This window comes from Diaporthe citri, assembly GCF_014595645.1.
Source record: "Diaporthe citri strain NFHF-8-4 chromosome Unknown scaffold_1, whole genome shotgun sequence".
Classification (NCBI taxonomy): Eukaryota; Fungi; Ascomycota; class Sordariomycetes; order Diaporthales; family Diaporthaceae; genus Diaporthe; species Diaporthe citri.
In genome coordinates this window covers 11,568,863-12,127,881 of record NW_025064846.1, presented here as the reverse complement: position 1 = coordinate 12,127,881, position 559,019 = coordinate 11,568,863, and the positions used below count along the sequence as shown (strand labels likewise).

General features: G+C 43.6%; 143 protein-coding genes and 4 non-coding genes across 147 annotated transcripts; 69 read left to right on the top strand and 78 right to left on the bottom strand.

Moving 5' to 3' along the window:
- Positions 1-2,096: 2,096 nt before the first annotated feature.
- Positions 2,097-2,703, bottom strand: INS49_003145 (uncharacterized protein; the record flags this gene model as incomplete). The annotated part of the gene is made up of 2 exons (XM_043163941.1): positions 2,097-2,576; positions 2,701-2,703. The coding sequence occupies 2 exons, from the start codon at positions 2,701-2,703 to the stop codon at positions 2,097-2,099; spliced, it is 483 nt and encodes a 160-aa protein (XP_043032447.1).
- A 475-nt stretch (positions 2,704-3,178) lies between these two features.
- INS49_003144 (uncharacterized protein) lies at positions 3,179-3,900 on the top strand (the record flags this gene model as incomplete). Its single annotated transcript, XM_043163940.1, has 2 exons — positions 3,179-3,632; positions 3,725-3,900. The coding sequence occupies 2 exons, from the start codon at positions 3,179-3,181 to the stop codon at positions 3,898-3,900; spliced, it is 630 nt and encodes a 209-aa protein (XP_043032446.1).
- A 1,566-nt stretch (positions 3,901-5,466) lies between these two features.
- On the top strand, positions 5,467-7,156 carry INS49_003143 (uncharacterized protein; the record flags this gene model as incomplete). The annotated part of the gene is made up of 3 exons (XM_043163939.1): positions 5,467-6,182; positions 6,246-6,674; positions 6,712-7,156. The coding sequence occupies 3 exons, from the start codon at positions 5,467-5,469 to the stop codon at positions 7,154-7,156; spliced, it is 1,590 nt and encodes a 529-aa protein (XP_043032445.1).
- Positions 7,157-8,338: 1,182 nt separating this feature from the next.
- On the bottom strand, positions 8,339-10,744 carry INS49_003142 (uncharacterized protein; the record flags this gene model as incomplete). The annotated part of the gene is made up of 2 exons (XM_043163938.1): positions 8,339-10,121; positions 10,317-10,744. 2 exons carry the CDS (start codon positions 10,742-10,744, stop codon positions 8,339-8,341), a joined length of 2,211 nt encoding a protein of 736 aa, XP_043032444.1.
- A 1,438-nt stretch (positions 10,745-12,182) lies between these two features.
- INS49_003141 (uncharacterized protein) lies at positions 12,183-14,813 on the top strand (the record flags this gene model as incomplete). The annotated part of the gene is made up of 10 exons (XM_043163937.1): positions 12,183-12,279; positions 12,351-12,926; positions 12,992-13,085; positions 13,193-13,322; positions 13,511-13,757; positions 13,816-13,839; positions 13,888-13,950; positions 14,000-14,167; positions 14,235-14,320; positions 14,427-14,813. The coding sequence occupies 10 exons, from the start codon at positions 12,183-12,185 to the stop codon at positions 14,811-14,813; spliced, it is 1,872 nt and encodes a 623-aa protein (XP_043032443.1).
- Positions 14,814-15,994: 1,181 nt separating this feature from the next.
- INS49_003140 (uncharacterized protein) lies at positions 15,995-16,649 on the bottom strand (the record flags this gene model as incomplete). Its single annotated transcript, XM_043163936.1, has 2 exons — positions 15,995-16,312; positions 16,371-16,649. 2 exons carry the CDS (start codon positions 16,647-16,649, stop codon positions 15,995-15,997), a joined length of 597 nt encoding a protein of 198 aa, XP_043032442.1.
- A 25,693-nt stretch (positions 16,650-42,342) lies between these two features.
- On the top strand, positions 42,343-45,714 carry INS49_003139 (uncharacterized protein; the record flags this gene model as incomplete). Its single annotated transcript, XM_043163935.1, has 4 exons — positions 42,343-42,522; positions 42,863-43,576; positions 43,650-44,727; positions 44,792-45,714. The coding sequence occupies 4 exons, from the start codon at positions 42,343-42,345 to the stop codon at positions 45,712-45,714; spliced, it is 2,895 nt and encodes a 964-aa protein (XP_043032441.1).
- A 1,883-nt stretch (positions 45,715-47,597) lies between these two features.
- Positions 47,598-49,186, top strand: INS49_003138 (uncharacterized protein; the record flags this gene model as incomplete). The annotated part of the gene is made up of 5 exons (XM_043163934.1): positions 47,598-48,020; positions 48,073-48,283; positions 48,440-48,805; positions 48,870-49,062; positions 49,138-49,186. 5 exons carry the CDS (start codon positions 47,598-47,600, stop codon positions 49,184-49,186), a joined length of 1,242 nt encoding a protein of 413 aa, XP_043032440.1.
- Positions 49,187-52,456: 3,270 nt separating this feature from the next.
- INS49_003137 (uncharacterized protein) lies at positions 52,457-54,108 on the top strand (the record flags this gene model as incomplete). Its single annotated transcript, XM_043163933.1, has 3 exons — positions 52,457-52,491; positions 52,722-52,863; positions 52,954-54,108. 3 exons carry the CDS (start codon positions 52,457-52,459, stop codon positions 54,106-54,108), a joined length of 1,332 nt encoding a protein of 443 aa, XP_043032439.1.
- A 2,104-nt stretch (positions 54,109-56,212) lies between these two features.
- INS49_003136 (uncharacterized protein) lies at positions 56,213-57,271 on the top strand (the record flags this gene model as incomplete). Its single annotated transcript, XM_043163932.1, has 1 exon — positions 56,213-57,271. The coding sequence occupies one exon, from the start codon at positions 56,213-56,215 to the stop codon at positions 57,269-57,271; it is 1,059 nt and encodes a 352-aa protein (XP_043032438.1).
- A 364-nt stretch (positions 57,272-57,635) lies between these two features.
- On the bottom strand, positions 57,636-60,748 carry INS49_003135 (uncharacterized protein; the record flags this gene model as incomplete). Its single annotated transcript, XM_043163931.1, has 3 exons — positions 57,636-57,936; positions 57,996-58,087; positions 59,903-60,748. 3 exons carry the CDS (start codon positions 60,746-60,748, stop codon positions 57,636-57,638), a joined length of 1,239 nt encoding a protein of 412 aa, XP_043032437.1.
- A 745-nt stretch (positions 60,749-61,493) lies between these two features.
- On the top strand, positions 61,494-63,225 carry INS49_003134 (uncharacterized protein; the record flags this gene model as incomplete). Its single annotated transcript, XM_043163930.1, has 4 exons — positions 61,494-61,893; positions 61,985-62,344; positions 62,402-62,489; positions 62,583-63,225. The coding sequence occupies 4 exons, from the start codon at positions 61,494-61,496 to the stop codon at positions 63,223-63,225; spliced, it is 1,491 nt and encodes a 496-aa protein (XP_043032436.1).
- An 842-nt stretch (positions 63,226-64,067) lies between these two features.
- INS49_003133 (uncharacterized protein) lies at positions 64,068-64,793 on the bottom strand (the record flags this gene model as incomplete). The annotated part of the gene is made up of 1 exon (XM_043163929.1): positions 64,068-64,793. The coding sequence occupies one exon, from the start codon at positions 64,791-64,793 to the stop codon at positions 64,068-64,070; it is 726 nt and encodes a 241-aa protein (XP_043032435.1).
- A 2,013-nt stretch (positions 64,794-66,806) lies between these two features.
- INS49_003132 (uncharacterized protein) lies at positions 66,807-68,206 on the top strand (the record flags this gene model as incomplete). The annotated part of the gene is made up of 2 exons (XM_043163928.1): positions 66,807-66,900; positions 66,960-68,206. 2 exons carry the CDS (start codon positions 66,807-66,809, stop codon positions 68,204-68,206), a joined length of 1,341 nt encoding a protein of 446 aa, XP_043032434.1.
- A 481-nt stretch (positions 68,207-68,687) lies between these two features.
- Positions 68,688-69,674, top strand: INS49_003131 (uncharacterized protein; the record flags this gene model as incomplete). The annotated part of the gene is made up of 1 exon (XM_043163927.1): positions 68,688-69,674. The coding sequence occupies one exon, from the start codon at positions 68,688-68,690 to the stop codon at positions 69,672-69,674; it is 987 nt and encodes a 328-aa protein (XP_043032433.1).
- Positions 69,675-70,266: 592 nt separating this feature from the next.
- Positions 70,267-71,023, bottom strand: INS49_003130 (uncharacterized protein; the record flags this gene model as incomplete). Its single annotated transcript, XM_043163926.1, has 3 exons — positions 70,267-70,423; positions 70,498-70,825; positions 70,999-71,023. 3 exons carry the CDS (start codon positions 71,021-71,023, stop codon positions 70,267-70,269), a joined length of 510 nt encoding a protein of 169 aa, XP_043032432.1.
- A 764-nt stretch (positions 71,024-71,787) lies between these two features.
- INS49_003129 (uncharacterized protein) lies at positions 71,788-73,639 on the bottom strand (the record flags this gene model as incomplete). Its single annotated transcript, XM_043163925.1, has 2 exons — positions 71,788-71,933; positions 71,983-73,639. 2 exons carry the CDS (start codon positions 73,637-73,639, stop codon positions 71,788-71,790), a joined length of 1,803 nt encoding a protein of 600 aa, XP_043032431.1.
- A 3,566-nt stretch (positions 73,640-77,205) lies between these two features.
- Positions 77,206-78,039, bottom strand: INS49_003128 (uncharacterized protein; the record flags this gene model as incomplete). The annotated part of the gene is made up of 1 exon (XM_043163924.1): positions 77,206-78,039. The coding sequence occupies one exon, from the start codon at positions 78,037-78,039 to the stop codon at positions 77,206-77,208; it is 834 nt and encodes a 277-aa protein (XP_043032430.1).
- A 3,412-nt stretch (positions 78,040-81,451) lies between these two features.
- On the top strand, positions 81,452-82,366 carry INS49_003127 (uncharacterized protein; the record flags this gene model as incomplete). The annotated part of the gene is made up of 3 exons (XM_043163923.1): positions 81,452-81,628; positions 81,697-82,089; positions 82,172-82,366. 3 exons carry the CDS (start codon positions 81,452-81,454, stop codon positions 82,364-82,366), a joined length of 765 nt encoding a protein of 254 aa, XP_043032429.1.
- An 8,758-nt stretch (positions 82,367-91,124) lies between these two features.
- Positions 91,125-93,956, bottom strand: INS49_003126 (uncharacterized protein; the record flags this gene model as incomplete). Its single annotated transcript, XM_043163922.1, has 3 exons — positions 91,125-91,129; positions 93,514-93,757; positions 93,855-93,956. 3 exons carry the CDS (start codon positions 93,954-93,956, stop codon positions 91,125-91,127), a joined length of 351 nt encoding a protein of 116 aa, XP_043032428.1.
- A 66-nt stretch (positions 93,957-94,022) lies between these two features.
- Positions 94,023-95,210, bottom strand: INS49_003125 (uncharacterized protein; the record flags this gene model as incomplete). The annotated part of the gene is made up of 1 exon (XM_043163921.1): positions 94,023-95,210. The coding sequence occupies one exon, from the start codon at positions 95,208-95,210 to the stop codon at positions 94,023-94,025; it is 1,188 nt and encodes a 395-aa protein (XP_043032427.1).
- Positions 95,211-123,246: 28,036 nt separating this feature from the next.
- INS49_003124 (uncharacterized protein) lies at positions 123,247-123,709 on the top strand (the record flags this gene model as incomplete). The annotated part of the gene is made up of 4 exons (XM_043163920.1): positions 123,247-123,303; positions 123,362-123,436; positions 123,521-123,613; positions 123,704-123,709. 4 exons carry the CDS (start codon positions 123,247-123,249, stop codon positions 123,707-123,709), a joined length of 231 nt encoding a protein of 76 aa, XP_043032426.1.
- A 1,720-nt stretch (positions 123,710-125,429) lies between these two features.
- On the bottom strand, positions 125,430-131,340 carry INS49_003123 (uncharacterized protein; the record flags this gene model as incomplete). The annotated part of the gene is made up of 6 exons (XM_043163919.1): positions 125,430-127,493; positions 127,561-127,683; positions 128,979-129,138; positions 129,364-129,594; positions 130,435-131,012; positions 131,083-131,340. 6 exons carry the CDS (start codon positions 131,338-131,340, stop codon positions 125,430-125,432), a joined length of 3,414 nt encoding a protein of 1,137 aa, XP_043032425.1.
- Positions 131,341-133,164: 1,824 nt separating this feature from the next.
- INS49_003122 (uncharacterized protein) lies at positions 133,165-135,006 on the bottom strand (the record flags this gene model as incomplete). Its single annotated transcript, XM_043163918.1, has 1 exon — positions 133,165-135,006. One exon carries the CDS (start codon positions 135,004-135,006, stop codon positions 133,165-133,167), a length of 1,842 nt encoding a protein of 613 aa, XP_043032424.1.
- Positions 135,007-135,872: 866 nt separating this feature from the next.
- Positions 135,873-137,545, bottom strand: INS49_003121 (uncharacterized protein; the record flags this gene model as incomplete). Its single annotated transcript, XM_043163917.1, has 2 exons — positions 135,873-137,435; positions 137,531-137,545. 2 exons carry the CDS (start codon positions 137,543-137,545, stop codon positions 135,873-135,875), a joined length of 1,578 nt encoding a protein of 525 aa, XP_043032423.1.
- Positions 137,546-138,594: 1,049 nt separating this feature from the next.
- On the top strand, positions 138,595-140,007 carry INS49_003120 (uncharacterized protein; the record flags this gene model as incomplete). The annotated part of the gene is made up of 2 exons (XM_043163916.1): positions 138,595-139,695; positions 139,771-140,007. 2 exons carry the CDS (start codon positions 138,595-138,597, stop codon positions 140,005-140,007), a joined length of 1,338 nt encoding a protein of 445 aa, XP_043032422.1.
- A 222-nt stretch (positions 140,008-140,229) lies between these two features.
- Positions 140,230-142,050, bottom strand: INS49_003119 (uncharacterized protein; the record flags this gene model as incomplete). The annotated part of the gene is made up of 3 exons (XM_043163915.1): positions 140,230-141,094; positions 141,139-141,160; positions 141,213-142,050. The coding sequence occupies 3 exons, from the start codon at positions 142,048-142,050 to the stop codon at positions 140,230-140,232; spliced, it is 1,725 nt and encodes a 574-aa protein (XP_043032421.1).
- Positions 142,051-143,927: 1,877 nt separating this feature from the next.
- On the bottom strand, positions 143,928-145,020 carry INS49_003118 (uncharacterized protein; the record flags this gene model as incomplete). The annotated part of the gene is made up of 6 exons (XM_043163914.1): positions 143,928-144,227; positions 144,278-144,381; positions 144,473-144,493; positions 144,553-144,748; positions 144,827-144,953; positions 145,013-145,020. 6 exons carry the CDS (start codon positions 145,018-145,020, stop codon positions 143,928-143,930), a joined length of 756 nt encoding a protein of 251 aa, XP_043032420.1.
- Positions 145,021-145,678: 658 nt separating this feature from the next.
- Positions 145,679-146,563, top strand: INS49_003117 (uncharacterized protein; the record flags this gene model as incomplete). Its single annotated transcript, XM_043163913.1, has 1 exon — positions 145,679-146,563. The coding sequence occupies one exon, from the start codon at positions 145,679-145,681 to the stop codon at positions 146,561-146,563; it is 885 nt and encodes a 294-aa protein (XP_043032419.1).
- Positions 146,564-147,239: 676 nt separating this feature from the next.
- Positions 147,240-148,173, bottom strand: INS49_003116 (uncharacterized protein; the record flags this gene model as incomplete). Its single annotated transcript, XM_043163912.1, has 3 exons — positions 147,240-147,671; positions 147,899-148,077; positions 148,143-148,173. The coding sequence occupies 3 exons, from the start codon at positions 148,171-148,173 to the stop codon at positions 147,240-147,242; spliced, it is 642 nt and encodes a 213-aa protein (XP_043032418.1).
- Positions 148,174-150,530: 2,357 nt separating this feature from the next.
- INS49_003115 (uncharacterized protein) lies at positions 150,531-151,658 on the bottom strand (the record flags this gene model as incomplete). The annotated part of the gene is made up of 1 exon (XM_043163911.1): positions 150,531-151,658. One exon carries the CDS (start codon positions 151,656-151,658, stop codon positions 150,531-150,533), a length of 1,128 nt encoding a protein of 375 aa, XP_043032417.1.
- Positions 151,659-151,741: 83 nt separating this feature from the next.
- INS49_003114 (uncharacterized protein) lies at positions 151,742-152,521 on the bottom strand (the record flags this gene model as incomplete). The annotated part of the gene is made up of 1 exon (XM_043163910.1): positions 151,742-152,521. The coding sequence occupies one exon, from the start codon at positions 152,519-152,521 to the stop codon at positions 151,742-151,744; it is 780 nt and encodes a 259-aa protein (XP_043032416.1).
- A 1,297-nt stretch (positions 152,522-153,818) lies between these two features.
- Positions 153,819-154,508, top strand: INS49_003113 (uncharacterized protein; the record flags this gene model as incomplete). The annotated part of the gene is made up of 3 exons (XM_043163909.1): positions 153,819-153,924; positions 154,087-154,292; positions 154,362-154,508. The coding sequence occupies 3 exons, from the start codon at positions 153,819-153,821 to the stop codon at positions 154,506-154,508; spliced, it is 459 nt and encodes a 152-aa protein (XP_043032415.1).
- A 1,887-nt stretch (positions 154,509-156,395) lies between these two features.
- INS49_003112 (uncharacterized protein) lies at positions 156,396-157,905 on the top strand (the record flags this gene model as incomplete). Its single annotated transcript, XM_043163908.1, has 5 exons — positions 156,396-156,589; positions 156,668-156,774; positions 156,907-156,962; positions 157,043-157,311; positions 157,368-157,905. The coding sequence occupies 5 exons, from the start codon at positions 156,396-156,398 to the stop codon at positions 157,903-157,905; spliced, it is 1,164 nt and encodes a 387-aa protein (XP_043032414.1).
- A 72-nt stretch (positions 157,906-157,977) lies between these two features.
- On the bottom strand, positions 157,978-159,230 carry INS49_003111 (uncharacterized protein; the record flags this gene model as incomplete). The annotated part of the gene is made up of 4 exons (XM_043163907.1): positions 157,978-158,107; positions 158,171-158,940; positions 158,994-159,101; positions 159,183-159,230. The coding sequence occupies 4 exons, from the start codon at positions 159,228-159,230 to the stop codon at positions 157,978-157,980; spliced, it is 1,056 nt and encodes a 351-aa protein (XP_043032413.1).
- Positions 159,231-159,923: 693 nt separating this feature from the next.
- Positions 159,924-164,818, top strand: INS49_003110 (uncharacterized protein; the record flags this gene model as incomplete). The annotated part of the gene is made up of 7 exons (XM_043163906.1): positions 159,924-159,926; positions 159,986-160,539; positions 160,584-160,612; positions 160,708-160,865; positions 160,928-161,887; positions 161,943-164,669; positions 164,789-164,818. 7 exons carry the CDS (start codon positions 159,924-159,926, stop codon positions 164,816-164,818), a joined length of 4,461 nt encoding a protein of 1,486 aa, XP_043032412.1.
- Positions 164,819-164,986: 168 nt separating this feature from the next.
- INS49_003109 (uncharacterized protein) lies at positions 164,987-166,799 on the bottom strand (the record flags this gene model as incomplete). Its single annotated transcript, XM_043163905.1, has 6 exons — positions 164,987-165,241; positions 165,303-165,365; positions 165,441-165,741; positions 165,814-165,844; positions 166,289-166,314; positions 166,420-166,799. The coding sequence occupies 6 exons, from the start codon at positions 166,797-166,799 to the stop codon at positions 164,987-164,989; spliced, it is 1,056 nt and encodes a 351-aa protein (XP_043032411.1).
- Positions 166,800-178,971: 12,172 nt separating this feature from the next.
- Positions 178,972-179,697, bottom strand: INS49_003108 (uncharacterized protein; the record flags this gene model as incomplete). Its single annotated transcript, XM_043163904.1, has 2 exons — positions 178,972-179,030; positions 179,082-179,697. 2 exons carry the CDS (start codon positions 179,695-179,697, stop codon positions 178,972-178,974), a joined length of 675 nt encoding a protein of 224 aa, XP_043032410.1.
- A 37,822-nt stretch (positions 179,698-217,519) lies between these two features.
- INS49_003107 (uncharacterized protein) lies at positions 217,520-219,085 on the top strand (the record flags this gene model as incomplete). Its single annotated transcript, XM_043163903.1, has 2 exons — positions 217,520-217,868; positions 217,941-219,085. 2 exons carry the CDS (start codon positions 217,520-217,522, stop codon positions 219,083-219,085), a joined length of 1,494 nt encoding a protein of 497 aa, XP_043032409.1.
- A 267-nt stretch (positions 219,086-219,352) lies between these two features.
- INS49_003106 (uncharacterized protein) lies at positions 219,353-220,325 on the bottom strand (the record flags this gene model as incomplete). Its single annotated transcript, XM_043163902.1, has 2 exons — positions 219,353-219,381; positions 219,563-220,325. 2 exons carry the CDS (start codon positions 220,323-220,325, stop codon positions 219,353-219,355), a joined length of 792 nt encoding a protein of 263 aa, XP_043032408.1.
- A 2,734-nt stretch (positions 220,326-223,059) lies between these two features.
- On the bottom strand, positions 223,060-224,148 carry INS49_003105 (uncharacterized protein; the record flags this gene model as incomplete). Its single annotated transcript, XM_043163901.1, has 5 exons — positions 223,060-223,236; positions 223,292-223,351; positions 223,403-223,511; positions 223,572-223,672; positions 223,798-224,148. 5 exons carry the CDS (start codon positions 224,146-224,148, stop codon positions 223,060-223,062), a joined length of 798 nt encoding a protein of 265 aa, XP_043032407.1.
- Positions 224,149-225,475: 1,327 nt separating this feature from the next.
- Positions 225,476-227,390, top strand: INS49_003104 (uncharacterized protein; the record flags this gene model as incomplete). Its single annotated transcript, XM_043163900.1, has 3 exons — positions 225,476-226,172; positions 226,233-226,723; positions 227,064-227,390. The coding sequence occupies 3 exons, from the start codon at positions 225,476-225,478 to the stop codon at positions 227,388-227,390; spliced, it is 1,515 nt and encodes a 504-aa protein (XP_043032406.1).
- Positions 227,391-228,737: 1,347 nt separating this feature from the next.
- INS49_003103 (uncharacterized protein) lies at positions 228,738-230,471 on the bottom strand (the record flags this gene model as incomplete). Its single annotated transcript, XM_043163899.1, has 1 exon — positions 228,738-230,471. One exon carries the CDS (start codon positions 230,469-230,471, stop codon positions 228,738-228,740), a length of 1,734 nt encoding a protein of 577 aa, XP_043032405.1.
- Positions 230,472-231,462: 991 nt separating this feature from the next.
- Positions 231,463-232,431, top strand: INS49_003102 (uncharacterized protein; the record flags this gene model as incomplete). Its single annotated transcript, XM_043163898.1, has 1 exon — positions 231,463-232,431. The coding sequence occupies one exon, from the start codon at positions 231,463-231,465 to the stop codon at positions 232,429-232,431; it is 969 nt and encodes a 322-aa protein (XP_043032404.1).
- A 904-nt stretch (positions 232,432-233,335) lies between these two features.
- INS49_003101 (uncharacterized protein) lies at positions 233,336-234,247 on the top strand (the record flags this gene model as incomplete). Its single annotated transcript, XM_043163897.1, has 1 exon — positions 233,336-234,247. The coding sequence occupies one exon, from the start codon at positions 233,336-233,338 to the stop codon at positions 234,245-234,247; it is 912 nt and encodes a 303-aa protein (XP_043032403.1).
- A 290-nt stretch (positions 234,248-234,537) lies between these two features.
- INS49_003100 (uncharacterized protein) lies at positions 234,538-238,256 on the bottom strand (the record flags this gene model as incomplete). The annotated part of the gene is made up of 11 exons (XM_043163896.1): positions 234,538-234,613; positions 234,680-234,819; positions 234,880-235,155; positions 235,274-235,414; positions 235,506-235,752; positions 235,805-235,848; positions 236,101-236,553; positions 236,627-236,878; positions 236,967-237,694; positions 237,748-237,793; positions 238,044-238,256. The coding sequence occupies 11 exons, from the start codon at positions 238,254-238,256 to the stop codon at positions 234,538-234,540; spliced, it is 2,616 nt and encodes an 871-aa protein (XP_043032402.1).
- Positions 238,257-238,913: 657 nt separating this feature from the next.
- INS49_003099 (uncharacterized protein) lies at positions 238,914-240,698 on the top strand (the record flags this gene model as incomplete). Its single annotated transcript, XM_043163895.1, has 4 exons — positions 238,914-239,095; positions 239,153-239,511; positions 239,584-240,070; positions 240,230-240,698. The coding sequence occupies 4 exons, from the start codon at positions 238,914-238,916 to the stop codon at positions 240,696-240,698; spliced, it is 1,497 nt and encodes a 498-aa protein (XP_043032401.1).
- A 54-nt stretch (positions 240,699-240,752) lies between these two features.
- Positions 240,753-242,482, bottom strand: INS49_003098 (uncharacterized protein; the record flags this gene model as incomplete). Its single annotated transcript, XM_043163894.1, has 2 exons — positions 240,753-240,829; positions 240,901-242,482. The coding sequence occupies 2 exons, from the start codon at positions 242,480-242,482 to the stop codon at positions 240,753-240,755; spliced, it is 1,659 nt and encodes a 552-aa protein (XP_043032400.1).
- A 1,679-nt stretch (positions 242,483-244,161) lies between these two features.
- Positions 244,162-244,850, top strand: INS49_003097 (uncharacterized protein; the record flags this gene model as incomplete). The annotated part of the gene is made up of 2 exons (XM_043163893.1): positions 244,162-244,708; positions 244,768-244,850. The coding sequence occupies 2 exons, from the start codon at positions 244,162-244,164 to the stop codon at positions 244,848-244,850; spliced, it is 630 nt and encodes a 209-aa protein (XP_043032399.1).
- Positions 244,851-245,181: 331 nt separating this feature from the next.
- On the bottom strand, positions 245,182-246,970 carry INS49_003096 (uncharacterized protein; the record flags this gene model as incomplete). Its single annotated transcript, XM_043163892.1, has 3 exons — positions 245,182-245,208; positions 245,279-246,236; positions 246,714-246,970. The coding sequence occupies 3 exons, from the start codon at positions 246,968-246,970 to the stop codon at positions 245,182-245,184; spliced, it is 1,242 nt and encodes a 413-aa protein (XP_043032398.1).
- Positions 246,971-248,543: 1,573 nt separating this feature from the next.
- Positions 248,544-250,970, top strand: INS49_003095 (uncharacterized protein; the record flags this gene model as incomplete). The annotated part of the gene is made up of 1 exon (XM_043163891.1): positions 248,544-250,970. One exon carries the CDS (start codon positions 248,544-248,546, stop codon positions 250,968-250,970), a length of 2,427 nt encoding a protein of 808 aa, XP_043032397.1.
- An 862-nt stretch (positions 250,971-251,832) lies between these two features.
- On the bottom strand, positions 251,833-253,198 carry INS49_003094 (uncharacterized protein; the record flags this gene model as incomplete). The annotated part of the gene is made up of 2 exons (XM_043163890.1): positions 251,833-251,943; positions 252,026-253,198. 2 exons carry the CDS (start codon positions 253,196-253,198, stop codon positions 251,833-251,835), a joined length of 1,284 nt encoding a protein of 427 aa, XP_043032396.1.
- A 1,608-nt stretch (positions 253,199-254,806) lies between these two features.
- On the top strand, positions 254,807-256,065 carry INS49_003093 (uncharacterized protein; the record flags this gene model as incomplete). The annotated part of the gene is made up of 4 exons (XM_043163889.1): positions 254,807-254,962; positions 255,035-255,145; positions 255,210-255,571; positions 255,639-256,065. 4 exons carry the CDS (start codon positions 254,807-254,809, stop codon positions 256,063-256,065), a joined length of 1,056 nt encoding a protein of 351 aa, XP_043032395.1.
- Positions 256,066-257,267: 1,202 nt separating this feature from the next.
- INS49_003092 (uncharacterized protein) lies at positions 257,268-258,127 on the bottom strand (the record flags this gene model as incomplete). Its single annotated transcript, XM_043163888.1, has 2 exons — positions 257,268-257,598; positions 257,676-258,127. 2 exons carry the CDS (start codon positions 258,125-258,127, stop codon positions 257,268-257,270), a joined length of 783 nt encoding a protein of 260 aa, XP_043032394.1.
- A 1,200-nt stretch (positions 258,128-259,327) lies between these two features.
- INS49_003091 (uncharacterized protein) lies at positions 259,328-260,827 on the bottom strand (the record flags this gene model as incomplete). The annotated part of the gene is made up of 3 exons (XM_043163887.1): positions 259,328-260,464; positions 260,543-260,643; positions 260,719-260,827. The coding sequence occupies 3 exons, from the start codon at positions 260,825-260,827 to the stop codon at positions 259,328-259,330; spliced, it is 1,347 nt and encodes a 448-aa protein (XP_043032393.1).
- An 888-nt stretch (positions 260,828-261,715) lies between these two features.
- INS49_003090 (uncharacterized protein) lies at positions 261,716-263,393 on the top strand (the record flags this gene model as incomplete). The annotated part of the gene is made up of 2 exons (XM_043163886.1): positions 261,716-261,865; positions 261,987-263,393. The coding sequence occupies 2 exons, from the start codon at positions 261,716-261,718 to the stop codon at positions 263,391-263,393; spliced, it is 1,557 nt and encodes a 518-aa protein (XP_043032392.1).
- A 287-nt stretch (positions 263,394-263,680) lies between these two features.
- On the bottom strand, positions 263,681-264,626 carry INS49_003089 (uncharacterized protein; the record flags this gene model as incomplete). The annotated part of the gene is made up of 2 exons (XM_043163885.1): positions 263,681-264,200; positions 264,310-264,626. The coding sequence occupies 2 exons, from the start codon at positions 264,624-264,626 to the stop codon at positions 263,681-263,683; spliced, it is 837 nt and encodes a 278-aa protein (XP_043032391.1).
- Positions 264,627-265,046: 420 nt separating this feature from the next.
- Positions 265,047-265,889, top strand: INS49_003088 (uncharacterized protein; the record flags this gene model as incomplete). The annotated part of the gene is made up of 1 exon (XM_043163884.1): positions 265,047-265,889. One exon carries the CDS (start codon positions 265,047-265,049, stop codon positions 265,887-265,889), a length of 843 nt encoding a protein of 280 aa, XP_043032390.1.
- Positions 265,890-267,928: 2,039 nt separating this feature from the next.
- On the top strand, positions 267,929-268,020 carry INS49_003087. The gene has a single exon. It is a non-coding gene; the product is annotated as a tRNA-Ala (tRNA).
- A 1,861-nt stretch (positions 268,021-269,881) lies between these two features.
- INS49_003086 (uncharacterized protein) lies at positions 269,882-271,388 on the top strand (the record flags this gene model as incomplete). The annotated part of the gene is made up of 4 exons (XM_043163883.1): positions 269,882-270,073; positions 270,154-270,393; positions 270,475-270,822; positions 270,876-271,388. 4 exons carry the CDS (start codon positions 269,882-269,884, stop codon positions 271,386-271,388), a joined length of 1,293 nt encoding a protein of 430 aa, XP_043032389.1.
- A 672-nt stretch (positions 271,389-272,060) lies between these two features.
- INS49_003085 (uncharacterized protein) lies at positions 272,061-273,686 on the top strand (the record flags this gene model as incomplete). The annotated part of the gene is made up of 5 exons (XM_043163882.1): positions 272,061-272,114; positions 272,201-272,245; positions 272,310-272,357; positions 272,572-273,465; positions 273,531-273,686. The coding sequence occupies 5 exons, from the start codon at positions 272,061-272,063 to the stop codon at positions 273,684-273,686; spliced, it is 1,197 nt and encodes a 398-aa protein (XP_043032388.1).
- Positions 273,687-274,436: 750 nt separating this feature from the next.
- Positions 274,437-276,380, bottom strand: INS49_003084 (uncharacterized protein; the record flags this gene model as incomplete). The annotated part of the gene is made up of 5 exons (XM_043163881.1): positions 274,437-275,017; positions 275,092-275,398; positions 275,470-275,718; positions 275,783-276,043; positions 276,144-276,380. 5 exons carry the CDS (start codon positions 276,378-276,380, stop codon positions 274,437-274,439), a joined length of 1,635 nt encoding a protein of 544 aa, XP_043032387.1.
- Positions 276,381-277,985: 1,605 nt separating this feature from the next.
- Positions 277,986-278,056, bottom strand: INS49_003083. Its single transcript has one exon. It is a non-coding gene; the product is annotated as a tRNA-Gly (tRNA).
- Positions 278,057-278,686: 630 nt separating this feature from the next.
- On the bottom strand, positions 278,687-279,551 carry INS49_003082 (uncharacterized protein; the record flags this gene model as incomplete). Its single annotated transcript, XM_043163880.1, has 2 exons — positions 278,687-279,180; positions 279,269-279,551. The coding sequence occupies 2 exons, from the start codon at positions 279,549-279,551 to the stop codon at positions 278,687-278,689; spliced, it is 777 nt and encodes a 258-aa protein (XP_043032386.1).
- A 1,528-nt stretch (positions 279,552-281,079) lies between these two features.
- INS49_003081 (uncharacterized protein) lies at positions 281,080-281,904 on the bottom strand (the record flags this gene model as incomplete). The annotated part of the gene is made up of 2 exons (XM_043163879.1): positions 281,080-281,570; positions 281,679-281,904. The coding sequence occupies 2 exons, from the start codon at positions 281,902-281,904 to the stop codon at positions 281,080-281,082; spliced, it is 717 nt and encodes a 238-aa protein (XP_043032385.1).
- Positions 281,905-283,135: 1,231 nt separating this feature from the next.
- Positions 283,136-284,073, bottom strand: INS49_003080 (uncharacterized protein; the record flags this gene model as incomplete). Its single annotated transcript, XM_043163878.1, has 2 exons — positions 283,136-283,642; positions 283,750-284,073. The coding sequence occupies 2 exons, from the start codon at positions 284,071-284,073 to the stop codon at positions 283,136-283,138; spliced, it is 831 nt and encodes a 276-aa protein (XP_043032384.1).
- A 781-nt stretch (positions 284,074-284,854) lies between these two features.
- INS49_003079 (uncharacterized protein) lies at positions 284,855-285,439 on the bottom strand (the record flags this gene model as incomplete). The annotated part of the gene is made up of 1 exon (XM_043163877.1): positions 284,855-285,439. The coding sequence occupies one exon, from the start codon at positions 285,437-285,439 to the stop codon at positions 284,855-284,857; it is 585 nt and encodes a 194-aa protein (XP_043032383.1).
- A 946-nt stretch (positions 285,440-286,385) lies between these two features.
- Positions 286,386-288,261, top strand: INS49_003078 (uncharacterized protein; the record flags this gene model as incomplete). Its single annotated transcript, XM_043163876.1, has 6 exons — positions 286,386-286,559; positions 286,624-286,694; positions 286,748-286,861; positions 286,911-286,993; positions 287,048-287,778; positions 287,830-288,261. The coding sequence occupies 6 exons, from the start codon at positions 286,386-286,388 to the stop codon at positions 288,259-288,261; spliced, it is 1,605 nt and encodes a 534-aa protein (XP_043032382.1).
- A 14,573-nt stretch (positions 288,262-302,834) lies between these two features.
- Positions 302,835-304,025, top strand: INS49_003077 (uncharacterized protein; the record flags this gene model as incomplete). Its single annotated transcript, XM_043163875.1, has 1 exon — positions 302,835-304,025. The coding sequence occupies one exon, from the start codon at positions 302,835-302,837 to the stop codon at positions 304,023-304,025; it is 1,191 nt and encodes a 396-aa protein (XP_043032381.1).
- A 437-nt stretch (positions 304,026-304,462) lies between these two features.
- On the bottom strand, positions 304,463-304,978 carry INS49_003076 (uncharacterized protein; the record flags this gene model as incomplete). The annotated part of the gene is made up of 1 exon (XM_043163874.1): positions 304,463-304,978. The coding sequence occupies one exon, from the start codon at positions 304,976-304,978 to the stop codon at positions 304,463-304,465; it is 516 nt and encodes a 171-aa protein (XP_043032380.1).
- Positions 304,979-308,076: 3,098 nt separating this feature from the next.
- INS49_003075 (uncharacterized protein) lies at positions 308,077-309,478 on the bottom strand (the record flags this gene model as incomplete). Its single annotated transcript, XM_043163873.1, has 3 exons — positions 308,077-308,288; positions 308,445-308,589; positions 308,741-309,478. 3 exons carry the CDS (start codon positions 309,476-309,478, stop codon positions 308,077-308,079), a joined length of 1,095 nt encoding a protein of 364 aa, XP_043032379.1.
- Positions 309,479-311,564: 2,086 nt separating this feature from the next.
- On the top strand, positions 311,565-311,794 carry INS49_003074 (uncharacterized protein; the record flags this gene model as incomplete). The annotated part of the gene is made up of 2 exons (XM_043163872.1): positions 311,565-311,696; positions 311,756-311,794. The coding sequence occupies 2 exons, from the start codon at positions 311,565-311,567 to the stop codon at positions 311,792-311,794; spliced, it is 171 nt and encodes a 56-aa protein (XP_043032378.1).
- Positions 311,795-313,802: 2,008 nt separating this feature from the next.
- INS49_003073 (uncharacterized protein) lies at positions 313,803-314,261 on the top strand (the record flags this gene model as incomplete). Its single annotated transcript, XM_043163871.1, has 2 exons — positions 313,803-314,050; positions 314,102-314,261. The coding sequence occupies 2 exons, from the start codon at positions 313,803-313,805 to the stop codon at positions 314,259-314,261; spliced, it is 408 nt and encodes a 135-aa protein (XP_043032377.1).
- A 232-nt stretch (positions 314,262-314,493) lies between these two features.
- INS49_003072 (uncharacterized protein) lies at positions 314,494-315,120 on the top strand (the record flags this gene model as incomplete). The annotated part of the gene is made up of 3 exons (XM_043163870.1): positions 314,494-314,732; positions 314,813-314,863; positions 314,952-315,120. 3 exons carry the CDS (start codon positions 314,494-314,496, stop codon positions 315,118-315,120), a joined length of 459 nt encoding a protein of 152 aa, XP_043032376.1.
- A 243-nt stretch (positions 315,121-315,363) lies between these two features.
- On the bottom strand, positions 315,364-316,658 carry INS49_003071 (uncharacterized protein; the record flags this gene model as incomplete). The annotated part of the gene is made up of 5 exons (XM_043163869.1): positions 315,364-315,419; positions 315,484-315,927; positions 316,011-316,128; positions 316,197-316,448; positions 316,506-316,658. 5 exons carry the CDS (start codon positions 316,656-316,658, stop codon positions 315,364-315,366), a joined length of 1,023 nt encoding a protein of 340 aa, XP_043032375.1.
- Positions 316,659-318,772: 2,114 nt separating this feature from the next.
- On the top strand, positions 318,773-319,766 carry INS49_003070 (uncharacterized protein; the record flags this gene model as incomplete). Its single annotated transcript, XM_043163868.1, has 2 exons — positions 318,773-319,081; positions 319,140-319,766. 2 exons carry the CDS (start codon positions 318,773-318,775, stop codon positions 319,764-319,766), a joined length of 936 nt encoding a protein of 311 aa, XP_043032374.1.
- Positions 319,767-319,877: 111 nt separating this feature from the next.
- On the bottom strand, positions 319,878-321,183 carry INS49_003069 (uncharacterized protein; the record flags this gene model as incomplete). Its single annotated transcript, XM_043163867.1, has 2 exons — positions 319,878-320,872; positions 320,937-321,183. 2 exons carry the CDS (start codon positions 321,181-321,183, stop codon positions 319,878-319,880), a joined length of 1,242 nt encoding a protein of 413 aa, XP_043032373.1.
- Positions 321,184-321,802: 619 nt separating this feature from the next.
- On the bottom strand, positions 321,803-322,783 carry INS49_003068 (uncharacterized protein; the record flags this gene model as incomplete). Its single annotated transcript, XM_043163866.1, has 1 exon — positions 321,803-322,783. The coding sequence occupies one exon, from the start codon at positions 322,781-322,783 to the stop codon at positions 321,803-321,805; it is 981 nt and encodes a 326-aa protein (XP_043032372.1).
- A 2,020-nt stretch (positions 322,784-324,803) lies between these two features.
- On the bottom strand, positions 324,804-327,071 carry INS49_003067 (uncharacterized protein; the record flags this gene model as incomplete). The annotated part of the gene is made up of 4 exons (XM_043163865.1): positions 324,804-325,811; positions 325,870-326,411; positions 326,476-326,776; positions 326,868-327,071. 4 exons carry the CDS (start codon positions 327,069-327,071, stop codon positions 324,804-324,806), a joined length of 2,055 nt encoding a protein of 684 aa, XP_043032371.1.
- A 733-nt stretch (positions 327,072-327,804) lies between these two features.
- On the top strand, positions 327,805-328,974 carry INS49_003066 (uncharacterized protein; the record flags this gene model as incomplete). The annotated part of the gene is made up of 3 exons (XM_043163864.1): positions 327,805-327,870; positions 327,961-328,214; positions 328,287-328,974. The coding sequence occupies 3 exons, from the start codon at positions 327,805-327,807 to the stop codon at positions 328,972-328,974; spliced, it is 1,008 nt and encodes a 335-aa protein (XP_043032370.1).
- Positions 328,975-329,735: 761 nt separating this feature from the next.
- INS49_003065 (uncharacterized protein) lies at positions 329,736-331,391 on the top strand (the record flags this gene model as incomplete). Its single annotated transcript, XM_043163863.1, has 1 exon — positions 329,736-331,391. One exon carries the CDS (start codon positions 329,736-329,738, stop codon positions 331,389-331,391), a length of 1,656 nt encoding a protein of 551 aa, XP_043032369.1.
- Positions 331,392-331,897: 506 nt separating this feature from the next.
- Positions 331,898-332,313, bottom strand: INS49_003064 (uncharacterized protein; the record flags this gene model as incomplete). The annotated part of the gene is made up of 2 exons (XM_043163862.1): positions 331,898-332,222; positions 332,288-332,313. The coding sequence occupies 2 exons, from the start codon at positions 332,311-332,313 to the stop codon at positions 331,898-331,900; spliced, it is 351 nt and encodes a 116-aa protein (XP_043032368.1).
- Positions 332,314-334,064: 1,751 nt separating this feature from the next.
- Positions 334,065-335,003, top strand: INS49_003063 (uncharacterized protein; the record flags this gene model as incomplete). The annotated part of the gene is made up of 1 exon (XM_043163861.1): positions 334,065-335,003. One exon carries the CDS (start codon positions 334,065-334,067, stop codon positions 335,001-335,003), a length of 939 nt encoding a protein of 312 aa, XP_043032367.1.
- A 1,590-nt stretch (positions 335,004-336,593) lies between these two features.
- On the bottom strand, positions 336,594-338,465 carry INS49_003062 (uncharacterized protein; the record flags this gene model as incomplete). The annotated part of the gene is made up of 7 exons (XM_043163860.1): positions 336,594-337,021; positions 337,082-337,273; positions 337,336-337,597; positions 337,644-337,826; positions 337,894-337,968; positions 338,068-338,193; positions 338,259-338,465. The coding sequence occupies 7 exons, from the start codon at positions 338,463-338,465 to the stop codon at positions 336,594-336,596; spliced, it is 1,473 nt and encodes a 490-aa protein (XP_043032366.1).
- Positions 338,466-340,118: 1,653 nt separating this feature from the next.
- On the top strand, positions 340,119-344,955 carry INS49_003061 (uncharacterized protein; the record flags this gene model as incomplete). Its single annotated transcript, XM_043163859.1, has 3 exons — positions 340,119-340,638; positions 340,691-341,725; positions 341,927-344,955. 3 exons carry the CDS (start codon positions 340,119-340,121, stop codon positions 344,953-344,955), a joined length of 4,584 nt encoding a protein of 1,527 aa, XP_043032365.1.
- Positions 344,956-345,775: 820 nt separating this feature from the next.
- INS49_003060 (uncharacterized protein) lies at positions 345,776-347,129 on the bottom strand (the record flags this gene model as incomplete). Its single annotated transcript, XM_043163858.1, has 2 exons — positions 345,776-346,075; positions 346,140-347,129. 2 exons carry the CDS (start codon positions 347,127-347,129, stop codon positions 345,776-345,778), a joined length of 1,290 nt encoding a protein of 429 aa, XP_043032364.1.
- A 2,736-nt stretch (positions 347,130-349,865) lies between these two features.
- On the bottom strand, positions 349,866-351,478 carry INS49_003059 (uncharacterized protein; the record flags this gene model as incomplete). The annotated part of the gene is made up of 2 exons (XM_043163857.1): positions 349,866-350,099; positions 350,162-351,478. 2 exons carry the CDS (start codon positions 351,476-351,478, stop codon positions 349,866-349,868), a joined length of 1,551 nt encoding a protein of 516 aa, XP_043032363.1.
- Positions 351,479-357,934: 6,456 nt separating this feature from the next.
- Positions 357,935-359,137, top strand: INS49_003058 (uncharacterized protein; the record flags this gene model as incomplete). The annotated part of the gene is made up of 4 exons (XM_043163856.1): positions 357,935-358,220; positions 358,355-358,656; positions 358,704-359,086; positions 359,134-359,137. The coding sequence occupies 4 exons, from the start codon at positions 357,935-357,937 to the stop codon at positions 359,135-359,137; spliced, it is 975 nt and encodes a 324-aa protein (XP_043032362.1).
- Positions 359,138-359,309: 172 nt separating this feature from the next.
- Positions 359,310-359,723, bottom strand: INS49_003057 (uncharacterized protein; the record flags this gene model as incomplete). The annotated part of the gene is made up of 1 exon (XM_043163855.1): positions 359,310-359,723. One exon carries the CDS (start codon positions 359,721-359,723, stop codon positions 359,310-359,312), a length of 414 nt encoding a protein of 137 aa, XP_043032361.1.
- A 1,279-nt stretch (positions 359,724-361,002) lies between these two features.
- Positions 361,003-363,455, bottom strand: INS49_003056 (uncharacterized protein; the record flags this gene model as incomplete). The annotated part of the gene is made up of 4 exons (XM_043163854.1): positions 361,003-361,437; positions 361,501-362,756; positions 362,840-362,954; positions 363,012-363,455. 4 exons carry the CDS (start codon positions 363,453-363,455, stop codon positions 361,003-361,005), a joined length of 2,250 nt encoding a protein of 749 aa, XP_043032360.1.
- Positions 363,456-364,550: 1,095 nt separating this feature from the next.
- Positions 364,551-368,235, bottom strand: INS49_003055 (uncharacterized protein; the record flags this gene model as incomplete). The annotated part of the gene is made up of 7 exons (XM_043163853.1): positions 364,551-365,020; positions 366,131-366,399; positions 366,486-366,834; positions 366,901-367,077; positions 367,141-367,166; positions 367,351-367,702; positions 368,016-368,235. 7 exons carry the CDS (start codon positions 368,233-368,235, stop codon positions 364,551-364,553), a joined length of 1,863 nt encoding a protein of 620 aa, XP_043032359.1.
- A 2,285-nt stretch (positions 368,236-370,520) lies between these two features.
- Positions 370,521-371,496, top strand: INS49_003054 (uncharacterized protein; the record flags this gene model as incomplete). The annotated part of the gene is made up of 2 exons (XM_043163852.1): positions 370,521-371,081; positions 371,161-371,496. The coding sequence occupies 2 exons, from the start codon at positions 370,521-370,523 to the stop codon at positions 371,494-371,496; spliced, it is 897 nt and encodes a 298-aa protein (XP_043032358.1).
- A 904-nt stretch (positions 371,497-372,400) lies between these two features.
- On the top strand, positions 372,401-373,804 carry INS49_003053 (uncharacterized protein; the record flags this gene model as incomplete). Its single annotated transcript, XM_043163851.1, has 5 exons — positions 372,401-372,562; positions 372,700-372,990; positions 373,048-373,190; positions 373,302-373,375; positions 373,434-373,804. The coding sequence occupies 5 exons, from the start codon at positions 372,401-372,403 to the stop codon at positions 373,802-373,804; spliced, it is 1,041 nt and encodes a 346-aa protein (XP_043032357.1).
- Positions 373,805-374,512: 708 nt separating this feature from the next.
- On the top strand, positions 374,513-375,366 carry INS49_003052 (uncharacterized protein; the record flags this gene model as incomplete). The annotated part of the gene is made up of 2 exons (XM_043163850.1): positions 374,513-374,681; positions 374,825-375,366. The coding sequence occupies 2 exons, from the start codon at positions 374,513-374,515 to the stop codon at positions 375,364-375,366; spliced, it is 711 nt and encodes a 236-aa protein (XP_043032356.1).
- Positions 375,367-375,599: 233 nt separating this feature from the next.
- INS49_003051 (uncharacterized protein) lies at positions 375,600-376,651 on the bottom strand (the record flags this gene model as incomplete). Its single annotated transcript, XM_043163849.1, has 4 exons — positions 375,600-375,635; positions 375,723-375,929; positions 376,002-376,201; positions 376,360-376,651. 4 exons carry the CDS (start codon positions 376,649-376,651, stop codon positions 375,600-375,602), a joined length of 735 nt encoding a protein of 244 aa, XP_043032355.1.
- Positions 376,652-377,426: 775 nt separating this feature from the next.
- Positions 377,427-378,218, bottom strand: INS49_003050 (uncharacterized protein; the record flags this gene model as incomplete). The annotated part of the gene is made up of 2 exons (XM_043163848.1): positions 377,427-377,550; positions 377,620-378,218. The coding sequence occupies 2 exons, from the start codon at positions 378,216-378,218 to the stop codon at positions 377,427-377,429; spliced, it is 723 nt and encodes a 240-aa protein (XP_043032354.1).
- A 546-nt stretch (positions 378,219-378,764) lies between these two features.
- INS49_003049 (uncharacterized protein) lies at positions 378,765-379,721 on the top strand (the record flags this gene model as incomplete). The annotated part of the gene is made up of 2 exons (XM_043163847.1): positions 378,765-379,681; positions 379,715-379,721. 2 exons carry the CDS (start codon positions 378,765-378,767, stop codon positions 379,719-379,721), a joined length of 924 nt encoding a protein of 307 aa, XP_043032353.1.
- Positions 379,722-380,705: 984 nt separating this feature from the next.
- INS49_003048 (uncharacterized protein) lies at positions 380,706-382,103 on the bottom strand (the record flags this gene model as incomplete). The annotated part of the gene is made up of 1 exon (XM_043163846.1): positions 380,706-382,103. One exon carries the CDS (start codon positions 382,101-382,103, stop codon positions 380,706-380,708), a length of 1,398 nt encoding a protein of 465 aa, XP_043032352.1.
- Positions 382,104-384,780: 2,677 nt separating this feature from the next.
- INS49_003047 (uncharacterized protein) lies at positions 384,781-386,813 on the top strand (the record flags this gene model as incomplete). The annotated part of the gene is made up of 4 exons (XM_043163845.1): positions 384,781-385,277; positions 385,346-385,751; positions 385,928-386,715; positions 386,810-386,813. The coding sequence occupies 4 exons, from the start codon at positions 384,781-384,783 to the stop codon at positions 386,811-386,813; spliced, it is 1,695 nt and encodes a 564-aa protein (XP_043032351.1).
- A 189-nt stretch (positions 386,814-387,002) lies between these two features.
- Positions 387,003-388,322, bottom strand: INS49_003046 (uncharacterized protein; the record flags this gene model as incomplete). The annotated part of the gene is made up of 4 exons (XM_043163844.1): positions 387,003-387,361; positions 387,418-387,633; positions 387,686-388,009; positions 388,073-388,322. 4 exons carry the CDS (start codon positions 388,320-388,322, stop codon positions 387,003-387,005), a joined length of 1,149 nt encoding a protein of 382 aa, XP_043032350.1.
- Positions 388,323-391,883: 3,561 nt separating this feature from the next.
- Positions 391,884-393,641, top strand: INS49_003045 (uncharacterized protein; the record flags this gene model as incomplete). The annotated part of the gene is made up of 1 exon (XM_043163843.1): positions 391,884-393,641. One exon carries the CDS (start codon positions 391,884-391,886, stop codon positions 393,639-393,641), a length of 1,758 nt encoding a protein of 585 aa, XP_043032349.1.
- Positions 393,642-393,762: 121 nt separating this feature from the next.
- Positions 393,763-395,082, bottom strand: INS49_003044 (uncharacterized protein; the record flags this gene model as incomplete). The annotated part of the gene is made up of 1 exon (XM_043163842.1): positions 393,763-395,082. One exon carries the CDS (start codon positions 395,080-395,082, stop codon positions 393,763-393,765), a length of 1,320 nt encoding a protein of 439 aa, XP_043032348.1.
- Positions 395,083-396,008: 926 nt separating this feature from the next.
- On the bottom strand, positions 396,009-397,663 carry INS49_003043 (uncharacterized protein; the record flags this gene model as incomplete). Its single annotated transcript, XM_043163841.1, has 3 exons — positions 396,009-396,414; positions 396,517-397,222; positions 397,282-397,663. The coding sequence occupies 3 exons, from the start codon at positions 397,661-397,663 to the stop codon at positions 396,009-396,011; spliced, it is 1,494 nt and encodes a 497-aa protein (XP_043032347.1).
- A 646-nt stretch (positions 397,664-398,309) lies between these two features.
- INS49_003042 (uncharacterized protein) lies at positions 398,310-399,280 on the bottom strand (the record flags this gene model as incomplete). The annotated part of the gene is made up of 3 exons (XM_043163840.1): positions 398,310-398,822; positions 398,913-399,037; positions 399,094-399,280. The coding sequence occupies 3 exons, from the start codon at positions 399,278-399,280 to the stop codon at positions 398,310-398,312; spliced, it is 825 nt and encodes a 274-aa protein (XP_043032346.1).
- A 2,055-nt stretch (positions 399,281-401,335) lies between these two features.
- On the top strand, positions 401,336-406,040 carry INS49_003041 (uncharacterized protein; the record flags this gene model as incomplete). The annotated part of the gene is made up of 5 exons (XM_043163839.1): positions 401,336-401,433; positions 401,541-401,655; positions 401,676-405,224; positions 405,289-405,622; positions 406,033-406,040. The coding sequence occupies 5 exons, from the start codon at positions 401,336-401,338 to the stop codon at positions 406,038-406,040; spliced, it is 4,104 nt and encodes a 1,367-aa protein (XP_043032345.1).
- Positions 406,041-406,166: 126 nt separating this feature from the next.
- On the bottom strand, positions 406,167-407,361 carry INS49_003040 (uncharacterized protein; the record flags this gene model as incomplete). Its single annotated transcript, XM_043163838.1, has 3 exons — positions 406,167-406,607; positions 406,650-406,938; positions 406,985-407,361. 3 exons carry the CDS (start codon positions 407,359-407,361, stop codon positions 406,167-406,169), a joined length of 1,107 nt encoding a protein of 368 aa, XP_043032344.1.
- Positions 407,362-408,228: 867 nt separating this feature from the next.
- INS49_003039 (uncharacterized protein) lies at positions 408,229-410,064 on the bottom strand (the record flags this gene model as incomplete). Its single annotated transcript, XM_043163837.1, has 4 exons — positions 408,229-409,014; positions 409,067-409,167; positions 409,227-409,488; positions 409,543-410,064. 4 exons carry the CDS (start codon positions 410,062-410,064, stop codon positions 408,229-408,231), a joined length of 1,671 nt encoding a protein of 556 aa, XP_043032343.1.
- Positions 410,065-412,356: 2,292 nt separating this feature from the next.
- Positions 412,357-412,885, top strand: INS49_003038 (uncharacterized protein; the record flags this gene model as incomplete). The annotated part of the gene is made up of 3 exons (XM_043163836.1): positions 412,357-412,433; positions 412,526-412,817; positions 412,880-412,885. 3 exons carry the CDS (start codon positions 412,357-412,359, stop codon positions 412,883-412,885), a joined length of 375 nt encoding a protein of 124 aa, XP_043032342.1.
- A 347-nt stretch (positions 412,886-413,232) lies between these two features.
- INS49_003037 (uncharacterized protein) lies at positions 413,233-414,184 on the top strand (the record flags this gene model as incomplete). The annotated part of the gene is made up of 2 exons (XM_043163835.1): positions 413,233-413,293; positions 413,355-414,184. 2 exons carry the CDS (start codon positions 413,233-413,235, stop codon positions 414,182-414,184), a joined length of 891 nt encoding a protein of 296 aa, XP_043032341.1.
- Positions 414,185-414,642: 458 nt separating this feature from the next.
- On the top strand, positions 414,643-415,728 carry INS49_003036 (uncharacterized protein; the record flags this gene model as incomplete). Its single annotated transcript, XM_043163834.1, has 1 exon — positions 414,643-415,728. The coding sequence occupies one exon, from the start codon at positions 414,643-414,645 to the stop codon at positions 415,726-415,728; it is 1,086 nt and encodes a 361-aa protein (XP_043032340.1).
- An 869-nt stretch (positions 415,729-416,597) lies between these two features.
- INS49_003035 (uncharacterized protein) lies at positions 416,598-417,342 on the top strand (the record flags this gene model as incomplete). Its single annotated transcript, XM_043163833.1, has 2 exons — positions 416,598-416,654; positions 416,806-417,342. 2 exons carry the CDS (start codon positions 416,598-416,600, stop codon positions 417,340-417,342), a joined length of 594 nt encoding a protein of 197 aa, XP_043032339.1.
- Positions 417,343-417,588: 246 nt separating this feature from the next.
- Positions 417,589-419,903, bottom strand: INS49_003034 (uncharacterized protein; the record flags this gene model as incomplete). The annotated part of the gene is made up of 4 exons (XM_043163832.1): positions 417,589-417,975; positions 418,049-418,340; positions 418,390-419,595; positions 419,662-419,903. 4 exons carry the CDS (start codon positions 419,901-419,903, stop codon positions 417,589-417,591), a joined length of 2,127 nt encoding a protein of 708 aa, XP_043032338.1.
- Positions 419,904-420,729: 826 nt separating this feature from the next.
- INS49_003033 (uncharacterized protein) lies at positions 420,730-421,007 on the top strand (the record flags this gene model as incomplete). Its single annotated transcript, XM_043163831.1, has 2 exons — positions 420,730-420,913; positions 420,973-421,007. The coding sequence occupies 2 exons, from the start codon at positions 420,730-420,732 to the stop codon at positions 421,005-421,007; spliced, it is 219 nt and encodes a 72-aa protein (XP_043032337.1).
- A 370-nt stretch (positions 421,008-421,377) lies between these two features.
- Positions 421,378-421,827, bottom strand: INS49_003032 (uncharacterized protein; the record flags this gene model as incomplete). The annotated part of the gene is made up of 1 exon (XM_043163830.1): positions 421,378-421,827. The coding sequence occupies one exon, from the start codon at positions 421,825-421,827 to the stop codon at positions 421,378-421,380; it is 450 nt and encodes a 149-aa protein (XP_043032336.1).
- Positions 421,828-423,334: 1,507 nt separating this feature from the next.
- Positions 423,335-423,771, top strand: INS49_003031 (uncharacterized protein; the record flags this gene model as incomplete). Its single annotated transcript, XM_043163829.1, has 3 exons — positions 423,335-423,406; positions 423,502-423,573; positions 423,676-423,771. 3 exons carry the CDS (start codon positions 423,335-423,337, stop codon positions 423,769-423,771), a joined length of 240 nt encoding a protein of 79 aa, XP_043032335.1.
- Positions 423,772-424,686: 915 nt separating this feature from the next.
- INS49_003030 (uncharacterized protein) lies at positions 424,687-425,562 on the bottom strand (the record flags this gene model as incomplete). Its single annotated transcript, XM_043163828.1, has 1 exon — positions 424,687-425,562. The coding sequence occupies one exon, from the start codon at positions 425,560-425,562 to the stop codon at positions 424,687-424,689; it is 876 nt and encodes a 291-aa protein (XP_043032334.1).
- Positions 425,563-427,356: 1,794 nt separating this feature from the next.
- INS49_003029 (uncharacterized protein) lies at positions 427,357-428,463 on the bottom strand (the record flags this gene model as incomplete). The annotated part of the gene is made up of 1 exon (XM_043163827.1): positions 427,357-428,463. One exon carries the CDS (start codon positions 428,461-428,463, stop codon positions 427,357-427,359), a length of 1,107 nt encoding a protein of 368 aa, XP_043032333.1.
- A 793-nt stretch (positions 428,464-429,256) lies between these two features.
- INS49_003028 (uncharacterized protein) lies at positions 429,257-430,755 on the bottom strand (the record flags this gene model as incomplete). Its single annotated transcript, XM_043163826.1, has 2 exons — positions 429,257-430,660; positions 430,729-430,755. 2 exons carry the CDS (start codon positions 430,753-430,755, stop codon positions 429,257-429,259), a joined length of 1,431 nt encoding a protein of 476 aa, XP_043032332.1.
- Positions 430,756-436,300: 5,545 nt separating this feature from the next.
- INS49_003027 (uncharacterized protein) lies at positions 436,301-437,806 on the top strand (the record flags this gene model as incomplete). The annotated part of the gene is made up of 1 exon (XM_043163825.1): positions 436,301-437,806. The coding sequence occupies one exon, from the start codon at positions 436,301-436,303 to the stop codon at positions 437,804-437,806; it is 1,506 nt and encodes a 501-aa protein (XP_043032331.1).
- Positions 437,807-437,930: 124 nt separating this feature from the next.
- On the bottom strand, positions 437,931-439,377 carry INS49_003026 (uncharacterized protein; the record flags this gene model as incomplete). Its single annotated transcript, XM_043163824.1, has 4 exons — positions 437,931-438,251; positions 438,316-438,749; positions 439,096-439,163; positions 439,220-439,377. The coding sequence occupies 4 exons, from the start codon at positions 439,375-439,377 to the stop codon at positions 437,931-437,933; spliced, it is 981 nt and encodes a 326-aa protein (XP_043032330.1).
- A 1,690-nt stretch (positions 439,378-441,067) lies between these two features.
- Positions 441,068-442,192, bottom strand: INS49_003025 (uncharacterized protein; the record flags this gene model as incomplete). The annotated part of the gene is made up of 3 exons (XM_043163823.1): positions 441,068-441,874; positions 441,957-442,013; positions 442,079-442,192. 3 exons carry the CDS (start codon positions 442,190-442,192, stop codon positions 441,068-441,070), a joined length of 978 nt encoding a protein of 325 aa, XP_043032329.1.
- Positions 442,193-442,897: 705 nt separating this feature from the next.
- INS49_003024 (uncharacterized protein) lies at positions 442,898-444,503 on the top strand (the record flags this gene model as incomplete). The annotated part of the gene is made up of 4 exons (XM_043163822.1): positions 442,898-443,121; positions 443,171-443,512; positions 443,541-443,896; positions 444,235-444,503. 4 exons carry the CDS (start codon positions 442,898-442,900, stop codon positions 444,501-444,503), a joined length of 1,191 nt encoding a protein of 396 aa, XP_043032328.1.
- A 282-nt stretch (positions 444,504-444,785) lies between these two features.
- Positions 444,786-446,307, top strand: INS49_003023 (uncharacterized protein; the record flags this gene model as incomplete). The annotated part of the gene is made up of 3 exons (XM_043163821.1): positions 444,786-445,631; positions 445,754-446,204; positions 446,261-446,307. 3 exons carry the CDS (start codon positions 444,786-444,788, stop codon positions 446,305-446,307), a joined length of 1,344 nt encoding a protein of 447 aa, XP_043032327.1.
- A 169-nt stretch (positions 446,308-446,476) lies between these two features.
- On the bottom strand, positions 446,477-447,682 carry INS49_003022 (uncharacterized protein; the record flags this gene model as incomplete). The annotated part of the gene is made up of 2 exons (XM_043163820.1): positions 446,477-447,016; positions 447,071-447,682. 2 exons carry the CDS (start codon positions 447,680-447,682, stop codon positions 446,477-446,479), a joined length of 1,152 nt encoding a protein of 383 aa, XP_043032326.1.
- Positions 447,683-448,426: 744 nt separating this feature from the next.
- INS49_003021 (uncharacterized protein) lies at positions 448,427-453,036 on the bottom strand (the record flags this gene model as incomplete). The annotated part of the gene is made up of 10 exons (XM_043163819.1): positions 448,427-448,756; positions 448,845-448,890; positions 448,994-449,278; positions 449,351-449,395; positions 449,457-449,775; positions 449,882-450,356; positions 450,409-450,697; positions 451,319-451,369; positions 452,266-452,286; positions 452,372-453,036. 10 exons carry the CDS (start codon positions 453,034-453,036, stop codon positions 448,427-448,429), a joined length of 2,526 nt encoding a protein of 841 aa, XP_043032325.1.
- Positions 453,037-454,506: 1,470 nt separating this feature from the next.
- Positions 454,507-457,679, top strand: INS49_003020 (uncharacterized protein; the record flags this gene model as incomplete). The annotated part of the gene is made up of 4 exons (XM_043163818.1): positions 454,507-454,941; positions 455,005-455,083; positions 455,842-456,723; positions 456,820-457,679. The coding sequence occupies 4 exons, from the start codon at positions 454,507-454,509 to the stop codon at positions 457,677-457,679; spliced, it is 2,256 nt and encodes a 751-aa protein (XP_043032324.1).
- Positions 457,680-458,646: 967 nt separating this feature from the next.
- INS49_003019 lies at positions 458,647-458,729 on the top strand. The gene has a single exon. It is a non-coding gene; the product is annotated as a tRNA-Ala (tRNA).
- An 820-nt stretch (positions 458,730-459,549) lies between these two features.
- INS49_003018 (uncharacterized protein) lies at positions 459,550-461,328 on the top strand (the record flags this gene model as incomplete). The annotated part of the gene is made up of 3 exons (XM_043163817.1): positions 459,550-459,908; positions 459,969-461,074; positions 461,321-461,328. 3 exons carry the CDS (start codon positions 459,550-459,552, stop codon positions 461,326-461,328), a joined length of 1,473 nt encoding a protein of 490 aa, XP_043032323.1.
- A 1,245-nt stretch (positions 461,329-462,573) lies between these two features.
- Positions 462,574-462,722, bottom strand: INS49_003017. Its single transcript has one exon. It is a non-coding gene; the product is annotated as a tRNA-Asp (tRNA).
- A 4,470-nt stretch (positions 462,723-467,192) lies between these two features.
- INS49_003016 (uncharacterized protein) lies at positions 467,193-469,018 on the top strand (the record flags this gene model as incomplete). Its single annotated transcript, XM_043163816.1, has 2 exons — positions 467,193-467,605; positions 467,677-469,018. 2 exons carry the CDS (start codon positions 467,193-467,195, stop codon positions 469,016-469,018), a joined length of 1,755 nt encoding a protein of 584 aa, XP_043032322.1.
- Positions 469,019-471,893: 2,875 nt separating this feature from the next.
- Positions 471,894-474,003, top strand: INS49_003015 (uncharacterized protein; the record flags this gene model as incomplete). Its single annotated transcript, XM_043163815.1, has 3 exons — positions 471,894-472,499; positions 472,558-472,680; positions 472,744-474,003. The coding sequence occupies 3 exons, from the start codon at positions 471,894-471,896 to the stop codon at positions 474,001-474,003; spliced, it is 1,989 nt and encodes a 662-aa protein (XP_043032321.1).
- Positions 474,004-474,937: 934 nt separating this feature from the next.
- On the bottom strand, positions 474,938-478,850 carry INS49_003014 (uncharacterized protein; the record flags this gene model as incomplete). Its single annotated transcript, XM_043163814.1, has 4 exons — positions 474,938-475,630; positions 475,709-478,125; positions 478,185-478,359; positions 478,419-478,850. 4 exons carry the CDS (start codon positions 478,848-478,850, stop codon positions 474,938-474,940), a joined length of 3,717 nt encoding a protein of 1,238 aa, XP_043032320.1.
- A 3,318-nt stretch (positions 478,851-482,168) lies between these two features.
- On the top strand, positions 482,169-483,965 carry INS49_003013 (uncharacterized protein; the record flags this gene model as incomplete). The annotated part of the gene is made up of 2 exons (XM_043163813.1): positions 482,169-482,323; positions 483,803-483,965. The coding sequence occupies 2 exons, from the start codon at positions 482,169-482,171 to the stop codon at positions 483,963-483,965; spliced, it is 318 nt and encodes a 105-aa protein (XP_043032319.1).
- A 515-nt stretch (positions 483,966-484,480) lies between these two features.
- On the top strand, positions 484,481-485,458 carry INS49_003012 (uncharacterized protein; the record flags this gene model as incomplete). The annotated part of the gene is made up of 1 exon (XM_043163812.1): positions 484,481-485,458. The coding sequence occupies one exon, from the start codon at positions 484,481-484,483 to the stop codon at positions 485,456-485,458; it is 978 nt and encodes a 325-aa protein (XP_043032318.1).
- A 341-nt stretch (positions 485,459-485,799) lies between these two features.
- Positions 485,800-486,468, bottom strand: INS49_003011 (uncharacterized protein; the record flags this gene model as incomplete). The annotated part of the gene is made up of 1 exon (XM_043163811.1): positions 485,800-486,468. One exon carries the CDS (start codon positions 486,466-486,468, stop codon positions 485,800-485,802), a length of 669 nt encoding a protein of 222 aa, XP_043032317.1.
- Positions 486,469-489,958: 3,490 nt separating this feature from the next.
- On the top strand, positions 489,959-491,169 carry INS49_003010 (uncharacterized protein; the record flags this gene model as incomplete). Its single annotated transcript, XM_043163810.1, has 3 exons — positions 489,959-490,113; positions 490,187-490,829; positions 490,885-491,169. 3 exons carry the CDS (start codon positions 489,959-489,961, stop codon positions 491,167-491,169), a joined length of 1,083 nt encoding a protein of 360 aa, XP_043032316.1.
- Positions 491,170-492,035: 866 nt separating this feature from the next.
- On the top strand, positions 492,036-492,515 carry INS49_003009 (uncharacterized protein; the record flags this gene model as incomplete). The annotated part of the gene is made up of 1 exon (XM_043163809.1): positions 492,036-492,515. The coding sequence occupies one exon, from the start codon at positions 492,036-492,038 to the stop codon at positions 492,513-492,515; it is 480 nt and encodes a 159-aa protein (XP_043032315.1).
- A 1,167-nt stretch (positions 492,516-493,682) lies between these two features.
- INS49_003008 (uncharacterized protein) lies at positions 493,683-495,026 on the bottom strand (the record flags this gene model as incomplete). Its single annotated transcript, XM_043163808.1, has 1 exon — positions 493,683-495,026. The coding sequence occupies one exon, from the start codon at positions 495,024-495,026 to the stop codon at positions 493,683-493,685; it is 1,344 nt and encodes a 447-aa protein (XP_043032314.1).
- Positions 495,027-497,029: 2,003 nt separating this feature from the next.
- INS49_003007 (uncharacterized protein) lies at positions 497,030-498,151 on the top strand (the record flags this gene model as incomplete). The annotated part of the gene is made up of 1 exon (XM_043163807.1): positions 497,030-498,151. The coding sequence occupies one exon, from the start codon at positions 497,030-497,032 to the stop codon at positions 498,149-498,151; it is 1,122 nt and encodes a 373-aa protein (XP_043032313.1).
- A 2,741-nt stretch (positions 498,152-500,892) lies between these two features.
- On the top strand, positions 500,893-502,360 carry INS49_003006 (uncharacterized protein; the record flags this gene model as incomplete). The annotated part of the gene is made up of 5 exons (XM_043163806.1): positions 500,893-501,225; positions 501,283-501,661; positions 501,750-501,831; positions 501,883-501,977; positions 502,041-502,360. 5 exons carry the CDS (start codon positions 500,893-500,895, stop codon positions 502,358-502,360), a joined length of 1,209 nt encoding a protein of 402 aa, XP_043032312.1.
- Positions 502,361-537,333: 34,973 nt separating this feature from the next.
- On the bottom strand, positions 537,334-538,815 carry INS49_003005 (uncharacterized protein; the record flags this gene model as incomplete). Its single annotated transcript, XM_043163805.1, has 1 exon — positions 537,334-538,815. One exon carries the CDS (start codon positions 538,813-538,815, stop codon positions 537,334-537,336), a length of 1,482 nt encoding a protein of 493 aa, XP_043032311.1.
- A 2,500-nt stretch (positions 538,816-541,315) lies between these two features.
- On the bottom strand, positions 541,316-541,885 carry INS49_003004 (uncharacterized protein; the record flags this gene model as incomplete). The annotated part of the gene is made up of 1 exon (XM_043163804.1): positions 541,316-541,885. One exon carries the CDS (start codon positions 541,883-541,885, stop codon positions 541,316-541,318), a length of 570 nt encoding a protein of 189 aa, XP_043032310.1.
- Positions 541,886-543,221: 1,336 nt separating this feature from the next.
- Positions 543,222-543,716, bottom strand: INS49_003003 (uncharacterized protein; the record flags this gene model as incomplete). Its single annotated transcript, XM_043163803.1, has 3 exons — positions 543,222-543,283; positions 543,344-543,512; positions 543,600-543,716. The coding sequence occupies 3 exons, from the start codon at positions 543,714-543,716 to the stop codon at positions 543,222-543,224; spliced, it is 348 nt and encodes a 115-aa protein (XP_043032309.1).
- Positions 543,717-545,591: 1,875 nt separating this feature from the next.
- On the bottom strand, positions 545,592-546,943 carry INS49_003002 (uncharacterized protein; the record flags this gene model as incomplete). Its single annotated transcript, XM_043163802.1, has 4 exons — positions 545,592-546,220; positions 546,294-546,450; positions 546,511-546,761; positions 546,826-546,943. 4 exons carry the CDS (start codon positions 546,941-546,943, stop codon positions 545,592-545,594), a joined length of 1,155 nt encoding a protein of 384 aa, XP_043032308.1.
- Positions 546,944-549,428: 2,485 nt separating this feature from the next.
- Positions 549,429-549,931, bottom strand: INS49_003001 (uncharacterized protein; the record flags this gene model as incomplete). The annotated part of the gene is made up of 2 exons (XM_043163801.1): positions 549,429-549,691; positions 549,754-549,931. 2 exons carry the CDS (start codon positions 549,929-549,931, stop codon positions 549,429-549,431), a joined length of 441 nt encoding a protein of 146 aa, XP_043032307.1.
- A 1,150-nt stretch (positions 549,932-551,081) lies between these two features.
- On the bottom strand, positions 551,082-553,463 carry INS49_003000 (uncharacterized protein; the record flags this gene model as incomplete). The annotated part of the gene is made up of 4 exons (XM_043163800.1): positions 551,082-551,632; positions 551,719-552,178; positions 552,249-552,586; positions 552,659-553,463. The coding sequence occupies 4 exons, from the start codon at positions 553,461-553,463 to the stop codon at positions 551,082-551,084; spliced, it is 2,154 nt and encodes a 717-aa protein (XP_043032306.1).
- A 1,369-nt stretch (positions 553,464-554,832) lies between these two features.
- On the top strand, positions 554,833-558,708 carry INS49_002999 (uncharacterized protein; the record flags this gene model as incomplete). Its single annotated transcript, XM_043163799.1, has 4 exons — positions 554,833-555,096; positions 555,172-555,558; positions 555,639-555,821; positions 558,706-558,708. The coding sequence occupies 4 exons, from the start codon at positions 554,833-554,835 to the stop codon at positions 558,706-558,708; spliced, it is 837 nt and encodes a 278-aa protein (XP_043032305.1).
- Between the last annotated feature and the right edge of the window lie 311 nt (positions 558,709-559,019).

Sequence of the window (559,019 nt, the reverse complement as noted above, 5' to 3'; positions counted from 1 at the left end):
CCCACACCAGAGACAATTGTCGTCAAAGACAGCCTCGACCCTCCGGTCCAATCGAATTATTCTAGCGGTCCGTCTCAAGCGGGACCAAGAAGGAGCCGGCGTGTTGATGGGCATATGGGTGAACACTGCGTCTTACAAGAGAAACACGTTGAATAGATATTGCGATGGGTTACACGCCAACAACACATATTCCTCGCCTTGTGGTAATTTTGCTATTTAGCGACTCTTGCCACGGGTCCTATGCAGGCAGCTCATGACTCTCGTGCCACCGGGGAGATAATGGAAATCCTTCGAACCATACGGAGCCATTGCCAAACACAGAACGGAATCAGACAGCTGAATTTTTTGATGCAATTTCGAACGAGTTGATTCGCCGGCACCAAAGGCACTCGAAGAGACCGGAAAAGCTGCTGGAAACACTGTTTCGACCCGTCCGTCATCTGCCATCCGGACCTCTGCCGAGCTGCCAACGTCGCTAGGTGTTCTCCTTTTCCGGAGTCGAGAATCAGAACGCTGGCGTGGCACACCTGTTGGTCTTGGGCCAACACAGGCAGACTGGCCAGCGCTTACGGTGCCCAGATTTCACTTTGACATCTCAGGACTTCCTAATCCGACTAGATGAATGCCGCATAGATGTAGGGGAGTTACGCTCGTAGAAAGTTGCAGCACAGCAATCAGATGACTCGATCCTCAACGATGGCCTAGTCTTACAATGACTGCATAACCATGAGCCCGCTCCAAAGCTCCGGCGGCTCGACTGATTGGAGTCTCGCTCGACAACCTACTACCTCCAGAAGCCTGCTGCAAAGGCTTCATTTAATTTCCGGTTTATCACCAGGGCTGATTCTTGAATTCCGAAAATCTATTTAAAGCTCGCCCACGGCCGCTATGGTATTCACAGCTGCGCCGTCCTCTGGCGCCCTTCTTGCGGGCAGATGGAGACCATATCCTCGAGTTCCCGGTTGCCTGACGATGCGTGGCCTGTAAATGGCTACCACACTTTCTGTAAACTTGGCGGACGGACACCTGGAGTTTCGAAGCCGACTAAACCAGTTACCCAACAAGCAAAACAACTCTCAAAGTTCTCTCGTGGATGGACGCACTGACTCCGTATGGCGTAGAAGCACAAGCAGCGATAAGCACGATAAAAATGCCTGCATCTTTCGCGGCAAATGGCGAGCCCCGGTTAGCTCTACGAAGGTGATAGTCGCGGCAAGTCCTCGTCGCTCGGAGGGAAGTTTGCTGGCTGGTGTGCCAGGTGCTAACAATCATGAGTGGTATGCCTGCCTGTTCAAGCACAGGACGGTTGAGAAGGTTGGCATAAATAGCGGACAATTGGGATTTCCATAATTCAAGCGCCCTGGTCGACCTCCACAGCATTTTCTGGCGCCGGGAGCCGTCCTTTTCTCCTTTCCCGGTAGCTCCCACCGAAGAGCGCAGAGCCATCTAGCTTCGCAGGCAGGAAACAGGACGGTGTCCATGAGGCCACACCAGACAGAGCCGGGTGCCAGTGGAATCAATGCCGCATCAGCCAATGGCGCCTATCTTGAGCCTGAAGGAACAAACCCACTAAGTCAAGAGTGTGGACAACCAGACACAAACGATTACTCATACACCCGGGATGGAAAACATGACTTCTCCGTGGCCTTGGACTTGGTCGGCCAGTGTTAGGGCACGCGTTGAATCCGTCAACCTTTCTCCCGCACACCCTAGCGAGACCAGTGTTGTGCCACTCAAGATAGCAATAATGCTTGGTCCGGCCTGTACAACAGTCAGCCCCGTGCTCGTGAAATTTGGTCCTCAAATCAAGCTTTCACGGGTTTACACGTACATCCTCAGAGCTTCATCCTCAATACTGCACCCCAATCATTGTACACGCTGACAGATTTAACCTTGATATCTTTCTCCCACACAGTCCGGCACTCTGCTGTCAGGCACATGAGGATACCGCTACTGTAGGAGCCTCTCCTCTTTCAGGCTGAACTGCCTAAGCCGACGCCTAATTGGTGGTAGCAGGACCTTCCCACTGATTAGGTGAGGGCAGACCGGACATTCTCGCTGATGGCAGTCAACGCAGACAAGCGGGAGAGGCGTCGCTAACGCTCCTCGTCCTCGTCCTCGTCCTCGTCCATGCCCTCCGCAAGCTCGTCCTCGTCTCCCTCCTCTTCCTCAAACTTGGGCAGGTGCACCACAAACACAGGAGTGTCATCAGCCTCGTCCGCATCGCGAATGACAAATGCCACAATGTCGTTGTTCCTGAGCCCCTTGCTGACGGGGGTCTCGTCGCCCTTGATTTTGAGGTCTTTCCATCCCTTGCTGTCGTCGTGGGGGTTCTTCAGGATGCCGTATGCGATGTGGTAGTCTGCGCCTTCTGCTGGAAGGGGCGTGGGAAGTTCTTCGATGCTGGGCCGTAGGCCGTCTGGGTAGCGGTCCTGCAGGACGGAGAAGAGCTCTGCCGTGAGCTCGGAGAAGGGGCCGAGAGGGTCGACCAGCAGGAAGATTGTGTGGACACCGTACTTGAGGCGCAGGGAAATGGGCATGTCGGGAGGGTCATCTGGTACATCTCGCTTGGGCGGCTGTCCGACGTGAGGTTAGCAAACAGCTCAAGCCCTTGGCAAGCAAACGGTTGGTGGCCGGAGGAGTCACGAGGAGTCGCGTTCAGTCGCTTCTCGCGCTGCGGCTGGGAGGATGCACACATACCATCTTGACGGTGATCCAGCTGGTAGTACTATGGTGGGTACTCCAGCAGTGGAGATCCTGTCCGGTGGGAAGAGGATGTCAAGCTGAGTACGGACACACGAGAGCAGGCGAACGCAATAACGAGTGACTGAAGGGAGGCAGAAATTCGCAAAGTGACGTTGCAGACAATGGATGGCTCTCGGCTCAGCCTAACGCGGGGCCAATTCCGCATTACACTGACAGGCAGCAGGAGCTTGGGCCATCTGGAAGTTTAAGTGGGGCACCCCAGCCAATATGTACCTACCCAGGTACCACCCAGGTGGGAGGAAATCAGATGCCCCTCAGGTGCTTCTTGATCTGGTGATTTCTCTGCAACGCCGGCCTCAATTCGCCCCAGAAATAGCCCTACCGCGGGCCCATACTGACCTAATTTGACCAAGACCACTCTCCAACACCTTGCCTACCCATTGCAGCCCTCGCAACCTCGAGAAGCAGCATCATGGGCCGCCCTCCGAGGACGCAGGAAGAGCTTGAGGCCTTCCTGGCCAGGCCGCCAGTCGACTACCAGGAGCGCCGTCGAATTGCCCTCGAGAACAGCCGCCTCAATATGATGGCCCCGACGAGGATCTTGCTGGCTGCAGTGTCCTCTTTCGGCGTGGGCACGTCTCTGGGCATGGCCCAAGGGAGCAAGATGACCGGCCTGCAGTTCCGTGCCGAGCACGCCCACAAGCTGCCCACCACGCCGACCGGCTGGTTCATGTACCATAAGAGCAAGAACTACAACATGGCCAGGGGAGCTCTCAAGGAGGGCCTCAAGATGGGCCTCAAGGTGTCCTTCTGGACCACCGCCATGTTTATTGTCGAGGACATGTACGACGAGTACCGCGAGTCCAAGGACTTTGTCAACACCGTGCTGGCTTCCTTGACTGTCGCCGGCGGATTCAGCCTGTGGAGTACGCGTCGAAACACCACTCCCTTCTTGCTTGTCTTCTGACATGACCCCTGACGGTGTGGATGATCTGCTAACCACCCGTGCCGTCTGCAGATCGGTTCAGTCTCCCCATGACTGCCCGCACCACCAAGACCGCCCTCGCCGTCGGACTCGTCTACGGCGGACTCCAAGACGCTGCCGGTGCAGCGCGAGGTCGACCCATTGGCTACATCGACTGGATCAAAAGACAGATACGCGGCCAGGGCAAGGGACTAGAACAGAAGATGTGAACTGCCTGCACCAACACTTCGCATCGGGCGCCGAAATGTTTCCGAATAAGAAGTCTCTTCAGCCAACATCAGGTGGACCTGATCAGCCTCGGGATACGGTGTTGACGTGCATCAGCATCATGATGACCCTACCGATCTCGGACGTTTGACAATGTTTGCTCTCGGCTTTCCAAGGCTGAAGGCTATTGCGGGCGGAGAGAACGCCCGGGCCCGTGTTCTGATTCAGCCTCAAAACCAGCAAACATGGAGACTCACGCCGCTGCAGACCGCAAAAGTCGCTGCGGTGGATCCATTTCACGGACGACTCGCGCAATGCTGAAACGACTAGATTGGCTGCTCGCCCTTTGTGGTGCCTGGCACCAATGCTTAAGCCGTCGGCTTCCATCTCGACCGGTCGACTCTGCACCTAGTCCAGCCAGTCTAGCGATCCAGGCGATGGCGCCGCCATCGAAGGTCCCCGCAAAAATCGGCATTGCATCTCTGGGAGCCCCACAGAAAGCCGAAGTGCATGGCAGGGCCAAGAGGTTCCAAGGTGACCCCGAATCAGTGCTGCGACGCAACAGGCGTGCATCCCGCCTCGGTGCAAGCCCAGCACAAGCTCAGGCAGCGCGGGAAACCCCACACTGCAGCAAGCTCGACCGAGTGACGCTCACATGACCGAGTTGCATCCCCATTCCAGCCGCTCCTGGGTGCTTGTCTGGCTGTCTGGGCGAAATTATGTCTTCGGCTCAGATTCGCGAGTTTGAGATTGGCCCGCAGAGTTGGGGAATGAAAGGGAGCGCAGGGGAATCTATTTGTCAATGCCTATCCATCGGCAGCCACTTGGGAGCCACCACCCAGACAGCGCGACGGCTAGCCACGGCATTTCCCCCGGCCGCGTTCCCACTCTGAGCCTTCTCCACGTGATGGTCAGCGATAAGGAGCTGGAGGGATTGGCCCGGCCGCTTGCTCTCAGACTTCCGCCAGCCTCTGATTGCACAATGGCTACCGTCCTGTCTGTTTTGTCCCTGGGGCTCTGGGCTCCGGAGGGCAGCGGATAGACTAGTCACTTGATAGCTCGGCCCTGCTTGCCACTACGTGGTTGGCTGGCCTTATAGCATCGGCCTTGACGATGTCGGCGATCCCTCGCCTTCGGTTCCAGGGATCCGTTCTCAACTTAGACTTACGAGCTTGGTCACCTGTGTCATTGCGATCACCGGAGATAAAGGAACGGCGATCGAGGGGGGAGGCCAGGCGAGGCGAGACGAGGCAAGGCAAGGCATTGACCGACTGCCCATCAAATACAAGTAACCCAGCCCTCGGGACGGACTGGTTTGCTTCTTCCTTGGTGGTACGGAAACACTTGCCTTTGTCTCGTGTATCAAAATCTAATATCTGCATACTCGTTTTCATTGTCTGCTCCTCGCTCCTATTCTGCCTGTCAAGCGTGCATCACATTATACCCAGTTTCAAGCTTTTACTTTGCTTATCAGATACCCTACTTTCTGCTGTTTCCCGCCTTCTGCAACCCAACCCGATATGGCTTCACTTCGGCCGCTCTTGACCACCACATCTCGTGAAAAGACAATGGCGATGATACCTGCACGTTCAATCCGCGGCGGCGCGTTCGCGCCTGTCTCCAGAATCGAGACGTCCCTCCTGAAATACCGACCTCTGCGACAGCCACAGTTCAACCGCAATGCATCAACATCGACCTCAACACCGGCGGCAACGCCGCCATCATCCTCGCGGTCCCTTCACTCATCCAGCACAACCCGCCAAGCAGGCGCAGCTCTCAACACCACAGCTATTCCAGGCCCAGCATTTGAGGGTTCCATCCCTTCTGACATGGCCGCTAAGGCACCCTTATCGGTGCTTCCCTTCATCACAATCCTGCGCTCCCTTGCAGTGACCACCATGTCATCCTCACCAGTCCTCCTGCCCCCTTCGCTGTCAATCATGAGCATGCTCGCCCACACCACCAACCCGATCCTGAACCCCGACCGCAACCCTCTTCTGAAGCAACTTATCAAGAAGACCTTCTACGCCCAGTTTTGTGCGGGCGAACGCGGGCCAGAGGTCAAGGCGACCATGGCACGTCTCAGGGATATCGGGTTCTCGGGCGTTATTCTGGGTTATGCTAGGGAGGTGGTCTTGACTCAGAGTCAGCTGAAAAGCCTGGCGACGAATGGCATGGACAGTGCGACGGCGCAGGAGTGCATCCAAAACGAGGTCATCCCTTGGGCCAAGGGAACGCTGGAGACGGTGCGACTGGCTGAGCCAGGTGACTACGTGGCCTTGAAGTGAGTGCTTGCCCATCGACGAAATATGGAACCGAACGTCACTTACTAACCTTCTCTCACCAGATTCACCGGCGCAGGCCGCAAGGCCCTCTGGACCCTGTCCCAGCGCCTGCCCCCGCCAAAGGCCCTCGCCAGCGCCATCGACGAGATCTGCACCCTCGCCGCCGAGCGCGGGGTCAGGCTGCTCTTCGACGCGGAGCAGCAGGCCGTGCAGGCGGGCATCGACGACTGGACGCTCGCGTACATGCGCAAGTACAACAACACCACGCCGGGCAAGGCCGTCATCTACGGCACCTACCAGGCCTACCTGAAGGCGACCCCCGCCGTGGTGGCAGAGCACCTACGCGCGGCGCGAGAGGACGGGTTCACGCTGGGCGTCAAGCTGGTGCGCGGCGCGTACCTGGGCAGCGACCCGCGCCACCTGATCCACGACACCAAGGCCGACACGGACGCGTGCTACGACGGCGTCGCCGAGGCGCTGCTGCGGCGCGAGTGGACGGGCCCGCTGGCCGAGTTCGCGACGCCCGAGGACACGGGGGCCGCCTTCCCCGGGGGTCAACATGGTGCTGGCCTCGCACAACGCCGACTCGGTGCGCAAGGCCCGCGCGGTCGTCGACGCGGGCCACCGCGGCACCGAGGTCGCGTTCGCGCAGCTGCAGGGCATGGCGGACGAGGTGTCGTGCGAGATCCTGGCGGGCAGGACCGAGGGTAGCGGCAGCAGCAGCAGCAAGGTGGCCGCCGCCGGCGGTGACAAGGACGCCGCGAGCTCGCAGCCCCGCGCGTACAAGTACCTGGTCTGGGGCTCGACGGGCGAGTGCATGAAGTACCTGCTCCGCCGCGCGCAGGAGAACAAGGACGCCGTGCAGCGGACCAGGGACGGCCGACGCCATGAGGGCGGAGATGTGGAGGCGGCTCAAGGGGGTCTTTGGGCTGGCTTAGGTCCATTTTCGTGCGAGCAGCTTGCGCCGCGGTGATTTGGAACCGTTCGTTTCCTCAGTGTATTCATCCTCGGAATATTGGCGCTTTGGGAGTTGGCTTTGGGACTGGTGGTCTTTCTGGCGGTTGTTGAGCCGTCAGGTTGATGGACTGGCGTGGACCCAGCTGTGCAGGATTGGAATTCATGGAGTTTAGGCGATAGATTCTGATCTGTATAGCATCGGCATTGCTTGATGATTCAAATGAATGATGTCAATTCAGTCTGAATCTCTGTGCTTCCTGACATCCCTAGACTGGGCACGCATGTCTTGGCAGTGATGGAGCATCTGCACTTTGATAGGATTGGCACTGCTTCGTGATTCAGATTCTTGACTAGTTAGAAATTGGTTGTGCATCGCCACACCATACATCTAGTGTGTTTTTTGTCGAGTAGCCTCGGGTATGATCTTTGAAAGAATAACAAGAAAACAAGAGCGCTCGTATGGACACATACAGGATATATACACACCGGCCGACTTTGATAGAGTTCCTATGCCCTTTCCGCATCGGGATCAATCTGTCCTCACGCCAGGTCTCGACTTGGCATCTCGTATAACGTCGCTCCTTATTTGTCTTCCTCTCACTGGATCTGGTATGTGACAACTCTTGTGGCTCCTTCTCGCCCTTGGGCCATCGTCAACAACTTTCCCTCCCTGTCCCGGCAGCTTGTCTTCAAGGGTGCCCTCCCCACCACTCTCACACAGCATGCATGACAGGGCCTCTCGTGCCGTCATCATAGGGCCCGTCTTTCGAAAAGCGTTGTTGATCTAGTGGCCCGTGTCTGGGAGGACCGCTTTGACTGCCTCGTCTCCTCCTGGGACTGTGGCATCTGGTATCCTAAGCAGTGGACCATCTGGTGTACGTGATACCCCCCAACACAATACTGTTGATGCCCAGACACTTCGTCCTCCGCACTGCCATGCAACCGTCGTCGGTATGTAAATGCCTGGTGCAAGATACCAAGGTAGTGGTCGTCTTGGTATCAATCCCTGAAGCCACCGAAAACGGTGGGAAATGGGGAGGGCGGATCGACATGATCACCGGGCGGACGTGGAATACCCACATCCCCATCATCGGGACGCTGCTCGTAACCCAGGCCCTTCTGCTTGGTCATTGAGCAGGTGGGGCAGGCGTAGCTTACGTCTGGGTTGTGTCCTGAGTCGAATTCCCCCCGGGGAATTTCAACCTTCCGGCTTCCCGTTCCCCGCCTCTTCATCCTCGGGCTCCCCGCCCTCTGGCTTCTCGTCCCCCGGGGTCCCGAAATCTGACGTCAAAGGAGGCCCGAATTCCAGATGCTCCAGCTGGGGCTTGCTCGCGAAGGACGACACAGACGGCTGGTAGCCGCTGTCCCGGCGGGCCTCGGGGCCCCAGTCCACAGACACCGACGACCCCTGCAGGAGCTGCGACCCGGCGCGGCCCTCGAGCGCCCTGCTGATCTCCTTGTGCATGCCCCTGGGCTTCCGGAGCAGCCCCTTGCCCGGCTCGGGGTCGGCGCCGCTGCTGACGAGCGCCGCGACGATGTCCACCTTCTTCATCGGGTCCCTGATGTACGACCGCGCCTGCGACTCGATGGTTATCGTGAGGGGGGTGGACTCGTGGGCGGCGATGTTCGGGTTCGCGCGGGCCAGGAGGAGCAGCCTCACTATCTTTTCGCGCCCCTGCGAGCAGGCGAGGTAGAGCGCTGTCTTCTTGTGGGCGTCCTGTGCGTCGATGTCGAGGTCCTGGTCTGCGATCGAGTTGGGGGGTGATGTGGTGAAGGTGGAGGTGGACGACGAGGAGAACCTCCGCGCCTCGTCGAAGAGGCCGGATGTCATTGTGCTTGCTCGCCGCAGCCTATGGTGCAGCAGGAACTTTGTGACCGATGGCTTCTGGCTCCTATGAAGCGGCGTCTGTTGCTGGCGATCCCTAACTTTGACGCTGGCCCCTTTCTGTAGGAGAACAGCAAGCGCTGCAGTGTTGGAGTACCCCACGGCGACTAGCAACGGCGTGTCCCCGTTAAGATCTTGGTTCTCGAGGGTATCAGAGTTCTCCATCATCTGCTGCAGGGCCAGGTCGTCGTCACACTTCTCTGCGGCATGATGCAGTGGCGACGAGCCGTCCTCGTCCACGATGTCGAACCGCGGCTCGCTGTTCTCAAAGGAGACATTGATGCCTTCCTTTTCACACCACTCGAGGGCCTTGTCACATATTGTCCGCCGATGTTCCAGGGGCCGTCCCAGGATGGTGCGGAGTTCTTGTTCGAATGCCTTTTGTTGGGACAAGAAAACGGACCGGTGCTCCCTGTCGCCAAACTCGACTCGGCATTCGTACAATTCTGAAAGCTCTTCCCCGGCCTGACGTATTTTTGGAATATCTTGGGGGGACTCCTCGGAATATGCGTATGCATTGAATGCTGTCCTCAGCTCCCTCTCAGCAAGGTCCATCTGACCAGTCTCCTTGTACAGCCCCCCCAGCTTGTAGTGAAGGTTCAGTTTCTTTTGATCGTTTTGATCGGATGTCGACGACCAGGGCAAGGTGAGCCGGTTGTTGCTGCTCCCTGTGGCACTGCCTTTGGGATTCTCCCCAATGATGTTCTCGATGAGAGAGACCGCCTTCTCCGTAGACCCTTCAACTTTGCACTCGATAAGAATATCAGCCAATCTTTCTTCCATTTCGTCTCGTTCTTCCTTCTTGAATGGGATTCCGTATTGGCTGTTTAGCTCCTCCTTGATCAACAGTGCCCTTCGCTGGAGCTTCTCTGCATTCTCGTAGAGACCATACCCTACTAGACGTTCCAGGTCTTTCCTGTTCTGTTCCCATTCGGCATCGAGCTGTTCTCGTGCCTTTGGAAAGGGTGGCACCTGTGCTGTGCCGCTGACTGCAGGTGCATCCCCAGGTCTCAATGCCGACATATACCTCGATGACGTAGCTGTTGTCGTGCTGACGGACTGGACGACAAATGCAGTGGCATCGTTGGCGAAGGTCCTGATTCCTCTCAATGTCGTTTCAAAGGAGTGCTGGTTGAATGCGTGCACGGCCGCATTTTGGCTTGGTAGTCGATGCCTCGCCGTTTCGTTCAGGCCGGTTGCTATTTGGCGAAGCAAGTCGTCGGTTTGGTCGCGTTTGAACCTTGCGTTGTGTTAGCTCGGCCGGTGCGAAGATCTTTTGGGCGGCACTTACAGATTGAGTGTCTGCATAAGAAGATTCATGTACGGTATATACTCATCGATCTGAAGTTTTGCCTGGGTGATGGAGCTGTCGTTTAGCCAGAAATGGAACGCCGTGGCCGCATTCTTCTTCGATACGCGCTTTGGTGTCTTTTCTTTGAGTATGTTCAATGGCGCGGTGCAGCTTGTAGCAATTCCTTGGATGACTTCATAGAGCTGTGCCTCGTAGGGTATTTTGGGTGGTCTTTGTTGGAAGTATTGCTCAAGCATTTTGAGGCATTGGCCAAGATGCAGGATGTTCTTCTCCAGCCGCTCGACGGCCTTCTGTGCATCCTTGATGGCCACGACAGCATCTTTCAGCGTCCGCAGCCCGGACGCGACTCCGCCGATAAGCTGTACGACGGCCGAGACAGCCCCAATAGCTGTTAGTGGATCTGCCATGGCTGCTCATAGGGTCGACGGAACAGTGAAGGAAACTCCTGGCAGCCGCTCCGCCAGCCTGGAGTGTCTCGGGAGCCCGGTAAGTGCCGCAGTAGCCTCTGCGTCGCGCGCGTAAAGGAAGTCTTAGCAACGAAGATTCGAATGAAAAGCGTGCAATAGGAGACCCTCCCGGAAAATGCCATTCATGTTATGTCGATCCTTTACCGCGCGCACATGTGGGCCGTGCCGTGGAGACACGAGCTGCCGGGACGAAGGAAACGTGGGACAGGTCGGTGCGGAACAAGAATGAGAGCTTGAGCACGCCAGAGGATGATGGGGATCACTGATAGGTAGGATTGAATAAGGGCGGCACTGCGTCATGCTTTTCAGACCATAGCCTGCTGCCTCCTTCCGCCCTGCTTTGCCACCACGGATGCGTGGCTGAGCCCCTCGAGTGCAGGAAGTGTGTTGTACAGGCTGGCAGCCTGGTATTTCTCGCTTATCGTTGTGCTTCCACGTGGCTAGGAAGAGGCAGGACACAAGCTTATTCCACCATCGTCGACCATTCGGCTGCGTGCCAGACTCGGCCTCCGAGCTATATGACTCCTTCCATCAGCCTCAATATTTTGCACCTGCTAAGCGGGGTTCACACCATCCAGGCGGACCTCCAATTCATGGGGCCCCAGGATGCTGCAGGCTCTCCAGGAAACGCCCACATGATACGCCTAGAGCCGCATTAGACTCGCGGGGAAAGAGGCTACATATGTGCCCAGCAGGGGGGGGGGGGTCGGGGCTGGAGCCTGCTTACGCCCAAGTCTTGTGATGTGAGTCCGATGAAACCTCGGGATCCTTCCAGGTGGCGGCAAAGTAGCCATAGAGAAGCAAGCGAGTGCGACTCTTTATGCGTGTGTTCTTCACTTGCACTTGAGACAGTGTCGCGAATGAGGTATTTGTTTTAGTCGTAGAGTTGCGAGACCGTTGCACGGCGCTACTGATGATGAGCAGTCCACTCTGCCACCCGGGCGGGATTGCCAAGAGTCGGATGCATCCTTAATTGCGTGGTACCTGGCGGTAAATCCCTGCGGTGTCACCAACAAGTCAGAAGTAGCATATTCAGCTGGTGTCGATCCCGACTGCAACGATTTTCGATCCTTACTGAGACCAAGAACGCCCCCAAATACGCCCAAGGCAAAGCCTCATGACGTGGGCATTGCCCCTCTCCCACTCGGCGAACCGCGCTAAATGATTGCCTGGTTTGCCATTTGGTTCTGTTTATATGACTAGTATGATGATATGTTTCGTTGCCGATCAGTATCTCACTTAATCCGTCACCTATAGAGCACCAATGCTGCACACTATCACGCTAAGGCGTTCGCAAACTTGATCTGATGAAACCCTGGACCCACGCCCTTCGAAAAGTGTTTCCTACGGCGTAGCACGAACTCCTAGAACAGTCACCATGACGGAGAAGTCGCCCTTGAGCCTCGTCGACAGGTTCCGTGTTCAGGTTGAACAACGAAATCTGAATGACAGGGCTTTGATCGAGGGACCTCTTGGTGCGTCTGGCCCTCATCAGGGAACCGGATGCTTGTCATTTGTTCGTCTTGCTGATGGATGTTGTCAATAGTACACCTGAGCGATAAGGAGCTCCAGGCAGACGTGAAAGAATTTTCAAACCAACTCCCCGATGTCGAATACAAAGATGTTCTCCGAGCAGCACGCGTCGCAAAAGACATACGTACGTACGACCAAGTCGCGAGAAACTTCGCCACGCAGACAAACCTCCTCGTGACCTTGGAGGAGGAAGAGAAGGAAGGCCTGGTATCAGAGGACGACGAGCTCCGAGGGCAGTTCCGCCAGATCTTCCCCGTCATCCTGACAGTCGGCTGCGCTGCCTTTCTTCAGGGCCACGTCCAGGCCTCCTTCAACTGCGCAAGCCTTTACGCCCAGCGGCTCGAGTGTCTCAGCTGTCGTGATCTGCCAAATGACCCGCTCTGGCAGTGGAAGCTCGGGGCGGCGAACTCGAGCCCGTTCTTCGCTGCCGCCATCATCGGGGCGCCTTGCTCCCTCCTTTTCAACTTCTGGGTCGGCCGCCGAGGAGCCATCACGGTTGCCGCGCTTATGATCCTGGCGAGCTCTCTGGGCTCTGCATATGTGAATACCTGGTGGCAGCTGTTGTGTGTGAGAGTCGTAAATGGCGTCGGTCAGTCACAACAGCAGCTCTTGAACTGGTTCAGTACAGGATTTTGCTAACGCAGGCGACTTTAGGCATGGGCATCAAAGCCGTCAGTACTCCTATCTTGGCCGGTGAGATCGCCTTCACCCAATGGCGTGGCTCTTCTACTCTCATGTGGCAGTTATGGTCAGTGTTCAGACCCAACGTCCCATGTCCCCGAACAGAAGCATGCAGTAGTGGGAGTGGGTGACACTCACCTTCTTAGATATGAACTAATTGCTCGCATTATACAGGGTGGCTTTTGGAATAGCAATCGGTTCCGTGATCAACCTGGGCATCGCTGCTTGGAACGATGCAACCGATGACAGCGACGACCCAAGCAACCAAATTCAAGCCCTGAGAGAAATACTAGGGGCACCTTTTGTGCCTGCAGCGATTCTGCTGATCGCCCTGGGGTGGTGCATGGAGAGCCCACGATACTACATGCAACCAAACACACCGCACCGCAACCCGTCTCGAGCTTATGATATTCTGCTCAAAGCAAGACGGACAAAGGCAAGACCGCACGACTTCAAACAAAGGCTCTGGCAACTGTCTCTAACATCTTTTAGCTACAAGCCCTGAGAGACCTATACCTCATCCACAAGTCAGTCGAGCTGGACGAGTACCGAGTCACCGCCTCCGAGCTCGAAAATGCCGGCATGTCGCATGCGAAGTCCGGACTCACATATGCAAACCAATTTTGGACGGCCGTGGTTTATTGCTCTCGGCAATACGCTCTTCTCTTCACACAGACAAAGTTGAGGAATGCCGTGTTGAGTACATGTGTAGTAGCACTAGCTCAGCAGCTGTGTGGAAGTAAGCACACGCCATCTAAGCACGAACTCGGTCACAATCGCTAATTAAATGCCAATAGTCAACGTGTTCGCCTTCTACTCGAGTATGAGAGTCCTTCGCAATAGACCTGGACAGCACTGACGGATAGCAGATACCTTCTTCGTCGGCACCAGCGGCAACAGGCTGAGCGCCATGGGTTTCAGTACCGGCTTTGGTATGTTATTCCCGGGCATACCAACCTAGTCCCTACTGACAATAAGCAGGAGCTGTCAACTTCGTTTTCGGCCTTCTTGCCATAAGACGCATTGACACATGGGGCAGACGGAAACTGATGTTGACCACGCTGCCCGTCATGAGTCTCTGCCTTGCAGCGGCTGCAATGCTCTTCATCAACAAGACGCACCTCGTACCGATAGTAGTGTTCATATATTGTGCGTATTCCCCAGTCCTGGCTGGTCGCGGAACAGTGTCACTAATACTTATGTCTACTATTAATAGTATTTGCTGCGGTGTACTCTCCCAGCTTGGGACCTATCCCATTTACACTGGCATCCGAGAGTTTTCCGCTGGCACAACGAGAAGCTGTACGTAACCCAAGCCCCCCACCCCCTCATACCATCGGTGTAGCAATATTAACCCGACACGGGATCGGGAAAGCAAAGCTAAGCAAAGCTAACATGCAATACACAGGGCTGCTCCATCGCGATAGCAGTGAACCTCTTCTTCGCCGGCGTGCTGACCCTGGTATATCCAGAACTGGACCCGGCACTCCATCGCTGGGGCGGGCTGGCGCTCTTCTCAGCCCTCAACCTGGTGGCTTTCGTGCTCGTGTTCCTGCTCGTCGAGGAGACAAAGGGCTTCAGCCTCGAAGATCTATCCATGGTCTTCGCCGTGCCCAAGCACAAGTTCGCGGCCTTCCAGCTCCGATACGTAGGGTACCTGTACCGGAGGTACATCCGCAGATGCAAAGATGAGGAGGAGCCCGAGTTCTACACCGTCGCGCTGGACCACCGCCGTAACAACCAGCCTGATGCAGGCGTTCGGAGTGGGGAGGAGTCTGACATGTCTGAAGAATGAAGCTGGGGGCAAAGAACGAGGCGGACATGCAAAAGCGGTCAAATCTGTCGAGCAAAAAGAATGCATCCTCCGGCAAATCTCTGCATCGGCTTAGTCACAGCAGGCGCATTGGAATGAACTCGATCATTGATAATCCTTAAGTTCTGACAGAGCATCGATGCTGGAACATGCAAGCCCTCCGGCACAATGTGCATCCAGAGAGGGGCCGAAAATCCACATTGGAGGCGTCCCCGTCTGATATGTTCATGCGCGTAAAGCTGGGACCCTGAGCCATGTACGGTATGGCGGGATGCCTATGCGAGCAAGCATCATACTCTGCCGACCACTGACAGTGTCATAAAGTCCCCACACCTCGTGGGGCAGCAGGCACTCGGCTTGAGGACCAGACGAGATGCGTAAACTTGTACCATTGTACGGCAACCCTTCTATCTCTGTCGCAAACATGAACTGCCTCATCACGCGACGAGCTCACAATGCCCCTGACTCCGGTGCCCCGCTTGGGCTGTTTTGGGGGCAGCAAGCGCTGACCAACAGGAAGCAAAATGATCCAGCCGGTCAGTCCTTGTTTCCACAATGAAAGGGTGCGGGTCAAGTCATGACTGGATCGCCTGGGTCACCTCGATGACTCTGCTCTCCTGAGACACGGAGGAATCCATGCTCTGGGCAAGTACGATATGACCAAATGGGAGCCCACGAGGATGTGCCCCGCGACGAAGGTGCTTAATGCGTCTCGTCTGAGCCAGATCCACTCCTCGGTGAACAGAGTCACATGTTTTCGCAACTCCGGCCGTCATGGACTTGTCGTGAGCGAGATTCGATCGGAGGAGGGTACGCGTACACAAACCATCCAAATGGCGCGCAGTGCTCGGCTCCGTTCGTAGACCAGTCCGGATGCTGGCCTCTGCATCACTTTGCTTCTTTGGCGAGACACCGGGGCATTCTTCGCAAGGACCGCAGGCTCTCCCGTCCGTGTCCATTCCAGCAGGGAGATGGCCATGCCACATCACTCAGGCTGAACTCGCCAAACGCCCTCAATGGATGTGGGCTTGGACGCAGACAGGTTCCTGGGCGGGTCCGACAGATCTGCATGGACTTTGGTGCTGCTTTTGACAGGCAAGTAGGTCACTGATGCTGTTGATGCCAATCCTTTCAAACCCAACATGGCAGCAGGAAAGGGGAAGCTAGACTCCGCGCAAAGCCATGGAGCTCAGGACAAGCATCTCCGTCTCTCTCAGCCGTTGCTTTTCGTCCTTGATATTCTTCAGAGAAGGCGCGCCGTTGAGCTTGTAGTATTTCGAGACCTTGGACCAGTCTGTGGATTTGGCGATCTCCTCGTCGGAAAATGGAACAGGCGAGCCTTCCACGCTCTCCGAAAGATGTTTCCAGACGTCGTCGGCGGTCGGTGGCTGCGGTCTGTCGTCGGTGGGGTAGAGAACCTTGACTATGATGATATCCTTGACTTCGGGCGAGATTCCATAGCGACGGTAGGCCTCTGAGATCTGGGCAGGGGACACTGTCAGCATCCCGAACCGGTAGAGGCGACTGTATCACACTCACGTTGTTGCTGGCGCTGAGGGCAAGCACGGTCTCCGCATGGACGTTGGGCGACTTTAGCCTTCCATCCAGGAGCACGGAGAGTGCCTTGTAGGCGGCGGCGAGGACCTGCAGCCTGGAGACGACGGTTGTCGCGTCGATGAAGGCGTACTCGAAGTCGGCGTTGCGCGCGAGGAGCTGCGACTGCAGGTACCCCGCGTTCGCGACGCCCTTGAAGAAGGCGACGTGGACGCTGTGCGTGGTCGGCACGTGCTCGAGGGCGACCGTCTCGAGGAGCGACATTGTCGTGGGATGTTTTGGGACGTTAAGTTCCCGTGTTAACTCTGGGTGCACCGAAGTTGGTTTGGAGTGCAGTTGCAGCAGTCCGTCGAAAGCTTGTCGAGCTTCCTCCGTTGCTGAATCGAGGAAACTGCCAGCTGGTGTGGGGCTGCCCGCACCTGTCGCCAGCTGGACTCAGCATGCTCAAATCTTCTACAAAGAGGCCCAAAAAGTCCTACTTTTTTGATTTGAAATGAAAAAGTGTATCGTGTCAAATATTCTGAATGTCTGAATGTGGTGACCTGTATAAAGGGCTATGTTCGAAGCGTAAACTTGGTTAGGCGTCATGCTTGCCTCGTATTTGAACAATGAAGAGCATATTCCTAACTATCCTGCTACCAAAGTGACTAATGAATCTCTGGAGGAACAGTAAATGCTGCCCTAGACATTGCGAATTAATTACGTGTCGAAACCCATTTTGGCTCTGCAACTTATAGGAGACAGGCAAGAACCGAATGCCATCTGCTTCTCAACAAAGTCTCGAGGAAGAATATTCCAACAAATGGCAATCCATAACCAAGTAACATCTGCTATGACGATTGACAAACGGGCACCGATAATGCAGTCTGTAACTGAAATAATTTTGAAGAATACGTTTCATGCTGATGCGGAGGAAGACACGGAGTCTTCGTAATGTCTTGGGCCATCACCATGCGCCATTGTCAAGGTTGAGCAACCTCACAGATTTCCCCCACAAAATGATCATTTTGCCAGCATCCCGGCGGCAGAAAATATGCATTGATACTGATTGAAATTAAAATACTTCTATAGCCCCGGCCTTCGCCAAAAAGTGGTCGTATGAGGGAAAAGAGGAAACGATCTTCTGTGGCACGACTCATTCTTGGGGGCCCCTTGGCCAAAGCTGCTGCGAACGTCAACCAATAGATGACTTTTGTGATTCAGCAATTAAAGTGGCTCCGCTCAGAAGAACACGGGCTTCTTGAAAAGTTACTATCTGATATTCAATCATGGTACCATTGTGGAGATCATAGTACCACCGAACTGCTACTGGTAGTTCCATGGGTTCTCATCGCCAGGCCAGTCTGACATGAAGCGCAGTGAACCTCGGAGGTCTTGATCATATGATCCCTCGGCAATGCAGTGAAACCCTGCGACCGCATGCAAATAACTGTCTTCACACTACTAAGGCACAGTCCAACAGGGCCGGCGTCAGCAACTGACGCAAGTACCGAACGATTCAGATGAATACAAGAATGCAGAGGCCATCCCACGCCAATAAGCCCTGAAATGCCCATGATTTTAGTAGCATAGATTCAAAAGAATCACTAGACTACTAGGCTCAGCGTGCCACATAGAAACAATCGGAAAACCGTTTACTCGCCAACCAAGCATTGTATGGAGTAGTACGGCGGCTAACCACTTTCATTCAGCATGCTACAGGCTCTGCAAGCTCCCAGTCAACGGAGTGTGGGCTCATTTCTGGATTCTCTATCAACCTCAGACACATGAGATGATAGCCCACATTTCCATGTCTTTGCTGTTGGTCCCAGCATAACGCCCGCAAATGCGACCCTGGGGCCGCCGCTGATTTAAGGCTGTTCACGATGCGTGCATACTGTCAGCCCGCAAATAGAGCTATGAAAAAGTTTACAAGAATAGCTAGAGTAACGGGGGCTCAGTTTATTCACACCAGCAATAATTTCATTGGCAGCGATAGCTTTGCAGATGTTATTGCGAAGCGGTCTGGATTACATGTGAAACCATTTACTTATCCTCTCTATTGTGCGCCAGCAAAAAAGGCATTGAGGTTCGTATTTCCTGCATCGTGTGAAAGCTTGTAGTTCAAGGACCATGAGCGATATTTCTCTTGCATAAGCTCTACAGCGGTTGGGCAGAGCCTAGGAGCGTGGGTCTATCAGAAGTACACATACAGCTTGAGATTTGATAATTAGTCTAGCTCCCTTTATGATTAGTCCAAGTTTCTCTACCAGAGCCTAAGCGGATCAATTTGCTACACTTTGAGACAGGTTGCCTCTGATCAGTAGCAGGTGAGGATTGGTTACGATTGCCCCTTGGGACCACGATATACGTATCTTGTTAACTTGATGGTACGATGATATAGAGCCTGCTTGGAATTGAGCCTTCAGCGTCAAGTGGTGATTAGGCACCAGTTCATTCTTGTAGTTATTTCCCACCTGCCAGATTCTGTGCTATGGGAACCATCCATCATGCCAATTTGCTCCCACAGTTCAGACGTCACATTTTGAGCCAAGGACGCGAATTGTGTCTTTCATTGCCATGCGTTCCCCTGTTGTGGGAACAAGTGCATTGTCAGTTGGTATCGAATCAAATTAGGGTAATGTTGTGACACAGTGACCACACTCCATTGACGTCTCTGAGATGGGTGAGTGATGCAAACCAATGCAGCCACTTTGATATTCGTGTCACACAGGGTCTTGCAAGAATGGGGATTGTAAATGGGGATTGTACAGTACATGTCCCTCGCCTCCTTCTGAGGATGCCCCGAAAGGGGTTGCCGCATAGTAGCCCCGTAGAGCCACTTGCATTGTTGCACCAACAAGACGATTTATTCCATTAGGCATTCTTCGCCACAGCGAGTCCTTCAGGCTTTAAAACCGAGGGAAATCGTCCGAGCTTAACTTCTATTTGGTGCCACGTATGAGCGGTAGCATTCTCGCCCTACAACCTGCCAATACTGCAGTGGCAACTTCGAATTGTGTCTTCTCATCCTTTCATTGGTAAATGCTCCTTACATTCTACGACAAGACCACAAGAGGAGCCACAGAATCCTATGTATATCACGTGGTACGCTAATCCAACGTCACGGTCAGGTACAAACGGCATGACAGAATCGCCACCTGCAACTTTCGTGCGCCCGCATGCGGAAGATCAGCAACGGGACCTGAGACCTTGCAGGTTTGCTTTGACCCGATTGAAGGAGTCGGAGCCGCATCGGTCCACGGCAGAGGTCCAGATCCAACAGCCAAAGTCCGGAGCCGGCCGGCGTTTGCGTCTCTGTGCTGAGGATGTCGGTGGCGAATCCGGCACCGCGGGCATTGGCGTGTACATCTTTTCCAAGTTGAGGCCCCTCCCAAGTCAAAACATTGCTTAGGATCAGCCGTTATGGGCTCGGCGTCCAGAGGGCACTGAGCCAAGTGTTAGAGGAAACCCGAGTGTGCCTATGCCCAGTGGCCCAGACTGGACTCAAACAAACCCAAGGCTTGCTCACGCAACCAATATACGTAACTACGATGCAAATATCACGCCGGAAATCCAGAAACGGGTTGGGAGAAGGGGCAACTCAGCGAAGGGAATGACAGCGACGGTGCTGATTAATTCAAGAGATACCGACGGGACATGGCAAAGCGGAGAGACAAGCGACCATGTGAGCACAAATTTGCATCCTCCGGCTAAGAAGAACGGGCAGACCGTACCACTATTGCTTTTTCCTTTCCTCGTATTCATTTTCTCCCATCCCTCAGTCGTAGCAAACACCGATGCCAAACCCCAAACGTTGAACCGGATGTAAAACGCCATCGTTGCCCTTTCTAGGAAATTTTCGGCCGAGAACAAGTCCTCGGACAGGGGTGCGCTGCGGGCCGACGATCTTGAAGAGGGGACCCCCAGGCAGCCGAATGACCCCTGTGGCTGAAAGCTCGTTTTTTGGTGTAAACCCCACCAAAAATAAGTTTTTAAATTCTAACAATTTAACTCGTATTTCTCAATTAATTAAACTTTAAATAAAATAAAAAAGATATTTACATTATGATTTAAAAGCTAAAAATTAATAATTAAATATTTTTAAAATTACATATTATTGTTATGGGTTAGCCTTGAGCATTTATTAAAAGGTATTTAAAAGGAGTTATGAATTGTAATATTTAAGAAGTAAGTTAGGCCCTAAAAGGGCCTAACTTTAAATTTATCTTTTAAGTATATACCTTATTATATAAAAGGGTTGAATATAATATAGGCCTAGCATAGGCATGTATTATAGCTTAAGTAATAGCTTAAGCTTATTATATAGCCCCCTTCCCACTCTTATATTATGTGCAGTAAGGATTAAATCCAAAGCTTTTATAATTTTATACTAATTATATATTTACTCTACTATATACTTATCTTAAAGCTATATCCATTTATTTTAAAAGTAATAATTATTTATTTTATTTTTATATTAGCTATATTTATATATTATGCTTAATGTAATATAATATAAAGTATATATTATATATATTATAGGCTATTATAATATAATAATATTATTATTATATATATAGTTTTTTATTAATATATTATAGTTATATATAAGTTATATATATTACTAGCCTTAAGCTATAATATACCCTTATTAATATATTAACATTGCTTATTATAGCTATTACCTTTATATTATATTTATTATTACTACTTAAAATAACTTCCCCATAATTATACTTCCCTTTATAATTTCTTTTTCTTAATACTATATTACTATTATAATGCACTTATTATATGCGTTATTTTATTATCTTTATATAATCTTTTTATTATCTTTATAATTATTTCTTTATTTATATTAATTACCCCTTAACTTTATCTTATCCTTAGCTAAAAAGCCTTTTTTAATATAATTAATATTTATATAATTTCTTAATTTCTTTATAATTTAATCCTTTAATTATTCTTCCTTATATTTATTATGCTTTTTTTATAGCTGCTTTTTTTTATTAAAAAGCTATTATTTTAATGCATTAATATTCTTTTAATTTCTTAATGATTTCTTAATATATCCTCCTTTATTTATATTATACCTATTAAGCGCCCTTTTTCTAGCCTATTAATACCCTTTTAGTTTCTTAATATCCTCCTTAATACCCTTTTAGTTTCTTAATATCCTCCTTAATACCCACTCCTTTCTTACTATATAAAAAGAAAAATAAGAAATGGCTTTTATTATAGGTTTTAATAGTTAGCATAGTGGCTTTAATGCAATTATTGTTAATAATAATGGTAATAATAAGCCGCCTTATTATCTTAGCAATATAACTCTTAAAGTTACCTTATTTCTTTCTTAACATAAATGTATTATAATTATTAATTAAGTATAAAAATATTATATTATAAAATTATATTAAGTACTTAATAATTTTAATAATAAAAATTAATAGCTTACTAAGTAATTACCCTTTCTTTATAAACTATATATTATAACTTTTTATAAAATTAATAAGCTGCTTATTTATATCTTTAAAGGTTATAATGCATTTTATATTAATTATTATTATTATAAATACAAGTATATTTAATATATATATATATTTATTAATTTATTACTACTATAAAATATATAGCGTTATTTAAAGAAAGTAATTATTATTAATAATAGCTATATTCTTATCCTTAAGTAAATTAAGTTTATTACTCTTATTTATAGCAATATAATTATATTTACTTTAGCTTTTAATTATGTTATTATTAATTTCTATAAAGCTATAAGCATTATATTAATAAAGCTACCTCTTATTACCCTTGCTATTTACTTAAATAATTATGCTTATTTTTATAATATAGCTTTAATTAATGCCCTTATTAATTCTATTAAAAACATACCCTTAATCCCATTATAGCTTATTAATATATTCTTATTTCCTATTAATATTAATATAATTATATATTATATTAATAATATTAATATTAATAATTATTAGCTAATTTACTTTATTTAAGAAGTAGTAAATATCTTTATAACTCTTAATAATAATTAAAAAGCTAAGGTTAATTATTATATTAATAATATATATGCTTGTTATGGGCTGGCCCCAAAGGGGCTGCAGGCTGGCTAGCGCCTTCTTTCATAAGCTGCAAAGCAGCAACCATTTGCGCTAAAAGGTATGTAATAATCCAAGCTCCCTTGGATTATCTAGCTATACTATATAAGGCTTAGGCAATAGCCCAAGCCCATTACATAGCCCCCTCCTTTAGCTTATATAATAATATAATTACCCCCAAGGCTTACCCGCGATATTGCCTTTTAAGCCAGGGATCTTCTTTATAAAAGGGGTGCCTGCATTTATGGTAAACATAACTTAAACCCTTAACCTTAAAGCTTGGATTATTTGTTATGGGCTGGCCCTAAAGGGGCTGCAGGCTGGCTAGCGCCTTCTTCCATAAGCTGCAAAGCAGCAACCATTTGCGCTAAAAGGTATGTAATAATCCAAGCTCCCTTGGATTATCTAGCCACACTATATAAGGCTTGGGCAATAGCTCAAGCCCATTACAATGCTTTTAATATAAATACCTTTCCCATTCTTTTCCTATATTTATATTAACTTAGCTTTAAGCATACTTTAATATATTTAAAAATTATTATTATAAGAAGTTTAATATAATAATTAATGCCTTAAATATTTTTATTAGCTAGGTTTTTAATGCTAAGTAATGTAATTATAATTTAAGTTATTATTATACTTATAATAAGTTTAAGAAAAAAAAGTAAAAAGATAAGAAAAAGAACTTTAAAGACTTATTTTTCTTTAATTATAATGCCCCTTATTATAAGCATTAATTAACTTAGCCTATTATTATAGCTATAATAAGTTTAAGTAGTTAAAAGCTTTATTTTTAAATAAAAAGTTTATAAATTCAATTCTTACCATTATTAAATTACTATAGCCTTATTGCTAACCCTTGCAATTTTTAATTTTATAATTAAATATTTCTAATATACTTACTTAAATAAATAATAATAAAGGAATTTTAAGAAGGTAATATACTTAATATAATTTTATCTTGCAAGAAATTAATTATATAGCTTAATTTTCTTTTAACTTAATATATTATTTAATTTTTATAAAAAGAGGATTTAGTTTATTTATTAAGTGGGTATATAATAAGTCTTAATTAATTAAGAGTGTTTATATATAAATAAGATTATAAATTTAAATCCTATTATTACTATGCCTTGCTTAAGCGTAATAAATACTTAGGGCTTACTTTATAGCCTTATTTAAATAGCTTATAATAATATAATAAAATTTTATTTATCTTTATCCTATCTTTATTTATAATTCTTATTACTTTATATTATGCCTTTAAATAAGCTTATTAGGCTTAATACAAGCCTACCTTGCAATTACTTTAAATAAGCAGTTTCTTATAAATAATGGCATTCCCTTACCATACCTTAAATATATTAAAGGTTATTAATCTTTATAAATTCTTAAAAAGTTTTTATATTAATATATCTTAGCCTTTTTATTTAATATAAACTTACTTTTTAAGGAAATTATTTTATAAATATCTTAGCATATTTTTAATTATTAAAATTTCCTTTATAAGGTACTTTTTATTTTAGCTTTTATTTACTTTATTTAAAATTAATATAGCACTTAGCTAAATATTTATAAATATTTAAATAAATAATAAATCTTTTATAATGCATTTAATTTAATTAATATTAAAGGTAAAATAAATTTAGCCTAATATATTTAAAATAATTATTTAAGATATAAAAATATTTACTATAATATATTTTTAATATAGCTAATTAAGCTTCTTTATTAATTAAGTAATTTAAAAGTACCTTAAGGATAATTATACTTAGTTATTAATGTAGAATCTTTTTATTATTTAATAATGTTTATTAACTACTTATTTTTATTATTATTAAATAAAAATAATAGCAGCTTAAGCAATATCCATTTTAATTTAAAAATAGTTTAAAAATATAACTACCCAGCCCTTAAGATTAATTATAAACATTATTATATTTAAGGAGCCTAAAACCGCCTATATATTAAATTTATTTACTAGCTAATTTAAGCTTTAGCTAATTATTATTAAATCCTTATTATTTAGCGTTATTTAATAAGCTGGAAAGTAATTAACTTAGTTATCTTATAAAAAGATAATAACATTATATAAGTATTTTTATACTTCTTAATTTATCCACTTTATACTATTATTTATCTTAAGGTAATATGCTATAAATAAAAGGCATTTTATACTTACCTAAATGTATAAAAAAGCTTAAAACGCCCTTATTTAATTAAAGCCCTAGTTATTAATAATAAATATAAAGAACTTATAATAACACTATTATAAAGTAATAAAGCATTATATATAATCCTCCGTAATTATAAAATACATTCCTTTAAAAAAAACCTATTTTAAAAAGTAATTTATAATAATTATTAAGTAATGCAAGCCACCCTTATAAATTAATAAGTTTATTATAAAGTTAATAAATATTTAAAATTAATAATGGTTTAAAGAAGGAATAAAGCAAAGCAAGCTTTATTATAATTATTAACTAAGCTAAGTTTAGCGATATATATTATAATTTTAAATAAAATACTAAATAGCTTATAATATATTATTTTAATAAAAATTATATAAAAAACCTAAAAAGTTCCTTTTTATTTTAAATGCCTTATTATAAGAAAGTTATAAGCTTACTATAGCATTAATATAATAAGCAATTCTTAACTTAAAAGCTATAGCTAGCTTTAAAATTAAAATATATTATATGCATTAAAAATATAATTAATAATTTAAACTGCTATTTTAGCCTTTTTAAGAAATTATTATTAGCTAAATATAATTACCTTATAATAAATCTTATATTATAAGTCTTGCTAAACCTTTTTATTTTAAAGCATAGCTAATATTAATTTGTTAAATAGCTGCAACTTTATAAATATAATAATATAAGTATTAAAGATTATTATTAAGATTAATTAAAGCATTTTAATTATATGGTTTTTTTCTAAGGTTATTTCATCTTATTTTCACTATAATAATATATTAAAATACTATACTTATATCCTTAAATAATATTAAAGATTATAATAAAAGAAGGATAAAATTTTAGCTTATTAAGCTTGTTTTTTTAAAAGAAGTTAAAAGCTAATAAAGTATTTAAGGCCTTTATAATTTATAAATATTATAAATAAATAAAATATACTTTAAAGTATAAATAATTATATCTTTAAGGTTTTAATTATTATTAATAGCTCCTTATTATAAATAATATAATTTTATTGCGCTAAAGAAAGCTTTATAAAGTAATAAGTAATTAAGTAAAGGGCTTTTTTTTTTAAATTAATAAGTATGCATTAAGGGCTATCTTTAAGCAATTCGCCTTTATTATCATGCTTAAGTTTAAATTTCATTTAGCTAAAATTAATGCTTTTATAAATATTGCCTTAAGGTAATAAAAAGTTATATCTTCTTTATTTCTTTATTAAAAAGAAGTCCCCTTAATAATAAAATAAAGAAAGGGGTTAATAACCTTAAAAAAATTCTTAATAAAGTTATAATAAAAGTTTATAAACTTTATAAAGCTTTAAATGCTATAAATTATTTATAATATCTTTTACTTTTAAATTATCTTAACTTTTTTTAAGTTTGCTTAAATACTTACTTTAATTATAATAATAAAGCTTAAATACTTTATCTTTTTTATTATAAACTTATATTTATCTTAATTTAAGTTTAATTTAATATTTTATAAGTAATGCAAAACCTTTTATACCTTCTTTATATAATTCCTTTTTAAGCTTAAGGAAAATATTAATATATTATTTAAGTATATTATTATATAATCTTTTAAAATATTAATTAAGATTAAGTTAATATATTGTTAAAATATAATAGGCATATTAAATAAATTAAAGAAGTAAATTAATTATTTAAATAACTTAAATTAAATTTAAAATATTATTAAGTGCTCTTACCCTTTTATTATTTATATTTAATAAAAGGCTGCATAAATATTTAGCTTTATAAATTATTAAGCATTAAAAAGGAAGTATAGTATTTTCTTAATAAGGGGGAAGGGGTAATAATTTTGCTAAGTTATCTTATTTAAGGCATAATAATTTATATAAAACTATTACTTCTTATTTACTTTATATTAAAAAAACTAAAGTTATTATAAATAAAAAGCTAGCCCTTACTTAAACCTTATTATAAAGTTTTATAACTTATTTTTATAGCTTAAATAGCTAATCTTAAGGTATATTATATAATAAGCCTTATAATAATATTAATGCAAATCTATTTTTTATTAATAATAAATAAATATAGTAATTAAATTAATCTTAATGCAATAAAAAGGCAAAAGCTTATTCTTTATTAAAAAGGCTAGTAAAGTTTTATACCTTTTTTAATAAAGGCTTAGTTTTATATTATTTTATATTATTATTATCTTTTTCTTAAAAAGTTATAGCTTAAAGAATTTATATAACCTTACTTAAGCTTATTCTTATTAAAATAATATTTATTATTTTATTATAAAATAAGTAATTTATTTATACCTTTATAATTACTTTAAAAATTAATTAAATTAAATTGCTTATATCTTATTAACTTTCTTTTTTTATAACTATTTATTAAGCTATATTAATTATTATATAGCTATAAGCTAGGTTTAATAAAATGTTATAATAATATAATTAAGGCAAGCTTAATAAAAAGGGATAAGTTATGCTTAAAACTATATAAATTAAAATAAGGGCTTATTATATATTAATATTTAAAGAAAGCTATATTATATATATAATATATTAGCTTTATAATAAGTTAATAATTATCTTTAAGTTTCTTAAAATAAATAAAGTTATTAACTTTAATTTTACTTTTTATATTTATTATTTATTTATAATAATATAATAATTATACTTATTATTTACTTAAGTAATAATAATATATTTATAATTTATAATAATAAGGATTAAAAAAAAAGGCTTATTTAATTTATTTTATTCTTATTAATATTATTTCTATATAAATTAAGCTTATAAAGAAAGCTTATATTCTTAAGTAAAACTTTATTTAAAAGTTAATTTTTTTCCTTAAGGCTAATAAGGTTCTTTTTATAAAATATAGTTAACTTTATAATTAAAACTTAAGTTAATATAATTATAAAAAGGAATTTATAATTCATTATAAAGTATTCCTATTAACTATAATATAAACATGCCTTATGCTTTTATTAAGCTTTCCTTTTAAACTTAAAGATTTAAAGTACCTTAGCTTAGCTATTAATTAATTAAGAGGAAAAGATGCTTTAATGCCCTTATAGCCCCTTATTCTTAATGCCTTAGCCCCTTATTATACTTATTATAACTATATTTATTATTATTATATCTTAATTTATTATTTATTATTCTTAGGCTAAAGGCTTTAAAAAGTATAAAATTAAGCTTATATATTATTAATACTTAAAGTTTTATGCTTTTAATTTATAAGTAATTTAATAATATATATTTATTACTTTATTATAATTTATATATAAAATTAATATCTTAATAGCCTTATTATAAAGTTATAAAAAAAGCTAATTATAAAAGTAATTTAACTTTACTTTATTTAATTATTTAAGGCCCTTAACTTATATTATTAATTATTTAAATTAAATATAAAATTAAGCAAAGTTATTATAATCTTATATTTAAAATATCTTAAGCTTAGCTAAAGTAATTATTTATTAATATAAGTTTTTATAATAATGCTTTAAGTATTTAAAAAATTTATTTATGCTAAAATTATTTTAAGGCTTATCTTATTTATAAAATATTATAATATATAATTATACTTTAATAAATAGCTAACTTTATAAGAAAATTTAATATTTTTAAGAACCTTTAATAAAATTTATATTAATTTATAACTTATATTACATTATAATTTTTTAAGCTAAAAAGCTATTTTAGCTATTATTAAATAAGGGCTTAATTAAAAGCAGCTTATATTAAATTAAGAATAAGTTAAAAGGGTTTATATATACTTTAAGCTTTATAAGTTAATAAAGTATTATTATAAAAAGAAATATAATGGCATTATTATTAATATTAATAAGTATTGCTATAAATAGCTAAGGGGGCTAAGGTGCTTTTTAAGCATTTTTATAATTTAATATTAAAGTAAATTAAAGGGTTTTTAGCTATATATTTTATAAAAAGGTTAATATCCTAAGTATAAAGTTATTTACCTTTATAATATAAGTATTCTTTTTAATATAATTTAAAGATTATAATTTAATATTATAAGTTAGCCTTAAGCATTTATTAAAAGGTATTTAAAAAGAATTATAAATTGTAATATTTAAGAAGTAAGTTAGGCCTTAAAAGGGCTTAACTTTAAATTTATCTTTTAAGTATATACCTTATTACATAAGAGGGTTGAATGCAGTATAAGCCCGACACAGGCATGCATTACAGCTTGGGCAATAGCCCAAGCCCATTACAATTATTATTAATAATTTTTAAAAAAATAATAAAACTTCTTATAATAAAAACATTAAAATAAGTCTTTGGATTTTAAAAAATAAAATAAAAATTTATAATGAAATTAAAATAGTATTTTTAATTATATATATATATATATAACGTGGTTCACCACCCAGCCGGTTAGATTACTTAGCTAGTTAATTTTAGCTAATTAGCTAACTTTAACCAACCCTAACACCCACCCAGTGCAAATAATTCAATAAAAGTTGGCATTAATTAATACTAATTATTTCCAACTACTTATTTTTAATTAATTTCGTTATTTTAAAGATATAATAATATTATAATATTAATTTAAAAATTTAAGGTTTTAATAAATAAATTTATTTTTAATGCAAATCATATCCTTATTTTTTATATTAATTATGCATTATTATTTTTATTTAAATATTTAATGCATTAAAAATTAATAATTATTATATTTACTTATGCTAAAAAAGATAAAATCCTTTTAGCCCTTTAAGCAATTTAAAATTTTTAAAAGAATTGCAATGAACTTATAAATATATATAAAGTTATATAAATCTTTTTTATACCTTAAAGCATATTATTAAATAAAATAAATTAATACGCTTATTATAAGAAATTATATATTAATAATTATAAACTTAAATTAATTAAAGAATAAGTTTTTATTTAATATATTATTAAGTAAGATGCATAAGGATTTTTAATATAACTTTTTAATATAAAAGATATATCTAACCTTTTATTAGCATTATGTAATATTAAACTTATAAATAAGCGCTAAACTTAACACTTTATAAATATATAACTAGCCTTAAAAAGTAAGTTTAATTATCCTTATAATTATTAAAAGGCCCTTTATAAAGATTTAAAAATTATTAAAAATTAATTTTAACTTCTTTATAATATAAAGGTTAAGTATAAAATTATTAATAATAACTTATATAACTTTAATAAAATTAGCTTTATAATAAGCATAATAATTATATTAATAATTATTATATATATTAATATATATAAAGGCTAAATTAATTTAACTTAATAATTAAAGATAAATAATAATTATTAAATACATTAATATAAGTAGGTTATAAATTTCATTATTTATAATTATTTAAGGCATTTATTACCTTATTAATTAAGTAATAAAGTCAAGTTTTTTAAATAATTAAATTATTAAGCTTACTTTAAATAAATAAATAAATAATTAAATTAATATAAAATAAATTTAATACTTTAATAAGCATATTAAGCTAAAAAGAAAGGTTAATTATTAAATATTAATTTTAAATAGCTATAAAAGCTATATATTAATTAAGTTTAAATAATATTATAAAAATAATAAAATTATCTTTATTAATATACCGCTATTCTTATCTTACTTACTTTAGCTATTAAATATTATATTATATTTACCTTTAAAGCATATATATAGTAATTAAATTAACCTCTTTATTAAGGCTTTTATTAATTACATTACTAAGTTTAAGTTCTTTTTTATATTTAAGGTAGCTTATAATAAGACTTTTACGGCAAAAAATATTAAGTTTGCATTTAAAAAAGCTAAAATGTCTCCTTAAAACCCTAACTTTATAATTTCTAAGCTTAATATTTACCTATAAACTTTAATATAATCCCTCCTTATTTCTCTTTAAAAGTAAGAGTTTTAAATATTATTAAATGCTTAATAAAGTATTTAATAATTAAGTCTTATTAAGGGCATGATTTCCGCTTATTAAGAAAGCTTCCCTATATTAATTATAAAGATTATTAATTAAATAACAAAGGGGGCATAAGCTATAGCATATTTAATTATTGTTATAAGTAAGTAAATTTATATGCTTTAAGATATTAATATAATATTTATTAAATATTAAAAAGCTAAAAAAACTTAAGTATAGCTTAAAAAAGCATTTATTATTAAGAAATCTTAAGCTTTTATTTAAAAGAAATAAAAGGGAAAGTAGCTAGCTAGTAAAATAAATAGTAAGGTTAAAAACTTAATTTATGGCGAATTAATTAAACGATAATATAATAACTATGGCAAGACTAAGCATAATGTAAGAACTTATAAGAAAGATATAAAAGACTTTAATTAATTAAATTTTAAATAAATTATATCTTTTTAAATTAATTAGCATTAATTAATGATAATATATATATTTAATTAATTTACCATGGATTGCGTTTTTAATAATATAGTTAGCATTAATTAATGCTAAATGCGTATTTCTTATTAAAAATCGCCCATTTTAAATTAGCATTACACCCCTGTTAATCCCTTTAAAATAATAAAATTAATTAAAAATAAGCAGTTAAAATAATTAACATTAATTAATACTAACTTTTATTAAATTATTTGCATTAAGTAGGTGCTAAGGTTGGCTAAAGTTGGCTAATTAGCTAAAATTAACTGGCTAAGTAATCTAACCGGTTGGGTGGTAAACCACGTTATATATATTAAATAAAAAGTATAATAAATTCTTTTAAAAGAATTAAAAATACCTCTTTTAATAAAAAGAGAGGGGGGGTAAAAATAATAATATTTTTTATCTTTAATGTTAAATTTTATATTAAGTTATAATCTTAATATAAGATTAAAAGTAATTGTTATAGGCTGGCCCCAAAGGGGCTGCAGGCTGGCTAGCGCCTTTTTGCACAAGCTATATTACGGTTTGGGCTTTGCCCATTGTAATTAGTTAGTGGGCTTTGGCCCTATAAAAATAAGCTTTAGCATGAATGCAAATAAGAAGCGAACCTTTTCCTTTGCACTTTAAATATAAACCTTATTTAAATATCTTATAATAAATAACTTAAGGCTAGCTTATAATATATATTTAAAGTCCTTTTGCATTATAAACTTATAATGCAATTATATAAAACTTAATATAGTAAGACTTAAAAAGAATAATGATAGCTTATTAAGCTCTTTTTTATCTTAAGAAACTTTTATCTTAAGAATACTTAGCAACTTAATTAATAAAAATAAGGGCTAAGTTTGCAATAAATAGGGAGGTAATTAGCGCTAAAGGAGCTTAATTCTTTTATATATTTAATTAATTAAAAACTTTTTATAATTAATTTCTGCCTTATATTAATTTTATAAAGATATTTAAGGGGTAATTAAAAAGCTTTTTAAAGAAGGTTTGCCTTGCGCTTAAAGATTTTTTTAAGCAAAAGTATATTAAGCTTAGCTTAATTATATTATAGTAACGTTATAAAAAGGAAATAATAAAATTTCTTATTTAATTTAATTAATTAGCTTATATAATAAAGATTTAAAGTTAGCTAAATAAATATAAAATATTATTAATAGCTAATGGCTTAATCTTTATAATAAAAGCTTAGCTTAATTATAAAGAATAATTAAATATATTTAAGGCCTTTTACTTTACCTTATAATAATATAAACGTATTTTTAATATTATAATAAAAAAAAATAATATTTAATTTTAAAATAATAAAATAATAAATATTAATATTATAATGATTTTAATAAGCAAAGTTAAGTATTTTATATATAGTTAATTTAGCTTTTATAAGCATAATTATCTTAATTATTATAAGAAAATAAGAATATAGCTTTTATTAATTAAGGCTAATAAGGGAAAAGAGTTTATTTAAGGGGGTATAAATTTTTTTTTATAAGGTAGGGCTTAAAAGCATTGCTAATTTAATGCTAACTTAAGCTTAAAGCGGGTTAATTATATATTAGCTAATTTAATGCCATAAAAATGCTTAAAATTTAAGAAATTCCCATTAATAAAGTAAATTGCTTATAATTAAGCATTAATTAATTATAAATTATATAATAAATTTATAATTTTAAGGTTTTAAGTAAGGAAGCTTATATAAAAGGTTTATATTAAAGGATTATAAGAATGCCGTTAATTTAATTGCTAGTTTATGCTTAAATAATTATCTTTTATTAGCTTGCTTTAATTAATATATTAAATTTTAAGAGTTAAGGTATATTAATTATAAATAATAAGCTAAGCCTTTAGCATAATTAAAAGGCGCTAAAGTATAATTAAATAGCTAAATAAAGAGTAATATTTAATTTATAATTAAATTATAATGTTCTTTATTTTTTATTATATAGCTGCTCTTTATGGCTTGTTATAAAGATTTAAAGAAGGAGGATATATTATGGTTTAGGCTTTGCTTATTATAATTAGTTAATAGGCTTTGGCCCTATAAGAATAGGCTTTGGCGCGGGTATAAATGGGGAGCGAACCTTCTTCTTTGCACTTTAAATATAAACCCCATTTAGACACCTTACGGCAGATGACCCAAGGCTAGCCCATAACAAGCTGCAAAAGCAGCAACCATTTAAGCCAAAAGGTACGTAATGATTCAAGCTCCCTTGGATTATCTAGCCACACACTATATAAGGCTTGGGCTTTTAGCCCAAGCCCATCACAGTAATTATACACTAAAGTTATATATGTTATAAATTAACAAAATTATATATAACATATTTAAATATTTAATAATATATAATATTAATATATTTATTATAAGATTTATTTTTTATTTATTTATTATATTATAATATAAATTTTAATATAATATATATAATAAGATAAGTTATATTTATATATATATATAAATATATTACATAATAAAACTCTTTTAATGTTTAAATTTAAAAGTTAATATTTTATTTCTTTTAAATAATTTTAAATTTTAACTTTTCATTATTTTATAATTAAATTAAATATAATAAAGTAATATATTCCATATTTTATAATAATAAGTAGCCTTTGCATATAAAACTTATTTCAAAATATGAATTAAATGTTAATAGTTTTATACAGAATTTAAATTTTTGGATTTTGGTGGGAAATCTATTCAGGTGCCCGGGGCATTCAGCTTCCTGGGGTCCCCTCTATCAGGTCTGTCAGTTTGTCGAGCCACGTCTTTGCCACTGGCGCATGCAGAGGTGACTCGATGCGGTGCTGTCGGGCGTGTGGCTTGTCACCTTCCTGCCCGAACCGTCCGCCGGTCTGAGAGACGTCGAGGAGGGAGCAAAGCCGGTGGGTACATTCGATGTGCAATCAGGCACAGGGAGACCTTTGGTGGCGGGATCATACTAACAGTACTTGTTCCTGCAACAGAGTCGGAGTCCCGTCCTCGGTACCAGAGTGCGTGGGCAGCTCAGGGTGCGCTATCCCGGCTGGTTGCGAGAGACGACTCAGGAATCACACCAACTCCATTAGTGCCAGCGACTAATCAACACAGAATCGCATCTGGGTGCGCTAGCTAGTACGTGGAGCAACAAGCTGCCCAGTCCGCACGAAGCACCTGGCTGCCTGGGCAGCAAAGCAGACCAGATGACCTTGGGGGCCACGGGGAAAGCGAGCGACCATCGCTGAGTTGGGGATCCCACATATGCGCCTTGCCGCTCCCGCGAGTCCTGAGCCGTAGAGGCCTACTTCCGGTGCTGGCAGTGAATCTCCCATAGCATCCAAGTCTGGTGCAAGAGGAGCCGCTGCACCGAAATAACCATTCCCCCCAAGTGCTCCGAACATGTCATTCGACTGCCAGCCTTTAGAGTCCATCAGGATTCCCGTGCCTGTGATACATTGATAACTTGGCACCCGCGGTCTAGACTCGCGTGGAAGGCACGAGCGGACGGGCCATACCCCGGGGAACCCAAAAATCTGACTTGGCTTAGGGGTCAAGGTTTGACTCAATCATGGAAGCACGGCGGATAGGGCGGACGGAAGAGCGTATCAATTGGGTCGCTTTGGGAAAGCCACCCCCACCTCTCCGCATCTTGAATATGATGTACGTATGTATAAGTTTTGTGTGTGTGCGTGTGTATGTGTGTTTGCGTCTAGGTGTGTGTGTGTGTGTGTGCGTGTTTGTGCGCGGTGGGTATTGGAGGGAGATACCTGAAACGGTGAAGGAGGTCGGCTGGTGGCCATGTGTCAGGCCTCGAAAGGTCCATCGTCTGGATGGTACGAGTCCGCGAGTGGTTCGACACCAAATCTCGAACTGGAAAGTTCTCCACCAGAGAGGAGCTGCAAGCAATTCATATTGGGGAGTTGTATTTTTGCCGCGACTCTTGTCTTCTTCCCATTGCTGGCGGATATCTCGTCGACACTGTGTGGCATAGACTGGTCTGGTCCTGTTCGCCACGCCACGACCATTCACCGAGAGGAGAGAAAGTTGCGTCACTCCCCCTGATGGAAATTGACCCGGGTTTTCCTGCATGCCGTTGGGCCATTTTAGCATGCAGGGTATTCTAGCCGGTAGTGTGGGAACTTTCATGAATTAAAAATACTGCCAACGACTCTGACGTCGTCTCACCGGAATGATGAATTCCACCCCCCACCCCCTGTAAAGAAGATGTGATGTTTTTTTCAGAAACGGCTAGCGTCCCCACTCCTCCAAACAGCATCTCAAAACCTTTAAAAGACTCCCAATTCAATTCACTCTCCTAAGGCTCACAATTGAATTAAGAAAGGGCCGGCTGGGGCGAGGACGGACGGTGCCGAAAAGCACCGCTAAGCACCACTTAAGGCCCAACCTAATACTCTTTATATTCCTTAAAATTAACAAAGATATATTGTTAAAAAGTCCCAAGGGAATGCCAAGGAATGCCAAGATTGAAAATAAGGGGCGCTAGCCGTTTCTAAAAAAACCATCACATCTTCTTTACAGGGCGGGGTGGAATTCATCATGCCGGTCGTCTCACTAGAAGGGGAAAGGGGGCCACTCTTTGGGCACTGCCTTGTATCCCAGCAATTCATTTTGGTTTTTCTTTTCTTTTTCTCTTTTTAGTTCCCAGCCTGGACAGAGAATTTGACAATCGTATCGCATCACTTCATTAAGCGCCTACCCAGTCCCCGATCGAGTCAAAGGTTCGTATGGAATTTGCTCACAAAGGGTGCCCTCTTCCCCTGGAGGAGTCTGGCCTAGGACGCAGCTGCAGCCATTGATGCCAGGGAGGAAGGTAGCTCCTTGGCCCGTTTGTGGTGCACATGTTGCTTTTCCTCTGACGGGACTGGGGTTTTTGTCCCAAGCGTTTCAGTGTTTATCCTCCCCCACCGTGTGCTCGCCGTTACTCGCTGTTTTAGCACTACGACAAGACTCGCAGGAATCCCTCAGCGGTAAAAGTACCTACTACGTGGCCTGGAAGCAGTCACGAAATGATATAGAGAGCGAGAGCGAGGGGAAGAGGGTGTCCCTTGCCTTGATCGACTCTGGCCATGTAACGTGTAGGCAGATGGCCGATGGCCTGCATCACAGAACTGGATTACAGACGGAAGAAGCCATGGATCTCGCCGAACAATGATATAGATCTAGTCAATTCAGCTTCGGGTTGTCGTGGCTCGCCTGGCCCAATAGCCAGTAGGATGACGCTGCCCGCGGACGGCGTTCCTAAGACATGGCAGTGGTGGTCTTCCCTTCCTTTGCTTCTGCACTGGCCCGGGTGACTGGTCTTGTCACTGCTCACGGTCGAGACAAGATGCCCAAAAACGGCAACCCGGTCTTCGACATGCTCTGTTAGCTGCAGGCTGTTCTTCCAATTGCGAGCCATCGTCTCTACCTAGGTAGTTCAAGGGAGGGGAGGCTGCCCCCCACTCTTGTGTAGTTCGAGACCGTCCACCACTCCCGACCAGGCCCATGACACTACCGTCTGGACCATTCCAAAACTATCTCGAACGGTCTCTAACAGTGGCAGCTTCTAGAGGTTTTGCCATGGTGTGGAGGAGGATTCGTAAGCGAGTGCGAGGGGTCAGAAGACACCTGAATATTCCTTACTCTACCGTGCGGTGGCATTCCCAATGTTGGCACCGTAGTACAAGCCTGTCAGGCAGGCATCTGCCATCGAGGGCGGCCCACAGGGGCTGAGGGCAGGCTTCGCGCAAAGTAATCCAGCCTGCCTTGGTTTGGCAATTTCCCCTGCGGTTGTCGATGGCCCTACCGGAGCCCGTGTATTGGAATCGAGGACCTCGGGAGTCCGTGTCCACGTGCTTAGAGGGACGCGGGCAAACTGTCCGGTGCTTTAATCATGCTGTGCATAGGTCGAGACATCGTCGCCCGAACGACGTTGGGACGTAGCAACGAATAATTGCCCAGGGGGCATCAAGCACTTCGCCTTGTTTGCCGAACGCAGTCGTCCTCACCTCACCTAAAAGCTGCAAAACACCTTGCTTGGCTTGCCAACCCTCGTTCTGGAATTTGCTAAGATCAGCAGCCCCTGTACCGTCCCTTGACCTGGGATATGCCCAGATAGGGGTACCTGACTGCCTGACAGGCGCTCTGAGGGAGGCAAAGGCGCTTGACTCGGCAGTGAGTGCCGCACTGTTATTAGCGCGACTGCGCTATTTTACTTGAAGCGTAGTGCCAGGCTGCTATTGACCAAAAAGACGGACAATGGAGGCACGAGTAGGGCAAGCGGAGTTGGGGATCAGAGGGCGATGTCATGCCGCCGGGGCGTAGGCCGGCCTGCTGTACGCCTGTTTCAGCCTACGATACCGGTCAACTGGAGAAAACCCCCGTCCATCGCCGACTGCAAATGCTAATTAGTTATCCACACTCGGGGACGAGTCCGAAGGGCATATCCCTACACAAACCTTGCTCTGGAGCCCCGTCTTCTGCCCAGCTCCATTGGAGATGACGGGCAACAAAGATCCGCGATGCGAGTATTGCGATGAACCCTCGATCTGTTGGGACATCCTACTGATAATTCTGGAACCCGCTATTTGCATTCGATCGCGGCCCTCTGCTTTTGGAGACCCGTCAGTGTTGGATTTCTCCATTTTCTTGGCGCTTTTCAGAAGGGTGAATACTCCTCCAGGGGGGAACAGCATTTAGCCTGACCGGCACGCTATAACGAAACAACCGCGTCTAACCTCGGGACGGTCACCTCTGAACATGGGTGGCCCGGATGGGACGTTGGGGAAGATCTTCGTTCTGCCAGGATTTTGTCATGTACCAGTCTTTTCTGTACTGTATTGTTGTGTACGGGCTTGATATCGACCTAGCGCGTGGCACAATGCCATACGACGTGGTCTTTGGATCATACGGTGTCATTCATCCACTGACAAGCCGAGCAAAAATTTCCGAGGCATTCGAGCGGGGACCCACTGGTGATGGAATGAATAGTTCGGCCCTGTTAAGCAAGTGGATAGGCAGACAGGTCGACCATGATGACCCTGGAGTCTCGTCTCTTGTCTCTGGGAGAAACAAGGCCATAATGCCTCCTGACTGTTCTTGGTAGGACCGGCCCGGTCAGGTCCGGGCGCGGTCCCCAAGCAAGGCCGGTGCCCTGCTGCGCTCCAACACCAACAGCGCGCCACTACTGCTGATTGTGCATTAGGACGCCTACGGAGCACACGCTCGCTCGGCAGAACATGATTGGCAAGAGCATGCCTTTGCCACGTTAAAACATTGGAACATTAGGACCTTGGAACTTCGCTTGCTCGCCGGACAATTTTCCCTTTCGCGGGCAAAGCTGCAGGCGCCACTTGGACCGAATTGGGGCCAAGAAGCGAATGCCTCGGCGTGACAATTAAGGGGAGACGGCGCGTTTGGCGCAGCGTAAAGGCACAGCGGAGCGGACCACAAGCGCCATACCTAATGATTCCTCATGCGCCCGCGGAACATCCCTTGCGGGGGGGGGGGGGGGGGCTGAAATTGATCAGATCTTCCTTCATGCGGCAACCCATCGCATAACACTGGAGAGTTGGATTGTCCTGATTTCCATCCAGGGCTGAATGGACCGTCTTGACTCGCAAGCCTTCGGCCGACGCCAGATCGGGGTCATCCGGGAGCCCGGCATGCGACGTCACATCCCAAACCGCAAGCCAAGAGGTGATCACTGCGTAAGGTGTGGGCTATGGTGATGGCGGCGAGCTTACACCGAAGCATCACCGTGCCTGGCAAAAACCAAGGACAGTCCCCATATTTTCCAATCTTGATCCGCGATGCCGCGTGGGTTAGCTGAGCGAATAAGACGAGCCTTGGGAGGGTCAAAGGAGCGGCCAACGGTCTGGGGCGCGCAGCACAATTCCACTTTATCGTCCTTGGTCCTCGCCATGCCAATGTGTGAGAGTGGGCTTCCAAGACTGCCAGGGCCGTCTGGCACTGTTGAGTCGGATGAGCATACAGCGGAATCTAACCGTGGCTAATACGGGTTCCTGTTATACCCCATTTGAGATCGCCGGCCCCACTAAGCTGCCTCGTGCCCTACATGGGACAATCAATATATTTCCAAGCTCATCTCGATCTAGTGGGGATATCTTGTCAGTCATGGTTGCGTGATACAGAGAGGGATGCGTGACGGGGGGAGCGGAACACGGAAGATGGATGCGGAATTTAATATCCTTCTGATCTTGAGATCTCGTCTCGGGACACTGCTGCTGCTGACACTGACAGCTGTCAAAGGTGCGACCGGCGCCGTCGGCCAGGCCGGCGGGCTGCTCGAGGACCAGCAATGCCTGTCCTCGAGGTGGTATCGAGGCCGGGAGCTGAGTCGACGCGAAAAGCTTCCAAGCTTCCAAAATTCGATGGGAGCTCCTGGTGCTCCCCACAAGAAACAAGCATTGCACCATGGTGGTCTAGCACGTCTAGTTGGTCAGTATCCGGACCATGGGGAGTCCCTGGAGGAGGAGATGGGGATGGTGCGAGAGAGAGTCCACAGGTGGGCAGCACCGCCAGCGCGGTATTACCTAGCTGGGCCATAGTTGGTGTCGCCTCGACACAACCTCGGAAGCTGTCCTGGCATGCCCTAGTTGTCGGCCCCCTGTCTCCTCCCGCCTGTCTCAGCCTTAAAAGCTGGCCCGAAAGATCCGATCCCAGTGCATCTGATCGCATCTGGACGGGTTTTTGCGAGACTGGCTCGATCTCCAAGGGAGCCGGGAGGCCAAACCTTGCATGAACACATCTTTTGTTCTACAAGGTGTTACGTGGAGATGTGTTTTCGTCGCCCAACAAGACTATGTATCTCCTCCTCAGGGCTGCCACGCACCGCACCTCCCATTCGGGACTCAAGTCATTTCACCCACAGACCAGATTGGCAAGGATTTGCCATTGACGACCGTCGCTGCTGCATCGTCTCTCGGTCTAGACCCTTGACCGCCTGTCAAGGACCCAAGCACCTCATGCTCCACCTGCATGGTTACTCCATACAGGTACACGATGCACCAGCTACCTGCCTGTCTGCCCTGTCTGCCCTGTCCGCAATGCAAACCTGTCTGGCCGGCCTGTCTGTCAGTCAGTCTGCCAGGGGCATTCCGTCATCTGTCAGATTTTGACGCCTACCGCAAGAGGGGCTTAGATCTCGGGATGGCTTCGACCTTTGGGACGCGATCTATAGAGTGTACACACAGTAGCAGGGCGTGCAACTTGAAGTGCATTGTACAGACAGCGTCGCGTCTTGTCTGGCCTGTCTGCCTGTCCATCCCGGCATGACAGGCCGATCCTGTCACACAACAGCCAACTGGCACAGACACCCACACACAGGGCAGCACACACACACGCACACGCACACGCACACACCACACACACACACTCACTCACACACCTAGAATGCGACCCCCCACTGCTGGCTATATCCCATACCTGTGTAGTGCAGGAGCTACGGCGTACTGAAGTGACACAGACTGTGCACCCGATCCACCCTGTGGCCGATCTGTGACCCTTCTGACTCTGGACATGCCAGTGTTTTGGGGCTGGCCCTCGGGATCTTCGTCCTAAGGCGCTGGGGACAAAGCCTCAGGAAGGTTGCCCCAGGAGGCCGATGTATATATATATTCCCTTCTTCTATTCACCAGCCATCTATGACCGACTCCTTGCTCTCACTACCACTTCCTCGCCTCATCGACATACACAGACAGACGGACAGACGGACAGACGGACAGACTGTAGGCAAGACAGCCGGGGCATTCCAGAGGGGACCAATAAGCTTTGGCATCCCTGAGAGCTGCAATTTCCGGCGACCTCGAGCAAAGCCCACTTTCCCAGCGGTTTGGGTACGATTTCGAGAGCACAGCCAAGCAGGGCGCACTATAACAGTTCGAAGCCAGAGGGGACCTTGGGGGCCACACTGTGGAACCTGGGCGGTACGGCACCCACAGGCCGGTGGCGATAACGCACGCTCGCGTCTCCCCCTTCTGTTTGGCAACGGCTGGCAACGGCAGGCAACGCGGGCAGTGCAGACGCTCCAATTTTTTTTTTGGGCATGCCGGCCATAGAATACAGGGTCCTGTACGGTACGCCAGTGCGTACACAAGAGCCTAACCCATCCATCCACACTCATACTTACACCTCCTGCGTACTGTACCGTGCGTGAGTGCGTGAGTGCGTTTGCGTTTGCCTGTGTGTGAGAGAGGAGAGAGTTTGTGTGCCCCTGTTGGCATGTGTTCGGGAGGGGAAACTGGTCACTCTCCAGAGGGCGTGCACGCATATACAGACGGATTACATGCGCCCAGGGCCCACACCCCGTCGAGAGTGCTGAGATTCAACCTGTGACCAACGCCCTTGGTCCTCTCGCCGTTCCACCTGCCCGTTGCTTCCGGGGGTCTGGGCACTGCGGCGAGACTCGATGGTCTGTCTACATAACCACCTGCACTATCTGGCACCCGTTCTTCCCGGGCGGCTGCTCCCTCGCTCCCGGCTCAGCTCTTAGCTCCCTCCCAGCGTCCCAAGGTTTCAAGGTTTAATCCCCTTGGACCGCCGTGCTAATTGCGCTCCGCTCCGCAGGCACTGGTCATCTTCGGAGCCAGCTCAGCTGTGTCTGTCTGTCTTTCCCCCCCCGAAAATTCCTAGCCTTTTTGGTGGTCCAAAACCCAATTCACACCCGCCCTAAACGCCCACTGCGAACCGACGACCATCCCGGCTTGTGCGACCGACACAGCAGCACCTCCGCGGACAGCCACATAACCGGTCCATCCCTTTCCATATCACATACGTTGTCTCACCCCGTGATATCCGCAAGAGGCCAATCAGCTGGCACGGAGCCTGCCCCGAGGCTTAGGGCCATAGACTGGTCTGATCTGGTCCGGGAAGGGGCGGCGATCCATCTTCGATCCAGGGCTCGGCGGCGAAGGTCTGCAGTGTGTTGGTGGTGCCGGTGCACAGGAGGAATTCCAACGAGAGGTGGTGAGATTCTTATACGCCCCCGCCGCTGAGGAGCCGCAACCAACCCATCGAGCCACCGGGCACTCGATCCCGCTCCGCTTGTTCTCGGCCGCAGAGCAATAACCCGGGTTTGCGGTGTGAACGCCACGTTCTTTGCTGTGCATTACAAACCAACACCATTGCTTGCCAAGTGGGACCGACCCATCAACCAGCAGACTTGGGCAGATCACACAGTCAGAACCTTGCTGGAAAAGCCTGGACGGGCCGGACGGGGAGGCTCACTGCATTTGCACCACACCTGCTGCTGACCGGTTGGTCGCCACCCACGTTGTATCATGCCTCAACGTCTTTCGAAGAGGCCTGGTGACCTGGCCGAGCCTCCTCAGGACAGCTTGCCTGGTGCGTCCAAGGTCAAGCTGCCCCGTCTCGAGAGGGGGCCCGAGGATTTCTCGCAGGTGGTCAAGGACAAATTGCAATCTTACACCCGGACTGGCCAGGCGTGCGATCGCTGCAAGGTGCGTCGACGTTGCCGTTATTGCTTGCTCCCTCTTTTAATTCCATTGCAAACCATGTAAGATCCCTGCTGGAGGGCTCGAAATGGCTGCTCCACAGTCAGATTCTTATCTTGCGTCATGGAAACGTGAAGCGCCCATCATCGTGCATGCTGTACCATCAGAAGCGGGTTCTATTGTCAGAAACGACTTGACCGCTGTCAGAAATGAGCAAGCGAGCGCACACGTGGAGCAAATAGTGAATTCGCGGTCTCAGAAGGAAGCCCAATGTTTTAAACCCATTCTACCGCAAATCCCACACCGTGGTTCATGCTGACTTTGTTCGTGGTGGCTTGAGATTTAGGTGCGCAAGATCCGTTGCGATGGTCTACCCGAAGGATGCTCCCCCTGCGCCCAGCAGAACCTCGAATGTTATGTCACCGATCGCGTCAGCGGGCGTACGGAACGCCGCGGCTATTTACAACAGCTCGAGCGCGAGAAAAGAGACATGATGACACGGCTGCGCGACATGGAGAGGTTACTCGAAGACAAAGGTGTCCAGATTAGGCCGTGGCAGTGGACTCCGCCCTACGGATTAAACACGCCCTTCGACGCCGACAACGACCCCAGCAAGGACCAATGGACACAATTCTTTTCCCTATGGGTCAAAGACTCCAGTCGAACATCTGACAGGTCATCGAACAGCTACTCTTCCGTGCTGCAGGCATCTTCCCTCCAAGCCGCGGATCCGAGGACGACCGATGCCCGTCTGGGTGTCGCGGCTGACAGTGCACCCCTGAGTAGTATCAATGGCACTCAGCTATCTATACTAGGCACGACGATAGACATCACCTCGTTCAGCGCCCCGGACGTGGACGGCCCGCCGCCGGGCGTACCAAACAACACGCCGCTCTATAACAAGTCGCTGCAATCTTTCATCAACTCCGTATCCAAAGTCAACCCACCCCTCGACGCGCACTTACCCGCCAGAGACGAGGCATTCAGCTACTCCCAGTGGTTCTTTGTCATGCTGGGCCCTTTCATGCCCGTCCTTCACAAGCCGACATACCTCAGATTGGTAATGTCTCTCTATTCAGTTCTGGGCCTGTGGCTAAATATAAGGATTCCCTCTAATGTGTTGGCTGCCGTAGCTTTCGCGGATATACGATGACCAAAACTACAAGGCGTCGACAGCGGAGATGGCTATTGTGCACATGGTCTTCGCCATCATGTACTACCAGTTCAGCGTGCGGGACAGCGAGGACCCAGACAGAAAAGCCCAGCTGAACGAATTGTCAAATAGGCACTATCATTGGTGCCTCGACAAGACGTGGGACCTAGGATGCGACATGTCTATTCCTTCTACCCAGGCCTTGGTGCTAATGCTAACTCACTGTCGCGGCTTCCCGAAACCAGGGCCTGTCTATCTGATGGCCACTTTGGCGTGGACGAGAGCCATGGACATGAACCTCCACCGCGCGTTTCTTGACAAGGACGAACCCACTACCCTGGAGAACGAGATGCGGAAGCGTCTGTGGTGGAGCATATTCATGATAGTCGTCATACTGTACGGCCGAGTCGGCAAGCCCATGCCCATCCGGGCCGACGACTTCGACACCGAGCTGCCGATCCTGATCCCCGACGAGTGCATCGACGAGACGGGCATCACGGAGCCGGAGCGGATCGGCGAGTGCTGCTGGCTCGCGGGCCACGCGGGCTTCAAGCTGTCGTTCCTGTTCATGGAGCTGTGGAACAACGTGTACTCGGTGCGCCAGGACCCGGGCAAGTACATGGCGTCGGTGCGGAGGCTGGAGCACCAGTTCCGGAACTACGAGCGGGAGCTCCCCGAGGAGCTGCAGGTGGACAAGTGCAAGCCGCAGAACCAGATGCGCGCGTCGTACCTGGCGGGGTCGAACCACGAGTTCCTGTTCTGCCTGCGGCACCCCTCCCGCTGCAGCAGCACCGACCCGAACTTCGTCGCCGAGAACAGCAGGGTGTCCGAGGACTCGGCGAGGGGCATCCTGAGGATCGCGAGCGAGCTGTCGAGGCTCAAGTCGCTCGACACGACCTGGTACCAGCTGGCTGTCTACGTGGCCGCGGTGTTCACAATTCTCGCTGCTCACTGGGAGAGGCGGTTTGACATGACGCTGGCCGATTTCGCCAGCTTGAGGGCTGACATAAATATGGGGTTATCAGTAATAATGGAGGTGTCGAAATACCTTGGGATCGGTAAGTGTCATTGACGACCTATCAAGGTTTATACTCTCTTGCTCACTGTATAACTAAATCTCAGGAGCCGATTCTCGATTAATGCCGCAGATCAGTGCTGTGATCGACCGCACGGTTGCTTCGATTGAAAACGACTTGGGTTCAAGACGTAGTAGCAACAGCAACAGCAGCAACACGCCGGTCTCACAGTTTTCTTCGCATCCTCAGCACAACCTCGCCGTGGCAGTCAAGCAGGAGGGATTTGGCTCGGCAGCCCACAGGCGACCATCACTTCGATCCAACAGCACGACACCGAATTCAATGTCAATGGTGAATGGAACGGAGCAGTTGTCAATCCATCGCGCGCCAGGCATGGCGAACGCCTCCTACTACAACCCCTCGATGACCACGCCGACCACGGCCTATCCGCAGATGGGATACGCTGATCTCACACAGTCGGCCCTCTCCACACCCACCTCGGCGTCGAGCTCCATGCAGTCATCCTACATCCCAGCAGTCACCGAGGAATCAGCACACCACCAATATCTCTACACCACGTCCGCGGCAGCGTCAGCAGCGGCCGCCCAGATGAACCACACCCCTCCCGGGAACTCACCGCAAGCAACCCACAACCCGATGGCCGCCTACAACAACCCGCAACAGGCAGCAGCAGCCCAGACGCACCAGCAGCACCAGCAGCAGCAAGCCGCGGCAGGCTGGATGAGCGGCGGCCCCGGCGCGGTGCCGCAGGTCCCCAACGGCGCGAACCCCTGGCACGAGTGGACCGGCGCCATCGCCATGGGCGTGCCGCCCTCCTCGCAGGACCGCTACAACGCCAGCGCGCTGCTGGCGCTGGGCAGCGAGCAGCGGGGGTCGGGCGACCCGGGCGGCGGCGGCGGGGGAGGCGGCGGCGCCGGCCCCCACGCCGCGGTGTCGGTGCCGGGTGCTCAGGGGGGCCAGTGGCCGATGATGATGACGTATCATAACCCCAATCACACCGGCGGTTGAAGGGACGTTGAAAAAAATACGCGGGGGAAGGAGGCAGAGACCCGAACCCGGTGGAGGTCGCAAAAGCTGTCTCGTGTGTTTAGGAGGCACAACCCACACGCAGCTATGTACCGGCGCGCACAACAGGAGAGAAAAGACGTATGTTCTTTGGACGGGACCAGGCATCGTACGTTCTCACCCAATGCATTTCCACCACAGCGGCGATGATCCCATGTCCCAAGGCAAAAGAGGGAGGGAATGGCCATCTGCCCGCCTGGAGCGGCGTTTTTGAATTTACGAGAGGAGTCAAAAAACCACCCCAAAAGGAGACATGCAGCACGGCGCAAGGACTCAAGTTGCTGCTTCTATTTTCCGCGGGGGAGAGGAGAGAAGGGGGGTAATTCCCCCACATAATGTTGGTATGAGAAGCTTGATAATGGACGGATGGGGGTCGGGAGGGGGTTGGTTAAGATGAATGTGATGTGATGGGACGACGGCTACTACTGAGGAGTATACACGGGATATAGACGGGGGCCAGGCGTACATGGGTCACGGTTGCAAAGCATGTTACGATACCCCCCGGATGGCTACTAGGCCATAATCTTCGCGTACATGTGGACCTCATTCAGCTCGAATTTGACGGGGTCATTTATTTTGGTCTTTATCATTTTTTTCTTTTGGCGCCTCCAAGGGCCCTTCTCTCTTCCTTGCCCAATTTGATGTGAGAGTGAGAGAGGGGGGAGAACGGCTTGCGCGTCAGTTATCATCGGCATTTATACCCCCACAAGGAAGTACAAATGGAATTCAACACGTGTGCAATTTGCCGCGCCGTCTGTGCGCCTTTGATGCAGGCCAAAGAAAGTCTGACTTCGTGTGCAGTGGCAGGTTGTTGTCATTTTCCCTGGCCACTACCTGTCCTTGGATTTGACTTGTAAACCAATAATGGTTATCCAGGTCCTCGTGGCTCCATCTAAGAGAGCGACTCCTCGAACTAGTCTAGTGCGATAAATTTATATGGTCACACCATGTCTCATAGCCTCAGAAGCCAGAGCAGAACTTTCCGGCATAGTGAAAATGGTGGCAAATAGTGTGTGGAACGCAGTAACTAGGCTGGAAAACCCTCCCGAGCTGTTTTGTGTGACGGCAACAGCGCAGATCGGAGCATTAGAGGACTTGCTTTATAGTTGTACTGGCAGTTCCGTTTCCACACCGCAACTCTCAACAGTAAGCCTGTTTAGATTGACCTTGTGTGCAACGTCTGGTTCATCATCTCATTCAGCCTCAACCTTCCTTGCGCATCTTTCGTCATTCACGAGCCCTAGATCTGAGGCACTATAAGACGGTCTAAATCAACACAGAAACACACTTAAATATTCATTCGTCTTTGTTGAATACGTCAAAGGGGAGAGCCTGCAGACTGGCCAGTCACTTATAGCGAATGGGTCATTGCCGACTTTCTTTTGCGCCCGATGATCCGACACTGCCCCCATCCATGGGACTTGTTTATAATTCTCAACGTAATATACTCACTGACATCATTCTGACAGTGATCATCCATGGACGAGCTAGTCCTAGGATGTTTGCCCTAGAAGACTGTGTGTAGCACTGTGTCTGTCTTTTCATCGGTCTACAAGAGCGTGCTCAAACTTATACCGCGCCCAGAAGATTTCTGATTTGATGTCCGCTTGTTCGTTATGTTGACGCGTGATCGCTCAATATTGACCAATGGAGTGTCTTGGTGCTGAGGTACCCGGAGTATGCTTGGCTTGGAGTAGAAGGATCAGACTAGGTAACGCCACCGTGGGGGCACAGCAATTGGTCACGGCGTGCCTAAATTCTGTCTCGGGCTAGTATTCTGACTGCTCTGTATTGCGAGCACTGGGTGTGTAAGCTTGACAGCAGCCATGCACAATCAAGATTCTAACCAGATGCGTCAGGCAAGAAGAGAAGAGCAGGAGCATTCCCAAGATGCATACCAGATCAAACCTGATGCGACAGTAGCTGATGAGACGGCCATCTACGATCAGGCCAGAAACCCCGCACAATACCTCGGTATCGATGCGCAGACGAGCCAGCCAGGTCATGGTTTACCTGGAGCAGACGCAACGTTCCAACCGCCTCAGAGTGTGCTGAACCAAGACGTTCTGGTCCCGGCATTGGACTACAATGGCTATGTCCTCTACGCATCGTCTCGGCCCGTGCCGGAGGAGCTCATACGGGAACCGACAGGGAGCTCGGTTGCAGAACCGGGCGCCGTGTTGGACGAGGAGAGTGGACGGACCTACGTCAACCATGAGACGGGGAGGTACTTCCTGCCCAACGACCCGGTACGTGCGGCCCATGAGCACCGGCGAACTGGCCCGGCCAGCCGCTGATAAGGGGTCTTGCGAGCAGGCTGAGCAGGATCGGTTGGACCTTCAGCATAAGGCTTTCACAATATACTTGGGTGGTGCGCTCTACCGTGCTCCAATTGGGCGCCCAGAGTATGTGCTCGACATCGCCACTGGGACGGGCATTTGGGCTATCAAATTTGCCCAGCACCATCCTCAAGCGACTGTGATAGGCACTGATCTTAGCATGATCCAGCCGAGTGAGTACATAAGACGGTGCATCTATATCTCTGGCGGACACTACGACTCTTCGCCTGTGAGGAAATGATGGCTACCTGCCGTCTCATGCGGCATTATATTGATTCTACGCCGCGGAGAATGTCAAGTCTAATTGCGACTGACCAACATATACTTAGTTGACGTCGTGCCGAACGTGCAATTCTTCAAGGAAGACTCAGAGCACTCTGACTGGATCCATCCGCATCCATTCGACTACGTGCACCTGCGTCTCGCAGTCAGCTGCTTCGACGACCACCGCACGGTGATCCGGAAGTCGTTTGATAACATGAGGCCGGGGGGTTGGATCGAGCTCATGGACCCTGTCTTCCAGACGCTGTGCGACGACAACACCCTGGAGGGTACACACCTGCTAAGGCTGAACCGGACCATGATCGAGGCAGGACTGGCAATTGGCCGCGATCTGCAGAAGCCGCTTAACTACAAGCAGTGGCTGTTGGACGCTGGGTTTGTGGGTGTCGTCGAAGAAGTCGGGCCCGGCCCTGGTAAGCCCATGCATTTTCTACAAGATGTCTTTGGTGGCTGTTTCGAGTCTGCTCATGCTTGCAGGTAATCCGTGGCCGGTCGAGCCACGATGGAAGGAGCTTGGGCGGTGGCTGATGACGAACACGCACCGGGCTCTTCGAGGAATGTGTTGGAAGATGCTGAGGAACTACGGACTTGAAGCAGACGAGGTTGAAGAACTCCTCCGCCTGGCAAGCATTGATGTTTGCGATACCCGCATACACTATTACTACCCAATGTAAGTCAACCTCAACGCTCAAGAGGAGGGTAATTGCAAACCTCAGATCCACCACTTGCTTACCCAATTCCTTAGCTACATCGTTTATGGCCGAAAGCCTCACCAGCGAGAGGATGAACAGTAGTACGACGGTGAAAGGTGGTCTTAGTATATAGGAATAGTTCTGGACCGTCAGCTGTATTTCTCATGGTCAAAAAAAAAAAAAAAACCAAAAAAACCAATGATTACAAGCGAAGCCTTGGCTGCACAAGCAAGTTTGACGTCTGCCTTGGGGATTGCTGCAGCTTACGCGGACTCTACTGATGGGCACAGGGTGGTACAGGCAGCCATTTAGGTCAAATAAATCACATCTCCTTTCTCAACAATATTTGTACCTGCTAAATTCTCAAATTCGGAGAATCGTCCTTAAATTTCGTACTATCTTCTCAAACGGGCTAGAATGATCTTCTACAATAAGTTCATGCGACACTTTCAAACCCGACTAAAAACACCGGCAGGCTTGGGTATATTCGGAGCAACGATTATGGCTATTTGGGGGTTGAGACTTTGGCGGTCGGCACTAAGAAGAACGCAAGAAGTGAAAGTTGCGCGTGCGAGGAACAAGGCAGCTTGCGACTCCTTCATACTTGGACACGGTCTTCCAGACTGCCAGTCCATCGTCTTGGCTATCGATGGTGTAGCGAGACTAGAAGCACGAAATCAGTGCCGGGACCCCGACTCGGAGCAAGCGCTGCCAGATGTGTCGCGAAGACGCAGCTTAGAAACATACATCGTGGTCAGTCTGGCCTCGACAGTCAACTATGAACAACGTCGCTTATTGATTCACAGCCCGACGACATTGACTGCCAAGATCGTGCAATGTGCGAGCGCTGGCTAACCGCTCATGCCGAGCTGCACGAGAAACGACTGGCCGCCTCTGGCATGCCTCACCCAAGATCGAAGCAGGGGGCCTGGCAGCCACCACCGACCTACTTCTTCGTAGGCTGCTCGACCACGCGGAACAAGGATTTGTGGCGGAAGTGCCTGGACAAGACCCGGGCCGACGTAGCCAGCGAGGAGGATCAGCAGTCTCGGGACAACATGGTAGCTTGTCGGGAGTGGCTAAGGCGTCACGGCTACCCGTCGAACAACTCGTTCCTGGTGTGGGCGGCGTGCGGGATCGCAACCTGCACGACGCAAGGAGAATTCGCCAGATTTTGGGAAGCTCACTCCCAGAGCCTAGAGCGCGAGAGTGTCTACGCCGTGGGGGTGGTGCAGGGCCGCGGTCACAAGGTGGTGTGCTGGCCGTATGGACTTGCTGCAGCAAACCTGGGTGATCCTCCTCCGCGAGTGGGACACAAGGAGACATGGCCGGAATTATTCGCCATTACTGAATGGATGGAAATAACCTGGTGTCCTTGCAGGTTCTGGCATTGGTGAGAGCAATTGGGCCACATATATTCTGCAGGACTCGCGACTCCGTTTATCTCATTGACTCCACTTCCTGTGCAATGAGGTGAACAGATGGCAGGACGAGTCTGAAATCCATGCAGCTGGCAGGAACTAATTTATTGACAGGCCTCCTATGTCCCACCGCACATGCTGTGGTTATTGCGACTGCGAGCTTCAGATCGAAACTCGGACTGTGTGTTCTGCAAAGGGATCTGCCATTGTCAACCCAACCCTTGTCCATATAAACGCACCTGTACTCAAGCATTGGTTTAAGCATCCCAAGCATGAATGTCAGCTCCACTACAGCATGTCTTGTCGAGGGAGCCCTACTAGGTACACTTATAGTCAAAAGTGGAATCTGAGAATACTTGTATTGCCAGTAGATTCACTCTGCCCTTACCTGGATGATTTGTTTGCGTGTTCCAGCTTTGATCTATGAGGTATTCCTTTGTAATTCATTAACTTGTCAATGAAACCCAAATGATTGGATAGTCGACCAAGTTCCTCATGGCTGGTTGACCGAGACCAGTGCGTCTGATTTTTATGTGTGCACTGGAATAAGCCAGCTTTTGATTCTCGATGTCCATGGAAACCCACTTGACAAGAAAGACAGAAACTCGACGTTATCGCCGCCCTTACTAAGCACGTGTCAACACGGCCCAGGGCCTGAGATTATAGGGATTATTGCCAAGATTTCACATTCGATGAGGAAAGGCAACACTGAGAGCGCTATAAGTTTGTGCGCATCATGTGCTAGGCGTGTCAGTCAATTTGCCGCAGGCCTTCCCTACCGCGGAGACTTCCGCGCATGAACAAGGTGTCAACGGAACGGCTCGTAAGCTGTTCACGCAGATATTAACCAGTAGGCTTAGCATGATCTATTCCGCAACCGGCGAGCTCTTCCACGTCTAGGAAGTAGCTGTTTCCCTCCGTGGCATGGTAACATCATGGTTATCTCCGATGGCAGTCTTTGTCATCCGCTGCTGCTCATCGACGTCATTGAAGCATCCTGCAAGGTGGAGGCCCGACACTACGAACGCAAATGTCGGCATGGTTTAAGGGGACATTGACAGGCTTGGCAACGTATTTGGCTGCACTTGTGACTAGACGTTGCAGGTGAGAGCAAGCGTTTTATGAGCGGCGTGACAAGCCAAGAAAAGCAATCGTGGAGTGCAGGTATATATATAGCTGTGCCCGTCAAACCCCTCCGCAACTGGCTCGGTCAGGAAAACACGCCGAGACCCTGTCGAGGGGGCAGCCAGTGCCCAACAAGGTATGGATCTCAGTCTATTTCTGGCGACTCGCGACACCTGCACGCTGCACGACCAGTGGCTTGAAAAAAGGCGGCACGCTCGGCCCTCGATCCTGAGAAACATATTTTGGAGTCTGGTGCAGTAGAGTAATCAGTCGCGGCTGGAGGCGAGGAGAGGAGAGCTAGCCAGGTTGTAGTTTATCCGCTCGACGAATAGGTCGCTGCGGAGCCATTGTCACAGTTAACCCGGTTTCAAGTCCGAGATCAGCGCTGGCCGCTAACCGTGGACTTGGGCAACCCACCAGGCCCTCTCGACTCTTTCATGTTCCAACCTTGGGCCCCTCGAAACCTCGAAATGTGTCAAGTCTAGCCGAGTCCAGACGTCAAGACACCGAAGCTGCCGCTCAATGCACTCCAGAGGCGGCCTCACCGTCCTCGACTTTTATATTTGAATGTTCAACCTCGTCCGGCATCCTGCTCTCCCGAGAACGCGAACTGTATCTGTTTGATTTGTCTCGTCGGGGCCACTGATCCGCCGTGTGTGGGCCACTTCCGTCACACCAAGCTCAACCATCTCGACCCCCGGCTATCACTTCGCTCTCGCTCTCGCTAACCTAACGCAAACAACAATCCACCCTATTGGACAACCACCGAGATCTGGATGAACAATCACCGCCTCTATGCCGCGACTTGGTTATACAAAGTCGAGGAATGGGTGTATGCGATGCAGGCAGCGACGTGTCAAGGTGAGTTATTTGACATGACCCACCGCGCCGCTCCTCTGGGGCCTGGTGCTGTGTCCATCTCGCCTCCTGGCACTCCTCATCGTTGGACTCCTTTATCCCCAACAATATGCCTCTATTTTTTTCACGCCCGCGCACGATTCCGACCTGGCCGAGACACTTGAGCTGACCCCATGGCAGTGCGATGAGAAGAGGCCTTGCTCGGCCTGCATACGACACGATGTGAAATGCAGCCTGTTGGACAACCCTCCCCCGGCTATCCTGCAAAGGGAGCAGCGGGAGCAGCGGGAGCAGCGGGAACGGGAATGCTCGGTGACGACCAGCTCAGCGAGCCCCGAGGGCTTAAAGTCCAGCTTCTCGGCGGCGATGGATCATGTAAGATCCAACCTCCCAACCGTTCGGCTGGTCTGGTCATTCCGGCCGAGATGCGACGGACATGAATGAGTCTGACAGTTCCGTAACCAGAGACGCTCACTGCCTGACTTGCCCGACTTCAACTCCGTCGTCGGCTCTCCTTTCCAGAGTCTGAGCCCTCCGGATCCATCGGCGATACAGACGCCGACAGCAACGGTGACGTTCTGCCCCGACCCCGAGAGGCACAAGACAACGACGCCGCCCCCCGTGGATGAGGACCCCTTTCCGTACTTCGACAAGTTCATGCTCCCAATTGGCGGTGAGCGCGAGGCTGCGTGGATCCAGGACCTCGAGTTGATGCACCATTACAGTGTCGCCACCTCGCTGACCCTCCCGAGAGCACAGGACGAACTGCACGTTTGGCAGGTACAAGTCCCAAAGCTCGCGTACAGATACCCGTTCCTGGTCCACCAGATCCTCGCGGTGGCCGCTTTCCACCAGGCCTATCTTCACCCGGGACAGAGGAGCGACCATTCTCTGCACGCGTCGCAGCACCAGAACCGGTCCATCGAGGGGATGCGCGGCCATCTCGCGAACATCACCTCTGAGAACTGCCACGCCTTGTTCATGGCGTCTTCGCTGCTCCTCGTAGGCGCCTTTGCGTCGTTTGCTAACATCCGGCCCAACGACTCGCCACTGATCGAGGGTCAGAGGCCGCCGACGATCGAGGACATGGTCGACGTGTTCATCCTCGACAGGGGCGTGGCCAGCGTGCTGCAGTCCTCGGAGGAGTGCATACAGGCCGGCTACTTCAAGGACCTGTTCCACTTCCAGACGCACGACAAGCAAAACGCGTTCATGCCCCGGCTGGCGGAGGAGCTGCGCAGCCTGTCGGCGGCGATCAAGGGGGAGCCGGACATCGACAACCTGGTGGTGATCCTGGTGGACCTCGAGATCAGGAAGCTCATCGACGCCATCGAGAAGGCGGTCATCACGACCGACGACGCCGAGATGCGCGTCACCACGTACTGGCCCATCACCATCGCCGAGGACTACATCCAGCTGGTCCGGCAGCGCAACGAGGTCGCGCTGCTGGTCCTCATGTACTACTGCTGCATCATGTACAGGGCCGAGGGCAAGACGTGGTTCGTCAAGGGCTGGGGCATCAGCGTCGCGACAGACATTGAGAGGCTCATCTCCCGGCGGTGGAGGGAGGCCATCAAGTGGCCGCTCGAGCAGATGGGCCAGTACCGGTCGTTCGCATGATTGTGCCAACAGAAACGCCCGCTACCCCGGGGTGAGATCGTGATCGGCTATAGACACCATCAGTCTCTACTTTTTCAGCTTCGCATGTAACTTAGTACTATTTACCACAACACGACTGTACGAAAGAAATATTCTAGTAATGACAACATGTTCAACCATAGCCATCTGCTCTTTTGTGAGCCAGTGTTGAGAAGAGCGATTCAGTTTTGATAGCTTCGTCCATGTTCTCTCGAGGGCAAGGAAGCTGGGAGGACAGCGAGGCAGCCAACGGAAGAAGTGACAGTCTGGTTGGGCAGACAAGCCTATTTTTGTCGAAACAAACTGCTACAGATCTAAATGTCCTTGATAAAAGAAATCACTAACAGCAAGGCTGTGTTTGAGAGAATCTTCCGCTATCTCAAATATCCATTCAGGACTGACGGCTTTCTGATGCAATCATGCCGCCATCCTGGATGACACGGCCATGACAAGTGATCTGCTGCGTAGAGCCAGTTGCGGCGGATGGCTTGATAAAGCGCACTCTGGCATAATAGCGGAACACTCTCCCGGTCGACAAGTTTGAAGAGGCCCTGGGGTGCTTTGCTCCTGCAATATGGTGTTTTCCAACCGCACGAAGGAGCCATTCGTTGGCTTTATTTACCCGTGTCATCACCCGGTGTTCCCGGCAATGCTCCATGCCAGGGACTAGGAAGACAGATTTATCACCGTATCGAATTTGCGCTGAAGAGATTTTAGCTTGCAGGTGTAAGCCTCAACTGATTGAGATCCTCATGGACTACGTTGAAGCTATTCAGCGTCCGATATGGCAACAGCAAGACAATGTACTCTAGTGCTGTACAAGACTGCTAGGTTTTGCTTAGGAACTGGTCTCATTTAAAACATTGTGGATACAAACAGGTATAAACAAGTTGACAGATATCACCGTCCAACAGACGACAAGAAGAATCCACATCTTTACGAGCAAGTCCCTCCGCTACCTCGATTCCTATACTGTATCATAATGCTCATCCTCCTAATTAACCTCACCAATCAACCATGGCTTAAATACCACATGACAGGTCGAGCTTTAAATAGTGTGATACCCAGGCGTTAGGTGTAGGTGAAAGGCATTGCTTTGAAATTTTGGTTGACCAAACGGTTCCCCCTATGAAGTAGACAGTTCGAATCACATATACGACATGCACATGAATTGTTCAGATAATCACCGTGTTCACTACAGTAATGAAGGGTGGGAGAGACATTGCAAATTTTAGAGATGACCTTGATGTCCTCCTTGAAACTCCTGTTGATTAAATTCTTAGTGACAAGTGAGCAGCTCGTTATGCTCAGGAGATTTGAACCTGATTTATGAGATACTCTCAAAAGTTTGCAAGTCTTGCATCTGGTGCTAGATGTCTTTCTGTTGGCTCAACGCGGACACCTCAGAACCCAAATACTCTGTGCACACTCCCCAACGCGGCCCGGTATGGACAGTACCAGCATGTCAACGTCTGTGTCATGCTCGCAAGTGTCGGTGAACATGACGAAGAATGAAGCTCTTGATGCAATTCGATATAAGATTTCCTAACGAGCATGACATGATCCATGCTCTATGCACCTTCAACTCGTGCTACCGCGACAGTCTGTCACGGATGTTAGCGAAAGCGAGAATCTTCAAACTCTTAGGAGACGCAGGAACTTGACGTGGCAAGCTTGTGTCTCACCTAAGCAATCTTGCAGAAATTAGCGCCATTAAAGGTGAGTTCGAAGCGATGACAATAGCCATACACCTGCAATTCATCTAGGTAGACACTTGCTAGACGCACCCTATTGCCTGCGTATTCTGGTGCTTAGAAATTCAATCACTGTCGACATCTTGATGGGCAACGGGCCCTACAAGTGTGATAAATCACGTGCTCTAGTATAGTCGCCATTGCTGTGCCGCATCGTCTCTCTCCGTTTCTGACCAAGCCTGTTGGGTGCCGGGGCTGGAACCAACGGGCGATAAAGGCCGCAAATGCGGGCCCAGCCGACATAAAATCCTTCCAACCATCAATCTCGAGGCCACGCAACTCACAACATCGACGCTTGACCTCACACGAGGCGTGCTCTGCTCACAGGCAAGATGGGAATAACCATATCCCTCGTGCATATATTGGCGTGCATCGGCACGGTCGTTTGCCTATTTGTCGCGGAGCGCATCGTCGACTTCCTCTTCTTCCACTTCACCACCCCAGCCAAGCCCCTCGAGTCTTACCGCCGCCGTGGTCCCAACCCGGCGTATGCACTCATCACGGGGGCCAGCGCTGGGATCGGCTACGGCATCGGCCAGGCCCTCGTCAGGAATGGATTCGGCGTCATCCTGCTGGGCCACAAGGCCGACGAGCTGGCCGAGGCGGCGGCGAAGCTCGTCGCCCAGGTGCCACCCGAGTACACCGCCGGGGCGGATGCCGACGCGTTCGTCAAGACCATCGTCATGGACGCGCAGACCGCCACGCCGCAGGAGCTAGAGGACGCCCTGCGCGCGACCGTCATCGACGCGGGGCTGCGCGTGTCCATCCTCGTCAACAACGTCGGGTCGTGCCCCGTCGCGCTCCCCGCGTGGCGCGAGCACGCGACCTACTCGCCGGGGGACATCGACGCGGTGATCGACCTCAACACGCGCTTCATGGCGAGGCTGACCGCGCTGATGGTACCCGTGCTGGCGCACAACGGGGCCGGGGCTGACGCGCAGGGTGTGTCGTTCGGGACGCACAGGCGCTCGCTCATCATCAACCTGAGCTCGGCTGGCAATGTTGGGTTGCCGTGGATGGTCATGTACGGCGCGACCAAGGCGTTCAACCTGGCGTTTAGTCGCGGCTTGGCTCGGGAGCTGGAGATGAGCGCTGAGACGAAGCACATCGACTGCCTGTGTATCGTGCCTGGTGACGTGAGGAGCCAGGGCAACTGCCTAGGCTCGAGCAAAGGGTCGCCGGATTCTGATACGTACGGGGCGTATATTGTGAACAGGGTGGACGGTGCAGTCAGGCGAGGGTGGAGGGATGTTAGTCCCTACTGGCTGCATCACTTGCAACTGGCTCTGGTGGATCTCATCCCGGAGAGTCACAGGACAAAGGGCGTGGTTGACTTGATGAGACAGAAGAAGACCGCTTGGGATGAAGTGGACAAGCCAAAGGACGAGTAGTCTTTCTCATGTAAGTAAGCGTCGAGGCAATTACGGTCGCAATCCGGGGGCGAGCTTTTGAGGCACCAGAATGTCACACAAGCCTAGGTGGAAGCAAGGACTCGGAATTGCTGCAGGAGACGGTCAACAAGGACTGTGGCCTTCACCAATAGATTCCATGCCTCATCTTTCGGAACACTAACCCGATGAAGCCTCATTTCTGGACGGAAAACTTTACTGCTAGGAAAATATTATTATACTGGTTGTTATTTACTGTTCTGAGTTGTCCATCACATCTAGATGACGACAAACAGAGCGCCTTAACCATGTTCGCTACTGATCAATCTTGACCTGACACACCAGATGCCATCAGTGAGTCGTGAATTTAGGCGTCCTCCTCACCAGCAGCGATCTCCTCCTCCTCCTCCTTCTCCTCATCTGCGTCCTTGGTCTTGCGGGTGTCAAGCTCATACCCATCAGCATCAAGCTGTTCGTCCTCGTCGTCGTTGACCTTCCTGGTGTCGAGCTCATACCCATCGGCATCCAGCTGCTCGTCCTCGTCATCGTTGACCTTCCTGGTGTCGAGCTCGTACCCATCAGCGTCCAGCTGCTCCTCATCGTCATCAGCAGCGGCGGCGGCCTCCTTCTTGGGGCTGCGCGCAACGGGTGCTGCGGGTGCAGCGCTCCTAGATCGAAAGCGTTAGCGTGTGGGACGCATTGTTGATCACGGTAACAGTTGACTCACAGAGCACCCTGGGCGGCTTGGGCATCCTCAGGGCTCTCGGCCGACAGGGCGGCCAAGATGCTGGAGATGTCGTCCTGGCGGGCTTCGAGACCCTGGCTCAGGGGGGCAGCAACGGCCAGGGCGGCGAGGGAGAGGATGACGGCGCAACGCATATTGAATATTTTTAATGACTAAAAAGAGCACAGCTCGAGAAAATCTATGAGTGGATAAAGTGTCGAAATACGATTAATATTTACACTAGAACAGATTGATGCGGAGGAAAATCGTGGGGATCCGAGGAGAGGGGAGCGTCGCCTTTTGAACAAAAACTAGCTCTCTGTGTAAAGTATGCGCAACTCATCACGAGGCTTCTCGTATGTGAGGCTGGTTTCATTTCCATCCAAGTCTTTTGGCAGAAAGCCCGACGGGCAGCATAGTACGGATGCCGAGCAGAGATGCGATTCGAAGGCCGTCTTGGCTCCACGGGGCGGCGGGCGGCCGGGGTCGAAACAGAGTTGGTCTCGGGTTGCCAAGCCCCGTGACAAGCCAATTGGGACGATTTCACGAGTTGTTTGATCGTTTGGATGACTTTGACGTTTCTGGGCATTCCATAGCTGCATCCAATGGTTGAGCGAGACACTGGCCAGCCGTCGAGGCGTCGCAGACTTCGGCACACTCTGGGACGGAGAATCGCCACGCGTGTGAACGTGTCTGGTGGGGGGTGGATGACCATCACAGGGTGGAGCCGCACGCGACATTGAAGCTTGAATCAAGCTTAAACCTGCCCCCAATGATCTTAGCGCTCGTTACCGTTGCCCTATCGGTAGGCATCCAGCGCCCACTGCGCAATTATGATTGGCTTCTTGGAATGTCTTGGACCTAGGTTGGGCCGGCGGGAGCTACCGGATTCGCGCAGGGACTCGGGGATCAGAGCTGTGCCTTAAACGGATCTCTGAAACTCCTCGGATTAGAGGCTCTGGCCGGTTCTTCAGGCAAGGTGGCAACTGGCCCCGAGGTCTTTACCCCCGCACGCGTCATAGAGAGCTTCAGTTTCGGTTTCTCGGTACCTGCGTCGTCACCATCACTGCAGGCTATCTACCAGTCCCCTGTCTATTTAGATCCAAGCTATGCGCCCCTTCGGAAAGTTTGGTCATGTCATTCGCAGGGCTGCAAGGTTCCGAGCAAAGTTCCGAGCAAAGCGTCAGTCCTTGGCCAATACAATTTCCACTGCCTCGGAGCTAAACATCTGATGAATGCTTCGCTCAACCCTTCGACAAATTTGCAACACTTGGCTAAATCTAAGCATAGTCAGAGCTAAAGCCTGTTGCTCTATGTCCAGTTACCCTAATATTGTGCACATGTCAAAACTTAAATCAAATCAGTTCTCCAGGCGAAAAGCTTCTCATTGTTTTGTTCAACCATCTGCCCAAGAACATGAACGATATCCCCGTTATGATTTTCTGATTTGCTTAAGCTTTTCAGCTGCCGTTTTCAGATGCTCCTCTAAATCCAGATCCCATATCCACCTCGCTACCTCATTAAGTTCCGCAGCTAGTTTATCGAAATCACACCCAGCAGTGCTGCCTTGGAGATCCAAGCGTTTCCCGTTCTCGAAACTCTCCGAGGCAACTCTCATAGCACGTGGTACCCGGACGGAGTCATAAGCGGCGAGTGCTGCGGATATGTTCTCTCGAGACGAACAGGCGCTCAGAAGATTAGAAAGAATGTACGAGTCTTCGATGGCCATTCCGGCCCCTTGCCCCAAATGAGGAGACATTGCGTGGGCTGCATCACCAAGGAGACATATCCGGCCACTATGGAATGTTGGCACCGGCGCGTGTTCGAATATGGCCCAAACGTCTGGTCGGAGGAGCTGAAAGACATGAGAACGTGCGTGTAGACGTAGGCATTCGAAAGGTGGTACTCACTTCCACGATCTTCACTACGCATGACCCCCACTGGGACTCACTGAAGTCCCTTTGAGCCTTCCCCATCTGTAGCTTCTGAATATATTCGCCCTCCCACGTAGCCTTGTCACTGTCATGGAAAGCGACGACGTTCATTACGGCCCCATTAGCCACTGGAAACATCAAGACATGGCCACCGCGGCCAAGGAACATGGTCCTGTTGTTCGCATGTTCATCCCCCAAGACTTCTTCAGCAAGCTTCATAGGTAAGAGGCCACGATACGCAACCTTGCCCGTAAATCTCGGGGAGGCCAACTCCGGGTCGTCGAATACCAGCGGTCGACAAGCGGACCAAATGCCGTCGCACGCAACCACCAAGTCTGCTTCGCCATGGCTGCCGTCCGCAAACTGGCAAACCACATTCTCCCGGCTTTGATCCACCGAAACCAGCCTTTTGTTGAATTCCGTCACGTTGGCCGGCAGCAACTTCGTCAGAGCGTTCAGCAGACTCGCGCGATGTGCCCCACTCAACCCCTTTGGATTGTCCATCTGCACCTCGACAATCCGCCTGCCCTCGTTCTCGCCCCTCTCGCCATCCAGGAAGTCGAACCACACGTCCTGCTTGTCCTCCCAGCCATTGAAGGACGCTATTTCCAAGTAGCTCTCCCAGATGCGCGGGTCGATCAGGCGCATTGCAGAGTGGCCGTTCTTGAAGAAGGCCACGCCGGCCCCGATCTCGCCGAATGCGCCCCGCGACTCATAAATGGTGTATGTGATGTGCTGGAATTTGGAAAGTGCAATACCCAAAACCACTCCTCCGATCCCACCACCCACAATGGCGACGTGGATTAGTTGCTGCTCCGACATCCTTAGCTTTTAAAGGATGGGTCAACCACTTCTTAGGTGTCTCGGACTCTAGCTCAACATCAGAATACTCCAAAATTTGTCAGTGGAGGTTGAAAGATATTTTACCCACCTTGGGTGCTGAAGATCTTTTAGAGGACGCCTTGGGAGAGTATTATTATCATGCAGCAAGTTTTTAAGAGGCTATAGAGTCGCCTAGGGGAATTCCAAGAGCTCGGTTCCTCGTAAATAGTGCGGCTTGTCGCGCTCGCGTTTGCCGGGACGAAATGCAAGTCTGCTGGCAGTGGATCCACGTTTCTGTACCACACAAGCACCCTGCCCTGCGGGTGAGATTTCTCACGGCGAAGGGAGGGGTATGTTGCAGTATTGGTCTGACAATGCACAGTATAACCAATGGCCCGACGGTGGTGTGATTAGATAGCGGCCTGTTGCAGATGTCAGCACTTCGAAGGCCGTGGGACTATTTCATGACTATTTCATGGCCATTTCGACCGAAAGAAGCTTCGGTGCTACGTTCTCCATGTCATATATCCTCTTGTTGGTCGGTCTTATCAAGTATCTACTCTACTTAGTGCTGACTGACGGCGATACCTACCTTGGGTGGGCTAGTTTAATCTCTCCCGTTACACATGAGCATGCTCCTTTCTAGCCATGTAAGAGCTAGAGCTCCGATCGCAAGCTACAGGCGAACATGCATTTTGATCACTCCTTTTGGACATCAGATCATCTCGTCATACGTGCTTGCGACATGGTTTCCATCAAGTCACAAGTCGTCGCAGCTCCAATTATGGAAAAGGCAAACGTAGTCACCGGACATGAGCCAAGTACCGTGGCCACACACGTTGACAGCCACACTCGTGTCGCCCTGCCACCTCTGGAGTACCGCAAGTTGATGTGGAAACTTGACGTCCACCTCCTGCCACCCTTATTCGTACTGTGGTTCGTATCCCTGATTGACCGCCTCAACATTGGGTCAGCCAAGATCTTTGGCATCGAGGAGGACCTGCATATGGACCCCCGAGGTACCGACTTCAATGTTGCCCTTATCACCACCATGGTCGGTCTTATCTTGTTCGATGTACCCAGCAACTACCTCTTGAAGAAGATGAGTCCTTCCTTGGTCCTGACCGCGGAGAACCTGCTGCTTGGTGCGTATTGCCCCATGCCAACATCTGCTCGACGTTAGATATAGATGACCAATTATTAAATTCACCGTAGGAATATTGACCGTTGGACAAGGCCTGGTAACCAGCTTTACCGGATTGGCAAGCCTCCGATTTTTCGTCGGCGCGTTGGAAGCAGGCCTAATCCCCGGGAGCGTGTATCTGCTTGCCCAGTACTATCCTCGCTACGAGTTACAGTGGAGGGTGAGTATGCTCATGGTCAGCAACGCCTTGAGCACGGCATTCGGGGGTTTACTTGGGTTCTCGATTGCGGACATCACGTCCGACAACGGCTACAGGCCATGGAGATGGCTTTTTATCATCGAGGGCTGTATAACGGCGGGTGTGACAATTCTTGTCTTCCCTTTCCTACCTAACTGGCCGTCCGCGACAAAATGGCTCACGCCCCAGGAAAAACAAGCAATTGCTGATGAAAGTAAGCCTCGTATCTGCGTAAATGGTTGGATTCGCTGCTAATCTTGACATGCAATAGTTCGTCACCAGGGTGTTATTGGGCGAATGGACAAGCTGGACTGGAAAACGGCGAGACGAGTTCTGTTCGACTGGAAGATCTGGATCTGGTAAGAAAATTGCACCCCGCGCCATTGCTCCTTGGTTTGGTGGGAGGAGTTAATTACCAGATGAGAAGGAGGCTGACAATTCCACATCTTCAGCGGGGCTATGTATTGTTGCACAACGGTTACAGTCTACAGCGTCGCCATCTTCGCGCCCACGATCATTAACCAATTTCAAGAAGACCAAAGCCCTCGAGAAGTGCAAGCCCTGGTGATCCCCATCTTTTCATCGGCCTTGGTAGCATGCCTAGCGGCAGCCTATGCCTCAGACAAGCTCAAGCACCGTTCAGGGTTCGCCCTCTTCGGATACTGCCTCGCCGTTACCGGCTCGGTCATTCTGATGGACGAGGCTTGGTACAATGTACGGGTCAAATATGCCGCTCTGTTTTTCATGGCAACCGGGGTTTACGTTTCACTTCCTATGGTCTGGACTATGCTTGTTAATAATGTCAGTGGCGCATACAAGATCGGGTTCGCGGTTGGGCTCGAGGTTAGCCTTGGGAATTTCGGCGGGATTGCATCGGCACTAGTCTTTCAGGGATCCCAGGCGCCAGCTTACGCCGACGGATACAAGACCCTGACCGTGATGAGCTCTGTCGCAGCCTCCCTGGTTATCCTCTATAGTAGTCTTCTGTATTTGGAGAATAGGGCGAGAGACGCCGGGAAGAGAGACCACCGGCTTTCAGACCACGACGTGGACAACTTAGGAGATGAACATCCTTCGTTTCGTTATAGCTACTAGCAACGTAGTATAGTACTGCCTAATATTTGAGACAAGATTGGATGTAAATCAGATAAGCCGTATGGAAACCCCCATAGTTGGCTCATGGTACAGTTGTGTAATAAGGTGATTTGAGCTTATATGTCAAAATAATCAGTCTCGTCACGGGTGAGGCTTGCGCACATATACATAGACCGGGCGGGCCCGGTGCAGGGCAACGATCAACAGCCTTGACGTATACGCCCACCTGGCAGCGTAGCATTGGCGAACGGCCCTTCTCACATGTACGCAGCGCTAGTTATCTTGGCTCTCGACTTCCAAACCCAGACTGTCTGAAAGCTCTGCCACGAGTCGTGGTCAGTTTATGCGTACAAGCCTCCTATCTGGCGTGCGAGCCATGGAGCGATCTTTTTTTTCATAACCAAATATAAATCCCGGCCATATATTTACAGTCCTTCTCGCAGCGAATTCATCTCACCGTCGCTTCTACTCGGAAGGGCCGGACATTCCGAGACGACCTGATTCCACTTGGCGAGAAATGCATGCAGTACCATTGGAACGCCTCACCATATGCTCATTGGTACTTGAAGAAATTGGTAAGCTCTGCTGTACCGTCTGAACTCACACTTTCTTCTTCTTTTCTTGGCCTCTGACCTGAGACCTCCTCAACGCGCGGTCGCGCGGACCCCGAACTGGCTCCAATTTCTAAAGCTCCCGAAAGGACAGCCAAGGGAATTCATGAACTTGTCATAACACCCACGCCCAAAAACGAATAAGATGATTTGAAACGACATTCCATTTAAATGGACAGTTTGGCTCACAGTTGAAAGCATACATCCAATACATTATTATTCACTAAATACCTAGTTGATGATATCCGCTAAGGGGTACCTGTCCTCGCCGTGTGCACCTTGGAGCGCTAGATATAGCCTCATTGTGTTGGCACTTGTCTCATTGGTATCATGTTCATTGTTGTCTTCCAACTCATCTCTAATTCTCAGTAACGAATGTATACCACAATTGTTTGCTCGTACGTTCTGCTTCCCGACGGGCGGAAATTGTAGGGTCCAGCCTTCTGTTGTCTCATTGAAAACCGACCTTATGATGGACGAACACAGCAGGAGAGCCCTTTCCCCGTTATTACGAGTCGCCCACGTGTCGAAGAACGTGGCGACCCTTGAGCCACGAACCAGCGTGAGAACCGTAGCGTGTGCACCGATATTGACAAAAATGACAAGCTTCCGTCTCCCTCGGAGGTAATCGCGGACCATGAGGTATGCCGTATTGAAATCGTCGCCAAGTGCGCCAGCGTTCGAGACCAGGTCGGCCCACGTGCGCTCCCGGAACCTCGCGCGGTTCCGGCGCGCGGCGCCCTCGAAGTCAAAACGCCCGATATAATAGTTCCCCTCTCTAGCTCGTCCGAGATTGGCGATATCGTACGCGGCGCTTTCGACTATACTGACTTCTACATAGGCGTTCACCGTTATGAGGGATACATCTGCTTGTATTGGTTCCGGTTCTGGAATACTTGGATCACTAGTATCTGGTGAGATTCTATCTTCTGTATATATGTTGTACCTGACGCCCATGTAGTTGTCAACCAAGGCGCGGTAAGCGTCGACTATCTCACGTTATATTATGATCCGGCGACGTGTCTGCCGAGATTCAGTGGTCCCTAAAAGTTCTGGTCGCGTTGTCTGAATAGCGGGCAGATTCCTAAGATCCGGTGGAAACTTTTGTAATGGTTGAACTGGAACCCTTTGCTCAGCAGGGGTTTGAGTACGAACCGAAGAGCTACTTAGTGTGATGGTGACTTGAGGCTGATCTGGAGTAGTAGGAGCATCCCTGGTGCCCACCGGAGAGCTGCTTAGTATAATGGTGACTCGACGCTGATCTGGACCAAGAGATGATGATGACTGGTCATTTTCTGTATCATTTTCTGCATCATCGTTGTCTTCAGGGTCACGGGAATCATCGCCATCTTTGGGGTCACTGGAAACAGCGCTATCGGTTTGACGGATTGGGGTGATCGGGTCAATTCTCCGAGGTATGTTTGTGGGCGTGGTAGAATTTCGACGATGGGATGGTGTGGCTAAGGATGCCTCAAGCTGGCGAGCTTGTTGTAAAAGCCTATCATACAAAATCCACAGTGCTTCATTGCTGAGACTGTTCTGAGAAATGTCCATATCAACTCTTCAGACCAAGTGCAATCAAGCGGTGGCGATGATTAGTCAGAATCAAAACTGAAACTGGTTGAAATTGAATGTGAAGAGGAAGGATTGATGGAATGAATGAAAATGGAAGTGAAGGATAATACGGTAAAAGGAAACCAATGAATGGAAGACAAAGGATTGAGATCGGGGGAAAAGATTTAAATAACGACACGCCAGACAAAGAAATACCGCAAAGAGTAGCATGCGGGTGAAGAATATTGTGATGGGCGGAGATAGAAAAATTTCAGTGAAGGCAAGCAGGACTTTTTCGGAGGAAAGTGGTGGCTTGAAGTACAGAGCTAACCTAACATTGCACTCAAAGCCATCACACGGAGATCAGCAGTTTTAAGACATCATTCTCCAATCTTCTTCAAGAGATCATTAATTCCCATTACACTGACACTACTGTCTGCAACCATAAATACCCAGGTTCACGCATCTAAAGTAAGGGCTGGTTGAAGACAGCACTAACGCACTTTGTGAAATTCGGTAGACTGATTATGGCTCTAGCGATCTGTCAAATATATCAGTATAAGTTTTCACATTTTCCTCGATAAATTCAGTTGAAGGGCATTGTCGATTCGCAAATCCCCAATTCCACCTCCAGGGTCCCGAGCGGGTTGACCATGACCCCGGGATTTGTTGGGACGGTCAGGTTGTGAGCAATGGCAGATGGCACGTGCTGGACAGTTAAAGTTTTCCCGAGAATCACACGAGGCGCAGGTGGCAGCTCGGCCTCATTGTTTGTCCGCCGACAACAGGAGGATAAAGAAATCGAAGGCCAGCTCTTGAGTATAGTAGGTATTCAGCGGCCATACAATTATTAACCAGCAGGCGCAGCCGACTCCCGCGCAGTTTCGATTGTCACGCGAGCAATTTCTATATCCGTCGTGCCTGCGCTTGGCAACGGCAATCTTGGCACATTCGAGACACTCTCAGCTAAGCATCTGGACTCGGGCTGAAACCGAGATAGGCGGTATCGCCGTTTGACCCTCCTGGACCAAGACTATGCTGAGTCGACACTGTTGCGAATCCCATCTACCTCAGGTCTAAATCTACAACCTTTGCAGGGAACCGCGGCGGCCCCGAGAACAGCGCGCTCCGCGATGCAACGGGCAACACAGCGCTGCAGATGGCCTCTGCGTTGATCGCGATTACGAGGGCGAGGGACGACGCCTCGCTGCTGCTTCATGCTGCTGACTCGAGAATCAAGATGGCAATAAAGACTCATCTGGTCCCAAGCACTGCTAATGGATCGGCAGCCTTGGTCTCCTCACCTCAGCCCTTTGCCTTCTTTGATAGCGACCGCGTGTGTGTTGACTAGGAATGCCCTGAAGGCTGACGATTGTTGCGAATTGATTTATTTTCGACCCCCGACGCTCATTAATCATGGACTTCGACCTTGAGGTGAACGAGAACGGACTGGATTCCTTCGAGCTGGTGTTTCCCCTTGCATACCGCATCGCTTTTATGGTTGTCTTCGGTAAGTCAATTTATTGTTCTATTTTATAGCTCGAAAGAACAAACGCTAATTGGAATTAGCCGTTTGGTCGTGGGCTCTGATAATACACTACCTGCATAGTCGACATATCTGCGTTTTGACTCTCCTCAATTATAACAATTCCAGTGATAAGCCGCTTCACATTCTCATTTACCGCCTCGCCGGCTTTCTCTCTTTGACTTTTGTCGTATCCCTTGGCCTCTACTGGGTCATTACCCACAAGGACCCACAACTCACTGGTTACTTCAACTGGCTTGCCCTGATCAACCTTCTCATCCTGGGCGTCCTTCTCCTAGCACCGCCTCACAATTTCGCGGCCTCATCCGGGGGTCGAGATCGGCTTCTATCAACACTTCGAAGAATAAGCCTGGGTGGCTTGGCCCAGCCTCACCATGGGAAGTTCGCCGACACCCTGCTGGCAGATGCCTTCATTTCTCTCGAGGTCATTTATGCCGACTTGGTCCTATACCTGGTCCTTCTGTTTACACAGACCAGCGAGTCCCCCGACGACCCTGAATACCAAGCTGTTAGACACATCGTCAAGCCCATAGCCATGTCCATCCCTGTACTCATCAGGTTTCGCCAGTGCCTGACTGAGTTCAGCCGTGCTGGCAGTACACAGCTCTCGGAGGGCGTCTGGGGCGGCTGGCATCTTCTCAACGCCGGCAAATACATCAGCTCGATTCCATTCATCATCTTCGACATATTGCGCAGGGAGGCCGAGGATACTCCGGCGGGTATACCGGAAGACATCTTCTATCTGTGGCTGGGAAGTCACGCTTTCAACACAATCTACGGCTTTTGGTGGGATATCTCGCGGGATTGGGATTTGAAGCTGCTGGTGACGGGCGGTTCTAAAGGCCGTCATGCATTTGGACTGCGCCAAGACCTACTGTTGTTTGGTCCTCTTGGCTATTATTTGGCCATCATTCTGGATCTCATGCTTCGAAGTCTCTGGATCCTGAAAATCAGTCCCGACATAGATCGGATCTTGGACAAATCCTCCTGGGTCTTTATCCTGACGTTCCTCGAGCTGGTCAGGAGGGCTGTCTGGGCTTTGTTCCGCATGGAGGCAGAATGGGTCAGGATCCAAAACACCGAAGCTAAAGCAGCAGAGTTGGGGGCCAAGAACCCAAAGGACGAGGAAGCTGGTCTTTCTGTAGCAGCTGTGGAATCACCCAGCTATTCTGTGATATCTTTACCAGACTCTGTACAGGGGAGTCCAAACGCGCCTCCCGCCTACAAACCGCGGCTGGACCCGATCGGCCACCGACGGGCCTCGGTCTGAATAGAAACAATACAAATTCAAAAAATTAGAAGATTGATCAAGCCCTGTGACAATTCGTTCCATAATGGATTGCGAGCCGAATATGTGTTGGATCAACACACAAGCTCCCATTGTGAAAATCGAAGAGGATGACAGAAATTGGGCAGTGCCAAGTGTTGAAAAAGGATGAGTAAACCAGCATGTTTCTGGTCTCAGAGCATTGCCTTGAGTCCAGCTGGAATTCGAATCAACTTGCCAATTCAGGTCAAACCTGTCATCCGCCAAAAAGAAGGCCGAATCCTCACGCCCTTCGGCAAAGCCATTTATTGACTATCCTCTGCCCAGGATGCTATCCACCAATCAAACGCGAGTAAGTAGCCTCATCGATGACAAATCCGATAAGATTTCAAAACAAAACTACGCGTGGCTTCATCGGCAATAGGTTTCAACATCCTCCTAGAGGTAGATCCAAGGTTCTGTAACTCAAGGTCGTCCAAAAAGCATGGCCACCAAATCTACTCAGCTCGTCCTACCACGCCCCGGGGCGGCTCGCGAGACCCCAACCGCCCCAATCCCGGGCCCGACCGAAACAACCTTCACAGACACGTTCGGGAAACTGCTGCCCCCAGCACAGTTCTTCACCACGCCCCACGGAAAAGCCGCATGCTATGAGCTTCCGCCGACCTCAAGCACCACCCCGACCAAGTCGCCGGACCGCGTGCTGTTCCTCCACGGCGTGCAGACGCCCGCGCTGGGCATGCTCCCGCTCGCGGGCGCGCTGCACGCGGCCTTCCCGCAGGCGCACTGCGTGCTGCTGGACTGGTGGGGCCACGGGCTGAGCGAGACGCCCGTGGAGCCCCACGAGGACGCGCTGTTCCACGGCCAGGTGGACGCGCTGCTGGACCGCCTGGGCTGGCCGTCCGCGCACTTCGTGGCCTACTCGTTCGGCAGCGCCGCGACGGTGTCGTACGTTGCAAAGAGGGGCCGGATGCGTGTGGAGAGCATGGCGCTCGTGGCACCCGCGGGGCTCCTGCGCTCGGCTGGCTGGACGGATCTGCAGCGCTCGTACATCAGGGGCGGCAGCCCCGTTGAGGACGAGGCTCGGAGGTGGATCCTGGAGTTCCTGGAGGGCGGGGACATTGTTGTGCCGACGGATTGGAGAGAGCGTGTGGCGCGGGGCGAGGTGGTGGCTGAGGCTATCCGCGAGTGGCAGATGCGCGTGCACCCGGGCCACACGGCCTCCGTTGTTGGCGTCTTCAGAGACGCTGGTGTCTTTGACAGGCATGCCGACTTCGCCAAGGCAGCTGGAACCGGGGTGGAATCGGTCTTTGTGCTCGGTGGGCTCGATGATTTGTGCCCCAAGAGCGAGCTGGAACAGGTCGGCTTCCATAATGTCAACGTCGTCCCGGAGGCTGGACACGGAGTTGTCAGAGACAAAGTGACCGAGGTTGCTGGTTTCATTGGTGAATTCTGGAAACAGATACTATGAGGCGTAATGGTTACGGGTAGAACTGATATGGTCTCTAGGAAAGGCAAAGAAAGGGGCGTCCAAGGCTAGGTGTTGGATTAGGCATTGTCTTCGGCATGAATATAGATAGGCCTGCCACTGTTTCCAAAAATTAGTGAGATTGCACTGTTGGTCTCTGCGAGGCCTCTCGGACTGGGAGCTTGTGTTCATAAGCCTCCGGGTAGACAACACTATGGTGGTCTTCGTAAGAGTGACTCTTGAGACATTGAATTTAGCAGTTGTATATAGCAGTTGTATATCAACAGTAAACCAATCGTTTTCATCGTGCACTTAGCATCATGTCCGTTCATGTCGTGCTCCGACACAGGTAGCTTCGGCAATGGACTTGTTAAGAGGATCGTCCGCTTCAGCAATCATTGTTTTCGCAGTACAAAGTAAAACATATAATTGAAAAGGCCACGTTACCAGGCGGACCATGATGCTAATGACCACATCTTGCAACTCGAACCAAAAGATACCACACTCCACTGGCAATTTGAAAGGACAAACCTCTCGACTTTGACCTACCAGAAGACAGTCTATGAACCAAACAATCCGCCAGCTCTCTCAGTCTTTAAATCAAGTGCGCCTCAGTCCCGCTCCCGAAGTGGTTCGTAGCCAGCGTATTACCACATTTCAAGCACCTGTGCTGGACGTTCTTGGAAAAGTCCGTGACGTAGGGCACGAACACGCCGACTCCGGTGGTGAAAAAGAGCAGCGTCGCCATCCAGCTGTCGAGCACACAAACATGTCAGTGGCAAGTTGTGACAGAGAAAGCTTTTGAAGCCAAGGAAGCCGAACTTACTGGGTCCCCTTGCCCGTCTCGTGCCTGAGCGTGGTCCGCGTGAGCTCCTTGCACAGCGGGCACTCCACCACGGCGGCCCAGCGGCCCAGCAGCGACAGGGGCACGACGTTAGCCCACGAGGGCTCACCCCCGTTTGAGCGAGACGTGTTGGCGCGCTCGAGGATAGAGCGGTGCCATGGCCTGGCCTGGTGCTGGTTGCCCGATGCTGAGTGGGCCCTTGCCGGTGAAGCCGTGTAGATATCTTCCTGGTGCAGTCGCTGGAGACGCATGGAGCCGGGCCCGGACCCTTCGCTCTCCGGGATGGGGGGCAGGTCGTCGAGAAGGTTTTCTTGGTATTGAGGGAGAATGGGGGAGCTGGGACCTGACGATCTTGGTCTTCCCTGAAGCAGCGGGACAGTCGTCTCTGCTTTCGGGGTCTGCATCAGTGTTCACGGTTCGATGAAGTCGTGGCATGATGGGGAATAGGGTTAGGTATGTAGTTATTGAAATAATCAAACCTACCTGTGTTGACGTTCTTCCGATCCATGGCCGCTCGAATGTTTTGTGTCAAGATGCCGTCGTTCTCTTGCTCAAACGAAGTATGATCCGAGCACTCTAATCATGTACAGTGATACATGGGAGTTTATATTTCCAATTCCTGTCAACTTTAAAACCACAATACAACAAACCAACCTTAGAATACACACTTCCGGCTTCTCATCCCTTCAGTGGCTGAACGCTAGACGACGCGTGTCCCTCGCTGCGACAACAAACCAGCGTTTCACAACACGAGATATCGCTCCTTCCCAGCCAACCAGGAGCAGAATGGTTCTGTTCTTCCGGCAGCGATGCGCGCAGGTAGGGAGGTTCGTGCAGGAGCGGCCTGGCAGTGCAGCCGTGACACACGGTGGATGATTGGCGGCCCCTGGGGACAAAAAACTGCTGCCTACTCCTTCCGCCGAGCGTGGGGGGTGGGGCCGTCACAATCCTGCGAGGCCGATTCGTCCACTCCGACAAATATCATATATCATGTCGTCGTCAGGCAAGGCATTTTATAGTCTTCGATGGAAATGCACGAGCATTCCCGAGGTGGTCGCTTCAAGGGGCCGGTTGAACAGTGCATCTATGACCGATGCCAGTCAATCCGTTGAGCATGTTGTAACTACAGACACCAGCCTGATAACCAGGTTAGACTGCCAAGGTATATTTTCTTGCATAAATCGAAGAAAGAGGAGTGATCTGCAGTCGAAGTTGAGGAATGGTACATTTAGCAACACATTGCGTTGAATCGATTCAAAATCTGAACCATCTTCAAGCATGAGCTCTGTCAACACCATCAACATCCTTCTGGCTTCTTAGCTGTTGGATGCCGGTGTACCGCCAGTTAGATATGTAAGTCTCGAATGCTTGCTCCCCATGCTTTCCGTTCGAAGTTGCATACACTCCCAACACAAGGCCTGTGATCTCATCAGCTTCGTTACAGTCATAACGTCAAACGCAACATACCGGAGTAGTACGGGACCAATTCAGTGCCCATGCAATAGCCATATACTCCCAACGTCGATTCCTCTCCTTCCCCAGTGAGCCCGGCCGAGAACGCAAAGTGGGTGCTGTTCACTGCCTCAATCTGAAGCGAGATCTTCTGTCCAGCCCATCCTTCAGGCAATGGGAACACTTCGTTTGGGGGATTCTGCGCCGCACGATATGGTGTCTCCGAGATTCCTCGAAACCGAAGGTGTGGTCGAAGGTCTCCGCTCCCGTTGAATTTGAGCATCACGATGCCGAGGTCGAAGTGTTGAGCCTGGTCCTGAATGGCCGAGGCTCCTACCTCCATCTCCTCCTCCGTCAGGGAGTTGGCCCAGTCCACATCCACGCGGAAGCGAAATAGGGAATGTGCCATGCGGCGTCCGACGAAGGTCTGTCCCCGGCCCAGTGCGAAGTCTGCGTCAAAGGCGGTCAAGTTGAGGACAGATGACTTGAGTGCCAGTGTGTTCTGGTGATCCGGGGGTGAGATGGCGTAATTCCTTGACTTGGGAAGGCGCCAGTGAATGAAGTGAATGGGAAGCTTGCTACCAGGAGGAAAAGTGATGGTATCATCTGCGTCGCTTAACTGACCCTCGCCCTCTTCTGGAATGGCCTCAGATGGGAGCGGCCAGCCAGACATGTCTCCAGTGACAGGAGTGAAGACTGGAAACTCGCCCTCCTCCCAGGTGACTGGGGTCAAAACTGTCTCGCGGCCCATTGGCAGGTTTCCAAAGTATGGCCCCGGGTCTTGGCCATACGTACCGCCGGCGCGAACCGCTAGAGCAACAGACCACCATTGACCCTGTGCATCCTGGAGGAGATCTGCGTGCCCAACAGCCTGAAAGTAAGAGCTGGTGTCGTTTGCTGAAGTGAGAAGCGGGTTTCCAGGGGCGGGATCGAAAGGACCACTTAGGCTTCGGGATCGCGCCATTGTCACCATGTGATTCTCGCGAGTGCCTCCCTCGGCCAGGAGGAGGTAGTAGTATCCGCCCCGCTTCCAGATGTGAGGCGCCTCTGGGGAAGAGCCACCAGTCCCGTTCCAGGGCATGATGATGTCTCCGATCTCGCCAGTCTCGAGGTCGAGGGGTGCATGCATGACGCCAGGGTAATAAGCCGCGGTGTGAGCACCTGAGACGTAGGTCTTGCCGTCATCGTCCCAGAAGGGCGAGGGATCGAAACCGGGGAAGCTGAAATGCACGGGATCAGACCATGAATCTGAGCTGTAAGGGTCCGTTGTGGTGAGAATGAAGTTGTCCCAACGGCTATCATTGGTCCTCGGTAGTTGTTGGTTCACGAGAGTGGACAGCAGGTAGAAGGTACCATCGTGGAAACGAAGAGTTGGCGCGTAAATGCCACTCGTAGCTTTTGGAAGGAAAGCCAACCCGGGGAGTTGGTCCGCCCGACTGAAAGCGTTGGAGACATGTTTCCAATGGATTAAGTCTCGACTTGCGTGGATAGGGAGGCCTGGGAATGCAAGAAAACTCGAAGTTGCACAGAAGAATGTGTCATTGAACTCAGGGACGAAGATGCAACTGGGATCCGGGTTAAATCCGCCGACGATGGGGTTCGGAAAAGTGGAGTTTTGCGTCTGGCCAACTCCGAAGAGGGGCAGAATGGAGAGGATGTGTCCGGTCTTCATCCTGCGAGGTATGGGGACCAATATCTCTCCAGGTAAATGTTATTGTGGCAAAGTAACCTTGTTGCTTCTTCAGATTGGATTTGCTGGAAAACCCGCGCCTTTCGCCGTGCCGACGGATGAGCCGCTGTGAACGCCTGGAGGACCTGCACTGATAGCCGATAACCAAGGAATATTTTGGTCGCGTCAAAGTCTGCGTGGCCACTGCAGAGGGCTTAATATTCGATTCGTCGACTCGTTAATTACGCCTTAGTGCGGCGTCGAATTACTTCATGTATAATCTGTCAATTTATCAAGTTTTCTTCTAGAGAGTAGAACTTACCACAATCAAATCCACCTCTGCTTACATTTTCTCACCAATTACTTGCGCCTCGCCAGAGTTCCGTGCCATGGAACAAATATTAGAAGGGCCAAATCGAGAATCATGCTCTTGAGAATGCAGTTCGCTGAGATGGCAGTAAAATTGAAATCAGAAAGATCATTGAGTTTTTCTCCTCATTCGATGCCACCTTCCCCTCTATACTTATATGCAGGAAACCCTTGTTTCCCCCTCATCTGGGCAAGTTCTCGTGCGATGATTGCGCGATGCTTTGACACCCTTCGGTCATTCTTCCAGCGATAATCTAGTGAAAGGGTAGTTGAATAACTCCAAGCAGAGTGAATAGGGATACGCAGTTGCCAAGCAGCGAGGAAGCGGCGTGCGAGCAGCATATTTGTTTTTCGAAATAAGGTACGATTTAACGTCACTTTTCTTTCTCTCCTCCAATTCCATAAACCCCCTGCTTCTCAGATGGAGAGTGCTGCGGCCGCGCTGCGCCTTCGGCCCGGTAGCGCCGCGCGCTTTTCCGAGCCGGATAATGTATCCGAATATTACAAGTAGTTACCTTTCCCGAGCAGATCTTTCCTTATTGTGAAAAGGACCCTGACATTCAGTGAGGGTCCTTCGGGGGATAACAGACCCCTTTTGTACCTGACAATTCGCCAGCATGATGGACCGACCGACTACCATACTGGACATAACGGTCGCTGATCTTCACCAATAAGCGAGTCCCAAGAGGACGTTGAAATGCAACGCTCAAATCCTCAGTCGAATCAAGTCCGGCTTAGAACTCAACGCGAACGTGCCTCGGAACGCAAAATATCTCTACCAAGGGAGCCCGTAGGTAGCTTAAAGCTTATATCAGGCCCAGAATAGTATCGCAATCTCTCTAATGCCCCGTTTCTCAGACGTGAAGGTTAGTGCAAGCTAGTTGCGAGTAGTTCATAGAAGACATAAAACCAAATGAAGTCTCTGTTCGCAATCCATACGTGGATAAATACCCAGTCGATATCCCGGTGCCAAGGGCAAATATAATATCTCGTGGCCTTTGCCTGATCCATACCTAGATATCTGGGACCTATATTTCTGACCACAGCTCTGTGTGTAGACGTAGAGCGTCTCCCGCAGCAACCAAATGGCTTTTATGCGCGTTTACATGCCTTCAGTGCGTCTACCTAACCACTTTTGGCAATTTCCGTGAACACTCTACTCGTGGCAGATTGCAATGCCTCGCATCCGGGTCCATCTACAAGCCGCCCGCACTTGTGCATGTTAGCTGAAACCGTAGAGTGCTTCGCCCGCCTGCCTTTCAGAAACAGCCCTGAATGCTACTTCTTGACCAGAGACTGGTGTCTTTTCACAGCATGTCTCAGCCAACTCAGGCTGACTAGACCGCCTGACTGCCTCGCTAAGCTGTACGACTGCGCTCTACTCAATCCCAAACGTAGTAACTCGGAATTGAGCACCGATTCCACTCTTCCTTAAGGTCAGTGAACCTAGACCTTAAGGAGCTTGTAAAACATTGGGGGTAAAAGATAGGGGACTTCCGCGAGAGGTTCAGAAGAGACGTCAATAGAGGATGACACAAGGACTATCGATCTGTAAGGAACTATTTGAGGTGCGGGTCGTATCGGACCCCAACTGATCCAGCCAAAATGAGACCGTCAGCGGCCCGTGTCGGACGGCAATCTGCCCCAGTTTAAAGACAGTCCTGTAGGATTGAGACATAGCTGAAGGACAGCCACCTACTATTAATTGAGAAAGCGGGTTGACGCGCGGTGGCCGCTGAATGTCTCCAATCGATTTCCAGACTTTTGCTCTACTTTGACGACTTTTATGCCAGCCATGAGTTACGATCCTTGGACTCACTTATCCAACACATCCGAATGTTCAAATTGGACCCATTTGTATGAACGAGATCTCGAGCCTAATGGCGACATAGATGGATTGGGGGGCAGCTGAGACTTCGTTGCCCTCGTCTCGAAACTGGTACTGACAAATGGTTTAGGTTCTAATCGGCTTCGTCGGGACAGGTGTCCTGGTCGTTCTTGTCCTTCTATTCAATTACATGATTGCCCATGATCCTGAAGCGTGTCCTTTTCCGACGGATAATGATGCAGAACAAAGGGTTGGACCTCCGGACTGGTGGAAGCCTAATCCTATCGACGTTCTGTTTTTATCATGGATTCGAAGAATTGCAAGACAGTGTCCTGCCCCTTGTCAGATCGGCCATCCGAAGAGAATGCAAATGGCATTCAACCGAGTAGGTTCATTACCATGTCTATGTTACATAGAGTAATAGCCCTATCGAGTTTGCTAATCATTGAGTTCTAGGCCATTTTGGTCATGTGCGACATTCAAATATTTACTGGGATCAGTGTGCTGATAAGTGGTTGTGTGCTCATACCACTGGCAGCTCATCGTTTATATTGCCTGGTTTTCTAGTATCACGCATCTAACCGCCATGACGGTTCTACGATCCTACCTCCATGAACGTCGAGTCGAGACAATAGTCAGGTTTGGCATGATGATTTGCCTCCTTATCATGCTTATCATAGAGTTCATTCCTACTGCATTTTTTGACTGGTCCCAGCCGTACATGTATCATTGCTCTGTAGCGGAGCCGTGCTCACCCGCCATTTGTTTTTTTCACCTTGCCAATGCAAGAAAGTTGTCGGCTGGCTTGGAGTGCGGACCTATGACACCACCATCCAATCCAGCTGGCCCGGCCATGGTGTTATCGTTAGTTTTGCTCATTTTTGGTTTCGTTTCCAGGTCCGTTAAATTATTTCAGCCTCTTTCCATGGCTGTTCACGTGTACCTCCGCCGACCGGTTAGCAAGCGGGCGCAACAAGTCCTCCTGTGGTTGTCGGGATCACCCAAAACAGACACGGCTTCGGGTCCAACGACACATGAGTCCAGTTCGGGTCACAATTTATATCTCAATGTTCTCCGTAATCCTTGTATTGCAGTGTTCCTCTCTTTTCGGATCACTACCGACCTGATTGGGTCAATGCTGGCAGAGCTAAGAAGCTCCCTCCGTGCTGTCTTAGTGTTTGATCGAGAGCTGTTTCCCTAGGATGACATGGCAGCAACAGAAGGATCGAGCTGGAGCGGATTCGGACAGTCAAGTCCCTGCGGAAAGATTCCGGACGGGGTGCTAACGCTCAGAAAGGAGGCTTGCCAGAACTGGGCGAGGGTGGCCGTCGAGTATCACGAGAAGTCCACGTATTGGACAATAATAGTCATCTCATTTGCCCGGATCATACCAGATCGCAATACCACGCATCTCAAGACTCGCACGCGGTTCCTGCTCCGCCGGGCACGAGGGGTCATCAAACGCACCGTGGGCAACCGCGTGAGCGACCCCCGGCTCGGTGTCATTCGTCTTGAAAACAAGCACCTCGTCCGTCCGCATATCAGGGTAGTACCACCACCTCTGGCCCGGGCTCTGCCTAACAGCCAGCCCCTCAAACGAGTGCAAGATCCTCCCACTGCCATCAGGGTCATCGAACATCGCATCCGCGAAATGGACATCCTCCGGCGACAGGCTCCGGGCGTCGCACACGGCCAGCGGGACATCCTGCGGCGGCGGGGTCAGCACGCGCCAGACGTTGAGGTGCGCGAACCGCCTGATCCCCCGCCTGCCCTCCGGCGCCGCGAGCTTCGCGTTCCACTCCGCGGCCGTCCTGTCCGAGATGTCGACGTGCACGAACCGCGCCGGGCGGGAGTTGTTCAGCGCGCCCGAGTCCCTGCTGCGCTCCCCGAAGCGCAGCACGCCGAGGCCGCGCACCTCGACGTCGTCGGCGCCGGTGAGGCCCAGGAGGAGGTCGCGGATCTCGCCGGCGTGGACGCGCTTGATCTCCTCTTGGTCGCGGAAGTCTTGGACTGCGCTCTTGTGGCCCACGAGCGTGAATCCCTCGGCGTCGAGAGAGGGAGGCGGGGAGGCTGCCCTCGCGTTAGAGATGGTTGCGTCGCGCTGTGTGATGTTCATTACATCGAGGGTCGTGTCGTTCGCATGGAACTTGAAACGAACGCCGGGAAGAGGCTCGCTAAAGCCCAGGGCCCCGGTGACTTTGGCCATGGTCTCGAAGTGCGTAGAGGATGGTGCTCCAAGGCGATATGTAAGCTACGACTGCGATCACTCTGTTTAAAGGAAACGCGAGAAATGATATCGTAGTCTGACCATGGAAGTGATCATTCGGGTGTTTTACTGCGTACCGTTTGCCGAGCCTGGGCGGTGCCCTCCACCGCGGCCCCGCATCCGGATGCATGAAGAGCTTCCAAGAACGAATGGAGTACACGGATAATGCTTTGAGCAAGTGCTGCAGTAGCGATGGCAGTTCAGAACGGCCGAATCGATAGGACGTTGATGCTCAGGACCGATGCCAGAGGTATTGTCTGTGTACTTGGTGGGCAATAGGCAGTTCGTGGCTTTCGTTTGAATGGTAAGGACAAGTATGAGCACGATACTCCCAACTTGAGCACATCGAAACCGACCGTATCATGGCAGGACTTAATGTGCTTTGCCATCTACCTCCCTGCAAACTGTTTTCAGGGCTTTACTATTGGAGGAGGTTCGCCCACGGCCAGGCTCTTGGGCGACGAGTGATTCCTCACTGCAGACTTGGATGGAATTCGTCTACGTAAAGCTGTGCCCCATTCCCAAGCTCGCCCAACTCCTCCTATTGGATTGACTCGATAGCATGCTGTTAATCACGAAAGTTGTAGGAAGTTTGGGAATTGAAGACCGGAGACTGTATGCTCGCGTTCCTGTATCGCGTACATGCCCTTGGGCCCTTTCGTCAAGTGTTGCGTTTCCTCGTCCGATGCTCTGACCGTCTCTGAGGCATACGGAGTGAATGTTGGGCTTTTTTTGACGTCAATGGCCGGTAACGTCGACGTGTCTGTAGATACGGCTCACTCGGTGCCTTCGTCCGAAGTATCCCCCGGGGGCTCACCGTGTGTCCGGGCCTCGTGTTCGTTCAGCATCGACTCCAACGCGCCGACCCGTTTTGACGGCCAGTGTTCTATAGCTGATTCGCTGTAAGGTCACTACAAATGACGTACGGGTGGTGACGTGTGCACAAAGACATACGTCCACTTCGATGCCAGCTGGGCACAGGCCTGACGTAGAGTGCGTAGTGGCGAGGGTGTGATGGTTTCGACAAGGCTGTCAGCGGTGTGAACAGCATGGATACATGATACGGCGTTATAGGTTCTTCGGGAAAGAACTCTCGAGTAATTCCTCAACAATTCGTCATTGTGATAATGTGCTGTATCGATGTCGCTTTCGAGGATGATTTTGGGTTCCCTACTACACACAGCAAGTTGCGTGTGTTAGTCTTTGGGTCGTTGTATTCTTCGTCTTTCGAGGACAGCTGGTATGAAGCAAGACTTGTAAAGAATACATCAATCGTGCCCCTAGTGTAAGAAACGTATCAGTCCAGTCTCTTCGCTCCCAAGAGGGAGCTGGCTTACAGTTGCCCAGACCGGCTGCTGTGAAATTCTTGACCGTTAGGCAATCGCTGCCACCGACCGACATCTTGCGTATTCTCGAGCGTAAGAAGTCGGCACCCAATACATCCTCCTGCCAGGCAATGGCCCACCGGGCAAACATGCATTTGCGTCGAACTTGTTGCGCCGCCGAGGCGGAGCGCACTGGCCCAATCGCATCTCGTTCAGCGCAAATCCATCAACAACCTCGGAAGGCTCGGGGGAGCCACACAACACGCTTCACAAAGGAAATTTGCAATGCATCTACAGACATCGTTAGATCCAGCAACAGAGCAGCCTGAGTCAAACTGTTCCGTCCTAGTCGACGATATTGAAATGAGCCTTCTCTAGATGACACCGGCATGCCGCCATACTCCTTGAGGCTCGATCGGACGAAGACCATCCGTGCAACTCAGGAATTTTGCTTCTGAAAGGCTGATGAATAATATTGTCCTGTCTGCATCGCCAACGAGACAGGAGGAACAATATTGGGCCGTAAGCAGACGTGCCGAGGTCCGCCTGGATGTAAGACACTTGAGCAGGCTGTGCCCAGCAGAGGTGCAAGAATATGTGGACCCTGAGCCAAGCGGGCAGAGCAGTGCCTTATGCCTGAGGTAGATAATCCATGCACTAAACAGGGCCCCAATCGCAACCCTCGCATCTACAGTAGATCTGCCAGGACCCGTTCCGTATGATCACCAGTGTGGAGTCGCTACCCGCGGTCTTCACCCGTGTCGCTAAAACTGGGCGCCGCCGTCCGCAATGTTCTTCTCTATTGAGCGCAAAATCTTGGCCTAGCATGTTTCGAGTAGCCCAGGCTCGGCCGTTGTCGCATGCATGGAAGTATTCTGCGGGAAGTCGACACTAGGGGTAACACGGCTAGCGGATTATCTGGAACTCGCCGGATCGCCAGCTTAGCATGGGGGAGTGCCGAAGGCCCGCAGATCTCAGACTATTCTCCGCAGGCGTGGCTTGGGGGATTTATTAGCCAGCAACTACTGGTCGATCAGCATCTAGTAGGCGATCGAGTGGTCTGGTGGCGGCTTTCGTCTCTTGTGGAGTGTGCTGCTCGACCTCTCGATGAGGTCACAAATGTGGCTGCATCTCTGCGAGACGGAGGGGCGGGTTGCTATCGGAGATCGAGCCGTTGTCCGTTGGCTTTAATCCGTTCGAACTGTATAAGAACCAATGGGAAAAAGACGGAAGGGATGTGAAGGCTGTCAAGGACACTTGAGACGACAATGTACGTCAGTGGAAGGGCAGCGCGCGCCGAAACTGACATTGTATTGCCAGTTGTGTATGTAGCGTTGTTTCGTTTACACGGTCGTGGAATTGGACGGATTCTAGGCTGTGCTGTCCAAAAAGCCTGCCGAGGAGGTTTGTCCCTGATCAGCATGCCGAGGCATCTCCAATTCTGTCGAATCGCGGGGCTGGATCGTCTTCGCGATGTTCGTACAGCCCGAGGAACCGTTTCGTTTCGACAATCAGACTGGCTGACAACATCAGCTTCTCGTGACATCTTCTGCATTGGGACAAGTTGGCGGCATCTGCATCGTTCGGTCAGATCTTGGCGCCCTCTCCAACATTCTGGGATAAGCTGGGCTTCCCTTTTCTTGCCTGGTGGTGGGTGCCCACACGTGTCAAGGGGGGTATCAGACGTGTGATGTTTCGGGTCGGGACATTGTCCCAATACGGTTTTCGTCCCGACTTCTGCTCACGAGTCAAACTGATTGGTGTTGCGAGCAGGCCTTACCACGACCGAGTCTCCTTGCGGTCATCTGAAGTCCGAAGAACGACTTTAGAACGAACTTGTCTGTGGATGGTATAAAGGGTAGCGAACGCCACCCGCCCTGAGGATAGGATGGGACGGATCATCATCGAACAACAAGACTCTCATTCAATCACAACATATATGTTGGCCAGGCCGCCATCACTTTACATCCCAACCGCAGTCTTTCCCGATCCGGCAATCGCACCTTGACAACATCACCACTTACACGATGAAGACCACCATCCTGAACGTTCTTGTCGGCATTACGGCTGTTGCGGCCGTTCCCAGCGACTATGCCTCCCTCGAGACCCGTCAAGGAGGCGTTGTTGCCAACGACCTGAAGAATGGTGACTGCAAGCCGGTCACCTTCATCATGGCCCGTGGCTCTACGGAAACCGACAACATGGTAAGGCAATTCTCTTCAACAACGATTCAACGAGGCTGAGTGGTGATGGCTAACACGCGTGTTCCCAGGGCACCGTCGTCGGCCCACAGACCTGCGCAGCGATCAAGGACAACCTGGGCGCCGACCAGGTCGCCTGCCAGGGTATCGGCACTGAGGACGGCTACGCGGCCGCGCTGGCGCCCAACTTCCAGCCCCAGAACACCGACACCCAGTCCATCAACGCGGCCCTCGACATCGTCAACCTGGCCGCCACGCAGTGCCCGGACTCGACCATCGTCATGGGCGGCTACTCCCAGGGCTCCGCCGTCGTCGACAACGCCATCCAGCAGATGCCGGCCGCCACCCAGGCCAAGGTCGCCGGAGTGGTCGTCTGGGGCTTCACCCGCGCCGAGCAGGACAACCTGCAGATCCCCGGGTACCCCGTCGCCCAGACCAAGGTCTTCTGCGCCCAGGGCGACCTGGTGTGCAACAACACTCACCATCACCGCGGCCCACCTGTCGTACGGCCGCAACGCCGACGAGTCGGGAGCTTTCCTCGCCCAGATGGCCAAGCAGGCTGGCACCGGAAACGCCGCTGCGGGGGCGGCTGCCGGCGGGGCGGCCGGGGCTGCTGCTGGTGGTGCCGCTGGAGGAGCTGCTGGTGCCGCGGCTGGTGGTGCTGCTGGCGCTGCGACCGGTGCTGCGGCCGGTGGCAAGAAGAAGAACGGTGGTGGCCTCTCCGCCCTGTTTGGCAACTAAGCTGGACCAGGTCTGGTGTAGTGTGGTGTTGTTGAGGTGCGCGGCACTGGGATGGCCCTTTTTCTGGTTGGGCAGTACGATCAGAGCACTTGATGTGCGATTTCTTTCATATACATACGGTGCGAGTTTGCATATATCTCATGTGGTGGTTCGATTCTTTGTGTTGATACGTATCATTACGAATTGCATGTATCACGGCATTTACCCGTTAAGCTACAGCGAAAGCGGAATTCGGCTTTTTAGAACACAGAAAATCCAGTCATGTGAGTGACAACGTGCTGTAGTGACTACTTTGGGTTCACAAGTTTCAATCAGCAACTGAGGCTCCGAGTGTTTCCGACTGCGCAAGATGGGCCAGATCAAGCGAGGGTTGGTTCGTGTGTGTACACCCACAGGCTTGAACCCATCCTGCGTCCGAGTTCAGTCGTGACCCCCATCTGTGTGACCGAGGAGCTCACCTTGACCGCGGGCGACTTGAGGCGAAACTTGCTGCACCGCGATAATAAATCAGCGAGAGACTGCTGCTTAAGTCTGAAAACTCTCTGGTAGCCCAACCTCATCCTCTTGTCAGGCCACATTCTTCGCAGCAAAATTATTTGGTATGCTAAATACACAGGGTCCATGTTTGACTCTGTCGCCGCGGGGTTTCATCCGAGCTTCCCGTCACCATTGAGGCTAGCCATCTCAAGGTCCAACACGACGCAGCGTTGACACTGCGAAAGCGTAACATTGAACGATATGACATATCCAATGAGGCCAGAATCGGACCGTCAATGGTTTCGCCTCTTCTACTCGTGGGTCGTTGTGTTGGATGACGTCCTGCTGAGTCGTATGCATTTGAAGAACTTGGGACGGGAGGTGCTTATCGAGCCCTGCGGCTGGAATCGGGGAAGTCCGAATGAATTCACCTGCTTCCTCCCGTTCAGTCGACTGCACGTTGCGTTGATCATAAAATCATGCTAAGACAGCGTGTGTGCGGTTTTGCCTTTTCGTCAAGCTCACCGATAGGTCGTGTAATTCCGAAACGTGGGAGCGAAAACTCAACTGAACAGGCTTTTCCTAGTGGGCAGCCTTGTAACCTTCTTTAGGAATATCCACGCAGTGTAACCTCATTCTTAAATTTTGTACACCCTATTGGGTGCCATAGGACTGCTTTTCGTGGGTTATTCCTTGCTCGTAGATATGCCTGCCGATCTAACGGCTTGAGTCCCAGGAGGCCAAAGGGAGACAGACATACGTCAGTGTGAGGTGCACGGGCACTCATACGTGGAAGTATGTCTGCCTTAGGGCTTGGCCAAAGTCTGCGTGACCGTTAAACAAGGCTGCTCAGGATGTGACATGGGTTGCTTGTCATTCAAGTTGCCGAAACTTGGCACCAGGATGGATTTGCTGTGTTGGCCTAGACAGACAGAATGTATTTGCCCTAGTTGATGCTTAGCGCTGGGGAAGCTGTTGCACGTACATCCCTAACCCTGGTTTGCAACCACTTTTTAAAATGCTTAAATAGCTAAATTTCTTTTATTTCCTCCTTTTAAACTATTCTTAAGAGATAAATGCTTTTATAATTATGCTTTTAAACCCCTTATAATACTTATAGCCTTTTATAATTATAAACCTAGTTTATATAAAATAATCTTTCCTTTTTATAAGCTATAAATAAATTATATAAAGCATATCTTAATTATATTTATTTTATATTATTTATTTCTTTTAATTTTTAAATATATATTTATATAATAATTATAAATACTTTTTTAAACCTTATTAATTAAGTAATTTATTTAAATATTTATTTCTTTTTTACTTAATTTGCTATATTATAATTTTATTATTAAATTAAAAGGTATTATAAATTTATAAACCTTAATATATTAAATATAGCCCTTATTAAGTAATTAAATATAATCTTAAAATTAAATTTTTAATTTATATAATATAAAAAAAAATATTTAAAAGGCTTTATATAATAAATATTAAAAGCATTTAAGTAATAATAAGCTTTTAAAAAATAAAATAATACTTATTTTATTTTCTTTCTTATCCTTTAATAAATTAAAAAAAAATACAATTAATATCTTTAATAATAAATTATTTTAGCTTTTAATAAGGTAATTAAATTTAATAAAAAATAAAGAAATTTAAAGATAAATATAAAAAATAATATTTAACTTAATTCTTTTTTTATATTTAATTAAAATAATAAATATAAAATAGTTTTTTATTTAATAAATAATTTAAAATATTAAAAATAATCTTATATTCTTTAAATTAAGCATAATAAATACTCTTTAAACTTAATATTAATAATACTTAAAAAAAGTAAAGAAATTAAATATTAAATTATAATAATAATATTAAAACTTTATAAATTTATATTTATAAGCTTATATTTATAAGTTACTTAAAATTAAGGCATTTATTAATTTAAATAACTTTTTATAAATAATTATAATATATATTACCTTTAATTAAGTAATTTTTAAGTATTAAAAACTTATTAAATAAAATATGCTAAGAAATTTTATTTATCCCTTAAAAACCTTATTTAAAGAATTAATAGTATTTTTATATTATAATAAGCTTATATTAATCTTTAAAAATATTATAATATTTATTATATTAAAATTAAAAATACCTTTTAAAATAAAAAATAATTAATTAAAAAAATAATTAAGAAATAAAAATATATTATTTTAATTATATTAATAAAATAAAATATATAAGTATTTTTATTAAAAAATTAATTAATAAAAGAAATATATTTAACTTTTTATTAATTATTATTGCCTTTATTTTATACTTTTTAAGAAAATAAATCTTAAAGCTAAAAATATTTTTAAAGAGATTGAAATATAATAAAATTAAAATATAAAAAAAAAATTATTATAAAAACTTAATTTAAAAGCTTATTTAAAAAAAATTTTATTTAAAGATTAAATATAAAGTTTATTAAAAATATTAAAAACCCTCTTAAATATATTTTTAAAAGTTATTAAGAAATAATATTTTAATTTCCTTTTTTTATTTTATTTTTCCTTATAAGGCAAACTTATACTTTTTTAAATCTTAATTTTAAAAATTTAATTAATTAATAATATCTTTATTATATTTTTATTAACTTTTTATTAATTTATTTATATTTTAATTAATTTATTATAATTATTAATTATAATTAATTCCTTAAAAATATATATAACCTTAAATTTTATATTATATTCTTCCTTAAGTATAATTTTAAATAATTATAGCGTTATTTATTTTATTAACTTTATTAATTCTTTAATTTTAAGTACTTTTAAAAAAGCTATTAAAATAAATATTATTAAAGTAAGAACCTTATTCTTAAAGGTTTTAAGTTATAAAATAAGGTGCTTTAAAAATATATTATATAAAATAAATAAAAAAAGAATTAAGGATTTAATTTTAAAAAATATAATAATTATAAATAGATTTTATATTAATATAATATTAAAAGCGCTTTTATAAAAATTAAGCATTTAATATTATGGAATTAATTTAATGCTATGCTTTAAATTACTTAAATAAAGCATTATTCTTCTTAAATTTATTTAATAATATAATTTAATTTTTCTTAAATATATATTATTATAATTTCTTTATTTTTACCTTTTATAATAAATATTTATAAGCATTATAAATATATATAAGTTTATAATTTTTTTAATAAACTTAATAAAATCTTTTAAGCCCTTTTAATATTTAAATAAAGATTAAAAGAACTTAATAACCTTTTAATATCTTTAATTTAAATATTTAAAGATTAACGCTTTTAAATTATTAATTTAATATACTTAAAGTATAAAATTTAAGAAAATTAAATAAATTAATTATAAAAATTGCTTTAAAGCCTTTATTAAAAAGATAATTTAATATAAGCTATTAAAAAATAAAAGCTTAAAACTCTTTTTTTTAATCTTATAAAATCTTTTTTATTATTTATAAGCATTAAATAAATTAAATTATAAGCTTATAATAATAAATAAATTCTTAAAATTTATTTATATTTTCTTTTTTATATTAAAAACTTAAAAATAAGTATTTAATATTTTTTAAGTTTATAAAAGCTAAATAAAATAATAATATAATTTAAATATTTATAAAATTAAATAAAATGCTAAAGTATTACGGTTTAAGCTTTGCTCATTGTAATTAGTTAGTAGGCTTTGGCCCTATAAAAATAGGCTTCGGCGCGAATGCAGACGAGGAGTAAACCTTTTCCTTTATACTCTAAATATAAACCCTATTTAAATACCTTATAGCAAACAACCCAAGGCTAGCTTATAATATATATTTAAAGTCCTTTTATACTATAAACTTATAATGTAATTATATAAAATTTAATATAGCAAGACTTAAAAAGAATAACGGCAGCTTATTAAGTTCTTTTTTATTTAAAGGAACTTTTATCTTAAAAATACTTAGCAACTTAGCAAATAAAGATAAGGGCTAAGTTTGCAATAAATAAGGAAGCAATTAGCATTAAAGGGGCTTAATTCTTTTATATATTTAATTAGCTAGGAACTTTCTGTAATTAATTTTTACCTTATATTAATTTTATAAAGATATTTAAGAAGTAGCTAAAAAGCTTTTTAAAAAGGGTTTGCCTTGCATTTAAGAACCCTTTTAAATAAAGGTATGTTAAGCTTAGCTTAATTATATTATAGCAATGCTATAAAAAGGAAATAATAAAATTTCTTGCTTAATTTAATTAATTAGCTTATATAATAAAGGCTTAAAGTTAACTAAATAAATATAAAATATTATTAATAGCTAATAATTTAATCTTTATAGCGAAAACTTAGCTTAATTATAAGGAGTGGCTAAATATATTTAAGGCCTTTTGCTTTATCTTATAGCGATATAAAGGCATTTTTAATACTATAATAAGAAAGGATAATACTTAACCTTAAAACGGCAAAGTAATAAATATTAATATTGCAACGATCTTAATAAGCAAAGTTAAGTATTTTATATATAATTAACTTAGCTATTATAAGTATAATTATTTTAATTATTATAAGAAAATAAGGGTATAGCTTTTATTAATTAAGACTAGTAAGGGGAAGGAGTTTATTTAAGGGAGCGTAAAATTTTTCTATAAGGTAAGGTTTAAAAGCAATATTAGCTTAGCGCTAACCTAAATTTAAAGTAAATTAATTATATATTAGCTAATTTAATATTATAAAAATACTTAAAATTTAGAAAATTCTTATTAATAAAGTAAATTACTTATAATTAAGCATTAATTAATTATAAATTATATAATAAATCTATGATTTTAAGGTTTTAAGTAAGGAAGCTTATATAAAAGGCTTATATTAAAAGATTATAAAAATGCTATTAATTTAACCGCTAGCTTATGCTTAAATAATTATTTTTTATTAACTTACTTTAATTAATATATTAAATTATAAGGATTAAAATATGCTAATTATAAATAATAAGCTAAGCCTTTAATATAATTAAAAGGCGCTAAGGTATAATTAAATGGCTAAGCAAAGAGCAATATTTAATTCATAATTAAACTATAATATCCTTTATTTTTTATTATATAGCTACCTTTTAAGGCTCGCCATAAAGACTTGGAAAAGAAGGATATGTTATGGTTTAGGCTTTACCCATTATAATTAATTAATAGGCTTTGGCCCTATAAGAATAGGCTTTAGCGTGAATGTAGACGGGAAGTAAACCTTCTCCTCTACACTTTAAATATAAACCCCATTTAGACACCTTACGGCAGACAACCCAAGGCTAGCCCATAACATAAAGCTATAATAATTAACTAATTTATAAATATTAAATATATTAAATAAGTAAAATAAAAAAATATTAATTTAAAACTCGCTTCTTTTTAAACCTTAAAAGTAAATAACGCTGCAAAAAGGGTTAATAAAGCAATAATTAAATATACTTTAGCTATATTATTAAGAGCTAATTTACTTTTTAACTTTTAAGTAAAGGCAATATAAGCTATAGCTTAATTATATAATATATTGCTTGCTTTAAGGAAAAAAGAATGTATCTTAAATACTTTTTTATATATATAATTTTCCTATTATTTTTAATAATTTAAATTAATATAAATTTACCATTTTATAGCTTATTTATTGCCTTATTAAGATAATATTTATGCTTATAAATATAAAGCATATATGCTTAAAAAGGAATATAAAAATAATATAAAGAAATATTTTATAAAAAGAAAATTAAAAGCTTATATTAAGTATTTAATTAATTATATAGTATTTAATATTTTTTAAATTTAAATTTCTTTATTTAAGTAAATAATTTTTATAAGAAATATATAATTTAATAAGAATATATTTTATAAATTAATAATAAATAAAATAAAAAACAACCTTTTAATTCTTAAAGTAAAATTATTAAATATTAAAATTGCTAATATTAAGGAAATTTAAAATTATATTTATATTATACCCTTAATATCTTATATAAAAAATAACTTAATTAATTTAAATAATAAATTTAATATTTATTTTATATTAAAAAAAATAAAATTAATACTTTTAATTAAAACTTAAAAGTAAAGACTTTTAAATTTAAAAGGTAAAGTTTACTATATATTGCTTTTTTAAAAAGCTTAAAAAATTAAAAATAAGAACTTTTAATCCTTAAAAAAACCCTAAATATATTAAAATAAGGCTTTTATTAAAAGAATATACTTTTATTAATAAAATAAGGGCTAATAAACTTAAACCTTTCTTTTAAAAATTATATATACTTAAAGTTATAAGAAATTAAAAATCTTTTTAATTAATATTAATAAAAAAGATATAAAAATAAATTTAAGAGTTTAAATTTATAAAAAGATCTTCTTAAATATATAATTAAAATAAATGCTCTTAGGAATTCTTTAATTAATTATTATATTTAATAAATATAATTATATTTTACCTTAATATAACTTTTTAAAGTAATTTTATAATTACTTTTTTATTTAATTAGCTTAAAAAATAAAAATAAAAAATACTTAAGAATTTATATTTTTTAATTTTAAATAATATAATAATAGCTATTATTTAAGCCCTTAAAATTAAGTTTAAGCCTTACTTAATATAGTAATATTATAAAAATTTCTCTTTAAAATTAATTATATAAAAAAAAGCTTAAAAAAGCTCTTTTTAAGATAAATAGCTTAAAATAATATATTAAGAAATGCAAAGCCTTATTAAGCTTAATATTTAAAGAATTATTAAGCGCTAAAAAGTAAAATTAATGCTATTATTTTTAAAATAAATATATAAATATAAGCTTAATAAAAATAAAATAATTAAATTTTTTAAGATATAAATTTATATTTAAGGAAATTTATAACCTTATTTTATTATAAAAAATATATATATATATAATCTTAATTATAAAATTATTTTATATAATAATAATAATTATTATATACTTTAATTTAAAGATTTAATAATTTAATATTATAATTATATTTTTAAATATTAATTAAAAAGAATTAAATTAAATTTAATATAAATTACTTAATAAATTTAAGGAATTAAAGAAATATAAAGTGCTCTTAAGAATACTTTATAAATTTAAAAACTTTTTATTTCTTTAATATAAAGATTTTAGCTATATATTATAAAATTTAAGCTTAAAACCTTTATTAAAAAAGCTATACCTTTTTATTAACTTAACTTATAAAGTAATAATCCTTTTTTATATAAATAATATTTTAATTATATATTTTAAAAATAAATATAAATTCTTTATAAAAATTAAAAATAAAATTAAGTTTATATATAAAATAAAGAATTAAAGAAAGGCTTAATAATTCTTAAGCATATAAATTCTTAAAGATTAAAAAAAATATATTATAATGCTCTTTTATAACTTATATATTAAAAAAATAATAAATAAATATAATTTATTAAGAAATAAAAACTTTTTATTATTTACTTTAATGCTTAAAAAAGAGCTTAAGCTTTTTTTTAAATAAGCCTTAAAATAAAAGATTTAAAAGTTTTAAAAAAAAGTTAATTTTATTCTTTATATAATAATTATAATATACTTAAATATAGCATTTCCTTACTTTATATTATTAAAATTCCTTATAAACTTAAGTTTAAATTACCTTAAAATAATAAATTATATAATTTAATATTTATATATTACTTAATTCTTTAAATTATAATTTAAAGGGAATTAAAAAGCTTAAGTACTTTTAATAATTAAAAATACTTTATTTATTAATAATAAAAAGAATTAAAAATCTTTTTAAGGATATATAATAACTTTTTTTAAGGGCCTTATATATTAAAAAGTATATAAATAAGCAATTATTTTTATTTTAATTATTAAAGCTAAATTATTAACTTTAAAGCTTATAATTAAAGAAATAATAACTTTAAAATGCTTATTTAAAAACATAATTTTAAATTTAAATAAGCCTTAAATTATTTATTATAATAATTAAATAATTATATACTTAATTATTAATAAATATAAATAATTAAAAATAAAACTTAAATATATAAATATTTAATAAATATAATTAAAATAAGAATTTAAAAAAAGTACTTTTAATATTATATATTTAAAAATTAAGAAAATGCTTATAAATAAACTTATTAAAGTTTTATTATGCACTTAATTTAAATATTTTAAAGCTTTTTTAAATCTTTAAAATATAAAAAAAATAATAAAAAGAGATTAATTTATTTATTAATTATTATTAGGAATAATATATTAAAAGGTTGCGCCAGCCTGTTTAAACTGGTTTATTAAGCAATTCTATTCCCTATGGCTTTAAGTGCATAATTCCTAACAATTAGGGCATCACGGATAAAGTAACTTACGTCCGTATAAGCTATTATAGGGCCTCCTAGGTATCGCTGGTTTAGTGCTACCGCACCCTATCCATGGGCTATTATTTGTGTTCTCCCACTGGCAATGCTAATACGCTTAAGGCCCGGGCATAGCGAGGATTAAACTTGCAACCTTGGCATGGGTAGTTATAAGCCAAGCTATCAGCCAAGATAACCGTTGTAGCTACCATTTATTAAGAATAGTACATTAAAAGGTTGCGCCAGCCTGTTCAAATTGGTCTATTAAGCAATTCTATTCCCTATGGCTTTAGGTGCACAATTCCTAATAATTATTTTTATTATTAAGTTTTTATTAAAAATCCTAAAAATTATACTTTTTAAAAATTATAATATAATTCTTATATAAAAATTATTTTATAATTAAAAACTACCTTTTAAACTTTATAATAATATATTAATTAATTTAAAACCTTTTTTTAATTATTATAATAACTTCTTAACTTTTTTAAAAAACTTTTTTAACCTTTAATTAAATTCTTAATTATAATTTTAAATTAAAATTTAATAATATTTATTTTTTAATATTACCCTTAAAATTAAAATACTTAATTATAATAATAATATAATCCTTATACTTTTTTATAATTTCTATATTATTAATAACTTAATTTTAAAGCTTTTAAGCCTTTATATTAACCTTATTATATTACTTTAAAGTAATTATAATTTAAGCTTTAAAGCGCTTTATTATATTTTTATACTTATTTTTTATAGCCTTTAAAAGCTATTATTATAAGATAAAAATCTTTTAAATATTAAAAGAAATTATAAAAATATAATTAATATAAATAAAATTAAACTCTTTATATTTATATATATTTAAGGCTTCCTTTTAAATATATTAAAACTTTTTAAATATTAAGAAATTATTAAATTAAGTATAATAAAAATAAAGCATAAATAATAAAAGAAATATTAAAAGCAACTTATAAGAATTACTTTAAATATAATAATAATAATAATTACTTTTATTATTATAATTTATATAAAAATTATTATTATAATTATATATAAAACTTTTAATATAAGAAAGATAAAGAATATAATGCTTATTAAGTTTTTTAAGCTTCTTTATATTTTTCTTTTTTTTTATGCTTTATTTTAATCTTTTTCTTAAAAAGGAGTTTTATTTTAAGCTTTAAGCTATTTATATATATTTAAAGGTTTTTTAAAGTTATATTAAAAATTAATATATGCTTTAAAATTAATTTTTAAATTAATTAAGAAACTTACTTTTAAGTATATTATTTAATAACATTTTAATAAAAATATTAAAGCTTTTATTATCTTTATTAATAAGCTTTTTATTAATTTAAATATACTTATATTTTTTTTTAAAAATCTTAAAAATATAAAAAAATAAAATAACTTAAGGCTTAAAAGCTTATTTTTTATTACTTTTAATTATTTTTAATATAATTAAAAAAATACTTAAAATTAATAAAAATAAATATTTTTAAATATAAATTGAATTAAAAAGTTTAAAAAAAAGATTTAATTATTAATTATAAGCTATATTATAAAGTTATAAATAGCTAAAGTTTAAATAATAAAGTATATATATTATAAAAAGGTTAAATAATTAATTACTTAATAAATTATAATTAATATTTTTTAAATATAAATTAATTATTTAAAAAAATAAGGTAATTAATAAAGTAAAAATTGCCTTTTAATTAAGGAGTATATTATATATATATCTTTAACCTTAGTTTGCAATTACTTTTTAAAATGCTTAAATAGCTAAATTTCTTTTATTTCCTCCTTTTAAACTACTCTTAGGAGATAAACGCTTTTACAATCATGCTTTCAAACCCCTCACGACACTTATAGCCTTCCACAGAAGCAGCCTGCCATACTGCGGCTCATTCCATCATCCATCAAAAATTGCGACGCCGAGCAAGATTTAGTACCACACCACAAAGAAGCGCGAGCCCAGCCCAACGGACTGTTTAAATTGCTCACTTTGGCGTTGGTGTGACCCACCGGCCCAGGAGGATGGTCTCACGATATCTTGGTGTGACTATACCCAAGCCGGCGGCCGAGAACGACGGGCCGTCCTGTACTAGGCCGCCACACGTTGAACTACTTAGAAATGTCCGCATTATGGCCAGTGGATGTGGTACTTAACCAAGCTGCGAACACATTCACAGATACCAGAACTGTGAGCTGTTATGTTGTTGTCCCTTTAGCCTACCCTACATGCTTGGTCGGCCAACCCTATCTACGGCCAGAAGGTCTAAACTTGCCCTGCCACTATTCTCATCCTACTGTCCACATTACGTTGGAAGTACGTCTGAGACTCATACTCGCTCATCCCCTTTGTCAGATCAGTGAATTCCAAGCATGTCAGGATGGCCTGCGCAAAGAGATGGCCCACTCGATGGGGTAGTTGGCTCTGGCACATGTCCTTCGCCTTGCTCTTCACATCCTTTGACACCACTCGCTGCCCTGGCTGCTTCTTCACGATGGACTTGATATCCTTCCATAACGCAATTTCTAGGAGGACTATTGCCTGTTGCGTCCAGAGACGACCCGGGTTCGGAGTCAGACTCGATTCTGATGTGTCCCACGAAGTTATCAAATGGCTACGGGTGGGGGAAGAAACGTACCAGGGCATAGATGTCGTGCATCTTCTCAAACTTTACTCTGGGGTTGCCCCATCGATCCGGGTGGCGATACAGGTTGTTATCGAGAGAGTAGTCTTCCAACATGCTTGTTCCCACCTCTCCCGGCCGGGCGTACTCGAACCCAAAGATGTACGGATTCAAGAGATCAAATTATTTCCAGCGCGCTGAGCTATTGCCACTCTCATGGTGGCTTGCCTCCTCAACAACCCCGTCCTCTAAGGGAATCGATGACGGAATGAAGACAATGTTGTTACTCCTGATACTCTTGTGGACCCATCCAACACGGTGAAAGTGGTCAATCGCATTGACGAGAGATTGTGCCAGGTGGATCCGGTGGCCGAGCGGCATCACGGGATACCTCGCATATAGCTGCAAGAGTGTCGTGGGCTGGACTTTATCCTCCATTTCGAAAGGGATCTTGAAGACAAGCCCGATCTCACGTCGAACTTCGTTGTGAAAGAAGCCCTGACAGGGAAGGACATGAAAGTTAAGCGGCTCGGCCTGGCAGAGTAATTTGGCCATCCTCTGGACCTGCGTATGTGGTCCTGGGAGCTGCTCGTCCTGGGGGCTTTCATCGTAGTAAAAGATTTCTATCAGGACCCGGTCCTGCCCCAGCGTGGCAAGCTTTCGTGTTGAGACATCGTCCGAGTTCCTGTCGTACCGCAGCTTCTCGCTCGGGATCTCTGTCGCTTCCTCAGATCCCCCCGTAGGGCTTAGCACGGCCTTTCGCAGAGAAAGAGCACCCCTCGTACCCGTCGTCGCGATCAACGGATCCTGTTCTGCCAATTGCTGGTCGGTCTCGTCGAGGTCTTGTAACACCGGGGTCTCGACGGCACTGCAGACCGCAGAGACGGACCGTTGGATCGCACCGAAGTCAGTCTGGGCCACCCGTGTAGTCCTGTCCTCGACTTCCGAAGCCTGATCGTGCTCGGCATGCTGGGAGGTGAGCGCCATGGTCGTGTGGAGACCTCGCAAGGCCTGCACGATCTCATTTTTCGCAGACTGGCTCAGTTTTCCGAGCATGGACCCAGGGGTGAAGGCTCCGTCTTGCAGTCCTTCGAGTTGGCGGGCCCGGAGTACCAGGGCCTCGATGTCCACAGCTGCGATCTCCTTTGGTGCTGCCACCTTCAACCAGTTGGCGATCGTCTGTCCTTTGATATCGTCAGCCAATGAAACGAGGAAGACCATGTATCCAGCGGGTTTCTTAGAGAAGCCTTGCGGCTGTGGGTCTTGAAGTCGTCGTAGCCGTATCTTGGTGTCAGATTTCTGAGCAAAGTCATGGAACACAGGGGTTTCTATACCCTCCGCGGCCGTTCGATCAGCTAAATCCCGGTGCATGGTCTTGGGGCGATCACTTGCCCGTGATTCTGTTGTTCTCTCTAATCTTGTCGGCGAGGGTATCGGTGTAGACTCCCAACTCAGCCATTGGCTTGAGTTCTTTGATGAGAATGCGGGTAAAGGACGAGTTGCTCGGCGCCACTGTCTTGTTGTTCTTGGCACATGCTGCTATCATTTCAAATCGCCCTGTTTCCTTCACCCCAGAAGCAATGGAGGCTGCGTTGCAACAGTCCAGGATGAGAAGCACGTCTCCTTCGGCGTCGAAGAGCAGTTGCTGGGCAACATGCCACGATAGAGTAGGCCCCCCTTTCTCGAAACTGAAACAAGGGCCCATGAGACACGATTCAAAGGATTCTAAGCGGTTTGAAGGGTCCCAAAGGCATGACTTACGCAGCCCAGCGCGCACGCCCACGCTCATCTGGATCGCAGTGTCCAGCATAGTACACAATAAGCAAAGAATCTTGCTTGGAGTGATTGTCCACAGTATTCATGATCTCCTTCTTCAATGATGACTTGTGTGTTCCGTCCTTTGGAATTTGAAATGTTGAGATTTCAAATCGGAAGTCATTTTCAAGAAGGGCCTTCAAAGTGCCGACTTCCTTTTCCGGGTGGATGTCATTCTCCTGCCACCAGAGCAGTAACGCGTGTACTGTAGAATAGGCATTACGATGAGCGATGTTGGCAAGTACGACCCTCGCACTTAGAAGGCTACTTTAGTTATCCCCTCCGGGGCACGTAGCCTCTTAAAACTTAGACAGAATAATATCAATACATAATTGCTTCCTATACAATTATTATATATATAAGAAACCTATTAATACTAATTAATAATTATAAGCATTATAAATTAATAAGGTAAAAAAGGTAACCTTATAAAGATTTCCTTAATTTAAAAATTACATCCTCTTTATTAATAAGCGCTATATAATAATAATTACTTCTTTAAGCCTCCCTATATTATTAAATTTCCTAAGCAAATATTATAAAAATTAAATAAATTAAATAGCATTCCCTGCAATATTTATATATATATTTATTGCTATTTAAGAAATATATATTTATTATGCATAAAACTTTATTAAAAATAAACCTATTTTTAACTCCTTTTTAAAACTTAATAAAACTTAATAAAGCTTTATTTTATTAATAAATAAAGCTTATAATTATTATAATTGCTAAAGTTAATGCAATGCTATATGTTTTGGGCTGGCCCCAAAGGGGCTGCAGGCTGGCTAGCGCCTTCTTCCATAAGCTAGTTTTGCTAGCAACCTTATAGCTATCTAAGCCAAAAGGTACGTAATAATCCAAGCTCCCTTGGATTACCTAGCCACACTATATAAGGCTTAGGCTTCCAGCCCAAGCCCATCACACTATATTATAAATAAGCATAAGTTATGCATTATGCTTTTAATTAATATAAAAGGACTTAATAATAAGAAAAGGCCTTAGCTTTTAAGGCCTAAGGGAATTAATAACTTCTTCCTTTTAATAACTATAACTTACTTACCATTAAACTATTATTATTAATTTATTTTTAAATATTATTTATTTTATTAATATTTCTTTATTTTATTAATTTCACTTTTTATAATGTTTACTATAAAAACCTATAACGTAATTTACCACCAAGTAGCAAATATTACTAAGTAGTGGATTTTTCTAACTTTATTCAACTTTTATTAATTATAACACTATATTAAGGTAAATAAATTAATAAAAAGTTAATATTAATTAATGCTAACTATATTTAATTCTTTATTTTTAATTAATTTTATTAATTTAAAGGGGTTAAAGGTAATATAATATAATTAGAAATTATTAAGGTTTTAATGAAATAAGTTATTTTTAATGCTAATTACATCCTTAATTTTTATATTAATCCTATATTAATCCACTTAATTAAATATTTAATGCATAAGAAATTAATAATAAAAATGTATATTCTTTATTTAAAAAAGATAAAATATTTTTAATTATTTAAGCTATTAAGATCTTTAATATTCTTAAAATAACTTTATATTATAAAATAAATTAATAATGCAATCTTAAAAAATTATATATTAAATAATATAAACTTAATTTAATTAAAAAGTAAACGCTTATTTAATATATTTATAATGGGCTTAGGCTATTGCCCAAGCCGTAATGCATGCCCGTGCCGAGCTCACATTGCACCCAACCCTTTCACGTGATGGGGCACACACTTAAAAGATAAATCCAGAGTTAAGCCCTTTTAAGGCTTAACTTACTTTTTAAATATTGCAATTTATAACTTTTTTTAAGTATTTTTTAATAAATGCTTAAAGCCAACCTATAATATTAAATTACAATTTCTAAATTATATTAAGGGAGGATACTTATATTATAAAGGCAAACAACCTTATACCTAAAATGTTAACCTTTTTATAAGATATAGCTAAAAATTCCCTAACTTACTTTAATATTAAGCTATAAAAACGCTTAAAAAGCGCCTTACCCCTTTTAGCTATTTATAATAATGCCTATTAATATTAATAATAATGCCGCTATATCTTTCCTTATGGCAATACTTTACCAACTTGCAAAGCTTAAAATGCGCATAAACCCTTTTAATTTATTCTTAATTTAATGCAAGCTGCTTTTAATTAAGCCCCCATTTAATAATAATTAAGATAGCTTTTTAGTTTAAAAGATTATAATACAACATAAGCTGTAAATTAATATAAACTTTATTAAAAGTTTTTAAAAATATTAAATCTTTTTATAAAGTTAGCTATTTATTAAGATATAATTATACATTATAGCATTTTATAAGCAGAGTAAGCTTTAAAACGGCTTTAATATAAATAAATTCTTTAAATATTTAAAGCGCTATTATAAAAACCTATATTAATAAGTAGCTGCTTTAACTAAGCTTAAGATATTTTAAATATAAAATTATAATGGCTTTACTTAATTTTATATTTAATTTAAATAACTAATAATGCAAGCTAAGGGCCTTAAGTAATTAAACAAAATAAAGCTAAATTACTTTTATAATTAGCTTTTTTTATAGCTTTATAATAAGGCTATTAAGGCATTAATCTTATATATAGATTATAATAAAGCAATAAATATATATCATTAAATTATTTATAAGCTAAAGGCATAAAACCTTAAATGCTAATAATATATAGGCTTAACCTTATGCCCCTTAAAGCTCTTAGCTTAAGAGTAATAAATAATAGGTTGGAATATAGTAATAATAAATATAATTATAATAGGTATAATAAGGGGCTAAGGCATTAAAAATAAGGGGCTGCAAAAGCATTAAGGCGCCTCTTCCTTTTAGCTAGCTAACGGCTAAGCTAAAGTACTCTGGATTTCTAAGTTTAAAAGGGAGGCTTAGCAAGGGCATAAGGCATGCCTATATTACAACTAATAAGGATACTTTATAATAAACTATAAACTCCTTTTTATAATTATATTAACCTAAGTTTAAGTTATAAAGCTAGCTATACCTTATAAAGAGAACTTTATTAACCTTAAGGGAAAAAACTAGCTTTTAAGTAAAGTTTTGCTTAAAAACATAAGCCCCCTTTATAAACCTAATTTATATAGAAATAATATTAATAAGTATAAAATAAATTAAATAAGCTTTCTTTCTTAATTCTTATTATTATAAATTATAAGCATATTATTATTACCTAAATAAATAATAAATATAGCTATTATGCCATTATAAATAAGCAATAAGCATAAAAGGTAAAATTAAAGTTAATAGCTTTACTTATTTTAAAAAACTTAAAAATAGTTATTAGCTTATTGCAAAGCCAATATATTATATATATAATATAGCTTTCCTTAAATATTAATGCATAATAAGCCCTTATCTTAACTTATATAGTTTTAAGCATGGCTTATTTCTTTTTACTAAGCCTACCTTAATTACGTTATTATAACGTTCTGCTAAACTTAACTTATAGCCATATAATAATTAGCGCAGCTTAAGGGATAGTTATAAAGGAGGAGAGCTAGTAAGATATAAGTAATTTAGCCTAGTTAATCTTTAAAGCAGTTATAAAGGCGTAAATAAATTGCTTATCTTGCAATAAGATAGTGGATATTACCTTAATAAAAATAAACTTAAGTAAGGTTATATAAATTCTTTAAGCTATAGCTCCTTAAAAGAGAGATAATAATAATATGAAATAGTATAAGGCTAAGCCCTTGCTAAAGGAAATGCAGGACTTTACTAGTTTCTTTAATAAGGAATAAGCTTTCGCCTTTTATTATATTAAGGTTAATTTAATTACTATATTTATTTATTATTAGCAAAGAATAAGTTCGCGCTGGCATTGCTATAGGGCTTATTATATAATATGCCTTAGGATTAGCTATTTAAGCTATAGAAATAAGTTATAAAACTTTATAATAAGGGCTAAATAAAAGCTAGCTTTTTACCTATAGCGGCCTTAATCCTTTTAATATGCAAGGTAAATAAAGGGTAGCAATTTTATATAAATTACTATGCTCTTAATAAAATAACTTAGCAAGATTATTACCCCCTTTTCTTTATTAAGGAAATATTATACTCTTTCTTTAATGCTTAATAGTTTATAAAGCTAAATATTTATGCGGCTTTTTATTAAATATAAATAGTAAAAAGGTAGGAGCATTTAACGGCATTTTAAATTTAATTTAAGTTATTTAAATAGCTAATTTATCTCTTTAATTTATTTAATGCACCTATTATATTCTAGTAATATATTAACTTAATCTTAGCTAATATTTTAAAAAACTATATAATGATATATTTAAATAATATATTAATATTTTCCTTAGGCTTAAAGAGAAATTATATAAGGAAGGTGCGGAAGGTTTTATATTATTTATAAAATGTTGGGTTAAACTTAGATTAAGATAAGTATAAGTTTATAGTAAAGGAGGTAAAGTACTTAGGCTTTATTATTATAGCTAAAGTAAGCATTTAAGTAAATTTAAAAAAGGTTAAGGTAATTTAGAAATAAGAGGTACTATAAATAGTTTATAATATTTAAAGCTTTATAAGGTTTGCAAACTTTTATTATAACTTTATTAAGAACTTTTTTAAGATTATTAACTCCTTCCTTTATTTTATTATTAAAGGAACTTTTTTTTAATAAAGAAGTGAAAAAAATATAGCCTTTCGCTACTTTAAAGTAATGTTTATAAAGATATTAATTTTAGCTAAATAGGATTTAAATTTAGGTGCAATAATAAAGATAAATTGCTTAAAAATAGCTTTTAATGCATATTTATTAATTTAAAAAAAGAGGGCCCTTTATTTAATTACTTATTACTTTATAAAGCTTTCTTTAATATAATAAAATTATATTATTTATAATAAAGAGCTATTAATAGTAATTAAGGCCTTAAAAGCATAATTATTTATGCTTTAAAGTATATTTTGCTTATTTATAATATTTATAAATTATAAAGACTTTAAGTACTTTATTAGCCCTTAACTTCTTTTAAAAAGGCAAGCTTAATAAGCTAAAACTTTATTCTTTTTTCATTATGATTTTTAATATTGTTTAAGGATGTAAATATAGTATCTTAATGCATTATTATGGTAAGAATAAAACAAAATAACCTTAAAGGAAGATTATATAATTAAAATGCTTTAATTAATCTTAATAATAATCTTTAATATTTATGCTATTATGCTTATAAAGCTATAGCTATTTAATAAATTAATATTAATTATGCTTTAAAATAAAGAAGTTTAATAAAACTTATAATATAAAATTTGCTATAAAGTAATTATATTTAATTAGCAGTGGTTCTTTAAAAAGGCTAAGATAACGGCTTAAATTGCTAATTATATCCTTAATATATATAGCGTGTTTTAATTTTAAAGCTAGTTATAGCTCCTAAGTTAAGAATTACTTATTATATTAATATTATAATAAACTTATAACTTTTTTATAATAAAGCATTTAAGATAAGAAGGAACCTTTTAAATCCTTTTATGCAACTTTTATTAAGATAATATATTGCAAGTAGTTTAGCATTTTATTTAAAATTATAATATATACCATTAAACCTAGCTTAATTAATAGCTATAATAAGGCTTGCTTTGCTTTATCCCTCCTTTAAATTATTATTAATTTTAAATATTTATTAACTTTATAATAAACTTATTAGCCTATAAAGGCAGCTTGCATTACTTAATAATTATTATAAATTGCCTTTTAAAATAAGTTTTCTTAAAAGCAATATACTTTATAATTATAAAGAATTATATATAACACTTTATTACTTTATAATAGCACTATTATAAGTTCCCTATGTTTATTATTAATAATTAAGGCTTTAATTAAATAGGAGCGTTCTAAGCTTTTCTATGCACCTAGGTAGGCATGGAATGCCTTTTATTTACAATATATTACCCTGAAATAAATAGCAGCATAAAGCGGATAAATTAAAAAGTATAAAAGTATTTATATAATGTTATTACCTTTTTATAAGATAACTAGGCTAATTACTTCTTGGCTTATTAAATGGTGTTAAATAATAGGGATTTAATAATAACTGGTTAAAGCCTAAATTGGCTAGTAAATAGGTTTAACATACAGGTAGTTCTAGGCCCCCTGGATATAATAATATTTGCAGCCAGTCTTAAGGGCTAGGCGGCTATGTTTTTAAATCATTTCCGGACCGGAATGAATATTGCCTAAGCCATTATTATTTTTACTTAGCAATAATAAAAGTGGATAGCTAATAAACGCCGCTAAACGGCGGAAAGGTTTTGCATTAATAACTAAGTATAGCTATCCCTAAGGTACTTTTAAATTACCTAATTAATAAAGAAGCTTAACTAGCTATATTAAAAATATATTATAATAAATATCTCTATGCTTTAAATAGTTATCTTAAATATATTAAGCTAAATTTATTTTATCTTTAATATTAATTAAGTTAAGCATGTTATAAAGGATTTACTATTTACTTAAACATTTATAAATACCTAGCTAAATATTATATTAATTTTAAATAAAGTAAATAAGGGTTAAAATAAGGAGTATCTTATAAAGAAAATCCTAGTAGTTAAGAATGCACTAAGGCATTTATAAAATGGTTTCCTTAAGAGGCAAGTTTATATTAAATAAAAAGGCTGGAATATATTAATATAAAAACCCTTTAGGAATTTATAAGGGTTAACGGCCCTTAACTTATTTAAGGCGCGATAAGGGGATGCCATTACCTATAAAAAATTGCTTATTTAAGGTAATTATAAGGTAGGCTTGCATTAAGCTTAATAAGCTTATTTAAAAGCATAATATAAAGTAATAAGGGTTATAGGTAAGGATAGAATAAAGATAAGTAAGATTTTATTATGTTATTATAAGTTATTTAAATAAGGCTGTAAGGTAAGCCTTAGGTATTTATTATGCTTAAGCAAGGCGCAATAATAATGGAATTTAAACCCATAACCTTATTTATATATAAACATTCCTAACTAATTAGGACTTATTATGCACCTACCTAATAAATAAACTAAATCCCCCTTTTATAAAAACTAAGTAGCATATTAAGCCAAAAGAAAACTAAGCTATATAGCTGGTTTCCTGCAAGGCAAAACTATATTAAGCATACTACCTTTTTAAAATTCCTTTATTATTATTTATTTAAGTAAGCATATTAAAAATATTTAATTATAAAATTAAAATTATAAGGATTAGTAATAAAGCTATAATAACTTAGTAATAATAAGAGTTAAACCTATAAACTTTTTATTTAAAGATAAAGCTTTTAATTACTTAAACTTATTATGGCTATAATAATGAGCTAAGCTAGTTAATGCTTATAATAAGGGGCATTATAATTAAAGAAGGGCAAGTCCTTAAAGTTTTCCTTTTTATCTTTTTGCTTCTCTTTCTTAAATTTATTATAAGTATAATAGCAATTTAAATTATAACTATGCTGCTTAGCGTTAAAAACTTAGCTAGCAAGGGCATTTAAGGCATTAATTATTATATTAAACTCCTTGCAATAACAATCCTTAAATATATTAAAGCGCACTTAAAGCTAAGTTAATATAAACATAAGAAAAGGATAAAGAGAAGGGTACTTATATTAAGGGTGCATATATTATTAGCGTAATAACTAGCCTTAGCTCTTTAATTATTATTAAGGGTTATAAAGGCATTTACTACTTCTTAAGTAAAGTGGGTTAGCTAATAATTATTAATGCTAATATTATTAATGCAATATATAATTATATTGGCATTAATAGGGAATAAAAATATATTAGCAAGCTATAATGGGGTTAAGGGCATACCCTTAATAGGGTTAGCAAGGGCGTTAATTAAGGCTATGCTATAAGAATAAGCATAGCTGCTTAAGTAAATAATAAGGGCAGCAAGGGGCGGCTTTATTAGCGCAATGCTTATAGCCTTGCAGAAATTAGTAATAATGTGATTAAAGGCTAGGGTAAACATAGCTATATTGCTATAAATAAGAGTAGCAAACTTAACCTACTTAAGGATAAGGATATAGCCATTATTAGCAATAATTACTCCCTTTAAATAATACTATGTATTTCATAATAACGGTAAATTAGTAAATATATGCATATATTAAATATACTTATGCTTATAATAATAATAGCTAATGCAAAATGCATTGCAACCTTTAAGGATATAAATAGGCGGCTTATTAATTTTATAAAAAGTTATAATGCATAATTTATAAGGGAAGAATAGCTGCTTAGTAGATTGCTAATCCTTATTATTAAAATTGCCAAGCACTTAATACAATCCCATAATATAATATCCTTATACTTAATTAATAACTATAATAAACCTATATTAAGAAAGAAATAAGGCAACCTTAGGGGTTATATTGCTAGGGTAATGAGGCAGCTTGCTATCATCACCATTATTAGCAGCGGCTGCATTAAAGCCGCCATGCTAACCATTAAAACCCATAATAAAAGCCATTTTTTATTCTTTTCCTTATGCGGCGAGAGGAAAGCAAGTATTAAGGAGGATATTAAGGGATTAAAAGGGTATTAACAGGCCATAGGAAGGGCGCCTAGTAAATAAAATATAGATAAAGAAGGGTACGTTAAGGAACCGTTAAGGGATTAAGAGGGTATTAACGCGTTAAGGCAATAGCTTCTTAATGAAAAAGGGCGGCCATGAGGAGAGTATAATAGGCGCGAAGATAAATGGCTAAAGAATTAAATCGCGAAAAGGCTAAGAAACTATATAAATATTAATTAAGCTAGGGAAGGCTTCCTAGCTAGGGGTAAAATAAAAGCTAGGGGGGGGTAATTAATATAAATGGAGAAATAACTACAAGGGTAGTGGGAAGGTTGCGCAAAGGCAATAAAATAATGCATGCAATAGGTGCGTTATAATAATAGTATGGTATTAAAAAGAAGAAATTGCAAAGAGAAGTGCGCTCATAGGGAAGTTATCTTAGGCAGCGATAATATATAGTGCAAAGGCAATGGCTGCGGCAAGCAACGCCAATATATTAATAAAGACGCGCTACGGCTTAAGGCCGGCAATATACATAGCCTATGCGTAATTATAATGCATTAATAAAGGATTACATACATAGCAGCAACATTACCACACCATAACAGCACTGCACCATACCAAGCATAGCACATAAATACAGCCAATACAAGAACGGAATAAATAATTATTACTTCCAAGGCGAATAAATATAGCCCTAAGATAAATATACAATAAGGTAAATATATAATTAGCATAAGACCGCGAAAGCCCTAGGTTTAATTCCTGCTGCGCGTAGTATAAAAGTGGAAAGGAGGCTATATAATGGGCTTAAGCTATTGCCTAAGCTATAATACATGCCTATGCCGGGCCCATACTACACCTAACCCTCTTATATAACAAGGCATATACTTAAAAGATAAATCTAAAGTTAGGCCCTTTTAGGGCCCAACTTACTTTTTAAATATTGCAATTTATAACTCCTTTTAGGTACCTTTTAGCAAACGCTTAAGGCCAACCTATAATAATATTATTAATTAAGATGCCTAAGGATTCCCTTTACAACTTTTTAATATAAAAGATATAGCCAACCTTTTATTAATATCTTAAGATAATAAGCATATAAGCAAGTATTAAGCTTAACGCTTTATGAATTTATAACTTAGCTTAAAAACTAAGTTTAACTATCTTTATAATTATTAAAGGGCTCTTTGCAAAGATTTAAAGATTATTAAGAATTAATTTAAGCTTCTTTATAATATAATAGCTAAGTATTAAATTATTAATAACAACCTTTATAACTTTAATAAGATTAGCTTTATAATAAATATAATTACCTTATTAATAATTATTATATATATTAATAAATATAAAAAGGCTAAATTAATTTAACTTAATAATTAAGAATAAGTTATTAATATTAAATATATTAATATAAGTAAGTTATAAATTTTATTATTTATAATTATTTAAAGCGCTTATTATCTTATTAATTAAGTAATAAAGTTAGGTTTTTTAAATAATTAAGTTATTAAGCTTACTTTTAATAAATAAATAAATAATAAAATAAATTTAAAATAAATTTAACACTTTAATAAGCATATTAAGCTAAAAAGAAATGCTAATTATTAAATATTAATTATAAATAACTATAAAAGCTATATATTAGCTAAATTTAATTAATATTATAAGGATAATAAAATTATTATTATTAATATATTATTATATTTATTTTACTTACTTTAATTATTAAATATTGCATTATATTTATCTTTAAAGTATGCATATAATAATAAAATTAACTTTTTTATTTAAGTCTTTATTAACTATATTATTAAATTTAAATTCTTTCTTATATTTAAGGTAGCCTATAATAAGACTTTTATAGCAAACAATATTAAGTTTATATTTAAAGAAGCTAAAATTTCTCTTTAAAACCTTAATTTTATAATTTTTAAGCTTAATATTTACTTACAAACTTTAATATAATTCCTTCTTATTTCTCTTTAAAAATGGGAAACTTAAATATTATTAAATGCTTAATAAACTATTTAATAATTAAGTTTTATTAAAAGCAGGATTTCTACTTATTAAAGGAGCTTTCTTATATTAATTATAAAGGCTATTAATTAAATAATAAAGAGTATATAGGTAATAATATATAAACTTATTATTTTAAAGAATTAAGTTTATAATCTTAAGGATATTAATATAATACTTATTAAATATTAAAGGGCTAAAAAAACTTAAGTATAGCTTAAAAAAGCACTTATTATTAAGAAATCTTAAGCTCTTATTTAAAAGAAATAAAAGGGAAAGTAATTAGCTAATAAAATAAGTAATAATATTAAAAAGGCGGTTTATAATAAATTAATTAAATAATAATATAGTAATTATAACGAAATTAAATATAATATAAAAACTTATAAAAAAGATAAAAAAGGATTTAATTAATTAAATTTTAATTATATTATAGCAAATCCAGCTTAATTAGCATTAATTAATGTAAATATAGCTATTTTATTAATTTGCAATAAACTGCATTTTTAATAATATAATTAGTATTAATTAATGCTAAATGCATATTTCCTATTAAAAATCAATCCATTTAAACTAGCATTATATTTATATTAATGCATTTAAATTAACGAAATTAATTAAAAATAAGGAATTAAATATAATTAATATTAATTAGTGCTAACCTTTTATTAATTTATTTACCTTAACGTAATATTATAGTTAATAAAAGTTAGGTAAAGTTGGAAAAATCCAATACTTAGTAATATCCATTACTTAATAGTAAATTACGTTAAGCATAGCTAATAATATTAAGAAGTTATTAATTCTTATTAAAGGGTATATAATTAATAAAATGCTTGCTTAAACTTTAATTAACTTAGCTTATTATAAATATATTAACTTAAAATTATAGTTTATAACTCTTATATAAGGAGCAATATTAAAATACTTAATTACTTATTTAATAAGTATTTTAATAAGCTATATATAATAAAACCTTTATAATAATAACCTTTTTATTATTTATTGCAAGAACTATATACAAACTTGTGAAAATATAAAAAATACAAAATATAAAATATAGATATAAATATAAATACATAAAATTTTAAAAATACAGATACAGATATAAATATATAAAATTTTAAAAATACAAAATATAGATACAAATACAAATATATATATTTAAATACATAAATACAAAATATAAATATAAAATACATTATATATAAATATTAATTAATTAAATCTAGTATAAATTCTTTTAAAATAAGCTTAAAATTAGCTATTTAAATATATTTTTTTTAATTTTATATCTTTTTTTTCTAAAAAGCTATTACATATAATATAAAAGTACTTTTTTTTAAAAAGAAGCTTATCTTCTTATTTAAGTCTTATCTTATCTAAGTTTTTTTCCCCTTAAATATAAAGCATTTATAGCTTTTTAGTAAATTTAAATATAAATAAAATAAAATAAAAATTTAAAATGCTTAAATTAAATAGAATTTAATTAAAATTTCTTTCTTTTTTAAAATAATAAAATTTAAATTAAATATTATATAACTTATATCTATATTTATATTTTGTATTTTAAATACAAAATACAGATTTAAAATTTTAAAAATACAGATACAAATATAGATATAGATATAAAATACAAGGCCTATATAAATATAAATACAGATATAAATACAGTATTTAAATATAGATATAAATACATGTATTTATGTATTTTATATTTTTAAATACAAAATACACAGATACTATCACAACTCTTACTATATAGCATGAATATAGGTAATATTTAAAGCATTATTAAATCCTTACTAATAATACTTAAAAGTTTTTCTTTAAATACAAGGTATTTATATAAGATATAATAATTAACTTATAGTATTATAATTAACTGCTATAGATTAAGCTAAGGAAAGATTAAAATGGATTAATAATAAGCTTTATAATGCCTTATTAACTTTAAGATTAAATATAAATAAATATTATATATAACTTTAAAGATAATAATTATAAATATAATCCTTATAAGAATTATAAGTAAACTTTAAATAATAATAATTATTAAAAGGATAATCCTTAAAATAACTTTTATTATTATTATTAGCTTTAAATATATAATTATAAAATTTAAACTTAATAATGTAATTTATTAAAAATTAATATAGCTAATAAAGCTTATTATTATTAATAAAAAGACAGAAATAAAGCTTATATTAAAGATATATACTATACTTAGCATAACCTTAAGCTACCTTAAAAATGCCTTTATTAAATAAAAAGTATAACTTATATAAAATTCTTTCCTTATAATATATTTTTAATAAATATTTAAATTTAATAAAGTTAATATAATTTATAAAAACTTTTAATAACTTTTATAAATATATTAAAAATTTATATAATTTATTAAATAATAAAATAAAAATGTTTTTTAATATTTATTATTATATTAAAATTTAATTAAGTTAATTCTATATAGTTTTTCCCTAAATACTTAAAAATTAAGCTAAGGCTTATTACCTTTATTTTATAAATTAAATTAATATATTTATAATAATATACCTTAAAATTAAAATATATTTTAATATAAATCTTAATTATTAATATTATTATATAAACTAAATAATAATAATATTTATAAAGATAAAAGCATAAAACTTAAATAAAGACTTACATAAGGTTTTATATTTAATGCTTAATAAGCTATAACTTTGCTAATAAGCATTAAGCTAAAATTATATTAAAAAAACTAACTTAAGAATAATAATAATTAAAGCTTATAAAAAAATTTTTAAATTAAAAATAGCTTTTTTTAAGCTAGCTTAATTATATAAAAAGTAATTTTTAAACTTAAAATTTATAATAAAAATATAATTTATCTATATAATTATAATTTATATTATAAATAAAGTTTTAAATTAATATTATATTAATTATAAATATAATAATTAAAAGCTAAGAAAAAAATAATAATTTTAATCTTAAGCATTTTAAGGAAATTAAAAATTTAACTAATTAAACCTAAGCTATTTAAGCTTTAAATAGCTAAAATCTTATATTATTAACTATAAAGCTTAAAATAATAATGCTTATAAAAAAAGAAAAGAATAACTTTAAAAGAAAAAATATTATATTTATAAAAAAAAAGAATGCTAATTAATTAAATATTTAATTAATAAGCAATATTTAATAAAAAAAACCTACTTAATATAATATAAATATAAAAATTATAATAATAACTTTAATACTTTTTTAAGCAAGTTTAAAAAATATAAAATAAATAATAAAGATAAATTTTATAAATATAAAAATAAATAAAATTAAAATAATAATTATAATAATAATACTTATATTATAAAAGTAAAATTTAATAAAAAGGTTTATTATATAAATATTAATTTCCTAGTTAATAAAGCATTTATATATTAAATTATTAAAGATAATATCTTTTAAATAAAGATAATTATTATAATTAGCTAATTTATCTTAAAAAATAAATATAATTAAACTTATTTTTAAAAAATCCTGCTAAATATAAAAGCATTATTAATATTTATAGCTAAATATAAGTAATTCCTTATATTATAATAAAAGAACTTAAAATACTAAATTAATATAATTGCTATAAAAAAAGCTAAAATAAAATTTAATAATAAAATAATTATTAATTCGCTTAATATAATAAAGGTTTCTATCTTAATTAATTATATTAACTTTTATATTATTTAAATATAAACCTTATTCCTACTTTACTTAATAAATATAAATAAGCATTAAGTATATTATAATAATATTATAAATAAAATAATTTCTTTTAATAATATAATTATGGTTATAGATGTGTTATAGGGGGATAGCAGCATTATGAGTGATAGGCATTATGGGTAATTGGCATTAAAGCATTAATAGGCAAGGGTTATATGCGGTAGTACGTAACTACCCTTAAATAGTTTATAGCTAAAAGGAGGTTTTATAGCTTATGGCCGTAACCTTTCTTCCTTTTATATAGTTAATTTAAATATAATTAATTTGCTATTAATTAATGTATGTTAACCTAGCTAATATTAATTAGTAATTACCTATGGGTAATTATAAATAGCAAGGTAAGTAAGCAATAGATTTATATTGTTATTAATTAAGCGGCAATTATTGGTGATGGAAACTATTGTGATTAAATTGCGATATTTACGCTAGATAGTTAATATTAATATTATAAAGGTGGGCAATTATTGGTAATGGAACCCTACTTAATTAAGTGTTAGTAGCTATGCTATGATTAAAATTAATAGGAAGAGATTAATGGTGCCTTAACCTTTTTATTACAGAGATTTAATTTATTAATTGATAAGTTCTTGGTGGTGCCTTGGATTTATTAATTATATGGCGCGTTTTATTATGCAGTTAACGCTAAGAGTGCTTATGGTTATTTTATTTTAATGTAAATAATAATCTATATTTATTTAAGTTAATAAATATTTTTTAATAAATACTCTTTTATTGCATAATTAATATTTTTTTTTTGCATTTTAAAATAACCTTATTATATTTCCTTAGTTACTCTTTTTTTTTTCCCTTATATATAAATTATTTAAATATTTTAATAGCTTAGTAAGATGGCTGAATTTAATAGTAATGTTGAGGAGATACCCTTAGATATTAATGATGCTTTTATGCAAGAACTTTGGTTATTTTTTAATTTTAGCGAAAGGTTTTGAAGTTAATAAGTTAATCTTAGCTATTGGGATAAATTAATAATAAAGGTAAATAGTATAATTAGTTAAGTAAATGTTGCTATTCTTAAGTTTATGGAAGAAATGATAAGATGTTAAAACGTAAATAATGATTTACTTTAATGCTTTGTGGAAAACTTTGCTTCTTAGGATATAATAATGTTTAAGAAGTTAATTATTATTTAAAACTTTAAGAAATTCCTTTAGGAAAAAGGAGTTAATATTAAAGGAAGCGCTAGCAAGTAATGTATTGATTTGAAAGTGTTGCTTATGTATAATGAATGTTCTTTATGGTGAGAAAAAGAATTATATAAGGCGGCTAATATATATAAACTTTTTAAGTTTTATACTTAATAGCTTTAATCTTGGAAGTTAAAGATAATAAATATTTAAGAAATATTTACTATTTAAGAAATTTAAGAAACTTTAGCTTTTAATATAATTTTGTTGTTTATAGCTTCTTTTTATTAAAACCTAAAGTAATTAATTCCTTTTATTAAAGATAATGGAGGATTTTAAAGATTATAACCTCCTTATTCTTAATTGTTTATGGATTTAGGATAGAATATTATTTAATTAACTTTTTTATAGTAAGTATTATAATCATTATTTTATAAAAAGGAAACCCTTAATTAGTTAAATATAAGGGCTTTCTTGAGATATTAGGAGATATTATCTTAGTGGAGGCTAAGTTTATTAAAATACTTAGAAACTTTATAACTTAGGGAATAATTTATAAGTATTCCCCTTAAGGAGTTAATAAAGACTTTATACTTAGTATTGCCATTTATTGCAATATTAAAATCTTTATAAGCATATAATTTATATTAAAACCTACTTCCTTAAGAGATAGTAAATAATTTTTTTAGTGTTAATGGCAATGTATAATTTAATAAGATATAGGATAGAAATAAGAATTAAGGTGGTGAATTATATAATTTGCTAAATAATAAGATAAGGATTTTCCTTAATGTTTGCTAAATAATAAATATTAAACTTAAATAGTTTTATATAGTATTTCTCTTGATTTTTAAAAATTATACTAAGATTTATTATATTTATTATATTAATATAAGGTTCTTTATTTATAATATATACTTAAAGCTTAAAGCTTATTTTAATATAAAAATTAATTATTAATAATACTTTTGTAATTAAATCTTAATTATATTTAATAAAATGCATGTTAACTTAGGAAATGTTAATAAGCACTCTTAAAAGGTTCTTATTATAATGTTTAATAAATTATAACTATATTAATAAGCATTTAATGCATTTTATTAAGGGGATAACTTCTTATAAATGATGGTTATTCGCGCTTATATAGGCATGTTGAAATTATAGCATATATTTTTTAATTTTAAGTATTTATGCAAAGCGTTATTTTTAAAATTAAGATCTTCTTTTAAACTTAGTTTTTAATATAACGTTAATTAATATTATAATAAAGATAATTAAAGTGTTAATGGTAAAGGAAATAAAGTATATTATATTAACCGCTAATACTAAGATAATAGGCCATTAAGTTATGGTAAATATGGCTAGGGAGGCTTTAATTGTAATAACTTTAATTAAGGTAACTTTAATTAAAGTAACTTTGGCAATAATGGCTTTTATCTTTAATATAACTTTTATTATAATAATTAATAAAATATCTTAAGAAATAAAAAGTATTATATTTGCGGTAAGATTAGTTATTAATCTTTAAACTATTTATTGGTAGAATGTTGGCAATGCTGTAATTAGTACTTTATATAGGTAAAGTATGCTGGCTATAAAGCTATTAATATTAATTATATTGCATTCTTTATTAAGTATAAGGGACTTAATATAGGAACTATTTTTAATAAGGAAGAGAATAATTATAAGGATGGTATGGTATATTATTAAATCATTATAAATAATGCCTTTTTTTATAATTTCTTTTTAAAAAATATAATTATTAAGGAGGATAATATTAATAAAGATAATAAGGATATAATATTTACTTTTGCTTTTTAATTTACCTTAATTAGGAAATATGCCTATATTTAGTTTTAGAGTATTATTCTTAATATAAGTATTGCAATTTTTTTTATAGCGGGATATGAATAATACTTTGCTCTTTAATGCGAAGACCCTTTTATTTAACTTAATACTTTATAAATAGGAGAAGCACTTATTAAATTTGGTAAGGGATTATAGGCTTTATCTTTAGAAATGGTGATAGTAAAGGTTATGATTAATTTAATTACCTTTTATGTTATTAGAGAATATACCCCCTTCTTGCTTTATATAGGTGATATGGATAAGCTGTATATTTATTTACGAAATATAATAAATAAATTAGTTTAACGATAGTTAAATGGCTTTGAAAAGACATTTTTAATTACTTAAAAGTAGGGATATTTATGATACTTTCTATATACCTTTATTATATTTTTTATAGAAAAGGAATTATATTAATTGCATTAACGTTTTGAATACCTATTAGTTAAATGTTTTAACTACTTGCTAAAAAACGCTGAATATAATATAAAGGCAGAAACTTTAAAGATTATTATAAAGTTTTACTATTATTGCTAACTTTATGATTCTGCTTTATAAAGATTTAAGTTTACTTTAAAAGATAATTATAACTTTAATTATAAGATTATTATTAATATTATATATCTTTTTGGGAATAAGCTTATTCTTTATATTATTAATTTAGCAATAATATTTTAGGTAGCTTAGTTTCTTAAGTTACTTTTAATTAAAGATATATAGGAGGTACTTTATAAGTGCTAAATTAATACTTATTTTAGCCCTTTTAATTAAATTTTTTATAATATTAATATAAACTTTGCATTTATTAAATTCTAAGGGATAATATAAATAATAAGAATTGCTTATAAATAAGTTTTAATAAAAGCTTATTGGTTTATTAGCAAGATTAAACGCTATTATGCTTCTTTTTAATAAGCATTTAATATCTTATATATTAAGCTAATTACTACTTATATAAAAAAGGCTATTCTTTAAATAATAGTAAAGGCTATTAATAATACTTATAGCCCTTAAGGCATTATACCTATATTGCTTATTTTTAAGGCTTATTTATATCTTGTAAAAAACTTGGCTCCTATTCTTTTAACGCAAAAGTAAGCTAAAGCTATTAAGATAGCTATAAAGTTTTTAAGGAAAATAAATGTTAAATAATAAGTAAATATAGTTCTTAATATTTGCAATAAACTTGGTATTATAGAAACTTTTGGTTTATTGTTGTAAAATAATATAAGAGTATAGTAAGAAAAGGATAGATAGCAAGGCTTATATAAACTTTTTATTATTAATAGTTATAACTTTATTTTAAATTTTTTAAATAACCTAATGGTCTTTTAATTTATAATAATATAGCTATATTATTATAATGAGATAAAGAATATTATGATTTAAACTTTATAGCTAAATAATAATTTGCAATATACCGTATATTTTAAGCTAAATCCTTTAAATATATATTTAAATCCTTTAAGATTAAGGTAATAAGGATAACCTTTAAGAGTAAAGAATAAACTAAAGATTTTTATTAAAGCGTTTTTAGTATAAATATTTATTATTTAAGCATTTCTTAATTAAATATTTATTACTTAATGCAAAAAAGATAATTATAAACTTGCATTAAAGCTTTATTAGGATGGTATAATTGCTATACCTAGAGATTTATTTAAGGAATTTAATTATAAGGAAGTATTAAACTTAATTAAACGCAATGTCTTTAAGTTTATACTTTATAATAAAAAAATATATAGCGGTATATAATTCTTTAAGTTTTAAATAATATGCAAGATTAAGGGTAAGATTAAGAAGCCTTATAAGAAGTTATGCCTTATAATAACTAATTATAATAATTATAATAAAAAAGAAATTCTTACTTAATTTCTTATTATTTAATGATTAAGCTAACGACTTTTAATTGCTTTAGCATTGTTTTTTTTTTAATAAGAAATGCATATTAAGCTTTAAGATATTACTTAAGCTTATTTATAATTAAAGTTAAAGCTTAAATATATAATATTTGCGAGGTTATTGCTAAAGATTTATAATAAGTATCCTTTTAATATTATTATATATATTGTTAAATCTTTATATGGCATTGCTAAGTTTAATATATATTAATAAATAACGTATTATAAATATTATTATGAGGAACTGGGCATGGTTGTCTTTGCTTATAACTTATGCTTCCTTATTTTAAATGGTAATGTAAATAACTTTAGCATTATAACTATATAAATAGATAATACTTTCTTTATTATTATTTTAGCATTCTTAATAATAAAGGAAAAAAAAATTAAAAAGGTAAATATTTAGTATAAGCTAAAGATAATACTTACCCTTAAAATAATACTTAATTTTAATAATATAAAGATTATTATTATAAAGGATGGCATTATTAATATATATTAAAAGGGCTAAGGTATAAAGATTGCTCTTATTTAGATTACCTTTCCTAATTAAGAATAATAATATATTAAGTAATGGGCTTGTAATGCTTACTTGGCTTTTATTTGTTAATTAAAAGCTGTATTTAACCTATTTATAGCTGCTTAAATTGTTAATTTAGGTAAAGAAGATTATGCTAGGCTTAATAAAAGGCTTTAATAGTAAGCTGATTATCTTAAATGCAGTATATAATATATGCTACTTAACTTAATTATAGCTAAACTGCTTATCTTTATTAATAGTTTTTTTACTAATAATTAAGATCTTAGCTCTTAAATAAGCTTTATTATTACTTTTATTAATAAAACTTAAGGCGATAGCTTTATAAAATTAAATATTTATAGTAATATTATTTATTAATTCTTTATTAAGTGCAAGAAAGTTATTAAAAGTGTTTTAGCTTTTAAAATTTATGGTATAGTTTATAAATTTAATATAGGTATTGTTTTAATAGCTACTTTGCATTAAATTATTACTTATCTTAGCATTAATATTATTCCTCTTATAGTTTATATAAATTTATACTCTTTATATAAGTACTTAGTTAAGCTTAGCATAATTAAAGAAAAACATCTTATAATTAACTTAATGGTATTTTAATAGTTATATAAAAGATATAAGATCTTTAAAATTTAATAAATTGCTAATAATTGTAATTTAGCAAATGCTTTTATAAAGGGTATGCTAAATAAGACTCTTAAGTAGCTTATAAGTATTAATAAGATTATAATTAAAGTATAGGGATATATTAATTAAGAATAATTATTTACTTAAATAAAAAGAAAAAGTATACTAGGACTTAATGCATTACTTATTATTAGGGAAAAACATTTAAATGAGAGTTAATAAAAGTTAATAAGTTAGGATAATTATAATAAGGTTATAAAGAAAAGATTGCTAAAGTAACTTAGTCTTTGCTTTTATTTAGCAAAAGTATGCAAAACTAGCAAAAGTTTAAATCTTCCTTTTATTAGTTAACTATAAATTACTTTAAGGAATAATATAATATAGCCTATATTTAAAATTACTTTCCTTTTAAGGGTAAACCTTATAACTAAGATTTTTATAATAGTGCTTATGCATTAAGGGTTTAAGTAATAAGGGTTATTATTATCCCATAGGCATTTAAGTTGCCAGTTTATATTTAATAAGCGTCCTTAATTAGATTTCATAATTTAATATTTATATATTAGTTTTATATATATTTTTTATTTATTAATTTAATTAATATTAAATAATCTTTTAATACTTAACTTTTCTCTTTTATTTAAATACCTTATTTGCCAATTTTTTATAACTTATTTTGCTTATCCTTTCTTTATAATTAATTAATCTTTATTTAATTATAAAGATTAAGCATAATTAAGCTTAAGCTAAATTAAATCGGGGCATGTTATAAGCTAAAGATTAAATAATAATATTATTAATTTAGGGGTTTGGTTTAGTCCTTATTTAACTTAGGCGCTATAAGCGGTAAAAGCATAAGTTTATGAAATATATTGTAAATGAAATGTTTATATAGCAAAAGCAATAATTTATGCTTTGTTAATTAACGCAATTAAGGTAATTTGTTACGCATAACTATTAAAATAACCTTTATTTATTAATTGCGTACTTTAATGAAACGACCAACCTTTAACTCCTTAATAACGACCTAGGCCCTTTTATATGCCTGCCTTTTATGGGTACTTGGCATAATTAAATAGGCGCATACCTTTAATTAATTTAATAGATTAATAAATTTAAATTTAGCGGCTTTAAGTTTAATTTAACTTTTTTTTTTTATGTATTTTTTAAAGGTATGTATTAACCACTTAATTAAAGATTACTAGTATGGTTATGGATGTGCTATAAGGGGATAGTAGCATTATGGGTGATAGGCATTATGGGTAATTGGCATTAAAGCACCGGCAGGTAAGGGTTATGTGCGGTAGCACGTGACTACCCCTAGATAGTTTATAGCTAGAAGGAGGTTTTGCAGCTTATGGCTGCAACCCTCCTTCCTTTTATATAGCCGATTTAAATATAACCAGTTTGCTATTAATTAACGTATGTTAACCCAGCTAATAATAATTATTATATTAATACTTAAAAAATAAGGTTACTTATAGTTTTTCCTAAATTAAATTATTAATGCTATATATTTCCTTTTAAAAATAAAAATAAGGAAACTTTATTATTGCTTTAAATACTTATTAATTATATTAAATGCTTAAAAAAGCCAGCAATTTAAATATTAATAAATAAGCAATAATAAAGATTAAAAAGATATATTATTATTATTAAATAAATAAACTTATATTTAAGTATTTTAAGTTTATATTATATAATAATTATAAATTTAATTATAAAATCTTAATTAATATAATATATTTAAATAAATGCTTAATTTTTTATATTATAAATTAAGCTATTATTTTTTAAGGAGTAAAATTCTTAAAATCTATATTTATAAAGATTATATAATAAATATTATAAATACTTTAAATTAATATATATTAAGAATTATTAAATATTATTAAATATAATATAAAAATAAACTTTATATCCTTAAAATTTTATATAAAGGTATAAATAATGAAAATTAAATGTAAATAAGTTTTTATAAAGGTATATTAATTTATTAAGAAAGTTAAGAAATATTATTAAACCCTTAAATAAGCATATAAAATTTTATATATTAAATTATATAATAATATAAATAATAATGCTATTTTATAAATAGTTATAAAAGCTATTAATAATATTATTAAATTAAATAAATTAATTTCTATGCTTTTAGGTTTTAATGCCTATTTATAAATATTATATAAGTTATTATTATTATTATTAATATAAAAGTAAGTAAAAGTTATTTTAAAGGCTATAAAAATATTATAAAAAACTATAGCTAAATAATAAGTATAAAATGCATTAAATATTAAGGTTAAACCTATCTTTAATATAAAATACTTACTATAATATAAAGTTTGCATATAAAAAGAAAGAAAAAAATAAAAGGGTTTATATAAGGTTATTATTATAAATAGCCATAATATAATCTTAAATATGCTAAATAAAACCATAATATTTAAATTAATAATTATTTAATTATATTATTAAAATAATAATAAGGAAATATAATTCTTATAAGCAAAAGATTTAATTATAAAACCTTAAATACAACTTATTATATAATTATTATTATTAAAAATAAAAAATTATATTATTATATTATATATCTTAAAAAAAGAAAATAAAAACTATAATTTAGCAATTAAATTAAAATAAAATAAAGTTATTATAATATTAAGCTTATTATTTAAAGAATTTAATAAAAGAAAATTAATAACTTTATTATTAAAGGTATTTTTTAAATTAAGAAATAATTAATAAAGCAATATAATAAATATTATTTCTTTAAATCCCGCATAATATAAAAGGTAAAAGGCAAAATTATAAAACTATATAAAAATTTCTAATTTATTATTTAAGGTTATAATAATAATAAAAAAAAATTAATTTTAATGCAAAGCTTAATTATTTAAAGAATAAGTTAATAAATAATTCTTATACTTACCCCTTTATTAATTTAAGAAAAAAATATAATTTTTATACTTTAAGATATTATTTAAGCTTACCTTTAAATAAAGTTAAAATTATATAAAATAATCCTTATAAAGCTATTAAAGAAATTAAAAAATAAATACCCTTTAAGCATAATTATTTATATTATTTAACCGTTATATAATATAATAAAATTTAATATTTATTAATTTAATATATATTAAAAACATTATTAATAAAAGCTTAAAATAAATTACTTTATATATAATCCTTACTTAATAATTATAAAGCCTATATAACTCTTTAAAATAATAAATATATAAATAAATAATATATTAATTTTATTTATATAAAAATTTTAAAATAAAAAAAAGATTAAAATAAAAGCTATAAAATTATAAGGAAAATTAAAATAAAAATTAATTTTTAAAAACTTTATAAATTATAATAAGGCTTACATAATTATAAATATTATTAACTTAATTATTACTTAATAAAAGAAATAAACTAATAAACTTATTCTTATTAATATAATAATTAAAGACGCTCCTTAAAAATACCTTAAATAAAGAGCTTGCAAAGTATATATAGCTTTAACTTATTAATTAAAAGCTTTATATAATCTTTTAATAGCTATATAAGTACAAAACTTAAAGATAAAAAATTATAAAAACTTAAATATATAATTATTATAATAAATAAACAATATTATATAAGAAATTAAGTATATGCTCTTAAATCTTAAAATAATAAAACTCTTTATATTTATAAATAAATTATTTATAAATAATTAAAACTTAATATCTTAACTTAAATATATTATTATCCTTATAAATAAGACTTATAAGGAAATTAAGGAATTTATAATAATAAGTAATATTTTTTATTAATTATTAATAAAATATAAATATATTACTTAAAGTATATTAATAAGCAAAATTTATAATATAATAAATAAAGTAAATATTAAAATTTCCTTAATTATAATAATTAAAATAGCTATAAAATAATTATTATTATTAAATATACCTTTAATTATTTATATAAACTTATATAACCTATATAAATACCTTATAAAGCTAAGAATAATAAAGAAAAAACATTTTATAATTAATATTATATTATTATAAAAGTTATATAAGATAAGAAAGATTATTAAAGTAAGGTAAATAAATAAAAAGAATAACTTTATTAATATAATAATAAGATTAACTTTAAATATTATATTATAAAAGCTTATTAATAATAATAAGCTTTATATATAAGTAAATAAATTAATTAAAAAACTTAAAGTAGCTTCTTTTTGCTAAGGAAAGAGCAATTTATTATTAATATCTTTTCCTTTTAACCTTATTATTGCTAATTATAAAATTTATACCTCTTAAACTTAAACCCTTAATATAAATTTTAACCTTTTATATTTTAATTAAAACCTTTTTAATACCTTATTATATATAAAGATAACTTTATAATTATTAATATTATTAATAATTATTATTTTAAAGTTAACCTTATTATTATTATTATTGCTTTTTATTATTATTTATTAGCAATAATATTAAAATTAACTTTTATTAAATATATTTATAATTTATTAACTTTTCTTATAATTAAAGAATAAATTAATAATTATTATATAATAATTATAAAGTTTTGCATTATAAATATTTATTTTAATTATTAAATTCTTATAAAATCTTTTCCTTTTTATTATAATAAAAAAATATTAATAATAATTTACAAGAATTATTTAATATTTTTATTAATATGCCTTATAAGAATAATAATAATAAGTAAAATTATTTAATAAATATTGCATTTATTGCCCGCGTTAAAAATACATTTAATATAATTATTATTATAATTGCTATTAATATAATTAATATTAAAAGTAACCTTATTATAACCCTTAAATAAAATTAAAATTCCCTTATAAATATTATAATTATAACTTTAATTAATAAAATAAATATTATAATTATAACCTTAATTAATAAAATAAATATTATAATTATAATCTTAATAAATAATAAAATAAAAATTATAATTATTATTAAGGTTATAAAAAGGGTTAAAATCGCCTTAAATAATAAAAATAAAGATAAGCTTATTAATTTTATTAATTCTTATAGCAAGGTTATTATTAATAATACTTATTTAATAAATATTAATAAAGATATTAATAATAATAACTCTTATTTACTTAATATTAATAATAAAGATAATTAAAACTAAGTTAATAAAACCTTAATAAAGATTATAAAGATTGCTTTTAATCTTATTATTATATAAGGCATTAAAAAAAAATAAGCTGCTTATTAAGGTTAACTTTTATAAAATTATTAAAATTAATAAGCTAAAGGTTATAATTATAACTTAAGCTAAAATACTTTTTTTAAATAATATTATTATAATAATTATTATTTAAATTATTAATAAGTTTTAATATTAAAATAAATAAATATTTTTTAATAATATAATTAAAGAATTATATATTTATATTAAAAGCATTAAAACTTTTAATATAAGATTATATAGCATTTTTAATAATAAGAATTATTAAAATAATTACTATCTTAAATATTAAATTATTATAATTTTTATAATAAATAACTTAATAAGAATTTTAATCTTAAGTATCTTTTATATATATTAAATTAAAAAGATTAAGTTATTAAAGGATTAAATTATTATATTAACTTAAATTTAAAACTTTTTATATTAAACTATTAATAAGCATATATAAGGTTATATATAAAGAAACTTATTAAGAAATATATATTATTACTTAAGTAATTTAAGTAAAAGATAATTATTAAGAAAATTAAAAAGAATAATAAAAAGCAAGAGAAAAAGCTAATAAATAATTAAGCTACTTATAATACTTAATTTTAAAAAAATAAAAAATAATTAAAGAAAATTAATTTAAAGTAATATTAAATATATTTTAATAATAAAAATAAGGATAAAAATAATAATATTTATATTATAAAGATATATAATAAAAATAAATGCAAGTTAAAGAATTTAATATTAACTTTATAAGCATTAATTTTCCTTATAAAGAAGAAATTTAAAATTAAAGTCTTTATATAAAAATTAATAATCTTTATAAAGAAGTAATTTTAAAAGTTAAGTATTAAGAATAATAAGTATAATGTTTAAGAAATAATATAATAATAAAGATTATTAAGGTTTGCTTTAAAATTTATAAGTTATAATTTTAAGCCTTTTTAATAATGCTTTTTTATAATAAAGATTATATATACTTAATATATAATAAATTATAATTTTAAGCTAATTATAATAAAAATTATATATACTTATTAAAAGAAGAGAAAAACTATAAGTATTAATAAGTATGATCCTTATACTTAAAAGGCTATTTTAGTTATCCCCTTTAAGGTACGTAGCCTCTTAGAACTTAGATAGAATAACACTAATATATAATTGCTTCCTATACGATTATCGTACGTACGAGAGACCTACCAATAAGCGAAATAGTCTTGAGAATGATCTTTGTAGTCTTCGATGATATCTTTGCCGGACGACATTTGCTTGCAGAGTCAGCGCAGGGATCTGCTGTCAATCTGCGCTGTTTGATGTAGGCTCCAAAGTTGCTCAGTGAAAATGCTGCTGCGTGGGACCTGGTTAGTTTTGAATTTTGAGGGAGGGTTGCAGCCTAGATCGGCGATGCACCTTGCCCCATGCCTTCTGAAGTACCATCACTAAGTATCTCAGGCCAATATTTTGAGGTGGTGGACCGCAATGTACTTCGACCTAGCACCTAAAACGTTAATTGGAATCAGCGGTGTCGGCCAGGGGAGCCTGGAATAGGGTCAACTCGACTTCTGGCAAGCGAATCCTGTTTGAGCCAGGCTTCGCCTCTGTAACCAAATTCATCACATCTCACCTGCAAAGGGGCCTAAATGGCCGGCATGAAGGTCTGATTCACACGCCGCGGCGCCTCGTTCTCAGGATCTTTGAGGCATGATTGGTAAGCCTCACACCAAATCCTACATGCCAAGCATGTTGTGTGATGTCAAGCTGACATCTCGATCTGGACGGCGGGCGACGCAGTGTTCCACATGTAGCTAAGTTGATGTGGCGCGTGCGAGGCTTGATTTGTCGTGTAACTATGGCATGTGTACTTAAGCCGCTGGAATGCTACGCTGTCTTCTTCCTTTTTGTTTTCCAAAGGCCCGTGTTCCAAAACACGGTTCGATTCTGCTCAAATTTTGATCCTTGTATCGTAGTCGGAATCCATTGTTACACAGAGTGGGACGGGGAATGTCAGGGCGCAGCCGTAAGAAACCCGAGGATGACTCCAGTGAGGAGGACGTCGATGTGAGACCTTGTCGCACGTTCTTGTTTCATTATCCCAGCTAGACTAATATATGTATAGCAGTCTCCTGAATTCTCTGATAGTGCTTCTGGGAAGTTCCGTGGTCGCGTTCAGGCGTACGCAAGCCCAGCCGATGTGAGTTCTCAATAGTCTGGACGGAGTGATAGTAATTAGGCAGAAGTAATATAACACCTAGGAACGCAGCTGAATGCACTCTAGTTCCCGCAAGAGCCTCTGTACAAAGTCCGTCAGATTGTATACCTTGCAGTGCCAGGCCAGTCTCAGCCAGCCGGCCCGTACGTGGTCGTGTCGGTTAGTTCGGACAGAATGTATACGATCAAGAGGCAAGACAACGGTCAACTGCATTCTCAATTAGTAGCTGAAAATTCTTTGTTAGTCCAGGCTTAGTTGTGAGACAGTCGACTCACGTATGGTACATCCGATTCGACCGGCGAAAAGATTACAGATGGCAAATGTGGGCAAAATGAGCTGCTTGGCATTTCAGTACATGTACCTGCCCAATACGTAATTTTGCCGGTGCTCCTCGAGAGGGGCTCGATCTGCATTTCATCCTCGATGAAACATATATATAAGTACACGTTGAACGCACCTTACAACTTATAAAGATTCAGCAATTCATAAATCGGTTTTATGTGAAACCAAAATCTGGGCACTACTACGGAACGTCTTGCGAATTGTCTTCCAACGAAACGCCCTTGGTGCTACTTTCGCATGCTCAACTCCACGAAATTACCACGGAACGAAAATAAATCGGACACGTCTCAATTTTCCAAGTTCTGAGGTTCTCATAACTAGTGTAGATATCGATCATGCAGGCGCCGATGCAATTTGTGCGGAGATCGAGACGTGGGTTGCCTTGAAAACCCTCTCCCGGAGAAGCACAGGGAGTTTTTTTTTATTATTATGCTAACCTCGTAACAGCTCAGCCAGCAGGCTATGAGTTCTCTGAGTTCCGAATCGACCAGCGGACTCGAAAAAGTGAGTCTTCTAACAGCACTGGATATGCCTAAAAGGCTGCTTTACATCTGTCTGATACCGGAGGTTCAGTTGAAAGCTTGCGTAGGGGATATCCTAGGCTCTCGGCCTTCATCAACAGCGATCGAGACTTCATGATGTTCCGTCGTTTCGGCAGACTTCAAGCTCGGATTCTTTTGCATAAGCAGGACGAGTTGATTGACCTGGAGCAACGGCTTGAACAAATCGACACAGAGGAGCAGACAGAGTATTACTTGAGCTGCAGGCGGCAAGATCTGAACACCAAAAGACACGCTCTGGTTCGAGAAGCAGAGGTGAAGCTTAATGAGTACAGTACGGTGGATCCTTAATTGGCCACATAAGAAACAAGCAGCTGACTCCTGACTAGACGAATTGCTTGCTTCCTATTTTGACAACATTAGGCGCCCCAAACCTAGCGAGGCCAAGGTTAAGAGTGTGAGGAATTGGATGAAGGGAATCAAGCCACTTGTGGAGTCTGAGTCGACTTTTCTTTCTGAAATTGATGATTTACGATCTCCGGAGAATCTCTTGAAACCAGGTGGACTTGATGTCTTTTTGGAAAAGTGGACTCACTGTTTGCCCGACAGGGTACGCTAGTTTCTCCTGCTTTCGTATTATCTCCAAGGCTTCTGTCACTCTTTCTAACTTCGCGAAATATGAATAGCTGTTCTCGACCCAAGTAAGCATGGAGAGTCCTTGTGTGTATCATGAGAACGCAAGAATATGCACTAACCAACAAAACAGGCGGAGCATTTGAAGTCTGAAGATCCGAATATAACAATTACTGAACCTTCACTACTTATGGGCGCATCAAGAGTCGTGACAACAACTCTTGCTGTGGTTTCGATGACTCTGCCAATAGTGGTCTTGTATTGTGCCAGATCCATGGTTGCGAGACTCTGGGCATTGTCGATCTTCACAGCCATCTTCTCACGGAATCTCGAAATTATGAAATATTTACTGCCACAGCAGCATACTGTGCTGTTCTAGTTGTCTTCGTTGGGAATATACCAGAGTGATGTGGTCCACGGTTATATTCACTGTACGTATATGTAATGCTAGGTTGAGGCTGAGGACCGGCGCAATTTGGCATCTATATCAACAAGCCTGATTATTGCATTCCACTTACCCACACTGAGAGGGTGCGTTGAATTTTGGAAATCCTCCGCAAGAATTCTCTCACAGCAGCGTCGCCCTGGACGGAGACCTTGGCATGGTCTTTCCCTAGCCCTTCCGTCTGAAACCTTCTGCTAAGTTTGTTCACCAGCTCCAATGGGTTCCCACCGTAGAGCAGTTCTGGAGACGATCTGAACGCGAGTGGGTCTGCCCCGGCGTCAAGCAGAGCCTCCACCCCATCGAGGTCACCAAAATACGCAGCGCGATGCAGCGGAGTCCAGCCATCGTTCTCATATCCATTCAGGATCCGCGCAACCTTGAGCTTCTCCGAACACTGTTCCAGCAGCTCGCGGGCGATCGAGCCTCTCTGGCTCGCATTGGTGACGGCGAGATGCAAGATATTGCTCTGCCCGGTTTCGACCTGCGACCCCAGCTGAATGAGCTTGACTGCAGTCTGCAAGTGTCGCGAAGACACAGCAACCTGCAGCGCTGTGAGACCTTGCCTGCTCCGGAGTTCCAAGTCTGCTCCAGCCTGGACCAGGCAGTCTATCGTCGATAGTATTCCGCGAAACGCGCCATCTATCAAGGGCGTGTGGCCCCTTCGCGACAGTTGATCTACCCTCGCCCGTCCAGTGTTGAGAAGAGCTCGTGCTACTCCACTAACGTCGAACAATGCACACCAATGTAATGCACCCCGGCCATCATCAGTGTTGTCAAGAACGTTGAGGTCTTTGACGAGAGGCAGAAATAAGTTGACTCGCCGGGTATCGAGTGGGCGGTCAACCCCGTGCTTGGCGCAACTGGTCATAATGCTGCCTTCCGCTGAGTCGAATTGAGCGCTAGTACCGGCACCAGCTTTGAGCATCTCTTCCAACACATATGGCTCGACGTCGGTGAACTGAGTGGTCAGGGTCAATGGTGTGTTGCCGAAGTTGTCTGTCGCGTTAATGTCTAGTCCGTGGTCCTGAAGGACTTGAATCGTCCGCCGAGCTGCCTCGCGATACAGACCACCATGAGAGGTGAACCGAGCGAATGGGACCACAGGGAGCCCAACCATGTGAAAGCAGGAGTGATGCCAAGTTTGATACTTTTCCGAGCGAAATACCAGGCTGCCTTTCCGAAGCAGGAGATCTGCGATGTCCGAAAAGTGATGAGTGACGGCGAGCTCGAGAGGCGTGAAAAGGAATGTGATGCTTCCAACCGGGGCATCGCCACTGCTCAAGCTGCTTTCACCTTGCGAAACGAAGTTGCCTTGCCACACTTTATTGATATCGGCACCGTAATCAATGAAGAGAGCGACGAGATCGATGTTTCCAGTGCGAACGGCCCAGTGCAGTGGAGTTCCAAATAGCTCTAGGGAAAGGTTGGGGAAGTACAAGAGAGGCCTTGATTCTTGGTCAAGCAGAATCTTGCTGGAAGTTGCTCTGGATTCGTTGGCAAATGATATTTGCAAAAGCTCTTTCGCTTGATCAGCTTGGAACATAATCAGCCAGTGTAGGAAATTTGGTGAATCGCTGTCGCCTTCGAATTTAATGGACTTCTTTGCTAGTTCCTTCGCGCTGGAAAAGTTTCCGTTTCGACAGGCTGTCGTCAGAGCAGAGTCGGTTATTGTTGTGTCAGCCTTTGTCTCGAGAGGCTCTTCAACACGCAGACCAGTAATAGGATCTATGCGGGCTGGAGAGAAGTCAAAGGCAGCTTTAGGTATTCCGGTCTCGCGTGGACGTAATGGGAGGTATCTGCTGTACCGAGCTTTGTCCTGGCTCCCAGATCCCAAGTCCCACCACTGGTCATCAGATTTTGCCAAAGATTGCAGGGCTTCGAGCACTGGATCGTAGAATTCTTTGGCTAGTGAACGTGCTGAATTCGAGGCCTTGATTTGAGTCACGGCCACAGAAGCGTCAGGCTCCACGCCATACCCTAGGTGGAACGTAGCAGAAAGTTGTAGATGGGCATGAGCCTTTTTGGCGTCATCAGAGCTGTGTAGTATGGCGATGGTCCGCATCCGACTTGCCAATTGGCACTGGGCCGCCCATGGTGGTTGACCAACTGCCATAACCAGCTATAGGAAATTGAAAGATTTGTGAGAAATTATGTCAAGACCAAGTACGTAGCTTGTGATGGCTTACCTTGAAAATATCCAGGCCTCTGTTCTCAAGTGCATTCGTTTTGGATGGTTTCATAAGCAACAAACCTCCGACATCCCTTGTTATACCGTCAGGCGTGCTCTCGTCCTCATTGACTACTCGTACCTTCAGATTACCTTCAACATTGATTTGGATACGGTTCACGAGGCCGCCCTCAGACTTCCGAGCTGGCACGATTGTTGTCACACTTTTTTCAGGATCGTCCGACGGTTCAGATAAAGGGAGAAATCTTAACCGAGATGTGGTGTATCTAGGTCTCGTTATCCTAATGCGAGTCAGTCTATTTCGCATATTCCAAAAATGAAGACAAGTTTTACCTTGTGCCATCTGCCAACACGGGTATCAATTCATCCATTCAACCTCGTCGCGATGGCTCGTCCTTTAGGCACATAGCCAAAGTCTTCGTGAGAGCATCATGAATGACAGGATGCTGTTCTAGCTCCGGTAAGCTGTTGCAAAAGGAGAGTGCAGTGGACAACAAGGCATCGGATTTCGAGGCACATAAGTGGTCCAGGTAATCCTCCCAATTCTGGCCATGACTCAATTGGTCAGAATCAATGTACTTACTCTCATTTGCAATCAATCGTATCGTTTTGGCGCTGATGAGCTGCATAACATATACCACACCCTTTTTTAATCGCACTTCATTTAAGTTTCTTAATATAGCTTTAATTTAATAATTACTTATATTAAAAGAAAGCTGCTTTTTTTTAAATTCTTTTAATATAAATTTAAAAAGGGAGAAGAAAATATTAAAGATATAAGGTATGTTTAAATTAAGATTAAAAATAACTTAAGTTAAAGTTAAATTTAAAGGGGTAGTAAAGAGTAATAAAATTTAAGAATTATATTAAAATTATTATAAATAAGGGGTAATTATACCTAAATCTACTTAAAAATACCTCCTCCTTAAAATTTTAAATTTATCTTTAAAATTAAATATTAATATACCTTATACTTTAAATAATTCCTTTACCCTCCTTAAATAAATATTAAAAGAATTAAAAAAAAGTAGCTATTTTTTAATATAGGGTATATTTAAATTAAGGGTATATTTGTTATATAAAAGGTAAAAATAGTTAAAAAACGAAGTAAGGAGGAAAAAGGGTGTGGTGTATGTTGTGCAGCTTACTAGCGCCAAAACGATACGATTGATTGCAAATGAGAGTATGGCCATCTTTTATGATCTCCCAGATCACCAAACCAAGTGAATACACGTCTGCGCTTATGTACAGGTCGAAGGTTGGGGATTTAGTTGCCCTTGAAACACCCGGACGGCCAGCAAATTCCGGACTAAGGTACCTCAACGTGCCAAGGTAAGTGACTTCGGGCTGGAGTATAAAATCTTGTTCGAAGACCGCTGCACCGAAGTCTGCAAGTCGAGCAATTTGACTTCTGACCTCTTGGTTGTCCAGGTAGCTCTCAACATCATCGTTATCGTAGATGAGAACATTCTCCGGTTTGATATCGCCATGTATGATACGGCAGCTGTGCAGCGCATTCAAGGCCGATGCAGTGTCTAATGCCAGCTCTCGCCGTTCCACAAGCGAGATCTTTGATCTTCGCAAGAAGTCAGCGAGACTGCCATAGTCAGAATACTCTAGCACGAGATACGGTTGCATGCCAATGACGGGATCGTGGTACCAGCCATGGGCTAGGGCTTGCATTATGCAACCGTGGCTTAGTAACGGCGGGTGCAAGATGACTCGGAGTTCTCGCAAGAGACCAGAGTACAACCTGCCGCTTGTATGTTGATGCCCATTATATCGTGTCGAGGGCACGAACCTCTTGACCGCAACATAGTATGGGGAAACACCGCTGTTTGGTTTGTCGTAGATATCTTTCGTTACTCGAAAGCTGGTTCCACGGCCGAGTTCCTTTTCGGTCCTCAGGTGTGCGGAGGGAATGATCGACAGTTCACCACTCGCCGCCGAGAGGATGTCTTCAACGCCAAAGTCCCCGGACCCTTCAAGACTTGCTAGGCGGTCCGAAACATCACCGTTGGCCTTGTTGAATCTGGATGCATCAAATGAGAGTGACATGACAGATACTAAAACCGAAAGAGATCGAGGGGAAATGAAAATTCACTGTTGCCGGGGTGAGAGTTGACAAATGAGGGTAATTCGGTCAGCAAACCTCTGTTCTCGAGGTCGAGAGGCCTCCATTTATAGCTGGGCTGTTTCGGTGCGAAAGTTGTTCCGTTTTGGGGTGACACAACATACAGTGTGTGTGGACGTGTCCCTCACCTGGGCAGGGCACTGCCTCTTCGCATTGTTAAAGAGCCCGTCAACAGAATACTTTAACGATCACAGCCACGGATGCCACACTGTACGTAGCCCATCAACGCGACTGGTACTAGTACATCCTGTTTGTTTGTTTCTTTCTTTCTGTTTCTGCTTTCGCGCCGTGGTGTTATTCTGGGCCGCGGGCCTAGACTTGGCTGCCTGGAAACCGCTCAATCTACGGGGAAAGCCTGTGCAGCATCGCCTAGCAGTCAACGGGTGGGTCAGTTTCTCTTGTCTACGTGCGACGGAAGCCTATCGAGCTTGTCTTAGATGACCGTGAATCAAACAGACAAGCTTGACTGACCCACCCACCTTCGCGGTTATATCCACATGCACGGGGTCTCGAGGTGGTACAGACTCTGGACTCCACGAGATCGCCAAAGGGTTGTCCGGGCCAAACTTTGATCCTGTCTCGAGTATTTTATTTAGGTTGAGAAGGGGCGGTGCGTTGCGCCATTCTGACGACACACTGTCGTCAGATTATTTTTAGTTACGGCTGCTAGGTACAAAACGACGCTCTCGCAAGTACTCGTAATGGGGAGTTGTATGGGCAATTATTTCTTCCATCAACACTACTTCCTCCTCGCTGAATTCCTCTTTCCAGCGTGCCCGCTCTTCCGTCAGATCCACGTTCCTAGCAGCACGGCTCGCATCCAGGCCCTGGGATTTGACCAGCGTCTCCTGCATGCGGAGCAGTACCGGGTGCATCAGCTTCTGCTCGTCTTCCGTCGTCTCCGGCCAACTGACAGCCACCAGCGCCGGGTCAAGACCAAGCCTTTCCGCCAGGCGCCGGTTGAAGTCTGCACTTGTCATGTAATCATCCGCTTCCGCGACGACCGGCTCGACTCCTCGGGCCACAAACCAGTCGTATATCTCGCGACTGAAGCCGAGGCTGGTTCCGATGATGAAGCTGGCTCGTGTCTCACCCGTTTCCGCCTTTTTTATACCGCGGATCGAGGATGGCACGAGGAGAACTGGATGACGGATAGTGAACAGCGGTATAGTGCCTGGATGGAGGAGAAGACTTTCGGGGATGAGGGATATCGGCCGGCCGTCGTTTTGAAGCGCCCCTGGGGCGGTGACAGAAGCCAGCAGGCGGTCTGGTGAAAGAATGAAGAAAGGGTGTGTATGCATGAAAAGGATCTTGCCCTGGGACGTCCAAGTTTTAGCCCACTACATTTTCCTGAACGATTAGTAGGACTTTCAGAGCAATACACACCTCTTTCTCTGTATTCTCCAGCGTCTGTTCCCAGGTTATGTTGCCCTGTTTGATGTGTTCTTCATATTCCACCCGAACATCATCAGGCATCCCGTCCGTAAACGAATCAGACTTCATCCATTTGGAGAGCGGTTGGACTGACAGCTGCGCAGGATGTGCCAGAAGTCGTGCGTTGTCTTGCTTCGACGTAAGGATGCGTTCCAGCAGGTGGCACCCCGTACGTGGCTGGGAGAAAAGAAGAATCTGTGAGGTCGACATCTCTGGCTTCAATGGAGGACTCTGTCTGGTGTCGGTCATGGAAGTGCGACCTGATGCGGGAGGGGATATATAGGATTTCGTGCACTCCTCTCGGCCTTGATAATAAGCACTAGTTGCTGATTCTTGCCTCTTGCGCGAGCTTGTTGCTTGCCCAGGCGCTATGCAATCTTCGGTCTCAAGTCATCAATTAGACCGTGTTTCAAGATCCATTCCCACCTTAGCCAGCCATTGCGCTTAAATTCTTCCATGATTACTTTTCTGGTATCGGTAGCAGTCTGGTGTGTCCTCATTAAAACCAAGATCTTTCCCCCAGACCAATGCTGCTTAATCTTCCACAGGCAATAGTCAGTCTCACAGGAGCGCAGATCAGGGGCATCGGTACTAGAGCAGTTATAGAGTTCCTGCCTCTAATAGTCGTTAAATAGCTCATTATGTAGCACTTAAGTGCAAATGTAGTTTAATAAAAGCAACATCGTCTTGGCCCGGTTTACGCCTCAGGCTGGAATAAATCCCAACCAGGCGTTCAAGGTTGCTACGGTTGGATATTATTCTTGTCTTGCAGTTAAACGGAGACGAAGTCAATTAGTGTCTTGTAATGGGCTTGTCAGAGTCCGCTGGAAGGCGTTCGTTTCTTTTTCCGGGTGATCGTCTGCAGCCTGGTTCCTGGCGCAGCCACAAGTCCCAAGAGACCGTTTCTTACATTGATTGGTTTGCAAAATCCTTTGAGGCGTGGACAGACCGACACGATTTGGGAGTTTATTGTTGAAATTTAGAACGGACACTTGCGAAGGGGGCGGCAACGGTGTTGGGTCTGACAGGAGGGCAGATTGGGGGCATTGTTGCAGGAGCGGTCGTGGGGTTCCTCCTCGTGGTGGTGGCAGTCTGGCACCTGAAAAGGGTCTCTCGGTTCATGAACAGGTTTCATGAATCTCGCAAGCCGACAACCAAGGAAGGAGACGAATGCACAGGAGACACAGAGGCAGCTACGCTCGACGGCGGCAATGGCGGCGCTGGGCACGTCGCTGAGTTGTCACCACGGGAGAGGCCACAGATGCTGGAGGAGTGGGGCAGACACGGAGGCCGGGGACACGAGCTCCCTGGAAGCTATGAAGCACATGGTACGTCAGAGTTGGATGGTGCTTCCGTGTCGAGAACATAAGATCGAGAAATTAGGGGGCCTCCAGTCCGCACGAGAGAAAGAGAGAGAGCTTCGAAGACGGGAGGGCAGGAAAACAAGGTTATGTTTTTGGATTTTTCTTTTCTTTTTGCAACCAAGATACTGAAACAGGGGGCCTTAGTTCCTGCTACGGGTGTTGTTAGTTGAACGGATCTTTCGGGATATTTCTATGGCCTGGGGAGGTAAACTGGTTACTTGAGGTAGTGGAGTACAATACCCGTGGCCGGGAAGAATGTATACGTATAATTAGAGCAAGAAGCTTGATAAAATGTTAGTATGAACAAGAACTCATTCTCTCTTTCAACCCGTGCTAATTATGGAAGACAGTATTAAAGGAACAACTTTGGTTACGGTGCTCGAAGGAGTCTTGCTTCGGGAAAGAGTTATACGGAGGATTAGCAATCGTTCCAGGGAGACTGATTGAACGGCTTTGCTGTAATGCCCTTCCTGTCCTATACGTTGCTTGCATGTGCGTTTCACGGAACAAAAGAACAATTTGTAAGAGAACGCATTTCAACACGTAGGAGGGCCTGCCCTTGCACCTCAACTTCCAGGTCGAAATATGTGACGAGCTCTATTGAGTATACAAAAATGCTGGGGTATATTCGATGCAACATGGTTATTGACAATATCACTTCGCATAGCGGTCACGTCTTCACATGCTCTTCGGTCTTCACCTCTCCAACCAACACAGGTTTTCCAGGAACGACAGCACGGCCGTTTTCCTTCGTGCCAGTCGTTGTCTTCTCAGCCCCGGTCACCGCTTTCTTCTCTTCCCCACCGGCACCCAGCAAGCAGACAACAGCATACGCCAGGCCAAGCCCGACCGTGACCAGGTCGAGCGCGTGGACCCCCCACCAGACGTACTGCGTCCCCAGGGCGCAGTTCTCAAACTCGAACCTCCACTGCCACTCGTCCTCGTCGAACCACGCGCTCAGCAGGCCGGCGTTGCCGCCGTAGCCGCCCATGATGCTCCGGACCGTGAGCTCCCGGACCCCGGGGAGCACGGGGCTGCCGGGAAGGCCGTCGGCGGCGGCCTCGGGGAACCGCCTGACCTGCCAGTCCCTGCCTGCGGGGTCGTCCCCCTGGCTCTGGTTGACGAAGTGGTACGTGTCGCAGCCCTCGTGGTCGTGACCGTTGAGGATGACGCCGACCCTGCCCTGCCCGCTCCCGGGCGCCTCGGGGTCACCGCTGAGGCCGAAGATGCCCTCAACGATGCCGCGCGAGGCGTCGGCCGATAGCTGGTTCTGCTCCTTGAGGGTGCCGTCGCCGTCATGGAAGGTGAAGAGCGGGGCGTCGACGCACACGCCCTCGGGCTTGTAGAGCGGGACGTGGGTCAGGAGGACTGTGGAGTGGCCCTTGAACTCGACGGCGGTGGCGGTGCTGATTATGTCGTTGACGAAGCGGTAGGTCTGGTCCTGCAGCTCGGACGACAGCGCGGGCGTGTCGAGGTTCATGTCGTTGAGGACGACGATGCGCAGCTCGGGCACGAGCCGGTCGTCCTGGCCGTTGTAGTTCTCGTCGTTGGAGGCGGTGTCGTTGCGGATGGTGCTCGCACCGCCGGGCGACAGGACCGAGGTGGGCAGCTCGAAGCGCAGCTCGTAATTCGCCTTGCCGAAGACGCGCTCGAAGCGGTCCATGCGCTCGTTGTTCAGGTCGCCTGCATAGCCGATGTCGTGGTTCCCCGCGACGTTGATGATGCGACGTTGCCACGTCTCGTTGTATACACTCTTGCCCAGGTATCCGGCCACTTCGTACTCTTCTGCCGGCCATGTTGCGCTCTCGTCAGGCACTCGCTGCCCACCGCTGAAGGCGCGGTTCCAGTAGCGCCATGCCCTCCACTCGAACTCGGTGTCCGAGATCCATTGGCTTCCGACCAGGTCTCCCAGGACAGTGGTGTGTGTAGGGACAGTCCACCAGTTCAGCGTTCTGTACATGTGTGCGAGGTAGAAGTCGTTGCCCCAGAGGTCGATTCGCTTGCGCACGCTCTCAAAAGTGTTGGGAATGTCATCGAAGTAGAAGTCGACGAGGTCATGGAAGGCCTGTTTCTTGCTCGATCGGAAAGAAGGGTGGTCGTCGCTGCGGGAGACCAGGTGCGAGTAGAAGCTCTTGAGGTGTGGGAAGGAGGACTCGGCGTAGTAATTGGGGATCGACGTGTCGCCCTCGAGCTGGGGATCGCCGAGCGCTAGCAGCCGGAAAGGGGCTATTCGGAGAGGGGTTACGTGGCCGGAGCCATCTCGGTCTGGTATCGTCGCGGTTGGGTCGGTGAAGGGCAGATGGAGTTTTGCCGTCTCGAAGAAGGCGGACAGCCGGCTACTGCCACTGTTGTGCGAGCCCGAGGTACGGTGTCGAGGAAGAGGAAAAGCGCACGAGAGGAAGGCGGGGTACAAGTACAGGTAGACAGTGAGAAGCAGGCTCAGGACCAGCGACACGGAGAAGACGAGTCGCAGGCCATTGCGAAGAAAGGCCAATTGAAAGGGGGATAACATGAAGCTCAAGACGAATGCCACCGCGACATGGAGAAGAAGAGTAAATCAACTGCACAAGAAGCAAAGAGAGAATGAGAGATGCATAGACAGAGGGGCAGAACCGAGTGGGCTTCGAACGGGATGCTGTTGACAAAGGTGGCGGTGGCTGCTCCGAGCCGAAGGAAAGAAGGAGGTGCTTTTTTGTCGCATGTCTCTAAAGAATATCCTGGTGTTGCGGTTGGATGACAGCACGCGGTCAATGCGCCAATGGGCAGGGATCCTTCACCGCCCCCTGGTACCTGCAGCTAGGGACTGGACCCCTCTCTTCCTGCAGGGCAGGGGTCACGACTACGCCTGGTCATTCTCCCAAAAACATCACATTGACTTAGCATCCTTGATGAACACTACAAAATCACAACCGAACAATATGCTTCACTGATTATTTCATCCCGTTTGAGAAAATATTCAATTCTGTATCTCATATCTGCTGCCCGTATTCTCCTTCCCAGATCTCCAACATCTGCGTCGATATCATGAGTTTTCCATATTTTACACATTCGCAGTCTCTTCTTTGGTCCCAATATCTTCATGCATCTCACAAATTCTGTTCATTGTTAGAAGATTCCAGCTGGGTGCTCCTACTGGTCAATTCACTCGTCAGCGCACCTCGACCTGAAACCAGTCGCACACCCCGATCAAAATTTCTGGTCAGATCACGGTCCGGGTCCAGGTTGGTCGTTCCGCTGTTGATATCCAAGATTGATACTATGCTACAACACGTCTGCAGGTATTGACCGGATGGGGTGTATCACCACCCTCGTGTCTAGGCCACTGTTATGAGTTCACTCGTTCCATTACAATTTATCTATTCACAATTACTACCCAACTCAAAGCTTCTCCTGCTTCTCCTTCTGAAACGCCTCCTCCATCTCCTTGAGGCCCCTCGCAGGCCTCCACTCATAGTGATGCTTCCCCACCACCGACTCGCCAGGCCCCTCGCTCTTGAGGTCATACATGTGGTTCCCAAAGAAGTCCAGCTGCGCCTCCTGGAAGCTGGTAGGCAGGTCCGTCGACACCGAGTACTTGAGGTACTCGAGGCTGGCGCTGAGGGCGGGGACGTACGCGTCCAGCCTGACGGCGTCGACGACCAGCTCGCGGAACGACGCCGTCACCTTGCCCAGCTCGCCAGCGATGGTCGGGTGCGCCAGCAGGTTGTGCTTGTCGGCCTGGCCGGACTTGTACACGCCGTCCAGCAGGTCGACGATGGCGTCCGACTGGATGATGCACCCGCCGCGCCACAGCTGCATCACGTCCGAGTATTCCAGCCCCCAGCCGTGCTCGTCGTCGGCCGCCGCGATCAGGTGCATCCCCTGCACGAAGCACAGCAGGAAGGTCGCGTACGTGGCGTCGCGCAGCCACCCGGCCGCCATGAGCTTGCCCTCGGCCGTCTGGGCCTGGGCCGGGCTCGCGTGAGGCGAGGTGGCGGCGTCGCCTGTCTTGTGGAAGGTGTTGTGCGCGGCCTCCCTCCGGCGTGCGTAGGCCGACTGCACGCGGAACATGTGACTCGCCGTGATGCTGGGGGTCGGCACATGTAGCCGGGCAGCCTCTTCGACGGTCCAGGTGCCGGTCCCTTCCTCCTCGCACACGTCCTGCACCACCTTGTCGCGGATGTCGTCCAGCACGAACTTGCTTTGATCCTCCGGGTCCCTCGTCCGGCAGATCTCGGCGCCGATCTCGACGAGGAAGTTGTGCCGCAGCGGGCTGTCGGCGTCCGTGTTCCACCGTCCCAGCACGCCCGCCACCTCGTCGTGCGACCAGCCGAAGCACCGGCCCATGATGCCCCACACCTCGCACAGCGCCGTCATCATGCCGTGCTCGATGCCGTTGTGCACCATCTTGACGTAGTGCCCGCACCCTCCCGGGCCCAGCTTCGCCGTGCACGGCCTGCCCGACCTGTCCTTGGCCGCCAGCCTCGTTAGAAGCGGCCACACCGCCTCCCAGGCTTCCGGCGAGCTGGCGCCGGGCGAGATGGACGGCCCGTGGCGCGCCGCCTGGTACCCGCCGCTGACTCCCATGCCGACGAAGTGCACCCCCTTGGGCCGGAGCCTCTCCTGCCTACGCTCCGTGCTGCTCCACTTCTCGTTGGACGCGTCCAGGATCACGTCTCCGGGCCTCAGGAACGGCTCGAGCCCGTCGATGGTCTTGTCGCCGACGGAACCGTGCGGCACGCTGAGGATGAAAACCTTGGCGGAATCTGACGGTAGCGCCTTGCACAAGGACTCGTAGTCCTTCTGATAGAAAGTCCTAAAGTCGAGACCGGCCTGCTTGGCCTGTGAGAGGACGCGGTTCACGTTGTCGGCCGAGGGGTCGAACATGTGCACCTCGATACCGTGCTCTGCGCACAGGAGCGTCATCATGCCGCCCATGCTCCCTGCGCCTATCATTCCCAGCTGTGAGAAGCCTTGTCAGTGTGGCCTTGTCAGGGAGGTTATGCTTGATTGGTTGAGGCAGCTCGGGCGAAGTTAGCTTGACGGTCTCGACATACCTTCTTGACCTCCATTTTTGTCATGATTTTGCCTTGTCCTGGCTGTTGGTCTTGCTCAAGTCGATGGCTAGTGGCTTGGCAGTGTACTGAAAAGCAAGGGCTTTCGAATGAGACGTGTTCACACTGAAGCTCTTCAGGCTTCTCGAATGTATGATATTGTATCCTTGCTGTTGCAGACGGGTGCCCCGGGACTCCGGAAAAGGTAAGGGGGAGTGAGCTTGGCGTGGCATTTTGCACTAGTAGTTGTGGTACGGCAGCTGCGAGTTGAGCTTGTTTCCCTATTTCTCCATTTAATTCCCCGAATTATACGTGTAATTACCAGCTCATGATGTCAAGTGAGAAGTAGAGTTGGGTTGGTCTGGCTCAACGTGCAAGTGCGGCCAGTGCTGCGTGCCTGCCTGTTCCTTGCTTCCGCCAGTCAAGCCTCTCAATTCATTATGATTGGTTTCTATAGCATTACCCGAGCTCTTATCTCGGTAGTTCAGCAAAGGAGAGACATACCGTACCTACGTGTGGTCTAATATGTTTGGGCCGGGGACACTCAATCTTGAATTTGGCACAGTCGGGGCGGCAGGACAGACGCACATGCGTTAGTGAGTGGGTGATCGTCAGTGACATCATGGCTACACGCCCCAGCGAACCACCACGGCCTGCATGGCGCTCCTATACATCATCCCTTCATCATGATAGGCCCAGATCATGACGACGTTCTTAGTGATGTTGCAAATCCGATCTGTCGCAGGCCTGGTGCCGCCACCGTCTGTGCCTCCAGCTGTAGGTATCGCGTTACTTAGTACTTGTCTCTATCACTTTCTTCCTTTTTATGAGCCGCCAGCCCCGGATCCTCAACCATGCTGTACCGCCCGACTTATTTTTAGCCCCTTCTAAAAGCACACATTCCATACGTATTCCATATATGGACACCTCTATTTGACACTCAAACGAGTAAACCACCGTGCACCACACCGCACTTCACTGCAGTTGACCTGCAACAACAATATCAACCTTTGAGACACACAAAAGTACACGCAAAAACACACACACACACACACACACATTTTATGATGGCTACACACGCCACAAATACATCCCCCCTGGACGTCGACCCGTCCAAGATCCCCCTCTCCCTAGCCTCATGCTCCATCGGCCTGCCCAAGCACTCCCTCCACCAGAAGCTCGAGGCCATCTCGCAGGCCGGGTTCAAGGGCATCGAGCTCTCCTTCCCGGACCTGCTCTCCCACGCCAACGAGCTCGTCCGCATCGGCCAGATCCAAACACCACCCAACAGCAACAAGGTCGACGATGAGGGCGTGGCAGAGGACGACTGGCCCGCCCTGCGCGAGGCGGCAAAGTCCGCCGCGCACCTCTGCGCCACGCACGGCCTGCAGATCCTCGTCCTGCAGCCCTTCGCCAACTTCGAGGGCTGGCCCCCTGCCAGCCCGGAGCGCGAGGCCGCATTCGCCCGCGCGCGCGGGTGGCTGACCATCATGGAGGCGGCCGGCTGCCCCATGCTGCAGGTGGGCAGCACCGACTCGCCCGCCGCGTCGGGCGACCGGGACCGCCTCGCGGCCGACCTGGGCGAGCTGGCGGACCTGCTGAGACCGAAGGGGTTCCGCATCGCGTACGAGAACTGGTGCTGGGCGACGCACGCGCCTGGCTGGAAGGACGTCTGGGAGATCGTGAAGCTCGCGGGCCGCGACAATATCGGGCTGTGCCTGGATACGTTCCAGTCTGCGGGCGGCGAGTGGGGGGACCCGACGACCGAGTCGGGGAAGGTGGAGCGCGGCAAGGACGGCGGCGTGGACGAGGAAGGGCTGAACAAGTCGTGGCAGGACAGCCTGCGCGAGCTGGCCGCCACCGTGCCCGCGGACAGGATCTACTTCCTGCAGATCAGCGACGCGTACCGGATGCAGCCGCCGCTCGTGCCCCGGCCGGAGCCCAACGACGACACCGGGCTGCGGCCCCGCGGGAGGTGGAGCCACGACTATCGCCCGCTGCCGTACGACGGAGGGTACCTACCCATCGCGGACTTCACGCGGGCCGTGCTGGGGACTGGATTCCGCGGGTGGCTGAGCGTAGAGGTCTTTGACGGGCAGTTTGAGAAGAAGTACGGGGAGGACATGAAAGGGTTCGCGGAGAAGGCGAGGGACAGCACACTGAAGCTGGTGCGCGAGGCTGCGGGCTTATGAAACGTAGTGAGGAGACAACCCAACGGAGTCAATGGCCATGGAGCAATTCAGGATGGCCAAGAACAACCCATGCCAAACGGAGACGACCACGATGGCGAGACAGGGCAGATCAACGAGGGCAGCGGCCAGTCCGGCTCCATGCAGGCGCAGAGGATACAGCGGATCCGAGGCAACTACGAGGGCGAGACGAGGGAGCTTCCGAGCGGGCAGGACTGGCCTCGGAGTCACAGCGGGGACGTCACACTCGAGGAGAGGCGTGAAATGGCCGAGGGAGGCGGCGGTGCTTAGTCCAGAGTGCACGACAGTGATGCTTCTCAGCTCATGATTGCGGCTTTGTAGCTCCATAGGTGAATTAATGCGACCCGAGTCACGAAAGATATTATGTTCGCAGTTCCATGCGACAATTGGTACCATGCAAGAGTATGTTCATCGAATTGTATCATCTAGCTTACCATGTAAATATTTTCAAATCTTAACCCATCATCATCCCCAGGATCACTCTCTCTCTCTCTACTCATTCGCAACCCCAGGCGCAGCAGCCTCCAACAGCTTATCGAACAGCGGCGTCCCGAGACCCGTGACGGGGTCCCAGCCAGCCGTGCTGTTCCACCTCGCCCCGGACGCAGGCAGGCCACCGCCGGCATTCTGGCAGCCGCTCGAGAAGCCAGCCGTGATGTCCAGGAGCGCGGCCGAGTTGTTGTACAGCCAGGGGTTGAGGAACCCGAGCGGCGCGCTGCCCTGGGACTTGCGCGCGGCGTTGAGCAGGGCAATCACACCAGCAAAGGCCGGCGAGGACGCCGAGGTGCCGGACAGCAGGGAGCGGCGGCCCTTGTCGTAGATGACGAACGACTGGCCCTGGGCGGCGACGTCCGGGATGCCGCGGCCGGATGCGTTGAACAGGCCCTCGTAGGTCCCGCCGATGGAGCCCAGGTACGCGGGCACGGCGTCGGCCTGCCACTCGGGCCGGGCGTGGTAGATGCTGAAGCCGCCCGACGAGAAGGACACTCCCATCTCGGGGGCGGACCCCGTCGTCGCGCCCACGGCCGTCACCCACGGGCACCCCGCAGGGAAGGTCGGCAGGAAGGTGGTCGTGGTGTTGTCGACGTTGGACTTGCATGACCCGCCCGGGCCCGAGTCGCCGCTGCTGAAGAGCACGGAGACGCCGCGCGCGCCGAGCTGCATGAACAGGTTGCACACCTTGAGGGCGTACTCCTCCGGCACGGACTGCTCCTCCTCGCCGTACGAGGTCGTCAGCGTCTGCGGCAGCTCGGCGTCGTCCTGGCCCAGCAGGAAGGTGAGGAAATCCAGGTAGGGCTCGTTGGTGCTGGGGAACTTGTTGTCCAGGGTCGGGATGAGAGGGCCACGTCCGCCGGTGCTGTACTCCAGGATGGGGATCGGCTGGCTCACGCCAGGACGTACTGCAGGTCCAGGTTTGCCTCGCCTGGGAATCATTGTTAGCATATGACATTGAGCATCCTCGATCTGTCACTTACCAGAATCATCAGAGCTGTTCTGGTCATTGAGACCACCGTTAACGGTCGTGACGGAGAAGTTCTGGCCAGCAGCCTCGGGAAGCACCTGGGTCGTGAACTGCTCCAAGTCGGCATACCGCGCATACTGCTCGAGGTACGACGCGAAGGCGATCAGGTTCCCCTCGGTGTCGGGCGTGTAGCCGATGTTGTACTGGGCCTTGAGGCACTGGGGAGTGACGGTGGTGGTGCAAGGGGCAGCAGCGGCCGCGGGAGACGCAGCGACGTTCTGGTTGAGGGCGGCCACGTCGTCGTCCTCCTCGGCGATCACAATGTCGAAGATGGTCGACCTCTTGGAGCCCAGCTGGCCGAACCTCGTCGTTGGCTGGATCAGGTCGACGTGCTGGGCGATCTCGTCCGGGACGCCGTAGCTGAGGGTGCGCAGCTTGAGGCCGCCGCCCTCCTCGTACTCGTACCAGCCGAAGTCGGCGTCCAGCATGGCGTTGGCGGTCTTGACGTCGGTGGAGATGGTGATCCAGTCGTTGTCGACGGCGGGGACGATGTCATACTTTGCGAGCCAGGCGGTGACGTCGGCGACGGACTGCTCGGCGGGGGCCACGTAGGAACGGAGCTCCTCGCGGGTCAGGTGCTTGCCGTAGCTGGGGCTGCCCGGGGAGGAGACGGCCAGGACGGCCTGCTCGAGGGCGGCGGCATGCTGCTGCTTGAGGCCGATCTTGAGGGCGAGCTTGTCGGTGGGCAGGGCAGCCGAGGCCTTGGACCATCCCTGGGGGACGGCCGGGACGCTGTCGAGCACGCGAGCCGAGACTGCGGCCGCAGCTGTGAGGAGGGCCAGGCAGAGCATCGTGACCGAGCCAGAGCCGGGAGGAGAGTGGTGATGATGGTGGGAGGGGGGGTGAGAGGGGTGGGGAGAGGCTGGAGGGGAGGCATTGGGAAGAGGAGGAGGGCCACCCACCCTTTATCATCGTCACCCTCCAGCCAAGCAGTCAGAGCGGGTTCGTTGTCGATCCATTGGGCTGTTGACGAGATGGGGTCGGTGATCGGAAAATGCATGTGGAGGTGCGCCCTCAGTTATTACAGTGCTGCTCGTACCGGTTCCTGGTTCCCCACGTAGTTTACTCTAGCCCTGCAGGGGATCGGCACAAACCAGGTACCCGGTGTGATGCAAGCCCGGTGGTCCTGGCTTAACAGATCCCGACCAGGCCCAACGGTGGTGCCGTTTGACCAAGACACCGAAATGTCCCCTATCCAGAGTCCCCTGTTCATGGGCTGGCTCCAGCGTGCATGGGATGGCGGGATGGATATCCCAGCACAGAGCTTAGAACCCACTATTATCATGGGATGATGGCTACGGGCTCCTCGAACCCAAAATGAAGGACGAGATTGCACTAACTTTCTTGACTCTCCCGCCCCGGTACTTTAGACTTGCGGGTAATTTCTACGCGCAGCTCTGACTTCTCTCACAGACAGATGCTCTTCTTGCTTTGAGAACGTGCTCTGCTTTCCGAATTCACCCGGATCTCGCCCGTTCTCTGATCTGCTGATCGCCTGCTGCATTGAAGATCGCCCAAGCAATATCCGTGATAAATATCGGCAGCTCGGTAGGCCAGGCCAGGCTGGAACGGGCAGGACCTTCTCTGTGGCCTCCGCTCGGCCAAGACTTTTGCCCCATTGGCAGTACCACCTGGCTAGTTCTGCTCACGCCGTCGCGTCATCCACCTGGCAGCCAGGCTAGATCAAGCATTGCCAGTGCCTACATCCAGTTTAGTTGTCCTGGGCGATAAGAGCTTATTTCAACTGCCTCGCTGGGGTGCATGTTGCCCGGCCTCGCGCCGGACACGAGCTCGGTCATGTCACCATCTCGAAAAAAATGTCGCATCATAGACTTGATGCAGGAGCACAGCGCGTGTTCGGTGCGACATCAAGGTGCCATTCAGGGGCGGAACTGGTAGTGGTACATGTACGCCTATGCACACGTACGCAAAGCATGCGCCCGACCCAACGAAAGCGGTAGATGTTGGATTTCGTTCGAGACAAGATCACCACCAACTTCAACGCCACCCGTCCATAAGAAGACACCCAGGATGAAAAGGGCGGCTCTCAACCCAAAAAAGGCTGGTCGATAGCATAATTGTATGCATAAAACCCCCCTCACTCTTACGTGCAGTTACGTAGACTTCCATCATCCCGACCGGTTAAAATTCTGACCAATGGCACGGTCCATCTCGTATCTGTCTACCATTACTCGGTCACACAGTCCAGGCGGCCGTTTCTTCTCCCGCACTCTCCTCGTCTTGGCCTCGTCTTGGCCTCGGCGCGTGCAGCTCTCAAGGCCCTCTCCCCCTCTCCAGCCTCCTCCTTCCCCGAATAAGCTCCCCTCTCCATACCATGTGCAATGGGAAGCTAGCACAATGAGCGTGCCCGAGCGTGTAATACAACCGAGGCTGATTCCAGCACCCAAGCTGCAAGACGCGCGCCGTCTGGGAGGACAGTCAGGCACGGCCTTATCGAACCATCCAGAACGCTTCCCTTGTGACAGGCAGCCCTCTCCATCCGTTGGTCAAATCGTGCTAAAGCATTGGGGAAGTATACACCATCGTTTTATAACTCGATTCATATAGACCTAATAGGTGCTGGATTCAGACCAAACGCCCGACTTCTTGTCGACCATGCCGTGTGCTCGCGCCTATTCATGCTGCTGTAGGTAGTCCAGAAGCACAGCTACTGAGCCGGCTCCGGAGTATGTTCCTTCGTGATAATTCTTGGTTCAAAGCAGTGAAGTTCGCCCAGTGGGGCCGGGACAGGAGATAGTTGCTCACAGAGGCCCTGGTACAGGAGGTAGAAGCCAGAGAGGGCTGAGATGGCTCCAAAAGCCCCGGCCGTCCTGGTCAAGATGCGCCCCGTGGGGAAGTCGCCGTCTGCCATTGCAAACTTTGCCGCCGAGCTGAGAATGTAAAGGAGCTCGAGGGCACCATACACGATGATATTCGCGACGTTTCCATATTGCAAGGCGTTGTTAGTCTACCTGTTGGCGATGAAGAGATGGATGGACGGGAAGTACAGCAACATACGTCGATAAGGATGCGAGGAAGAAGATGAAATTCAAGCAGGACCATACTAGGTCGAATGAGCCATCTTGAGCATTCCTCCAAAAAGAACTTCAGGATCCTCATACCTGTAAGGTAAAGGCCAAATACATTGTAGTACTCAGAGGTACGGCCACCATAAGACTCAATTATCCCAAGAGAAGGGCAGAAGCATAATACCATAACCCGCGTAGTAGAAGCCTGAGCTCCTGTTAATATTATACCTTCAAAACGATCCTAGGGGGCAACGGTGTGCTTACCGAACGCGCTCAAAATTGTGTACCCAAACGTGTTTCCTCTGACCATCTCCCATTGGGCGGTGATAATCAGCCCGAGACCAGCCAAGAGAAGTAAGTTGCCAATAAACATCCCTTCATTCTCTACGCCGCGAGCTCCCATCATGGACAGCGATAGTGTCATCAACGTCGTTGCAAACCCGGCGAATCCAAGAGGACTCTTTTTGAGGCGAAACGAAACAGCCTTCGGTCAGCATAGTACAGCACTGGTGTTCTGGAGGTAATTTTCTCATCTTACCGGGTTCGCGAGTTTAACTGCCATCGGGTCGACGTGCTGGTAAATCAAGGTACGGTAATCTGTAGCTTTAGAGAGGAATGGGGCGCTGAAGTCGAAAAAGCCGGCAAGCTTGTGGCGGCGCGGAATGCTGGCTGGGCGTGATTAAAGATGCTCAAATTAAAAATCTTCGCGGATTCTCAATTGAACTTATTCATAATGACAGTTAGTAGTACTTATGAGCGGAAGCTTCGGCGGCGGTGACGGGTGGGCCGGCGGCCGGCGAGCCGGTGACTGGTGACCCGGCGACTGGTGGAGGTTTGCTTTACCCCTTTCGGGATATAAAAGCCAACGTGTTCTCGTGGCCCGTCGTGGCCCACAGAAATTTTGTCTCACTAAAGACATACCGCGACAATGTGAAGCCTATATCCGCGGCTTGTCTTTTATTATCTACTTTCGGAATAGCTGCAAGTGTTCACTTGATCGGCATCCGGCCCCGTACTGAATCTCATTGGAAGAAGCGTCTTAGGTCAAGACTTAGCACACACATTTATGCAGACACGGAGTCGATACATCGCAGGCCCAGAGTCATCTCCGCGAGGCTGGGCTCTTTGAGAGATACCGCTCAGCAATACGTATAACGAAAAATGGTGTATACATACATGTGAAACCTTGCCCTCTGGCCTTCGGCTTTCAAGGTCTTTTCACATAATGTGTGGATTCCGAATACAAGTATATATAGATAGATGCTGCACCCGATCTTCAAGCAATCGATTGCCGTAACAACTCGTTCTATCATACCCTCAGAGCATCCAGTCTCTCATCCTACGACTTTCTCAACCACTCCGAGTCCTTCTTGCGTCGCAGTAACAGAAAATGTCTTCTACAGGGGTCAAAGCTAACGGTTGGACCGCTGTCTCTGTCACCGCCAAAGCCATCGTTGATTCCGTGGGACAGCTTGAGAAGGTTCTCTCCTACACCGTTCAGGATGTCGAGTTTCCTTCCGGAGACACGCTCGTTGGTGAGGCCCAGGCGTTTGCTAAGGCTCGACTCAGCCCAGAAGCCTACAACCACTCGATGCACATATACTACTGGGGTGAGTATTTACCATCGCGGCCAACGCGGCCCAAAAAGACATCACTCACCCATGGTCCAGGAACCGTCATCGCGAAGCGCCTGCTACCCAAGCACGCCGAGTCGCTGTCACCGTCGACCTGGGCCCTAACATGCCTCCTTCACGACATCGGCACAGCAGAGTCCCACTCCACCTCGGCCCGGATGTCCTTCGACATCTACGGCGGAATCAGGGCCATGGAGGTGCTCAGGGTCCTCGGCGGCCGCGCCGACCAGGCCGAGGCCGTCGCCGAGGCCATCGTCCGCCACCAGGACATGGGGCTGGACGGCACCATCACGTTCCTCGGCCAACTGGTCCAGCTCGCGACGCTGTACAACAACGTCAGGGCGTACGACGGCATTGAGTACTTTGGCGGCTGGGTTGGTGAGGCCACCCGTGACAGCGTCAACACCGCGTTCCCGCGCCGCGGCTGGTGCTCGTGGTTCGCGCGCGCGGTCCGCAAAGAGGTGGCAGACAGGCCTTGGTGTCACACTACGCACATCCCTCAGTTCGGCAAGCAGATGGAGGTGAACACTCTAATGAAGCCTTGGGATCAGGCAAGGTCAAATTTTAGAGTTGAACAGGTCCTTAGTGTAGTCTTGAATAGCATGCGGCCCCGCGGGGCTGTCGATTTGTCGGATGGATGAAGCCCGAGTCCGAGCAGCCCGGGATGGGGCGCACAGCTGGTTGTGAGAGGGCTGCCCGGCTTCCTGAGGATACTTGTTGGTCTTTGGTCTTCTTCTGCTGCAATTGTTCAAGGCTTTTCGACTCCTGATAATAGATTTTGACACTCGTGTTGAATCCAGGAAGCCTGATGGGGGTCAAACCATGCTTAGAGGGCATGAGTGCAACCATTTTCCTGTATTCTAGAGGTTATGAGCCCGGGTTGAGCTCGTCCTTTGGGCGTGTATGTAGCTACCCGCCTGTGATAAGATATCCTCTAGTTCGATCCTGGATGGTGTCATTTGAGCGGACGTTTAAGGGCAGAGCCGCTTATAGGGGAAGAGCAACTTGACTTCCTGGCTTTTATTGTTTAGCTTGATACTGGGAGTGATGATCTAGGGCGGGCGTTGAATCCAGGAAGCCTTATGGGGCTTAAACCATGCTTAGAGGGCATGGGTGCATCCATTTCCCCCTATTCTAGAACTCGATCTCGAGCGACCCGTCTCCGTGGAGGAGCCCCTGTGAGGTAGGGAGTGGGCAGAGCAAAATTGTCAGAGGAAGGCCACTCCATCTCGTCCTCTGCAGTCTCTCTGCGCAGGCGCTCCTCCTCCATGGAGCGCTCGTCGTCCAGCCTGGCCCTGAGTACAGACACCAAAAGCCTCATTCCGCGGTCGCAGAAGTTGTGACGTCCTCGAGTCTCACCTGTAGACGCAGTAGGTGATCCATCGCGCTATCGAGATCCTTAGACTTAGGTGGGCCCAAAGAGACGTCATTTTGGTTGACGATATCCTCGAGGGTGAGGTTGCGGAAGGAGTCGTAGTTGAGGTCGAGGTATTCGGTCTTCTTGACGTCGATCGGGGGTAGGGAGGCTGGCGGCGGGACGGAGCTGGGCGTGGTGTTGTGGCTCCTCCGGCGTGGTGTGCTTGATGCGACATAGCCCAAGTCTGAAAGGTCGTCACTAGGGTCAGATCGTACGAGCTCTTTAGGAGCATCATTTCGGTCATATGATGAAGGCGAACCATTTTCCACAGCTATATCAGGCTTGGTCTGACTCTCCCCCAGCATGGAGGCCGGCACAGGCGCCTTTGGGCGCTGTGATCCAGGCACCCTCAGTTGTAAGACTTTCGCGGACTTTGGCGGGTATGCCACTTTTTGACGTGCCTTTTGAAAGCGTGTGGAGATAGGAATAGGGGGTAGTGGCAGCCAGGCTCTGTGCATTTGAACCTTCGTATGTGCGACATCTCGTGGTCCTCTCGGAGCTGGTCTGTGTCAAACCCGAACGTTGACCGCGGACAGCTTGCCAGCCTGCATGTGTGCACAGACTGCTGAAAGTCTCTTTTGAAGTTTTCCAGCTCCTGTGCTGTGATGCCAGCAAGATCCGGCGTTTCGAATATTTGTACGAGCAATGTCTGGTATCGGACTAACAAAGTCGTCGAAGCACCATCATGTGGAGTAGGGGCATTGCTCTGTCTGCCTTCGAAACCATCGCTGTCGTTCACTACACAAAGGTAGTCAGTCCGTGCACATTTCGGGTTCGGTAACACAAAAAAGTCATTTACTTACGGGTGTCCTGACTCAGTGACTGCTCCAGCATCTTAAGCGAAGAAGCCCATAGCGCCCTTTGCACTAATTTGTGAATGGACTGTTGGTTCTGCAAGCCACTCAGTCGTGGATCCACGTTTTGTTGTAGAACTGCCTCTTCTTCTTCTTCAGAAGCTGGAAATATGGCTTTGAGCTCTGCTTCCAGGCGCAAGACAAGCGCGCAAAGATGTGACGAATCGCTTAATCCCTGCTGAAACTGGACAACTCGGAGCAGGTGCTCGGTCCAGTATATAGAGGCGCACAGGTGGAAGCCATGCGCTCCATTTACTATGCGTTGGTAGGTGTATTCGTTGGCTCCAGGGCCGCTTCTTGAAGTTGGACGCCCGATAGGAGGTAGGTTATGGAGGCGATTGCACGTTGATCCATCATTTCGCTTTCCGAAATTAAGAGATTTAATGACGCACTTTGTAGAAATCTGTGCCAAAAATGAGCAGCCATGTAGAGACAAAACAAAAAGAAGATGGGGGTGGGAGCGAAGTCGTGCCCAGGGAATTAACTCACTCCTTGACTGAAACGTGAATGCAGGAAACGGTCGTGTCACTCCGCTCCTCAGTAAGTCTCCCACAGATTTCCAAGATATACTGAGGCGCAGGTCGAACTATGTCGGCGTTTCCGGAAGAGAAAGCCACAGCAGATAGCAATTCACCTCTCTTCAACAGGCGTATAGCAAAGGCTATCCAAACGAGGACACACTTGATATGGCCTACGGATCTCGGGTCGAGAGGGCATAGAATCTGAGCAAGTATTTTGCCATAGCTGATTTCGCCATCAAATTGGTGTCAGAGGCGTCCATGATATCGTTCCTGAGAGTGTCTGGTGACTCACAACTCAGAGAGCTTCCGAGGCAGTTGATTTATTGATGATCGAAACTCACTGGCGTCCATGAACACATTGGTGCTATGGTGATCTAGCACGAGTCTCGCGTATAGGAACATTCCTTGAACAGAGTAAGTTGCCTGTAACCGCAAATTGAAGAAGAACTGTGAAGTGGCCAATAGAGAGGAGTATGCTGAGTATGCCGGGAATGACTTGATGAATTCGAAATATAGAATCAACCTACCGTTGGCCTTCTCAGCAACCTGTACTGCTACTTCTTCCGTTTCGTGTGGCCGCATCCCGAGCTGCTCAAAACGAGACTGGAGACAGTGCAGTCGCTGACTCGCATGCAGTCTGATCGCAGCAGATACGCACTCTTTCTCGTTTGTGAGAGAGACTGTCGGCTGTTTTCGAAGATGCTGTGACAAAGTTGGAGATGAACGGCTAGATATGAGAATCTTGTAGACAATAGTGCCGGAAGTTAACGCTCTGGAGGCGATCTGGTTGACCAGGCCTAGCAACTTCGCTTGTGGGTTGGGCGACTCCTCAGGGAGCTCATCCACATCGTCTAATACAACCCAGAAATGTCTAGTTGTGTTTGGCTCAAAGGACGAACTATTTAGGAGTGTGATAAGTAGCTGCTCAAGCACTGAAGACGTCGCTGTGTGTGTTCAGTAGTCTCGATCAGGCAGCACCAATGATGGCGTGGAAATTCACTTGCTGTCCCCCTTCACCCCAGCCTCGCATGCCTCCATTTCTAGCGCGAACGGAAATCATGTCTACCTCATTAGATGTCGCACTGTATAGAACACAAACACTTCCTGGATCAGCCTACGTCCGATGAAATGCAAAACATCAGACGGGAGGTCTCACATCATCAAACGCGGTGCAGGGCCAGTTGAGGAGGTTGGGCAGTGATAGCCAGACAGGCACATGAGGCTACCCGCTCCACAGCTGTATATGCACACTTATGGAAGTACCCATACACTGCTGTACTGCTATTATAAAGGGAGTCAAATAAATCACAGGCTGGCACAAGAGCTTTCCATGAAGACGTTTTTTTAAGACTACTGTTGTCTTCTCTGTCTTAATTAGCTGCATCCAGCCCAAAAACCTCAAAGTACCGGCATCTCTAAGCTACCCTCTGCCCCAAATTTTGTTCATCAATGGCTGTTCAGCCGTCCTAGACCATTCTGACTCCAAACGCCTTTCATCCATGTCGCCTCTGTTTTTCTGCATGCCTTGCAGTAATATTAACGACCGAATCCATCACCCGGCTAATCGAGTGGGGGTAAGTGTCCAGAGAAAACACCCTTGCAATTTCTCCCCTCCTCCAAGTCCACCATGCTCCTTGACTTTTTCCAATTCATCCACGGGAGCCAAGGCTCTCAATCGGTCTCAACGCTGGGACCTCCCAAGTGCACCCATTGGGATCAGAATCAGTTGCTTGTCCATGTTGAATGACCCTGGGATCCATCCTCCAAGGTTCCTTGTCATCCACCCTGGCTTTCTGCTCTTCCCTGGTGTCTCCGATCACGAATCTTCGCCGAAAATAACAGCCCTCCATCCCCTAGAGGCGTTGCTCGGAGGACTCTTCTCGGTCGGGTCCGCCATCTCGGCCTTAACAAGACCTGGCTGACCTGCTTTGCCTTTCAGAGAGATTTTCGCGGTCGGAGGAGTCTTCGGGCCCTCTGAAACATTAGGCTGACCCGCTGTGTCGTCGACGGCAGTAGCGCCAGACAGCGATTCCGCATCAGCCATCTCGATATCCTCTCGGGTGGTGTCCTCCATGGCGGAGCTCAGATCCACGGCAGAGCTGGCCTCCACAGGAGAACTGGCCTCAAAAGAAGCAGAGGTCCCAGTCCTGGCCTTCTTAGGCGTGCCCAACTTCTTCTTAGCCTGAAGGGCTTTCCGGGCCCGGACCCTCTCTCTGAACCGCTCCGCCGTGTCCCGCCCCTGGACGGGCCGGCCGACATCAACCCCCGGGAGCCTCAGATCCGCCGCGGCGACCCACTCGGCAGGCAGGGCCCTAAGCGTCTGCTTGCTGAAGGAGAAGACCTTCTCGGGCGAGTCCGGGAACTTGAAGTTACCAGGCTCGCCGGGCACGTCGTCGAAGAAGAGCACGGGGAAGACGCGCTCCCTGGCCCTTGGCCCGCCCGCCTCGAAGCCCTTCTCCCAGCCCGTGATGACCGTCTTCATCTTGCGGCCCTTGGGCTTGGCGCGCACGCGGTCCGTCGTGTAGCACTCGGGCAGGTCCTTGAAAAGGTCCGCCTGGTGGAAGCTGTAGTTGATGCCGATCTCGCGCTCCCAGGCCTCCCAGGGCAGAGGCGTGCACATCCACCAGCCTTGGTAGTTCTGGTCTTTGTAGAAGCCTTGGTATATCTCGCCCACCACCGGGTTGATGACGCCGTGGAAGCCGGCGTCCTGGTTCTGTGGGGTGATGAGCTTTGGGAGGGTCGGCGGTGTTGGTTTGACGGGATTGACGGCAGCAGGTGTCATTTTGGATTCAGAGCCTGCGGCTAGGGCCTTGTGTGCTTTGGCTGGCCGCGCACTATCTGCAGGCTCCTGTGAAGACTCGCCTTGGCTCTTGACATCAGTGAATGCAGACTTGGGAGTGAGAGACGGGGACCGTAAGAGCCTTGAGGTGAGTCTTGCGGCCATTGCTTTGCACCAGCGCGGATGGGCCTGCCGTAGAGCTGCGAAGTCGGCGTCGCTGCTCGCTGGCAGTGGCGGGAATGCTCGGGTCAGGTGATGACACATGAGAAAGGGGGGTTGGTGCAGAGAGGGGGCTGGCGCTTCGAGCCGGCTGCATCGCAACGTCTGAGTCCTCGTGTGGCCTGGCTGATGCTGTGGCCTTGAGAATTCGTGGCTTTCCTTGCGGTGGTCGACATCTTGGGCAGAGACTGGCTTGCTGCACTGGATTTGCCGGATACATTCTGCTTCTGACCGTTCGCTGATTGCATAGCCGATCCGTGCGGACCATGATTGCCACTGCTGTGGGTTGCAGGTAAAGCACTGCTTGCTTGGTTGTCTGCAGGCCGAGGGGCAACACCAGGCACCTTCGCAGCAGGTGTCGAGCCTGAGGATGGAGGCAGCGGTGTCCGTGGTGTCAGCCCCCTCATGAAGTCCACGTGCTTGCTCCACGCGCTCCAAAACTCGCTGTCGGCGGTCGCCAACTCCTCCTGCTTGAGCCGGTTCTCCTCTCGAAGCTTGTCCTGGCGTTTCACTAAGGCCTCTGCGAGTTGCTTTTCGTTTTCGCCGAACGCGCTGATCCATTTGCGTGTGGACCACTTTGGGTTGTCTTCAGCAATCTTTGCGAGGCGTGCCTGGTAGTCGTGCCAATATCGAGCCTCGAGACCGTGGAATCGCTGTTGGATCCCAAGAACCTCTCGACGCAATCGCTCGCGCTTCTTGGAGATCTCTGCGTTTCGGAGGCGTGCAGTCCTACACACCGCTGCAATGTATCGCTCGTCCCGAAGCTCTTCGGCCGATAGACCGTCGTGTGCTGGATCAGGAGTCGCCATGATCACTGACGATGGCCGGGAGGCTTTTGCAATGACACGCAGATCCGTTTTCCGCAAAAGTCTTTGTTAGTTGGAGAGTCGAGTCGGCTCTCGAGATGAGATAAAGGAGATGTTGATACCCGAAATGTTGTGTTGATTGCCTGACTGGCCTGTGCTTCCAAGTGTCTGTTCCTTGCTAGGGCGATGAAAGGCTTGCAATACTCAGGCTGCGAGGAGATGCCACGCGACCGCAAATCAAAGCATTGATGATGGCGTCGCAAACAGCAGGAGGGGATGATGGCTAAAGAGAGGCTTGATGTGTGGTTGTTGTGGGTCAGATGAGGTTGAAATAGTTGTGGATCCCCATGTGACAAATTTCTCACCGACGACCCAGCCCGGGAAGTGTATCAGATGCAGGGTTGACTGGTTGCTGCAGCGGCTGGGTTTGATGGAAGGAAAACAGCTGAGAGTAGGACTGGTTGCTCCTGCCCTAATTATTGATGGATTGTGTAGGGTGGTGGGAGGAAGTGAAGTTTGGCTGCCTACAAGTGTAGGTATTTGGTTGGGTGGATGGATGTTATTGCGGGAGGCGGGCCACTTAGTGCATGTGAGTAATCCTTGGGGTGAGATGAGAAAGTTCCTTCTTTGAAACGCCACAAGCTTCTAAAGGTCCTGGCGGAAACCACGACGCGCCACGCTACCTAAGCTGCCGAACCGCCCGACATAAGGAGAGTGCAGCGGGCAGAAAGAGACACGGCGACCCGATGGAGAGGGAGAGAATACCAGCCACTAAGGATATAGTATGGCACTATGACGGAGGGATTTTGCAGGCAAGGCTTATATTAGTGTGGATACAAGAACCTCGGGACGTGTCATCCCTCCCAATACCGGTTCCCCAAATGCAACGGGCTGAATCACGGGACACCCAGACTTGCGGTCAGATGCCAAGAGAACAGAGTATAAACCTGAATCTTGTTGCCCTTTTCCTGGTCTCATCTCTTCTCATCGCCCAATGCCAGTGGCTATGCTTAGAAGCGTCGTAAATTGTAGTAATTCACACAAACCCTAAGCATGGCCAAAGCCTCGAGTGCCTCTGCCTACGACCTAGAAGTTTCTATTGCTTCGTAGCGTTCCCCGAGATGACTGCTGTTAAAATCGCCACTGCTCCTGGTCGAGCAAGATGGGCAATCCCCTAACCCTGGCACCTCCATCCAATATCTGGCCCATTCCCTTCTGTGCTCCGACTCGGCAAAGTTCATTCTATGCTCAAGCCCGTCCAGTCATCATCCACTGCACACTCCCTCTTAGGCAATCAGCAATGGTCACATCATCAAGCAGTCACCCACGGGTCGGAGTTGCTGCTGTCATCCGAGGTCCAGACGGAAAGTTCGTGTTCGGCCTTCGAAAGTCGAGCCACGGTGCAGGTTTGTTCATCTCCCCCACCTCCTTGCTTCATGTACCTTATCCGCAGATGCCGCAGATGCCGAAGTCGCCGCAAGCAAATGACTTGGGAAGCTCGCCACCCCTGGCATGTCTTATCTCCCAAGCATGGCACAACCTTTCACTAACTTTCTAACCTTTTGTAGGGCAATGGGCCTTCCCAGGTGGACATCTTGAGTATGGCGAAGACTTCTTCCAATGTGCCGAGCGAGAGACATTGGAGGAGACCGGACTGAAGGTCAAGGGCCGCAAGGTTGCTCATGTCACCAATGACGTATTCTCGGATCTCGGAAAGCACTACATCACCATATTCGTCCTCTGCGAGATGTTTGATCAGAATGCACAGCCTGCGGTGAGTTTGACAATGCAGCACACACCGACTGACACTTTCTTGAGCTGACTGAGAACGATCCTGATACAGCTGATGGAGCCTGACAAATGCGAGGAATGGGTTTGGAAGACCTTTGACGAGATTAAGAAAACCAGATCAGAGGACCTCTTCCTCCCCATACAGAACCTGCTCAAGGAGTTGACAAGCTTCGACTCCTTCCTAGACCTAAATGCCTAGAATAGAGCCACAAGACCACTTCCATTGTTCAGAACCCCTCAACTGATCCCATTAGATGGGCAGCATTGAAAGAACTGAAGAGAGGCGGGACTGTTTCATCACTGCAATCTTAGAGAGAACCAATATCCATGATCTATCCGAGTTCACATCTTGCATTGTGTCCTCCAATGCAACACAGTCTTGTCTGAAGGCTCGCCTGCAGCAATAGCCAGATTTCTTGGTTTACTTCTACCATTGTATAACTTGAACGTCATTATGTCTCACTCAACATAGATACAATCACCTGACACGCTATCCATCCCACGTCACCACCATTCCTAACTACTCAAAATATATGAGGTGACCTTCAATAGTCTCTTTTGCTGGTGCTTATCCGACATGCTAGGTTTACGTGGCGACTGAGAAGTGCTATAGATGAGAATGAGGTAGCGTCTTGTGATTCTATTGTTTATTGAGGCCAAAGGTTAGTACGTCTTGTACTATACCAAGGTATGCCGCCGCTTCCTACTGGAGAATTGGAACCTGGAATTCTCTTAGATGACGTCATCTTAAATGCCTACTCGTGAATAATGGTAAAGTTTTAGGTGTTGATAGATATGATCAGGTTATCTCGTAGGCATAGGTGGCGTTGTCTGTAGTTCCTGCACGTATACCCCTTCTGGTTGCGTAAGGTTTACTGTGAAGGATCTGTGATGAACACGGCATGTTCACAAGTTGAACCATCGGGGCATGCAATAGTCACTATGAAACGAGATCAAGTCATGCAAATCCAAAAATTTCTGTCTCTGAAATAAACGTCTCAAACCAACACAGAGCGCAACAGTTGCCTCCACGTCTTCATGTTGGAGACTGTGAACTTGAGAGGCCAGCCAATGCTTAATGATTGTTGCAGATGTTTCGGATTGAGGACATGTTGCCAAGAGCACCATGTTGACAATTTAGATCCAAACCTAATTTGAACCTGCAATTAGACCCTTGAAGAGCGAGTGATGAGAGCAATACGTTGCAAAGTAAATCTGGCAAGGAAATGGGGGATCATGCCGAACATCCGTTCTCGAAGCCATGGACTGGAAGCTGGTCAAGCGAGCCAGGCCGGGGTTTGCATCCAACGTGGTCACGGGCCCACAGCTCGCAGAGAGAATGCTTTCTCCTTCCTTAGGCTAAGCACAGTGTCCAATCGCTTCTGAGGTGGCGAGGTGTGAGATGATTTCAAGTTTAGCTCTGCAGCAAAATTTCGGAACATGTCTGACATGCCTTAGTATGGCTTTTGGGAAAGATTACACGTCTGCTACGAATGTTGAGAGGGCATGTGTCCCTCCCGGTGTGGTCAACTTGAAGCATCCTCCTTCGACTTCCTCAAAATTCCTGTTTTCGTCGCCCAGTGTCCGTCTCCACTAGGTTCCACCACACAACTCGACCGACATTTCGAGAGGCCCGAACCTCGGTCATCGACTCGACTGGGCAGATAGGATCAATCTTACCCGCATTATTTCTTTTAGGCTAACGGACTGTGCTTGCTGGGCCCTGTCAGGGGCGCCAACCAGCGCTGTGCAAATGAATAATTTTCCGGAGCCTGCACACACGTATCTTGGAGCCTAGACCATTGGGCCCGGCGCTACGGTTCACCCACAATAAGCACTACGGACCATCCTGGGATAGCGGCCGCTGGAGATAGCACCCTTTCCGCGCGCGCTCTTGGCCTTGGGCGCCACTAATTCGTTAGTTTGCAGATGTTGAGAAACCTCAGGGCCTGGGGAGCTGGCTATCTACATATATCGAGTGGGAGTGGGCGTTTGTGCGACTGTGCTGGAAAAATTCGCTTTCTGAATTGCTTGTGGTTGTCCGTGCTATTTCGTCTTCCTGCCAGTTCACTCATTCATTGTGACAATGCGTACCAGTCTCATCAGTCTGTTCAGCGTGGTTGGGAGCGTACTGGGTGCACCAGCCATAAATAACTACCGAAACAACACTGTTTTGGCAAATTTGCAGGAACGGGCACTAGCAGCTCTGAAGGCTGCTGAGCGCAACTCGACCAGCTCAGATGGATGCAGTCTTTCCAATGCAGCGGTGCGCAAAGACTGGTATGTCCGTCCGTATTGTCCTTGCACATAGGAAGATCTTTGAGATCGATGTTATCGCTGACAAAATGACTGAACCAGGGCCGCGCTGAGTTCCGACGAGAAGAAGGAATACATTGGCGCCGTGCAGTGCCTGCTGACGTTGCCATCAAAGTCGGATCCAACGTTCGCCCCTGGAGCAAGGAGCAGTGAGTTGTCAGCCAGCAGTCTTATGCCTTTTCGTTCCTACCTGAAATGAGTCACCTTGAATCGATCTGGTGGAGGTTTTTTGGAGATGTGCTACTTTTGTTTGTTGAGCTGGCGCTGACATTCTGTTCCAGGGTATGACGACTTCGTTGCCGTGCATATCAATCAGACCCTCTCGATCCATGGAACTGTGAGTCCTCGCTTATCTTTGCTTGACTGGACTGCCGCTTTGCAGAACAATTCACAACTGACCTTGATTTACCCCATCAGGGCAACTTCTTGACCTGGCACCGGTATGTAACTTACGCATACGAGACGGCACTCCGTGAAGAATGCGGCTACCAGGGCTATCAGCCATACTGGAACTGGTTCGACTACACCGATGACCTTACGAAATCGCCCTTGTTTGATGGAAGTGAGACAAGCATGAGTGGCGATGGGGCCTATCTCGCCCACAACGGCAGCCTCTCCGGAGCCAACAACATCTTCCTCCCATCTGGCAACGGTGGTGGTTGCGTCACGAGTGGTCCTTTTACCAAGTACGTCCAACATATTCATCCATTACACCCATGAGACTAATTGCCATTGTTATCAGCATGACTGTTCATCTTGGCCCCGTGTCCCCAGGAATGGCTGGGTTGCAACCAAACCCGAGCCCTGATGGCCCGCTTGGCTACAACCCCCGCTGCCTCAGCAGAGACCTTGGCGACTACACTGCCTCAACATGGTTCACGCCAGAGAACCTGCTCAACATCACCGTCGGAGATGCTTCTGCCAGCATTGAGCTCTTCCAGAACGAACTACAGGGCCGCTTCGGAGATCAGTTCCTAGGGATGCATGCAAGCGGGCATATGGCGGTCGGCGGCGAGGCGTCTGACCTATTCTCATCGATCAACGATCCCGGCTTCTGGTTTCATCACTCTATGGTTGACCAGGTGTATTGGATCTGGCAGGCCCTGCACCTCGACCAGGCAGAGACTATCGCGGGCACCATCACCATTCTCAACCAGCCTCCAAGCCGGGATACCTCTAAGGATGACATCATCGAGCTGGGTGTGAACGCCCCGAGCGTTACTATTGACGACGTGCTCAACACTCTCGGAGAAAGCCCTTTGTGTTATGTGTACATATAGTTCTGAAGCTAGAGAGCCGAGATTGTATTCATCGTATTAATGAGGATGGATTCCCTCGTATTGCAAGCTCTCTCATACTCCTGCATTGATATCGTACGCCTCCACCACCCCGGTCACGCTGATGTCCTTTTCTGGATCATATCGTTCCAGACTTTCGAGAGGTGCGTACTTCTCGCACAAGAAAAGCATATCGTTATACGCTCTTTCACAAAAATGAACCATCAGTGATAGGTCAGGAAATTGGTTTGTTTGTAGAAGAACTCACATGATCCTCGATCTGCTGCCACGGTGACCAGCAGAATCACAGATAGCCGTCTTGATTGAATACAACCGGTTGCGGTCATCCCACTCCTCGACCGGCTCAGACGGCTCGACTTCCATCTGGTAATGCTGGATGTAGGCAGGCGACTTGAAGTGGGTGGCCCAGCTGCACCGCCATGTTCCAAACTCGATCTCGTTGTGTGCGTACATGCACTCATCCGGGTCGAAGATAATGACCTTGCCCGTCTCCATATCGGTAGCAACGTTGCCTTCCCACAAGTCGCCGTGGCACATGCTCGGCACGATCTCTCGGCCCTCGGACTGCAGAGCTCCCAAGAGCCGCGGAATCACGCCGTCGAACAACTGCTTGCATGCGGCGTCGTACTCAGGCCACGGCCCGTTGACCTGGTTGTCCAGCTTGATAAGGTCCTGGAGGAGGTATGTAAACTGATCCGCCCAGCTGTCGCTCCAGTGCTCCGCGCGGTCCACGCTGCCGCGCCCCGTTACGAGCGGATAGCCAAACTTGCCGTTCGGGGACGTTGCTTTTGTATGGAGCTCCGCGATTGCGGTGGCTAGCCCGGCTGGGTCGGGGGGTGTCTGCACATCCATGTCGTGGTACTTTTGGAGGTAAAAATAGACCTGGTTGCCGGACTCGTCGATGAACTCCCCCTTGCCGACCGGCTCTGGGCCAAAGCCTGGCACCTTGGACTCAATTACTGTGGCAGAGTAGTGCTCTCCCCACATATGAACCCTGGCCAATTTTCCGCTGGCACACTGTGAGAAGGTCAGACCTGGCAGAGCCTCGTGGAGTTTTGAGGTGAGTGTACCTTGAGGAAGTATCGCTGCGCGCTTCCATCAGCAAGCTCGGTGGAAATCTTTGCCGTTTTGGTCCAAGCTGAAAGGCCCCAGGTTTCGGCGGAGATGACTGTGGTACCCTGTGGCATTACTACATGAACGCCCCGAGATTAGTCTGCTGCGCCTTTATTCAGTTGCGAGGTTGCCTTGCCTTCGATAACAGCATTGTGGAGAGCAAAGTCCCCGTCGACATCCGTAGCCCATGACATCTTGGCGAGACGTTGGAAAGAATGTCGGGGGAGCAAGAAGCAGCCCGGTGGCCCAGAGCAGTTGATGTAGTAGGGTATAGGTGTTCAGATCTCGCCAACCCAGGTTCGCGTCTCCGTGGCTGCAATGAGAGAGCTGTCGATGTGTGTAAGCGCTAGAAGACACTGATCAAACAGTGCATTCGGCTACAGAAATAAGCAAGAGAAGAAGGGATCAGGCTACACCATGCCGTATTATGAATGTAATGGGGAATTGTGATTGTGGCTTGGGAAGAGCCGCAGATCAACGGTTTGAGACGATGATACCCAGTGAATGGCGGCACATGATGGCTGCCGGGAGGAATTAGCTCGGGCGTCAGCAAGACTTGGCCTGCGGCCGGAAACCCAAGGCCACAGCCTGTGATCCTTAGAGCATACTATAATTGAGCTGCTGTAGGTCGAATAGGGTGGCGTGCGGCTGAAAACGACGGTTGGTTACGCTGACAAAAAGGATCAGGTTGAAACGCGCGGACAGCGAGAGCCTGCAGGATAAATACGTGTCGACGTCTTGTCGACTGCTGACGGAAAACAAGCCTCCCCGCATCCTCTGGGAGTCTTGGAGCTCGCGCCCTACATCAAGATCCTGGCCCGCCTCCAAGTCTTCCAGGCTACTGATGCAAGCAGGACTAGCCGCTGCGCGCTGGCACGAAACTCAGAATGGTTCGTCAATTATTCCGCGCAATACCCATTTGAGCCTGGACAACTGACAAAAGAAACAGTTCAAAAAGATCGCCGGCCGACGCAAGAAGCCATCGAACGACGATGGGCGTAGTTTGCCTGCTGACGACGACAATGCATCCGTGATCTCGCGAGCAGAATCCAGTAACTCCCTTACGATCACACCGACTTTCACCGCACCGGATAGACGGCGCGAGCCATCTCCAGGTGAGCAGCTTGTCGAGTCTGGACCTCTTGGGCTCAACGTCGTTTACACTCCAGACAATGGCCGCAAGGTCGACATCATATTCATTCATGGGCTCGGTGGAACGAGCAAGTGGACGTGGTCAAAGCATAGGAACACGGAGCTATTCTGGCCGCTCACTTTCCTGCCCTTGGAGCAAGATCTCTGCCTCGCCAGGATCTTGACCTTTGGATACAATGCTTCCTTCCAGAAGGCCGGCAATGTGTCATTGTCGCTGCTCGACTTTGCGAAAGACCTATTGTTCGACCTGAAATATGGCAAAGATCCAGACATGGACGAGCTGGATATGGGAAAAGTGCCCATAATCTTTGTCGTCCACAGCATGGGAGGCCTAGTTGTCAAAGAGGCAAGGTTTGACAGAGTCAATCGGAATGGGCTGAGCTAACCATTGGCAGGCTTATATACAAGGGCAAAACGATCCGGAGTACGAATCAATCATCAAAGCCATCACGGCCATCGCATTTCTCGCAACACCGCATCGAGGAACAGCACTTGCACAAACTTTGAACCGGATCCTAGATTCGGTCATGCTCAACTCCAAGCAATATGTGGCCGAGCTAGCGAGAAACTCGCTCACGCTACAGAAATTGAATGAGCAATTTCGACATATCGCTCCACGACTAGACATCGTGTCGTTCTATGAGACGATGCCTACCCGGATCAAAAGTGCTCGAGTTGTACGTCTAGTCTATGATTGCACCCCCACCCGCCGTACCTTTCACTAATCCAATCAAACCAGATGGTACTGGAGAAGGAATCATCTGTCTTGGGCTATCCTGGAGAAGTATCTAAAGCGTTGAGCGCGGATCACCACGGTATCTGCAAGTATGAAGGGCCACAAGACCCGAATTACATAACCATCAGGAACGTGCTGAAGTCCCTCGTCGGCAAGATCCTCGTCAAAGATAACGCCAAGCAGCCAGAGCTTTCTGAACGAAGAGCAGCTCTCGACCTGAAGTCCTTGTTCGCACTATCAGAGCTTCCCGGACTGGACTACATCTTCTTCCGAGACCAATGGACGGAGGACACCAACAACTGGATCAACAGCGACAAGACCTTACTCCAGTGGCGAGATTCACAAGATGATCTGAGCTTGCTATGGCTGAATGGCGGGGCGGCGACCGGGAAGTCCATCCTTGCTTCAACCATCATTAATAATCTGGCTCAAGACGGACGCAGCTGTCAATATTTCTTCATTCGGCATGGAGATCGCAAGAAAAGATCATTAAGTTTCTTACTCCGTTCGCTTGCATTCCAAATCGCGCAGTCTGCACCAGGCCTCGCTCACCAACTGAACGAACTCAAAGACGAGGGTATCGACTTTGAGACGGCGGATTCGAAGATTATCTGGGACCGCGTTTTCAAGTCCGTCATCTTCAAAATTGTTTTGGAACAGCCACTGTACTGGATCATTGACGGTCTGGACGAAATTGAGTCTCCTAGGATCGCCATCAAAATGCTCCTGGATATCACTGCGTGCTCGCCTATTCGCATGCTATTCTCAAGTCGGCGAACTCCGGACATCACCAGCGCTCTCGATAGACGTCCTGCAGCTATTCGCTTCGCGACTCTTGATATCGATGGCCATCTCGAAGACATTCGTATACACGTTCGCCAGGAGCTCAGGGTACCAGGTGGCAATGAAATCAAGGAGAGAATAGAGAGGCAGATTGTCGAAAAGTCTCAAAACAATTTCCTGGTGAGGATTTGCTTAACCAAATCCATTCCGTATGATAGCTGACTGTTTCAAATAGTGGGCTCGACTGGCTGTCGAAAGTGTGAACCAATGCCACACACTTGAAGATATTGACGCAGCACTTCAACAACTCCCTGAAGGCATGGATGCTCTATACGACCGCATGGCGTCGTCTATCACAGAAAATCCCAACCCGCGCGACAAGCAGCTGGCTACGAAGATCCTTCAATGTTTGACGTGCTCCCTCCGTGTCCTATCCGTCTCTGAAATGGCACATGCACTTGGCGAGGCCGCATCGGGGATATTGGACCTTCCGCGTACCATTGGCGACTTGTGCGGAGGATTTGCGGCTGTGGACAACGATGGCAATGTGTCGATAATTCACCATTCTGCTCGTGAGTACCTACTGGAAAGCTCAGACCAGCGGCAACTCAGCATCGATCGAGCCACCGCCCACAAAGACTTGTTTCTGAGCTCGATGCGCCGTCTCATGTCGACGGGGCTTAGGGCAAAGCTTGGTCGTCATCAAGCTCCCGAGTTTCTGGATTACGCCGCGGTCTCGTGGTCGAATCACCTGCTGCACGTTACGCCCCTCGATGATGACAGTCTTTCTACCCTGAAAAGATTGTTGACGGGCAACTCGATGCTTACTTGGATCCATGCCCTGTCCACCACAGGAAATCTGCGTGTCCTCGCTCAGACCTCCAAAGATCTCTCCAAGGTTGCCCGTAATATGAGACAACATTCGAAACTTGACATTTCCGAGCAAGAGCTAATCTCGAGTTGGTCTGTGGACCTTCTCAGGATCATGGGCAGATATGGCAGTCTTCTGCGCCGAAAACCAGACTCCATCTACAACGCGATCCCTCCTTTCTGCCCCAAGGGCTCCTCTGTCCACCAACTCTTTGGCAAGTCGGAAGCCTTATCTGTGAATGGTATCTCAACCGAGAAATGGGATGACCTGTTTGCGAGGATTTCTGTGGGCAAATCGTTCGCATCTTCCATCCAGGCTGCTGGGCCGCACGTGGCCGTGCTCGCCGCTCCAGGGAATGTTCACATCTACGAAGCGGCCGACTTCCGAGAATCGAAAGGCAGCCCTATCCAGCATGGAGAGCGTGTGGACAGAGTCCAGTTGAACAATACGGCATCTCTACTGGTGTCCTACGGCTATCGGACTACCAAAGTCTGGAAAGTCTCCTCGGGCGATTGTGTTCTGTCCGTCGACAGCGTCGAGTCAAAGACTAGGCCTTTGACGATGTTATTTATCAACAACGATTCGACGCTACTTGTCGGCTCCGATGATCGGCGGGTTCGCTCACTCAGTATCGTTGAGGAAAAGCCAGAATGGGAGATAATCGCCGACCTGGAGGAGTTTGGACTCGAGAAACACTTTACCAACTCGGCCAGTCACATGGCTTTAAGTCCAGACGGCACCATGATTACTGTCGGCTATCGTCGCCACCCCGCCTCGGCATGGGAATTAGAGGGCTCGAATCACATTGGTTATTGCCGGCGCAAAGACGACGTGTCCATGGTCCGTGAGCTGCGAGATCTTATTTGGCACCCATATCAGCCGGAGGTCTTGGGCCTGACCGTGGAAGGCGTTGTGTTCAAATGGGCACCCTACGAAGACAGCGTCGATGAGCTCTCTGCTGAAGCGTCCAAGCTGGCCATCAGTAACGATGGCGAGCTGTTTGTCACGGGAGACTCCCATGGACGAATAAAGCTGTACACCACTGCCAACTTCTCATTGCTGTACAATATATCCGCTCAAGAGGCAGTATTCGGTCTGGCATTCAGTCCTGATTCGAAACGCTTCTACGATATCAGAGGCTTTCACGCGAATGCGTGGGAGCCGAACGCACTGGTTAGATATGCGGAGAGCTCTGGGGACCTGGACTCGGTGAGCGAGTACTCCATGTCACATGTGTCCGAGAGGTCGACAAGTAGTTCTGCAGCAGTCGACCCCATAACTGCATTAGCCGGATCTCCAAGTGGCCGCCTTTACTGCTACGGCACTCAGAAAGGAGTCGTCAGTCTGCATGATACCAAGGAAGGCAGGATCGCCACACTCTACTCGTCTAGGGCAAAGTTTGCGATAGAACACATTACCTGGAGCCATGATGGAAAACGCATGTGTACATCCGACTTCAGCAAACAAATCGTCGTATTCACCGCAGCAAACGACTTGGCCGACGCGAATCCGAGCTACGAGCAATCAGCATCAATACCGATGCGGAAATTGACCAAGAGTCCCATCACTCAGATACTGTTCCATCCCTCGTCGAGTCATATAGTTGTTCTGGCATCGCCACAGATACACACGATATCCCTCACCTCCTACTCGGTGGAGAATTCCAGAGACCTGAGCTCTGCCATTTCCTGCTGGGTGTGTCACCCAACCAACTCTGAGTTGCTTGTGGGCTTCGGGGCTCACAACATCACAATCATGGACTGGAACCTGGTGGAACAACGGAAATCTGCCATCCAATGGCCACGAGGACCCTGCGATGAAAAGGCGCCGACGAGCACTCTCTTCCGCGTGGACCGAGTCCACTCTTCTCATGACAACAACCATTTTCTGCTGCAAGTATCCACTGCCGGCGACTCTTCCAGGACCAGTCAATTGTTCTTCCTGAAGACGCCTGATTTATCATCACACGAACGATCCGAAGACGCGACGGGCACGTCTTCACCGACAATTTGCCTGCACCGCATGCTGTCCCTGCTATACCAAGACGTTTCACTTGCACTCAGGCTGGTATGGGGAGACCGCCTGATTTACGTATCTCGGGACTCTGCCATCTGTTCAAAGCAGCTCCAGTGGACTTCTGAATCTATGACCACACCCAATACCGCGCAACCAAAGAATCCAAGAAACGTGAGATCAAGAGACCTTGCCAGGGGAGGTGCTTCAACAGAGAAGCTGAGTAGCGGAGTGAAAGAAATATTTGCATTTCCGGGTGACTGGGCCAATGAGCAGGCGTTGGACTTGTGCAGTCTATGGGGTGTCGAGACGTCCCTGCTATACCCACGCAATGGAGAGGTTGCTGTGGTGAGGTGTAAAGCGCTTTCTCGAGGCTAATCGAGAGGTTGTCAAGTCTATAAACTACAATCTTTAAGAGCCGCAGCCTGCCTCCAAGCCAGGCCTCGGCAGTATTCTAATGCAAGAAGAGCCACAGCAACGACAATGAAGCCTGCTATCAGCGTGAAAGCCCAGCCAATGCCTATCGACTGAAACATGTCCTCCAGAAAGGCGACCACTATTGCCGCAAATGCGTACCGCACTAGACTTGTAGATGCGTTGGCGGCTGAAGGCGCACGATGGTTGATATCGACAAGTAGCGTGTTGAAGCTCTGCAGCAACTCGTCAGAACTAAGCCGCAAGATGCGAAGCCCTAAGACGAATACTTCTTACGCTAAAGTTGACCTGCAAAGCCATGCCTGTCACGAACTGAAGGACCATTGATATCGCGATGTGCTGCAGCCACGAGGCCGTCGGTTCATTACATGAGCACCCCAGGGTAGCTTTAGAGAAGAATATGCAATCACATACCTGTTTATGCTGCAACACCCATCCGTAAGCTACTGTGCAAATCGCAATAAGAATCATCGGTATCCACATAACATTCAACCGTGCTCTCTCCATTGGGAAGCTGTCCAGGTCGTCCCCTCTGATACGATCGATCGGCAGCCCGCGCTTCGTGCGGGCTTTACTGTATGCCGTGTCGAGCAGATGGCCTGAGAAGAGCGTTGAGGCGGTCCCACCCAGAGCGAACGGAAGATAGATCAGGCCGGCTTGCCACTCGCTCAGACCGTAGATCTCGATGAAGAGCGTTGAGAGACTTGCCGTGAGGCTGGCACAATGGTGTGTTAGCCGTGCTCAATGATGTTAGCTGCCCATTTACGTGAGTATCGATTGAACTTACGCTGAGTACACAGCGTACATCAGGCCCCAAGCTAGCACCACGACCGCGTTATCTTTCCTCAACAAGGTTTGGAGAGACCGAAAGGGATTAGGCATGCGGAAACCCATGGTCTCGGGCTTTCTGCCAACGTGATGATGCTGCATGAAAGCTGTGGACGGGATTGGGAGTCGTAGAATGGTTGGAGGCGGGATTGAGCCGTTTCCCACGATAGTTCTGTTCGTCTCCGGAAGAAACAAGACCATGAGCAATAGGCCGGAACTGGTCAAGATTGTGAGAAACCAGAATATCCATTGCCACCCAGCAGCATAAGTCAGGGCACCCCCAAGCACAGGCCCGAGGCTTGGTCCGATAGTGATGCTTCCACGTGATTAGATACAGGTTTAACTCCGGGAAATGTAAAAAGTAGTTTAGCTTACAGGAAAGACACAGCACTCATGTAAGTGCCTCTGTTTGCTGGTGAGGCGATATCACTGACAATACCGTATCCGATGAGGATCACCCCTGTTCTTATGTCAGTCTGGCAATCCCAAGTCCAACATTTTAACTTGGTTCGCACCCGATTGTCCAACGGCCTGCAGCATTCTCAATCCCAGAAACATCTCAAACGATCCCGCCAGGGCGAGGCAGAGGTTCGCGGTGGCAAACAAGAACAGCGTCACGACATACGCCGCCCGTCTCCCTAGGATATCCGCAGCGTGTCCAACAAACAGCGGGACCACCGCTCCAACGGCCATGTAGACGGTGATTATGAGGTTGATCTTGTCCACCGACACTTCGAAAGCTTCGGACAAGGGCTTCAGTGCTGGGAGGAAGATAAAGGTGCTGAGGTTGGCAGACCAGGATGCGTAAGATATCATGGCGACGATGCAGCATTTCTCTAGCCTTGTAAAGACCGTACATGGTTCAGGAGTCTGGTTCATCCCGGGGTCAGGCTCGGCAGCCGTGGTCTTCTGGGCCGCGGTTGGTGCCATGGCGCACGAAGCCATCTTGCCCCGGATGGAGGTTTGTCAGCGTCACAAAGGAGCCTGCAGACGGCACTGAGATTTCGGTAGTTTATTCGACGGTGTAGTTCTCAAACCGCGCGCTTGAGTTGTCGGTTGAACGAATGTTGAGGTCCTACTAATCACGGCAAAAATAGACCTCGATAGAGCTACTGGCGACACCATGCCCCCGCACAAGTGCCAGCGGATTATGATCTGCCTGCCACAAGCTTCGCAGCCGACAGCATACTCCAAACTTACGAATCAGCGTACGCCCACCCAGCTTCCACAATACGCCCACCCAGCTTCCAGCGTTAGCCCACCCAGTATAAGGAAATTAATTACACGCGGTATAAAATATTAATACTACGGGGTTATTAATAAAGCATAGCTATAGCTATCCCAAAGGGGTCCTATAGCTACCTCTCTATTTATAACTTAAAAGTTACTTCTGCCCTCTGCCGCCCTCAGCGCCCTCTACCGCCCTCTACGCTCTCTGCCGCCCTTTGCACCCTCTGCACCCTCTGCGCCCTCTGCGCCCTCTGCGCCCTCTGCGCCCTCTGCGCCCTCTGCGCCCTCTGCGCCCTCTGCGCCCTCTGCGCCCTCTAAGCGCTCTAGGGCCCTCTAAGCGCTCTAGGGGCCCTCTGGGCGCTCTAGGGGCCTCTAGGCGCTCTAAGGGCTTATATTTTTAAAATGTTGCTTAAATTAAAAAATAGCTACCCTAGCTTCTTATATATAAGGTAAACTTAAAAAAGTACTTAATCTTATTAATATAATACTAAGAAAAGAAAGTATTAAATAAGCTAATATTAAAAGCTAGGTAGGCGTACTATGGAAGCTGGGTGGGCATATGCTAACTCGGACTTTAGAGGCGTAGTCCTCTCGCGCAATGAAGTCTTAATACCACCTTGATTATGAAACTACTTGCCAGGCAGCAGCGTGGCGGTTAGCGTTGCCTACACCATGTATCGTTTCAGGGTGCCTTTTCAATATATATTTATTTAACAAAAGACAGCGAGTTGAAAACGCTTAGCGCCGTGTTTGGACGGCTTAATTACTGCGATATTAGGCTAAAGTTTAATCGCCTGTTAGTTATCTTTGGCCGTGCTTTCCGAGATTATATTAGCAGCACTACTTTTTAGATCGTCGTGCTCGTTAAGCACAAACTTGGCCATTGAGAGTTACTGCTTAGTGTGGGTTAAGCCCACACTAGTTGGATGGGAGGCTAATTTACCCATACCACAGTACTTGTATCATAGGTGGTCTTGGTAGGTTTAAGCTGTAGCGAGCAAGTAAACACGTGTTTCTGTTCATCTGACTGTTAAACACCATGAATTCCGATGGCGGACCTAGTCCGCCGCGACGTCAACGGCCCCTAATGTCCGCAGGTGCTGGAAGCGGGCACCACGTGGATCCTGCCTACTGGACGTAGCTGAAAAAAGTGATGGGAAGCATTGTTGGGGTGATTGCTTAAGAAATAACCAAGTGCCTCCCCCTTGGCATAAGGAATGGAAAAAACGCATGAGGTAACCTTTAACGTCCCCGGCCCCGATCCCGGCCGCCCTTGGCACCCATATATGCCTTCTCTTTAATATTAATTGCTCATCACTATAATGCATAATCCTTCTTTAATTAATGTTTTTAATTCTTTAAAAGTATTACTTTCTTTTAATATTTTTCTTATCTTTATTTAAGCTTTATAAATAGCCTTAATATTAATAAAAGCTATATTTAAATTAAGTTAAACTTTTTTATTTATAATTTTTTAATTAACTTTAATTTAAGCTTTTAATTATTAATTTTTTTATAAAGTTATAATTAATTAAATTTCTTTTTTATTATATACTTTAAAAAGCTTTTTAACAAATATTTATAATATAAAGCTTAAATATTTATTATAATATTAATAAATAATTAATTAATAACGTGGTTTACCAATAAGTAGGCAGTATTAGTAAGTGGGCACTTTTTGTAATATCAGCCAACTTTTATTAATGCTAACACTTGCCTAATGCATTCAATTTATTAAAAATTGGCATTAATTAATACCAACTATATTTAATTCCTTATTTTTAATTAATTTCATTAATTTAAAGGGGTTGGCGTAGATATAGTGCTGATTTAAATAGGCTAACTTTTAATAAGAAAATTATACTTTGCATTAAATAATGCTAATTATATTATTAAAAATATAATTTATTATAAATCGCTAAAATAAATATATTTATATTAATTAATATTAATTAAGCTGGATTTATTATAATATAATTAAAATTTAATTAATTAAACCCTTTTTTATCTTTTTTATAAGTTCTTGCATTATACTTAATCTTACCATAATTACCATAATATTTTTTAATTAGTTTACTATAAACCGCTTCTTTAGCATTATTACTTATTTTATTAATTAATTGCTTTCCCTTTTATTTTTCTTAAATAAAAGCTTAAGATTCCTTAATTATAAATGCTTTTTTAAACTATATTTAAATTCTTTTAGCCCTTTAGCATTTAACAAGTATTATATTAATATTTTAAAGCATATAAATTTATTTACTTATTATAATAAATAAGTGCATTATTACTTATATACTCTTTGCTAATTAATTAATAGCCTTTATAATTAATATAAGGAAGCTCCCTTAATAAATAAAAATCCTGCTTTTAATAAAACTTAATTACTTGTGATGGGCTTGGGCTATTGCTCAAGCCGTAATGCACGCCCATATCGGGCCTACACTGCACCCAACCCTCTCACGTGATGGGGGCACACACTTAAAAGATAGATCTAGAGTTGGGCCCTTTCAAGGCTTAACTTACTTCTTAGATATTGCAATTCATAACTCCTTTTGGGTACCTTCCAGCAGACGCTTAAGGCCAATCTATAACATTACTAAATAGTTTATTAAGTATTTAATGATATTTAAAACTTTTATTTTTAAAAAGAAATAAAAAGGGATTATATTAAAGTTTATAAATAAATATTAAGCTTAAAAATTATAAATTTAAAGTTTTAAGGAGAAATTTTAATTCCTTTAAATATAAACTTAATATTTTTTATTATAAAAGTTTTATTATAAGCTGCTTTAAATATAAGAAAGAACTTAAATTTAATAATATAGTTAATAAAGGCTTAAATAAAAAGGTTAATCTTATTATTATATATATGCTTTAAAGGTAAATATAACGTAATATTTAATAATTAAAATAAGTAAAATAAATGCGGCGATATATTAATAATAATAATTTTATTATCCTTATAATATTAATTAAACTTAGCTAATATATAGCTTTTATAGCTATTTATAATTAATATTTAATAATTAATATTTCTCTTTAGCTTAATATATTTATTAAAATATTAAATTTATTTTAAATTAATTTTATTATTTATTTATTTATTAAAAATAGGCTTAATAACTTAATTATTTAAAAAACTTAAATTTATTGCTTAGCTAGCAAGGTAATAAGCGCTTTAAATAATTATAAATAATAAAATTTATAACCTACTTATATTAATATATTTAATAATAATTGCTTAGTCTTAATTATTAAGTTAAATTAATTTAGCTTTTTTATATTTATTAATATATATAATAATTATTAATAGGGTAATTATATTTATTATAAAGCTAGTTTTATTAAAGTTATAAAGGTTATTATTAATAATTTAATACTTAGCTATTATATTATAAAGAAGCTTAAATTAATTCTTAATAATCTTTAAATTTTTATAAAGAGCCCTTTAATAATTATAAAGATAATTAAATTTAGTTTTAAGGCTTAATTATATATTTATAAAATATTAAGCTTAATGCTTATTAATAGGTTTAGTATTATATAATGCTAATAAAAAATTGGTTATATTTTTTATATTAAAGAGTTATAAGGAAAATTCTTTATCATTTTATTTAATAATATATTAAATAAGCATTTGCTTTTTAATTTAATTAAATTTATATATATTAATGCATAATTCCTTATAAAAGTATTATTAATTTATTTTATATTAAAGGGTTGTTTAAAGAATATTAAAAATGCGCATAATTATTATTACTTTTAAGGGTTTTTAATTAGTTTTTTTAAAGTTATAAATAGCTTAAATAGTTAAAAGAATTTTATCTTCTTTAAATAAAGAATATATATTATAGTTATTAATTTTTAATGCATTAAATATTTAAATAGTTAAATTAAAATAAAATTAATATAAAAAACTAAGATGCAATTAACATTAAAAAGAAGCTAACTTATATAAACCTTAATAACTTTTAATTACATTATACTTATATTAACCCCTTTAAATTAATAAAATTAATTAAAACTAAGGAATTAAATATAGTTGGCATTAATTAATGCTAATTTTTAATAAATTAAATATATTAAGCAAGTGCTAGCGTTAATAAAAGTTAGCAGATATTATAAAAAGTACCCACTTATTAATACTACCCACTCACTAGTAAACCACGTTATACTTTTTATAATTACTTAAAAATTTTAAAAATAAATTTTAATTATTAATAAAAACTTTAAATATAAAGAATTATTTAATAAAGATCTTTATTATATTAAATTTTAATAATTTATATTAAATTTAATAGTTTTTAAAATATAATAATTTTTAAATACTTTATATTTAAATATTAATTATAGTTTTATTACTTTTTATTTTAAATATATATTTAACTTTATATATACTTTTTTTTATTTTATAATAATAAAAGAAAAACATTTTTTTAATTATTATTAATAAGAAGTTATATTACTTTATTAAGTATAAATGCTTTTAAAATGCTATTTTTAATAAAGAAAATATTAATATATTAAGAAGTTATAATATATAAAAAGTATATATAAATAAAAAAACTATATATATTTAATATAAAAAATAGTTTTATATAAAGTTAATAATTATATATAAGTAATATTTATTAATTATAAAGAAGCGTTATTTAAAGGTATTTATAAAGGTTATTTATAAAATAAATACCCTTTTAAGCTATTTAATAATTATTTTTTTTATTTATCTTTTTTTTATTATAATAAATTGTTAATTATTATTATCTTTAAGGGTAATAAGAAATTATTATTATTATATATTAAGTTTCTTAAATATAATTAAAGAATTAAAGAATTTACTTATAATAAATAAATATTTTATAAAAAAGGTTTATATTCTTAAATTAAAATCTTTTTATAATAAAGAGTTATTATTTAAATAGTTAAAAGTAAAAGTATTTTTAAGCAACCTTTTATTAATTTATTTTATTAATATTTTAATAATAAATTAATTAAATAAACTTTATAATAAGTAGTTAAAAAAATTTAAATTAAGTTTTAATATTCTTTTTAATAATTAATTAAAGATAAATAGCTTTTATATATTAATTTTTTTAGCTTTAAAAAATAAGATAATAAAAAAGAAAGGCTTTTAATTAATTTTTTTAAAGGGAAAGTAATCTTTATTTAAAAAGGCTAATTAAGCTTTTAAAGCCCTTATTTTAAATTATATTAATATTAGCTTTAAGCTATTTTAATTAATTATAAATAAAGTTAATAAAGCCTTTTAATAATTAAAAAAAAGCTTTCAAGAGTTAATAATAATATAATAGCTTTAAATATTATTAAGGTAATTAAATAATATAACTTAAGAAATATATTATATTTTAAAGGCTTATTAAGTTAATATCTTATTTTTTATAATTGTCAAATCCAACCAACGGTGAATATACCGTGGTTAGACGGTTCTATGGTAAATTCACCGTGAATTTATTAAGGAACGGTAATTTATTAATAATTCATCGTGAATTCACGGTAAATGCCTAAGGCATTAAAATTTATGAATAAAAACCAGCCTTCATCGTTTATTAGCTTAAAAACAGAACAATCAAGCAATAATCACGTTAATTATTAAAATTAATTATATTTATAAGGATTCCACTATAAAACATATATAGAATTTAATAATTAAGAGTTTTATTGCTTTTATTAACTAAGAATTATGGCTAATAATCTAAATATTAAGATCCTTACGTTCTTTTTAGCAAAAGTAGCTAATTAAAATAATTAGAATTATAAATTTAAATTATAAGTTATTGCATATTAACTTAAATTATATATTTATAAAAAGATATCGCTCCTTCTTATACTTAAAATGCTAAATATACGCTATAAGAAATATATAAAGAAACCATATATATAGTGAAATATTTAATTATAAATAATATAAGGTAAAAAAAAAATAAAGAAACTATTTAAAAAAAAAAATAAGGCGCTTAAATAATAAGCAATTTAATTAAAAATAAAGTTAAACTTTTTAATTAAAACCTAGCTTAATTTAAATAACTTAAAGCAATTTAAGAAAAATAGCCAAAAAAAGTAAATAAATTTACTTAATAAATATTTTAAATAATATTAAAAACTTATAAGGCAATATATTATTAATCTAAGGATTTATTATAAAAGTAGCATAAAAATCTTTAAAAATAATACGCTTAAACCATAAAAAATAAAATAAAATAACTTTATTAAGCTTATAAGAAAGTTCTTTGCTTATTAAAATTAATTAAGGACGCCTATATATAAATTAATTAATAAAAAAAGATAATATTTAAAGGGATTAAAAAAAACCTCTTAAAAACCTAAGATATTATAATATAATTCCTAAACTTTTTATAAGTAATTAAAGAAATTATATTTATATAAGCAACTTCTTATAAATAAGTATAAAAATAAGTAAAAGTAAATAAAAGCCTTAAATATTGCAAAGTAAAATAAAACTTTTATTAAAAGTTAAAAAGTTATTATAATTTATAAAAGGATAAAATTATAAAAAGAGCTTTTATAATTATTTATAATAACTTAAATAATTATAATAATAAAAATAAAAATACTTATATTATTAAAGATTTAAAAGCCCTATAATAAAGTATAAATAAATTCCATAAAAAAAAGCATAAATAAGCTTTTTTAAGAAAATCCTTAAAGATAAAGCAATATATTATATATAAATATCCCTATGCCCTTATTAAATACTTTTATATATTTCTTAAAAAGGCTTATAAAAATTAAAAATTAAATAAAAAAATTTAATAAATAATACAATATACATTTAATAATAAAGCTAACCTTTAAGCTAAGGTTTAAACCCTTTATAAGCTAAAATTTAAATTTAAATCCTAAACTTCAAAGTTAATTAAGAAAAAGCTAATATAAAAGGTTAATAATTAATTATTAAGGTATTATATAATTAATATTAAGGCTAGGAAAGCTTTTATTATAAATGCTATTAAAAAATATCCTTTAAAGCACTTAATAATATTAAACTTAGCAAGTATAATCTTAATTATTAATAATAATTAATAACTAATAAATTTATAGCTAACTATTTATAATAATTATATTTTTATAAATAATTATTAATTATTAATTATTATATATAAAATAATACTAATAAAAATTAATAATTTTATTTTATATCTTAAGAATATTACTCTATATTTATAAATCTTAATTATTCTTATTTCCTTAAGGCAACTTTAAAAAAAAGGCATATTTTAAAATAATAAGCATAAATTAACTACTTTTTAATAATATAATAAAATAATTCTTTATTAATTTATAAATATTTATAATTAATATATTATTAAATACTTTTTTAATAAAACCTTAAGCTTCTTTAATATATAAAGAAAGAAATATATAACTTATATTTAAAAAAGATTACTTATAAGCAAAGCTATCTTTTAATATAAAAAACTTAGCTATTTAAAATTAAAAGCATTTAAATACTTAATAAATTTATTTTAAGAAATGCATATTTATAAATTAATTATAATAAAATATAAAGTATATGTCTTTATTAAAATTATATAATAAATTTATTAAGAATTAAAAGAAATTTATAAATAAAAAGGTAAGAGGATTATATTAAACTTTTATAATTATAAAAAAGGAATCCATAATTATATATTATAATTCCTGCTTATATGCAAAGTCTTTAGCTATATATAAAATTATTACTTTATAAGCTAAGATAATAATAGCTTACTTTATATTTTTAAGTTTTTTTATAAAATAATGAAATAATAATATAAAATTAAGATTAAAGTTATTAAATATAATAAGGAAATTTTTAATTATAAATAAATCATTAAAAACTTCCTTAAATTTAAATATATTAAATTAAAGCCCTTAGCATTAAATACTTAAGTATAAAATAATAACGTTAAGTACTTAAGGGATATAATTAAGGAAAAAATGCATATAATATAAATAAGTTTAAAGCTATTATATTTATTATAATTAAAGATTAAAAAAGTAATAATATATTTTAATAATTAAATATTAATATATAATTTATAATAAAAAATACCTTACTTTAAATTTTATAAAATAATTACAATTTATATAAGGATTTTATAATTAAATTTAAAATTAAATTAAGCTTACTTATATATCTTTAAATATAAGGCTTATATTATAATATTTAATACTTAACTAAGAAAGAATAAATATTAATAATTAAAACTATAAGTATAAATAGGCTACTTAATTAATTACTCCTTATTAAATATTTATTAAATATAAATTCCCTTTATTAAAAAGATTATTAATATAAAAAATATAATCTTTAATAAATATAAATAGTTTAATAAAAATTAAAAAAGATTTAAGAATAAACTTTTTATTATAAATATTAAATATTTTATAAAATAAATAAAAGATTACGCTTTTTATAAATAAAATAAAATATTAAACCCTAAAGAAAAAGATTTCTTTAAGAATAACTTCTTAAAAGATACCTTAAAAAAATTAATTTATAGTAAATTGCGAAAAAAGCATTAATAAAAAGATAAAAGCCTTAAAAAAAAACGTAAAGAATGCTTGAGAAAGGTAGTTTACGGCGGATTAATAAGATAACGCCTATATAAATATAAAATTTAAATTACTCCTTATGCCTTTGGAAACTCCCTTATTAACGCTCTTAGCTTATGCTATTTAAATAAAATTAATAAAAGAAATTTCATCTTATAATAAATTTATTATAAATATATTATAATAAGTTATATTTATAGCTAATATTTAAGCTACCTTAATAATAATATTTAATAAAAAAATGCTAAATAAGGCATAAATTAAAAGATATTTATATTAAAAAATAAAACTATAAAAAAGCAGCCTTTTAAAATTACTATAATAGCATAAAAACCTTAAAAATTACCCTTTTAAATATTTATTTAAATAAATAAAAGCTAATTACTTATAAAGTTATAAAGAAATAAGATTATAAATTAAGATTAAAAAGAAAAACCTTTAAGTAATTAAAAAATAAATCTTTAATTATATATAAGTTTATATTTATAAGTTTAATAAGCATAAATAGTTTAAAAAATATAAAGCTTAGCTAATTATTTAAGGAAATTAATAAGCAAAAAAGTAAATATAAAATACTTATATAATTACTTTAGCAAAATAATCCTTTTATATATTTATAATAATTATAATAAAGTTTAACCTAAAGCTTATATAATATAATATTATAAACGCCTTTATATATGCTTTTATTAATTAAAATATATTTATATAAATACTATATAAATATTAATAAAAAGAAATTATTTTATTGCTAAATAAAGCACTTTATAACCTTTAAATTTTATTATTATTATAATAAAAAGAATTTATAAAAATATTAACTTAATATAAATATAATTAAGTATTATATAAACTATATTATTATATTAAAAATAGCGTTTTAATCTTTTTTTATATAAATAATATTATTATTATATATTAAAAAAATCATTAAAATTAAATAAATAAGTTAGTAAAGTAACTTTAAGAAAAATATAAGATTATTAAAAAATACCCTATTTAATAATTCCTTAAAATGAAAATTATTTAAAATTATATAAATTAATAAATTTAGCTAGCTTAAATTATATATATTAAGAAAATTGCTAAATTAATTAATAAAATAAATATTCTCTATAAGGTTCCTATAACTCTTAAAGAGTTATTACCGCATATCATTACTACTATAAAAGCCAAAGTCCATTCCTATTAAAAGAAAATTAAATTACTTTTATTCGCTATAATCTTTATATAATTAAATATTACCTTCACTATATTACGGCTTGCTTAATTCCTAACCAATTTAAGCCAAAAACATTATAATATAGCTAATAAAGTATTACTATATCTTCTTTATACTAAGCATCTTGCCTTATGCTTTTAAGATTTAAAGGGATTTATAATTATTAACAATATATCTTTTATTAATAACTCCTTAAATTAAAAGAGCTTATAAGTATTTACTATAAAGTTATTTAGCGAACTTATTAAATAAAAAGTAAATAAGCAAGATATAGTTATAATTTCCATTATAAAAGCAAAGCTATTAACTTTTAATTTAAGCTATAAAAAAAATACTTTTTATAAGCTAGCTTTTTATTAAGCTATTTATAAAATTAAATAATAAAATCATTAAAATTAAGTATAATAATACTTAAATAATTAACCTAATAACCTTTAAAATCGCTATACTTAAAACTAAGCTACAACATATAAATATTTATAATTATTAGCTAAAATAAAAAGTTTAAGATGATAAAATCATAGTAAAATATATATTATTAATATAAATAATAGCAAACAGATTAATAAAAGCGCTGCCCGCTAGAAAATAAAACGGGTTTTTATATTAGCTTAAACTAAAAAGCATTAAAAATAACCCATATAAGGGAACTTTAATGGAAAATATAATAATTTAATAGCAATTAGCGATAAGATAAGTAAGAGTTTAGCCTCTTAGTTTTTGCTAATTTAAGGGGGTATATTAAATCTAACTAATGGTAAATATATCATAATTAAATAGTCCTATGGTAAATTTACCATAAATTTATTAAGGAATAATAATTTACTAATAATTTACCGTGAATTTATAATAAATGCCTAAGACACTAAGATTCACGGATAAAAACCAGCCCTTATCATTCATTAGCTTAAAAACAGAATAATCAAGCAATAATCACGTTAATCATTAGAATTAATTATATCTATAAGGATTTCACTATAAAACATATATAGAATCTAACAATAATAATAAAAGCGTTAATAAGGTTATCTTTAAAATATTGCTTTATAATAAAGAAAATAATATTTAAAAGAAGTTTAATAATTAAAAAAAATTCCTTATAAAGATATTAAGGAGTTAATATAAGGTGGGTATAGATGCATTTATATATATACGCGGGTGTGGGCCGGCCGGGATCAGGGGGCGGCCGGGATCGGGGCCGGGGACGTTAAAGATTCGTGTCTGCATCGCCAAGCTATTTCCATTAGGAAACAGCCGTTACATTGTGTTTAATATATGCATACTGTTAACTGATCGTGGTGGGATAGGACCCAGCATGAGAGGTGAGGTGCCAGAATAGGATCTTGAAGCCGGTTTGACTGCAGTGCTTAGCGAAACAGGACCATGGCGTTGCTGAGGATTCAAAATTCAAAAGGCCATCTAAACAATGAGTTTTTCAATTATGGGAGAACTTCTCTATCCCGAACAACCAAAGCATTGTCGCCATGGTGCCTCTGTAGACCGTATTCCCGCCCACATCTAACCTTATGAAAGAGGTTTGAGCAGGACCGTGCTTTACTTGAATAATGACGGCGTTCCTTAATGCCTTATCTTGCGCGTGTCGTGGAGTTTCGTTCATGGTGTTTGCCCTGTCTGGACTCGATCCGGGGTGATCGCCACGTACATTTAAATAACGTCCTACCGGTATCGACACCAAGCGCCTCATGTATGTTTCCCGCGAATTTCGTGTGCTTACGATGAAGGTAAGCTGAAGGTGGTATAAATACCAGTTTTTTGCCAAAGAGCTATGGAAGTCTAACCTTGACCAACAGGTCATACTATGTACAAGTCATACTGAACAGTTCTTTTGTGAATGAGCTTTGATGTCTGGCCCACCAAGAGCGCTCATTTTCCTTTCTTATCGCTGCTCATTCCATATTGTCGTGAGACCTGTACCAGAATCCTTTCGTTCCTAATCGAGCTCTGTCATTCCTGTGATCCTGCAGTACAAATGTCTTGTCGTAGCTGCTCGGCCCCAAAGTGGGTCGGTCAACTGCCATCCCTGCATGACGGGTCATAACAAATGTCTCGAGACTCAATTCAGACTTAAACCCAAGCCCAGGAGTAGGCGTTCAGGTTACCGAAGCCACCGGCAAAGACGCAAGCTAAGTGCTTGTTAGCTTGACTCTTACTATCGTTTCATCTTATCTCCTTACTCTTGAGGTAATGGCCTCCTGCGAAGCTGAAGAGGTCGCTGCTGAAGAACGGGGTCGCTCCACCAATTCCCTCATTAACATCGCCAGGCTGTCCGAGGTAACGGATCCTATCGACTTGAATTGGGTTGCGGTTCACATCATAGACAATGGTTCCGATGTGGTGGTTTCCTCCATCCTTGACGGTGGTGTCAGTGCAGCCTTCCTTGTTTCCGTCCGGGCTAGTCTTCCACTCGACAAGGTTAACGACAGGAATGCACTTGGCGTAGCTCCTGCCGTTGGTGAGGCGACGCTGAACACAGATCTCGTCGGCGGCGCAAGGGGTGTCCGTAATCTTCTCGCGGTTGCTGCGAGGGTTGGCAACGCAGAAGCTACGAATGATGTTGGACTTGAAGCAGACCGAGCGGTCATAGGTCTGTCCGGCCGGGCAGACAGTGTTAGGGAGCGTATCCCTAGCGACAAGGTCGGTCAAGTCCGCGTTCTGCGGTTCCAACTCAGCCGGAGCTACGTCGACGTAAGTGAGCGTGTTCTCGGGCGTGCCAGTTAGATCTCTGACTTCAGCGAGAGGTCCAGCTGCGCAGGCAGCGGCAAAGATAGTGGTCAAAAGAATGTACTTCATCTTGAGTTTCAAAGATCTGTTGATAAGAGAGTGAGAAAGATGTGGATGTGATGAGAGTTTCAAATATCTGTTGATAAGAGAGTGAGAAAGATGTGGATGTGATGAGATGCTCATGAAGCTGAAGCACGGAACATTGAGGGTCTTTATATATTCCTCAAGCTAACTCGGTATTACACCCGCTGCACTTGATCCCTGTAAGCTCGTAGCTGTCTAGTACGGACAGAAGATACTGTATCCGGTTCCGGATATCCGAACATAATCACCGAAAGTTTAGTTTTCGTGTTGTAGTTGATTGCCTTAACTTACTGCCAACAAAATACTCTAACTAAGTTCTTGTTATTTCTGTCTGCATAATGTTGCAAAAGCCCTACCATTTTGGTTTTCCTAAGCAATTAGCTTTCATCAATTTGATAAATCTTTCTAGTGGCCTCCTGTACGGCCTAGTTGAAATTTTGTTATAGTGGTTGAACTGGCTCTAACTGGTTTGGAGTCATATTTCAACTAGACCCAGGAATACGAGCAGGTCGAGCGAGGTAACTAACAACACCACAGGACAAAAAGCCTCAATGACAAAACCTTCAGGCTCCAGCACTTTTAAATTATTTTTTTCTTCTTTTTTTAAAAAAAATATTACACAGCTATGCGCTTAGAAGATTTAACCGCAACGGGCATAGCACCAAACCAAACACCGCGCACCCCCCTCCCTATCGCCACACATGTTAGCGAAAGGGGGTATTTACAGTCACCGCAATCAACTAGGCTTTAGGGATAACAGTAAATGCTGCTTGAAAGAGAAGCTGGACAATGTTAGGAGGAAGGCTGGGGTTGCCGGGGTGGTCGGTGCGCTACGCGTGGTCTGAGTCGTGGCCGCGCTGAGACGCGGTTGGACAGCGCTAAGACGGCGCTTTGAAAAACTCTCAACGGGATTTTCGAACCCACGAACGCACTCGACGTATGTTTTGCAATATGAAGCAATGAAGGTGCTCATTTCTAGTTCAGGGCTCCTCCACGAATGAGGAAATACTGTCACGCTCTTTAAGTTGCACAGTATCCAGACTGGGACTTTGCTTCTCGGGCAGACTATGCAGAAGACCTTTCCTGAATGAGTGCAATTCCATCAGCAAATGTGAGTCTCTGTCATAATGCATGAGAATTACAAGAGTTGCGGGAACAAATAATGCAGGGGATTGTTCCCTGAGAACAGTACTCTCGAGACTTTTTTTAGGTATCTGGTTCCTAGGAACAAGTCGATCAGGGGACTGACTCTTAGACGGAGTACTGATTCCTGGGAATGGTGTCTGGCGTAGGAGACTGGCTGGTTCTTGGGAACAGTACCCTTGAGACTGCTGGATCCTGGGAACAAGCCTGATGCAGGGGACTGGCCACAGGTTGGCGCCGCCACAGGTTGGCGCCGGTCGCCCTGCTCTCATGCTACAAAAGTGAAGGCGTGTGAGCTAACCGCCTGTAGCTGGAGTTAGGATGAGGGAACTATTTTTAGCTGCTCCGATCTTTCTATTTTTAGCAAATCGTCCATGTAAATCCCTCCCACGAGATATATCAAAGTCTCAATGGAGGCGTCTTGTAATGGGGCACACGACTTCATCTATCACAGTCGGCTAAAGCATGAGAAATTGACTGACTCGATGTCCGGCGATTGTTCAAAGGTGCTGGCTTCGACCCGTTTCTCAAGCTTTGCATGTAAGCCTTCCTTGCTTGATCCTTCTCTTTCTCGCGCTCCATTCCTGAAGTAGCTGTGCGCATAAACTCTTTTGTCTCGTGAGATTTGAGAATTTTCTTCTCAACAAGTTCTTGCCACAATCTATCGTGCTCTGGCTCCAAGCGTTCGATATCGCTGGAGAAATTTGCAACTACTCTAGACGGGCCTGCCCTACGTTGACACTTATAGTGCTCCACACTCGTGCACAACTCCCAGTACAATCGACGACTGGCTGCGTGAGAGCAACCCCCGAACCAATCTGGTCGCTAGGAACAATGCCCTGGGCCTAGTACCCGCTTCCTAGGAGTAACCCCCTGAAAATTGCTTTAGGGTGCCCGATTCCTAGGAACGACCCCAAGGTAGGTTACTGGTTCCTGGGAATAACCCCTGAGACCTACTTTGGGGCATATGCTTCCTGGGAATGACCCCGGTGCAGGGCATTAGTTCCTGGGAACAATGCCCTGAGAATTACTTTGGGGCATCTGATTCCTGGGAATAGTAGAAACCATTGCTAGAAACTGCTTTTGGCTATCTATCCCACTCAAATGTCTCTCACAGTAATGGTTGCAATGGCGACCCCATCCAACCACTTTGATAGGTGTGGCCTGGCCCAAATGACTGCTTTGCGGGTCCCACAGCCGTTGACTGTTTGAACACTTGCAGGCGGCCCCCCAGACTCTGGTATTAAGTAGTTTGGTGAAGGCACCCTGAAGCGGGGATGTTCATGCATTTTCGTTCTCGTACAACTACGTACGCGACTATTCCGCCTTCGGCCCTTCTTTACATAGGAACAAACCTCGAGCAAGAGTGTTCCTTCCCGTGGGAATGCCTGATATTTACATGTGAGTACTTGGGAGGCCGCATGCAGCCAACAGAGAATCGATTAAGTTCGGTTCGGTTCGCGAAAGACAGCTTGAGCTGGCGTCTTTACCGAATAAATCGCGGACTCCGACAAAGCAAAGGGGCGATTGTAATTGCTTCGAGAGCTGAGACTGCTCGACTGAGCAAGCAATTGTGCTCATCGGTGTGCTCTAGTTCCTCGGTACTTCGTCTGATACCTGGGGATGGTCTTAGTTGTCCCTGTGAGTGGAATGTCACACAGTGCGCGAAGAACAGCAATTGCATACTCAATTTGTCTTAGTTACGACCGATTCGTTCTCCATGATAGCTAAGAAGGCCTTGCAAAGATCACCTTTCCTGTTGATGAGGGCAGCAAACTGACAGCCTCCCAATCAGTGACGAACTTCCTGCCGGGGTCTCGACTTTTCCGAGCCCAGCCATCATGGTCACGCTTTTCATGTGAGGTCACGCTTTTCATGTGAGGTCACGCGCAACGGTGTAGCAATAATGTCTGGTTTATATCTTAGGCAGAATCAGCATTGTATTCAGTTGACTCTTCGTCAACCCACGAAATCACGCGGTTCGAACCAACGACCTTGTGAAACGAATACCAATACACTATATTCCTCAGCTTCTCTACGACGATATCAGGGCAGTCAAGGAATGTTCCGTTGTCACTATTATCATCTTCGGAAGGAAAGTCTGCAGTTCGAAGTCGAACATGGTAAAACACGGCGAAATACGCTAGCATTAATCGGTGCTGATTTGTTTGAGAATCCTTTAGAGAGTAAAACTCGTTTGTATTTCGGGAAAATCGTGAAACTTCGGGTTTAAGAATGCCTGATCCAGGGCGATACACGACGACCATGTGATTGAAGGATCTGGTATTTGAGGTGTTGGGTCTGAGCCTTGGCGAGGCTGATGTCGTTTTTGAGCTCTTGCCTCATCGAACGGACGTGAACTCGACGAAGACAATTACTCTAAAACTCTAAGCTGCCTCTTCTCAGCATCCCAGCCTTTGACTCGGGATACCCATCTCTCCGCATCAGTCAAGGCATTTAACGGAGAGTCCCTGTTCGCTAGGAGGAAAGAAAGAATGTTAGCAGGGCTAAACTCCAGTTCCGAGACCACAGCGGCAAATTAAATTGCCAGCTACCTAACTTCCTCGTTATACTTATCTCGGCTTTCCATATCAGACACCTCCTTTTCTAACTATTTAAATATATTATAAAAAAGCTTTTTAATTACTTCAAAGTTAATAAGCTAAAACTTAATTTTCTTATTAATATAATTAAGTTATATTAAAGTATTATCTACGTGCTTTATATAATTTATAGTTATAATAAAAATATACCCTTTAAATAAAGCCACTTTATTAAGAATATTAAGGAGTTTAAATAACAAGAAAGTCTTAAGTAATTATATTAAGCTATGCAATATTTCTAACCCTAAGTTAAGCTTATTAACGTTAATATTATATATTTAAATTATACTTATTATATTAATATCCTTAAGCAAAATAATATAATATTAAGAAAGTTTAATAAATAAGGCGCTAAATTAAGTATTATAAATTGTTATGAGTTGGCCTTAAGCATTTGCTGAAAGGTACCTAAAAGGAGTTATGAATTGCAATATTTAAAAAGTAAGTTAAGCCCTAAAAGGGCCTAACTTTAAATCTATCTTTTAAGTATATGCCCCGTTATATAAAAGGGTTAGGTGCAATATAAGCCCGGCATAGGCATATATTACAGCTTAAGCAATAGCCTAAGCTCATTATATAGCCCCTTTTTCACTTTTATATTATGCATAGCAAGAATTAAACCTAAGGCTTTTGCAATCTTATATTAATTATATATTTACCCTATTATATATTTATTTTAAGGCTATATTTATTTACCTTAAAAGCAATAATTATTTATTTTATTCTTATATTAGCTATATTTATATATTATATTTAGCATAATATAATATAAAATGCATATTATGTATATTATAAGCTATTATAATATAATAATATTATTGCTATATATATAATTCTTTATTAATATATTATAATTATATATAAGTTATATATATTATTAGCCTTAAATTATAATACGCTTTTATTAATATATTAATATTATTTATTATAGCTATTACCCTTATATTATATTTATTATTATTACTTAAAATAACTTCCTTATAATTATACTTCCTTTTATAATTCCTTCTTTTTAATACCATATTATTATTATAATATACTTATTATGTGCATTATTTTATTATCTTTATGCAACCTTTTTATTACCTTTATAATTATTTCTTTATTTATATTAATTACTCCTTAGCTTCATTTTACCCTTAGCTAGGAAGCCTTCCTTAATGTAATTAATACTTATATAATTTCTTAACCTTTTTGCAATTTAATCTTTTAGCTATTTTTCCTTGCATTTATTATGCTTTTTTTATAGCTACTTTTTTTTATTAAAAAGCTATTACTTTAATATATTAATACCCTTTTAATCCCTTAATAATTCCTTAATATATCCTTTTTTATTTATATTTTATTTATTAAGCATCCTTCCCTTAACTTATTAATACCCTCTTAATCCCTTAATATCCTCCTTAATACTCACTTCCCTTTCGCTATATAAAAAGAAAAATAAAAAATAGCTTTTATTATAAATTTCAATAATTAGCATAGTAACTTTAATGCAGTTATTATTAATAATAATAGCAATAATAAGCCGCCTTATTATTCCAATAATATAACCCTTAAGATTGCCTTATTTCTCTCTTAGCATAAGTTTATTATAATTATTAATTAAATATAGGAATATTATATTATAGGATTATATTAAGTGCTTAGCAATTTTAATAATAAGAATTAATAGCCCATTAAATAACTACTTTTCTCTTATAAATTATACATTATAACTTTTTATAAAATTAATAAGCTGCTTATTTATATCCCTAAAGGTTATAATATATTTTATATTAATTGCTGCTATTATAAGCATAAATGCATTTAATATATATATATATTTATTAATTTATTATTGCTATAAAATGCATAACGTTATTTAAAGAAAGTAATTATTGCTAATAATAACTATATTCTTATCCTTAAGTAAGTTAAGTTTACTACCTTTACTTATAATAATATAATTATATTTACCTTAGCTTTTAACTATATTATTATTAATTTTTATAAAGTTATAAGCATTATATTAATAAAGCTACTCTTTATTATCCTTATTATTTATTTAAGTAATTATGCTTATTTTTATAATATAGCCTTAATTAACGCTCTTATTAACTTTATTAAGGGTATATTTTTAACCTTATTATAACTTATTAATATATTTTTATTCCTTATTAATATTAATATAGTTATGCATTATATTAATAATATTAACGCTAGCAATTATTAATTAACTTACTTTGCTTAAAAAGTAATAAATACCTTTATAATTCTTAATAATAATTAAAAAGCTAAGGCTAATTATTATATTAATAATATACATGCCCTTAATATAAATACCTTCCTTATTTTTCTTTTATATTTATATTAACTTAGCCTTAAGCATACTTTAATGCATTTAAAAACCGCTATTATAAGGAGTTTAATATAATAATTAATACCTTAAATATTCTTATTAGCTAAGTTTTTAATACTAAGTAATATAATTATAATTTAAGTTATTATTATACTTATAATAAGTTTAAAAAAAAGAAGTAAAAAAATAAGGAAAAGGATTTTAAAAACTTACTTTCTTTTAGCTATAATGCCTTTTATTATAAGTATTAACTAGCTTAACCTATTATTATAGCTATAATAAGTTTAAGTAATTAAAAGCTTTATTTTTAAATAAAAAGTTTATAAATTTAACTTTTTATTATTATTAAATTATTATAGCCTTATTATTAACTCTTATAGTTTTTTAATTTTATAATTAAATATTTTTAATATACCTACTTAAATAAATAATAATAAAAGAATTTTAAAAAAGTAATATACTTAATATAGTTTTGCTTTATAAGAAACTAGCTATATAGCTTAATTTTCTTTTAACTTAATATATTACTTAATTTTTATAAAAAAGGAATTTAATTTATTTATTAAGTAAATATATAATAAGTTTTAATTAATTAAAAGCATTTATATATAAATAAAGTTATAAATTTAAATTCTATTATTATTATACTTTACTTAAGCATAATAAATACTTAAAGCTTACCTTATAACCTTATTTAAATAGCTTATAATAATATAATAAGATTTTATTTATTTTTATTTTATTTTTACCTATAACTCTTATTACTTTGCATTATATTTTTAAATAAGCTTATTAAGCTTAATGCAAACCCACCCTGCAATTACCTTAAATAAATAATTCCTTATAAATAATAGCATCCCCTTATTATACCTTAAATAAGTTAAGAGCCATTAATTTTTATAAGTTCTTAAGAAATTCTTATATTAATATATCTTAACCTTTTTATTTAATATAAACTTACCTTTTAAGGAAATTATTTTATAAATACCTTAGCATATTCTTAATTATTAAAATTTCTTTTATAAGATACTTTTTATTTTAACCCTTATTTACTTTATTTAAAATTAATATAATACTTAATTAAGTATTTATAAATATTTAAATAAATAATAAATCTTTTATAGCGTATTTAATTTAATTAATATTAAAGATAAGATAAATTTAGCTTAATATATTTAAAATAATTATTTAAGGTATAAAAATATTTATTATAATATATTTTTAATATAATTAATTAAGCTTCTTTATTAATTAAGTAGTTTAAAAGTATCTTAAGGATAGCTATATTTAGTTATTAATATAAAACCTTTTTATCATTTAATAGCATTTATTAACTATCTACTCTTATTATTATTAAGTAAAAATAATAGCAACTTAAGTAATATTTATTTTAATTTAAAAATAATTTAAAAATATAGCTACTTAGCCCTTAAAACTAGCCGTAAATGCCGTTATATTTAGGAAGTTTAAAACTACTTATATATTAAACTTATTTATTAATTAATTTAGGCTTTAGCTAATTATTATTAAATCCTTATTATTTAGCGTTATTTAATAAGCTAAGAGGTAATTAACTTAATTATTCTATAAAAAGGTAATAACATTATGTAAATATTTTTATACTTTTTAATTTATTTACTTTATGCTATTATTTATTTTAAGGTAATATGCTATAAATAAAAAGCATTTTATATTTATTTAAGTATATAAAAAAGCTTAAAACACCCTTATTTAATTAAAACCTTAATTATTAATAATAAATATAAGGAACTTATAATAATGCTATTATAAAATAATAAAGCATTATATGCAATTCTTTATAATTATAAAGTATATTATTTTTAAAAAAACTTATTTTAAAAGGTAATTTATAATAATTATTAAGTAATATAAATTGCTCTTATAAGCTAGCAAATTTATTATAAAATTAATAAATATTTAAAATTAATAATAATTTAAAAAAGAAATAAAATAAAGCAAGCCTTATTATAGCTATTAATTAAGCTAAATCTAGCAATATATATTATAATTTTAAATAAAACATTAAACTACTTATAATATATTATCTTAATAAAAGTTATATAAAAGGATTTAAAAAATCCCTTTTTATTTTAAATACTTTATTATAAGAAAGTTATAAGCTTATTATAATATTAATATAATAAGTAATTTTTAATTTAAAAATTATAGCTAACTTTAAAATTAAAGCGCATTATATATATTAAGGGTATAATTAGCAATTTAAGCCGTTATTTTAGCCTTTTTAAGGAATTACTATTAATTAAATATAATTACCTTATAGCAAATCTTATATTATAAATCTTATTAAATTTCCTTATCTTAAAATATAGCTAATATTAATTTATTAAATAATTATAACTTTATAAATATAATAATATAAGCATTAAAAATTATTATTAAAATTAATTAAAGCATTTTAATTATATAATCCTTTTTTAAAGTTATTTTATTTTATTCTTATTATAATAATATATTAAAATATTATGCTTATATCCTTAAATAATATTAAAGATTATAATAAAAAAAAGATAAAGTTTTAGCTTATTAAGTTTACTTCTTTAAAAAAAATTAAAAATTAATAAAGTACTTAAGGCCCTTATAATTTATAAATATTATAAATAAGCAAAATATACTTTAAAGCATAAATAATTATACCTTTAAAGCCTTAATTATTATTAATAACTTCTTATTATAAATAATATAATTTTATTATATTAAAGAAAGCTTTATAAAGTAATAAGTAATTAAATAAAAAGCTCTTTTTTTTTTAAATTAATAAGTATGCATTAAAAGTTATTTTTAAGTAATTTACCTTTATTATTATACTTAAATTTAAGTTTTATTTAGCTAAAATTAATATTTTTATAAATATTATCTTAAAATAATAAAAAGCCTTATTTTTTTTATTTCTTTATTAAAAAAAAGTCTTTTTAATAATAAAATAAAGAAAGGGGTTAATAATTTTAAAAAAGTTTTTAATAAAGTTATAATAAAAGTTTATAAACCTTATAAAGCTTTAAATACTATAAACTATTTATAATACCTTTTATTTTTAAATTATCTTAACCTTTTTTAAGTTTATTTAAATACTTATTTTAATTATAATAATAAAGCTTAAATACTTTACTTTCTTTATTATAAACTTATATTTATTTTAATTTAAATTTAATTTAGCATTTTATAAATAATATAAAACTTTTTATACTTTCTTTATATAATTTTTCCTTAAGCCTAAAGAAAATATTAATATATTATTTAAGTATGCCATTATATAATCTTTTAAAATATTAATTAAAATTAAGTTAATATATTGCTAAAACATAGTAAGTATATTAAATAAATTAAAAGGGTAAATTAGCTATTTAAATAACTTAAATTAAGTTTAAAATATTATTAAGTATTCCTATTTCTTTATTATTTATATTTAATAAAAGGCTATATAAATATTTAGCTTTATAAATTATTAAGCATTAAAAAAAAAGCATAATATTTCTTTAATAAGGGGAAAGAGGTAATAATCCTGCTAAGTTATTTTATTAAAAGCATAATAATTTATATAAAACTATTACCTTCCATTTACTTTATATATTAAAAGGATTAAGGCTATTATAAGCAAAAAGCTAGTTTTTACTTAACCCTTATTATAAAGTTTTATAATTTATTTTTATAACTTAAGTAGCTAATTTTAAGGTATATTATATAATAAGCCTTATAATAATATTAATATAAACCTATTCTTTATTAATAATAAATAAATATAGTAATTAAATTAACCTTAATATAATAAAAGGGTAAAAGCTTATTCTTTATTAAAAAAGCTAATAAAGTCTTATATTTCCTTTAATAAAAGCTTAGCCTTATATTATTTTATATTATTATTATCTTTTTTTAAAAAGCTATAGCTTAAAGAATTTATATAATTTTATTTAAGCTTATTTTTATTAAAATAATATTTATTATTTTATTATAAAATAAGTAATTTATTTATATCTTTATAGCTACTTTAAAAATTAATTAAGCTAAATTACTTATATTTTATTAACTTTCCTTCTTTATAATTATTCCTTAAGCTGCATTAATTATTATATAGTTATAAATTAGGTTTAATAAAACGTTATAATAATATAATTAAGATAAGCTTAATAAAAGGAGATAAGCTATGCTTAAAATTATATAAATTAAAATAAAGGCTTGCTATATATTAATATTTAAAGAAAGCTATATTATATATATAATATATTAACTTTATAATAAGTTAATAATTATTCTTAAATTTTTTAAAGTAAATAAAGCTATTAGCTTTAATTTTACTTTTTATATTTATTATTTACTTATAGCAATATAATAGCTATATTTATTATTTATTTAAGTAATAATAATATACTTATAATTTATAATAATAAAGATTAAGAAAAAAGATTTATTTAATTTATTTTATACTTATTAATATTATTTTTATATAAATTAAGCTTATAAAAAGGGCTTATGCTTTTAAGCAAAACTTTGCTTAAAAGTTAATCTTTTCCTTTAAGGTTAATAAAGTTCTTTTTATAAAATATAGCTAGCTTTATAACTTAAACTTAAATTAATATAATTATAAAAAGGAATTTATAATTTATTATAAAATATCCTTATTAATTATAATATAAATATATTTTATACCTTTATTAAGCCTTCCTTTTAAATTTAAAGATTTAAAATGTCTTAGCTTAGCTATTAATTAGCTAAAAGGAAAAGGTGCTTTAATGCCCTTATAGCTCCTTATTCTTAACGCTTTAGCTCTTTATTATACTTATTATAGCTATATTTATTATTATTATATTTTAATTTATTACTTATTATTTTTAAGCTAAGGGCTTTAAAAAGCATAAGGTTAAGCTTATATATTATTAGCGCTTAAGGTTTTATGCTTTTAATTTATAAGTAATTTAATAATATATATTTATTACCTTATTATAATTTATATATAAAATTAATATCTTAATAGCTTTATTATAAAGCTATAAAAAAAGTTAATTATAAAAATAATTTAACTTTACTTTATTTAATTATTTAAGGCTTTTAACTTATATTATTAACTATTTAAACTAAATATAAAATTAAGTAAAGCTATTGCAATTTTGCATTTAAAATATTTTAAGCTTAGCTAAAGTAATTATTTATTAATATAAGTTTTTATAATAATGCTTTAGGTATTTAAAAAACTTATTTATATTAAAGCTATTTTAAGGCTTATCTTACTTATAAAATACTATAATATATAATTATATCTTAATAAATAGCTAACTTTATAAAAAGATTTAATATTTTTAAAAATTCTTAATAAAGTTTATATTAATTTATAACTTATGCTATATTATAATCTTTTAAGCTAAAAAGCTATTTTAATTATTATTAAATAAGGGCTTAATTAAGAATAGCTTATATGAAATTAAGAATAAGTTAAAAGGGTTTATGCATACTTTAAGCTTTATAAGTTAATAAAATATTATTATAAAAAGAAATATAGTAATATTATTATTAGCATTAATAAGCGCTATTATAAATAGCTAAGGGGGCTAAGGCGCTTTTTAAGCATTTTTAGAGCTTAGTATTAAAATAAATTAAAGAATTCTTAGCTATATATTTTATAAAAAGGTTAATATCTTAGGTATAAGGTTATTTACTTTTATAATATAAATATTTTCCTTAATATAATTTAAAGATTATAATTTAATATTATAAGTTAGCTTTAAGTATTTATTAAAAAATACTTAAAAGGAGTTATAAATTGCAATATTTAAAAAGTAAGTTAAGCTTTAAAAGGGCTTAACTTTAAATCTATCTTTTAAGTATATGCCTTATTATATAAAAGAGTTAGGTATAATATAAGCCCGGCATAGGCATGCATTATGGCTTGGGCAATAGCTTAAGCCCATTATATAAATATTAATAAGGCTAAGAATATAAATATCCAGCCTAAAATAGCTCGTAATAAATATATTAAGATTAAATTTTCTTATCCCGGGGCAACTATATAACAAGTAACCCCTTTAATATAATAATCCCCGGTTAGCGTACCATAATCTTGCTTAAGGATTGAGAAATAAGCGGATATCATTAAGGAACATTTACTTTAACTCCTCTTTAATAACCACAGTATTAATAGGTTTAATGTCTCAGGTGATTATCCTTTTCCAGCCGTTATGGTTCTTAAACACCAAGGTTTTATTCTTAAAAAGCCTTAAATATTCCACACGGCATTCATTCATAAAGTCTCATAGGAACTTTAAGGAATACTTAATACAAGAGATTATTATCATTTTCCGCGGGAAAAAGGCTGTCTCATTCTGCGTACATTACAGAGAAACCCATCATCTTTTTTGCTAAAAAGATAGTTTCTCTTTCTAAGGAGTGAATTGAAGGGGCTTTTTTGCAGTATTTTTAGAATTTAAATAATTTAGAGATTATACTTGCTTGCTATTATAGGCTAGCCTTAGGTTGTTTGCCATAAGGTGCCTAAATTAGGTTTATATTTAAAGTATAAAGAAAGAGATTTACTCCCCGTTTATATTTATGCTAAAGCTTATTCTTATAAGGCTAAAGCTTGCTAATTAATTATAATAAGCAAAGCTTAAATTATAATATATTGTTATGGTTTAGGCTTTGCGTATTATAATTAATTAGTAGGCTTTAATTCTATAAAAATAGGCTTTAATGCAAATATAAATAAGGAGTAAACTTTCTTTTTTATACTTTAAATATAAACCCTATTTAAATACCTTATAATAAATAACTTAAGGCTAACCTATAATATATATTTAAAGTTTTCTTATATTATAAACCTATAATATAATTATATAAAACTTAATATAGCGAAACTTAAAAAGAATAATGGTAGCTTATTAAGCCCTTCCTTATTTAAAGAAACTCTTATCTTAAGAATATTTAGCAACTTAGTTAATAAAGATAAGAGCTAAGTTTATAATAAATAAGGAGGTAATTAACGTTAAAGGAGCTTAATTCTTTTATATATTTAATTAATTAAGAACTTTTTATAATTAATTTTTACTTTATATTAATTTTATAAAGATATTTAAAAGGTAATTAAAAAGCTTTTTAAAAAAGGTTTGCCTTATGCTTAAGAACCTTTTTAAGTAAAAATATGCTAAGCTTAACTTAATTATATTATAATAACATTATAAAAAAAATAGCAAAATTTCTTACTTAATTTAATTAATTAGTTTATATAATAAAAGCTTAAAATTAGCTAAATAAATATAAAATATTATTAATAGCTAATAACTTAACTTTTATAATAAAAACTTAATTTAATTATAAGAAATAATTAAATATATTTAAGGCTTTTTATTTTACCTTATAATAATATAAAAATATTTTTAATATTATAATAAGAAAGAATAATACTTAACCTTAAAATAATAAAATAATAAATATTAATATTATAATAATCTTAATAAGTAAAGTTAAGTATTTTATATATAGCTAACTTAGCTATTATAAGTATAATTATCTTAATTATTATAAAAAAATAAGGATATAACTTTTATTAATTAAGATTAATAAGAAAAAGGAGTTTATTTAAAGGAATATAAAATTTTTTTTATAAAGTAAGGCTTAAAAATAATAATAACTTAATATTAACTTAAGCTTAAAATAAATTAACTATATATTAATTAATTTAGCATTATAAAAATACTTAAAATTTAAGAAATTCTTATTAATAAAGTAAATTACTTATAATTAAGTATTAATTAATTATAAATTATATAATAAATTTATAATTTTAAGGTTTTAAATAAAAAAGCTTATATAAAAGGCTTACATTAAAGAATTATAAAAATGCTATTAATTTAACTATTAGCTTATGCTTAAATAATTATCTTTTATTAGTTTACTTTAATTAATATATTAAATTATAAAGACTAAGGTATATTAATTATAAATAATAAGCTAAGCCTTTAGCATAGTTAAGAGGTGCTAAGGTATAATTAAATAGCTAAATAAAGAGCGATATTTAATTTATAATTAAACCATGATATTCTTTATTTTTTATTATATAGCTACCCTTTAAGGCTTATCATAAGGACTTAAAAAAGGAGGATATATTATGGTTTAAGCTTTGCTTATTATGATTAGTTAGTAGGCTTTGGCCTTATAAGAATAGGCTTTAGCGTGGATGCAGATGGGGAGTAAACCTTCTTTTTTGCACTTTAAATATAAACCCCATTTGGATACCTTACGGCAGACAACCCAAGGCTAGCCCATAATATATATCCTCCTTCTTTAAGTCCCTATATAAGCCTTAAAGGGCAGCTATATAATAAAAATAAAGAATATTATAGTTTAATTATAAATTAAATATTGCTTTTTACTTAATTATTTAATTATACCTTAATGCCTTTTAAATATATTAAAGGCTTAACTTATTTTTTATAATTAATATGCCTTTAATTCTTATAATTTAATATATTAATTAAAGTAAGTTAATAAAAAATAATTATTTAAGTATAAATTAATAATTAAATTAATAATATTTTTATAATCCTTTAATATAAACTTTTTATATAAGCTTTTTTATTTAAAATTTTAAAATTATAAATTTATTATATAATTTATAATTAATTAGTATTTAATTATAAATAATTTACTTTATTAATGGAAATTTCTTAAATTTTAAGTATTTTTATAATATTAAATTAATTAATATATAGCTAGCTTATTTTAAGCTTAAATTAGCATTAAGTTAATAATATTTTTAAGCCTTATTTTATAAAAAAACTTTTATGCCCCCTTAAATAAACTCTTCCTTCTTATTAATTTTAATTAATAAAAACTATATCTTTATTTTTTTATAATAATTAAAGTAATTATGCTTATAATAATTAAATTAATTATATATAAAATATTTAACTTTGCTTATTAAAATTATTATAATATTAATATTTATTACTTTATTATTTTAAAATTAAATATTATCTTTCTTTATTATAATATTAAAAATATCCTTATATTATTATAAGGTAAAATAAAAAGCTTTAAATATATTTAATTATTTTTTATAATTAAGCTAAGCTTTTATTATAAAGGTTAAGCTATTAATTATTAATAATATTTTATATTTATTTAGTTAATTTTAAATCTTTATTATATAAATTAATTAATTAAATTAAATAAGAAATTTATTATTTTTTTTATAATATTATTATAATATAATTAAGCTAAGCTTAATATATTTTTACTTAAAAAAGTTTTTAAGTATAAAATAAACCTTTTTTAAAAAGCTTTTTAATTACTTTTTAAATATTTTTATAAAATTAATATAAAGTAAAAATTAATTATAAAAAGTTCTTAATTAATTAAATATATAAAAGAATTAAGTCTTTTTAATATTAATTACCACTTTATTTATTATAAACTTAACTTTTATTTTTATTAATTAAGTTATTAAGTATTCTTAAAATAAAAAAGGATTTAATAAATAATTATTATTCTTTTTAAGTTTTATTATATTAAGTTTTATATAATTAATTATAAGTTTATAATATAAAAAAATTTTAAATATATATTATAAGCTAGCTTTAGGTTATTTATTATAAGGTGCTTAAATAAGGTTTATATTTAAAGTATAAAGAAAAAAATCCGCTCTTTATTTATATTTATGCTAAAGCTTATTTTTATAAGGCTAAAGCTTGTTAATTAATTATAATAAGCAAAGCTTAAATTATAATAATAATATTTATTACTTAATAATAAATTACGTTATATATATTTATTAAGGCTTATTTAATAAGGTAAAAACTTGCTAATAAGCCTTAAATAGTTATTTTATATATAACTTATAAATCTTTTAATATTTTTATAAGGAAATTATAAAAATAAGTTATTTATTTTTTTAACTTATAAAATTATTAAAATTACTTTATTAATAAGCTTATAACTTACCTTTTTTATTTTAATATATATAAAAATATAATAATATTTATAATCTTTTTCTTACCTTTTTTTAAATTAATATTTTTAATATTTTTAATATTTTTAATATTTATTAAATTAAATACTTAATTTATATATTATTTAAGTTTTTAATAAAGAAAATTAATTAAAAATTAAGCTAAATTTATTTAATTTTTTTTACCATATAATAAAAACTTAATATTAGATTTATTATTATTTTATTTATTAATTTCTTAAATAAAAATAATTTTTTTAAAGGTTTTTTAATTTAACTTATTTATTAAGATTTTTTTAAAAGCTGTCTTAAGCTTTATTAAAATCTTTTAATACTTTTTTACTTTTAAATTTTTATTTCTTATTAAATAAAAGAAATTAAATTATATTATACTTTTTAATATAAATAAAATAATAAGTTAATAAGCTTTATATAAATATTTATTATTTTTTAATAAGGTTTTAATTTAAATTTATTTATTTTTAATTATTAATAAATAAACTTTTCTTTTTATTTAAATTTATATTTTTTATATATTAAATATATTACTTATTACTTTTTTTAATTTTAAGGAATCTTTTTATAATAATATTTTAATAAATATTTTTATAATTTAAGCTTAAGCTTAAGCTATATATTTAAAAAGATATAAATTATTAAAAATAAGCTTTTTAATTTTAATTTTTACTTTAATTTTATTAATTTAATTAAATAATTAATTAAAATAAAAATAAGCTTAAATATTATATCTTTATTTATTATATTATAATATATATTTATATAAAACTTTAACTTTTTATTTAAAAATATAAGATATTATAATTATTTTATTTTTTTATATAAAGCCTTAGCTTATATAATTATTATAAATTAATAATTATTATACTTAATTATTTTAATTTAAAAAAAAATAAATAAATTTATTTATTAAGTTTTATTTTTAATTTATTATTTTAATTTATAATTATTATTTTATATTTTATTAAGTATTATAATTAAATTTTTAATTTATAATAAAACAAATTAATAAGCTTAATATTAATTATGTTTTTATAATTTAATTATATATTATTTTTATAATATTTATTATTTAATTTATAATTTAATTTTAATTTATAAAAGTTTTATTTATTACTTAATATTTTAAAAAAAACATTTATTTTAATATTAAGTAAAAAATAATAATTAATAATATATTAATAACTTTTATTAAATATATACTTTTTAATTAAAATATTATTATTTTTTATTTTCTTATTTATATATAATATAGTTTACTACCTTATATTTAATATTACCTTATATTTAATTTTTATTAAGTTTACTAACTTTAGCTAACCTTAATACTTATTTAATGTAAAAAAATTAATTAAATTTAGCATTAATTAATATTAATTATATTTAATTTCTTATTTTAATTAATTTTGTTAATTTAAAGTAATTAGCATGATTATATTAAAGTTTAAAGTAATTAACTTTTAATAAGCGGGATTGTTTTTATTATATATTGCGTTTTTATTTTTTACATTAATCTTATATTATTATATTTATTTATATATTTAATGCATTAAGAATTAATAATTATAAATATCTTCCTTATTAAATAAACCTTAAATCTTTTTAGCTATTAAAGCTATTTAAGATTTTAAAAAAAATTATAATAAATCCTTAAGTACTGCTTACGCTATATAAATTTATTATATCTTTAAATAAACTTTATATAAAAGAATAAATAATTAATAAAATAATAAAAAATTTTATATTAAATAATATAAACTTAACTTAATTAAAAAATAAATATTTATTTAATATATTATTAAGTAAAATGCTTAAAAACTTTCTTTATAACTTTTTAATATAAAAAGTATAACTAACATTCTATTAATATTATATAATGCTAAACTTATAAGTAAGTATTAAGCTTAATACTTTATAAATTTATAACTTAGCCTTAAAATTAAGTTTAATTATCTTTATAATTATTAAAAAGCCTTTTATAAAAATTTAAAGATTATTAAAAATTAATTTAAGCTGCTTTATAATATAATAGCTAAGTATAAGATTTTAAATAATAACTTATATAATATTAATAAGATTAGCTTTATAATAAATATAATTATTATATTAATAATTATTATATATAGTAATAAATATAAAAAAGTTAAATATATTTAACTTAATAATTAAGAATAGGTAATTATTATTAAATATAACGTAGTTTATTAGGAAGTAGCGGATATTAGGAAGTGGCGGATTTTTGCAACTTTAGCCAACTTTAGCTAGCTATAGCACTTACTTAATATAAATAATTTAATTAAATTTAGCATTAATTAATGCTAACTATTTTAATAACCTTATTTTTAATTAATTTAATTAATTTAAAGGGATTAATATAGTTATATTTAAGTTTAAAATAATTAACTTTTAATAAGGGGGATTTATTTTAATATAAATTGCATCTTAGTTTTTTGCATTAATTTTACTTTAATTCGTTTAATTAAATATTTAATATATTAAAAATTAATAACTATTAATATATTCTTTATTTAAAGAAGATAAAATCCTTTTAATTATATAAGTAATTAAAAACTTAAAGAAAAATAATATAAAACTTATACTTATAATTTAAGCTATTAATATCTTTAATATTCCTAAAATTATATTATATTATAAAATAAATTAATAACACTTATATAAAGAATTATATATTAATAAGCATAAACTTAACTAAATTAAAGAGTAAATGCTTATTTAATATATTATTAATTAAGATATTTAAGGATTTTCCTTATAACTTTTTAATATAAAGAATATAGCTAACCTTTTATTAGCATTATAAAATATTAAACTTATTAATAAGCACTAAGCTTAACGCTTTATAAATTAATAACTTAACCTTAAAATTAAGTTTAATTATCCTTATAATTATTAAAAAGCCCTTTATAAAGATTTAAAGATTATTAAGAATTAATTTAAACTACTTTATAATATAATAGCTAAATATTAAATTATTAATAATAACTTTTTTATAATTTTAATAAAATTAGCTTTATAATAAGTATAATTATTATATTAATAATTATTATATATATTAATAAATATAAAAAGGCTAAATTAATTTAGCTTAATAATTAAAAATAAGTAATTATTATTAAATGCATTAATATAAATAAGTTATAAATCTTATTATTTATAATTATTTAAGGCGCTTATTATTTTATTAGCTAAGCAATAAAGTTAAGTTTTTTAAATAATTAAGTTATTAAGCTTACTTTTAATAAATAAATAAATAATAAAATTAATTTAAAATAAATTTAGTATTTTAATAAATATATTAAATTAAAAAAAGATATTAATTATTAAATATTAATTATAAATAATTATAAAAGCTATATATTAGCTAAGTTTAATTAATATTATAAAGATAATAAGATTATTATTATTAATATATTATTATATTTATTTTACTTATTTTAATTATTAAATATTGCATTATATTTGCTTTTAAAGCATATATATAGTAATTAAATTAATTTTTTTTATTTAAGCTTTTATTAATTATATTATTAAATTTAAGTTTTTTTTTATATTTAAGGCAGCTTATAATAAGACTTTTATAATAAAAAATATTAAGGTTATATTTAAAGAAGCTAGAATTTCCCCTTAGGACTTTAATTTTATAATTTCTAAGCTTAATATCCGCTTATAAACTTTTATATAATCCCTTTTTATTTCCTTTTAAAAATAAAAGTTTTAAATATTATTAAATACTTAATAAACTATTTAATAATTAAGTTTTATTAAGAGCAGGATTTCTACTTATTAAGGGAGCTTTTTTATATTAATTATAAATACCGTTAATTAATTAATAAAGGGTATATAAGTAATAATGCATTTACTTATTATAATAAATAAGCAAATTTATATATTTTAAGAGGTTAATATAATGCTTATAAAATATTAAAGGGCTAAAAGAACTTAAGTATAGCTTAAAGAAGCATTTATTATTAAGGAATTTTATATTTTTATTTAAGAAAAATAAAAGGGGAAGTAGTTAGTTAGTAAAATTAGTAATAATATTAAGGAGTTGATTTATAGTAGATTAATTAAAAGATAGTATGGTAATTGCAATAAGATTAGGTATAATATAAGAACTTATAAAAAAGATAAAGAAAGGTTTATTTAATTAAATTTTAATTATATTATAGCAAATCCAGCTTAATTAGCATTAATTAATGTAAATATATAAGTATTAATAGTTTATAATGGATTAACTTTTTAAAGGTATAATTAGCATTAAATGGTATTAAATATATATTTCCCATTAAAAGTTAATTAGTTTAAATTAGTATTATAATTATATTAATGCCTTTAAATTAATAAAATTAATTAAAAATAAGGGTTTAATTATAGTTGGCATTAATTAATGCTAAATCTTATGAATCTTTTTGCATTAAGTGGGTGCTATGGCTAGCTAAAGTTGGCTAAAGTTGCAAAAATCCGCTACTTCTTGATATCCACTACTTTTTAATAAACTACGTTATTAATATAATAAGTTAATATATTTTATTATTTATAATTATTTAAAAAGCTTATTACTTTATAAGTTAAGTTATAAAGTTAAGTTTCCTTAAGGATTAAATAATTAAATTTACTTTAAATAAATAAATAAATAATAAAATTAATTTAAAATAAATTTAATATTTTAATAAGTATATTAAAAACTAAATTAAAGGCATATATTAAATATTAATATTAAATAAGTATAAAAGTTATATATTAATTAAGTTTAATTAATATTATAAAGATAATAATATTATCTTTATTAATATATTATTATATTTATTTTACTTATTTTAGCTATTAAATATTATATTATATTTACTTTTAAAATATATATATAATAATAAAATTAATCTTTTTTATTTAAGTTTTAATTAATTATATTATTAAATTTAGGTTTTTTCTTATATTTAAGGTAGCTTATAATAAAACTTTTATAATAATAAATATTAAGTTTATATTTAAAAAAGCTAGGATTTCTCTTTAAAACCTTAATTTTATAATTTTTAAGCTTAATATTTACTTATAAACTTTAATATAATTCCTTTTTATTTTTCCTTAAAAGTAAAAGTTTTAAATATTATTTAATGCTTAATAAATTATTTAATAATTAAGTTTTATTAAAAAGAAGATTTCTGTTTATTAAAAAAGCTTCCTTATATTAATTATAAAGGCTATTAATTAAATAATAAAAAGTATATAAATAATAATATATAAACTTATTATTTTAAAGGATTAAGTATATATTTTTAAAAATATTAATATAATATTTATTAAATATTAAAAAGCAAAAAAGACTTAAGTATAGCTTAAAAAAGTATTTATTATTAAGAAACTTTAAGCTTTTATTTAAGAAAAATAAATAAAAAAACAGTTAATTAGTAAAATAAGTAATAATATTAAAAAGATAGTTTAAGGTAAATAAATTATTTAATATTATAATAATTATAATAAAATTAAGTATAATATAAAAACTTATAAGAAAAATATAAAGAACTTTAATTACTTAAAATTTAAATAAATTATAATTTTTTTAACCTTATTAATAATAATTAATATTAATATATTTATTTTATTAATTTATAATAAATTGCATTTTTAATAATATAATTAATATTATTTAATGCTAAATATATATTTTTTATTAAAAGTTAATTAATTTAAATTAATATTATATATTTATTAATTACTTTAAATTAATAAAATTAATTAAAAATAAGGAATTAAATATAGTTAATATTAATTAATATTAAATTTAATTAATTTTTTTACATTAAGTAAGTATTAAAGTTAGCTAAAGTTAATAAACTTAATAAAAATTAAATATAAGGTAATATTAAATATAAGGTAATATTAAATATAAGGTAATATTAAATATAAGGTAATAAATTATATTAATTAAGTTATAATTAACTTTTAAATCTTTTAATTTTTATTATAAAGTTTATTATTTTTTTAATTAAAAAAATAAGAAAATAATTAATAAATTATTTTTTAAAATTATTTTTTTTATATTAATAAAATAACTTAATAATTTAATATATATATTTTAAAATTAATTTTATAACTTTATAAATAAAAATATATATTTAAGTTTTAACTTTATAATTTAAGTTAATAATTTTTAAAAAAAAAAATTTTTTAAAAAAGTAAAAACTTTAAATTAAGCTTATTTATTTAAAGTAAGTTTTAAGTATTAATTAATTTTAATTATATTTTTAACTTAAAATAAAAAGCTATTTTTATTTTTTAAATTATAAAAACCTTATTATTAAATATTACCCTTATATTATATAATTTTATATTATTAATATATATTTTTAAACTTTTTTTTAAAAGTTTTAAAAAAGTATTAATAAAAAAATATAATAAAATAATTTAAGTATTTTATTAAATATAATAAAAAGATTTTAAGTTTAAATAAATTATTATAATTTAAAGTTAAATAATTAAAAAAAGAATTATTTAAATTTAAATAATTTTAAAGTCTTTTTTTATAATAATAAAAAAGTAAGCTTTAAAATAAAATTTTTAAATTTTAAATTTAAATTTAATAATAATAATTTAAAATTTAAGTTATTAATTTTTATTTATTTTTTTAATAATATTTTAAACTTTAATAAAGCTTCTTAATATACTTTATATTTTTTATTAATATAAATTACTTTACTTTTAATATAAATAAAGTAATAAAACTTTTAAAAAAGTTATAAATTAAAGTATATATTAAATATAATTAATTTATTAATGTGGTTATGGACGTGCCATAAGGGGACAGCAGCACTGGGCACAATAAGCACTATGGGCGATAGGCACTATGGGCAATTGGCACTAGAGCACCGGCAGGCAAGGGTCACATGCAGCAGCACGTGACCACCCCAAGATAGTTTATAGCCAGAGGGAAGTTCTGCAGCCTACGGCCGCAACCCTCCTTCCTTCTATATAGCCAATTCAAATACAACCAGTCTGCTATCAACCAACATACGTTAACCCAACCAACACTGATCAGTGTTGACTGCAAATTACCTTAAGGAACGACACAGTATGGCCTACATCCAGAATCACTTCCCTCCCAAGGGCAAACCTTGTAGCTAAGATTTTTATAATGGTGCCTATGCACTAAGGGTTTAAGTAATAAGGGTTATTACTATCCCACGAGCACTTAAGTTGCTAGCTTATATTTAATAGGCATCCTTAGTTAGATTTTGCAATTTAATACTTATATATTAATCTTATATATATTTTTATTTATTAACTTAATTAATATTAAAAAATTTCTTAATACTTAACTTCTCTCCTTTATTTAAATACTTTATTTGCTAACCCCTTATAACTTATCTTGCTCATCCTTCCTTTATAATTAATTAATCTTTATTTAATTATGAAAATCAAGCATAATTAAGCTTAAGCTAAACTAAATCAAGGTATATTATAAGCTAAAGATTAAATAATAATATTATTAATTTAAGGGTTTAATTTAATCCTTATTTAACTTAAGCGCTATAAGTAATAAAAGCATAAGTCCATAAAATGCATTATAAATAAAATGTTTATATAATAAAAGCAATAATTTACACTTTGCTAATTAACGTAATTAAAACGATTTGCTATATATAATTACTAAAACAACCTTTATTTATTAATTGCGTACTTTAATAAAATAATTAACCTTTAACCCCTTAATAATAACTTAAGCCTTTTTATATACCTACTTTTTATAAGCACTTAACATAATTAAATAAATATATACCTTTAATTAAACTAATTAATTAATAAATTTAAACTTAATGGTTTTAAATTTAATTTAACTTTTTTTTCTTATATACTTTTTAAAAATATGCATTAATTATTTAATTAAAGATTGCTAATATAATTATAAATATATTATAAAGGAATAATAGTAAAAACGAGCCACTTAAATAATGGGAAATAGGTTTTGCTAAACTTTCTTAAGGGTAACTTAAGGAGGAGCTTTAATATAATAAAGAGAAAAGATAGGAATAAAAGGGAATTAAAAAAAGGGAAAAAATAAATATTTTAAAAATTCTTAAAAATAAGAAAAGCTTAATTAAAGCACTAAATATATATAAAAAGAAAAAAGTTAATTTCTTAAAAGAATATTTAAAATAAGCATAAAAGCTAGCTTTTTATAGCTAGCTAAAATTTAGCGTAATATTATTTCTTATATAATTTCCTATACTTATTAATATACCCTTTTTTAAGCATTTTATAATAAGTATTATAAAGATTATTAAAATAAAACTTTATTATTTTTAATTAAGCTTATAAATTTTAAAATTTACTTTATTATAATTTTAATTATTATTACTATTTTTAATTCCTTGCTTATTTATCTTATTATAACTTTTGCTTTTTTATAAAAGCTTTAAATATTCTTAAAATTTACTTAATAATATATTTATTAATTATATCCTTTTAGCTATTAAAGTTTGCTTTAATAGCTAGCACTAATATAGCTATTAAAGATTTAAATATCTTTATAAAATAAAAAGTAAATTTATTCTTTTTTTTAATTATTGCATTAAGCATAATATATTAGCTTTGCTAATTTTTGCTTTTACTTTTTATAAAGCTTTTGCTTTTATTTTTGCTTTTTATAATACTTTTGCTTTTAATATTTATACCTTATATTTAATTACTTAGCTAGCTTATTTATAAACTTTTTAAATTATTCTTAAATAAATTTTATTATTATTTTAATTATTTTAAATTAATTAATATGCTTTAAGTTTTATTTATATTTATTATTAAAATAAATAAGTAGGAAAGATCCTTATATATATTAAGGTAAGCATTTCTTATTAATTTTAAAATATCTTATAATATAATGCTTAGGTTAAAGGCTTATTTAATTAAAGTTATGCTTAGCTAATTTTAAGCTATTTAAAAGTTTATACCTTATTATATATTAAATATTTAAAATTAAGTTATTAAATTAATTTATATTAAAGATATTATTTCCCTTATATTCTTTTTATAATTAATAGTAATTTTAATATATTATAATTTAAATAGTTATTGCTAAATAATATTTCTTTATAATAAAAGCTTACTTTTTATTTTAATTATTCTTATATTATTAATTTTAATAAAGGAAATTAATATAAATATTTAAATAGCTTTATTAATTTTATTAAGCTTTAATTAAATAGTAAATATTTAAGTAATAATATTAATAATAGCTTTAAGTATTTTATAATATATAATTTTAATTAAAAAAGCCTTAGCTTAATTTTATACCTTTTAATTATTCTTTTTTTAATTTTCTTTAAAATAGTTTTTAATAAACTTAATAGCATATTATTTATAAAATACTTTATTAATTTATTTTAATCTTAATATAAACTTCTTGCTAAAATCTTATATTTTATTTTTTAAAATAGCCATTAAATATTTATAAATAAGTATTTTAATATCTTTATTTATTTTACTTTTTTTATTTTTTAATGCAAAATTATTTTATAATAAATAGTAATTTTCCATTTTATTAAAAATTATTATTATTTAATAATTAAGTATATAAATAAATATAATAATAAATTTATAATTTTTTATTAATTTATATTATTAATATTTTTTAAGTAAAGTATAATTATAATATAAAGATTTTTTAAGTAAAAATATAATATTTTAAAAGTTAAAAAGTTATTAAATTATAAGGGCTATAATATATTAAGTTCTTAATTCTTTATATTTATAAAGCATTCCTTTTATATTAAAGAAATTAAAGGTAAGAAAGGCTTAATATTATTTTATTAAATTTATTAATTTAATTAATTTTCTTAGCTTAAAATAAAAATTAATGCTTAAAAAATATTCTTATATTATCTTTATAAGCTTATTATTAAATATTATTTATTTTATATTAAAGAATAATAATTAATTAAGAGTTTAAAATTACTAAATATTATTTAAATAAACCTTATTTATAATAATTCTTATTTTAAAGGAATTTTTAAAAAAATTAATATTTACTTTTTAAGCAAAGTTTTATTAATTTTAAATATTTATAATATTTAAGAATTATAATGCTTTATTAAGTAAGTTTTTAAAATTATTAAAGTAAGAAAGTTTTAAAATTATTAGTATTAAATTATTCTTTTTTAAATTAATAGGCTTAATTATTAAAATTAAAGCATTAAGGTTTTAAAGTATTTTATAATATAGGAATAATTAAAAGCGCTTTTTTATCTTATCTTTTTAATTAAAAAATATTTTAGCTTTTAATTATAAAGAAAGAAGGTAAAGGAAATAAATAATAAAGTAAAAAATAAGTAATAAAAGTTAAGTAATAATAAAAAAAAGTATAATAATAAAAAGAGCTTTATACTTTTAAGGATTATTATATAAATAATTAAAGTAAAAAGGATTAAAAATAAGAAAGAAATATAATTAATATTTAGTTATAACTTAAAGCAGCTTTTATAAATAATTATTACTTATCCTTAAATAAGAATTAAGTAAAAGAAAAGATTAATATATTAAAAGCGCATTATTATTAAAATAACTAAATAATAGTTAATTTTTAATTTTTAATTAATAATAATATAAAAATAGGAAAAAAAAGAAAAAGAAAAAAAGAGAAAGAAAGCTTAATTATAAATAAATAAGTATAGCAATATATATAAATTAAAATAATAAAAATTATTAACTTATTACCTTTAAGTTAAATAATTATATTAATTAAAAAAAAAAAAGTAATAAGGAGGCTTATAAATTATTATTAAAAGCTATTAATTTATTATTTTATTAATAATTAAAGTAAAAAGGTATATAATTTCTTATTTTTCTTAAATAATAGCTAATTATAAAGTACTTTTCTTTTAATTTATAAGTTTATTAAATATAAATTAAAATAAATTACTTAGCTAAAATTTCTTTATAATAAAAAAATAAATAATTTCTTTATAAATAAGGAATTAAAGATAAATAACTTCTTTTTAATAATAAACTAACCTTAATTAAAAGTAAAGTAATAAATTATTTCTTTTAATAATAAAATAGCTTATTATTAATATTATTTATCTTTTTTTATTATAATAACTTTATATATATAAATTTCCTTTTTTCCCTTAAGTTTTTTCTTCTTTTTTTTTTTCTTAATATTCTTTTAACTTTAATTAGCCTTTAAGTTAAGCTAAAATTAAAGTAAAATATTATAATTCTTTTATCCTTAAATATTTTTTTATAATAATATTTTTATTATTAAACTTTTTTTAATTAAGGTTAAAAAGTTTAATATAAAAAAATTCTTTTTTCCCTTTTTAAGCTATTTATTATAATTTATAAGCTAAATAAATCTTAATTAAGGGTATTTATATTTTCTTTAAGCTAAAAGGTATTTTTAATAAAGATTAATTTATTAAAACTATTCTTTATAATGCTTTTATAAAAGGCATTTATATATATAAAATTATTAATATTAAATAAAATTAATACTTTGCTTAATAATTTATTAATCTTATCTTTAAAAAGATAGTTAAGAAATTATTTAATAAGTTTCTTAATAAGCTATAAAAAAAATAATTTTTAAATAATATTAAGAATTTAATTAAAAGCTATATAAATATTATTATTATTAAGAAAAATAATAAAGCTTTTTATAAAAAGTATATAATAATAATATATAATTACTTTAATTATTATTATTAAATAGCTTTACTTATAGCCTTTTATAGCTATTAAAATGCTTTTTCTTATAAATATTACTTAAAGTATATAAGTTGCAACTTTTTTTTAATTATAAATAGAAATATCTTTATTATAATTTCTTTTTTTAATTACTGCTTTTTATATAATTTTTATAATAATATTTATATTAATTATATTTATTATATTAAGGGATTTAATTATATCTTTAATAAATATAGTAATATAAAGAAGGTATAAAAGGTTATAATAGCTAAATAAGTAAAGTTTAAAAGTATGCTTAGCTTTATAATTATTATTAATAAGATAATATAGCTTAAAGAAATAATTAGCTTTAATATTATTTAAAATAAGGAAATTAATATTATTTAAGGTTAATAATTATAATTTTATAATATAAAATTCTTATTATATTAATTATAAAAGTAAGCTTTTAATAAGGTATAAATAATAATTAGGGTAAAAGGAAAAAGGGAAAAGTAAATTAAGTTATTAAAAGAAAAAGAAAGTTTTTAATTTTAATAAAAAAATAATAAATAAATATATAATAAATTTTATAATAATGCATTTTTTAAAAATATAATATTTTATATTTAAACTTAAGGTTAAATTTAATTAAGTAAATAAATGCATATAAAAAAAAAAAAAGAAATTTTATATTATAATAAAATATATATATATATATATGCAAGAAAAGATAACTCCCTCCTTTAAATAAATACCTAAGCTAAGATTTAAAAGTATTGCTAAGCTGGTTATATTAAAAATATTAAGGGTTATTTAATTAAAGCAAAGGAATATTAATAAATTATAAAGGCTTATTTTTTAAGTTTCTTTATTTTATGTATAAGTATATTATAAGTTTAGTATTTTAAATATTAAAATTTAAAAAATTTAATAAGTTTAAGATTATAAATAATTAATATACTTAAATAATAAATAAAAATATATTTAATTAATTTTAATAATAATTAAAGTTAAGGTTATTTAAGATAAGGTTAAATAAATTAAAATTTATTAAAATATTTAAAAAAGGGTTATTATTTATAATATTTATAAAATTAATTTCTTAAAGTAAATAAGGTTTAAATTCTTATATCTTAAAATAATTAATAAATCTTTTTAATTATTTTAATGAAAATATGTTTAAAAAATAAATATTATTAAGTATTTAAAGTTTATAAATATTATTATAATAAATTTTATAAATAATAAAAGAATTAAATTAATAATAAGTTAGTTTTTAAAATAAGGAATAATTAGCTTTTTTTTGCTTATTAATAAGTAAAACTAGGTTATTCTTTTTTAAAGAAATAAGTTAAGGGAAATTATAATATATATTTTATTATATAGCTTTCTTTTTATAATTTAAGATTAATTTAATTATTATTTTTATATTTTATAAAAAATTAAAAAGTAATTAAAGTTAAAAATTAAAAGCATTTTAAATAAATATATTTAAAGTTTAAGTTTAAATATATTATATAGGAATAATAATCTTAATTAAAATAATTAATTTAAAGTTATAAAGAAAATAAAAAAAACTTTTTTTATAAAATTTCCTAAGTAAAGTTTAATTAGCAAAAAGAGCATAAAGTAAGATTTATATTTAGCCTTTAATTTCTTTATTAAGCATTTTTTTAATAGTAATAATAATAATAAAGTATTTATATTTAATAATATTATTAATATAAGAATTATATATTAAGATTATAATTTTCTTAATTTTAATTATTAAGAAATATTAAGTAAATTAACTTATATTTTTTTATTCCCTATTTATTATTACCTTTATTAAAAGCCTTTATTTAAAAAGGAATTTTTAAATAAAGAATTTTTTAATGCTTTTTAAATTAATTATTTTAAAAAGCATAGCTTTAATTTATTTTATTAAGTTATATTATTTTTTAATTAGCTTATTATATTTTTAATTAAAAAGTAAATATTAAATATTAATATAAATCTTAATAAATAGTTAATTTAATATAATTAAAATAATTTTATTATTATAAATTTAAGTATTTTACTTATTATAATAAAAATAGCTAATAATAGCTTTTTTAATATTAATATATATTCTTTTTTAATAATATATAGCTTAAATTTAAAAATAAATAATATTTCTTTTATAATGCTTAAGAAAAGCATAATAATTCTTAATAATTTCTTATTTTTAATTAAAGTTATTAATAACTTATTATTATAATAAATTCTTTTTAAGTTATTTTTAAAGAATTTTTTTATAAATAAAAAAATAATAAGCTTTTTTATAAAAGAATAATTATTATTATAATATTAAGTTTTTAAAATAGGTTTTATAATAAAAATATTAAGTAATCTTAAGTAATTCTTTTAATTAAAAATAATTATTAAGTAATAATAATTTTTAATTAAATAATTAAGGTTAAAATAATTAATTAAAAAAAGCATTATATTAATTTTTAATATTTTTTTTAAATTTATAATTTATTTTATTTAATAACCTTAATAACTTTTTAAAAAATATATTTATAATAATATTTTTAAAACCTTTAATATAATAAATAATAAAATTATATATTTTAATTATAATTAGCTACCTTATAATATAAATACTTAATATATTTAAGGTAAATCTTTTTAATTATTAAATTAAGATATTTAAACTTATTTTTAAAGTAAAGTAAATATTATAAATATAAAAGCATAAGCACTTAATTATATATAAAATAGCTTTATATTTTTATTTTATTATATTATATAACTTTTTAATTTTTATTTAAATATTACTTTTATATTAAATTAAATATTATAATTTATCTTTAATTTATATAAAGTATATACTTTATTTCTTAAAACTTATATTTATTATAAAAATAATCTTATTATTAAAATATTTAATATTAATTAAGTATAGCTTTAAAGTAATTATAACTTTAAAAGTATTTATAGCTTTTTAATAATTTAAGGTTTATTAATAAGGTATATTTTTCTTTAAAAGGTTAAATAATAGCTTAATAATAATTTTATAAAAAGGCATTTATACTTTATAAAAATTTAATAAGCTTAAAAAGAATTTAAGCTTAATTATATTTTTATAAGTATTTTATTTATTAATTTTAATAATCTTTTTATTTAATAAAGATTAATTAAATATTTTATAAATATAGTTAATAATATTAACTTATTATTTATATTATTTTAATTTAATAATATTAATTACTTTTTTAGCTAACTTAAAATTATAAAAAATATTATTAAAATTCTTAATATACTTAGTTATATATTTTTAAATCCTTAATAAAATAAGTATTTCTTTATTTTTATAATTTATTTTTAAACTTTTAATTATAATATTATTAAGAAAGAGTTTATATATTATAAAAATTAAGTTATAAAAGATTTAAATTATATATTATATAAATTAAATAATAAAATTTATAGCTTTTATAAATAAGCTATATTATTAAAATAATTTAAATAAAATAAAGAAGATTATAATATTTTAACTTTTTTTATTTAGCTTAATTTAATTATATTTTAAAAAAAAGTTAAAAAGGAATAATATTTTATATATTATAAACTTTTTAATAAACTTATTTATTAATAATAAAATAAAGGCATTTTTAATTATAACTTTATTAGCTTTTAAAATATTATTAATAAATTAATAATTAAAGTTTTTCTTTTTTATAAGAAATTATTAATTTTTATAAATAGCATAAAATTTCTTAATAACTTTATTAACTTATTAATTTTTAAATATTTTAATAATTATTTTCCTTAAGACTTTTAAAAATTAAATTATCTTTGCTTAATATGCTTTATAAGGAATTATTTAAATAAATTATAATAGCGTTATATTAATATTAATTTAAATAATATAAAATTAATTTTATATTAAAGATTTTTCTTAATTAAAAAGTAAATAAGTAAATATTTCTTTTTCTTACTTTAAAAAAGAGTTATAGTTTTTTTATAAAAAAGCATTTAATTAATTAAGTATTAGTTTTAATTTCTTATTAATTAAAGAAAACTTAAGTTAAATTTAAGCATTATATTTATTTTTATAATTTTTATTTATAGCTAATTTTATTCCTTTTTTATAAATAAATTTTTAATTAATTATACTCTTAAAAATAATATTATTAAAAGAATAATTATTTATAAAATAAACTTTAATGTTTATTTACTTATAAAAAGTCTTAATTAAAAGTTAAATAATTTTATTAATTAATTTAGCAGTAATTAAAGTAAAAGGAATTTTATTAACTTATTTTTTAATATATATAGCTCTTTTCTATAAATAAATATTATAAATATAAATTATATTTATTAACCTTTTTTTTAATTTAATAAATCTTTTAAACCTTAGCTTAAAAGTTTTTTATAAATATAAGAATTAACTTTCTTATATCCTTATTTAAAAGAATACTTAAAACCTTTTTATTTTTTTTTATTTTAATATTAAGATAAGTTAATATAATTAATATATTAATTAATATTAAGCTTTAATTAAGGCTTAAAGAAAGTAAAGAAATACTTTTAAAAGCTAATAAGTACTTTTAAAAAACTTAAGTTCCTTTAAATAAAGCTATTTTAAAAAGCTTTTAATTCTTTTATCTTAAACTATATATTATTTTAATATTATTAAGAATAAAATGGATATAAAGGTATTTCTTTAATTATTTAAATATTAAGTTTATATTTAAAAAAAAGAGTATTTTTAAAAGAATATAATATAAGGTATTAAAAGTTTTATTATTAATAATAAAGAATATAGCTTTAATTTTATTTAAATTAATATAAATTTATTTTTTATAACTTTAATTAAAAATAAGGAATTTTTATTATATATTATTAAGTTTATATTATTAAGTAAAGTATATAAAAGTTTATTATATTTATAATATAATAAGGGTAAAAGATTTATTTTAGCTTTAATATTTAAGAAAGTAAGTTATAAAGAATAATTATTTACTTTTATATAAATTATTAAGTAAGTTAAATTAAAATATTTTTAATTAATTATATTTATAATAAATATAATAATAAAGTTAATTTAATATTAAATAATTTATAATAAATTAATTAAAGTATTAGCTTTAATATTATCTTTTAAGAAAGTAATTATATTAACTTTAAAAAATAAGTTTTTAATATAATTTTTAAAATATATTAACTTAAAAGGTATTTTTAATAAAATATATACTTTAAATTATATTATTAATAAGTATTTAATTAAAGTTAAATTAATATTGCTAAATATTAAGATATTTATAATATTTATTTTAATAGTTATAATTAAAATTACTTAAGCTGCTTTTTCTTTAAATAATAAGAATTATATAATATATTTTTTTAATTTTAAGTTTATTATATTTATTAAGCTTGCTTTTATTATAAGAAACTTAACGTTTTTTTTTAAGTTTAATTTTAATTAATAAATAAATTTTTCTTTTTTTTTATTTTTTTCTTATTTTTTAATTATAACTTATTATTAATAATTTAAAATTAATTATTTTTTATTTTTTTTAAAATCTTTAAGTTAAATATAATTAGCTTTTATAATTCTTATAACTTTATTTTAATTTTTAATATTTTTAATTATATGCTTTTTTTTAATTATAATAATATTTATTTAAGAAAGTTTATTATTACTTATAATTATAAGCTTTTTTTTAATATAAATTATATAATTTATAAAATTTATAATTATTAAAATTAAGCTAACTTTTTTTTAATTATTAAATTTTTAAATTACTTTTAAAGCTTTTAATAAAGCCTTTTCTTTAAATAAAGAATTTATTTTAATAAGCTTATAATATTTAATTATATAAAATAAATTAAACCTTTTTTTCTTAAATAAAAATTTTAATTAATTATAAATATATCTTTTTAAATTATAGCTACTTTAATTATAATATAATTAAATATAAGTAAAATTTAAATATTTTAAAAGGTTAGCTTAAGTATTTTTAAATAAGCTAAGGAATATTAATAATTTCTTTAGCTTAAAAGCTATTAATAAATTATTTAAAAAAAGTTATTTAAGCTTATTATATTAATATGCATTATAATTTTAAAAAGTATAATTATAATAAATTTTAAGTAATTTATTTTTTTTAAAGAAAAACATTATAATTATAGCTTATACTTTATTATTATTAAGATTATTTTAATTAAGTTTTGCTAAAGATTATTAAATAAAATTTATAGCTTTTAATTTAATTATCTTAAGATTATTTTACTATTTATTATAAAAAAAAGTTTTAATATTTTATTAAAATAATTTAAATTTATTTTTAAACTTAATTAAATTAAGTTTTAATTTTATAAACTTTTTAATAAGTTTATTTATATTTTATAAATCCTAATTATATTTTTTAATAATATTAATATAATTAAATTTAAAGAAAGATTATTAAGCTTATAGGTTTTTATTTTAAAAGTAATTTAAAAAATTAAAATTATTTTAACTTTTTTAAAGAAAATTTAGCCTTTTTAAATTAAGTAAATTTTAATTAAAATTATTTTATATAAATAAATATTTATTTTATTTAAAATATTTAAGTTTTTAATTAATAACTTTTAATAAAATATATTTAAAATTTAATTAAAGAATATTTTTTACTAATTTATAAATAATCCTTTCTTTTATTAATTATTTTTTTAAATATAATAAAAGCGCCTTATAAAAGGATTAAGTTATAATAAAAGAAATATTATTTATATTATTAAGTTTTTAATTATATTTTATAATTTTTCCTTTTTATGCTTTTAAGTTATTATAAGGGTTATTATAAATAATATCTTTAATAATTATAATTAAGTTTATATAATAAGTTTAATTATTAAATTTATAAAAAGTAAGAAGCTTTTTTTTTTAATTTTTTTAAATAAATTATTTAATAATAATGCTTTTAATTACTTTTATTAAATTTAAAGTAATATAATATTATTTAAGTAATTTTAAGATTTAATTATTTAAGTAAAAGAATTAATAAGTAATAATTTTAAGGCTATTTAAAATCTTAATAATATTAATTTTATTAAACTTTAAGGTATTTAAATTATAAATTATAAATAAAGCTATTTATAATAAAATTATTATATTAATAAAAAATAAAACTTTTAAAATATTAATTTAAATCTTTAATTTATTATTAATAATAAATTATAGGGTTTAATTAAAGCAAAGTTAATGCTTTAATTAATAATAAGTAAAATTAAATCTTTTTTTTTCTTAATAAGTTTTTTAAAATTCCTTTTTTAGCTTTAAATAAAAAAGGATAAATAATTTTTAAGGTTTAAAGATATTTTTAAAATAAAAGTAAGTTTAAAAAAACTTTAAGCTTAAAAATATAATATATATATTATAATAATTCTTATTAAAATAATAATAAAATAAAGAAATTTAAAAGCAATAATATTTTTAATTAAAGTAATTACTTTTAAAGAATTTATTTTTAATATTATTATAAGATATTTAAATTAAAGTTTAAAAAATAAAGGTATTAATAAATATAATAAATAAAATAAACTTAATAAAAGGATATTTTATTAAGAAATAAAAATTATAAGGCTATAATAAAAAAAACTCCTTAAATTTATATTTAATATCTTACTTATTAATATTATATTAAACTTTTAGTAAATTAAATTTAAATTTAATTAAAGCTTAAGTAAAATTATACTTTAAGTTTAAATCTTTTATATAATTTAATTAATATAAAAATATATAATATAATGCTATTTATTAAACTTATAAATAAGTAAGATAAGTATTTTAATTTTATATTATAACTCCCTTTACTTTAAATTTAAGGTTATAATAATAATAATAAATATTAATTAAAAATTTAAAATACTTTTAATTAATATTAAATAATATTTATAAAGTTTAAATTTATTATTTTAATTTTAAATTTATATTATTATTATATTTTAAGTATAATCTTTAATAAAAAATTTAAAATAAGTTTAAAGCTTAATAATATATTAATATAAAATTAAGATAATATTTTATTTAAATATTAAAAGTATAAAAAGTATTTTAAAATTAAAAAATAATCTTAAGGTACTTATAATATTATTATAAATTTAATTATACTTAACTCTTTTTTATAATAAGTTAAAAATAAATATAAGCTTTAATTAAAGCTTTAAGTTAAAATATAAAATTATTTAGCAATATTTAATATAAAAATAAGAAAAAAGAGAAAATTAATAAATAATTAACTTATAATTAACTTTTTATTTTTTTTATTATTAATTAAAAATATATAAGATTAAAATTAGCTTAGGTTAAATTATTAATAAAAATAAGCTACTTAAATAATAAAAAATAAGTTTTATTAAATCCTCTTAAGGGTAATTTAAGAAAGAGCTTTAATATAATAAAAAAAAAGATAAAAATAAAAGGGAATTAAAAAAAAGGAAAAGATAAATATTTTAAAAATTTTTAAAAATAAGAAAAGCTTAATTAAAGCATTAAATATATATAAAAAGAGAAAAGTTAATTTCTTAAAAAAATATTTAAAATAAGCATAAAAGCTAGCTTTTTATAACTAGCCGGAATTTAGCACGGTACCATTTCTCATGTAATTCCCTGCACTTGCCAATAATAGCATTAAGCATAATAAGCATTATAAGTAATAAGCATTATAAGCAATTAGCATTAAAGCACTAATAAGCAAGAATTATATATAGCAGCACATAACTACCTTAAGATAATTTATAGCCAAAGAAAGATTTTGCAATTTACAGCCGCAACCCTCCTTCCTTTTATATAGCTAATTTAAATACAACCAATCTATTATCAACCAATGTACATTAACCCAACCAATAACAACCAACCTCCAACCCCTTAATAACAACCCAAGCCCTTTTATATGCCTACCTTTTATAAGCACTTAACATAATTAAATAAGCGCATACCTTTAATTAAATTAATTAATTAATAAATTTAAACTTAACGGTTTTAAGTTTAATTTAACTTTTTTTTCTTATATACTTTTTAAAAGCATGCATTAACTACTTAATTAAAGATTGCTAATATAATTATAAACATGCTATAAAAGAATAGCAATATTAAGCATAATAAGCATTATAAGTAATAAGCATTATAAGCAATTAGCATTAAAGCATTAATAAGCAAGGGTTACATGCGGCAATATATAATTACCCTAAGATAGTTTATAGCTAAAGGGAGGTTTTGCAGCCTACAACCATAACCCTCCTTCCTTTTATATAGCCAATTTAAATACAACCAGTCTGCTATCAACCAACATACATTAACCCAACCAACAATTAATTTATTTTTAAATTATAATTTTAAGATTTAAATTTATTACTTAAAGAAATAATATTTATTTAATTAAATAAAACTTTATTATCTTAACTTAAAAATATATAAAAATAAAGAAAATAAAGTAAATAAATTTAAAACATTTAATAATTTAATTAATATAATAATATAAAATTAATATAATATTATTTTTAATAATAAAGGCTTTAATTTTATTTATATTTAAGGGCTTAATTAATTTATTTTTATTATATAAATTATTTAACTTATATTTAACTTTAATTTTAAGATTTAAATTAAAAAATAAGCTTTTTTAATATAAATTTTAATAAAATCTTTATAAAACTTTTTAACTTATATAAAAAGATATATTATATTATAAAAAATATAAGCAATTTAAGAGATTTAAGGTGTGTATTGCTTAAATAGGTTTAAGTTTACCTCCGGAGCTAAAAATTGCCTATCTAGGGCCCTTAGGGGCCAAACGCCCCTGCCCGCACCACAGGGTCCACCTTTTAAAGTTGCACCTGGGTCGTCAACGCACGGTCCCGGCCTCGGGCTTTCCGACCCGGCCGCCAATTAGTTTACTGAGCGCCCTGTGAGTCGACCATCACGTGGATTACATAATCGGGCCGGGCCGAGGCTGGATTGCCGTAGCAACGCGCGGCGTCAACGTCACGTCAAGCCCGATGCGAGCTCGTCTTCAAGCAGTTGACAACTTCACGACTATGGCTGGATTAACCGCCAGCCAGCGAGAATTAGGCTGGAACGTTAGGATCCTGCTTAAATCAGGTGTTGTATCTTGTTTTGCCGGCTTCTACCAGCAGGATGGCCTTGTTACCGTCGCAGATGTTCGGCGGGAGCTTGAGCTTTGCTTTGTCCTCGACCAACAAGCCGGTCACCCCGCTCTGATACCTCGCGCTGCCCATAACGACGGGCCGATTTTCATGATTACCCTCAACGAAAATGATCTTGCAGCATTCCCGACACCTCCGGCCCACCAGAAAGCCGAATACTGGTATATCCAACATGATCCAGCGCAATGCGCCGACGCGAGGCAGTACCACTCTTTGACAAGTATACGAGCACCACCACCAGATTCCTATCGAGCGGCCTCGGAATTCCCTCGCTGACCATGTCGTGGTATAGGTCCTTGTGTTCGACCAGCCGGCCGGCCGCCGCGACGAACTGACCCACGATATATGCCTATTGGCAGATCTTCCGACAACCCCTTCATCAAGACTGTGCCCATTCGAGGGAAGAAGCGACCTCGCACCGCGTCCAGTTCTCCGAGCCGATCACCATCTAAGGGCGTTGATGACATATGTGAGAATGACGAGTTTCCCGAAACAATCATACCGAGAGAGGAGGCTACCGTGATTATGAGCGAGTTCCGGCAGAACGTTGTTGGGGCGGGACCACTACGCTGTGCGATTACGGGAAAAGGCAGCGCCTGGTGGGCGAATGGCCTGGGACCGGCCGTTCAAGCTGCTCACATTGTGCCACAGATTCACTGGAACGTCTACCCGTATGAGCAAGGAGCACCTCCTCAAGATGACACTGCTGCATTACGGGATGCGTGGACACAGACCTGGCACATGTCTAATGGGGTACTTCTATCCAGCCACATCCACCAGTGCTTTGATGCTCGGATCTTGTCAATCGATCCAGACACAAGGCGAATTCGAGTGTTCATGCCGTACGACATGATTACCGAGTACCATGGCAAATCAGCGACTCTGCCGGAGGAGACTGACCTCCAAGCATTACGACACCACTATGATATGTGCTGTTTGGAAAACATGGCGGCAAAGAAGCAGCCCGGACTGTCCACATGGGTGCGCTTTAAATCCCCAGCGACGGCCATGAGCCCTGTCACCCCGAGTGCAGACTCCCCTGGGGATCCCAGCAAGAAGGTCCAGAAACCAGACACTGCTAGCGGTCAAGGGGCTGCGGGTGAGCAGGACTCTAAGGATAGCCTAGGAGATACCGGTCAGAAGGACATTGATGAAGATGGCAAGCGCGTAGACATTGGAATGCAGGAGCGGCCAACGCAACAATGGTCCATGCGACAACCTCTGAGTCCTCCGTCTAGTGAATCGGGGTGCAAGACTTGGCGGCTTGGAGGGGTACTCCTCACGGATGAGCGACGAGTTGAACAGCTTCGGAGCAAAGGGTGGCTTATCCATGAAGTGGGAAGTCAAGCGGACGATTGGGCTTCAGATGGCCAGAGCTCTGATGAGGAGGAGCAGCGCGGTCGGCCTAGGAAACGGCGATGTTTTATGCCAGACTGAATATAGCTGGGATCATTTCATTCATCACTTGACGTTTAATCAAGGCAATACCACATAATCAGCTGCTGCTTCCTCTGCGCGATTGCATGTTTCAGTGGATTGACATATTGCACAATTGGCAAAGAATAATGTGGAGCTCACTGGAGAGTACTTGTGTGTTGAAGGTATATAGACGGGATGGAGCAGTTGCCTAGGAAGGTAATTTAGAGCGAGATGAAGACCCTGCTTCACACTGTCTTCTTAGAATGGGCCGGGATATACATCATTTTACGCAATAGCCCAGTCCATAAACGACGCTCTTCAGCATTTCTCAGCCATGTGCTGTTCTGCCGTGACGTGCAGCCCCCCGGGCCCCTTCAGATGCCCCCTGCCTCATCTTCCACCATTGCTGTGCGACAGCGCTGGGTGTCCTGTTGAGAGTGTCACCGATCCGTCGGTCTGACCATCCCTTCTCTTTCAATTCTCGTAAGCGCTTACAATCCTGCCGCCCCCACAGCCGTCTTTGACTTGCCGGGCCTGTGTTTCCTCGGTCGAGATTGGGATCCGCGGTGAAGTCAAGTGCATCATGTACGGATCCATTCACATCTCTATCCCCATCGCTCTCGCTTTCGTCTTCGTCGTACTCGTCTTCGTCGTCCTCATCTGGATAGACCTCATCTTCATCATCTTCATTCTCGTATCGGCCAGACTGCTTCCCGGGCCGCTTTCTCTTTGTCCCCCTGCGGCCTGAAATGGCTTTGGCGGTGGCTTCTTCGACCATGCGCTGAATTGCCGGAGCAAAAGTTGTGACGAATGCATCCTCGACGCGTCTCATTAGGCCGGCAGATACCGTGGCCACCGTCGCCTCCTCAACACGTCGACCCAAAGTTTGTGCCAACTCTGCAAGCTGGCCCGTAGAGAGGGTCAGGGTGACACATGACGGATCTGGTCGCAAGGAGATTGAACTCTGCATATTGACATGCGTGCCACTACTTCTTAAGTTCTGAGGGCCACTTGTTGTGCCTGCATCCTCCGGGCGGCCCAGGTCATTGTCGACCAAGTCATCGCCACCGAGTTGGCTCTCACATTGTTGGTCGCCTGAGTCCTCCTCTTGTCCCGAGTCCTTCTCTTGCTCGCTGCATGCGCTCTCGCCTTGTATGCTACGCCCCAGGCGGCTCCCTTCGGCGGTCGGGCTGACGGCTGCATCCTCTTTCTCCCTCGTGCCGCGCGGGCTCTCGCTGTTAACGGTGAAGATTTCCATAACGTGATGAGATGGGTGGAGCCGTAGGCATTGCTCGTGGAGGTTGACCGTACCGGGGCAGTTCTGGCTCTCGAAACGGGCTCCGGTAATCCGCCGTGTGCAGAAGCAGCATGTGTATACAGAGCGCCCTCGTTTGGACCGGGCTTTGTATGCTGATTGCTTGTGCGCCGCTCCCTTAGACGAGGTCTTAGACCTCTGAGTAGATGGGGAAGGTGCTGTCGGAGACGGGGTGATTGTTTCTTCTTGGGCTGCCGCGAAGCTGTGTTCAGGATGGGCGATGGCTGCGTTTATAACGCAGCTCTCGCAGAGGAATACGTCTTGACAGTCCCGGCAGCGATATCTCAAAGTTGTGCAGTGTACCGACTTGAGACAGAAGCAGCACTCTTCGCTGTAAGCACCCCTAAGGATGGTACTGCTTTTGTCTGAGCTAAGGCTGCGTTTGCGGCCGCTGTCTTTGGCATCCCCACGTCTCGGAGAACCTGACCGCAATCTTGTATGTATTGCTCGACTTGGAGGTGTGTCTTGCGGCGCGGCAGATTGAGTTGATAGTGATGGCGATGTCTTGTCCGCCGGTCGGCCGGAGTAGCGCGCAGTCTTCGATTGCTGCAGAGTAGTATATAAGGAGGGTGTATAGGAGCGGCTAAGAGCGAATATCATGAGAAGGTAATCAGCAGATTACTGTGTAGTCGTCCTGTTTAATGCTCGCCATTTAGTAAGGTTTTGTTAAGAGCGGGGAGGTTTTGAGGCATATGAACTTAAAACAGCAATTAGCACTGGTTGTTGGACGGTATATAATGTGGAGAGATGGAGTATATTGGCATGGCGCAGATGTGCAAGCCGCAGGTTTACTTTTCTGCCATTTGGGGAAATGGAAATAGATAAGGAGCGATTGCCTAAAAGGGCAAAGCTGTCACAAATATTATTTATTTATTTACTTACTTATTTATTTATTTATTTATTTATTTATTTATTTATTTATTTATTTATTTATTTATTTATTTATTTATTTATTTATTTATTTATTTATTTATTTATTTATTTATTTATTTATTTATTTATTTATTTATTTATTTATTTATTTATTTATTTATTTATTTATTTATTTATTTATTTATTTATTTATTTATTTATTTATTTATTTATTTATTTATTTATTTTTACTTTATTTATTAACCCTATTAACTAAACTAATTTCAACCCTGGTTAGCACGGTTTCTCGTGAAGAAGGTGTTTGAAATAGGTAGCACGAAAACGTTGTGTTCAGATCATATAGGAGAGACGTTTAGGCTATGAAGTAGGCCATAGGGAAAATGGATGCACCCACGCGCCTGAGCGTAATTCTAGGCCTTATATGGTGGCTTTCTGGATTCAACAACTGCAGACAGATACGCCATTCCCGTGCTGGCTTTTCATTCGTCCACCGCACCTGAATGTACGGCTGACCACTCAACAATCAATTGCGTTCCGTCTGAATGGAAACATTCTACAACAAATCCATTCTAGTCAGACTTAGAATTGCCCCGATGTGTGACAAAAGCATGACCTAGCCGCAGTGGCTGAATGAATTTCGGGATTCCGTGGAAGCTCTTCCGGAACATAGTTACCTGCTCCCCTATTAAAGTAGATAATACCTAGGTATAAAATAGTCTCGCGATCAATGTCCCAAACTGCTGGAAGATTCATTTCGACTACCCACGACGCTCTGCTCAAAACTACAAGTCTTTGGGGTCTTTTTTGGCCTCGTCCGTAATATCCATCCGGGCAGTCGCCTCAACACTCCAGTGGCACCCCTTGACTTGCCGCAAAATACTCGTCCACGGCTGACTTGAATCGACTCAAGCAGCCATCCTATCAAAATGGTCGAGTCACCTCGACTTGTGTGGCCGTCTTCTGACAAGTGCCTATCTTAGGAGCGTCCGGTGAGGAGTTTTATCAACGAGATCTTGTTCCAATACTTATCCGTGGTTCCGTCTTTTTTCCTTGGAGTTCCATTCGTAGTGTGTCTGCAGTTTGCAGACCGATCGAGCCAGCTCGATCTCGGACTCCAATTCATTTGCGCCTCCGGTCGTTCGAGCTTCATGGGCTCGTTTGATCTCTTCCACGCTGTTCGGGAAATATCGGTGGCTCTTGAATAAGATACCAGGTTTGAGGGAGCCAGAGTACGCCCACCCAGCTTCCACAGTACGCCCACCTAGCTTTCAGCGTTGGCCCACCTAGTACTTCCTTTTCTTAAGATTATATTAATAAGATTAAGTACTTTTTTAAATTTACCCTATATATAAAAAGTTAAGGTATTTATTTTTTAATTTAAGCAATACTTTAAAAATATAAGCTTAAAAAACTTAAAGCCCTTAAAGCCCCCAGAGACTTTAGAGGCCCTTAGAGCGCCCAGAGGGCTCCGAGGGGGCCTAGAGGGCCGCGAGAGGGCGCAAAGGGCCGCAGAGGGCGCAGAGGGCCGCAGAGGGCGCAGAGGGGGGCAGAGGGCGCCGAGGGGGCAAAGGGTGCTAAGGGGGTAAAGGGCAAAAAGGTAAAAGTAACTTTTAAGTTATAAATAAAAAGATAGCTATAAAACTTCTTTAAGATAATTATAGCTATGCTTTATTAATAACCTTATAATATTAATATTTTATAGAACATATAGCCAATTTCCTTATACTGGGTAGGCCAACGCTAAAAGCTGGGTGGGCGTACTGTGGAAGCTGGGTGGGCGTACTCTGGCTCGGTTTGAGGTTCTTCATGGAACATACACATCTTGAAGGGCGGCATTGATCTTGACCAGCGATTTCCCCACCAAAATCGGAACAGCGGGAATTGGCCGTCCCGTCGCTCTTTTGTATGATTCCGAGATATGTTCCATGGTAGCTGCTTCAGATGTAATTGCTAGTGTCTTGTGCAGATGTTTGTCGTGTTTCTGCGTCTTGGCCAGCGGTGATGTTCCCACTTGCTTCTTTGAGCCAAGTACTCACCATCAGCACACCGGCTGCGACTCTGCCAATATCTTCTGAGGCCTTGAGAGATTGCAGAAGCTGTACCACCATCATTAGCTTGAAGCCACTCGACATCTGACTGGGACTCACAACTAGGTTGATAGTGGTATCTTTGTCCAGCCCTGCCCGCATACCGCTGACTGTGATGGCGCCTAGGAAGCCGTCGAAGTTCTCCATGAAGAAGCCGGGTCGGATGATGCTATGGCTTCTCGTCAGCAACTACCAATAAATCAGCCGTGATCAACACCTATCATCTCACATCCAATTCAGTCCTTGGTAACCCAGTTCCCCACAACAGTTCTCAATCCGTGGCTTGGCGCGGTGAGAATTATCAAGATGGTCTTCCTCGCTGGGCCCGACCTAGATTGCACTCGAGTATATAAAAGCCTCAACCTTGAATTCTAGCGCAAGGTCGGCCAGCAACTACACAACGAGGAGGGTCAACAGGTTTTGTGTGAGCCCAGGTTTCCCAGTAAGAAGCATACTTTGGCTTGCTTGCTCCCCCCCTCTGCGCTCTCGCCGAGTCTGGGATAAGCCAGTGCGACGAAGACTCCCCAAATTCCACGGCCGTGTGACGATGCAGCATCTTGAAAGGCCTTCCTGATGCTGTCTGGTTTGTCGAGGTCTCCCTGCACCAGACTAAAAATATTCACGTGCTGCTTGTTCCGTTCGAGCAGTTGGCGGGCACATTCTGATGATGTGTCCCGCGTGAGAGCCAGGGCCTTGAACTTGATAGCCGGCGATGCTGGCTGATCCGGTTCGAGTAGGAACTTGACGGTACTCCTGCCCTGCTTGCCTGTTGCTCCAACGACTAGGACAGTCCGTTCGGCCTCCATGGTTGCACGGGTTTTTTTTTGGTATTCTGTAAAAATTCAAACTATGGTTGTTGGGATCACGAACACCACCTCGCGTTCGGATTGCCCGGCGTTTAATGTAGCAATTCGAACATCGCAAATCACACTCAGAACAGTTATGATTCAGGGGCCGAAACTCTAATCCCGCTCGAGCGTCTTGCATGTGTCTTATGCTTGGGCATCAATTCAGGCCATCGGAAAATCGGAAAGACGAGTATATTGCCCAAACCTGCTCTCTAAAGCATTACAAAACGACAGAGACTTTAAACAGCCTCGAAGGTACATTGTCTCTTGTCCCGCCAGGACAATCATTGTCCCAGCTTAGTAGAGGTGCTCGATGAATACAAATAGTCCATTGCCAAATCCTGAACGCGATTAGATCCACCAGAGACTGTCGTATGTGGCAGGCTGGACATGGAGGCCATAGAGGAATAAGAATGGACTTGAGACATCATTCCTCGTCAATTGGTCTACTGATGGTGACACAAGGTATGGGGGTCAGTGCTGGGGTCAGTGCTGGGAGGATGTGCAGCAACCCTTGAGGGTCAGGGTTAACGTCGCCCAGCCACCCATTTTTGGAGATTGCTGAATCACGTGACAGCGCTCCGCTTCCAAGACTCCTTCCCTAGTCTGGCGCGTAGCAACGACTTGCCTGTTCATTTCTCCAGACTCCACCACCACACGCCATCAGTGCATCAACACAACTGTCGTCATCACTTTCGCGTGCTACTTGGGATCTCGTCCATAAGCGCCTATATCACTAGGCTGCTGTGCTGCGTACAGCCGGAGGTCTAAATACCGCATCGCACCCCTGCGGTAACACCCTCAAAGGGACACAGGCACCTCGCACCCTTTGCCAGGCGACAGGCCGCTGCCCATCATCGAGAGTCGACAGTGGTTGCAAACCCTCTCTATCTCCCTGGTGGCAGTGCCTGGGCTCAGGGACAACGTCTTCTCCACCGAGAAGGTTCTGCTGGACTGCGAAGCCCGTGTCTCTTGGGATGTCCTTCAGGCCAAGGCGGCGTGGACGACTCCCTCGACGCATTCGTTCACACCTCATTCAGCCGTAGCGAACCCTCTCGCACAACGGCCCTTCTTCTGAACAGAGTCAAGGCTGCTCCTCCGACTTCGAGAAAAGCCTGGGCGGGTGGGATCCTGTGTCGAGTGCACAGGTCACTGCCGACACAGGGGTTCAACTTTTAGGCACCTGCTGTTGAACGGATGGATGCGTAAACCTGTCGTCCTTATTTGTATGACGCGTCACTACTAACCTTCTAATCTTTATAAACAGCCTCTAGTCTCGAATGTAATGGCGCAGAACCCAACGTCCGAGTCGGTCGAGGGCTGCCCCGACAACGTCGTCGTGCGTCTCAATGCAGTTCCCGCGCTCGTTGAATGGGTTAGTTCCGATGGGCAGACAACCCAGCTTGGCGACTCTTTATCCGCCTCCCCAGTCTCCCTCGACATGACCTTCGATTCCACGGCCAAGTCTATTTTCCTCAGGCTTCGCATCACCGTCCAGATCCACCGGGACTCGAGCAACAAAACGCCACTGTATCTACACATCGGGCCCGAAGACATCGAGATCATTGCCTGCCAAGGTGCCGCTCAAAGTCAGGCCACTCCCACTCAGAATTCCTTCGAGATCAGGCTGAGACGGTCTGTGGCTTTGATCGGTCCTCCGTTTCGGCTTCGCCCATCCAACAAGGCTCGCGCGAGTGTGGTAAACGCTGCAAAAGAACTTGCTACGAGACGCGAATTCTCGATACACGTTCAAAATGGCTTGTTATCCGAACCCCAGTTCAAGGCAATTCGCGAAGCCGTATACAGCGAATATCATTCTAGCGGTGCACACTTAGATCTTGCCTCCTTGTATGGGGGCCTTGGGGGCAAGCAAATTGTGGCAAGAGATGCCGATATCATCCCTGCACCTGATGACGGGACAGAAGCGCCTCCGTCTTATGACGAGGTGGAAGCGCCGCCCCCGATGGCACCCCTTTGGCAGGGTAAGACAAATGATACTCCACTTTTCCGGCTTTCCTGCGCCAAAGGCTGACCCAACACAGCGTCAGACCCGGGGCCATCGAGCAAAAAGCGCCGGCTGAGTAGCTCGGCCGCTGACGCCACTGCATCCCTGCTGTCTGTCGAAACCATCTGCAGAAAGCTTATGGCCGAGCAGCAAGCCAAGACGGAGCAATCCTTGCGGGCTATGGAGGACAGACTAACCACACACTTGGACAACAGGTATGATCGTCTGCAAAAGGAAAGCCAAGAAGCTCGGGACGAACTCTCGCGCGAGCTGAGCTCAAAAATGAGCGAGTTGCAGGGCCAGGTCAACGAGCTGAAACAACAAGTCGATGGACTGAACGAAAACATGGTGGAAGAGCTTGAGAAGCTGTCCGAAGAGATTCAAGTAGTCAGCGACGACATCGACAGCAGGGTCGACTTTAGGGTGGACGACACTGCTGTCGGCTTCAAGATCGAGCTCGAGGAGTTTATACGCGACGAGTTGAAAGACGTCGAGGAGGCTGTTAAGGGCAGCCTGAGGCGGGCTAATGTGAGTATAGAATTCGAAGATTAATAGAAAATGAATTAAACATAGCTTGATTCTGTCATTGTTTACCACCTTGACCTACTTGAACCCACTTTTCCAGTCTAATTCCATTTGCTTGAGTGTTGAGACAGGGTCTCTGCGACTGCTTCAGCATCGCCTCTTGACATTCTTCAAACGAATCACCTCATATCTGGAGGTTTGAGAAGACACTCCGCCTCATTGTCGGGGGGCACTCTTGGTGGGATATTATTACCTTCGAGACAGGTAAAGTAACCTAGATATTCTAATTCTGGCTTGCTGACAACCAAAACACGTCGCCCTTTATTTCGACCCTAGCCCCTAGGGCCATGCGACCTCCCAGTACTGCCGCCTCCTATCTCACTACTCAAATCAAAACACCGTTCCTCTACCGTACACCGAGCTCTGCCGGCATATTGGCACCTTCCTCAGGGCATATGTCTGCCATCTGGTGGCGTACCTGCAGAGCCAGCGATCCCATGAGCGCGTCTTACTACGCCTTTCCATAAAAGTCATCCCTGCCCTGACCGGTATCGTCCCTGTCCTGGCCGTCTCCCTGCACAGGGACAACCCTGCTTACTGGCTCCCTGGGGGACTCGCGAGAGCGGTGAACAAGCCATACGAGGCCGACGGCAAGGCCAGAGACAGCTAAAGTGATTACACCTACAAAAGCCACGAATCCAAAGTCAAAGCCGCTGGGCGACACTCCATTCCCTGTCGTAACTGGTCACTCAAGTTAGCATATCAATCTGCTGTATTTGGAATTTCAAGGGAGCTTACAAGAAGAAGTGACCACCATATCAGTCGACGTGGGAGCCAGAGTTAGTATTGTCGTCGTCGTTGTCGTAGGTAGGTTTACAATGGTGGTCCAGCCCGGGTCAGTGGCCGGTTCACCCACGGTCTCGGTAACCCACTTTGTAGTCCATGGGTCCTCATGGCTTGTAGATGAGCTCGAAGTCTCGGTCCAGCCCGTATTGGTCGTGGTGCGGGTGTACTCGGTCGTGGATGGTCCCACGTACACGGTGGTCCATGTTGTGGTAGTCCAGCGCCTGTCATGGTTTGCTGCTGGTTCTAGCCCAGTGGCTAGGTAAGCATGCTCGTCCGTAAAATCCATAATATTCTTGGTCGTTTACGTTTGATGCAAGTGAGACTTGACTAGTAAGAATAATGAAATTTTGCATGGAACTCTTGAGGCAGAACTTCATTGCAGCGAATGAAACTGGATAAATCGCTTCTTAAATATTGTCGTCAACAGTACTGTTTCGCTGACATGACGAACACTCTCAACCGGTCACTGAGCACAAGTTTTTGAGCCTCGACTCACGGCGGCTTGACTGTAAGGCATTCGAACGGGATCTTCGATCGAACAGTTCAGGCTGACGAAACAAGGTGGCAGCTCAATTCTCACTGCCCAGCATCAGTCACGAGATGAAAGAGTTGATGAATGTGAACTATCCAAATCGACGCCGGCGGGCACACGAACCAGTTTCTCACGGCCTTGATCCACATGTGAGGTGAGTGGCGAGGCAGCATGACGCGACCAGGTGTCTTGTGGCATGACAAGCCTGTCTGCCATTCGCTCTGGGTGTGAGAGTGTAAGTGTGACTCGAGGTAGTCAAGTCTGTGATCTGATCCATGAGTGAGTTGTGTACTCTGAGCCACGCAGATTATCAAACCGTCATACGCGCTGTGCAAACCCGTGACCAGGTTAGTGTAGTTCAGTAAATCAGGGCATCAACAACAGAAGCCTTTGCGCACATAGACGCTGCCCTTTTGGCAGAGTTCTTGAAGTCAGACTCTAGTGGCTCATCCCCAGTCAGCCATCTCTTGCCGCCCACAGGATGTGTTCGTCTGAGATCTTTTACGCATATTCCTTATTGTTCACCTTGAAAAACACAAAACTGACAACATGGGCCGTGGCTTGTCTTCATGGTTGTATTTCATTGACTATTCTAGTCAAGAATCTTCATAAAGGTCTATCCCATGGAAAGATCGCTATTCATGACCGGAATTTCACATCCTGCGCCCTCTCATACGCATACGGCGTACTACCAGAACTCCAACACGGAGTCGTCCCCTCATCCCCCTCGATCTTGACGACAGGCCTCAGGACGCTCAACCTCTGCCCGCCGAACGCGCTGTTCTCGAAGCTCTGGAACCAGCCGCCCTCGGGCTGCAGGTAGTCGCCCAGCACCTTCTTCCACCCCTTCCACACCGTTACCAGCAGGTCGAGCACGTGGTGCTGGCCCCTCATCTCGCCCCACGCGAACCGCTCCTTGCACTCCTCGACGGTCCCCTCCGGGTAGAGGCCGATCTCCTCCATGAGCGCGTACGCGTTGACGCCCGTCAGGCTGGCGTGCGCGTAGTAGCTGCCGCCCTCGGTGGCCCGCCTCTTCAGCCCCAGCATGGCGCCCACGGCGCCGAGCACGCCCGTCGACATGTCCGAGATGGGCAGGCTGGGGAGGACGGCCTCGTTGTCGGGCAGCTTGAGGCTCCTGCCGGTCACATATGCCGAGCCAGCAGCGGCGTCCGCGATCTGCTGCCAGCCGGGCCGCTCGGCGTAGTACCCGTCCGGCCCGTAGCAGTTCTCGCTCACGTACACGATCCCCCTCCCGCGGGCGCCGGCGACCTTGAGCAGGTCGTTGAGGCCCAGGCCGTACTTGGGCATCTTGTTGATGCGGAAGCCCTGGATGAAGACGTCGCACTCGCCGACGAGCGACTTGAGCAGCGCGGCGTCGTCCCCCCTGCGCAGGTCGATGGCGATGGTGCGCTTCCCCGCGTTGAGGGTCAGCTGCAGGATGCTGATGTCGGGCAGGTGCGGCGGGTTGACGCGGATCACGTCGGCGCCGTACGAGGCGAGGATGGTGCCGATCTGGGGGCCCGCGATGACGCGCGTCATCTCGACGACTTTCACGCCTGCCAGTGGTCTCCTGTCGCTGGGGTTGACGGGTGGGAAGGCCACCGGCGGCGTGGGCGCGGCGTGGCCCTGGGCCTTGACGTTGACGAGCGGGTGGGAAGCAAGGGTACGGCCCATCTCGGACTCGCGCCACTGCTTGGGCGTGAAGCAGACGCTGCCGCAGAAGCCGTTGAGCAGGTTGGTCATCTCGAGCCTCTCCGGGCTCAGCCTCGACGTGTGCTCGGCGATGTGGCGGGCCGCGTCCTCGTTGGTCGTGATGGGCGCCGCCGGGTCGATGCCGATGGAGCGCAGCACGGGCTCGGCGCTCAGGCTGCCGTGCAGCGAGTACCAGACCTCCGGGTCGCTTGTTGGGTAGAGGGCCGTGGTGCGGTACTTGAGGGGCGTGTCGGTCCAGCCCATCTCCCAGTCCGGGACGAGCTTCTTGATCTCTCCGGTCTTGCTCAGCGTCAGAACGTCGACGCCGTTCAGGTAGGCCGTGGCGACGCAGCCGAACCACAGGGCGACGTGTGTTGTGTTGACGGTGATGCGACGCTCATCGTTCTTAACTCCCCTCAGGGCCAGGATCTCGTCGGCCAGAACACCGGTCATGGCGTGCAGGGCTGCGGCGACAGAGACGGCTTTTATTGGGCCGGGGATGACTGGGTAGTCCTCGCCGGTGAACTGGACTTTTGAGAGGAGTGCATCGTCTTGTGTGAAGCCGGGGGTCTGGCTGGCGAGGAGGCGGAAGATGCGTTGTGTGTCCTCAGGGACGGGCGTAAACGACTTGTCCGTGAACGTGCCTGGCCCGTAGACGTCGGCGATTTTCTCAGATGCCATGCTGATATTGTGTAGGGTTGAAGGATATTCCGGTGTAATGACTAAATCTCCTATGCTGCTAGCTAGAAAACAGATTGTTGCTGAACCAAAGATGTGTATCATTTCGATCAAGGCTTCACTCATGTTTACAGTCGAGGGGGAGCACCCCTTTAAGGACCAACGCACCCTCAAGGCCATCATACGACCGTCCACGTAACCAGGCGCGTATCACTGGGCCTGCTTGACCCTATCCACATTGTCGACGAATGCTCGCATGGGGCTGCATATCGGCGCTTGAATCTGTCCCGCGTCGAGCGACAGTCTGTACGGGCCGGCCGACTTTGGCCCCCGGAGTGTCAAAGAGCATGCATCCGAGACGCGAGTACCGAGCCACAGGAAACGGGCCCGATCGGAGGTAGACTATGACGTTAGTGAATGCTTGTCTGCTTTGGCAGGGCTGTGCGACAGAGAACTTTTCTAGAAGCTCCACGCGCCCTGTCACTCTGATCGAGTCTTGATGCAGCTGTGATGTTGCATGCCGAGGCCCTCGAGTCAGGACTTTAGGATCTGTTCCGCGCGCGGAATTCCCCCCACGATCGCATGGTTTTCTCCTTGGCTTGAGCCCGCCCATCCCCTTTCTGTCCTACCCGCACACCGGGTTCCCCAGGACGCATCTACTGATCTGCTGTCGCCGATGGGGATTTGTGTGACCCTTCTTCCCGACAACTCGGGCGCTCGCCCTCGCGGGTTGAGGCGAGTCGGCTGGTCGTGACGCGGTTGCAGAGTTGGGACGAGTTCATCAAGGAGACGGACATCATGGAATTATCCGCACGTGCATGGAGTCGAGAAACTTAATGGGCACCGCAGCTACGTAATCTTTGACGATATCCATAAAACCCACACATAGTTACACATAAACACCAAATACACACCAACCCTCTCTTCTGCTGCAATTCACAATTCGATTATCAATTTGACAACTTCAAAATCTCTAGCTGCACGTCACAAAATCATGTCCAACATCCAAGAAGTTGCCATCATCGGCTGTGGCTCCATCGGAGCCTCCTGGGCAGCCCTCTTCCTCGCCCAGGGTCTCACCGTATCAGCCTTCGACATCAACCCAGCCGCCCAGAGGTTCCTAGAAAACATCGTCTCGGACGCACTCCCCGTGTTGTCCTCGCTAGGCCTGCTCAAGAAGACCGATGCCAAGCCCTCAGATATTCTATTCACAACCACCTTGGAGGATGCCATAAAAGGCGCAGACTTCGTGCAGGAGAACGGGCCGGAGAGGCTCCAGTTCAAGCAGGAGCTATTCGACAAGATCGCACAGACAGTCGCAGAAGACACCATCATAGCGACAAGCAGCAGCGGCCTGACCTGCTCCAGCATCCAGGACGGCATGCTCGCATCATCACACCCAGAGCGCTGCGTGGTCGGCCACCCCTTCAACCCACCGCACCTGATCCCGCTGGTCGAGGTCGTCGGCGGCCGGCAGACTTGCCGGGCGGTCATCTCGAGGACGATGCAGTTCTACGCGGAGGTGGGCAAGAGGCCGGTGGAGGTCAAGAAGGAGGTCGTGGGCCACGTGGCCAACCGGCTGCAGGCGGCGCTGGTGCGCGAGATGATGTACCTGCTGCAGGAGGACGTCGCCACCATCTCGGACCTCGACACGGCCATGAGCTTCGGGCCCGGGCTGCGGTGGGGCGTCATGGGGCCCAACACGCTATTTCACCTCGGCGGTGGGGAGGGCGGGATCCAGCACATGGCGGACCACCTCCTGGGCCCGCTGATGAGCTGGTACGCGCCCAGGGACCCTGTTGTCGACGATGAGCTGAAGAAGAAGTGGGTCGATGGGACCATGGAGGAGGTTAATGGGAGGGATTACCGCGAGTTGGCTAGGCAGCGTGATGAGGAGCTGGTGAGGTTGTTGAATGTTAGGCAGGAGTGGGATGATTTTGCGGAGAGGAAAAATTCTGAGTAAATATAAGTATTGCATTGCTTTGTTATTTGATATCCTTTTAGCTGTAGTTCGCGAAAGCTCTTCAAGTATGTAATGGCAAGGGAACCCGCGGTGTCTGGTATATACACGTAGCGCAATTAATGGACGTAATAGTTGGACTATGTGTGGGTGATATCTTTCCAAAATCAGACTTTCCCTGCTACTGTAAAGCTATGACTTGAATTTTTGACAGAAATGGCAAACACCACGATATCTACTACCCTCAAAACAGACATGCGAGTGTTGAGAGAACACCAACCCGGCCGGTGTATTCGCACCGGTGATCAACTGGCCCTCATAGAGAGGGGGGATGGTGACCGAAAGAAATGTATCGCTTTGGTTCTAACAGGGGCCATAATCTGAACGACACCATCACCGCCATCAATCTTACCTGGGCGCAACCTGACATGGTGTTTACTTGACCCACTCAATTGGAGACATCGACGTTGAGCAGCAACTCAGGGGATGCCTGTCCACCTGCGCATTCCGCTGTCATGGCTCAAATTCCGCGCCGGATCGGGGGACCCGGTGTTATGACATGGTGCTGCGGGTCCTCCCGTGTCAAGGAGTCCTGACAGTCGAAAGAGCGAGAGAAGGCGAATTGTGGACCGCCTCGCCGCCCAACCGGCCACTTCGCTATCCCGCCGCCTGGCGAGGCGATCCAAACTGGGTGCAATGAGATAATTTCATACCCACCAAAACTAGGCTGCCCAAGGGTGGCCAACAAGGAAGGGCTGTCCGTGATGTCAGGCCAGCGAAATAAAACCACAGCAGTTGGCCTCGACTCCCATCGCCCCAGGCTGAAAGGAACTGAGCCTTGGAATATTACAGTGACCCGCTCCAATTGCAAGGACACATCCAATATATCATCAATACGCTGTGAAGTATGGGTTCTCAACCTCAGTCCCACAGGCATCTTTACATCCTCGACACCGACCTGTCACAGCCCCAGCCGCGATGTGGTCGCATCCTGTCATGCCTGGCCGACGGCAGCGACAGGCAAACAGTCATAGATAACATAACCACAATGCCGGACGGGATCACAATCGACCACGAGAACGGCCACATGTACTGGACAAACATGGGCCGCAGCCTCAAGACACAAGGCGGCTCCATCGAGCGGGCAGACCTCGACGGCTCCAACCGCAAGGTCATCGTCCCGCCCGGGTCGCTCGGCGTCTTCACGCCCAAGCAGATCACCATCGCCAGGCGGAGCCGGAAGCTGTACTGGTGCGACAGGGAGGGCATGAAGGTGATGCGCGCCAACCTCGACGGCTCGGGCGCCGAGGTGCTCGTCTCGGCGGGGGACTCGGACGAGGACGGGCGCGACCAGCGCAGGTGGTGCGTCGGGGTCGCGGTCGACGAGCGGCGCGGGTTCTTCTACTGGACGCAGAAGGGGCCCTCCAAGGGCGAGCAGGGCCGCATACTCCGGGCGCCGGTCGAGGGCCCGCCGGGGTTCTTCCCGGACAGGCGGTGGGACGTGCAGGTCGTCTTCGACAAGCTGCCTGAGCCGATCGACCTCGAGATGGACGAGGAGTCGCAGACGCTGTACTGGACGGACCGGGGGGATCCCCCGGACGGCAACTCGCTCAACAGGGCTGCTATTGGCATGGGTGGGGTGCCGCAGGTCTTGGCGACGAGGTTGCATGAGACTATCGGGCTGGCGTTGGATAGGGAGGAGGATGTAGCATATGTGACGGACCTAGCGGGGGGTGTTTACGCGATTGATATTAAGACGAGGACGAAGAAGGTCTTGTTCCCGGAGTTGGGAGATCTTACAGGCATTGCATTGGTTTGAGCATTAGGTGGAGTTAACTCGGGAGCATCTAGATTACAAGAATTGATCGAGGCGCGAGTCTCACGAAAGATCAGAAAAGGATGTTGCAGTAAATTACGAATGCAGCACCTCCACGAGTCGCCACTTTGTTGAGGCATTACCGAGAGCAATGCAAACGTTGTTAGATTCTATGGAACAGAAAGGCTAGGCCTGTGAACACAAGCTTCCCCGTATTTATGAAGCTTCCAGTCTAAATCTTTCTCTAGATTGTGGGTCTCGAGCCTGGAGTTGCTCTCCGATCTATGCTTAAGCTATTCGTAGATGGCGAAGATGGATGGCCATGACCTTGCAGTTTTTCTTCCTACCTCACTGCGCACATCAGGCAGCCTGTGAGAATTTTTCATGGATTAGCCACGAAAACATTGAGTTTTGAATGGAGTTGTAGTGGCATACCCAAAGACAGTAGGGCCTGCCCTCTTCAGACCTTCCTTCGTGTACCAGACAGCAGGGGCGGGCATTGCAATGATATCTACACGCAAGCCGTAGCGGACTTCCGTGACGCCAATCGGCATTCCATCAGCCCCATCAAGCATCTGCATGGTAATTGTTAGCCGTCTTTCCGCAAGTGTCGTCCATGCTCCATCAACTCTTACGCAGATCAAGTCTGGACTAGCAGCCAAATATTGGTCAACATAACCATCGCCCTCTTTCCTCTTGAGGACTGCGGCTGAGAATTCGTTGGTGAAGATCAGTTCAAGGTATTCGTCATCATCATCAGTCTCCAGACCATGGGATCCTTCTGGTCGAATTACGCAGATTCCCTTGGTCAGGCTGTCAGCAACCTTCCTCGACACGGAATGGATCTTTCCCGAGAACAGGACATCCCCGTTTGCTGGCTCGACAATTGCCCGGGCGACATTGATTTTGGACTGGCGTGCGAGATACATTCTGCGACCGATTTCCCAGGCTGTTTGTCGGTTTCAACAGCACAAGGTCAGCCTGGAGCTGTCTGGGAACGAAAGCTCGGTCGGGATGTCTCTTACCGACAGAGTAACTGTTCTGAACAAACATCTTGCTCTCGCCGCCAACCAATGGCGCCAGACACATACCGGCAATGGACTTCATGGCCCCACAAGCAGCCCGCGCCAGCTCCTCTAGGTGCCAGTCATCTCTGGCCGTCTTGATTTGCTGTAGGAAGACACTCCTTAGTCCGTCGAACTCTCCACAAATTCCACATTGCTCACGGGGTGGGGGTAATCAGTGGGCGGGTCAGGCATACCACGATGTTACCATTACCATCCGAAAGAGCCACAGGGGTCAGCTTCTTGCCGTAGACTCCCAGCACGGTCATATACACGTGGGGATAAGCACGTCCCATAAGGTCGGCATCCAGGACTGTCTTATCGAGTAGTGCGCCTGAAAGTAACGCCTCGAGTGCATTGATGCCGCCGATCTCTGTCGGGACAATATGGGAGAAGTTGGGTATGCCGGCACAATCCAACGTAGCATACATTGCTTCTTTTGTCCTGGACGAAATTCAGGAGGAATGAATAACGGGCTTGAAAGTTCAAGACTTACTCGTTTCCGGCTGGCAGTCGTTCCACAAACACCGACGGGGATCCCTTCAAAGAGAACTCATTAGCCTGTGCCCAGTGCTTGGCATGATGTAGGGAAGAGCCGGTTGGTACTGGCTTCTCACAAGGACAAAACGCAAATCAGGGAAAGTTGAGACGAGTGCTCACCATGTATAGAGGGGCACAAATGACCGCATCAGCACCAACAGCGCTGCAAGACACAACACGGATCTTCCGACCCTCTCTGAGGCACGCCTTTAATGACAGAAGCTGGTTTGTCGCTTCTCCGATGCAGCCAACCCCCAACACCCCAGTGCCAGCTATCAGAAGCTCGATGTCTGTCTCCGAAACAGTCCAAACGCCGTTTTGGATATCCGGGCGGTAACCTTGCACGTCTAGTTGGGAGTGTTGTGCTCTGCTGTCAGCATAGGTACTTTCACCATCGTGCAAGTGACCTGCAGTTGTAGAGGACAAGTCTTGGTCATAGTCCATGTCTTCAGTCTCCGTATGGTTGCGACCAAGGGCAGCGACATCTTTGATGGTGGAGACCACGCGGACCACGAGGCGGAAGGTGCCGTCCATGGCGTATGGCTCGGGAATGGTGTCCAATTCCACAATCTCGACGTCCGATGGGTCGCCACCGGCCTGCTCGCACATTGCGACGGCCTGCCGCTTCCCGTCCGCCACAATGTCGCGGATACTGCGGTCGCCAGGTTTGATGAGCTTGTCGAAAGTGCTACTAATCTTGCCAATCTGGCTCGCAGTTGCATTTTTAGCCACTTTCGTGCCTCTGCATGACCTACCGGACTGGGTAGAGAGTACTTACCGCGGCTCCCACTGCGTTGGCCACCTGGTAGAAAGGCGGCCGGACCACATAATCTGTCCCCTCGATACGATCGGGGAGGATGAAGCTGCCTCCGCCTACAAGAAGGACGGTAGCATCCTCCACTTTTGTCTTTGAAGCAGTCACAGAGTCCTCTATCAACCGTTGAATTACGCCTTTCGCCGCATCAATAGTCTGGAAGGCTATTCCTCGTTGATGCAGGTCGTCAGGTTGGAGGTGTTTAAGATCTCCGGCCTATTCACGTGATGAATGAGAACTGGTCAGCACTCTTTGGGTGCAACACAGCACTAAATAGTGCGGCAGAAAGGTGCACTTGACATACTGTAAAGACCGGGCCGCCGGAGTGGAGGGCCTTTGTTGACTCTTCCAAAGCCACAGAGTCAGGACCAACGGAAACTTGCGATTCGTGGTTTCTGATGATAGAACCTGCCCCTAGGGCAATGCTGTGAACATCCGGCATGGAGAAATTGGTCTTGACACCTGCAACCTTTACACAGGCCGCCGATTGTCGAGGGTAGCCGTTCGGCAGGAGACTGCACACATCTGTTGTAGTCCCGCCCACGTCAATGACCAATAGGTCACGGCCATTCTCCGTGCTGGTAGCTACCATCTCTCGAGCCAGGAACGCGGCTCCCCGCGCACTATTCGTCGGCCCGGATGAGAAACATCGAAGTGGATTCGCAGCAGCGTACGAGGCGCGTGCGAGTGTGCCGTCATTGAGAGTGATGTACAGGCCGGCGTTGACGAGGAACCTGGTTGCCTTGTCAAGGCTGCGGACGACCTGGCGCGAGAAGCGGCGGATGCTGGCATTGAGGATTGCGGCGTTCTCTCGTTCAAGGAAGCCGGCTTGGCCAATGGAGTGGGAGCAAGAAATGTCGAAGCCAGGGCCCATCTCTTCAGCCAAGAACCGGGCGGCATCGTCTTCTTGCTTCCTATACGAGGGCGAGTAGACTCCCACAATTGTGATGGCGTGGATTCCCAGCTCCATTATCTTGCGAGCGTGGGCTCGGAGTTGGTCATTCGACACTGCACTTATCTCCTGTCCATCAACTGGGACCAAATCAGTTTCCACGTGCTTAACAGGACAGCTGCGTGATACTTACTTTGGTAGCCACCATCGAGGTAAGCATAGTAGCCCTCCACGACGGACTTCAAGGCATGTGGAAATCCGTCTGGAAAGTGTTAGGCTAGGAGCTGTCTCTCTGTCCCGCTGTCCCAAATCCGGTACCCACCAAAGGGTGTGACACTACGTGTATATGGGCCACAGAGGCGTAATACTGCAACCCTGTCCAATTTGCTTCTGTCAAGTTCGAGTACGGCATTCACGAATTGCTGGTGCCGCCATGTTAGCCGCAGTACAAGCTGGAGCACTTCAGTCCGTAAAGATGCCCTGGCCTACCGTTGTCCCAATCTTGATAGCCATAATGGAGGCAGCGGGCACATTCGCCATTTTCAGGGCCTCGATAATGGACTCCGTAACTCCAGAATGAATGTCCTTAGTTGTCGGTGCTTTGTGCCATCCAATGACTTCATTCCCATTTAGGATGACAGCATCCGTGTTTGTTCCTCCGACATCTACCCCAACCACCCTGACCTCGGAGGTGTCTGGCATGGCTTTGCTGGTCGTTTCAGGCATAATGGCTATAGCTTCATGGATTGACGAAAAGAATGATACCAGCTGGGGTAGTGCAGTGTACGTTATGAATTTACCACGTTGAGTCTATCAGAGCTGAGTAATTAAACCTCCGCTGTGCGCCCCGAAGTCAACAGGACGCCAATCAATTGCTACGAAGCTATGCGCCATTTGAGGGGAACGGGTGTTTTCAGGCAGCGATGTGAGACATGCTTGACCCCTCTCGACAAACAGCCAAACCATTGGGTAGGGACGTGGTGTGGGAAGTGGACATTTTTCCAGTTCGGGACCAAGCCACGGGAGTGATCTTCAACCCAGCCCGTTCTGCCAATATCAGGCTTGTTGACTGGGAAAAAGCTCAGGGAAGCTTATCATTCGGTAGCAATCTGCTGCAGTTGCTATTGGACATTTCGGTCTTAAGCCAAGGGTTCGCACCTGACGTGAGCCTCTAAGTGCGTGGGTACGTGCAGCTATTGAAACCATACATGCGCCCTGCAGCGTGACATCGTCTGCGAACCCGTTTTGCCCCCTCCATTTCAGTTTCTTGTCCAAGCCGCCATATTAATTTGCTCTCTTTCCCTTTCCAGTAATGCGTAAACTCAACTTTGTGCATTATCACAGCAACCTGTCATTGCCATGGACCTGCAGGCGTCTAGTGATGAACGTCCGGGCCCAGATTCCCCCGGGTCGAAAACGGCACAGGAAGAAATCACGCCGGACGTCACTGAGGAAAATGTTACTGAGAAAGGAATCAAAGCTGAGAAATATGCGTACTACGGCCTCTTCGCCGCGAACAATGGCATCGGTCCGTACCAGTAGTGAGTAAAGATCACCGAGTCACAGGTCTCGTAGCTTTTTCGACATGCGTCTAACAGCCAGGGGGTAAAAAGCGCCTATTCTCTGTTCCAGACCTTGATCTACCAAGCCGCTTTCAATCCCAACATATTGCCATGGGGCAGCGCTTCTTGCGACGAGGACCCAGATGCGCCTTGCCACGTCACCTGGGCTGGAGGGACCAAGTCCTATGAATCGGTGGCACTGATCGCCTCTGCATTGGTGTTCGTCGGCCAGTCCATCCTGTTCATCTTCATCGGCAGCACGGCGGACTACGGGTCGTGGGCTCCTTGGATCTTGCGCATCTCCGTCCTGATCTACGGCGGCTTGTCGCTGGGGTTCTTCGGTCTGAAGACACCAGATGCTTGGCCGGCAGCCATGGCATTGTACACTCTCACAAGTGGGTCACTTTTTGACCTACGCAATGATCACTCTCTTGCTTTCGCCTGTCGTTGCTGATAGCATGTTGCAGACATCGGATTCTACGTCGTCTTCACTTTTGGTTACGCGTTGTTTCCTAGGATATCAGACGACCAGCCGGAAGCAAGGAAAGCCCGACTCGCCTTGCAGAACCAAGAGATCACAAGCTCGGAGTACGACACCAAAATCGAGCATGTCCGCTCCACCATCGCCAACCACGCCTGGGCAGCCAACAACGTCGGGTTCGCAGTGAGCGCCTGCCTCTGCGTGGGAATTCTAAAAGGCATCGATGCGGACTCCTCGGCCTCGAAGAACAACCTGGGCTACGCGCTGTGCACCGGCGTGGTGGGCATCATTGTGCTCGTTCTGTCGGTGCCGTGGGTGTTCCTTGAGAAGCGGCGACCCAGGTTACCTGTCCCAGAAGGCCGAAACATCGTCAGCTACGGCCTCCAGCAGACTTGGCACAGCTTCAAGTACTGCAGGAGGATCTCGCAGACCTTCCTCTACCTCTTCGTCTATTTCTGGCTCAAAACGACGGTGTCAGTACGCTTTTCACGATGCTCATCATCTCGCAGACAGCGGTTGCCCAGTTTTCAGCCACACAGAACAGCTACTTCCTCATCGTGCAGGGAGTATCGGTATTCATATTCACGGTGTTTGCTGTCTGGGCCCAGAAGAAATGGTCGCTGCGGACCAAGACGATCCTCCACATTACCAACTGGTCATGCTTCTTTAGCCGTCTGGGGCATGGTCGGCCTGTGGACCAGGAAGATCGGGTACCACAACCTGTGGGAGTTTTGGGCAGTCAGCGTCTTCTACGGGCCCAGCGTTGGTCTGCAGATGTCCTACTCCCAGGTCTTTCTCGGCCAAGTCATTCCACGTGGAGAGGAAAACAGATACTTCGCCTTGCTAGGCTTCATTGGCCGTGTTGGCTCGTGGATTGGGCCACTCATCTGTAGTGCGATAGTGGACCGAACAGGGACTCAGAATGCATCCTACGGATTTCTGGCTGCTCTGATCGGCGCATCATCGTTGGGGTTGATATTTGTGGACGAGGCGAAGAGCAAACTGGAGTGCGCAGAATATGAAGCCACAGAGCATAAAGTCGCGGAAGAACAAGAGCCACCACTACAGGGAAAAGATCAAATTTGGGAGGCCAAGACATGATTAGTCAAGAAAGCCATCGAATGATCTGGGATCATGTGGCTCCTCTATTCCGGACTAGCTGTCAAACAAAAAGTCCAAGCGCTTGTTGCCCTCATCGTGGCTATTCTGAAGACACCAAACCTTCTCTTCGTCTGTCATCTTGCTCCATAGATCCCTTTTGTATTTGTTCCGAGCAGTGTAATATGCCTTAGCAAATGCATACCTACTATTGTGCCAACAGTAATTGCAATCAGGTTCATATTTCCTCGACGATAGTGGGGCTTGTCGTCTTCACGATACATGTTGGATGAGGCGATTCCAGAAAGTTGTATGGTAATGTTGTAAATCGCAGCGCTGACAGTTCTGGTGCGGACTGCATTGGACAGTCGAGAACACCAGCCGACTTGGGCCGCGTGTGCTGAAGGTTGACCAAGAATGATAAACGTTAGCGCGTACTGGCCCCAGGATGATAGCTCCGTGATGGACGTGTACTCGACGATGAGCAGTGGCAGTACCCATTTCTGGGCAAGAAGACCGATGATACTTTGGTGAAAGCGTTCAGTCAAATATGTGACCCAAAGCATGTTTATGGCTGCAAAGATGGTAACCGGAATCGTGAGAAGAGTGGTGTTGAAAGTGGTGAACCCGAGCGCTTTGAGAGACAACGTGAGATATGTCTTGGGAGGTGCGGTCGGAATCTCGAAGAGGATACCAATGAGATAGATCGGCCAAAGATCATAGTCTTTGAGACTTTTCCACGACATTGGCAAGGTGATGGGCTCTCGGTTATGCATGTCGCTCTTCGACGGATCATCTCTCAGGACCCTGTTGACGATGATCTTTTCCTCGCGCTCCGTGAAATAGCCGTGTGGATTCCACCACGTCATTGTTTGCGTTGGTCCGGGAACCAGGAAGAGGAAACTGAGAATGCCAATAACCAAGCTGACAAGTGCTTCCAGCAAGAACAGCCATCTCCAACCCTCTATTCCCGCGACGCCGCGCATGTGCAAGATCCCGTATGCCAAAAACGACGCAACAACTCCCGACATGGAATCGACGAACCAGAAGAGAGCCAAGCGAACCGGCATTTCTGTCTTCTTGTAGAAATATGACAGATAGAGAATGGAGTCAGAGATGAAACCGCCCATGAACAAGCCGATGAAGAAACGACAGGCTAAGAACCCGGCCCGATTGTGCATGAAGAATTGGCCGCCGGATGCTATGCTCCACAGGATGATTTGGACAGGAATCCATCGGTCCGGTCCAAGCCACTTTCCAACCATCTGAGACGGTATCTCGGCAATCAGGAAGCCAACTCGATACATGCTCTGCGCATCATTGTGGTCGTTGGTGTTGATGTTGATGTCCCCAAGCAAATTGTCGGCGGCCGCGTTGCCAAGGTTTCCTCTGTCAATATTGAGTCCGAAGAACATGACTAAGATCCAAATGAATATTTTGTAGTCGGTCTTGCGGTGGACAGCTTGCTCTTCGCTGAAGGTCCAACGCTCCTGGGGATCATATCGATGTAAATTCTCATAATCCGGACCGGGCTGGTAGAACTGTGCCAGCTCGGGGTTATCGAAAACGCTGCGCTCGGTGGCGATGGCGTCGGGATCCCTCGGGCGTTTTCGATGTGTGAGCGCTTCCCAAAAGCCAATGTTGCGGGCGGTGTCTTCGGGCTCGGCGAGATCATCAACGGCTTCTTTTGGCCCGACATCCTCCAAAGAGGTCTTAGTGTCCCCCTTCAAAGAACCCCCTAATAGTTCAGGTCCGGTGTGGAATGCAATGTCGTCTTTCTCAACCATAATTCCTAACGCGGAGCAGTATGTTATAGTGGAGGCGGTTTTCCATAGGCTGTAGAAAGTTATCTTCAGCGGAATAATTAAAGGAAGATGTACCCTATAGTCGAGCCACGAATGATGATCAGCTGAGATGAAAAATCGATAAACGAGTGTTGTGGATCTCGTCGTCGATTAAATGCGAGAACCGAAACAAACAAGACAAACAGTACTCACGGCTCAAAAGTGGCTCCCATGGCGTGCTACGGCCAGATCATGGGGCGTTCCAGTCCGCGGACAAGAAAGAGAATGCGAGGCCAAATCGTGAACAATTTTCTCCGGTAGTCCTCACCCCTGGGTTCTTTTATCACCGGCCTCGGCATGATAATAATACGAGAGATCCTCTTAGAGCAGGTAAAAAGACCGCACTATGTCTGTTTAGTCCGCAGTAGCAGGGTATGCGACTAGCGAGAGGATCATGGTTTGCTATCACGGCATGGCATCATTCGGATGCAGCATCACGCCAAGCATTTATGCAACTGCAGAATCTATCCTTGCCTCCACGTGGGGACATCACCGAGCAGGTTTGCCACTCTAGATGTTGATCGTCAACACTATTGGGGCAATTAGAGAGCCATCATATCCATCTCAAAATGCTTAGATCATTCTTAGCCTCCAGACATAATGTATCCGGCACAGTCTGGCTTTGTGTTCAGGAAAAGATAACCATTTGGTGGTAGGCCTTGAGTGAAGGCAAATGCATACCCCTGGAGCAGTGCTGTTGAGAAATAGTCATTGGTTTATGCTATGTCAGTGCAATGAATTCTGTACAACTTGAAGAGACCCGAGCGATCAGATGGCTACTTTGAGCAGGTATGAAAATGACTCACGAAGATCCACGTTTGGACAGGCATTGGTTGAATTCTGAATTGGGAGCCTACCCTGCAGGAACCTGGGGCTCAGGGACACCCAGCAAATAGCCATCCCCAATAGTGTGTTTGAGAAGACTGCTTCAGAGAATATTATTTCGCTGAAGCTTACCCAAGAGACGGCTGTCCTACAGGAAGTTGTGTCAGACGAGGTTGTGCTATTCAAGCAAGCCTGGGTAGACTTTGAATTCCATCGCGCTGTAGATAAGAGGTTTACTTACTCATGGAAACCCTGATTGCCAGAGGGCGCAAGGAAATCGGCAGGTTTGGTCGATGTCTTAGCCGCAACGGACATCACAACATGGTAGTACCGATCAACGTGGTCTTGCCTTCCTTCGGATCGATCAGGGACCACGAAAGTGAACAATAGGGAAGCTGCAGCTCAAGTGTTTGTTTCCTCCTACCTGCAAATTTATCCTGCCACACGAACAGAGATTCCATGGAAGACCCATTATCTCATGGTCTCGCCCATCTCACTCTGACCCCTTCAACATCTTAGTTTACCACCTGCTGCATTCTACAGTCAGTTGTACCATCAAGAGCTGTTAAAAGTCGGCATGAGGCCCCCAATCACAACTTTATAAGGCGAATAAAAGCATTCAATCAGACCCTGGCAGCTCGTCACGGGAACACTCAAGCCACTATCCCATCTCAGCCCGCGCAACCGGCGCCTCGAGAAGCAGAAAACCAAGGCCATCCATCCCGAACAGTGTCCCTGCAAGCACTATCGGTAATCCAGCCCAGCAAGTTCATGTTGGTAGCACAACTGTCGGTAGAATGACTTCTGCGGCGCTGTTGCCATTGGAAGAAGAGCGGCAGTGTGTCATCTGCGAAGATGAGTTCCTGCTACCCGAGGTAGAGCCCATCCGCTGCGGCCACTTCGTATGTTACGAATGCCTGATTCCCATGTTCGAGTATTCCCTCAGGGCCAATGGCATCTTCCCTACCCGTTGCTGCGGCCCTCCTCTTCGTCTCACCTTACGGGTCTTACAAACGTTGCCAGGCGACATGATCAGACGATACAACGACAAGAAAGAGGAGATGGACGCGGACGAGTTCGAAGAGAAACGCACTTATTGTCATGTCCCACGATGTTCGACCTTTCTCAAGCGGCGGTATTACATTGGAAACGGCGCAGCGTGTCCCCAATGCGCGGCTTTGACCTGCATCATTTGCAAGGAAAAGTACCATGACCATGGGGTGTGCAAACAAAAAGGCGGATTGCGAGTATCGGAGGTTGAGGATCTCGCAGAGGCAGAAGGATGGAAAAGGTGCCGTTCTTGTCGCCAGATGATTGAGCGGTTAGAGGGCTGTGCGGTCATACGTCAGTGGTCAAGTGTCTCCATCACCAGACACGGTGGTATGTGCTGACAACCTCCACAGGATGTTTTTGCGGCGCGATGCTCTGCTACATTTGTGGAGATCGTCCGGATGAGTGCAAGTGCTCGTTCAGGCGCGGCGTATAATCGGAATTGCACGGAGGCATCTGTACTACGCAGGCCTGTGAAATTCACCTACTGCCGAATCTGCGGTATGACGGTCTGCCGCCCGTGCTTCCAAAATATGCCAAGGGATAAGGAACGCCGAACACAATTTCGATGAGTACTTGGCATTGCCATAACAGCCGAGAGCTTGGATCCTTGCTTGTTTGGTTTGGGATGAATACGCAGCGAACACAACATACGATAGCGACTCTAAGGTATTAAAAGCAGAGACAGCATGTGCACATCATAGCGAACAGACCTCGGCAGCCACTCCAGCTTCCAGGGTCGCCGGATCAACAAGACCACCAATAGTCTAAACTACATATCTGAAATGAGGGTTCTGTCGTGCATAGAATGAGCGAGAGTGACTTGAGGCATGGAGAGACATGGCCCTGGGCGGTGACACTTACCTTCAGGTCAGTCAGATCATCCTCGTAGGCGTGCTCGAAGCTCTCCATGAAGCCCGCCCGATCCCTCCTCCGATTGTGCGCCAGGCACACGTAGCGGTAAGCCAGCAGCAGCAGCGCGGCAGCGAGCGTCGACGCGACGACGACGATGAAGCCCACCTTGTACCGCGGCGCGTCCTGCTCCCGGAACACCAGGGGCCCGATGATATTGCCGACGCAGTAGGCGACGTAGATCCCGGCCGACGCGGTCGCACGCTTCGTGTACCCGGCCGTATTGGCCAGCTGCGTGCTGAGCATGAGGATGTACCCCGGTATCCCGCAGCCGATGGTGATGCAGCCGAAGAGGAGGCCGCCCCTGTCGGAGAGCGGGAGGAGCCACAGGAGCAGGGCCGCCAGGGTGGAGAAGAACTGGCAGGTGATGGCGATCCAGCACCGCCACATGGGCCGTTTCGTCGCCAGGTACGATATCCCGAGGATCTGCAGGAAGAGCAGGGCGCCGGCGGGCATGTTGAGCAGCAGCGACTCGAAGGTGCTGTAGCCGAAGCCATTGATGATGATCGGGACGAAGGACGAGGTCGGCCCGTTGACGATGAGGGCAAAGATTGTGAAGAAGAAACAGAGCCAGAACTTGAGGTCCATGAGGGTCTCCCTCACCTGGTCGAGCTTGAGGTGGGTGTTGCGCACACCCGCGTTGTTAGACCGGATGCGGGCGACGGCGATGTAGCGCTCCCTTTCCGTGAGGCCGCGGGCGCTGATCGGGTCGGCGGGGAGGATGAAGGAGATGAGCAGGCCCCACACGGTGGTGACGCCGCCGGCGAACAGGAACATGCTCTTCCAGGGGGCGAGACTCCCCTCTATCTTGCCGAAGCCGTAGTTGATGAGGACGGCGAGGATGACGGCGGGACCGACAAAGGCGGCGAAACAGCCTATCCTGAAAGGTTGTTCCACCTTCTTGTACCAGCTGCCCTGCATCGTGGTTCAGTGACGGATCGCAGGTGGGTGGGGTTCGGCACCGCATGACCTACGCTGATGAGGACGAATATCGGGGAGACTCCACTCTCAAGAAACCCTAGGAAGAAGCGTTGGGCATAGAGGCCCTTGTAATTGAAGCAGACGGCAGTTAATAAGACACAGATGCCCCATATCGTGACCAGAACCGAGACAACGCGCGCTGTGGGAAACTTTTGAGCGAGCATTGTGATGGGCCAGCACCCAATAAGGTAGCCAATGTAGAATATTGAAGACGAGAATGAGTAGCGGTCGCCCACTTCGAGCTTCAAGTCGTCTCTCAAACCAAAGATTGCCTAGCGTCACTCGCCGTGTCAGCCATCCGACCGTGATGGAGGCATTGCATGTTGGCAACAGGACAGTGGACTCGAGTTGAAAGAAAGAGAGAACTCGGATTCTTACTGCTTGTGACAGTATCCCCTTGTCATACCACGTCAAAAAGAAAGTGAAGGCCATCACCGGTAGCAGCCTCCGGTCGATCTTGCGGATCATGTTCTTCTCTTCCAGTAAGCTCCATTCCTCGGGCCCTCCAGCGGATACATAGTCGACCAGGACTTTCGCAGCCTCATCGTGGTGGAAGCTGTCGACTGATTCCGCATTTCTAAGAGTCTTTTCGTTGCTGAGGCGGTCAACACCGTCACTCTTCAGCACGACAACCTCGAGGTCTTTGTTTACTTCTTCAGCCATAATTGCATGGAATAGAATATTTCTTGGCAAACGATAAGAAGGGTTTTGTGAACCGATGGCCTTTCTAAATAAATCATCTGGCAGGTAAGGAGCGGTCGACAACCGGTCTTCAATCTGGGCAGAGTTTTGACCATGCCAGATTTTAACCGAGGTTCATTGCAACATCAATGCATCCGGAGGGACGGGGGCTTTTGAAAGTCCATCTCAACTTTAAGAAGGGGACATCCGGTAGATCCTATGCGGGTGATGTGGCACAGGCATGTTTTTGACATTTCGCTCAGTTGCAGCCACGCAGCCGTTGGAACCTAAACCCTCGTGACGTATGCCGGTATGAGATGACAGTGCGGCCGGTATGGTTTGGACAATGCTGATTTGCCTTTTCGGACTCCAATAATGAACGCGTGCGTGCTGCTCTCGGGCGTGCCCTGCCCTGAGGTAAGTATCTCCCTGCCTTGCTAAACTCAAAAAAAAAAAAAAAAAAAAAAAAAAAAAAAAAAAAAAAAAAAAAACTTGGCTAATCAGCCTCTTTTCGACGGCTGATTGGAAGACTCGCGAATAAATTCAGGAGACACCGACAAGAAGAATAGGGGTGCTTGCTGGGTCACATTTATGTGCGCTTTATTAAAGGCTTACGTGCTGCTTTGTGAAAGTTCTGGCCAGTTTGAGCGGCCGCTGCTTGGGATATCCTTGAATGGTCACGAAATGGCATTGGTGAGCACGCTGGGAAGTACAGTGTCAGGCCGTTATGCACTGCGACCTTCCCAATCTCTTGCATCGGTCTCGACGGAGCGCCGGGACAGGCGGCTCCTGGCTGCAAGTGTAGCTTTTTCGAGTGTTGGCAAATGTGTACTCTGGTGACCGACTGGCCCGGTCGGCGCCATGTCCCTCTTGGAATCGGAAGTGGAAGTGGACAAGGTTTCGGCGGCACGGCTCGACTGCTAGACTGCTAAGCATGCTGCATAAGTTACGTTTTTCTGCAGAGGCGGAAATACGGTACGCACAGGCATTGTTTGAGTTTCAACATTGTCGTTCCGGTGGGGGAGAACCTTCGATGTTTGACGTCTGAATTGGAAAAAAACCAGGAGTTTGCAAGCTGACCTCGGTACGTGGTGGCCATCCTGTCCCTGGACTTCGGAATGGATGGATGTATGCATCCTTGCTATACTTTCGGAGTCTTCCATCAACAGGGTGGGTTGTCTTGTTGGCAGAAGATCAACGTAAACGATGGTCAGTGCAAAAGTATCGCAGGCGGGCCAAGGGTTAGGGGAGTGCGAACGGGGGGAGACATGGTGACGTGGGTGGTGCTCGTGCTGCTTACATAATTCGTGGTGGGGCAATCAGACGTCAAGACTCGTTCAACCTCGATGATTCGTGCCATGTCAGGCCAGTCAGAACGCATGTGTGGCCCCAGAAAACTTCACCTCATCAAGGGCATCCCATCGAACCATCACGACACTGTGCCTCACTCGACGTTTCAAAACAGTGCAGCTTTTTGTCTACACTTTCAATTATTGTATTGGATGGCTCAGATAAAATAAGGCCCAGCTCCCGCCCTGCCAGGTGTTAGCGAGCAATGGCCACGGCACTGAGCGCTGAGGTCCAGCTGATGCGACGCCGCGTTCGTCACATCCATATTCCTGACCTCCCGCCCAGATATGCTCCGCGCGGCCTCGCCCCTAACATACGTGATCACATCGACGCCCAGATCACCCACCAACGCGCCCTTCAAGAGGAGCCACCACGGCCCGAGGCCAAACATGGCTTCGCCAGGGTCGCGTCCAACGTCCCAACCTCGTTTACCTCGTGGGTCAAACGAGCTGGCCCACCGCCCACCGTCCTGTCCTTCACCCGTCGTCCTACTTACATCCTGCCAAAACACCAGGTGGAGAGGCAGGAACCATGGCAGGTCGAATACCTCATGAAGGCCCTCAAGAGCAGGATGAACGTCCACTTCCCGGAGCCCCCCGCGTGGTCCTCGCTGCCTTGGAGGCCCTTCTGGGAACGGGAAATGGCAGAGTCTGGCTGGAAGCACGACCCTCTCAATCATCAATGGACCGATGTTGGCGTGCTCATCATGCCCTGCGCAGAGGCGATGTTCCTCGGGCCCGGGCAGGTGTCTATTTGGCCCATCATTGATCTCAAGGACGACATACAACGGGGTTCCGTCACGATAAAGACAAAATACGAGTTCGAAAGAATACTCGAGGATACCACAATCGAACTTCTGAAGCGAGAATTTGGCATCCAAGCATTCGCCATCCCGGGATCAACTGGTGTCTGGGTCGAGTCAAGGATTCCGCCCCCAGAGTTCGACCAGGAGCGAAGTGAAGGAGACGACATAGTGAGTCGCCCAGAAAGCCTTGATGCCGCAAACCGACGCGCAAACGTGCGACGCATAGCCACCGTCCACACGTCCTTTACCGACGACATCACCCAGTGGGGTGTGTCAATCCACGTCGGTCAACCAGACCCCACATTGGAGTCCTGGACAAACTCCACAAACCCGTGGACACCTATACGGCAGCACAATACCACGACTAGCATAGCAGCAGAGCTTGCCCACATGAAGAGCTCCGCGAGCCCCCTAGGTCCGAGCAAGTATCTGTCCACGTACTACAACCAAAACGCCATGCCCGCTAGTGCCGGACAGGGTGCCATGCCTTACAGTCTCATAAAGACCGGCTCGGGGCGGAGGAGCCCCGCTCCGCTGGGCATGGACAATCGAGACATATCCACCGCATGGACGTACGAGTTCGCCAGACAGCTTGGAATTAAGGATGGCCACGTGGATCACTACAGCATGGTCGAAGCAGACGACAGATATGCGACCGATTTGCCCACAAAGACCTCTGGGGCGGGCTTCAGGTTCAGAGGAGTCTACTCGGAGGATGTGATGAACAGCACATACCGACAGGTAGACGTCCCGCACATCCTGGTCGGTAAACATGAGAAAGTGCATCCGGGAATTGTGGAGGAATCGATGCGCATAGAACATAAAGACGGGAGGATCGACTCTGTCACGCACGACGGATGGCTGTTGTCCTGGCCATTGTGGGGGATGACTCTCACCCGGAAACTTGACGAGGCCATCTGTGGCGGGCCAAGCGATACGCGCAGGAAGGTCTACGAAATGCAGAAGCAAGCCTCCTCGAGGCTGCAGCGCCGCAGGAACGAGCTTAAGCAAGTGAAGGAGGTCGAGGACGCATGGCGCGCGGACATGCCTCACCTCGTCCGGCGACCTCTAAGTGACGAAATCGTAAGAGAGCTGGCCGATCGGTCGCGCGAGATGGAGACGATTCTCAAGACGGTGAGAATGGGCACAAAGTCTGCGAAGCTGCTTGACAGTACCATCCAGATCCGGAGGCTTCTCGAGAAGCGCTTTGCGGGCGCTTTCAGCAGGAACGCAGGCACCACGGAGTCTGCCCGCAGTACCTCTTCAACCAGGAAGGAAATTTCCAAGCGAGCCCCCGGGCCGATGCAACCCGCAGACCCGGCTTCACGCTCGAAGATCAGACCCTCTGAATCTCTACCAAATCAGTCGGAGAAAGGACGAAATAGTCTCGGTGTGTCAGAGGGAGAGAGCAGCACAATGCCGCCTCGCCAAGTGAAATTTGAGGAACCGGCCGACATCACGGGAACGAAGGCCGAACAGCACACTGACAAGCTCCCAGAACGCGGGAGGGAGCCCGTAAAGTTGGGTCTCCATGCGCGGACCTTGGTGAATTTTACCAAAACAAGGGCCGAGAAGGACCAGGACGCCGTCATGAGACGCCTCGACTTGGGCAAGAAGCCCCGTGACGCCGAGAACGACGAGCCGGGGCAAGAGAGGAGACCGACGGATTCCTCGGGGGAGACCAAGAAGCGCCGGGAGGCTGCCGGCGGGAAGGAGCAAGCGAGCTGGACGCCCAAGGACGCCGGCGAGGGAACACGTGCAGGTCCGCGCACAGCCGCGAGGGCCTCGCCGTACTTGCCGAGCACGCACCAGGTGGGAGGGTTTTGAGTGCGTGGCCTCTTGCGGGGTTTCTGTACTATACCGGCGCGTTGTACGAGCGAGCATAGACGGCATAGACACTTGTATAATAGACCACTGTCATCTCTGCATGTGAATCAAAACGCTCTCCAATACACAGGCCCCCAGCGACGGGTCCATGCATGAATGCCTCGCTCGCTTCACTCACTCGTGGCCGTGTGACCTCGATCTGGTAGGAGATTAGGAAGATTAGTGTGAGTGCCGACGTTCCAGGCCAGGCGGGAGGAGGCACCTTGCAGGTTCCCGCCGCTGTCCTCCATGATACAGGGTGGCACGCGATTCGGCGCGGCACGCGCTGGTCCTCCGCCAGCAGCAACACAGGACTTGGTTCCCGGTGAGAAAAGGTGGTGACACTTCGGGATATGGAAGGGTTAATTACTTCATTTGAGGGCAATCGCAACATCAATCATCGCCAGTACCTGAACCCAACGCGGTCTTTCCATCCTGTGTTAAATCATCGATTAATCCCGCCGGTTGCAGCAGGCCTCAGTCACTACACAAGAAAGGAGAAAGCAACGAACGAATCCCCTTTCCAGCTCCTCACACGAATCCAGTGGGTTCCATCCGTCCGCCAGACACCTCGCTAAGCTCCCTTGTCCATGATGGCCTGCCCAGTCCAACCTAGGCCATCCTAAGCTTGGCTTTCCAGCCCCAACAACGTGAGTTGTTTGTCGTACTGCACATCACACGAATACGTGTCGTTCCGGTCCCTCTCTCACAGGCCCACGGACAAATAACTGTAGCGAGCTGGCATAGAAGACAAGTGCCTCCTCCGTCCATACACTCTCCTCACTAGAGCTAGAAGCTGTCTGCCCTTGGGTGTCGCAGGGCTTTATTGTGGGGTGATGGGGTTGTCGTCAAGGCGCTCGACCTCGAGCGAAGCCAGGACGAAAGCGGCGGTGCCGAGGACGCTGTTGGGGGCCATGGGCTGCTGTACGTAGTACTGCCAACCAGAAATGCAATGTCAGTACGGCCCCTGAGAGGTTGGAGAATTGAAATGGAGGGTATCAGGTTGGGAAACTCACGTCGTACGTCGCACTCGAGTTCAGACTGCACACGGCGACGGTGCCGTTGAAGCCCAGGGTCCCGTCCGGCTCCGCGGTGACGAAGTCGCGGGCGAGCAGCAAATGCGCGGCGCGACCGGCCTCCCGCGCGGCGGTGATGTCAGAAGTTTCCAGGTATCTGAGGCGGGCGCCCTTGAGGAGGGCATAGCTGAACATGGCGGTGGCGCTCGACTCGACGTAGTTTCCCTCTCGCCCGGCCATGTCAACGACCTGGTACCAGCCTCCGGAATTCTTGTCGGCGTACCCCATGACGGCCACCGCCAGGCGCTGGTACATACTGAGCAAGGGCTCGCTGCCGGGCACCGCGGGCGTCGCGGCGCCGTAAAGCAGCTCGAGCGTGTCGACGAGCGCCATCATGAACCAGCCGAGGCTGCGGCCCCAGACGACGGCGGACGCGCCGTTGGTGCGGCTCGCCCAGCTGGCCTTGCGGCTCGCGTCGTAGCCGTGCACGAGCAGGCCCGTCGTGCTGTTGTAGCAGTGGTCCCACAGCAGGCGGAACTGCAGGTGCATGTCCTCGATGGCGGCAGTGTCGCGGGTGTCGATCCTGGTGGTGGTGGGGGGCGTGACCGCGTCGTTGACCCTCACCTGCGCGCCGAGGCGGCTGTCGAGGGCGGCGAAGGGCCCCAGGGAGTACATGCCGTCCAGGTAGCTCCACTCGGGGTAGCTCTCCCAGTACCACAGGCCGTTCTCGCTGTTGCGCTGGTTGAGGCGGACGCTGTCGCGCAGGGCGTCGAGCGCGGCGCCGTAGGCCGGGTCGTTGCCGCTGAGCATGGCGTTTCCGTTGGAGAGGCGGTCGAGGGGCCAGTCCTTGACGTCGTCGATGGTGCTGGCCATGTACCTGGCCGCGGAGATGGTGCTGTGGTCGATGTACTCTTGTATCTGGGCGTGCCGGCCGTAGTAGGCATTGTAGGCGGCAAAGGCCTTCTGGACGATGCCCGCCTGGAGGGCCGAGCCTGGCGTTGTGTTGTTGGTCATGATGCCCTGCTGGCGGGCGATGATGCTGAGGGCCATGTCGGTCGAGGTCGCGTTGGGTGCATTATAGGCCTCGCTGCGGTCTAGGTTGTGCCTCTGGCTGGCAACGCCTGAGATGGCGCCGACCACAAAGAAAGAGACTAGGCACAGTAGGGCAATCATGGTCTGTTTTTTTGACTTGGTGAGGTTTTTAACTCTGTCCGGTAGGTTGTTTGCAAGAGAGCGAGTATGTTGGAAAGCAGTGCTGACAACGGCAGTTATTGCTGTGAGGATGCCATGGAATGAGGGTGGTGGGAAGACGTTGGACAGCTTCATGAGCCTAGATGTGGGAAGGCTAGGGCTTTTGGGTTCGGCTGGAAGGGAACACAAAGTCGGTTTTGCCGGAAAGCACTGGCTGCATCGGAAACTCACACAACTCATTACTTCAGTGCTGCAATGTGGACGGGTGTGGTTAACAGGAGGGTTTGTGGTCATCACAGACTTGGTCGTGGGCTGGGTTAGGTGAAGGAATAGCAGGAGTCAAGTTCCACGTGATAGCTGATAGAAAGAGCACCTTGAATCTAATCAAGGTTCTTGTTTGTATCTTTGCGCTACTGAAGTAACCTATCTGACAGGTGGTTTGGAAGCTCTGATGGTGGTGGTTTGAAAGTCCAAGGTACCTGTGCCTTAACCCATGTGTCACAGTACTGCTGTGCGGCCTTAAAAATGTAATGACCACACAGAGGAAACAGCCAGGGGTAAAAACACCTCTTAATGCCGGAACAGGTTGCTAGAAATTTGCAGTATTGCTGCTCTTGGCACATACACACGCGTGATCTCGCCAAATCAATGAGCTCGGGCTGTACGACGAGGCACGAGGTCAGGGCAACTTTACTTGGGCCTTTGCCAAAGACATTTCAAGAAGATTCACCCAATATCTCTTGTTTCAAAGCACTCTAGGACCCAGGAGTCACTTTAAGTTCTACGGGCATGTTGCTAACAAGGAGAAAGGTAGAGGAAATTAGCCAAACTCAGGCAGGCACTGTAGTATTCAAGCTTGCTAGCTAACGGTAACCGGACTTTTCTACACATAAATCACCTTCTCCTGACGTGACCCTGTTTTATTCGTTACTTCCATGAGTTTTATATCCTTAATGAAAGTCTGCCACGTAGGTGGGATGCAAAAGGCTTTCAGTTGACGTTCGTTGTCAGACTGAAAGTCACCGAGGATGAGACGAAAGCTTCTCTGCAAACTCCCAGCTAAAGAGCTGTCAGGGGGGGGGGGTGGCACTAGCTGAAGCTTTTCAGATTTCAGGCTCTAGTTTTGTAATTCAACAGATACAATCTGCTCGAAATGGTTCATGCTGTGCAGTGGAGGTATGTTACGAGGTGATGAAGCGGATCTGCCCAAAAGGGAAGCCTTGATCACCGGAATTGGGTGGCTTCCACTTTCGCCTGCCCAGCCCAACGCGTTCCGTCATCCCAGATGCAAAGAAGCATTGGGATTCATCTGAGCTTCACACCAGACCTTCACAGGATCACTGATATGGGCCATCCTCTGAATTCCTCCCTCAGTCTCTCCAGTCCCTTCTCTTGGTCGAATTCTTTCCCCAACGTCGTCTGTTCTCACCATCCACCCCTAATTTCTCCCTTCCCATCCTTTCAGTCCCAGGTACATTTTGATCTCATCTATGCCCATCTTCTCATGCCAGTCATCCCATAAACGCGTACAAACGCGCAAGGCACCATACCACAAAGGCTTGCAGTCGACTGCTCGCCAACACCGCCATAATGCACAACGAGGTCCATCAGGCCAAGTCTGGCCTGATCGCCGCCATGACGGTCTTTCTCATTGTGGACGCGGTTATCATCACCAGCCGCGTCTACGTTCGAACCTTCATGATCAGGGCGTTTGGCTGGGACGACGCTACCCTCTGCCTTTCATATGTGTGTGCCATCATCCGTCTTCCTTGCTCCTGCACCAGGAGGACCTAGGCATATTCTGACGCGTTTGGGAAGGTGGGATTCGTCATAGCCTGCATCATGGGCTTCATGTCAATCTACTTCGGATACGCTTATGATGGACCGCCGAAAGACTGGCCCAACTTCGACGAGGAAAAGGCGCAGAAGGTCAGTCGAGACACTAATGGATGCGGCGGTCGGTCCAAATGCTGACGCCGGCTGTGGGAAACAGTACCTATATGCCAATCAATTAACGTTGTATCTCACGTCCGGCGTCGCCAAGCTCGCAGTAGCCCTTGTTCTGTTCCGCCTCGCCATCAATAAGCGTTTCCAGGTCATCATCGCGGCATCAATGGCGGTCGTGATCCTTTGGACCTTTGCCACGACGCTCTTCTCCTCCTGGCTCTGCATCACGAACGGCACCACCAGTTATCTCAGCAGCTCGACCTGCACCGCCGTCGGCCTATTCCGCACGATCTCCAACGTTTTCATCGACTACTTCTATGCCCTTCTGCCAATTTTCATCGTCAAAAGAGCCAAGATGAACACATCGATGAAAGTATCAGTCTGTATTCTGCTGGGCCTGGGCTTTTTGTAAGTCCCCTATAAGCCAGCTCCGTCCCACTGACCTTCAGCCGAGCTGACCAAGACATCACCGCAGTGCGAGTGCAGCGACCATTGCCAAGCTGGTCATCATCGTGCGGCTCTCGACCATGGACAAGGACGCACAGGAGATACTCCACTACCAGCTCCTCATATGGGCCGACGTCGAGCTGGGCCTCGCCATCTTCTGCGCCTCGGCCGCCGCCCTGCGTCCCCTGCTCCGCCGGTTCCCCATGATCTGGGGTTCCGCTAAGACCGGGAGCAGCAACACGCCGTACGGGCGGACAGCCGGCGCCAGCGCGTCTTGCGATCCCCTCAGCGCCACCGAGCCGCTGAGTGCAAACGACCGTGAGCCCTCGCATGCCCCGAGTGGGTCGAGCGGGCCTTCCGGGATCCAGGAGTACGAGCTGAGCCAGATGGACTCGGATCGGTCTTTGGAGCAGCAGAAGAGGTACAAATATCAAATGCAGAGCCCGAGGGCTTGAATTGAACGAAACGATTTGAAGGAAAACAGATGACCTGGCAAATTTGAGGCCGGGGGGGCAACACATCATTCTTCTACTCTGGATGTGGAGTATTCGAAGGCAAGGGACGGGTAGATCTCTGAGGATCTGGAATTGGAGACCCACGAAGGACGTGTTTGAACCGCATGTAAAATATGGTGGTGTAATCTACTTTGGCCGAACTTGCTAGACTTCAAAGAGCTGTGTCCCGATCCATCTGGTAGCACTCCGTCTAAACTTTGTGAGGAATGAGAGGATGAAGCCAGGCGGCATGGAACGAAGCTGCTAGGGGAAACCACAATGTTAATTACGAAATGATAACTCTCAAGTTCCATCATCTATTCCATGGAGCTCTATGATACCGGCTCTTGAAGTGAAAGTGGCTTCTGCCGGAACTCTGCGCTCGTTGCGCACAAATGATCTCTCGTCCTGCACGTTGATTACCGCATCCTCAATTTCTGCAATAACTCAAAAACCCATCGCCACCAAGGGAAGACATGCATTATTCAAGGCAGATGAGAGCAGCGGCTTCATCGTTGTCCCGCGCCAGACTGGGGCTACGCGCCGAGCCGTTGCCTTTCCCACCGATGTCGCGCGCTAGAAGGCAGACACTACTGGCACCTTTAGTGAGATGTGCCCCTGGGAAGGAGACCCCCGGGAGGCAAAAGGGAGGGAAGGGAGGCGAGGGGAGAGATGAAATTGGACGAGATGCTACAGGTTGGCAAGGATGGCTTAGACTGAGTGGAAAAGGAAAATAGAATAGATGTCAGGGATATCACGTCTTCCAAGATTCCACACGCTTTGCAAGACATAGAACATTGCCTCTTAGATCTGGAGTCATCGTGTCAATAGACTGTATTCGTGGCCTCGTCGTACGTCCAAAGTGGCCGGGCTCTACCAGCGAGGCGCCCAGAAACGAGTGGAAAGCCCCTACAGAGGGCTAGAACGAGTGTGTAGAAGAAAAAAAGACCGTGATCGACCAGGTGAAAGGGACCGTCATGAGGCACTGCCCCGCTGTAGAACGGCACTTCTCACGCGCTTGGTACGGACACCACGCTGCGCAAATCCAGAGGGGGCATCATTCGTAAAGCTCATCAAACATCATCACTGGTGCCAGCCTCCATGGTGACAGCAGACAGGGGCCACCCACACGCAAGGAAAAGAGAACCCCATCTCCCCGGCTCCTAAGACGAGCCCTTCTGCTTAGGGTTCACAGGACACCCGTCCGCCGTCGAGCCGATGCAGCACGTCACCTCCGCGGCCTGGCACTTGCCCTCCGAGTTGGCGTCGTCGCGCGGCCACGTGAAGGCGGCGCCCTCGCAGGGGGCGAAGAAGCTCGTCGCCTCCAGGTTGTCCGTGTCGACCGGGCGCAGCGGGTTGGTGCACGCGCCCTTGCCGTTGTTGGTGCCCGCGTCGCCCGAGCAGCTGCCCATGCTCCAGAGGTCGAGCGAGCAGCCCGACAGCACGGCCTTGTCGGCGTTGCAGGAGCAGGTTATTGGGACGGAGAAGCCGTTGCTGTGCGTGGGGACGGTCTGCTGTTAGTGATTGCTTGTCCCTTTTGTTTGGGTGTGGGGATGGCCAGTGACACTTACACATATGAAACGTCCATGTCCACGCGGTAGCCAACATCGCCCCATGACATCAATGAACCCTCGAGAAGCGAGACGTCTCCATTCATGGGGTACTTGTCCAGGTTCACGGCGACATTGCCCGCCCACTCCTTTGGAGCGACGAGCGTGGCAGTCTGGCCCGGCTTCAGAGTACCTGTGCCAGTTCCGCCGGAGACGGGGCCAGGCACGCCCGCGTTGCCAACGTACGAGGTGCTCACGGGTTCGGACATCTTGTTCACGACGGTGATGGTCAGCTGGTCCGGCCCTGCGGTGACGCTGGCCTGTCGAGGTTTCTGGGCATGGTAGGCGATGAAGCTGTCCTGGCGCTGCTCCAGCGACGGGGGTGGGGTTTCCTTAGGGCCGTTTGGGAGGGCACTGGTGAGGGCAAGGAAGCCCATGAGGGAAAGGAGTGTGGTGTTCATCTTAGCGAACATGTTGATTTTGTTTCCGGTACAATGAAGGAGTGGAAGTTTGCTCGCTAGGAACAGTAAAAGAGAAGGCCTGCTTTGGATCTCGACTTTTGGAACTGAAGGAGGGACTGGAGATGAGCAGTGATTTAATTTGAAAGAGAGACGGGTGTGAGGCGGTATTCTTTCTTTGTAGTACTCAGCAGACACAATGTGGTTTAAGAAGTCATAAGATCGCACCACCTTTTCGACGTCGGCCGGCCCGCTGGCCCAGGGAGACGGCCGCCATAATATCAACTTGATATCAGCAGGGCACCGCTATCCACTGAGTAAGCCCACGGCCGGCTTTGCTGTCCATCTAGGATTCGCCAAGACCAAACAAACTGAAAGTTCAACAAGTCGTGCCGAGGGGGGACGGCCAGGGCCAGGGGGAAAAGTTGTAGTGTAAGCCACAGGAATAGACCCAGGGCCATAGGCCAAGTGTCCGGGCGGCCATTCGCGATAGACAACAAAGTCTAGAACGCGAGGTGGGTTCAGCAGAAAGAAGCCATACCGTCATCGTCGGTGGGCCGACTTCGACGGCTAGGTGGTTGTTGGATATAGATTGCCCCCTGCCTGATGTCTCACATATGAGCATGTCTCAATATCTCGAGTCTCCAACGAGATGCAGCACGAGAATGTAAGAGAACGAACCCATATGCACGTCAGCTTGAACTGTGCCGAGACACTCCGAGCACGTGCAGCACATCCGCCATGCACGCCTTGCATGCACATGCAGTACGGAGTACCGGTGCAGCCGGCCCATTCCGACGACCCGCCATCCGTCAGCAAGCCACATCTAGAATCTAGAGCCCCCAGAAGGAACCCGCGATGGCTCGAGTAGCCCAGGAACAGGCCTACGAGCCCACCGCTCTCCGCAAATCAAAACTCAATCACACAAAGGAGGGATACACAACCATGAAACTGGGAGGATCAGCTAGGGTCCAGGTCAGCAGCGCCCAGGGCTGTTCTCTTGTCACACATGATCTCGACTTGTTCCGAAGGCGGTAAACATGGTGGGATGAGATTATTGGTATTCGACAATCGACTGGGTAATTGCACAATATGCCCCAACGCCATACAATGCTCCAGCGGGACACAGAAAGAATCGAACAGAAATGCGGACATCGCAGAACTCGGCAGCGCTCAGCCATGAAGTGAGAAATGAGTCATCCACCAAAGATTTCTTCAGCTCGCGCCCAAACTCTCGAGGGCGCGCCTCAGCTCGCGCACGGCTGTCGGCACATCCTCGAAGTTCAGGGCCGAGATGGCCCACTTTGCGTGCTTCTGCGCCTGTGACATGGCCGCATCGTCGGCGGTATACGTGGCTGGGGCCGGCTGGCCGAGCCCGGCTGGCACCGTCGGGGCCGCACCCGAGTTGCCGAAGCTGGTTGGAGCGGGGACGACGGGCCGCGGGACGACGGCCGGCGGTAGTATGTTTCTAGGGGTTGGGTCTGCCGGTGGTGGGGAGAAGGTAGGTGGCGGGGCGACGGCTGCGGTCGAGGATGGACTCGGGGCAAAGGTCGGTGGGCCTGATGGGGCAGATGGTGCGGATGGTGCGGATGGTGCAGATGGCGGTGCGAAGGACGAGGCGGCCGGTGGTGGTGTCGGCGTCCACGTTTGAGGGGCTGAAGGGGCGCCGCCACCGGGCGTGTAGTTGGCTGGGTGGTTCGATGGCGGTGAAATAGGGGACGGCAAGGTCGGCGGAGGGTCGAAGTAGCCGGGCGAGGCGGCAGAACCTCCCTCGTCGCCATAGCCTGGCGCGCTGGGGAGCTTCAATTCCCCGTCGTCGGGCACAGAGGCGGGCGGGTCAGGGAGGACCGGAGTATGCGGCAGAGAGACCCCCGCTGAGTCCCTCTTGAGGTCTGGATCTGGCGCATCCTCCACCGTCGCAGCTCTCGGCACCTGGTCTTGTCCCTGACCCTGGCCGAGTGATTCTTCCTGTTCCCGACCAGATGGGCTGCCGAGCGCTTGGACGTCGGGATCGGTGGGATCGAGGGACGGCTGCTGCGGTGGCAGGTCCTCCTTCTTCGGGTTTGTCTCGTTGGGGTCCTTGCCCTCTTTTATAGCCCTGGTGATGCGCGCAGCATTCCACTTGGCGTACTTGATCTTCTGTTGTGTCTCAGTGTCGGGTGGCCCCCAGATGTTGACGAGGTTGAAGAAGGTCAGGGCAGCGTCAAAGGTGCTAGCTGTCTGCTGGGTGACCTTGCTCGCCTTGATTACACGCTCCGCCCTGTCCAATGTCTCCTGCGCAAACTGCTCGATGTATGCCTGGGCGGTAGCGTCGTCCATGATGGCGTCCTCGTTCGCGTATTCGTTCTTGGTCTGGAAAGAGCTCTGCTGTCAGCGCACGCTTCTTGCCGGTCCATGGGGAGGACGAGGTGATCATCGCCGGCCACACACCTGTTCCAGCTTGTCCATCAGGTTTGTTGTGTAATTGAGAGTCTCTGCATCGGCGCTGTGTAGGTTCCTAGCCAGGATCTGGTTGACCACCCAGTATTCGCCTGCCAGCAGTCAGCTAAGTTGCTCTTGCTGCCAGGGGAGGGTGGCTGTGAAGCTGCGCAAGGGGAAAAACATACACCAATATGCGACTATGGGCTTGACGGTTGACAGCTGAGCAGCCCTGGTGGCCGTCTTGTAGAGGTTGATGTCGGCCTGCTTGAGGGCCTGCGGTATTTCGTCTGCCATGGCTGGGGATGGCTTCTTTTTTTGCGCCTCGATGCGGGTGACACGGTTTGGCTGGTTCGATGGCGACCGATGCACTCGACCGAGTCTATCACTATTAATTACTCCACTTGTGGTGTCTCTCAGAATCGAGCAATGGTGGTGACAAGGAGAATAGGGTGTGCCTGGAAGCTTGTGACTGTGTTTGTGACGGCAGAGTGGGCAGCTTTGCTTTGGACTGGCTTGGCGGATACGTAACGTAATACGGAGAGACGATCGTCCTGGCCCCTCCTGCAACAGGGAGTCTAGCCTAGCATTTCCACTACGTAGAAGTACCCTGGTCACCCGTCTGTGCTCGTCTAACTGATCAAGCTCGTGCCACAGATGAGTTCAGAGGCAGGTGTGGCTGAAGCTGTCCAAGACTCCATCCAGTGTGGCATCTGAATTAATTACCCCGGATTTCTGATGTTGCTACCGTCGCTTCTAGAAGCCTTCGCCGCCGCCTCACCTCACCCGTTTCCCCTCCCTACTGCCCACCCCCTCGTATAAGTCGCCCAGCAATTAGGATTTCCTCCACCGTGGCCTTTTCGAAAATAGGCAAGACACTCAACGTGACACCTTGCACTTTCACTTCACTTAAACGTGGCAGCACCACATCGCCTGTTGCACTTCACACGAGGCAACCGGCTTCTCATTCATATTTTGTGTTGCCTCCCAGCTCCTCTCTCACTCACCAGGACATGCCTCTCCTTCAACTTTGAAGTCTAGTCAACACATTGAGAGGCACCTCGAATTGATCTAATTGATTACACACCGTAAAGTCAGTTCAACTGGCTTGGATCTGCTCTCCTCCATATCCTCTGCCCCGCCCAGTTCGAGCTCCACGGACGAGTCAACGTCTAGCAATCCAACATGCATCACCCCACTCTCTCGACTGCAGCCGTCGCCCTCTTGGCTGCCCTGCCTGCTGCCAATGCAGGCCTCTATCCCAAGAGCTCTGCCGTGCTCTCGGTCGATGCAAAGAACTACGACAACTTGATCGCCAAATCCAACCATACCTCCGTAAAGCTCCCTCCCTCCACTCCGTCCGAGACTCAGACCCAAACCCAGACCTAGACCCAGCTTGTGGTCTACTACGTTGCATGCTCCTAGATCTACCTTAGCTAACTCGTCGTCCCTGCAGATCGTCGAGTTCTACGCCCCCTGGTGTGGTCACTGCAAGAACCTCCAGCCCGCCTACGAGAAGGCCGCCAAGAACCTCGCCGGCCTCGCCAAGGTCGCCGCCGTCGACTGTGACGATGACGCCAACAAGCCATTCTGCGGCACCATGGGCGTCCAGGGCTTCCCGACCCTGAAGATCGTGCGACCCGGCGCCAAGAAGGGCAAGCCCGTCGTCGAGGACTACCAGGGCCCCCGAACCGCGAAGGGCATCGTGGACGCCGTCGTGGACAAGATCAACAACCACGTCCAGCGGGTCTCCGACAAGGAGATTGACACCTTCTTGTCCACCAAGAACGAGTCAGCCAAGGCCATCCTTTTCACGGAGAAGGGCACTACGAGCGCGCTACTGAAGAGCCTCGCCATCGATTTCCTCGACAGCATCACCGTGGGACAGGTCCGCAACACACAAAAGAAGGCAGTCGAATTGTTTGGCATTGAGAAGTACCCAACCCTGGTCCTCCTCCCGGGCGGCGACAAGGACAGCATCGTGTACGACGGCGAGCTCAAGAAGGAGGCTATGGTCAAGTTCCTGTCACAGGCCGCATCTCCCAACCCGGATCCCGCGCCCAAGAAGAGCAAGACGAAGTCCTCCACCCCGAAGAAGCCAGCCAAAGCTGCAGAGACGGAGCCCGAGACGGAGCCCTCCGCCGAGGCAGACGAGAAGATCACCGAGCCGGTGGGCGACGAGAACATCCAGAAGCCAGTCGTGTTCGAGGGCCCCCTCCCGATCCCCATCATCAACTCGGCCGAGAAGCTGGCGTCGAACTGCCTCAGCCCCAAATCGCACACCTGTGTCCTGGCCTTCGTCCCTAAGGAGAACCGCGGCGAGCCGGCTGACAAGGCCCTGGCTGCACTTGCACAGCTCGCCCACAAGCACGCCCAGAGCAAGCGCCACCTGTTCCCCATGTACGAGGTGCACACCGACGATGCACACTCCAAGGACGTCCTCAAGGCCCTCGAGCTGTCGGGAGACGTCCAGGTCCTGGCCGTCAACGCCCGCCGGGGCTGGTGGAGGCTGTACGAGGGCAAGGACTTTGGCCACGAGAGCATCGAGAGCTGGGTCGACCAGATCCGGATGAGCGAGGGTGTCAAGCGGAAGCTGCCCGAGGGTGTCGTCGCTGCTGCTGCCGAGGAGACGGAGGCTTCTTCCGAGGCCACGCCGGAGCCTTCACCGGAGCCCACGCCCGAGGCCACCGACGGCGAGGCTACTGAGAGCAGCGCTACCACTGAGCCCGAGGTCACGCCCGAGGCGGAGAAGATCTCGGAGAGCAACACGGAAGAGGAGACGTCGTGGAAGGGTGCGGACCCTACTATTCAGGAGGAGACTGCGGAGGAGAAGCCGACCGAGTCCGTTCATGACGAGCTTTGAGAGGGCACTTGTCACTAAGGTGTGAAATGTAATGTTAGCCGGCGTCTTGGTTTGGGATCGATCCTCTTTTTTTATATTAAACCCCAATTGGCGAAATGCCTTGTGGCCTGAAGGGATGAATGAGACGATATTTCGAATTGACACGGAATTGGAAGTTTCTCTTACCTCACATCCCGTCAGTGCTTTCTGGGGGGTATCATGACCTAGCATCGCAAACAACTGTCCCTCGTAACACTAAAACAACCCTCAGAGCCTCCTTGAGCCTTGTCCATTGCTATCCAGCACAATCACCCATCAATCTCCATCTCCTCCACCCCAACGCCCTTCTCCACCGCCCCCTCGCGGATCATCCTCGCGCCCCGCTCCCGCACGCACGCGTCCAGGATCTGCCGCACCTGCTTGCACCCGTCCACACCAACAGCCAGCATGCCCTCGAGCCGCGAGACCTGCACGCGGCTCTCGCACACCAGCACGGCGACGCGGTCCCCCGTCCCGCCCAGCGTCGCGACCGTGAGGCTCGGCAGCTCCTGCTCCTCCTGGTGGTTGAGGTCCAGCAGCGGGTCTGCGCCCTCGTCGCCCGCCGCGTGCGTCGAGGTGCTCCCCGCCGTGCAGGCGGCGACGTAGTCGGTCATGGGGATCCCCGCGTCGACGGCGGCGAGGGTGCAGGCGTTTATCAGGGCCGCGAGGAGGGAGCCGTCCTGCGAGAGGACGTGCAGGGAGAAGGTTATCGTGCTGTGGGGGTAGAGGTGCGTGTGCAGGGTCGAGGAGAGGGCGTGCGAGAGGGTCGATTGCATCTCTGAGATTCGTCTGCGTGCGGGGCGTCGCGCCATGTCAGTCTGGTTCTCCTCGTGCTCGTCGTGACAGGGTGCCCTGCCCTGTCATGGGTGATGGTGACGATGATGATGATAGTACGTACTTGTCGCCTCGTCCCCTGCGTTTCCGGTCCACGCTGCTGAAGCCCGCGATCACTATGCTCACGGCCACCTCGGCCTCCTTGTCCTGCTCGGACCGCTGTCCACCACCCCCTCCACCACCGCCTGCGCGCCGTGCGGACTGCTGGTCAGTCGGCCCCGTGACGACGCACATGACCTTCGTGTTGCCCATCTCGAGGTAGCTGGACCCGTCGGCGGCGGCCTGCGTGCGGATCTGGGCGTGGCACCGGCGCAGCTCGTTCCATCGCCGGCCGTCGACGCGCAGCAGGGCGAGAGAGTAGGAGGATGTGTCGAGGGGCATTGCGCTGGCGTTGGTTGTGAGTGGTATTGGTATGGGCTGATGTGAGCTACCCTGTGGAATTTCGGACGGATCGATGAGGTCTTTTGGTGCGTAAGAGGTGGCTTGTATCGGAGGAACGCGAGGTTGTGGAGAGATGCTGGCATGCAAATGGTAGTGTCGCGGGCACTGAGAACAATTGAAGCTCTGGAAGCTTAGGGAAATTTTGGTGGGGCTGTTTTCGTTGCAGGGGCCCCCGCCTGGGCAGGGTCAGGGATCTGCTCTCTTATATCATCGACATGACGTGGGGAAACATCGACGATGTGATGATGGTGTTTGACCTTCTCCTCAACATCATCTTGTGATACCCTCTATTCTCTCATGCTTTCCAAGATATTTTCTCTGCGAAACTTCGATCAAGCCAGAAAATTCACACTGTCCAAAATGCCCAACCCAGTCGACACCAGCTTAGAACCTCACACCTCAGGGCTCGCCGCCAAATTCGCCGCCGCCCACTCAGCAGAGCACCCCCTCAAGCTGTACGGTGGCTGGTTCTGCCCGTTTGTGCAGCGGTCCTGGATCGTGCTCCACGAGAAGAAGATCCCCCACCAATACATAGAAATCAACCCCTATCACAAGGCGCCAGAGTTCCTGGCCCTCAACCCGCGCGGCCTGGTCCCCACCCTCGGCGTGCCAGTCGGCAGGAGCGGCAAGGAGCAGAAGCCACTGTACGAGAGCCTGGTACTCTGCGAGTACCTGGACGAGGCCTACGCGGAAGAGAGCAGGTTCGGCCACAGGCTGCTCCCCGAGGATGCATACGAGAGGGCGAGGTGCCGGCTCTGGATCGACCACATCAGCACCAAAATCATCCCTGGGTTCTACAAGTTGCTCCAGCACACGCCGGACAAGGCTTACAGTATCGAAGATGCGAGGAGTGAGTTCCTGGGCAACATCAAGACCCTGGTGCAGCAGATGGATGGTGGTGGACCGTGGTTTCTCGGGGAGCGTTTTAGCCTTGTCGACGTGATGCTTGCCCCATGGGCCAAGAGGTTGTTCTTGGTTGATCACTACAAGCCTGGCGGCGTGGGAATTGATGAGGCAAAAGCCAAGGATGAAGGAATCTGGAACAGGTGGCAGAAGTGGTTCGATGCCATTACCTCTAGGCAGAGTGTTAAGGAGACGTGGAGTGATGATGAGCAGTACATCGAAGCCTATAAGCGATATGCGGAGGACACAACTGGATCGATGGTCGGACAGGCCACGCGCAAGGGGGAAAGGTTACCTTGAGGGTGTGAACACTACTTTCGAGCTGCATGGTCAACCTAACTTACCATTGATGTATGACACTATAGCAACAGTTTCATCACCCTTGATATGATGACACACCATCCGCATTCGTCATGAACACTTAAGCGCCCAAAAGATATTTGATTGGAGTTACTTTCATCTGCATTGGACATAAATTGCCATGCCCACATAAATGAATATCCGGGAATTGCGCGCAACGGGTCGTGAAAGGTAAGCGGTCTGGATTTGGTTCCCGGTCGGGTTGAGTTGGAGATCGATCACCTAGTTCTTAAGCGTTTTATACGGCAGAAAGCGCATTGGCGGCGATTCTGATCCGGACAGTGTCTCATCAAGAACTCAGAATCCTACTCGCAGTACTGCTAAAACATTCTCAGCACACATGTGCATAACTTAAGCTTTGGAGAAATATAGCACATGCTCTTCCTTCCCGTACATATTCGGGCAGTGCTCAAGTAGCTACGTGCATTGAAACGCTTGCAGCACCTGATCCATTCCGAAATTATATGATCATGATGCAGTTCCGTCTACGGCCATACATTCTAGAAGCCTGTGTATGGAATGGACACGTATGGTAGTGCACGTGAATTTTACAGACGGTACTGTTATAGTCAAATGCATAACAGTCGACGAAGCTTTCAACAATGCCATCACCCGGGCCTGGAAGGCGCCAACAGAACGTGGGAAATTATGCACCAACCACGCAGAGCCAAGCACATATCCGAGTACCCTGCTACGTGGTAAGAGCTGGTGAGTCAATACTTCCTGGGATTGTCCGTTCGGCCCGGGCACTGATGATCCATGGACAGCATTGTCACTCCCTCGGCCTCAGGTACGTTCTGGGGCCCAATCTTGATGTGTCTTTTTAATTGCAGGCTCATAACTATCACACACTCTTCGCGTGTGCCAGTCTGTTTCGGGAACAATTAGGTTTCGAATTTCTTGAATCTGTCAGTAAGGAGCTGACCCACCAGTGGCTCACTGTCACATTTATTCCTGCCGTTGACACTCACTCTCTAAAGTAGTATACTGTCACACCCACATACGAGTCCTTGGAAGAGGTCGATGTATGTCGTGTGAATCACAAATAGGCTCCAGATTTGGACTTCGTCTCAGGGGCCCGGCGCTTAATCGGGGTACAGTGAATCATAAATCCATCCTGTATAAAATCCCGAGACACTTCCGTCCTTTCGACTCCCGTCTGTCCACCCTCTCACCAGACACATGATCGCAAAGAACGAGTTCTCCACAAGAAATCAAACGTTTCAAAGATCCAGTTCCAAACAACATCCAAAAAACACTCTGATCATCGTACCTGTCATCAAGATGCGCGCTACCACCAAGACTGCTCACGTCGTCTGCAGGGAGACCTGTAAGGCATGTGGCAAGCCTTACAAAGACTGCACATGCGCTTGGGGAAATTAGGTAAGCTCAGAGGCGCAGGTGGTTGATTTGATTCAAGTACGCTCGGCGTCCCAGAAGAAGAGACAACCTGGTCAGCTTGACCGGTGGATCTGAATGAGGTCTTCCTCAGAAACTCCGTAGACCACAAATCAATGAAATTTTAGCTTCAAATTAATATTGCTATGTACTATGTGAAGGATATCGGCGTCAAATATCAGTCCTGAAGTCTGACTTTAAGATGTGCGACCAAGGTCGTAAATAGACTTACATATGCCGGTACCCACTTCCGGAATCACCTTTATGCTCAAAACAATTGCTCACGGACAAGATACATCCCAACTCCCAAACAGCCCAGAAATATTTCAAATCCCCTATCTGCTTCCGGATTCTCAAGAGCATCGTCTGACTTTAATAACAGTATAGTGACAGGAAAAGCTATGCTATAAAGCAACCCCTCCCCTGCTCAGCCCAGTCAACCAACAGTCCCTGTCCCTGCCTCGGTGTCCCCGCTACGCCCTCAACTCGCAACCCCCACAACGGCGCCCACGATCCACCCATGATACCCACAACCAGCAAATTTCTTATTCAACACCACTCTCAGGGCTGAGACCATCACGGGGCGTCTAGCTCAAATGGTAGAGCGCGCGCTTAGCACCTCCAATCTTCTTGGAACTGCGCGAGGTACACGGTTCGATCCCGTGGTCGTCCATCAAGCCTAGATATCACCGCTCCCGAGCGAGCAATGTGGCTCGTTAGGGTTGGGATCACTTTTGCTCATCGTGATACTGTCCTGGGAAGCTCAGATGAAGCTAGATCTCCGCCCATTTAACGGATAAGGCATCATTTTTTTGCCTTTCCGCTACCGCATATAAGGTGCTTTTGAGCTTATGCTTAGGAGCCTGTTGTATTTCAAATTATCGTGCTTGTCCTCGGAACACCCACTTGCACCAAGTCGGTTTGCCTTTGAGGTATGCAATTCGTCCTAAGAACATGCAGATTCAAGCACTCGATCTCAAACCTAGATTTCTAGCTCTAGGGGACCCCTTGAGCACGGCGGCCAGCGTGGCCGGGTTCATCATGCTATTAATACCCTGCAGCCCAGGGCCGGGCATGCATAAACCGGGGAAACGTTCTCCTGTTTTGCAGGCTTGGTGCGGCTGGGCATTCTACTTGGAGTGCGGGAAGCTTCTTGGTCCTGCATATCTTTGTGCATCTAATCAAGATCATCGCTGACGACTTGCCGGCTGCGAGTGGTCTTGGTTGTTGCCAGGGGGACCTACTGACGCCTTCGACGTGCTGCCCCAATCTGGTAACCTGGGGATCGATCTCAAACATCAGTGGCTGGTGTCAGATAAGGATGCACGTACGGGAGATCCTCCTATAGGGCTTGACAAGTCGACCTATACGACAGTTCTATAGGGGCTAGCCGTGGTAGTACTCTCTCCTGTCAGCCTGTCAGTGTTCGAGATCTCCTGCCGCGGGAGGTAATCCTATAGGGAGAGTTCTGGCAGCCACATCACGCGCTAACGTTTGAGCTGCCTGCAGGCCACGGCCTGCATTCGTATATGTTACAGGTAGATCTCCCCGTAGCGTCGCCGCCAGGGCCGTTGCGCGGTCAAGGATTGGGCGCCCGCCCCCTTAACCCCCGGGGCCCCGGGATGGTTACCCTGCCACCCGCATAAATTTCCCGAGAAACGTGGGGATCCGTGTTGCCGGCTGGTGGGTGTCAGATAGAGTTGCAAACTCGCAACCGCCGCCCACGCATCATCACGCAAGCAGCAAGCAACCCTATGCTATCTGCTGCACCCTCTCTTACCCCCACCGGTACGAGAGGGCGGCGACGGGTCTTATAAGGGCCGCTATGATAATTAAGCTCACTGGTCGTGTCACCGTCGCATCTCCGTGGGAAAAGAGGTGGTTGGATGCCGGTGCGCGTCGCGCAAGTCGTTTATAGTTTGGGACACCGAGCATATGCACCGGCGGCACCGGCCAAGCACTGGCTGTACGTCAGGTCTTGCGGCAGTCGTGTCTGAGCGCTTTTCGCAGACGGCCTTGCATTGACGCAACACTGCTTGCGTGCTGATAAGCGAGCAGCAGCAGCGGCCAACACGGCAATTAAGCTTCAAACCCTGCGAGTAGTGTGCAGGTGCGATCAGCAAACGCGCCGTACATCCCCTTCCTGCATGACTGGACACCTGTCCCTTCTTATCTGGGCTACGGCCCCAGCCGCCGGGCGGGCGCAAGAGAGGGCTTCCGTCTCGGATTGTTCTCTTGCCTTCCCCCAGGCTGCATTGCGGAAGTGCGATGGGATCCTACACTCGACGTTGCATGGGTCGGCTAAGACGGCTTGACGGTTCCCAACTCCAACCCCCTGACAGTCCAACGCTCGTTCTCGACGTTGTTGTTAAACAATAGGTGCTGCTTCCCCACAAGTCATCGGAGAGTCAGTCTGACTCTCTTCCCTGGCTCTTGCACAACCCTCGTTTAATCACAGTCGATGTCGTTATAATCTTCATTCTTTCTTGTTTCCCAGACGCCCAGTCCCGCCTACAAAGGGGGCTTCCTCCGTCATGAGTACCGGGAATGCGACACTGGATACAGTGGGCGCCGCTTCCGGGGCAGCGACCGTCGAGCTGGCGGTCGAATGGATCGCATATCTCGTCATAATAATAGTTATCACGGCCTTGCGCACCTACGCGCGGGCGAGCATCTCCGGCAGGAGCGGACTTGGCTGGGATGACTACCTTGTCTGGATCGCAGTGGTTAGTCCTGCTCTATTCTACTCTGCGCTGATTGGATACCTTCATGTGGCTTTCGATGTTGCTGGCTGACAGCTTTGCAGGTCTGGTACGTTATCCTCAACGCTGAGGTCTATGTGATTGGCGTCACGGCTGTTGGCATCGCAAACGACTCCATGACAAACGAGTACCGCGCTAGGCTTGCAAAGGATGGCCCTGGGAGCCAGGAGTTTGGGCTTCGAGTCCTGGGATCCAAGGTGCAGCTAGCTGCATGGATATCGTACTCGCTGGTCTTGTGGCTATTGAAAGGATCTCTCCTCTGTTTCTTCGTGGTCCGGCTCACTGTAAGCTGCCCCGAAATCATTCACTTGTCTTGTTTGTTTGCAACAAATTTCACACACAGTTGGAAAACTCACTCGTTGTAGGAGGGCATCACCGGAGCAAAGAGGAGAGCATGGGCTGGCACAATTCTTCTCATTCTTACCTGGGTCTCCATTCTGGTAACAGTTCTTGCAAGTTGTCGACCACTCAACAAGATGTGGCAAATCTTTCCCGATCCTGGGCCAATTTGCTATGCTGGCGTCTCACCGATTTTGATTGGAGTCACACTCGCTGGCAACATTCTGACGGACATCTACCTGATTTCGATACCGGTCCCCGCGCTACTGCGAGCCTCGCTTGGGAGAGTACAGAAGATCTCCCTCGTCAGCCTCTTCAGCTGCAGCAGTCTCATCACAGCTATGGCGATCGTGAGAGTTGTTGTTATTTTCGTGGTAAGAGGTCTCCGGAAGCTCTCCCGGAGTGTTTTGTCGCTGACACACCCCAGAACTCGAACAGCAACGGCGACGGCGCGTGGGCACTAAGGGAGTGTTTCGTGGGCATGGTGACCACCAATTTGGCACCTATAATTCCGCTTTTCAGAAAGTGGCTCTCGCCATGGCTGGGACGACTTGAGTCCAGCTCCGACGGCAATACGAACCAAGGCACCGGAGGAGCGAGCAGCCGCACGATGAAATCCAAGAGCCGAGACCCAAGGAGTCCAGGGCTCAAACTGAAGACGGCTGGGCGCCACCACAGCTCCGACAGCTCGGAGCATATCATTGAGGTCAACGATGTCGAGATGCAGTCTTACAACAACAGTCCGAACCAGCGCGATGCACCATCCGATCCGACCGTGGGTGGGGAACAGACAGGAAAGTCGTCGAGTGGGAATGGAAATAAAAGCCCAACACTAATCATCCAGAGGAACGGCGAGATGCAGGCTTCGGCAGAGGGTGCGGACGAGGCGACATTTTACAGGAATGGACGTATCCGGGATCGAGACTTGTCGATACAGTAAAGGGATTTCACGAATTAATGAAATATACAATTTATGCTTTGAGCGTAAGCACCAAGCGTTGCCATGAGTTTGTTCAGTCCACCTTAGGCTCCAAGTCATGGTCCATCGACCGAAAGCGGACTGGGCTCAAATTCACGCTCAGACGCTACAGCGCGCACAGCTGCAGAAACGACGTCGCGCGGTGAGTCAACGCAATGCAGGGAATGCGATCAGGTTGACACGCTCGAGCCGGTACTAAGTGCGGGAAAACCGAAACGCATAAGCAACAGGTTTAAATCCGTCCCGCATTGCGCGTACTTGCGCGTATTTTCGAAAAGTTTAATCCGACCCCGAGTTTTGGCAGCGCCTCCGTGCGCGCTGCCCTCCACCTTTCCGGGACAAAGTCTTAACGGCGAGATCTCCGAGGCCCGAGGTGACGGCCGGCCCCCTTTTTTTTCTCAAGCCTTTTTAAGCATCCGGGACCCATGTACTCGGGGTGCGGATGGAATGGCTTGTCCATGTTTTCGTCATCTTATCAATCTGATCAGTTGTCGCTAGTGTCACCGTAAACCGGCGCTGCATTTCGTTATGAGACAGGTCGCTTGACTATATAAGACATCGCTTTTGTTCCTTGCCCTTGGCATCTTTGCATCGTATCTCCTAGGCTTCTTTATAGATATCAGATCTCCGAACATGGCTTCCGGACTTAGAAATGTCGTCGTTGTTGGTGGATCATATGTTGGAATTGTAAGCAGGCGATCCTGGCAGACCCGCCAGGCGTGCTGTTGGGCACGATGAGAGACCCTTGATCACTAACAAGAACATCGAGATAGAACGCGGCCAAGGAACTCGCCAACGTGCTGCCTGCAACGCACCGCGTAAGTGCAATTCGGCCCCTCACGGTGATCACGAGTTCCAATTTACTAAACAGGCATGCTATAGGTACTCCTCATCGACCCTCACAGCCACTTCAATCACCTCTTCGCTTTTGTAAGTTGACTCTCTGTTCCCGTCGCGCGTTACCGTTCCGCAACCGGAGCGGTCCCGACGCGAGCTCGAGGCGAGCTCTCCCTACTTACGAAGCAACCGACAACGCGAGCTCTTCGAGATGGCATAGACGCAGTCGCTCGAGCCCTTTCTACTGTTCCGCCACAACAAAATTATTCTGTGTTGTCCCACTGTGCAATGATGCTAACGATACAAGCCACGATTCGCCATCCTACCAGACTATGAGCACAAGGCCTTCATCCCATACTCGGGCCTCTTCAATGCAGCACCAAATAAAGACCTGCACGAAATCGTGCAAGCAAAAGTTGTGTCACTCAAGCCCAAGGAGTTAACTCTAGACCGAGAATGGAAGGGCTCAAAGCAGCTCCCATTCGAGTATCTCGTCGCCGCAACAGGCACGCGCCTCGCTCCGCCTGGCTCAATGCCTGAGGATGAGAAGGTACCGGGAGTTGAGTACCTCAAGAAGTACAACCAAGGCATCAAGAACTCCAAGTCGGTCATCCTCGTTGGAGGCGGCGCCGTCGGCGTGCAGATGGCCTGCGACCTCAAGGAGATCTACCCAGAAAAGGAGGTGACGCTGGTTCACTCGCGGGAGCACATCATGCCAGTATACCAGGAGAAGCTGAGCGACATGATCAAGGAGAGGTTCGCAGAGCTAGGCGTCAAGTTCGTCGGCGGCTCGCGGGTCAACATCCCGGCCGGAGGATACCCCCTCGGCGGGACAGGCGAGCCCATCACCGTGAGCCTCCAGGACGGGCGGACCCTCGCGGCGGACTTTGTCGTCCAGGCGACCGGGCAGATCCCCAACACGCAGTTCCTCAAGGACCTGGCGCCGTCCTCGAACGACTCCCTCACCAACCCCAAGAACGGGTTCATACGCGTCAAGCCGACGCTGCAGTTCCAGGACCAGGCGTACCCTTACCTTTATGCCCTCGGGGACGTCGCTGATTCCGGGGCGCACAAGGCCGCCCGTCCGGGTTCTGCGCAGGCGGTCGCCGTGGCGAAGAATATCCAGGCCATGGTCGAGGGCAGGCAGCCCAGCGAGGAGATCGTGGTTGGTCCGGCTGGGATTCACTTGACTCTGGGATTGGTAGGTCTCAACGGGGGGAAAAGCCGTGATAAATATTTCGCAGCGACTGACAGATTGTGGCACAGACAAAGAACACCATTTTCAGAAACCCAGATCCCAAGGCCGGAGATCCCGAGCCCTTCATCAACCTGAAGGATGACGGCAGTGCCGACATGAATATTGATGCTGTCTGGGAGAGGCGTGGCGTCAAAGTGACGGACCCGAGAGACTATCATTTGTGAAAGGCATGCTTGCTTCAGCGACCATGATACGCGTATGCTCCGAAGGGCCATCATATAGATAGGTAGATTCATCATCTGTGAGCCACGCTCTGCTTCCGAAGGAAAGACCTTGGTTAGTAAGGCAGTGGGCATTCGATTAAAGTGCTACTCAAGCTTGAAAAGTCTTAGACGGTGTCACATTGAATTCATGCCGTTCGTCCGTGACTAGTCCCCTCATGTCTGCACTTCTAACCACCCTTGACCATATCTCCTAGGATGGAAAAATCACCAATGTCGGCTTACGCTGCCTTTTCCGCTCAATGATCCCGCATATCAATCTTTTCATCACGTGCTAAGGGATTAACCTTGAGTCTTTGTAAGCTCGGGTGCTCGGTGCAATGCTGTGCCGTAAATGGCCGTCATCAAGACTTGTAGGCTTTCAACTCTACGTCGCAGATCTTTGCGATGGGAACCGGTTCTAAAGAGATAATACCTAGGGCCTCAACCATGCAAGCTTTTGATTGTATGTCTATAGTCAAGATTACGGAGCTGAAGCTAAGAAGGGATAATATATATAATTGAACCAACAGGGCCGAACGAATCGGGCCCATGCCTCGCTCTTTAAAGTTGATCTTGCCCTGGCCACAATACACGAACCCAGCAGATGACCTGATCAGAAGAGTTGCAGGGCTCCGGCTATTGTCATGTCGGTCTCTACAGCGCAAAGACATGCAGTGAAGCGTTCTACATCTAAAGTGGTTGTTGAAGTCCTTACTCGTTCTCCTGCACATCGATGACGGTCGACTTGAACTTCCTGGCCGGGACCTTGCGGCTGAACAGGATGTCGATCTCACGGTAGGAGCGGCCCTTGAGCTCGGGCAGGAAGAAGAAGGCCATGACCCAGCACACGCAGGCGGTGCCGCCCCAGACGAAGCCGCACTTGCCCGCGACGTTCCAGCCCGTCGGGTTGAGCAGCTGCGAGGCGAGGTAGATCATGGGGATCTCGGTGACGTAGTAGGCGGCGCGGCCGACGCCCGTGCTCAGGGCGCGGAGCCGCACCGCCGACGTCTCGGCGATGATGGAGTAGGTGATGGGCCCCAGGGACCCCGCGTAGACGAACGAGATGAAGATGCCGAAGCAGGCCTGGGCGTAGTTGGTCGCCGTGTTCTGGGCTATCGAGGCGCAGATGCCGAGGACCATGAGGAAGGTTATGTTGATGCCCGTGCCCCAGAGGTAGATGGTGCGGCGGCCGAACCAGGCGGTGACGAACCAGGAGCCGATGTTGGCGACGAATTGGAGGCATGAGTTGATCAGGCCCAGCTGGAAGGAGAAGTTGGTCGACATGCCGGCCTCTGAGCTGAGAGTTAGTCATCTGAGATCAAGAGATGTCAAGGCTGAGCAGGGCGGTGGGAGGGCCACGACATACGCTCGAAAAAGAAAGTGGCCTGGTTGGCAATCAGGTTGCCGGCAAAGTTCTGTGACGTGTAGATCAAGCAGGTAATGATTGTTCGCCTCAGGTCGGTACCCTTGACAAGGTCGAGCAGGGTAGGGTCACCGCCCTTCTTGGCCTCGATTTCCACAGTTCGCTCGACCATAGCAAGCTCGTTCTGAGCATTTATCTTGGACTTGCGGCCGAGACGCTCGATGGAGCGCAGGGCCTCCTTCTTGCGTCCGTGGCGGACGAGCCAATATGGAGATTCGGGGGCGAAGAAAATGATGACCAAAAGGGGAGTCTGTGTATGTCAGCTACTGAAAATTCCGGGAGACACTTCGTGCCTGACTGCGAGAAGGGTGTTGGACTTACTGGGAAGATCCACTGCAAGGCAAGAGGGATTCGCCAGGACCACTCGTCGTTCCGCTGGTTGAGTGCATACGTCGCACCGCCGACAATGATACTACCAATGGACCAACTCATCTGAAGAGTAGCCGTGCATGCACCACGAAGAGACAATGGCACGATCTCGCTGGCGTAGGCAGGGGAGTTGGCGATGAAGAACCCCCAAGGGACGCCTTCGAAGGCTTGTCCAATCACGAGAACCTCGAGTGAGTTGGCCTAGATGGATCAGGTCAGGCGCCAATTCAACGGCCAGCAACTGCACCAACCGGGGGAAACTCACGAAGAAGGAGATGAAGATTGTGGCGTTCATAAGCACCAGCGCCAAGAGTGTAGTCCACCGGTAGCCAATCCGGTTGGTGATGGGACCGGCCAGCAAAACCCCCACAAACGCACCACATTGGCCGGCCTGGAAAAGGGAACTCTGCCACTTGGTCTCGATGGCCTTGTCAAGAGAACCTGCAACCACGACACCATATTTTTCCTTGAAAGCGGGAAGGGCGACGAAGTTGCCGTTGAGGAACATGTCGAACGACTCCATAACCTGTCAAGAAAAGGCAGCGCGTCAGCCAAAATTCCTGCCGCAAGTACAAGCTCTTCTGGGCATCGGACGAGCCTCTTGGCAGAGGACCGGCGGCACTTACAATGGTGAAGCACATGATAAAAGCCCAGAAACAAGCCCACGGGTACGTCTTGACAGCCTCCCACACGCCCATCTCGTGCTCGCGGTTCTCGCCGTCGAAGGCCTCGTGCATCAGGTCCGGGTTGACCAGGACATCCTCGTGATGGACGTCCTTCTCCTTGAGGTCATCCTGGTGGTCGACATGTTCGCTCTGGCTCGACGAGTCCTTGGTCGGCTCGATGTTGCCTTGAGTCGTCATGTTTACGATGTGCGTACTGTTTGTCGACGCCAACGTGGTATATGGGGGGGAAAAAAAGGAGAAGCAAGGCCAAGAAGACTGGGAGACGGCCAGGACTCGGCGGAAAATGGGTGAGCGAACCCTCACATTAACTAGAACTTGGCGACTCGAGCAGAGTGCCCCACGATTACACAGAATGCCCCACGATTACAATGTAGAAGCGCCACCCATTCCCTTCAATGGCCTTGTTTCGCCCGCAGGAGCCGAGATCCATGTAAGCCGGGCATCGCATTTGCAACGGTGTCTTGCAATTTGTGCGGTTAGCACGAGGTGCCTTTGATCGACGCATCCCCCCCGGCCGGCCCCAGCTTTGCCAGGCAGGGTGCCCCCACAGAGCTTGGGGTAAAATACGGAGAACCGGGGGGCCTGTCCCTACTGGCCCATCTCCCCCCATAAAGCCCAATTTTACAGAGTGGTATCCTGGCCCGTCGAAGCTCGGACAGTGCCGCCTGGGCCGCAGGCGAGCCGAGAAGCCACATTTTTCCATTGCATCTGGCGCACACACTGCACGTTTACGCGACGAAACAGCTGCCTCATTCGCAAGTCGACACCATTGTCAAATCAAGTTGTCTCGTAGATAGTTCAACACCTACCGCGCTGCTCTGGTGAATAGCAGCCGACACGACTCTTCACCGACAGCAAACGACTAAAGGACTCGTGACTTGGACACCGGGGTCAGGGGAGGGAACTTTCAGAGGGGGCGACTGACAGGTACGAACCCCTCGCCGCTGTGGAGGCCAGTACTACCATCCCCAGGCCTATCACAGGCAAGTGTGGAGACCCGTCGCTCTGGATCTCAGTAACAGAGCGAATCAGCAAGGCCTATTTCGAGTTTGACAATGAGCACGCACCGTCAGCTGGCTGCAAGGCGACGCGATCCTGCGCGGAATACCACTCACCCTCCTTCCTCTTCGGGTGCAGCCTCAAAGGACAGGGGTTCTAAAAACACCAAACAAACCGGGCCGACTCCATAGTTTCGGAGATGCTCGTGCGACCCTATGCTATACAGTACGCAGCGATATTCATTCGTATGTACGGTACGTCAAAATCAGGATGCCGCTTCTTTCTTCAAGCCGAGACGCCGGAGGATGTCTCTCAAGTAAGCTACGAAGCGATGTTGAGGCGAATCTGACAACTGACAAACCTGCGTGCTTGCATATGTGGGCCACATGCTTGATTGGCTTATACGGTGGGACGAGGAGCGTCCAGAACGCTGACCGACCTCGACCCGGCCCACAATAAAGATATTCATCGCGCTTGGCAGCTGCAGGCTTGACAAACTCCCTCGGATGTGCCACTCGACTCTGCGATAAGCACTCGGGGTGCGGTATCACGTAAATTTCAATACGAGACTGTGCTAAGCGCGCAGCCTTGGCACAGCGACGAGCCGCACGTCCGCATCCGGCCCCCATTACAACCCAGAAATCCGGCTCAACCGGATGACAGTAACTACGTCTTATTCCTGTACTTCCTCTTGGTGGGTATATGACATCTTGGTGATAGACCACACTAGGGTGGAAAAAAACACAAAATGTATGCACCCAGGAACACCTGGATTGCTTGATCTACTACGACAGGGAGTCGAACCCTGAGCTCAACCTTGGAAGGGTTGAATGTTACCGCTACACCATCGCAGTTGATTGAAGGGTTAGCTGAATTTCGATACTATGAAGGTACAATCATGTTTGTTCTTCAGAATGCTAAAGAACATTCCACGCTGGCATGATTGCCTTGTCGGGGCGTTTATCTAGGTGTCTAAAAGTCCTTCCTCAAGCAACAATTATTAATCAAAAGTGCAAAATGTCTAGAAACTGCTTATTCATATACCCAAGAGGTGAGTAATTGATGATGATGTCTCCTAGGACGAAGATGTTGGCAGCAGTGTCTTGATCCATTGCCACAAGATATTCCCCAGTCAATCAGAGGCTAGTTTCCTCTTCCAATTCCTTATTCAGCGACATAATTTTTTACAGGTCGCGATCATTGCAGGGATATCCAGACGGTCTTCTAGCATGCCACTCTAGGGCAGCCGTACCTAACTTTCACGTGGGCTACGTCTTCAGTTTGTCATCAGCACATCTCTTCTTTGAGAACGGTGTCCAGGTTGCTATGGAAGGTATGCAGTCCGACTATCTTTTCATCCCAAAAACCACGAAGGTGACCATGACTGCTCCGACCTTGTCATTCCGTCAAAGACCGCCGTACCTTGGAGTCCCTAAGAAACCATTGGAGGCCAGAATGTCCCCGGAGAAGCTCTCCCGATGCTATCATGCCTTGTTCTTAGGCGCCGGGACGAGGGCCGTCGCTTTGTGCCACTCCTTGTACACAGCCCGCGCCTCGGCAAGGAGCTCCTCATCCTGGCCCTCGAGAACCTCGCGGCCCAACGTGTCGATGACTCGCCGGAGGCCACCAAGTCCTCCGTTCCACTGCTGGGCACGAAGCTTGAGACCAGCCGCAATCGGTCCATCCTTGCGCTTCAGGAACTCCACGTCGTGATCCAATCCGAAGGCGCGGAGGGTGTTTAGGGCGTGCACGCTGTGGACCACGTTGGGGTGGGGTCGGATCATGTAGCGGCCGTTGTCATTGCTGTCTCTGGTGAAGGCCCTGCTGCTGTAGCTTCCACGCTGCATCTCTTGCAGCATGCAGCGGATGACGTGCTTGAGGCCTCGCTCAGTTACCAGGTTCATGTCGTTGGGTAGGAGAATCATGTCGTCAGACTCGGTCGAGGCCACGTAGTAGTCGTTGACGATGTGGGGAATGTCTTGGTATATGTAAGTTATGCTATGTGGAACCAGCACCCCGGATATCCTGAGGCATGAGGCTTGAGGCATGGGAAAGATGGAACTCACAGTGACGTAACATAGCTTCGTTGACCTTCTCAATGAGGATGATGGGGTTCTCTCGAGCACCGTATGCGATCGCCACACGGTCCGGGCTGTCCAAGATAGCCCGTCGAGCATCAGGACCGAGGCCATCGATGTAGCCAGGAAGGCGACGAGTCTGGGGCTCCTGCTCTGGTGGAAGGGTGTCAGTTGCGACAGGGGCGGCAGGCTTAGGGATCTTGGCCGCCTTCGCAGCCTTGGCTGCGTCCAGGCGGGCCTGGGTGTGGGCAGGAAGGTTGATTTCAGGCATCTTGAAAGTGTCTATTGTTGATAGAAGAGTAGGCTACGGTGGATCAATGATGATCAGGAGAAGTATTGACACAGTTTGTTGTGTTTGTCTATCGGAGACGTGGATGGTTGTGGGTAGGAAGAGGTCGTCAAGGTTTGGGAGGAGTGCTGCGTTTAAAAAGGCTGCCTCTTGATTTCACTTCCGAAAAAGTGTGAATAGATATGTGAATAGTTGGCGTGAATGCCACCGGTTATGGTAAACATTGACCCCCTCGCATCCCCTGGTGTTCAACTTGTTCTATGCCACTGCCGAGACAGTATGCAAAAGCAATTTGCAAGTAATACCATCAGTGAATCGGAGAAGTTCCTCGCAAAATTGCTGCTAAAGAGTAAGCTGTGACCTGTGGGCCGAGATTTGGGTGACGTGGTTCAGAAACAGCCTCACCACGCCGTCGGTCAGTTCAAGAGCAAAGGCACTATTTACCCGCATTCTGTCCTCCATGACCGATGATTCAAAGCATAAATTGAATAGAATGCTGCAAACTTGTGTCACTGAGCGATCTAGCGATACACTGCCTGGGAGCGAGTGCTACAGAATTCCCAAAAGGCCCCAAAGACCCTGGATCAGCATTGAAGCATGCAAAAATTTCATCCTATCAGAACTTAATTATGACCACTTGAAAAATGCGATTGTATGGCAGGTTTGCACGGCTGATCATATTAGACACCATACCTTCCAGCATGACTCCAACCGCTGAATCATCCCCAGTTATGCTTCGCCAACAAACAAGTCCTGACTGATTCAACTGTCTCCTTCCTATGTATGAAAGCCTTGATAATGGTTGGTGGTGGCTATTGAAGCAGCCATGTTCGCCGGAGAACGGGATGACAGCGCCAGGAAGATGGACGGTAAAGTTGCGCCAGCCAGTCCTGCCTCATTCACGGCGCCCGAGGGGACGTGATAGATTTACTCTCAAGTAGACCGACCCAGCGGCTATGTACCAGAAAAGCTGGCAATTTGCGTCTGCATGATCATGGACAGATGCGTCTTCTTGATAAAGACGGGAGTAATTTCACAAGCACGTGAAGCCTGAAAATCTTACCTCATGATCGTGCACACGCTTGAATGTCTTATTCGGCGAGGTATCATGATTCCTCTGGGCTTGTCACACGATCCAGCCAAAATATCGCTGTCCACTCAGCCTACACACCATTACAAAATACCACTGTTCAGCATCGCAGGATACGTTGGTGCCAATTCGTTGGACTAGGAATGCACTCTGTGGTTTTAAGGAGGTGCTCGAACATCTGAATGCCCTGTTAGACAATCCCATGGGATGTGTTAGGTAGCCCTCTACGATGACTCGCCCATCCGTAGTCTCTCAAATTGGCCGCAGATATGCTGTCCTCATTCTCCTTACCGAGTCTCAACCGAGTGGAGGCATTCCTATCGCCGCCCATGGTACCTCTCCTCACAGACAAAACCTGCCGCCGTGACTTGCACCGCCACTCCTGAAATCACCCACCCCTGCTCCGTTTTGCCAGGGGAATCAGGCGTTCTGGCCGGAAGTCTTGCGAGGAGGCTGAGCCTGAACCCGCTTGTCGTAGGCATCCCAGGCCCGGGCGAGGAGGTGCCGGTCCGGATCCCCCAGGAGCTCCCGATCCACGGTGTTCAGGAACCTCTTGAGAGTCCACAGGTTCCCAGACCACTCCACGGCCCTACGCTCCAGAGCGGAGATGATCGGGCCGTCTGGCATAGCGAGGAACTCGGCATCGTAGCTGAGACCGAAGGCCCTCAGGGTGTGAAGACCGTGGATCATGTCCACGGGGTTGCGGCAGGGGCGCATCGTATAGGTGGCCTGGTCCTTCTTGTCCTTGGTGAAGTGGCTGCTCGCATAGCTGCCCCACTCTACCTCCCTCCTCATGTTGACAAACACGTATCTCAATCCCCGCTCGGTCACGAGGGTCATGTCGTCAGGGAGAAGGATGATGTCTCCAATCGCCGTGGTGTGCTTGAAGTTGTCGACGATTTGGGGAACGTCTGTTTGTACTATGTAAGTTGACTGACCAGGGACGACCAAGACGGACTGCAATTATTTTGAAGAGACACAGATATGGCGCCCCATGACAGAAGAAGGATAGTACTTACAGTGCTGAAGCAGGGCCAGGCTGACATGCTCGACCAGAGGGTAAAACGCCTCAAGTGTGCCATAGCCGACGATGACCTTGGCGTTGCATCGCAGGATTTCCTGTCGAGCGTCGAGGCTCAGGCCATCGACGTGTCCTGGAAGAGCAGGAGGCGTCACAGCCAGGCTGGGCTGAGGCTCCTCTGCCTTCGGCTTCTTCGACTCTTTGGCGGCCTTGGCTGCCGCCATGCGAGATTGGGTATGGGCGGGAAAGGTAACTTGGGGAATCATGTTGGCGTTGATGATTGATGTGTGCGTTGGTTGATATATGTTTGTGGGGGTAATGATCGATGATCAATGATGATAGATCAAGGAGGATGGTATGTCTGAGTGAGGTTGACGATGGATGGAGGAAAGGAGAGATGTTCCAAAATTTGGAAAGATTGATGGGCTTAATTATTTGATGGTCAGATGGTGTCTTGCCGACCTTGATCGAAAATAAAGTGAATATAGAAGTGAATACTAAGCCCACGTGAATGGGTTTTATCACCTGGATTGTTAACCATCCAGCCTCTGTGATTGTAGACTGGTCCGTACCAGCTCCGGGACAATATTCCAGTAAAGTATCGCAGTGAAGTCGACTGCCGATCCAATACATGTACGTTCCTTTTAATTACTACAATAGAGAGGATTGGAGATTGCGGGCCTAGATCCGAGTCGTAGCAATTCAAGGCGTCACACAGCCAGGCCAGTGACTCATAGCATGAAGCACGATAGCCAATCACGTTCATTTGAACAGTCCATCTCGACGGAGAGCATGGGGAAAGAATCAAGTTTCAATGGTGCAGCGATGTCGATGTCGACGGATGGTAACGGTCCAGCAGCCTGTCCCGACTCATCCTGTTGATTCACTCTGAATTGAATGTGAACACTATTTATGACACTGTTATACGCCAATGGAGGCTGTGCGGTAGCAACTATTGAAGCGAACCATCTCAAAAATGATGAACTATGACTCTCAGCTTGCTCCCACTCGGCAACGCCATATTGTTGGCAGCGTCGCCGGCTACTCGATCCAAAAGATCTGAAAGTCTGCAACTAGATGGCATGAATGCACCGACCTCTCAGAAAGTCGGACACATCCATACGTAGGCATTTATTGATGCGAGTAGATGGTGCACAATATGCCAGAGCCGACTTTAAGGCTATGTAGAGCTCTAACTCTAGGGCTGGCCCGCCCGGGAACTGAACATGGGCGGAGCGGCATGTCGATCGCAGATGATTACAAATACTGGGTCAAGGGTTTGAGAAGCTTTTTTTGTTAACTTTTCAAATTACCGAGATCATGAGATGAAGATTAAATATTATGTTGTACCTCCATGACTGGAGGATAAGGCACCAGCGACAACTTCGTCCGATATTAAACCCAGACCCAAATAAGCAACAAAACACTCAACCGAACAACCTGTCATCTCTCTGTCTACAACATGACTGTAAAGAAAAACGAGACCATGACTATCATAGCACCAGCCAGGATTCCAACGTTTCTCTCAGAAGCATCAGACTGAACATACGTTGGCCGCGGGGATACAGGACTCTTCCCGGTATCAGATGCTGGCGGGGCCACAGGTCCTGCACCAGAGGTTGAGGCGGGTATAGGAACGGCCGGAGGAGGAACGACTGGAGGGGGGACCACCGGAGGAGGGATTTCTGGAGGGGGAATTGCTGGAGGAGGGACGGCTGGAGGAGGGATGGCTGGAGGAGGGACGGCTGGAGGAGGGATAGCCGGAGGAGGGATAGCCGGAGGAGGGATAGCCGGAGGGACGACGGCCGGAGGAATGACGGCTGGTGGAGGAACCACAGGGGGTGGAACCACAGGGGGTGGAACCACAGGGGGAGCAACGGGATTCTGGGAGACATATGTCGGACTCGGAGGCGTCGGCTGGACAACTGGTGGAAGAGCTGGAGTCGGCTGTATCTTTGGTGGCTGCCATTGCGGTTGATTGTGTCAGCTTAATTTGAACATGACAGCATGGATGGGATGGGCTCGCAGGAGCGACATCCAAAAAGTTGCAAGAGAAAGCTAATTCTTACCTTCGTGAAAGTGCAAGGGCAGTTCGTGATGGTAAGCATGGTAGGCCCCGTAGCGGTGTACGTTTTGTCCTTGACAACGACGACCGTGGGCCCAGGGCACCAGGTTGTGTAGGACTTGACGATCACGACCACAGTTCCGTTTTTGTACCCAGGCTTTCCGGGCAGACCACCAGGAATTGTCACGTTGGTGGGAATTAAGGGTTTGACAGGAACAGGTGTTCTGATAGGCGGCGCAATGGAGGTGCTGTTGACGCGGATCGTGTTGTTTTGGGCCGCCGTCAGCGTCGCGGCCCCAAGCATGAGGATAGCCTTGAGCAATTGCATGGTGACTCTCTTCAATGATGTTCAAAATTTCGATTGAAGATTGGAACGCCTTGATTGAACGATTCCGGGGCCAAGGGTTTCAATGAACGAGATGAATTGACTGGAAAAAAGATGACCATGATTAATTCTCACGGAGCATGTATTTATATTTGTTCTTGTGATATCACATCACCCTTCAAAAAAACCACGAACACAGTCACGACGGAAGCAGCGAGATTCCCCACGATGTCTTGGATGTTGAAACAGTGCCTTGTGCTCAAGGTCGGGTCTTCCCGAGGGCTACATTCCAGCGGGACACCGTCTAGGTCATGACATACAGATATTCCACATGGCCAATCCGAACTAGCGCGACCCCCAGAGCTACTTACTAGTACGCTGTTGAGATGAGGCTGGGGATCGGCAACGGCTTTACCGGCTCTTGTCTAGGCGGCTTCTGTTAGCTGTCCGTTTTCGTTCAGTGCATCTGTGCGTTTGCTGCACATGCACAGTGAAGCCCAATCCTATCCTACAATTCGAGGCAGTTATGTGCAAAAATGAGAAGGGCCTTGAAGAAGGTCCGTGGGCCAAGATTTGTAAATCAATTGTTCAATCTGTGCTACGATATCAACGCCACCCCCCAAGAAAATAAGAATAACTCCGGAGATGCTTAGCCTCTTCGGCTATGCTTCCCTGTTTGGAGAGATGCGGCCATGCATCTTTACTCTCCATCTAAGCCCTGACATACTGTCTCAGTCGCCAGGGAAGGCAGCGTGCGCCGCTTGCATCATGTATTGAAAACGATCTACCGCATTATCAATGCACCAGGTGTAGTCTCAAGAACAGACTTCAGTTCTGGCCAGGCCTGCTCGAAGGAAGGGTGTAAGGGAAGCTTTTCCACATCCTGGATTCCAACCCATTTAGTCTCCAGGGACTCAGAGTCTCCCTGTGGGACTGTAGGCTCGAACGGCTTGATCACGTCAGCAATAACGGAAGTGTACCTCCAAGATCCGTGGTCCAAGAATGCACGCTCGTACCAGATGTTGATGATGGGGTCAGGTCCATCCGCGCAGCCCCGGGGAAGACCTACCTCCTCGGATGCCTCGCGAATAGCCGCCTGACGCGGGGTCTCGCACTCCCCGTCCAAGGCCCCGCCTGGCATAGCCCATGTGCCTCCCGCGGTGGTGGAGAACGACCGGTGTTGAAGGATCACGTGTGTGACAGGGCGGTCCGCCTTGGTCTCGTCTCGACGGACGAGAAGCATACCGGCAGCTCCGCCTACGCCGAAGTGGCGTTCCCTGCATGTCTCGCAGTCGACCATCTTCTCCCAGGGGCTCTTGGGCTCCGGCCACTTGTTGGCCTCGTTCTGGTGCGACTTGTCTGACGACATTGTTAGCCCTGATCTTGCGCGGCTTAGTTAGAATGTGTCGGATTCTGCTTGCCTGTAATGTTTTCTTGTTGTGGGAGATTTGTGCTGGCAGTCTACCACTGGTGATGAGTAGGCGGGAGGAAAAGGTTTATAGAGGTGGCTACGGAAAGAACGGGTGGCTTACATAGGTCGAGGTCAGTCATCAGATTGACCTTTAGCTTCAACAATGCTATTGTTCCGCATTGACTGACTAGCCTCACGGTTTTTTGTGTGTAATAGAGAGCCAAAGCTATTTTGTTCAGACCTGACCGAATCTACTATTTTCTTTGTCACGGCACCGTGGCGTAGTGACGCTAGGTAGCTTTCTGGTTTCCGAGTATGATATATTGGCAATGTAGCAATGGCCTTCTCGACCATCTTTATCCTCAAATGAACTATGGGAATTCTTAATCTGAAAAGAAAACATTGAAAAAGCAAAAGCAACATAACCGGAAACAGCGTACATGCCAATTCTAGAGTGCACCATAAGGTTATGTATACCATAGTACAGAATTGGCCCAGTTCCCAACAACCAGTCCGGTGGTCTTTTGGTCAACATGCACACAGACTCGTGCACTTACATACATGTACTTCGGGGCATACATGTGGAACCCCATGTCTTACAAAGTCCGAGGCTCGCTTTGCAGTGCAAGTGCTTATCCACACCGTACTTTGCTCCCACTGGACCATGGCTGTCTCGCTCTTCAGCTGGGGCGTCAGGTTATCAATATTCCCTGCAGTGATCTCCAATCATCCATTTCGGTTCGTTGAAATTATGCATAACCCCCGCAGTAGGGTGCCATTGGTCATCAACCAGCTTGACTAGTTGAGACGGCGACTATAAACACTCAACGCGATGTCCTATTAGATTGATGGGCATGCCAATCCTGTTTGCTTACAGTCGTTAAATTTATGCTTCAGGTCAAACATGTCCCCAAAAATCGATCTATTGACATCAAAAGCCGATGAAGGCGGCGATGTCAAGCCTTGCGAGCAGCCTGCCCAGGTTGAGGTTGCTAATACCACGGCAGTGTATGAAAAGTATGGCAACAAATATGACGAGATGGACATGGACCGCATGGGGAAGTTGCAAGAACTGCGAGTAAGTAACGCTGATTCCAGGAGTACACAAGCGTGATATGGAGATTCTGACATATCTGGAGTAGAGGAACTTCAAATTCATGACTGTTTTTGGCTATTCGGTGGTTCTTGGATCCAGCTGGGAATTTTCTCTAATGTTTGCTATCTCGCCCCACGTCATATAAGGAACGCTAACTGAGCCATATATAGTATCATCGGAATATCCCTTAGTAACGGAGGCACAGCTGGTGGCATTTGGATGTTCCTCAGCGTTTGCTTCGGCATGTTGTTCGTCATGCTCTCGATGGCCGAGCTGGCATCAATGTAAGCGCATAAATCCCTCTAGTCTCGGACTGTTGACTGATCGACCAAGGGCGCCCACGTCCGGTGGACAATATCACTGGGTTTCTGAATTGGCCCCAAAACAACACCAGAAATTCCTGAGCTATCTCGTCGGTACGTCCCTTTTCGATCCCAGTCGCAATGACAGAGCTGATATGAAAGGACCAGGTTGGATGTGTGTTATCGGATGGCAGGCCGCCATGGCTACTTGTGCTCTTGCTACGACGCAGCAGCTTCAAGGACTGATAACACTGAATATGCCGTCGTATATGGCCCAAGGATGGCATGGTACCCTCTTCAGCATTGCCATCACGTTCTTCGCCATCATATGGAATACCGTCTTCGTCAAAAACCTTCCTGTCATCGAGGTCATTGGTTTAATACTTCACGTCTCTGCCTTCGTGGCCTTTGTTATCGTTTTATGGCTTATGGCCCCACACTCGGACCCAAAGGCCGTATGGACCAATTTCGAGGATAACAGTGGATGGGGAAGCGCCGGTCTCGCGACTCTTGTTGGTATCCTTGGACCTATTGTGACTCTTATCGGCTCGGACTCAACATGCCACTTGGCCGAGGAACTGAGAGATGCAGCCTGGGTACTCCCAAGGTCCATGGCCGCGACTGCTGTGACCAATTACGCCCTCGGTTTTGTAATGACAGTCACTATCATGTCCAGCCTGGGGGACGACGTATCTGCGATTCTTTCTACGAGACTTGGACAGCCATGGATCCAGGTGATTTACAACGCGACAGGATCCAAAGCTGGGACATCGGTCATGACGGCAGTTGTCTGGATCCTACTGCTTTTATGCACTATTAACCAGGTCACTACCACATCACGCCAGCTCTTCGCATTTGCCCGTGATAGAGGTCTTCCCTTTTCACCATTCCTGGCCTATGTAAGAAGCACACGTTTTGTTGTTTTCATCAGTATGGCTGACGTTGAGCAGGTTCGCCCGGGCTGGGATGTTCCCGTGAATGCAGTTCTAGTAACCTTAGGCTGCACCATCCTGCTCTCACTCATCATCATTGGATCGACAATCGCATTCAACGTCATCACGTCTCTCGGTCAAGTTGGCCTCGTCTCCTCTTACATCATTGTCATCTCCTGTGTATTTGCGAAACGGATCAAAGGGGAAGCCCTCCTGCCTTCTCGGTTCAGTCTTGGCAAATTTGGATTTCTGGTCAACGGCATCGCTCTCTTGTTTCTGGGGTTGGCTTTTATCTTCTTGTTCTTTCCGGCGGTACCTGACCCGGATCCTGCTAGTATGAACTGGAGTTGTCTCCTGTTTGGTTTCATCCTTGGGTTTTCGCTGATTTACTATTGGATTTGGGGAAGACACGTTTATGTTGGGCCGGTGGAATACATCAAGAATCGATAGCGAACTTGCTGCTGCTTTGCTTACACTCATTTGCATTCCACACCGCTAAAACCACGCTAGTGACACTGCCGTGTTGATACACACCCAACTTATATACACATTATCATTTCAACACCATAACGTGGTTTACCAGTAAGTGGGCAGTATTAGTAAGTAGGCACTTTTTGTAATATCTGCCAACTTTTGTTAACGCCAGCACCCGCTTAGTGCATTTAATTTATTAAAAATTAACACTAATTAATACTAACTGCATTTAATTCCTTATTTTTAATTAATTTTATTAATTTAAAGGGGTTAGCATAAATATAATGCTAATTTAAATAAGCTAACTTTTAATAAGAAAACTATACTTTGTATTAAATAATGCTAACTATATTATTAAAAACGTAATTTACTATAAACCGCTAAAATAAATATATTTACATTAATTAATGTAGTATGGATGGGTCACGGTGAATTTGCGGTGAATTTGCCGTGAATTCACGAGCATTTATAAATTTATAATACTTTTATGGTGAATTTACTGTGAATATATGGTTTTATGATAAATTTACCATGTATATATTTAGATAGAGAAATTCCCTGTAAATTTACCTTAAATTTATGGGGGATATTGAATTTTAAACTTTTGTTTTTATTATTATAATAGCTATAATTATATGCTTTAATTATATAATTACTTTATAAAAAGATTAAGTAAATTATAATTATTATTATTATAATATTATAATATTTATAAATTAAGTTATAAAATTTTTAATAATTAATAAGTTAAATAAATATTAACTTAAGCTTTTTTAAATTATTAAAAAAAGGTAAAGTTTATTATAAATTTATAATAAATATATTATAAATAAAATATAAATTTAATATATAATTTTTTTTTATATTTTTATTATTATTTTTTAATTTTTAATTAATAAAAAAGCATTAATAATTATTTTAATTATAAATAATAATTTTTAAATAAATAAATATTTTTTTATTTATTATATTTAAAAAAATATAAAGTTTATTAAATATTATAATAATATTTATTATTTAATAAATTTTTTATAATTATTATATTATTATATATAATTTATTAAAGTTATAAAATTTTTAATTTAAAGTAATTAAAAATTAAATAATAATAAAAAAAAATATTTTAATTTTAAAAAATTAAGTATTAAATTTAATTTTTTTAAAAGTATTTTAAAATAATTTTTAAATTTAATATTTAATAAATATAAATTTAATTAATAATTATAATTATTATTATTAATTATATTAATTAATAAAATATAAAAGCTTAATTATTTATTAAAAATTATTAAATAAAATTTACTTAAATTAATTTTAATTAAAATATATTAAGTTTTTATATAAATTTTAATAAGTTATTATTTATTTAAATTATAAAGTATTAATTAAATATTATTTTTAATTATTAAGCTATATATATTATATTTTATTAATTTATAATATATAAAATTTATATTTTATAAATTAATATTTTTATTATATAATTAAGGAAACTTAAAAAAAAATTAAAATTATAAGATTTATTAAAAATTTTTAAAATTTTTTAAATTTAAGTTTAATACTTAAATTATATTTAAAATTTTAATTTTTATATTTAAATTTAAAAAATTATAAGAAAATTTAAAATATTAATATTATATATATTTATATAAAGCTTTTTTTAATTTTTTATAAAATCTTAAAATTTATAATTTTTAATTTAATTAAAAAATATCTTTATTTATATAAAATATAAAATTTTTTAAAAAAAATAAAATTAAATTAATAAATAATTATATAAATAATATTATTTTAAGCCTTTTAAATTAATTAAATTAACTTTAAAATTAATTAAAATATTTATAAATTTATTAAAATTAAATTATTATATTTTTTATAATTATTTAATATAAAATTAAGTTAAATAATAAATTTAATTTTATTTAAAATATTTAATTAAAAAAATATTATTTTTATTAATAAAGCTTTTTTAATTAAAAAATTATAAAATAAAAACTTAATAATAAAAACTTTTTAATTAAATAATTATTATATTTATTTAAAATATTAATTAAAAAATAATAAAGAAAATTAATTATATAATTATAATTAAAAATATTAAGATTTATTAAATAATAATTATTTACTTAAGCTTAATAGTTTTTATAATAATTAAAATTTTAAAAATATTATTATTAAATAATTTAAATTATATAAAAATTAAAATAACTTTTAAAATTTAATTTAAATATTTTAAATTAATAAAAAGATTATTATTTAAAAAAATCTTTAAAGCTTTATTAATTAATATAAAATATACTTATAAAATAATATTTATTAAAAAATTTAATTAAATTATAATTTATTTTTTTATTTATTAAATATTATTTATTTATAATTTTAAATAATATTTAATAAAAATAAGCATTATAAATTAATTTAAGGAAATTTAAAAGCTTAAATTTTATAAAAAAGTTATTTATTAAATAACTTTTATATTTTATAAAATATTATTAAAATTTTATTAAATTAATAATATTACTTTTAAATAAATATATTTAATAATTAAAATATTTAAAAATATATTTAATAAATTTATTAATTTATAATATTAATTAAATAATTAACTTTTTTTATAATTTAAAATATATAAAATTAAATTAATAAAGTATTAATTATTTTTTATTTTAATTATTTTTTTATTAATAAAAACTTTTATAAATTTAAAATTAAATTATAAAAAAAGTAAGAAATTTAATATTTATAATAAAAAAATTAAATAATAATAAAAAGATTTCTTTAAAAAATATAATTATTATTTTATTTTTTAATTTTAATTAAATTTATTTATTTAATGCTTTTATTAATATATATTAATATATTAAATTTTTACTTTTAAGTATTAAAAATAAATTAATTATATTAATAAATTTAATTATTTTATTTTATAAATTATATTTTAAATTTTATATTTTAAAATATAATTTTAAAATAATATTAAAAGTTATTTAATATTTATTAATAAATTTAAAATAATTAAAATAAATAAATAAGTTTATTTTAAGCTTAAAAATTATTAATTAATAACTTATAATAAAGCTAAAATTAATTATAATTATTTTAATAAAATATATAATTAAATTTATAATTTTATTAATATTTTAATTAATAAAATAATATTAAATATTTTTTAAATATTATTATTTAAATATTTAATATAAATAATAATAAGTTTTAATATAACTTTTATTATAAAAATAAATTAATTATTAAAGATTATTTTTTTATAAATAATAAATTAAAAGCTATAAAAAAGAAATTTTTATTATAAAAAATAGCTTAACTTATAAGGTACTTAATTTAAATAAAAAAATTAATAAATTAATTATTTTAATATTAAAAAATAATTATTATTTTATTAATAAATTAAACTTATATAATTTAATATAAATAAGCTTTAATATTTACTTTATTAATATTAATTTATACTTAAATAAATACCTTTATTTTAATTTTAATTAAATATATTATAAATATAATATTATTTTTATATTAAAATTATTACTTAAAAAATATTTAAAAGCTTGCTTAATAATAAATTTTTATATATTTATTTATAAAATAACTTAAAATAAGTTAATATTATATATAAATTAATTATTAAAAGTTTTATTATTATATAATAAATTATATATTTATATTTATATATAAATTTAAAAAGTTATAAATAAATTATTATTTATAACTTATTATAATATTAAAACCTTAAAATATATTATTTTTTAAAATTATTTAAAATATTTTTTATAAATTATAATAAATTAAATTATAAAAGTTAATATTTAAAAAATAAAATATATTAAAGTTATTAATTAAATTAAGTTTAATATATTTTATTATATTATTATAAAAAATTACTTAATAATTATTATTATATATATTAAAATATAAATATTTAATTATTTAAATATTAATTTATTAATAAATTAAAAGTTTATAATTTCTTATTAAGTTAATATTTTAAACTTAAAAAGAAAAGTTATTTTTAAATACTTTAATAATATATTTATAAATATTATAATCTTTATTAAAGCCCTTAAATAAATATATATAGCTAAGGTTAATATAAATATTATAATTTTATTATATTTATATTAAATTATATTAATATTTATTATAAAGTTAAAAAAATATAGCTTTTTTATTTTAATTTAAGTAAAAAGGCTAAATTAATAACTTAATAAATTATAACTTTATAAATATTATTATAATAAATTAATTATTATACTTTATATATATTTATTAAAACTTTTATTTAAAAATAATTACTTTTTTTATATATAATAATATAAAACTTTTTAATTAAAAAATTAAAGTAAAAACTTTTATATATATAATATTAATTACTTAAAATAAATTTTTTTTTTAATATTTAACTTTATTTAACTTTATAAATCTTTTTAATAATTTAAATTAAAACTTAAATTATATATTAATATAATATTAAAATACTTAATTAATGCTTTAATTAAATAATTCTTTTAAAGCATTATTATAAAATAATCTTTTAAAGTTTTAAAAATAACTTTAATTTAATAATAAGTTAAGAATATTTAAATTTAAAGATTTATTAAAAGTTAAATTATTAAATAATATTTATATTTATTAATTTTTTAATTTATTTATAAAAAGGGCTAAAAATCTTATTTAAGAATATTATTAAATATTTAAAAATAATAAATTAATTAATATATTAAAAAATTAATAAATAAAGATATTATTAATAAATAATTAATAAAATTATAAAATTAATAAGCATTTATATTACTTAAGTAAAGAGAATTAAAAGGTAATAAATAAACTTATAAATAGCCTTTATTAAAAAAAAAGAATAAAATAAGTAATATTAATTATTTCTTTTAAATTATTTATCTTTATTATTTAATAAATTATTTATAATTAATATAAAAATTAAATAATAATAAACTTAAAAGCATTAAATAAGGTTATTATTTTAAATATTTATTTTTTTTTAATTTAATATTATATAATAAATATATAATAAAGGCTATTTATTTATAATAAATATTAATATTTTCTTTTATTAATTTATAATTTATAAGTTATATTAAAAAAATTTATTTATTATTATAAGTTATTAAAAATAAAAATAATTTAAGGTAATAATAATAAAATTTTATAATTTTCTACTACTTATATTTAAAAATATATAAATTATACTTTATAATTATATAGCTTTTTTACTATTATTTTTATTAATAATATTATTATTTCTTTAATTTAATTATAAAATATTTATAATATTTATAAATAATCTTTAACTTATTTAAGGTTAAAAATTTATTTTTTTTCTTTCTTAAGAAATCTTTTTTAAAATATTTATTAATAAAACTACTTAGCTTTTATATTAATAACTTAAAAATATATAATATTATTATTAAATTTAAATTATTATAAAGTTATAATTCTCTTTTATTTTATAATAATTAAAAAAATTTATTAAACTTATAAAATATTTTTAATATTTTATTTTATACTTTAGCTAAAAGATTAATTTATTATAATATAAAAAAAATTTTAAATATTTATTATAATAAAAGCTAAAAATAAGTTATTTAAGGGTAATTTTAAGAAATAATATATAAAGAAAGCTAATTTTAATTTTATTATAAAGAAACTTTATACCTTTATTAATCTTTAAATAACTTTAATAAGTTTAAATGCTTTTTTTTATTATAATTTAAATAAATTATTATTTATTTAACTTAATATATTAAAGGAAATTAATTTTATAAGTATTTATTTTTAATTAATAAAAAAATAAAAATAAAATAAATATTTATTAATATTAAGATCTTAAATATAACTAATAATATATTTAAGTAAAATTATTAATATAATTAAAAGAAAATATTAATTAATTAAATTAAAGGTAATATGCTTTATATAGTTAATTTAAAAGCTTTAAATTATAATTAAATTTAATTATTTATAATTAATTTATATCTTAATTAATTATATTATAATTATTAAAATTATTAATTATATTTTTATAAAAATAATAAATAAAATAAAGATAAATTTTAAGCTTATCTTAGCTTTAAAATACCTTAATTAATATTAACTTTTAATATATTATATATTAAAAATAATTAATATTATTATTAATATATTATTATAATTATTAATATATTAATTAATTATTAATAATAAAGAAGTTTTAAATAAACTTTTTAATTTAGCTATTTATATTTTATTTAAAACTTAACTTAACTTAAACTTTAAAAATAAAATATTAAAAGTATACTTTAAAAATAAAAAATAATTTAAAATTAAAAGCTAACTTTAATAACTAAGTATTAATATTAATATATTATTTAAATTAAATAATAATAATTTTCTTTATTTTAAGAATTATAATAAAAAATATTAATTATATATTTCTTTAAAAGTAATAAAATTTATTATAATTAATACTTATAATTTTAAATATTACTTTAAGAAAAAAAGAATTTATTAAGAGCTAAGAAATTTATTTATTATTAAAAATTATTAATATAAGGTATATAAATATTTAAATATTTGCTTAATATATATTATAAATTAAAATAATAATTAAAAATTATTAAGAAAAATGTAATTTATTTTTTTATTATTAATATTATTTTATATTATTATTATAAACTTTATTATAAATTTTTTAAAAATATTAATAATAAATACTTTATAAAATATATTATAAGCCCTTTTTTTTAACTTATTTTTATTTATTATAAATAAATATATTAAAGTTTTTTTTATTATTTTAAGAAATATTATATATATAATAAAAGATTAAGTTAAAGTTATATTAAAAACTTTTTATTTAAGTAATTAAGAAATTTTAAAATATATTATTTTTAATTAAAATTATAAATTCTTTTTTAAGTTTTAATAAGAACTTTAAAAAAGTTTAAACTTAAAACTTTTCTTCTTTATTATATAATATTTATAAATTAATAATTAATTTAAAATTAAGAATTAAATAATTAAAATAATAATATAAATAATAGTAATTACTTATTTAAATTATAAATAAATAAATTTAATATTATTATTATAATTTAACTTTAATAATATATATAATATAATAATAAAGTATTTTATTAATTAAATGCTTTATAGCTTTAATTTATTTATATTATTATTATTAATAAATTAAAGGCTTACTTAATTTTATAAGTTATATTAAAAGAAAGCTTAAATTATAATTATTAAGGCTTAAATAATTATTAAATAATAATATAATAAGAAATATTATTAAATATAGTTTTAATTAAGGAATTAAGTATATATATTTTTAGGAAAAAAATATAACTTATTAAAAAAATTAATATATAAGTTTTTTTAATAATAAATAAAATTATTTAAAATTTAAAAAAAGGTAAGTAAGCTTATATATTAATTAATGCTTTTATTATATATAAATATATATATAATAATCTTAATTACTTAATTATTTTTAATTTAATTATTAAGCTTTAACTTATATAATTATAATCCTTTATTAATAAAAATTATAAATATTATTAAAGATAAGATTAAAAGCCTTAAAGCCTTTAAATATTATAAAATAAAAAAAATTATTTAAAGGCAAGATTATAAAATAAGCTAAGGCTTAATAATTATTAAATATTTTATTAAATAAATAAATTATTTATATTATTATAATATATAAATATTAATTTATTATTTATAAATTAATAAGCTAATTAAAAACTTTAAAATATAAAAAGTTAAAATAAAGGCTCTTTATTAATAAGTTAATTATTATATTATAATAAAGCCTTTGCTTTTTAAGCTAAGAAATATTCTTTAGCTAAGCTTGCTTATTAAGTAAGGAAGGTTATTAAAAAAGAAAACTAATAATGGCCTTATTATTATAGCTTTATTACATTAAAGTAATATATAAGCTACTTAAAAAGCAATTACTTAAGTATAAATAATTTATTATAAATTTATAATAAATTAATATATTTAATTAGCTTTTTTAACTATATTACTTTAATTATTTATAATTTTATAATATATTTTCTTAGCTTTTATTAATATTATTTATTATTAAATTTAGCTAATTATTTTATTAATTAATTATTATTATATTATTTTAAAGATTATTATTAATTTTATTATCTTATAATATTATTTATTTATAATAAGTTAATATTATTATAATTATAAATTTATTAAGGTTAATAATTTTATTATATTAAATTTTTATATAATTTTATATTTAATTAATTAAAACCTTAATATAGCATACTTATAATAAAGTTATATATTTAAGTATTATTACTTTATAATTAAGCTATATAAGGTTAATAAGTTATTAATAATTAATTATTATTAAGTAGCTTATTTATATAGTAAAAAAATATATATATCCCTTTATATATATATTATTACAACTTATTATAATAATTTACTTATTTATTATTAAGGTAATTATAAGGCTTTTTAATAAACCCTTTATAAAAAAGGATATAATGGCTTTCTTAATTATAATATTAAATATAATGTCTTTATTCCTTATAATTTCTTGCTTAATTATTTTATTAAATGCTTTATTATTAAGATATAAACTAAATTATTTATTAATTAATACCTTATTTTTTATTAAATTAATTATAATAGCTTATTATATTATAATTAAAACCTTTATAATGCTATATAAAAAAATAAGTAAATATTAAAGAACTTAAGATTAATAAAGGAAGATAAGCAAAAGTATATAATTAACTTTTTTGCTTATAATTATTATAATAACTTATTAAGCCTATACTTATATAGCTTATTTCTTAATATTTATTATTAAGATATATTATAAAATTATTAATATAATATCCTTTTTAAAGATTAAGCTTGCAATTTATATAATTAATTTATTTATTAAAATAAGGAGATTTTAATTATTAATAAGGAAGCTATTATTATTATTTTTATTATAGCTACCTTTATTTATATAATTAAGAATTTAAGTATATATTTAGCTAAGTAAATTATTAATGTTAAGATTAATAAGGCTATTATCTTAATATTAGCTATTAAGATTAGCTAATTATTTAATAAAGCTTAAAAGCTTTAATTTCTTATTAATATTTTTTATTATCTTAATCTTAACTTTAGCTTATTTATTCTTAATTATAAGTATAAGGTAATTATTAACTTTTTTAATAATAATAAAAATAATATTAAGCTTATTTACTTAATTGCTTTAAAGTTTAATTTTAATAACTTATTTATATTTTTAGCTAAGAAAAAGGCTAATACTACTTAATTTAAAAAGGTAAACTTAGCTATTATTATTATATTTCTTAAAATTAAAAACTTTTATATAAATATTATTATATTTATAAGTAAGTTTAAAAAAATTATTAACCTTAAGTTTAATTTACATTATTTTATTATTATTAACTTCTTTAATAATTATTTTACTTAATATAATAATATAATTAATATTAATAATTAATATATTATTATTATTTTTGCTTATAATAAGTATATTATTATAACTTTAATTTTATATATTTTTTTTACTAATTTATATAAGGCTATTAATATTTTATGCTTTATTAATTTAAATAATAAAATTAATTATATTCTTATTAGCTTTATTTTATATAAATTATTATATATAAATTAAGACTTTAGTATTATTAAGATTTATTATAATAAAAATAATTAAATTAATTGCTTAATTATTATTTATGCTTAAAAAGCTAAGTTTAGCAACTCTTTAATTATTATTAGCTAAGATATTATGCATAATTATATAGCCGGCTTGGTTAATTACATTAAGATTTATAATGTAATAAAGTATTATATATTAATTAATAATAAGGTTAATTTAATTGCTATTAATATTGCTAATAACGCAATTAATGCAATTTAGAAAATTATTAATAATAGCCATGGTAATAATAATGCTATTAATATTAATTAAGTAAAACTAAATGCTAAAGATCCTATAATTATATAATTATACTTATATTTTATTATAATAAGAATTAAGAAGAAATAATATTATTTTTATTTTACTTTATTTTAAAAAAGTTTATTATAAATAAAAATAGCTTAGGTTTTTTTTTTTAATAATTAATATATTAATTAGTTTATAAATTAATGATTTTATATTAATATAAAGGAATATTATGAAAATAAAATATGCTAATAATTATAATGTTTATATATATAATTTAATCCATTTTATGAGCATATAATTATATTTATTACTTTATTTATTTTATTTTAAGGATAATGCTTAATAAATTTATAATGAATTTATAGTAAATTTATAATAATAATTAAAACTTTTATTATAATGTTATAAAAATAAATTAAACTTAAAACCTTATTGCATTTAATTATTACGTTCTTTATATTATAACGTTACTTATATATATCTTTAGCTTAATCGCTTTATTATTAATTGCTTTAATAAATTCGCCTTACGTAATTTACTTTGCTATTATTAAATATAATAAAAATAAATTAAGTTTTATTAATATATTAAATTAAAGTATACTTTGCTATTTACTTAGGAATGGAAGTTAGCTTATTATATTATTTATAGAAAAAACCCTTTAGCATTATTATTAATTGCTTTTATTATATTAAATATTTTAATTAAATTATAAATATATTTATATAGTTATTTCTCTTTAATATTTAAAATTTATAATAATAGCTAAGATACCTTATTAAGGACTTTTATATTTTCTTTATTGCTTTTTATTATTATTAAGGCGGCTTTTAAGGTTTAAATTCTTTATTTACCGCTATTTTTTAAATTTACCTAAGTTTAAATTACTTATTAATATTATAAAAAGATTATGCTTAAAAGTAAATTATTTATAAGGGGGAATTTAATATAATATGGATGGATTATGGTGAATTTGCGGTGAATTCGCTATAAATTCATAAGTACTTATGAATTTATAGTATTTTTATAATAAATTTATTACAAATATATGGTTTTATAATAAATTTATTATATATATATTTAGATAGAGAAATTCCCTATAAATTTACCTTGAATTCATGGGGGATATTAAATTTCAGACCTTTGTTCTTATTATTAATTTATGTTAATTAAGCTAAATTTATTATAATATAATTAAAATTTAATTAATTAAACTCTTTTTTATCTTTTTTATAAGTTCTTGCATTATGCTTAATTTTATTATAATTATTATAATATCTTTTAATTAATTTATTATAAACTGCTTTTTTAATATTATTACTTATTTTATTAGCTAGCTGCTTTCTTTTTTATTTCTCTTAAATAAAAGCTTAAGATTTCTTAATTATAAGTGCTTTTTTAAGCTATACTTAGGTTTTTTTAGCCCTTTAATATTTAATAAATGCTGTATTAATATCCTAAAGCATATAAATTTGCTTATTCATTATAGTAAGTAAATGCGCCATTACTTATATACCCTTTGCTAATTAATTAATAGCCTTTATAATTAATATAGGAAAGCTTTTTTAATAAGTAGAAATCTTATTTTTAATAAAACTTAATTACTAAATAGTTTATTAAGCATTTAATAATATTTAAAACTTTTATTTTTAAAGAAAAATAAAGAGGGATTATATTAAAGTTTATAAGCAAATATTAAGCTTAGAAATTATAAAATTAGGGTTTTAAAAAGAAATTTCGGCTCTTTTAAATATAAACTTAATATTTTTTATTATAAAAGTTTTATTATAAATTACCTTAAATGCAAGAAAGAACTTAAATTTAATAATATAATTAATAAAGGCTTAAATAAAGAAATTAATTTTATTACTATATATATGCTTTAAAGGTAAATATAATATAATATTTAATAGCTAAAGCAAGTAAGATAAATGCAGCGGTATATTAATAATAATAATTTTATTATCCTTATAATATTAATTAAACTTAATTAATATATAGGTTTTATAGCTATTTATAATTAATATTTAATAATTAATATTTCTCTTTAACTTAATATATTTATTAAAGTATTAAATCTATTTTAAATTAATTTTATTATTTATCTATTTATTAAAAGTAAGCTTAATAACTTAGTTATTTAAAAAACCTAATTTTATTGCTTAGCTAATAAGAAAGTAAGTACCTTAAATAATTATAAATAATAGGATTTATAACCTATTTATATTAATGTATTTAATAATAATTATTTATTTTTAATTATTAAGTTAAATTAATTTAGCCTTTTTATGTTTATTAATGCGTATAATAATTATTAATAAGGTAATTATATTTATTATAAAGCTGGTTTTATTAAAGTTATAATGCAGTATACCCCTGAAGCCTAGCGTGGTAGGCTTATTATGCCCTTAATAAGCCTGTAAAAGAGCCCTTTAAGCAACTAATGGGTCCCTTTCCTTTTTAACATAGCGAAAGATTTTGCAATTACATTAAATAATAGCTATAATTATTTATTTATATTAAATAAGTAAGATTGCGCCTAGGAAGCTTTTGCATAAAGGAAAGCGCTATGCATTAATAGTATAAAGGCTATGGGTTTAATTTCCGCATGTTTTAAGCTTAATTTAACGTAAAAAAGACCTAGCCATAGGGAGGCCTATAATAAAATATAAGCTATAAGAGCAACCCTTTAAAAGGCGCGCTATATAGCTTAGCTATAAATAGCTTTTTAATTACTTTATAAGGGGCATTTAATGCAGCATGCCCTTAAAGCTTAGCGTAATAGGCTTATTATGCCCTTAATAAGCCTATAAAAGAGCCCCTTGGGTAACCAGTAAGTCCCTTTCCCTTTTGGCGCAGCGGAAGATTTCGCGATTGCATTAAGTTATAAAGGTTGTTATTAATAATTTAATATTTAGCTATTATATTATAAAGGAGCTTAAATTAATTTTTAATAATCTTTAGATTTTTATAAAGGGCCTTTTAATAATTATAAAAATAATTAAATTTAGTTTTAAGGTTTAATTATATATTTATAAAATGTTAAGCTTAGTATTTATTAATAGGTTTAGCATTATATAATATTAATAAAAGGTTAATTATATTTTTTATATTAAAGAGTTGTAAGGGAAATCCTTTAGTATTTTGCTTAATAATATATTAAATAAGTATTTACTCTTTAATTTAATTAAGTTTATATATATTAATATGTAATTCCTTGCGAAAGCATTATTAATTTATTTTACGTTAAAGGGTTGTTTAAAAAATATTAAAGATATGTATAGCTGTTGTTATTTTTAAGGGTTTTTAATTAGCTTTTTTTAAAGTTATAAATAGCTTGGATAGCTAAAAGGATTTTATCTTTTTTAAATAAAAAATATATATTATAATTATTAATTTTTAGCGTATTAAATATTTAAATAGGTAAATTGGAATGAGATTAATGTAAAAAATTAAGATGCAATTAGCATTAAAAAGAAGCCAATTTATATAAATTTTAATAACTCTTAATTATATTATATTTATGCTAACCCCTTTAAATTAATGAAATTAATTAAAACTAGGGAATTAAATGTAGTTGGCATTAATTAGTGCTAATTTTTAATAGATTAAATGCATTAAGCGGGTGCTAGTATTAACAAAAGTTGGTAGATATTGCAAAAAGTGCCTACTTACTAATACTGCCCACTTATTGGCAAACCACGTTATTAAATATTTCTTAATAAATATTCCTTTCATATAATTAAACTTAATATGGAAAAATAAAGGGCATTTTTAGCTATTTAATGCTTCTTTTTATATAAATTTTAAAGTTTTAATTATGCTATAATTTATATTATAAATATAATTTTAAGTAATGATATAATTAAATTTAATTTATTTTTAATTAAAGCATTATAAGTTTAACTTTAATTTAACACACTTAATATTAAAAGATAAAAAGCATTCCTAGCTATTAAATGCTTCTTTTCTTTTATTTAATTTAAATATTTAATTATAAAGTTATTTATATTAAAAGTATAATTTTAAATAATATTTATTATTTCCTTAAAAATATAAGGATAATATTTTTAATAATTTTATTAAAAATACTTTATTTATATTAAGGAGTTATATTATTTATACTTCCCTTAAAATGTTAAGTTAATGCCATTATTTTAAGTTTAACTTTAAATATAAATTTCTTTTTAATTATAACTTTAAATTTAATGTAAAAAAAAATTAAATAATTAAGAATGCTCTTTATTATTTACTACATTCTTTTAATATATTAAAGTTAAAATGGTTAAATTGGTTGTATATATATACAAAAAAGGCGAGCGTTAACATGGCGGCGTCATTTTTTAACTTTTTTTTTTTTTGGCGGTGTGGAATGCAAATGAGTGTATTTAGGTTTGGCGCCCGAGTCGGGGCTCTTTGTCATCGGCTTAGATATGCTTTCGGGGCGGCAAGGGATCCTAGCGGCGATGATCACATCATCAACCACATGTGCATTAATCAGCCTCTACTGCATGTTGCGCTCTTATATCTCCGTCCACGGCACGTTCTTTTGCACAATCTTCTTTGTACACTACCTTCAGTATACACCATGTCGACCCGACGCCCAATCCTCATTTCCGGCGCAGGCCTTGCCTCCCTACTCCTTGCCCAGTCCCTTCGCCGTAGCGCCATCCCTTTCCGCGTCTACGAGCGTGATGCTTCTCTTGCATTCCGCGGCCAGGGCTACCGGCTGCGTCTTTCCAACGAGGGCCTAGATGCCATCGAATCCGTGCTGGGCCCCGAGGACTTTGCACGCTTCTACGACAAGTGCGGAAAGACGGGGGGCGCCGGGTTTACTGGCCTCGATGCTATCACTGGGGAGCAAACTGACGGCGTTGTAGGCGGGCCCCGGGAGCAGCTAGTAAGCCGGGGTGGAAAGACGGTAGGCATCGCAAGAGGGGAGATGCGTCAGCTCTTCTTCGAAGGATTGGAGGACCACGTCGAGTTTCAGAAGCACGTCACGGCCTATGAGCTTGTCGACGGGGGTGTCCGAGCGGTGTTCGCGGACGGGACCAAGTCGGAGGTAGGTGAGATGCTGGTTGGCGGGGAAGGCATCAAGTCTAGAGTGGCGAAGCAAGTCTCTGGCGGACGACTCGTGGTCTACGATACCGGCGCACGAGGCATTCACGGTCAGGCGCCGATAAGCGCTTTCAAGGGTCTAGGCGAGGGTGTCTTTCGCATTTCAGACCAGTCGAAAGGGAAAGACTCTCGTGTGAGCATTATCACAAATGTGCGTCCGAACGATGGAGACAACCCTGCTACCGAGTTTGGCTGGACCATGGGGGGACCCCCAGGTGTAATCAGGGCGCCCAATGACGACTACAGCATCGTGGGAAGCACAGCAGCAGACTTGGCCAAGAACCTCACAGCAGACTGGCACGAGAAATTCCGGCCGTTGTTTGAACAAATGAACACCAAGGAAGCCGCGTTCTGGAAGATCACCTGCTCGACTCCTTCAGGGGTCCCAGAATGGCCAAATGAGCCTCGCGTGACGGTCATTGGAGACGCGGCGCATTCGATGACACCAGCCGGCGGTATTGGGGCCAACACTGCCGTACAAGACTCGGCGCTGCTGGGACGCTTGCTGAAGGAAGCAAATGGATGGAAGGGGGGAATCACCGCTGAATATGAGAAGCGTATGCGAGTATATGGCAGTGAGGCTGTTGCAAAGAGCTACGGGATGGCTACCGACGGCTTTCAGATTAAGATTGTGCCGGGAGAGACTCCCACAGTAATATGAGAACTTTCATAGGTTGCCAATAGATCTGATAGAATACATCGAGGATTCCTATGCATATGTCATGGCCCAAACTCCAGCTATAGTAGGGTCTTGACTCATAAATTTAATCTTAGCAGAGGTAATAAGGATTATTCAGTTACTACACACACATGTATTGACCTAGATAAGCTAAACGCCGTTCATGATGCAAATTCTCTCGTAGCCTGGATTACCGTCCAATTTTAGGTGTTACATGGTAGGCAGCGCTTCATCTTCGCCAATTCGGAGAACTAAGCCCCGTGCACTCTCCAATTTTGTCCCACCATTGACAGATAGGTTTCAATCAAACGATGTCAACCGGTCGACCTCTTCTGAAACCACCGTGTTCTCCCTTCCATGTTTTCTTCCTGTGCCAGGAACTGATGTCATGGCCTAGAAGACCCGGTCGTGGTGGCGAATCAATTGGAGCCGGACGCTGGGCAGGGAGATGTGTTCTCAGGGTCAAAGACCTCGTCTCCAGGAAACACAGGCCACATCTCGTTGATAACATAAGTCGTGGAGTTTTGTTCTGTCCCAGTGACAACGATCGACCACGTGTTTGACCGTGGAGGAGCTCCGTCTCTGGGATTGATCAGAGGCACGAATGTAAAGTTCCCAGTCGCGCCGCATATCCTGCCGACCTCCAAGTGCGCATAATCGTCGCCAATGACCCCAGCAACGTTGTAGTCGGTGATGAAGTCGTCATCGGGAGACAGTATGTATAGCCCGCTGAGTGTCTCATAGTCGTTGAATAGCAGTGAGAAGCTGCCGCCGTCATCATAGGGGTTATATTCTTTCTCTTCGGTTGTGTTGATGTCACCGTCTGTGTAACGTCCAAAGCCACCAAAATTGTGCTGCGGCCACGGGTTCAGCTTCTGAGCCACTGCCGAAACGGCGAGTAGGATTGCCGTGCAAGCTGAGGTGTGGAGGAACATGGTGGTGAGGACGATGAGAACGAAGATGAAGAAGGAGTCATGAGTTGAGACGCGGCAGCACGGCGATGAGAAAGAGGAAAGGACTGGCTTAAATAAGCCCCTGGAAAATCACCCCATCTTTGCACCTCACCGGTGAGGTTTTTTCCCGCGAAAATTCAAATAGGCAGAAGCGTAGACTGTGGAGCCCCTGAATGTTGTGCCTGCATTTAGTCTAGTTTAATGCAGGCTAATGCTAATGAATCCTCAAATGCTACGCCTAAAGCAGGCTGCAATTTCTAAGGGGCACTGCTGAATAAGCTCAAGGATGTCACCAGCCTGTTGCGGGAAGAAATATCTTTTACTAACTTCTCAGCGTTTGTAAAGCCATTTTTGGTGTCCCTCGTTTCAACTGAGTCCTTTCAGACTTTTGGTTTGAAAGTCTCTCACAGGCCATTGTAATTGTTGCACACTAGGGAGAATCATTACTTGGTAGCGTGGCAGGTAGGATTGAATTTGCCATTAAACCAGCAGTCTGCTTTCACCGTTAATGGTGCTAATAGAAGTTGGAAGACACATATCAAGGTTGGCTCATCTACTCAAGGGACAAAGTTTGTGGGCAGCAGAACATATACTGAATAATACTTAATTACTTGTACCATGTCTCAGCAGCTGACTTTTTGGGAATTTAGTTTAATGCTAATAATAACGTGGTTTACCAGGAAGTGGCGGATATTAGGAAGTGGCGGATTTTTGCAACTTTAGCCAACTTTAGCCAGTTATAGCACCCACCTAATGCAGACAATTTAATTAAATTTAGCACTAATTAATGCTAATTATTTTAATAACCTTATTTTTAATTAATTTAATTAATTTAAAGGGATTAATATAATTATATTTAAGTTTAAAATAATTAACTTTTAATAAAGGGGATTTATTTTAATATAAATTACGTTTTAGTTTTTTATGTTAATCTTGCTTTAATCCGCTTAGTTAAATATTTAATATATTAAAAATTAATAACTATTAATATATTCTTTATTTAAAGAAGATAAAATCCTTTTAACTATATAAGTAATTAAAAACTTAAAAAAAAATAATGTGAAATTTATGCTTATAATTTAAGTTATTAATATCTTTAATATTTTTAAAATTATATTGCATTATAAAATAAATTAATAATGCTTATATAAAGAATTATACATTAATAAGCATAAATTTAATTAAATTAAAGAGTAAATGCTTATTTAATATATTATTAATTAAGATATTTAAGGATTTCCTTTGCAACTTTTTAATATAAAGGATATAGCTAATCTTTTGTTAATATTGTAAAATGCTAAACTTATTAATAAGTATTAAGCTTAATGCTTTATAAATTAATAACTTAGCTTTAAGATTAAGTTTAATTATCCTTATAATTATTAAAGGGCTTTTTATAAAGATTTAGAGATTATTAGGAATTAATTTAAATTACTTTATAATATAATGACTAAGTATTAAATTATTAATAATAATCTTTATAACTTTAATAAGATTGGCTTTATAATAAGTATAATTATTATATTAATAATTATTATATATATTAATAAATATGGAAAGGCTAAATTAATTTAGCTTAGTAATTAGGAATAGGTAATTATTATTAAATATATTAATATAAGCAGGTTATAAATCTTATTATTTATAATTATTTAAGGTGCTTATTATTTTGCTAGCTAGGCAATAAAGTTAAGTTTTTTAAATAATTAAGTTATTAAGCTTATTTTTAATAAATAAATAAATAATAAGATTGGTTTAAAATAAATTTAGCATTTTAATAAATATATTAAATTAAAAAAAGATATTAATTATTAAATATTAATTATAAATAATTATAAAAGCTATATATTAGCTAAGTTTAATTAATATTATAAAGATAATAAAATTATTATTATTAATATATTACTATATTTATTTTACTTGCTTTAGCTATTAAATATTGCGTTATATTTGCCTTTAAAGTACGCATATAGTAATTAAATTAATCTTTTTATTTAAGCTTTTATTAACTATATTATTAAATTTAAGTTCTTTCTTATATTTAAGATAGCTTATAATAAGATTTTTATAATAAAAAATATTAAGTTTGCATTTAAAGAAGTTGGAATTTCCCCTTAAAACCTTAATTTTATAATTTCTAAGCTTAATATTTACTTGCAAACTCCTATATAGTTTTTTTTTATTTCCCCTTAAAAATAAAAGTCTTAAATATTATTAAATGCTTAATAAACTATTTAGTAATTAAGTTTTATTAAGGGTAGGATTTCTGCTTATTAAAAAAGCTTTCTTATATTAATTATAAATATTATTAACTAATTAATAAAGGGTATATAAGTAATAATGCATTTACTTATTATAATAAGTAAGTAAATTTATATACTTTAGGAGGTTAATATAATGCTTATAAAATGCTAAAGGGCTAAAAGAACTTAAGTATAGCTTAAAGGAGTACTTATTATTAAAGAATCTTATGCTTTTATTTAAGAAAAATAAAAGGGGAAGTGGCTAGCTAATAAAATTAATAATAATATTAAGGAGTTGATTTATAATAAATTAATTAAAAGATAATATAGTAATTATAATAAAACTAGGTATAATGCAAGAATTTATAAAAAAGATAAAAAAGGATTTATTTAATTAAATTTTAATTATATTATAGTAAATTTAGCTTAATTAGCATTAATTAATATAAATATATAGGTATTGGTAATTTGCAATGAATTAACTTTTTAAGGGTATAGTTAACATTAAATAATGCTAAATATATATTTCTTATTAAAAGTTAATTAGTTTAGATTAGCATTGTAATTATGTTAATGCCTTTAAATTAATGAAATTAATTAGAAATAAGGGTTTAATTATAATTAGTATTAATTAATGCTAAATCTTATAAATCTTTTTACATTAAGTGGGTGTTATGGCTAGCTAAAGTTAGCTAAAGTTATAAAAATCCGCCACTTCCTAATATCCGCCACTTCTTAGTAAACCACGTTATATTAAGTGGAGAAGGTAAACATTGCATCTATATAGTTGGATCTAATACAAGTACTCAGCCACCCTTGCTCTACTTCAGCAACTTCTTACGCGCCTGATATAAGTTTCCTCTCGGTGAGTTTCACCTTCAGCGGGTCTTTCACCCAGACAACCAGGACGCGGCCATCGTCCATCCAGTCCTCCTGCCCAGGCGCGAGCTCCACGTCAAAGCGGAATAGCAAGCGCGAGATAACCACCCTGAGCTCAGACAAAGCTAAATTCTTGCCCACGCAATCTCTAATGCCGAAGCTGAAAGGGTCTGTTCACGAGTTGTCCCAGTCAGCAAGTGTCTCTATGGGGCGTCGGGAGGGCCCCTCCGGAAGGAGAGAGCACAGGGCCGGACAGGGAGGCAGAGAGCGGGCGGCAGGATCGCGGGTATGGTGGTCAAGGAGAAGGGAATGTGTCTGCTACTTACGGAAGCATTGCTTGTTGTCGTTGGAAAAGACGGGCTCATAAAGTTCGTGGTTCGCGGGCAACCATCGCTCCGGCCGGAAGTTATCTGGGTCATGGAAATTGTCTGCATTGTGGTATGTCGCCCACTGGAAGATAGTGACAACGGTCTGCGCATGCACACGGTACGGGTCAGTTCTCAAAATTGCCTTGTCAAGGTGTGAGGAAGAACATGTAGAAAGTGCAAGAAAGAACAGTGTAAATGGCGGTCTAGGGTAGTAGATGGAAAGTCGAGGATGAGAAGCGTTGCTTATTACTCACCCCCTTGGGAATGTGCTCTCCTTCAAGTTCCGCGCCGGGGCTGACCCGCGGAGGGGTCTGCGCTGCAGGCGGGTACATCCTGAGGATCTCATCAATCGTGGCCATAAGGTATGGCAGACGAGCAGTGGATTTCATATCGATTTCTGCCTCACTGGCGAATGCGCCCCGGATCTCGGTGACCAACCTGTGGTAATGGTGGCGGAATTTCGCCTGTCCAAGGTGCCATGTCAGTCCTGATAGTGCAGTTGCCGTTGTCTCGCTGCCAGCTGAGATAATCAGGGGCGTGTTAGTAACGAGGTCGCTATCCTGGAAGCCCGGCTGGCCGTCGCGGTTCTTCCTGAGCATATACGTCATGAAGTCCCTACGGCCCCCGGGGCTTTCGCCTTGAGCCTTTCTCGCCAGGGCCTTCTCAGTGGCGAACTTGCGGCCCTCGGCTTCCAGCTTGATAGATTTGGCTGAACTTCCGAGTGACTTCATGAGCGGACGAAGCCAGGGGAATTGCTGGCTAAAACGGTAGAAGCCGCTGGCGACGACGGTCTCGAAAATGGCCGACACCCAGGGATGATAGCCGCCTTTTTTGATGCATCCAAAACTCTCGGCAAACACGAGATCGCCGATGATATCAAATGTCAGGAAGTTAAACCAAGGGATTATGTCGAAAGTCTCGCCGCTCTTCTTGCTCAGCTGAGAGAGCCAAAGGTCAACGTACTTCTGTACAATTGGCTCTTGCTCGTACATGCTTTCGGTACTGAAAGCATGGTTAAGCTGGCGCCGCAGCCGCTTGTGGTTCTCGTGGGTCCCGCCGACTGGTACGTGTTAATCATCTGCTATGGGTCCAAAAGTGATAATATCTGGAACAATTCCCAAGCGCAAAGATCGCGGAACTGTGGCTAGGGAAGACAGATACTGACTTAGGCTAGTCTCGTCACCTGGATGGTAGAAACCGCGTTGTTTAGGCCATTCAATCTTGCCGGGCCGGTGTTGGAATACTTGTGGCCAGGCGATAGAGCCGTCTACTGAAAGATGGTCTGGCGCCACGCGTACAATAGGCCCGTATTTATCGTACAAAGTTTTGGATTCGAGTGTGAGTGTGCCAGATACATTGGACTTCCATTGAAAAGGTATGTTGGATGCTGCGTATAGCTTCGGACCCGGGTATTTGGCCAAGGGATGAAAGAATAGACGATAGACGACAAGCCCGACGCGCCACAGGACAAGCAGCTGAAATGGAATTCTTTGGTTAGCCGTGGCACGGACGCAACCACGTCAAGTTCGTGTTTGTTGACGAGTTTCAGGTGACTTACTGTGCCTACTGCGACGCCCAGGGCCGGTAGATTTCCGGTTGAGGTCGTGCCATCGCCAATGCTACTTGGCAAGACCGTCTTTAGTGAAGGTGGCATGGTTGTTGAGGTGGTCTATGCGGTGCTGTAGAACTTCTCCAGCGTCTTTCTGTGAAGTAGGGTGAGGAGGAAGGGGCAATCATGAGAATACAACGGTAAAGAAAGCGGAAACTGCCATATACTTTATCGTCCGAAAGCAAGATCACAATCATGTGAAAAGTTCTTTCTCGGTTGAGTGAAAGACCGAGATGACAAGCCGTCAACGATGATTGACGTAGTTCATCACAAATACATGTACCTGTCACAGAGTTGAACCGGTGTCTTGATCGGCCCCGAGCAAGGAAGCAAGCGGGTCCTTGACTCTTCTCTCCCTTTCTGCTCTGCAAACATCAAAGCCACTCGCATCTACCCCACTCCTCAAACGCCCAGCATGCCACAGACCTGCGGTTCCTCCCGCAGCTATCAATCAGATTAAAACCCCTCTTCACCTTGAAGGTAGCCACAGACCGCAGTCTAGGCCGTCTACTTCTTGTTGTGTATGCATGTCTGACTCTAATAGCGGTGAAAAGACATACAATGTGGTACATGCCTACCTGTATGGTACCCCTTGGTGAAAAACGTCTTCCCCGCACGTTTTACTTGATGCTCCGTTGTTACGTTACAACTGTAGGATTTGAAACTACGACTGTAAAAACTGTAGATGCTCACAACTAGGTACTTGCAATTTAGTCTGTTGTTAGTCTAAGTCAGCTTCCTGCCATGATAAATCAACAGCAAAGAATCTAATCACTAACACGACAAAGACGATATGTCTTGCATGTTTCTTCTGCCTCCAACAAAACAATCTGGCTGCAGTATGAAGCGACTATCCAAGCTGTGGCGAGTGCCCGGTGAACGAAAGCACCCGACCACCCGAGATTTTAAATCAAAACCCTGCATTATCTTGCAGAATGATACCAAGCAATCTCGAATACAACCCAGGGGCAAAAGTCAGGCCATATTTCGCAATCTAGCCCAGTCACTCGCGGTCGTCCAAGCCAGAGCCGCAGATCCGTGGGACGGCCCGCGCGGCACCGATTCGGGGCCGTGCTTCCTCGGTAGGGCTGGCGAATGGGCGGGCGTTTTGGTGTCGCACCATCCCGCTCCACTACCCGCTCCACCAGCAACTTCTTTTCGCTTGCGCTCTTCGCGTCTTGTGTGGTCTGGTGGGGCGTGGCGGGTTCAATGGCACCGGAGGCCCTTTGCCACACTGACGTGGAGATGATATGTAATGCTGTTTGTCGACAACTTGGCGGGCGAGCCGTGATTTCACAGTCTTATCTCCCCCCATTTCTGTCATCAAGAACTCCGCGATTCGCTGCTGCAGGATGAGGCTTGTGTGGACCGGAATCGTCCGGGAGACGTTGATGGGTTACGCGTTCTGTTCGAGCAGTTGGCCGCATGTCGCCTAGCGTCTTCGTGTTGTTGTCCTCATCGATGACATCATGCACTACGAGCGCGAGGAATTCGACGAGGACATGGAACGCGTGATTATAATCGTCTTGCAGACATCCGCCGACAACAGCACCAGATCCGCGTCTAAAACTTTCATCGCTACTCCTGCGACACCTGCGGATGTATGAAAGTCATTCACCGGCCGTCTCATTTTGTCGATGGACTGAAGAGCTCAGTCAAGCGCAGCGGCGAGCACCTCGAGGTTGAGGAAAAATTGTAAGCTGAGCTGAAATTGTTGTGACAGTGTCATTCACCTGGATAAGATATGTGCTCTTCCGGTGTTGTATATGGTGTCGTGGGGGCCGGTGGGATGCAAAGCTAGGCGGCAGCGGACGGAGTCGACAACTGGCGGCTGCTGTGCAACTGAGACTTGTGTGGCATATTCTGCCGCTCATCGTGGATCCTTGGATCCCTCAGGAACGATAAGCAGAATCGAAAGAATATCCGGTTCGTCTAGAACGTACATTGTATTTTAATCTGCATGCCTAGCTTCTTACATAAATAGTCCTGGCTGAATTCTCTCGAGAAAGGGTGGAAGTACATACGCTTCTGGGACAGGCGCACCTGTGCCCACGTCTGTCCACAGACATTGTTAAGAATACATGAGGGTCTGCATAGTCCTTCTAGACGCAGCCGATAAGAAGCGTTATTCACATTTTATATGTAACTTCAGAGATGTGAAGGCCGAATTCCGGGCTCGGGGTGGGCTGGAAATGTATCCTGCTGTCCACCCGTTCAGAGGCTACAGACGTACACTGCCAGTGCAGTGTAACTATTTAATTTCGATGAGACTGCTACATATGGTACACTGGTTTCCAGAAGGCGTTCCGGAAAGATCTGACTTTTTTGGTGTGTCTGGCTACAGCGTAGCGGTTGCAATGTACTGTCTCAATATCAATAAGAAACAAAGGGCCTGTAGGAGCGGCTGCAAGCTTGGAATCTGCCTTCGAAAAACGTTCAGACCAATGTACACAGTGTACATCAATCAGCAGTTTCCGAGTAAATCAGTCCCCGTTGTAGGTGCACAACCGGAGAATCGCCAGCAAAGCCAGGGAAACGAAACTGAGATGCCTTTTCTTTTTTTGCTAATGGAGGTTAAAGACACGTAGCACAAGCAAGAGCATTGGGTTCGTCCGGTGTCGAGTATCCGCAGTAATTCCCGGAGGCAACCCCCGCTACCTGGCCCGAGGCTCCGCGCTTGTTGTCATCTAGCCATTTGATATTGTATTGGTGGGAGTACAAGCGCGGGGAGAATCCGGGGTACGGGGAAAGTTATGGAGAAGAGAGGGGGAAACCAGGGACGGCCCGCTCCCTCGGTTAGTTTAATGGGATCGACAAACACCAGCCCTGAGACGTGGTGATCTGGCACAACGCATCAGCGGAGCACCCTGGCAATTTGACCTAAGCAACCTTTTCGTCTGATTGTCCTGCTGCTGTATGAAAAGTCCCACGACGTACCGGATCTTCTATGAAAGTAGCCGCAACTGGTAATTATCACTAGGTAGTGCAGCAAAGACTGGCAATGCATTAAGCACATTGATGAGAATCGTAATCTAAGGATTGGCGTATCCGTTTCCACATATCCCTTTGCGTGCGGTAATATGCCAGAAACGCTGGACTTCCACTTAAAACATCAATAAAAACAGTCTTGTTAAGAAGCGCTTCGCAATCTTGAAAGTTTGCTAAAGCTTTTTAAGACTATGTTAGTGGTGGTACCCTATTTGAGACGTTTCTGGCGTATTGGAACCTTGAAGGGATGATGAATATAGATGTGCGTATAAATGAATATGAATGTGCATATGATTGTTGAAGGCATGTCTTCTTGTCTTAACACTCATGCACTTGAGCGGTGACATCGGTAAGGTAAAATCATGCCACGCCAAGCCTTCAGGCGGCAATGATCTTCGTTTAAAATGAGACTGCAGAACATCAAACTTGACAGGTTCGAAAGAATACGATAGATGAGTGGATAGTGGCGCCAACATCCATTCGACGGAGCGGATCAAGGGCCGGGCTTTTGTCCTAGCGGATGCCATGAGTGACGAATGCTCCTCAAGCAGGTTGCAGGCTTCGCAAATGAAAGGGGGAGGCTCTCAATACGACCTGCGCGCTAGGTTTCTCAGCAATAAAGTCATGCACTGCTGAGATATCGTATTCTTTACATTCTTTTTTGCCTAGTAAAATCAGCATAACCTTACTACCTTTCTAACATTGCCTGAAATAACGCAATGGTACGGATTGCCGTCCTTTCTATCTTGGTGGCCGGCGCGACAGGCTTTGTCCATCCGGGCCTTCTTCATACCGAGGATGACTTTACCAGAGTCAAGGAGTATGTCAATGAAGGCAAGGAGCCGTGGCTCACGGCTTGGAACCTGCTCACGACAAATTCACACGCCTCCCCTACGTACGAGCCTCGCGCAGTGGAGACAGTATACCGCGGCTCCGACGGGGAACACGCAAAGAACTATCCGCAGTTGTACAATGATGCCCACGCTGCTTACCAGCTAGCTCTTCGCTGAAAGATCAGCGGGTCTTCTGAGTTTGCGGTCGCAGCGACCCGGATACTAGATGCCTGGTCGTCAACTATGAAGGCCATCGGAGGAAGCAGCGACGGCTTCCTTGCAGCACGTCTCTACGGGTATCAGTTGGCAAACGCCGGAGAGATCATGCGGGATTACAGCGAATGACCGGAGGCGAATCGCACGCGCCTCGGCGATCTCCTCGAGACTGTGTTCTACAAGGATAGTTACAGATTTTTAAGGACACACAACGATGCATCTCAGTACCATTATGTAAGTTATCATGACAAACGTCAAGTTTCGACGCGGTAATGCTAAAAGTTGAATGCAGTGGGCAAATTGGAATCTCTGCAGTATTTCCGCCATCCAAGCCATTGGCGTTTTCACTGACAACCAGACGATGTATGACTACGCCGTGAACTACTTTATCGGCGGCGATGGCATGGGCGCCATGCCAAATTTCATAATCGCCAATCATACCGAAGATGGGTCGGGCAAAATTCTGGCCCAGAGTCGAGAGGCTGGGCGAGACCAGGGACACGCGACGCTTGATATCGCTCTTTTGGGGGTGGTCCTTCAGCAAGGATACAACCAAGGGAACGATCTCTTCGAGATCATGTCGAACAGTGGTCTAGCGGCGTGAGTATTCTCTACGTTTCATCCCATGAGCTGCGTTTCCTTTCGTGGTGTCTATGCATCAACGACGCATATGTTGTCAGGTCGGAGTATGTCGCGAAGTACAATGTGAATGAAGACGTGCCCTTCACAGAGTACGACAATCCTGATCAGGGTACCATGACCGAGATCTCCTCAGCGTCTCGAGGCAACGTGCGAGCCGGGTTCGAACTCCTGTACCAGACATTACAATGACCTTCGAGGCCTCGACTCATCCTGGACGAAAGCATATGTCGACTACGCCAACAACGGAACCGGTGTGGTTGAGGGAGGCGGTGGCAACTACGGGAGCAACAGTGGTGGATATGATTACCTTGGTTTCGGAACTCTCATGTATCGTCTGACCTCTTAGCCACGATTATTGCTTTGCAGATTAGGGACACCAATTGTTGGCATTACTGTCGCTTCCACCGGATCTGATCAGAGAACAATGGCAATTCAAGATATGATCGGTCAAGAAAGATATCTGCGCCTCGTATATCCCTTTGGCATGGCCCCTCCTTCCAACCTTTGCAAGACTTCCATCTCGTCAAGTTGTCCCCACCTACAGAAGCAGAGATCATCGATGACCATTGAAAGAGGTTAGAGATGGACTCTAACCGCTGCTTGGTCCGTACTGGACTGAGTGACCGCCGGGAAGCTCGGTGAGCCCTAGACAGAGCGCAGTAGGTCAGCAGCTGCCATCATGTCAGAAACAGTGGATTACGCAACGTACATCCATCAATATTCTCATCTACCACGGCCGCCTGCTTGCACTGATTCATGGCGGCGGTGGACTGGCTCTTTGCCCCCGCACAGTTCACCACGCAGGGCGTGTCCAGGATCTTCTGCAGGGCGTCGCCCTTCCAGCCAAAGACGTAGTCGGCATGGTTCCCGTACCCGGTGGCGTCCCCAAACGACCACACGAAGGGCTGGCTGCCGTCCGCGGGCCAGTCGGCCTTGTTGTTGAACTTGCTCGTGTCCCAGACGACCTCGAAGAGGACCTGCGCCATGCGCACGGGGTGGCTGGCCGGACAGGGCCCGCCGCTCTCGAAGGTGCCGCTCTCCGGGTAGGCCATGTGCGCCATGTGGTCCGGGGAGTCCAGGTTCACGCCGTCCCAGCATGTCGGGAACCGCGCGTTGACCATGATCCCGGCGGGACAGGGCTTGGTCGGCATGCCTTGGTGTTTGTGTGTGTTAGTACCAGTGTCCATATCTGTCGAACCCACGCTCAGGGTGAAAGGGGGGCTGGGTCGGACGTACCAAGTGTCTCGGGTGCTCGTGTCCCTGAGTTCTCCATGCAGGTGTAGGTCAGCTGTCGGAATTTGAGGACTTGCTCTCTGCTGCGTGCGTTGACATCTCCGATAAACATGCGGAAGCCCTGATGGTCTCGTCAGACTGGATAAAGTCACGATATAGAGGCAGCTGAGTCCTATCCTTTTGACCTACCGGCTTGAACGACGTGACTTTGGACTTCTGGGCCGTGTCGTAGAGTGCATCCTGCATATAGTAGACGGTGATGCCGCCCTGGGCCCCATTGATCTGTGACGTCTGCGGGACGCGTTTGAACGTCCCGTTGCGTGCGCGGAAGTACAGCACCGCCGTCCAGTAGTTGGAAAAGTCCTCGCTGAAGGAGCAGGTGGTACATGTTGATTCACCAGGCAGGTCTCTTGAGGGATCCATCGAGGCATTGAATGCATTCTGTGTGTATTCTCATTAGAGAGGCAGCATTATCTCAACGCGAGAGCATCAACGTACACCACCGACGATCTGGTGAACATGGGCTGACGGAACCTGCCCAGGGTTCACCAACGGGTCGAGTCTTTGGACTACCAGTTGCGAGCATTGGAAGCGGATAAGCGCGCTGCTCAGAGTGAACAGCGCCACAAGGAAGAGTATACGACGATACATTATGTTTTTGGTGTCTTGTGCTTTTGGTTGAGCTTCAGCGAGGAACAGTTAGTATTGACGAGGCATGAGATATCAGCTACATACTCTGAGTGGACTTCTTAAATCGAAAGAGTTCCTCAAGTAACTCTGTTCTTGGAGGGTGAATGATTTTCCGGGGGCGATGGGTAATGGGTCAATGTGGTTCCTGCCTACCTTCCCCTCTAGAAGAGACCAGTGATAGCTAGCGAAGGGTGGAACAGGTGATGCTCGGAATTGTCCTATCAGTGCCAAGTAGGATGACCCGATGGACAGTATCAATTACCGTTACAACACCCATTGGTGAATCAACTACATTTGAGTGACGTGGTACAGGAATATCAATGGGTGTGGTGAACAAGAAGCTCTCATGGGGAACGAAGGGTAATTCTCCGTTTCCGTTTATAGTAAAGTGGTATGAGACAAGTCATATAAGTCGTTTATCGAGCTCTTTGCGGATCTTCACGTGCCGATCCGTAATGCTTATGGCATAAGGCCTGTTCTCATGGTACTGACGGTGAGCCAAGAATTTATTTATCGTCCAGAGTGTGATTGTAGACCACACATGAGACTGAAAGTTACGGCCCGGGAGTACTGTTGTCGATCATTTAGACCATGCATTGCAGCAATATAATACCCTTCAGAGAACTGGTACTTCTTTCGGTATCTCTTTATTCCATTTCTTTCCCCCCTTCGCTTGAGAAAATGAGCTAAAGGTCCGTGCAAGACACAATACAAAAGTCAAGCGCTGTTTTTCAACTTTATCTACCGTTCACCTGTCAGTTGAATGAGCACTATAAAGTAGATGAGCCAAGCCCATGATGAGTGGGTTGTCCAATAAAATGAAGATTCATCGACAGTAGCTGTCAAAGTAACCCTACTCTGGATCATATCTTCTAGTGCCCAACTGCCGAAAGGGGGCGCACCACCCTCCGCACCGAGGCATTTAGCCATAACTTACTACCAACGTTCCGCGCATATCTGTGTTACGGTTGATGCCAGTAGTAGCCTTGAATAAGTCCTAAATATGAGATCCCCGTGCTTCCGTTCTGCCAGGACATCAGGTCACCCTGCTTGCAACCCAGCTCAATAACAATGCGAATCCAAACTAGTCTCCTTCTTGTTTTCATCTCGTCCGCCCTGTCGGACGGCCCCTGCGACGTCAATAGCGATTCTTGCAGGTCGGTCATCAACGCCAGTGCCTGCTTCAACGAGTTCATGTCTTTTGGAAACAAGAACCAGATGCTGAATTGTCTTGCTGGTACGGATGGGACCGCTACGCCCCAACAGAAGGTAAGATAAAGGATCCAATGACTGCACATGCATTTACTAAGTTTACCTCGCAGATGTGCGCGTGCACCGGCTGCCTCGGACCGGCCATGATAAATTGGATCAATAAAAATCAGGTCTGCCCTTGAGCGATAGTGAAGCTGCTGGGGAAAGGGAGCATGATGTGTGGGTTGGACTTCATAGGAGACGAGGTATCTGTGGCAGGGTCGAATGGGACTGGCAAAGTGTGCGATGTTTGTATTCGAAGTGGGCGCGATGGCTAGAATTTGACCAATCTAATCTGCTAAGACTCCAGTATCACCAGACCATACCACAGTTCAGTATCATCGCTACTACTGTCATGAGTGAATCTTACCCTAAGACTACTCTTGTCATCGAAAACAGTGGAGAAATAGGTGAGGAAATACCGGGGATCGAATATGACTATTAATTTTTGTCCTCAGTGAGAATCAAGTAAGCTGCCCACGAGTTGGAATGAATACAATGAGCTGCAAGTCTCCGAGGAATTCATGCTCCGTCTACGTCAGAGAAACGTGAAATTTGAAATCAAGTAAGGAAGCAATATTGCGAGTACTCTGCAGAAAAGACTTGCCTGTTTCGGGATATATCTTCCAACCCTGGTTACACTACATCTCCCTGGGTGGTTAGCGTAATTCCGCCCAGCAGGCTCCAGCGGTCTATTTCAGACTGCATGTTCTAGCATCTCCTCGTACTAAATTCCATAAACCTGCTTCGTCCGCCATCTCTACTGACTCCATCCGGCCATATTTACACATCAGCACCGAGGTATTCGTTGACCGGTAGGAGTGATGGGAAATCACAACAGGGAGAGGTTCGACCTTATGAGGCTCGCCCCCGAGCTCCAGGTCAAAGTGTTCGAGGCGCTCCCCACGCCCTGGGCGGTAGTAGGCCTCCGGCTCACCTGTCGGGACCTCAACGCCCTCTTCCTCGCATATAGGACGCAGATCGAGACCGCCACCAGGGACAACCTCGTGGCCCCGTTCTACGACTACTACCGCTTCCTGGGCAGACTGCACATCCCCGAGTCCGACATCAAGCACCCGCCCGCTGAGGGCTGGCCAAACATCACGGTCGAGAACTGCTCCGGGTTTCGGGAAGTCGGCCTTTGTCGTCGATGTCTTGCGCCACCTGCCGTACATCGCCGACCATGGCGAGTTCGAGAGGAACATCAGCAACACCGACTTCAAATCCAACGTCATCGACTACTCCAAAACCACACGCAAAGACTTTGGAGGCGGCTCTATCAAGTCTGGAGAGATAACGCACGAAGCCGAAGGCCCGGTCAGCAGGCACAAGGTGGTCATCGCCGAGGGTTACGAGAGCGGCGGGATCGACCTGATCCTTGACACGAGGACTGGGGAGATCTTCGAAGAGATCATCAGGATCGGCCCTGGTGAGAACCTGCCCGTTCGGGAGTACTTCGAACTGAAGATGAAGCAGTGCAGGGAGCTAAAGACGGTGTTCGCCCCGGGGGAGGATGCCCACTGGGGAGGGTTCGGGAACGAAGAAGGGCCATATGACGCCGCGGCGATGGAGGAGGCTGGAGAGCCAAGCTGTCCTGACGATTACTTTGCTTTGGAGGGACAAATTCAAGATCTGAAATGGGTGTGCCATCTCTATAGAAAGTACGGTTGGCCTGGAGAGGGCTGGCGGAAAGAAGAAGGCTTGAAAGCGATCGCGGAGTACGTGGCAAGAAGAACCGCCGAAGAAAGAGTAAGGCACGAAGAAGTGGACAGAAGGAAACGCGAAGAGGAAAGAAGAAACGCTGAGGCGAATCTATGATTGCCTGGTCGATGGCTTTTGGTTTCCCGTCGACTATAACCCCTCAAGATGCGATAACGAGGGACTCAGGATTAGACTGATAGGACGTATAATGTGAAAAACTTCTTGACCTCACGGCCTGTACTCGCTCGTCGGCCTGAGCCCCAAGCCAGACTTCTCATAAATCATATCCAACGCCCTCATCTGCCCGATGCTGTTCTCATTCTCGATGAAGTCCCCATTACCTTCACGACCCCGGATCCGGTTCACAAACTGCTCCAGCTCGTGGCGGTACGTCAACCAGTAGGTCTCGCCCGGCTCGTCGACGCCCATCTCCTTGAACGTGTACGCCTTCTTGGTCTCCTTCTTGGTATACTTGCGCACCACCTCGCCGGAGCCCTTCTTCGTTACGACGAAGTCATCCTCGATTTCGATACGGTGGTAGACGGGCGCGAACATGAAGTTGACAAAGACAACCTTGCGCGTCCGCCTGGCCTCATTGCCCTCCTCGGAGCCCGCCTCGACCACAGCCCGGTGTTGCACCGTGACGGTCGGCCACGACAGGCTGAAGTTCGACCCGCGCAGCCCTCCCTCGATCTCGCCGATGACGTCCCCGGGGAACTGAAACTGCGCCCGGAAAGTGTCGTCGCACCTCTCACGCGGCGGCGGCCTGCGCTTCAGGTCCGCCTCCACACAGGCCTCGGGCTCCACGCCGAGCGTCTTGCGCAGGGCCATGACGGTGTACGTGCCGACGTCCATGGCCGACCCGCCGGCGAGGTCGTAGTCGAAGCGGATGTCGTCGTCCTTGGCGACGAACGACGGAATAACGGCGCGGGCGCGGACGTGGGCCACGCTGGGGCGGTCGACGGCGGACAGGAACAGCCGCCAGGCCGGGACGAAGAAGGCGTGGAAGGCCTCCATCAGCACGGGGGCTGGACGGCCCTGCTGCTGTGGGTTCAGGAGCAGGGGCGAGTGGAAGAGAAGCTCGGCCTCCTCGGCGTTGGAGGTGCTGGGCTTCTCGAGCAGGACGTGCTTGCCTGCGGCCAGGGCCTTGAGCGCCCACTCGAAGTGCAACCCATTGGGAGTGGGGATGTAGACCGCATCGATGGCTGGGTCGTCCAGGATTGCTGGGGTGGTGTCAGCATATGGAATCTGAGTGGGTGGGCAAGGGAGAATGGGAGCTCCTTCAACCTTGGTAGCTGTCCCTGACCTCAGGGATGCCGTGGCTCTTGGCGTAGGCGACGGCCCTCGCCTTGTCCCGGGCCGCAACAGCGTAGACGATCACCTCGGGATGGCTCTTGGCCGGGGTAATGAAGCCCATGTCTGCGATGTTGGCCGCCCCCAGGATGCCAAACTTGATGGCATCGTCCTGCTTGGGTGCCACGGGTGGCCTGAAGATGAGCCAGTTGCGGCGCAGAGCACCCAGGAATGAGGCCATTTGAACCAGGATGTGCCGGCTGCAGGCGGTGGGGGTGCCTGCAGTGAAAGGCTTATGAGTTTCGATGAGATGAACGTGAAAAGAGGCGATCAGTCTCAGTTGGTGAGTTCCATATGTCGAGGGGTAGACGTCCCAGGGCGGAATGTCCGTGCTGAAGTACATGCATGTTACGTGCGGCACACCACCTCATCATGACCCCCTTGCTGCGGCAGCGGCCCATCCGGTTCCTCCGCATTCAGACTGCCCGGATTCCGGATTTTGTGACCAACCCATTTATATCCTATCTCCATGCAGATGAACTGCTGATCGTCTCGGGTTGACCCGACGCCGTGTGAGCAGAGTCTTATCTACACTGGTCGTTGTTTGCTGGGCCACAGCTGACGAGGATACATGTGACAGTGTACATGCACGAGGAAGGTGCGACTTTGGTGGGGCCAAGGGAGAGAGACTGGGCAGTTGCATGTGGTACAAGGCGTTTCGACGACAACAGCTCACAACATATAAACGGGTATTACAAAATCTATACACGCCAATCTTGTTACAGCGACTATTTCGTCTGGCCAAGCCAGCACTGGTACAGCCCTGGGACCGCAGCTTCGCTCAGCTGTCGACCCAGCACTTACTTGGTGGGAATGGTGCCCGCCTTACCACCCGACGCCTCAAAATTATTAACAATGGCCTCATCCTTGACCAGCTGCCACACATCCTCAATGGCCTTAACAACCTCAGGCTTGAGCGGGCCCCTCCTGATCCCCTCGACCGTCTGCGTGATCTGCTCAGGCTTGCTCGCCCCAACGATAACAACATCGCCCAGGTCCTGCTTCAGCGCCGAGTGGTAGTACACCCAGCGGTACGCCACCTCGGCCCGCGGCACGCCCTGCAGCTCCGCGATCCCCTCCCAGCGGCCCAGGCCCTCGAGCAGCTTGGGCTTGTTGTACATGTCGTGGTACATCTTGACGACAGAGCTCCCGCCTTCAGTCCGGAACCGCCCGCCCGCGGTGCCCTGCTCCAGCGCGGCCTTCGTCTTGGTCAGGAACCCGCCCGCCACGGGCGAGTACGCGTAGAAGGCGATGCCCAGCTCGCGCAGCACGGGGAACAGCGTGGTGTCGATGTGCCGCGACACCGCGTTGTAGTTGCCCTGGTACACGGTGGGGAGCACGAACCCCTTTGCTTTCGCGTACGAGTGCAGCGCCCGCGTCTCCTCTGGCGTGAAGTTGCTCACGCCGAGCCGCCTGAACTTGCCCTCCTTGTGCAGCGCGTCGACCTGCGGCACCCACTCGTCCAGGGGCAGCTCGCGGTCCGGGCCGTGGATGTACAGGATGCCCACCTGCTTGGTCTTGAGCTTGTCGAGCGAGGCGTTGAAGCGGCTGGTGATCTCCTTCAGGGACCCTGGCCGCCAGCCGCCGGGGTTCTTGGTCGAGATGATGAAGCTGTCGGCGGCGCCCACGGAGCCCAGGTCGACCTCGTTGTTGCCGTACATCTCGGCCGTGTCGATCTCCTTGATGCCCGCCGCCTTGGTCGCGTCAAGGGCGGTCTGCAGCTTCTCGGCGCCGGGGAAGGCGGCGGTTCCGATGGCAAGCTTCAGGTCGGAGCCGGACATGGTGACTGACGATGTGTGTTGTGTGGGTGTGTGATGTGTTGAAGCGGTTGGAGAGGGGCGAGATGTTTCAATGTTGTGTGGGTGGGATTATTCTACTGTCGTGCCTTTTGGGGTGCAGAGGTCTGTGGCAGATGTTCTACTTCAGTCTTGGGGAGGAACGAGGAAGACGGAGCTACTTTATACTCCTGCCAATCAACAAGGAGCAGTGGGCTGAAGCAACTGGCTAATAACCACGATCGCCTGTGGATTCCATCAAGGTCGAGATCCGTTTATTAAGCAGGTAAGCACATGCGTCCAACGGCCACCCCACCAGCCAGTCTTTGGCCCGGCGGAGACGCTCAGACGGAGCAGCACGTCACCACACAGTGTTTGAGGTGATGCACCCATGCACCCCTGCGGCCGCCTACGAGAGACGCGTCTGGTTCAGAGTATGTCCCGACTGTTTTAAGACGGAAATGGAAACAGCCGATCTCCTCCTAGCAAAAGGACAAGCAAAAGGGCAACAGGCACTGTCTCATGGTGCTTGATCGTGCATGCAGTTGGTTACGACTAACCTGGATGATGAATTCCACCCTCCCCGGTAAAGAAAATCTCTGGCGTATCCCATAATGACTAGCAATCCCACTGCTAAGAAATTAATATTTCTAAATAACTTTATTACTCTTAAAATAAAGATTTACTTTAAGTTGGCAATTAAATTTTAAAAAGGTTAATTAAGGTAAGAATAAATGATATTAATAAGCACCGCTAAGCATTACTTAAGGCCCAACCCAATATTCTTTATATTTCTTAAAAATAAGCGAGATGTGTTTTTTTGGAGATGATTTTAAAGTTAAAGGAGCTAAGACTTCTGAGTGGGACCGCTAGCCGTTCTGGGATACGCTAGCAGATTCTCTTTACCTGTCACGACTCACGAGAGGGAATACAGAGACAAGGCAGCTGTCCTTAATACGTCAATTCAAAGCAAGACGGCGCTACCTTCTATGTAAGGAAGAGGGTTGGTGGAAATTGTAGGCAAGGGGTTTTATGCCTAAGGGGTGTGGGGCCTAGAGCCTCAGTGAATGCTAGCAGTCAATGGGGCCCAGTCACACACATACTCACATTACCGGGGAGGGTGGAATTCATCATTCCGACGACTAACACGGCAGATAGGCTGCAGCTTACAAATTCACATTTCGGTGCCGACGCCGCCTCCGTCCTGCGACAGACACCCGGCTGATCAAAGCCCCAGGCTACCTGCGGGGGAGAGGGGGGGGGGGGGGAGTTCCCCATTGCCAAGGATCAAATGTGGCCGACCGGTGCATCAGACGTGCCGTCAATTGGTATGCGACATATGGGATCTCCCGGAAGGACAAGGAAGGCGGGAGAGATGCGACATCGTGGGAGTGACAAAAACTGAAAAGAGCACATGCACAGATAGGTACGACCACACACTGCCTCAATTGGTAAGTCATCAACATTTTACATACGCGATATCAGCTGACGGCGCGCTGGATGGACCGGCCGGTCTGAGCTGCATTCTTGTGCTCCCTGTAATTGGTAAGTGGAGCAACATCATGATTCACTCGGCGTACGGACCAGCAGACCGGGTCTCAAGCAACAAACAATCTTCGTCATGCTCGTCATCTTTGATTTCTTACGAGAAAAGCCTAGCACAAAACAGAAATACTGCAAAAACGCTGCCCTGCCTCCAACATCCCTGTTCGCGAGAGGCCAGCCATTCTAACGCCACAGACGCCCATGCCGGTGCCATTCGGTGCCAGTCCAACAGACAATAGACGAACCTCCTTCCTGTTGCACTGGGCACACCCTCATGATCGTAAATAAGCAACCCTCTGCTGACATTAAGCCCTCTCCTGATGTATCGTGGCCTTGCGATAGAGACTCGACTTCAAGCCCTTCACACGGCCAAAGTGCAGCTCCCGGCCAAACCTTGAGGGTTTCTCAGTCGGAACCTCTTGATTCGGTCCCGTATCAACTCCTGCAGGTCGGTGGACAACCGGTACCTGGTGGAAGGACGCTAGTCCTCGGCTGGCTCCTCCGCCGCCTCAGCTGGCTTCTCTGCGCTCTCGGCCTTCGGGGACGCTGCCTTAACCTCCGTCGCGGCATCATCCGTCTTCTCCACTGGTTTGGCCGGAGACGCTGGCTTCTCTGCAGGCTCCTGGGGCTCAGCCGCTGCGGCTGGCGACTTGGACTTGGCAGCATCCTGTGCCTCCGCGGCAGGCGGTTCTACGGGCTCGTCGGTCTTGGCCGGCTCATCTGCAGCCTTTTCGCTTGGTTCCGCGTCGGTGGTGGCCGGGTCTGCGCCTGCCGCTGATGGCTGGGCCTCCGCCTCTTCCTGCTTGATAGCCGGAGTCTCGGTGGGCTCAACGGCCTCAGACACAGGAGGAGCAGCCGTGGCCTCAGGCTCGGCCATGTCGACGTCGCCATCTTCGTCCACCTGCATCGTTGCCTCTGCAGCTGGTGGTGCCGGCTCGGGCTCGGCCTCCTTCACCGCCACTGGCTCCTCCAGCTCTGGGGCTGCCGCTTCCGCTTCGGCCTCGACGTCTTCCATGGTCTCGTCGCCCTCGGCGTTTTCCGCCTCGTCTGCTGTTGGAGGCGCGGGTGATGCTGCCCTGGAGACGACAGGAGACGGCTGGCGGCTTTCGTCCTCGGGGGCGTGGGGGTTCTTGTAATCCATGATACCCTTGCGCTTGCCATTCGTCTGGTATACGCCGTTGGCCTCGGCCATTTCCTCGTCATCACTCTCCTCGAATTCGTCGTCGCGAGTGATTTTCTGCTCCCACCGTCGTTGAGTCATACGCACGTCCTTGTTGCGGTCCTCGTCCAAGTCGTCGAGCTCGGCGTCATCCTCGTCCGTCATGCCACCGAGACTCTGGCGGGGAACATCTTGCATTTGGACGGACGGCGCACCGGTCTTCTTGAGGTTTTCGATGACGGCATTCTTGATCTTCTCAAGGTACTCGGTGCTGTTGGCATTCTCCATGTTCGATGGGCGCACATTAAGTTCATAATCAGGACCGTAATACTGAACCCAAAGTTAGCACGTGAGATCTAGGCGGCATGATTGTGGCATTCGGACTTACTTCGTAGTATTCATTGTACGGCAGGACCGGGTCCATCTCCACTCCCACCAATCGACCAGTCTCGTATGCCCAGGTCCTGGCCACATTGCGCATCGTGTAGCCACCGCCACCAAGGACGAGAGTAGGCAGGTTGAAGCTGCGGACAAAGTTCACGCAGTTAGCGTGGCCACGCATGCTCAGGTTGAAACATCCCAGGCGATCGCCCGAGAGACTGTCTCCGCCACACTGTAGGACTACGGCTTCAGGCTGGTAGTAGTCCATCACGGCCTGGATGACGGGTTGGAAAATGGTCTTGTACGTGTCGTCGGTAATTCCATCGCGCAGCGGGAAGTTAACTGCGTAGTTCTTGCCGACACCTATGCCGACATCCCGTAGCTCGCCGGTCCCGGGGAAGTACTCTCCGTACTTGTGGAAAGAACAGGTCATAACACGGTCGGTAGTGTAGAAAGCCTCCTCAACACCGTCGCCGTGGTGGACATCAATGTCGATGTACAGAACACGCTTCTTGTATCGAAGGAGTTCGAGAATCGCAAGGACAATATCTGCAATAGACCCACTTAGTACAAAAAAGTCATTGCCTCCCGTGTCTAGGGACACAACACATACCGTTGACGTAACAAAACCCACTGGCTTCGCTCTTTTTTGCGTGGTGCAATCCACCAGCCCAATTGATGGCAATGTCGCACTTTTGACGGTTGAGACGAGCTGCGCCCTCCATTGAACCGCCAGCGCTGATACCACAGAACTCGAACAGGCCGTCAAACACAGGGCAATCATCACCGACGTTGTACTTAGTCTGCTCGCGCATGTAGCTGTCCATGTTGTCTGGGGTGACTCGCCGGAGGAAATCGATGTACTCGTCTGTGTGGAACTGGGTCATCTCGTTCACCACGGCTGGCTTGGCCCGCTGCACGAAAATCGCATCAGTCTTCTATTCTCAAGAGGGACACTTCAATTCCAGGGTTATGGGTCAGGGGAGCAGAGAGCCGGCGACTGACATAGACTTCCAAATACTTGTAGACATTGTAGTTCATAACCAGGCTGTGTGCCAATCGAATTCTGTGTGGCTTCATGGGGTGCCCAGTGACATATGCATAGTTGCCAATATCCGAGTCGTAAAAGTAGGCAACCTTCTTCTTGCTGGTGTTCAGCTTGGAGAACAGGGGCCGCGACCGATCGACTCCAGCTGGGTCGGTCGCCATACGGGAGCAGCAGGACGGACCGCTCTGCGCGATCCAGGAACTGTGGGTGTTGTGGAATATTTTGTACGGCTTCTCGAAATAGTCGAATTAGATTGACGTCAATTAGGGAGACCAACAGCTGGATTACTGACGAGTCCCCAGGGAGGCTTGCGAATGGTTGGTGGGTGTTACAAGGAGGGAGAGTTTAGAACCGGGATAAGAAAAGGCGATGGCTGCCACGAAGTGACGAAGTTGGGAGAGCTTCCTTCCTTCCTTTTTGCCTGCCGTGCAGCTGCTTCGACACTTCGGGCAAGGGACCTTGCGTCGGCAGCGAAGCTCGGACCCCTGTCAATGATGATGTACTAGCCGTCGCGATCGCCATCTGATTGGTGAGTCGGGCGAGAATGGGCCAACCGCCGACAGACGTCCCACGAAATGGCAGCTGGCGCCGGCTGGCGGGATTGTTGAGTCTACTGCGGTGAGGGATCTGGGTACTTGGGTACCTCGGTACCTAGGTACCCATGGGTGGATGGAGCTGCTGCTCGGGCTCCAGGCTGCTCGAGCTGTCGTCAACTTGAATCAGATCCGTCCATCGCAAACCACCTCCCACCCCCAAGCCGCATCTCGGGTTGTTGACTTCTCTCCCAACACAGCAGCACGTCATTCCCACCGTTTCCACGCGAATCACCCTTTCTGCAACACGCTCCCGCCTTGTTCTCGACATTAACCCTCAATACCCGATCTCGCAAGCAGTATGGACCAGTTCAGAGGACTGTTGAGTGGCGCCCGCGGCCAGCTGGGCGGCGCTCAGCCCGGATCGGTACGTCGCCCAGGACTCGTCTTCTTGAGAGATGCCATTCCACATAACCTCGCTCGCGATTCATCTGCTGACTGGACGCCTCTCCGGTAGGACAACTCTACCCTGATCGATAACTCCGAGACCGTCTACATTTCCTCCCTCGCCCTCCTGAAGATGCTGCGACATGGCCGGGCAGGTGTACCGATGGAAGTCATGGGTCTGATGCTGGGAGAGTTCGTCGACGACTTCACTGTCCGCGTCGTGGATGTGTTTGCCATGCCACAAAGCGGTACAGGCGTCAGCGTCGAGGCCGTCGACCCTGTGTTCCAGATGAAGATGATGGAGATGCTGCGGCAAACAGGAAGGTAGGCAGCGAAGCCTTGTCGCGTTTGTGCCGTGTTCGAGAGCTAGGATGCTGATGACAATCTTTCACATAGGCCAGAGTCCGTCGTTGGATGGTACCACTCCCATCCTGGTTTCGGCTGCTGGCTGTCCAGCGTCGACATCAACACCCAACAGAGCTTCGAGCAGCTTACCCCACGAGCCGTCGCCGTCGTCGTCGATCCCATCCAGTCCGTCAAGGGCAAAGTCGTCATTGACGCATTCCGGCTGATCAACCCTCAGTCGCTCATGCTCGGCCAGGAGCCCCGCCAGAGCACATCGAACTTGGGTCACCTGAACAAGCCCTCTATCCAAGCGCTTATTCACGGCCTAAACCGACACTACTACTCTATCGGCATCAACTACCGCAAGACCGCGCTCGAGGAGAACATGCTGATGAACCTACACAAGCACCCTTGGACCGAGGCGCTGCAGATGGATGACTTCCGGATAGAGGCGGACCACAACAAGGAGAGGTTGGAGAGGCTGGTCAGCCTGGCGGACGGCTACGAGAAGCGCGTTAAGGAGGAGACGGAACTCACGAAAGACCAGCTCAAGACCCGTTATGTCGGCAAGCTGGACCCCAAGAAGCACTTGGAGGATGTCGGCCAGCAGCTCATCGAGGACAACATTGTTGCTGTATCCAAGCAGATGATCGACAAGGAAGCAACCATGCCCAAGAAGGACAGCGCAGGCGGCTCGAAAGATGCTGCGAACGGCGGGGAGATGGATATTGACAGCTGATCGCCAAGCCCTAGGGCGCTGGAATGACACGATTCATGGTATACCATAATGGCATTGTACGACTATCTATGGCGTTAGACTTGGCATCCGGCTTGGAGGGGGCACAAGGTAGATAGGTAGACGTGTATTTCAAAATCGTCTGGCCCAACTTGCGTCCCGCAAGTCCGCAACCCTCGCCTTCAGTTCTGACAGTCCGCACCTGACTTATACGATCGCTTGTTGGCAGTTAAACAGGCGGACTCCTGTAAGCTCATCATCCTGTCGCAGTTCCCCTTCGTGTGTTGATTTGTCTCTAGTGTTGCTGTTCCTTCGGCCACGGAGCGTCTGGCTTGTCTCACTGTCTTTGTGACTAACAAAGACGTGTGCCGTGGTTTCCAAAGAGTCAGAAAGCTTCACTGTGTGACATGTGGACAATTCCCTTCTCCCCCAGCCGACGAGTCTGTTTCCTTTTTGTCTCTGAGCCGTAGTCACGGCGAAACAATGTCGGGCTCCGAAACAACACCATTGTTCTGAGCAAGGCTCTTATGATCCTCACCCGCGTTCCTTTCTGCTGAGGATATCATGGACTTCAACATCTCTCGCTCTTAAAACAGGTTCACATTCCCCCATGTCTCGAATGATACTCTCTGCAATCATTGACACATCACTCCTCGCTTCCACACAGTATAGCCAAAGCAAGCCAAGAAGGGCCGGACCCAAGAAAGGCCTTGCTGTTCGGTTATCCCAAAAATATTCTTTAAAAAAGAAGTGCAAAGGAAGAAATGGAGGATTGTCCCACCAAATTTGTTGATTTCCTCGACTGCTGCCTCGGCCGCCGAAAGAAAGAAGAGACCATCGAACTAACACCGCAGAGCAACACATACGGGCAAAAGCTGATGGAGACTCTGGACAACAAAGGGAGACGGAACGGGGCGAAGCCAGCGAAGGCCGACATCTCTAAGCCTCTACCCATGAACCCACCAGGTAGGGCCTCTCTTGACTTGGGCAAAGCCCGCCGCCCATCTGCAGACCTGAGTGACCTTGTAGGAAGCGACGGCGAAGACACACCCGCCCCACACAACTACGACCGCGCCTGGTACGAAATGCTGAGCAGCCTCCACAGTGCGCTCAAGCACACGCGGTACTCGATCAGCGGCAGGATGGGCATGTCGGTCTGGGGCTGTGCCAACGGCGCCAAGACCGGCCTGTCCGTCGTGTGCCCCATCGAGTCCCGCGAGGCCGTCAGGATCTGGTGCATCAGCACGAGCGGCCGCTTCAGCATCACCGAGGCCGAGCCCGACATCCTCACCTTCCAGTCGCCCGGCACCCCCCAGAGCCCGTCCCGCACCTGGCGAATTAGGATACGCTGGCTGCGCGAGGCGACGTTCGAGGCCATGCCCAAGGTCGAGATGGCGCTGCGGTACGACGACGGCAACCCCTACGCGGGCGAGCAGGTCGCCGAGGTCAACGTGCTGACGCTGCCGGCCCTGCTGGACAACTGCGCGGGCGCGTGGGCCGACCACCTGCGCAGGCACGGCGAGGACGACAGCCGCCTCCGGGGAATCGAGGACGACGTCTTCTCTATTCTTGAGCGCATCATGGACCTTAACTTCGCCGAGGAGGGGACCGGCCCGTTGACAGAGTATGAGTGCAGGCACGTCACCAGGACTGCCTTCTGGACTCCATTCACGAAGAAGCACCCAGACTCCCCCGCCATGTTCGCCCTGTGCGGCCTTCCGATGCCGCAGCCGAAGCCGATCGCGACAACCCAGCCTGGCCCCAACGCAGACATGGTCTACTCGGCCGACGGCCGCTTCACAAACCCCCGCCCCGCTCCTCCTCCTCCGGTCCCACCCAAGGACAATGGCCGCGACCTCACCTCCAACGTGAAGCGCAAGCCTGAGGCGGAGGCTGAGCCTGCGCCCCGCCGCCGCGTCTCGTTCATGGACCTGTTCAATTCTCCCGGTCGCAAGGATGCCAAGGCAGCGCACGCGGAGCGCGAGAGGCGGCACACCGAGGACGCGAGGAGGCTCGAGGAGGAGGTGCGCCGCGGAGCGCGCAGGCTGGACGAGAGGGAGAGCGAGCGGAGGAGTCGCAGGGAGGGGCAGACGACCTCCCGTCACGGGAAGGGGAAGGAGAGCGAGAGCCGCCGGCGAGAGGGTGGGAGTAGCAAAGACAGCCCGCGTCTGAAGGAGGCGCCGTCCAGGCCCAAGGAGCACCGGGACCGGGACCACCACCGCAGGGACAGCACCCCGCGGTCGTCGGTGTCCTCTTCTTCTCGGCGGCCCAGCTCCAGGTCCAGCAGTGCTCGTGACGGCACCAAGGTGAGTGCCTTCGACCCGTCGGCCCTGGAGCGGACTGCCTCCGGCAATGGGCGTATTCCCCGGCGCGGGCACTTCGCTGATCTGTTTATTGAAGACGATGGGGAAGCTTTGTAAAGAGATGGTGCTGAGGTGCGGAAAATTGCTTGATACAACAGCACAATTTGTTGCTGTTCACAGTGGGGCATAGCTGCCTCCCCTACCTTTTCCTTTGTCTTTTTTTCGGTCGTCCATTCCGGACTAAATAAATAGGTAAGTGGGTAATTTGTAACGGTTTCCTCTCACATGACTCTTATTATAGTGTGCGTGGCGCCGTTTTTGACATTCAAGTATCCTCTTTGAATGGTTTCCGTCGGCTGCTCAAGCGAGCGAGCGTCTCTATAGAGAATGTACTAATTTATATTACTTCACCCTTGTGACCATCCCCGTCCCCAGGCCACTTTTGGTCCATGTGTCTCCATGTGTCCAGACCATCGAGGAAGTGCGTCGCCGTATGTTTATGAACACTCCTGAGCTTGTTCTTCCTTCGGAACTCCTCTGCGGCTCTTTCTGCAATCACCAGCCAATTCTGTCTTATATCAATCTTAGATGTCTGAGAAAAATAGAAAACATCAGTCCGGAACTTACCAAGGAGATAAATCCTGGCTGCCCTCTGATCTTCTCTTTTCCTTCTTCTCCTTCCGCAACTGCTTCATGCTTTTTTGAGAGTCCGTCTTAGGCTTGGGCGCCTTGGCCTTCTTCTTCTGATTTTTGCTGTCGTCGTCGTCCTCCTCCTCCTCTTTCGTTTTCTGCGCGGCAGCACGCTCCTCCTTCTCCTGTCTCTGCTTGGCATGGGCACACTTGACACACCCCGTGAGGGCCGAGTGAAAGCTTCCGGGGTGGATGTCGCAGTCGACGTAGTGTCCGGCAGCAATGCAGTGCTTGTTGCCGACACGGCCGCACTTGGGGCTGGCGGGATAGATTCAGCATGGTGTTCGAGCTTTCCAGGAAGATGAATCCGTCCCAAGGCTTACCAATGATGAGACGAAAAGGCAGGCATTTTAATCGCTTCGATGATTCTTGCAGAGAACTTCTAGAAGACGTGGTTTTGATATGGCGAACAAGTCTTCTCAAGGGGGCTGTTGACTGTTTGATTGATTGACGTTGCTTTGAGACTTGAATGTAGTGACCAGGAATGTCAGAGGGTGTAGAACTGTAATGGTTTGGGTAGACCAGACGTACTTGGTTGGTGTAGAGGAAGAAGGTTCCAGACCGCCGCAGCTGGGGTGTCCCAGACTTTTATTTGTGGACGAGTGACACTCTTCACAGAGATCATTCACTGTCAATTCGCTTTTGAGTAAAGCAGGTGGTTATGGGCGTTTGTTGGAAGTGATTGGTACGTGCGACTGTGCCAGTGAGTCTTGAGGGTGGCAGGCACTTCAAGTGAAGTGTGCCGGAGGCCAATCTCCTGGAGGGGAACGAGTTCCCACCTCTGCATTGCACTGGATTTTACGTAGTCGGTTTACTTAGGGCCGTTTGGATTGACGATAATCACAGTGGGCGTCGACGTTTGCGTTCAGAGTTGTCGAGCTTATTCACTCTATTCGTTGGCTCGACGAAGCACCATGTGCACTAGCACACGGGTATTCATTTAATTTCTATGCGTTCAGCATATCTCTACATGAACTGTTCTCATGTCGACCGCGTTCGTGATGGACAATCAAACAATTGTAAGCTGCGTGAGTATTGTTATGGCAGTGTTGAGACTTCAGGGAGATGCGATGCTAACCATCAAGGAGCCTCTACAGCCAAACTCAACACCCTTGCGGGTCCATGAACCTGTTACCAACGCCGGACGTTGCATAATTTTAGGCGTGATGCGTTTGAGCCCAATATCAGTGCATCTCTTGCGCTTTCAGAGCTACTAGTACAGTGTTTGCTTGGATGGTCATATTGACGACCTTTGAAACCCCTATCGTATCTGCCGTTGGTGAACAGCTTCTGGCACATACGTTCTTCACTTGGTACGTTAGAATTGGCGTGGCACTGACATGTGGACATTCCCTCGACCTTTTAATGTTCGTCCTGTTCAGACGCAGGCCCCTACAGACAGGATTACCTTCCACGACCGTCCTGGATTCCACCTCTCTAAACGGGAATTTTGGCCCAGTCGACGGACTTCCGGGCCCTGAAATACACCATTTGCTCATTCAGGAGTCCCAATATCCACTGACTCCTACGGATCATCGACCCAAAAAGAAAATTCGAATACATAAGCAATTCGGATACCACGAGCACGTAGGCGCTGATCGCTGAATGCCGTCATGAGGTGGTGGAGTCTCTGTTCTGTTTGTCAGTAATTGTAGTACTTGGCTTAATCATGAGATGCAGCCCGCATGAATCCAGACACGGTACACAGCATACTATTTCTTGAATGACCTACCCCGCTCAGCAGACGAGCCGTCGTCGACTGGACTTTCCAGAATCTGGTTAAAGGTCTGACGAATGGTGTTTTAACTGCAAGCAAGCATAACGGCGTCCAACGTCAGCTAATCCTGTCAGCACTAAAACGGTGCGGTATTCCGCTAGGATTGGTTGTCGCTGCTTAGAGTTGGGAAGCTCCAGGATCTGCATCAGCTACCAAGATGCCACCAGATCCGTGCTTAAATCCCCTTGAGCCGGAGTTCCGAGCACTTGCGACCTACAAGAATACCTTCTGTCCCGAAATCACACTGGCTGCGACCTACGAATTTTGATAATACCCATCAAAAGACAGCCGAGGTCACAAGACCTGAGATTGAATTCAAAGCAATGTCGGAACTACTTGTTATTACCTGTCCCGGCGGCAAACAATGCGCCCACCTCATCCCCTTGCTCTATAACAAGGGCAGGTGGAAGCTCCGTCTTGCGGCCCACTCGAAAGCATCCCATGAAAAGCTCCAGTCACACTACCCTGACGCCGAGGTCGTTCAAACTGACCTCACTTCCCTGTACGATTGTCAAGGTCTTCTTGCCGGAGCCACCACCGTCTACCACGTCGGCCCGTCCTTCCACTCCCGAGAGCGCGAGATAGGGTACAACATGATCGACGCCGCGGTAGCCGAGACAAAGCGGCCCGGCAACGTGTTCAAGCACTTTGTCTTCTCGGGGGTGATGGGGACGCAGATCCGCAACCTGATGCAGCACGAGATCAAGTCCTTCGTCGAGGAGCGGCTGTACCTCAGCGTCGAGCTCAACTGGACAATCCTGCAGCCGGCAAACTTCATGAACTTCTTCCCCATAGCTCTGCTGGTAGGCCAGGAGCAGCCGGTCCTTGACAAGCTGTGGAATCCCGAGGCGGCGAATAGTATGATTGCGTTGAGCGACTTGGCGGAAGCAGCTGCGAAGGTGCTGGACGAGGGCGAGCAGCACTATTTTGCGCAGTACCAGCTGTCGTCTACTCTTCCCATGTCTGAGACGGAGGTGGCCAAGATCATCGGGAAGCATCTCGGGAAGGAGGTCCAGACCAGAGCTCCGGCATTCGAAGAGGGGGTCGGCCGTGCGTTGCACTACCTGTTTGGTGGGCTGGCTGCGGAGGGTGACCCTCGCCCGGATATCACCAGGGATGAGGCCGAGAGACTCATACTGTTCTCTAATCGCCGTGGATTGAGGGGCAGTCCCAATGTCCTGAGGTGGCTCTTAGGCAGGGAGCCAACAAGCATTGACGAATGGGTGAAGACAGAGCTGGAGGCGATCAAAAAAGAAGCTTGAGAACGAATCCTCTCAAGGCTGACTCTTTGTGTTTCAATGATGATGGTACCGGCAATCAGATCTCATATCGTCACGGGCGCTTGACGATGTACTGGGAAATTATCTTTGAATCAGTTGTTTTGAGGAATGGTACTTGCTACTCGTGCGCCCTTCTGATGACAGACATATCCCTCGTCACGGAAAACTTATGTGATACGAGTAACATGTGTTTCGATATCTCAAGCTACTTGAACAAACCCGACAGAACAGATCACGATTCGATGTAGCAGTCTTTCTAATGCACGCTTTGCTATAATGGTGCTTCAAAAGTTCTAGATTTGTGCAGGGCCAAGCATCACAGGCTAAATTCATCAGCGTGGAAGAGTACGTGATGTCTCTCCCATGCCCGCTCATTTTTAAACGCTATAGAGCACCCACTTATGCATGGATACACGTAATCCTCCGCATGCCTGTTCCGGATATGGCGTTCCACGAACGCATTGTTCTGGAAACCAAACTCAGGACTGCGCCTTCGGCAAGTGCTTACAGGGCACCGCCAACAAGTGCTTGTGTGGTTCTCTGGGTGGTAGATCCGCTTGCGCTGTTGATGCTGCCTTCTTGCATTTAAAGTAGTCGAATTGCTTTCGGTTTCAGAATCGGAAGATATGACAATTACCTCGACGTTAGGTGGAATCACCACTGGCTTCCCTGGTCCATTTTCGTCGACCTTGCGCTTCTTTCTGTCATTTTTGGCTGGCTGGCTCTCCGATGCATCTTCACTTGTGCCATCATCTCGAGCTCGCTTCTTGGACGGCGTAACCAGCACCGTCGGCGGGGGGACGTGTACTTTGCCCTCTGCCAGCTCTCTGAGCCTTTTATCTGCCTGGTCTCGCGCCTCCTCGTCGAGATTTTCATTTTGGGAAATCTGAAATAATGAGTGCGGATCGGCATCCCTATCACGGCTGTCGCTCATCTTTTTGATATCTTGAAATTTCTCTCCGCACAGAAGACATAGGTTTTCTTAGGGAGCGGAGTGTCTGGGTAGGACGATTGGGAACTTGCCGAAATTCGACAATGTCTTTGATGGGGCGAGCGGACATTAAATACGGGGCCATTGTTCCAAACCTTCCTTTCACTCGTCACTACTGGCAGAATCTGATTGTTCGAGTATAATGATTGCTTTGCCCTTTATTGTTTCATAAACGGGTCACGAGACATAAAACTTTCTTCCTAACATGTAAAGGCGAAGAAGGGATTTGCTGCCGGTCTGCGTCACTGAGCCCGTGGGATCCGCCCCGTCGCCACCCTGTAGCTTCAGTCCCATCAGTGACGCGCGGAACCCTCGAATCAGATCAATTGACTCCTCAGTCTCTTGATCTAATACGAGCCGGAATTTGGGGATTTCTGGAGTGGATTGTCACCTCAAGACCTAGTCACCACCTGGCTATGAGTGCGTATAAGTTGACATACCCACACCAGCGACTGCTCATGAGCTGGTGCGATGACATGCTTGACAAACTTAGCTTCATGAGTGAACAAACCGATTATCATTCGATTCCAAATTCCGTGGTAACTTCTTTTACACTTCCAGGTATTAAGAGCAAATACCAATCACTGCGATGATATCGTTCCCGCCTGACCATCACCAAGCACAAAAGACCAAATGCTCGATCTTCTCCTCCCAGTGTCCGCATCCAAGCTTGGTCGCCGAGCCAAAGACTGCTGCAGTAGCTTCTCGGAATTATCGATCTCGTTATGTCCGAATGTCTGCTGCATGAACATCGCGGTCAGAGCCAAGACCCTCCAACTGTTGAGTTTCGTCACGGCATTTGAGAACCACCACGAGCCCTCGGAGGCTAACGGCACGGATCCGGGACTGTTCTTCAGGGACCAGTCATACACCATCTTCGTTCGGCTCATTCTCGCCTTCTCGTAGAGCCGCAGGCGTGCATTGACTTCTTCTGGCCTTGTGCCGAGGGGAAACATCGTAGCGAGCGAGAGGGCATCTTCGACGGCCATGGAGGCTCCTTGGCCCACATCTGTGGACGAGGTGTGAGCTTCATGCAGTAGATTCGCTGGGACATATGATTCTGACGTACATGGCTGTACAATATGTGCAGCATCTCCCAGAAGAGTGGTCCTCCCCCTCACCCATGATGGTAGAGGGTCAAGATCGGATAGAGCGAAGACTCTCAAGCTTTCATCTGCCTCGCCGACGAGCTGCTGTACTTCTGGCGAGAACTTCGAGAAAGCTTGCATCAGGTTGTCCTTACTGCCATTGCTGTTCCAGGCTAAAGTTTCTGGTCAGTGCACAGCTCACCACAATGAGTTGACCAAAGAGGTGAATACTAACTGCCCTCCTCAATCACCCCAACTGCACTGCTGGGCACATATGCTAGCATGTTGTAGATTGTGTTGTTGGAGCACGGATAAGCCAGGAGCCTCCGGTCCGTATCATCCCACTGTAGCATGCAACCAGGGTTTTGTACAATATGCACAGGTCCTTTGTCGCTCAAGATTGCAGCAACCTTTTCTATTGGCATCAGCCATCGAAATGCACTGAAACCTGCTGGTTTAGGTTTTGCTCCTGGGGAGACTTCCCCTCGTGTTATAGACTGAGACTGGTCAGCAAATTGCAACCATAGGACGCAGTGGACGTACATGAACGCCGTCGGCGCCAAGCAGAACATCACCGTGAAACCGGCGGCCATCCTCCAAAGTGACTCTTGCTTCATTCACATCGATCTTGGATATCTTGCACGCCGTATGTAGTACTATCTCCTCCTGCAGTGCTCTCTCCTTCAGGAAATTGTGAAATGCATGGCGTTGGACATAGTACCATTCCTATCATCAGATGAGGAAATCAGCCTACGCTGTCCTTGGAGTCAAGATGGCGATAATGGATACTAACAGCTATCCAACCTTTGCGTTTATTCGACAGATCTGCGTGGAACAACAAGTTGCCACCCTGGTCGTGACGGATCATCTACAGATACTGGGTGAGCTTTCACTGACAAAACAGATTATTGCATCGTTCCGGTACGTAGGAATCTGTCGACGGCGAGGAGGGCAGGAGGGCACTGACATGATGAACCAAATCTGACCCACAGCTCTCCGGCAGAAGATCGAGCCAGTTCAAGAGCACAGAACAATTCGGAGACAACGTGAGGGCTGCTCCTTGCTCAGTCGCAAACTTGGACTTTTCAACGACCTGCGGCAGTCTTCAGCGCATGTCAAATCCAAGAGGGTGATTGATGGTGGATTTTGATGGCATACGACGACATGGTGCCCCTTCTTCTTGAGGGCCAAAGCAGCTGTGAGCCCGGCAATTCCTGCTCCAACAATGACAAACGACAGACTCCCAAACGGCAGATCCGGCTTCGTGGGTCTTCTTGAGTAGTAGCCCATTGTTCCGAAGAATCTTGTGAGGCAGCGACTCATGAGCCCAAGGAGGCTTCCGAATGCGTCGAGAGCGAGAGACATGTGGATGAGTACCGAGTTAGGTATTAATTGATAAACTGACAGTCAGTGTATGCGCATTACTGTTTGCGTGATACATATGCTGACCTGGCTTACTCTGAATTTGTCAATCCGAAGCGCAGTAGCCGTCATCCATTAAGAAAAGGAGCGAAGGAGCCGCAGGATCGACCGGCTCAGCCCATCCTGAATCACTTCCAACACCTGCTGCAACAACGGTGGCGGTAAGTTCATTTGCCAAGGGAAAGTACCACCACCCACCAACAAATCCGACTTTAGCTCCCGGCGCAGCAACGTCCCCACCACGTCAGTCTTAACCAGGCTTAGATAGCGTGCCAACGTCGCGGGCTGCACAAAAGAACTAGACGTTCGCGGCTTGCGAAAACAGGTTGAATGTTGGCAAGGACGCATATTGAGTGGTTCTTTGAAGCCGCCTATATCCGAGAGAGGCGGAATCGGAACTCTGCTTCAACCCGTGATAAACTCTGTGGACAGCTAAACATACTGTTTCCCCATGTCTAACTCCGACGGCCAAAACACGTTTGATGTGGCCTTGCGGGACAAAACAATGAATCTCTCGGCATTTTCCCCACGCACAATCAAGTCACTATGAGATCACGAGTTGACCAGTTCGGCTCACGAGAGACTGGCCTTAGATTTGTCGCGAGAAGACTTGAGATCCAGATCTATATGTCCAAAAAGGTTATGTACCGAGGCAATAGACGATTGGAAAGGATACGTGTGGTGTTTTGGCATCCGTACTTCCCTCTGGGTCACAGGGCCACGAGCCTAGCAATGTTGCGCAAAGTTGTGGGATGCCCGGATGCCCTTCACGAATTCACAGCCAACATAGCCAAACTCACTGCTGATCTTAAGGATGCTGGAAAGGAAAGCCATATTCGCATTCTTCTGGAATATGAAGTTCTTGGAGATTAATAACAATAGTTTCAAAGCAAATAACGAAGGGAATGCGGAATTGAGAACAGCACCAAAGTCGTAAATCTGATGTCCTGTGTATTCAGGAACAAGTGTGTGGGAAAAAGATCTTCAGATGCACCGAATATTTCCCGCTACTATACAATCATTATTTATTGCGTTTCAAAATGAATTTGTCTTCTGTTGAAATTTTGTGTGCTGATAATTCAAGTCTGTGGGCGGTCTCAGCGATGGCGTAGCGTGTGATAGCTAGCACGGCCCTAGGCTCTCCAAACCATGGTGCAAGTGGAAGCCAGCTCCATAGCTTCCAATATCTTTTTGACTAGATAGGCTCTAATGTGTAATTTCGCGATAAAACCGTGAACGTGAGAGCTTCGACTATCCGTCGGTCTTCTCGTGGTAGATTCCGCCCTCTCGCACAGCAATAGTGAGAGCACCATCGCAAAATAGGCCGGGCGTATGATCAAGAAAAGACGAGCCATTAGAGCAAGCAGATTTAGAATAATAGGAAGCGCGCACTTAGGAAGAATTCGACGTTTTAGAAACCCTCTCTATAAATATTAGCGAGCCTCTTCACTCGTAACTTTCAGAAGTCTTTTCTCTTGCCAACCTTCTTCTCATACCTGTCATACACAAACCAACCTACCCTCAACTTCCACTCACCTCTCACCTCTCATTCGTCTACGAATACAGTAAAACCATACGGATCTACACTCCGCCACTATGCGGAGGACACTTCTCCTCGTCCTCGCCGGTGGCGCAGCCGTCTACGCCCGCCCAGTTCCAAATCCGGCGGCGACGCTGACCCCAGACCAAATCGAGAGAGGCTGCACCCTCGACCTGATCCCATTCCGTCGCGAATGTCACGTAGTGAAGAACGAAAACACTACTCTCCGGCATGTTGGAGACACGCCGGCCCCAGATCCTTTATTCGACGTGGGCTGTGACTGGGACGAGGGCGCCCCCCTTCCGCATCACTGCCATCTGGGCGGCTGGGAAATTGAGAACCCCCTCCCCGACGTGGTCCGCTGGCTTCGCGGTTTTCCTTCTCCAGATGGACACCCTACAGTTACCGGCACGCAAACCGAGACAGTCCCCGTGCCGACCACAATCACGGTTCCAGTGCCGACCACAATCACGGTTCCAGTGCCTACCAGTCCAGTGCCCACAAGCCCTGTGCCGACGAGCCCTGTGCCGACGAGCCCTGTGCCAACCAAGAGCCCGGGTGCCAACTACAAGTCCTGTGCCAACCACGAGCCCTGTGCCGACCACAAGCCCCGTGCCAACCAGCCCAGTACCGACGACAACCACGGTTCCTGTACCTACCAGCCCTGTGCCGACCAGCCCTGTGCCGACCAGTCCTGTGCCAACCACAAGCCCTGTGCCCACCACGAGCCCTGTGCCGACCAGCACTCCGACCATAACCACAAGCCCTGTGCCGACCAGCCCTGTGCCAACCACAACAACGAGCCCTGTGCCAACCAGCCCTCCAACCACAACAACGAGTCCTGTGCCGACCAGCCCTGTGCCAACCACGAGTCCTGTACCAACCACAAGCCCTGTGCCCACCACGAGCCCTGTGCCGACCAGCACTCCGACCATAACCACAAGCCCTGTGCCGACCAGCCCTGTGCCAACCACGAGTCCTGTACCAACCACAAGCCCTGTGCCCACCACGAGCCCTGTGCCGACCAGCACTCCGACCATAACCACAAGCCCTGTGCCGACCAGCCCTGTGCCAACCACAACAACGAGCCCTGTGCCAACCAGCCCTCCAACCACAACAACGAGTCCTGTGCCGACCAGCCCTGTGCCAACCACGAGTCCTGTACCAACCACAAGCCCTGTGCCCACCACGAGCCCTGAGCCCACCACGAGCCCTGTGCCAACCAGCCCTGTGCCAACTACAAGCCCTGAGCCCACCACGAGCCCTGTGCCGACCAGCACTCCGACCATAACCACAAGCCCTGTGCCGACCAGCCCTGTGCCAACCACGAGTCCTGTACCAACCACAAGCCCTGTGCCCACCACGAGCCCTGAGCCCACCACGAGCCCTGTGCCAACCAGCCCTGTGCCAACTACAAGCCCTGAGCCCACCACGAGCCCTGTGCCGACCAGTCCTGTGCCTACTACAACCAAGAGCCCAGTGCCGACCAGCCCAGTACCAACCACAACAACGAGCCCTGTGCCAACCAGCCCTCCAACCACAACAACGAGTCCTGTGCCAAGCCCAACGCATGACCCGAATAAGAATGGGCCCGACGCGCTCGACACGCTCCGACATTTGAAGAAGGATAATACAGCCTTGAAAGTTGGTCTCGGTGTTGGATGTAAGTAGTTTAACTATATGGCATTGACAATCCCACGGCGACACATCTGCAGATATCCGTGATCTGTGTCACTACTCCCCTCAAACATGGGGCTGTAGGTGTCCAGACCGGCCACGGCCTGATAGTAGTGTTTTACGCCACCCCCTTTCCCGTATATATTCTTACCCTTGTTACTTCGATGGCTGACGCTTGATTCTGCAGTGGGTTTTGGTATCCCCGCCGCTGCTGCTGCCGGGTGGGTCGCAAAGACTCTTGCCGTGGCTAGGGCTGTGCCCGAAATCGGAAGTGTCTTGGCGGAGGGCCTGCACGTCAACTCACTGGCGAGCCTCGGGGAATTCGGGCTGGGAAACATCCCGCAGTTGTCGGGCTCCAGTCACCCAGGCTCCTCCGATCTGTCCCAGAACCCTTGGGAAAGCGCCCCTGAGGAAGAGTTCTACGATGACGTGGGCGACGTCGAGGACTGGTCGGGCCCCACTCACAACGACGACTCCGATCTATCCCAGAACCCTTGGGACAGCACCCCTGAGGAAGAGGTCTTCGACGAGGACGCCAGTGAGATCCAGGACGGGACCGAGCACGATGGTTACACCGATAGCAGCGGCGAGTTCGAGGACCGCCCGGATGATGTGACCGAAAACGCGGATGAGCGCATCGAGGACTGGCTGGACAACGTTGAAGATGAGTACGGGCCTCGCCAGTTCGAAAACCTGGAGGACCTGGGCCACGACGTGACCGATTCTGTCGAGGAGCTGGAAAGCATGTTGCGCGAGGCGGGCTACAACAGCGAGGAGGTAGAACAGCTCGTGACCGAGTTCCAGGCCGACCTGGCTGCGTCGTCGGAGTCTTACATGTCCGGCGCTGAAGGAGCCGCTGAAGGAGCCGCCGAAGGAGCCGCCGAAGGAGCCGCCGAAGGAGCCGGCTCTATTTTCGAATGGCTTTCTGATACGGTTGCTAACGTGGTTGGTGGTGCCGCCAACGCGGCTGGCGGTGCCGCGAACGTGGCTGGCGGTGCTGCCAACGCGGCAGCTGGCGGTGCTGCGAACGTGGTTGGCGGTGCTGCCAACGTGGTTGGTGGTGCTGCGAACGCGGCTGGCGGTGCTGCCAACGCGGCTGGTGGCGCCTCTTCGGCGATAGAATCGTTCGGTGCCGAAATGGCTGCGGATGTTGCATCTTCAGGAGCGGGCGCCGAGGCGGTAGCTGACGCCCTCATCCAGGCAGGTGTCCCTGCCGGCAATGTCGCATCCACCTCGCAAGCTATCGCCAATGCAATCAAGGCGCTGCCCCAAGCAGGGTCAAGCAATGCGGCGCGCAACGCCGCCCTCAATGTCATCTCAAAGGCTATCACACCTCGAGGCGCGGCCATGTCTGAAGCAGCGTCAGCCGCATTGGGCGGTGCACCTGCTGAGACTGTGGCCAATGCCCTCCGCGAGGCTGGGGTTCCTGAAGATGCTGTCGACGGTACGGTCAAGGCCGTGAATGATGCCATCGAAGGAGCCAGGGCCGCCGGAGAGGCCGGGTCCAAGCTCAGTACTGCCGCGATCAACGCCATCTCGCGCGCCTTCCCTCCGGATTCCGCTGAGACCAGCTCTGGGGGATTCTCCGATGTTGCCGACTCGACCAGGGAAATTTCCCGGGCCTTGATGAATGTCGTCGGGACCTCGTACAACTTCTGGCACGAGTACCCGAAAGCTATCTACAACATCCTCAAGAAGCTTCAGCACAAAAAGCACTCGAAGATCTCGAAGACCTCGAAGGCTCTGGCAAAGATCCTTGGGAACGGCCCGCCACCAGAGATGGGACCCTACAGGGGCCTCACCTTTCCGTTCCATCCCAAGAGGATTCGGGGCAACAGCGTAAAGGTATTGCCCGGAGAGGGTGGCAAGACACCCAGCACGAGCCCATCGCCCAGCGCGAGCGTATATCGACTGTCCAAGAGCCCGTCGCCGACCGAAAAAGGCCCTGACAAGACGCCCAGCATGAGCCCATCTCCCAGCACGAGCCCATCCCAACCGTCCAAGAGCCCGTCGCCGACCGGAAAAGGCCCTGACAAGACGCCCAGCATGAGCCCATCTCCCAGCACCAGCCCATCCCAACCGTCCAAGAGCCCGTCCCAGACCGGAAACGCTGAAAAGGCAACTGGGACAAGCTCAGCTGCTGCGCCAGATCCCACAGGGAAGGGATTCTGTGCGCGCGTAACGAACGAGGAAATGGACGAAGTGATCAAGAATGATGGCAAGACGCTGACTGACGGCCTGACACGCTTCATCGACCAAACCACCAGGTCCGACTACCTGGCCTCCCTGAAGCTGAACCATTCGGAAGTCGACAGGCTGCTCAAGGCCGTCCCAATTGCAATCTGCAGCATGCACATCGACCCGAACACTGTCATCGTGTTACCGGCGGGGTTGATGGAGCCCGAGGAGACGCTGAAGATGATGCTGTCCCTGTGGAACGAGCTGTTGAAGATCAAGCCGGATGGCACAAGCACGGCCCCGCCCGCTCCGCCAGCGCCCAAAACGGGTTATTGTGCGAGCCTGACGGAGGAAGATCTGGCTTTGGCACGTCACGTCAAAGTGGGTGACAAGTCTTTTCAATATGGTGGTGTCAACAAGACCGCACTCGCAAGGTATGCGAGAGACGACCCTGCTGATTTCGCCAGCTTTCTCAACACGTTGGACGACCACTTCTTGATGTGTGCGATGCAAATCAGACTGGAATCCCCTACGACTTCAGGCCTGGAGAAAGCCCAGGCCCAGTACATCTCGCGGTTGGGTGAGGAGTTGATGAGCGCCGTGTCAGAGATTCGCACCGCTGGCACGGACTCTGACAGCTTGGGACCAGCGGCCCCTGATGCACAAGAGGATCTCAACTATGTGCTCATCGACGTCCCAAAGCTGACGCTGCCCCGCGGGCGATTCTGCGAAATCCTCAGGGACGAGGCTACGTTCGAGAAAATGATGCAGGATGAGCCCTTTCGTAACGATGAGCTGGCGCGCGAGCAGATGTTGATGGACGGCCTGGACTTTTTCAAACTCCACAGGGATCTGTATCTGCTGTACCTGAAATTGCATCCTGATGAACTCGCCTCAGCGGTGGATACTGTGGATGATGCGGAGTGCAGGATACGTCAGACTCTTGACGATCAACCGATTCGGATCAAAAAGCCAAACGCATTCCTTTCGTCAGTGCAAACTATGTTGGAGGCACTACGAGAGACCCAGAGGGACTGAAAGGTCCCAGAGTCTGAACCTGGGAAGGCAGCAAGGCAGAGATCGTTTTCAATCTCTTCCCCTCGCGAAGTGTCCTTGTCTGAGATTTCCTTGGTTTTTTGCTTTTCCTCTTCCATCTGAGGGGTTTGGAGAGTTTGGACTCTTGCTTTGTGCAGTTATTCGTTCTTCTCCCGTCAGTGGTGGGCAATCTCATGCCGGGCTGATGGGTGCAGTTTGCTTCCAGGCCATCTTTCCCTGCAGATTGTCCTAAGAGAAACCAGTTGGAACTGGGGAAGTGGGTAATCAGTTCAGTAGAAAAAGAATAAAGGATAAAAAAAGTTTCAAAACAGCTCAGTGTGTGCGTAAACCACGGTTCTCCAATCCTCGACCTTCCCAGACCATGAAAACACCTGGATATACTGTCCGGGTGAGAACACGAATTGTGGACTTGTGCCCAGGCTGCATCTTTCTGATAATGACTAGTATTTCACAAGTAAAAATGATAGTTTGTCGACAAGACTATGAGCATTTGCTAGTGTTGGTAGCAAGTGCTTGGCCGCCTTTGCTCGACTCGCAACGTTCAATGTAGCTCAAAGCACTTGCGACCAATGAAGGGTACTCCTGTTTGACGAAGCCATATCCGGGACTTGAGGTGGCTCACTGATAGATAAAGTTTGAAAGGCTAAGCAATCCGAAGGTCTATGCAAGAGAATTACAAATTACGTCCAAGTATCCAACTTTTTCGGCCCATTCAAAGCTCGATGTCTATCGTGTCCAAGTTGGCAGCGAGCGTAACGTCCAGACCACAACTGACCAGGGCCGAAAGATCGATCATTTCCGCTCAAAGCCGCCTCACCATCTTGGTTTTGCATGGCTTCCGTTCACCTTGGTTGGCAGTGGCCTGACCACCTTGCTGGCCGGTAAGCATACCCACCAGGCCCGAGAGGATGTCCCCGTCCATAACAGCCTTCGCGAATGGCTCGACGTGTCGGGTCATGTTCATCCACATGTTCAAGACAGGCTGGTCAGGAGGGCCGAAGTACGGCGCACTGGGCTGCGGCAGCACCTTTGTGCACTCGGTCAGGTTGTTGATGTTGAAGACGCCCAGCAGGCTCAACCGCACGTACTCCCGGGCGTAGTCCTAGGGCTAAGGTCAGTTTGGAGATTACTTAGAGATATTCCAGGTGCATAATGAGTCGCCATACCTCGTTCCAGTGCTCCTGTCCGCCAGGGCCCGCAAACTCCTTGAATTCCTTTACAATCCTCGGGTCTTTCGACAAGTTGACATCACTCGGGAATTTGAAAACCCGCCTCGGCGCGTTGTTGTCGAGTGTCTGCTTGTAAAACAAAACGTCCCAGACCCCGGGGGTGCTGTCCTGGGGATCTCCTGCCCTATCGGGGTCCACGAACCGCTGCTGCGATGTGGTGTGCGCGCCCAAGAGGGCAGTCAGCCCATGTGGCTCGATCGTCTTGTTGCGGAAGAGCGAGATCAGGTTGTCGGCGCTGTCGAACGGGCTGGGGAGCAGGCCGTCCGGCGCCGGGGCGGAGCTGTCCTTCCTGCCCACGAAGGACCTGACACGGGGGCCGAGGGGACACACGACCGTGGCGGTGGTGCTGGCCATCTGTATCAGGTCGGCCATGCTGGCCCCGTACGCGCTGTACTCGTCGAACCAGTCCTGCATCTGCGCGACGATCTCTTCCAGGCCACGGTTCGCCGGACGTGTCATCTCTTCTGGTGCGAGGACGATGCTCCCGTCGGCCCCGCCCTGGGGCCCAGTTCCCTTAGACCACCCTGCGGCGTCATGAAAGCCTATCCGTACTGCTTGTCGCGCCAGGTTCGTGCACCTCCCCGACGGGCCCCGGAACTTGGAAGCCATGTCGGCGGATATGTAGTGCCAGATGCAGCATGTGTCTGCCGCGCACTGGGGAGTGTCACGGGGCGGGATGTTCGGATATCCCTCGTTGGACTGCCCATCCTCGCCGTCGTCTGTGATGATCTTCTTCACTGAGCGACCAACGGGCGTCAGCTGCGAGTCGGTGAGGTTGAGAAGATCTCCGATGAGCTCTTTGGAGTCGAATTCGGTATCATTGTCTTGTCTGGATTTGATCTCTGAGAGGACTTTGTTCATGCCGGGATACGCGTGGGCGAGCGTGGCTGCGCCAGCGCATGTGGTGATAAGGGTGCTGAATTTCATGTTGTTGTTTCGAAAAGAGCGAAAGTAATGAATGTGGTGAAGTTGTCCAAAAACAAACGAATGTGAAGCCAGTTGGCAATGAGTGACAGTAGGGCCGAAGGAGATGTATGGTTTCATGGCCAGAGTTCTGGACGAATTTGGCGACGACCAGTCCTGTATTTGTAGTTGTCTTCAGCTCCTGCTCTTCCACCTTCCATCTCCTAGTTCTCCTTTCCCCTTGCTTTGGCTGGAACCTGACAGGCACAACGATAGTGCCTGAGAGTTTTCCCGGCGCTCAGACAAGGCTAGACGCTATTTCAAACGCCCATCAGTTGCTCTTTATCTCGGCCCCTATTGTCTTCGTAGCCTTGGGCATAGCTGCTTCAGGGCCGGACTTCCTCACTGACAGCTTTGACATGTCTTGGGAGATTTGATTAGGTAGGAGTCGAAGGCTTGAGACCAGGAATTAGTGCCGTCAGTGCAATGGGCGCCCAACGGACGATCTTAGCCTTCTCATGGCGTGTACAAATACCCAAAGCCAGCCTCTGCGTCCGCAAGCCACCGCCTCCACGCCTGGGGGCTGAGGGGCTGAGTTGTGCACGACCTCTGCCCTGACCGCTATATTTCGGTGGCCTGGTTTCCACTTCGTACCCGAGCCGTGCCCTGCTCCGTCGGGGTGGTACGGCAACCGTTCCATCGGGCGCTATACTCTCTAGAGTTATGCCTGGGTAGTGCACGGATTTCCCCTGAGCTGCAACGCTATGGCGGCCGTGCAGCGGACGGATGACCTTCAATTTCCACCTGCTTATCGGTTCTCGTGCTACATTTGAAATCGGAAGCGGTTAATTCGTAGTCATGGTGCTCTATTGCTAATACATTGTTGCATTTTGCTGCTGTTAAAGCTGCGTCGTGTCTGGATCGAGTCATATTGCCCATGAAAGCCTGTTTGCGGTCGCATTTCCAGGATCGCGTGTATTCCTTGTCATTTTCCGTATGTATACTGTCAATAGTTTAGCTGCGTTACATGAGGATCCTTGAATACTTAAGTGATAGATCATGAAATCCTACTATACTGTATCCCAAGTGGCAGGAACCGGCCCTTAGTCTCACTATTAGTGAGAAAGACACTGCAAAGCGTTTCAGTAATCCTCTGAGTATTAGATGATGAGATAAAAGCGTCAGCTTGACTCCTTCTCCATAAGGGCTCAAACGCCGAGCATGCAGATACCATGCGACTGCGGGTAAGAGAGTGGTACTCACAGAAGGCGATAGATAGGCGACGAAATGGCCGGGAAAGAGCCGGGAATAGAGACGTCAAGAGTCGCATCGCTCATATACCGAGTGGTATTTGGGATTAAAGTTGTACATAAGTTGGACGGCTTCACCTTTGGGGAAATCCCGACTTTGTTCGCGGGGTCTCGGTAATACAGCAGCCTAGTGATAGTAGAGACTGCGTTACACATATCAGAATCACCAGAGCCAGCCTGCGCTGCAGTCTGTCACGACACTACCAGCTACCAAGGCACGGCGAAGCCTGGTGACGAGGAACCGTGAATGCACCACATGTGAGGATGGAATGAATCAGCCTGCTGCTAACGTGTCCGACATGAGGCCCGTTAAGGTTGTTGCCGTCCCCATGACCAGTTTTGTAGAAGGTGTAGAGCGCTTACGCTCAATATTGAGTCCGAGTAGGTTGTTCCTGCTTCTGGTCATCAGATGGTATCTGGAGCTCGGCCCCTACCAATGGCGCAATCTGCCACTGGCTTGACCTGACCTGAGTCCTTGCCCGCGTAATTTGCTACACCTCCTCAGGGGTCCCAAACGTTAAACGTAGACTTCTCCACCCAAAGTCACTTTTGCTAACAATTTGGGCAAAGTGTGACCTGGTGGATCCAAAATCACCAATAGAAAAAGTACAACACCATTTAACGTTTGGGATCCTGGAGGAGGTGTAGCTACGGCCATGTGGACAGTGAATGCCGAATTCAATGTTACAAGGATAAAAATATCTTGCAAGACAAAAGCGGTTGTCAAGACCGCCTTGGCACGATCTGATATCTTGGCAGACCTGGAGGCACAGCCTTTGTCGAAGACACCGGTCAAGGTAATCGATCCACAGCAAATCTCCGCGGGGCATACCGACGGTGCCAATTATAAGTGGCCAGCGATCCGGCCGAACAACAATTTAAGCTTCCGAAGCTAGGAGACATGTCGGATAAAGTTTCCCGGGTGGACCAGATGCCCGAACTCTATGTGATATTTCTGCCGACTTCCAAGTTCTTCTCGGCCATGTGCACAAATCAGTCATCCAAGCCTCCGTCACTCCCTGAACAAGCCAGGCGTTGCATCCGAGCAAGGTGCGCACGTCTTCACGCTGCACTTTCTTGGCGAATCGCCTTCCTCGACAGGAGTGTCATGGGCGAGGCGAAAGCAATAATTCGTGGCGGTCTATCTTTGCATATTGTCGATGTAGCATACAAAAAAAAAAACGACCCAATGGTGGCCAATAAAACCACGCCTGTGCACCAAGTATCCTAGACCAGCCATCCGACGTGCTGCACGCCCGTCTTTCCGAACAACGCCCAAATTCCGAAGTACTCCTCATCCCAACCATGATTCATCATTCATTGGCACAACGCATCATGCCCAAAACGTTCCATTCGGGCTCTATGTCGAACGCTTTACCCCGCCCGGAGGATTTCACGGGATAGGGAACATACTTCTTTCTCACAGACGACCATCCAACTTCGCTCATCTCTACAGCATTCTCTGGCTGGCACCGAGGCCGAAATTTGCTTGTGCTGAGAGCAGCCGTGACGCCTCAGCGAGCTCCATGTCTTCGTCACTGGCGCCTGCCATGCTGTGGCCAGGCAGATCGAACGGAAGAGTCTCCGGCTCGCACGTGGTCCCATCTCGGGGCAGCGCGCCGGTCTGGAAGTAATCCCTAACGGCCTTTGCCGTACACACGGACGGGGCAGCCAAGCTGGTATGCTACAACACACAAAGTCAGCAAGGCGATTTAACACATGCAGATGGGGACCGAAAGCACTTACACCATACGAGTTCTGCACGAGCACGACCGAGCCCTCGAACCCGGCCGAGTTGTTCCGCGCGCTGACCAGCGGCGTGATGTTGTCGGCCACGTTGGCGACGTACAGGATCGGGTGGCCCGTCCTCGCCCCGAACGGCCCGCCGAAGCTCCACTTCGGCCGGACCCGGTGGCCCGCGCACGCGATGCGGTCCTTGACGACGACCGCGCCCGAGGTCCGGCTCACGCGCTCCATCTCCTCGACGTGCGCCGCGTAGTCGACCGGGCTCGCGGGCAGGGGCTGCCCGTCCGCGCAGAGGATCGTGGGGAAGGCGTCGTCGCTGCCCTCGCCCACGCTGGTCAGGGGCTCCTCGGGCGGGACGGGCCTCGCGGTGCACACGTCTGAGAAGGGCAGGCCGTAGCGGGTGACGAAGTCGTAGTAGACCTTGCCGTCTCCCTGCTCGAGCCCGGCGAGGATGTTGGCCAGGTGGGTGAAGTAGTAGTTTGGGCGGTAGAGAGACGTCGCTGCCAGCCGGCGGATCTTGGAGTAGGTGATGATCTCCGGCAGCTCGGACCCGAAATCAGTCTCTGGCATATAGATGATGGGCTGCACGCGAAGCCGGTCGAGGATAGCCTGGTGGCGTTCTTCAATGTCGTCGGGCGATGCGCCGTGGAAAGCGCACTTCAGTGGACCAGCCTGGTGGCACAACCGGTAGAAAGCAGCCATGACACTGTCGGCGTCACGGACAGAGTTGATGTGCAGGCTATTATACCACTCCTGGTAGTCGACGTTGCCATCGCTCACAAGCCGGCTGACCCTGTTCGGGTACATGGCGGCAAACGTCCCGCCGAGGATAGTCCCATAGCTGAAGCCCCAGTACTGCAGCTTCTCCTCGCCCATCTGCTCGAGGATCTCCAGCATGTCGCGCGCGTGCGAGGCCGTGCCGACGTGCCGCAGCAGGCCCGTGGCGTTGTGCGACGCCTCGCACGCCCGCGAGAAGGCGGACGCGCGCGCCCACACGTCGTACATGACGCCCGGGTGCGAGTCGATGACGGGCGTCTCCTGCATGGCCCAGTTCTGCCGCCTCTGCGCCGAGCCCCAACACTCGATCCGGGGAACCGACGCGCCGATGCCCCGCGGGTCGAACGTGACGATGTCGAAGTTGCGGCCCACGACGGCCTGGAGCTGCGACCCGTGGTCCTTGAGCGCCCAGATCCCGGAGCCGCCTGGGCCGCCTGGGTTGAAGAACACCGGGCCTTTGTAGTCCTTTGTGTCTGTTGCTCGCAGGCGGGCGATGGCGAGGACGACGTGCTGGCCGTCGTCGGGCTCGAGCCAGTCCATCGGTACTTCCAGCCGCGCGCAGTCGTAATCGCCGTCGAAGCAGCTATGCCATTCAAGGGTCTTGCTGGGTTTTATGTTTCCCCATGAGAAACCCTCTGTCTGTACGTCTGTATCGATGCTGGAAACGTCTTGTCTAGGATTTGGAGACTTGTGTACTACGATACCAAACGTGATAAAGCACGCAATCGCGAGGAGAGCGAGGGGGAGCTCGAATCGGAGCCTTCCAGACTCTCTCCGCACAAGTGGGCGAAGTGGGCGAAGCAAAGGCGCTTTCTCGTCCATGTCGAGCAGAGTGAAGAATATCAAGCAGACTGGAAGGAGTAGACAGGTGGTTGGTGGGCAAAATCAAGCTAGAAGGAAAGGAGAGTCACCCAATAAATCTATAGAAATCTATTCCAATAGGAAACCAAATAGATCATGTTGCGAAAGTGAGACCGAACAAGAAGGATGGGTGGGTGAAGAACAGCCAGCTGACCGTCGTTTAGATAACTGCTGGCCAGATAGACACACCCACAGATGGAATAGATAAGACTCTTCAAGGCGGTGGAGATGGTTGGGGACCAGACGCCGCCCGCCCACTCACGTCGAAGCAGAAGTCAGCCATCATGCCAAGAAGACAAGGGCCCCGTCAGAGTCCTCTGGGGAAGACCCCGGATCTGCACTCACCTTTGCCTGCCGTCGTGAGTCGAGGACCCTTTCAGCGTCCGGGCCAAGCTGGCCTTGTAACAACGCACCGGCAGCGAAGCCCGCCCCCGTGTCTGAGACAGAGAGCAACCACCCTTCACCAATCCTATCAGCGGTGCGAATCGACCTCTGTCCACGAGTCGTGGGGGCCAACGCCTGTCTCATGATAGAGTTCGGACACCGCCCGCAGCTGACTCGTCGAGGTGAAGGCTCTGCAACCCTGACCAAGGTCGCAAAATGCTGTCGCATGACGTGCCCCAAAGGGTCTTTTGGGGGTGAGCTGGAGAGCTGAGCGGTTTACAAGGATCACACCCGAGATCACACTCGGGGCTTGTGTGCGGCGCAACGCATCATTAGCATGTGGCCAGTAGCCACAGGGCCTTTAGTAAACCCCACCCGCGACTGAATTGCTGCCAAACTTGCCCCTTCTCCACCTCGATTGTTCACCACCCCGCATAGGATCTCCCTTACGGGGAAGTACGGCAGATGCTGAGATGCCAGGACAATATCAACTTGGTGGGAGATTTGCAAACTCCCCGACTGGATTGATCACACGCCGAGTCTAGGCAGTGTATCTTAATAAGCAACGATTTCTTGTTTCGTGCATGGCGGGTCTACTTCCAGAATGTCCTCCGCGCCGGCAGTGACTAGGGTGGTCTAAATTGATTAAATACTCCGCTGCCACGGGACCTCAGCGCGATGGGACGAAAAAAGGACAGACGGCAGTAGGGATGACTGCGGAGGATTGTTCCCAACTACAATTTAGGTATATAAATCGAGCTATGTGCTGCACATCCGTGTTCGTTTTTGCACTGATGCGATGCCAATCGGATTTATCGTCATACGAGAAGTCGCGGATGCTTTCAGTTGGAAGCTTGTCTCTCTGCATCTCAGCGCCAGCCCCTTATATTGGACGCGTTGTGCAAAACGCGGCTGCACGTGGTCTCCTTCAAGAGAGTGAGTGCTAATCCAATCACGCATGAAATCATGCTCGGGAAAGCAGGCAAATGTCGAAGTAGATAATACTCACAAATGTCAGGTTGGTGACGACTTTGCTCACAATGGCGGCCCTCACAACTCACAGCCTCTGCGGACTTTTTCCACGGCATTCCATGCTAGGGAAAGGAGTTGGCAAGGTCGTGGAAGGATTGACCTGCTACATCTCTATATGGTCAGACATGTTGTCTGTGATCAGGGAATGCACAGATTTCGACCAGGTCACTCGAAAAGCAGTCCGTTGATACTTCGCATCGGTGGAAGGCCTCCAATGAGATGTTTATAACTTGATGCGACCTTCTGGCAGAAGGATGAGATAAACACGCCCTGACACGGCTGCTACTCGGTGGTTGCGGACATGTTTGCGTTGACTCCATTGTGTGATGGGTGCTCTCACAATTTAGGTAGTTATTCGCCTGTAGTTATATTAGTTCTAAGGAACAGGCGTACTTTATGACGAGGTGACGACGAATATCATTTGCACGCCTCAAGTTGATAAAAAAAGATGCTTCCAAACTCCCAGAAACTTTTTAGACCCGCTTCTAGCTCTCGCTCGACTCACGGCAATACTAACTATGCTCCCGTGCTGATGTCCGCCAGTCACAGACACTGGAAACTTTGCGTCTCGTACCAAACCGGCGCTGGATTCTGCCAAACCCATCCATCTGAATAATGTGTGCCGTTGTACCAAAATTCGTCAGTTGAACCCGTAACCCCGTGAATGAGCAGGACCACGGCCTCGGGCAGTGAAGAGTTCAGGGCTGTCGTCGACTCCAATTGTATGTGATCGGAGCTTCCAAGGGGCCGGCCTTTAGTTAACAAGTCAGCTGGGTTATTTGTGCATGTGACCTGCAACCTCATGCAACCTGACAGGCTGCGGTGAGGCCCAGTGTAGTTCTGGGGTAGACAAACATGTATGGTCAAACACTTGGGCACGTATCTGTCCACTGTCCAAATTCTGGTAGACCCCCAGTGTACAGTTCCCGTCGTCCTGAACCTGGCACCATGACAAGCCCTGGTCGCGGCCAGGAGGCTCTGTAGAAGCAGGAGAAGGTGGCGGGCCGGATTGAGACGATGTCGTTGTGTTTTTGGAGGGTTGGTCATTGGTCGAGGTCTGTAGGCGGGTTGTGCCAATGACTATGACTGCGGCAAGTAGCAGGGCCAACGCAATAGCTGTGATGACAATTGCTGCCATTCTGGGTCTCCTGCGACAGGGGGGTTGGCGAACAACATGCCTGCGATGATTCCTCTGGCCGGTTACTTGAAGATTCGTTGACACTTTTGCTGATTCATAATGTTCGTAGTAGTTCTTGTCAGAAGCCATGTTGGTTACTATCTCCACGTGTGGAATTTTGAAAAACCGGATGGGTTTTCCAAGGTGGTCATTTGACAATCATTGAGGGTCAGGGAAAAAGAACGAAGGTGTCAGCAACATAGATCGTTGTCGAAACCGAAGATCGGAGCTGGACACAAACAAGGCTGAGGAGCTTGAGCACTTACTTTGAACTGGCAGGTGCTGAAAAGCATGTATGAGCAGTTGAAATCTTATCGAGCCACTACATCGTAGGGTTCTCATCACGGTACCCAAGCCGTTGGGACAATGCGCTTGCCAAGTCTGAAACTTGGATGGGCATTGATGTATCCCAGAGCTTATCCGACAAGCCATCGACCTTATTAGGACCCAAGGGCAAATGTTGCACTACCCCTACACGTTACAGCTTGCTTTGCGATGTTGCATTCGTACTAATGCAGGTCAATAGCCGTCGAATGCATTTGAGATCACGAACTGTGGATCCCAGCTAATTTCCGAGAGGGATTATGGTTCGGGAAGGTCGATAACACTACCCGCCCCAGCAGCGGAGCATTAAATACGGGTCCTTCGGGGCTGGATGTATTCTCCGGGTAGTTGGAAAGCTCAGTCTATCGTTATGTGCTTGTTTGGCATGGCGGATGGGACATCGCTTCATTGAAGATGCAGGAGCTTCCATTACTGCAGCGTCTGCAGCCGGTGCCTTACAATCTCGATCCCACTCGAACTCCACGACATGTCTTGCTTTAACTTCTAAGCTTCTACTGCCACTGCCATCGATCGGCCGCGTCATCTGAAGATGATTATGCTCTATGAGCCTCCTTGCAGCCCACAGTCTGTCGTATGCCTTGAGGCTACTACTCTTTGTATTGTCCAATATGAAGACTTCCTCTGATTCTGGGTTCAGATAAGTCCTTACGGTGTTGTATTCCTTCATGTATTACCGAGCAGAAGATGGCCTTACCAACCGCCTTGGGAAACAGGTCACTGCCAGTGCTACTGACTGGACAGTTACTAGGAATTATTTGAGTCCTCGAAGAGGTGATTATTGACCGGACCTTGCGCATAAGGACTTGGCAGATTGAAAGCATGGCAAAAAAAACAAGGTTTCGGCTGCGCTTAATCAATCGGCGAAAGGCTGATGACTCGGCACGACCCACGTGCGGTGCATGCCTTCATTGGCTTTTCACATGAAATTGGGAACAACAACCCTCCGTACCTGCAGCTTGGAAGACCTGCTCAGTTGATGCTGGAAATATGGCAGATGCTTAGTCAACTTTATTTCGGCACTTCAGCACGCGGCCAGGGCGGATGCTGTCAGGGCAGACAGCTTAGCACATGCACGGCAGTGATCTAGACCCGTCCGCAAGAGTTTACTTCCCGCGCAAGGCCGCGGCTTGGGCGGCCTGGTTACCTTTTGAGTTGGGCGTAGAATTCAGCCCAGAGTTGTACTGTGGTTCACTCATCGATCAACACGCGGAAGAGATGCGCAGGCTTTCAGTAAACACGCGTCTACGATGCTTGGCACACAACAAAGATGCCAGCAATTCTTTCGTGCTGCGCAATCACCGTGCCGCGCGAGTGACGGTCGACACGGCCAGACCTTCGGATCGACGAGTATGAGGCACGGCGAGGCATCACTGGCGCTGGCAACCAGAGGTGTCCATTTGAACAACTGTGTCGTCATGAACAACAACAATTCATCACATCTTGTAGAGGGCCTTGTTGCGGATGTGGTTGCAGGACAGACGCTCATATGTCCGTAGGCTAATGAATGCCATCAGCATACAAGAGTGATGCTGACTGCAGTCGGAAATGCAACAGCTGGCTGCTCCATTCCCGACGCTCGGAGAGGAGCCTGCCAATCGGAGAAACCCCCAACTCGGAAGACCGTTAGGAGCCCATGCCAAAGCCGACAGACGGCCTTAACGGCGCTACCGCCGTGGCGGCACACAACCAGATGAATGCTGTTTTAGTGCCTGTTGAGCTTTGCCTGTGCCGGCGGTCCAATACGCTAGATGCTATGTCGACCACCCGGAAGTCTTGCCCCTTGACTTGCAGGGTTCATCTGTCACTCGCAGGCGGGCGGCTCATCCGCCTGCACTCGTCTGTGCCGTCATCGACTGAGTGGTATCTATGCTCTAAGAGACAGCCTCAGCCGGTAAAAAGTGAATCCTGGAATACTGTAATATCACTAATCACTCCCACACAGGCTGGAGATCTAGCGGCTGTCAACGATACCCCCACAGATAGGAGAAGACGATTATTACTCTCATATGCAATCAATCGTATCAAAATGGCGCTAGTGACTCGCACATAACACCACACATCAAAAATCGTATGCACTTGTTATCGGAGCTACATTTAACGATTTCTCTACGACCAAACCTCTAGACTTAACAAGGATAGAAGCAATTAATAGCTATAAATGCCCTCTTTCTTTTAATATAGGGCGTATATAGCGTAAGGCTATTTTTAAAGTATAGTAATTAAGAATATATTAAAAATTAAGCTTTTCATAGAAATTTATATATATATTTAATTGCTATACTTTAAATATAGCTTTATATTATATATACCTTATATAAAAAAAAGAGGGTATTTATAGCTATTAATTACTTTTATCCTTATTAAATTTACAGATTTAATTATAGCGCAATTTAAGTTAAAAGCTAAATTTAAGGTAATATTTATTATTTTAAAAGGGGTTATGCTTTTTATATATTATAATTAAAGTTATTAAGTTTAACCCTATAAAAATAACCTACTTAATTTAAAAACATAGCCTTTAAGATTAATATTTTAGCTAATTATTTAAATATAACTTTTAACTTAAATCGCTTTATAATTAAATCTTTAAGCTTAATAAAAATAAAAGTAATTAATAATTATAAATACCCTCTTTCTTTTAATATAAGGCGTATATAATATAAAGCTATATTTAAAGTATAGCGATTAAATATATATTAATAATTAAGAATATACTAAACTTTTTTAGTTATTAACTTAAATATCTTAATAACCACACCTTTAAAATTAATATAAATAAAATCAATAAATAGCTAAGAATGCCCTCTTTCTTTTAATATAAAGTATATATGGTATAAGGCTATATTTGCTTAGAAATTAGCAATATGGTTGTTAAATAATAAGTGCATATAATTTTTGGTGTGAGGTGTTATGTGCAGGCCATTAGCGCCATTTTGATACGATTGATTGCATATGAGAGTAAGTCCGTACATTAGCAGCGCCTACAGGTGAGACATTCCATCACCATGAACGAATATAAATAGACGGCATCAATCGCAGACTACAGCACCAGACCATTTGCCACACAAGCCGCCTGTGAATATCTGTTACCAGCCTCAGCACTTATAAAAGCAGTATCAATCGATACGAATTGATCATAACCTTCTACCACATCTGAACTACGCCCATTAGGCCGACTCAACCTTCTAAACACCAAGATGGCCCCATCACTGCCCAAGACTTACCGAGCCGCTGTCCTTGATGACAAGGGAACCAAGCTGGTTTTGAAGGACATCGACCTCAAGCTGCCCGGCCCCGGCCAAGTCCTTATCAAAGCACTGGCCTGCGGTGTCTGCCACACTGATGAGTTTCTCCGGCAAGGCTTCCTGGGTAACTCCTTCCCCCGGATCCCCGGCCACGAGGTGATCGGAGACATAGTCGCCGTCGGCGAGGGAGTCACCCGCGTCAGGGAGGGCGAGAGAGTTGGTGGACCGTGGCACGGTGGTGAGTCTCTTCCTGTATTTCCCATCCCTAGGACCCCCCGCTCTTGGTTCGCCTCTAGGGCCGACCACCCGGGAGCTAAGACGCCTCCGAACCAATGCCGCTGACGTCAAGGTGGTGATGATCACCAAACACAGGCCACGATGGAACCTGCCGGTCCTGCCAGCGCGGGGTCTTCCAGACGTGCGACAACGAGGAGATCAACGGGGTGACGATGGACGGCGGGTACGCGGAGTACGTGCTCCTGCGCGCCGAGGCGGCCGTGCGGATCCCCTCCGACGTCGACCCGGCCGAGGCAGCACCGCTGCTCTGCGCCGGCGTGACGACGTTCAACTCGATGCGCCGCATGGGCGTGATGCAGGGGGGCCTGGTCGCGGTGCAGGGGCTCGGCGGGCTGGGCCACCTGGCGGTGCAGTTCGCGAGCAAGATGGGCTACGAGGTCGTGGCCATCAGCAGCGGGGCGACAAGAAGGACTTCGCGACGCAGCTCGGCGCGCACCACTACGTCGACACGAGCAGGGAGGACCCCGTCAAGGCGCTCATGAAGCTCGGCGGCGCCGCCATGATCTGCTCCACCGCGCCGCACCCCAAGGCCATCAGCCCGCTCGTGGGCGGGCTCGCGCCGCAGGGCAAGCTGATCGTGCTGGCGCCGCTCGGGCCCGTCGAGTTCGACACGGCGACGATGGTCACCAAGGCGGCGAGCGTGCACGGTTGGCCGTCCGGGCACGCGCTCGACTGCGAGGAGACCATCGCGTTTGCGGGCACCCACGGCGTCAAGTGCTTGATTGAGAAGTTCCCGTTGGACAAGGTGCAGGAGGCGTTTGAGCACATGACGAGTGGAAAGGTTCGGTTCAGGGCTGTCCTGACGATGTAGTCTTCTTTCGAGCGCAAGAGTTCGACGGGTTGATCAGACGTAGTTAATCGCAGGTTTCAACCGGCCTTTGCGTGCATCTGAGCGACGTGGTGACCTTGGGTGTGAATGGCTTGCGTGTACCAGTGTCCGTTCATGAGCAGCAGGGTGAGATATCCTCTGGTCATGTGGAACCACATGAAGAGGTCGACAGTCGTCCAGAGGGATAGTTGAGCCCACTCATCAACCGTCCCCGTCAAATTGACCAGCCCGCTTGCTCAGCAGGCCAATCTTGAACCACTCGCCCAGACCTTTATGGTCCATGACCTGGCCAAAAGAAGACACCGAATCGGTCTCATTGAAAGCACCAGCAGGCATCGGAGTCATCGCCGGGCCATCGTCCAACTGCCTCGCCTCAGGCTTCCAGACGCACTGGAAATCCTTGTACCGCAGGTCCTTGACGGCGCTGACCCACGACCCCAGGCATGAGCCCTCTGGGCTCTCGGCGTACATGAGGCCCGGCGAGCCGCCGTAGCGCACCAGCACGAACGGGACGCCAAAGTGCGCGGCCGCCTTCTTGACGCGCTGGAGCTTCTTGCGGCTGGTGACGTGGTGCGTGCGGATCAGGGTGACGAACAGCGTCCTTGTGGTGCCCATGCTGCTGCCGGCATGGCGATACGGGAAGACGTCGACTTTCGTGTGGATTACAAGTCCAGAAATGGTCGTCGAAGTCAGGTGACGCGTGGGTGGTTAATTCAATATCGCGCCTGTAAACCCGAGTGTAAGAAGCTTAACGGGTACTGTCGGTGGAACGTCGTTCCATGCCGATGGCCGGGGGAGCACCGGTGGGGGCCGTGTAGATAGCGGACACTGCAGATCCGGACACAGTCAGGGCACAAAGCCTCGGTTCGTATTCGGTGCGATACGGTCAACCCCAAGCGTCTTACACCAGATGACAACCATGACAGTTGCTCACGGTCAGCAACTGCTATGGAACCGGCGGGGCTAGTGCAGGCCAATGCCGTGGCCGTCCAATTGGACGTCTCACAACCCATCATGACAGCGAGAGGATTTCCAGCCCCCAGCAGGTGCAACCACACCACCGGATCCCATCACCATCTTTCAGCCTCCGGACCTGGGGGCGGACGCCAAGGAAATGGTCGCATGTGAACCTGGGCTAGCCAGGCTAGAGGCTGCGCTAGAAAATGCACTAGAAGCTGGCTAGAAGGGAAGTGGAAATATCTTGCCCACCGGTGCGGCACAGGGGTCCGCCACACCACGACCCAGATATCGTCGCCGCTCTCAGACGATGATAATGCCAAGCGGTCTCGAAGGATTGTGGCAAAAGAGACAGGTTTGGCGCTTGGGAGGGGGAACAACACGATAACGTCCTTGAACTCGACTCCTAGCTTGCCATTGGGCGATGTCCATTGCGTTGTGTTGAGCTAAGGTGGGACGCCTTCACGCCCAGGAGGTTAAACCACATGGGCCTCATCCCACTCGGCCGGTCTGCCTGTCTGCCTGCAACCCACTGTGCAGCCCTACCATCACGCAAGCTAACAAGGCTAAGACCGTGGCAATCCGAGTCCTACACGAGCATGCCACATGGTGGGAACCCCGCCCGTACTGGTCGATCCTTTCCAGAGCCATTGTGCATCCATCAAAGCCTTGTCACATCGTCGGAGGGGAGCCCCTTTGCCGCGAGCCTTGCACAAACACTCGAGCAGGAAGATCACAAACGCAGCACGAGTAAACATCACAGGCATTTGTTGGGGTGTAATTAATACATTGCAGCTTCATATCTAAGTCGACCCAGTCGACGTATACATAACGCTCATGTCACATTATATACGGGTATTATTTCCTGGTAGACGCCCCGTAGGACAACCGCTAGCTCCAAAGAGATCTAGTCACGCGGCTCTCACGAGCGGATCCTCTAACCGCAGTACTCGAAGCCAGGGCACGCAACAGCGCTGCCCTTGACATCACCAGCAACGCCGGCGACCTGGAGGATGGCGTTGATCACACCGCCGATACCCTCCCCGGCGCTGAGACCAGCGGCCAGGCTGTAAGCGTACTCGTCCCAGGTGCGCGGGCTCTTCTTCATCCAGATGTAGCTGGCGATGGCGCCGACGGACATGGCGGTGCTGTACTGGGTCTGGGGCAGGGTGAAGGCGAGGCCGACGGCGTTCATGTTGGGCACGTAGCAGTGGTACTTCTTGGGGATCCACAGGTACTTGGCGGCGACGAGGGCGACGGAGAAGACGCCCAGCGCGACGGCGGTGATGCCCGAGGACGTGGGGACGGGGAAGTTCTTGGCGGTCACGGCCACGGCGGTGGCCTTCCAGGCGGCGACGGAGGGGATACCGAACTGTAGGAGTAGGTAGAAAGTCAGCACATGTGTCAGATGTCACGGCGAGGAGAGTGTTCTTACCTGGCACGAGTCGGCGAGCGCCTCGTCGATGATGCATGGGTAGGCCTCAGAGAAGAGGACGAAGAAGCCACAGCAGAGGACGATGCTGAACACCGAGCCCACGGCTTGTGCAATGAATTGCACGCGGGGCGAGGCACTGAGAAGGTAGCCGGTTCGCAAGTCTCCCAACATGTCCACGGACTGTGCGGCGGCTCCTGCAGCGACGATGCCTCCGGTCATGTTGATGCGCTGGGCTGCCACACCGTGCTCGCCCTGTCCCTGCGTGACACCTCCGAAGACCAGCTGTGAGCTCTTGGCGCATGTGGAGACGGGATTGATGTCGGTGGCACCCGAAGACTGTGCTGCAATGAAGCTGAAGACGAAGGCGAGGATGACGGCGAGGATGGTCAGGCCGGGGCTGACGTGGTACTGAAGAGCCAGCACGATCATGGAGAGGGCGATGGAGGCGAGGACACCAATGGACCAGGTCCAGGTCGGCACCTGCTCGGACTGTGGCGACGGGTCCTCGATCTCTCGCTCCTCACTTGTGAGGTGCTTGGCTGCGAAGGATCGCGTCTGGGGGATCTTCCCCGCCGTCTCGAAGATTGCCCTCTTCAGCCCGCGGTAGAGAATGGGGCCGTTCATGGCAACCTCGGCGAAGGAGGCGCAGAGCATCACCATGATGCCAACCCACAGGTTCCAGTATCGGGGGGAAGGCCGGGTCTCCGTGTCGGACAGTGAGTTGTAGCTGTACCAGCCCGGGAAGCGGTTGATGCCGGTCTCCTCGTCCAGGCCCTCCTCGACTCCGAAGGTCGCGCCGTACTTGACGGTCAGGGGCCCGATGAGTGCCCAGGCGAGCACGCTGCCTCCGAAGAACGAGAGGGACGCGTTCAGACCAGAGAGGATACCCGCACCAATGAAGGCCGGTGTGTACTCGAAGATCCAGCCCCAGGACTCAGCGGCGATGATGCCGCTCCATCCCCAAGTGTACAGCCACCAGAAGACGTGGTGGTCCCACAGGATGCCGGGGGCGTAGATGGAGACAACACGCAGAAGGGCAGCGCCACCAAACGCAAGTGCAAGACACCTGGCCTTCCTGCGACCGCTGGCCTCGCTAGCGGCACCACCAGCGTGGAGTGCTCGGACGGTGTATGCCACGGCCGTGGGGGAGGGGAAGATGAGCTTGAGCTTCAGGATGTAGAACTTTCGGAGGGCGATGGCGAAGAACAGTCCATAGTAAGCCGTGCAGATGGAGAATGTGACAAGCTTGCCAAAGTCTGGGGTAGAGTTAGCTTTCCCGATCGCCCTAGTTCTGACACAGTTCCAGAAACACCAAGTACGGGGACGGGAAACTGCTCACCCTCCTCAGCCTTGTTCGACATGAGACCCATCTGGTACATTGCGGGGATGGGGCCGACGAAGATAATGCCTAGACCACCAGCGGCGGTGGCAGCGGTCTGAACAGTAACATTTTCCTACATCCCAATGTTAGTGAACTCTGACAGGATCATGCTCTCGAGTGAGTCACAAACCTTGGGACCAAAGTAGCCTCCGCCCAGGATCCTGGGGGCGACTCTGGAAATCGACTTGAGAATAGCGAAACCAAGGATACCACCGAACAAGGAGGCGCCAAACGTCCAGCCGGTCTTGAGACCGAGGTAGATATTTGATGCCGAGACGACAGCGCCCAAGCAGACACCAACGACCAGAGCACGGACGGTGAGCTGCTGCTCCTCCTCGGGGACGCCCTTCAACGGCGGGAAGGGGAACCTGTTGTCGAGGATCTCGGACTCGTCCTCGTCAACGGGGGTCTTCTCGCCGTCGATGTCCACGAACATGTCCTTCTCGCCGGCGGAGTGAGGTCTCCGCTCGCGGACCGTCTCGGGCACCTTCTCGGGCACCTGCTCCCCCGTCTTCGCATCTGCCGGGGCAGTGACGGGAGCCGTAGTAACGTCGCGGGCCTGGATAGACGCCATCGTGACTGAGGTTGGAGTTGACGGTCACTGCTGAGGGACACGACCTCGAGGACCTGAAGGAGAAGATGGAATATCTTGAAACGACTGAGCAACCCACCTCGGGGAGGCACATGCAGAAGGACGCGGTCCTTTATTCCTTTGTGCGCTCGCGTGGTCGGAGGAGTCAGGCCAGGGTCCACTGCATGTTCGCTAGATCAAGCGGGGCAGGTGGAAGATGGTTGGGATTGTTGTGACCGGAAGGGGCTAGCAGTCATGTTCTGGATCCTGGAGGATTGAAATGACCTGCCTTATCCAGTTGGTCCAGGCTCAATCGCCAAGGCTTCCAGAGTTCAGCCGAGGGATGTGCGACTTGAATCACTGAGCGTGGTTTGCTTCGGTGGAGCCGACCGGTGGCAAGGTTCTGGGCCACACCACGCTGTTGGTAACTGTCTTCCCCAGCCGGCCCCATTGGGGCCCCACAAGTGGAAGGTGATAAGGGCATGGGGCCTCATTCGTTCCTGTCTTGGGGCGAGGCTCGGCGCAGATAGCACGAGGGTTCTTTTCGCCGTGCCAGTCATTCAGCGTGGGTAATATAATCTGGAGCAGGCTCTGCCTCCAACAGACCACGCCGCTCGTGTTGAGTAGCACGGCATGAATGATCTGTCAGGTTCTGTCACACTAGCCCCCCCCTGCCTAGGCGAGGCCCGCCCGCGCCGCACATGCTTTAGCATTTTCAAATCATTTTGAAGGGACAAGCCACTAGTCAGGCACATGGAAGATTTTAGGGGTTGACTACATCAGTCGAAAGCACTTTGCCAACCAATGATAACGGAGGAGGGACAAGATACTGCATTGGACAAGTCAATCGAGTCTTTGAGAGAAAGATGCAAATTGCAAAACTAATCACTGCATGTCCAGTATGAAAATTTAAAGACCTAACCAATTCAATTTCCTGTCGACAAAAGAAAAGCTCCGTCTACCAAAAGAATGCTCAGTCCACAAAAGAAAAGCCCATTCTCCAAAGGAGTGGCTCAGTCTACCAAGAAAAGCTCGCCTGAGGCTCACTACAACAGCCTATCCACCTTCAAGGTGCGTGCCCCCGGCGGAGCGACACGCTTAAGCCTTTCCATTCAGAGCGGGAGCGTTCTCATCCGGAGCATTTCCATTCAGAGACACACGGTATCCACGTGTCCACCAGCTAGAGGCCGTGCTTCCGGCCTCGGCGAGGTACCCGTAGTAGTAGTCGTAGTTAGAAGAGGCCCAGCGGATCACCCAGACCGCGAAGACGAGCCAGAAGACAGGAGACCTTCCGAAGACCTCCCAGAAGAACCCGGCGAGCGGCTTCATCACCTGCTTGAATGAGGCCACGGGGTGATACCAGGGGTTGATCGCGTACTCGTTCATGTCTTCGAAGACATCCATGACGGTTGACTCGATGATGTCCGAGATGACCGAATGCTTGTCCTTGAAACTATCCCAAGCCGACTCGTCCCTCCAGGCGGCCACCAGTCGATCTTGAAAGATTTTATGCGACACCGATATGACCATGCCCGAGATAGCCTTGAACGTGAAGACGCCCTGCATGACTTGAAACATTGTCAAGTTTGTGCGTTTCGTTGCTTGTGTGTGTTTTTTTGAAGTTGAATGTGTTGTGTGTAGCTGTTGTGAGTTGTTTGTGTGTGCGTATGCTTTTCTTGAGGATGCAGGTTGGGTATTCAGTTCTTTTCCAACCCGAGAGAATATGGTTCATATTCGTAGCTGGATGTCTAGTGACGAGGTTTCCTAGAAGTGACTCGTCTCACCCTGTACAACAATGACATTGTGTTGTGTAAACTTTGTAAAACCAATGTTCTGTATCAAAGGACAATGCAGACAGTGTACTCTACTTCCCATGATAACAGTGCTGTCAGAGTGCAGTACAGTGAAACATTGTCCTTATTAGCTATTATAAAGACCGCTACAACCTCTCTCCATTTGTCGATTAATTTAGCGCCATTAGAGGTATTGTGAGCTGTGGATTGAACTGTCAGATAACATAACACCACAAAGGGACTGTGGCCAGTGCCGCAAGCCACCAGTTTATCTGAAACATGGAAACGCTGTTTACAAAGAGTATAGCAGAAACTGATGATACCAGAATGCCCGTTGTATTACTACATAAGCAACTACGCCATGCCATATGTAGTCATTGTCTCTAAATCTACAATCCTAGAATCGAGCAGTCGCGGAAAGGGGCTTATGGCGTCCTTGGGTAATCTATGAGTTTTCGGTTATTGCCTCGCAGCCTTCTGATCCCTTCACGATGCAGCCCAACACATCCTAGCATTGGCCGCAGGAGACACAGCTCCAATCAACGGTAGCTCGAGATAAGAAACCTTGTGAGTACTCATGAACCTCCGACAAGATCTGCCCTCTTATTGAGAATGAAGCCAAGGCCATTCCTCCGTATGGCTCGCAGACAATGCTGTGCAATTGCGAGGGATCCTGGGTCATGTAACCCAATTTGGGAGCCCAATGAGTATATTTTACTGATATTGAATTCATGCAGGCAACACAGTGCTACTCCGATCTCATATTCTTTGCAAGCGTTTTTGAGAAAGTATATGTTGACTTGTATATACAGAAAAGTGATATATAATATCGAATAGAAGACCAAAGGCGCTAAGCAACTGTGAAAGACTCAACCTTTATCGAACCTCCCAACGCCTTGGTGGCAAAGTTGAAGATGCGAAAACGATACGCAACGAAGAACGCCCAACCAGTATACAGCTCATGCGTCGGCCCGAGCTGCGCGAACTCGACGCCGTCGAAGCTGTAGAAGAAGTTGGCGGCCCTCGTCCCCGACGCCCGCGCGTCGAGCTCCGCGCGGAACCACAACTTGGCGGCGCCGCTGGGGACCGGCGCGGATGCCACTTCCTGGCCGGGGCCGACCGGGGTTCCCGGAATACTCGTCGATGGTGATGTTCTGCACGGCAGTCAGGGTATACGCGCTGCCGTTGCGGTGGATCCCCACGTAGGCGGTCTGGTCGCGGAACCGCCGCGAGCCCGAACCTGTCGCCGTCGGCGGCGTTGCTGAAGTCGATCTCGACCGTGCCCTTTGGGAATTCGCCGTGGATGCGGTGCGTCAGCGTGTTCCGCGCCGAGTAGATGTCGTCCGTGACGCTCGCTGTGCGGAGCGTCACGCCGTTGCTGACCTCGAAGCTCGTGACGTCCGGGTTGTGGTTCCACTCCCAGGTTGGGCCGAGCTCGCTCTCGAAGTTGTATGTCCGCGTCCAGCTGTACGGGGGTTGAGATGGCAGGGGCAGAGGGTAAGTCGAGCCCCAGCCGCCGTTCGAGCCCTTGGCGAACTCGGGGAAGCCATCTGCACCCCAGGTCACAGGGGCCAGCACTGGCATGCGACCTGCTGGGTAAGCCTAAGTGAAAGACATGTAGTACCAGTCTCCCTGGGCCGTCTGGATGAGACTACCTTGATGCGGAGAGTTGCTGCCCTCAATTGGTGGCCCAATGTTCTGTACGAGGACCTTGGGCTCGTAGGGGCCCCACGGACTGCTCGACTTCCAGATGTAGGTCGTAGACCCAGGCTGGTCGTTGAGAATGTAGTACGTGCCGTTGATCTTGTACATCCTGTTACCCTCGAGCGAATCTGTGGGCACATCAGAGGCCTGGAGGACCCGCTGAGACTTCACCACGCTTAAGCCATCCGTACTGAGCTGCGAAACGTTGACCTGTCCACTTCCATAGAACGCACATCGTGTCATCGTCATCGATAAGCAGACCGTTGTCATAAAAACAGTTCCCTCCTCCAAAGTTGGCGCTGTTCGTCCAAGGGCCCTCTACAGACTTGGCGGTGAACACCCACGTAATCCAGAAGTTGGTGCACCCAATCCACTACCACAGTCCGTTACTCTCGCGGTACCTCAGAGTCGACGCCCATGTGCCACCGCGATAGGCTCTCGGGCCACCAGGCGGAAGGTCGTAGCCATCGCCGAAGGTCAGGCGAGGGATGGAGTGGCCGACCGGCTCCCAGTTCACAAGGTCCAGTGACCGCAGGATCGGTGCACCGGGGCTGTAGTGGAAGTTGGACGCCGAGAAGTTGAAAGCCCCGTCCGGGCCCACGGAGATATCGTTGTCGGGGTAGTCCTCGTAGAGGACGGGGTTCTGGAACGTCTCGGCCCGGCTGGGCTTGGCTACCGAGGCGGACTTCAGGACAAGCCGGCGGCGAGCAGGAAGCCCGCCAAGAACAGAAATAGACAACTTGAGTGCATTGTCTATCTGAGAAAGCACATGCAGTAAGATGTGGCAGCGCCTGCCGTCTCCCAGTCGTTGTCCCATGGTCCCGCGCTTTATATTCTGGACCACTGTGGATTAATACTCAATTCTTGTCATGAGAATCACTCTATCCTTCTTACTAACTCCTCCAATTGGATGAATCTAGATATCCGCTCGGGGGGAAGACGTCCGTCGCCAGGAGATTGTCCAATGCACCGCCAGGGCTTCTCTGAGAAGCGCCGAGGGGCCTACTCGGTCCCGCAACCTATAGGGGGCTCGCGTTCGTTCTTTGGAATGGAGACTGGCCCGAACCTTCCATCTCCGGGTTTCTGCTTTCGGCCGAGCTGTGTAAAGGTTTATCCGTCTCATACTTCACGTGGTTTCTGAGTTCATCGTGCGCATCATTACAGGGCGATACGTGTATTTTCTTCGTCCTCAGGTGCGGCTGGAAACGAGGGCCGTGGACCCAGATGCATGTTGCGCTGGCCAATGCGGCCACCGCATTGGAGCCGTTCGCACGAATAGCTGCCATGTGGGCAATGACCTGATTGCCACCGTATGAATCATGTTTTCTCCCCAGCTCTGTTCGAATTTGTGGAGTGAAACGAAAGACATTCGTACGAATACCAACCAGGTGTGGAATGATGAGCTCGGGCACGGGTTCAATTTGCGAGTCTTAGCCATATATCTAGTGAACGATAAGTGCAGCACATGAGGTGTATCTCTTCGAGTGGGTAAATTGACATTTCATTGCTACAGCTTCTCCTAGGTCTCGCCAGAATGAATCGCGCCTTTGGTCCTTCTATGAGATCGGCCAGGCACGACGAACGATCCAATGCCAGCCATCACAAAGTTATATCACATCACTCAAGGTGCCTGGTTTCTTTTACAAACCTTGCAGTGTCTTGCTACATAAAGTCTGATGCAGTCAGCTGTGTCGTCCTTTGTTTTCGCTCGACTGAGTGCTAGCACGACTTCTTACACGTGTTTTTCAGGCCATGCTCAGCAGATTCAGCCGTCTCACTAACAATTGAATTTCGGATCCAACTAAGACAGTAATCTGGAGGTAGTCCTGGGGGACCAGACTGTGTTGATTTCCCAGGATAAACGGCGTATCGATGATCAGCTACACTTAACCGATCATGAAGTTGAGTATCTGAATTTCGGCTTTGCTAATATGATTCACCTTCAGTTACTGCATGATTATCTTCCGACAAATGCTGAATGTGAAACGTTGAGCAAAGAAGACAATGAGAAATTACGTTTGCTGGTACCTATTCTGACCAGTCGGCCGGCGAGCCTGAAAGACTCTCCTTAGCAGTTCCACCTTCCCGTGCAATGCGTCGACTTGTCTGTATAAGGCATATCGAGAATAAAGACAAATTCTGTATCGATCTAGAATGCGGCAGTACGGAATGTACGGGATTACATCCAAATCTTGGGCCTAAGTTCAGAGGTCTGGACACATCTGAGTCCGACTAGGCCGCCGCAAGATGGTGTAACCGGGCAGATCATTGGAAAATACGACTGGGCCGATCTAGACCCTTCCTTTGTGCAGAGTCAATGAGGGGCGCGGGTAGCAAGTCTGCAGAGAGAGACGCCGCCCTTTGACGCGGGAAGGAAAGCAGAGAGAGATCCCGACCGAGTAAGTCAAGGAAAGCAATCGAAATATATATGGTCATGATGCAGTCTGTTCCAGATTGGAGGAAAAGCACAACACAGAAAACAAGATATTGGTTCCTTCATTTACACCAAAATTCTTTTTACCACACTCGTTGAACGTGTCTTCTCTCTGCATCGTAACATCTTGACCGCGGATAAATCTCTCCTTACTTTTAAACCAACCGAGCCATTTGTGAAAAACGAAAACACATAAAAATCATTCTTAACTTCGCGGGAACAAACATTTTCCTTCTCTTTACTATCGCCGTAACCCTTGCATCGTAGGGCGCTTACGCAGCCCCGCTGCCCAGGTGGTCGCTGCCCAAAGTCGGCGGGAGCTCAAAGCCTCCTGCTACACCTCGTAAGACAACGAACGCTGCCGGAGAGCCGGTCTCGTTTACGGACTTCGACAGCCTCCTCGATGTACCCGTCAAGTCCAGCAGTGGTACGGGGTCCCAAGTTGCTAAAGGCGCCACTGTAGGTGCTGGGGCTGCTGCTGTTATAGGTGGTGGTGTGGGGGCTGGTGTAGCAGCGAGTCAAAACCCGGGCTTGGGATACGATTATGCCGGCTAGGGGCCTTTGTTGCCGTTGTCTAAGGAAGAGGAGGTGTACCCTGGTGGTGCTGAAAGACGCGTTGTTCAATCTTTTATTTCCACAATAGACACCACCTAACCTGTCTGTGACGGTTCAACTGATTCTAATCCATATTTTTGGAGACTGCAATTAAATCTTAGTGCAATTGTCTTACTATCTCCGTCCAGAAATATATACTGAACGGCCAGTACCTGTCCCGTCACTCGTAGATGCTGCTAGTCTGTGTCGGCGCCGAATGACACTGAGCTCCGGCGGATCAAAATTCCAGAACAGGCCGAACTTTCCACCGACTCACTATGAATCATACTCTGCCCTGAAATCTCTTTCGGTGCCTGGGCCAGCGAGTGATACGTGCTCGGAATCGCCTCCGAGATTTCCGTTCGGCATGACCAGCGTTGGGGTCTACTTTTTCGTTGTGATCCTGAAAAATGGAGTACATAATACAAGATTGGAGGTCAGTTTAGGCTCGTGGAGTAATTCCATCATCGTTCGGACTTTTACAAATGCGTTGACTAGAAAATTTCGCCCTCTGTTCATTTTGTCTCTTTTCTTCCGACCATCATGAAAGCGTTCCGATTCCTCGGCGCCGAGAAGGGCCTCGCCCTCCGGGAGCTGCCGGTCCCCACTCCCGGCCCCGGCCAGGCCCTAATTCAAGTCAAGGCCGCCGGGCTCTGCCACTCGGACACGCATGTCTTACACGGCGGCGGCGCAGCCTGGATGTGCGCCCTACCAACCACCCTGGGCCACGAGGTCGCCGGCCTAATCACCTCGCTCGGCGATGGGCCTGCTGCTTCGTCACCATCAGCGTCCTTGAAAGTCGGCGACCGCGTAGCCGTGGCGTGCGTCGGCCACCCCATCCAAGAACGCAACTTCCAAGAAGCGCTCGGCGTCGGCTGCGACGGCGGGTACGCAGACTACGCCGTGGCGCCGCTCAAGAACCTCGTCAAGCTACCCGACTCGGTGAGCTTCGTCGACGCGGCCGTGGCGACCGACTCCATCGCGACGGCCTACCACGCCGTTGTAGCTGAGGGCGGCGTGTCTGAGTCGACCACAGTCGCGGTGATAGGCCTCGGCGGGCTCGGCCTGAATGGCGTCGCCATAGCTGCGTTGCGCGGGGCGAGGGTGTTTGGAGTCGACATCAACAAAATTCGAACAGGCTCGGCAACTGGGAGCTGTCGACTGTGCGACAAGCCTGTCGCAGTTTGAGGGTGAGACTTTCGATGTCGTGTTGGACTTTGCGGGCGCGCAGCCTACGGTTGAGGCGGCTGTGGCCACTGTTTGCCCTGGAGGCTGCGTGGTGCTGGTTGGGCTGGCGGCACAAAAGGTGCAAATCACCACTACGTCTCTGGTCACGCAGAACGTGTCACTGAAAGGATCGACGAGCGCCAGTATAAAGGAGTTTCGTGAGGTATTGGATCTGCTGGCGTCGGGCTCACTCAAGCCATATGTGCAGGAGATTTCCTTCCAAGATATTCCGAGGGGTCTCGAGATGCTTGGGAAGGGCGAGGTCAATGGTCGGCTTTACACAATTCCGTAGAGAGGCTGTCCGAAATTACTGAGGAAGGGGTTTAAAATTGAGTGTTCTGCGTGGTAACGTTGGTATGTGCTGTTTCATCTTCATAATCGTAATGGTAATCTTGAACGGATCAATGGCCATGTCCATGGTATGAAGACGTCTCTTAATATTTGGGTTCTATTCTGTCAGATTAGAGGATCGAATTGTGGAAATGTGAGTACAACTACATCTTTGTGGGACAAGAGCAGCCAGAAAGTAGGCGTAATGGGTTGGGTTTCTATTGGACCATCAAGAAGACGCCACATCAGAGCAGATACTTGCAAACGCACACTCAGATACTAAGCATCACATGTCGCTGACCAAATTTGCTAACTGAAATGGTACGAAGGGATTTAAACTTCGATGATGCCGTGGAATGTGGCAAAGAATCTCTGAAAACATGCAGTCGACTTGGGTATGGTTGGGTGGAAGTCGAGCCGCTGCCCGATCAGTGCATGAGGCTATTCCCCTTTTCGTTCTGAATAGGACCCCGGAACCAGTGCCCGAGGAACGTTCTCCTTGATTAAGCCTACCACAGCAAGAATACCAAGCCTGACTAGAATCTGATTTCAATCATGTGGCAATGTTTTTCCTCTAGTAATTCCCAAATGAAACTACCTAGGTGTGGTGGTCCCTCAAGATGAGTGAGTCCCGAAACGGCCGCTTGTGCGTGCCCGCCGACACGAGCAGGTTCTCAAATTCCCTGGATCCTGTGAATGAAATTCGAAGACAGCCGCCTTGATTTTCCCTTTCCTGTGATCTCTCGAGCGGAACGCCGCCCCGATTCCAAAAGCACGCGCAAGTCTTACACAACCACGCTCGAGCACAAGAAACACATCGCATCTCGGTTAAAGACCACACAAGCTTGTTTCAGTTTGCAGATAGGATGGCCGAATTCTTACCACTCCGGCAGAAGGCTCCCATGATGGTGGGGATCATGTGGATGTTCCAGGTCATCGCGTTTATCCTCGTTGGCTTCCGCCTGTACACGCGTCTGGTCGTGATGCACATCTATGGGATCGACGATCACTTCTTCAATTTTGCAGTTGTAAGTACATTTCATCTCTACGAATCGCTCCCCATGACGATGTTATTCCCCCGATGCTGTGGCGACCGGCCAGTCCATGCGATGGCCACAGGCAGGCTCTTGAGAAGCACTGGCTAATGCTGTCTTGCAACTCGCAGTTCTGCCTACTCGTCTATGTCATACTCATGACCGTAGCAGCACGTTATGGGCTTGGTCAAGAAATGACCAACCCTGCCTCCGAAGAGACATCCCGAGCCCAGTTGCTCGTCAACGTCGGCCAGACTGTCACCTCCGTCGCCGCGATATCAATCAAGATATCCATCGCGTGCTTCCTGCTCCGCATCGTCGGCGTCAACACGGCCCAAAAGGTCGCCATCATCATCCCCGTGGCGCTGATGTCGTTGTCGGTCTTCATCGCGATATGGCTCATCTGGTTCTCCTGCAAGCCTGTGAGCTATATATGGGATATCACGGTGCCTGGAGGCCATTGCGATCCTCTCATACAGTTCTGGGCACCGCTGGTGAGCTTTGTGATGATCCTCGTTGTCGAGCTCTGGTACGCCTCTTTCCCTTGGTATCTCATACGCGGGCTGGAGATGCCCAGGCGAGAGAAGATCTTGATAGGGACCAGCATGAGCATCTCTTACATGTGAGTGATTGCCGGAGACTCGTGTCTTCTTTGCCCGCCCGTTGCTTTGATGATGTGGCTTCGTGGCTTTCAAAAGCTGCAATCCTGAGACTGAGAAATCCGCTGCCACAGCTCCGCGGGCTGCAGTATAGCCCGCTTACTCAACCTATTACAGTTGGCAAATGCAGCCGACGATGAATTCCTACGTGAGTCTTTCATGATTTGTTTAGGATGCATCCTGCTGAATTTTTGGCCCTGTTGCAGTGACCATCGTCGACGTCCTTATCTGGCATGCTGCAGACGTCACGACTCAATTATTTTGCATCGGGGTCACTGTCTGTCGGCCACTCTACAAAAATTGGCTGTACCGAGTAGCGGACCATATCGAGGGTCCCTCAAACACTGCTGGACACTTGGAGCAAGATCCGACGTACGGAGCCCGCAAAGCGCCAGAGTTGATTGCACTTCGCACGGTAGGTGGAAGCGAGGTGAAGCCGGTGAGCGATGGTGCCACCTCAGACAGGCAACGCGGCAGGTCCATGAGGAGGGATCTAGTGTTCCAAAGCGATGACCCGGGCAACGAGTTCATCACTACGCCCATGGCAAGGATATCCGAGGTCGAGAAAGGCATTTGATCAGGGGGCCGGCAGGACCGATGAAATGGTGCATATCAGCTGGGCACCCGATGACGTCTTGTTTTGGGCAGCAGTGAGCATGTGCAGCAGTTTGAGGAGGAAGTGAACAGAGGGAGAGAGCCCGCCGAGATCCGTAGAATGAGGCTGATATGCAGGGGGCAACGCGTCATAATACTGATGCATATAATCCTTAACCGTTTTCCGGTCTTAACTTTATTTCTGACCACTCCGAGGAGCTAATCACCAATCGGTGTCATGCCTTGAGTCGATATTCTCGCACGTCTGGGGAAGAAATTGCGCCGTTGAATTTTGTCTGGTCGCGTGTCAGTCCTTGCCAACTAGTCTTATCCAGTCTTCGTGATCCCTGGAATCATGCCGCCCTAGTCTCAACAACGAGGCTCCCTGGATTTGCATGATACGGCTGACAGGGGACACGTTGGAAAACAACTCCCAAGAACATGACGTGTTCGGCCGACAGCCAACACATGAACTTCAACATAGGTATATCCCTCCGCGTTCGTCCTGCGTTGGCACTTGATTTCCCCGGAACGCGCAATATTAAAGATAATATGAGGCGCCGCACAGCTCTGTGAAAAACAGAGCCGTTCCTTGCTCACTTGCTTTTTTTTTCTGGAACACCTTGAACTTAAACACGATCTCTTGAGGATCTTGTACCTACTTTGCATCCAGAAACCACAGCACGCAGTCATGGCTGACGTTCAATCTGCTCAACCGGCCGATGCCCACAATGCTCAAGCCGGGGCAACAACGCAAGAAACGGCTCCACAGCAGACGAAACCAACCGCTTCCGGTGGCTCGTTTCTCGGCGACAACTTGATTCCCGACGCAGAGATGGTCTATGACCAGAAGCGCACCAGTGAGTACTCTCTGAAGAAAGGGCGATTCGAAATTCAAACGACATTTTCACAAATCCTACCGATCCACTCATGTTGTCTACGAACACTCTGCCACATTTTTGCACTGCACAGGAGCAGCGATCAACAACTGACACGGTCACAGTCAATGCTCCCCCCGAGGACATCTGGCCATGGCTCGTCCAGTGGGGCAAGGACCGCGGCGGCTGGTACCTCCCGGCCAAGGTGGAGAAGATCCTGCCCGAGAAGTTCCGCAGCACGCCGACCATCGTGCCCAAGTGGCAGACCCTCAAGGTCGGCGACAGCGTGCCGGACTACGGCCTGGGCAGCAAGAAGGACGCCGCGGACGGCCACAGCATCGAGGTGGCCCTGATCGAGAGCGACCGCGCCCTCGTCTACAAGGGCGAGCGCGCCGGCGTCAACTTCACCTGGGCCCTGCTGCTCGAGACGCCCGGCGGCGCCCCCGCGGGCACGGGCAGCTCGGCCGCCAGCACCGCCTCCGCGACGGAGACGGTGCTGCACCTGCGGTTCCGCGGCAAGTCGATCCAGACTGGCTGGAAGGCCAAGGTCGCCGCGCAGGTCCTCAAGGTGTCGGATGCGGTGATGGCCTCGGCCATCTTCCCTGGCATTGCTGACCGTGTCGAGCCCAAGGCGGAGAAGGCGAAGAAGATGAAGGATGTGGCCTGATTGTGATTTCATTTCTTGTTGAGGATCGAAATGGTTGAGTCTTGACCGGGGTTGATGAAATCAGTCGCTTGTGCTGTTCATGTTTGCATCTAATACCACGATATCCGAGCTCGGGCTGTTATTTTTCACCTTCACTTCTCCTGTTATTCTATATAGCCAAGGCAACAATGTGCTGTTGATTTTCCCCGATGACTGTGAATATCTTCCAAGCCAGACACATTGGTGAGAAACAATCAGTTGCCAGTGATTCCACCACTGCACGAAATGTACTGTATCAAATTCAGTCAGCACATCTTATATGAGGATGCTTCTCAAGCTGGTAGATGAAATGATATGTAGGTGTCCAGTATTCTCACCTGGCCCGTGATCCACCTGCTCTTCTCTTGGACCAGCAGCAGGATTGTGTCAGCAATATCATTGGGGTGCCCGGGGCGATCCTCAACCTTCGCCATTGGTGTCATCGCCTTGTCGAAGGCATCCATAGCTTCGGGCGACAGGATGTCCGTGGTGGTGATTCCTGGGGCGACAGTGTTCACTGTGATGTTCTTCCCATTCTTACCGAGCTGGATGTCGACGTCAGCGGAAGCCCAGAACAGTTATCAAGAGAGTGGGAAATAACGCGGCGCAGAACGCACCTCAGCTGCCACGGCGAAGGTGATCTGATCCATAGCTGCCTTTCCGCCACCGTAGAGGGCCACGCCTTCGAGAGTGATGGGCCTGGACGCCACGGACGAGACGTTGATGATACGGCCGAATCGGGGCATGTGCGGGACCGTGGCCTGCATCAAGAGAATCGGCCCACGGACAGACGTCGCAAAGGTGGCATCAATCTCCTCTGGAGTGACCTCCATCAATTTGGGTCCACCATAAACGGCGCCGGCGTTGTTGACTTTAGAGATCAATTACGAGTCAGTTACTGCCGCACGCCGTGGGGAACACGCCTCAAGCAAGCATAATCATTGACGCCGCCCAGGTTTCTGCGCAGGCACTCACTCAGGATATCAATCTTGTCCGTGTTGAAGCCCTTGAGCGTCTCCCCCACGAGCCTCTTGGCCTCCGCTGGCTTTGTCACGTCCGCTTGGACGGCGATGGCCTTGCCGCCAGCCTCTTGGATGCTCTTGACAACCTTGGCCGCCCTTGGGGTTGTGGCGTCCGACACGTAGTTGATAGTCACCGACGCGCCGTTTCGGGCGAGAGCCGTCGCTGTGGCCGCACCGATTCCGGTCTCGCGGCCTGAGCCGGTGATGATGGCTACCTTGCCTTCGAGGGAGAGTGTGTCAACCATCTTGGGCAGCATTTCCTGGTGCATGTAAATTCTCTGAGCAAGATGTAGAGACAAGCGGGACTACTCGACGGAGATGCTTCCACAGAGCTTCGAGCCTAAACTTTGATATTTGATAAAGATGGCAGCCTGGCGCATTTATGGGGTTTGATATTTGCTATTTTGTGGCGCCTCCCCTCTTTTATGTCGGTAGTTTCCACGATCTTCCTGGGCAGCCCCACCATCACAGGAACCGCATACACAGTGTAATGTACCATAGTAATATGCTGCTTGCTGATGGCATAGTAGGCATCTTAGTATATCAAGTTTTCAATATATTCAACACCTTATCTCGCAAACAGAACAGTCACCCGTTGACTGCCTAGGAGTAGGGAATGAGAGATAATTACAATTCTTTTACAGTTTAGTTCAATGCATCTTTGCGTTATCCAATGCAACCGATTTTGTTGAAATGATTGTGATTACGGACGTTAACAGAAAATCTATGATAATTAAACGGCACACCGATCAGATGCCGTGCCGCCATCCTCGGGCGACGTGATGAATGAGGCTATATGGGCTAAAGATCATTGCCAAGCCCGGAGGATGAGTTGATCCTGCCATTGCCCCATTTACCCAAGTCTTTTGGCCGTAACACTGCCGGCACTAGGCAGTCGCTAACACACGCTGAGGTGGAGTTTCCGAACCGAATGCGAGCCCCACGACAAAACAACAAACAGCCACATGTGTGGAAACAGTATCTCTGTCTTGCTCACCCTCATAATCCGCAGCCGACCAGTTATTCACGCCGGGCTGACGGGTCGAGCATGAACTCGTACTCGTCACCCACGTACGGCAACTCCTCCTTGGCCCTGAACATGCCCTGCCCGTGCAGCCCGCGGTCCAGCTCCCCGGCGGCGAGCCTGGAGCGCCGGACCTGCCTGGCGCGGTAGGCATGGTACCTGTCCTCCGCGATGGCGGCTTAGAGGTACCGCGGGTTCACGATGATGGCCTGGGCGCCCTTCTGCCCGAAGCCGAAGCTCGTCACTGACAAGGCCTTCAAGGCCTCGGCGCGCGGCGCGATGTTCTCTCCCGTCAGCAGCAGGTGCCCGTATGCCTCGAGCTTCACGTCGGTGTCGTCCACGTTGCGGTTCCCCTGGATCACGCCAGAGTGCATGGCCTGTAGCCCGCCGTTGATGGCGTAGGCGCCCGACGCGCCCAGCCCGTGGCCGATAACGGACTTTTGCGCGATGGTGAAGGGCGGGTTGCCCCGCCGCCGCCCCATGTGCCGCATCTGGTGGTCCAGCGTCGCGGCCTCGTTGACGTCGTTGAGCTTGGTCGCCGTCCCGTGGAGGCTGGCGAAGGTGAGGTCGTCGATGGTCAGGCCGAACACGGACAGCGAGCCCGCGATGGGCGAGATGTCCGAGTTGCTCTTCCAGTAGTCCTGCCCCAGGGCCCGGCGGACCGCCTTCTTCTCGAGCTCGGCGGCGGCTTTGAGGCTCTGAATGCACGCGTCGGCGCCCTCTGCTGTCGCTGCGCCGTCGGCGGCACCCACCGCCTTGACCAGCTTGGATCGCAGGGATGGGTCCATGAGCCCCGTCGCGCCACCACTGAGAATGCTGGGTTGCTTGGCCGCGGTGAGGATGCCGCGACCTGGTGCTGGGGCTGATCTGCCGAGCTTGTCGGATGCCACATGGATTATAATAGCTCTTTATATTATTAAGATAATTAAATAATATAATACAAGGGATATATTATATTTTAAAGGCTTTTTCAGTTAATATCTCATTAAAAATAGCTTAAATAACATTATATATATTATCTTTAAAATTTAATTTCATAATGATTTGATTAACTTATTAATAAAGTTTAATAAAGAAAAAAAAATCCCTCATAAAGATATTAAGGAGTTTTGATGGGGTGTGTACAAACGCGTTTATGTGCAAGCGCGGGTGTGGGGCGGCTGTGAAGGGGGGGGGCGGCCGGAATCGGGGCCGGGGACGTTAATACCATTTTTGCGGCAGTTGAAGCCTGTTGTCCAGCTTTTCAATGTCTTATCCACGGTCGAGTCGCACGCTATTCTTTATATTTCTTGACAAACCGATACCAACAGCCCCATAGACATCCGGCCACAATCATGTCGGAGACACAGTCTCTGAAAATGTCCGACGGGCGCACGCTCTGCTACAGCATCTACGGGAGCACAGAGACCCGCAACGGCGGTGAACAGCCACCCACCGCCTTCTACTTCCACGGTTTCCCCGGCTCGCACCACGAGGGCTCGGCCACAGACGAAGCAGCCTCGAGACACGGCCTACGAATCATCGCAGTCAGCCGGCCCGGGTACGGCGGGTCGACCAACGACCCGGCCCGGAGCATCCTCTCCTTCTCGCACGACGTGCTCGCCCTGGCCGACCACCTGCACCTCGAGCGCTTCGCGGTCATGGGCGTCTCGGGGGGTGGACCATACGCGCTGGGCTGTGTGCACTCCATCCCGGCCTCCCGTCTCGCTGGTGCCGTCGTTGTCTCTGGCATGTACCCCGCCAGCCTCGGCCTGGGCGGCATGATGCTCTCGAACAGGGTCCTCTTCAACCTGGCACCGTGGGCACCCTGGCTGGTCTCATACATGTTCGACGCAAGCATGGGCAGGATCGCGCGAGACACTGAGCAGCCGGGCCGCTTGCGGGAGACGCTGGCGGAGGGCTTCAAGAGCCTGCCTGAAGCGGATCGTGAAACGGCCGAGGCTGATGGCGGCAAGGTCCTTGACCTCCTCGCCACGAGCATGCGGGAGGCATTTGTAGATGGACCTGAGGGCTCCACGTGCGAGGCGAAACTCTTTGCTAGCCCGTGGGGCTTTGACTTGGCGGACCTGCCAGTTAGGAAGGGTGAGTTGGCGGTATATCACGGAGCCAAAGACATCCACATTCCCGCGAGAATGGCACAAGAGGCTGCGGCTACGATGAAAGATGTGGATTTGGTGATTGAGCAGGAGGAAGCTCACATCAGTCTGTACTTACGAAGGATGTACGAGATCATTGGAGAAGTAAAGCGCATGTTAGTTAATACTTCTAATACAGATGTAGATAGAGACTAAGGAAGTAATTCAGTTTGTTCATCAGCCAAATTCAACCTATATCTTCAGCATCTTTATCTGTTTCACTGTTTCATAGACAGACTAGAACACGATATAACCGCCTAATAATTTAGCAGGGTATGCCGATATCCAGGATGGAGGCAGAGGAACCAGGGAGACTCAATGTACTCCAATTTCATGTTGTTTGCGCGGCAATGGGCTGCGAGAAGTTGCCAATGAATTCATCTCGTGATCCAGAATTGGTCTGTGTTGCCAAAGTATATTATCTACCAAACTCATCCAATATTTCGGGGTTTTGACAAGATGTATTTCTTCCTGAGTGGTGTACCCCTCAGCGAACGCGCAAATCACGATGTGGTGCAGTTGGAGGATTGCGGGATAGAGTATCGGTCAAAGCTACGGTCAGAGGTACCTGCAATGCAAGAGCACCTGCCATAGCTGCACGTGTCCACGAATACAAAACATTCTCGACAAAACAGTCAAGACCCGCCATTTCATACCTCTTGCGCGTTACATGAGGTCTGACGATCACTCCCTAGTTGCAGCAGTCAGCGGCGGGGGTTGTCGCCTACTCAATATGAGCAGCCCTAAAACTGACACATGGACCTGGCATCCACGTGTATTGTCAAGCCTTTGCACAGACATTGGAACAAGCGAGTGCGAGTCGGATAATTGGCGTTGATCTTCGAATTGTGGGAACCCAAAAGCTTGTTTTGGGGATAATGTTCAACCCTCAGCTAGTGTTGATAAGGCAAGATGTCCAGAGCGCGATCTTCATATCCGTGGATTTTAGAATGAATCACATACTTCTAGAGACCTACAACGGCACATTCGGCAGGATGTGCAGACATGGTAAGCTCAGTTTCAATAAAGAACCCATGCAACCAATAGAACACACAGTGCGATAGGAAATTCCCCGCCTGGAAGATTGGCTTGGAATGTCTCGGAACATTCTAAACGACTAATGAGGCTGGCAGCGATTAATTACAAACAGCAAGGGTATCCTGAAGCATCTCCATCATTGAACAAGTGTGTGCGAGCATTCGCATCGTCAGGGTAAATCAAACTGCTGCCCCTGTACCTCCCCGTCGAGTCTCTCATGTTCGCCACAGAGCTCGAAAAAGCACTCCCGGTGATGCCCAGGAAAAAGTGGCTCTCCAGCATGACACCCATATCCACGGCGCCTTGGAAATCGAAAGGCATGTCCTTGATCATCTTCAATGTAACAGGATAGTCTTTCGCGATGTCGTATTTAGATGTCACAATCCAGCCGCGGTGCGCCGCCGCCTCTGAGAATTTCTCGATCTGGCCCTCGTCCCCGCAAGCTAGGTATACGAGGGGCTTCTCCTGCGACGGCGAACCGTATTGCGCCCAAGCCTGGTCGAGCGCGTCGAGGTCAACCTTGAGCTGGTTCTCAAAGGACGACCAGATATTGTCGCGTTCGGTGCGGAAGTGTACGCCATAATACGGCCGGTCGATGTGCGACAAGATCCTGTTTGTGAGCCTGCGTGGTGTCTCGGTGAACCGGACCAGGTGCGTGAGGTCGTTCCACAGGGCAACTTCTCGGCCGGTTGGGTCGTCTGTCAGGCGGAAGAGGAGGAATTGGGAGGCGATTTGGAGGATCGTTGCACCGTCCTGTGATGTCGAGCGAGAAAGCTCACCGGCGTGCTCGTATTCGGCGTCGTCTTTTGGACTCAAGCTGCTGAAGAATCGCATCGCAGCCAGTTCGCCATCAAACCAGGACTTGAAAGGCCGCCCGACCCAGAAGTACCCAGAAAGTATCTGGAATCCTGGAGCAGACCCGATGTCCATCCTCCACTCGTTGAGAACCGGCATTGATGGTGTGCCGACGTCTTTAGTCTGTCGGATGTTCATCTGGGGACAGGCCCTGGACATCGAGGCCAACACGTGGTCTTGATCGAACCACTGGTCGAAGGGCATATAAGCCGACTCATTCATTAGGTTGAATTCGAGCAAGTCATCGCTGTCCCGGAGTGGCATATCCGGCAGGAGCATGTGCACGCCGGCATCGATCGCCATCTTGAAGCAGACTTTAACTTGCGACATGATCGAAGTCATCCCCGCGTTGATGCCGTCGCATCTGAGGAACGTGTTCTTGTTGTGTTCCTGCCATTGCGTCCGCTCGCATGCAGCTTTCAACGCCGAGAATGCGTAGTCTGGGGGCCTTTCCACGGAAAATGCCTGCTCGAAGTAGGTATGTACATGTGACGATAGTGGGGACTTTGCGGCCCCGGATTTGAAATCGAACAACGAGCTGGATGCGCCTGAGGTCGAGGGATCCAGGTATGCGCCGAGATGGAAGCCCCAGAGAAGCAGCAACGCAATGAGCACGAACAAAACTCCTCGCGATGGGTTCAGCATGTTGTCTAGGCTGGGCAAGAAGCGGCGTTGAAGTCCTTCCAAACACCTCTGCCAGCACCGTCAGGTCAAGAGTGATGGGCCGGACGGCCGGACGCAGTCGTGGGCCCTCGGGGAGGTGACTGTACTGCGCTTTGCAAACTGACCGTGGATATCCGCCATGAACGTCGAACCTAAGGCGATTAAACTCGGCGAGCCGGTGGCGTAATCGTGTAAACGGCTGTCAACCCTAGCACAGAGGCATGCGCTTATTGTCTCACAAAAACTTTGTTACTCTTGCGCAGTGATGAATTGGTGGACTTCCCGGATGAGCTGGAAGACTAACAGGTGCATCGCGACATGGGACGAAGCCAACAGCCAGAACCGTGCAAACTGCAAATTTGGTGTGCAGTCCTGCCAGCCACGGCCATGCCGCGTCTACATAGATAGATAAGCAATCTGACGGCAACCCAGGGCTGCGATCTACGCGGCCACCATCCCCTTTCAGGTGCCAAGGCCTTGGGATTCTTGCGGGGTTGACGCCAACATCAGACGAGCCTGGACATCCTGTAGTCTAATTTACAGACGCGTTACCCTCCGTTGGCGTCGTCCTGCCCCGGACTTGTGCACGTGTCAAATCAGGCCCGAGGTTGACCTGGCCGTAGCTCCACCAGCAGAAACCCGATGTCACATTACCCCCGGAAATGTTGCCGCTGGTGACATGACACTAACGAGTTCTTGTTGCAGCGGAATGGTGTAGTCTCGATGTTACCCAGCCCAGCGCTAGACCCATCCCCGTTGCTGGGCGTTTTCCATAAAATTACATTGGCCCCAGTTCTCACCGCAGTGTTGTAGGTGCTTCGTTTGGTTATTGTAGTATGATTTGGCATGAACCACGCCTGGCAAGCCATCTATCCATCAGCCCATACGGCTTTTGTGAGCCCATACTTGACACACTCATGTCTAGCCTTCTATATGCCTCAAGTCCCAATGTGAGTCTGGTGATTCCATCAAACATCTTAACTATTTTCCAGACCTAAGCTCAAGCCGTCCTAAACCAAGCCCCAATTGCCACATCACACTACACAAGGAGCAAGGGAGTGCATAACGACAGAAGGAATGAGCCTCAGTTGCCCTCAGACCGGCTGCAGCTCAGCAGGCTCATAGCACAAGGTCATCCCGCGGCAGAGATTGCCAAGACATCAGGCCAAACTCGAATCGAAATCACACAACAGCAGGGGAAGCAGAGATAGCATTACAAATAATTGCAGGTGTCTCTGCCATTCGCAAATACGAGATACTTTAACCATGATTCACATGAACGGGGCACCGCCTAGCGTGGGTCGGGGTCAGCATGCTGTCTCGAGGCTTCTACCAGAGGATGAGTATTTTAAGGAAGACGGATATTCGCATCCACATAAACGGATGGTACATCCATACAAGTACCCCCTAGTACACAAACACCCAAACTACCTCCTACTAGCTAGCTCTTCGCCCCACCCAGCCCTTTCTTAACTAAATTGCCATTTTTTTTCTTCCCCGGCTGTCAATTAATTTAAGAAAGGGCCGGATGGGGCGAGGGCGGACGGTGCCGGTAGGCACCGCCGAGCACCACTTGAGGCCCAACCCGGTACTCTTTATGTTCCTTAAAGTGAGCGAAATGCTTTAGATACGGAGGTAACAGGGGTTAATTTGATAGGGGTATATTTCGCTGTTTATATATATCACGTGATTATGTATGGATGTACTATCCGTTTATGTGGATGCGAATATCCGTCTTCATTTTAAGACCCTGAGACTTCGTACAACAGCAAAGTGCTGGACAGCCTATGTATATCTACAAGACTGGATTCATGAGAACTCTAGTCTTGTATATCCCGAGGATGCTGATACCCCGACTTTTGTTAAGCTCCGCAACGTGGTACTGCATCCCTCTTCATCTGATATTGGACCGTTGCATGCTCTTTTATCGATTCCTTCACCGGGCTGCCCGCCTCTCGCTAGACAACGACCCTATGCACAGCGTTGGACAGGTATAATAGAAACTTGGTTTCCGATGTGCACGGCTCTAATAGACGTGAGACAAAGCGAGGCGCTAGATTCAAAATGTCTCAGATCGGTGCCCAGCACAATCAGAGCGTTTCTAGCCAGCATGGGCAAAGCGATCTTTTTGGCTTGGGACTTAAGAAACCGCAGAAAGTCATCTGACTCGCTGTACAAGGGATTTGGTGATCACTGGTACAGAGTTATAGAAAATGAGTGCATACACAGGGGCCAGGCGGATTTCAAAGTAGTTGTAACCAACCTTGGGTATACAGCATCCCGGACTGTGGCCTGAGGAAATAAATTCTGTACCGAGATTGGCGGTATGCTGACGTGTACCTAGCATGAAACCTGTCTCTAGACTCCCTATTTATTTGTGCGACACCTTTATTAGGGTGTCCTCCCTTACCCTGGGAGCCTCTTTTTCTTGATGAATGTGCGTTTTCTTTCCTTGATCGCTAAGCCCTACTCGCTTGCTGCTTCATGACATGAATCTATGTTAATCGCTGTCTACATGATTCAACGCTTCTTGCTACCACTACCTCAAAGTCTACATGGCCCGACCACATCAGACAGACAAATGGAGTCGCACATATATTTGGCAACATGGTTGAATGCTTGTTGCAGGTTTCACCATGAGGTCTGCACGCCCACTCCAATGGCCGACAGACAACCACATCAGATCCCGCGATGGGTTATCGACACTCATAATGGTTGCATCATCCCTGGAGCCAGCGTACCTCGCTATGCCTGTCTCAGCTACACGTGGTCGCAGCCTTTGATATCGGTTAAGGGGGAGGGGTCTAGCTCGGGAAGCTCAAGGCTCAACAGTGAAACTCTAGCCGACTTCCAGCAACCTGGCTTCCTCAACTCAAAGTTGACAGACCGTGTACCAGCTGTGTTGCGGGACGCGATGGATCTCGTTTCGGGTGCTGGAGAGCGTTATCTCTGGATTGACTGCTTTTGTATCCTACAGGGTAGCGATAGCACGAGAGCCGAGTTTGATCGTATGGATGATATTTACGCCGGTGCTCATGTTACTATCATAGCTGCTGCTGCTGAAGGACTCAGGGGCGGGACAACATATGGAAATTTAGGGAGAAAGTGGCATTATCGCCACCAGGAAATGCATCACAAGATGATCAAGACAACATGGTATGTGCGAAAGTATTTTTGAATGCGCAGTTATGGCTGGGTGCTTCTACGTGCTAACAGCTGGCCAGGGCAAGTCGCGGCTGGACTTTCCAGGAGCATCTGCTCTCGAAACGCACCATTGTGTTTCTCGGCAACGGCCAAACATTCTGGGACTGCAACACGGACATTTGGCACCAAGACACCACTCAACAAGAGCTCGAGACTGGCCGCAGCCCCAGCTTCGGGTGGGCATTCAGCCAATCCGACGCCTGTGGACCCAATCTCTCGAGATTGAACTGGCCAGACATGGAGCTTTACACCAGGATCATCTGTCTGTTCAATACGCGCAAGTTCTCTTTTCCTCAGGATTGCCAGGCAGCTTTCTCAGGTGTCTTGCACTCCTTCAGCAGAGCATTCTTTGGAGGCTTTATAAACGCTCTGCCTCGTCTTTTCCTGGATGCCGCCTTGCTGTGGCAGCCATGCAAGGGCTACATGGTTCGAAGGATTCCTCGAGCAGGAAGTGGAATGGAACCGAATTATCATCAACATCTGCCCACGTGGTCCTGGTGTGGCTGGGAATGCGCCATAGACCCTCGAAGCATGGCTTTCGCGAGAGATTTCGAATACCCTGGCTACCAGAAGCACCCTTGGACACTCACCATCTCGTCCAGTGGTCCGTGATGAGTAACCACGGGGATCATGGAGACATTATCAGAGAGCCAGCCATGTTACAGAAATATAGGAGCTATTTGCCTGACACAACTGATGCTCTTCCCAACGGATGGAGAATAAACATTTCAAATGTTGCACAGAGGAGGTGGTTCTCCCATGACGCGATACAGCCCAAGGACCATATGTTCGCCTACCCAGTACCTCTTCCGGAGAGCGAAAATGATGAGGCTCACTCATTCAATACAAGCTGGCCATTTCTGACGGGCAGCACCACGAGCGTAAACCTCCGCGTACGCTACATACTGACGCCAGACAGGATGACCGTGGAAGAGAATTTCGACACAGACGGGACAGCGGCCATCCTCGGTCTTGATGTAACTGAACTTCCCGAGTTTACAGCAGGACCAGACGACTGCTTTTCTGTCGCGGCTCTTGAAGATGAGCACGGCACTTGGGCTGGTGTGCTACGAGTTGCGGAGACTTGTGAGGCGGGCAAGGAGAAAGAAAGCCTACGACCAGGCGACAAGGCTGAACTCATCTCATTATCAAGGGGCCAAGTCCCATGTCGTATACTACTTGATGAGTATGATACCAACGATTTGAGTGAAGAGCAGATCGACAACCGCGGCTGGGTTGAGTTCAATAGCAACGAAGTCAACCAAGGCCAGGAAGTGAACCAAGGGACATACACCAAATCACGCATCCGCTTCAGACGAGAGGGAGGTCTTGATAAAGATGACCAGGGCTACAAATGTGGAAAATCTGCCTACGAAATTTATAATGTTATGTGGGTTGTGCGGGAACAGGGTGTGTTGTATCGTCGTGGAGTAGGCCATGTGTGCCGATCAATTTGGGAAGAAAACTGCTCTGATATAGAAAAGGTAGTTCTTGGATGATTCTAGGATTTACAAGGCTTTCTGGCCAAATTGTTCAATCTATGCTATGAATGCCAGAGGTTGGGGGGTTCGCCTTCAGCACAGAGAGAACTTAGACAGAACAACAACCTCTAATAGACCGCTCAGCCCTTGCTTATGGCGGTCGGTCCACGGTGCATCATAGGACTACTACACCAGTCTATATTTCCAGCCTTTCCGAGGCAATCCTCGCCCCCTTAACACGGTTCGCAATCTTTTCAAATGCGATATCCCTCGCGTAATCCGGGCCCTTGACGTACTTTGGCTTGCGGTCGATGCTAAAAGGGCTGAAACCGCAGTCGTCCGTGGCACCAAGCTGGTCGACGGGGATGTACTCCGCCGCTTTGCACAGCTCGTCCGCAATCTCCTCTGGGGTCTCCACTCGAGGATCCAGCGGGTTCGTGACTCCGATGAAGGCAACTTGCTTCACGCCATTGGCATCCCGACGAATATTCTCTCCGATTTCCTTCCAAACTGCGGGCTTGTCCTTTTCTGTAGAAAGTTGAATCAAGAAGTACCCTGAATCAATCGTCAGGATGAGACTCCTTCGATATTCGGGGTATGATTTCACGTACCTGCGTTAATCTTGAAAAGCGAAGGGAGAAGTGAATGGTACGGGACGTCAGCGGAGTGGACGGAGTCGCAGTCGCCACCGGGGCAGGTGTGGAGCCCAAGGTTTGCACGCTCTGCGGCAGAGAATTTGTCGAGTACTTGGTTGATCAGGTCCACGAACGTCCGAAGAAGATCCTCGTTCGTCCAGGGGTTCCTAGGATCCTTCTTAGCCGTCAAGCCTGCGTTCTTGTTAGCGCCTCATTCCACCCAGGCAGTAGTCAAGAAACTTACGGCCCTCTGTGAAATCGATCGAGACTCTCTCAGCCCCAGCTGCGAAACATCCCCGGATGTCCTTCTCACACTCCTCCACCAGGTCATGCGTGAACTGCTGCCTATTGTATCCTTCAAGATCGCCTTTCAGAGGATACAGGAGGTAGAGCATGCTAGGAGCAATGACAGCAGTCTTCATCGCAACCTCTCCAGATAGCGCCTGAGACTTCTTGAAATTTTCGTAAGCATAGGTCTTGTACCTAAACGGGCCTTTTGTGAGGCGGGGAAGTTGGCGGTGGTGGCCGTCGTCGAAGTAGGCGAAGAATTGGCCATCACCAGCAAGTCCTGGCTACCTTCAGCTCAAAAGTCTTTCATCATCGTAATGCGAGTAGTGAGAATGTTGCTGACCTTCAGCAAGACCCGTTCCGTTCAGCGTATCTGTGACTGGATAAGTCGCGAAGGAGCTTGCGCGTTGTTCGCCATCGCTGACAAAGGTCTCGCCAGTCTGTTTCAAGCGATCAATCGAGTCTGCAGCCGCCGCATCCTGAGCCTTCTCCAATTGATCTTTGGAGATTTTGCCAGCGTCGTAGTCCGCGTATGTCTTTTGCAACGTCTCCGGTCGGGGAAGACTGCCGACTATTTCTGTAGGAATGCCCATGACTTCGGTTTGATGGTAAGTTCTTCTACGATGACTTGGAAGGAAATTTTGTGAGAAAATGCGAGGCTATTGAAGTTTTGTTTTGTGAGTTAAAAACTGGCGTCGTCGGAGATGGCCTCCGTAGCTCGCTCATCTGATGCCCCGCCTTAGCCACGTAAGTCGGTAGGTCACTCCACACACAACACCCTCTACACACACAGACACAACCACCAGAGCTACCAACGGGGTGGGCCATTCCCCCCCCCCCCATCTAGTAGGCCACCATCGCCCCCCCCCCCGAAAGCCACTATTTCCAACATTAATTACCCACCACAACGACCACAAATAGACCCAGCTCCCTTCCTTGATTAAACGCTGAACCATTCCACACGTATTTGGGTTTCCAATCCCAGACCCATAATCCGATGGACATTTTCGTAGATGACAACGGGGCTCACAGAATGAGCGCAGAAAATAAGGCCAGAGCCAGCCCACAAATTACCGACCCTTTCTTGCCACACACACCAGTATTGCCGTGACTACTGCTATTGGCGCAGTAGTCCTTGTTCAAATCCTCGTTATTGCTCAGGCAGGCAAATGTACCGTTGATATGGCCACCTCCGCACTGAGAGACTGGTGCCAGGCGTTTTAGATTGTCACAAGTGCCCGAGATGTCGTTGGCGCTAGATATCTCGAAATTTCCTCCGACAGCTTGCAGACTAGGGAATCCGGCCCTATTCGGAAGCTCAAATCAGTAATCAACAACGAACAGACTACGACTATGAGCTGGGGACGTACCCGGATATAAGGCCACGGATCTTCACATCAGCATCCACTGTGGTCAGGTCATCGAAATCAAAGACTGCAAGCATGACGTTGTTTGTTATAGACATCTTCCCCTTAACAGCTTTTAGTCAGGGAAAAGAGATGTTTTCCAGCCTTCGAACATTTGTGATGATCAAATCATTACAGTCGTTCAGAGAAGGAAGGGAAATGTTTGTCAGCCCCGGATCTCTTCTCGAGTCTGGATTACCTGTGATTATCAAGTCACCAGACTTCTCCAGGGCAGGAATCATTAGAGAAGAGAGCCAATCGCTGTCAATTCGTGCAAGTCCCTCGATAGTCCCTAGTTGCGGGGCCTCGAAGCTTGTGGCGCCACTGATGTTCAGCAATCTGGCAAAAGCCAGTTTAGGTAGATAAATCTATGTTTTATCTCAATCAGTCTCTACCATGGAAGCACTGCTTATATCTCGTACTGCAAGACTAACCTGATCGAGATAGACGTTATTGGTGATTGTCAAATCGTCAACCGAAGTCATCCCCAGGCTGTCGACAGATTCCAACCAGGTGTCATCAATATAGACACTCTCCACTGATGTGATACCATTTCCGAAGTCCAAGGGTTTCAACCACGACGATTGAAAGTGGAGGCTTCCAACTCTTGTGAGAGCCGGCATGGTTAAATTAGACAGTCCCTTATTGTTGGTTAGAGCTAAAGTACCTGTAATAGAGGTCAGAGATGTTCTACTGAGGTTAGAGGCAAAGAGGTTGTTCTCCATAATCAAATCTCCGTTGATATGTGCCGGTCCGGAAATGTCGATATCAACGAAGAGCGAATGACCGATGACAATGTCCCCGGAAAGGGTTGAGCAGTTGGTCAGGGAAGCTGCATCAGAGACGGAATTTATGGTGAAATTCGATGATGCACAGCGTGTGCTGGGCGTTGCTATGGGCACAGAACGTCAATTGATCCTCGCTCTGTAAGTAGAGAACGTCACTTCTTGATCTTTCTTGTTCTTCTTCTTTTTCGCGTTCTGGCAAGTCTCTAATGCAATGAGTTGCCAATGGTGCGACTTACCATGTGCTAAAGAGCCAGCCCTGACGGTTGAAAGAAGTAAGAGGTAGGCCATGCCCCATGTTCGAGGCTGGTGAAGGCAGCAATGATTAGAGTCAGCTTCTGAAAATAAGCCTGCTCGAGCCCGATGCCGTGTATCTACTTGTGTGGCGTTGAAAGTCATGGTTTGCAAGCAGATATTCAGTTTAACACTTCACTGTAGGCGAAAAGTCCGAGAAAATGGTGCCTCTAACTACCTGAGAAGCACTGCATCTCATCAGACTTTGTAAAGAAATTGGCCCGCTTTAGGCATCTGGATCCAGGTTGGCTGAGCTGCGATGAGACCTGCGCCTCCTCCGACCGTCTCAAGTGCTGGTCCTGTATCATTGTTGCCTTACTTGATTGCCCAATACTCTGCCGATGATGGCAATGCGCTTCATGTCTGGGGAACACAGGCGGCTAAAGCAAGAGGCTCAGCTGAATTCGAAGACGTTGCACATCATCGGTCGAGGCACGAATCGAAACAAGTGGGGTCGGCTTGCAATTTGGGGGCCTGTCAATGTTGAATCTGGTCATGATTATTTTCGCAAGATGCTGACGAAGAAGTAAAGGTACCTATTGCGATTGGGAGCTCTGCAGGCTGACAGACAACGCGAAGACAACAATTGTGCCTTGCACGGAAGCTCCTATTAATAGGGAGCAGAGGCCTCACCCTCGTCGAAGGAAAGTTTGCCCAGAACAAGAGAGGCTCCGCCCCCAAAGACCACAATCAGTCTGTCACGCGAGGCCATCAGGACACTTCGTCAGGACTAAACATCTTGGTGCGAAACCTGAGAGATCAACACCAAACACCAAATCCACTTTTCATTTTGTTTCGCTTCATTGTTTTCACGGTCCTAATGATGTCTACCGATCGTTTTATAAGTGATGCTAATGAGGCAAGTGGCCAACACCAGAAGCAATTACCTACAACTGTTGCGATGAGTGTTAATTTAGAAATGCAGACCCAGGGTGAGGACGGCTACGAGCATGAGCTCCCAACTCCACCGAGGCGTGGCTCCCAGGGTCCACACCATCCACGCCTGGGAGCCGAGAGCATTTATCAATGTCAGGACGCCATCTCGGCAGAAGAGAGACTGATTTCGCGACAAGGAAGCATCAGGGAGATCGACGAGGCCCACACGGTCCCGTGTGTGCTCTCGGAACCTAGCCCGCCAACAGAGACAGAAAGAGCGCAGTCGCCTGCCGTATAACAGGGTACCGAGGGCACTGGGTTGGGACACCAGTTCCTTGCCAACCCGTCAGGCGACAGGCCGAAGGTTGTATTCAGCAGGAGGAAACGCAAGATGCTTTATGTGGCCGCAATTTTTCATTTACCGGCGGTGGCGCTCACACTGACCCTACTCGGACTCTATATCAGTCACACCTCATGGCGCTCACCAGGACCCACCAACAATGTACTCAACTCAATCCAATTCGCTGCTAAGATTCACGAGGCACTCGCTTTCGGTTCGATAACACAGATCGTCTTCCACAGACTGCGATACGAGCTTCTGGGCGAGCGTGGACTTTCTTTTGGACTTGTCATTGCTGCGTTCCAAATAACGTCAATCCCATATTTCTTCTCTAAGCAATTCTGGAGCCCGATGAAGGCACTTCGCCAATCACCTCTCCAAACACTCACATGCATACTCTTGCTATCTTCTCTGGTACTCGGTACGGCTCTAGGGCCTTCATCAGCTATCGTCATGATACCCAGACTAGGCTGGTCGCGGGTATCACTTGCAGCACTGGACTCATCACGGGATGGCAGAGGACAACGGGTGGCACGAGATGTGTTCATAGGCTCCAAATACTCTGACCTTTATCCTCTGAAAATCACCGTCCACAACGGTCGTCTTGACGTCTGTACTGACTGGTTCGCCTCCACTGGTGACTACTCGGCAGAGTGTCCATCCGGTGGTTGCCGAGATCTGATTGCATCGCTGACTGCCCTGTTCCTGACGCACAACGAGACAACGGCGCGTGCACAAGCACCTGTCAATCTGACAGTCTCTGCGCTGGTCGGATCACGCATTGTCACCGGTAATGGGCTTTCATGGAGCAACAATTCGCAAGAAAACACCATTGCCTACGCTACCACCCCGTCTGACTTCCTGATGTCGGCATTGAACTGGAAGAGTTCAGAGATGCAGAGCTCTGAGCTGCCTCCACCATACAGGATCGAACCGGGCCCATCCAAAGTCCGAGGCTATCAGACAGCTTCGTGGCTGCAGCCACTTGTGGTCGTTCAATGCGCTCCGAATGCGACCGACATAATTCACAGCAAGAACGTAACGCAAAACGGGAGGCCATACCCCCCGCCCAGAGTAGTTGACTTCGACACCGATGCTGTGCCCTTCTCATTTCTGAAGGGGGTTCATGAGCCCATCAACATCTCCCTGAGCACCGGTCTTCTGAATGGAATATTTGAGCGGGCATTGGCTGAGTCGACTTTTCCACGAGAGAACAAAAGTCAGGCCGCGTTCGTCAACATCGACGATCAATTGGGTTTCCATGGCTCAGTCGCCATGGTCCTGCCTAAAATATATGGAGGCCTGTTTACAAAAGTTGACCTCTGCATCGCAGAACCGAGCTGGGTCGAATCGGACATCAAGTTGGTTCAAAACGCTACGGCCAGCCCGGTACCGTGGAGTGGAATAAGTGTCGATCTCGAGGCTATGATACATGATCACTCGGCAAATGGCCGTCCACTCATGCGTCTCGAACCGGACTGGATTGATTCCCTTAATCAGAAAGTGCCCAGGGTACAACCTCATTTACAGGAAGAAAAAGTGCCACTTTTCGACTACATAGCCTCATTTTGCTCCATGGCTACGTCTAAACAGATGTGCCAGTCGATCTTCCTAGCTTCTTTCCTGGTCGACGCCATGTCCCGGTCCCATCACGTCCACCCGAGCGTGTATTTCTCCAGCAATGCGAACGGTTCTGGGAACGGGTACGAAGTCATGCGCAGCACAGCATATAATCAAGGCATCAATACCACATTGACAGACACTCTCGAAGGAAATGACCTCTTGGATGCAGACTTGTACACAAACATCCCGTTCGCGATATCAAAATATGCCTACGGCTACCGGCTGGATAACTTGACTGTCGTGTTTGCAATGGCGGTGTTGCTTTTGCATGTAGCACTTGTCCTCGCGCACGTGCTCATTGGCCTCCTCGGATCTTCTTGGTCGAGCATGGCATGGTCGGGGCTCGGCGAGCTCCTTGCCCTGGGGATTCAATCGGATCGAACACCACTTCTGGAGAACTCGGGAGCTGGAGTCTCTCGACCAAGCATCTGGAGGCTGAAGGCTTCCGTCAGAGAGCTTGAGTCTGAGAAAAGACTTCAGCTCGTTCTTTGTGTGCAGCCGCACAATGATAAACGGCACCAAGTTTGTGCGGGAGCCAGCATGGGTCTATTGCCAAAGGCAGACCAGGAGTATGGTCGACAACAGTAGTCCAGGGAGATATACGGGCTTGTGTAATACCTGTTGGATTGTATGCTGCTCATTTCAAACTATCAATTCAGATTTGTGACTGGTTGAATTATTTCGGTAGTCTTGCTTCTAGAACCCATTTTCAAAACGTCCTAGTCTTTGCCAGTAGAAGCTCAGGCCAGTGACTCCTCATATCCAAGAAACGATTTGGCTCATAGTCACAATCGCGAAGGCTTTTGCCCTTGCCGATATCTCCCACCGCTTCAATTGGAAATGACCAAAAGCCAACGGCAGCAGTTTTCATCGTGCCAGATTCTTCGGGTTTGACCTGGTCTGGCAACTTTCCACTGCCCGCCTCACATGCACCGGGCCTGAAGATCTTGTCTTCTTTGTAGTAATAGCGGTCTTGGTCCCGTACACTCAACAGGCCCATGATCCGGGCTAACCCCCTGGCACTCGGTTCGTCTTTGAATGGCTTCTGCTGCTGCGCTACCATCAACCGGTATTTGACCTGTCCGTGTGGGTGGTGTATCTTCCACGTGCGCAACAGCCTCTTCCACCGCCAGATGAGCTCACGCGGGTCTACCCTGCCCATGTAGACTCGCTGCAGCTCAGCCTCCGCACCCTCTCTTGCTTCGGGGCCAACGGACTCGTACCCCGACATTTTGATGCCATAAGGAACCATGTTCTCCGAGCCGTCGGCCGTCGGCTGGTATAGGTTCCTTCCGGACTCCACGTTGACGAACCATACCTCTTGCAGCTGCGACAGAGTCTCGACGAGCGCCTGCCGCTGGCGGATGAGCAGCAGATCCGAGCGCTTTAGATACTGGAGGTCGTTGGTACAGAAGTTCTCCAGGCTCGTTGCCAGCCTGAGCAACCCCACACCCTTCGGGTCGTACGCCTTCAGGTCCCAGAGAAAATCGATCAGCGTTTCTCTCACTGGCTCCTGCGCCTGGAATTGGATCACGTCGTGCTCGGGGTTGATGTGCAGCGTGGTCCGCTCCCCGTAGCAGTGCGGAATTGGTTTCCCATGATGTGACTGCACGCAGAAGGCCGGTATGTGGATCCGGTAAAAGTCCAGCACAACCTGCCTGGCCTCCCTGTTGACAGACAGCAGCGCATGGTCGAGCCGGCCGTCCTCCGCGAAGAGCTGATATTCAGAACCGCTGATGGGGTTCCCAAGATGGTTCTTCTTCAGATACCGCACGGGGGCGTCGGACTCTTTCTCTTTCTCCCGATACAAGCGGCAGCATATGGTGACATGGACGAGTCGCTCTCGCGGTGTGGCTTCCTCCCATATCTGGAGCCTCAGCTCCTTCGGCAGGGACGAGAACAGCGGGAAGGTCCTATCGTCCGGCACGGGCTTCAGGGTGGAGTTCAGCAAAGGAACATTGCACACCGGGGCGGAGTCCACGTCGATCTCATCCCCTCGCGGGTTGCACAATCTGGACAAGAAAGCCATACCGTGCGCTTTGACAACGGAGCTGCACTTGAAGTCTGAATCAGAGTTGCGGCAGGAAAGGATGCCCGTCCAGCACGTGTAGAGAGAAAGAGGGTGTGGTGTCCTATGCTCGCGTGTTTATCAAGGTTGGCATGTGAGACGAGCTCGTGCGGGGGAGGCGATCTGACCTCATGCTTTTGCCGAGAACGACCGTGTGCATACGCAGCTTTGCCTCTATTGACGAACGTCGCGGAGTAAACAGTCCCCAAAGTTGGAGAATGAGGATACCGAGGCTAACCAATCTTGGCTCTGGTCGACGATGTAGTCTAGTTCTTCGTGGAGCTGTAACCTTTTCTAGAAATCGGCGAAATATCGTGAGTCAAAATGCATAGGCTGCGATTTTCTATATAACCGAGAAAAAAGTCATAGCGGAGGTCCCTAGAGCCATGGTCGGATCGAGTACAAACTCAATGATTTTCCCGCGCGACATGATAAACAAAAAACAGTGGCCCTGTGACTCTGAATGCTTTCAATCTCTTCTGCCTCGCCGGAGAAACTCTAGAACTGCGTCTTTCCACATGATCTCCACGTAGGGATTATAATCTATTGACAACCCGTACCATAGCCAATACCCAATTGCGCCTTTTCTTCCGGTCCATCCCCACTGCCGGGATATCACGATTTCTGAAACATATCATTCAAGTCTCTTGGTGCTCTCTGTTGCCAGGGCCACGAGTACGGACATTGAAGTCATCAGTGCAGCAACAATGTATGCATGATCTTGGAACGCATATGGAGATCTTTACGAACTGGGAATTCGCAGAATGAAAGCTATCCAGCATTGCAAGCGATGGCACAGCGGTGGCAAAAGGTACGCCTAGCCCACGATTCGATCGTCGATTGAATAATGACGAATTACTCTCGTTATGTCTCATACGTCCGTTCAATCACCAGGCAGGCCACTTCCGAGCCAGTCTGCGCTGTGCCAGATGAATACGTTCCATCTCAGGGTCACTGAATGACAGCAGCCCGCGGCCCTCAATCACCTTCTCATCCTCACCATGACTGGGGAAATACTCTCCGTCCACCTCGCACTGCGTGTGGTTCTCTGGGACCGTGCCCTCGTCGAAGTAAGCCTTGACATGCCGGGCAACGCAGAGCGATGGCATTGCATCCGAGCAATGCCCATATCCCTTCAACTCGACGATCTGAGACCCGACAAACATGTCCCTAGCAAAGAAGGCCCCTTTGATCGGGCATATGGGGTCATAGCTGGTCGTCAATATGAGCAGCGGGTGAGCGGTCTCGACTCTCTCCTGCGGCACGAAGTCGTGCGTGCGGGGAATGATCCACCTGTGTGAGTTCAAGCTTGGATCAGCGGACCGGCGGGCCAAGGAACCGAAGAGGGACAAAAGAAAACCATTGGGAGACCACTGAAACTGGGATAATTCTTACTGTTGCCTGCCAAAGAACCCGGACATGTCGATCCTCGAGAAGAGGCTCTGGTTCGCGACGCGCACGATCTCATCAACCACGTCCTGCCGGCCCTGCGGCCAGTACCCCGGCCCGGACCTGGCGTCGTTGAACGTCACGAACCGGATGGCCTCGCCGATGCTGGCGTAATGGTCCGCGCGGCCGTGCACCATCCAGAGCTCCGTCGCGTTTCCCCCCATCCACCTCGCGAGCTGGCCCGCCACGGGGGCCCACGCCCTCCTGGGGCCGTAGAGGGTGTAGAATACCGCGTTGGTCAGGAGGTTGGGGTAGTCGAAGATGCCGTACACGGTGCTGTTGACGTACACGCTCAGGGGCTCGTCCCTGAGTCTCTCCACGCGTGACATGACCGCCTCCTGGAGCTCGTCCGCGGTGCTGCCGAATGGTGCGAGTGGGCAGCGGTCGGGCCCTGCCTTGACGCACTCGTCGAAGAATCCGTAGAGCACCTTGTCGGTGTCGCTGAATTGCTTCTGGTCGGGGTCCAGCCTCCTGTACGTGTCGTTGATGTTCGCTACCCCGTCGATCACGACCCGCTTCGAGCGCTCCGGGTACATGGTGGCGTAGGTCTGGCCCAGCGTCGTGCCGTAGCTGAAGCCCCAGTAGATCATGTCCTCCTGGCCGACGGCGTCGAGGATGGAGTTCATGTCTGCGGCCGTCTGGGGCGTGTTTACTGTGGCCACCCGTCAGCTTCAAGTGACCAGCATCGGCGGAGGTGAAAGTGTCACCTACTATACTTGGCGTGCTCCCCCATATTATCATAACAAGCGCGGGCAAAGTTCTTGTTCCAAGCATACATATCGCCAGTGTCTGAAAGGGGGCCGCTCCTAGGCATCGAGTGGGCCCGTCTAGTGGCGTCATCAGGGTAGCACTCAGCCTTGGGCTTGGACCCGTTCACGCCGCGAGGGTCGAATGACAGGATGTGGTACCCTTCGTCCAGGATTGTGTTGAGCTCGTCGCCGATCTGATAGACGAAGAAGATACCACTAGCCCCAGGACCGCCGGGGTTGATAATGAGATTCTGCGTGGCGTTCTTGGCTCGCATTCGAATCAGTGGGATGGTGAAGGCCTTTTCCTCTTCGTTCGCGTCGCTTGAGTTCGCAAAGTGGTCCATGGGCACGGTGACGTTGCTGCACTCCAGGGGGTGACCTGTGATCTCCCCGCAAGGCTCCCAAGAGACACTTTCGCCTTCATATGTGACTCGAGCTCCCTCATGGCAAGGTATGGGTCGTAGCCTGATGCGAAAATGCGGTATGAGTGTATATAGAAGGAGCAAAGATACCAAGGGCCAGGCGAGAATTCTCCATCTGAATTGACGCATTTGTCGCGTGTGGGCCGGGGAGACCAACGGGTACTTCGCATCCGCGGCGTCCACGTTGGAATGGCTCATGGGTGAGGCTAAGAGGTTGTAGAGGCTCGGGGTTCCTTGGACTAGTAGAAAACGGTGGTATTGAGAAAAGAGTAAAAAGATTCGCAAAGGATGACCTGTGGTGGGGAAGCATGTTGCAGTATTACACCTGGGCGGCGACCAGATACGCCGTCTTACTCATAGGAGCCCACGCATACCCGCTTCGCGCCCCTGCACAATGATGTCGGCTCTTGGCAACAGACGGGACCAGAATGAAATGTCTGGGCACAGTTCAGAAATCCCGCCCGGATTGCTGAGCTGATGTGTAGGCCCGATGGGATACAGAGAGGAGTCAAATGTCAAATCATCTGTAGGGCTTCCTAACATTGGCCTGGATAACGCATGGCGCAATTCACACTTCCTGCTCCCTCGCCGTCTCCAATCCGCATTGTCTATTACCGCCGTGAGATCGGTCCATCTTGCCTCCACTCCCAGCACGCACAGTCCCAGGCCGCATCGACAGCGGGATATCAGGCTGCCGGCCCTCCTGCTCAGCCAAAGCCGAAACAGTAAGAGAACTCCGCGAAGCACCCGCCCGCAGGGCTCCTGTCCGGGCCGCATGCAGCTTCCGGGTGATGATGATGCAGCTGATGATGACAACAACAGAGACGGCGGTCACGCCGAGGAAGGCCTCTAGGATCGTCCCTGCTGGAGGCTTGAGCAAAGGCGACGCACTTGAGTGTTGCGGTGATGATTGTGCCGGTGTCTGAGGAGGTGACGTTGTGACCATGATGCCTTGGCCGGCCTGTGATATCGGTACGCATGAGTCCACCATTGTGAAAACGGTCAGGTCTGGTGCGCCGGGGGTCGTCGGCCAAAAGAGGGTCAGACATGCAGGGCTCGAGGTATCGGTGCTGCGTGCATCCTACGTGTCAGTGATTCAGTAGCATCGTAGGAGACAGGGGCAGACGGACCAACACCTTGTTGCTGGCCCTGGGGTACCAGACAGACAGACCAAGTCATCATATGGAAGACATGCGGTATTGAAGACGCTGGATGAGCATGCGTGGCCAACGCAACAAGCTCGGAAGGTGCGGGAGAATCCGCATGCTGCTGGTGAAGGGCAGGTCACCGCCGTGCCTGTTCCGCCGATATCAGTCTGATGGATGCCGATCCAGGAGGACGGAGACGCATACCTTCAAACCATCCACATGTGTCGATTCCGATGGAGGCATCGTCCGGGTTGTCTAGACGGGCATCTCCGTTGAAAGGTTCCCTGGTCAATGGGAGTTGGCTGGCTGTTCCCGATTGTGGTGTTCCAGTGGTCTTGGATGCAGATAACGGGCTCCGAGCTGCCGTCGCCTGCACAATGCTGACTTTCATGACTTGCCTTGATCGAAAGCTTGCAACACAAGTTAGGAACACCTCCGAGATCGATGTTATGTTGAATCCACGTTCTGAAAAAGATTGAAAAGAACACTTGTTCTGAGAATCGACGTGTTGATAATATGAGGCGCACATCCACGACTTCACCTTGCCTCCTCTCTACGCACTCGAGCACACCAGCTTTTCCTGGTGCGATCCATGCAACGAGTACAAACTTCCGAGGACGTGAAGCGATTTGCAACCGCGCTCTGGAAGCCATCCATTGTGTGCCCTTTTTGCCGAGACAGCGTCCACATGTGCTCGACTATCGTGCTCTGTGTAGCGCTTGGGTGGGTGACTGCCGAGTCGAGGGCCGAGCTCTGTTCAACCCGAAGAGGGCACGGGGTCGCCGGATTGACGAGCTCGGAGACGTTGAATCTGGCCTGGAGTGGATCACGGGTTCCCATTGGGGCCCTTTGGATTAACACCCTGGCCATGAAGGCCGACAGGCCCTTTCACCATTGCCCATAGGATCGTGTTTGCAACATCTGGGTGAAACGATCAGTGCGGTCCCAGCGAGCGAGCGTCCCTGACAGAATCGTGTGCTGTCCCCACTTGGGACTTGCTCTCCTGGCTTCTGGGTCAAGAACAGAGCAACATGCCTCACTGAAGAACAGCTGGCTGCTGGCAATAGTCTCGAATGGTTTGGGTGAGTGAGTCTCAACGATCGAATCACGGCGTGTGGCCGATAGCTCGAGAGGCGATGTCCCTGTCCCCAGTCAGGTGCCATCTGTCGTCAGATTGCCGGTTCACCGTTGTTCCCCAAGATGAGAGCCACTGGAACGGAACGCGCCAGGTGTCGTTGCCGGACTTGACCGTGGCCCATGTGGAATGGCACGGCCGACTGGCTGCTTCCTCTGGCTTTGTGGTCGTCCGTCGTCTCCAGGAAATGTTTCAATACACTCTCAGATCTTCCTTCTTGCAGAGTCTGGAATGTCAAGTGGTCGCGCCGATCGAGTCCTGCTCCGCGTGCCCCTGTTCGGACAGCAAATGGGAAAGCTGCCAAGGCACATTGAAAGGCCCACGATGGGGCCCGCAGCGCACGCAGGCCCGCATGCACAGCATGCATGCGATGGGCCATCCGGGCAGCCGGGGGGTTTTGGACGTAGATCCCTGGAGGTCCTAGCAATACTAGCCCTTAGCACTCGTGCTATATAGAAAACCGGCATCAGAACCGGGCTCTGCCCAACGGTTAGGGTCCATCTCCAAGCCACTGCAGTGCCCTGAAATTGGACCCCTTGTTTCGTCCCATGACAAACAAGACCCTTAGGAACCCAGGGGTCCAGATCGCGCCCCAAAAACTAGCAGGCTGGTGGCACAAGAGCTGCTTTGGACTACTGCGTGTGTTAGCTCGGAATTCGCCCAGGCGGATCTGGATCTGGATCTGCCGATATGCGACATGCCAACATGGGATTCTTTCCAACAGCGACACCGCATTTCCGCAGCTCCAGGCGAAAGGGGAGAATGATGGGCAGGCGATCGACGACCTAGAAGCCGCCCTAGAAGCTCGCCCCAACTTTGTCTTGTTCCCGGCTGCAGGATCGTCGCTCATCGGCACTGGGCGCCCCACCCTCGGACAAGGATGGTGCGGATCGAGTCAGTGCTGGGAAAGGGGAGGGCAGGTTGGGCTGGCAGGTGTTGGCAGTGCCGGTTGGGAGAGCGGACAGGTTTGCTTCCCGAGGCGAGGGCGCGGGACTGGAGGGGGTTCGCAAAAATAAGGTTTCCTGAGCAACTTGGAATGATTTGAGTTCCGAGGAGGCGACCCAGGGCCGCTGAGACAGGCAGGCTCCGAGTTTTCGCCCGTTCATCTGGTTGTCCGTCCTTGTTCTGGACCTGTCTGAACCTGTGTTCTACACCATCCAGCCCAGCCCAACCCAGTCCAGTCCTGCCCATTGCTGCCCTGATCCCATCCCGCCTGGCATATAGGCTATCATGCGCTTCAGCAAGAGAGAAGTCCATGGAAGAAGCGTGTAGCAGCCCCGTCTCGCCAACGACCCATTGCTCCGAGGGGCGATGGACCTGATCGACCAGCCGAGCTGGGCACACGCTCCATCTGCGCCCGCGGCAGACCCAAGTGTGTCGGAGAACGTCCGGGAGAGAGAAACATTCAAGTACGTTCCGCCCTTGACTGCCCATCCGGCAGCCACGCCACCACCACACCGTTCCTCCCTCCATCACTTCGGCAACTCCCGCTGACGAGATCTGCAAAACCAAAAAGATACGACGACCTGGGATGGACGTCCGCGAACCTCAATGACCCGCACGACCCCGTGCCGCCCGCCACCCTCGCCTCGGCCACAGACTCGAGCCTCACCGCGTACGCGCAGCTCGCCGTACACAGGCTGACGCCAAGCGGGCCCTCATCTCGCTGTTCGACCGGGACCACCAGCATGTCGTTGCCGAGGCCACTCGCTCGTCGCCGCTGGGCGTCCGCGAGCCGGTCCGGCGCATGAGCATTACAGATGGGGAGCAGCAGCCCGGCTGCGACGCTGATGTCGGCGATGACGGCTTCTGGCTCTGCGGGACGGCTATCCCGCGGTCCTATGGCATATGCGAGCATGTCCTAGTCTCCTCGGCGGGCTCATCTGCCGACGAATTTCCAGACATGGAACACTGCTGCGGTGAGAATGACTTGCCGGTATCTGTTGTCCCTGACTTGGCGACCGACGGGCGGTTCCACACCAGGCCGTACATCCGTGGACGTCCACACAACAGATTCTACGCAGGCGTCCCCATACGGAGCCCGGGTCCAGACGGCGTGAATATCGGGGTGTACTGCGTTTTCGACAACAAACCGCGGCCGGAAGGGCTGGCAGGCGACGACATCAAGTTCATGCAGGACATGTCGCGGACGATCATGGGGTATCTCGAGTATCGGGGCTCGTACGGCAAGTACCGGAGGTCGGCGAGGATGGTGCGGGGGATGGGGAACTTCGTGGAGGGCTCAGACTCGCTCGATCCTGTCCTCGATGGGCCGACTCGTGGGCTCGCGCGCTCGAGCAAGCGGACGTCGAGGCTTTTGATCTCGGCTGACAATGCAGAGGGCGTCAGGAGGAAGGGGGAGATCCTCGCCAAGGGCGGACGGCCACCATTGCTGCCGATCCGCACCGCTGCTGTGGCTAATCTCGGGGAGGAAGAAACCCTCCTATCACCCAGCGTGCGAAGTCCAGCACTGTCGACGACGGAGGCTTCTCCGACAATCCAGGCAAGTCCGTCGTTAGGACCTCGAAGCATCACCGTGTCTGCAGCCGCAGGGTCCAAGGCCTCGTCGAGCTTGGCGCCGGATGATTCCTCGAGGTCGTCGACCCCGCGGCCCGACTCGCGGCATTCCGGAGCGAGCACGAGCACCCAGCAGCCCGCCGTCGCACAGGTCAGCTCTGCCGACCTGCAGCTGGCCGAGTCGAGCCGGGTGTTTGCGAAGGCAGCCAACATCATCCGCCAGTCTGTCGAGGTCGACGGCGTCTTGTTTCTCGACGCCACGGTGCGGTCGTTTGGTGGCTTGGTAGGACAGCAGAACGAGACTGGCGGCCGGAAGGTATCGACAGTCGGCCTGGACAATATCAGCTATCTCAGCAATGATGAGGACGCAACGAGCCAGACGCAGTCGGCGGTGAGGCGAGAGGACTACTGCAACGTCCTCGGCTACTCGACCATGCAGGGATCGACCATCGGCGGTGACAGATCACCGTGGCAATTCGAAGGTTTACGGGATCGAAACCTGCAGAGACTGCTCAGACGATACCCCCAAGGCAAGATATTTAATTTCGACGTGGACGGCAGCGTGATTCAGACGGCAACTCCCCCGCAGCCCAAGACCGCTACCCAAGGAATGCCACTGAGGCGGCCTGCCTCTCCCACTCGCCAGTGGTCTCGGGACAGTCAGGACCCAGAGGATATTCACCTAGATACCAGTTCTGCGCAGAAGAAGACAAACACACCTCAGAAGCGCTGGAGCCCTGCCCAAGCTGTGGTCAACTTGTTCCCTGGGGCGAGGAGCGTGGTCTTGATACCTCTCTGGGACGCTCAGAAGAAGCGATGGTCCGCCGGCGGTTTTATTTGGACAAGAAACCCCACTCGAGTCTTCACAACCGACGGCACAGTTACTTTCCTGCGGGTGTTTGGCCTGAGCGTGATGGCAGAGCTCTATCGGTTGAACACGAAAGCCGAGGAGACGATCAAGAGCAACATTTTAGGGTCCATATCCCACGAGCTAAGGAGCCCACTGCACGGGTTAGTCGGCGCGGTGGAATTATTGCACGACTCGAAGCTGGACAGTGTGCAGCAGAACGTCCTGAACATCATCGAGACGTCGGGCAAGACCTTGGTCGACACCATCAACCACCTGCTCGACTATAGCAAGATCAACAGCTTCATCGAGAACGACCGCGCGGACAAGAAGGAAAGCGTGTTGGGCAAGGTGAACGCCAACCCCGGGGAGCGTTCTGAGCAGGGCAAGACGAGGAGCCAGACGTTGCCGGTCGAGCTGGACTGCCTGGTCGAGGAAGTTGTCGAGAGCGTGCTTGCTGGATACAGCCACGAGAGAATATCCGCTCAACGTTCACTCCGCGACGACCTCGACTACACCAAGTACAAAGACGCGATTGCACAACGTCCGGCACCGGGCCACGCGGACTCCGCCCAAGAACGCGTGCAGATATTCCTTGACATCGAAAGGTCGACCTCCTGGAGGTTCAACACCCACCCAGGGGCATTCAGGAGGATCGTGATGAACCTATTCGGCAACTCTCTGAAATTCACCCGGTCTGGCTTCATCAAGGTGAGCCTCACGCAGGAAGCAGCCAAGCCATACCAGCACAATGTCGGGGCCACCATATTGCTCACTGTCTCGGACTCGGGCAAGGGCATCAGTGAGGACTACATCCAGAATCACCTGTTCACCCCGTTCTGCCAGGAAGACAATTTCGCCCCAGGGACAGGCCTGGGTTTAAGTCTGGTGAGGCAAATCACTGTGAATTTAGGGGGTGAGATCAAGGTCGCCAGCCAGGTTGGGCGAGGCACAACCATCACCGTCTCGCTGCCGCTGCCATTCACAGGAGATGGGCCAGTCCCAGGAGACCCAACAGGATTCGGAGAGGCCGTGCAAATGCTCAGAGGCCGCAAGGTTCTGCTGCGAGGGTTCGACATGCCGGAAGCTGATGAAGGCCGGACTATCCCCAGCGGCCTGCACGACGCGGGCAAGCTCGTCGAATCCCAGGCGCACTTCCTCGAGAGCACGTGCCGCGACTGGCTGTCCATGGAGGTCCTAGACAGCAAAGGAAGCCAGCAGCAGCCGGACCTGATCATCCACCACGACTCGAACGTGTCCTTCAGCGACGGGGAGCGTATCGCGGGCGAGGTCCAGTGCCCCGTCTTCTTCGTGTGCGAGGCCGTCGTGGCCACCCGCAATTTCTCGTACAACCTGCCCGACGCCGCCAGCCGCATCCGCACCTTCGACTTCTTCGCGCCCCCCTTCGGCCCCCGCAAGCTCGCGCGCGCGCTCGTCCACCTCCTCGGTATGTGGAGGACCAAGCAGGAGCAGGCGGCGCAGCACATCGTGCCGCACCACACGACGTCTGTGGACGTCCTGCCGACGTCGGCGACCAAGGGCACACAGGTTGATAGTGTGAGCAGGGACGCCCGAGTTGTCCCTGAGCGCGGGGCAACGGAGGGCCACGGCGTCACGGTCGTCACGTCCAAGCGTGCGACTGTGGTGGCCAACAAGGCACCGCCAAGAACGGCAGCCGAGACGGACCCCACGCCGCTGCCGACGCCGCCCGAGGAGTCGACGCTCGGCGGCGCTGTGACTGCGACTACACCGGTTGTGGAGAGGACAAACCCAATGGAGACCATAGCCAAGCCGGCATCTGTCCTCATCGTGGACGACAATGCTATCAACCTCAAGGTGAGTGCACAGTCACGTCCGTATGGTCCCTGTCAACAAGCGAGACTGACCGAACCCTATTCAGATCTTATCAGCATACATGAAGAAACTAAAGCGCCCCTACGTGACCGCCATCAACGGCCTCGAGTCGTCCGAGATGTACGCCCACTGCCCGTCCGACTACTGCTGCATCCTCACCGACATCTCGATGCCCATCATGGACGGCCTGGAGTCGGCGCGGCGGATCCGCCAGCACGAGAGGGCCAACCGGCTGGAGCAGACTCCCATCATCGCCCTGACGGGCCTGGCGGGCGCGGGGATCCAGCAGGACGCGGTGGCCAGCGGGGTTGATATGTTCCTGACGAGGCCGGTGACGCTGAAGAGGTTGGTTGAGGCGCTGGAATCGGTGGGGTTGGATTGTAAGGCCTCGTAGTCGTCGGCAAAGACTTTTATCAGAAAGGCTTGGAGTTTTGGGTGCCTAGGTGTTGCCACGAATGGACGAGCGGTTCTTTCTGTGGTGGTGACTGGTTTTGCTTGTGGCGTTGTTGGTATGGAACGGGCCAGGAGGGGAGGGAAGTAGTGAGGTGACGACTTCAGGGATCCGGCGGGAGGCATTCATGAGAGATGTATAGGGGGAAGGGGATTGATGGTTTATGCAGGTCGGGTTCACATGAGATTGCATCGTCAGCTGCACATCTTATTCCAATTGAGGCTATTATGCCCCAGGACATTTTCAATACCTAAATACCTCATGATTCAAATAAATTACTTGCTTATATCAATTTGACATCTTCCTGCGTCTAACCGCGTCACATTCGCCTTTTTTAAGCCCATTAAAAACACGAAGATGTTGATTGAGGAACATTATTGACACTTGACTCCCCTGGGCCGAAGAGAAACCATCAACGATCATATTGAAAACTACTTGTGCAACGACATTTGGACGGCGGAGTTGAGACAATTTCAGACAACCCTTTCTCTCTTCAATTCGTCCTCCATCATCTGCAGAGCTTCATCGCGATGTTTTTCCATGTCGATATCGATAATGAAGTCCCACCTTGACATGAACGATTTCGATGTCTCCGGGTCCAGCTCATGAACCCTTATCAACATGTCTCCCGTGGCCCGACTTGACTCAACGATGCGTTGGGTACGAGGACGACGAGCCTGGTCATATGCCTTTAATGCAGTGATCGCCTCCGCCGGCGTTTTTGCACGGCTGAGCAATGTAGAAAGAATGAGGCTGTCCTCGATAGACATGCCACCGCCAGACCCCTGCCAAGGTGTTGTTGAATGGGCAGCGTCACCCGTAACGCAGACCGGGCCAGAAACATAAGTATCGGCGTTGGGGTGTTCCCAAAGATACAATGCTTCGTGCTCGGGATGGTTGCAAAGCAGATGTGGCTTGGTCAGTATGAGTATCATACACATGCTCAGTGAACTCACCTCATTGACAGCATTACTGAGATGGGGTGGCCAATCCTGAACCAGCTTTGTGATCTCGTCTGAACCCACAGTACGTTTCCATTGGTCCAATGATCCATGCTCGGCGTCACTGTCGTGAGAAGTAATGGCGAATTGCACAAGCTGACCGCCGCTCAAAATGTTGTGCATCAAGAAAGCAGCTCGACCAGCCCATCCGTACTCGCAGGCATCCTCGAGGTCGATGAGCTCCTCACCGAGGATCGCCTGAGCTTTGTCGGATGGCTGGAGCGTCACGAGGAACCAAGCGCCGCTGTTTCGGGGGGACGATGCGGGATCGTCCTCGCCCCAGGACAAACTTCCGAACGATGCTATGGATGCCATCGGCACCGATGAGAATATCGCACTCGTGTGTTGTCCCGTCGGTGAAATAGACGGTAAGACCACCGTCTTGGTCGATCTTTTGCAGCTTCTTGGAGGCATGCATGCGGTCTTCGGGGATATCAGCAAGCAATGCCCGCAACAATTGGACGCGATGCACGATGCTCGTGAGACGCTCTCCCTGAGCTGCTTCATCGACTTCATCAGCCATGCTTTCTGCGCCGTCTTCTCCTTGTGCCAACATGAACTTGACACCTTTCATGGGTACAGCGCCAGCTTGGTCAAGGCATTGCTCCGCCGAAGGGCCGATGACCCTCAGGGCAGCTTGTGCGTTTCGGGCGATTCCGATGGCCATACCCGCCTCCTTGAATTCAGGGGCGGTCTCAAAGATGTGCACATCTAGGTGGGGTGACTTGATGAGGCCATGAATCAGAGAAGGCTCCTGCCAGGCCGCCGCCAATGATGGCAACTCTGATAGATGGAGCCATGGCGATGCTTAGGCTCTCGTTCTCGATTGACTTGACCTTCCAGGTTCTGGCTCTCGGAAAGGTCGGAGTCGTCAACGATTTGAAGAACGTAATGCAAAGAGCTCGGTCAAGGACCTTTATGGAGACTTTTCGGAAGCAGAGGAGCCCCATTCAGTTAGATGAGAAGTCAGCGATGCGGTTGGGTACTTTTTTCAATGTAAATGTCAGATCACCGGATGTTGGCTCGAAGAAGCCTGTCCCGAGTGAAGTCCGAGCAAATTTGATACACGTCCGTGTAGATCATAGGCACCAATGATATCATCGAGATGGGCAAAGATAATATAATTGCGTGTTACCGTACGTGAAGCAACCGATCAGCCGAGATCGACCATGAAACGCAAGCAAGTAACGACGCGAGCGATGTGTAAAATCTGCCAAGAAAACATTCTTGAACCAATTGCACGCGTGACGGAAGTAGTGAAATGCTGACTATATTTATGAACCCTCATGATAGTGATGTAGAAAAGTAGCACTTGGAGTTGTAAGGAGTAATCCATGGAAACAGCAATAATGAATCGCGCAGTCGTGGAAGTAAAGGAATAAGACATCGTTTTTTGCTCAAGGATCCTCAAACAAGCCTCGACCAATCCATTTCTCGGTGGCACTCTATAATCGTCCTTCTTTCCCATTCCTGAACCTCAGCACATCAAGCACCGGGACGGTGTGCGCAGTAGACGAGCCCTTGTGGTGGCTTTTCATCGAATCCCATCACTTCTTGCAATCTGTTCATCAGACTGATTCTCGTTCAGGTTGCTGAAATACTCGTCGAATTTCCGAGACTCCACTATCACTTCATCAAGAAGACCATAATCCAGCGTCGTCTTGCGGAACTTGGCGAGCTGCCGCGCCGTGGTGATGATGTTGCGTATCTGACGGCCGTTGAGTTCATGATTGGCCAGCTCATCGAGAGAGTCGCGGATTTCCTGATAGTCGATATGATGCATGTCATTCTGTGAATTGCGCCTGAGTGAGTTCGCGGCTGCAGTAGAAGAGCCCCCATTGTGCTCCCTTCCGACGTCCTTGCCACCGCCAGGAACATGGGTATCCTCCAAGTGGTTGATGAAGCCCCTCCAGATCTTCCGTCTTTGACCTATGGTAAGCTTCTCGTAGTGCAGAGACAACAGAATTCGTGACTTGAAAGCTTCGTCAAAGGTCCCAACGCGGTTTGTTGTCAGGATCAAGATTCCCTCGTAGTATTCCAGCACACGCAAGAAGACAGACACCAACGCGTTGCGCTCCAGATTGTCGAGGCTTCGTTGCTCTAGGAAGACCTCGGCCTCGTCAATCAGTACAACGCAGCCCCAGGTTTTGCCAAGATACAACACCGATTCGAGGTATTTCTCGACCTGCTCTGGCTTGGTGCCAATGTCTCCACAAGTCACGCAAAACAGCGGCTTCTGCGCAATCTCAGCCACGCTCTCAGCCGTGAAGGTCTTGCCGGTTCCCGGCCCCCCGTGCAGCAGGATGATCAGGGCCGTTTCCTTTGCGGTGGATAAGGTCAGCGCCTTTTTCACTTTCAATCTGGTGGCTGACCAGGGCTTGGATCAGTTCTTTGGCCTTTGCATTGATCACAAGATTTTCGAAGGACTTCTTGTTCCACTCGACATCCGTTATATAATCAACATCTAGATCAACTACTTTCGGATTAGTATTGACTCTTAGTTCCTCGTTTCGTCTTCATCATATTGCTTACCCCACTTCTTGCTCCTCAGATTGTACCCCGGGATGGTGTCAGGAAAGAGATAGATGTAAGGGCGGGACGGCGGCGTCTCTGAAGCCATGTCTTCGACGCTCATCCTCCCTCTGGTCTCACCATCGTCTTCGTGCTCGTCATCGTCGCTGTCATCACTTTCATCACTGTAATCGCTACCCTTTTCGTACAAGAGCTTGAATTTGTTGGAGTCGCTGTGGAGTTGCTTGTATACTTGGAAGTCCACCATAAATCGCTCACCATTCTGAACCATCACCGTCAGCTGAGAGTGCATTCCATGGAGAGTAAGACTGCTTACCGTGAAAAGGCCTTCTTCGCCTGTATGTGATACTAGGTTGCGATGTCGGCAGGTCCAAAACGTCTTGCCTCTGGTCTCCAGTTGAAGTCTTGTTTTTTCATCAGCAAATCTCAAAGGGTACACACCAAGCTTTGATATATCCACCTCCTGTTCTAAAGAGGATGCTTTGAACTTGATCTCTCTGGATCGTTTGTCACGCAGAAATTCGCCGTTGAATCTGTAGCTCCAAACATCGACACCCCATGTTGTTGAGAACTCTCCTTTGGAACCCTCCATGTTGTTATAACCCACTTCCACCATTTGTGAGCTGTCCCAGTAGAGTATGGGCGGTGACCTCTGGAAGACTTCTGATGAAGTTACCGCGGCCTTTGTCTTGCCTTTTTCCTTCCAGACAAGCACATCTCCGGGGCAAAGGAGGAATGGCATAGTCCTCAAAGTTACAACCCCATTCTCAAGGTGGAGCTTGGCCTCATCATACTTCTCATCGTAGTTCGTATCGATCCAGGAGGTCAAGGTACGCATGACGTCTTGATGAGGATGACTTAGTTGGTGCAAAGCGGCTGTTGATCGGCATGTGTACCAGAAAATGTAAGGCGCGCTAATCGGTGCTCGCACGTTGAATTTGGGAAACTTCTTCAAGAATTCAGACTGAGACATTAAGAATTCCTGCAGCGCTTCTATCATCCGCTGTGAATGGAGGTGGATCTGTTCATGGTAGTGTATGGGATCCGGTGGTGGCTCCTTCTTTGCCAATGCTCTTCGTAGTCCGGGCATCAAAGATGACTCGGAATACAATCGAGAAATGGTGAAGTCAAGGCCAGACTGTTGCACATATTCCTGAACGTTGCTGACTGGTAGAAAGGCTTTCAGGCGGAAATTTTCACGTCCAAAGCCAGGGGCCCACACTGGCTTGTCGAGAAATGCCTGTGGTGGATGACCGAGGGGCTGTGGGATCATATGGATAATCTTCCAGCTTCCGCTAGTAGCCTGAGAATTCTGAAGAGACTGGTCTTCAGGATTGAGAGATGTGGCACGGTGTACGAGTTGACGATGTGGGAGATTTTCAGGGCAATCTGCCGCTGAACCGTTACTTGTCCCCTTGGTCCCAGCTGTTGGGCTTTCGTGGGTGACAGCGTCCATAGCTTTGATCTGAAAGATATCCGAGGACCTCTTCTCTGATGCGCGTTGGAATGGTGATTTCTGGCGAGGCGTTTGGCGGAACAAGACCTCCTCGGCCGAAATTTGAGGTCTTGAGTATGTTCCAAATGAAAGAGGCTGCTGTTCCTTTGGCGTAAACTTTGATCCTTCGATGAATCTGGGGCTGCTATTCTCGAGGTCTGCGGGCTCATCAATCTGGAAGTGTCTCTTGAAGAACAAAATCAGAATCCTCTCCTGTAAAAAGTCGCTCGCAGATGTCTCGTCCCGCGAAATTGTGATGTGCTTCCAGATTCGCACCGAGTTCAATTTCTTGTGCTTGCTCTTGTGCTTCCCAATGTCTCCTTTTCTTTCACCATGAATTGTATCTGATCCAGACAGTTCAGATGCTGGGGAATCCCGGCCATCCACTTCTTTAGTGGTGTCGCCTGTTTGGATCCGTGCTCGTATTTCGTTCTGTAACCTCGAAATCAATTGACCGTTGTCATTTATCGCTAAACCCCTCCGATGAACTTCGTACTTCGCAATTCTCAGATCAATTCCCTCAAACGCTTTGGCCGCTCGAGGTAGTGTTGTACCGGCGAATCTCCTGTGTAGTTTAACCAATCTTCCTATGTCAAAGCCGGTGCGCAACAACGACTTCGGATTGATCGATTCAAGCAGCGAGTGAACTCCACTAACTTGAAGCAAATCCTCTACAAATTGACTACTCACGTGCCCTTCTGCTTGCTGCTGGATGCTTTGTCGGATTCTATCGACCAAGTCCTTCCGGATCAATTGAAGTTGGAAAGAAATCTTAGCGTCGAAACATGGCCCGTCGTCTGCATCAAGGCTGAAAACGAATGCGAGAATTAGGATGTTCGGCAAACTATCCAACACGGCTAAGATGAATCCATTGAAAAACTTGTGTATCGCCTCTTGGCTCTTAGTTGTTGATTTCTTCAGGAATTCATCGAATGCAGATGTCAAATCAAAATCTCGGTTGATAGTCGTGTTCACCAACCGCGATAGTATGACTCCGTTAGGAGAAACCAAATAAGATACGGAGTAGGGAAAGTCGTTCCGTTGGAAAGGGTCGACATAACTAGGGGGCATCTCTCATTTTGGAGGTTCAGAGGAGACTCTTCGCCCGACACTGTGAGAGCGGTGGGAGTGGATGGCAATTGAAACACATGTTGATCGTGAGAAGGGAAAACACAAGAACTGGCGCCCATTTCAAAGGTCGCAATGGAAGTGTAAGCTCCAGGTTTCGATGATGAACACGTGTCAGAAGGGCTCTGGTGGAATGGTCCCCAGGCAGCATCTCCTGCTGCGCCATCAGCTGAGCATGCTTGTGTTGCCAAAGCCACCGCCACTGCTACTCAGAATGCACTAGGCACACACAAGAGGGGTCGGGGCTCACAGGTATTGGGCTACGCGCATCCTTGTAGCGCTACACAACATGGAGGGGTCGATCATCGCCAGTAGCAATGCCTTGCACGTCAACTGTTGATTTTCTCCCTTTTTTCCATTTCAAAAGTAAGTTGCCTGAGGTGGAAATGCACTCAATCTCGACCGCGGGTCGATGGCCGAGGTTCTGAGAAGAACACTCGAGCTTGACCTCATCCAACCAAGCCTTTTGTCAAACAGTGAGGCAACTCAGTATCAGCGGGTTCCATTATGGCTTCCTCAGTGGTGAATCCAGTCACCGATGCGACGCGAGAGTGGTACATCCCATCACCAGCTACTAGCACGAGGTTCGTGTTTCCCAATTTGTTCTGTACGGATCTGAAACCTAAAAGAGACTGAAAAAGATTTCTCAATTAATTAACGTGTGCCTGTGGTCTAGTGTTTTGGAAGCCGCATTTGAGGGTGCGGCTCTGCAATTCTCGAAGCAAGCCGAGAATCACAGACAAGAATTCCAGGACATCAAGAAGCGCAACAAGTTTGAAGATGTCCAGCGGGCTATTCAGGACTGCAACACTCGCTACGAGGCTCGCAAGCCTGACTCAAAAGCTCTCAAATGGTTGCGACAGCTATCCGAGAAGGTGGTTTTCTACGAAGGTGTGGTGGACGTGCTTATCCAGCAACACCCAGAAGCAGTATCTTTGATTTGGGGGGGCATCAAGTTGATTTTATTGGTAAGCGTCTCACGAATGGGGAAGAGTGGCCCGATGAAAATTGACAAAATATTACCAGGGAGTCATAAATCATGAGAAGACAGTCAAAGGCCTAGCTAAAGCTCTGACTCAAATTGCAGATGCGCTGCCGCGGGTGAAAGTCCGTTCTTCCCTGTTCCCAACAGACCGGATGGAAGCCGCAGTGTCAAAGCTGTGCGCCGACATACTTAAGTTCCTCACGCGAGCCCACAAGTGGTATTGTGAAGGATTTCTTAAGCGTACCATCCATAGTTTCACACAACCATTCGATCTTCGCTACGCGGATATTCTCGAAGACATTCGACACGGTTCCTATGTAGTGCAAGACTTGGCAGCGTGTGGACAACTGGTCGAGCAGCGCCATGTGAACCAGAAAATCGATCAGATAGTTGACACTATGACGTTTAACTTCTCTCGGATCGAGCAACGGTTCGAGGAGATTTCGACCACAACAAGTCGTGAGTTTCTTCTCCCATTACTTACTGCTTGGACACCCTTTGACCACCGTGACGTACACAGTCATCTCCTCGACAACAATCGATACGAACCGGCAGCTCTCTGACCTGCAATTCTCCCAGATCATGCAGGCGATTGCAGATCCCAACCTGTGGGACCCAGGCAAGAGTCTCAACTACCTCTTAATCCACCAGAAAAGGTCATCCCAAAACCAAGCCCGTCAACTGTCCGAAGGTTTCTGGGAATTTGCACGAATGAGACGGTGGGCGAGATCAAAAGACTCAGACATATCCATCGTCAAGGGAGACTTCCGCTCGCGACACGCGCTGAGATGTTTCTCGGTCGACGTGATCGAGCAGCTGCGCCTGAAACAAATTCCCGTTCTCTTTGCCCTGGGAACATCACAACAAGGCGCGGCCGCAAAGAGCATGTCCACCGAGGACCTCCTGAAATACCTCGTTCGACAAGTCCTAGACCTGCGAAGAAGCGGCCAGACGGAGAAGTCGATGTCCCTCAATGCTGCGGCTTTCTCTGGCACCCTCTCCGAGAAAGAGTGGTTCTCACTTCTGCAAGACCTGCTGTCTGGACTCTCTGGGAATGTCTACTTTGTCGTGGACTTGGATTTGCTCAATCGCAACCTCAACTGCCCTTCGAGCTTTCACTGGTTGTCAGAGTTCCTGGGCCTGTTCAAATCAGTCACTGAGCGGGGAGCTCAAACTACCATCAAGGTCTTGCTGGTCAGCTACAGCTCGGAGTTGCCGTTCGACACCACGAGGGACGACCAGGCTAGCTTCGTCATACCAGCGAAGAAGGCGAAGCTGGCGGCGCAAAGGCGGAAAGGGAGGGCAGTTGCAGCTCGAGGTCGAGGGCGTCAGTCTCGCTCTGGGGTTTGAAAGTGCGCAGAGTAGCCACCACTCTGAACTTGAAAGTGGACACACTCAAAATTTGGCTGGAGTATTGAAGGTGCAAAGGAAGTGAGGATCTAGGCCCATTGGTGTCAGTCCCGACTTCCAGAAAACTGTCGCGGTTGTTACTGCCTTTGCTTTGCCCCGAGATGCCCCGGATCACGTACAGTGCGCTGCGGTTCCACACTGTCCTTATCAACCATGATAGCTGCGAACTGGCCGAGCTTCCAAGACTTTCGGTACGACTCTCAACCCGGAACAGGAAGGACAGCCGCATCTCCTCACGACGATGTCTAGCGTGTGGTGATCATCCGAGTCTCTTGGCATCCACAGGCACAGATGAAATACCGTATCACCTAGATTGGCCGACTCGCCCGGCTTCACCCCGTGCCCTTCTCGGCTCCCCCAAACTCGGGACAGCAGCAACTGTCCAACCAAGAGGCATCATGAAGCTCTACGTCGCCCTCACCTCCCTGCTCCTGAGGGCCACCAGGACAGCCGGGCAGGCATCACCTGGCCTGCCGATGGTCATCAACACATGGGGCGGCCCCTTCACAGCCGCCACCGACACGGCCTACCTGTCCCTGGTCGCCACCTCCGCAACCGCCCTCGACGCCGTGCAGATCGGCTGCGCCACCTGCGAGCGCAACCAGTGCGACGGCAGCGTCGGCTTCGGCGGCTCGCCCGATGAGAACTGCGAGACAACGCTCGACGCCATGATCCAGGACGGCACCACCATGAAGTCCGGAGCAGTCGCAGGCCTCAGACGCGTCAAGGACGCCATCGCAGTGGCCCGGCTGGTGCTCGACTACACCGAGCACACCCTCCTCGCCGGCGACCTGGCGACCGAATTCGCTGTGGGATTCGGCGGCTTTGCCGAGGAGAACCTGACCACTGCCGACAGCGCGGCGAAGTGTGATGAGTGGAGGGCTGCGGGGTGCCAGCCCAACTACCGCGCTGGGATCCTGGTGCCGGACGCGAGCACGGCGTGTGGGCCGTACGTGCCTGCTGCTCCGAGCAGCGCCGCGACGTCGGTGATTGCGACTAGGGAGGTGGAGCTCAAGACGAGGAGGTCGACCGCGTATGAGGCGTCGGCGGGGAGGTCGCATGACACAATCTCAATGATTGCGATCCACGTGGACGGGACGATGGCTGCTGGAACGTCAACCAATGGTGCATCGCACAAGGTTCCCGGGCGCGTAGGTGACGGACCCATCACGGGCAGCGGCTCGTATGTTGATGGAGAGGTGGGCGGCTGCGGTGCGACAGGTGATGGCGATATCATGATGCGCTTTCTGCCCTGTTATCAGGCCGTGGAGAGCCTGCGGCGGGGCATGACGCCCCAGGAGGCTGCTGAGGATGCTGTCTCGCGGATGGTCAAGAAATACCCGGCAGCAGCGACGGGCATCGTGGTGGTCAACAACCAGGGCGAGCATGGCGGTGCGGCATCCGGGTGGACCTTCACGTATGCCTACAGAGGCGGCACGATGAATGGTACGGAAGTCGTCACGGTGCCTCCGTTGTCAACATAAACATGTGTAAATATACGAGTACATTGTGAACATACCGCTCAGCTGATGCATTATGAGACAGCCTCAAAGAATTCGTTGTGGTGTCTACCGAACCTGGACAACTTGAGCCTTCGAAGAAACAATAACAGACTTTACGTCCATTTCCTGGTCAGGCGATCTTGCGTAGCTACGGGCTCATTGTTCTTCCCAGGAGTGCAAGAGCTGATATATCAGACGGTTTGGAAAGCGTCGACTGGGGTATTATGCTTCCGCGTATTAATAGAAACTCGGCGCGTTCATCTGATTCTCACCGGGCCCACCAAAGTCTCTAAAACAAACAACCCCCCCCCCTGCCAAGTCCGCACCCGGCTGTTACGAGTAAGTCGAAGTCCTTGGAGCACAGCACAACAGTCCTCTAATAGAGTAAGAGGACTCGAAAGGGGCCATGTCGATCTGTGTAGACTGAGCCACCTCCTCGGGTTTGCATGACTGAGTTTGCCAAGGCAGCCGATCTCTTGTGGGTAAGCAAATAATATCTTGATAGTGAGCTGAACGGCTACTGCATCGACCTCAAATGCCAATGCCGTTAGATGAATTTCAGCACGGACTATCATGCAAAACAGTCACAACCCCTGTAATCTGCCAACTCTTATTTGGGTTTAGGGGAGCAGAGTAATGAATATTAAGCCGTGAAGACGGTGCATGATATCAATTGGGGACCTAAACGACCCCATACTTCCCGTAGCCGCCACGACAGACTGACCATATGTTATATATGCTTAGCTGAAGTCGGCTCTCGAACCCAACAAACTATCTCAAACAATCAATTTGGTTTCTCTTCGGCCTTTCTACCAGACGGCATCAATAGTGTTTGTCACTCGTTTAACATCATGTTCTCACGCTCGTTCCAGGCCATCTTCCTGGCCCTCAATATTTTTCTCAGCGTTGTGAGTAACGGAGACCCGGCTGTCATTCTTTTTGCGTGAACACCTTTTCTTACAGTGAACTCCAGGTTTCTTGCGCACCAGTCAGACCGTTTGCAGTAAGCAACCTCCAACTCCGGCTTATAGCCAAATTCGGCATCTGAAAATATCTCAGGGAAACCAAGCATACTCCATGGAATCCGAAACAGACGAAACAGGCAACCGCTGGGTGTTCAACGTCTACGCAGACGGCTACAAAAAGGCCGACGCCGGCGGCCGAACCGAGGCGACCGACACCCTCATGGTGAACAAGCAGTCGAAGCGCCTGACCGTCGTCAAGGCCATGAACGGGCTCGACACGACCGAGCCGCGCCTCAAGATGCGGCAGGTCCTCAAGGAGTGCTGGACCAAGACGGGCCTCGCGCCGTCGGACCTGAAGGAGGTGCTGGGCTACAACGTCGAGAACGCCAACATGCAGCAGGCGACCGCGGACTGCCGTGCCGGGATGGGTCTGAAGGCTACTGATTCTTTCACGGTGTCTGGTGCGGAGACGCTGGCGGCAAAGAAGGCTTGCTGGGACACGCTTGGGAGCACGACCTTTTCCTCATCTATCCGAGGGTCTATCGCGGATTTCGACATCAACAAGGAGCTGATTAGCATTAATGTTCAGAGCGGAGGGGGGATCGATCATGTCTATTATAAGTTTTCATGAGTCGGCTTGGGGATTCTTGAGCGAGGACTAGAGGCCATAACTCGGTGAATGTAATGCAATGCATCGGGATCTGATTTGGTCGTAGTTAAAGTATCACACTGGAAACCACACATCACGAAGCGGAACAGGCCAGCACGGATCGAACTGAGCGTCTTTTTAACTTTCAGTTTGAGTGATCCCTCTAGTATTATCATTTGATATTACATATCGATATATCTCCCATCCAATTAGGGTCAGAGCGGTTGCTTAAATCTCTTGAGAACTTCCCATAAGAGCGGGCGCCTCGAAGTGAAACGTGTTCAACAGGTCGAAATTGAAATACCCATTAATGGCATCAATGTCCGACGAGAAGTCAAGATTGAAATCGAAAGCACCTTCGGGCGCCTCGCTCGACGGCAACACTGGCGGTGCATTAAGGGCATGGTCCAACACGTGCTGTATAACAGCCTTGCAGGAACTGCACAGATCGCCATTCGGCGCCGAGGGGCTGACCCAGTCCAAGAAGCCGCTCAGGAGGCTTAGCTGCTGGATTATTCCGGAGCGAGTGACCCCTTGGACAGGCGTGTGTTGGAGGGACGGCTTGAGCAGCTCATTGCAGAGGACCCCGCCAGCGGGGGCTGCGAAGGCCATGACCTATTCGAGCGTGTCAGGATGGGAAATACCGTGGCAGCAAACAGGGTTTTCGGTGTAGAATTATACAACTCACTAGCCACTCAAAGTCTCCATGGAGCCCAGCCAGGCGATCCATATGCGTCCAAAAGACCAGCGTGACAGAGACCATCTCGAAGCTGACATTCAGCAATTCGGCGTTGCTGTCGTGTCCCCACTGTACCAGCAGACGTGTGATAAACAATAGGTTTTGGAGATGTTCTAGCCGCACAAGAATCTTTATGTAGATATCCGGGGCTGGGACACTCGGGTCTCTCACCGTGTCAGGTGAGTACTTGAGAACGCCTGGTATACCCGAAAAAGCCTCGTATTCATGTTCTTTCAACGCTCTGCAAACCTGTCAGCAGTACTCACTTATCGAGACAGATCAATACTCACAGCAGTGCGTCGATAGATGTATAGGCAGGACTACCCAGGGCTACCTCCATCACCTCATCCTTGACCCGCGCAAGCTTCGCCCTTGCCCGGACAATTGTCGTCGAGTAGCATGCGCCCTCGCGGTTCCACCCGTTCTCATCCAGCGCCTCAACGGCCGTGGCTATTGTCTCGGGATCGGAAATAAGCACCTCGTCGCACACGTCCAGCGGAAGTGGCGTGAGCATGTATTTCCTGCTTAGGAGCGGTGGCCGGCCACTGAACGACGCGGCCACCTTGTCAATGACAAAGAGCTGAGAGACGAGCCGCCTTCTAACCTCCTTGGCAGCCGTTGGGAGATAGGGCTTATCATCCTGTAAGGCATGGAGACCAAGATATGTCAGCAGGGCAACGTTCTCCCCGTGGAGTCTCCAAAAGGACGGGGCGGCGTCCCCGGCGATCATTGATTCGAGGATGGCTGCCTTGTATGTGAGGTACAGCAGCAAGCTGTTCGGCGTGCACCCCTTGCAGAGCTCGATGCAGATCTCTGAAGCTTCCTTATACACAAGGGTCAGCTGGGCAGGCCTCTTGTCCGACTTTCGAAGTAGTTCTGGGCGGTGAGGTTGGTCTGCGAGTGCAGCGAGGGCCCAATATGTGAACAGGATACCCAGGCTTTCCCACCGCATGTTACGACCGGAAAACGACGAGAGCCAAGCATCGGACTCGAGCTCGTCCTCAGTCCATTGCTTGGCCGTGTTTGAGGAGAGCAGTCGGGCCAGTTCCTCGAGGTCCTTTGGCTTGCGTGATCTCAGTGTGCGGCCGAAGACAGAGATCAGCGACTCGATGACACGCTTCGCAGCTAGACGCATCCATCCGTCGTTTGGATTCATGTGCTTTTCGAACAGCGGGAGGGCAACGTCTTCGGTCGGTATTCGATTGAGTACGACTAGGCTGGCCTCGAGAGATCGCGGGGACAGGACGACAGTCGTGATGCCTGTGTCGCCATTTTCTACCGCTGAAACCGGAGGGCTAGCCGTCACGACTGAGGAAATACCCATCAGTGGGCCTTGTACAAGAGAAAGACTGTTCTGTGTCTCCTGGTAGACGGCAGAGAAGCTAGTGAAGCCCATGTACCCAGGGCCGGTCTCCGAAGGGTGGTTCCTCGAGTCGGGTGAATCTGACAGTACATGTATACTGGGTGACCCGTTTGAGCCCGGAGACGGCCTTGCACTGTTATGTATGCCAAGGTCAACACCGCTGCTGCTGTGCTATTACTGAGGGCCTCGAAGCGCTCACCTCGCTGGTCTGACTGAGCCTCTTGGCCGGGCCTGGGCGGGCTTGCGGCTCGTTTCCTCAACGCCCAGGTACACACAGCCACCAGGATTATTGCGAGCCCTACACCGGCGACAAGCCGGGACGGCATGGTCGCATGATACCTTTCGCTTGCGGCAGGGCTCACACGCCTGCAGGCGTCCGTTGCGGCGACGGCCGGGAGTGCCGAGCGCCGAGGCTGGTATTGAGGAATGAGGCGGCTCCATGATGCGGGCCCAGAACTCAATCACTCACTGTGCGACGCGAATGCCGTGAGTCCTGATCTTGATCAGATAAGATCAACGAGGATGGTTGGTCCCACAGGGTCTCACTCAGCCGGCTGGACGACCGATGGGTGCGTGAGGGAAAATGGGAGCATCAGTTCGGGAGAGAGCGGGGCTCGGCTTATGCCAACCCGGAGTTCCTCGGCGCTCGGAGCACCTTCTGCCTGACCAATGGACCTGCCTTTAAAAGGGAATTCTGTCCACCCATAGCAGGCGCCCAGTCTCTAAATCCGCACGACACAATGCAAGCGTCAATGATTTCCAACATGTAGGATCATTCAACATACACTTCCGAGCAGAAGCCTGTGCATTTGGCATTAGGGTTGGTGAACTAGTTCGACGTGCTCGATTGAGAAGGATGGATTACTCCTGCCTAGATTTGAACAACGGTCCGTCTTACATGCAGCCGGCCCATAGATATCCCAGTACGCGCTGCAGGCCGACCAACGGCATCTCTTTCCATATCTACATCGCAAGGGCGTGTCAGATCTAGTTCGGATCCGGGTAGCCGCGAGGTAGCCTCGAGGGATTCGGGATCAGAATGCTTGTGGTTGCATCCACCGTGTGACTCTTCGCTTATGTGACTCCGCAAGCTGATCTCTAAAATCCTGCACCCCTATGTATAAGCTCGCCCTTCTCTTGGCTTTTATGCTTCTGCATTCTCAAAAAAAGCTTAACGTTTACCCCGTGACTCCTCCATACGCCACCTTTAACAGTCTTCTGTGTCATATCCAAATATTAGACCCTGCTTTCAGCAAATACAGTAACCATGGCGCATTCCTACGACGTTGCAATGTTCCAAGCGGCTCTCGAGAAGAAGACGCATCTCCTTCCGAGAGGCAGCCAGTCCACAACGACAAAGACCCAGCCAAAGATGAAGTCCGCCATGGGCTCCGAGGTAACGTTGGTGGAGGCCAACTCCGCTTCACAGCTTGAGAAAAAGGACTCTGGTGGTAAGAATAAGTCGTCGTCCGCATGTATTCATTATGCCCTCGGCTAAAGGATGCTGCAGTGTTGGATTCCTCGGAGGGCAAAAGCTTGAAATAAAAGGAAATTCATCGGGGGGGCATTGAAGTTTCGGGGTCGTGCTACATTCGCAGTTGACTGCCAATATCAGATCAATTGCCAAATTTGGCTCGGAAATACATAAGGCCTGGGTTGTGTGAAGTCAGTACATGGTATTCAATGAAAAGTGCCATATTGTTGGTGTCATTTACGGTCGTCGAGATATAGCACCTCATAACGCATAATGCCATCGGCAACGAGCTGAAAGAACCATTTCGTCCGACCAAGCTCATCTTTTCATCCTGAAGTACAACTTTTCGCTGGGCTCACGGATGTGGCATTCCCAGACCCCCTCATCCTCTTTCTCATCCACAAGGAGACTAGGCTTTCAGCCATTGTTGTGATCCTCCCATCATGGGCCCTTTTCATACTGCTCCACCCCCTCCGGAATCGAGACGACAGCACTCTTCGTCCAGATATGGATCACATCTTTCCAAACCAGGCCCTCCACACAGCCAGCCTTGACCGCCACCACAGCTCCCGGCGTTCCATCAGGCTGGCATGAGCTCTGGTAGAGACGCACCCCGCACTTTGGACAAAAGTAGCAGTGCATGGTGTTGCCGCTGTCGGTGGGGTGGGTGAACAGCTGCAGCCTGTCCTTGGCCTCCTGCGGCAGGTTGGACACGAAGGCCTCGGTGGGATAGAAGGCTGAGGACCCGAAGGCGGACGCTGACTGCTTTTGGCAGGCGGTGCAATGGCAGCATGCCAAACGGACGGGATCTTTCAGCGGCGTCCGGAATGTGATGTAGCTGCATTGGCAGGACACCGGTAGTCCTTGGTCTGATGATGACGTGTCTGGCATGGTGGAGAATTGATCGCGACGGACCGATGTTGGAAGTCGTACAGATAGGTCCAAACGATCCGTTGAGGGTTGATTTGTGCGTTCTCTGGAATGTAAATCCGAGTTTGTGAGCCAGGATAACAGAGTTGTTTAAAGAGGCAGTATGGCTGTTCTTCACACAAATGCCTCCACTATCTCTGGTGGACGTGTTCGGCACTTTGGGTTTGACGCGAGGCCAGCCACCGACGTGGAGCAGATGCCAAATACCGGAGCCCGGGGCGCGTGTTTCGCGTGCCACAGCAGGTTATCGGGACCTAATGTTATCTAGCGCGCCTTTCTGTGCTACATACATGGGTATCGATATCATTTGTACGACTGCAAAGTTCCGTTGACATGTAACTCCAGATTGGACGATTTACTCTAAAACTTGCGGGCACGATCCGTTGGAGCTTGTGGACCGCGGACGAACTTCGTCAACGATTGATGGCCCAATTCGTCTACAAAAGAAAACTACAAGGATAATAATTAAGGTCATGAGTTTGAAGAACGGTCATTCTTCAAAGCCTGCAACAAAATGTTTGGGAACCGTCCAAATCAGACGTTAGCAAAACCACGTTGTGTCAGACTTTAATTGCATGACCGTTTATCTGTTGGAACCTTGTAATTCACAACGCCTTTGCAAATTGCCTGGCTATTCCCATCTCAGAATCTGGCTTCGTCCAGAAGTGCATTCCCTCATGAGATCGCAAACAGCTGGTGTTTGCGCTGGGACCTTAGCAGCAGCCTAGGTGACCCGCGATGGTTATGTGGAAAATCTGTCAAGCAATCGAAGACTGTCTTCGAGCATAGTATCAAACAAAGGCTTAGTTGTAGCCTCACAGAATCGTCATCAAGCCCCAAAAGATTATGGCCAGTCCAGATGGCAGCAACGCTAGAAAGCGCTGAGGCTAAAGCTTGAATCTGACAGTTATGATTTGCTCTGGCTTTGTTTGTTGTCCTTTTGCAAAGCCAATCACATCCCATGAATCTGGGAGACCTATTAATGAAGACACATCTCCGTGGATCTGATTCGATCTGATGAAGAGGGCTAAAGAGACAGGGTCCTGGAAGTTATGAAGGCTGGCTGTTTGCATTTTAGTAGCATGGGCTAACAACCTAATGATGGCGTTTGCTGAAGGTCAGCTTCTGATCTTGGTTTCTTTTCCATCGAAGAAAAACCACAGTCACTCTGGTACTCTGTGGGCAGTGCCGGGTTAACCTGAGAGCCTGGTCACAGTCACTGGGGGGCAAGCTAGGAACCTGCTTAGTTCGAGGTTCATCCGGTGAATGGTAATTTGTGTGAAGTAAACATTCACTCACATCCTTCACCCAAGCATAAATCACAAAGATAGATCCCCGGGCCTCTGCACGAATTATTTAAACCCTCAGACAATCTAGAGTTCTTGCGACTCTCTGATCTTTCTTGGCCATCTCTTCACACAACAACAAACCCATCAATCAACAGCAAAGCGCACATACAACCCTCACCATGAGACTGCTCACCAATATCGTTCTCCTTGGCTTTGGCCTTGTCGGATCGGCTCTTGCCAAGAGCATTTGTGTATGTATCGCAACCCTCAATTCAACATGCTAGCTTGGTATACGAGACTTGGCACGAATGGTTGCAAGGCAGCTCGTTCTGACAAATGACAATAGTGTATGCCGGGCTGCAATGTTTGCCTGCCACAGCAATGCCTTTGGGGAGGTTACTGCGCCATCGGCACGAACGTGAGTACTTCCACCGCCGATGTACATCAGCACAACACATTCTAATGGGATTGAACACAACACATCAATGTTACGGGGCATCACTAATCATGCCAATTTTAGTTCAACACCTGCTGTGCTGACGAGAAGAAGGCCATGATCTTCAAGAACGAGGAGGACTACCTTGCGGCGGTCGCGGCTGGTCAAATCGACGGATAAAGATGGAAGCTAAATCCGGCCTACGGCAAGGGGGAAGGGTTTGGAAGACGCTTTGGAAGACCTGAGATGGTCTCGCATATCCTGCCAGAGTGGAGGACACTCGTCCTGCGACTGAGATAGAAACGCAGTCCTACACCCCAATCAGTCCACAATCTAGTGCTGAACCCAACTTCAGAAACCCCATTTTACTCCTTGATGATTAGCCAGGACAGTCTGTTTCTGCTCATGACAGGCTGTTTCGTGTCTCGGCATACACAAAGACAAGGCTGCCTAGACCAATGATATGCTCTGTTAATCTGTGCATTTAAACTCAGATAAAGCCGCAAACGCTTGGCCTCAGACCGGCAAATGCCATCATTCCTGAGTCAGACATGATCAAGATGATGCGCTGCTGGTATAACCCTGAGGAGTGACTTCAATCACCGAGATCACGCGTCTCAAGACGGCGCCATGATCAGAAAGTTGATTTCAGGCAGGTTGTTTCTGTTACCGCAATGCGATTACGGTGCTTGCAACACCTTATGCTGCCACTTGAAAACATTGAGATCAACCAACCAGTGTAATTTATGACCGCCTTTACCAGCGGCATGTAGGACCATCGATCTTTATATCTTCTGTCAAGCTGGTGATCATTGTGACTTGGCAGATTGGGCCTTTTGACCGTTTTCTTCCTTCATTGTGCCGGTCAGGTCCGAGAGAAAGGCCTGCCGGAGGCTGCTATCTTTTGTTGAGCAAAAGATACAACAGTCGCTGCAAGATATGGGCTGACTTTTTTCATGTATTATGTATGTACTTGTAGTATAGTCAAAGTGACTTTTAGAGTCTAGATTACAGAAGGATGACCTGTTGTTGGGGGGAAGCTGGGGTGAATCAACAAAAGGGTGTTCCAGCCAAGTATTCTTTCCAATGAACAGATTAATCAACAGAAATGACTGGTTCGGCATCTCCCGTCTTAACGTCAGTGGGGTCAATGCCCATGGTGATGTAACCCACAACACCATTATCGATATTCTCCCCGTCTGCAGGAACAACAGTTATAACGGGGTTGAAACCTTCAGAGATCCCATCAGCGAAATGGCGATCCTCACTGTTCTTGCGGCGCACAATCTCGGTATGCGAGGCATAGGGCTCCAGCGACATGACGTGCGCAGACACATCCTCCTCGAAGTACAGCTGGCCAGTCGAGACGACGTTCTGTGACTTGAGGGTCCCGTTGCCGTACAGCGTCCAGTCCGTGTAGACCTGGGCGTGGATGTGGATGGCGCGGCCGGCGTAGAAGCCCGGGTAGACGTAGAAGCCCGGGTAGATGGTCTTGATCTCGGCCAGGCCCTCGGCGTTGGTGGGCCATATTCCGCGAAGGAAGGTCGTGTTGTCCGTGTGGAAATCAGTCTCGCCGACGGTGAAGTTGGTCAGGACGTGCTGCGTGATGACTTCCTTGAACGGCGTGTTGGGGTCCACGCCCGTGAAGCTCGAGTAGCTGCCCGTCGCGTTGGCCGACCAGATGCTCACGAGGGCGCCCTCGAGCGGCTCGCAGGTGCCCATGTCGATGAGCACATCGTAGTATGGCGCCGCCGTGGTGACCTCGACGGTGCTGTTGCCGTTGCCCCAGTCCCTCTTAGCCATTCGTTTGGCGTACCGCTTCTCGTTGAAGCGAGCCACGTGCGAACTACCGCGCCTGGCCAGGGCGCCACAGCGCGAGAGCTCGGAGCGCGAGAGAAGCTGGCCATGAGCTGCGACGGTCGACACGGACAGGAGCCCGGCAGCAAGGAAAGCCAGAGGAGAAAACTTCATCTTGCTTCTTTCGGGTGTTCAGGCGGCTTCGAGTGCCTCCGGATGGTGAGAAAGAAAAGAGAGACTTGGAGGTGAGTTTCTACCTTATAAGCACGAAGGATAGCGAGCCCAGAGGAGAGGGGGGAGGCGAACGAGTCCTCCCGCCCTAACCTTTATAGAACCATCTCATATGGTCGAGTCAGCGTTTTGTAATAGTAGCCGTGTGGTTCGCCACACCAGATGTGACCGACGTGGAGAACTTTGAGTCCCCTGCCAGTGTCGGGAAGAATGCTGGATCGACCTTCCTTGAAAAGGGCAAAGGACCCCCACTGCAGTGCGTGTACCGGCCTGTGCCAGACCACCGAATATCCTTGGACAGATACGTATCTCGCTCTACATACGTACCTGATTGGATTATTTTTATATCTACTTGTTATATACGAGGTGGACCTCTGGGACTCGGCGGGAGCCCGACTCGGCGCTGCCACGCCTAGCTCCAGCTGGCAATTGCCAGTCCCAGCATAAGATTCGGGTTGGGAGCCTTTGCCAAAGAATAAACATTGGGCTTCAAGGGGCAGCCTGGTTGGTTGAATTTGGCTCGCATGGGTGAGCACAGCATCTTTCTCAACAAGGGACTGTCAATACTCCGTGTCGAGATTTGATGACCAGTCGGGTGGATCTCAATGCATAGACAAAGCGCTGACTTGCGTCATGCACGAGCGAGCAAATGTGGCATCTCTGCAAGGTCCGAGGTTGCAATAGGGGGCGGGGCAGTACAGTAGAGCAAACATCACTTCTGCGTTCTGTGGTATCTCGTTTACCAGATACGGAACTAGGCCCCGAGCACAGAAGTGATCCGCGGACTGCCGCTGCGGGAGGGTCCGTGGTGGAAGATGCTGAAGAAACAGGAAAGAAATAGGAGAATAGCACAACATGCCTGTCACCATTTATATACACCCGTTGACTTCGCTACACTGGTGTAGATCCATCCAGCATGCAACGCCAGATGGATGGGCCTATCCGAGGGCCCCATAATATATCCGTGAGTCTGCGCTGATATCCGGTCTGCTGGCTTACATGTCATGCCGACTGAAATGTACAACAAAGAAACTCAAAACAATGAGATTATCCGAGGGTTCCTAACATATCCGCCAGTTTGCGCTGATATCCGCTCTGGTGCGTTATGTGCCATGCCAACCCAGATGTACAACAAAGAATTTCAAAATATTAAATGAGGAGAAATAGGACAATAGAGCAGGATCGTAAGAGATAAGCGCGATCTGTTGTGCTCGTAATTCCTCACTCTGAGTCCCCTCATTTTGGGTCTGAACGAGGGAGAAACTTGAAATTGAATAGGGTCGTCGGGCTGTTGAATACTATTCGGGAACGAGGTTGCATCTACAGTGTTACCGGTATTGCTTAGACCCCTGTTAAACAAACTGCACGCATCAGTCTGATAGATACTTAAAAATATTACGTCACTCACCCGTGGGTGCAATCCGTTCACCCAATTAACGAGAGCGCGATTCAACTCTCCGCGGGCTCAGACTGTCCAACCGCATGTAGATCCTCATCCGATTGTGCATGAATCGTTAAGTTATTTCTTGGGACTGGCTGCCGATTTATTCTTACCTTTTATGTGGTCATCAACCATAGAGAAGTCTCTGAGAGGGTTCTCACTACTTCTAGCCATTAGAAGCACATCATGGGGGATTCAAGCTTATTGCATTGTAAGAAATTTGATAATATTCAAACATTAAGTCTATTTGTTCTTTTGATTCTCAGTATGCATCGTTTTGTCATCCGTATCATCATTCAAGGAGCATATTTGAATAGGCTCTCAAGCTGCTCAGACGAGTACCCAGCATTCAGCGCGAGCTGAAGCATGATGCGCGCCTTCTCGGGGTTCAAGGCCCAGCCGCCGTACGTGTTCAGGCCCTCGCTATCGTCGACAAACCCGCCCTTGGTCCTGCTCGAAACAACAATCTGCGTGCCATGCTCCTCGGCCAGCGTCTTCAGCGTGTCCCGGCCGGGCGTGGTCCACCCACCCGCACCCATCCCAGCCAGCACGAGACCTTTGGCGCCAGCCTCAACGGCAGCAGTTGCGAGCGCGGGCTGCAGGGCCTGGTGGCCGTAGAGGATATCCACCTCGGGCAGCTCCGTGGTCTCGCTGACGTCGAAATAGGCGCGGCCCAGGGGCAGGGCCGGCGGGTAGTAGAAGACGGGCTTGATGTCGAGGAAGTAGCCCAGATAGCCCTGCTCGACCGCCTTGAACGTGTCGAGGGAGTTGGAGTGCGTCTTGGTGGTGTAGAAAGCGCTGCCAATGCGATCGTTGAGGACGATCATGGTGCCGCGGTTCATAGCGGCAGGGCTCCCGGCCAGGGTGACGGCCTCGAGAAGGTTGATGGGGCCGTCGGCGCTGATGGCTGTGGCAGGACGCATGGCCCCGACCACCACGACGGGCTTCTCGGTCTGGACGGTCATGTCCAGAAAAAACGCAGACTCCTCCATGGTGTCTGTACCGTGTGTGACGACGGCGCCCTGGCAGTACGGGTCGTCAAGGGCCTCCTGCACCATGCGTGTGAGATTGAGTAGGATTTCGGGTGTTATGCTGCCCGAATCGACGTTGGCGACCTGCACACCTTTCACATTGGACACGTTCCAGAGCTCCGGGACAGCGTCGATGAGGACTTCGACGCCGAGGGCGCCGGCCTGGTAGCCCGTTGTCTGGGCATTGGACGAGGCGGAGCCGGCGATGGTGCCGCCCGTGGCGAAGATTGTGATATTTGGGAGGCTGGCATTGAAATGCGTCTCCCGGGTCAAGAGGCGATGCGCTGGGAAGGGAGAGCCGGGGACTGGCGCCGGGACAGCGAGGCTTACAGCCAGCTGGGATGCGGCCACGAGAAGGTTGCGGGTCTGCATCTTTGCTTACTGCTCTGCTTGGAACTTCTTGGGGAGGAAATTGGCTTGAAGGAAGAGGCAGGCAGCGGTGGCTTGCAGAGTCCAAAATTGGGCCTGGTCGAGCAAAAGAAGTCCTCTGTTGGGTATTCGGCATATCTTATATATTCGCATCTTTCTTGTCACGGAGTCTGTGCGCGGTCTGAGTTGAATAATTCATCGCGATAAGACCCATCAAAGCAAGCCACATTTTGGGTCCACCAAAGTATCTAGAAAATATCTCGCCCGAGCTTGACAATTACGCGCTACAAGCCTTGGGAAAATGCTGGAGTTCATGGACATGCCGGCCATCCTCCTCGCTCCTCGTCATTATCTAGGCGGCTCTGACCAATCGCACGTGGGTGGGATCCGGATCCGTCGAAGCTAACGATGGACCCACGCGCTACGGTCGGTATTTATCTTGCTTATCACCTGGGCAGTTAGCAATGGAAGAAGGCCAAGTGCCGTCGGCAATGCCCAGGGCCCCGATCTCGCATCCCGATCCGGCCGGGCATTAAAAGATTCCATCGAGTGCAAGAAGCCCAGAGATACCAGCCCATTACGCGCATAGATTTGTCCACGTTGGGCCCGAGATTGGCATGCCTGATTCAATTCTGTCATCAATCGCCGCTCGTGTCCTGACTTTAATATTTTAAGCACTGCCACAAAGTATACATAATGTCTTTTAATGAGGTAGAGATGATCGTCTACTGTTTAGAAGCTTTTTTCATGGTATGGTAGTCGGGTAGTGCAGATAATGCTTTTTCCTGTGAACTATCTAGTACACAATTTCCTGCGCAAAATATTCTGTCATAAACTCAATCACATCCTCCGAAGCCACGGGGATGCTTCCGTAGGCGTCTCCCAAAACCATTGTTGTCGCGGACTGGTTGGTGCTAGGTGCCCACGCTGTCAAGTTCTGGCCGTTCGGGTTGCCCGTAGCGATGAAGTTGTACCAGAATTGAGAGATTGTGACCTGGATCGCAGAGTCCTCAGCTGTCCAGTTGAGTGTCTGTCCCATAAGCGTCGGAGCCCATGGGATATTGTTGAAGGCATAGTTCAGTTCGCTCCCATGGTAGGCACCCGCACTCTGCCCTGGTGGCGCATGTGTCCAGAAATAAGTATAGACGCTGCTGCTGGCACCACCAGCAGCCCATGCGTTTGCCCAGCTCCATGATGAGAACAGGCTTTGATTGCGGTAGAAGTTGTTGGTCTGTGTACCAGCCTCAGATGCTGTCTGCGCCGGGAAGAGCTGAAAGTCTGCATCCTCCAATCCAATGGGTGCGAAAATAGCTTTGTTACTCGAGTTGTATTCGGCTAGGTCCATTGTGCGTGGGTCAGGAGATGCTCCACTCTCGTCACGATTGTTGCCTGTGAGGACGGGCACATCATTCTGTGAATGGTTTGCCAGGGTAGCTGCGTATGTATCCAGTAGCACATATCCGTCGATCACGGGACGAAAGACCGGAGGCTCCATATACGCTGAGTTGTTCTCGAACGGTGTGCCGACAAAAGTCGTGTCTGATTGGGGACTGGCAGCCAATGGCGTCTTCAGCGGGAGTTGGCGAGCTTCCTCGATCGAGCTGACGGTCAGAAATGTGAGGAAGTCAACGCCCTGGGCTTCGGCCTGCGACTTGTTGCGGTGGCTGGTGGCAAGAGAGCCGGTCAAAGGGTCGTGGGGAGCCCGGGCTCCACTCTCTGCTATGGCTCCCTGGAAGAGACCAGCTGCCAGAGGAGAGTACACCAGATCAAGAGCAATAGAAGATCCGGCGGACTGACCACCAACAGTGATTTGACCAGGATTGCCCCCAAAAAGCTGGATGTTCTCGTTTGTCCAGTGTAGACAGGCGATCTGGTCCTGCAAAGACCAATTGCCAGTGGAATTGCCCTCAGCTTCGGCAGACTCAGGATGGGCGAGACCGCCAAGTAAACCAAGCCGAGAGTTGTAAGTCACCACGACTACGCCTTTTGCCGCCAACCCAGACCCGTCGTATGTCTCCTGTGAGCCTGATCCCCCGGAAAATCTGCCTCCGTAGCTCCAAAGGTAGACAGGGTAGTTGGACTCGTTGTTGAAGTTCTCAGGAGTCCAGATATTGAGGAACAGGCAGTCCTCCGAGCCTGAGACGGTGCCGTCCTGACCCAGCTGCGCGCATTCGTTGCCGAATTCGAACGCGTCATACGTCTCGTTCCATGACGTGGGATGCGGAGGGTGTGCCCATCGATATTCCCCTGTTGCGGGGTCTGCAAAACGAATGCCTTTAAATACGTTGACGCCATCTGTGTAGTTGGAAGTGTGCCTCGAACCGGCCCATTGTGAAGGGAGACGATGGGGTTTTGCTCTGCCGAGGCTGCGCGGAAATAGATTCCACTCAGGAAACACAACGCAATAGGTCTCGACATGGCGAAGTTAGTTACAATGTCGTCTAGAAAGAATGACAGGCACCAGCGAATGGACTCTTGGCTCTGGTTCGGGGTGCGATGGGGCCTGGGTTCCTCGCGAATGAGGAGCTCCTTGTGCCTTCTTATATAGTGACGAGGTCTTGAGAGCCCCCCTTATGGATGATCATCAAATGATACCTCATATCACCATATTGCAGGCACTGAGATGGGGTTTACGATGCAGTTCCCCGCACGTGCGTAAATGCTCTAAGTAATTCTCATAGATGGCACAGGATGTGTGAAGCAAATGAAGATCCGCCGGTTGGTGGAACCCGAACTTCTGCAGGTCCCCAGACTTACCTGCCCGTAAAGACGGTTTGCCCCGCCTCGCCGCGTCACAATACCACTGAAACCGCGTATTCCCACTGCGGTGACAGCTCGGCGATAGCGCGATTAACCTCTTGACTCCTCACAGTTGCTGTCCTCTAAATCTTCAACCTATGCTAAAGAGTGCAAGATTCAGAAACCCGGATTGACACATTCAGAGGAGATCTCGATCCATATGACTTGAAATGTTTGCAGAATCACTACACAGCATTCTCTCAGCGTGACGTAGAACACAAGAGCACTGAATTATGATTTCGGACTAGGGCCTTGTGCAATCACGCATCGGATCTCTCCCACAAGTCAGGCACTCGGAAACTCTGCTCGTCGGTTCAATCAAGGCTTGGCGGATACAATGATACTTCTGTACGCTGATCCTGAGATATAGTTCTAGGGTGGTAACATCGAGGATCGCCGAGGAGGCATGGTCAAAGGGCCAACACAGCAAGCTTCCCAAGGCGCTCATTTGCTCGCACCTCATTAACACAAGAACGTTGAATTACGACTGCTGCCATAGTCACTAAGAAACAGCGTGCGAACGCGTGGCTCGACGCGGATCGCTCGTAAATCCGAGCCTCGCCGAGATTCGGGAGGTCTAACACTTTAACCCATACGAGGCAGTACAATACTGGTACACTTTAACCAGACTATCTCAAAAGGGCACAGAAGAGCAGACGGAAGCAGGATAATTTTGAGATATTCAGACTATTAGTTTTTCGAGGAACAGTCTATTCATCCGGGGTTCGTCCGTATAGTAGTTGGCTCCATTAGGGCGATGCGGAGACTGCAGCCGGGGTACCCTTGAGGCCGATTTTTGCCTGCCAGGGTGACGAAAATGACAAGGCCCTTACACGCGATGATCTACATGATAAAGACACCGTCAATGTTTGACAGTGTTGAGCGGTAGGCTTTTTATCATCGCTCAAGGCGATGGACTTGAATACAGTGTCTAATTATCCGTCCCTGTACTGCTGCCGTACGTTGCCCATCCTTCTTGTCACATCATACTTTGCGTTCCTTCCGTTTCCTCTTCACTTTCTTGGCAAGAACAGGTGTCATGGGCGTCCTTCGAATTCGCGAGGTCATCTTCCCCTGCCTACATCTTGGGTCTTCTTGCCCCAACTGCTTGTGCCAGTGTTCACTTTCAATATTGAAAGTTAACAATCCGAGCCAGGCTAAGCGTTAGGAAGATGTACTTGGTTGCCGCCATCGCCTGGCCTTCGCGAGGTTGTAGACGACGATGACCGGGTGTCACAGATGGACGACCCGGGCTCAAGCAACAGATCATCCAACAAGACACGGCTAGATAAATCGTCCGGAGACACAATCAAAGGCGCGGTCGTGCCGTCGTTGGCAACCCCCTGCCTGCGAGAGCTGGCAAGGCTAGTCGTGTCATTCTCTGGCGTAGAATACGATAAAGGCAGGTTTCCCAGTTTGTCTCCCTTCTAAGTCCTCGGAATAACGCTGGTATAGCCAGACCAGGTTCCTGACCCGATGCCTTGGTAGCTCGCGCGCTGGAGCTGTAGAGTCTCAGTGGCTGCCCACTCGAGATAGGTGTATTGCCTGTACTTCCAACGGCGATAGAGGCAAGCAAAGATCGCCTCGAGAACATATGATACCAAGATGAGGAGCGTGCCGGTTATGTAGGTAAAGTAAAGTCCAAAGAGACTAAACGACACATATTCCGTGCTGAGTACCTTCTATAAAGTGATTTGTTACTGTTACTTCATGGTTGCTAATATTCACATGATAGAAAGTGGAAAAGTCCTGATTGTCATACCTGGCTGTTGCATAGCTCTCTGACGTGCTCGTTCGGTGGCGTTATCTTGTAGGGGCCCAGGGCAGGATCGGACGGCCCCAGGGCAGTATTGACGACTCCCGCTTGTATCGAGGCTAGCTGTATCGCAAACCAGTGAGAAACATCAAGCTGCCACTGGTTCTCTGGCAGCTGTCCCATAACTCCGGCCGCGAGGTATCTCTGTGACACCAGGGACCTGGCTTCAAGTGAGGAGAGTATGGGAATAACTTACTAATTCGCTGCATCAGCAACTATTTTAGACTTATAAGGGTTTATGGCACTGCTTGAATCGGGCTTCAAGGGGTCAAGCACCAGTGCGCAATTGGTGCTATTAAGAAGCACTTCGTTTTTTAAGTGCAGAGGAGATCTGTGACGAGTAACCTCCAACGATTGTGGAAGCAATAACACAGGAGCCAGCCGTCAGGAATGCAGGGAATGCCCGGATGTTAGAGTGACTGGTAATGTTCTGCCACGTCCAAACAATCTGTATGAATGTCCATAGAGCAGAAACTGCGGAACCAGAATTCCGGAGCACTGCCTGTCGTTGGTGATGGAGTCCGTCCCGAGGCTCTGGTGTGGAGTAGCACCTGTGGAAAATCAAACAGGCGATTCGCCACAAGCGCCCCGTGACTATGCTGACAAAAATAGCCGTGAATGCGATGAGCAGATTTCCGTCAATTCGATTGAGTGTGAGCGTTGTGCCCATGATACTTCCTCGTGACCAATACGTCCACGTGCCCAAGTGCACCGACAGCGGCACTGAGAAGAGAAACCAGGGCAGCCGGCTGAATGTGAGAACGTAGGACGTTGAGAAAGATCTGTGCCAGGTTCGAAGAACAAAAGATAACCCAATACCGTAACGCAGTCTGAGGACAACGGTTCTAGTAGCAGCACACAAGATGTGTTCCTTGGAGAGCAGAAACGATGTCGCTTCGTGGAGATATCTGGTCCAAGAGTGGTAGAGGGATTAATAATTATACTCGACGATGAGCGTTGATCTGCCAGGAATACCAGTTCCATGCTCAGCAGCCTTGCACACTGGTCGGGCACAAGCAAATGGGACTCCTAGACACTGGGCACAGAATAGCTGGTACTGGGGGCTAGGCTGGCGTGTGCCTGTTTTGCAGCCTTCGCCACCTCGGACATCTGCCTTCCAAATGATGCCATTGGTGTTTGAACGAAAGATTAGATGTTCAAGCGCGGCGAAGTATCATTAGACCATAGTACATGAGCTCACGATTTTGAAAGACACAAAAGTCCGCCAAGGTGCACAGCACTCTGCGCAGCCGGGCATGACACAACCTTCGGTAGCGATTGCATTGGCAGGCACACAGCGTAGATTGTCCCGTCCTCTATCGGTCGAATCAAATTCAATCGGCGACCCCGGAAATTTTGCCACGGAATGTTCACTTTTCGATAGCTCACACCTGCCCAGTTTCTAAAATGCAGGGGCCAAGTGCAGGAGACCTGCATAAGCTGAAAGTTGGGTTGCAAGACAATAGGTGGCTCCGAAGTGAATTGGGGTCCAGGCCACAACGTGGGGGCCAAGGCGGCAAATCGAGGCAGCGCAGAGTCTCCGTCTGCTGAGTGTACCGAGACAGATGAGCTGAGGGGCCAATTTGTGGTCTTCAACTCGTCCTCCGATTTGTTGTGTTCAATGAGTGGAAGCAAGGACTGATTTGGAGGGCCAACTGGACTGCAGATCACCACCCTGGGGGGACTATAGTGTTCAATTTTGGGTTGGTCAAGGCTGACTTAAAATTGCGCGCGTGCAGTTCACTGCACTCTGGATCATCAAGTTTGTCTCCCGGTCCCTTTTTGTGTCCCCGGATAGCATGGCCGGATTTTGGAAAGCTTATTCTGGGATGACCTCAAATTGAATTAACTTGATACAGTTGGGTGGTCTACTGCGTATCCGTTGGGTGCTTTATTCGGTAAGTACGCGTACCCACTCACGCACACATCCCCTCACGCACAGCCGTTTCCCACCAAAAAGCCCGATTTCAGCCTATCAATAACTAAATCTATAAAAATATAAAGTATATAATAAATGCTTAAAGATTTAAAAGATTTTTAATATACTTAGAATAGATTTTCATATTATTTAATATATAGAGTTAATATAAAGAGATAAATAGAAATAGAGATTTTGTTGAAAAAAACCACCATTTTAGATGCCAAGACCCCTGACTCGAGGACTTTTGCAGCGTTTAACTTTCAACTTGTCAACTTTTTTAATACTTCTATTCATTTAATAATATTACAGATTTATAATTAATAGTTTAAAAATATTTCTATATTAAATATAAATTCGCATAAATGTATATATATTTAATATAGTTCTGGTACTTTTATAATATTTAGTTATTAATAGGCTGAAATTGGTCTTTTTGGTGGGAAACAGCTGTGCGTGAGGGGATGTGTGCGTGAGGGTACACGTACTTACCCTCTAGCAATTTGTCAACATTGCGGTGAGAATGAGCGCGATCATTATGAATTTTGAATTTTATAGCAGCGCCGGACAAGTAGTTGTGTTGGTGACGATCAGCGAATGGCCGGTGCCGCATGTTCTTGATGCTTTTCCTTTTTCATATTTCTTGCCATCTTCCGCGTAACGAGACTTTCTTATTGCTGTGCTCACTACTTCCGGACCGGCTGTTCCCGCGAGTTTCCAGTGCACTAGTCTCGCTGATACCAAGGGCATGATGTTCCTACTGAGTCAACTGGACAGCTGTGAAAAGAGTCTTGGAATCACTTTCTCAGTCTCTGCCGATTGAAACAGAATCATATTGCATAAGTGCTGAATGTATTCAAATAGTGTCTATTTGTCATTGCATAGGCGTGGCGTTTTACATGAATCTAAGTTGATCTCCGCGCAGTCCGTGGAACGCGGGGAATCAGAGTCCCGGTTGAGGAGATCCACAACTGGATTCGGACACCATCAACACTCCGAGTCGATGATCAATGAATAAAGACTTCCCTCCCTCTTACGTCCCTCCCTCTTATGTCCCTCCCTCTTACATCCCTCCCTCTTACGACAAACTCAACGAACTCCTGAACCATTTCAATCAAGCGAGTGTGCAATCAGGTGTTGTCCTGGTTTTCTCATCTTCAGACGGCAAAATGCGAATCTCTTTTTTCCACTCCATAACATTTTTGCTTGGGGGAAGGACCGCCGCCCAAGGAACAAATTTCTGCGCTAAAGAAACATTCTCATTCCCAGAACTACTGGGAGCTCAACTATCTTCGATCTCGACGTCAATGCTAGACGGGTACAAGGGCAGCTCGGGATGGCTGTCGGGATGGCTGCCTGAAGCTGCCTTGATCGACCCGGATGGCGTGCAAGCGTGCAATGTCACAATATCTTACACTCATCCCGGTCATGATGACCTAGTGTCTGTGCAAGTCTGGTTGCCACATGCCGCCAAGTTTAACAAGCGCTTTGTGGGAGTCGGAGGAGGGAGCTGGTCAGCTGCAGAAATCGTCACCGACCTGAGGTCAGCTCTCGTGTCGCAAGGCTATGCAGTCGCCACCACAAACGCGGGCTACGATCACGACGTCTTCGGTACCGCTGACCACTGGTTAATGAAGAGCCCTGGAAACATAGACTACCCTCTCATTGTGAATTTCGGTCACCGGGCTCTACACGACATGGCGGTCATCGTCAAGCATATCATCCGCAATGCTTACGGCTCGGGACCGGAGTTTTCTTATTGGCAGGGTTGCTCAACTGGTGGAAGACAAGGGCTTACCATTGCCTCCAAGTACCCGAACGACTACGACGGCATCCTGACAACCTGTCCTGCTGTCAACTTCGCGGCTCTCCTGGTGGCCTTGTATTGGCCACAATTCGTCATGAATCAACAGGAAGTTTACCCACGAGCTTGCGAATTCGAGGCGCTGAGGGCTGGGGCATCACAATCATGTGATGAACTCGATGGTGTAAAGGATGGCGTGATTGCCAGACCGGACCTTTGCACTTTCGATCCGATGACCTTAGCTGGCACTTCCTTTGACTGCGAGGGACATTCTGCCGTGATCTCAGAAGATACGGTGAATGTTTTCAAGGCTATTATGGAGGGGCCAGTTGATCCGGAGGGAAATCGGCTTTTCCCAGGTTTCATGCCTGGGACAGCCCTGGTTGGTCTCATGGCCACTGCAAACACGCTCTGCAACAACGGCCATTGCTCTCGCGGCCTACCATTCACAGTCTCGGATGACTGGATTCGACTCATGCTCAAGAAAGATCCTTCTTTTGATCCAACGAAGATGTCGCACGCGGATTATGCTCAACTATTTCGAGAAAGCGTGACAGAATGGGACGCAATGTTCAGCAGCAACAATCCTGACATGGATCAGTTTCGGAAGCTCGGCAAGAAAATGGTGAGCTGGCATTCTGTAAATGACGAAGCCGTGCAAGTTCTTGCCATGAGACAGTTCTACGAAAGGGTAGTGGCCCGGGATCAAGCACACAACATCACCACCCAAGACTATTATCGGTACTTTGAGGTCCCGGGTGCAACGCATTGCTCAGCTCCCGCTGGGGTTCCGTATCCCCTCCATGGGCTGAAGACCCTTCAGTCCTGGGTCGAAGATGGAGCTGTCCCTGAGGAGCTACCTACTGTGGTTCTTGGCCAACAACCGAACGCCGAGCAAGTCCACCGACCGATTTGTGCATATCCAAAGGCAGCGTTGAAGACGGAAACTGGGTTTTCTTGCAGTCATCAGACAAATGAACCCGAGGGACACATTAAGGACGAGTTGTAATGTATCATTAGATTTGTTACATTTACGGAAGGCATCTCGTTAGGTAGAATACAATGTCTGAAATTCGTAATGCTTGTTACATATTTCAGCTACATCTCATCCTGAGCAGGTCGCCAGTGCATCATCACACGTACTCAGCACAGCTAATTGGGCCGCCGAGGTCCATCACATCACCGGCCGTGGCGTCGGCGATTAGATCCACCATCCAGAGCGTGTGGTTGAGAGTCGTTACGTTCCCTGGATCGCCGTCGTAGTCCAGGATTGCAGGAGTCGGGTAGCTCAAATTCCCGCGCGCCAACGCCTCAGCCGTAGGCACGTTACCACCACTGATATCGGTCAGACGGCTGGACAGATTGGCCTGCTGCCACTGCCACCAGACGCGATCGAGATAGGTATGGTGGAGGAAAAGTATCGGGTCGCCTGGACTGGTCGCGATGTTGATCATCTAGTATAGTTCTTAGCATCACATCTACGTGACCTTTGGGGGACAACTATCAGGTGTCACATACCACACCGCCAACGCCTCCGTGTCCTGCTGCATGCGGATCTGCCTCATAGCACTGCCTAGCGTCCTCAAAAGTGTTGTGTCCGAAGTATGTGTCGAGATGCGAGCTATTGCCCCCCTCGAACTGGGTGAGATTGAAGCTGCGGCTGAGACAGTATCCGCCACTCGGATCTGGGAGAGCCGAAGAGTTCAGGTGCAAAGTCAGATTAGAGAATGGGCCATCGGTTTTGCAACCATCTCCACCTGCGCCGTTGCCTCCAAACCCAGTGTCGCTATCGAAAACGACAAGTTGGTCGAAGGTAAGGGTACCATTGTTGATCTGCTCGATGTCGGAGAGCTCGTCCCAGTAGGCTTGCGCGCCGGTATAGCCACACTCCTGCTGGGGGAGAATTTCGTGGGCTCGCACAAAGAGGCGGTGCCAGGGGAGGAAGGCTCCCACTCCATGCTGCGGTCATGGTCAGTACAATTCTTCGCAATGAACTCGACTCAAGTGCTCAGTTCTTCGGCTTAAGGGTCAAAACAAGATGTGATAGGAAACATTGTACGCTGGAGCATTTGTACCTACAATTACGTTGGTCTGCACAATGTGTGCGTAATGAATCTCATCCCAACGAACCTGGGCGCCAGTGATTGCGTGGCTTGTGTTTGACAATTGGGCAGGGAGTGCCTGCAGACACAGCTCATGTCATGGTTGTTCGTTACCTAGGGCTTATAGGCGGTCCCGCCGGATGATGGGAGAGCCCCGTCATTGCTTGATCTTTTGGGTCTGTAGTGTAACTGGTACGGCGGGCAGTTATCTCTGACAGCTCAGCATCGATGTACGCAGCTTTCTCGCTATCAGTGAGAGCAGCCCTGGGCTTGAATTAGCCTGAAAGCCATTGGGGATGGCCTTGAAATGATTGCTTTACCATGATTTCCGTTGGTTGAGAGTCGTGCAGGTGTTGGGCTCCTGCCTTGCGATTGGGTTTGCTTGAACGAGGGCAGAGCCGGCAAGAACGGCTACGAATGCGAACTTGAAAAGCGAGCGGACAAGCATGGTGAACGAGACAAAGACTCGAGCTGCCATAATGACGGGCAAAAGTTGGAAACGAATGTATGACCTTCGGTCCTGTTTTTGGTTTGTGTTGGATGCAAGTGATTATTGTTCTCCCATCATGGACTTGAAAAGGATAATGTTTCCTACTTATACCTTCCAATGTCACTACCAAAACCACCAGACTCTCTTCGAGGCAAAAGAACTTTAAGCCTCGTCGTAGCTATCATGGTCGTCTGGACCGCAGCCAGGACCCGAACTCGTCATCCATATGGCATGAATTCGTAATCAGACTGAAAATGCATCCCCAAATTCTGCAAGAAGGGTGCAGTATTGACTCGACCACACGTGACAGCGTCCAGACGCAGAGCCATTGAGTAGCATCGGCCGGGTCGAGCCTCAAGACTCCCAGGCCGCAGTGGGCCAATGGCAGCTCATATTTGCTAAGACGTCGTTCTAGGTATCACTCGAACCCCTGGCAACGCGACTCACAAAATAACCATAAATATGCCCCACAATTGCTGCCGTAGTCCGCGTAAGCCTTTCCCGCTTTGATGTCTTTGGTCGACGTCGAGTGTTTTGGGTAGCATTGCAGTGTCTCGTGTTCTATGCGTGTATACCTTTGCCAGGATCCCAAGCGTCGATTTTCAACCTCGACTTAAGAAAGTGGAACCACTGTAACACATCCGGGGTGACCTGCGTTTATTAGCATGTGCCATGTATTATCTAGGTAGCTTTTGATAGCCAGCTCCCAATCATCTTGGCATGCCTTGTGTGTAACTAGAACTCAACCTTGTGAGGCAAAGTACCTTACCGTAGAAACTGCCAAAGGAGTGACAAGATCACAACGGGTAGTATTATCGTAATTCACGAGAAGAACTACTAGTAGCGTTTAAGATCCTGACGAAAGTATATGGCCGGGTTCAGGCTATCACAAGTTCCCGCAACCTTGAGTGCCCCCCGAAAGGATTGCCGAGCTGCATGCCGATTTGAAAGAGAATGCGATAGAGAGATGAGCACCAGCAAGAGCGACCGGAAGTCTTGGTGTTCAGTCAGACATGACAAAGGATTTCTACAACACGCTCACCGCTCATAAGAATGTTGAAGCGATAAATCCTGGTAATGGAGCCATTGACTGTCAACTGAAGGAAGCTTGTGAGCTCTATTTTTGGGATGCTGGCCTAGGGCATTCCCCCAAATCAGAGGGGAAATGGAAAGTCATGCCGTGATTCAGGGACGAGGCTGCAGTCGAGTCTCGATGCAATTAAAATGCACGAGGCATACGAGGCAAGCGGCTGTCAAATGGGTATCTCATGTATGTATCACATGCCACTCTAACCTGCTCTGAATTCTGAACACCATTGGAGTCTGTCGTCAGCCGTGACGCAATGATCTGAGGAGATGGAGTCCAGTTGATTCGGTTTAGTATCGGCTTGCAGACCTCAACGCGTCTTACTTCCCACCGTTTTGGCATTTAGTGCTTCGTTGTCTTCTAAGCTCGGACGCCGTGCTGTGTCTTAGCAGTTTAAGATGGTCTTCCAGATATTGTCAAAAAAGAATGAACACCTGGTACCTCTCACACTGCTCATTTCCGAGGTAGTATGGAATCTCAAAGGGATAACTCCAAGTTTCAGTTCTTGGCCCACAACTTTTGAAGTCATTGCCTTTAGTGCATTCTGCTCAAACTTCCTATCTCTGGTATCAACCCACCCGTGAGTGGCAATCAAACCACTGTATCGCTCGAGCTAAAGAACTCCGACATGTACTCAAGGCATGTGGCGTCACTAGCCAAGTCCTCGAGTTCCTCCCCATACAAGCCGTGACCCTTGTAGATGAGGGAGACACTCCGTGTCAGCTGCGGGCAGTGCTCAGCGATCAAGCACAGGAGACCGACCATCTTCTCAACCAATGCCCGGTGTGCAAGATACCCGAATTTGTTGGGTTCCATACCGAACTCGAAATCCCACTCGAAAGCGCTCCCCTTGGCCGCCTCCACCCAGGCAGACAGGACAGCGTTACGGCAGTTCCAGTCCAGGCCGCGAACGGCCAGCGAATTGAAGTCTGTTTTGTCCGCCGAAGTCATGTGGAAGCCTATGCTTCCAAGGTCCTCATCAGGTCCCTTGAGAGTGATGTTGATGATCAAGTTTGACAGAAATCGCAGGTTGCTGGTGCGTAGCATGTTCGTGGGGCTCGGTGCGAAAGCTTGAATCATCTCATGGAAAGATTGCAAAGAGGCCTGACCCTCGGATGCTGGGTGCAAGATAACTCGTTCTTCTCCTGCCACCTCCTCGGATCGCACGTTCAGATTGAACAAGAAGTAGAACATGTCGTAGAAGATGTCTAGGCATTCCTGGCGTATTTGCCTGTTGACACGGGTGATCGGGGGCTGCCATAATTCGGGCAGGCTCTTGCCAACACTATCAACCGGCTCTGGTCCGCTGGTGGGGTCGTAGGAGACGCCGTAGGTGTCGTCGTTTCGATAAACCATGTTACGGACCTCGGCGGGCAGGTGGAGGAAGCGGAAATGGTTCTAGATATGGAGAAACGATATCAGTGTTTGTACATCCACAAGACTAACAGCAAACCAGTTCATGGCGATTGGATAGACGTACTCTGCTCGAGAGGCATGCAGTTGACTCAGACATGGCATTGACAACATTAGGCTGAACCTGATGGAGATCGTTGTTGTCAGTGGTTGGTTGCTAACGTTAAGTCAAAGGTTGACACCACTGACCTGGATGGCATTGATAAGGCTCTTGACCTCTTCTTGGCCAGTGCCTTCCTGATCGACACTCTTTCGACCCGTTTCGTCCATGCTTGGCTTGTGTCGAATGTTGTCGGCCTCCATGTTGTGGAGGTTGCGGTTGGGATGGAGATGTCTGTTGAGATTTCGAAATGGAAGAAGAAAGGTTTAAGTCCGGACCTTCGGTGGACTTGGGGATTTATTAACAAAATGGTGCTTGTGCAAGTGTGGTGAGCTGGGCAATGAAGAAAGCAGTGACTGCACTGGGGCTACCTCAAGAAGATGAAAGGAAGAGATTGAATGGACTCCGACGGAGAGCATAAACATTCTATGGGCTGGTCTGTGAATGGCGGAGGTGGTGACTAGTTGTATTCACTGCACCAGAGCAAAGCTTGCGAAGTAAGCAGACCTGTGAAGCGCATTGCCAACGCCAGTCGCCGGCGTTGATGATTTACTACAGGTCGATTGAAATTCAGCCCCAGTGCGCGAGGATTCAGCTGTCTCGAATGCACGGTAACTCGGGGACCGGAGAAGTCATTTACATTACTGATCTCCCTACGGTGTTACCAGTCTTTTCCCAGTTTAGATATTTGTCTTGAAATGCGTGAGCAGCCTTAGACCCGCATCAGGCTTACAAGATTCCCCAACAAGTGCATACGAACAACTCACTTCGAAATCCACTCGGAATCTGCATTCTTCTCTAGCCGTTTCTCTATAGCCGCACGGATACGACTTGATCTGCCTTTCTGTACATTGGAGCTTAGAACTATGTTGAGGTGCAGTGCCAGTTCGAAGGGCTTCCGCTTTGCGATGTTATGTTGTTTTGTCCTCCTTGTGCTCCTCATCCGCCTCTGGTCAAAAAATGGCGGGCATCCTTTGGTCAACACCACTATTTCAGATTGGATTTCTCTACCCTCGCCAGCAGAAGTGAAGCCATCCGACCGTGTGCCTAGACTCAACACGTCGTGGCATGAGCAGATCGAGCTGGAGATGACAATGGAAAAGGCCAACCTCAGCCGTGGAGACAACACATGGTGTGCTCGACTCGGACCGGACACGCGTGGCCTTGCTGATGGAGAACAGGCCACTGCCGTACCTTGTGCCCTTGCTGGTACACTTCATGTCGGTTGTGCCTCCCGAATGGTCTTTCCGGTTCATGGGATCCGCCGAGTCCCTCGCCATGATGCAATCGAACCCGACGATACGCCGCTACATCACGCGGAAAAAGCTGTTCATAGACTTGATCCCCTACGACGTTGTGAAGGATATCAACAGCTACGGAACGGTCAACCGCCTTCTGACGACGCCGTGGCTCTACGAAGAGTGGCTCTGGCCCGCAGAGTGGCTGTTCCTCTTCCAGGACGACAGCATGATCTGTTCAGCCTCGAGCATGACGCTCAACGACTTCGTGGACGAGGACTGGCCGTTCATCGGCGGCTCCGCCTTATGGCAGCACGGCGCCGAACGGGGTCAACGGCGGCTTCTCCCTGCGCAAGGTGCCGCACTTGATCCAGATGCTGCACACACGATCTTTTGAGGATTTCGTCGCGGATGGAAACCCCGCAGCCGAGGACCACTATTTCTCGACGTCAATGTGGAAATTGCCCGGGACAAAAGTGCCGGTTGGAACCGAGGCAATCAGGTTCGGGGTGGTCATTCAATACTCGCCGAATGACACTGAGATGCCGCTTGGGTTCCACCCCTTCTCGTCGCATGGGCTTTTCAGGGGCGCCGAGGGCCAGGCGAATCAGGACAAGGCATATAAGTACTGCCCGGAGTTGGGCATCATTGCTCTGGGCCGCTGGGACTGTCAGTGTAGCCCTAATAAGAACAGACCCGGTGGGCTCGGAGGCTAGTCTTGACTTTGCCAAATGAAGCGGCCACTTGGATGAGATTCGCCAGGGGATATTTGGGCTTGGTGGCTCAGTGGCAAGATCGGTGACAGGTCAACCGGCTGTGGTAATTATGCACAGCGGCGGAGGGTAAACAAGGGTCACGGTTGCTGTGCCGTAGCACATAGAGTACCCTCGATGAATTTTGACAAGTGAAGTGAAGAGGAGTATGTGACATCAAACACGGTTGACTATTCATCGGCTTATGCCACGAGCCACACCCGTCGGATTTACACTCTGTTGACGAACCCGGAGCTGCCGCCGCCAAGATGGCTGTCCCCTGCGCCTGGGCACGCGGCATGAACTTGTATGGCATCGCGGCTATTCCCTGGTTTCCGTCTGAAGTGCTGAAACTCGCGACGTCTGATGTACAGCAACCCCTGAAGAAATCACCAGTAGACACTAACACTATCGCTATGAAACCGGCAGATGATTTGCTAACAAGCTCACAAGCCCTGCGCCACGATGCTGGGAATCTTTCGGACGACACAGTCGCACTCTGTCAGGACAGGCCGTTGGAGTAAATAACCACGGTCAAAGATAGACGATGACCCCGACCCTGTCGCACGAGTCAATGCGAACGAGCTGTAAGTTGGAGGACACCGCCTCTTGGCATGACATTCAAATAGCAGAGCCCTGCAGGACTTCAGACGACAAGTCTCTGATATATCGACTCGACTCGGCTGCCAACCACAGGACAAGCTTTGCCGAACTAGTATTCCCCATCGCTCGCCAGGGCCTGCCATGAGGTGACCATTCTCTTCAACACATTCTTTTTCTACTGTCTTTCGCTTCAAACCACCACCATGTTTTTGTACACATTTCTTTTCGCTGTGACCCTGGTGGCTACCGCGGCCGCGCAGGTGCAGTTCCTCGGCGTCGCCATAGCAGGCGGCGACTTCGGATGCCAGATAGACGGCACATGCCCGACGGGGTCGACACAGCTTCCCCTCGGCAGCAACGGCGGGGGTGGCGACGGCCCAGGGCAGATGCAACACTGGGCCTCCCTGGACAAGCCTCTGAACCTGTTCCGGCTGCCCGTCTCGTGGCAGTTCCTCGCCAACAACCAGCTCGGCGGCGACCTCGACTCCGGCAACCTCGGCAAGTACGACAAGCTCGTGCAGGCCTGCCTCAGCACCGGGGCGCACTGCATGATCGACATCCACAACTTTGCGCGCTGGAACGGCGGCATCATCGGGCAGGGCGGGCCGACCGACGACCAGTTCGTCGCGCTGTGGACGCAGCTGGCGACCAAGTACGCGGGCCAGGACCGCATGGTCTTCGAGCTCATGAACGAGCCGCACGACCTGGACATCGGCGTCTGGGCCGCGACGTGCCAGAAGGTCGTGGCGGCGATCAGGGGCGCCGGCGCGGCGAGCCAGATGATCCTGCTCCCCGGCACGAACTTTGACAGCGCGGCGACTCTGGTGTCGAGTGGGAGCACTGCGGCGCTGATGAATATCACGAATCCCGACGGGACGACGGATAACCTTCTGTTGGACATTCATAAGTACCTGGATGAGGATAACTCTGGGACGCACAAGACGTGCACGACGGATAATGTCGATGCGTTCAGTACGGTTGCAGACTTTTTGAGGCAGACAGGCCGGAAGGGCATCGTCAGTGAGACTGGCGCATCGAGTGATTCCACAGTAAGTGCTTCCTTGTTCTGCAAATATTCCCACGTAGTGTTCTGTTCATTTCTACTGCGTTGCGCCTGCAGGTATCCAGGATCGCTTGAAGAACCAACCGCTGATCGTGTGGATCTAAATAGTGCTTCACAAGCTTCTGCTCGCAGAACAGCTTCATCAACCAAAACTCGGACGTCTTCATGGGCCTCGTCGGCTGGGGCGCCGGCAGCTTCGACACGAGCTACATCCTCAGCCTCACGCCGTCCAAGCAGAACAACCAGCTCGTCGACAACCAGCTCATGCAGCAGTGCGTGATCGCCAAGTGGGTCGCCACCGCCGGCGCCCCGAGCTCACCGGCGGCGGCGGCCCCGCCCGCCTCCGCGCCGCAGGTGACGGTGACGAGCAGGCCGATCGTGATGACGACGGTGGGGCCGACCCAGGCGACGAGCGTGGCCCAGTCCATCGGCGACGCGACGTATACCATGACCATGTCCATGGTCACCGAGACCGCGGGTGGAGACGGGGAGGACGAGGGGCTGCTCACTGCTTCGGGCAGCCCGACGCTGCCGGCCATGGCGACTCAGGTGCCCTCGGGTGATGCTGGCGGTGGTCTGGAGACGGCGTCTGGGGGCTCTAACGGGACGGCACAGGTTACGTCGCCTTCGGGGACGGGTGTTGTTACAGCCTCAGGGGCTGAGGGGTCTGCGCGGTCGTCTACTTGGGCGACGATACTGGCGATGTGTGTTGGATTTGTGTTTTCTTTCATCATGTCTTCCTAAATTTAGTGACTAGTCCGTGGGATGCGGAAGGAGATTAGTGATACCCCCTTATTCTACTTCTTTTGAAAATTGGTACCACGCGCCGGATCAGACCGGAATCTGGTACTCGCGTTGGCTTTCCGTGCAAAACAGAACGACGGTAGAATCCTGGGTGAAGCCGAGCTCCTCTCGAGCCTCAGAACATGCCTTCCGTAGTGCGGACAAAGTGGCGGCGCCACATGGCCCTGGCTGCAGGCCCATCGTCGAAAGTTCAGTCACAGCCGCGTGTGCCTCCTTGTCCGTGACAGTCACGTCCGCATCAACCCCAGACTCGAGCGTGGGCCAGGCGGTGGATGATACTGTACCGCAGTTCATACCGCACATAATGGAGTCTCCGGTCTCAACGGTAGTCATCCCTCCTGTTTCTAGTGATGCTCTCAGGCAAGCTGCAGTGGTCGGCTCGACTGTCACGACGGAAGCCCTGGATTGGCTGCCCAAAGGGTGCTTCTTGTAGTGTTTGGTGACCGCGTGTGCGATCGAGCCGACGCCCACGGGGATGAAGGCGTGCGTAGTTGCCTTGCCTCCTGTAGCCTCTGGGACTTGAACGTCGGACTCATTCAACATCGTGCTGTACCCTTCAACCACCCACTTGAAGCACGTCAGCATGACATAAGCTTCAGAAGACCCGAGGGCTCAACGTACACCAGGGAATGTCTGATATCCTTCCAAACCCATGTCCATAGCGAATATGGCGAGCTCTTTTGTCTCCGACTCTGCTCGAGCTGCAGCAACGCCGTCGTCGTAGCTACCGTCCACCACCACCAGCTCGGAGCCCTCAGACCTGATGCGCGCCCGCGTCGTCTCGGGCATGAAGCTCGGGACATAGATCTTGGCCGGTATGCCGATATACTTGGCCATGCGAGACACGGCACGGCCCCAGTTGCCCTCCGTGCAACTCACCAGACTGAGTCCTTCTGCCCTGGCCATGGTTCCCAGACGAGCCCAGAACTCGCCCCCGGGGTTGTCTTCCATGAATGCGGACGGGTCTAGACGCAGTCTTTCCGCAACAGCTCTGAATACAGCCCACGACGCGCCGAGGATCTTGAAGGACGGCAGGCCAAAGCGATTGGACTCGTCTTTGATGAAGACATGGCCGAGTTGCAACTCCTTGGCCACATGCGGGAGTGAGTGTAGTGGCGTCTTTGCGTAGTGAGGCAGCTTCTGATGGAATGCAAGCACTGCAGATGCCGCGGTAGGGCTCTGGCCATCGACAGTTGCTTCCGCAGCCGACTTGTTGATGAAGATGGGGCTCATTGTGATGAGGGTGGGTGTTGCGGGAACAAGGTGGTACAGTGTCGGGCTGTTGCGCCGATCGGGAATGCCTGGCTTTGATGCTGGTTCTAAGTCTCGGACAACACACTCCCAGAGCTTTTGGCAGAATAAAGGCACGAAAGAGGGGTGGATATTTCGTTTAGTCTCTGGTATGGTTTTGCCGGAAAGATCTACGGCCAAATAGGCCGCCCGAGGACCGAGCACCGAGCACCGGAGTCAGTGGTAACTAGAAGACTACCTATAGTTATGAGCACCCTTCAAACGAGGCTACACCCCAGCCTGGAACAAGTGTAGACTCTGGTTCAAGATGAGGGAGAGAAGAATGTGAAGTGAGCAAATACTGAGCTGTACGCGCCTTGCCCATGTGGTTAAACTTGCCCGTCAGCAAAATGCGGAGGCACCACGGCTAGCCAAGCCCACCACGCCAACACCGATTTGGTAACTAGAACGCGCCTGACTCCTGGCTGCAGGCACAGCCTAAGAAAAAGCCCACGCCTGGATTCCGACAACAGGCATAACACAGGAATGTATATTTAAGTACTGTGAGATGATACACGCATCACTCCTGTGATTACTAGCGTGAGGTTAAATGTCACGTAATGGCACCATAGTAGATGTCGCTGAATTTAAAGCAACTCTGATCAACTCTCATTCCAGCCTCGAGCAAATCCCGAGATCATTTTCAATGCTAGGTACATGCATCGTGTCCCGTCAGAAGTGTCCGGCTTACTGCGGTTCTGGCCTCACAAGATCAATCTGCACGCCGTACTCGGTCCACCCCATAGTGTTGAAATTATACCAGCCCATATCAACATCATCAATTGGACCTCCCCACATCGAAATCAGTTCCTTCGCCTTATGTTCCAGCCCTTCGGTGTCCAGGATCTCCATCACATTTCTCCACGCAGAATTGATAGCCCCTATGATCCACGCGTGGCCAGAACTCAAGGCTTCGCCGCCAAAATGCAAGTGCCCGTTCCACGCTGGAGTCATCAGGCGAGGCATCACAGTGCTGAACTCGCCCGGTCCAAAGATGGCGAAAGCACCGTTCGAGAACTATTTTCTCATTAGACTCTGTAATGAAAATCCAAAACGGACCTGGAGTATAATGTCCGGCATGACACAAATAGATAAAGGAAGTTACCTCAGACTGGTACCAATCATAGGCATGAATACCCACGAATTGCTCACTGTGATCTTGGTCAGCTCAATTTATACGCTAAATCGGGACTTCTTGGCATTATCAACGCCCAGACATAGCCGGCTGGCAGGCACCAACAACAGGAAACTTACCGCAGGAAGTGGTAGGAGACATTATTCAATGCAGCCAAGTCTCGCAGGGTGAGCTCAGTAAGCTCCTTGAAACCCTCAGGCTGGAATGGTGCTTGTGTCTTGGGATTGTGGGCGTTGAGGTAAGCACCCAGCCTGGAGGCGTCCTGGCCCCACACATAGGAGGCAATCATCGTGCCCGGAGCACTTTTGATGTTGAGCCCATATGAGGGATATACAGCTCGCCTGATGGGAAGATCCGTGAATGATTGCCCCCCTTGGAAGGCCCCACTGGTAAGATTCTCCCACCTGCCCCAAAAGATCCGTTGTCAATAACGAGCATGCACTATAGTGTGGTGGCGGATAGCTTTGGTGACATACCATCGTGTCTTGAACTTGATCCCGATCTTGGTGCTTGGGTCGTAGCTGCGCCGGATGTTTAGCAAACTGAGACCTTCCGGGTTGGAGGGTGAGCGAATGGCCGTACTTCAATGTCCTGATGGCGTTGTTTCGGAAGTATCCGAGCTTAAGTTCCGTCGTGTTGATAGCTTGCAGAGGACCTAGTGGCACGGTGGAGATCACGTGGGCATATTCGTGCTCAACTGTATGGTTGACGATGACCTTGAGAGCGCCCTTATTCCCAGCTCTGATATCAGTAACCTTGTTGTGCATCTTTGGTTTTCTTTTGAGAACCAGGGTCATCCCTTTTGTGAGCATATCCATACCACCGCGGATACAAGTCCAATTTTCCGTACCGGTGCCCTGGAAAACCCATTCTTCGAGGATGGATTGCGGTAAACTGTACACTGTTTTAAGTTAGTCCAGTTGTGTTGCTATGAACGTCGGAAGGTAGGCACGAGGGTAGGGTGCCCAGGTATCATGAAGCAAGGCAACGTCTAGGGGCAAGCTTACTGTCATAGTGCCCAGTGGCATCATTCATAGTCTCTAGCCAGTCTATCTCATCCATCGTGAAGCCTTGCGCGAGTAAATAAGCTCGCACGGACAGCGAGTCATAATCCATCAGGTGGTCCCATCCCTTGGTGTTGAGGCCTCCATCGGAGTCACTGAGAGCTGACATGAATTCATCGGTTGCTTGGCTAAAAACATTCGACGAACCAAGTGCGTTAAAGGGGTCGGAGACATTGTTACGCAGCAGTTTTACGTGAAACCTATCGGGGCTGGTGGATTCGTTGTTGAAAGCCAGGACATTATTGAACAGCCGGAAAGTCGAGCTGGTGTTGAAGATGTAAGGAATCTGGACGACATGGTCCTTTTTGGCCACATTGGGATGTGAGTTGATGTAGGGAATGAGACTCCAGTTGTGGGCACCAAGTATTCGCTCCATATACCCCGGTGTCATTGGCGGGAATCGCATGGCTCCCACATCCTGAGCCACGATGTCAGCGGGCCCTAGATAACAGCACCGCCTTGGAACTCACATAATAATCATAGTAGTCTGGCTTATCTGGCGTTGCCTTGTCCCACGCTTCTTGATCAAACCGATGCGTGTAAATTCTGCCACCGATGCGACCAGAGCCTTCATGGATATCATAATCGATTCCAAGCGAGTCCAGCAACATGGCGGCATAGAGGCCAGCCGCTCCGGCTCCTATGATTCCGACCTTCAAAGGAACACCATCCGCGGTTTTAACCTTGGTGTGGGTGCCATAATTCGAATCGCTGATAAGTGCTCTGAAGAAGTCCGCGCGAAGGATGCCCGTGGCGGCTCTTGGATCTTGGCGTCTAGTCTGCCTGACAGGCGAAGCATTGGACAGGGCAAGCAAGAAGGAGCAAAGAGATACAACAGGGACTCGGAGAAGCATTGTTGTAGATCTGGGATTGGTCTTGATATTTTGGTGTTCACATACAAGAGAGCAGTGCTCCAAGACAGGTCTCAGAGATGGGGTCTTCGAGCGCCTACTAGATGGTCTCCTGGGCCACAACTATATAGTTAAAACATTGCTATTGACTGGTCAAATCATTTCACTACAAGGCCACTCGTAATATCCATGCACTCCTTCCTCGTCAACCTAAGCAGTTAGTGTCAGACAAGAGGAAAAGGCAGTTCAATGTTCACCGACAAGAATTGGCATGTGTTGCACTACGACTGAATGTGTGTTGTATGCTAGACACTGGTGTCGAGTATCCCAAACCAGCATCAGCAGACTTCACCAGTCTACATCCGGAAGCACATCGCCTAACTGGAGGCACGTAAAATAGGCTAGGCTAGCTACTCTCATAGGCTTGAGAGTGGCACAGACTAACTCGCCCGAAAAACGGCTCTGCCCACAAAGGATTTATCTCACAGACATACATTTTCACAAGCGAAATACGTGCTCACAACTTTACCCGAAAGCCTTAAAGGCGTTATGGATTTTCATGAGGACGGGATCAGACGTCCTGTCTCGCCGGCCTCCTCAGTAGTGTCAACACTTGGACCACCCCTGGCTCCCTTCTTTTCTTTGTTCTCCTAGCACGACCTACGATCCTTAGCCTACATCTCTGTCCCGTCCCGTCCTCCTAGTTAAGCCCCCGTAAATAAGAGGCTGCCGTAAGTGAGATGCAAAGATGTAATTTTAGTTTTGAATGTCTTTGTTCGGTTACTGACAGAATATTCATCCTCTTTCCTAATGGAAATATACGACTTGGTCCTCGGAGATTGGTCTGGGTTCGACAGCAATATTCTCGATGGCAAGCCAGCCCCATACAGCCACGGTTTGCTTTGCTTGGTATTCATAGCACGTCAGCGCTTTTTACTCCTAATTATAAGTGCTGTGAAGGTAGTTTGAGTCCCAGAACAGACTCAATGTTCCTTTGGTCACTCTGCGCACACCATGCTGTGCGATCTCACGGGCTGTGCAGGCATAGCTGGTCTCATCCAGTCCTGTGCGGCGAGTACATCGATTTTTATACCTTGCAGGCAGACCTCTGTCCCCTTGGGCTTGTGATCCCCCCACAAGTTGCATGGAAAAATTCTGTCTCCGTAGAACCTGCTCACGTGCTTTGCCTTTTCCAGTTTGTGGAAGGAGGCACGGCGCCCAAGGATGCAGTGGGGATTGGGGGACGCACACTTAAATTGAGCTGACTTATACCTGAAGTATTTTGGAAGCCGTTGTCTGCGCTTGTGGAAGAAGAGATAAACACATTCATTCAATACTTCTGCTATGTTTTGTATCCGTGAAGGAGCTCGTTCTCACTTCCAAATTATTTCCATCAAAGCTAAGGGTCCAGGCGGCATAGGCGTCACGGACTTTAGAGCGAACCGTGGATCAGCCGACGCAAAGAGGTCTTTCCACTGAGACTCGGTCCTTTCCTTACTGTTGAACAAGGACATCATTGTCAAGTCTTGACACCTGAGCTATTTCAGATAGACCTTAACTGAAGCGATGTGTCTGGACTTACCTGGCAGACCATTCGTTGTACGCAGTCATAGTGCCTGGCGGTGGCATATAGTGGTCATTGATGAAAACCCGTGCGCCGGGCTTCATAGCTGGAACCAGCTGCTGCAAGATCTTGACGGCATAGTCATCCGGCCAGTCATGTAGGATCTTGCGAAGGAAGTAGACGTCGGCGTGCTTCACGGGCTGGGCATGGAAAAAGTCGTGCGTTTGGAACGAGATCACGTCGCCCTCCTGCTGGGGACTCAAGCTTGATGCCCTCTCTACAGTAGCTGCAACATCTTGGACGATGATGTGCTTCAGTTTCGGGTGTCGCTCGGCAAGAGCCATAGCAAATGTTCCGTCCCCACCGCCAACATCGACAACAACAGCGTCGGCGTCTAAAGCACCCCAGTCGTAGACTTCCAACACAGCTTTTGGTTCCCATCCTGGGAAGTTTTGCATGACGCTCATCGAAATAGCGAAGCGCTGAGATCGAGCGGGATCGTTCTCCAGAGTCTCGAAGAACGTACCAGATGTCCCGTTGGCAAGATTGTGACCGGTCCGGCTGGGTAGCCACGGCGGACCGGGCCACTTGGTCAAGGCCTGGATGATGCGTGTGGCCGCGGGCCAGCATTCCTCACAAGACATACCTATCCATTCCATGAGAGGCGGTGCGTTGGCAAGCATCGCCGAGAATGCTGTATGAGCGACATATCCGGGCTCTGGTTGAGCGAGGAATTTCTTCGTGACGGCGTGCTGAACAAGACGAGCAAACACCTCTTCGTCGACATCACAGCGACGTGCTAGCTCGGAAACAGCTATCCTTTCGTCTATGGGAAATTGCAAGGGAATTTTGTACCGATACATAGCTTGCATCCCGACCATGTCATACTTGGATGTTCAAGTCAGTTTAGTTGTTCTTGCCGAGTGCGAGCGGAGGTGAGAACGTACGCATCCTTGGCCAGTTTGCTGAATCATCCAACCCATCGGCCCCAACAGAAGAGCATGTAGTTCTTGGAGCGATGAGACAGCTTCATCGATCGACTGATTCATCTGCGGTGGGAGGGGTAATCGCACCGGAGCTCCTGGCTCGAACGAACAGCTCGGAAGTCCATTCTGCTCGAGATGTTCCTCGAGTTTGGTGACAGTTTCAAGCAGCGAGGCTGCAAGCTTCACCGTCCGTGGCGAGTTGGATTCGGTCATGTTGAACGTAGGTTCTAAGGTCTGCACGGACTTGATCGAGGAGATTGGAGTTCCCCATGCTAAAAGGAAGTATATAGAGAGACAGAAAGCCTTCGGACCGTCCTTCCACCGCAGCACGTCAGCACTAGACTGGTAACCTAGGTCTGACACCTGTGACATATAATATACTAGACCCCGCGGATGCAATATTTTGGACCCCAATTTTCCTCTAAGATAAAATGAGATCCGGAACCTCGCTCGACACTGGTTGCCTCCGTTTTTACGCGTGCAATCTTTCCTGTACCGGGGATGTGGGGTCCTTTTAAACGGTTGTTGAGCGGTGTAGCTATCGCTTAGGGGGTTTAAACCGTGGGGGTTTGGAAGGGGAAGTTGAATTATTTATTCTTTTAAGTGGTTTAAAGTTTTTAAGCAATTTAAATTATAATTAATAATTTAGCTATATATAAGTAAATTTAACATAATTTAATTTATTTGTTTAAGTAAAAAGAAGAAATTACTGTTATTATATAAAACTTAAATATTATTAACTTTATTAATAAGCAGCAAGATAAAAAAAGGGAAGAAAAGAAAAGAAAAGAAAGGGCCCTTTAAAAAAAGGCCTTTTAAAAAAAAGCCCTTTAAAAAAAGAAATCTCTAAAAGGGATTTCCAAAATTTAATTTTTTCTTAGGCAGAATTAATACCAAAGGGCCTCTACCCTCCTGCCTTCCTACCCTCTATTAACCGCTCCTTCCTCTAAACCGCTTAAGCAGGTTTAAACCGCTTAAGGATTTTAAACCGCTTAGAAGAATAAACGGTCCAACTTCCCCTCCTGATTTTAAACCGCTTACCTGCCCCCAGTCTGGCCGGTACAGGACGTCAAGCTAATAGACGAGACTCACGAGAGAAGCCCGTACACGTGGACGTGAAGCCACTTTGCCCGGCCCTGCCCAGGAAAAAAACAAGGAGTGTCTACAATGTTTTACCCGATGATCCAGACCATCCTCGAGCAACTGCCAGGCGGTGTGAGCCTCCCCGCCGAATACCCAGCCGGCGTTGCACAGAATACAACATCGGGCGAGAACTTCGTCATCGACACCATCAATCAAGGGCTTCAGGATTGCCCTGAAAAAAAGTACGGTCTCTTTGGGTACTCACAAGGCGCAACCCTGATGCTCAGGGCCCTCGACCTAATGAACGGCAATGCCACCGGCGCTATCAGTTCGGTCATTCTCGTCGGAAATCCATATCGCTTGCTGGGAAAGATGTCCAATGTGAATGGCACTGGTCAGCCCGGTAACGACGAAGTTGCGGGAGCATTCGTTAACTCTGCGACTGCGAGTAATGAAACCATCCCACAGCTTTCCGATGTACTGGACAGGAGTGGCAAAGTACTCGATGACTGTCTGGAGGTAAGTTCATAGAAGGCAGATGCTACCATACTAGGGGATACGTGTCAACTAAATCAATCATAGGGCGACGGAGTCTGCGCACCCAATGCCGCCTGCTCATGCCAACTCCCAGCCGGCCACCTTTCCTATGGGTCGGTGGCCAGTGTACACGACACCGCAGTTGAGCATGTTATTGCGCGGCTCTCAGACATTCCTACATCGCCGGCAGTCTAGAAAAGTCGTCATTGTGGACAATATGACGAATCACGAATCATATGGAGCTTCTCGTAGCTTTTGTGGGAGCGCAGCTGGACATGTTCGTAATACTCGTGGCCGGCTCGATGAAAGTGGAGACTAGGGTCTAGGGGAAGTAACCTAGGCTGATTTTATACTACACTTTCGATTCAAGGCAATAGCCTACGGCGATAGAATCTTTTATCAGAACAAGCTTATAATATCACTGTTAAATGACTTATCAGGTTCCAAGAGGCACTAGATATTAATATCAATAGGTCTCAAGCGCGATATCATAAGGTTGATTGCTATGCTGGTTAAATGCTTAGCTGATGACAAGGGCTTACATATGATGAGCGATTAGAAAGGGGTCCCTTGACATTTCACCAGGGCCCCTTGCTAAGTTAGTGGCGGAGGGTAATACCGTCGCAATACGAACGGCAATCTCATATAGTTGTAATCAATCTTCATCCAGAGTTCGCTTGCACGGGTCATCTATATCTCACCTGACGAGCTACTCACAGTGTCAATGACCATGCTGTCCTGCTTCCTGTGGACTGCGATACTCGCAGCCTCCTCAGTCCAGTGTGTTCCCCTCGGCGGAGAAAATGCAGCCTACGATTATATAGGCAAGTTAGGGCTTACTTCCCTTGAAAGCTCTTAGAATCGACATACTAACCTCCACAGTCGTCGGCGGAGGGACTGCCGGCCTTGCCATCGCAGCTCGCCTAGCCCCTCATTTCACCGTCGCCGTGGTCGAAGCGGGAGGATCCTACCAGGCTGACACCGGCAACCAGAGCGTGGTGCCCTACTACGCGCTGAACATGCCGGTCCTCTCGACAGATCCCGCCACGTACCAGCGCGAGCCCCTGGTCGACTGGGACCTGATCTCCGTCCCGCAACAGGGCGCCGCCGGGCGCAAGGTCCACTACGCCAGGGGCAAGACGCTGGGCGGCAGCTCGGCGCTCAACACGCTGGCGTACGTCCGCGCGTCGAGGGGCGCGCACGACCGGTGGGCTGAGGAGGTCGGCGACGAGAGTTACCGCTGGGATAGTGTCTTGCCGTTCTTCAAGGCGGGCTGCCAGCTCACGCCTCCCGACTTGGAGAAGCGCAATGCTGCCAATGCGACGCCCAGCTGGGACGCGGATGCGTTCTCTGGCGACAACGACACTGCCTCTGCGCAGAGGCCGCTGCGTGTGTCCTTTGGCAACTGGGTTGATCCAACGACTTCTTGGCTTGCACTGGGGTTGCAGGCGATTGGGATGGCGCCTGCGCCCAAGGGCTTGAACAGCGGGTCGATTAACGGTCTAGGAGGATGGACCTCGTCCACGATTGACCCTCGAGATGCGACTCGGTCATCATCGCAGACGAGCTACCTGCAGCTGGCAGGACAAGAGACTGGCATAACGGTGTACTCTCACACCCAGGCAACCAAGATCCTGTTTGCGGCCGGGAAAGCCACGGGCGTGGCAGTTGATACTCAGGGGTCAGGATACAAGCTGAATTCCAGGAAGGAGGTCATCCTCTCAGGGGGCGTATTCCATTCTCCCCAGCTATTGATGGTCTCAGGTAAGGGAAAGGCAGCCGAGCTGGCTCAGCATTTAGCAGCCCACAGTACCCATTCATTCCTATTTGCGACCTGATTCTAACATAATTCTTGTGAAGGTATCGGGCCAAGCGCAAAGCTCCAGTCTCTCGGCATTTCTGTGATCAAAGACCTCCCCGGAGTGGGACAAAACCTGTGGGAGCAGCTATCATTCAACATCCTCCAAGCGGTGAGCACTCCAACAGGAGGCACATTCGTGGACTCTTCAGACCCATCCGTCAAAGAGGCTACCTTGGAGCAGTACCATGATGATCAGGCAGGACCGTGCAGCCAGGCAGGAGGGTATTTCTCTTTCGAGAAGATTCCCGAGAGCCTCCGCGCCAACTTCTCCCAGAAGACCAAGGAAAAGCTAGCAGCCTTCCCGGAAGACTGGCCCGAGATACAGTACACACCTTTCGGGTTCTCCATACCCTCAAGCTCGGGCGACGCCCAGACAGTAGGCACCATGAGCGCCACTCTGACGGCACCCCTGTCACGTGGCAACGTAACCATAACCTCCGCGAGCATCAAGGACCCTCCGATCTTCGACCTGGCCTGGCTCTCCGACCCGGCGGACGCAGAGCTAGCTGTGGCGGCTTTCAAAAGGTGCCGGGAGGCCCTGGCCAATCCCTCGATCGATCCCGTGCGTGTGGGAACCGAAACCGCCCCTGGTGCGAACGTGACAACCGACGAGGACATCCTATTGTATATCCGGCAGACAGCCTCCACAGTGTGGCATGCCAGCGGCACGTGCAAGATGGGCAAGGGTGAAGACGTGGATCCCATGGCTGTGGTGGATTCGCAGGCGAGGGTGTTCGGCGTGGAAGGGCTGCGCGTCGTGGATGCGAGCGCGTTCCCGTTTGCTGTGCCGGCAAATCCACAGGGGACTGTGTATATGCTTGCTGAGAAGATCGCACACGAGATACTTAATGGGCGCTAATATGTACGCTAGGAGGTTACACTTAGTCAGATGAATCCACTGGTTTCTCGCCTAAGTACACCATTGGCTTATCCGGCCATTTCCTTGAGGAAAGGTCTGTGTTGATGGCAGAAAATGTTCTTTGTTCCATCTCACATAGCTGAACTTTCATTTGATGAGTATCTTACCCAAACTGTTTATAGTTCATGGTATTGGAGTAATCCTACATTGAAGCAGCGAATAAAACAATTGAGGAATAAAGAGGGAGGATAGGAGAGGGAGGATAGGAGAGGGAGGATAGGAGAGGGAGGATAGGAGAGGGAGGATAGGAGAGGGAGGATAGGAAAGGGGGAGAGAAGAGGGCTCTGTGTAACTTGATTTCAATCAATCATCCAAATCAGACTTACAGAGGAGCTCTGTTTAACGTAGTGATTTGTTTGCTGTCATGGATGTGTGACGGTACGGCTCTTATATACTGCTTGGAATAACCAATCCCAGATTGGTTATTATGGTCTTTTGGCCGGGAGGTATGAATTTGCAAGCAGTAATTCTATTTACCCTCTCAGGATGTAGTCGCTTGCTGTCTCCCAAACCTTTCACTACTCTTCTAAGTAAATCATGATGCGCCGCCGTTGTTTCAACTCTATCTAGAAGGCTGGATCAGCTCTTTCCACTATTTATCACCATGGTATAAAGCACAAGTCGAATTCGGGGAAGGTCTTGGGTGTTAAGCCAGGCTGGTGTACTATCTGCGTTGCTGGGACATGAATAGGCACCTGCGATATCCAACACCCACTCTCTGTCCATGTTTAAATGTGTTCTACTCATCTTGGTATCACATGCCGTGTTACTCTCAGCTGATCCAATCTATAAAGTTGGCTCCAGTCTCAGTCTCAGCATCAACACCATAATGTCGACCAAGATCTGGGCCGAGCTATCAAGGCAGAGCAACATGATGTGGAAGAAATGAGCTCTCTCGCTGAGTAATGGGCGTTTGGTTTAGGGGTATAATGTTCGCTTCGCACTACAGCTGCTTGCGAAAGGTCGCCGGTTCGATTCCGGCATCGTCCATTGTTTTCTCTTTTGCGTCTAGTGAGGCCATCCCTAATCACAGCAAAGCGGTTTAATTACTTTTCATCCCTGTTTTGTTCTTCTATTGAGGTCTTGGTATTGATACTTTGTTGTCTATCTTAATAATGGTGTATCTGGTTACATGTGTAAGTGTTTATTCTGTGGAGTTCTACAGCCTTGGCCAAATGCTAGCAGCAAGCAAGCACTAGTTGCCTAACTAGCTAGTCCCTTATTAGGGGGCATAAGGTCTTGCTAGGAGCATATGAATGCCTCAATGTGGCGTGTCGATCGGTATTTTCCACCACTCCTTACCAAGGTACGGCTTGACCACAAAGTGATGTCTTGTGAAACTATACCAACGCTACCCAAAGCCCGCGTTATGCGGTCCAACTTTGCCGCATACCCGTGATGTGGAGCCGATTCCTGAAGGATCAGTACCTAGCAGCAGTAGGCGACTACTCCGGAGTCTGGATTGGGAATGGAAGCCAAACAGTGGGTATCATGTTTTTGGACTGACGGGTCATTTCCGTTCCTAGATACTACACCTATTCTCCCTGGGTTATATCCAGCAAGCTCTTAATTGCTGGCACTCCACCTTCTACCTTGTCACCCAAGGCCGGCAATCCGTCTTGGCTGCTGACCATCGGCCCATAGAGGATGAGAACTTTGCGCTCGTACTTATCGCGGTACTCATATGAAGCAGTGACACACCCGCAAACTTTTAAGGTCTTCATACTACTATGTCTTTATGCCATATACGCTATTTTTGGTGTGTCTCCGGTAACTTGAGCAAAGCGACTGTTTCTCCCCAGAATTCACTATGGATACCTTTGATTATGTCGGTATCACCACGGTCTTCGAGCCGCACTCGACGTGTTTTGCGCCTTCCAATTTGTGGACCTCCACTATGTTATGCAGCGTGAACTTGAAGGGCGGTGGGTTTGCTGCGAGAGCGGCCGCCACATTGAATCTCAATTCTTTCACTTGCCCCCTCACGATACTGGGACCCCCGACGACCTCGGCTCTCGGCCATAAGGACCGCTCCTGTTACCCTGGGAGTGATGATTTCGCCGACAATACGGCATGGACCGACTGTCCTATAAGCATGACAGCAGCGGTCGAGAGAACTCATGACTGGGGCAATGGAGTTACCTCTATGGAGACATGGTGTTGTCCTTCGTAGGTGCTTTGACAGCTTCAATCAAGCTGTTTCGTTCCAGTAGCTGACCAGCTTATTAGAGCATATGAATTCACGTCTACAAATGAACCGATTCCACTCACTGTCGGGTATTCAACTTATTCCGTGGAGCTGTACGCCGGGTTTCTCTGCCGTGCCTCTGCAGTCCAAGAACTTTCCGGGCAGACCGTGACTCTCACGGTCTCGACAGAACCTCTCATCACCACTGAAGCGGAATACGACGGGGGCATAATCTTCGCAAACGCTGTCGGTCTTGGAAGATTTGTCTATGAAGCCTCGGGAACAACATCTGAATGTTACGGGAATTGTCCGGGCCCGCTTTCCAACCCTCTTGCAGCTCCGACTCCTACTCCAACCCCAGCGCCGACGGGTTCGTATGTACCGCCTCCCTCGCATCCAACCACCCAGTTCAGCCCTGCTCCGTCATGCCTGAGTGACTCCAATTTGTGGCTCGTCTCGACAAGCTGCCAACTTCTGCAGGGCCGTGAAATCTTGAAACCTTCTTGGCTCGAATGTGCCATCGCCGAACTTGGAGAGCCGGACGTATACAACAAGGAATGCTACAGACGTGGCTCAGCCACCGCCGGCGACGATGGGACGACCTCTTTCTATGCGGGTTGTCCAGCAGGCTACACAACTGCCTCGGAATCCACGCGTCGTCCGTTCGACAGGAGGCAACGCGGAGATACGCCAGGGGAGACAATATCATACGACGTGGTCGCAAGCGTCGTGCTGTGCTGCCCCGATGGTGACTACAGCTTCCAGTACAGCGACGTCCTGACTACCACGACCACGCATGACGGTCAGAGGCTCGTGGATATGTACCCCATGCCTCTGTGCGTCGCCACAAGCGTGCAGACACTCTCCGGCAGGGACGTCGAGTTGACTCTGACGGAGAATGACCGGGCCTTGGGCAAGAAGAAGAGACAGGAAGATACGGCAGGCCCCGCAGTGACTACTCGGCCATGGGACTACGAGAGCGGTCTGCTATTTGCGGAGGTGGCACAAGCCTCGCTCACGGTCTTCCATGGTACATATTCGTGTCTGGAAGCCTGCGACGACTACTTCACCTACTCTTACAACAACACGGATCCGAACTATACCCCAACAAGTACAGCGCTCGATGTCCCGACCAGTACAGCGCCCAGTGAGGGAGAAGCTACGCAGGGTACAGGGGCATCCAATTCAACGGGTAGCCCATTACTCGGAACCGGCCGAGGAACCGTCCTTGCGGTATCGTTTTTAACGGTTCTTTGCCGAACCGTACTATAAGAGCAGGGATCGCTTGGTCAAAGACGAACTTTAATGTATTGTGTAATATTAGCGGATATAATACCATAGAATTGACTAACAGTTACGCCTATGTACTTGGTATCCAACAATTGCCGAATAGAGTCCTAGTCTCTTGATAAGGGAAAGCCAGGCTCTGTCAGAAGTGAGATATAATTTGACAGATTATTGAAAATATGTATCATAAGTGAACTCTTCGAGTGGCTTTTGTACATTCCATGAAAGTTCCAACACCTGTGATCACTGTTCAGACCGAACCTAGCCTTGAACTCTATGAATACAGGAAATACGTATCGTACAGTGGACCACTATTACTTCAAGACGACCAGATCTGACTCGAGTCAGTCAATGCACAAATTCATTCACTTTCCTCCTTCGAAAAGTATCGGTTCGCGGCGCTAGCGTAAAAGATTGTCTCCATCCTCCCATAAATCGAGAGAAAGACAATGATGACGATCTTGGTAGTTTGATTGGCGCCCATTCGATCCAGCACGGATTGCCGACCCTCCTTCTTCGACGAATCTGGCTTCTCTGACGCGGTGGCGGAGGCTTGGGGCCGTATTCGAGGTTTGTCGCCAAGGTAGCGGAGCTGCGTTGCCGCATTGGGTCGCATTAAAAGTTGTGGATGGAGGGAAGGCTGGCTCACGCGGATCATCATGATGTGCTTCACGGTCGCTATCCTTAATGCCATAGGACGAAGAGTGCCCAGTGGCGTCGATGCCTGGGATGCGAGAGCTGAAGCCACAGCCTGCAGCTTGATGGTGACAGCTTCGTAATGTACGGGCCGTGAGAGCTGTGTTATGCGGAATTTGACAGTGGTAAGGTCGGTCTCGAGACGTGTAGCTTGCAGGTGACGATTTCTGAGATAGAGCTTCGGCCTGGCAGGTGTCAAAAAGATGAAACTGTCATTAAAAGATCGCAAATGGTCTGTCGGTCGCGAGCAGTTGTAGTCTGTGCCGCAGGAAATGACGCACAATGAGCCATGTCAGCCGGTGCAACCGAAGCCCGCCTCACACCAAGAAAGGCTGACTCCAACCAACACACTCCTTTGGCCGCTAGTCAGTACACCACACCTTTGAAATGGCCAATCAACAGCTCAATTGAACATGTGGTTGAGAGAGCTCTGATGTCTCCCTAATTGAAATGTAGGATGTCCCAGTGCCTTGAAAACTCCACGCGAGCTGTGTGTGGTCCAGCCCCTCAACTGCAAAGGCCTCACTAGAGTGTCAATTGATGAATTATCACACAAATCTCTTGGTAAATGGACTATGCATGTCTCCAAGTCCTGTGTGAAGCAGACGGGAACAAAAGAGAGTTGCTCGAGGCCAAAAGAAAAAAACAAGAAGAAAAAAGGAATGAACGCGCCGGGAGTTGAACCCGGTCCTGGCTGCCTTTACGTCAAGAGCACACCGACTCTTATCGTACACTGTAAGTATCCAAAACCTCCCGTTGTAACTTGATGTACTCCGACAAGGCAGCAATGCTAACCGTTACACCACGCGCTCGGCAATTATGGCACAAATTTCGTCTTGTATCCCGAGAAACTCCGCCAATGCACGGCCTGATGCCTTACCAAGTGACAGCATCTTTTGTATTTATGCTGCCCCGAAGGCATAAAATGTCGTGGAATTCCAAGTGTTCTCTTGGGCTCCTTCCCTACTTTGCCGTTATTTCTACCAACGCGGCTGGAATCCAATCTACGGAGCACTCTCTATATTCGGATTGCATCTGTCTTCAAACTAAACTAGCAGAACTCTGAGCTGTCATGTCCACATGGAAGGTTATCTGGAACATCCTTGTGATATCACTGGATAATGGAGAAAACTGGATGACTACGCTGAGTGAAGTCTTCGGGAAGAGATTCATTGGAACCCACATGTGAACGCGGAACACTTGAAGAAGGATTGGGGTGTGATATGGAATGCGAAGTAATTTGCCTCTTGTGTTTCAAGAATCAAGACACCTAGCACTTCGATCTTCTGGTTCCATTGCATTGTCCCTCAAGTGGGTCAGACGCAGTCATGTCATCTCAAAGTGGTTGGACAAAACTTGGGCAGCAAACACTCCCATCAGCTGTTCCGCTTGCCTCACCGCCCCTGCTGGCTGACACAAGCAGTTAGGCAACGATAATCTTGAACTTTTACAGCTGAGTCATTCCGAATGCAGTCGCTATGGCGATTCGGACTCTCCTCGTTAACTTGTGCCATGATAGCAGAATCTGGGACAACGCGATTTGGCAGCAAGCTCGACCCCCCACTCAATTGAAACCATTCAGACTAATCAAGCATCTTTGTGGAGGTCTACGATCACTTCCAGCTCTCCCGAGCTGGAAAGGAGAAGCTCAGACGCCAGGCCAGGTCGCTGCCTAGCCTTCCTTCTACATGTGGTCCCCAGTCCACCCCGAAGACACGAAATGACCATGGCTGGAACCTTCAGCACTAAGGAAAGCCATTTCACCCAACCTCCAGTGAGCTTCATGAATGGTGTCTGCCGGGGCATACCACACCTGCAACAGCAGCCGTGTGCATCTCGAACGCGCAAGCAGTGGCAAGGCGACGACAAAAAATCCCGGAAGTTGGGGTCCTGCACCAAGCCTCGGGGCCCTTTTTCATCCCCACCCAGAATAATAAAAGAGCTCCGTGGGCAAGATCACAAAAGAAAGTCAGATTTGAAGAACTGTGGCTGCTTCTTGTCTAGCATGACCTGATTGATGTATTCATTCTTGCTTCACCGCTTCTATACGGCAGGTGCACATCCTGTGGTTCTCATAATGCAGAGGTGGCAAGAAGTACAATTTCTTGACCTTAGAAGTAGATCCTGTAGGAGCTGGGCAAGAAAAAATACCACTGTTAACTGTGAGGTTGTGGCCTGGGCGCCCTCATATCAGGATGCCTTCATCATCCGGACCGAAAACGCTTATCACGCATCTCGAGCTTTCATACCCACACGTACGGACACGTGGACCTTCCAGATGATTCCGAGCAGTCGAAAGGCGACGCTCCTTGAGCTATGACTGTTTCAACGCACTGGTTCCAGTTCGTGGGCATCTTCCGGGGTATTCTTTTTTATCTTGTTTTTGTCGAGAGAATCTCATTTATCATCTGAAAACCCACAGTGGACTGTCTCACCAAGTCCTGAACTTACTTCTGGCACAAGTAAACAAACCCTCCCTGCCTGTGCGGGCTTGCTGTCCGTGCCGGCCGAGGTCATGTCGGGCCGGGGCAAGATGCCAGTTCTGGCCCCGTCTAGCCGCGAGGCGGTGTCGACTGTCTCGCGCCAGTTGAGCTACAAAGTCGCTAAGGCTACGGGTGAGACTAGGTGGTTCTCGGCCACTCCATCCACACTGGACAGAGGAAGGGCTGTCTATTAAAAGAAGGCTTTGGGAATATTCCACGGGCACGGGACCAAATCATGCTGCTGGGGCGTGCCACTCTCCTACGGTGTGGCTGGCCGTGGCGAAAGGTTGATTGAGGCCTGGAACCCCCTTGACAACCTTTGGGGGGAACTGGGGCATCGACGCGTCAGGAAAAAGCAACTCGAACGTTACGGTGAACCCGTGAAAGAAGCAAAGAAGATCGAGTACGAGGATACAATGGTCACCCACTAGCAGGCGAGCACGAAATTGCAGCTGTGACATGCCTGTACGTGGCTGGGAGGGCGCACCTGGGGGCTTGTACGACGGGGTGGTGAACCTGTCGCACACCGGCTCGAGGGTGCAGCGTACGGGGGCGACGGACACCAGCTCATCGAGCTTGGAACCTTGCCACATTGTGCTGGGCAATTGTGTCGGTCTTCCCTCGCTCCCCGTCCCCGTTGCACGAGGCGTGGTGCCGTTTCGCGTATCTGGGGAGCGGGCGACGATCCTGCATGGACCCTCGGCCCTTCATAGCTCCAACACCCCCCAGCGCGACACCGACAACACCGTTGGAATGCTTCGACCGGGTCTTAGCTGCAAGGTTCCCGTCGACGTGGTACCAATTGGGGGGGAGCTCGAGATTCCTCGCACCCAGTGCGCTGCTCGTGCTACGACGGAGGGCGGGTGCTGGGTGTGCGGCTTGTGGCCGCAGGGCCGATGGCGGTAGCGGGAGAGACATTGATCAATTGATTGATTGATTGATCGACTGGCTGGGCAGCGCTGGGTGGTATAGATGGGTTCAGGTGGAGCCGGGTCAGGTTACACGCGAGGCCTGGGGAGTGAGACACGGGCATCGAGGGTGTCAGATTGCATGCTCTGTTGGCGAGGTTGGGCAGAGGACGGTCGTTGATTGCATGCTGGCGCGCTGTGATGGATTTTCCTTGCTTTGGGGGATGCATTTGTGCACCAGTAAATGAACTCGAGATGCAGGACGCCCGTTTCGGCGAGCTCAACATAAAAAGTTGACCACCGTTGTCGGTCAAGAGATTGATGGATTGCACAATCGATGTTTTTTCTATGTGGTGCACCACGCCTGCCCGTGAACAGGGACATGGGGAGAAAAGAGGAGAGCAGAGCAGCATGACGATGGGTAGGGACAATTTGCCCAGTTCTGGTTAGCAGTATCGGACGGCAAGCGGCGTCTACCACCGTAGACTAATTAATAGACCAATGGGCTGTACATGAACGGTACGTGCGGTACGTACCATCCGTGTCATCCGTTACTGCCCGTTGCTTGTACGTCGTCGGTCTGGGTGCACCTGCAGAACAAGACACATGTGCCTGTGCATGCAGATACCAAGAGGCAGGAGCCAAGAGGCAACCAACTGGCAAGAGGGGAGGGCCAGGGCCAAGATGCAGAGAGATTTACGGGCGTAGACGAGACGATGCAGGGAGACCAAGACACAAGGCAGTCGGTCACTCAGTCACCAGTCGAGGTTTCCACGCCTGTGCCTCCGTGCACCTTCACTCGGGCGCGCACCTGCCCGTGTAGACAGACCATGTGGAGGCAAGTGCAGGGCAGGGGGGGCAGGTGCAGGCTCAGGTTGGAGGCTGCGATTGCAGGTGCGGGTGATTGTCGGATTGAGGGAAAAAGTGACTCGATAGAATTGAGTGACTGCTTGCTCCATTTCTCGCTCTGTTGTTCTCTTGTCACTGCTTCTTCTTATCTGCAAGAGAGATATCCCAGAATCCTGCTTCCCTGTTAGCTTGATCGGTCCTGCCAAGAGCGCTCCACCTGCTGCCAATCTGGGACGGGACTCGACTATCGATTGCAGTCTGCACAAGATTTTCTCACGGCTTTCTGTGGAGAGAGGGTGTCGAGTCCTCCCTCTCCTCCATTCAGCCCCAGCCCAGCTGGAGGGCGATCATTGGTAATTGTTCTAGCCTGGAGGCACCATCCCTCCCGAGATACCGTCCGGCAACATCCTCCGTCCCAAACCCATCGCCCACCCCTGCCACGCTAGGAAACGTGGGGGAGACACACGAGGACCACACCACACACCAGATTTGCTGCCGAGGCCAGGCCAGGCCAGACATCCATCCAACCATACAGGACAGCACAACGTTCACTCACACTGCTGTGCGAGCCAGGCTACTGTTGCAGTGACAGTGGCCTGTCTACTGTGCACTCTGCACAGTCTATCCCGCCGCGGCACCTGGCGACAGGCATTCGGATGACACCGGCCCACACCTCCTCCGCCCCAACTCTCACTCCCACAGAGCCCACCCGGTAAGGACCCCTAGCCCAAGCAGATAAGCACTATCTACCACAGCTGAATGACACACGGACGACTTGACTCCCCAGGTTTAGTCTCCTTCCTGTGATTTTTATAAGAACACTGACATCGGACTTCTTTTCCTCAGGCGTCGTCGTTGACCTGCCATCGTCTGTTCTGCTCTATACTGTTCTGTCCTCTCCGGTCCGTTGTATCTCATTCGACAGGACGGTAATTCGAGGTCTGAGTGCTGACCAGTTCAGGTCACTCGCGATCTGTCACCCCTCACTCACCACTGGTTGGCTACAAAAACAGCATACTGGTCACCCCTCCCCACCGACATCATGGATGAGGACCAGGGACCTTCACAGGTCGTCCCAGAAAATGGCAAGAAGAAGACCATGGGCGACCGCGCCCGTGCTCTGAAGCACGCGTTCCTCACCAAGGACGGCCTGATCGGCGACTACGACTACGCGTTCCTCTTCACCCCGAACATCCCCTTCATGAGGAAGCGGCCACGGGCGGCTCCGTTTTTCGGCCTCAACGACAAGATCCCCGTCGTGCTCGCTCTGCTGCTCGGCCTTCAGCACTCCCTGGCTATGCTTGCCGGCCTCATCACTCCCCCAATCATCCTTGCCGGATCCAACGGCGCCAACCTGACCCCAGAGATGTCCCAGTACCTCGTTTCAACCGCCTTGATCGTCTCAGGCCTCCTCTCGGTCATCCAGATCACGAGATTCCACATCTTCAAGACACCGTACGAGGAGAAACTCTCCTGATTCGCTGGAACCAGCCGACGTAACTGGATAAGCTGACGGCGAGACACAGATACTACATCGGCACTGGAGTAATCTCCGTGGTTGGGGTTTCCTTCTCCATCATTACCGTGGCATTGGGCGCCCTTTCGCAGATGTACGCCAATGGCTTCTGCCCCACCACAGAGGACGGCTCAAAGCTGCCCTGCCCGGACGGGTACGGCGCAGTTATTGGCACGGCCGCCGTCTGCTCCCTCCTCGAGATTCTCATCTCCTTCCTCCCACCCAAGGTCATGCTGCGTATCTTCCCACCCATCGTGACCGGCCCTACTGTCATGTTGATCGGCATCAATCTCGTCGAGACCGGATTCAAGAGCTGGGCTGGCGGTAGCGGCGATTGCGTGACCGGGACTGTGACAGGATTCGCGCTCTGCCCTTCTGACTCTGCGCCGCACGCGCTCAAATGGGGTAGCCCCGAGTTTCTCGGCCTTGGTTTATCCGTGTTCGCAACTATCATCCTCTGCGAGCGCTTCGGTTCCCCCATCATGAAGTCTACCTCGGTCGTCATCGGCTTGCTAGTCGGCTGCATCATTGCCGCCGCCACGGGGTATTTTGACCGGTCTGGCATTGACGCTGCCCCGGTGGCGAGCTTCATCTGGGTGCACACGTTCAAGCTCACAGTGTACGGGCCACTGGTGCTGCCAGTCATGGCTGTGTTCATCATTTGCGCATGTGAGGCCATCGGTGACATCACGGCCACGTGCGATGTGTCACGCCTCGAGGTCGAAGGCAAGTTGTACGAGAGCCGTATTCAGGGTGGCGTGCTGGCCGACGGCATCAACGGTTGCATCGCTGCATTGTGCACCATCACGCCCATGACCACCTTCGCCCAGAACAACGGCGTCATTGCTCTGACACGCTGTGCCAACCGCAAGGCCGGTTACTGCTGCTGCTTCTTCCTGCTCGTAATGGGCATCTTCGCCAAGTTTGCGGCCGCCCTAGTTGCCATCCCAGCGTCTGTCATCGGCGGCATGACCACCTTCTTGTTTACGAGTGTCGCGGTCTCGGGAATTGCCATTATAGCAAAGGGCGTGTCCTTCAACCGCCGCAACCGTTTCATCCTCACCGCTGGCCTGGCCCTTGGCTACGGCGCCACTCTGGTCCCCAACTATTTCGATGGGGTCTTCACCTACAATGGCAACAATAGCGGGCTGCGCGGATTCCTCGACGCTATCAGTCTCGTCATGGAGACGGGTTTTGTTGTCACCGCCTTCCTGACCATGTTCCTCAACCTTGTTCTGCCGCTCGAGGTCGAGGACACCAAAGCCGCCGATGACGAGGCCGCGTCTAGTGTGCGCGCGCCTAGTAACAACGACGTCGAAGGAGCGCCTCCCGGGGAGCTCAAAAAGGCTTGATGGTTGGGTGGAAAGACAAACGTGTGGTAATTATATTATATGAGATACGCCCCTTATAGGGGGCATGTGATTCTTGTGGCGTTCTTGGTAGATAGAGGTCCCCGCTTCAGTGCTAAAATTGCCGATGGTAATATGGCTCGGGTCTTCTTGGTTGATCACAACATGTACGATTATCCTTTTACTGAGGCGGCGATTAATGTCAATAGAGCTTCAAGACGGTTTGGCTTTCATTGCCTAGAGGGATGCCTTTTGTAAGCTTCAACCATTGAGGCATCGTTTAACTTTAGAATGCTGAACATCCCGCTTCGCCCTCCTTGAAGCTCTCCATGTGTTTTACATGGTTTCTGCGTAGGGTGGCCCACAAAACAATATCCGAGGAGATAAACATCATCCTGTCTTGGACACACTACCTAGGTATCCCACAAAGCATGTCTCTGTCCCAGATGATGGGGTCGGTAGGAGTTGCTCATATGTGACGTGCAGGCGAGACCAAGTATGCGGAACGATGGAGATTGGGGGGAGACAAATAGGCAGCCCGAACGAGGTCTAAAAGCTATTGGGATGCCGGAAATTGTGTCAGCCCGGGTTGAACGTGTCATTGTTTGCGCAACATTGTCGACCGGCCCTCTGTAGTCTGCAGGATCGTGGAAAGACTGCTGCTGTGGATCGGTGAACGGGATCGGTGAACGGGACGCCGTGGGCTTTGGATTTGTGCCGGGGTCAGCGTATTGAGTGGGTAGCCAATTCATTACGGGAGCCTGGGGACATGCCTGACCGGATTGGGATGTGCTTGAACTCGTTTTGAGGTGACTTGAAGTCAATCCAGAGGCTGATTGAGTGATATCTTGACACGTCAATGTTGCTACAGTGTCGGCTTGGGTTCCGCAATCATCTGATAAACACCTTCGTGTCCCACGGCTTTGGAGGCACTGGGAAACTCTGATTCTTGAGCACAAGACCGGCTGCGGTGACTGGAGAGATCAGCATACTTTGGCCTACATGTAGTGGTCTTTGAGGGATAGAGTGTGTTCGTCGACTGGTAGTAGAGCGGGTGTGCAAGTTTGTGGACTGTTCTGCTTTTCTGGCATGTGCCCAGGGGCGTCTGGAACCTCCCGAATTCGATACTGCAACTCGGTCAATTACATCAATTCCTTCCAATGTGGCAATCACCATCTCTAGAGGCGGAACAGAGGGTCGAGGCAATGGCGGACCTTTGGGCATAAAAGTGTGTCAGCATGTGGCGTCGAGCAAACAGGGACTCCAAGACAGATAGCTCCAACGGACCCAGCTAGAAGCAAGAGTTTGTGATGAATACAAGTTTCGAGGACGGAGAAAAAGGACAGGAAGTATCAACGAGGGGTGGTAATGGCTAGGAGGAAAAATCATTCGTTGAGGCCAGCGGATGACGTTGTTTCGCTGGGGAGCGGACGACCGACTGGCAAGGTCAGGCATCAAGGGCCCCCAATAAATAATATTTTGTGTGCCCCAGTATAACGTTCTAGGGCAACGCAATCAACATCCGGTCACTTCACTCTACTACGCAACTCTCAATCCTGCTCGACCTCAGGCCGCATTACGTTGTTGCCGCACCTAACGGGATACGGCGCATCGAGACGCCGCAGATCGCACACAAAAGGCCTGATAAACTTTCTGGGTGGTGCTGCACAACTGGTCAAGGCGGCACCCACAGTTATAATTTACACTGCCGCCTTTGGGCCCGATGCTTAGCATGGATGGAGGGCTTTACCATCAGATAATTCCGTTTTTGTCTGTATTCTCTGTGGCGGCGATGGGTCAATGCTGGTAGAGCCATGTGGCCCTTGCCTGACCTTGCATGTAATGCCCACCAGCAGCCTCAGGCATTGCATGTGCAACTGTCATATCCCTAGATAGCTGTACAATCATATAGACGCTCCGCACAAGGGGTCGTCTTGTTTCGAAAGTTCAATGTACTCTAGTGGTACCAGAAATCTTTCATTGTTTCCACGCGAACGGGCCTTGATCCAACGCTCGAGCGCGACCGCAACCCCGTTCGCGTCAGTGCTGATGTCCTTGGGAATATTAGGAGAATGTGATAGTTCTTGCTGGTGTTATTTCCAAGTAATGCACCAAGGGCGGAGGCCTTCTTGTGCCCTGGTCAAGCAGAGGAATGGAAGAGGTCACCCCGTCTTTGTTGGCCTGACCAGTGACCCGGCCCCAATGACTCCAAACAACGCGTCTGTGTTCAGCAGTTCTGTTCATCAATGGAGCGAATTCACTCGGCACAAGCCCCAGCACCTACATCTTGGGAGAGAAGGAACATCCCATGTCAGTAGTGGATATTGATACAATGGATAACTTGATCTCAAACACGCATCGAGCTTCCTCAGTAGGATGATCTGGTATGGCAGACCATGCATGCTTCCGACACCGAATTTGCAGTGGTTCACACATAAGGAAGAGTTACCAGACTATGGAACCGCCGTGTGTATTAAAAGCACCGTACATGTCGAGGGGGAAGGGGGTGGCGAAGACAACGCATATGCACACAATAAATGTGGTGGGGAGCCTCGTGTAGTTGGGGAAGATACTGGACACAAACAAAAGCTGCAGTGGGCCCCTCATGCCAGGGATTCAATATGAATTCCAGTGAACGGCCTTGCTGTCACCACACGCGTAGGAGTCACTGGGTGGCCCACCGTCTGTGAATGACACTGTGACTTGAGCCCACCTCCCAGACTTCTAGTTTTTAAGGGCACCGCAACCTTTCGTCCGCACTTCTCTTCCTACCTTACAAGCGTAGCTACAGCAACGCAGTCAAACAGTCGCAAGGCGTCGCAGCCTCGGCGTCACTCAGCCGTGCCTCCATCCTCAGTTGCGCTTTCTCCCCTCAGCCATGCCTCCATCCTCAGTTGACCTTTCTCCCGGAAGCCCTGGCATTATCCCCATCATCACACAATACGCTCATCCCCCATCGACCATGGCAGACCTGCGTCAGACCGAGAGCCCTATTCAGCGCGAGGCCGATGATGATTCTGGTCCTGATACGGATCAGGAAAACACTGTTATTCGAGATGAACCCAGTGATATGGAACTTCGCCAGATTTTGAAGGAGCAGAAGGTGGGAAAGTTTGACTTCGACCGCGACTTCGGCATCATCAAGAACGAGGACGACTTCAAACAGCGGCTTCGGGAGTGGGAGACGATGGATGATAAGCCCACGGAGGATGACGAGCCCGAGCGTCGATCCGACTTTCCGCTCGATTTTGAGATCCAGAGACACTACGTACGAAGAGTTGGAAAGGCGATACTCAACATGGATGGTGCCACCGACAAGACAATCAAGGATCGAAAGCGGACCAGCAAGTCCCAGAAGCCGAGCACCAAGTACCAGGCGGATGTTCCAGCTGACGAGGAACCTGGAGAGAAGAACTCTGTCGCTGTCACCTTTCTGAGCGGACTGAAGTCAGTCGAGGTTGAGCTGGTGAGCTGGAAGATCGTGGTGAGTCGTGAAACATTGCAACCCAGATTGCAGCAAGGACTTATGCTGACTATGTAAGACCTTCTCCCGTGATGCGCAGGAAGATCGACTGTCGCGGGGTACATATGGCTCCCAGAAGACCAAAATCATGCATTTTGACTCCTGGACCGAGCGGATTGAGTTCATCATTCACTGTTTGGAGGTGAGATAGTCTCAGAAATCTGCTTAAATGATACTACTTCTGACCAGATTGAATTCATCACAGACAACGAAGACCATCGCCCGCTCGATCATTCGAGAGGGAGACCTCAGTATGAAGGACTTCGTCGCCTCGCCAAAGACAAAAATGGACACCGCCAATCGGAACAGGACGATCAACTGTCAGAGGGCCGAGGAAAAAGATGCCGCAAATAAAGCAAAGGGCGCTGCTCTGAGAGAAGAGAAGCGCCAGTCCCACTCGCCCATCGGAACACAAAACATCCTGGCCACCACTGGCAGCCCTCAGGATGAAAGCACACCCAATCCTCTCGAGTCGTCCCGTACTCGACACGGCAGAGATGGACAGGTCGATGTGGGATCCGGCTCTTCAACTGCAGAGATGCAAAAGGAGCCCTCTGCGATTCCCAGAGAGTCCCCGATGGGAGGACGCAAGACACCGTCGGCTGCCTCCAACAACGGATTCAGAGGCCCTCTGACTTCCATGGGAGAGGGAGGCAAGCAGCCCACGGGTTTGTTGGTCCCTAGCCTCGTGAAGATACCGAGCCAAGGTGGTCGATTAGGTGCTGGCGACAAGGGCTTCCTGCATGTGGCTCAGCCGGGCTCAGACAACTGTAACACATCTACCACCACTCAGAACGGTCCATCGACCCAGAACTTTCCTACCCCAACTGATGCTTCACGGACTACGGCCTCAGATCCGACTTCAATCAACGCCGGAAGTAATCGCACGGCAGCCTGGTCTCCGAGCCTCGATCCTATCCTTCAGCGAGCTATCATCAAATGCCGCACCCGGGCCAAGCAACAGCCCGGTTCCAGCACGTCCAACGAGTTCACCTCCGAGTCGGTGATTAATGAGTCCCCGCCTCCCACGCTCCCTTCGCGACCTTCATCAGGGGACAACACGGGTCCCGGCCAGAGCTCCCGTGGCCCTACCACACGCCTTTCGGCAGTTACGAGCTCGCCGCCTTCTGCTCGGAAGCCTCTGCCATCTTCTGCTAGGAGGCCTCTGCCGTCTTCTGCCACTCAGCGTCCACAGACATCCGGCTTTCCGTCATTTCCCGGCGGTGCGTCCTTCCAGGGTGGCATCTCCGGTGGCCCCAGCATTCAACCTTCGGCCAAGAAGCGGCCGCACTCTTCATCTCAGCTTCCGGAGGACTATGGCCCCGGCAACCGCAGCGCCAACGCCACCATGACTCAGAAGAGACAGAAGCGGTACCCAACCAAGGCTGGTAGTGATCTCAACGCCTACGACATCGAGCAAGAAGAGTACGACGATGATGACGAGGAGGAGGAGGAGGAGGAGTGATCTGACTCAAGCAGCTGGAGGATCGCTCACACGGCACGCTCAGTGGCGGTGAGGCCTATCGCGGCGGGCAGAGCTCGGCGGGCTCTTCTGGCCCCAGTGCAGACTCTGCCTCTGTAGCGCAGCAGTGGGCTGTGGAAGTGATATCGAGAGCAGGAAGAAATCAACACAAAGAAAAAAAGGAGAGAGAGAGGGACGGCAAGGATTGGTTCTCGCCGATGTTACTTGGCCTTCGCTGGATTCTGGCAGACACAAGCCTGGAAGTTTTTCCTGGGGGGAGGGGTCAGGTGAAAAGAAAAAGTCAGAACCTCTTGGTTCTCTGGATCCAGAGCAGAGCACGTGTCAACTTGGCGGCACACACAACTCTTGCCACAGAGATCGTTTTTTGAGGGATGCGAAGCAAAGGGGGGGAGGGAGACAGTGGAAGGCGCCATGCCTGATTAATGTAGACGTGATGCGAAAATGACATACCCTTATACGAAACCTTCTGCTCGGCCCAGGAAGAGGAGGCATCATGTGAATCTCGTGTCGTCATTGAACGTCAGCCACCATTCTGAGGTAGGTGTATCGAATAGGACAGCTATTTACAATAGGGTATACAAGCCATGTTCTCAGTAGATAAGCATCTTCATAACTGCTCTGACTCGTGACAGCATGTCCTCGTAGTCGTACAACAACAGGCTCTGTCAGCACGTACAGACAGCATTCTGGAGCAGTTGATACCTAACCAGGTCCTAAAGCTGAGCATCTCAAGCCGCTGATGGCCTGTCTATGTCACTTCTAGCTATCTCTAGCCGGCTATTAAGCACGAGGTACAAGCACACGACTCTCACCAAGGTATTTGATGAGATTCCTTAATTCCAAAGCAATCGCCGAACGCCTAGCCAGCCAAGTACAATACATCAAGCAGCTCTCTCTAGTCATCACAGACATGGTCTTACAATGCCCCAATAGCCCGCAGAAGTACATCCACGCCCCCGGCGCGAACCTCACTGGTCCCTTCCGCATCCTGTCGCCCCTTCAGCAGAGACGCAACGTCGCTAAGAACACCGAGCGGGATGTAACACCCCGTCTTTGCCCGCTCGAGGCTCTCCTTGAGGCGGGACGTGTGCTCCCACTCCTTGGCAGCCACCTCGGCCCTCTCAATGACCTTGTCCGAGATGCCGCACATCGCGGCGCAGTGCATACCAAATGAGCCCTCGGCCACGCCTTCTTCCAGCTTGTACAAGAACGTCACCTTGCGGTTGGCGTCGTCGACGTGGATCTGCATCCGCCGTGGTGCGATCTCGGGGTGGTTTTCGAACTCGGTCGCCAGACTGTGGTAGTGCGTGGCAAAGAAACCAACGCAGCCCACGTGTGTTGCGACTTGGTGCAGCACGGCCTGGGCAACGGCAACACCGTCATAGGAGGATGTGCCACGACCAAGTTCATCCAGGATCACTAGAGACCGGGGAGTGGCCTCGGATAAGATCTTCTTGGTCTCGGACAGCTCGACAAAGAAGGTGGACTGGGCCGCAAAAATATTGTCGTTGGCTCCCAGCCGGGACATGATTCGATCAACTGGTGTCAGTCGAGCGGACACAGCCGGCACATAGCAGCCGATTTGGGCCATGATGACGGCGACACAGGACTGTGTGGTTTTAGCACAATAATCTTTAGATGATGTAGACAATTTGACGCCGGTCACGGCGCACGGGTCAGAACTTACCATACGCAACACTGTAGACTTTCCAGCCGCGTTGGCACCGGTCAGCAGATTGATCTTGGCGCCCTCTCCTCCGAGCTTGACGTCGTTGGGAATGAAGTCGTCGACACTATTCAACATGCACGGATGGCGCAATTCCTCAAACTCCACAACGCTCCGCTCTTGATCAACGAAGACGGGGCGGCAACTCGGCTGGCCTAACGCGGTCGATGACTTGGCCAGGCTGATGAGGCAATCAAGTTGGGCAACGACCCTGATGGCCCGAAGCCAGGTCTCGTTGTCCGTGTCGAAGCGCCTGAAGAAGCTCGCGGCCACGTCCTTGATTACCTGAGAGTGCGATTCCTCTGCCTCCTGCAGCTCACGGACCAGTGTTAGAAGGTCCTGGAAATAGTAGCGCTTGACCGCTGCGGTCGCTGACATCTGGCGCCAGTCCTTGGGAACCTTGACTGCTTTAGGGACTTCAATCTGGTATATTTCCTTGCCGACGTCGCAGAATTTGAGTTTGGGGCTCTTCAAGTTTCTCTTTTGCTCAGAGAGCAGAGCATCGAGATCTTTTTTGATCCGCTTGATGTTGTCCATGCTGTTGTCGAACTCTTCCTCAATACCTGGTTCGGGGATGAAGAGCTTCTCTTCGCGGGCCTTCCTTTTGTCAAAAGCATTCTTCCAAAAGTCGAGAGGCTCTTTCAGGCTGGGCATGGACGAGATCAGACGGTCTACCATGGTGTTGCCGCCTCCAAAAGCACTCATGAGAGTCATTGTGTAGTCAATCTGCTCGAATCCGTCGATGACTCTAACAAAGTCATCTGGCCTACAGATGCCGGCATGGATCCGAGAAATCAATCTCTCGAGGTCGGGCATCTTGGTCATCTCGGAGTAGAACTGCTCACGAACAGTGGGGTCGGCGTTCAATAGATCTACAGCATCCAAGCGCTCATTGATCTTGTCAATGTTGCAAAGTGGGTGGCAAATCCATTGTCGAAAGAGCCGCTTGCCGAATGGCGTAACACATCGGTTGAGCAAGGCGAATAGAGTGCCCTCGGGTCCGCCGTTGACTGTATTTGAGAAGACCTCCAGATTGATGAGGGTCTGGCCATCAAGGATGAGTGTGCCATTCTTGTGGATAGGAGTGTACCACTGGAAGTTGCCCTGCGACAGGAGACTCTTTTCCAGCTTGAGGACTCGCAGGTAGTGTATGAGCGCGCCAAGTGCCGACATCAACAGGTTCTTGTCTTTGGACTCCTTGAGCACCTCGGGCCAGACCTCTTCGTCGACTCCTTCCTGGATGAAGTAGCCGCTGCAGTCGAGCTCGCGGCGTGTCTGGTCGGAGCCCCAAAACTCAGCGTTAGACTTGAGGTTGTTCCAGATGGTTAGGGGCGTGGTGTTGTTCTTGAGGATCCGCATTGCCTTGACGGAAATGTGGGACTTCTCTAGCAGAATTTCCCGAGGGGAGACCTGGGCCACAAAGGTCTCGAATTTAGTGAGATCGACATCATCGACAAACTCGGAGACGAAGAATTGTCCCGTGGCGGCGTCGACAAATGCAATGCCAAAAGCGGGTTGGCCGTCGATGACACACTCTTTGATAGCGGCACAATAGACGGCCATGTCGTCCTGGAGCATGCTGCCGTCAACTAGAGTGCCGCCGGTAAGGATACAGGCAAGCTCGCGGCGGATGACCTTGTCTTCCTTGCCCTTTGTAGCTTTGGGCCCCTTCACGTCACGTTCACGCATCTCCTTGCCGAGTGCTGACTCCATCTGATCGACTCGGGCGACCTTGTAGCCTTTTGCGATGAATTGGTTGACCCACATGTCGAGTGAGCCTTCGGGGACACCAACCATGCGCATGTTGACGCGATCTGTCATCTTCAGATCAAAGAGTTGGTGGCCAAGAGTAGCATCGTTCTCGTACAGCTCGTAGAACTTGCCCTTCTTGAAGAAAACAACCGTGTCCCAGAGGTTCTTCTTGATATCCCAGTATTGCTGCTCAAAGGGCGAGAACTTAACTCCCGGTGGAACATACAGGGTACCCGGGTTGAAGTCTGGGTGGCCAGGGGCATTCCGGTCAGCATCGAGAGGTTCTGCAAGCCAACGATGCCGTTTTTCTGGCTCCTTGTCGCACGCCCTCTCCTTCACCTTTGAGGCCGACGCGGTCGACTTGGGGTTGGGCGCGGGGTTGCGTCCTTGTCGCTTCTCGATATTCTTGGGGTCGTACCGCCACTGCTGCGCTGTCGATGTACGGGAGGTCTCGTTTAGCAATTCGTATTCGTCAATGTCTTCCTCCTTTTGAGCGGAGGCTGGAGAGCTCGACGAGGGTTGACGCTTCCTGGGAGCCGGCGCGGTCTTGGGGGTCGGTCGCTTCCTCTTCTTCGAGTTGGATGGTGCATCAGATTCGTCAGAGACAACGAAGTCGGCCATATCGTCTATCCAGTAGTATTAATCGGACCGCCGTTACTTGAAGTGCCGCAGCGCGAGTACATACCATCGTCATCATCAAACGCATCGTCTAATGGACCCTCGTACTCGTCCTCATCATCGTCTTCGTCCATGACAGCGGCGCGGGCGCGGTTCCTATTTCGCGTCGGACGCGTCTTGTGCGACATGATGTCTTCGTCTTCGTCGTCGGACGGCTCCGCGTAGTTGACGCCTTTCTTAGCCTGGCAATTGGATTGTCAGCATACAGTCAGATGTGGAGGTTCCCATGTGTGGGGCGTACCTTTCGGGAAGGACTGCTGCTTGCGAGCACCGTGGGCGTGGGTGCTGGCTGGTGGTCGAGCTCAGCAGGAGACTTTGGTGACGGCAAGGAGTCGATGGGTACCTTGGAATCAACAGTCATGACATCGACATTCTCCTGGGAGCTCAGGGGTTCGGCTGCATCACTGCTAGGGACGGGAGTAATGGTGGACGGGCGTTTGGCAAAGGACAACGAGTTGGCCTTTGTGGTCTCCTTGAGGCACGTCGACGGTACCTTGTCTGTCTTGGAGGTGGATGGAATGGCAGACGCGGACGAAGCCGGGGCACCGGCATTGGGCTTGGCCTTGGGCTGGCTGGCTTTGGAGAAGAAGCCCAAGATGCTCTGCTGCTTCGCAGTGGATGAGGGCGTCTTTGCCGGCGTGCGAGCCGGGGCGCTGGCAGGTTTCTCGCCCATTGTCTCGTAGATGACAGGCCAATTCGATCCAATTACACAGATACAGACATCAGACAAAATCCAACGCACAAAGACAAGCGCCAGAAGGTAGAGACGAAGTGTGTGACAGTCGCGAGGCAGAGGTTGGTATGTAATGCTAGGAGAAGGGAGGCACATGTACTGGGAGAGAGTGTCCCCTCGAAATACTGGACCCTTTAGAGTTCACGACGCGTTCATGGAAGGCGCGTTGCTGGATCTGCGGTCGCGTCTGGCAAGGACCCTTGTACCGACAACGGCCCTGGGTGCGAAACTGCGAAACGGTGGCCCAAGCTCGAGCTGGAGCTGGAGCTCCAGGTCCAGCGGCAATCGGCCCCACCTGCTCCACCTCCCCAGCTCCACAAGCAACAACAGCTCTCGACGCGACTCCACTCCAAACTGCTTGCGGCGATGGCATCGAGTCAACAACATCCATCTGTGTTCACACGAGGTTGATCTGATGTCGAACTATCTACAACTATATCATCGCCAGTCCTGGATCTTTCTCTTCAACGATGTTCTAGAGATGAATCCGAGGCAATTCAAAGAGCACACGGCGTTGTCCAGGACAAGAGAAATTCCATCGAAGACGACCAGTGCAGTTTTCGAAGACGGACTGCGCATTTCACACCTGATATCGTAGATTACTCAGGAGACCGTGGAGCACAACCAAGCGGCGCAACCCGCCTCTGATATCACATTGTGAAGGTCCTGAATTAACCTTATGTGGTCTGATCGGCCTTCTTGCCGACACAACCCACGTTGCTTCGGAAAAGAAGTCCTGGACACGCCGCGTCGCCCCAGCATACGCCCAGATGCAACCAACTTGCACCCCACCTGCTACCTTCCCCAGGATATTAACTGAGTTTGAGTCTGAATCTGCCTGCCGGTATCCGCACATTGCTTCGCACGTTTGACCTCACGACACATAAATCCTGGCATCCCCACAAAATCTTCATCTAGTGACGCCGTTTGGACACCTGAAGCTTCACAAGCAGCACCCCGTCTACCGCATTTGCCCAGCTTGCCAAGTTCCAACTGGTGTACTAGCACTGGGTCCGATCCGACTATCCCTGCGCGATTTCCGGCCCTGTTGACCTTTTTGGGAGCCCAAGAGACACGTTGCAGTACGGACTGATACCATCAAGCAAGTGCGTTGAGCCCCGTCCTGCCCTCAAGCAAGACCCTGCTGTGGGCGTGCGACTGGACATGGCCTCTCTTATAGCCACCCAAGCATCCTAATAATGGGCGTTGAAGTTTCGATCTTGCCTCGATGGCGCATTTCTGTGTCGGCTCGACCCGACTGTTGTTGATTGGGAGACTGTTCTCTTGGCGCTTGGATATTCATCCGACAACGTGACTGATTGGGCAGGCCCCTCTGGAGCGGTGTACGGCGCAATTCAAAGCGGTGTCATCTAGTGATACCTAGGCCCCATTGGCGTTGCGGATCCGCGGTGCTCTGCGAACTGAGCACGAGGGCAGCAAGCAGTTCCTGGCCACAGTCAACCAACTGCAGGTACCCAACCGGAATCATTTCTCCTCAAAACGACGTTGTCCTTTTCAGAACCTCATCTGCGGAACCGTCGAGACGAGCTGTCTCGCGGCACGTACAGAGAGGTTCTGCCGCTCTTGATGCATGCTTAAGTAAAAAGCTTCCAAGGTTGTGATTACATTTCATGTCGCATCCGGTTTCGGGCCTGTTGTCGACGACATGCGAGGCATAGCAGTGCTGCTCACTCGTCACCAATAACGGCGCTCCCATGACAGAGCAATCTGGCACTTCATTGGGTAATGTGTAATATCATCGCCCACGCAGGATACCCTGGGTACACGACGTCGTGCAGTTTTCGTTGGCCATGCCCAGACGGGTGCTCACCGGTGCCAATCTGGAGCCATTGAAGCCCTAGGCAGAACAAGGTTTGTCTAGCCTTGCGAATTCCGATCCGCCCCCCACATCTGCCCTATCCTGCCCTGCCTCGTACAAGATTTCGGGCATTCTTTATCAGGCTGTTGTTATTCACCTGCTGGGTGTCATCACAGTGATGTTCCTTTCGAGCAGACCTTGGTAGACCTCAAACTACAAACCAAGGACGCGACTTTCGACCGGAAAACACTTTGCGACTGAATCGCTGGGTGGCAAAGGTGAGGCAGCGCGAGGCACCCAGTCAGACGTAACTGCGAACGCGGGAAAAGCTGTCAAAAATGCAGCATGACGCCTCGTCCAAGTTCTGCAGTACACTTACAATATTAAGAGCTGTGAGCGAGTTTTGGGTGCGTTTTCCGATGGGTAAGTCCCTGAAGAAAGTTGCACCCAAAACATTGAACTGGCCGCATCAACGGGCTTGAGGTACCGTTACACGGCTTCTTTTATAGCCCGTCCATCATTCAGGCACCATGAAACGGGGGCAAGTTACAGCAGCCAGGCTTCTGGATTTCGTAGTGATTTCTTAGTATTTAGGCTATTTCGTCATGGTTGGTTAACGCGGTCGTATGAGGCTGTTTTGCTGTGACGAGCTACGTTATTATGGCGGGCTATTTCGCTGTAGCAGATTGTTTTGCTTTGGGTTGGTTGAAAACGGAATTCTATAATAATTCTGAAAATGTGTACGGATTGAATTGCTTTAAGGGATTGAATTGGGTGCCCTGTAGGCCTGTAGACCTATAAATCTGCTCTGAAATTGACTTTGAGTGGGCTTCCGTAAGCCCTCCTCATATCCCCTCTGACATCGTCTCATCCGACAGCACTGTGCAGATTAAAAACGAAACCATTATACGGAACCTACGGTCCTGACACTAGAAATGTAAATCAGACAACATTATTCAGTATAATAGCTCCAATACCCATCACATTGGACCCCTTGCGCTCACGCAGGAAAAAGAATTACGTGCATATTTGGTACAACCTAATCACGCAAATGCGTCGTGTCCATTGTAACGCCTTCGATATTCAGGATCCACCCGATTCCGCAAAATATTTTCGTTCGACTGGTGATGATATTTCCTGGCCCAGCCTAACGCTCTTTCCACCTGGACTGGCCGATTTCCATGGCGGCGAATATACTGGTGGATATAGTTGACAGCATCGTCAAGGTCATATAGTCGACACTGGTCACCACCCGTAAGAATTCGATTAATTTTAGCGGAGAACGCATATGCCCATGGGGCAGCGTAGATTGTAAGTCCGTCGCCATTGAATACCACAGCGTTCTGCTGGACAGCAGCTGCTGTCAACTCGGTATGCATAGGGCCTGGCATCCACATTTGTGTTTCCGTGTTGACCCAATCTGTGCCGAGTTGCGGAATATGCTGCTGGGCATCGTAACTTGCCTCATCGAGGAGCATCCTGGACGCGTTCCCGAGGTAATCTTCGGAACCGAAGATATCGACGTCATGGGTGTTGTTGCGAGATCGCAAATAGAGGGTATTCACGGCACCACCAACGGCGATGGCGGTCACACGTTGCCCGCGCTGCGCGATGTAGCCCGAAACGTGGTTGAGGCCTGCAAGCAGGGTACCACGATCGACATCTCGTGTGAATTGCTGCAATGGCACCCCATGTGCATCCGCTCGGTTGTGGGATATGAATTGCGACATTTTGCGGTGCTCCGATGCTAGGCTGCGGCCGCTGTCGATGATGTTTTGTGGGCTTGCTTGGACCGCAGCCCATGGCCAATAGCACAACAATTTGCTCTGGATATAATATTGACTAATTCAATGAGATTAGTGCCTTGAATTGATATGGACGAAGATCGTATTACTGGTTTTGCTTTTTGACATACGAGAGTAGGTGTGGAGTAGAGCGCTAAGGTCGGGTTGCTGTTATTATATACCAAGAGTCTTTCCCTCTGTTCTGTGCTGAGATTTAACTGCCTGGTGTAGAGTCAATCAACCCTGCAAAATGCATACCCATACCGAGGCTATAGGTTCTAAATATGGACACCGTAGACTACATTTTTTCATGAGCCGTGCCGTTGACTGTGCTTTCCGACGATGCATGACGCTGGTTCGCTTTCGCATCCAATAATGAACCGATGTCATGACTGTTGGGAACAGCCTCGGAACATGCCTCCTGGTACATGTTTTAGAAGTGGACAAATGCGGCCACAAGAGGCTGGCTGAGATAGCGTAGAGGTGGTTGCGACCGGAGCCCAAAGGATTGGCACCGCGAATCACCAGAATTCACGCTTGGCCATCAAGACCAGACCGCAACTGTTGGTTCAACGTTGCAGGCGGTCTCTGACGCCCTTCAGCTTGTTTATAATTAGACAGCTTCCTCTCGTTCAGTGACTGACCACTCCATGCCCGCCTTAGGCGTACTCGCAGACTGAGCTGCATGGTTGGTGGCTGCGGTGACGCCCTAGAACACGTCTGAGTTGCGCGTCCTTGACCCAAACGCATACCTTTGCAGCAAACGCTGAGAGCTCCAGTTCGACAACCCCAAGCAGTCCTTGTATTGATTATATGTCCGAATTAAGTGGGCGTACGAAGTTGCACTCTGCCAGTGTTTCTGATTGAAGTTGTGAAATACTGCGTAACAAGTACAGAGGTAGTTAGCGGCAGGGGAATTTCTCTAAACTTAGGCACCAAGGCCTGGACAGGGCGGTTAGTAGGAGTCAGCGTACGCCCACCCAGCTTCTACAGTACGCCCACCCAGCTTCCAGCGATGGCCCACCCAGTATAAGGAAATTGGCTACACGCGCTATAAAATACTAATACTACGGGGTTCTTAATAAGCCAGGGTAGCTATTTTCTAATTTAAGCAATACTTTAAAAATATAAGCCCCTAAAGCCCCCAAAGCCCCCAGAGCCCTTAGAGCCCCCAAAGCCCCCAAAGCCCCCAAAGCCCCCAAAGCCCCCAGAGCCCCCAAAGGGCCCCAGGGCGCCCAAAGCGGCCCCAAAGCCCCCAGAGGGCCCTAAAGCGCTCAAAGCCCCCAAAGCGCCCAAAGGGCCCCAGAGCGCTTAAAGGGCGCAGAGCGCTTAAAGGGCGCAAAGGGCGCAAAGGGCGCAAAGCGCTTAGAGGGCGCAAAAGGCTTAGAGGGCGTAAAGGGTGCTAAGGGCGGCGAGGGCGGCAAGGGCGGCAAGGGCAAGCAAGAGCGCTAAGGGGGCAAAGGGCAAAAGGGTAAAAATAACTTTTAAGTTGCAAATAAAGGGGTAGCTATAAAACCCCTTTAAAATAGCTATAGCTTTGTTAACTTAAAAACCCTGCAGTACTTATATTTTAATGTGGATATAGTTAATTTTCTTATACTGGGTGGGCCAACGCTGGAAGCTGGGTGGGCGTACTGTAGAAGCTGGGTGGGCGTACGCTGACTCGGTTAGTAGCGGACGGCACAGCGGCTCGGCGGCTGGGAACAACGCGCTGATTGGCGAGGTGACTCCGCCCACCATCGAGCTGATCAGATGTTGCCACTGACTCCCGATGTCGTATTGACGCCTGGCGCCTTGTGCAAATCACACCAACAACACCAACTCCTGGGCATGCCGATGACTGACCTTGACTGACCCTTGATCCGTTGGATTGAGACAAGGGATGGCCCAAAGACTGTGTCGTGATCTCAAATCAAACGACTGCCTTCGTCGGCGGAGGTTCTGACCCTCGAATTTCGGCCTGCATCATGCAACAACCACTGACAAGCATTCGGCTTCGTGGCCAGCGAAAGCGACGTCTCGCCGAGGCGCTTCTGAAACGACTGCCTTCGACGCCTTTCGCGCCCACATCGTCATTCCCCATCAAAGTGGTATGCATTTCGGACACGCACAACAAACAGCCGATTCTGCCCGCCGGCGATCTCCTCATTCACGCGGGGGATCTCACAGAGAACGGTTCCTTTGCCGAAGTCCAGGCCGGGCTGACGTGGCTGTCATCCCAACCACACAAGTACAAGATCCTCGTCGCTGGAAATCACGATGTTCTCCTAGACGACAAGTTCCTCGAGAGATACCCCGACCGGCGCTACGGCCAGGCAAAGACAAAAGCAGATCTGAGTTGGGGAAGCGTCGTCTATCTTGAAGACAGCTCCGTGACATTAGATTTTCCGCTATGTGAACTTCGCAAGGGGGGCAATCTTGATCCTAGCGGTGTTTCTGCAGGCGAGACTGGTACACGAACTCTGACAGTGTTCGGCAGTCCCTGGACACCACAATACGGCGTCTCAGCCTTCCAGTATCGGCCAGACAATCATTCGCACTGGGCTGAGAGACTTGGTTCTCTGACACCAGATATCCTAGTCTCCCACAGTCCTCCCAAACTTCACCTGGACTTACGAGATTTCCATCGGGCTGGGTGCCCATATCTAGCAGAAGAGGTCAACCGCATTCGTCCGCGCCTCGTCGTTTTTGGGCACATCCATGCATCATATGGGCGTGAAGATGTCGTGCTCAACGCAACTCGGGCAGCGTATGATCAAGTACTCATTGGATGGGGTGGCTGGGAGACAGTACTCCGCATGGCAATTTTGGTACTATGGGCAAAGGTGGAAGGACTTTTTGAACGGGGCCGCCCGAAGGATAAGAGTACCGCCTTCGTAAATGCAGCTGTCGTCGGGGGGGCTAATAATGAGCTTCGGAACCCCCCAGTCGTTGTTGAGCTATAGACGCCGCTGCAGGGAATGAGAGCCTATTGAAGCGAAGACAAGATTTGATCGGCTACTCAGGATTGACGGGCGCCGACTGATACACAGTCATCGGATGAGCAATCGAATTAAAGGCGCCCTTATCACTGAGCGATGTTATCGAAGTGATTATTGAGACGATTCATGATCCGATCCAATGAGAGGGCAAGTCTTGCCTAGTTTTGTGAAAGACCGCGACCAAATCAAGGCTCCTCCAGAGTTCAGCGACCAAAGATGACAAGAGAGTATATGAACTGCCTGCAACTTCACGTGAGTCAATTCCACAAGTTGCACACAAGGAATTCCAGTGTTTCAAAATGAATTCATGTGAAAAAGATGTGGGGGGTCCATAGCACAATATTCTTGTTGAGGAAGTCCGGGTCCGCTCGTTCGTCCGCCTTCCCTATCAAAACCTCGCCGTCATGTGTGGGGATGAACAGAGTTTCCTCCAACGCTTTGGCAGCTTGGGCCCACTCGGGAACCTGCTCATACTGGCGGAGTTGATCCGGCTGATTCCTGAGTTCTTCAACCTGCTCGTGAAGCATTATTGCTGACATCTGCCGGCTGAGCCCAAGCTTGATTCTTTGGTTGAAAGATCGGGCAAGCAAATAAGTGCAACCAGCGAGAAAGGCATACCGCTCTGGGTCATCGTCTTTAGGGTCGGCTATGTCTTTGACCGCCCACGTCTTTTGCCTCCAAAACATCTCCAGTCCATTTCTGTACGCAAACACCTTGTCGAGTACAATGACCTCATACAAACGGTACAGCGCATATAGTGAGGAGTCCTCGAATGTGCCTTGAGGCGCCGCAAATTTCCTCTGCGCAATTTTCGCCCAATGCTGATCACGGTTTGGGATGAGATATCTCGGAGGCATTGGTGGAAAGACTGGATAATCTTCTGGGCGCGGATCATAGACTTCTTGCTTGTCCTCGGTCTGAGTTAGCGGCGCTGGACGTTGACACCGCATTATGTTGCGGACTTTGGAGAACATGGTCGACTGTTGAGCCGACAACCGTTGCCTCTGGTGTCGTCGACGAGCCCACGATCGCGGTGCAGGTGGACCGGGCCCAAAAAGGTGAGCATTGGCTTCTGGGAGTTGTTTGCGTGACGTTGCAGATTGAAAACTGTCGGTTGGTGGTCGGCGCACAGCTAGGTAGCTTAGTTGAGCAGGAGTGGTTTCCAAAGTTTGGTACCAATGACCACCACTGACTCTTGGCCCGCAGGTCACGTGTCGATGCTGTAAGTAACCCGGCACATCGACATTCGCAAATCAAGCTTGTTCAGCGATGACTGGGCACGGCCTGCCATTGTGGATCCCGGCAGGCAACCAATTTAGCAGCACTTAAGCCTCTCAACCGGGCCACTGTCGGCCTACCCAGCTTCTACTGTCGGCCTACCCAGCTCTTTGCGTTGGCCCACCCAGTACTTATTTTTTTAATAATTTATTAGCAATTTTAAGTCCTCCCCTAACCCTCTGCCCATTTTTACCCCGCACCCTTTTTTATATTCATTATACTCTTTCCCCTCTTTGTACCCTTTGTACCCTTTGCGCCCAATTGCCTTCTGGGCCCTCTGCACCCTCTGCGCTTAATTGCAAAGGGCGCAGGGGGCAATTAAGCGCTGAGGGCGCTGAGGGTGCAGAGGGCAATTGGGCGCAGAGGGCTCAGAGGGCAATTGGGCTTAGAGGGCAATTGGGCTTAGAGGGCAATTGGGCTCAGAGGGCAATTGGGCAGAGGGCAATTGAGCGCAGAGGGCGCTGAGGGTGCAAAGGGTGCAGAGGGCCCAGAGGGCAATTGGGCTTAGAGGGCAATTGGGCTTAGAGGGCAATTGCGCAGAGGGCAATTGAGCGCTGAGGGCGCTAAGGGTGCAGAGGGCCCAGAGGGCAATTGGGCGCAGAGGGCAAATGGGCGCAGAAGGTACAAAGGGTACAAAGAGTGCGGGGTAGAAATTTACAAAGGGTTAGGGGAAGACTTAGAATTATTATTAAATTACTAGAGAAAATAAGTACTGGGTGGGCCAACGCAAAGAGCTGGGTAGGCCGACAGTAGAAGCTGGGTAGGCCGACAGTGGCCCCTCTCAACCAAGGCTTCAGAATAGTGATCAATCAAGCATCCTACACAGCACGAGGATTTACACCACCAAGTTCGTGCTACAGAGTAAATCATGGCGAAACTCGCAAACACACGACCAGCCTCGCACGGAAAATGGTTCCAATGTGCTCCATAGATACCGGTTTACACCCTCGTTTGTTTGACCAGTCTCGGATTTGTGACTGGTCTCAACGAGGAGGCCTAGCCCCGTTGTCACCAGCCCCGCCCTCCCCAGTTGCCTCCTAACCAGTCATTGCTCTTCCCGTTGGGACTGGTCAGATATAGACAGTGGTCAGCATCCCCCACATCATTGACCGGTACGGGTTTATGACTGGTCTTGACGACCGTTCCTAACACCAGTCACCACATAGGTGCAGCCATCCGTCTAAACACCACATACCAGTATCACATCACCATAGCTGCCTCATGCATCAATTTAGGAGCAGAAAGCAATCGCATATTGTATTCTCCTTTTAAGCACCCTAGACATCACGCCAACCTTAAGTGCAAGCAAACCCAGTGTGATAGTAAGTATCACTGCCTAATCACTGTCCGGCAGTTTGGGAAAGTACCGCGAGGCTTGCTAATCATGTACCTTTTAGGACCTACAAGGCTGCCAGTGCGGCGTTGTAGATATGGCCAGTCCCGAAAGCGGCAGCGAGGACCGCGTCACAGGCATTACATATAGTATAGATTGGAAGATCTCAAGTTAGATTAGATGAACCTGGAGCTATCCTTATCAGCCACTACACATGAATTGTTTATTCGCTCTGATGCTTGTATTGTTGTACTCAATTTCTTTGGGGAAAATTCAACATGTGAGTTTTGCATGGAACGTGATTTGGGAATAATTCCTCAGGTGTACTATGGGAGAGACCTGCTCTAATTAGACGTGGGAATAAATCCAGCCTGCGTGACAAGTTGTGCTGTGGATTGAGGATGCTGTAAATAATCAACATTCTCTTCTCAGCATAGTCATATCCTTTTGTATTCTTGGAGGCTGGAGATTCAACGCATTCACTGGTCTCTTGGAATTTAAATGGCCTTCGTTGAGAACGTCGTTGGTGGGTAAGTAATATAGGTTATCTCATGTGCTGGAAATGCTTGGAAGCATTGACAGGAGGACTCGTGCCCAGCATTAGGCTGACAGTGATAATTCACTGCCTTCTGAAGCTAATGCTAGATATGTGTCCCGCACAACTGCACCCAAATTGTGTGAACACATTGGAGGCTCAGGGAAATATTTTGGCACGGTGCAGATTAGCATTCGCTCGACCTTCCGGTCGTTGACTGTGCCGTTGAGGATTTATAGCCCACATTGTAGGCCATTCAGTCTCTTCCTTTCTTGTTTTCCACGTCGCCGTGGTACATTCTAAATGCCGGTCCTGTGTCTCCTCCTCGTGTTGCAGACGCAGGCTTAGACCCTACTAGTAATGCCCAGTGGGCTTGCGAAATGCAGGTAGTGCTACCTGCACGAGCACCTGTCACTCATCGCACAAAGTTCTGCCCAGGCCAATGTATGCTCCTATATAGAAATACAAAATTGGCGTCGCGGACCCAAATTAAGCAGCAGGGTGTCTGACCGGCACAACTGTGCAGGCCGCCGAGGCAGCTTTCCTAAATCCTTGGCTCGCGGCTGGGGAGCGAGAAGGATGTGAACACTCATTCGGCGGCCGATTTAATCGACAAGAGAACGCCCAAACAATTTTCTCTCGTTAATGGGAGATTAAAGGACTTGGCTCTTCAGAGACGTGAGAACCCACGAGCCGTTTCGGACTTTGGAGGTATGGCAACTGGTGTCACTGTTCGCTACGGACATCATGAAACGCGGCGCTTGAGATATTTCTGGGATTTATACTGTTCAATTGGTTCAGTAAAGATTGTGGCCATGATATGATCTTGGTGAGTATGGTGAAGATATAAAATATGGTGGAGATAGAACTTGATTGGATTGCTCTTGTTATTTCTTTGCAGGACAATAAAGGAATAGCACGGCGAGAATATGCATTCCAATCCCCACGTACTGGACATCGTTCTATCGGAGTTTGATGAACATTAAATGGCTGGGGGACGTGCGTACGACCAGTTGGCGTCTAGTAGAACTAATTTGACTGCTCATCTCCTCAGATCCGATTCGATTTGATTGAATTGAAGGATCCTGCAGCAGTTTGCAGCGCAACAGCTGGCTACTCGTTGTGCAACCACATGACTAGCTTTCATTGGCTCCTTGGTGGCGGTGCCCCTGGAAATAGGGCGATCCGCTGCGGCACGGAGCCAGTAAGCAACTCGCAGACATCGGTGGGAACGAAGCTGACCCTACAGCTAGGAAGCCTCGCTGCACACCTGTGCATTTGGCAATTACTATAAAACCGCCGACATGGTCACTACATCATGTCCCACATCTTCAGGCTTATTCTCGCACAAGGCTCTCAGATCTACACGATTGTCCTCTCACCCATCTGTCTTTCGTCTTCATTGGCTCCAGCAGTCCCATTCCTCCTGCTACTGTATGCCTCCTACAGCTTCCCAGCAGTCATACAAAGCCCGTAAGCAATGCTGCAATATGTCCATACATCTCGACCCTGACTGATATGACATATACTAACTATTTGATCTTAGTGCCAGCACGATGCGTTTTCTAAACACCGAAAACTTCAAGATCCACCATTCCACGGGTCCTCCTCCTTCATACTCAGTCTTTTGCCATGCCCACGGCTGTGACGATATAGGCTTTGAAGACTTCAGCAACCCTGAAATGCTTCCACACAAAGCAGGATTCCATCGCTTGTGGCAAGCCTGCAATCGAGCCAGGAACCACGGCTCAAAATGGCTATGGTCCGACGCCGTGTGTATAGACAGAGGCTCCAGCGCTGCCCTAACAGAGGCTTTCAACAGTCTAGCCCGTATCTATCAGGAGTGCACCTTTTCCCTTATTTATCTCGAGGATTTACCACCCGGCGACTGCATTGACGCTGGCTTGGAGAAGCGGCTCGCGAATTGTGCCTGGCTGAGGAACGTTTGGGTTCTGCCGCAGCTCATATTTCCAAAACACTCGTACATCTACGACAAAGACTGGAACGAGATCGGCACGAAGACATCTTTGGCTCGGCAATTATCATTGGCGACCTCCATCGAGCAATCTGTCCTTATCAATCCAGCGGCACTGGGAGAATATTCCGTAGCTAAGAGGATATCTTGGGCCTCACAGCTTGACGCCTCTCGACCTGAGGACAGGTCCTTCGCCCTGCTCGGGATCTTGGGGGTTCACATGCCAATTGTCTATGGAGAAGGTCACAAAGCTTTCATCCGACTACAAGAAGAAATTTTACGAGACACCAACGATTATTCCCTGTTCGCTTGGCGCCCAGAAGTACCCCAAGAATACCGAGGTCTTCTCGCATATTCTCCAGCAGAGTTTCGGCATTTCGACAAAGCGCCGAACGGACCATTCCGCATCAGGGGCGAGGTGCAACCCATTTCAGCCGGTATCATCATCCATGCGCATTTCCAACAAGTCGGTCACGATATTGTTCTGCCTCTGGAAAATGCTGAGGGATTCGTATACTCCATACGACTGTCGAAGTCTGGACAAGGCTTCGTAAGGAGCTGCTCCGCCTCAGAGATCAATTTAGTCCAATCCTCGTGGATACAGCAACCATCGAGGGTGGATTCGGAAACAGACCAGAAACACCCAGAGCGAGGGACGGGTCAGGATGTTGTTCTACGCGTTTGCGTCAAGCGTGAAATGACAACGTCAAGCTGTGGCACTGCCAATGAGCTTCCATCTGGAACTCGTTGTAGCGCGAATGAGCCCTTGAGTCCTGTCGACAGCGTTATGAGCTCACCATGGGAGAGTCGGTGCCACTATTCTCCTACACCTACTTCGTCTCACGACACCAGCTCCAAAGGTTTATTCGATCCGAAGACAAATCCTCAGGAAGGGTCTCCTGCAAAGTCAGTCAAGGGCATGCGGTCGAATGGCGAAGTCGAGACACATCCCTCCTGTAGCCTACATTGTGAAAGACGGATCGAGACGTCGAAATGGGTCTATGCTTCTGCGGATTTCAAAGGTAGTGGTGTACTGGATCAGTGTAGAAGGTCCAGCATTTCCACGGATGATATTTCTCTGGCGGCAGCGATTTCAACACCCCGGACACTCGATGCAGACCACCCATTCTTAGTGGCCGTGCCAATTCTCGCCGACTCACTGATTGAGCTTTTTCACTCCCAGCCATCTAAAGAGTCTTCAAAACGATCGAGACTATATCAGAATATACAGGGGAGAAAGAGGGCCAGGCTCAACTGCTCTGAATCTTGCGTTGATGTTCAACAGACCCTTGACTCCGAAGATATCGACACCGTGGTCGTCCAGCACATGAGAGAACAAGACAAGAATTTTGCATGCCCGTTTTATCTTCGGAACAAACAGAGTCACCGGACATGTTTGACAAGGTACCAACTGAGAAATATGGAGGATGTCCGGGAACACCTGTGGGCGGTCCACCGACAGCCTTTGTTCTGCCCAGCATGCGGGCAAACATTCTCTAGAACTTCTGATTGCAACAGCCACATTCGAAGTCGTATCTGCACTCCCCAATCGATTCTGCCGACCTTCGAAGGGGTCACAATCGGTCACATCCAGGAGCTTGCAAGGCAAGCCGAGCTGCCATTGTCGATGGAGAGTCGTTGGCTCGCGATGTGGGGAACCATCTTCCCTCACACGGAAAGGCCACCTTCGTGGCTCTACGCGGCCGAGGAAGAACTCAGGGTGTGTGAGCTGCGTGGATTCTGGAGTAAACACATGCACAGCATGGTGGAAGACATCCTGGAAACCCAGGGGCTTCAAGTTCATGCGATGAGCGACGAGGGCGAGGATCTCGAAGCGCTATATAACACGGTCCTGAACGAAGCCATGGACAAGATGCTCGGGTGCGAGGAATGCGTTTGAGTCGATGTGGGAAATTTGACGACGCGCGTCGGCGTTGCGATGGGTTGCTCAGTTATTCCATGGTGGTGGCTGATTTAGCGTCCTTGACAGTCGGCGAAGTGATTTGAAAAGCCTCAGCCTTAGCTAAGATTTTCCTCATTTGGCACAAGCAGGTCCTGTCTTCCAATCCTAATTACATTTCCCGTATTCGTGCATCAATTAGTAACTTGAAGCCGGTATCTACAATTTGGGACCTACGAAGTGAACCTCGCTCCTCAAGCCCTCCCCGAATTCCGGCCAGCAATGAAGTTTCCTGTGACTCCCCGGTACGAATATTTTACTCTTCTGTTTGGCAGCCAACAGTATCAGGTTACAAGATCTGACTAACTGTCTAGGCATGTGAGGACTCGCCGAATTGTTGTAGCACATGAATTGAAGAGAATCTTGGGCCCGGGTTGCTTAGTCCTGGACCAAGCCTGGACGGCACTTGAGTCCTGAGAATCCTGTGGTATGAAAAAAAATTGCATTCTGTGTCCCTGGTCGGGAAGGTCATTATTCATAAGAGAAGTTGATCAGACATTGTTACAATCTGAGATGCCACAGATCGACTTCTATCAGAGCTTGGCGTACCTCAAGAGTGAGATACTACCAACCATCAAAGGAATGGAATGTCGGCCGTCTTTCTACCCCTCAACACTGCCAAGAAAGGCCATCGACGGAAAGCAGAAACGTTCCACATCCAGAAAATTCCGACCAAGGAGATAAGAACATATAGTCTGCGTGAGTGTATGGTCCTGTGAGGGAATGTATACCGACAAAATGGTACACGCTCGACCTCACCAGCTGGAACCAGCTGTGGACAACGTATAGTAGTTTGTAGTTCAACAATGACAATTCGGAGAGACTCCAAGGAGACTGCTGGCTGTCGATGATGACCTTATGGGTGTGGAAGGTACAACCCAAAAGTTCTGTGATTCGTCCTCGGCAATCGGTGCAAGTGTCGAGAAGATCGTGTTGTAATAGGAGTGGGTCCCGCAGAGATAGTGGAACAAGCCCCGAGTAGAAGCTTGCTCACAGATCTTCCGCGGTGGCTCTCCTCTAAGGAATTCTTCCCCAACTGAGAACAAAAGAAACCGTGATTTCGTGACCTTGAGTACTGGCCCAAGTCCGATGGATCCCATACGATCCTCAGTTTGGACGATATGAGCCCCATGTATACTGCTCGGACGATCCAAGGAAATCGTCCCAGGAAAGCTCTTGGTTCACCAAGGGCTGGCTTGACCCTTCGCCAAACTCGGGCTGATAGATGCCAGTCCAGCCTGGGTCCTGTGATTCCGATGATTGTACCAGAGGCGGGGCATAGCCTTGGGCAAGTGGATTTGCAGCCAACCCCTGACCACCTGCCTGGTTTGTCGGAGGCTGGATGGAGCTTGATGGTGGTGCAGGGTTGCTAGGCCCTTGAGCAGCATGAAGTGGAGCAGGGTCCCCAGACGGTGTTTGCGAAGAACCGGCGAGGGTAGTGGCACGACTGTGGCCATGCTGGACCGGCCTGGCAACACTGATGAAATGGTCGATTATGGACCATTCATACGGTCCAAAATTTGTCGCGGACGTGCCGGACGACAATTCCCGCGATTGATCATTCTCGATAGCGGCACGTACGTCAAGCATTCCCTGGACCAAATCTGTTTCCCCTGAAGCATAAGGCGACTCCGGGTCGTCAACGCCGGGGTAAATCACGCGCCACATCATCATCCACCGCTCAACAGCGTTAGAGCGATGACGGTGTCTCTGGTTGGCAATCTCTGTGATGGTTTGAAATTGTTCCGCAGTGATTCCAGTTATGCTAAACGACTGAATTTGGCATGTTCTCGCAGCGATGTGCCTATGCAGACGCTCGAGAGACGGGTCGTTGTCAAATGTCTCGCCACAGGACGGGCAGGGGGGTGCCTGGATGTGCACTCGAAGAATGTGTTGTCGAACGTCCGAGGTTCGTCTGAACCTGCGCTTGGAGCATTCGTGGAGAGGATGCCTGTTTCTGACGTAGAAAGGACACAAGAACAACTTGACGCTGTCCTCTTCGTCCGCCATAGGAAGTTTGTTGGGAGGGGAAGATCCGTCGTCGCCGCCCGGTCGTTTACTGATCTGCTTCTGGTGGCCACACTGGGGAGCCCCGAATCCGTAGTCGCGGGCAGTCCTGTCGACTACCAGTCTGCCGCGTGGTCCCGTGAAACGTGTGTCGCTCGATCCAGAGCCATCACCAGTTCCCGGCCGGTTTGTCTGGCCTTCGTATACAGGAATGGATGAAAGTTCCAGCTTGGAGAAAATGTGGGCCAGAAGCGCCACAACGTCGTCGTTGTTTACTTGCTTGCGATGAGGGCTGTATGACAAGGCAATTTCCGAGACAATGACCGGGAGTCCTTGGAGATTGGGGATCTGTTGGGGTGTGATCTTACAGCCACGCGTTTGTTTAGCTGACGATGTGAGTTGTTCAGGATGACTGTCAACATCGAGGGCAGGACCAGAGTCCATGTTGGGTTTGCTTGAATAGACCCAGGTAAGGGCGGGATGCCCAAGAGGACGACTATGAGCTCGAAATATGTACGAGAACCAGCGACGAGAAAGAGCACTAGACAGTGTGGAAATCAGCCGTTTTGAGCCCAACGACGGGCACCACAAGCCACACCTTGTTCAATACCAGTGCGCACGGGTGTATTCGCGGAAAGAGAGCATTGTAATGGGTGGCCTGCACAGCCGCGTTCGAGTTGTTGCGTGCCGGTGAGTGTCTTCCCCGGATTGCACGCGAGACACGTCCACTGCCCAATGCGCCCCCATGTGGCTAACGAAAAGCCGAAGGGCCATAGGCTGCGGGTGTGGGGCTCGCCACCCATCACGTTATGGCCTTGGTTGCCTTACCCTACTGCGATGCTCACCTGTGTCCTCAGCTGCGTATAATGTCCTGTTTTGCAGTCCATTCGTCCACTAGCAAGACGGAGTTGACATCCGGCTATCGAGATCCGGAGCCTGGTTTGAAGATCAACCCCGAAGCGAGAGCTTGCCTATGGCTTTCTTCAGCACGTGAGAGACTTGGGATGCAAGGCATGTGTAAAAAGCCTAATTATTGGGTAGCACTGTCAGTATCAGAGTGCGCGGGCGCGTGGTGATTCGGCAATGCAGCTGCCAGCGCCTGCATACAGCACGCGCATCTTGTACAACTCAGACGCCGAGGCGTAGTTATCGACTATTGCTTTTGTGCTGAAGAATGCACACATCACCTGCAATTGGTTGCGCGAGCGTGTAGTGAGCTCCGCGGTCCTATCAGCACAGATGGGGCGTCATGCAGGTGATATGGATGCATGTGCAGTCAGCGCTCTCCCCACTTTTGGGAGAAAATGGAGAAACAATTGACGATCTTTGTCACTTACCGGTTTGGGCGGAGCCTCGTTTCTATAAAGAATGTAAACTGCAGTCCTGTCCGGGAGAAATCTCACCTCCGCTCAATGACGTGAGGCCCGGCCAGGTCTGAGGCTAAGACAACCAACTCAAAGAACTCGACAGAAGAAGGTAGAGTCGAAATAGACGACTGGCCTCGATAATCAAACAAATTTCATTGGAATTTGGCGGTTGGCATCTGCAGTCTGATCGATTGGGGGCGGGGCTCGATAGGCATATCTTGGGTAGTGGGCTCGTGGTGTAGCGTCAAAATGCCGGAAGACAACTTCCTGACCCCTGAAAAATACTTGAGGGACTGGGCTGATTCAAGAATAAATGACATGGTGCCCCAATTATACTTGATTTAAAACCAGGCCGCTCGTCGTTGCCGGCGGTCCGGAGGGGTCCTCGGCCAGTTATCTCTCACCCGAAAGCTCTGTCGCCTGGTTCCAAATTTAGCTGCTTTTGACTAGGATGCCAGCCAGGTGCTACCATTAGGTAGTGAAGTACATTGAACAATTCCCACAATTGCCACATTCTGGGCGCAATGCAGGCTGTGTTGTTTTGGCTCCGCACTCGTGTACCGATGCCCCTGTCTACGCAGATGCGTATCAGTGCCCCTGTGACCCGAGTGCGTCACCTGCAGCCGACGCGGGATAAACAGCCTATCAACTGTTTCTACACTACCTAGGTACGCTTCTGCGTACGATGACCCCCGCGGTAATGCACATGTAACTGCAATTGGTTGAACCATTCTAAGGAGCGGTGTCAGCATGCTGCTTGCATTTCTGGGCATGGGTGTGGCAGATGTGACGTACGTTAGAAATCTACTTTGTTTGCTTTACCTCTATCGGGGTAGTTGGCCTCGAAGCCCTTGTTAGGGAATGACATTGCGAAACGATCGCGGTATAACGCTGAGGTGAGGCTGTGGGAGCAGATTTACTGGGGTTGACGCGTCGTCGCCCCCTACTTCTAATCCGACTCTCTCAGTTGAGTTGCCTGAATTTGAGGTACTGGCCTCTTATTCTACGCGACCGCTCCCTTTCCAGACCCTTGATCCACACTGTCCTTTGGCAAGAAGACTCTCTGTAACTTTGCCTCAAATGAACGAGATCAACGCATATAATCAGTGCGATGATTTGCGATTAACGCCACCATTCGCGTTCGACGAATACAACAGTCAAGGAATCGACGGATGCGACAACGATTTCTTCAATGAAATATGGCCAGAAATCGCGTCCATGAACTTGGCCCTGGACTGGAACACTTGTGGTCTTTCAACTCTCGACGACGCCAAGGATCCCAATGTCTTGCCATTGTGCTCAGAGAACAATAAGCATTGCGACGATGTGACTGTGACTGGGGGTTTCCAGGGTTGGGCCGGTGACTCGAGTATTAGTTCTGAGAGTACGACAACGCAATCAGAATGTGCCAGCCCAAACCCAGATGCTGGAATTGGCTTCTTCAATGATCAATGGACGGCGGATCCTTCAGGCCAAACAAACATCTCTACGGTATCGGCTCTTCCACAACCGTGTGCAGACTTCCTTTACACGCACGAGGAACAGTCGCAAGATACTCGATATTTGGTCAATGACAATGAGAGCCGCAAAAGGCGTAGATCAATACTGTCGGTTGAGGATGAGGATTCAGGAGACAAGCAGTCCACACACAGACATGTCGAGCAAAAACGCATGCTCGCCTGCCCGTATCGAAAGCTCGACCCCCACCGGCACCGCGACTGCCTCAAGTACACCCTCCATCGAATAAAGGACGTGAAGCAGCACATAGACCGCCGTCACAGCTGCGAAGTTGGGCACAAACCATGTTTGGAGGGCGTCACGGACGAGCAAAGGAGGAAGCTGAACAAGACCTCATCCCGGAATAAGTCCTTGGAACTACAGTGGTTCAACATGTGGGACATACTGTTCCCGGGTAAAAAGCGGCCACGGTCTGCGTTCTCAGGCAACTACATCGAGGAGGTTGTTCATCTCATCAGGGATTGTTGGGATGACAAGAGTTCCACATTGATCGGCAGTGCAATCCGAAAGCATGGAGACATTCCAATCGACAAAGATCTCCTGGACAAGGTCATGGGAACTTTGTTCAAACAGCTCGAGGAAGAAGTTTGTAGCCCCTCGCCTTCCGGTGTCTTGAATTCAAAAATGGGTGACGTTGGGCCGGACATTGCGCAGCGCGCTCCCAAGAGATCAAGGACGCAGTGATCCCAGCAAATCAATCACCACCACAAATCTTACGATATAGTCAGTATAGCGCCCGACTCCGAGGGATCGGAATATCAAAACTACTGGTCACTCCATGAATTTTACTCGCCCAAGAGCGGTACTTGAATGTATACTTTTCCATTTTTGATACCTGTTGCGCAATACTTCTACAGTAAGTATCCTTACTCGTGTCTTTCATAAGTTGGAGTTCAATCTGAGGCACCTTTGTAATTGTGTGACTTGAAAGTTGCTGAATATCCAAGTAATTGGTTCAAGCGGCTAATACGGCTCCAATTTCGCAGCACATACTTCCATTCAAAGAAATGGAATGCAACAATGGTATCTGAATTGATCTCAATTACTTCGGAAGTTCCTCCCAAGGGAAATGCGGGCTAGGTCTAGCGCACTTACCCAGGCAAGTCGTCATCCTGGAACACAAGAACCCAGGTATGCGACCACAAAAAAGGTACAAGCATGCAGCTAGAAACTGTTATTCGATGAATATGAGAGTTGCCCGCAACAACGGCGTTGATAAAAGGTGGCAAAGTTTAGTTCCTGCCTTGAACTTGTCACACAATGTCAGGGTTGGCAACTGTTGTTTGCGGTGGAACAAAGACTGTCTGTTCCTACGTGTCAACCGTGTAGCGATATCACTATTTTTAAGCGAAGGTTCAACACCAGTGCAACATATCGTTGGGATACAAACGGGTTGAGAACTGTGCCGGAATCAGTGTCCATCCCCGTCTGGGTAAAACTCCATGAATTTTCGTTGCGATTTCACCTAAAAAGAGCTAAATAGAGCTTTCCATTTGGTGGTTGATTCCGAATTCTATCGCCTGATTCCAGGATGCCAGTATCAGCGCATAGAAAATGCTGAAAGAATCCCATTTATCGGGTGTTCGTCAACAAAATGAGAAATAGAACTAGCACGATTTGTGGTGGTGAGTCCCATGGCGATTCCCAGGCATAGTGATAGGCTCGCACAAAATACAATAAAGGGTACCGCATCACTGGCATTCGTGCGCATCATTGCGGCATTCGGGACCCAGCGATGATTACGATCAAAAACAGCAACGAATTTTGCAACATGCGTCAGACAGCTTAGTCTCGCCAGCACCAGCAAGAGATGCAGTCACGTTGCAACACCGAGCCACCAACGGGTAATGACTTTGGATTGAAACATCCGGGGATTGCTTCACTAGGGTGGGGGGGGGGGTGAGATGAGTGCGACCTGCCTTGATGTTGACAAAGGTCGTGCCGGGCTGAACTCCAGGGCTTTTGTGAGGGTCACGTCCAGCAGTCCAGCACCCCCCCCCCCCCCCCCCCATCCTGCACACATGCATCTCACTGGCATATCTCGAGCATCCCTGCCAAGAAATAGACGATCGAACGGTCTCGACCATGCGGCGAGACCCGTCTTGCAGCCGTTCTCGTGCCAGGCACTCACAGCTCCCGCCGTCGTCATCCTCCCTCATCAGGCTGAGGAGGTTGTATTCGTGCAACTTAAAACATGAGCATGATTCCGGTCATGATTCCCGATTTGTTAAACCGACCGAGCATTACATGGCTTGGATTGTCGTCCCGAAGTTCAGCGACTTGATCATTTACTCCGCCCATCACTCGTCCGTTCGTCCAGGCGGAGACCGATCATCCGCTCAGTGGTGAGTCTCTTCATTTTCTCCCGCTAATCAACGACTGGCCTGACGGACGAATATTCCGCCTGGAACGATACTGCGCAAGTAGATTATGCATGCATGACGGTACTTATGTATGATGAAGAAGCAGGACCGGGAAAGTTGGGATTGAGAACAGACGCGGGCAAATGCCCTTGACACTCTTCCCAAAGTTCAACCCCTATTTTTCCACCAAGAGGAGTCTTTTCAACACTTTTGTACGGACAGCGAATGGTGTCCCTCGGACATGTGCCACAGCAGCTCACTAAGACTTCATCATGCATCATCAGGCATGACACAAGACATCCGACCAGAGATTGAGCCCAATGACTGGAAGGATTGCCATTGGGGGGAACACAAATCATCAACACCTGCCACTCACACCGAGATCGATCTTCCAGGCTCATCTCTCTGGAAACTGTAGTACGTGGAGGGAGAGTATCGATGGGTTGTCATTCCGAGTGGACAGCCGGTGCGCATCTCACAGACCGGTGGAATTAAAGGCCTCTAATCCTCGGACGTATATTAACCTCTCAGAGGACCCCTGTTCCAAGATTGAAGGGGCAGTGGAAGCACTGCTGTTGAGGAGCCTAAATCGATACTTTGTCCCATTGAGAAGGAACTCAGCAGCAAAGCACTCATCTCTTGGCTCATCGGCAGAGGAACGTTCCTTATGCCGATTCAGTTCAACCTCACGCCACTTTGATCATCGTCGGGTAGTTCAATACCATGGCGTGGTTTAGCGCGAAGCCAAGTCGGGGACGAGAGGGGCTGCTCCATTGTAACACAGCATTACCGTAGGCTACCATAATAGAAGAGATCTTCTGGTACCAGGCTTTGCACAACAAGTTTTGAAGTGTTTGGCGTTTGTTGATCCAAAAACCTCTTGGTTGACGTAAAAACCCTGTCTTAGTGCCCCATAGACATCAGCGATGGAAATCATCATCGCGGGTGCCGGAATGGCCGGCCTGAGCACTGGGATTGGTCTGCGCAGGGCAGGCCACAAAGTGACGGTTAGCAGCCACCCCGAACCCCATGTGAAGTCCTCCCCCCTCTTCTCTGACAAACATGAACGGCGCAAGATTATCGAGCAGTCCTCGATGCACGAGGTGGGAGCAGCCATCACCATCAAGCCCAACGCCTCGCGGGTGCTGCAATCATTGGATTTTTGTCCCGGAACGGTCGGGCATGGTCGCCATACGCAAGACCAGCCTGATCGACGGAACGAACATGGAAGTCTTGGTCCCTAACTACTACAAGGACTGCGAGTACAACTGGGGCATTTCCATGCACGCCGTCCACAGGGTCGACCTCCACACCCAGCTGAGGCAGGTTGCCACGGAGAAGGAGGGCCCCGGGCGTCCCTGCGACGTCCAAGTGCGGTCGAAAGTTGTTGAATATGTGAGTGGAAAGGGCAGAACTTGCGCATAGGGAGAGATTCTGATGCGCATGCACCAGGACGCCGAGAATGGAAAGGTCACGACCGAGAGTGGTGAAGTCCTGCAGGCTGAGCTCATTGTTGCCGCGGATGGAGTGCACTCGACAGCCGTGAAGCACGTCCTGGGCGACGAGGTTGTCCAGGTCGGGGACACGGGCTGGGCGTGCATGCGGTGGCTGGTGCCGACAGAGGATTTGATCTCGGATTCGGAGACCGCACACATGATCCACAACTCGGCCACGAGGTATTTCACAGCGGCCGGAGGAGCTGCTGGTTTGGTGTGGTATCCGTGCCGAAAGTGCGTCTTCTTCGCCCTTTACAACCGATTGTCTAGCACCCTGCTGACTGGTACTTTTCTCACTCCTAGTGACGAGGTGCAGAACTTTCTGTATCTCTCACGTGAATTTGACACATCGCATGTGGGAGAAGGTACTAAAAGCCTCAACTCTCAATGAACAATTGATCCGTCGCTAAAACAGATTTCTAGATTTCCGAGCGATAGTGGAGCCAAGCATGCCGCTCGAACATGCCAAGAAGCACTTTGCCCCGGCTCTGCACCCTGTGATCAAGTGAGTCAAGGAAACACTGACTTACCCGCCACATCCTTATACGTCATGTAGAAAAGGGGGGAAACTGGTTGCGAGGGGTCCAATTCCAAAGTGGCACAAGGAACGACTCGTCCTGGTCGGCGACGCTGCCCATCCCATGCTGACCTGTAAGCGGATACCCAGCTCCAATGAGTGTTTCCAAGAACTATTCATGCGAATTCTACAAACAGTCCAGGGCCAAGGAGGCGGGCAAGCGATCGAGGATGGCGCTGCCCTCGGTATCCTGCTTGACCAGCTCGAGGACAGAGGCGCTATGGAGAGCCGGCTACAGCTGTTCGAGAAGGTCAGGCGCAATAGGGGGTCGGCGCTGCAGATTCTTTCCAACGTCAACCCTCCTGTACCGCAGAGCGTTCGTGACATTGCGGCGGAGTATCTTCCTGGTAAAAGGCTCGACTCTGCCGACGATGTCAACGAGTACATGTTTTCGTTTGATGTGATTGCGGAGTCAAAGGATATGTATCTGAGGACATTTGACATTGGCCGACAATGAAATACGATTGCTCATTTTTGGCACCCCATCCGAGCATGACGTGCAGATACAGAATATTGTGTGGATAGCTTCATTAAAGCTCACAAGGGCCATTCTTTTAATTTTATATTTTATAATTGTATTGCTATTTATAATATTAAGAAGCTAGTAATAAGGTAATTATATTATTATATTATATAATAGTGTTAATATAATTTACTTGCAATAAAAGTTAGTTTTATATTATTATAGTAAATAAAAAGATATTTAAAAGGAAAGTAATAAGTAATTATTATTTTATAAGCATTTTATATATCTTTCATTATTAAAAGTTAAGAGTTAAAGTCTTTAATATACTACGTACTTTTATAGCGCTAATAATATCTTTATTATTAATAACTTTTAAAAGGTATTTATACTTTATATTAATAATAACTTAAACCTTAAAGCAAAGTATAATAAAGATAATAAAGCATTATTTTATTAAAGTATATTATGGTATTAATTAACTTAACTTGCTATATTAATTAATAACTATATAATTTAGTATATTTTATAAGCTAAGATTAAGCTATTATACTTATTAAAACTATTATTATATAGGCTTGCCTTATGTATTAGTATTTTAGCTTTTAATTTAAGAAATTATATAAGTACTTTATGTTTTAATTAAGATATAAGTATATTATTAAGTATTATATATTTATAAAGCGTTAATACTTTAAATAATATAAAATTAAGTCTTTTATTAAGTAAAGCTAATATTTTAAAAATTAAAATTACTATATAAAAGTTAAAATTATTACTTAAAGATTAATGCCTTATATTAATAAAATAGTTACTTTTTATTATAATAAAAGTTAATTTTATAATTTATTTTTATAATAAAGTTAATAATAATATTATTAATATAATTAATGCCTTTAGCTAATATAATGGTTTTTTATAAAAAATTATGCCCTTAAGGGTTTTAAAAATAAGCATTAAGTATACTTATTTAGCTAAAGGTTTTTAAATATTATATATTTTAATAAAGATTATATTAATATTATTTTTATAGCTTCTTTTAATCCTTAATAAGCTTATAATTACGGTATTAAGCCTTATTTTAATAATTCATTAATATTTATAAAGATAAAAGATTAAGATTAAGAAAAACTATAAATATAGTATAGTTTAAAAATACAGGTTTTAAATATAATTAAATAATAAAATATAACTTATTAATAATAATTAATAAGCTTAAAAATAACTTTTAAGTTAATATTTATTTAATTTTATATCTTTGCTAAGTATATAAAAGTATTTTATATATAGCTAATAAATTAATATATAATAAGGAAAATAATTAATAGTTTATTATAAACTGCTATTATTAATACTTTAAATAAAAAGAATAGCAATTTGCAATAAATTATATAAATTCCTCTATCTTTTTATAAAATTATAGCATAAAAACTTATATTTATAAACTTGCTAGCTATAAGTTACTTATTTAGCCGCAATTTTTTTATAATTAAGAATATTAAAATATAATGAAAATTTTTAAAAGAAAGTTTATAATAATATATATATATTTAATATAATAGTTATTATAAAGAGCTAATTATTTATTAATTTCCTTATTTTATTATTTATTTTATAATTAATATAATAATTAACTTAATTAAATATTATAACCTTAAAATATTAAAATATTTAATAAATAATATAAAAATTAAAAGTTTATAATTAATCCTAATTAAAAAGCTTATTATCTTAAGTTTACTTAATAAAATGTTAATATAAGTTAATTATTATAAAAGAAAGCAAAGCATTAATTTGCAATAGCTTAGCATTAATATTAATTAATATTATTAAGCAAGGTATATAATATAAATAATAATATATAATAATTAGTTCTTAGCGGATTAAAGAAATAAAATAGCATTAATTTAATTTAATTTTAATATTTTAAAATAATATATTAAGTAAGTATTAATTTAAGATAATATAATTAATAAATAATAAATTAATTAAAATTAAGATTTAATTATATATAATTAATAACTATAGTTAAAATGCTATTTTAATTAATTTATTAAGGTTAAAATGTTTATTAATATAGTATATAAGAATTACTACTTTTTAACATTATACCTAAATTTTACTTTAAGAAATTTATCTTTTCTTCTTATAATTAAAGCTTAATAATTATATAAAAACTTTAAACTTAAATATTATATTTTATAAAATAAAAGTAATTATAATAGCTTTAATAATATTTAAATATTATATTTAATAATTAAGTTATAAAAAAACTTAAAGATAATTATAAAATATACTTTATTAATTATTATATAAATAACTTTAAAAGTATTAATTATAAATATATTAATTATAATGCTAAAGTCCTTTATAATCTTTAATAAGGAAGAAATAAAATGCTTTACTTATTACTACTTTTCTTTCCATTTAAATTAGCTTTTAATTAAATTAGCTATTAAAATAGCTATAATGCGTTATTTATAATTATATACTTAAATAAAGAAAAACTTAAGCTTTGGAATTTATTATAAATAAGTTTATAACTCCTATATATTATATATAATATTTATTTATTATTATTATAAAGATATTTAGCAATTTAAAGAATTATTTATATAAAGCTATTATATTATTAAGTTTAGCTATTATTACTTAAAAGTTAATTAATAATATCTTAATAAAGTATATATGCTAAGCAATATTATTAATAAGCATATTAATAATTATAATAAGGTAATTTAAATATATAATATAAATAATGCTATTTAAGTTCTTTACTTTAATAACTTAAAATTTATTATTAATTTTATTTACTTTTATTATTATTAAAGTAATTTTAATAAGTAGCAATATTTATAAAGTATTATTTATAATTAAATATAATTTAATTATAAAAAAATAAATAATATAAATAAGGTATTTAGGAAAGGTTATAATAATTAATAATATTAACTTTAAGGAAAGGAAATTATAATTATAAGAGAAAGAAATAATTAAACTATATTTAAAAGGGCGGCATTATAAGAGCAAATTAAAAATTAAATAAATAAGTATATATTAAAAAGCAAAGAATTTAATAAAATAAATCTTAACTTAAGGGTATAAAAAATATAATAATTTAATTATTAACTTATATAAATAAATTAAGTAATAATTATTAAAAACTTATTTTTCTTAATAATAAGTAAATATCTTTTTTAAAATTACTTAAAAGCATAAATGCTTATTATATATTATAAGGCTTAATTATAATAAGTTTATAATAATTAATGAAATAATAATAAATTAATTTATAAAAAAGCTAACTTAAGGGCTTAAAGATTTATAAATAAGTATTAAATATAAAAAAAGTATAATTTAAGTAATTACTTAAAATAAAGATTTAAGAGTTTTTATAAACCTTTATGCTTTTAATTAGCAGCTTTAACTGCAAGTCTTTTAAGATTTATATTAGCCCTTAAGAAAAATTCATTAACTATTATTATTAATAATGTTTTTATATTATATTTATTATTAATTAAACTTACTTTATATATTTTTAATATTAAGAGCAACTTTTTATTATTATTAAATGCTAAACCTTTTTAATATTAATTAAAATATTTCTTTGCTTAAGCATAATTAAGTTTTAGCTTTAAATAAGAAATAATATTAATATTAAATAAAAGAAATATAAAATTTCTTTTAAGGTTATATATTATATCCTTTATAATATTTATTTTATACTTATTAAGTAATATGCAAGGTTAAAAAGTTTTGCTTTTAATTTTAAAGATAAATTTTTAAATATTTAAATAATTGCTATTATAAATTAACCTTAATATAACTTTAAGGAAAAATATATAATACTTATATATAAATTTAAAAATATTAATAAAAGGCAAAGTATTTTAGCTTTTATATTACTTTCATTAATACATTATAAGAATATACTTAAAATATACCTTTAATAATTTTATTATTTTAATTATTAACTTATATATATTAAATAGCCAATCCTTATAAATAATAACTATAATATTTAGTAATTATATATCCTTAAAATAAATATTAATATTAATATAAAAGCTAAAAAGTAACTTTTAAAGGTTTTTAATAAATTATTTAATTTTTATAGCTTAATATTCTTTATTAGCCTTATTAAAAATAAATTTTAAGCTTAATATTTTATTATAACCCTTAAGTTTTATAATTATTATAAAAATATATTTAGCCTTATATTATTAATAAATTATAATATTTAAATAATAATTATTTTTAAGCACTTTTTATATAAGTATAAATATAATTATATTAAAGGCATCTTTAATAATATAAGGAATATTCATCGCTTATTAAGCTTTTTTAATATTTACCTTATTTTATAATATAGCTTACTTATTAAGATTCTTAGCATAAAAAGGTATAATATAATAACTTAAGCTATTCTTAAATATAGATTTAATTAGCAATGCAAAATTTATAGCGAAAAAATGCAAAACCTATATAATTATTTAAAGTAATTTTAAGAAATCATGCTATTAATATTATATATATAAAAATATAATAATATAATTAATAATCTTATTTTAAAATCTTAATTAAATATTTTTAAACTTTATTTATAAAATTATTTACTATTATAAGAATAATATATATTTAAAGAATATTATTATTTTATAAATTAAGTAAAGTATAAAGTATAATAATAAAAAGTATTATTTAAAATTGCTATTAAAATTAATATATTTTACCTTTTTTATAATAACTTTATTAAATTAATTAAGATAAATAATAATAATATCTTTTTATTAAAGCTTTGCTTTTTAATTTTCTTTTAAATCTCTTAGTAATAATATAATATTATTAAATTTTTAAAGATTTTCTTTATATTTCTTTATAAACTTTTAACCTTTTAACCTTATAATTAGTAAATATTAATTATAAAGCTATATAATATTAAAATATTAAGTTAAGAATTCTTTATTTTTATTTAAAAACTTATAAAAAAGATTTAAATATATATTAATAATCTTAATTCTTAAAAGTATAAAATATAAGTTTATTATTTTTTTCTTATTATAAATCTTATTATAATTATAATAAAAAAACTTTATAGCTATATAATATTTAAGTTATAATTTAATTTTAACTTTAAGCAATATATATTAAATGCTATATTTAAGTTAAAAATATTTAATAGCTTAAATTTAAAAAATATTATAACTTAATGCAATAAGGTATTATTTAAAATAACGTTTTAAGGCAATAATATTATAATTATTAATATAATTCTTATTTATTAACTTTTTAAATTTACCTTTAATAAAAAGATTTAGCCTTTCCATATATCGCTTAATAAAGCAAAAATTATTTATATATATAAAAAGGATATTATTATAAATAAAATTCAATATAAATATATTAAGATTATTTAAAATGTTTATTAAAGTCTTAATTATAAACATTATTAATATATTTTAAAAACATTTACTTAAGAAATAAAGCTTATAATATACCTTTAATTACTTAATTAAAAGTTATTAATATAGCTTATAATGCTAACTATAATATTAAGTTCTGCTTATTTACTTATAATATTAATTATAATTTTAAGTTTTATTTATTAATATATAATACGCATTATAATAATAAATGCTATAAATTTACCTATAATATTAATTATAATATTAAGTTTTATTCATTTATTTACAATATTAACTATAATAATATATTTTATATAATTATAATTATACTTAATTTTATTTTATTTATACTTATAGCTATGCAAATTACTATAGTTTTTCTATATCTTTAATAAAAAACCTTACTAATAATAATAAAAATATTAAGCTTATTTCTTATATTTTTATTACTAAGTAAGTTAATTAACTAGCCTTTACTTTATATATTATTAAGCTAAATTAAGATAAATATATAAGTAATAATTTATTATTAATATGCTTTCTTTTTTCTTTTAATTTTAGCTAGATTTAATTTACATTTTAAGGAATTATAATCTTTATAAGTTAATATTATTTATTTTTAAATATTTTATGCTAAATAAAAACTATTAAGGCTAGCTAATTTTAAGAACTACTTATTAAAAATAGGAAATTAAGCAGCTACTTAGCTAATCTTTAAAAGTATTCTTATAAGGTATTTATTTATAAATATAGGAAATTATAATATAAAGCAAGAAAGAATAAGCAATCATTAAGCTTTAATAAAGGTATATTAATATATAATTAAGATGGCTTTATAAAGAGCGTTATTTAATACAATTTATTATTAAATTTATATTATAAAAATATAATATTAATAATAAAAATAGCTTATATATATAATTAGAATAAGATGCTATTAAGGTTTAAAGTAAAAGCAAGGTTATAAAAAGTAAAGTATTAATAAGTTTATTTATTATAAAGTAAGTTATTAAAATATAGAAATTATAAGCATATTAATACTATAAATTTTAATTACTTTCCCTCCTTTTTCTTTATACCTAAAAGTTTATTTAATATTATATGCAAAAAGCTAAAAAGGAAAGCTTATAAGTTATTTAATATAGTTTAATTTTATAAATAAAAGTACTTATAAATAACTTCTTAAAAAAGTTATAAGCTATAAATTATAACTTTAGTAATTAATTAATTTTAATATTAAAATATAAGTATAATATATATTATATAAAATCTTTAACTTAAAGCTTTTACTTATTATAATATTAATATAAGAATTAATATATTTATTAATAATAAATAAAATATAAAAGGAATATTTTATTATATATAATAACTAAATTATATTATAAATAAGCTAGTTAATTAAGTAATAAAGTTTAAAATTAATATTAAAATTAATTAAGCTTAATTTTTATTAATAATATAGCCTTAATAAAATATTAATTTAATTTCCATTAAAAGAATATTTATATTATTATAAGCATTAGCATTAACTTTACCACTCTTTATTTATTATTAATATAATAATAAAAACAATAATTAAAATGCTTTTTCTTATTTAATAAATATATTATAATCCATTATTCCTAATAACTATATAATCTTTAAAATCCTTAGCTTTTATTAAAGGTATTTATAGCCTTAATACTCCCTTTCTTAATACGTTATTTTTATATAAAAAAACCCTTATAAGCTAATAAAAAAAAACTTATAAGTTCTTTTTAAATTAAAAACCAAGAAAATATATATTTATTTATACTTAAAGATTTTAAGTTATATAAAATATTAAAAATATATTAAATATAAATAAAACTTAAAATTAAAGCTAAATAATAATTAATAATACTTATATTTTTTATATAAAGATTTAATTTTATAATTAAAACTTAAAATATTATTAAAATATTATATAAGTTTTTTATTATTAAGGGTAAATAAATTATTAAAAGATATAATTATTTTATATAATATAACTTTTTAAGCTATAGCTTAATTAAATTATCTTAATTAAAAAAGAAATTATTATTTATAAAAGCTACCTTAAGTTTAATTCTTTTACTATTTACTTATATAAAAAAATAATCCTTAAAGGCTTTAATTTAAAGCTAAAAAAGTAATTTATTATATATTATAACCATAAAATCTTATTATAAAATATTAATTATATTTTAAGTATAAAATTTAATATAAGAAGCTTATAATTATTAATTTCTTTATAAGAATAATAATTTCTTTCTTAAATATCTTAAAGATAAAGCTATATAATTTAATTGCCATATTATAAAAATTATTAATAATGCTAATTATAAAAGCTTTCTTTAATTAATAAAAGCTCTTAATATAATTATTAATAACTTAATTTACCCTTTATTTAATAGCAATAAGTAAAATGCTTAACTATAAAACCTTAATTAAATTATTATCTTCTATATTTTTAAGCTTTTAATTATAATTAATAATAAAATATATAAATCTTATAAGCTTATATATATAATATTAAATATAATATTAATAAAGATATTATTAAAATAAATATATATTATCTTATTATAATATTATAAATTATTAAATGCTTATTAATATTAAGTAATTAAAGTTAAAATTTAATTAGTAATTATAAATATATTACAAAAAGGGTTATAGTTAATGCTTATTTTTAATAAAATTTAATTAATATCTTTAATATAAAAAACCTTATATATAATAATAATTAATTAATAATAATTACTTTATTTAATAATAATATTAATAACTTAATTAATATTAATGCTTAAATATATATTAATAATTATAAATTATATATAAATAAAAAAGTTAAGAGGAAATTTAACTTAATTTATTATTTTAATATATAAGTTAAGTTTGCAAAAAGTTGCATTTTATACTATAAATATAAAAACGAAAATTAAGGATTATAAAAAACTTATTATAAAAGTAATTATTTAATTTTTACTTAAGAAATATAAACTATTTTAATTTTAAGTATTATAATTAAGTATTATTAAATTTAAGTAAGTATAAGAAAGTAAGATAAAACTTTATAACTTAAAGTTTATTTAAGCTATTAAATATAAGTTAAAAAATATTAATAAGAATTATAATAAACTTAGTATAAATTTAATTAAGGCAATAAAATATTGCTTTAAATTAAATAAGCCTTAAAAAATTAACTTAATATTTAAGTAAGCTAAAAAGTTCTTAAATTATTTAAATAAAGCTCCTAACTTAAAAAGTTTAAATATTAGCAAATATATAATAATTTTATAAAGTTATATAGGAATTTATATAATTTATTATAAATTAATTATTTTAAGGCATATTATTTAAATATATTTTTAATAATTTGCAATAAATTAATAAAATAAGCTATCTTTAAAATAAAATTAAAATAACTTATTATAAATTACTATTTATAAGTTTAATAAATTAAGTTTTATTATTAACCTTTAACTTTTAAGATTGCTTACCTTAAAATTAATTATAATAATTCCTTATTACTTATTTTATAAAATAAGTATAATTAATTAATTATTTATTAATACTTATTAATTAACTTATTATTATTAAAATAAAAAAAATCTTAACCTTAAAATTTAAATAATTTTTCTTAAAAATATATATTTTATATATCTTTAAATTAAGCATTAAATAAAATCTTTTATATTTATTATTAATCTTTATTTAATATTATATTTTAAATATAATATCTTTTAATAATATCTTTATCTTTAACTTATATAATTATATTAAATACATTAAGCTTAATATAATAAAAAGTATAGCTATAATTTAAGCAATTATAATTATTAATCTTTATAAGGTTTTAAAGATTTTCCGCTAACTTATATAATATAAAGATATAAAAAATATAATTAATAAGCTATGTTTATGCTTAAAGAATGTTATAAGCTTATTTAGCAATCTTTTTAATATTAATAATATATTACTTAAGATCCTATAATTTTATTAATAACTTCTTAATTTAATTAATTATCAAAAGAACTATATAAATAAACTTTAAAATAAATATTTACTTAATAATAATTAATTAATCCCTTAATATACAACTTGTCATTATTAAGCACTTATATAATATAGCTAATAACCTATTTTATTAAGTAATATTTATTAATTTATTTAAATTAAATGCTTAAAAGAAGTATATAAAGCATTATTATATTAATAAAGAAAAGGTAATAATTAATATAATTATTAATAGCTTTAAGGAGCACCTTATATTTAAAAAGGCTCCTTTTATAAACATAATTATAGTAAACTAAAGAAACTAAGTATATAATGCTAACCTTTATTAATATTTAAAATTCTTTATTAATAATATTGCAATATATTATGCTTTATAATAAGATTATTCTTTTTTAAGAATTATTTAATTAAATATTTAATGCAAAGCTTTTTATTTAAAAGTAAGGCCTTTTCTTTTTAAAATAAACTTAAATTTAACTTAATAAATACTTTAAGGCTTTTTACTTAATAAAATGCTATTCTTTTAAGCTATACTTATATTATTTTAATAAAAAGTTATTAATTATTAAGAATCTTAATTTAATTTTATTTCTTAATTATATAATATTAATATTAATATTAAAACCTTTATTAATTACTTAAAATTTATATATAATTTACTTTTATACAATTTATATATTATTTATATATAATATATTAAGCTCTTCTTAACTTTAAAAAGCAAAAGCTTTACTTTTTTTTTATATAATACTTAAAAAATTAAATAAAAGTATTTTCCTTATAACCTTATTAACAACTCTTAAATAATATTATACTTACCGCTAAATAAAAATTTTATTATAATAATAATATTATTAAGCAAAGTAAGTTAAATTTAATATTATACCTTTAAAAAAGGCATTATTAATTAAATTTAATATACTTTATAAAATATAAAAATAATTTAAGAGTTTATAATATAAACTTATTATAATAATAACCTTAAATATATAATAAAATTATTAATTATAATAATAAAAAGAGCATTAAAAATACTTAAAAATAAGAATAACTTAAAGCTTAAAATAAATATCTTATAATTATATAATGCTTAATACTTTAAAAAAGCTTTAAGGCTATAAAGTTAATAAAGTTTTTATATATTTTAAAGACTTTTAAAGTTATAAAAATTACTTTTTAAAGGTATTTAAAAGCTATAAAAATATTTTAAAGTAATAAAGTAATAAGTATTTAAAACCTTAAATAAAAATTTAAAAATTAAATATATTATACTTAATATATAATCTTATAAACTTAAAACCCCTTAGAAATTATAAAGAAAATATTAATTTTATTTAAATTTTTTTAATTTATTATGCTAATAACTTTTCCTTTAAAAGTAATATTAAATATTATAATATACTTAAACTTATTAAAAGTAACTTTATAAAGTTAATTATATTTATAAGAATTTATTTAAAATATTATATATATATTATATTAATTTTAATTATAATTTATATTAAATTAATAAAAAGGTTTCTTAATTATAAAATTATTATTATTATTATTATTAAATTAATTTAGCTTAAATAAACTTTACTTATCTTTAATAATAATAACCTTAAATCAATGCATTACATTGCTTAATAAATGCATATAACTTTCATTATTATTAAAAATTAATTAACTATATAAGATTTAAGAATATTATTCTTTATATAGGAAACAAAGCTATCTTTTTAAGCATATTAATATTAATATTTATTATATACATTTATATTATATTTATTAATAGCATATATAAATAAAGTAAAAAATCCAAAATTACATTATTAAAAAATATAATATAAAAATTATATATATAATTAAGTTTTTATTAATATCTTTAAGTTTTTTATTTAAATTATATTTATATATAAAGATTATTTTATATTATTTAAATACTTAAATATAACTATTTTATTTATATATTTAACTTAAAAATAAAACCTAAAGTTAAAAAAGCTAAGGAAAAGATTCTTATAAAGCTTAAGGCCTTAGCAAAGCTTAAGGCCTTAGCAAAGCCTAAGGCTTTTATTAAATATAAAATTACTACCTTAAAGCATAAAAAAACGCTAACTAAGCCTTAAAATATTAATAAAGTAATTAAAAAAAAAAGTAAAGGAAAGAATTTAAAGCCTAAGCTAAAACTTACTTTAAAAAATATATTTTATCTTTATTATATTAAATTAATAATTAATAAAAACTTTAATAAAGATTATATATAAAGTAATAATTATAAATTATATTAATATTATTATAATTAATATTATAAATATATAATATTACTTAAAAATATTTAAAATAATATACTTAAATTACTATATATTTTAAATAAGCATAAATTAAATAAAAATAAAATATAAATAGCAAAAAAAGCTTATATTAAGGCACTTAATAAAATATCTTAATTTAATAATTTTAATAATAAAAATAAATATAATTAGCATTTAGTAAAATTTAATAAATTAATATTAAAGCTAAATTAAATTAATACATTAATATTATAAGCAATACTTAATTAATATACTTATATTTATAATTTATTATTATAATTAATAAATAAGTTAATTATATATTTAAATTAATATTATTTATTTTATTAACTAATTAGCTAATCCTTAAAACAATAAAAAGTTAAATATAATAATATTAATATTATATAAAAAAGTATTTAAAGAAAAGAAAGATATTAAGTTTTATAAGAAATAAAGATAAAAAGAAAATAATTTATATTTATTAAAGTATTATTTTAAAAAATAAAAAACGCTATATTATATAGTTTAAATTAACATAATTAATAATAAATTATAATAAATTATTTTATTTCTTAATAAATATTACTTAATTTTAAGAATAAATAGCATTATTATTAAAAAGAGATTTAAAGTTTATTATTTTAATAATGCTAATAAACTTTATTTAAGGGAATTAAAAATAAAATTATCTTTTTTTAATGCTATTTAGCTTTAATTTATAGGTAATTCATTAAGCTCCTACCTTAAAATATATTATTAATAACCTTAAGTTTTTATAAATATAATTTTAGCAATCTTAATATTATAAATATGCTTTAATATAATCTTTTTACTTATTAATACATTAATATTTATTTTTTTTAATAAATTATCTTTATTAAATATTTTAATAATATTAACCTTTATTATTTAACTTATTTAATATATATATTTAATTATTTATAAATATTTAATTAGCATAAGGGGGATTTTTATAAATTAAAGATTATTTATATATTAAAAATTAAAACCCTTAGCTATAATATTTATTATAATAATAAGAACTTTATACTTATTATTTAATTTTCCTTATTAATTTATCTTTTTTATTATTTCTTATTTTTTTTTATTATTAATATTAAAGATAAATAAAATTAGCTTAACTTTTTTATATAATTCTTTATTTATAATTAAAAAAAAGTATATTAATATAGCATTAATAATATAATTATAAAAAATAATAATATATTGCTTTTTATAAAAATTATTTTTTAGCTTTATATTTTTATTATTATTATTTACTATTTTATTAATTAATTTACAAAATTATTATAATTTAAGGCTATTATTTTAAAGTTTTTTTATATAGTTTTTAAAATCCTATTTATTAAAATCCTTAATATTTATATAATATATCTTTAAATTACATTTTAATTTAATTTAAACTTATATAAAAATATTTTAATTATTCTTAAAGTTAAATATTTTATACTTAATTACTTTTATTTATTATAAGATTATTAAGTAAAAGTATAAAGAAGCATAAGCAAGGTTAAGCTATATAAGGTTATAATTATTATTAACTACTTATTCCTTAATTATATTTTATTTAATTAGCTCCTTATTATAAAATTTCTTACTTCTTTTCTTAATTAATTTCTTCTTTTTATTTTAATTAGCTTTTATTAACTTAAGCTTCTTAATAATTAAAGTTTATATATTTATAATAAATATTAATTAAGTTACTTTAATTTTAATATTATTAAGTAAGTTAATATTAATATTATAAGCATTAAATATTAATAAGCAATTTAATAAACTTTTATATTATATTTAATCTTATTAAAGATATATAATAAATAATTAATAATATAATTAAATCTTATTAATAATTTTATTTTTTTTAATATTATTTATAAAGCTATTTATAAAATTATAAATAAGTTATTTATAAAGTTTAATAATATATTAATTTTATTTAAGTAAAATAATAAGTAAGTTATTAAACTTAACTTTAAAATAAAAGTTATTATTAATATTAAACCTTTTTTATTAATCCTTAAAATAATTTATTATTACTCTTATAATGCTAAATTCTTCCTTTATAGTTATTTTATATAATATAAATAATATAATAAAATGCTTATTAATATTTATAATTTTTTATATAGCTTTAAATAATTTAATTTTATTTTTTTTAAAGTCTTTAAAGTTTTACACTTTATTAAAGATAATAATGCTAAATATAACTTATAAAATTAACTCCTTAAATTATTTAAACTTAATTAATAGCTTTAAAGTTATTAAAGAATTAATAAGAAAAATATTATATATATTGCTAACTTTAGCATTAAGAATACTTAACTCTTAATTAAAAACTCCTTAAGTATCTTTAATAATATCTTATTTTTATTTAAGATTATAAAGGTTTTATTTAAGTATTAGCTTTTTATAAAGATAATAAAGCTATAAATATAAATCCTTTTTCTTAAAATTCTTAAAAGCAATAATTATTTATTATATTTATATACCTTTTAAATTTAATAAGCTAATTATAAAAGTAAAAAGGTTAATTATATAATTAAAGATACTTTAAATTTTATAATTTATAAAATAAGAATATTAAATTATTTGCATATTTTATATAAGGCAATAATATTTATTATTCTTATAATTTTTTAAAAAATAATAATTAAGCTTTCTTATTACTTATTCCTTTTAAATTACCTTTTTAAAGCTAATAAAGCAAGCTTTTATATAAAGATATAAAGGTATTAATATTATTTTATTATATTTAATATTTAAGTTAATGCAATACTTATTTATATTTATAATAATTAAATTTATAAATATTTAATATATATTAAGAATTTATTAAATATATATAAAAATCTTTATATTTTTAATAATATACTTATTTTATTTATTAATATTAATATTAAAAAATATTAAAGCTTTCTTTAAAATTTTAAAGTAAAACTTATAAAGCCTTAAGTTAGCATTTAATTTATTTTTTATAACCTATTTAAGGCAACTATTATAAGCAGTTTTAATTATATAAATAACTTTAATAAAGTTATTTATAAAAAGAATTTCTTACTTATTATTATTATTATTATTATAAATAATAAATATAAAATAAGGTATTAATAAGCATTTTTTCTTTAGCATAAAAGTTTTAAGTTATTTAACTTAAGCAATAAATTAAAAAATAAGCAATATAATTAACTAAGCTTTAATAAAAAAAAAGTTATTTATATTTATTTAAAAATAAGGTTTAAAAGTATTAATTTAAAGTTTAATTAATATAATTATAAAATTAACCTTTAATTATAAGATTATCTTTTTTAAAGTATTAAATAAGCTTATAATTAGGAGATATATAAGCTTATTTAATGGAATTTATAATAATGCCTTTATTTAATCTTTAAATTTCGCATAGCTAAAATATTTAAATTATAACTTAATATTAAGATTATTTTTATTAAAAAACTTATTAAGCATTACCTTTTAAAATTTATTTACTTAAACTTAATTAAAAAAGATAATAATGCTAAGATTTTAAAATATATTACTTATTAATATTTTAATACTTTACTTTTTAAGTAAAGTTTGCTTATTAAATAGCTTAGGCTTAATTTCATTTTATTTAAATAATAAATAGCTAATTAAAAATATTAATAACTATATTAATATAACAACACCTTTAAATTAAGCATATTATATATTATACTTTATTATTTTTATAAGGTAAATTATATTTACTTTTATTAAAATAAACTACATTATAAGTATATATATTAAAGTACTTGCTTATAAAGATATAATATCCTTAAAAAGCATAAAATAATTTAATTAATAAAAAAGTATTAAATATTAAATTATTAAGTTATAAGTAATAAACTAAAAGGTTAAGTATAGTGCTTAAAAAAATACTTATATAATTATGCTTTTTATAAAAAAATTAATTATTATTATTATTACTAATACCTTATAAATCTTAAATATATTATTAAAAAAGATTTAAAAATAAGTTTATATTATTAATAAGGTAATAAAGTAAGTATTAATTATATATATAGTATTATAAAGTTTAAGTAATAACATTATAAAAAAGCAAACTTTTATAAGTTAATTAATAATAATTAATAAAATATTAATAGCTATTACCTTATTAATTTATTTATTTATAAGGTAAGTTAGCTAAGCTTTATTATAAAGAAATAATAAAATAATTTATAGCTTAATAAATAAAAAGTATATATTATTTATTAATATTTATTAAGGCCTTTTATAATAATTAAAGTCTTAAATCTTATATTAGCATCTTTTAAGCAATAATAAAATTATATTATCCTTACTACTTTATACTTAATAATATTAAAGCATATAAATTTAGCATTATATTTAGCGGTTAATATATATTATATAATGTATTTATAATAAATATTAAGGCATTATATTTTTATTTAAAAAAAGGGTAAGTTTAAAATAATAAAGTTTATTTATAGCTTTACTTTAATTATTATAGCTTATATTATAATATAAATTATAATATAATAAAATTTAATAAGCTTAAGGATTATAATTTTAAAAATATATATTAACTTTATGCTATAAATTTACCGCTACTTTAAGTATTAAAATAATAACCTTTGCATTAATTTACTATATCCCAAGCCTATATTTTAAATATACTTTTTTATATTTAAATTTAGTAAATTTAATCTTAATAATAAAAAAGTAAATTATAATTAGCTTGCATTATAAATATTCTTTATTAAATATTGCTTATAAACTTAGCTATAATAAATATAAGCTTAACTTAATTAATAAATATTTATTAATAAATTTAAAAAATAATTTTAATATTTAAACTTAAGTTTAATTTAATATTTTAAAAGCAAAATAATATAATAAATAAAAATATTTAATATTATTTAAATAATATATTATAATACTTAATAATTAATATTAAATACTAAGGCTAAAATAAATAAATTATATAATTAAAAAAAATCTTTATTAATTTCATTAATTATAATTAGCAAGATATTTAAGCAACCCTACTTTATTATTAATAGTAATAACAAAACTTTAATATATAAATAATATTAATAAAAAAAAAACTAAAAAACCTTTAAAGCTATAATTATGCTTAAAATTATTATAAATAAAACCTAAAGATTATTTAAATATTTATATATAAAAATATAAATAAGATAATTTATTATATAGCTAAAAAAATTATAATAAAAGTAATGCTAAAAATAAAATAAAGAATATTAATTATAAGATTAAAAAATATAATTATAAAGATTTTTAAATAATTAAAGTATAAAATAAAAGTTATAAGAATATAATAAATTTAAATATAATTTTCTTATTATTAAAAAATAAAAATAATAATATTGCAAAGTTTATTAAAAGCAGCTTTTTAATAAATATAATTATTAATAAAAATAATATTAATAGTATAAATTTTAAAAAAACTTCTTTAAGCAATAATAACTTTAATAATAAGGCCTTAAATAATAATAACGCTAAAAATAAAGCCTTAAATAATAATAACTTTAATAATAAGGCCTTAAGTAATAATAATGTTAAGGATAAAGCCTTAAATAATAATAATTTTAATAATAAAGTCTTAATTAATAGTAATATTAAAAATAAAGCCTTAAGCAATAATAGCTTTAAAAATAAGGCCTTAAATAATAATACCTTTAATAATAAAGCCTTAAATAATAGCGGCTTTAAAAATAAGGCCTTAAGCAATAATGCTTTTAATAATAAAGTTTTAAGTAATAATAGCGTTAAAAATAAGGCCTTAAGTATTAATAGCTTTAAGATAAGTAATTTAAGAAGCATTAAACCTTAAAGTATTTATAAAAAAGATTAGCTAATTCCTAATCTTAATATTAATAAGAAAAGTTACTTATTAAAAAATAATATTATATTAATAACTTAAAATAAGAAAAAGCCTTAATAAAATAAAGATATTAAGTTAATAAGTAGTAAGTTTAAAAGTATAAATAATATTATATTATAATAATGCATTTATAAAGAATTAATATTAATATTAATTAATAAATTTATTAATAAGGCTTAAATAATTAAGCTTATATATTTAAAAATTCATTATTATAATTTAAATAATTATTATAAATTAATAATTAAAACCTTTAATAATTATAATTAATTATTATAAATATATATATTAAATTATTATATAATATTAATAATAGCGATTTAATATAAATTATACTAAGTTAATTTATATAATATAAAATATTAATAATAATAATTTATTATAAATTATAAAAGTTTAGCTTATATTATATAAGCTTATTATTTATTAAGCAATATTTTAAATAAATAATATTAAGTTATAAAATAATAACCTTATCTTTATAATCTTAATTCTTTAAGTCTTTATTTTCCCCTTATTATTTAATATTTACTTAAAATAATAATTAATATTAATTACTTTAAGCCTAATTTATTATAATTAATATTATAAATTTATTAAAAAAATATAAGTAATAACTTTATTTTAAAGCCTTAAGCATAAATTAAAAGAATTTAAATTTATTTATACTCTTTATTTTTTAATATAAAATTCTTATAATAATTAATATTTCCTTATTTATAAACCTTATAAAGGTATATTTATAATAATTATATTTATCTTTTATGCATATTATAAAGCTTATAATGCTTAACTTATAATTAAAAATAACTTCTTATATTTTTCTACCTTTATTTCTTAATATTTAATAAGTTTAGCATTTAATATTTTAAATTAAATTATATTAATTATATACTTATAATTAAATATAAACTTAAACCTATTAAGCTAAAAAAATTATATATCTTCCTTTATAAATTTTAAAAATAAATTATAAGATTTCTTCTTTTTAATATACTTTAAATAAGCAATCTTTCCTATATATTATTAATTATTAATTAATATATTTAAATTCTTAAGATTAAGTTATAATATATTAAATAATAAATATATTAATAATTTATTATAATTAAGCTTTTTATTATAAGTATAAATTTTAAAATATAAAATGCATAATATTAATATTTAAACCTTTTCTTTATTAAAAAAGGTTTTAAGTTAAACGTTATAAAAAGAAATGGCTTTATTAAAATTATTAATTTCTTAATTAGTTATAAATTTCTTATATACTTATTTATATTCTTTAGTTATTAATTAAATATTAAGGTAATTATATTTAATAAAAGGGCTGAACTTAATTAAATTATTTATAACTAAGTTAGCTATAAATTATTAATAACCTTAGCTGCTTTCTTAAATTTATAAATAGGTTTTAACTTACTTATATTTAATAATATAAGGTATAAATATTATAAGCTATTTATAACTTTAACTTTAATTTAAATAAATTATCTTAAAATCATTTAATAAATTATTTAAACTTTTAAATCTTTTTTTTGCTAATTTAATATTAACATTTTTCTTAATATTTTAATATAAATATTAATATATTAATATTGCTTTTTATTAACTTTCTATTTTTGCTTTAGCATTTTAATTATATAAATTAAGCAATATACTCTTTTCTTTAAGTAAAAGGTTAGCTTAATAATTTTATCTTTAATTTAATAATATAAAGTTAAGCTTATTTAATGCTATACTTAATAAATTAAAAAAGCTATTTAATGCTTTTTTATCCTTAAATATATAATTAGCTAAGTGGTTTATAATTAATATTAATAATGTAAAGTTAAGCTTATATAATATTATAATTATTATATTAAAAACATTATTAAATGCATTTTCTTTCTTAAATATAAGGCTATTTTAATAATTAATAATTAATAATAATAATATAAAGTTAAGCTTATTTAATAAAAGTAAATTATTATTATCTTTATTAACTTCCTTCTTAATATTTCTAATATTATAGGAAATACTTTAATAATTTAGTATTTTAAATAACCCATTAATAAAGGTTAAAAAGAAGCAACTTATTAAAATAAAAAGGAAATTATATTAAAATCTTATTAATAAATAACTTAAGTTTTAAGAAAAATCTCTCTTTATATTTATAATTAAATTTAATAATGCTTATAATAAATTTAACTTTAGCTAATAAGCATATTATTATAAGAGTAATTTAAAAAATAACTTTAAACCTATAAGTTTACTTAATAATAATTATTTATAAAACGCAGCATTAAAGTTTAGCAATTATTAATTATTAAGCTAAACTAATATTAATTATATAGCTAAGGTAAAAAAGAAATTTATTATAAATATATATTTTATGGATTTAAATATAAATTAACTAGCTATAATGAAACGTTATAAATAACTTAAAAGCTATTAATTATTAAATATAATTAATATTAGCTAATTATATATAATAAAAAAAAGATCTTATATAAGCTTATTCTTTAAAGATAATATTATTAATTAAGTAGCTAAGCTAAAAGGTTATTAATAATTTGCTAATTATTAATTATTATGCTTAATAAATATTAATTATTTATTTATAATAAAAAGAAAACCTATTATATTATTATCTTTTTAAAATAATTTTATAAATTATTTAAAAAGCTTTTTTAAGTTATTTTTAAATAAATAGCTTAATGTTAAGGACTTTAAAGATTTAAAAAAAGAAAACGCTATAAAGAAAGTATAACTTTTTAAGACGCTAAGCTCTTAAAAATATAAATTAAGGATTTAATGCATTTTAAGAAATTTAAAAAAATAAGTTTTTAAATAATTATATTAAGGTTGCTTTATAAAAGGTAATAAGTTATATATTATAATATTATAAAAAGTACTTAAGGCAATGCTAATAAATAATTAATTACTATAATAAGAAAATATTATTTTAAATATTAATTATAAGGCTTAAAAAATTAATTAATTAATTAAAGTTATTTTATTTAAGCATAAATAAAAAGTAAAAAATATAAATTAGTTAGCTTTAAAAATTATATTTTAATTATTATAAAGTAGCTTAGTTAACTTTATAGGTAATAAATATATTAAAAGCTTTTATATTATTTACCCCTTATATTCTTTAAACCTTATTATTTTTTATTTTTAATATTACTTTATATAAGTAATTATAATAATTAAATTTCTTTATATTTAAAGCATTTTATTTTAAATTCTTAATAAGTTATATTAAATTATAATTATTTAACCTTGCCGTTAATATTAATAAAGAAATAAAAAAAAGATAATAAGGGTTTTAAAAAAGATTAATAAAAAATAAAACTATATATTTTATATATTAAAAACTAACTTAAGACTTTTAAAAAGAGTAAATAAAAAGATATATATTGTAATTAAATTAATAAGTTTGCTTATAAATTAATAAATCTTAGCTATATTAATTAGTTTTAGCTAAGAAGGGAAAGTTAATAGCTTATTATTAATATTATATAATAATAAGGCAGTATTAATTACTTAATATTAATAAGCTTGCTATTAATAAATAGATAAATATATAATATAATTCTAAGAAATATAATGCATAAAAGGTTTTTAATATAGCTAGTAATATTAAATTATATTTATTGCAATTATTTAACCTTATCATCGCTATAAAGAAAGGGTTTTATAAATTTCTTAAGATAATAATAAAGTTAGCCTTTAATATAATAATGCTAATTAAAGACTTAATTATTAATTAATTATAAAAAAAGTTCTTTATTAAAGTTTTTATTAATTTTAAACTAAAGTAATACCCTTAGCTTTTTAAAAAATAATAATATAAATAATAATATAAGAATTTAAAAATAATAGGCTAAGCTTAATTTAAATTTATAAAAAAAGCTAAATTAGCTTTTTAAGTATTATAAGCTTAAAGGCACTTTAATTATAGCTAGGGAAATTATTAATGCAATATATAGAAAGGTTAATAATTATTAAGAAAATATAAGAATAAGGTAACTTACTTATAATGGAATTATATATATAATTAACTCTATTTAATAGCATAAATTATAACAATAGTTATGCTAAAAAATTAAATACTAAGTTAATTAAGCTATAACTTAATAAATTAATAATATAAATATATTATTTTATTATAAAAAAGGAGTTTAAGTAATTTTAAATTAAGTTACTTTATTTAAAGATAATATTAATATATTCTTAAGCCTTAATACTATTATTTAAAGTATATTTATTAAAAGCAAGCTTAATTATATATTTATTAAATAAATTGCATACTTAAGTAATTTTATAATAGCTATATTTTATATAATTAATAAGTTTCTTAGGAAGATAATAAAATTACTTTATAAACTCTTTTTAATATTTATATTATTATAAATAAACTTATAATTTATTATAAACTATTAATATTAAGGCCGTTATTTAATATATTTATATTAATTTAATATAGCTATAAAGTTAATGCTAATGTTTTATAATAAATTACTATATTAGCATAATAATTTAATATACTTACTCTTAATTAATATAGTTATATTTATTATTAGTATTAAGTTATTATTATAAACTTATATAGTTATTTTTAGCATAATACTTAAATAAAAAGGTTTTAATTTAAATTATATTAAGCTTTTTATTCTTAATTTAATAATAACTATTTCTTAGTTAATGCTTTGCTTTAATATGCTTCTTTATAGAAAATCTTTTAATTATAATTTCTTTTCCAACCCTTACCTTCTTTTAACCTTATATTTTAAGTTTTATACTTAATTAAGCTATAATATTATTATTAGCATTATTAATAATATTATTAATACTTTCTTTATTATTAATTATAATATTTTAAGTTTAAAATAATAAAAAAGGTTTATCAAATTAATTTAATAAGTTTTCCCTCTTTAAGAAATCCTTTTTTATAATATTTAATTATAAAGCCATATTAACATTATTAATATCCATAATTATTAAGTCTTAAGTTTAATTAATAATAATTAATTCATTAAAAAATGCATTTAACTTAATGCTTAGCAAAATATTTAATTTCTTTTTTTATAACTTTTATATATTAAAATTACCTTTATAATCTTAATTAGCTTTAGCTATAAAAGGAAATATTTTAATAAGAAATAATATTATACTAGCCTTATTAAAAATATAGCCTTTAATACTTTATATATTCTTTTTAAGTATTATTCTTAGCTTTAAATTATTAAACTAACTTTTATTAACATTAAATTTAATAACTTTATTAATATTTATATTAAAGGAAATAATAATTAAAATAAATATACTTAAAGAAATATTATAAAGTAATAATATCTTTAAAAGGTTAATTAGTTTTCTTATAAAGTGAATTATGCAGCTATTTATATAAAAGAAGCTAAGCTCTTTATTATTAATTAGGCCCTTATACCTTATAAAATAAAGAAAGATAATAAATTTAAGTTAATAAAGAAAGATATAAAAGGAGTAATTGCTATTTAACGGAATTTTTAATATATCCCCTTATTTAACCTTTCTTATCTTAAATTAAATACTTATTCTTAAAAATTCTATAATCTTAATTTTCTTTATTTTATTTAGCTAATTTAAAAAATTATAAGCATCTTTTTAATAATATTTATTTAAATTATAAATATTAAAGCTATAAATAATTATAAGATTAATAAATAATTTAAAACTTTTATTAATAATTATTTTAGCTTTATATAAAAAATATTAATGCATAAAGCATTAAGTAAGCAATAATATACTAAAATTAACTTTTAAAAGCTATTATTTATAAAAATGAATAAATAAGTAATTACAATAAATTAATGCATTTAATTTATAAAAATCTTAAAAAGATTATTCGCTATTTAATGCTTTTATATAATTTAATTAAAGTAAAAATAACCTTTAATATTTTATATTTATAATATAGATTTTTTAATTAAAATATTAAAGGCATAAGCTAAGGCAAAAATATTAATATCCTAACTTATATTATTATTAAGTAAAATATTAGCCTCTTTATTTTAAATGCTAATAAACTTAAGAGGAAATAATAGCTAAAAATACTTTATTAACTTAAATATAATCTTATTAATTTTAAAAAACTTATTTACCCTATTAATCTAAGTTAATATAATTATATAAAGCTTATAACTTTTCTTAAAGGTTATTAAATTAAATAATAAAAGAATTAAGATTTTAGCAATAATTTATTTTAAAATATAAATAATGCCTTTATTATTAATATAAGCATTAGCCTTATTATTATTAAATGCTATGGCCTTCTAAGAGTCTTTATAAATAAAAACACTATTACTAATAATAGAAATATTATTATTATTAAGATTAATAAAAGTATTAGCAAAACTAAGAAATATAATTAAAAGTATTTATGGAAAATTAATGCAATATTTAATATTATAATAAATTAAGTTAAAAAGTTAAAAATTTTAAAAATAAAAATGCAATAATAAGGGCAATTTAAATAATATAAAAATATAAACTATATATTAATAAATAATACTTAATATAAAGGTGGAAGAAATTACAGCATTAAATATTAACTTTACTTTTCCACCTATATTATTTCATGCTTTATATTGCAATAACCACATAATATTAATATCTTTATGCAATAAATAATTAATTAAATTAATAAATTTTAAGAATAAAAGTAAAAAGTAATATTAAAAAAATGCAATAAGGGCTTATTATATATGCTTTTATTAAAGATATTTTATATTTTATATAGCAGTAATAAAGTTATAATATATAATAAATAAGCTAATAATAAGGTTTAAAACTTTAAATTAAGCCTAAATAAGGAAATTAGCATATATAAAAAGCATATAATAAATAAGCATATAATTAAGATTAATTTTATTAAGGAGAAAATAATAATAAAAATGAGAAATTTAATATATAAAGGCTTATTAAAGGCTAATTAAAAATATTATAAAATTATATTAATTAAAATATATAGCTAAATATAAAATAATAAAAGTTAAATTAAATTTTAAAATTAAAAAGATTATAATTAATTTAAAGATTATACCTTATTAACCTTTATTATATTAATAATTATAGCATTAAACTTAAATTTAAATTATAATTTCTTTAAATATTAAACTTAAAGCTATTTATATAACTTAAGAAATAAATAAAAAAGAAATTTAAATAATACCCCTTCTTAATTATATACTTAATTGCTAAAGAAGCTAAATATAATTAACTTTAAGAAATTAAATCTTATTAATATAATATATTAATCTTTATATATAAAATTTATAAAGAAATAATTAAATTTAATAAACTTTAATTACTTTTCTTTTATTTTAAAAGCTATATAAGTAAAGGCAATAAATTATTATTATAAAAAAAATAATAATATTATAAAGAAATTAAAGGAAATAAATATTAAATGCATATATTATTATTAATATTAAATAATATATTATAAAAAAGATTTTCTTAATAATATTTAGTTATAATAAAAATATTATAAAAACCTTATATAAAAGGCTTAAAATTAAATATATATTCTTATAAAATATAATTAATACTTTATAATTAAATATCTTAAAAGTTATTTATTACTTTTTATTTTTACTTATAAAATATATTATATAATAATAAGTTTTTAATAAATAAATAAAGAATAATATATAAAGCTTATAAGATAAGTATTTTTTTTATAATTATATCTTTGCTATATATATTAATATTTTAAAAAGCTAATAAACTTTATATTATTTAAAGAAAGGGCTATTAGCATTAATGCATTATTTAAATTTATAATAAAGCTATATATAAATTTATAATAAGTTAATATAAAGTATAAAAAGCATATTAAAAGTTATATTTATATCTTTTTTAATAATATTTATAATTTAATAATTAATATCTTATTATGTACCTTATAATTAATAATGGAAAACTTTCTTATTACTTAAAGTAACTATAAAGAATTAATAAATAAGGATCTTTATATATATTTAATTATTTAATTACTTATAATTAAAAAAGCATTGCTTTAACTTAAAGCAAATAATTTTATATATAGCAATATTATTATTAATATTAAAAAGCTCTTTAAATAAATAAAAATATAAGTTATAGCGGCTATTTATATCTATATATAATATGCAAAGCTTATTATAAATAAAAAGATAAATATTGCTTATTATATAATAATTAAAAATTATAGCGTTATAAATAAAATTAAAGATATTAATTTATAAAAATTAAAGATAGGAATCTTATAAAATATAAAATTTTAAAAGGAACTTAATTTAATTAATATAATAATTAAGATAATAATTAATAAAAGGAATATAATTTATAAATATAATTTTTTTAAAATATTTAATATTAAAAGTTTTTTAAGAAGTATAAATATAAATTAGCTTTAATTTATAGTAAATACCTTAAATATAGTAATTAAAAGCTTAATATTAATTAATAGCTAATTAATTAAAAAGAATATAATAAGGAATTTACTTAATGCAAGAATTAAACTTAAAATTACTTAAATATTAATTTTATATATATATATTTATTATAAAAAGGAATTTATAAATGCTAATAATACTTAATTCTAACCTAAAATATTTTTAATATTCTTCCTATATAAAGTTAATAATGCAAGGATTAAAAACTTATTAAAATTAAAAACTTAAAATAAAAATAATTTTAAGAAAGATAGGCATTTAATAAATAAATTTAGCTTATAATATTAATTAAATATATATTTTCTTTGCTATAATAATTAATTTGTTTATTATATTATTTTTAAGTTTATAATCTTTAAAATACTTATTAAATTAAATAATTAATAAATAAATATGCAATAAATAATTAATATATTATTTTATTATTTTAAAAGTAAATAGCAATTCCTTATATTAAAATAATTAAAAAATGCAGCTAAAGAAATGGAGAATATTAAAAAAATAAAAAATAAGGATATATAGGAATTTATAAGGTAATTATCTTTATTTAATTATTTATTCTCTTTATTTATAAAAACATAGCTATAAATATAAAAAAGGATGTAAAGCTTTTTAATATATTTTAAGCTTTTAATTATTTAATTTATAATTAACCTTAATAACCTTATAAATTTAATTAAAAAGTAGCTTAATATATATTAATTTACCCTATTAAAGGAAATTAAAGACTTATTTTAAAACCTTAAAGATAATTATTATAGGATAAGATTTAGCATTAAAAACCTTATTAGCTTAATATTATTTTTTTATAAAAAGATTAGCGTTTTCTTTTAGCATTTTATTTTAATTAATATAAAGTTTAGCTTAAGTAAAGTAAGCTATTATATTAATATAATAGAAATTAATAAATATAGCATGCTTTATTTATATAATATAATTTAGTTAAATAGGAATTTATAACTTTTGTAAATATTAAAGATATTCTTTTAAGATAAACTTAACTTAAAATTTAAATACTTAAAAGAAAATTTAAAATAATAAATAAAAGAATAAGCTAATATTATATTTTATTAAGTATTAAATAAGGAAGATGCAATATAGGTAGTAATAAAAAAGCTTAATATTTATATTTCTTTAGATAATTTAATAAGTAATAACCTAATTATTGCTTAAAAAGAACTTATTAAAGATTTTAATTGCATTATATATACCTTATAGCTTTATTATTATATAATAACTTATTATAAATATAAAATAACTTATTGCTATTTTAATTATCTTTAAATTAAAAAAGATAAAATTAATATTAAAAATAATTATATATTTAAGCTTAAATAAAACTATAAATATATTATTACTTATAATAAAGTATTAACCTTAGCATTTTAATATAATTATAATATAGCCTTTATATATATTAAAGTAAGAAGCTTATTATTAATATATTATATAATTAATTACTTTATTAAATTTAATTCATTAATATAAAAATATTTTGCATATATTATATAAGTTTTATAATTTTAAGAAATTAAGTAAAAGCAAAAAGGTAATGAAATAATATAAGTAGATAATGAATATGCTAATAAGGCAAAGCAGTTTCTTATGCATATACTTAATTATATTAATATTAAATAAAAATTATTATTAATTAAGGTAGCCTTATACTTACTTAGCTTTAATTTATTTATATTATTAATATTAATGGCTAGCTTTTAATAGCCAACTATTTCTATATATAACTTATATACCTTTATCCTTAGGTATTAGCTATATGCTTATGGATTAGCATTAACTTAATACCCTTTTTTAAACCTAAATAAAGGTATTATTATAACTTAAAGCGAAGTTAAGATTAGCCATTTACTTACTTATTCATATCAAGATTTAATTTATAAAATATTATATTTATATAATTATATAATATTAATTATATTTTAATAAGTTATAAAAAATATATAGTTTTTATTAGCAAGTTTTATATTATTTCCTTAAGAAAGTAATTTATTTTTATAATAAATATAAGAAATATAAATATTTTACCTTGCTATCTTATATTTATTTAAATATATTAATTTATAATTTAAAAGTAAAAACCTAAACTTCTTTGCTTAAGCTAAAATATAATATCTTAATTTTTTTATATTATAATATACATTTTAATATAATAATATTAATAATTTTAATAAAATATAATTATAATAAAAAGAAAACCTAAAAGATAAACTACTTTTTTATATTAAAAATAATAGCTTATTTTATTAATTAGCTAAGAATGCATGAATTAATATAAAAGCTTAGGCAAATAAATATGCATAGGTAAATTATATTATTAATAATTATTAAAACCTTAATAATATAAATAAAGTAATTAAAATACTTGCCTTAAAAGCTAAATAGCTAGAAATTTTGCATAATATCTTATAAATAAAAACTAAGCATAAAATAGGATTTACCTTTTTTTAATCATTATATAATAAACTAAGCAAGATATTATTTATAAATAACTAAAGGTATAAGTAGGATATTAATATTAATTTATTAAATTATGGCCTTATATAAGCTAATATAAATACCTTCTTAAAAATATAATATATCGCAAATTATAATATACTTAAATCTTACTTTAAAAGTAAAAGTGTAAACTTAAAAATGCAATTAAATAAAATCCCAAACCCTAATATTTAATATAATATAATAAATAAGTTATAAGTATAAATATTACTTATTTAAGCATTATTAATAATAATATAAGTAATTTAACTTATTATATATAATTATTAATAAAGGTTTAATATTTAAACATAATTTTATAAATTATTACTGCTAATAATATTAAGTTAGCTTAAAACTTTAATATTTAATAATTACTTATAATAAAAAAGATTACGCAATACTTATAAGTAATAAAAAGTTAAAATATATAAAATATAAAAAAGAATTAACTTTTCTTATATATTAATAAAAGTAGTAATGTTAATAAAAGCTAACTTATTTAAGCTATTAAAAAGTTATTTTAAATTATAAATAATTATTATTTACTTTATATAATAATTAGCATTAACTTTATAATAATAAATATTAATAGTAAAATAATATATTTAGTTATAAGTCTTAATTTAAAAGGCTTTTGCTTATAAGAAATAGAAAATCTATTAATAAATAAGTAAAAAAAAATTAAAATGCTAATACTTAATAAACTTAGCATAATTTCTAGCCATTTTTTTAATAAAATTAGCAAAAAATTAAATTACTTAAGAGGCTATTATAATGCTAAGGATGCATTATTTAAATAAACTCTTATTATAATAATATTAAGTAACTTTACTTAATTCCTATTTATTAATACTACCTTTATAATATTTTTAGCAAAAGGTAAAATATTAATAACCCTTTTTATTAATAATAATAATAATAAATTATTAATTAATATTATACCTTAAAATATTATAATAATAATAAAATAGCTAATAAGCTTTAAACTCTTTAATAAATTTAAAGATATAATTATATTAAATAAATAAATAAAGATTAAAGATTTAAATTTTTAAGAAATGTTATAAAAACTATATAATGATAACTTAAGCAAAAAGTATTAATAAAAGCTAAATAATAAAGTTATTATTATAAAATAATAAATTAATTAAAAGGAAACTTAAGTAATTATATTAATTAACACTATAAAATAGCGGCTAAATATAAATATAATTATTAAATTTATTAAAGCTTAAAATTAAGTTATTTAAATATTTATCTTATATTATATATAAATTAATGCAAATTAATTATAAAAAATAGTAATTATATATTATAAGGATAATAACTAAATAAATATACTTAAAATATTCTTTTATATAAATAAAATACTAATTTTAATAAATAAAAATTAATACCTTAATTTAAAACTTATAAATAATATAAAGTTTAAAGCTAAAGGTATTATTTTAAAAAGTTAATATAATATAAAATTATAAATTAAAATTAATATAATTATTTATTTTAAGCCGTTAATAGTTATTTTCCTTAAGTTTAAAAAAATATAAAACATTAAAATTCTTAAATTATTAAAAGAGTAAATTTTATTAATTATAAATAAAATTAAAATAAAATTAATATAAAGTAAGTTTAAATTCTTTATAAAAGGGTATATTTAATATAAACTTACCTATATATTAATATTTACTTTAATAAATTATAAATTATAAAGGAGAATATTTAAAAAGATTATTATTAACTTAAAAGCATAATTAAATAAAACTTATAATATTAATCTTATTATTATTTATATTACCTTATTTAAATATAAAACATTCTTAAGTATTTAAATGCTTAGGCTTATTAACTTAAATAACTAAACCGTACTTAATATCTTATGAAGTTTATAAAATGCTTTAAATATATTAAAATATTAATTTATATTAATATTAAAAAGGTAATTATAAATAATAATATAAAATAATTACTTCTTATATAAAAACTATATTATTATATTATTCCTTATAATATGCTAATATAGGCTTTATTTAGTAAATATTCATTTTAATATATATAAAACTAAAAACGGTTTATTTTAAGGCATAAGTTAAGTTATAATTTATTATAAACCACGCCTTAAACTATACTTTAAAGACTTACCTTATATTACATTAAATAGAAATATATATAATATAAGTTTATTAAAAAATAATAGCTATATTACTAAAGCTATATAAATAATATAATAATTATAAAATATACTTAAGCTAATTAATATAAATAATAAATTTTAACCTAATATATATAATATAAGCAATGCATAATTAATTTTAAATTATAAAATAACCTTAAAATAATATTTTAAGATATTTATAATAGCCTTACTTACTATAAGTTAAATACTATAAAGAACCTTATTATATATATTTAACTAATAAATTTTTATTATATTATATTTAGGAATAATTATAATGCTATAACCTTTATTTTTAGCCTTAAAACTTTTATATAAAAGCTATAATATTATTAATAATAATAAATATATTTAAAATTACTATATTATTAAATTACTTAAATTATCTTTGCAAACTATTTAAACTTAAATTTAAATAATGCAAAGCATTATATAAGTTAAGCATAAACAACCCCTTTTAAACCTTTACTTTTTCTTAATCTTAATTATATTAAGCATTTCTTATTAAATTATTTAGCATAAAAAGAGCAAAAAATTAATAAAAACTTAATATAATATAATTAAGATAATATATATATATTTTATAATTATAAGCCTTGCCATTATAATAATAATTTATATAAACCCTATATATTATTACTTGCAAAGTAATTATAAACCCTTTTAATTTTTATATTACCTATAAGGCTTTCTTACTTTCTTATTAAATATTTAAATTAAATAAGCTATAAGGTTTTAAATCTTATTAATATAAAGGTATAATATTAAAGATAGATTTAATTAAGAATAATGCTATGCTAATAATAATAATAATGCTTTAATTATCTTAAAGAATAGGAAATATTAAACCTTTAATAAAATATCTTAAGCATAATTACTTATAATTAAAATATATTAATAGGTATATATAAAAGATTAAATAATTTAAATAAACTTATATATTAGCCTTTAATTAATAATATTATAATTATAAATATCAATATTATAATAATATAAGATTATTAAATATTTAAAAGAAATTAAAATTAATAACTTTAAGCATTATAAAATAAAAGCTTATTATTAAAATAATTAAGGAAATAGCTTATATAATAAGATAAGATAATAATATAAAGTTTAATAATAATGCTTATTTAATTAAAAATATATAAATATAAAAATTTAAATTATAAACTAAATGCTAAATTTTTAATATAAAATATAAATAAAATAAGAATTAATCCTAATAAGATATTAAATTTATATATTATTAAGGAAGTATAGGACTTATATATTATATTCATTAAATGCAGGAAATTCCGGAAAGCAGTTTAATATAAATTATATAGCGGCAAAGAGAATTAATATTTTTTAGTAGGAAATGGGTATTGGAGCTTATCCCTTGGACGGGATACAAAACCATTCTAAAAGAATGGCATATATGCTAGCTCAAGAATCAAATTTGAAGAGATGATCGCATCGTCCCCAACTTGACCAGAAAACTTCATGTCAACAGTTCCGTTGGTCCACATGTCTTGTGTCCAAGAAAGATGCAATTTTACTCATCTCGAATCCCGAAGTTTAAACAGGAGAGGCCTTCAAGACAAATATCACATGGGAAAGGTCCTAGGCTCCGCGGATATTGCATATCTTGCTTTCATTGTCCCTAAAATGCTGCTTCTATTGCGGCGTCGCAATGGAGACCACGTAACTTGCTTTGCGTGGTTTGTCATGGGTAGGGCCGTGGGAACATCCTTTTGTTATGTGATGTGCTCTTGAACAGTCAGAAATGGTATACAGTCGCTGAGGGCTACGACTTGGAGAGAAGGCTGCATCCTAGTTGATGACTGGTCCCTTGCCGACCAGTCGGCCGCTCTCTATATATCAGGAGTTGTATTGGTGATACTCTGCAGATCATCCCATCTCCTGCGATCACAGACAAAGTCACTCACGGATACTACAATCAATAAATTCACAGGTCTAGTGACATGGCTGGCAGTTGATAATGTAGGACCGAATGCACCAAGACACATCAGCACGAGCTGATGACTTTGGGAGGAAAATGGGAACTGCACAAAAGGTGCGTCTGGAGCAACTTTTGTAGAGTAGAGGAGCGTCAACGGGAAGAAAAGTGAAATGGTGGCTGCTTAGTTTGTCTTGAGGCTGTACGGGTGTATCCGTGCCGCTTATTGGGTTTGGAATCCTTCTATCGTGGCTGGGAAGCCAAATTGGTGTTGTAACGTGTGATGAATTACACCAAGTACTTCAAAGGGCTGTCTCGCAGATTTCCTACTATATCGCCAATCAAAGCCACGGCCATAAACTGTTCACTCCGCAGACTTTTCCCTTGACCACAACTGGCTCGTCTGATCATGGGGCCCTCTCCAACGGGTCAAATAACATTTGTTGCCGACTTTGGCTACCCTGTTCGCAATTTCCTCTCCGACAACGACTGCATGATGCTCTGGGCTGGTTTACGTGGGCTTTGGCCCTCATACCTCGACGACCACTTGATTTCGGTGCTCAGAAATGTCGGACGACTGTGTAGCTTTACATTTTATGGGCGTGCAAGAAGCGACGCGTGTAGCATGAACCAGGACGCTTTCGGAAGTTTGTGTGCTTCAGGTACTCTCTATCGGCATGCCGGCCTGTGTTCTCTAGCACAACCTTAGATCTTGAGAATCGGCGTTTCACCACATCCTCATGCAGCGTGTCTAGATTTGCTGGTAACTGATCGGTTATCAAAACATTTCTACGAATCGCACTTGCTCGGAGCAGAAACACTCAGTCTATGGTGAGCCGATGGAGGTAAAGGGAGCGGTGTGATCATTCTGCACGGTGATGATCCAGGCCAAGCTAGGGCACGGGCAACCGGAGGCGGAGATGAGGGCTCTGATACAACGTGGGGGCGCTCGCACTAGAGTCCCACACTAGGAGCGATAACACGAGAGGAGGAGATGATGGAAAGTCAGAGAATGTCATAAGCACTAATGGGAATGTGCTAGATCAGTGGGGGGCAGAAAATAGACGATCGACGTTTCCCTAGCTTGACTGGGGAAACAGTCAGAATACTGACGCGTCTCAGAAAGAAAGGGAGAAGTATTGCACATGTGGTTCCGAGAAGCAACGGGGCCGGCCGCAGCCTCCTCACAGTAACTACCCTATTTGTGGAAACGATTCATGAGTGGTATTACAGTGGCAATCCTTGGTATGTGCGTTAGAAGTTTCTGGAAATGATTAAATCAAGACACACAGGCTCCTGAGGAATACTAAGGCGCGTCGGTGTTTCTGGCGACGGGAACAACAAAGATAACGTCCAAATAAGGTTGTGCTTAGCGCGCAAGCCAGGTGTCAAATTCAACCCGAGCTCCCGAAAGCTTAATAAATGGACCAGGCCAAAAAGCGTGAGAAGCAAGGGAGACGGGTCCTTGCCGGGGGCGCCATTGCGGGCCGGACGCGCGTCTGTGGGCAGTGAGCCTCAACTTAGAAGGGATCGTCCTCGGGTCTTGCCCAGAGCGGGATAGGTGCCCTGCGGGAAAGACCGCAGAGAGAGCGAGTAGGATCCGAGCGCTGGGTACACGGGCTCTTCTCAGCTTACAATTGGCAGTTCTTGGTTTCTCGGGCTGGATGTATGTACCGTAGATAAGGGGGGCGCACGCAGTGTCAGCACTGCGCCGCCCGCGACTGCCGGGATTTGGACGTTGAGCGGGCCGCCACTGCAGAACCATGTGTCAGGGTAGCATTTAGGTCTATCACATCCGATTTCTTTTCGTCCTGCCGGTGCCAGAAAGCAGGACGGTGACCGTGGGGCGGCTCGGGCAGAAAAACTGATTTCACGGACCCGGACTAGCGACTGATCCCGGGTTTGGCGAGGCTGGAACGGCGCGAGATCGCCGAGGACAGTTGTGCCACATGTACCTTGATGGCAAAGAAGGGAAGAAATTCTTAGTAAATTTCATCATTTGGTGACAAGATTTGATTGGCTCGCCCCTGCGTAGACACAACAGAAACGAATGTAACAGACGTCAGGCATGATCGTAGTCATCCACCTGAAGCTCACAGAAGCCTCCCTGCCGCCTTGCCGTGATATCAATGTCTAGTCTAGTCATACTGTACATGAGCCTGTAACCTGAAGCCGCCGTTTCCCATGCGCCCCCCCCCCCCGCCCCCCAAGCTATGATCAAAGCAGAATTGCCGCCGTCCCAGAGTATCTATTCTCCACAGCTAAAGGTGCGGTGCCTATCCAAGCGATGGATCCAAGATCTCGTCTCCAACAGATGCGGATAGCAGTCTCTTGACGTCCTCGGCCTTCTTCTCCAGCCACAGTCGCGTGTAATCGCACGCCATGACGAACGCCATGTGCCGTGATGGGTCCGAGAGGCAGGTCCGCGCGTCGTGCAGGTTTCGCAGATACATCGTCAGCTGCGACAGCAGCCTCTCCAGCTTGCGGAAAGACAAGAGGTACAGCCTCTGCCTCAGATCCACCTCATCGTCATCCTCCAGCTCAAGCATACCCCAAGATAACCGCGGCTCCATGAGGCTCGCAAGAGATATATGCGCACCGGCACCAACCATAGAAATGGACTCATCCGAGCCGGACGAGAGGCTACCACCACCTCCAACCCGCTCGGCGCCGCCAGTGCCACCCCCCAGGGCCGCCGCCGCCACGTCGCCCGCGGACGGTGGGGACATCCTCCGCAGGGCCGGGGCCACGAGGTCGCAGGCGAGCACCTCGAACTCGTCGATGACGTAGCCGATGAGCGTGGCGACGGCCATGATGTGGATGGGCTCGCCGTCGTCGCGGCCGTGGCAGCAGGCCATCGAGGACTCGGACGACGAGATGCACCGCCTCAGCCTGGCGAGCTGCGCGTCGACGGGCAGCCGCCGGTCGTCCCCGCCGCCGCCGCGCATCGACGTCAGGAGCTCCGTCACGCCCGCGTGGCAGTTGCACGTGTAGTCGCCCAGCGGGGGCGGCGAGGGTGGTGTTGCCAGGTATGCCGACATGTCGGTGGTCGCGGGCCCGCTGTCGCTGCTGCTGGCGTTGGTGTTTGTGTTGGTGTGGGTGTTGCTGCTGCTGCCGCTGCCGAAGAGGGACCCCATGGCCCAGGGGTTGGCGTACTCGGCCGCTGGCGTTGAGAACTGTGTCACGGCCGCGCTGAGGGGGTCGACATGATGTGGGCCGCTGCTTGCGCTGCCGGCGACCCTGGCAGGGCTGCTGAAGTCCAACAAGAGCCCGGCACGGTGAGTTGGGTCGGCTGCTGTCGGCGTCTGTGGTGTATAGGGCTGCAGCTGGGACAGATAATCCCCGAAGAAGGCTGTGTTTGCATCGTGCGTGGACATCTCGGTCGACAGGGATCGGTCCGGCGAGGCACCACCATTGGGCGTGGATGTGGACGGGGTCGCAGTTGCGCTCTTGGCGAATGAGAGCCCACTCCAACTATTGTTGCCGATGCTGTTGTTGCTGCTGTGACTCTTGTGGGTGCTGCTGCTGCGGCTCATGTCTCCGTTGGTGGAGGATGTTCTCAAAGGACCCCGGGACCGCTGCGACGGCGGCATCGATATAGGCGGGGCGTCCTTGTGCGTCCTCCGTGACAGCCCGTAGACGCACTCGACCCCGTTGCGCTCGCACCGTGCGCACGTCGGCTTCCGCTGGCTGCATCTGACCTTGGACTCGTTGCAAGCGTTGCAAGATGCCCGTAGCCGGATCGTCTTTCCGTCCATTCCCATTTATTGAGCCTCCAAAGGTTGAGCTTCAGCTTTCTTGATGCCGATACTGTATTTGTTTGGTGTGTCCTTTTACCTCTTGCCAGTCAGCGTCTCATAAGCATCATTATAGTAACGGTGGCGGGGGCTCCTGGCACTCATGGAGTGTTGTGGTGTGTTAAGAATCACGATTGTGCTTCTCCTCGGCTGGTCTTGTAAGAAACATCATGCGGAAGGCCTCGACCGATCGACTCGGTGCCGACCCAGGAATACTGAACAACGTCTGGCTTCTCTGGTTGATGCGAGACTGGATGACGGCGAATCATCAGTGACGTGATAACACTCCACTAGGAGGATGCATAGCCTGCTGACAGGATGAGACCCGATTGGAATACGCCTCTCCCGAGCCCAGAGCGGCGGTCTTGACGGTCACATCGGCAGGAACTTCATCCTGCAGTGGTTGCTAGGCGAGCTCCATCTGCGGTGGCTGCACAATCATAGGGGTCAATGAAGTGAGTTTTCCAATGTGTAGGTACTTGCAGGCCTGGTTCCTTTTTGCTGGGAAACACAATACAGTCAGATCTGTCAGCGACCGACAACAGGCAGTTCTGTGCAACTCTCGCCCTGCCAGCTACATTCGTACGCATGTACATGATAAGCAGAACTCGTCTTGGCGGAAGGTGCCGCGGTTGACACCCTTTTCTATTTTGTCTAGAGCCTCGGCCCTAAGTACCGTGGTTTTTATTTCTGTGGCGCTCACTCACCCCGTCTGACCGCACACCATCTTTATTTTTTTTTTTGACGAGACCACGTACCTATACATGTACACGCTATCATCGGCCTCGCAAATCTGTTCCATATGCGAATACTCTCGATTGCCTCAGTTTGACCTGTCAGAATAAGCTAGTCATCCATGGCATCATTTCTTATGTGTCGAACGTGCCGCAGTTGACATTGTTCAGTGACACACCACCTATTGCAATTCTTGGCGTCTACGTTATCACATTCAAGGCAGAACCTAAAGATGCTCTCTTCGAATCTGCAAGCCTCCGTTCCGTCTTCTGCCACGGTGCCTGAAAGGCCACATTCGGAGAGACATGTCGCGACTAGCGGGGCGCGGCTGTCGAACCACGTCATCGACAGACATCATCGCAGTCAACAACCACGGTCGCCAGTTAGATCACCGTACTCTGTCCAGTGCCCTCAGGGTATATGTAGACCTCGGTTGAGTTTAGTCAACACGGCAGAGGTGGCCACCATGCCTGCAACCCCATGCTGTGCAACACGCGAACGTTGCAAGCTGAGGAGCCAGGTGACAATGAGAAGATGTTGTGCTTGCCTGTATGATTGAGATGATGGAGTTGTACTACGCCACTAGGCTACACCGTCCCAATTTGGTATTTGAGATGCATGTCCATAATTTCGCTCCACCACCAGCCAAGATGTCTCTTTCAGGAGTGACCGCAGCTCGGCGGGACTCAGCCGCCTTGGGCTCCGCTACCGTAAGAGCGAGGCCTTGGCTACCACAAAGTGATTCGACAAATTGCCGCCTTTGATTGCGTGCATGTATATCTCTCGAACGCGATCCATTGTCCCAGTTTCGGGTCCCGACATGGAAAAGCTAGTCAGCTTACAGCCGTGATGCATGTGGCGGCCGCATGTTCAAACCCGCCCCTAATTACGGCCCTGGATCCTGGAGCAAATGTCGAGATGTCGTCTTTTCTTGCTTCAAAACCGATCATTTCAGTGGTCGCAGGGATCGACTGTGAGCCTCGCGCAAAAAAAACCGGGGCGGTCAAAGGTTTTTTGGTACGTGCGGCTGAATGCGGGCGGCCTTCGCATCTTGGTTCGGATGTGTGATAGGAAGGGCATGCAGCCTTGCTGTCGTAATTTCGCACGCATTGGGGCTGATAAGGCTGTTCGGCTTTTGGTGCGGGATACCATGATCGTCGCCACTGCCACGTGTCCCGTTCCTCCTGCGGGTGGCGGCCGTCAGTGGAATTCTTCTTTCCCGGGTTCTGGATCCAGCCCTGCAGACCCACGCCTTTTGCAACTCGAATTAGCCCACAAGTTGTGGAATCACGCTTGTGACCACATAGAATGGGGGTTGAACTCTGGAGGAAGTCCTGACATCCATGGATTGCTGGAGCACAAAACCACTTAGATGACTATGCAACTTATTTCTACCATCCGTTCAAGCAGTACGACCACCTGTTTGGATACTATTTGAGGCTGTAACGGAATCTTGGGGTAGAAATTTCAGCATATTCAGACCGTATGTTGAACGCTGACGTGGCATAGCATGTGCATGGACTTTGTCCAGTAGAGCGACTCGTATCTCATGGGCGGAACAGACGGTACAGAACGTGTGAAATGTAAGTTCCAGTCCCATGTCATCGTCTGAATTCATGAAACAATGTTACGGTATCTGCAATTTGAGCGTATAGCCTTGTACGATGCCAGTCTCTGTTCCCAAAATAATTTCAACACTTCCAACCTAGTTTAGCTCCACCCCCAATCAATTTCCAGAAGGCTTCGCGTTCTCTACCCCGTAATGCTCAATTCCGCCAAGGATCTTGCCATCAATCTCGGTCGGCTTTGCCTCCAGCGTAACAAACAGCATGCGGGCCCACTCCGTCTGGCTGTTGTTCCTCCACAGGTGGTTGGTGCCCCTCTGGATTGCCACATCGCTCCTCTTCAGAGTCCTGCTCTCCCCAGAATCCAGAACAAGCTCGACCTCACCGTCCAGCAGGATACCGTAGTCTAAACTCTGGGTTCTGTGCATGGGACTCTCGCCTCCTGGCTTCATATCTACAATACGTAGGACGCTGCCGCCGGGGAGGAAGATTCCAGGGGGGTTGGACAGGAATGACGAGTAAGTGGTGATGTCGGACTGGCCTGTGAAGTCCGCGGGGATTTTGTCGACAGCATAGCCAAGATGGAACTTGGACTTGCCCCCCACGATCTGGGCGGGGAGGAGGTCAGGGATGCTGGTGTTGAACACGGACAGACCCTTGGCATCATGGTCCGTGATGTAGCGGTTTGGGGTGCTGAGATCAGGTGCTTCTTGACTCTGGGCCTGCGCCATGGTGGTTACTTGGCCGTGGTGGTTGGATTAGTGAACTGTTTACTGATCGAGCGGTGTTCGAGTGCTTGGGGCTCTGAAGATGTCCTTTCGCAAGTATTGGCACGCCTCAAGCCGCCTTTCCGGTTGAGTAGTGAATAAGACAGTATAACGACCACACAAGTTTATGTATTGTGAGTACGCGATGAGATCAAAGTAGAAAAGGTCAGGACGAAGACCCGAACGGGACCAAACCTTCTGGCCAATTCGGATTTACCAGTTATATCCGGGATCGATGTTCGTCTCGGACTGCCTGGATCGGAGGTCGTCTCTTCATGGGTTCTGAATAAGCAGAGATCGGGGCAAAGAAATCGTCGGCGTTTGATATGTCGTCGGCGATTGGACACGGGGAATTCTCTTGCTGACAATTATTGGTGAGACAACATCTGCAGTAGCAGACAAAGATACCGACTCTACTGTACGACACCAAGGTCCTCGCAGCATTGCCACTATTCGCAAACTGGCAGTAAGCACTAGAGCAGCTCAACCTTCCCGGTCAGGCGCTTCCAGTCTCCCAGCAGGCTACATACACTGCCTCTATCGTGAATGACAGCATTTTCACATGCAGCCGGCCAGGCAGATTCAACAGAAATGAATAGTAAACCACCTATCTCGCGATGAGTAATGGCCACGTTGTTTCTCGATGAACTCTGCAGGTAATTGCCTGTTCCCAAGGAATTTGAGTCTTATCTTCAAGCCTCTTCTTTCCTCAGTCCTATCCGGCTGACCATTTTCGAGATGTTCCGGAAGAAGAAAAGGCTAATTCTGTCATGTTTTAACGCCGTAACACTACAGGCAGCCCCCGAGACCACTGGTGGCTTGGAAAAGATCAATTATATTCCCTGCACAGACCGCCAAGCAATCTTGGAGTGTTCAAGTAGTCAAGTTCATGGACGAGTATCCCAAGGTGTTATTTTAGAGATATGGTACACCCGTTCTCAGCTTTTTCATTTTAGCTGCCTGTGAGTTCCGTCACGCCTGGAGGACAGCCGAAGTCAGCGTCGGCGCGAGATTTGAATAGTCAATGGACCAAACTCATATTACCGAGAGATATCTCTCTCGCTTTAGATAATTACACTTGCGGGTATCATGCCCATGACCCTTCCAAACCCCGTCCCTTTCACAGTCAAAAAATGAAATGGAATACAAGGGAGACTCAATGGGCAATGCAGCCCAGGGGCACAAGCTACGAAAGAACTGGCCTCTTACCCGGATCCAAGCTTAGCCAAGAATAATAGGATCTTTCCCATCCCACTCGCTCCCCTCAGCAGCATCAAGCGAGAACCTCGCCACGGCGCTCCTAGAGGTACTCGCCGTCATACCCACCATCCCCTTCTCCGCTGGCCACAACCTTCCCTGCTTCTTGTCGTCACCCTCAGTTAGCCGCCCGGGCCGCAGGACGACCCACCCCACACCCTTTACCAACCTCCCTCAGCTCCGCCTCGGCGGCTTCATGGTCCTCGTGCGTGAGCTCAACGCTGCTGTGCCCGATGAGCGTGCGCAGCACCCAGTGCGTGTTGGGCGACGACTTGCCCACGCCGATGGCGGAGACGTACGCCACTTTCGGCTCCTCGGCCCAGCCGGCCGCAGTCTTGGACAGGACGGACAGCACATTGGCGATTTACTGTTTGCCGTTGGGGTCTCAACACATTGTCACTCTTTGGAATTCACTCTTTACCCATCTCAGACATGGGTTATCCCACGCCCTGGTGGATGAGCTGGTTGCCAGCTCAAGGATGCTTGCATTTGCGATGAGTAGTTGTCGTAAAACCAAGTTCCAGAGACAATTGAGCATTGTCCGAGGTAGAAATTTTCTCTTGTGAACCGTTGCCTTTTGTGTGATTACTTCCAGAGAACTTATCTAAGGCGAAGGACAATGCCATGGAGAATATTGTACAACCCTGGTTTATGGGGTCTATTGTCTCATTGAAATGGTATCTTCTGTGAAGACTTTGTCATTTCTCAACGTTTCATTCTAAAGCTATCATCGTAAGCCCTCCGTATAGTAGCTCGGAGGCTGGAACAGTTGATTATAAAATGGTTCACGGTGGTTAGATGTCCCAACTACCATGTAGCTCATCGTTTCGTCCATCTGGTGTCCGCTCTTGTTCACTGTTGACTATTCTTCATGACTGTCGTAGCTAGATGTGTCACTACGTTTGAGTAAGTGGGACGAACCTCAAAGTTGTGCATGCATAGTCTGCATTTTATCACCTTCGCTTGGGGGCCTCCCATGACTCGGGGCCCAGCTTTAAGCTTTCAAAATTCTCCGCCACGGCCTCGTTAAACTCTTGCACTGTCACTTAATTTGCCTTCCAGGCTCTCGAACTTAGCTGAGCTTAACGATTCACCTTTTTATGCTTATTTCGTAGATTTCTGAATGGCAGCCTCATCCCTTGCGACAAGGGGATCCTGGGAATTTAAACTCGGCAACAACATGTTCGTTGGGCTGCATTCGAAACGCGACAAGTGGGCGGCACGAACCTAATAAAACTCTATAGCACAGACTGGGAATTAATTAAGTGCAGTAACGTGAGTGTGAATTGAAGATTTATCAACGAAATTGGTGCTGTCTTCCTTCTCTCGCTATATCTCATCTGACTTCCAGCAACCTCAAGGTCAGCAAATGACAGCCCACAAACGACGGATTCAGTTCCACTGAACCGATCAGGACCAGATCAATAGGGCAGCCCAAAGACCACCTGAACAATCAGTGCAGAAGCCTTCTCCCTTCTCACTCGGAGTATCTCAGGCGGCCCACCGAAAACCTTAGACGCCCCGGCCGGGGGAGTCAAACCCAAAGACAAGATGAATGCGGCTCTGAGACGTGCGTTCCTGCAGGTCAGAAGGTGGGAACATTGCGTGGCATACACGGCTGCCGAGCACATGCAACGGTCAGACCCGCCGGCCGACCTTTTCTGTCCCCGCCTCTCGCCCGGCCGGGGAGCCGCAGCGTTCGTGCATTGGCAGGTGGGTGGGCTACGTCACGAGTTGGCCCCCACGAAGGTGAAACCCCATCTCCTACAGTATGTACAAGAGTGCACGAGTCAATTTTCTGGGCGGGTTTCGCGCGCCACATTCGTGCGCAGGCTCTCGCGCTCGCTTACTTGCTTTTCTTCTTTGGTGCTGTGCCTCTTCCCTTGTTAGTCTGCCGCTTGTTGAGACTGTCTAGGCGGTTGTCATGCCACCCCCACGTTGGCGTATCGTATGATTGAGCCATTTGTTGTAAGAATTGAGGCCATTGATTCCATGCTGCCTCAAATTGAACAGCGGAAAATATATATGTGTTGAAAGTGGTCTGGACGTAAAACATGCCACAAAATGCACCAGTGTCGTAGATGTATGTGACGGGCTGTTAGTCTGATCGGGATTATCTGCCCGGCTCACTAATACGCGCATTCCGCGCACTTCACCACGGAGGACAGCGGGGGACCGATAAATTTCGTGCAGCGTGCAAGACTTATCGTTCATTCTAAATTATCCACAAACAACGAGAAACAAAGTGAAAAGCAGTCGGTATCGTATCAGTCAGGCTCTGCTCTCCCCTCTGGTAGGCGTTTACACACCACCCAAGCCTCTTCCCCTCGCGCTGTGTCTTTCTTTTTCTCTTTCACAAGAGGCCAATTAGATACACATAAGAAAGTCGTATCATTTGTCTTTTACTCCTCCTCTACTGGCGGAGGTTGGCCAACTGTCTACCGACCCAGCGACCGACGGTGCGCTTGTTGTTGTTGTTGTTGTTGTTGTTGTTGTTGTTGTTGTTGTTGTTGTTGTTGCCTCCGCGTTGACGGCCGTTGCCCTGGCCACCAGTGGCACCGGTACCAGCGTTTCCGTTTCCACTCGCGGCGTTACCGTTTCCAGACGCCGCGTTGGCGTTGCCGCCGTTCTTGCCGCCGCGTTGGCGTCCGTTGCCAGTCTGAGTCTGTCCTCCGTTGCCGTTGTTGTTGTTGGCGTTGCCGGCTCCGGAGGCAGCAGGCTGAGCGGCGTCGAGGGCGGGGGTCTGGACGGGAGACTCCTTGATGACGGGGTCCTCGATGTTGAGCGCCTTCTTGACTCCGTCGTCGGCGGCCAGGCCCTCGGTGCTTCCCGCCTGCTGGTTGGCGGCGATGGCGGCGGGCAGGTCCTCCTTGTTCTGCGCGACCTGCTTCTCGATGCCGTCGAGGGTCTGGGTCGTGCTGATCTTGGAGGCGACGTTTGTCTTCGCATCGGCGCCGGCTTGCTGGACGGGGAAGCATCCACCAAAGGGACCGGCCAGGGCGTTGTTTCGGCATCGGACTGTGCAGACGTTGCCAGTTGAGGCTGAATATGACTGTCAGTTCATGCGGTCTGATGGTTTTGGGGATTTCTAGATGTAAATGTGTAAGTAACTCACCTCCAGTGCAGTTCATGTCAGCGGGCATCTTGACGGTCATGTTGAAGTCCACAGTCTTGGCCTGGGAGAAACCGTTGGCACCAGGCACGTTGTTTGTGACCTCGAGAGGAATCTGGCCGGTAGCACCCAGAGAGTTTCCAGTGGGGTCCATGTCGCACTATCGTTGATCGTCAGCTTTTCTGTCGTGTATTGGATGTTTTCACATCATGTTTCTTACTGTGTAAGGGCCGGCACCGTCAGCGTTGACCTGGTGGATCGTGACAGTCATCTCTCCACCGGGCGAGACCTGGGTAACAGCATTGGCAGCGAGGGCGTTTTCGGTGTTCTCCCCAACGTCGATGTTTCCGCCAAGCTCAGTACGTCCACACTCGTTTACGATGTTCGCGGTGATCTCGGCATCACGGATGATGGTGGCGTCCTGCTGGCAGGGGCTGATGCTGGTGCAGTTCCTTGCAAGGTCGCCCTCAACTAATCTCACTGTTAGGAAATTTATGGTCTCTTTGTTTATGGCTCTTGATAGGGTTTGTCGTACCCAGGAAGCCGACGGAGGCTGGCGATCCTTGCTCTCCCTGCACGTTGAGGATCTGCGAGTGGCCGTGGACCAGAGAAATAAATGCTGCGGAGAGCAGGACTCGGGTGAGTGAAGACATTTTGACAGATCGGAGGACTTGGAAGGGATCGTCGAGAACGGAAGAGAGTTAAACACCAGGTACTATTTCCCAAAACGGAGGAAAGCACAAATGAATGAGGCCCAGCCTATCGAGGAATCAAAATTAAGAATCGAAAGAAGAGAATTAGGAATCGTCAAGATCCTTTCTGAATGAGCGATAGAGCAGTGGCTGATGTGAAGATGGCAAGATTCTAAGTTTCCCAGTCGGATGACAGTGTCTACATAGGTATATGTAGGGCATGGACGGGCACGACGCTTGGGCGCCTGGCTGCACGTTCTCGGCCGTGTCTGCCAGGGGTGCGGCGAGATGCCTAGTCCAACCAAGCAAGCGAGTCTCGCCAAGGAGGGGCCATTCTACAGGCACAGTGACTATTCGAGCCCTTTCGAACAGACTCCGTCACAGCACGGTGGAGCGTGCCAGGCTGGTGGCAGGCGGTTGTGAGTGTGTGGGCGCGATGTTTCGATATTTCCCAGGAGCAGGATATAAGGCCGGCCATAGGGAAGCTTGGTAGCGGTTTGGCGAGCCATGTTTGAGCGAGTTACAGGGGCGGCGGCGGGCGCTGGGGGGTACCCTGGGTGCCAATCTTGAAGATCTTAGGATGATCCAGCCGCTATCCCACCCACGCGCGTCCATACTTCAGCCCTGCTTCAACTGGACTAAGTTGGCAAGGGGATCCCGCGGGCGGCAATCTTCGCGGGTGTCACAAACCGAGGCAGGTGACATCGACCACACCCAAAGTACAATGCAGACCAGGTACCGTATCCATCATTTTTTCTTGCAGCTTGACGCAGGAATGAGGACGTACACCAGGTACACACCTCGGAGTTCGCCAAGGACCCCCATTTGGAAACATGCTTGAACAGGGGGGCGTGCCGGGTGCAAGTGGGCTCAGAGTGGGCCTATCCATCCGATGGGGCCCGCCGGTCTTTTTTTGCCCGATGATTTGCCCAACTATCTCTGCGAACCCGTTGTGCCGATGTTTGAAGGTGGCTTGCGGGAAGTGACAACGGACAATATTGAGACGAGTCTTTGTTTCGATGGCTTAAAATACGGCGGATTACTCGAAATGGCCGCCTTGATGTCGACGTTTAATTGCCCAAAACGTGGATGCACGCGAGAACCGAGATGAGGACGACGACTCAAGCTCACGAGGGCACGATCATGCTTGCAAATCACACAGGCAAGACGCTGGGCATGAGCTTACTTTGGTTCGAGCAAGTTCGTCAAGTTCCGGATCGACTGCTCTGTTAATCTGCGTAGGGCAGGGGTGGGTACCAGCGCCCTCTCAGAAATCAGGAGGGATAAGGAGGGAGAAAAAGTAAATGCGCGCAGGAACCTGAACCACGCGCCGAGCCTGCCCAGGGCCGCCAGCCACAGCGGATTGCCTCTCTTGGCAGTACTAGGGCGATATGCAGCAGGGACAGCAGCGATCATCGGGAAAATCCTGCGCGGTAGATGGTTCTGGTGGGTGGGAACCGGAAACGACAGAATAAGCCTATTTGCGCGCAGCCGCTCGTCAGGCTCGTATGTTGGCTCTGGCACCCCAGACAGTTGGCGTAAGAGAGGCGCCCCTCCCAGGAGCGAGGCATGGGGGCCCCTGAGGGGGGATCCGCCGAGCTTCCCCATTGGGCAACTTAAACCTCTTGCGGCTGAACCCAAACGAGACCTCCTGTCAGACCCACTGCCAGATCATTGAGACGGTTTCATCCTATTGTCAACTCACCTCTCCATCGAACCATAGTAAATGACGATGGGCTCAAAAAACTCGGCGGTTCGGTGTCTTTGTTCTCACTGTCTGTCTGTCTGTCTATCTGCTCTGTTTCTGCCGTCTCTGACGACCGACAGGACTTTGGACGGCCGGCTTTTTTTCATGCCCTAAGCCCGCTGCAGCCACCCCTCGGTCGATGCCGATTGCTGACAGCGGTGGTGATGATGCTCGACTGCAACACGGAGGAAGATCTCAGGCACCATCTCACGGAAGCCTGCCGCAAAATGGGGCTGACCAGGCATCCATCTGCTAATTGACCCGTAATGCTACGCCGAAATAGATTTACAAAACAAAAGTGTAAATCCGACAGCGGTCGGAACCAAAAGAAAAAGGCGCAGTGCAAAGAATCTGGGCGCGCAATCAATTGTCATTCGGATAGTCGCAGACTTCGGGTCTTATGCCGAGCAATTATCACCGCGCAAAGTGGATTACAAAGGCATGACCATCGTGAGTGGAGGAATTGAAATAACTAGTACCACGTTTTGCCTTCGTCTTGGCATCTCTCCTAGACAACAAGCCCCCTGCGCCCCCTTATTCCTTCCAATGGTCGCCCTCAATATTTCCACTCGCCCGGGCTGGCCTTCGTATTTGGATCATTGAGCCAAGAGGTGAAAGGGGGACGGAATGGGAAAAGGCTGTCATGCACCCTCGCACCCGCATCACCGATATGGAAGGTTCGGATCCGCACGTCGAGCACTAGTATCCGCCGCGACCGTAACTGTCCGAACGGCCGCTGCTGGTGCTACCGCCTCTGCCGTAGCCGGTATCATCCGGTGAGAGCGCGCCGCCACTGCCCTTCTGCCTATAATGTCTGTCCCTGCTTCCCTTGATCTTGGTGATCGCAGGAGTCGAGTGTGAGGAAACGAGAGGGTGTCTCGTTGGATTTCTTCCAGCGCCTCTCTTGTATTTCTCATGTTCGAAACCCCCACCGGACCCGTCGGAGTCGCTATCGTCTTCTTCTTCCTCGTCGTCAGAGACATCCCGGGGAGGAATCCTCGGGGATGGGACATGCGCTTCGAACGTTGAGCCACGACCACCGTGGCTGCGAACGAGTTCTGGAAGAGGATGGAGGCGTTGCGAACTTTGGTAGTCAGGTCCGGCGGTCCTCCAGTCGTCTTCTCTGGACTCGGGCCCATCGAAAATTGAGCCATGGCCGCTAGGGCTGCGAACGAGCTTCGGAGGATGACGACGTTGCGCATTTTGGTAGTCTATGCCGGCCGACCTCCTGTCGTCCTATCTGGCATCATGGTAATTGTCGTTTCTCAACCTGTGGTTTCTCGCCGTATCCGCATCCGCACCTCTTGTTCTGAAGATATACTGGTCAAATCTCTCGACGGATTGACTGACTTTCTTGAATTGCTTGCTGTCCAACCTTGATCTCCTGTTGGAAGTCAAAAGACTTACCGCCGTTGTTTTGAGCGGCCTGGGGGAAATAGTCATCCGAATCGTCTGGGCTTTTCTTTTTGGCTTGGGCAAGTGAGTAGGCGACCTGGAAAGCATGCCGGATTTGTCGGCCATTCCATCTTTTCGACGGCGCATAATTCTCGAAATGTCTTTTGGCAAATTTGAGGATGCTGCCGTTGTCGATTTCAAGAGGAGTGTAATCCAAACGGCATGCTGTCTTGGCTCCTTCGATCTCGTGTAGCCTTCTCAGATTGACTTCGAAGATATCAACAGTCTGTTGTCTATTCCAACGGAGGATAGAAGAGGCTGACGTGGATTCTTCATTTGAAAGCCTTGTTGAAGGTGCCAACACGGTTGGTAGGAAAGAAGAAGAATGGTTTCTAAGTGGGTTATTGTGGGAATAGTGCATATTTACGTAGATAGATGCCTCAGGGGCAGTCACGTGATGCTTATTCGATAGCCCATAGGCAAACGGGAAGGCTGCAGCACCTGCTGCATTCCTCCCCTTTACACACTCTAATGCGAATCTACCATACCTCTACGTATTGCAATACGTGAACCAGCCAATAGTTATGTTATTTAAAAGTTTTGAGTAGTATAGCGGAACATTTATTCACTTACTGTAGTTGAAGAATTCTACTACAACTAATACTATAACACCACCACGAGTTCAAGAAAAGAACACTTCATTTTACAGCATCCTCTAATTTGCTTACTTTCTACTTCTGCCCGGATAAAAAGAAATGACATACCATCGTGTGGCTTCGCATAGCTTACCGTAACCAGGAACTTTGTCTGCAACCTAAAAGCAAGGTGCTGATTAAATCCACAGATACCGTGAGGCCATACGGACTCACGGCTACGTCCATCCATCATATAGATCCAGTGGCCGCCCAGCGGACATCCGATTGAACCTCATTATATGTAATTTATGCATCTATCGTTCTATTCCCGTGCCTCCTCTTGTGGCCTTTGCCACTCTGACACGCTGAAAGCGTCTCTCACCATTGCTTCTTCCTCTTGCAAATGGACCTTCTTCTTTGCAGCAGCCGTCGTCGCGCTGACTGCCCGACCAGCGTACACAACACGCCTCTGGGTGTGGTGCTCCGTCCCCTTCAGGACCGTACTGACGCGGTCGCGCACATGATGCCAAGCCCCACCGTTGTAATGTTCCTCTTGTGCCCAAACTACGGTACGTGCATTTGGATATCGATCGAGACATGCTTTGAGCTGGGCGAAGGGGAACGGGTTTAGTTCTTCGACCCGAACAATGACCACGTCTCGGATATCATTTCTCTCCCGGTGTTTCCGCAGAGTGGCATAGACCTGGCCAGTGCAGAGGATTACTCGAGAGATTGTATCTGGGGCTCCGATGGTCTTTCCGTGCTCCGGGTCTGCGATTACCGGCTCGAAGGTTGAGTCGCCTACTAAGTCGGACTTGGGAGACCGCGTGAGCACATGGCACAACAGAGACCTGGAGAGGAAGATTATGAGAGCTGTGTTCGGAATACTCAGTGTGAGAACATCGCATCCTCTCGACAAAGCAAAGAAACACGAAAGTCGTTTCAGTGAGGGAACTCACGTTTGCGGAAATCGCGGCGGAGCTGACGCCCCAACGCGTGGAAATAATTAGCCGGGGTGGTTGGGTAGATAATCTGCATGTTGCAGTCTTGATGCTGTCTCCCGAGATCCTTGGGCCACACCGTACCGCTCTCGCTGCTCAGCATGAGGAATCGCTCAATTCGAGAGGATGAGTGCTCAGGGCCCTGGCCGTCGAGGCCGTGGGGGAGAGAGAGTACGAGACCAGAACGGTCCCCCCACTTCGTTTCCGCCCCGCTGATGATGTTGCCAATCATGACCTGCGCGGTGTTGACAAAGTCGCCAAACTGAGCCTCCCAGATAACCAGAGAATGGGGATCGGCTATTGTCACGCCGTACTCGAATCCAAGGGCGCCGTACTCACTCAGGGGCGAATTCTCGATCAAAAAAGGGTCTTGTCCTTCAGAAAGATTTGCAAGTGGGGTGAAAGTCTCCCCGGTTTTCTGGTCATGAAATGTGGCGTGGCGCTGAGAGAAACGTGCCTCTCTGGGCGTCTTCGCCGAGGATTCGGACATGGTGGCCCTCCAGAGACAGTGAGCCCAGAGCGAGAGCCTCAGCAGCGGTCCAGTCAATAATGTCCTGTTCGGCTGCCTTTTGCCGACCGTCCAAGATCCGCTTCAAGTTGTTATGAAGCGTGAAACTCTCAGGCGCACTCGTGATTCTCTCAATAATCTGTTGAATCTTGTCGGCGGCGACGGCAGTCGGGTTCGTTGGGAATGTCTCTACAGCAAGCTGCTGCAGGCTGGGCAGACCCTTCCAAGCTTTGGGAGGACCCTGGACTTCCGGCGTGTACGTCTTCGCCGACTCGAACGACTGGCTCAGTTTGTCCCAGATGGCGCTCTTTCTCGATGCTAACTATTCTTTTGTAAAAGAACCTTCAGTGAGCAGTTTCTGGGTATAGACTTCCTCTGCTGACGGGTGACTTGCAATCTTCTGGTACATGAGTGGCTGGGTAAAACGCGGCTGGTCCGTTTCGTTGTGTCCAAACTTGCGGTAGCAGACAATATCGACAATCGCATCGGACTTGAACTTGGAACGCCAATCAGCGGCTAGCTGGCAAATGAACACGATCTCCTCAATGCTATCGGAGTTGACGTGGAAGATAGGAGTATTCGGGGATTTAGCAAGGTCCGTACAGTACGTTGTTGATCGCGAGGATTCCGGGTCAGCAGTGAAACCGATTTGGTTGTTGACAATTAGTCGTACTGTGCCGCCGAGATCGTAGGCTGATAGGTGCGCTAGGCTCAAGGTTTCGCAAACAACACCTTGACCCGTAAAAGCTGCATCGCCATGGAGTGCCAGACAGAGTGTCTTGTCAATGCCGTCAGGTCTAGTGAGCCTCTGCGTTGCATGGGTGCTGCCCTGTGAAATAGGACTGACCGACTCGAGGTGGGAAGGGTTGGCAATTACTGAGATGTCGACTTTTTTCCCTTCGGGAGTTTGGTGCTCACCCTCGAACCCCAGGTGAGTCTTGACGTCACCACAGCTGCCAGGCAAGAGGCCCCATCCTGGGCGCCCCATGAACTCGGCAAATAGCCCTTCCAAAGGCTTCTTGTAAACAGTGCCACACAAAGCTAGGCGCCCACGATGGCAGCTGCCGACGACCCCGTGGTTGACACCATGTTTCTCCGCGCTTCGATCAATCAGGCTCGCCACTGCTGGGACGAGGCCTTCGACGCCGTCGAGGCCGTATCGTTTCTCGGTGGACGATGACGCATGGCGCAACATGGTGTCTGTTGTTCATCCAGACACATCGGCGCCGACGACGAAACTGCAGACAACAAAACGGGATCAAACCTCAGACCCTTCCATATCGTGCTGAATTCGAAGAGCCAGGTTGAGTATTCCTGATGGAGCTCATCCTGGGCGCACAGTCCATAGCCGAACTTAATATGCCTACTCGGTAGGCCGGGCTGCAAGGACACTGGCATCGGCCTCCAATTCTACCCCACGAGATCCACAACTCCCATCTGCAATCCCATGCATGCAGGTGGACCGCCTTGTTGTAATCGGCTAAAAGTCGAATCAGCATACGCCCACCCAGCTTCTACAATACGCCCACCCAGCTTCCAGCGTTGACCCACCCAGTATAAGGAAAATTAGCTGCATCCGCACTAAAATGCAAGTACTGCGGGGTTTTCAATAAGCCAGGGTAGCTATTTTTCAATTTAAGCAATACTTTAAAAATATAAGCCTAAAAAGCCCAGAGGGCCCCAGAGCGCCCAGAGGGCCCCAGAGCGCCTAGAGGGCCCCAGAGCCCCCAGAGGGCCCCAGAGCCCCCAGAGGGCCCCAGAGCCCCCAGAGGGCCCCAGAGCCCCCAGAGCCCCCAGAGCCCCCAGAGCGCCCAGAGGGCTGCAGAGCGCCCAAAGGGCCATAGAGCGCTTAGAGGGCGCAGAGGGCGCAGAGGGCTGCAAAGGGCGGCAAAGGGCGGCAAAGGGTAGAAGTAACTTTTAAGTTGCAAATAAAGGGGTAGCTATAAAACCCCTTTAGGGTAGCTATGGGACCTCTTTAGAATAGCTATAGCTATGCGTTATTAATAACTTCGCAGTATTAATATTTTATAATGCGTGTAACCAATTTCCTTGTACTGGGTGGGCCAACGCTGGAAGCTGGGTGGGCGTACTGTAGAAGCTGGGTGGGCGTACGCTGACTCCTAAAAGTCGCCCAGCTCTGCCGGCAACTACAGAGACGAGACATGCCTTGACACTTTGGGAGGCCAGAAGAAGGAGGAAAAAAAAAGAATTTCGTGTGAATCGATCGAAATGTTGCCCTGTTTACACGCATCTACAGAACTGTCAGAGTGATAGACATCCTCGACGCCTTACCCGCCCTCTCAGCCTGACTCTAGCCCAGATTCCGCCAGTTCTCACTATGAGGCCTTGGCAGCTGTTTCACAGGCCGATCGTAGTTGGCGAAGCGATCCGATTTAGTCAACATGCCGCGGCCCAAAGTTGGCCTATCGCGCAGCGGAGAACCTTTGCGTTCTCAGCAGAGTGCCTGAAGCGAGTCAACGTTGCAGTTCCTCCAATGGCCGAGTCAATCAACGAAGAGACATTGGCCTCCTTTTCGACAGAAATCGGAGACTCTGTCGAGGCAGATGAAGAACTTGCCACGGTTGAGACCGACAAGATTGATGTTCCTGTCAACAGCCCTAGTGGCTGTCAAGTATCTCATCGAAGAGGGCAACGCGGTATCTGTCGGTCAAAAAGTAGCAGTCATCGAAACACAAGACGACCAATCGCCGCCAGAAACGCAGGTCATAGACAAGCCACCGGAGCTCAAACCGTCGCTGTCCGCTGCTGTAGGGAATACAGAGCCTCCCGTCAATGCGGGCGCCCCTATTTCATCCGGAGAACGCGTGGTGAGTATTCGAAGCCGTCTCGAAACAATCCTTTTTTTTTGTCTGAAACTAGCAAATGTCTGATAAATTGAAAAGGTGAAGGCATCAAGAATGCGGATGGCTATTGCGAGGAATCTCAAACAGGCCCACAACACTTACGCTTCCACGACGACATACCAGGATATTAACATGTCGAATCTTCTGAAATGGAGAGATCAGAAACGCCCCCGAGTGGCTGAAAAGTACGAAGTGCGTCTTGGATTCATGGGGGCATTCACACAGGCTGCCACGTTGGCCGCCAGAGATGTCCCGGAGATCACGGCGACGCTCAATATGGACGAACGGACAATCACCTACAGGGATTACACCAACATTAGCATCGCTGTTTCGACGTCACGGGGCCTCGTAACGCCTGTCCTTCGGAATTGCGAGAACCAGAGTATCATTGAGATTGAGAGGCGGGTTGCTGCAATTGCACAAAAGGTAAGTATCCATCGCTGTACTACAAAACAGATGATTATGGTGTGGATGGTGCTTAAACTGATATATTGCTTCCACCTCAGGCACGGGACAGCAAGCTTGTCCTGGAAGACCTCGTATGTGGGCATTTCTCAATCAGCAACCCTGGGATCTTTGGCTCATACTATGGCACCCCTTTGATTCCTTGGGGCCAAGTCGCAACCTTCAATCTCAATTCCATCAGAGATCGCGTGCTTCCTATAGAAGGGAAGCCTGAGATCAGACCAGTAAGCAGACACATCCAAGAGAATCCCAGGCATGTACTAATGGAAGTGTCGAAGCAAATGATTGTGTCCCTCACGTACGATCATCGACTATTGGATGGGTTGGAGGCGGTGAAATTCATAAGCCTCGTCAATAAGTATATCCAGGAACCGTCGTTGCTCAGGCTGGAGTAACGTGTGGACATGATGGCATCGTGCTAATAGATATGGATTCGAGAAACTCGAGCGCACCAATGTTACAAATTTAAACCCTAAGTCTCCAACCAAGAACTTCACAACTTTCAAATGATTTGCCATTCTCCTATATGAGCCGAACTTAATCCAGTGCCGACCACCGCCCGAAGAATGCATTTGTCTCCTCGAAACTTCGTGAGCATGTCCGTGATTGTTACCAGATAAATGTAAGGCCCACATCACCTAGATCTAGTGTGGCCAAACCTTTTTGAAGCGGCTTGGCCGTTACCAGTCTTCCGGGAATGAGACCTTGTCCAAGAGCTCTGAATTCACCCAAGTCTGAAGTCGGCTTCTTGGTCATATAGCCGAGTGGTGAGTGGGTCGGTTACACGGCCCCAGCTAATAGTCCAAGGCCTTCCTGTCTGGGAAATTAAAAGCACGTTTTGAACAACCTCAATGTCACTCCTCCGGTTGGCTGAGCCGAACAACAGTCTGCCGGACCTTAAACCCTGGCGGCATCTGGGCCCTCGAACACTACACCAGTACCTTCGCAAGCGAAAGCACCATGTACCACAGTGCAAGGTCCGGGAGCCGGAACATTGATGTGAGCTTTTCTGCATATCTTATGTAGAAGGATGGACATTCATCTTTATCCGTCCTCGTGAAGAGTTCCCTGGCAAGAAAGAGCTGAATTAAGAAGCTATGTAGCGGCTGCGCAGATAAGATAGGCAGGGCTTATCGATAAGGGCAGTGGGCCCGCTGGCTTACTCTCATATGCAATTAAACGTTCCATTTTGGCGCTAGTAGCCTGCACATAATACCTTACATTAAAAATTATATGCATTTATTATATTATGCCCTTTTTAATTATTAAGTATAATTACTTATTTTATAACTTTTATAACGCTATATCTTTTGCTATATTATATATTTTAATTATTATAAATTAATTTATAATAATTTTATAATTATATTTTACTACTTAATTTCCTTAAAGGTTTATATAATTTAAAGGCTATTAAATATTAATTAAGTAAATAATATTATTATTATAAAAATTATAAAGTACTTTAATTAATAAATTTAAAAGCTAAAAAAGAGAAATTTAATATTTAATATTATTATTAAGCTAAGCAATTTATATAAGGCTATTTAATTAATTAACTTTTATTATAATATATATTATTTAAGTTTTAAATATTTTTTTTTAATATATATTTTTATTATTTAAGCCTTTTTTAATTATTTTACTTTAATGAATAATTTATATTAACATAAAATATAATAATAATTATTAAATAATTTTAATTTATTTATTTTTTAAAGCATTATTAACTAAATACTTAAAGGAATTAAATAAAATAAGAAAATTATAAATATAATTATTATTTAATAAAATTACCTTATTTAAGTTAATTAAATTATTAAAACTTAAGAATTTTATATAAATTAATTTATCTTTATTAATAAGTTTAATATAAATAAAAAGAATAAGCTATAATATATAAAATAATTATTAAAAAGCATTAAGCTAAAGAAATTTATACTTAATAATAATAAAAATTATAATATATAGCATTAAGTATTTTTAATACTTATAATTATAAGTATATTTAATTTATTTATATATAAGAATAATATAAATAATTAAAACTTTATTAATTATATTAAGAATAAGGTTTTACTTAAAACATTGCTATTTTTAAGGCTTAACTTAATGCTAATAATAAATAATATTAATTTTTATTTTTATAAAAATTTTTAATAAATATATAATAAGGTTAATATTTAGCTTAAGTATTTATTTTTATACTTACTTAATCTTAATTTAATTAAAATATTTTTTAATAATTTAAAGAAGCATATTTATTGCTACTTTTAATATTATAAGGATTAATAATATATATAAAAGGATTAGCAATAATTTCTTATTAATTTAATATATAAGGTTGCTTTAAATATAAAAGCAATTTAAGGTTATTTTTAAAAGATTATAATTCTTAAATTAAAGTAAGCTTAAATTAACTAAATAGCTAATTAATTATATATTTTAATGCATATATTAATAGCATATATATTTTTTAAGCTTTAATTATTATTATAAGCGTTATAATATATAAATAATTTAAGTGCTTTTAATAATATATATTGCTATGCTTATTAATTAAGTTTATTATAATACCTTAATTAAAATATAATATATATTAATAATTACAAGGTATATATTTATAAAACATATATTATAAAAGAAAGCTTAATTAAATAAATTAAATAATATATTATTTATTTTTAAATATTTATTAAAAAGTTTTTACCTTACAAATAATTAAATATACTTAATGCATAAAATAATAATTCATTATATTAATGCACTTAATATTTAAATAGTTAACTTTATATATTTATATTTTTATTAAAAAAAGTTATATATATAATATAATTTATATATTAAATAGCCTTATTTCTACATTATTTAATAAGCAATATTTTATATATATATAATTTTAAAAAGGTACTTGCCTTAAGTAATTAAAATAAGGGGTATATATAAAAAGTGCATGAATTATAGGCTAGCTTAATATTTAATTAGCATACTTATAATTAAATTTATAACCTCTTTATTATATACTTAGTTTAATTATAGCTATTTTAATTAATTAATAAGTTAAATTAATAATTAATGCATTTTATTAAGAAGTAATAGCTTTATAAGTAAGGGAAGGTGCGAGTTAATACCTATGGTAAAGTGGTTAAATAAGGGGCTAGCGTTAATATAAAATAATTAGGTTAAATTAGCTTTAATTTAAATAAAAAGTATATTAACTAATTGCTAAATATTAAAGCTATTTATAAATTATAATTATATTTTATAAAATTACTTTATTAAGTATTAATAATATAAAAAGGTAATAAGTAAATATTATTAAGTGATAAAAAAGAGTTTAATAATAATAATCTTTTTAATAATTTAAAGCAATAAAATTAAACCTATAATCTTTTAATTATATAATATATTTAATTACTATT